Here is a 557,465-nt window from a genome sequence, read left to right as displayed (position 1 = left end):
CGACTGCTTTTTAGGCAGCCGGGACCGACGGCTTAACGTGTCCATCCGAAACATAGGAAATGATTTATCATGATGAGGATATTCATACCAGCATATAATATAATTTTGTTTTAGACGAATATAACAATAATAAAATTACATCACAAAGATTAAAATAAACACATTCCCATAACAAAATACTAGTCAAATCAAATCAATTTATTTCCCACAATTCATTACAAAAATATGTAAAATGACATAAATTCAATTAAAAATATAATAAATTAATTTAAATAGAAAATTATACACCATTACATCAATGTTACTACACAGATGGCGTGGGATTCCCCGAAGAAGACTATACGTGTTTCCGAACAGAAGAAGTAGTATATCATGATGATGATACCAGCACATACGATAAGCTAATTTGGTTTGTAGAAATGAATAATTCTATGAACTAATAAAATCGCCATGATCTCGCTGACCATAAGCATATGATTTTCACCTTCTTTTCCAGAAATTTCTTATCGAAATATTAATCAATTTTTATTGAAGTTTTTCGTTTTCTGTAGAACAGATCCTCCAAATATGTAAAGAAACATCCAAACATTGTTTCAAGTAACGACAGCAAGGACGGTAAGTCTGCAAGTCCCTATTTTGGACTTTTAAAATGTTATCTAAATTTGGGAGAAAAATAGTACAAGGAGTATCCTTAGTTTTTCTCTCCAAATCAGTGTTTCTTTGTAAAAAATATAAATAAATAAATAAAATAAGTAAGGACGGTATAAGGAGAAGCTATATAGCTCGTATCTGGAATATTCGTTTCTCACATACAGTAGTCCTCAGTTTTCATCAGTACCAACACAGAAATAACGTCTTTTTTGTATGACAAATAATTTATCAGGGCTGCCACCAAAGAATTTCAGCTGATGATAGAGGGAGGTCGCTGCTGAAGGGTGAAGGTGTACCGCAAATGATCAATGTGAGATCGATAACGACCGCTCCGATTGATCCGGTGATTTATATTATGCACCTGATTTATAGTCTTCATTGGTGTAGTGCGAGCAGTGCTCATTCTATAGATATACATTACATCTCTACAATTCTTCACATTTATTTTCTATCCCTTGGGCCAGCCAAGTCATCTCATTATTTTTTCAGCTAACCGTTTAGAAATGCGAGGCCTCATTAAAACTCTCAGCACTTCTTTCTTCCATGGCTAGCAGTGTGCCCGATATAAATACAAGTATAGTATCATATCCAACCAATCAGTGTATTTGAACCTGAACATTGGAGAACAACTCTAAATATTCAGATAATACTTATTATAATCGAAGAAGCAAATTATCCAATCATTGAATTCGAATCCTGAACATTGGAGAAAAACTCCAAATAGTCAGATACTTTCATCATCATCTTCACTTCAGGGATTAGGTTTATTAATGAACCTGTTCCGGTACCCATCTCTTTCTTGGTCTCCCTACATCTCTTTCTTGGTCTCCCTACATCTCTTTTTCCTGTAGGTCTATAGTTTTGGACTACAACGGGAATTCTTCCAGGTGGCATTCTATCCAAATGACTGCACCAGTTGCGTCTATTTTGAATAATTCTTTCATGTAGAGGAGCAACCAATAAACCCTGTCTTATATCAGTGTTTCTTATTCTATCAACTCTAGTGCAGCCAAATACACTCCTTAGAAACCTCATTTCTGCAGCTTGAATTCGACTGTTCATTCTACGTGTGTGAATCCAATTCTCACTTCCATATAGGAGAGTCGGAACTGCAATGGTATTATAGAACTTTATTCCGGTTTCTTGTCTTGATTTATTTCTGAGGTTTCTATATATAGTAAATTATCATTTCTCTCACTTCTTTCAGAAGCGTCTGTACCCATATTGGGCGGCTTCAAACAGCGTCTATACCCATATTGGGCGGCTGATACTCCAGGGAATAAACCCAAAATTCTGGTCCTCCTAGTCAGGGGGTTGTGCGATAGGCCAGTACCCTATCCATGTAAAAAGCCAACCACTTGCAGTACCCAGAACAGCCTCGGAATGGACAGGACTATCGGAAATATAAACAGGATTGCTAAACATAGTCAGATACTTAGTTAATATAATCAAAGTAGCAAGCTCTAAACAAAAGATTATTGGGACTTGAGAAAATCCAATTCCGTCCGAGTTCATTATCTTCATTTTTTAAGAATCAAATCACATTCACCGATGCATGTGTGAATCATTATTTGTTACTTGGAAGAGTAATTACTTATATCTTAATAGTTCACTTTGAGAGAGATGTCATAATATAGTATTCCTGTATCACTGATTCTTCTTGAAATCAATCTTCAATTCTCCTCAAATAGATATCAAAACATAGTACTACACTTGCATTCACAGATGCAATAACATACATAAGTGAATCAATAAAAACAATATAGAGCTTGTAGTACCTTTTTATTAAAAACTTCAAAACATTTTAACAAATGTTTTAATAAAAGGGTACTACAAGTTGTATATTGTTTTTATTAATTTGAATAAAGTAGTCCTTATAAGTGAAGTGATTTTATGAGTGAATCAATATTTGTCACTTGAAAGAGTACCTACTTGTCTCTTCATAATCACTTCCAAACATTTGTCATAATATATAGTATTCATATATCACTGAAAGAGGAATTCTTTCTTCTTGAATTCAAATTTCTTCAATCCATCCGCAAATAGCAATCAGGGCATTAACTCAATATGTTTAATGTATCTATAATCTAATGAAAAGCTTGATATTCTCGACCGATTTATTCAAGAGTTGAATAAGAAGCTGTTTTACATATTGGAAAGAGGGAAGCCGAGCTGAAGAAGAATTTAATCAATGAGAAAACGTTGCATAGCAGCCCAGCCAAGCGGCGGCGGCGGCATAAGTTATGCAGGGAGATGGACCACGAATCCGAAGTAGGTACAAGATCCAATTGATACTATTACCCAGTTATCTGATGTTAGTTACATTTATTTCCAATCAAATGCCAGCGTCCTTGAGAGTGGAAACTGGTTTCCAGAACCAGTTGAATATGTTTGTTGTAATTGAGTAGGCTTCCAATCAAACGGGAACTCTTCCAACGTTCAAATATATTATATACTACATGCAGAGATAACAATAATTAATTATGAATATTAAATACAACGGTTACTTATTTACGGATGTGTGGATTTTTGATACGTGAACGTTTGAGACATCGGGATAGCCGGTTATGGGTATAATAACAGACTTTGCATCAGGAATTTCTACAACACCAATCAATTTTATTTAAGGTTTCACAATCGGTAGATTACGCTACAAATCTCCACCGTCTCCTTATCATAGTAAACATGTTAATAATAATTTTCAATTTGAATCTTAATCATACCTGAGTACAAAGCACCTTAAATCTAATATTGTCTATTCATTATCTAGTAAGATACACTATTGAATTAAAATCCTAAATAGTAATCTATGTAAAAAGACTGGGGAGGTCGGCTATTATTGGTATCATGTGCTTATTCAGCATGATTTTTTATCATGCTTAATCCAAGCATCAGCTCCATGGAAGCAGAGAAATGACAGAATGACTATCAAAATTGTGAGTTTTCTCAGTAACACCATGAGAATATCAATAATAAATCAACTGCGTTTTAGAAGCTGTGAATAGCTGTGAACATGATTAATATGATATTCATTATTAATAGATTGAAAAAAAGTTTCAACTGCTATGCTATTACATGAAGTTTGATTAACATAGTTTATATCATAATACGTGACTAGAAATCATTAATAAATGCTTCTATCACTTAAGAATATTTGTTATCAATTGAAAATGCATTAGCGTAGTTTAATCACCAACATTATTTCTGATCTACGATAATTTGTAGGAACCAGAAAATGTTTCAAAAAGGTTCCCAGTAGTCTAGTCAATGAAGGGTTATAGAAGGAAAAGTTTGGAAGACAATTTTTGACCCTGCAGTTCTTTCAGGGTGGTAAGGTAGTAAGGTAGTAAGGTAGTGAGGAGGTAAACATATCACAAGACCCAACTCCCCCCCCCTGTGCTAAAGTGGTGGAGTGGTTCAGAGGTAGTTTTTTGTTTTTCCGCATATTATTTGGAAACTTTTTGTCAAATGGACCTCTATACCCATTTTTTAGCATTCATTGCCTGGACTATAAATATTAAGGGATTGTGATCCATAATCCTGGAGCGTCAATTCAAGCCTCTAAGGAAAACCACTATAATATTGTTAACTAGTTAAAATTTATGAATAATAGAACATTTTAAACGTGATGAGTTCGTTACAATAAATGTTGTTGAACTCCTCCATAATTAGAAAACACATCTTCAGCTGTCTTGTGCTGGTTTCAACACGATACTGCAGTAGGTTATAAGTTATATTGAAATTGGATTTGAGTAAAAACCACTGGTGTTGGATAAAAACACCAACAATGGTAATTAAAAAAACTGGTTCTATTGTCAAATTTGGTTTTGACATTGAAACCAGTGTTTTGCAATTTATGACTTCAATTTGAGTCTGCCGTTGTATCAATCCGTTATTGAGTTTTGATGAAGCAGAAGTGCGAATAGATCCAGCCGGATGAGTGTAATGGTATTGGTCGGAGTTTGGCAGTCACGGACTCCTTCTCCGGACTTCCTAATTCATTTTGTTGCCTATTGTGATGATGAGGGTGATGCAAGAAGTGGCGGTCACGGACCACGGACTACTCAGACGATCGTGAAGCAATGTAATTTGTCGAATCTCTTTGTTTCTGCTTCTCGTCTCCCCTTCTACACTCCGAGCGGAACTCAACGAATAAAGTAATCTCCACTCTACAATCACACGCTTCCAATTCTCCAACAGTGGAGAACCAGAGTGGTCTACTAATGCGGAGAAAAACAACGCAGCAAGAGGCGAAAAAGCAATGACTTGCAGCCTTATGAAGATGATAAATTAGGAATAGATGAGGAGATATATTGTGGTAACGGATTATTACCACTGACCAACGGTTTTAGATTCCATTGGATTTCAAATAATAATCAACTTCCAAGATTCACAAAAAACACTTAGTACCGTTTGCACAGTCACAGTTTAAACTATGGGCCGGTTTCCGAGCTCGGGATTTAGCTAAGTCCTAGACTTTAAACAGCTGGAGTCGGAAAATTGGCTTTCCAAAACGGGGCGTAGTCGCAGCTTTTATAACAGTAGTCGTAGTTTTTTTTTAATTTCTCATTTCTATCATTGGAAACGTTTTTGCTTGACGAAATTAGACATTCCTGAATAATTCAAAATAGCTGAAACTTTACACTATTTTCTCTTTATTTTATTTTGTGTTCAATTTCCTTGTTTTTCGAAATTTAATTCAAACGTGACTATGCCAATGACTGCGACTACGCCCTGTTTTGGAAAACCAATTTTCTGACTCCAGCTGTTTAAAGTCTAGGACTTAGCTAAATCCCGAGCTCGGAAACCGGCCCTAAATTAAATTTTAAACTGGATTAAATCCGTATCAAGTCTCGTTTGTTATAATGTGTTTCATTTTGAGTTCAAGCCACCAGCTGATTTGATTTCGTTTAAGCTTTGACTGTGTAAACGGCCCTTAGTAATTGATATTTGTTGAATAATAGGTGTGTAAATGTAGGTAATATGTAATATTTGTGTCAAATAATAGGTAGAAAGCAGTTTCGGGCGAATGCCTGTTTCTTTTTTGTGTAGTTGAAAAGTTGATATTGTTTTAATTATTTATTATGAATGAAACTACTAAGAAATTGTCAAAAAACTACAGATTCCATTGAATGTTAGAAAGTCCGGTTTCGCTCTTAGTTTATCAGAGATTGACAATGGTGCAACAACCGAAACCAGTCTTTCTAACTTTTAAAAAAAACTGTGGTTTTTGAAAATTTCTTAGTATTTTTATTCAACACGGATGCCTGTTGTTTACACCTGAATAGCATCTATTGTCTATAAATAAATACAAGACAGCATTTAATGTAAGAATGAGCTCTTGTTAAAATTTCACAAAATTTTCTGGAAGGTACGGTATGAAAAGGAATTCATGTCTGCAACATAGATAGCCTACTTAAAGCCTACTATAAAAGCTGACTCGAGTGCTAAATCTCCTCAAGACAATACTTTGGTGAAGGGATTTTGTATTATAAAGGTACGTACAGATTTACGCGCCGCGAACATGAGCAATTCACTTTTAATCAGCTGATGTCAAGCTTTTTATATCTATATCTTATACCGTTTCTGTAAAAATATAGATATAATCAGCTGATTAAAAGTGAATTGCTCATGTTCGCGGCGCGTATATCTGTACGCACCTTTAGACAAATAGCCGGTGTGGCCACAAATGGTTTGGCCGGTATCACTCAGCACTTTTGATCCTATACTTTCAGGTTTGTCGACGTTAAATCGAGGTGTACAAAACACCAACCCCTTGAACGTTGATCATCTTTGTATAAAATTATATTTTATCATATTTGTATAATATTTGTATGAAAATTTGAAGATGAGAGGCGCGATTCCTACTGTAAGCTTGAGCGGTTTCGTCTGGCTGTGGCGCCTGCGATCAAAGTAATTTCAAATGGATTCCGTTCTTTAAATACTTTGGATACTTTGTCAAGTCATCAAGTTATCAGCTAGAATATAGTTATTATTGGATGCTTTCTTATTTGAATCCAGCCAATTGAAATGGTCTTTGGATAAGGCTCACAGATATCTCTTTAATATTGTGATTCATGTAAAAGCTGTTTTGCGTGTATCTTGTGGCTTAATTTTGTATATACATTGTACTGTAAATATTTTTGGTGAATAAATAAATATAATATATAAATATAAAATTCAGTAGTTATAGCTTTAGGACATAATACATGATTGAGAAATTTTATCCTGTGTCAGGTCATAACGTCGATTGCTGTCCTTTACGTAAAATGACCATCAAACTATTGTAAAATTATTATCGAATAGCTTATAGATTTTCATCTTTCCTCTATCCTTACTTTGAAACTGCCGAAGTAAGTTCAAATAACTTTGAGGCCAAATTAAGTTCTTCCTACTACTCTTAACAATAAAAAAAATGATTGTCAACAATAAATAACCATTTTTCAAAATAATTTGTCACAACCAAGACTAGGCTCCCATCTAGCGGTAGAATTGATAACTAGAAATTGTCGACCAATGAGAGTGCGAGTAGGAGAAGCAAGGAGGCGTGGCTCACTAGTCTTCACTTTGACTGTGATTGGCTCTTTCTTCTCGGTGTTTCCAGACTCAATATTCCAGCTAACAGTCATTTTGTTCAAGGTTTGAGAAATAAATATTTTCGAGATATTTTATGAAGATTGAAATATTTCACAATGAAATCTCCAGAATCTTGACATCGGCATGACCTATCATGATTAAGTAGGATTAATTCATCGGGATAATATTGCAATAGGCAAGTGAGTTGGGTCTCGATATTGTATTGCACAAAAGCGAAGTGCAGTCCCTGAAAATTGAATCATCGAAGGTGAGGTGTGACATAGTCGTGCTTGGAGTGGCCGATAAATAAAGCGAATAACGTAATAAAACCAAGTGATAAAACATAAGCGGCGGCTGCTGATGTCACACAACAAGAGCGAGAGAGATGACAGGAAGGAATTCGAGTGAGAAGGATCATGAAAGAGATGAAGGTGTAGTTCACGGAGGTTTCCAGTTTGCAAGATTGAGTTCTAGAGGTTAAAGAAGAGAGTAGGAACGGAATAAATAAGTATAAAAGAAAATGAGATAGAAAGAGATGGAGAGTGAGATAGAGAGAGGAAGAGAGAGTGAGATAGATAGAAGAAGAGAGAGTGAGATAGATAGAGGAAAAGAGAGTGGGAGAGTATGAGAAAAAAGAGTGAGATGAGGGAGTGAAGAGGGGGAACAAAGAATGAAAAAATATGCATAGAAGCGACAGTGTGATGATGGGATAGAGAAAGATATCGTAAAGAAGAGCTTGTATGTAGTATGATAGAGAATGCTCAAGATATTAAAGAAGAGTCAGTACTGGAACGGAGAAAACTGATGAGAGACTTCAAAGTACGAATAAGGAGGAGAGAGACGAATGAGGAGAATAAGGAGAATGAGGAAAAGGAGAAGGAGAAGGAAAAAGAAGAAGAAGAAGAAGAAGAAGAAGAAGAAGAAGAAGAAGAAGAAGAAGAAGAAGATGATGATGAAGAAGAAGAAGAAGAAGAAGAAGAAGAAGAAGAAGAAGGAGGAGTAGAAGAAGGAATGATAGGAGGTGGAGAAGGTGAAGGATAAGAAGGAGTAGTAGGAGGGAAAGGAAGATGAGAAGGAGGAGAGGAGGAGGAGGAGGAGGAGGAGGAGGAGAATTGGAATTAGGAGGAGGAGGTAAAGATGCAAAGAGATGCCAAAGACGTTTTATTGATAAATTAAATATGATGTTGCACTGTTCATAAGACTGGTCAGTACCAGATAATGATCTCATGGCAAAGAGAGAGAGAGAGAGTGAGAGCCAACAGCGATTCCCTGTCTCTCCAGGTGCTGAGAGGGCATTCTAGATCAAACCTCGCCATGAGGTTCTGCGCTTCATTTGAATCTCTCCGAGAGCCAGCCAGCCACAATCTCTTCAAGTCGACCACAGAAAAAAAACCGTGAAATATATTACAGCAGCGCACAGATGTATCTTACCTTCTTTTTACTCATCCTCAGTTCTGTGCTTCTCTCTCACTCATCATAGCTTTAAGTTAAAAGAAATGAGAGAGATGAACAGAAAGGGCGTCGACAAGAACGAGAAAAAATACAGACACAACATGCCGAGAGACAAGATCTTTGAAGATCGAAAACTACTTTGAACGAATCGACTCTTGTGTCGACGCTTTGTTTATACTTTGCCCACGGCTTGATCACGTACTTTGATGGTATAGGCAGTGCCATGAAACTAATGATGAATCCAAACCTCAATCCAAGGCCTGTTCTCCAGATGAAAGTAAAGTTGAAAATTATTTCCTACTGGCAATTATTCTAGAAAATTTTATTGATAATCACTCTTATCTCCTAAAATTATAAAATTTTGATATACGGAATTAACATAATGTGTACTCTTCAGGCTTCTCTGCGAAGCTTGATAAGAAATAATTGGAAATCCCAAATGATTTCAAGACTTTGAATAAGTAACCTAATTTGTGGTTCTGTCTCTGTCATTGATCTGGTTCATTCTAAGATCTAAGGGTACGAACATAACGGACAGGTCGATATAGGTCTTCAGCTCACAATCAAATTTCTATATCTATATCTATTGTATCTGAAGCCTGATAATTGAGAATCTAAAATCACACTTTGCATTGATGTGGCGGAGCTCCTGAAATTTCTACTGATACCCAAAAACTACTTTTTTGAACTCAGGGAACCTTGAAACGTATAGAAATTTAGAAATTGGTGTACCTTAATTTTTTCGGATAGCAATACTTGTGGCAGTTGACAGAGCTTATCAATGCCTATTCCAGGTATAAATTTGATCAAAATCGTTGGTTCCGTTCTCGAGAAAATCGTGAAAACCCCTGTTTTTGACAAAATTTTCGCCATTTTAGCAGCCATCTTGAATTGGATTTGTTCGTAATTGTTCGTGTCGGATTCTTATAGGAGAAGGACCTTAAGTTCCAAATTTTAAGTCATTCCGTTTATTGGGGGTGTACACAGACGCACATACACTTATACACACACACACACACACACATACAGACCAATTGACTATAGAAATTCTTTCTATAGTCAAAGCCAATACCCAAAAACTACTTTTTTGAACTCAGGGAACCTTGAAACGTATAGAAATTAAGAAATTGGGGTACCTTAATTTTTTTTGGAAAGCAATACTTTCCTTACCTATGGTAATAGGGCAAGGAAAGTGAAAATTGATAGAAAGACACAAACGATTTCAAGACTCGTTGATTTTTAGAGTAATAGAGTAATGTGTGGTTTGGTCCCTGTCACTGATCTGCATCTTTCTCACTCTGAATGAACAGAGGAATCGTTGGGAAATATAATCGCAGAAAACCTCTCACATTAACTAGTTTCCAGTAGTGTACCTAGTTTAAACTGTTGCATAATAGTTTACAATTTCAGTGTCATTTTTAAACTGATAGGATATGAATCAGAATCAATCCCAATGATAGAGAATTGCGGTAGACAAAATGAGGACTGTACCGCAGTGTTAGTCATCAATCTCGATTCATACTTCGGAAGAATAATATACTGATAGGAGATGATAACTTTCAATTTTTGTGTAGTTGAGAAGTTGAGAAGTTTGTCTTTTTAATAAAATCTGTGGTTTTCGAAAATTTCATATTCTTTTTGTCTTTTTATTCAATATAAATACTAGTTGTTCTGTGAACAGTAGACCTCACGCAGTATTCTCATCCACAAGTAGTATCTGATTGAAACTATATACCTTATGGAAATACAGCAATAGACTACTGGCTTCTCCACACATCTTTGTAATCATTTGTCAGCTGATTTATGATGAATAATTCTATAGTTTGATTTTTACTCTAATATTTGCTTATGAAGGAGGCTCCTTTTTCCTTTTATATTATCCATGAAATGAAAATTTTCCAAAAACCTTGTATATACGTCGACGCGCAATTAAAAAAGGAACATACCTGTCAAATTTCATGAAAATCTATTACTGCGTTTCGCGGTAAATGCGCAACATATAAACATTTAAACATTCAAACATTTAAACATTAAGAGAAATGCCAAACCGTTGACTTGAATCTTAGACCTCACTTTGCTCGGTCAATAATTACCACAATATCAACTTCTCAACTACACAAAAGTAGTAGTTATATACTACTAACTGTTATACACTAAACATTTGATCAGATTTTATTAGCGGTTTCGGTTGTTACACCATTGTCAATCTCTGATAATATCAGTTTATCAAATAATGTGTAGTATATAACAGTTAAAATCTGTGGGTTTTGACAATTTCTTAGTCTTTTTATTTAAGATGATAACTTTAGTAGATTATGCATTTTCAGCAGTCTACAACAATCACTGTACGACTGCGACAAATGCTTGAGATCATAATTTGCTCATTATTTTTCACAGTCACGATAGATAGCTCAATCACACCAGCTAGAGAGTTGAATAGATACCAGTTCTACTGATAGAAATCTAAAGTTCAATGGAGAAGACCAAATTCAAATTATTGAGGTTTTCAACATAGGTAGCCTACTGTAATATCCAAAGTTTGGATGTCTTCTATCAGATTATGACATGAATTTTAGTGATAGGAGTTATTCAAATAAGTAGTAATTGGATTGAATCTAGAGCCTTGAAAATGTATTTATTTATACATTGACAGATACAATATCATTCTCAACTATGAATGAATGGGAGAGGAACAAAAGGCTTAAAACCCAAAACTGTTATTTTCCCAAATTTTGATAGAAATTGTACAAAAATAGGTTATATTTACACTTCATGATTTTTGTCCAATTTTAAGTCCAATATATATATATATTATATATATATATATATATATATATATATATATAATATATATATATATATATATATATATATATATAAACTAGGAATTTAGAATTTAGAAAAGTTAAATTTAAAAAATTGGAAGGCATGTAATCACTGTGGACTTTCTGCTCCACTGATTAGCTTAGAGATAAGAGGAAGAGATTAGTTAGATATAATCTCTATCTCTAGAGATAGAGATTAGCTTAGAGATCTGCTCCATAGATTGATAGCTAATCCTCGAAACTGTGTGCTGAGTTCTCCAGATACATTGTTGAAGTTGGCCCATTAAATTCTACTTAAACTGTGAGGAATATTAACAGGAAAGGAATAGTGTGAAGTGAATCAGGATGATGAACTGTTGAGTTCAATGGAAGTGAATTATATGTTGGTGAGGAGGTGGAGAGGCTGGGAGTTTGAGAAGAAAATAAAGAAGAACAAAATGGAAAGTTTGAAAGAAGGAAGGGGTGGAGCTTGGACAGGAGAGCTCGACTTTGATTGGCAGGTAGTAATTACTGACGGCTCACCGAGAGAGAGCGGAGAGAGAAAGAGCCTCACCGATCCACTCATTCAGCACATTCTTATCAAGATCGCTCCGAATATTATATTTTAATTAGAATAATTATTTCTGCCCCAAATGAAAAAATTGAGCTGAAGCCTTGTGGCATTTATTCCTTGTTATTAGTGCAGTCATTACAATAATTCACGCTATCATGTCATTAGTCTTAATAGCTTCAAACGAAGGCCATAGCCCAATAATAATTACTTTCCTACGCCTTATGTAACAGCTAAACAATGTTCAAACAATAAACTATAAAAGGCCGTTTCTATTACAACTTCGACCTTGTGGTTCGTTTGTGGATGAGGTAACACGAAATACTGCAGACTTGCCTTTCACGAAACAATAAGTCATCATAACAGATAACATAGTTGAGATTCCAATACTTGGATCAAAACTAAGTTATACCACAGATTTAAGTTTATTTAGGGCCATATGCTAACACTACGTTCAACGCTAAACCACGTTTACTTGTAGGTATGGTTTAATTTATCATAATGTGTTTCATACGGGGTTCACACGAACAGCTGACATTTCTCCGTTTAAAGAGAGTATCTGCATACAAGTTCAACTTGAACGATTATTTTCAAAAATCGAATGATTTGTTCAAGTTAATTGCTCCAGATGCAAATGTGGGGTCTAGTTTCCACTGAGATCCATTTCCAATAATTACATCAATCAATCAAATATCTTAATCAAATATTACAATATTTCATGACACTGGAGTCAATGCTGCTCATGAGTACAAGCAATATGATTTCAAATTTCACAAATTCTTAACAGTAGTACAGTTTTTTTACAGTTTATGGCATCCTTGCAAACATAGTTTAGGTTTATACATGCACCATTGTGTACTGTATGTATACTTTTACTTTAATGTATATTTTACTAGTACGTGGACCTGAGTATTGATCATTAGTTCAATGAAACTTATTAGTTCAAGAGTTATGGATAGCGTTCATGTTGTTATCACTTGTATTGTCTTCAGTTTATATCTGACAAAGATTCTTCTCTTCAAATTCTCTGACTATAACTCCAATATAGGGGCACCGAGGACCGAGCTTTGCTCGTTATTTTTATTCATTCATAAACAGAACACAATTCTCTAAAATGATAGTTTATATTTCACAGCTGGCTAAATGTCATCTTATGAATTTCGGGGATGCGATATTTTGATTTCTCACATACTCGCTCACTCACTTTTTACTATCCACAGCTGTTTCAGCCAAGGATGAATAATCCTTTTAATGTCGTTCAGCGAGTTTTCCCAAGGATGAGACCGAGTGCAATCGAATTTTCATATCATAAACCTATGTTCCAAATTTCGTAAAAATCGTTAGAGCCGTTTTCGAGATCCGTTAAACATAAATAACCAGTTATAAAAATATATAAAGAAATTGCTCGCTTAATATAATAGGATTACACCATAACACTATGTGCCGGTTAAATTTTAACCGTGATTAAAATTTAACCGTGACACGAGAACCAATCAGAGAAGCCGTCTTTTCTAAAAGGCCTTCTGTGATTGGTTCTCGAGAAATTAATGACAGTTGAAATTTAACCGGCTTCTGTGCAACCGGGCTATAACTCTGACTACTACCAATTTAAGATATTTAAAAATGATGTATACACAATCGACCAATCAACAAATCAACGAATCGATCAACAATATCGAATCAATCTTATGAAACTGAGCAATAAAATTTGTTATGCTATGGGTCAATCGATAAGCTTGAGCTAAATGATAAACTAATAGACTAAATTATTCTCTAATTAGTAGTTTGCAGAGGGTGTGATTGGTCTATTGAAATAGTTGATGTTCCGTTGAAGTCTGAATAGTTACTGTAAGTTTTTCAATAAATAATGAGTCATTCTATGTATATGAAGTTGATATAAGTAGAAATATAACATCGAGTGGGTCGAACATTTCCATTCCAAGCCTCACAGTTCCAAAATTATACAGGAGATCTCAACGAAGAATCAATCAGCCTGCAGTGGATTTTTTCCAAGCGTATAGAGTAGTTAAATTGTTAACAAGATTGTATTAGATACAAGCAAAACAATGTCCATTCGAAATTTATATTTCCATTTGAAGCGGTCGTACAGTCTCTGTCACGCATATCATTAGAGTTCAGATGGCTCGAGGCGGGTAGGTACAAGCAAAGCAATCGTAGACGTTCTCATTTCCAAGACGGAAATAAGAAAAATTCGATTGCTCGGGAAGGATAGATAGAAAAGAAAGAGAATGAAAATGGTAGCCAGTGGATAAACGGAGGATCTCGAGCTGTAGAGAATTATAGACCGCCGGTCGCAGCATGTAATTACATGTAACCTGTTTTGCGCATGCGCAGCACACATGGAAAGCGGGAGCATTCTGGATGGAGTATTCTGCCACCGCGATCCTAACCAAGATGATGATAATAATAACATAGCTAGAGACAGACTAATAGAGAGGGCCGAGATAACTCTTCTCAATGTCTGTCTTATTATTGTTATTACTATTCTGCCTCCACCCCTTTTGATTTTGCCCGTAGCTTCCCCCTTTTATTAAACTTACATTTTCAACAACAATTATTTCCAATTCCACGTATGGATCAAATGAGAGCGGAAAAGCAGTATTTATATCTTCTGAAATTGGTGGGACACAATTAGGCCTCCTCATCTAATTACATGTGTATGTGATCACTTATAATCGCCGGAAGAGTTGAATACATCTAATATGGAGATGCAGGATTCTTTTCCAATAATAATTATTATATTCAAGATTCTTTCCCATGATTTGTTTGGTGATGTTTGGTTCAATAGATGACCGTGCTTGTATATCATGAAGAAATTGAAATGGACATAACCTAGGCTACATAATATTTGGATAATTTAAGACTAAATTTATAAATTGAAGAAGTTTTGGGCAATAGCCTGTTTTTTCTTTTCTGATTATTTTAAAGTTTGCTATCCTATTATATTAAGCGAGAAATTTCTGTATATCTGTTTATATTTTTATATTTCTATATCTGGTTATCTGGTTATTTTTATGTTCAACGGATCTCGAAAACGGCTCTAATGATTTTCACGAAATTTTGTAGATATTAGGTTTATGATATAAAAATTCGATTGCACTAGGTCTCATCTCTTGGAAAACTCGCTGAAGGACATGAAAAGGATAATTCATCCTTGGAAAAACAGATGATAATTTCGTCGTCTGTCGATAACAGAAGATGATAACAGAAGTGCCTGTGTGGGAGATCAGCAGCTGTGTAATCAATTAGCTCACCGTATCTCGCGTGAAATCTAGAAATTTTAATTAACTCGATCAAAATAATCTGATTTGTTGACATGAGATGGTATATCATAATATTCAAAGTTAATCATTATTTTACAGTTCTAAGTGATTAGTGAGTGTTATTTAATTTGGTTTGTAAACAATCTAAATTAGAACTTTTATGTTTTCAAATATTTGGACTGAAAATTTGACCTGAATCCAAGTGTATGAAACATAACTTACTTTTTGGAATATTTATAGGGTATAAATCAAAATTCGGGGAAGAAACAGTTTTGCGCTGTGCCTGTTAGCCCTTCCACAATCATTTTAAAGAATTGAGCTCTGTTTATCAATAAATAAATAACGAGCGAAGCTCGGTGCCCCGATATTATCCAATAAATAATAGAATAAATAAATTCTATTAGAAATGGATACCCATAGATGTTTGCAAAATTCTTGGAAATGTAAAACATTGTCTTACTAAAACATGGTATATCAACTTGTTCTACAGATTTATTCAAATATTTTTTCGTATTTTTTAATGAATCCTCCCTACGTTATAACTATGCATGATAATTGAGACATAAATATTCGCTGAAGAAATAAGTAAAGTTCATCAATCTTGGAGATAGCGGGATGATATCTCGGTATACGCTCATAACAAACCACGACTCTTCCCTCATCAATCACAAGGCGAATAATTATAATATGTCTGACAAGGATTTGAGAGCATGTCCTGATACCGCAACTAATTGGCTACTTTGTAATTAGTAAGGTTCTCCCCTATCTCGATTAGGAAACTATAATTGTCAGGCCCTGACTGCTATCCACTTCATGCAGATTCATGGATGTGATTTTGTGGAGGTTTGGAGCCCACCTAAAACTGTAAGAACATTCACCTCACACCTCTCATCTCATCATACAACCATAAATCTTCAGCTTATATTCGAAAAAATGAATATTTGGAACGTTTGAGTCACTCAATGAAAACTTTCTAAATTATTGAAATTTTCATATCATCTCAATTCGTTTCAAAACTCGTATTATGTTGATTCATCTATTGCTTCTCAAATTTTTCTTCCATTTCCAATGTCTTTGCTTGCTCTCTATTCCATAATTGACGTGGCATAAATTTGTCGTAACTTGATTCATTCAATGTACAAACAATAATAATAATAATAGGCAATTTTATGTGCAATAGAACAGCTTGAGCCGTTGTATATTGCAGCTGTCAATGAAGATAAATTAATGTATCAATCATATTAAAAGTGTCAAGAATGTATTATCTGGCTTCTTAAATGAACCTCTGATCTGGCTTCTATTACAATGAGAAGGCGAATAAAGAATTTCAAATATATATTCTGTTTATTTGAAATTGCTGTTACCTCAGGGCTGGGAAAACTAGATGTAGTTTTATTATTCAACTGACGTGTCATACACTGTTGGAGCTATGCTCAAACGCTATACAGTTTCACATGACAAAAAAAATCAATCATCAATCATTTTATTCAGTAAAATACATTACAGAATTGGACCCGCTGAACCTAAAAGATTTTACAGCAGGTGCCTAGAAATAATAAAATACATAAATAGAATGATATGCTAACTTTAACAATAAACTAAGGAAACAAATTTTCATGATACTGGGAGTTTTGGAATTTACAACGCGCATAATAACCTTCTTCTGTCTCAAGAATGGGAAGTTCCTCCTTGTAAATACTGTACCTGAATATCATTGATAATTACTCATGCTTAATTTATATTCTTGGGGATTGCAAAAATGTACTACCATAGAGAAACAATAGCGTAAGTAGATATCCCATGGTATAGGGCGTTTATGTCGCAACTTTTACTGTTAACACAATCCGATTATTGTCGATTACTGTTGATTATTGTCGATTTTTACTGTTTTGACCGGGTGAGAGTGTATGAACGGCACAATATTGATTGATTGATTGATTGATTGAGTACTTTATTTATGTAGATTACAATATATACTGGCTTATACACTTATATACAATAGCTTACAATACAGCAAAATTATAGATGAATTTACATAATATAGACTAGGAAAATAACTATAGAACTGTATATGATATGAAAAAGCAATTTGTAATATAATAACTATAGATAATAATCATATTGTTATGCATCTACATAAATTGGCGGAGCTTTGGACATATCAATGTCCATTCTTTGGGAAGAATAATAAAAATATCCTCCCCACTAACTCTCTACCAAAACGTTAATTTGAGAGACTAACAGCGTCACACAGCTTCACGGGAAAGAACTACGTGGACTATCGGCTTGAGATAACAGTAAAAGTTGCAACATAAACTTCCTATACCATGGAATTGTTTCTCTATGGTACTACTTAGTTTGGTGCTCTGATACTGCATGCGTTTCTCATTCAAGACATTTTCTTGAAAATTGAACATTGTTTGAAATTTCACTTGTGTTCAATCAGTGTTTATTCCCATTGAAGGATTTCACATTTTAGACAAGAAACTTTCAAAAGTTGTAGATATTAATGGATGTTAATCTTCTGTTTCACAGAATTATGTGGATGAAGTTAATTTGATATCAGTTTCAACAAAACAAACTTCCAAGAAGCACAATCTTTTCTCCTGCTGATCTTAACAACAATAATGAAGAGTTAGTAAGCTACTCGAGAGTCATCGCCGCCGGAATGGACGTATCATCAGGAAGACAGTAGAGAAGAATTTGTAGCAGAAGTTTTGGAGCATCGGAGTAGCTCTTGTCGGCAAGTTGCTCATGGCTGGAAAAGTTGGCTGAAGTTTTCTCAGGCGCTGTACAACAACAAAAGAGTGTTTTCCATTGTCGGAAAAGCGGAGGGAAAACACCTGAAGTCTGGGCCTGCCTGGGCTCAGCCTGTTATTTGGAATCCGGCGAGTTGAAACTTGTTTATTTCTGCCGTAAAGTTCTCTCGCACTAATTAGTTTACGCTTCAGTTAATGAAGCTCACCCTTCAACCCTCTACCCCTCAACCCTCACCCAGGTATAATATTCGAGAAATCAGCCAGCACACCTAGCTCGTTCCCAACAGAATCCCATTCTGATCTGTCTAACAGGTAAATAACAAAATTTTTAGAAGGTGTAATTATGTCTGAGCTCTCACGAAAACTCTCCTACTGTTGCTGCATTGAAACCTGCACCTATAACTCAACATCGTTGCCGTTCTCTCAGTTTTCATTTGATTTCGGTGATCATAGTGAAATTCACGTTTCAGTCAGCATCTGATTAAAATTGGTTTGCTATCCTTGTCTGTGGTCTGTCAAAGCAGATAGCTCCATCCTTTTCCAACTCCGCTCTGTTGCCAAACTGCTTGTAAACTACCAACAAATAGAAATATGATGAACTACTAAAATATTCATTCTCAATAACGAGATTTTATCATCGAATCATGGACAGATATCCTATTATATTAAGCGAGCAATTTCTGTAAATATATATATTTATATTTGGTTATTTATATTTATCTATGGATATTTATGTCCAACGGATCTCGAAAATGGTCCTAACGATTTTCACGAAATTTGGAACATAGTAGGTTTATGATATGAAAATTCGATTGCACTAGGTCTCATCCTTGAGAAAACTCGCTGAAGGACATTAAAAAGGTAATAATTATTCATCCTTGGAAAAACAGATGATAATTTCGTCGTCTGTCGATAATAGAAGATGCGTGTGCCTGTGTAGGATTTGAAATTTTAATAGACTCGATCAAAATAATTTGACTTGTTGACATGACATGGTATATCATTGTATTCGAAGTTAATCATTATTTTACAGTTTCAAGTGATTAGTGAGTGCTATTCTCTATTCAATTTGGTTTGTAAACAATCTAAATTAGAACTTTTCTATTTTCAAATATTTGGACTGAAAATTGGACCTGAATTCAAGTGTATCAAGGGATGAATGGAATCACATCTATCTACTAAGGTAGGTGGTGAAAGAAGAAATCTGACAACTATGCCGTCCTATCATTCCCACTGACTTCATAACGTGGATTTCACTGTAGTTTGAGAATGGGAGATATAGTAGAAATCAGATATAGGAGAAACACTTGCAACCGAAAAAGAGATGAATTATTACAATAGGTGAGAATATTCAGCGATGTGAAAGATCAAAATCCTATGGTATTCGCCTATGAGGTAATTCTTGCCATGCTTCAAAAGTATTCATCTGGCAAAAAAAGGCGATGAGAGTGTTAGAAAACTTGAGAAACAGAGTCATGCAGCGAAAGCTTTCGAAGACTGAGGATATTGACATTCCCTTCAACTTTCATAATGAGTAGCTTGCTGCATGTCAAAATCAATTAAGAATCTTACTCATGTCAGGAAAACAATCATGAACACCCAACCCGGCATAGAAATGATATTTTAATCCCACAGGTAAGGCTTTCTAAAACAAGGGACAGCCACAAATTCCAGCAGATAAAAATTTACAACAGTCTTTCCTCAGCTGTTGAAGAGCTGCCAAAAATGAAATTCAGGAAAGTTGTGAAGAATAAATTGATGGAGAGAGCATATTATTCATTGACTGAATACTTCGAATGTTCAATATAAGGGCTACTCCTTATTTTGGTCCAAGTTAAGTACTGTAAGTTGTATAATCTATGTAAATGCTGTTACTAAAATTTATAAGCCTTCACTTAATAAAAACCAACCACTTGATTCAAGTATGGGACTCGGAGAAATCATACCACCTTCATTCTATGATGATTACAGTGGTGATGAGTAACCATTGGCTACTCTGGTGGAGTGATCCAAGGTGCAGTCAGAAAGTATATAATGTAACATTATGTGTTAAGATGGACACGTTAGTCGGCGGTCCCGGCTGCCTAAAAAGCAGTCGTTAGGTCAAGTCAGAGGCCCATGTCGTAGGTCATGTCAGAAATTGATCAGTTGCAACCTGAAAACTCTGACACCAGACCTGAGCCAGCCGGGTCACTCAATATTATTATTATGTGTTACATATATATGTTTCATTCTAGCCTCACTGCGAGCAGTAGGTAAAGTGCATGCATAGCAGCCTAGAGATTCCTGATTCAAACCAAGTTATCACCAAACGTTTTCAGCCAAGTCACTACCGTGTTATCGGATGGGCACGTGAGACGGTCGGTCCCGGCTGAAGTTTGACAGTCATAAGGCCTAATTTATTCATTTATTTGATCATTCGGAATTACACAACTTACAGAAAAGTACCACAGGTTTACGCCCAAAACGGTTCCGATTCTATTTATACAACAGTCCAAATGTAACTAGGTTATGTGTCACTTCAATATTACACAATCAGTTTACAATTGAAAACACTAATGTATTATTATACTATATAATACTATTACTATTGTTACTATTACTATTATCTATATAACTATTTCGTTGTTCTATTGAAATACAAAACCCAATGATGGCTTAATCATTCATCCCAAGTTGGATCTTCCCGTGAAAGACTTCTCCTCAACAAAGAACCATCAAAATTCACTCTAACCAAGTCTGGTTCAAGTACAAAGTACAATAAAACACCCGAAGATTCTAAAATTCTATTGTTTGTTGAATTATATAATTATCAAATAACATTATAGCTTACTCCATGGGTTAATCTACAGCAAAGTTTCATTAGTTCCCATATTTTTTTCAGGAGAAGGCTCTAAAATGCAATTGTCTGTTGAATTATAAAATTATCAAATAGCATTATAGCTTACTCTATGGGTTAAACTACAGCAAATTTTCATTGGTTCTCATCTTTTTGTTTCAGGGGAAGAGTGCAGGGCCGTTCAGCGAATAGTTCGGCTTGAGAAGAGCCGCTTAATATTCAAACAACGATTTTCCATTGACAATAGAGTGTTACAAGAGGTGGGATGACTGTAGGAGGATGGAGAGCTGTTAGACAAAGAGAGGATGATCAAGAGAAGACAGAGACGGATAGGAAGAAACGTGCAATTCTATTATGAGAAAAATGAAAAATGACAAGCGTATGATGGGAATAAGAAATTTGGGACAATATTTGTTTAATATTCATAACACCTTGCATTAATGAGAGAGGCGAGGGACGGTTGGCGGCTGGAAACGCTATTACCGAGTGGAAGTTATTAATCATTAATGAAATTAGAAACATTCTAGTCCGCCCACCTATTTCCCAAATGATAAATCCAGTTCCATTCCGCACGGCAAGGCTCTGGCATTGCTGGTGAGTCTATTAGATCTGCTGAGAGCCAAATTCATGCTTCAGCTGCACTTCATTCTATTATGTATACACACCAGGCACGAACGGCTCCGACGGTTTTCGTCTTCAGTCAGCGCTTGCATTCATCAAATTGAAAGTTCACAAAGATTGTAATTGTACACTCAATTTCCAATTCATAATATAATAACTTTATATTTTATGAAGAAGACTTTATCAAGGATAAAATAACAAAAACCAAATTGAGATTAATAAACTTCGTGGGTAAAACAAAACTATTATTTTAAAATTGAGAACTGAGTTGGATGAATCACCAATTTTGGCAATATTAATTATTTATTATTGTGTAGAAATGATCAAAACTCGACAATTTAAATATTATTTTTCTGTGCATTTATTATTTGTCGTGGTTTAAATGCTTCATGTGCATTTATAATATTTGTACATGATTGAAACATTCCAAACAGGGCACAATAATGCTTGCAGCACTAACATAACAACAGCGTGAATTGAAATATTTTCAAAGTGAAAATATTAATTTTGAAGTAATATGATGATTTGTATATATTCATGAATAATTCATCTGCGAAGGTTATAGGGCACTTTATATCACTCCAAAGATGCTATCATGATTTGGTTCTAAAACAATAAAAACTTCTCAATGGCTTCCAAACTTGATAGCTTATCAATTAGGATGCTTGATGATGTGCACGATATCATCATGAGAATAATTGAAAAACATTATTGATTGAGATGAATTAGGACACTAAAAACCAATCCGAATGAATACATTCTAATATTATCCAATGTTTTTCTTTGTTCTTTCTTTTCTGACTCAATTTATCTCAAGATCTTGACTAGGGTATCGCTGTTCTGCTATCGTTCTATTTTTGGAGGCAAGTGGCAAAACATTGTTTCACCCACAACAATATAACTCCAAACTCATTTGTAGATCAGCATTGTCGTCATAAATAAAATGTTAATTAAGAAATAAATGGAAGTCCTAAATATGCAAGCAAGATATGATTAATATGTTGCGGACATGCAATGGCTTTGAGTATCCAGGAAGCCATATATAAAAACGTTGGAATAAATCTATTAATTTCTTCCATTCGAGTAATCTGGAGTAGTAATGAGACATTGGAACAAGGCAAGGAAAGGAAACCTTTTCGGCTTCCGTTCTTGTAAGTTGCATGTCGTACATGGATACTCCGTGTTTCACTTGTATAAAAGAAGGCGTTCGCAGATAAGAATATTTTTCCATTAAAAAGAACTGGGGAGACGACATAATCTGGTTTAATATCGAGCCGATTAACATTGTAGCCGTGCGTCTGTGTTGATAACACCGGCCGGTGGAACCCATTTCGTGCCCGTAGAATTCATTTACAAAGGTCATTCATCTCTTTACCGTTCGACTGTGTCTGCATTTCTAATTGCTCACCGTTCTAAGCACTACTGCAGCCTTGGAGAATAAATAAAATGAAACGGAACTTGATTCATAATTTGGGGATTACATTCCAGATTATATCATAGAAACTCAGTCGCTATCACAATAAATATCCCATAAGATTCTTGAATGCGTTTAATTTGATGCAAGCATTTGATGAACAAGCATAATATCATATCAAGTTTGAATCCAAACTAATTCTAAATAAATATAGAAATATTATGTTTTAATTGATACCTGTAAATACCTTGTATCTATCTATATCTATATATATAAAAGCGAAATGGCACTCACTCACTCGCATAACTAAAAATCTACTGGACCAAAAACGTTCAAATTTGGTAGGTATGTTCAGTTGGCCCTTTAGAGGCGCACTAAGAAATCTTTTGGCAATATTTTAACTCTAAGGGTTGTTTTTAAGGTTTAAAGTTCGTCTTTTAGCATGTATATTCTTCTTCTTCCAATCTCTTAATTAGAATTGAAACTTCCATATCATATGTTACTATGGAACTATAATCTAGATAGAGTACCTCTTCGAAACAGTTGTTAACTGGCAACTAAATTAATAATTTTGTCAGGTTGGCATTAAGTTGAGTTGATTTTGTTAGGTTGGCACCAAGTTGAAGATTTAAATGCATTTATCGCGGAAAAATTGATTGGACACTGTTACTTCAATCCTGGGAATATTATATTACTAGCCGTCAGACTCGCTTCGCTCGCCATATCCCTTTAGCCAGACGTTTAGTCTGGACCCCCGACTGGATTGTCCTAATATAATATGATAAAAATGAAAAATGCAGGCGAGCGAAGCGAGCCTGACGGCTAGTACTTATATAAAAGCGAAATGGCACTCACTCACTGACTGACTCACTCACTCGCTAAACTAAAAATCTACCGGACCAAAAACGTTCAAATTTGGTGAATATGTTTAATTGGCCCTTTAGAGGCGCACTTAGAAATCTTTTGGCGATATTTTAACTCTAAGGGTGGTTTTTAAGGGTTTAAAGTTCGTCTTTTAGCATGTATATTCTTCTTATTCCAATATCTTGAATATTGAAATGTCCATACCATATGTTAATATAGAACTATAATCTACAGAGAGTACTTCTTCGAAACAGTTGTTCTGATAACTAAATAAAAAAATTTGTCAGGTTGGCATTAAGTTCAGTTGAGTCAATATAGTAACAGGTGTTTTTCGAGATCAAATTGACATAATACGTTCAAATTCGGTTCAGAGGTTCCGCTGAGGTCTACATGCAGGCGAGCGAAGCGAGCCCGCTGATCTCATTTTTGGACAATCAAGTCGGGGGTCCAGGGGGCGGAGCCCCCTGGCTAGACGGATATGGCGAGCGAAGCGAGCCTGCCGGCTATTCATAAATAGAAATTACTGAGATTTTTATTTCTATTTATGAATAGCCGGCAGGCTCGCTTCGCTCGCCATATCCGTCTAGCCAGGGCTCCGCCCCCTGGACCCCCGACTTGATTGTCCAAAAATGAGATCAGCGGGCTCGCTTCGCTCGCCTGCATGTAGACCTCAGCGGAACCTCTGAACCGAATTTGAACGTATTATGTCAATTTGATCTCGAAAAACACCTGTTACTATATTGACTCAACTGAACTTAATGCCAACCTGACAAATTTTTTTATTTAGTTATCAGAACAACTGTTTCGAAGAAGTACTCTCTGTAGATTATAGTTCTATATTAACATATGGTATGGACATTTCAATATTCAAGATATTGGAATAAGAAGAATATACATGCTAAAAGACGAACTTTAAACCCTTAAAACCACCCTTAGAGTTAAAATATCGCCAAAAGATTTCTAAGTGCGCCTCTAAAGGGCCAATTAAACATATTCACCAATTTGAACGTTTTTGGTCCGGTAGATTTTTAGTTTAGCGAGTGAGTGAGTCAGTCAGTGAGTGAGTGCCATTTCGCTTTTATATAAGTACTAGCCGTCAGGCTCGCTTCGCTCGCCTGCATTTTTCATTTTTATCATATTATATTAGGACAATCCAGTCGGGGTCCAGACTAAACGTCTGGCTAAAGGGATATGGCGAGCGAAGCGAGTCTGACGGCTAGTAATATAATATTCCCAGGATTGAAGTAACAGTGTCCAATCAATTTTTCCGCGATAAATGCATTTAAATCTTCAACTTGGTGCCAACCTAACAAAATCAACTCAACTTAATGCCAACCTGACAAAATTATTAATTTAGTTGCCAGTTAACAACTGTTTCGAAGAGGTACTCTATCTAGATTATAGTTCCATAGTAACATATGATATGGAAGTTTCAATTCTAATTAAGAGATTGGAAGAAGAAGAATATACATGCTAAAAGACGAACTTTAAACCCTTAAAAACAACCCTTAGAGTTAAAATATTGCCAAAAGATTTCTTAGTGCGCCTCTAAAGGGCCAACTGAACATACCTACCAAATTTGAACGTTTTTGGTCCAGTAGATTTTTAGTTATGCGAGTGAGTGAGTGCCATTTCGCTTTTATATATATAGATATAGATAGATACAAGGTATTTACAGGTATCAATTAAAACATAATATTTCTATATCTATTTAGAATTAGTTTGGATTCAAACTTGATATGATATTATGCTTGTTCATCAAATCCTTGCATCAAATTGAATCAAATTAAACGCATTCAAGAATCTTATGGGATATTTATTGTGATAGCGACTGAGTTTCTATGATATAATCTGGAATTTTTAATCCCCAAATTATGAATCAAGTTCCGTTTCATTTTATTTATTCTCCAAGGCTGCAGTAGTGCTTAGAACGGTGAGCAATTAGAAATGCAGACACAGTCGAACGGTAAAGAGATGAATGACCTTTGTAAATGAATTCTACGGGCACGAAATGGGTTCCACCGGCCGGTGTTATCAACACAGACGCACGGCTACAATGTTAATCGGCTCGATATTAAACAGATTATGTCGTCTCCCCAGTTCTTTTTAATGGAAAAATATTCTTATCTGCGAACGCCTTCTTTTATACAAGTGAAACACGGAGTATCCATGTACGACATGCAACTTACAAGAACGGAAGCCGAAAAGGTTTCCTTTCCTTGCCTTGTTCCAATGTCTCATTACTACTCCAGATTACTCGAATGGAAGAAATTAATAGATTTATTCCAACGTTTTTATATATGGCTTCCTGGATACTCAAAGCCATTGCATGTCCGCAACATATTAATCATATCTTGAATGCGTTAATTTGATGCAAGCATTTGATGAACACGCATAATATCATATCAAGTCTAAATCCAAACCAATTCTAAATAAATATAGAAATTTATGTTTTAATTGATACCTGTGAATACCTTGTATCTATCTTTAAATATAAAAGCGAATTGGCACTCACTCACTCACTGACTCACTCACTCACAGAACTAAAAATCAACCGGACCAAAAACGTTCAAATTTGGTGAGTATGCTCAGTTGGCCCTTTAGAGGCGCACTTAGAATTCAGCATGTATATTCTTCTTATTCCAATATTTTGAAATTATAATTGAAATGTCCATACCATAATTATGTTAATATAGAACTATAATCTAGAGAGAGTACTTCTTGAGAAACTAGAGAGAAACAGTTGTTCTGGTAACTAAATTAAAAAATTTGTTAGGTTGGCATCAAGTTGAGTTGAGTCGTTATAGTAACAGGTGTTTTTCGAGATCAAATTGACATAATACGTTCAAATTCGGTACAGAGGTTCCGCTGAGGTCTACATGCAGGCGAGCGAAGCGAGCCCGCTGATCTCATTTTTGGACAATCCAGTCGGGGTCCAGGTGGCGGAGCCCCCTGTCTAGACGGATATGACGAGCGAAGCGAGCCTGCCGGCTAGTCATAAATAGAAATAAAAATCTCAGTACCCTTTTTTAAGTAGCCCTAAACAGAAAAGGGACAATACCTTGTATCTTCTGCCTTAGCCTGTATATGTGATTTGTAACTACATATTTTCATCACTCACAATGTATTTTTCGTCAAATTGTATGTAGTGATAACAGTCTCGACTTCTCCCAATTGATGCTTTATGAGTGTCTTCTGCCTTGAACTACTGACTATCATAAGGGAAACACATTTTTATTGCTCCTACCTTAGTACAATTTATATGAAAGTTCCAGCGGAAATTTTTTAATTGAACTGGAGTTCTTAACGGTGTACCACCTTCTATCTTTCCACTGTATTCATCCAAATAAATTCGCAAACTCTAAACTGAATTTCTTTACATAGCATAAACTATCCGAAATAGCTACTATACCTGGGTATTCAGGTTGTCTACTTTTATTTCACATTTTATATATTTCTTTTTTATTCTGTATTATGTTTGTTTGTGAAATAAATGAATTGATTGATTGATTATTTGTAAATAGGTATTACCTTGGTCAATAAATACCTATATTTCGGTTAATATATACCAATATTACCTTGGTAATACCTATCATACGGGTATTGACTGTATGTTGGCGCATAGAGGACATAATACATATCTATAATGTTTGGTTGGAGCATGCACAACAGTCATTCAATCCAAATTAGTGTAGCTACATTAGTATTTAGGAATAGATAGGCGTTGATATGATTCGCGTGGTAGGGTGCGTTATCGTCGGTATCCCGCAGTCTCTGCCTTGGCCGCCGATTGTTTTAACATGTACGAAAGTAAGTAATGAGGATCGCGTGGACTTTCTTTATAGATTTTTCCAGGTAAGTTACGGCACACAGGTTGGGACGGAGCGGGGAGGGAGGTTTCGAAGGATCCGGACATGTCAAAAAGCCATAAGCCGTGCGTAAAGATTGCACGCTATCCAGCCAGCCAGGGAAACACCACACCAGGCGCATGAAGATGAGAATACTTTCTGTTCTGACTCCGTTTATAACCTGACAACATGCAATCGACCAATCAGACTCAACCATTACCCCCTCCTCACACCCCAAACCATAACCATAGCTCACCTCGCACACGGCCTTTTTTCTTATTATTTATGCTTGCAGGCTGTAAACAGTATATAATATTCTGTTACGACTATATCAGCTCATGTTGATGAGAGAAACGTATTTATTTTCTGTTTACAACGAAACCACCTTCACCTGTTTTCGGTTGCAAAGTCCTACACGATGCTTCTGCTATACATTAAATAATAACACGCTATTTTACTCGACCAATAACTTCACTTTATCATCAGGAATGCACTTGGACTAAATGCTCATACATGTTCTCATTCTACTTAAAGTGAGAAGATGTGAGTTTGATCATAAAATGGTGAAGGTTTTGATTCTTTGAATTTGAAGCCAATGAAAATTATCAGTCAGTAAGAAAGTTTCTTATTCGTGAAATCAATGTTTTGTGATTTGAATTATTGTTCAAGTATCGATAGTATTTTTTGGGATTCCAAGCAGGAGTAAATTAACTTCAACGGTCCAAAGGTGCGTACAGATTTACGCGCAGCGAACATGAGTATAATCCACTACAGCTGATGCCAAGCTTCTTATATCGTGCATCTTACCGTGTCTGTAAAAATACAGATATACTCGTAGTCAGCTGATTAAAAGTGAATTGCTCATGTTCGCGGCGCGTATATCTGTACGCACCTTTAGATGCATAGGAGTTTGAAGTCATGAATTTAATGTATTTAATTTTTTTACGTGGACCAGAATGACTTCCAGAAGGACCTCCTATATACTAGTACAATTGGAGGTCCGTCCTGCTTCACCCCTGAGAATATTATTTTTCTTGCCCCATCTGTGATGATACATCACAAAACACTATTAGCTTTGATTCTACAGTTCCTGTTTCCACTTTTATCTGAAAAGCCTGATAATAAAAAAATGGATAAATCTTTCTTCACTCTGATTTTCATAGAATCGAAACTCTAGTACTACCTGCGTGTCCGGGGTTGATCCCTTTGAATCTATTTATCTTGTTATTGATTCAATATATTCTCCAGTTTCAGATGACACATTAATTCGTCGGTTTCGGCTGCTTGGAAAAAATTATTGTCTTCATATATTATCAGAGGCTCTGTAATTGATTAGATGCGACCTGAAGCTCTAACACCAGACCTCAGCCAGACAGGTCACACGATAGGCCTATTATTATTATTAATACCTTCTCCTTATAATTTTTCTTTCAATTTTATACTTTGGCAGAAACTAACTGTGTAGATGTTCATTTCTGTAGATAGTGATATTGAATTATTTCAATTTTATTGTGTTTTGTCTTAATAAAAATGATTTTATTTAAATGCTGATAAACAAAATTTGCTAATTTCAACTTGATTCTTGGTGAATTCTTTTTTATGGAATTTCTGTTTTGTGATTTGAGTCACAGATAGAATTATTGATAATTTTTCTGGGGTTCCAAACCATATACTGATAGCGAATGAAAATATAAATCTCGGTACCCTTTAAATTATTTTTTCACAACATGTTTCGGACATTTATGCCATTTTCAAGTTAACTTGTCTGAATAAAAAATTATTTGATTTGATTTAAATGCTGATGAACAATATTTGCTAATTTCAAGTTTACTTGAAAATGGCATTAATGTCCGAAACATGTGACAAAATAATTTAAAAGGGTAGAGAGATTTATATATATTTTTTATATTAAAAGTAGCCCTAAAGAACAAAGACAGTGATAATGAATTATGTCAATTGTCTTATGTTTTTGTCAGTATAAATAATGATTTGATTTTATATGGATGCTAATGAAAAATTCTTGCTTTTCTCATCTTAATTCTTGGTGATTTCTTTTTTGTGGAATCACTGTTCTGTGTTTTGAATTACACATATTGATGTAAATCTTTTTGGATTCGAAACCAGTGTATGAATTTGAGTGCGTTTGCGGGAGAACCACAACTCCCCCCTCGGGGAGCCCCAGTCTGGCAGCTCGCGTGACTCACCATGGGTAGGGGGGCCCCGGGTTGGCTAGGGGGGTGGAAGGGGGCCGGTCCGCGGCGCACAATTAACCCTCAACGGCGACGAATGGCAGCCGCATCACGTGACACCCCAAACAAAACTACTTAGGCCTTGTTCTTCAATCAAAATGGCTTCCTCGTGATCCTCGACAACTCTTCTTGTATTATTTTACTCGTTGCTGGCGAGGGGGACAGAGGGGGCACACAGGGAGGCCGCGGCAATAATCGTAAATCGCCGAGTGGCCTTCCAAGCCACCTCTGGCCAACAGCTCGTTTCGTTCTCGTCCTTTTTCTTATTATCTACTTCACTCTCTCACTCTCTCCTCCTAGTAACATCTTTGTCGTATCTCTCACTCCCTCATTCCATCCGAGACCAAACTACCTATCTTATTTTTAATGCATAATTTTCTTATAACGCTTCGTTTTCTATTCTCCTCTCTCGTCATCTTCAGAGTCGTTGTTCTCTGTTTTTCTCAATTTCCTACTCCATGTTCTCTTTTTTCTTCCTCCTCACTTTTTCCTCTACTCTCATCATACCCTGAGACGTTTTTCTCTGTTCTCATTTTAGTTTTCAATTCTAATTTCCTCTTCTATTCTATCTTTCACTTATTCCTCCATCCTTTGTCCTTATGATTGAGTCCACTGATTTTGCATTTCTTCAGTCATATTTGTTTATCGTTTATTCTCAATTTTTCATTCTGTTTATTATTGATAGATTATGTTCTCACCGCAATAATTGGTGTCACATTTTCTGAACTCTATTTGTTGTGAATCATATCAGGTTCTACTGAGTTCCAATACGTGATTGGTTCTCATTCGTTTTCAATCTAATTGAATTCACTTTTTGCGTAGTTGAGCAGTTGATATTGTAGTAATTAAATAAATAAATAAAATTGAAAACTTGTAGTTTTGCATCAAAACTTGCATTAGAATTTGTAGAATTTTTTGACAATTTCTTAGTCTCTTTCATTTAATAATTGAATTCAATTATTTCAATTATTCATATTAAATGAAAAAGACTAAGAAATTATCAAAAACCACAGTACCGGTCTTTCTAAGTATCAATAAATTTGTAGTTTTTTGACAATTTCTTAATCTTTTTCATTTAATAATGAATTTAATTATTTCAGAATTTCAATTTCCCGTAAAATTCTATTCTAATTCCTGAGATTATTGAAACTATTCAAGCTGTGAATGCGATGTGGAAAACAAATTAAAAACTGACTATCCACATTGTTGAAGTGGCAAATGATATTGCTATCGAACGGAACATAAAAATTCTGGCTAGAAATTCTTGGAGCGTAACCCTACCAAATTGTACTTCCATTTGGTTACATGGTTCTATTATAAAGCGCTGAGGTCTAACCCGTATGAAACCACTTCCCGATTCTATCACTGTGCTTCATTTGGGCTGGAGAAGCATTTACTTCATACAACTTCTCCGAAAACAGAGAACAACAAGCGATTTTTATCGAAAAACTGTGTTGAATAAGTTCACTTTAAAAATTCTGCGGGCTGTGGGAAAAGGTAGGTACTCCGTGACTCAGCACAGGAATGAAGACTGGTATCATGATTCGGTAGGTGTATATCCTATCTATGTTGAGAGCATAATGGTTGTCTAGAATTTTTCAATACAAAAAATACTGTTCCTCCACTGAAAAACCCGCAATCCTGGAACACTTTAGTCATTTCTGTAACTGTACTCAATAAGTTTTAGAAATATCAATACAGGTTGTCCTAGATAAAAACGCCCTTCACAAACTTCCGACACTTTTGATAGAATCAAGTTTGAAGACATTTTATGAAATCTAGAAAAACTCTACTTCAAATATTGTTGAATCTCATCGGACGGTAATTTTTGAAAACACCCTTAATTTCAAAACATTTGTGAAATCTTCAACATTCATGACCCAGATGAAGAAATATTCCAGGTTTCAGAATATTTTCTATCATATCGTCAAACATTTTCTGACATTTTTTTGAAGAGAGAAGAGGAATATGAATGTGATTCGTGAGGAAATGGAGAATTATATAGTATCAATTTATTCTGATCGATAGTGGTCGAGTAGTGTGATAAGATCGCAAGTATAGAATAATATTAAAAATTAATATAGAATATGAATAAAAATGAAAATAAAACATATAAATAGGGTAGTTCGAATGAATTTATACGAAATTTGATGTGTGCGGTGTGTTGAGGGATTTTGAGTGTGTTTGGAATGTCTCTTTTAGGTTTAATTTATTGTTGTATACTAATACCATTATCATTTTACGTTTGTAAGAAATATATCTTGTAATTAATAATAATTATTGCTCTGTTTATTTTATTTTGGTAATATGTTATGGTTTAGTGCTTATTATCGGTTGAAATTGTTTTGTTTTTTCAATGTATTGTATCATTGTCATATCTATCATTGTATATCTAAATATATGGAATAGTAGAGAACTCGTTCCTCGCACACAGGCTTTGCCCATGTGAGGAACCTTCTTCAAGTTTTGTATATGTATATTGTACATTGTTTGTACTTTCTAAGAAGAAGAATAAAGATAATTTTTATAGTTTCAATGAGAAGTGTCCATCGGCTCTGTAGATACAATCAAATATAGATTCTCAGTATCACATTTACTTTTTTGTAACTTCATTCACTCCGATGATTGAGCTAGTGTCATCAATCCATCAAGTGTTCCATCAACTTTTCAGTGAAGTTATGGGTGTGTCCACTCTATATATTCTGGACGATATCGTTGAGGTTACAGTAATTTATGGGAATTTGAACTGATATTACAATACTCATCATACGAGTCTTTAGTGATCATGAATAACGTCTCCTTCCGTGTAAACCAGGCATTATTCATCTTATAAAAACAATATAAAAATCCTAAATCACCATTTATTTTTAAAAAAACTTTGAAATATTCCAACATTGTCGAAAATAAAGGATGCTTTAAGATTCTTATATTGTTTTATTGATTATTCATCTTATTTTGCTAAATTGTAGTCGCATCATGCAGATGGACAAAAACTTCCACATCCTCAAAACTCTTAATCCATCAATATTGTAATGCGCGACTTTATCGCTCGCGCAAAACAGTTATCACGCGACGCGAAGCGGAGCGTGATAATTTTGCAAGAGCGATAAAGAAGCGTTACGTGCGAATTACTTACATTTTTTCTACAACTGCACAGACCTGTTAAATCACTTATATCTGGCGAAGTTAATAATAATTTATCTACACTGATATCCATCATGGCTGTAGAATCGGTACAATTACCGACTTTTTAGGTTAAGATCTGAAAGAGAGTGGTTTGTCTTTTGGTGAGCTGCTTATCATCAGCTGATTAGCGAGCGTGAAGAAACTCTTCTGCGCATGCGCGAATGATTAGCGAGCGCAAAGAAAATCTACTGCGCATGCGCAGATGGTTAGCGAGCGAAAAAGTAGATTCATTCTCCTCAGAAATAAGATGTTTTACGAGGAGAATTGAGTATATAAATTCTTTCTTCACGCGCAGTTGTAGAAAAATCCTTATTTCCTCATCACTCAATACAATTGAAGATCTTCACTATTACTATCAAGTTATGTGAAGACATTTCAACTCAAATTGAAGAACACAAGATTTCTGTGATAACTCACCGCGTCACCTTTTCATTCTAGTCACCTTCTCTTCATTTTCGACCTCGGCTACATTACAAGTGCGACATCACAGAGCTTACGAGTAGATCAGGTTACATCGAAACTATCACTTAGCAAACTGCTATTTGTGGCAAGGTCACGCTCATATCTATAGCTATAATCCACCAAAGCCAGACTACCCTTGACGCTGTTTACTATCATAATGTACAATAACAACAACTTCAAAAACCAATACAACTGTGGCTACATGAGACCTGGAGCATGTGCCGCTGTATTATGTATCATGTATTATGCATGAGTCGCTTTTACATTTGCATTCTAACTAACAATATTCCCCATCATGGGATGGCTAGAGTATCCTATTGCTTTCTCACATTGGGTGGTCACTCACTCCCCACACCACACGTTCATAATTCACTCATTACTGTCACAGTCGATCAGCAACTCAATAATTTCAAATGTTCTCAATGAATGTTTTCATGCGAGCTGTTCCGAGGGACGGACAGTTTTTTGGTTATTGAATAGGAATGAGAAGTGAATGTTTTTGAAATCAAACTTGTTTTTAAAGGCAAGTAAAAATTGACCCTTGATCAATACTATCCTTTGATACACTTTAAATTATGTGGATACTAACTCGTACCCTCCCCACATTATTGCTCTCCATAATATTCCAACATTTTTGCCTGCCTTCCGCTCATTTCACTTGAGTTGATATTATTATTGTCTGTTATTATTATCGTAGTCTTATTAATTGACTATCTCCATGTATTTAGCGAATACTGTCAACTAATAATATTCTTGATTCTTGAATGAGTCTATGAAGAAAATATGAGCGAAGAAGAGAAATGATAATGACTATAGTGAAGTGAATGTTAGAATTGCAGTGTTTGATTAGCAATGGTATTGCTATCCTTGTCTATCATTCAACAAAGCGAATAGGGCTATCTCCTTCTTGCTTTGCTCTGTAACACGATCGTCTTTTAGCAATGTAGAATTAATAATTAATTAACAAAATATTTCATCTTAAATATGAAATTTCATTATGAAATTATTGATAAATATAATTTCTTGGTTAATAAAATATAATTTGGTATTTTAAACGAGGATGAATCCTATACTATTAAACGAGCAATTTCTGTTTATATGTTTAGATGTTTATATGTCTGTATTTCACCGGATCTCGAAAACGACTCTAACGATTCTCACGAAATTCAGAACATAGTGCGTTTATAATATACAAATTCGATTGCACTAGGTCTCATCCCTGGGAAAACTCGCTGAAGGACATTAGAAGGATAATTATTATTCATCTTCGGAAAAACAGCTGATAATAATTATTTCGTCGTCTGTTAATGATGGAAGTAAGTGAGCGTGTTCATGTGTGTGAGACTGTGTCAAAATTATGACTCAGCTGTTGAACTTTTGTAATCATTCAATCAGGTACTTAGTGCCGGTTGCAAAAAAGCCGGGCTATTTTCAATCCTGATTAATTCCAGTAGATCCATCTTTTTGAAATGGTCTTCTCTGATTTGGTTCACGTGAAATTGATCAGGATTAAAATTTAACTGGCTTTTGTAAAACCGGGCCTTTGTGAGGGGAATTTTTGCATTCCTCTGGGAATTAATCTCAATTTACTGTGATTAGATAGAACATTTCTGTATGAAATATGAATGTTATTATAATTTCTTCTTTCCTAATACATTTTTTATGCTTTTGTACTCCAGAGCGAATCTCGGTCCCCGATATTAGTTAATATCACATCAATAAGCCTGTATCAGCTACCGTCTATAGAAGGCATTGACAAGACAGAGGATCGGCAAGATTGATCTCCTATCTTTCTTCACTGCCATTATAACGTGAGCCACACAATAAATTAATTTGAAAATTGTTGGCTTGTGACCTATGTGATGAGTTGAATGCGTTCCCATTCCCCAGACGCATTCTCATTGGCTAGAATTTCTCCCTTCTACTTGCTAACGCTTCCTATTGGCTCCGTCACACTAGTTCCCTACCTTGCTCCAGATAGCAGCACTTCATGGGTGAGGCTCTCCCACCAGTCAAATGCCTTGTGATTGGATAGCAATGGGACCGCCCCTTCACTTCCTATTGGTCATCATACTCACACTGGGCTAGTTCTGTATTTCCCAGAGATAGAAGCACTGGTATCAAAACTTTTAATTATTTTGTTAATCCAAATTCCACGAGAATGATAAATCCTGATCTTCGTGTTGAAAATGTCAGTTATGAAATTGAGAAGGTAATCATCCTTTATCCCTTATCTCTCCCTTACTATACTTCTTTATACTCTATACTCTTATACTGGTGATAGCTGACAGATCTATAACTGAGAGTGAAATAAAATTTAGTTTATTTATTTGTTGATACAATTACAAATCATAAGAATATGATTGGGATAGAATAACAGGCATAGCCCAAAACTATCCTGTTCCCAAATTTTGATAAATAATAACATGTCCGAAAAAATAGGTTATGTTCTTACTGTGGAAAGTTAAAGTTCAATTTCTGTCCAAAAATATATGTTAAAATAATATATAGTATTGACAAGCTTCATTGCAGTACAATATTTTTCGATATTGAGAGTATTTTCCTCGATAATTTTTGTCATCCCATGAAGCTAATTTGATCGAGAATCTGTCAATATTCATGATATTTCGATAGTTTTTTGAAAGGTTATAATGGTTAGTTTGAGTATAACATGGCTTTCTATTTACATTGACTTTCCTGTTCATATAATATGGCTTTCTATTTATCTTAACTTTCCTGGTAAGGGCATTATGAGGAAAGCAAATAGGTACCAGTTGTCTCAAAAAATCAAATTTGAGATATCATTTTCCTCAATAAATGAGACTATAAAGAACAATTTAAAAAAATTCAGATTGATATCTTGAAAAATGACTGAGTCATGCTTATTCAAACATAAAAACAGGGCAATGTTATATAACTCCATAACTACAACTGGTCCCTTTTCTACAACATTAAATGTGTTCATATAATCGACGAAAAAGTCGACTTTTCAATCGATTCCGACCAACAAAGAAAATGTTACTGCATGATAATCGATTGAAAAACTCGAAATCGATATTTTTGACCCTAATATCTATTATTGTCTGCCCTGAACATTTTACTCTTCCAACAACTGATCCCTTTTCGCTTTCCACATCACTTTTTAGATTCCTGTGAGATTCAAAGGTATGCAGAAAGTCATGAAGAACGGCTCCACCAACACACGAACGTCGAAGCAATCCAGCTGCTAGACAACGGAGGGTTGGTGCGGAGACTGAAAAGAAGGAAACCATTTGAATTGGTGTGCAGTGAAAGTGGTGTCTAGTGAAAAAGCAGAGCAGTGATTGAGTGAAATCTAGCTTAAGTAGTACAGTTAATAGATGTACATAATAATTATTAGTAGGTAGCAGTAAGAAATTCTAAAGAGAGTTTCACTGTAGTCCATTATATAATTAGTAAATTAGGTTTGATAAAATTTGCTCATTAGTCTCAAGACTAGATAGTAATAGTAATGTGAATATAAAGTAGCGTCTACATTTCGTTCCTTCAGCATTGACGTCAATGTTCTATGTATGGAATGTATCAGTATTGTACCAGGTAGATACATACTACAAGATAGATAGATATTATCATAGAGAAAATATAGCATAATGCTATCTTATGCTTTCGTTTCTCTATGATATTAACCACCTAACTTGCGGTATCTAGGTATCATAGGTAGCATGCTATATTATGCTATATGATTTTTGAAGGTCATAGGTATCATAGCTATGCTATGCTGTCTATTGAAATAGAACCATGGAATCACCGAATCTTAAGAACCACATTGAAAATGAATAATGAATACCTGACTTTGTTACAGCTGCTTTTACTGTCATATAATGTAATCTGTAATTGAGTGTTTGATGGGTTATTCTGATTTACATTTATTTAATGTAAAGTATCAAATTCCAATATTCAGTATCAATTTCATTATATGCTGTCTATTGAAATAGAACCATGGAATCACTGAATTATAAGAATATATAACCATAAGAACCACATTCATTTGAAAATGAATAATGAATACCTGACTGTATTTTGTACGTACTTTATTACTTGAAATCGGGGCACCGAGCTTCGCTCGTTCATCATTTATTGACTTTTGATAAACAGAACACAATTCTTTAAAATGATTGTGAAAGGACTAACAGGCACAGCCCAAAACTATTTCTTCCCCGAATTTTTATTTATACACTATAAATAGTCCAGAAAGTAGGTTATGTTCCATACACTTGAATTCAAGTTCAATTTCCTGTTCAAACATTTGAAAACAAAAAATTTCTAATTTAGATTATTTACAAACCAAATTGAATGACAAAATAGCACTCACTAATCACTTAAAATTGTCAAATAATGATCAAATTTGAAAATTATGAATATGATTCATAAGTTTATGAGGATTATCATGTCACGTCAACAAATCAGATTATGTTGATCAAGTCGATCAAATTGTCTAGTTAGCTAGATAAAATTTCTCGCTGATTGATTATGATTACACAGCTGGAAATAATTCTGTCTCTCTCCCACACAGGCACACGCATCTTCTGTTATCGAGAGACGACGAAATTATCATTTGTTTTCCAAGGATGAATTATCCTTTTCATGTCCTTCAGCGAGTTTTCCCAGGGATGAGACCTAGTGCAATCGAATTTTTTTATATCATAAACCTACTATGTTCCAATTTCGTGAAAATCGTTAGAGCCTTTTTCGAGATCCGTTGAACATAAATAACTATATAAATATCCAGATAACCAGATATAAAAATAACCAGATATGAAAATAGCCAGATATATACAGAAATTGCTCGCTTAATATAATAGGATTGTTATTTTATATTGTGTTCGTGTATCATTCAAAACAGTTTTATCGGAAGTTTACTCTGTTTTTCTGTTCTTTCAATACTTTTTGGGTTTTTTTCAAAACATAACTTAATTTGAAAAAAATGTAAAGTATTTTCTCATACTTGAAACAAGACTCATTAAAAATTATTCACATTGAATGAAAAAGACAAAGAGATTGTCAAAAAACCACTGATTTATTAATAATTAGAAAGACCGGTTTCGGTCTAACTAAACTAAACTAAAGTTAGTTTATCAGAGATTGACAATGGTGTAATAACCGAAACCGGTCTTTCTAATTATCAATAAATCAGTGGTTTTTTGACAATTTCTTAGTCTTTTTCATTCAATATGAATAATTACCACAATATCAACTTCTCAACCACACAACAAAAATTATTCATTTTAAATAAATAAAATTTATTATTTAATAATAAATAAAAATTAATCATAATGATAATAATATTATTTTAAATTTATAAATAATAGTACCTCTTCGAGTTGTACTTTTTGATGTAATGTATTCTCAAGAAATAAATAAAATTAAATATCAATGAAATGGGAAACTTTTGACAAACGTTTGAAGGAAAGGTACCCCAGAAATTCTTGGGATAAACTCTCATATATGAATAAATTCCATTAAATTCTTGGAAGATTATAAGATTTTTGAAGGTCAAGATTACTCTCAGCTATCAATAGAATGCACTGATTGCCCATGAATGTGTTGCCAGCGATATGATTGTGTACGATATGAGACGGCGGACGAGTTCCTGAAGGCAATAAATGTTCAGATTAAGGAGAATACTTGACAGGGTGAAAAGAGGTCCTCTGTGGCATCCTGGAGCCGCCACATCCCCGGATGAGCTTGCTGCAACCAACAATAAATAATATACATTATGTGACATTTAGTACAGTTCATTTGCTGCGGCTACCTCGACTGTTCAACGTACACAAATTAGTTTGCCGCTCGGTCTGCCTGCATCTGCCAGCTCTAGACCTTTTTTCGCTCTCCTCCATGAATTATGCCTCTCGATTCATTAGCTCCTTGTTGTTGTTGTTGTTGCTATTAAGACTATTTCGATCTCTTTCTTCTCCTTTTTTCGACTATTTTTCCTCGCCGGAATCGAAAACGCTCGATCAAGCGAGCTGTGGGCGAGCTAGCCTTCTTCCAACTCTTGGAATTTTTTCCTTCGTTATTGGCGGCTTCTCCACTACACTGGAAACAGCTTTGTAAGCGTCACGCTTATCGGAAATCAATCTCGTCTCAGTAACGAGAAACTTTCCACCTTTGACCCAAGTGTAATTGAATAGTGCTCAGTGTTATTGAACTTTTTGAACTGTGCGTTGGTGCTAAGTCATATTGTCTGAAAATGAATAAATTTGTATAATATCATCAGGCTCACTCATTCAATAATTAATTTACATTAATTAGAATCATTCATCAGTAAAACAATGCTCAAAGCTGTGCGATATTTTATGTTTCCCTCTTTGTCTGGAAAAAGAAAGGTTAATAACAATAGTTCATCACCTGAAGTTACGTGAAAAATTATCAAAAGAGCACATATTTATTCAGATTTCAAGATATCTCAATGAAATTTAAACAATATACTATTCAGCTTAGGCCATGCCTGGAATATATTATTCTCTTTGGAGATAATTACAGTTCAATATTGTGTTGTACTAGATTCCACGTCTGAGTTTTGAATGAGAACCATGAATTTCTAGCCTACCATTTTTTATTATCTGCCTATTTATAGAGATGGCATTTATTATGAGCACAGGAAAATGTCTTTCTAGGACTACTCCTAGTATTATCAAAATAATAATATTCGTATGGCTTTTATTGGTGGGGAGTTCCTGATGGAAGTTCTACCTCGCCGTCAATGGGCCTTACGACTGTCATACTTCAGCCGGGACCGACAGTTTAACGTGCCCATCCGATTACACGGGATGGCACTCTATTCACTAGACCACGGATCACTCAAAACGATTATCAAAATGGGAATCCATCAACATGAATCAGTAGGAGCATAGAGAAACAATAGCATAAGTAGATATCCCATGGTACAGGGCGTTTATGTCGCAACTTTTACTGTTATCTCAAGCCGATAGCCCAATCAGTTCTTTCCCGTGAAGCTTTATGACGCTGGTAATCTCTCATATTGTGCCGTTCATACACTTTTACCCAGTCAAAACAGTAAAAATCAACAATAATCGGCTTGGGATAACAGTAAAAGTTGCGACATAAACGCCCTATACCATGGGATATCTACTTACGCTATTGTTTCTCTATGGTAGAAGGTAGACATGCGAGACTCTTATAGACATTCATCCCTTTGAAATAAATACTTCATCGAGGCAAGTAATGCAATTTTGACTTGGACCTTATATTGAAAATGTTTCAGTCAAGCACATGTTGGGAACCAATAACTACTAGACCACTAAACCAGCTACTAGAATTGCTGTGAAAAGTTGTTATTCGGAAACTGCAGCACATCAGCTTATGATGAGTGTAGCCTATTCTGTCAATTATCTTGAAAATCAGGCCAATTCTACCAATATCAGCTACAATTCCTGTAGAAAAATTAAGAATTCTTGTGACTACCGCTCAATCTCCTTATAGGAGTTCTCTTATTCCGTGAGAATTTGATTTCAAGTTCTGTACGATAATGACCCTTATCAGAGAAAACCTGTCATGTAAGTGGCAGTATTGAGAACCTGTATCTTACAATGAAAATGAAAAAAATCTTTATCAGGCGGAGTTAGGACTTTCACTGTACAATTAATTAATTAGTTAACTCAATTAATTAGTTAACCATGTTCAATTGCCGTAACATATATGATCATCATGTCCAAGCTGTACTGATTCAAATTACAAGCTAGAAGTAGATAGATTATAGTTAACTGGCTTTTCACGATTATGTTTTTTCAACAATCATTTGAGTGCCGGTTGTACAAAAGGCGGTTAAGTTTTAATCGTGATTGATTCCACGAGAACCAATCAGAGCTTTCAAGTCTTAGAGTTAAGTCAAGAGTTATCTAAGTCTTTTCAGAAAAGCCTTCTCTGATTGGTTCTCGTGAAATTAACAACGATTAAAATTCAGACGGCTTTTGTGCAAACGGGCCTAAGTGAGATAAAGTTGTACTTTTTCTCACATCTAACAAAAATATCCAATCTATTTAATATCCACAAATAGTCTATTATTATAATTGTGTATGTTTTTTGAGAAATAAATTTGAATTTGAATCTATCCATTCGATAACTCCTATCCTTCAAATTTGTTCATCAGTACCGTTCTCCAGGCAGCATGATGGGAAAACAGGATAAAAAATATTATTCGACGGTTGGAAATTGAAGTTGGCTCGTCGAGTTAATAGTTCAATGCCGGCCGGCTTCGAAATAAATGTAAGAGCCTGTTGGTCTTGAAAAAAAAAATACAAAACGTTGAATCCGGTTCTGAGGCTGAGACTTGTGCTGAGCAACAGAGAAGAGACGCCGACGGATTCTCTTCAACAAGAGACGGAGGAATTACAATCATGTATGATGCAAAGCAGCTCAAACGATCGGAAAGCGGCTGGTTCACTGGTAGCATCTCCAATCCTGGATGAAAAAGATTAAACGTCACTTTTTATGACCGAAATCGCTGTTTTCACGAGCGTTCGATTGAAATATGAGGATTTGGAGTGTGCATTCAATAAGTTACATCATAATGTCGCCGTGCTTATGAACATTAATTTTGTCCAAGTCGAGACTGTTTCGTAATAAGGTCGCCTTGCTGTTGGAACAACAACCTTGAACCTTGACCTTTGACTGCAGTCTGCGTCTTTGTGCTGCTTACCGGATTATCTCCTCGATTTGAATTTATGTTTGATAGCCGAAACGCTTTTTCATGTTTAATCTGATTTGAGGTAACCAGAAAACAGACTAGTGGGAAATGCTCAAAAACGATTATGGTAATGAAAATGGATGTAGAGAAGAAGTTCATCTTTGATTTTATTGATTCCCTGATATCCTTGATTTATCTTGATCGGTTGTTGAGAGCAAAGATACCGTCCATTGGTTCAGGATCGTCTTGAATAATATGGTGCTTTGAATAATCTTGAAAGATTTGAATAGTCTTGGAAGACTTGAATAGTCTTGGAAGACTTGAATAGTCTTGGAAGTCTTGAATAGTCTTGGAAGACTTGAATAGTCTTGGAAGACTTGAATAGTCTTGGAAGACTTGAATAGTCTTGGAAGACTTGAATAGTCTTGGAAGACTTGAATAGTCTTGGAAGACTTGATAGTCTTGGAAGACTTGAATAGTCTTGGAAGACTTGAATAGTCTTGGAAGACTTGAATAGTCTTGGAAGACTTGAATAGTCTTGGAAGACTTGAATAGTCTTGGAAGACTTGAATAGTCTTGGAAGACTTGAATAGTCTTGGAAGACTTGAATAGTCTTGGAAGACTTGAATAGTCTTGGAAGACTTGAATAGTCTTGGAAGACTTGAATAGTCTTGGAAGACTTGAATAGTCTTGGAAGACTTGAATAGTCTTGGAAGACTTGAATAGTCTTGGAAGACTTGAATAGTCTTGGAAGACTTGAATAGTCTTGGAAGACTTGAATAGTCTTGGAAGACTTGAATAGTCTTGGAAGACTTGAATAGTCTTGGAAGACTTGAATAGTCTTGAGAGCATTGAATTATTCTTGAATGACTTGAATAGTCTTGAAAGATATTTTGATAGTATGGTAATGAGGAGATGTAGTGGTATTTCTCCATAATTGAAAGAATAAGACGTTGATATTGTCAATACCACTTTTATTTATTCGAAAATTAATTCACATCACAGAACCAGGTTCATGGTAACACCTACCAAATCTTCAGCTGAAGATGCTAGTTACCATGTTACTATAAAACCTGGTTCTGTGATGTGAATTAATTTTTGAACAAATATAGTGGTATTGACAACATCAACGTCTTATTATTTCAATCTTGAAAGACTTGAATAGTCTTGAATATGATCATCCACCGAATCCTAATTGTATGTATTCGTAGTCTATTTCTACGTGTAGAATAGTCTGTAGACGTGGAAAAAATAATATCAATAAATACAGTATTACTTATTACTTGTCCTATAGGCCTAATAGATGTCTCTCAACACTCTCGTGCGAAGAAAATGTGTTTAGTGACAGATAGGCAGCACTGCCGCATCAATTAAGCATCCAAGGTATGTCAACACCATAGATAAAGTACAGCATATCTTGTGCCATTTTTTCTCTATGACGCTTGATATCCACAGGTCTTTTCCAAAAAACAAATCTATTCATTTGGAGTTTTGAACTTATTTGAGACTCTGTCTTAAAATCTATTTTGTTTCATTTTTAAACAGAGGGTTGAAGATAGTTGAAATCATATAACTTAAAGTTCTTGTCATCTTTGAAAAAAAAATTGGGACACGTTCCTTATTTGGATTTTTAACAATTGCTCATTTTGTTTCATTTTTAAACAGAGGGTTGAAGATAGTTGAAATCATCTAACTTAAAGGTCTTGTCATCTTTGAAAAAAAAATTGGGACACGTTCCTTATTTGGATTTTTAACAATTGCTCATTATGTACTGAACAGTACCAACCACAGTTCGTTGCCGTTTCGAAAACTAAATCAGCTTAGTTTGGTTTACCAATTTACTATAGTGGATCAATTTTTCTCTATTATTGATTATTGATTGTGTCATTGAGGTTGCACCTTCCTCAAGTGTGAGTTCGCCAGGAATGACTTCTGATCAGATTATTATATCATTGAAATCTTTTAATGAAAGTAAATTATCCTTTTCTCTGATTCGATTCCTCCACTTCCAACTTCTATCAATCAAAAATTGATTGCTTGTATGACTGAATGTATTGCAATGCTATTCCCTGCATGTCAAGAAAAGAAAATCAACAAAAATCAATCCTCATTAATTACAAATTGGTAAATAGCACGTTCGTGAATTTATCGACGTGAGGTTGTTAGTGATTGTTCGATCATACACACAGTTCCAAATTTGAGCTATATAATATTAATATCTATTGAAACGTCATTATAGAAGTAACAAGTGAAGCAGTAACAAATGAAGTATGTGGGAAAAATACTAGCAAATTAGTATAACAAGTAGAAGTCAGAAGCAAGAGAAACGAATGTTGAGTGGAGTAGAGATTCAAGGTCTGCGTGTTTCCCGCTGAAATCAACTGTTGAGTAGTTCCGAGGAAATCCGACAGATGGTGCTGACGGCATCGTTGTTATCCATTCGCATGTTTATTGTACGATAAAACGTTCTAATGCTGTTATAAAATACATCCTGATACTTGCCTGACATTTTTCTTCTACCGAACATTTTCTTTTTTAATAGCTCGGGCTTCACCCAGTAAATAAGGCAACAGCATTAAACAGAAGTAAACATTTGTCCTCACATCACAAACCTATAAAACGGACATTGTTCCTGAGTTTTACTACTGTTTAATGTCTTGACCTACTGATAAATATATTTTTACTCAGATACCATCAGGCTTTTTGTGACTTGTTACAGAAAATCAGTATCGTCTCTCTCTCAACATGCAGTCTTATCAACAGTTACACTTCGGTCGTAAATCCAAATAACATAGATCAGTAGTATGGCTTTATTACAACAAACGACTTTTTTGATTTGAGAATTATTACGACTGAATTATTTTGATGCCAATGCTAACAAATTCGTATGGAAATCGGTCTCAGAGCTAAGATTTTATCAGAACTTTGGTGATCCAAACAAAATAAATCCAATACCATTGATTTAAGCCTAATTGATTCTTTTATGCATGTTTAACTAATATCTTGATACCTTTGATCAATTCAAAGATGAAAATTCCCATCTGTAACATCATGTACATAATATTTATAAACATGCCACGGAGATTGATTGAATGAGTGAGACAACTTTTTAGTATTTATTAGAGAGGTCAGGTCATCCATCATATTATGTAAGATTGATACTGATAACTGTGCAGAACCATAGAGAAAAGATAGCATAGACCTAAGAAGACCTAAAAAGATAGCATAGACCTAGCATAGACCAAGTCACTCATGCATCTCTTCTCTATGGTAGAACTTACTCGTGAAGTAGTTTTTCGAAAAATTGTAACTCAATACTCATTGAAGATATATTTCTATTTCATTTCATATTATTGAAATTTCATTATCTCAAAAAAGTAGGTCTATGAATGATTTTTCTGTTCCACGGAAGCTGCAGAAAACTGGAAGAGGAGCTGGAAATTCAAGGTTACTGGGACACTCGTTTCAGCAAAAGGAGATTTTTCTTGCAAAATTTGGTTCTGGACTTCTTACAATTAGGTATCCAAACAACGTATTGGAAAAAAATCAGTACTACAATACATTTTGCAAGCACCAATGTATATAACGACTAAAAATATTCAACCCAATAATGTGAACGTATTTTACTAATACGAGCATAAATATATTATTAATACAGATTTAAAAAAAAATCATGTAACGTTTCAGAGTTATCAAATCCTTGCGCTCCTAATGTGATAAGGTATTTATAATCACTCCATGAATTATAATTAAAAAAAATCGAGTTACGTTACTGAGCTTTCAAGTCCCTTGCGCTCCAATTTAGATATTTATAATCTCTTCATGATTTAGAATCGATGAAGAACACAGAAAAATAGGATAGCTACCAATAGTTAAGAGAGAAAAATCCCACCTGGTATAGAGGTAGCGCTCTTAGCCGAAAGGTACTTAGGACTAGAAAACCTTGTGCCCTTTTTCACAGATTTTCAGAGAAAGAGTGGTTTTCCGCTCAGATGACAGAAGTGATGGCGGGGGGAGGGGTAAGATCGACTTAACGAAACGAATGGCATTGGATCCGTGAGCTTATCCTCCTGCCTAGAGCGCCCCAACGCACAGGATCGCGCGCGCACAAAACCCCGTTCAATATAAGTCGATTATTTATTAGTGAAGAGGCTTAAAGACATAATTTGCCCGCTTTAAGGCGTCCTAAGCCGTCCATTACTCAAGAGCTTGCCTCTCGCCTGCTAATGATCCTACTTTATTGGGAATTTCTCGACGAAAACCGCTATTTAAATTACTTAAATAGATTGGAAAAGTGGCGACCATATACAGCAGCATGGTAAGCCCAAGTTATCAAGGCGATACATTATAGATTGTTAGTGCAATTCTCTCAGTGAGTTCTGGTTCACAAGTTCACCACCATATCATAAAGCGTCATCGAAACAAGTCGAGAGTTGTATACCGTAGAGTAGACGAATATAGTAAATCTTTCCTTCATGGTTATATACCTAGTACTTACACACTTGTGAATATAGAGTAAGACAGCAAGCTTAACTCATACTAAGATATCAGTGTAATTCATAATGAGTTATCAGCTTGTAAAGCACTGTGATATAAATTCTCATAAAGAATAACAAAAACAAGCTAATAAACTATAATGTATGATTGTCTTGTAATTATTACACAAATGACGGTAACTATCACTTTCACTTTCATCAAACACGCATTGTTTTGTGATGATCGAAATTAGGGAGACGAACAGTTTCGGGTTTATTCTGTTGATTCTCTCTCCCAATAATTGATTTGATTTTCTATTTGTGTGAATTAATGAGATCATGGAGAAAGATAGCAAGCAAAAATAGCATAAGAGCAAAGATAGCTTATTCTTTCTCATCTTTATGATGAAAGGCTTAGGAAAGGCATATCTTATGACGAAGATATGATAAACAATAGGTGATGAAAGGTTGCAAGAGACTAGCAACAGATTCTTGAAGAATCTGAAGTTGCAGAAACTAGTAACAGGGACAGATTCAAGCCATCTTGCACGATTCAAGCCTTCAAGTGTTTTATCTGTGCTAGCGGTTTTTCGGCATGGCATTGATATCTAATCTCAAGTAATATAGCAAGTGCATACTTCTCCCTGTGGATGGATGACCACACATGAGTGAAGGATTCCTCACTCAGTACAACAGTTCTAACAAGTACTAACTAAGTTCTAATAACAAGTTCTAATAAGTTCTCAGTACTAACAAGTTCTTCCAGAAATCCCCTTCGATTATACATTCGTAAACTGTATATAACTATTCAGGCTACGGTTTTGTAAGTATTGTATACTTTACCAACCATATACATTCAATCAAATGAAAAATCCTTCATTCAACAAGTCGCACACACTCGACAGCATTGGAAATTTGTAATGCTTGTATAATTTATTGGGTTTGACGTTGAGTCAAGTTCTTTTGAAGAGCGGGAGCAGTCATAATTTCCAAAAAATCTGGATCGATTCCCTCATCTATTTTATTCAATAACAGAAATACGTAGTGGAAGAAAAAACAGTCATAGCCCTAACTATTTCTAATGCGATTTTGAAAAATATATTCTGAGATTCATTTAGAGTATAAAAGCAACCTTCAAAATTCAAAATTTTCAATTCCTGGACCGAAAATCAAGTGAGGAAGCATTGTGTGATTACATAACCTTAACTTCTGGACAACATTAACATTTTATCAAAATTTTTGAAGAGAAATAGTACAGGCTCAGCCTAGTTTTTCCTCCAATGTCATAATTGTATTATGATTATAGTGTTTTATAAAATAATTGAATGAATAAATAAATGAATATAGTCCAAATATTTAAAAATAGAAAGAAAAATAAAAAATCTCATTACCCATTTTGAATTATTTAATCACAACATGTTTCGGACATTGATGCCGAAACATGCCGAAATGGCATCAATGTCCGAAACATGTTGTGATTAAATAATCCAAAAAGGGTATTGAGATTTTTATTTTTCTTTCTATTTTTATTATAAGTAGCCCTATACAGAAAAGAGATCCAAATATTTAGGTTGTGTTCAAATTTCTGGAGAATTTCCAAGAATAATCCGGAAGAAATCAATGATCAATTTAATCAATTTTGAAATTTTGATAATAAAGCCAGTAAACACAAAACAATTCCAAAGTTTCATTAGAATATTGAAATTAATTTGTAAATTTAGAGCCGGAAATTACACATTCACTGTCACCAGCTCAGATGGATTTGATGATTAGTTTCATAGAAATATCGATTAAGGATTGAGTCCACCAGATTCAATAGATCGAAATATATTTGCTTTACGCAATCAGAGAGAGACGAAGAAGTAATGAAGTAAGATGGGCGTGGGCATCGGCAAGAGCTGTTGTCTCAACTGTACAGCCATTAGCACTCTTATCTCGATGGACGAATATTCGACGATTGTACGTCTACAACACAAAATGCAAATTCGTGCTGTCCGATTCTCACACCTCCAATTCTTTACACTTCACTTCAAAATGTCAGCAATCCCTGTGAATAACATCCCATTGAACCAGTCAGTGATATCAGTTTGAAGTGAATCCATGTCGGCGGGTCGAGCATCTCAATAAACCGTCTCCTTATCTGACAAACAATCTGGAATACTTTCTTCTGATCTCGATCAAAACTTGTTGATCCAATTAGAACAAATAGTTCGACTCGTACACCGTCACTATCGAAATTAATTATGTGTTACCATAGACTAAAATAAACAATAAATAGTCTTGAATCTGTAGTGTTACGCTGAGTATTATAGTATTATAGGAGAAAAATCATTTCATGATTATCTATATCGCTGATTGTTCTTTTAATGAAGACCTTTTTGATATTTCAATTATTTTGGAATATTTTTGTCACCGAATCTAGTTTTTCGTGATGAAGCTATGAAAATGATATCATTCAACTGTTAATCTTGAACAAAAGTTCAAGATTACGTTTGTTGAACTGACACTGTTCACCTGACAATTGTTCAATTAAATTAAATTCAATTCCTTTCATCAACACAGTTAAATTCTTCTAGGACAAGCTTGGTTTGGACCTTCTTTCGGAATCTATAGGAGAACTACAGTTTAAAAAACTATTGAAGAACTATAAATTAGTATGAAATGTTATTAGTCCCAGTATTGTAGTTTTATTTTGTGTGATAATAGTATGTTATCACTACAAACAGAGTATAATGTAGGTAACTATACATTCTCTTCTATAGCTATACTATGTAACTGTATATCAAATGAATGAATGAATGAATATTCTCTGGAGTTTAACTACTCGTACTATACATTCTATTACATTATCTCTTTTCTGTATTGGGCTACTTTTTATAGAAATATTAAGAAAAATAAAAATCAAAAAGGGTACTGAGATTTTTATTTTTCTTTCTATTCTATTACATTCTATACTCACCGACTACAAATGAAGAGCTATAGAGGATAGATCACTTGAGAATATGTATCACTGTATTGCAGAGCTTCTGATGACAAAATTTCAAGCCAAATTAAACGGTGATATAATTTCAAGTAAAATCTAATTGTGATGAAAGTTCAAGTCGAATTTAATTGTGATAGTCTAAATCATATTGTTAATTTGTCAAATAACACATTCAAAAGCAACATTGAATAGTAGTGTCAACAGTACTCAACTTTGATTTACACCAGTAATGGAATGCAAGCTCTTCAAGGAAATACGGTTACAAGGTAAACCTTGACGTTTTTGTATTTTTACCAAAAATGTTTCTGGTGATAGAAGACGTATCCTGTATAACAGGAACTGGAAAGCTGAGATGGGAAGGATTCTCCATAATGAAATGTGTGTGTGAAGTGACGCCCCTGAGAAGACAGCAGCGTGACTATGACGTGACTTGGAACTGCAAATCACAGTCGAAACTTAGTTTTCCAATTCATTTCCCACTAGGAGACGTTCCACCTCCCGTTTCCCTGAGGATTTGTCACCATGCAATTCCATTCATTCTTTGATCCGATTTAGCTGGCATTTTCACTACTATTGACACTGATTCTTATACAGGGTTTCTATTGACAACAGAAACTCTTATATTTAATTTCATTCTCATTCATTTGACATACTTTTGTTAGTATTTTTGATTCATTCAATTTCCATTTCTTATTATTTCACTTACATTACATTTCTTGTTTTTTTCATACTTAATTCTTAAAATACATTTTTGGATTGTATAGTGTATGATTGTAATGTGTGAAGGAGGCAAAATGGGTTTTTACCTGTTGCCTCCATGAATAAAATTATTTATTTATTTATAACTCCTCATTGAACTTTATCTGCTTTCCCATGTATAGGAGTACATTACAAGTTATTATAATGAAAGAACAAGGTAGCCTACAATGAAACCTTGTTTAAGTTTATATACCTCAAAAGACCGCTCGAAAGTGTACTATTACGAGATCTGTTTTAAATCGGGTGTACTATATCAATGTTCCACTGTATATGAACGTTTCAACGGACTGCAAAAAATATACTATTACGAGGATTGCACTATAACGGGATGTACTATGTCAAGGTTCCATTGTAGATTCCACTATCTCACCGTCTCACCAGCTAGGACGATCTTCTTAGTTCATATAGGCGTCAGCTTCAAAGGTGGATATTCACATCATTCTTTCTAAGACGCATTCTTGATAATAAGAGTTTATGGGTCCAAGGAGTGGTGCAATATTTTATCATATCTCAGATACAGGTTTTTGAAATATATATTTCTGCACAATCCTTGATTACAGTTGGATTCCTAGTAGGAACTGAACAAGGCGACTTTACTTTGGCTCTAAAGGCTCTTAGAGCTATCCTAGGACTAACACAGCGAGATTCATGCAGGCCACATTTCCCTAATTTGGTTATACTAACCCTTCCATCTCTCTTCATTTATTCCAATTTAATTCACGTCAAGAAAAACTCAGAAAAATTTTCCATTCATGAAGATCACCATGCATATAATACCAGGAACAGTAGGAACATTGTAGCACCACAGATGAGACTCACTAAAACTATGAGAAGCCATACTTTCCAACAGTGTATATTGTATAATAAACTGCCTCAAACAACCAGGAATCTGCCTCCAAACAAATTCAAGAAAATTGTATATAGTTATCTGGAAAATAATGCCTTTTACTCACTTGAGGAATACCTGAATACCTGAATTGAATGTATTCTATGTAATGTAGATATGCTTTATCTGTTCAATTTGTATCGATTTTCTGTTCAATTGTGTGTAGCCTACTTTTTAAAAGTATGTATTATGACTTGCCTAATGCTATAATTGTAGTCTGATGATTAATAAAACGAATCTTGAATCTTGAATCTTGAATCTTTAATCTTTGCGAAGATAGTATGAATATCATTAAAAAATAGTATCAGTTTGATTGCAGGGAAACAATATTCCAATAGCTTGGAGCCTGATCGATATCAATTAATTCATAAGTCACAAGAAACAATTAATAATAGCTCAAGTTGTAAGTATTACTTGGTAAAGTAGAAGAATGGAATTTCAATTCCCAATTTCATTCTAATCATTGAATTTCCATTAGTTTTCAACAATGACATGAAAAAAATAAATTAAAAAAAACCTAGAAGAGAACCATAACCATTACAGTACGTGGCTGTACCGGAACAGAAACAGATCATTGAAGTACAGTATTTTTCTGTGAGAACTTTTCCAGGCTACAATTAGTTAAGTGAGAATCTCTGTAATGATTACAACCCCCGATAGGAAAAGGAGAAGATTCTCCTGTGAAGTAATCAAATGGATATCTCGTCCGAATGTTTAAAATGCTGAATTTATGAAAATTATTGACCGATCCGATAAACTTATTGAACTATAAATAAGAATGATTAGCCCCGACAAGATTGAATTTACTTGGTATTGTCACTATCTTGAATATGTGTACTTTGGAGATGATTCTACTTCACACTCTACCGGTTTATTAATGTTTTTGATAATATCTTATTTTATCATCGGCACTGCATGAAAAATTATGAGTAACTCAAACATGAATTATTATTTATAACTTTGATTGCGAGCTCGTGGACATAGCAACCGTTGTCAGTGTGAGTTGGGAGTTGAGAGGCCAGTGTTTGATTTGACGTCGCAGTGTGTGCTCAGAGGTATTGCGTATGAAGATGAAAATTTATCACGATTCGCAAAGTAAACTGGTTTGTTTGTACACGTGCTCGAGCATACCACCACTGCAATTAATTGCATTTGTTTTGTGCTCAAACACAACACCGAAATCAGAATGCACATGATCGTACCCTTTTACATGTAATAATATACGTGAGGAGCTTGCTGAGAGCCTCTTTGTATAGGCTTAACCTGCTGAACAGACGCTGGCTCTCACATAACTAGCTTTAATTAGGTTATATGAAACTTGTATAATTAACTAGGAGAGCTAATGTTCAAACTTATGAATATGCTCACTTTTTTGCATAGTATATCCAATGAATTGTAAAAATTGTGGAACCGATCTTCTAATCACTCGTGGGGAGCACCTATAATAACACTCTATCCACCACTAATTCAAATACACAAGCACAATTTAATACTATGATTTGTGAGATTGAGGAAATACAAGATTGATAAGACCAATCTCCATTGGAGATAGAAATATAGAATGAGATTATGCATAAGAAACACACTTGAAGATAAGAGCATAGAACAAGATTAGAGAAATTGTATGAGGTTATAAAAAAATTGTATAAATTATTTGTACACGAGTATTCTTTATGATATAAGAGGAACGAGTTCCGATGCTGAATATATTATAGTATGTATCATGATTCATAAAACATAATACATTTATAATAATTCATAACACTATTACTGTATAGAAATGAAGAGGAAGGGGTTGATCAAATCAAGTTTATATAAAATATGGGAATTGGATAGACTATAATATATCCTGAATCATAAACTACGTAATTGGTAATTTGTTTCTCTACTTTTATTGAAGAATGGCCTACACGATTCTGGAGTGGAACTTATGAGATCAGGATCCAGTCAATCTAATTCAATTGAGATCAATCTAACATTAAAACGAATAATCTGTTGATGATCTAATAATACAGTAATGTTATTCATTTTTAAAGACAAGTTTCTTAACAACTAATGTTGATTCTATTGATAATTTGACTCTGTTAGATTTTTATATGTTTGCTAGAAACTCTATCATACTCTACTTTTCTTCATTCAAGGGAAAAGGAAGTCTAGCTATAATATGTAGCTCTTTGTCTGGACTATGAACTCGTTCAATGTTTGTTTTTACGGTAGATTTGATCCATGAACTCCACACCGATCAAGTTTCACCAAGGAAATAAGATTTTGAAGAGAACATCAACTACTGTTCCTTGAAAATCATTCGAATAGAATACTCAAATCCGAAGTGTATCAGATGTAGCTGCGAGATAGCAAACAGTTCAAATTAGCATCATCAGTAAAACATTGAGACCGAGTAGTGAAACAACGGAATTGTCTTCTCGCGACTTGCATCGAAGTTTTCTCGTAGATTTTCAAGGAAATTGCAGACTGGGGTGAGTTGAAAGGGGGGGGTAGATGCTGTTGCCCCTCCTTATGTCAAGCTTCAGGGGTGTTCGTCGAGGGTGGAGCGAGCTAAGGTTCGATCACATTTTAATGAGAACGACTCGAGTTCGCAGTCATTTTTCTTCATGTTTTGTCGCGTTCAGATAAAGTTTCCCGGCTTGCGAACCCCCCTCGCCCGCCAACTCACACTAGCAATCACGCCTATCTCGAGAACGAATGCTCGCTTCATCTGAAGAGAAGATAACTTTTGTCTGCCGTACTCTTCTCTGCTTCACTTGTGCCTCCTCTTCTCCTCTGTTCCCCCAGACAAAGAACGTCAAACTTCTTCTCTTTGGAAGTGTATTCAAACAGGCGTGAAACAGAGAGTGAAACAGAGATTGAAGAGGAATAAAGAAGAGGGAGAGGAGAAAGAAGATTGAGGAGGAAAGAGATTGGAAGGAAAAATAAGCCAGTGTCTCAAAATTCGCAATCTAAAGTTACTTACAGTAATTCTTCAAAATCGGCATTCAATCATGTTTCTTAATCATTCAATCCTTAATTACTTATAACTCTACTCAAGTCTATAATATCCCTTCTTTCATTCATTTTCACCAGTGGAGAAGACTCAGGGATCGAATTAGCAGAATATGACGTCGGATTCTCATATTAGAGTCAGTGACCGGCACAGTGAAAAGATCATTTTCATGAGTTCCAAATGGGAACTTTTCCAGGTGGAGGGACTGGATAGAGGCTGATTTGCGAATAAGAAAGAAAAGGGATTGGAGAAGAAAATTGTAGAAATGCCGATTCCATTAGAATGGAACAATGGTAACGAGGAAGAAGGAATAACAGGGAAAATGCTAGCGCAAATTGTTGTGGGATATTCCTCTAAATCTGATAAATCTCATTTGGAAAGATGTAACTCTCTCAGTATTTTTGAGAGTTATTTCCAGACAACATTTTATGTGACCAAAGGTACAGGAAATCCATGATGATTTCCAATGAACGCACATCGGAGGGCTCTGTTGAGGGTGATGATACATTCATGGAAACCTTTCAAACAGAAGTGAGAAGTTCACTTATGTAACTCAAATAACTTGAAATATAGTACACCAGAATACATTATGTTTTCTGTTACAATTTACAATACTAGAAATGCTGTTGATGAGAATACATACAGTACCTAACACTTCTCCTAAATTTGTATTTAATCTATTTGATCCTGAACAACAGTTATACTGTGTTGTCCCTTGAAAAGATTAATTCAAAATATTTTATGAGTTGAAAGAAGTGTGGTACCGTGCAGCACAAAGGATCCGAGATGGAAATAAATCATCAAACTACGTATTCAAATGCTTTACAATGAACAAATATTCTGGCCCCCAATTAAATGTAAGAGAGAAAAATATAAACTAAACGTAAATCAGTATTCCGTAACCTAATCATAGCAGAATAATGACTCATTCATTTATTGAAAAATTTCGTTATATCTTCTTCGATACTTTGGAAAATCTTAATACTATTTGAGATCATGGTTTCAGATCTACCAAAGTTTCATAGTATTCATAATATAAAAGTTTATCATTTATGATAGTCTTCAATTATAGTTCGAGATCTGATCAGGTGTGACTAACCAGCAAAGATTTTCAATATCCTACCTTGCCACAATGATCTCATAATTTCCAGTCTCAGGAAACGAGTTCGCAGAGTATAAATCGGAAGAAGTCTGTGACCGGAAATGGGGTAGCTAGCATTGTGATTGTTGGCCTCTTCATGAAATACGAGAAGCTCCCGAAAAAGGAGAATATAAAAGCGAATTTATAGCGGAGGTGTCGTCTCAGGGTTTAATCAGGTTCCGTTTTATTGCATTGTGGATAATACGGCCGGACAGCAGCAGACCTTGTGAGGAGTTGCAGAGAAATAAGAGTTAAGGAAAAAGCAGGATGTACGGGAGCTGTGACCAGGGATGGGTAGGAGATTACCTCATTTATCACGTTTTGTAGGGAATCATGGTGGTGCCCGCGGACAGAAAAGAAGGGTTTGCGGAATTGGGAGACGGGGGTGAAGGGTTTGCGGAATTGGGAGACGGGGCGAAGGGTTTGCGGAATCAGGAGACGGAGGGGAATGGTTTGGGAAGGGGAACCGGACACAATTTCCGGGCCTCCAGTGCCGTAATGAAGTGTCAGCTGCTGGTGGATGACCAATGGCCGTCTTAGGTCCGGCCAGCCTTTAATTTCCTGGCTTCTATCATCGGAGGAGATCCATATCGCCCTGGCACCTTTCTCTTCCTGTCGGCAGCCGCAGCTTCCATTGCAAACGCTTCCAGCATCTTGCCACTATTCATAGTTCATTTCCATACCTCTCAATGAGGGAAATTGGGAATCCACTAAATTTCCAAAATCGAATGCTATATTAACGGATTTTTGAACACAGAGGAGGTGAGGACCAAGGATACAGTAGATAATTAATTTTTTCACATATAAATTCTAAATTCATATATATATATATTATATATATATATATATAATATATATATATATATATATATATATATTCACATAGTTCATAAATTCTTCAATATACAATATGAAGCCAAGTATATCTCAATACTTCACTTGATATTGATAAGTATTAGGAGAGAGCATATGTAAAGTTGCAGAAGCGAGGCTGGCTACTTGCATGAACGTTTCACGTGTCCGATATGGCTGTCAGACGAACAAATTAATCTTCTCTTCTCATCTATGCAACGGTTTTTTGCCTGAGAATGTACGTCGAAACTATAGCTACTGAAGCCAGTTACACACACACACACACATTTAATTCGGATTTAAAATTAATATATAAATTTCATCCGAACTGGCAAAATATATTATTGTATCTCATTTTTTAGTTTTTATAGATTCCACATTCCAGGTAAGCAATTTCAAGCAATTCAATAAGCCATAGAAATAGACAACGTTTTCAAAATCTCTAGTGCTAATTTTCCAGTTGATAGTTATAGAATAGGATCAATTGGTCAATAGGTGAATTACTTGGTGGAATTTCTCTACGATTTCATCATGCAAACAATGTCAAACAACAATAAAATTCCTATTGTACCCATTGGAATGGAAAGATTTCAATGTATTGAGACAAATCTTCAAATCAAAAAATGAGATCGTAATTATGAATGAGTATACATATTTCTGATTATACTATTATGCTTTTATACTATATGCCAATTACTGTAAAATCAGAATGAGAGCTTACCAAAATTTATCAATCCTTAGACCACAGTTACCCTAATAATATTATCCAGTTTTATTCTGCGTAGAAAGATTTTTTCTATGGAAAGATTTCAATGTATTGAGACAAATCTTCTTGTTTCAGTGAATGAGATCATAATTATGAATATCTATAACATATTTCTGATTATACTATTATACTATATGTCAATTACAGTAAAATCAGAATGAGAGCTTCCCACAATTTATCAATCCTTAGACCACACTCTCTCCAATAATATTATCCAGTTTTATTCTGCGTTCGAAAACGTTAGAGAAGAAATACTAGTCGATTGTAGGGCTGCGTTTTTTCATGAATTGCCCGAGCTGTAAAAACCACCCGTTGGCTGCTAGATGCTGGAGCTGCTGCCACGTAAAAAACAACAACAACCTACTCTGAATATTTTACTGAATTCCTGTTACATTGGTGGTTGAGGGGGGGTGGTTTCAGGGCAGCTCTGCTGGTTTTTTTTGCAAAATAGTGTTTGGTCAGTGAGCAATAGGTGGTGAGAGGTTAGGGGGGGAAGGGGTTGCTCTGGGCTGGCAGATTGTGTGTGTGTTCAGTGCGCTGTATTTAAGAGCAGTAATGAGAAGTATAAATAACACGTAGAGGTATAAATAATGTGTGGTTTGTGCCATGAAGGCGTGAGGGGTGATGGGGGTGACGCTGGATGACCGCAGGCTGACAACAGTACCCTGAACCCCTAACCAACCCCCCCCCCCAACACCCCCCAGAAAAACCGCATCAGCAGCTCTCCAACTGCCCCTTCTACTTCCGAGGTGTGCCAGAAAATTTTGCCTTGTTTTAAACCTCCCCTTCTTTGCACCGCCGGCGTAATTGTAATTATTTTTGCAGAGGGTAACAGCAGCAACTACAAACAAATTACGTTCATGCGGCTGTGTTGTACAACTTCTCTTCGCTTGCTGGTAACCTTTCATCTTCATCCAATCCTCAATAATACTATCAGTGGTGTGGTGGTAGATATCCATATTGAATGAAAACAACTCGATATTTATTTAATTATTTCATTGACAATATTACAAATCATAATTATAATAAATATAATATGATTGGGAGAAGACAACAGGCATAGCCCAAAACTACTGATATGCATCAGTTGAAACTACTGAACTATGATAATAATATTTTCGTTGTTGTAGATTTTCTTAATGAGATGATGATATGAGAGAGATATATAATTAATTTATGTTTATCACACTTGTCACGTTATTCTTTATATTAAAATAACGATTAGCCTCCTGCTTGGCATCAGTCGGTAAAGCATGAGATTTAATATAATTAGGGCGTGGTTTTCTAATAGTATTCAGTCTTAAAAAATCTTGATAGCCTAGATATGGGCTTCTCCAATAACTCTTGTAATTCAATAATAATAAATATATATATATATAAATGATACTTATACTATAGAGATGAGGAATATAAAATAAATTGCACACCATGAAAATTTTACACATATATTACATAAATAATGCAAAGATCAGTCGAGGCAAAAAATATATATAGAGCGATAAAAATATAATATAAAAATAGAACAATATTTGAAATCAATAAAAATACCACAGGCTAAGTTTATATTCTAGATTTATGGCACGAATCATTACCATGTGCCTTTATCTTGAAATCATATGCATTCTTTGGCATGTAGCTGTGACATGTACTTGCTAATACTTGTCTGCTTGGATAATTCAATCATAAATATGTGCTCTAAGATCAGCTTGATAAATTAGCCACTAATAATCCAAATATATATTTATATATTAAAATCTCTAGTATTTAGTAGATTTATTTGTATCGCATATATATTTTCATCTCAGGGTGCAAGATTCGGCACCTGACGGAATAGGTAGAGCCATTCATCTAGTGAATTAGAACTATGATAAATTATCGCAAATTGTATTGCAAAAAATTAAATATTGTATGCATACGTTTGATAGCCTAGATTTCGTACTTCTTTGATTAAATAGAAATTTCTAAAATATTGATCTATATTTTTCTTTCAATTAAATACCTTTAATACTAATTTTTACTTGCGCAAGTATTACTCTTATTAATTTCTTAATTTATAATAACCCTTTCGGCGAGCTAGCTTTGATCATCAGATTATTTCGAAGCACTAGGGCGCCCATCACTAAATTCAAATTTAAATCACTCACGTGTCGAAAATCTTCTTGTAAGCCGCCGATGTCGATCCAACTCCATGTGGTCCAGGAATATGGTAGCCGGAATCGTCTCCTCCAAGGGGTTATAAATTTAATAAAAATGAAAAATGACTTCTGCTTCACAATAGCATCACGAAGTCTTTTAAGAAATTCAATAATTTACTTTAACTTTAAATTTTTACAAAATTATTAATAAGGTACTTCGCTCTAAAATATTTGGGGTCCTCTTATGGTGGCATCTGGCTGGCGAGTGCTGGTTCTTCCTTCTCAAGTTTTACAGATCCTCTTTCCGACTTTCAAATTAGCATAAAATTTAAATATCTCAATCCTCCGCCATTAAATTCAAATAGATCTTACAAAAAATGCCAAAATATTGCTTAGATTATATGATTAATAATTTCTTTGCATTCGAGCCATATTGATAACATAGATTACACAAATTTTTACACAAAATCTACTACATTTATATAAATATATATAAATATTTTTGAACTGGCCTACAGTTGCCGCCTATTAACTGCCGTTTTACTATTGGTGCATGCAAATTTTATTAGGTATTCATGCGCCTGGTAACTCTTATTTCCTGAATACATTAAATTATTTTTATTTGGTTTTTTATTTATGCTCTTTGCATGCTAGTTAATATTCTATACATTAATATTAATTCCATGCTACCTAATAATTAGCCACGTGGACGGGTGTTTTTTCACATTGCACACCATCCGAATGCAATAAAGCTCTGCCAAGGGGTTTTGGTCAGATTCTACGTTCTTCGGTTTGATCGATCTCTAGGTCACCGATCTGTGAATACTTCTACATAACCTCAATCTTCAAATATTTTATAAATAATCTATTTATGAGTAGTAAACTTCCTTCAAATCCTTTTAGGTTCTTGTACCATTTAGCCAGAACAAGCTGATGCTATCTAATCTTGTTTATTATCTGCTTGGCGATATTAGCCAATTACTTTATTTTTAGACCTATTACTATTTCTGTTAGGGCTTTTCATCTACCCAGATTTAAATATGTTACACGCGCCCCTGGGTTTGAATTCAAAATATTTGAGAATCACAATGTTTTTAATGAAAACCCACCCTTCAAATACATTGATATACACTATACTTTATTTATAAATTATACTCTCCTACTTCTATCACATTTCGCAGTCATATTTGCTGCATCTCCTTTATACCTTTATCAAAAACAATAACAAATTCTCCTCCTCAACACACATAAAAATATCATAAATATAAACTTCTAAACGTACTCCTCCTGACACCATTTACAACACAGTAATTTTTGAATTCGCCGCTTGCAGGGCTGCCAACTTAACTACACACATTTCATGACTCTCATAAATGATTCCTTTTAGACAATAATTTCGATTCATAAACTTCTGGGCTTATATCTTATAGTATTTCTTAGGTCTTAATATAAATAATTTTCTATACATCAGGTACAATACTTTCTTTTGCTAATGGCTCTTTGGTTTTGGTAACTGGTATTCACTTTAAGTCTTTTCAGGTAACAAACGTGGCATAATTAAAAGTAATAAATATAAAAACATATAAATAAATATATCGACATTAATAAATATAATAAATAACAATAATAAATAACTCTTGGGTACAGTACTTCTTTTTATAAACATATGTTCAACAGACATTACATTCATTTGATTTGGGTGGCTTTGGTCAGCTGTTCGCTGTTCTACAATTCATAGTGTTACATGTTACATCAGAATTTGCTATCGACTTTCATAACTAACCTAACTGCTCAATTTTTTCTCTTAAAAAGGTAATTAACAAATTTAATTTTATTATCCCCGCTTGTGTCCTTTTTATCTGATGTATATAATTTAATTACATATTTAAAAATTGTTCTTTTCCTTATTGCAGGCTTCTAACGGCTGGAAGGAATTAAAACATTGGATTGTTGCCACGAGGTCCTATACCAATATTAAATTTATTAAGGAAGGTTAGTAATCGGTTTGATAATAATGTTTTCCTTGATTTCTTATCATATTTATTTCAAATTCTGTGATATTGCATGTAAAAATCCCATGGTTTACTTGCATCTTCTTGCATTCTGTTTGTGGCTATACTGTAGGCCGTTCGGTTATCTGCTGTTGATTTGTTTAGGCGGTCCGGTTGATAGTTTATCCTCATGAATTTAAAACCCATGTATCTTGTGTACTCTTTCTTCGAATAACCCTTGTTCCTTTAATAATAATTTCTTTTAATTGATCCAAAGCCTTCCATTTATTTTCTTTCAATACTATCCACATAGTTTCTTTATAAACAACCTTAATCATATTAGGAAACAGCTTCGTAAAGCAAGATTTTTCATAGACCATAAACTTCTTCAATAATATTATCCTCTTCATTATTTCATTAATATCACAAATTTTAGCAAACATCACGGCCTTAATAACAAACAATTTCACCATACAAGATTTCCAACAGTCAACAAATTCCTTCAACACTAACATGGTCTTAATTATAACATCAATAGCATCACTTTTCAATATTATCACAGACATGGTAATCCACACAATACAATAAATCAAAACACTAATTAGTTCTTTAATAAATATAATCTTTCCACATATAATAGCCCGGTACTTCCATTTTATTGACATTATTCCTTACTCCTTTCACTCTTCTTAACCACCTTCCATTATTCATTAGTCCATCTTCCATTTCCTTGTTGTCCATGCACGAATCCATAGTAGTCCTATCAGTAGCTCCAGTTTTAATCCATTCATTCAATCCATTTTGCCGGTCACATCGCTGATTTGCCCTCTTGAAGCGAATGTGCCGGGGATGCATGCTCTGTTCCTGTTCTCCTCGGTGTTGGTTCGATGTCCTCCTTTGCCTCTTGAAGCGTGCATGCGGCCTCCATCGGCGCGCGCGGTTCCTCCTTCGTCGCTTCTTCCGCCTCCGGGCCTTGCGATGCATGTTCTTTTTTCGGTCATGTAGTAGTCCATCCTCCTCGTCCTGATGCTGGTCGGGTGTCCTCGGGCGCCTCCGTCTCCGGGCCTTGCGGTGCTCGCCCCTCTTGTCCTGGATGCCGTCCTCCCTGGGATCATCCTCTTGGTCCTCTATCCTGGGTTCCTTGGGGTGCCTTGGTGGGGTCGAATGATGCGCGGGTGCGGTGGCGGTCTCTTGATGCGCGGGTGTGACATGCAGGTACATGGTGGCGGTCTCCTCCTGGTAACTTTTTTATATTATTTATTAGTGACTCTTCGGCGGCGGGTTGCTCTTCTGTGGGGAACAGGATACTTAAAATTGGTTGTTGCTTGCGGCTGGTTTTAATTACATTGTTGGCGGCGGTTTTTGATGGTAGGCTGTCTTGTATTGACTTCTGTTTTTCTAATATTTTCGGTAAACCGTTCACAAAGGTGGTATATGAGGCTGTAGTATCTTTATTTTCTCTATCTATTTTTTCTGAGCTTGCGTGGGTTGTATCGGGGTTATCATGTATTCGTAATTTTTTAGCTGTAGTCTTCTCTGCGTTTGGTGGTGGGTTATCTTGTGTCTTTTGTTTATTTGATCTGGACGCATGCTCTAATGTGTAGTTTGTACTTATTTGATGAGGTGGCGGTTTGTAATTTCTATTATAATTATTCTGAGTGTAATCATTATTTGTGTTAAATCGATCACGGCCATAATAATAATTTCTTTCATAGGTTTGCTGTGGATAATGGTTTGTTTGACGATTCTGAAAACTTCTATTATTCCAGCTGTTATTTTGATTATGATTATAGCGGCGTTTAAATTGAGGGGTAGATCGTGAGCAATCATATGGTACTGATTCATAGGCTTGGCTGGTGTACTGATTAAATTTTGAGTTATGTTGATTTTGTGCGTATCTCTGGTCTGAACGGTGGTTTGATATTGCCATCACAGACTGTATGCCATATAAATGATTTATCAGCTGTTTGCAATCAGTAATGGGTTGTGTGGCGAGTGCCATTCTAACTTGATACGGTAGCTTCTTTAAAATAATACTTGCTAATGCCGATTCATTAATGGGCTCGCTCAATTGAGAATTTTTAAACTGTAGGGCAGTGACGAAAGTGGTACATGCACCGTCTAAGTTAGGGTTGAAATCGCATGATATAATGTCCGCTAGCACGTCCAACTGTTTACTTCTGCTCCAATACTGTTCCAGGAAGACAGCTACAAACTCATCCAATGATGTAAATTCATGGACTCTACTCCGAAAGAACATCAGGGGTTCGCCAATCAATAAACTAGTCAAACGAAGACGCCAAAAATTCCAAGAGGTGGGTGTTAATGATTGAACTAGTTTTATCTGATCTATAAATTCTTTAGGTTGGAGATAGCGGTCTGTATTGTCAAAACGGCCTAATTCATTGAAACTGTGTAGTGAATCAAACGTTGCTATGGGAATAGGCTCTATATTCTCGTGCGGAAATTGATGTATTTGACTTTCAAGTTGTACCAACTTCTCTTGGGCCTGTTTCCAATGACTAGAAGCTTCTGTTTCATTATCTACTACTTCGGCATTTAATTCAGATGAAAATAATTGCTGTTCTCCAACGGCTGTCTCCAATGAATTAAGTTGTACTTTGTTTTGATTTATATCAGAATTTAGGTGAGCTATTTGTGTAGATTTACTATTCTGTTGTTTATTTATGGAAATAAGTTGACTATTGTTCCTGTTTGTAGCTATTTCATGAATTTGTGAAGTGTTTTGTGCTGGTAGGTTATCTATTCTTTCCGCAGTCTCCTTACCCATTCTTACCGATGTATCCTTCAGTGATTCCCGCATTTCCTTCATTTCCGCCTTTAAGTTCTTCATTACTGTGGTCATTGTTTTTTCTAAACTATTAGAAAATGACTTGATCATCCCCTCTACTATAACCCTCCTTATTGCTTCTTGGGAGACATTTAACGGTTTATTACTGTTCACAGGATTCTTGGCGGTGATTGAAGATATCTGGGCGTTGGACTCCATCGCGCCCCCCTCAGCGTCGATCTCCGCTACTATCGCCGTCTGCAGTGTGTCTGCTACCTTACTTTGCGTGGACGAAAAGAGACTCATATTTTAAAAATGGATTAAGTGTCAAGTGTTTGTTAAAAAAGTGAAAGTTTTGGCCAACAAGGCATTAATAAGGACACAAATGAGGATAGGCCTATGGACATTACAAGCCAGGTAACCTATTTATTACTTAAGCTCTTATAATATAATAATACTATTCATTGATTTCTGACTAGCAGTTTAGGCCCATAAAATATAATAGCTCTCTCTATAAAATATATTTTCTTTTTTACAATAACAATAATAAAAATTTTCTTTAAAACATATAATTTCTCTTTATTTAAAGCTATTGATTCCCCAAAAAGTAATACAAATTTTCCTTCGCCAGTTTTCCTCACAACTCGTATAAGTTATCTATAATTTTCAATATGGTTATTGACTTAATTTCAAATAATTATTCAATGAGCTTGGCTCTCATCATCAGTCCCACGTTGGTACGACATGTCTTTCTGCCGTATCCGTGGCCTATCACGTTGGGCGACATGTCTTTCTGTCACGTTATTCTTTATATTAAAATAACGATTAGCCTCCTGCTTGGCATCAGTCGGTAAAGCATGAGATTTAATATAATTAGGTCGTGGTTTTCTAATAGTATTCAGTCTTAAAAAATCTTGATAGGCCTAGATATGGGCTTCTCCAATAACTCTTGTAATTCAATAATAATAAATATATATATATAAATGATACTTATACTATAGAGATGAGGAATAAAAATAAATTGCACACCATGAAAATTTCACACATATATTACACAAATAATGCAAAGATCAATCGAGGCAAAAAATATATATAGAGCGATAAAAAATATAATATAAAAATAGAACAATATTTGAAATCAATAAAAATATCACAGGCTAACTTTATATTCTAGATTTATGGCACGAATCATTACCATGTGCCTTTATCTTGAAATCATATGCATTCTTTGCATGTAGCTGTGACATGTACTTGCTAATACTTGTCGCTTGGATAATTCAATCAAAAATATGTGCTCTAAGATCAGCTTGATAAATTAGCCACTAATAATCCAAATATATATATATATTAAAATCTCTAGTATTTAGTAGATTTATTTGTATCGAATATATATTTTTATCTCAGGGTGCAAGATTCGGCACCTGACGGAATAGGTAGAGCCATTCATCTAGTGAATTAGAACTATGATAAATTATCGCAAATTGTATTGCAAAAAATTAAATATTGTATGCATACGTTTGATAGCCTAGATTTCGTACTTCTTTGATTAAATAGAAATTTCTAAAATATTGATCTATATATTTTTCTTTCAATTAAATACCTTTAATACTAATTTTTACTTGCGCAAGTATTACTCTTATTAATTTCTTAATTTATAATAACCCTTTCGGCGAGCTAGCTTTGATCATCAGATTATTTCGAAGCACTAGGGCGCCCATCACTAAATTCAAATTTAATCACTCACGTGTCGAAAATCTTCTTGTAAGCCGCCGATGTCGATCCAACTCCATGTGGTCCGGGAATATGGTAGCCGGAATCGTCTCCTCCAAGGGGTTATAAATTTAATAAAAATGAAAAATGACTTCTGCTTCACAATAGCATCACGAAGTCTTTTAAGAAATTTAATAATTTACTTTAACTTTAAATTTTTACAAAATTATTAATAAGGTACTTCGCTCTAAAATATTTGGGGTCCTCTTATGGTGGCATCTGGCTGGCGAGTGCTGGTTCTTCCTTCTCAAGTTTTACAGATCCTCTTTCCGACTTTCAAATTAGCATAAAATTTAAATATCTCAATCCTCCGCCATTAAATTCAAATAGATCTTACAAAAAATGCCAAAATATTGCTTAGATTATATGATTAATAATTTCTTTGCATTCGAGCCATATTGATAACATAGATTACACAAATTTTTACACAAAATCTACTACATTTATATAAATATATATAAATATTTTTGAATTGGCCTACAGTTGCCGCCTATTAACTGCCGTTTTACTATTGGTGCATGCAAATTTTATTAGGTATTCATGCGCCTGGTAACTCTTATTTCCTGAATACATTAAATTATTTTTATTTGGTTTTTTATTTATGCTCTTTGCATGCTAGTTAATATTCTATACATTAATATTAATTCCATGCTACCTAATAATTAGCCACGTGGACGGGTGTTTTTTCACATTGCACACCATCCGAATGCAATAAAGCTCTGCCAAGGGGTTTTGGTCAGATTCTACGTTCTTCGGTTTGATCGATCTCTAGGTCACCGATCCGTGAATACATCTACATAACCTCAATCTTCAAATATTTTATAAATAATCTATTTATGAGTAGTAAACTTCCTTCAAATCCTTTTTAAGTTCTTGTACCATTTAGCCAGAACAAGCTGATGCTATCTAATCTTGTTTATTATCTGCTTGGCGATATTAGCCAATTACTTTATTTTTAGACCTATTACTATTTCTGTTAGGGCTTTTCATCTACCCAGATTTAAATATGTTACACACTATACAATTTTCCATCTAACGGACGTCATCAGTTTTATTTAGATTGTATCCAAGTAGTACTGAATATTAAATAACAAACGGATTCTTAATTAATCAAATCAAATCAAATCGCTTATTGCACAGAAAATATATACAGAATACAACAAAAAGGAAATTGACAACTTTGTGCTACACGTCGGCAAAAGAAAACTTGTACGCCGACGTGGAGTCTTAATATATCTTATTCACTTGTACATTAATATTAATATATAAAATAATCATAAAATATTATAATATAGGCTTACATAATTAACATTCAACCAACTCATATTCCATTCTGAGAAATAACAATAATTAAAGATTTACATAAAGCTGATTTTTAAATTCATACAACATTAATCAATATCAAACCAAATTATTAATTGAATAAAAATGATTTTCTTTCACCCAGGTATGGAGTCTTTTATTTTAGGCTTCTTTATCAACCATCCTCTTGGAACTTTATTATAGAGCTTATTTCTCAAATAGGAAATACTTCTACGGGATAGGGTGCTGTCAACTCTTTCAATTATTATGATTAAGTTTTGAGCGACTTGTCTAGTTACTCTTTGAAAATTTTGCATATTCTTTAATTTGAGCACATGTTTCTTAATAGTCTTTAAAATGAACAATTGTCTTATAGTGAACAGATTGGAATTTTGAAACAATGTGACACTTGGGAAATCTCTCGGATACTTCATTATTGTTTTGATAACTAACTTTTGTAGAACAAATAAAGGTTTTCAAGTTGAATCAAAAGTTCCTCCCCATATAGAATTACCATACTGAACTAAGGATTGGAATAAAGCAAAATAAACAGATTTTAGTAATTTTAGACTCAAAATACTTCTAAGCATGTACATTTTCAAATTGACCACCCTTAATTTTCTACAAAGGTAGCTAATCTGAGGTGACCAGCGTAGATGCTTATCGACAAGAATACTATTTATAATTAATGATAAAGGAATATTTATTATTATTATTATCAAACGAAATTCCAAATTAAATGCTGTAATTCACCCCGAAGACTTCTGCTACTGCAAATATTGACAACAGGGTAAACATCTAGATGGAAATTCGATGAGCGGTACTATTCAAAAATTAATTTCCATCTGTTAACGGATTCTTTTTTTTCGGTTCAACTGAAATTTCTTGTATCCACAGAGATACACATATCTGACATTTGTATGGACAGATACATGTCTCATTATGAGATTTGAACATCATGATGTTTTGGCAATATGACATTTAAACATTATGATGTGCATAATTATTATCCATAATGTAATGGCTTACTTTAGATAATCTATCTATAGTAGGCTGTGATAATGTGCATCATGGTGTTCTATCATATCTGTCTGCATTGTGAACTGATTCATCACCTTGACTTTGTGTTTTCCAGAATCAGAACAAATCATCAATGTCTGCAACCAATGGAAGTCGCAGACTATTGATTGAATGGAAATAACATCGCATCCAGACATAAAGACATGGAACACGGCTGCCGATGTCGCGATTTGATTAGCTTGCAGACGAGTGTTTTAAATGAGTCGCCTGATGACGGCTTAATACGACAAGTGTTCAGACGTTCTATTATGCACGTGTCATCGGTAATGTGACGTAACAGGTATTTACACTCAGGTCTGCAGCGAAATGTCACCGCCACACAAGATTGAATCAGCCGCCATCACCTGAGTCCAAATGGACTCAGACAAACACGTCATCCTATCAAACTCTACGAAGCACGCATGTCCGAACAAGTCTTCTACATCACAATGTACATCGTCCAAATCTATGTATCGTTTATCGACAAAGTCTGCACGTTCTGTTCTCTATTAACTTCTATTTCTATTATGTGGCTCTGATGGACGAGCCGGCAACGAGACTCTTGAGTGTTGCAATGTACATGACCAAATTTGAAGCCTGAGTGCAGTGCAACAACTGAAATGACATTTGTTCAACATGTGCAGTGCATGTTGTACAGGAATAGCGAGGAAATACTTCTACGGGATAGGGTGCTGTCAACTCTTTCAATTATTATGATTAAGTTTTGAGCGACTTGTCTAGTTACTCTTTGAAAATTTTGCATATTCTTTATTTGAGCACATGTTTCTTAATAGTCTTTAAAATGAACAATTGTCTTATAGTGAACAGATTGGAATTTTGAAACAATGTGACACTTGGGAAATCTCTTGGATACTTCATTATTGTTTTGATAACTAACTTTTGTAGAACAAATAAAGGTTGAATCAAAAGTTCCTCCCCATATAGAATTACCATACTGAACTAAGGATTGGAATAAAGCAAAATAAACAGATTTCAGTAATTTTAGACTCAAAATACTTCTAAGCATGTACATTTTCAAATTGACCACCCTTAATTTTCTACAAAGGTAGCTAATCTGAGGTGACCAGCGTAGATGCTTATCGACAAGAATACTATTTATAATTAATGATAAAGGAATATTTATTATTATTATCATCAAACGAAATTCCAAATTAAATGCTGTAATTCACCCCGAAGACTTCTGCTACTGCAAATATTGACAACAGGGTAAACATCTAGATGGAAATTCGATGAGCGCTACGATTCAAAAATTAATTTCCACGGATTCTTCTTTTTCGGTTCAACTAGAATTTCTTGTATCCACAGAGATACACATATCTGACATTTGTATGGACAGATACATGTCTCATTATGAGATTTGAACATTATGATGTTTTGGCAATATGACATTTAAACATTATGATGTGCATAATTATTATCCATAATGTAATGGCTTACTTTAGATAATCTATCTATAGTAGGCTGTGATAATGTGCATCATGGTGTTCTATCATATCTGTCTGCATTGTGAACTGATTCATCACCTTGACTTTTGAGTTTTCCAGAATCAGAACAAATCATCAATGTCTGCAACCAATGGAAGTCGCAGACTATTGATTGAATGGAAATAACATCGCATCCAGACATAAAGACATGGAACACGGCTGCCGAATGTCGCGATTTGATTAGCTTGCAGACGAGTGTTTTAAATGAGTCGCCTGATGACGGCTTAATACGACAAGTGTTCAGACGTTCTATTATGCACGTGTCATCGGTAATGTGACGTAACAGGTATTTACACTCAGGTCTGCAGCGAAATGTCACCGCCACACAAGATTGAATCAGCCGCCATCACCTGAGTCCAAATGGACTCAGACAAACACGTCATCCTATCAAACTCTACGAAGCACGCATGTCCGAACAAGTCTTCTACATCACAATGTACATCGTCCAAATCTATGTATCGTTTATCGACAAAGTCTGCACGTTCTGTTCTCTATTAACTTCTATTTCTATTATGTGGCTCTGATGGACGAGCCGGCAACGAGACTCTTGAGTGTTGCAATGTACATGACCAAATTTGAAGCCTGAGTGCAGTGCAACAACTGAAATGACATTTGTTGAACATGTGCAGTGCATGTTGTACAGGAATAGCGAGGAAATGCTTGTGAGTTGCCATTAGTTAGGGTAATGAGAAAACATTGTATTTGTGTTTACAGAACGTCATGTCTTGAAGTGCTGAAAGAGTATTGTGATGTTGAAACACGAAAGGCTTTTTGAATTATCTTAATGGAAAACAGGTAAGAGAATAACTAGATAGTGCATCTATTATGATACACATTATTGGAAAATTGAAAAATACATATCAATATAATGACACGAGTATATTGCAAAAGAGGTATTTAATTTTTGGATTACCACAAAAATTGAATATAAAAAATATTAAATATTGAATTATTAAAAAAATTTATCAAATTTAAAGTATTTTTATAAAAAAATATATTTAAAAAGAATATTTTATTTTCTAAAAAATATATATATTTGAATAATTTTTTGAAAATTAAATTATTAAATTGAAAAATACATATCAAAATAATGAACGAGTAGCGTCATAGCCACCTCTAATACAAGGCCGCGGCCTACGATATTGCAACGTCGCAGTGTAGGCCTAGAATCTAATAAATGATTGGTTAAAAAGATCAGCAGGTATTTTTTTAAATCTTTTTCACCAATCATGTATTAGATTTTAGGCTTACACTGCGACGTTGCAATATCGTATGCCGCGGCCTTGTATTAGAGGTGGCTATGGTAGCGTATATTGCAGAAGAGGTCTTTGTATAGTTACTGTATTACCACAAAAATAAATAATCAGTCCTACAGTACTCCCTTGTATTACTCATATCACCATGTACTTTTAGCGTACGAAACCTGTGACCAGAGCGGTCAGGTCGATATGTAGATTTCAGCGTGCTATCAATCATCTATATTGATGACTCCTAATTGTTTTACTATTTATTGCACAGTGGTTTTAAGTGGCATGAATTTCCACCGCGACTAAAGCTGGTTTTTTTTGTGCGTAAATGTCGTCATCGACCACGACAGGGAGAGAATCTTAGATTGGGTAGATTTCAATTTGTCTACATAACCTAAAAGATCATGTTCAATTATGTTTTAATGGGGCAGGTTAGGCTTATAATTTTTTACTTTCCTTGCCCTAGGTAAGGAAAGTATTGCTTTCCGAAAAAAATTAAGGTACCCCAATTTCTAAATTTCTATACGTTTCAAGGTCCCCTGAGTCCAAAAAAGTGGTTTTTGGGTATTGGTCTGTGTGTGTGTGTGTGTGTGTGTGTGTGTGTGTGTGTGTGTGTGTGTGTGTGTGTGTGTGTGTGTGTGTGTGTGTGTGTGTGTGTGTGTGTGTGTGTGTATGTGTATGTGCGTCTGTGTACACGATATCTCATCTCACAATATTAACGGAATGACTTGAAATTTGGAACTTAAGGTCCTTCCCCTATAAGGATTCGACACGAACAATTTCGATCAAATGCAATTCGAGATGGCGGTTGAAATGGCGAAAATGTTGTCAAAAACTGGGTTTTTCGCGATTTTCTCGAAAACGGCTCCAACGATTTTGATTACACCTGAAATAGTCATTGATAAGCTCTATCAACTGCCACAAGTCCCATATCTGTAAAAATTTCAGGAGCTCCACCCCATCTATGCAAAGTTTAATTTTAGATTCCCGATTATCAGGCTCCAGATACAATTTAAACAAAAAATTTCAAGTGCAAAAGATTGAGCATTAAAATCTCTACAATTAATGTTCAGTAACATTTTCACCTAAAATTGAAAATAAGCTCGAAATTCGAGAAAATGTGATTATCCAATTGCAAACTGTTGGCAACTGTTGATTCTATTAAATTATTCACTATGAAGAGATAGCAGACCTCGTATGTCTCCAGCGTTATTGTCCTGTCACCAGCTGACTCAGATCTTTGTTTATAAGTGGACTTGAGATGCGCGAGAACACTAGCGTCAGGTGATCAATTCTCAAAACGGCAAGGAAAGTTGTGTGAGTGCGCCACACCAGATTTTTATACTTGTAAATGGCAATAAAAATGTTGATATCATTAGAAATGTTCAATTCATCAATAATAAAGACAAATAATGAAAAGTTATTTGATTAAAATTTGGACAATATGATTGTCAACAATGCTTGCCGTTGTTGACTGCGGAAATTTACGCATAAACGAAAAGCACCTTTAGTCGTGTCTTCACACCTTCAATGCCGTTTGCACAGCGAAAGCTCAAACTGGAATGAATCAGCTGGTGGTTTAATCTAGATATAAATCAAATTATAGAATATATAACTTAATACTGATCTAATCCAGAACAAGCTACATAATATTATACTTCAGAGGGACTCGCTACACAGAAATGATTATTATTCATGCCGGTTTGGATATTTAATTGACGTCGAGATTTCCTTGTCAGGTCAGTCTAGGAGATTGATATCCGTTGAGGATGTGATTTCAAGAATAAATTAATCAATTAATCAGGACTTGCGAGTAACTAGCCTCGCTGGGTTCGAGTGAGTGATGAGAGAGAGAGAGAGAGAGTGATTGAGAAGGGTGGTGGTTGAGTTGAGGTTTTAGATGTTGGTATTTGGTGTTTTGTTGTGGAAGGGTTACATCTGGGAGGCAGATGATCGGTCAGCAGGGGGTCCGGGACCGTGGTCCGGGAAAGGCCAACCGACGTACTAGCACACAGCGGGAGGCGGCTATCTAAGAGGATTATCATATGATCCAATCTAAAGAGTTGTCAGAATGCTTGAGAAATGCTTTTCCTCCAGTTCCCAGTTCTCAGTCACAGCTTTGTGCCTTCACCGGCAATCGGTCCAGCTCTTTACTGTTTGCATTGGTAAGTTTGTCACGTTTCTCAAATGAAGTCCGACTCGAATAATTTGAATGATGATCTGACATATTAATAGGAAAGGAGTAGCCAGGACAACATCATCCAAGCCGTCCCAAGCTGCTTTCTGATTGAACTTCGGCACTGATCAATAGACTACACCAAACTACGTCTACGAACAAGATGGAAAATGCAGATAGAAATCAAACGTAGAGTATGATGTACAAACCACGTTCGTTATAAGAAAAAGAATATAAATAAAAATCGAAAACAGAGTAGCAAAAGTGTGTAGAGGGAAGAAGTGGAATTAGAAACAAAGAAAGCTTATTTAAAAAAGAGAGAATAGGAGATCACTAGGAACCAGATGAAGAATAGAAATAGAAATCAAAGGAGGAGTAGAAAAATGTGTGAAGGCAAAACGTGGAATTGGGAACGAGGGAGGACTATTCAGAAAATATAGAATAGCAGATGAGAAATGAGGAATAAATATGACAAAATGATAAGTTCATAAATAAGAAGGGAGAAGCTGTATGAAGAGAAACTGGAATGAGTAGAAGTGATAGAACAAAGGAGTAGATCAAATTAACAAATGGAGGAGGCGAAACTTTCTCAGCAGAATATCACTGAATTGTGATGAGAATCTAAGTTAAATGAGGATTAGATAAGAGATTGGAACAGATTTTATTATATGAAACAAGGAAGGGATCGGATTACTGAGTTGATTATAATTTTCCAATATTGTTTCTGTTTTCCAAGGGGAAGATGAGGGTTCATGCAGTAGCATAACATTTGACAATACAAAGAAAGAGACAGCAAAGAATTATTGTTTGAATTATTACCTCAGCAACCTTCCATCTCCAATAAGAAGAGGTGAATACAAAATACCCAATGAAATCAATCAAGTTTCTACATCATTTCTGATTGAGGTAATAGGTTATACTATGAATGAAAAATCCTTTGATATTTTCTTATGTATCAAATACAATGATTCCTGCAAAATATATTGTGCTTACCGAACGAATAACTACACAAAATCTTATTAGAAATATTCGAGAGGAAAACTTTCAAATCCAATCAAGAAAAATTAACACTGCTGGGGTGTATCCTGAGCATATGCGTCATACATAATATGTATGAACAAAATATCAGTGTATATTTAATCAATGTCAAACATCAGCGAAATCTCAGTATAGTATCAATAGATCTTATGAAAATTTCTTCTCTCTACAACTGTATATTCAATAGGATGGATTGAGGTTGGGGCAGGAAGGACAAAAAATGTTAAAAGAAATTGTTTGTTTCTCGAAAAATCAACACTGCCGAGGTGTAACCTGAGCATATGCATCATACACTATGGTATGAATATAATAAATCAGTGAATTTTGTCAGAATCAATTTTTGAATCAATGTCAGATATCAGTGAAATCTCAGTACAGTATCAATAGATATGATGAAACTTTCAACTCTCTAGAACTTTAATATTTAAGGGGATGGATTGAGGCTGGGGCAGGAAGGACAATAGATGTTGAAAGAAATTGTTTGTTTTTCAGATTTGGATGTTGTCGTCTAGTGAGATCCGACTCCTCAAATGAGATAATTATTAATTAGAGCATGTTAGTGATTGTTGAAGAATGCTAGAAATGAGGAAAAATGATCTCAGACTGCATACAACTGAATGTATTGAGGCTTTCGTGCAATGGGTGGTGGGAATAGTTGGATCGTTTGCAGAGAGTTACGCGAGTCATAGGGAGAAGCGACCGTTATCTGGGATAAAAGTTTGCAGAGTGGAGGTTCCGTCTCCGGACGGTTGCAGTCTCGATGCAAGTGCAAAGAGCAGTCTCATGCTGGGGGGACTTGGGTGTCAACTTGAGTCGGGTAATGGAGTCTCGGGTCGCGCCATCAACTCTGGGCACAAGTTTGACAATTACTTGTGTTTAGGCGCCCAAGGGACACACCAAGCGACTCTCCGCCAACTTCTCACTCTCTTCAAAACACCTATCAATTCTGCTTCTTTCATCTTACATCTTTGTTCTTCATTCTGAATGAGTCTTTGTTCCCTTAGTTCTAGTGTACATGATGTTGAGGTTTTCTCTCTAATTATTGAATAACTACTGAAAAATGTAATGAATACCAAGATTTGGAGTTTAGGCTGCTATTCATGTGTCATAGCGGTCAACTACATTAGGGGGGTGATTTACTCGATACTGGAATTGTATCTAATCGTACAGATTAGATGAGTGCAGTGATCTCAGTTATTCCTAGGAGTTATTTCTAAAAGCATTGGCTGGCATACAGTAATAAAGTTCGAAATCTAAATAATAATAATAATGTTTATCATTTGAAGCTGCTTTATAGCAGTATTGAAAGAGGATTATTATATACAAATATGTTTTGAAAATGTTTTTATTGGCAGAATTGAAAAATTTCAACATCTCAGAAATACATTATAGAAGAAATACAAATTTAACAACATGGGAAAATAGTATTACAAAATAAAATGAAATGTCAATTGAGTATTTACCAAATGATCTGTATATGAAGATCACATTCAGGCAGACAGAAGAGTAGCCTACAACAATAAGAATAACGAGTAATGAGAGTACAGGAGCAATATAAATTTTTTCGAAGTTCAATGATGATATACGTTTGGAAGTGGTTGGGTTTACTGTGATTTTCAACAGTCATTCTGGTATATTGATTACTGAAGAGATAATCTTTTCTACAAAATCAAATACGATGTAATAAAGCACATCGTATTTATTCATTCTGTCCCTTTTCATTCATTAATTCAGAATCTGAATTAAATGAGTAATTATGGCTAGAGAGGGCTTCTCTTATGTTTTTATACTCATTCTAATTAATTCATCAATTGGAGCTTACTGAAAAGAAGTAGGCTTTGAAACGTTTCCTATTCTGTATCAATTTAGATGACTCATACACTATCATGATGTGTTTTGATACACATCCAAATTGTTTAAATGAATTGATAAGGTCTCATCGAAGTAAAATAAAAGTTCTGTCATCAGTAGCAAGATCGTCAATTGACAGAGATAGATAAGAGCTAACGGTATAGTATAGATAAGATAAGACAGACTTCAGATACTGTAATTATTGGCCATATTATGGAAATTGTATTAATCTTTCAACGGCTTATCAAGTTTAACATGAAGAATTTTGAGGTTAGGTTCAAATTGTGAAATTGCAAAAAATTCTATCTATTTAAAATCTGAGTCAAAAATTCTACTTGAACCATCATAGATTGGATTTTCCGCACCGTTTTTCCAATACCAAATTTACCAGGCTTTCCCTCCAGTTTCCCAGAACAGAAAGCTGCCATTTCACAACTTCACTGTTCAAAAGAACGGCAACATTTTTTCCGTCTGACAATTCAAAAGATATTTCTAGCTGGCTGTGTAAGTGGATATACTCGTTTCGTGTCCTGTCTCGTTGAAATGTCAGTTTTGCAAAAAAGGATCGAAATAAAAACGTCCAGCTCCCCCAAGGGGATTACAATCAACGGAAAATGGAAAAGCATTCAAGAGTCATACCATTTTTAATAATTGATTCGTTTCAAATCTGTGCTGACATTAAAAGGAATATAAGGCGGTGAATGAAACTTGCAAAGCTTCCACGATATGGAAAAAGTTGACAAAATTTATTTGATCTTTTCGAAAACTGACGGTTACCAGTAAAAAAATACTCCTCTTTCAAAGCATCACCCTTACATATGAAAATAACTTTTGGAAAAAATATTAATGAACATACAAAAAAGTTCTACCGAAGAGAACTTGTCAGACTGGACCTTCCCATTTTGAAAAAAAAATGCCCTCCATTGACAGTTTACTACAAAAGACGTTCCACAATTGAGTGACAGCAAAAATTTGAAAAAAGAAATCCAGCTTCAAATTAATATGAAAACGTTGGATATCACACATTGTGTTAAAAAATATGCTCATATGAAAGACCCTGATGATGTGACAGGTTTACATAAGGCTGTTAACTGGTGAGGAATGAATATAAAAACCTATTTACTTCAACGCTTGAAAAATAGTTAGTTTGACATAGACATAGTTCAAATTCTTACTTGAGAAACTTCTGTATTGAAGAATCAGTTATATATTCATAATTTTTTGGGAAATAGATTCATCTACATCGTGATTTCCATTCCATGCTATTAAAAATGTGTGATGATAGTTTTATATCATGATAATTATCATTTCTCATCATCCATTTAGTTCATACAGTATATTATTTATTTGGTTATACTAGGTGACCGCTTATATCTATATCCTCGTACTATAGTGTATGTGATGGACACACTATTAATTTATAAGCTTTTTGGCTAAGGCTACTCTAAATTATCAAGAAATTAAACATAAAAATTCCAAGTACCCTTCTTAGAAATTCTTAGACACAACATCTTCCAAGATTAATTAATATTACTTTAAAGGGTACTAAGATTTTATTTGTATTTGTTGCGTTTCTAGTTGATACACTATTAACTTTGCGCCATAATTGTGATAAAAGACTACACCATTGAATTACACCATTGGAGTTTCATTCAATTACACCATTGAAGTCTCATGACGGAGATACACTATTATAAATATCATGAAACTGGATAAGGAAGACAATAGCATTGAGCTGTATGTGATGTGAAATAAATAAATAATCTATACCACGTACATCAGTTTGTAACTGTGATTTACACGAAATAAAAGAAATTATGGAATCAATGTATATTAAGACTAGCAGGTAACTAACCGGTGCTACGCAAGGGTCTAATGAAAAACTTGACCTACTGAAATCTAGAAGAGTTTAAAAAACACCTATAACCGGCCTATAAATTAACAATCTATAAGCGAAATTTCAAGTTAATCAGTCCAGTAGTTCAGACGTGATGATGCATCGTCATTCCTGAATTCATTCCCTATGGTCGTATTAGTCAATTCTCTCCTTTATTATAATTATAGATAATCAAAATTATTTCTAAAATAATAAACTACAAACACTATCAATAATGTGAATACAAATCAAATCAAATTTATTCTCTTCAAAACTTTACAAAATTTATGTATATTGCACAGCACAACATTAAATACAGTACTACTACAACATAACATAAAATTCATAAGCATAGCATAATAAAGACTGAAGTAACAATAGTAACAATTTGTTGTTGTTCCGTACAAAATACAGAATATGACAGCAATGAGAAATACCCTTACATAGGCTATTTCCTGTGAGTAAGGGTGAATCTGGATTAAATGATTAAGATGAGACTTGAATGAGAACTTAACAGGTAAGGATAGTAAAGAAATAAAGAGATTTGAAATTTAGTTTATCTTATTGAAAAATAGAATTTACCGGAACTTGAGAACGTCCACTAGTTAGTAGCCCACTTGCTTCATCTAGAATAAGTTGGGTATAAAACTCTATAACCTATAAACTGAGCTAATGATATTTAGGTTCCATCCCTACCTATTTCGTTTAGCCAAAGATTCACAATTTTTTTGTACACTACCAAAGATACCAAAGATACCCCTATTAGTATAATTTTTCGTGAAAATATCCTCTAGAAAAGATGATAGGAGTAGGATATGTGAAGCTATGATGTGATCTCCCAACAGTTACGTTTTGGTTCTTTGTCAGAAGGATTGTCTCCGATCATTGGCCACCGCAGTGTTGTTGTGAGCAGTGACGTCACGTGCCCTAAATCAGGAGCCGGTCGCAGCTAATGGCCGGAAAAGTCGCATCCGATCGCTTTTCTCCACGCTTTATTTCACATTTGACTTACGGCGGTGGCGGGAAAAGCGGGAAAACGCTACCATTTTCATAAAAAGCAAACCGCACAAGCTTGGCTGTGTGACTGAGCCACTTCCTGCTTATCGATTGCACATATCACTCTCTCTGTCTCTCTCACTCTTTCTCACACACTCTTTCTCTCTTCTGTCTTTCGTTTATTGGCTCCTGCCTTTGTTCTTTCTTTTCCGCTGGCCAAAACCGATCACATCTTCCTATTGGCTATTGTCTTTCCATAAGAAATCATGCGGCAGTCATTGAGTGGTGAGCTGCCAACCTGAGCCAAGAATGGATGACTTGGATTTTCTTAGCTATTTTGGCAATGTATCGCATGAACCTTGAATTGTTATTTTCTATAATAAATTTTGTTCTCTAACAATTTATCACAACAAGATTATACAACATAAACCAGGAAACTCAAAGGGAGAGTCTTCAAGCATTGATTGCAGCTCAAATTCAAATTTGATTACAGGTTCAAATGCATTAATTTCAAAACGATCTGCTCGATTAACCAGTACATAATGTATAAAAAACAGTATCACAAAATGATTTGATTGTATGGTATGAGATTCACAGTATGTGAATTCACTGGTATGAGTATCACAAAACATTATGTGATAATGCGAAAAGCTTAAAGGAAGAGTCTTCGAGCATTAATTGCAAATTCAAATTAAATTGCAGATTCAAAAGCATTAATTGCGAAACGATCTTCTCGATAATTAATCGAATCCATTGTTACCAACGGATAGCAAAAATTATTCTCAATTACAGCAAATAGTACAGGGTCTTTCTGAATGATAGCCCATTTTCAAAAATTGGTATTTATTATAGTGAAAATGCAAAATGGACAACCTTTATACCAATGGAAAGAGAAAGTTTCAAAGTTTTTTTAATACCTTAAAAGTGCTCAATATGGTCTCCGGCTGCTGCACGATCTGCGGAACCGTATCACTGCTGCCGTGCACTCAATAAAACGAGTTTGGCTACCGCGTAGATGTTTGCTGTGCAGCAGCCAGAGGCCGCCATATTGAACACTTGTAAGGTATTAAAAGAACTTTGAAACTTTCTTTTTCCATTGGTATGAAGGTTGTCCATTTTGCATTCTTACTTTAATGGATACCAATTTTTGAAAATGTGTCCATCATTTAGAAAAACTCCAAATCAAAGACTGGATAGTGAGATCCTCGTTGTAATGGCAATATTCTATCAAAAATATTGTTGCTAGGCGTATCCTTGTCTATAATTCGAAAAAGCAGATAGAGCAATCCTCTTCCAGTTCCGCTACCTTGCTACATCATTTTTTAACAATATAGGAATATAATTAACATAATATTCAACCCAATTATAAAAAAATATCATTCAAACATCCAAAAATATATTTTCTTAACGTATGAAATACAATTGAATATTTTTAACAAGAATGAAAAGCTAATATCACATCAGATATACTGGAATCAGCTATCTTCCATAGAAGGCAGTGGCAAGGCAGAAAATCGACAACGCTGTCCTTCTATCTTTCTCTACTACCATAATAATAATAATAATTATAATAATAATAATCTTTTTTTTTTTCCTTTTTCCTTCGTCCTGGTACCCCCAGAAGAAGGGAGTTTATTATGAAAATATAACAAACAAAAATGAAAATACACTTATAAAAAGAAATCTTACAACCAAACAAATGAAGAATAAAAAAAAGCAAGAATGACAAAAGATAAGAAGATTTCCTTTCAGTAGAACATTTCAAATATTATAAACCAGACGAATTATAAATTCTCCAAAACCTTCTAAAGAAGGTTTGACTGGAGGTGTCAAGTTTTACATTATATTAAAAAAAAACATAGAAATAGTACATTGGTACATTGATACAATCAATCAGTGATCCCAAAATAATAATTTTCAATTTAAATCATATCAAAAGAGAAATAGTTGTCAATCATAATAATAATAATATAATAAAATAATATAATAATAATAATAATAATAATAATCAATTTATTTGTACTACAATTATAACGTAGACCTCACCATATCAGTATGTATCTACTTCAATATTCTTCAACAGACTTTGTCCATTACTTTCTCTATTCTACAGTCCCATTCAGTCTCGAATGTTTCGTGTTTCAGCTTCCAAAGTTTTCGTCCTTCCATGCTATGAATCAGTTCCAATAATGTCTCTCCTCCCCAAATGTTTCAGAAGACAGTTACAAATTCATCAGCTGGAAATAAATTTCGTTGCTTGCCGCTTTCCATTCAGTGGCCAAAAATAACTGGATCTATATCACAAGACTAAGCTGACAGAGACACATTTCTTTACTCTAGTCTACTACGTTGCTGCTGGCATCAATTGAGACGCTTTTAAACTTATCAATCGATCATTTCAATTCCAACACATCAAGTATGATTCTGTTTAGATAGATAAATAATTGATGTTACATATTAGTGGAGAGAGTCAACTAGAAACATTTAAAAAAGTAAGTACAGTCATACAATAAAACAATCTTGAGTTTCATTCGAGTTGAATGGATAAGTTTTCTCTGGTACAGAGTTAAAATATTGAGTATGTAACATTTTCCAGAAGTATTAAATGAAAACGACTTGATATTGTCAAAACCACTAATTCATTAGAACAATCTCGAGATACTACTTTCAGTAGTTACACCATGATAAATCTCTAGTAAACTGCAAGCTTTAACATTGAGCAGCAGAATAATATTATAGTGGTGGGAGAAGCCCTAAGATTGGCCAATAGCTGTTGGCCAATGAAGGTTGAGCTCTACTGTCACTGGCCGAGACTAGACACGGCCACGACCAATGAGAGTAGAGCTCAACCTCCATTGGTGAACATCTATTGGTCAGTCGTGGGACTTCAACACTATACAATACATTCCGCTGCTCGATGTTTAATCTTCTTCTTCTTCTGCTAGTGCTTATTCGTTCTATTGGCGAAAAGCCTGACTATGGATATCTTATTTACAGCCATCCTGAAAAGTTCTGTTGTGGTTTTGGAGAACAAGGTACGCTGGTTTTTCAGCCATGATATTTGAAATGTTCAAGCTTGGTATGTATTTATTGATAATGTATCTATAGTGAGGTCCACGTTATAATGGCAGTGTTTGATTAGCAATGGTATTGCTATCCTTGTCTATCATTCAACAAAGTGGATAGCGCTATCTTTTTCTCGCTTTGCTCAGTTGCCAGATCGTCTTTCAACAATGTAGGATTAATAATTAATAACAAGATATTTCATCTTGATTATTCATTATGAAATTATTGAAAAATATAATGTTTTGCTGAATAAAATATAATTTATCATATTGAACGAGAATGAACAGTTGATATGACATCAATAAGCCTGTATCAGCTACCATCTATTGAAGGCATTGACAAGACTGAGGATTGGCAGCGTTGTTCTACTATCTTTCCTCCACTGCCATCATAACGTGGATCTGACTATAGATACATTATCTATTTTTTATCTTTTTTTTTCTATCTATAATTTATTATTCAAAACGAGAATGAACAGTTAACATTACATCAATAAACCTGTATCAGCTACCGTCTATAGAAGGCATTGACAAGACTGAGGATGGGCAATGTTGTTCTCCTATCTTTCTCCACTGCCATTATAACGTGGATCTCTCTATAGATACATTATCAATCTTCAATGAACTGAAAGCTTCAACATCGAGCATAATATGCTCGTGATGCTATGGTAGATATCCATAATGAATGGATATGTCTTAATACATATTGTCATAGCCAGTAATTTATTAGATCAATGTTTTGAATAACACATAGATAGGTACACTATTATAGGTGTATAAGTATTATAGGTGTACTACAATAGTACACCTAGTACACCTAGTACGTAGTGTACCTATCTATGTGTTATTCAAAACATTGATCTAATAAATTACTGGTTATGACAATAATATGTATCAAGTCATATCCATTCATTATGGATATCTACCATAACATCACTTTAACAACAACACAGAAAGCTATTTTTGATATTTTATTTAATTGTAAACATATTTTGTAATTCGTAAGGCAATAAATGTCATCCATGAAGAATGAAATAATTCTATATTCTCCATGTTCTATCTTCTATGTTTGCTTTCTAACGGGAATGATGATATCACTAGTATTATTTTTACTTTCCTTGCCCTATTACCATAGGTAAGGAAAGTATTGCTTTCCAAAAAAATTTATGGTACCCCAATTTCATGTTTTCTATACGTTTCAAGGTCCCCTGAGTCCAAAAACATGATTTTTGGGTGTTGGTCTGTGTGTGTGTGTGTGGGGGTGTGTGTGTCTGTGAACACGATAACTCCATTCCTAATTAACCGATTGACTTGAAATTTTAAACTCTAGGTCCTTATACCATGAGTATCCGACAATAAGAAATTCAATAAAATTCAATTCAAAATGGCGGAAAAATTGGTGGATAATTAAAAACCATGTTTGTCGACTAAACCATGGTGGTTGACTAAAAAACCATGTTTTTCACGGTTTTCTCGAAAACGGCTCTAACGATTTTCTTCAAATTTATACCCTAGATAGCTATTTGTAAGCCCTATCAAGTGACATGAGTCTCATTTCTGGGAAAATTGCAGGAGCTCCGTAATATTCTTGAGAAAAATGGTGGATAGTGACTAAAAAACCGTGTTTTTCACGGTTTTCTCGAAAACAGCTCTAACGATTTTCTTCAAATTTATACCATGGATAGAGCTATTCATAAGCCCTATCAACTTGGTTGACTAAAAAACCATGTTTTTCACGGTTTTCTCGAAAACGGTTCTAACGATTTTCTTCAAATTTATACCCTAGATAGCTATTTGTAAGCCCTATCAAGTGACATGAGTCTCATTTCTGGGAAAATTGCAGGAGCTCCGTAATATTCTTGAGAAAAATGGCAGATAATGACTAAAAAGTCATGTTTTTCACGATTTTCTCAAAAATGACTTGACCGATTTTCTTCAAATACATACCCTGTATAGTTGATCTATTAACTCTATTAACTGGCATGAGTCTCCTCCCTGGGAAACTAACAGCGGGTCCACCACATCCTTGAAAAAATTGACTTTGTAACCTCCTTCTCGTGCGTGAGGTAGGTAGGTAGGTAGAGCAGTTTATAGAGCAGTTTAAAAGAACATATAGTCGATATTTTATTTGTAGAACAGCTGTTTTTACAACTTTCAAAAAAATCATCAAATTCCACAATTCAAACAAAGGAAAATGTACCCTAAAAACAATAACAATAGTATAATCGTAGTTTTAATAAAATTATTTAGCCGCCAATCGGCATAATGTTATTCCCCTAGATTATCCTCGTTTAAGAATGAGGCTTATAGATCAATGAGCAAGGAAAGTTGTGTGAGTGTACCACACCAGATTTTTCATAACTGTTACTGTAGTTTTCATATAGTTAATTATTCATTGTCTGAGAACAAAAATCGATAAATTTAAAAATGTTAATTATCGTTTTCCAATGAATCCTCCACAAAACATTGAGTCAACTAAGAAATGAAACGGGTTCGGGTTGGAAAAAAGAGAAACGTTGCAAGCTGGTCTAGAGGTTACAGTTTGGGAAAAGAGAGTTAACCGTAGAATCGATGAAGCTGGACCAAGTAATGAGCTTTCCGCACGAATTGATCGCAACCCTCCGGCTGCCCGCCCTGCTCAGCCACTCCTCAAAACTACCCTCAATATCATTATCTCTCCAACCTTTTTGTCTTCTTGCTTAACCACTCTGCTTTTCTGACACAAAGAAATCGGATTATTGACGATTCTTGAATTGTTTACTGTTCGGAAATGTGTGAATCAAGTTTGTACAATGATACAATGATTGTGAATTTGACAATAATCTTCATTATTCTGATATATTTATAACTCTATCTGGTTATAGCATGGGAATCTTATTTTATTCGGTTATGAGTACACCTGAATTGACTGAGGAATCCAAAATTATCTAATATTAAGAGTCATCTCAAAATGCCTAGTGATTGGTTGTTTTGTGTTATTCAAGTTGATTGGTAGAGAAACTACCCTCAATATCATTACCTCTCCAACATTTTTGTCTTCTTGCCCAGACCGCTCTGGTTTTCTGTCACGAAGAAATTGGATTATCGACGATTCTTGAATTGTTCACTGATCGGAAATGTGTGAATCAAGTTTGTACAATGGTATGTGAATTCTGGACAATAATCTTTTTCATTCTGATATATTTATAACTCTATCTGGTTAAAGCTCGGAAATGTCAGTTCTTATTTTATTCGGTAATGACAGCACCTGAATTGAACAAGGAGTCCAAAATTATCTAATTTTAAGAGTCATCTCAAAATGCCTAATGATCGGTGGTTTCGTGAAATTTAGATTGATTAATAGAGAAACTACCCTCAATAAGAAAGTGATATTTTCAAGCTCAAAATTTAAGTGATTTTATTCTATATTTTGTGAATATTTGAAGTTTGGTTTTTTGTTTTAACGGAAGTTTCATTATCAATTTATCTAAATTTGAAATTCTTTGTTTTATTCTGATTCATAGTTTCAGATCGAAGATTTGGTGTTGAAATTAAAGTGAACATAACCTACATAATATTTGGACGATTTGTGACAAAATCAGGAAATTGAAGAAGTTTTGGGCAATAGCCTGTTTTTTCTTTTCCGACTATTGTATTGTTCGCTCTATCTAATAAATAAATAAATAAATAAATAAATAAATAAATATCTTTCTAACCTCTTTGTCTTCTTTCTCAACCACTATGGTTTTCTGCCACAAAGAAATTCGATTATTGACGATTCTTGAATTGTCTACAGTTCGGAAATGTGTGAATTAAGTTTGTACAATGATTGTAAATATTGTAGAATGAACTTTATATTATTCTGATATATTTCTAATTCGATCTGGTTGAAAAATGGCGAATAGAAATGTCAAATCTCATTTGACTCGATACTGTCAACACTTGAATTAAATGAGGAATCCAAAATTATCTGATTTCAAGTCATATTTGGTTCGGTATTAATGATTCTAGTTCCAATTGTTTCAGAGAAGATTTTCACAAAGATTGAATTTTAATTTCAACGGAGAATCATCTTCACTCTGTTGCTTCTAGTTTCATGCACACCTCTCCGCCGATCACTGTTTCTGTCTGTATCCTAAATTTGAGATGGGCAGGCGTGTTCACACGATTCATTTATTCATTCTTATTGACCGAGCGAAGTGAGGTCTAAGATTCAAGTCGACGGTTTGGCATTTCTCTTAATGTTTAAATGTTTGAATGTTCAAATGTTTATATGTTTTTATGTTGCGCATTTACGGCGAAACGCGGTAATAGATTTTCATGAGATTTAACAGGTATGTTCCTTTTTTAATTGCGCGTCGACGTATATACAAGGTTTTTGGAAATTTTGCATTTCAAGGATAATATAAAAGGGAAAAGGAGCCTCCTTCATACGCCAATATTACCGTAGAAATCAGACTATAGAATTATTCATCATAAATCAGTTGTCTAGTGGACTATAATACTACCCGTTCAAAAACATCGAACATCTTGGAAATGTATCTTCCCATTAACGTTAGTAGACAGTTGACTATAATACTACCCGTTCAGAAACATCGAAAATCTTGAAAATTGTATCCTTCCATCAACGTTGTAGACAGTTGCAACCAGACCTGATAACAGCGCTCACACTCACATTCCGGGACGACACGTCACGATACGATATAGGACAGAAAGCTCTATGTTCATTTAGGATTTTTTCTAGACATTTTTAATTGATGAATTATTTATTAATTTTTGAGAAAACATAACAACAGGTCAATGTAACTCACTGAGCACGAGGTCTACTGTTCACAGAACTACTAGTATATTTACATTCAGGTAGAAACAACAGCCATCACCCATAACTGCTTCAAACCTCAAATTAGAATACACAGTCTAGAGGTTATGTAGCGATGATTACTCAATCAACACACAATTTTTACTTCAAATGAACATTTTGTTTTGACCTTTGCCCGTTTCTTCCTGTGTGAGGAAGTCATAACGTCATTTTGTAAAGTGCTTATTGTAATTTTTTTGATTGGGGAGCAATTTTTGGGTTTTCCCGTGTGCTCCCATATTGTTGTAAATAAATAAATAAATAAATAAATAAATAAATAAAAAATAAATAAATAAATAAATAAATAAATAAATAAATAAATAAAAAATAAATAAATAAATAAATAAATAAAAAATAAATAAATAAATAAATAAAAAATAAATAAATAAATAAATAAATAAATAAATAAATAAAATAAATAAATAAATAACAGATCAAGGCCTCCTTGAAACACATATTGTTAGTTGAGGCTTAGACTTGAAATAATTTCATTATTTGTCATTTCCTCTCTACATCTTTCCTCTGTGGTTGGGCCGAGCGGAAAGACCAATCGCTCCGACAAATTAGCAGCGATCGCAAATCGTAGTCTAATTGGAAATGCAGCCTATCTACTTGTGGGATCCGGATGATGTGGATGACACATAAACTGGACCTTCCTGTGTCTGGGTGGTCACCCACTGAGCAGCTGAGCACCCACCCTGTAAGCCTACTGTCCAATTGTCACAAGCAAACTCATTGACCTCTCGCCAAAGCCAATGAGATCACTGTCCAATCTGTGTCACTACTTGTGACTGTGACGTCACTTATGTTTATTGCATACTTTTGTCAACAGCAGCTACTGAACATAAAGAAGAAGAAGAAGATAGAGAAGAAGAAGAAGAAGATAGAGAAGAAGAAGAAGAAAAGAAGAAGAAGAGAAGAAGAGAAGAAGAAGAAGAAGGAAGAAGAAGAAGAAGAAGGAAGAAGAAGAAGAAGAAGAAGAAGAAGAGAAGAGAAGAAGAGAAGAAGAAGAAGAAAAGAAGAAGAAGAAGAAGAAGAAGATGATGATGATGATGATGATGATGATGATAATAATAATAATGATGATAATGAAGAAGAAGAAGAAGAGAAGAAGAAGAAAAAGGAAGAAGAAGAAGAAGAAGAAGAAGAGGACAGTGACAAGATGACATAATTAAGTGAAGAGCTGTTGAAATTGACACACTTCTTAATTTTCAACTGATCTGCACTGATACATACATTCAACAGTGTGTAGAGAGATGAAGAGTGATTGAGTGATCGATTGAGTATATTCATCTTCGATTCAATCTGACATGGAATTCTTTATAATAATTATTGAGTGATTTGGTTTTGATTGATACAATCACTCGTTCTATACACAGTGGGAGCTAGGAGATATAGTAGATGTGGAAAAGAAAGGAAACGCATTTCTCAAAATCAGCTCCTAAGTGAAACAAAGTATTGGTGATAGATCATGACATCAAATTAAATATAAATTTTTGATGACGATTGAAAAGTTCAATGGTCCAGTATTGGATTTTAGGTCAATCCACTTGGGACTGTAAAAATAGAGTCTGTACTGTGTAACTGGCAAGTGGAAAATTTAATTACATTTATTTCCATAATTTATTTTTTTTTATTTATTTATTATTCTATTTTTTACAAGAAAGCACTTAATGGGAGAGAAAAACTAAGGATACTCCTTGTACTATTTCTCTCCCAAATTTAGAAAATATTATTTTAAAAGTCCGAAATGAGGCTATGATTCCACTTTTCTGAAATTTAGCCCTTTTTCACTCAAAAACAACAGAAACTAAGAATTTTGAATTTTGAAGGTTGAGAAACTGGATAGAAAACAAAAATATTACATTCAAATCACTAATAATTGAAACATTTTAAATATAATATGGATAATATGTATATTATACAGAACTGTTCTTGGGAAGTGTAGCTGCAGGCTGCATGTTCTATATAGTATTCAGATTTCTATCGAAATAATCCGTTATTCTTATCATGCAGAACCAAACCATGTTTAAGTATTATTTATTAACAACAATGACAAAACAACTTAACAATAAAATGATTGGAAACGAAAAACCAGGCTTATAGCCCTTACTATTCCATTCCCGAATTTTGATTGCATATTAGTCCAAAAGAGGTTATGATTCTTCAGCAGTTTTAAACACATATATTTTGATCCCAAATTAATCACATAAGATTTGAATTAGAATGTTAATATAGGAAATTAACTAAAACAATCCACTGTATTATGCAATTATTATAGAGCAAATAATGTTCATTGAATAATATAAGTCGATCATAAGAACTTGAATAGTCGATCAAGTCAAACTTCAATAGTATTGATCTTGAACCTAACCAACTTGACGAATAGTTAATTATATTCTATTTATCTCTCAGTATATGTGGATCAGAAGGTAGAATATCCGTTCAATCTCTTCTCTCTAAGAATTCTTCGAAATTTCTCCTCTTTGGACTCCTCCTCTTCATTAATGAAGGTTCAAAATTTACCTTCCCAGCTCTGACTATCGATCTTTGTGAAACTTTCTTGCTCTTTGAGTATTATTATCTATGGTTCAATTGATTCCTCAAATATTTCTTCAACTTCTTTATCTATTCTAACATTTTCGTACAACCACCGAGTTAGATAGTTGCCTTTACATACTATTTGTTAGGTTGATCTTCGTTAAGTCAATAATCTTCTGTAAAATAGGCTCTCTGAAACTCCCCCATGAAATTATATTCTATTTAACTAATAATTGATTTCCTCTTTTTAAAAAATAATTCATATCATAAATAATTCCAACTCATTCTAGAAAAACTAAAATCATATTCGTAATTCAACAATAAACTATATACAGTAGTTGAAAATTACTAATATTGATTTTTAGTTGAGTTCTGAATGTATTTCACTCCTGTTTGCAGACAAGATTTTTCTCAAGCAAACAGTATTGTATTCAATGATCTGTAATATCATTTGTATAATTGAATTTGTCATGTAAGTGATATCATTGAATAGAACTTGATTTGATTTGATTTATTTTATATTTTTTGGTAACTCTTGAGTATTCGGCCAAGAAACCTCGACTCGCCACTATTTTTGACAGTCTTAAACAGAATTGATAATTGAAATGAAGTAACTCTACAATGCACTTCAGAAAAGAAATAGTCGTATACTATCTCACAAGCTACGTTTGCTAGTAACTTCCAAGTTATTCTAGAAGTTATTATTCTAGAAGGATTTGTCTAGTCTTAATTGTATTTTTCCATTAAAAATTCCCTCTTATTCATTTTTAAACAGATTTCAATTTGTATTACATATTCCTTCACTATATTTTTTGGCTATATATCTGATGTATTTGTAGAGATCTTCTTCTCAAAATATATGATTTACATTGTGAGTGGAAGAGATGTGATGAATATTCAATTGAATGGGCAATTACACGCTCAATCTGTCGCTCTGGTATCTGACCGCTGAAATTTGTCAAATTCATGCATCGATCAATCATTCTGCAAATTCGACAATATCTCAGCAATTTAACAGCAACAGCTGTCAAATATAATTATTAATTCCTAATTAATATTTCCCAGAAGAGGACGCATCAATTTATTGTAATAAATGTCGATTTTGAACAAGTGGTGTATATGAAAAACTAGCCGAACATTGGTTTTACCGATAACAGCTCAACTACAGCAACGGGAATAATTTGTTTGAATCAATTAACCGCACATAAATCATGTTTGTATCTATTCTATTTCACAGGTCAAGGGATCAACATCGGCTTGATAAATTTGACGACACAACACTATGCGCGTCATTGACTTTTTTATAATAATTGGACACACATGATCACTCGATCAACTAATGCCAAGTATATGATAACATTCTTCACAAACAACAATGCCTGAACTAGAGCCACATGCTTGGTGTCTGGTTGAAACATATCGCGACAAAAACAGGAACTTTGATCTTTCAGAATGCCAAAAAACAAATGACCCTAATTATTAATGTTGAAAAACACTCTACAGAAGAGGAAAATCAATTCATTTATAGATGGGCTCAATAATTCCAATATCAAATTACAGTATATGACGTTTAGCTCGGATTGGTTCAATGGTTACACCGATTGATTATCTACTTCCTCTAGTATTATTGGAATTTGAGAATCGATAAAGGTTTTTTAATGGAATAAAAACACAATTTTATCTTTTTCTCAAGAGAATAGATTCTTTAGAAAATGTCTAAAAATACAACTTGAAAATGTAGAGATTTACTATAGGTTTATTCATATAGTTGAGACGACTAGGCGTTGCACCCTTCAGTCTGCTAGCGCTACCTGGCGCCTATTGCATAAGAAAATGCAATCTAATAATATTAGCTGGTTATGAGAATAGTTAATTACTAAAATATTACTAAATTACCAAATATTAGCTTGTATTTTCTCATGCAACAGGACACTGGTCGTGGATTCGATTCCCGATGTAGGCATGGACGTTTGAACATCTCTTAAGATTCAAGTCGACGGTTTTGCATTCCTTTTTATGTTTAATATCGGGGACCGAGCTTCGCTCTGGAGTACAAAAGCATAAGAAATTGTAATAACATTCATTCAGAAATGTTCTATCTAATCACAATAAATTGAGATTAATTCCCAGAGGAATGCAAAAATTTCCCTCACAAAGGCCCAGTTGCACAAAAGCCGGTTAAATTTTAATCCTGATTAACTTCACGTGAAACAAATCAGAGAAGACCATCTCTACTGGAATTAATCAGGATTAAAAATAACCCGGCTTTTTTGCAACAGGCACTAAGTACCTGATTGAATGATTACAAAAGTTCAACATCTGAGTCATAATTTTGATACAGTCCCACACACATGAACTCGCTCACTCACTTCCATCAACAACAGACGACGAAATAATAATTATTATCAGCTGCTTTTCCAAGGATGAATAATAATTATCCTTTTAATGTCCTTCAGCGAGTTTTCCCAGGGATGAGACCTAGTGCAATCGAATCTTTATATTATAAACCTACTATGTTCTGAATTTCGTGAGAATCGTTAGAGCCGTTTTCTAGATCCGGTGAAATACAAACATATGAACATCTAAAAACATCTAAACATCTAAACATCTAAACATCCAAACATCTAAACATCTAAACATCTAAACATCTAAACATCAAAACATCTAAACATCTAAACATATAAGCAAATAAATATATAAACAGAAGTTGCTCGTTTAATAGTATAGAATTTGCGAAAGTATAAACTCAGATAACTTATACTGATCAAATAATGGTACAATATTATTTTTGTGTCAATCACTCGACATATTATATACTAAATAAGTCGATTCTTGGTCTAAGTCGATTGTAAGGTACTTTCTATTGTCATTCAATTGATAAGAAGTGTGACTATTGTATTTTAAAATTGTCTTGATGGAATAAACATCTATTCTATTCTATTATTCACGTGACATGAATATTGTGCATCGCAACTTGAATTAATTTAGAAGAAACTAGGAACGATCTATTTCAGGGATGCTTTTTGTTACTGAAAGCTACCTTATAGATTAGTGATGATAAAAGCATTCAGGAAGATTAGAAATTGAGCTTATTCTGTTCCATTTCATTTGAAGGGGTCGTCTAGTAGTAAGTGGAAGAGTGAAATATAGCCGACAGGGATCGGAAAGTAGAGGTAAAAAAGCAGGAGCGACATTCTTTCCCTTTGCAATTATGTTAGTGCACTGCGTGAGTTACATTCTAGCCTTTACTTCCCTATTTTCTTCTTGTTTCTCAGTCCTACATGGATTGACCTCATCTGTTTAAAACACTTCAAGTAACAAGAAGCACAATGTTGGGTTGTATGTATTCAGGCTCTGTTGAACAAGCTCAATGTCATTTGGTTTATTAATGCCATCCATTTTTTATCAAGACAACCGTGCTGATATGCGCTGCACTCGAGTTTGTGAGGAGTCAACTCAGGAGTCAGTTCTCAGTTGAAAAGTTCATTCAGGGTAAGTAGACATGACTAACTTATAGTCAGGCCTAAGGAAAGTGTATCTTTCGAGCTACATCAGTACCAACAGGATAGAGATAAGATTATATCACTCTATCAGAATTTTTCCTTAAAAAAGACCTTCACAAAATTGACAGAATTATAGATAAACAAATCCAACATTGAATCGCATACAACACAATAATGTCGATGAGAAATAGAAGTTTGGATTCGTTTTTGAAGCCACCAACCACTAAATCCAACAATACAACTACATTGGGAAATAAACATCAGCTACCCCCAGGAGTATGGCAATCCTATTAGCAAAAATATCAATTTTCCAACCAAAACTAGGAGTCCTTTTAAAAAGATTTGATGAAATCGAATATTAAGATCAATCTTTTATGATTGAATAAATAGATAGAATATAGTAGAATGCTTTAATTGAATACATTGGAATTGATGGTTGAACTAGATACGTGAATGAAAACTATAAAATGTAAATCGAATGATATTTGACAATGGTACAAAATTAGATAAATTACAGTTCATTTATCGTTCGACCTCTCCCATCCCCTTCAACTATTGAAATAAATCAAATCAGATAAGTTATTATTTCTGAAAATGTTATATTTATTTGTATCTTATCTGAATTGTGCTTGATAAAGCCGCGTTTACACCAAAGTTATCAACAAAATGTTAATAACTCAATCCTTATAGATTCTATTAGATTGAACGGAACTTGACAAACACATATGATCATCATGTGTATGATAAGTTATGTTATAGCCACATCTAATACAAGGCCCCGGCCTACGATATTGAAACGTCGCAGTGTAGGCCTAGAATCTAATACATGATTGGTGAAAAATATTTAAAAAAATAATAGCTGATTTTTTTCATCAATCATGTATTAGATTCTAGGCCTAGACTGCGACGTTGCAATATCGCAAGCCGGGGCCTTGTATTAAGGTGCGTACAGATATATCTGTACTAACTATATATCTGTATTTTTACAGAAACGGTAAGATACAAAAAGCTTGGCATCAGCTGATTAAAAGTGAATTGCTCATGTTCGCGGCGCGTAAATCTGTTCGCACTTCTAGAGGTGGCTATGGTTATGTTCTATCTTATAGAATCTATAAGAATTAAGTTATTAACATTTTGTTGATAACTTTGTTGTAAACGCAGCTTTACAGTTACAAAAATATAATGCAACAAAATACTATAGCTCTCCCAAATAATCATACAACTCTATTTGAACTTGTGTTCTTTCTATTTACACTTCCTAAACATGCAATCATGTTATTGCCCTTCTTTGATTGTCCAAAGACAAGGAATCATTAATTTAACTTTTACTCACAGAAATATTTCAGATGAATTGAAAATATAGATAGTCTACAACAGACTTGTTTGAAGTTCTGCTCCGATTAATTATTACTTGAGAGTAATTGATATAACGGTGAAGATGGAAACAGAACATTCGCTCATATGCAAATGATACGAGCCCCCTTCCTAACATGCTTTACTGATGATATACATTTCCAGCTAGTGGAGGTAGTGACGTCACCACTCTACTGTGATAAGGGGGGTGTTCGTATCATCACAGGTAGCAGACAAAGAGTTTATATCTATATATTCTCTGGTAGCAAACTGTGGCTCTCCACTCTGAGAGCGGACTTTATTACCACGGCCAAAAAGTTGCAGACCTCATAATATTGTTTGATATTGGAATAACAGTGGGGGGGATTTGACCGGCCATGGAAAGGGGAAGAGGGATTTTTGGGAAGTGGTCCCTCCTGTCGAGGGGGTGCAGTAAGGAGCCCTGAGTGATATTTTTCAGCGCGGACGGCCTGTCATGACCAGGCACTCGCTCGTTTCTTTAATTCTTTTCTCCGTTGCCCTGATCCACCCCCCTGCGAAGCAATTGCCTATGCCTCCTGCAACCAGCGATTCCCCTCTCACTCACCCGTACTCTCCAATTATCATTCTGTCTCTTTCCAACAACCGATGCATACGACAAACGTTCGTTCATTTCAACTGTCTTTTTTATTATTTCATTCAGCATTTTTCATTCTCTCCCTTTTCTTCCTTCGGCTCTGCATTCGCTCTCTCCGTCCCAACCCCAGCTCACGACGAAATCTCCGGTCTGTTCTTATTTCATTTCCTTAATAACTTAAGTCTCTTCGGAATTGAAATGAAATGAAAGAAAAACTGGCATATAAATCGCATCATTTTGCTTCAGCTCAATTCGCCCACCCCCTTCCACCTTCCAGCTCGGACCGACTACTATTCATCCCATTTTTTCTCCATCGTTCTAATAAAAGAAAAGAATCGGAAAACGGAGAAGTTTACGGCACCAGAAACCAGGAAACGGTTCCTCTTTATTATTGAAGTGGGGACTGTTTCCAAGTGACTGCAGAACCAACCAATCGCCAACAATCGTTCCTCAATTCTGGGTCTGCACCATGTTCCATGTAAGAAGCTCACAATGACTCTCTGCCCTTCCACTTGGATGCTTGAGAACAATTTCCAAGTTGAGAATTATATTTTAGTTTAATTATAATCATAGTTGGATAACCTAACAGTCCACCTCTATTTCACCACACCATGAAGCCTGTTACTTTGTTTCTGTGTGTTTAGTGTTTTTACATTGTTAATATTATCATATTATGGATTTTTATTTTGATAGTGTGTTTCTAATAAATTTGTTTTCATTTTCAATAATTATTATCAACCCCTGTTCCTTACAGTGTACATAACACAAATTGAGCTGGGTTCTTATACTTCAAAATACAAAAACACATATACACAGATTTATAAACACATGTAGGTGGTTTGTGTCTAGTACTGACCAAATATATTATTCTCCGGAGTTCTAATGGAACTATTTTCACTTAGACCGGCTGAGCGAGTACTGATAGTCTTATTAGAGCTCATGAGAATAATGTCTCCACTGTACCGGACACATACACTGATTCTGATAAGTGAGAATCCAGATGTATTCTTACAAACTCTACTTGAATTAGTACTCATTCATCAATCTATAATAAACAATGAGGGTCAGATACACGAGAATCTTATTGGATACATCCACCTGGAAATGACATTATATAGATGTCAAATTTATCAATTGGTTGTGACTACAAGGATTTTGTTGGATGACATCATTTAAAGGCGGTTAAATTCCTATGTAATTGGACATATTATTATCTTCATAAGGATTTGAAGACTGGAAATTGAGCATGAGAGCCCAATACTCAAGAAGTCCACAATACTGAGATTTCATCGTAAAAAAAGATATTGAATGTGGTTATTAGCTAGGTAACAAACTATTTAACCCTAATTTGTTTCACGCTTGAAAAATATGCATTTTTCAGTCACTAATAATAATTCGATTCTATGGAATGGAATTTCAAAATTATCGATTTAGAATTTAGAAACTTTGATGAGCAGAAGTTCCACCATTTTCCATTCTACCACGTAGCTCAGACTAGAAAATTACTAGAAAATGCCTTAAATATCTACGATATCACTTTAGATCTAAATAGATAGTTCTAGAACGAAAATTCAAAGAATGTTGAAATATTCAAGGCTCGACCCACGGCGTTATGGATTGGCCCCCTAGTTTATTGACTCGGATCTATTCCTAGGCGGCTGTAAATCTTGACACATGTCGTAAGCAATAGATAAACACCACTTCCAAACGTAACGACAAGAATGCAAGGAATAGCCGTAAAACAGAATCACCAAAAATGCCGAAAAGTGTCGTGAAGTGAGCCCCTTCTCTCGTCTGTGATTAGTAAGCTTGAGACGTATGCCGATTTCTTGAGAAATGAATGGTGGAGCAGGAGGAGTAAAAGAAGGAGGTGTTGGTGGTGGAGGAGAAGGAGGAGCTGGAGGAGGAGGATGAGGAGGAGGAGGAGGAGGAGGAGGAAGTGAAGATTCCAGAACAAAACCAACAAAGAGTGCTCGTAAATAAGCTTTAATTGGTGCGCCAGGTATTCTAGCGCGTGCTTTCTGGAACAGAACAAATTGGAAATGGCAAGTTTGGCAAGAGGGTAGGATATGGACTGACAAAAGCATTATTGGAATGGTTCAGTCGATCCAATCAGTTTATTCCAATGACAACTCTTCATAGGTATTTTATATCTATATGAGACTACGGATCAGAAATTGTACTATCGGATATCAACTCAATGTTTATATAAAGGTGCGTACAGATATACGCGCCGCGAACATGAGCAATTCACTTTTAATCAGCTGATGCCAAGCTTTTTATATCTGTATCTTACCGTTTCTGTAAAAATACAGATATAATCAGCTGATTTAAAGTGAATTGCTCTTGTTCGCGGTGCGTATATCTGTACGCTCCTTTATATACTACTCTATAAAAGGTTAATATTTCTCTCTTAATTGAACTTACAGCTTAGTTTTTCATGTAAATACATTCCTTTGACCATTCATGCAATCGAGATGAGAGTTTATCATTTTTCAAACTGCAACAATAATATCTTTTTTGGAATAATTTTTTAGCAGAACTTTTGGATAACACTACATTTAGTGGTTAGATTCAGGCATTGGGTTAATAGTAGCCATCCATGGAAATTCAAATAATCAGAGTGGGAGAAAATGTTCTCAGCTCTACAGTATATCCTCATTAGACGATTTTTTTTACAGATATGCAGATATGTAAGTAGTATCATAGAGAAAAAATTGCGTAAGTAGATATCCCATGGTATAGGGCGTTTATGTCGCAACTTTTACTGTTATCTCAAGCAGTAAGATTATTGTCGATTTTTACTGTTTTGATCGGGTAAGAGTGTATGAACAGCACAATATGAGAGACTACCAGCGTCACACAGCTTCACAGGAAAGAACTACGTGGACTATGAGCTTGATATAACAGAAAAGTTGCGACATAAACGCCCTATACCATGTGATATCTACTTATGCTATTGTTTCTCTATGGTAATATGGAACGGTAGCCCATTTTTATTTTCTCTATTTCTCCACTGTCAGGCTAAACTATCATCACAAATTTTTCCAGATAGATGCTTCCCCATCAAAATTTGTATTTAGTTGACGTTTCGATCCCAGATACCTTGATTCCAAGAACAGGGGAAGTTGTATGAGCTCAAAATAATATAAGAGCATTGTTCAGTTTTTCCGAGGAAGAAAAATCTATTGTAGGCTTACTTCGAATTACACATGGTGAATAAGGGTAACATTGGCTTCCTGTCAGGCCTGTGATTATGGGCTGTTGATCAACATTTTAAATACATTTCAACAAATACGAGATGCATTTGAAATGCATTTTAATAAATTTCGAAGGCATGTAAAGCTATAGCTTAGGCACTCGTAGATAGACAGGTGAAGAAGTTGGCTTGGGCACGATAATGCTAGTCCACATTCGTTCCAAATCAATTCATTAGACTGGATGGCTTGACTAATGAATTCCGCATTTTAAAGCTCGAGCTGTAGTGTCGTAGATAAATTTATAAACGCTGAATTTTATTATCATGAGTGGTGTAGTAAGCGTACCAGCTCAGAGCTCAGACCATCGCGTACATAAGAGGATTATTGTAATGAGGCGAAGAGATGATACAACATTTATATGAAAATTATATTCAGAAAGTTGTGAGGTGGAATAGGTGTCCAATCAAGCAATGAAGGCTTCCCACCTGCTCTCTACTCCCTGGGTGATAGATGAGCCTCTAACGAAGAAAACACACTCGCTTGTCGAGACATTAGTAGTCGGGCCTGTTCCAAGTCTCCATGCTTGTATTATCGTTTTATTCTGAAAATCTTGCATGTCTCAAACATTCACAGCAATTAAGATTTGTTCCAGTTGAAAAACCTGGATGTAAAGTGCGCTGGATGCTGTTTTCCATCTCTGTCTCTCGATCGAGGTGGATGGACCATGCCATGTCCAGCCTCTCATATTAATGAGAGACACCCAGCTTTATTCCATTAGAGCGGACATTGGCAATTTCAATGTCATCAGCAATCTGTCGACTTGGTAGCTCACCAAGTTATGCATAGCTCAAAAAGGAGAATATCGTTTAGTTATTTCACCAGTTACAGGCCAGTCCATGAGGTTTCAGGAAACTACGAAAATTCCTCTGTGAGTGTTTCCTGTCGAAATAAACAGAAGTGATTGCGATAATTTGAAATTTGACATTCATATCTGAAGGTGGAATTTGAATTCATAGAGTATTAACATAGAGTAATTTAAGTTATTCAGATAATTTAATTGGAATTATTGAAAAATATAATTTCTTGCTTAATAAAATATAGTTGATTATTTCAAACGAGAATGAACAGTTAATATTATATCAATAAACCTGTATCAGCTACCGTCTATAGAAGCCATTGCCAAGAGAGAGGGTCGTTAAGGTTGTTCTCCTATCTTTCTCCACTGCCATTATAACGTGGACCTGACTATAGCAGTAAGGTTGATATTGTTATAGTTATCTATTATCATAGAGAAACAATAGCATAAGTAGATATTCCTCGGTACAGGGCGTTTATTTCGCATTTTTTACTGTTATCTCAAGCCGATTACTGTCGATTATTGTCGATTTTTACTGTTTTTACCGGGTAAGATTGTATGAACGGCACAATATGAGAGACTACTAGCATAGAGAAACAATAGCGTAAGTAGATATCCCATGGTATAGGGAATTTATGTCGCAGCTTTTACTGTTATCTCAAGCTGATTACTGTCGATTATTGTCAATTTTTACTGTTTTGTTGGGGTGAGAGTGTATGAACGGCACAATTTGAGAGACTACTAGCGTCACCCAGCTGCATAGGAAAGAAATACGTGAACTATCGGCTTGGGATAACAGTAAAAGTTGCGACATAGACGCCCTATACCATGGGATATCTACTTACGCTATCGTTTCTCTATGCTACTAGCGTCATAAAGCTTCACAGAAAAGAACTACGTGGACTATCAGCTTGAGATAACAGTAAAAGTTGCGACATAAACGCCCTATACCATGGGATATCAACTTATGCCATTGTTTCTCTATGGTATTAATTGGAAATTTTATTGAATGAACGATTGACCGACTCATGAACTATGTCACTGTCCATAGATTCAATGAATATATTTACTCAAAATCCACTCCTCATTGAATATGTAACAACCATTTCTATATAGTAGATTTCGTTGCCTCTGAGGCCCAATTTCAGAAAAAATAAATGAAAACTAGATTTGAGCGGCAGTTGGATCTGATCGGATGATCTTAAATCGATGAAATGTTATATTATTTTTTGTTGGTTTTGAACGAACTGTCACTTAAACCTAGTTTTCGTTTTGGTGAAATCGGGCCTGAGAATGATGGAATTGCTTCCCAAGTACATTAGGCACAAACAATACCTGATTATGATAGTTATGATCATAAATAATAATAATTAGCTACTCTGGCCCAAGTTTTATAGGACAGCTTATCAGCTTTGCCAGTTCAGAGATTGCATATGTTAAAATTCAGGCTAAATAAAACTTGTATATCAGAATTTTACGGTTTTCCAGATCATCATGAGCATTACCAGAGAATTACTACAACGGTATCAAATCCAACTTTTTTCAGATCTGGGTGAGATTTTGCAGGTTGCGGACTTTTAGAGAGGATAATTGCTGGGACTACCTTATTGCACTATACTTTCTTTACTTGAAAAATATTGTTTGATAATCCACTTTGTTAATTTATTTTTACAATAATTACAATTTATATAACTATGACTGAAAAAGAGCAACATGCTAAGCCCATAACTGCTCTTCTCCCAGATAATAAACTGTAACTGAAACGTATTTTTCTCACTGCTAATCCTAAACGCCAATTCCACGATAACCATGAACTTACTACAAAAATTTGGTAGCAAATGCCAATTCAAATCTTTCGTTGATTTTGAGAAGCTCGAAATATGTTTTTGAAAATTACTTTATTAAACCTATTATTGAAGCACCAGAAACATTAGGTCTTTCAACAGAGCAATTCAAATTCTGCAACCACCACAATTAATGTGTCTCTCATATCATCCATCATTTTTCTAATTGCATGTTTTCATTGGTCAAAATGAATACTCTGTGAAAGTATGGAAGTACGGGGTAAGATGTCACTATTACTCATGACTTGTGAGCGCCGATACAAGGAACGGAGACAGCGTAAATCATTCACCGGCCACAATCTAAACGTTTTACGAGGTTTCAAAACGACACAAGGGTCTACTGTTGAACTCCGTCATAAATTATTCTCGATTCGAAAGCGCTTTAACTTGGGGAGCATTGATACTTCATCTGCCACCTACACATCCATTCAATAAGTTGCTGGAAAACGACCACATTGAAAATGTGAACACTCTTCAAAGTCCTATGGATTATTTAGAATGTTTACAGCCTTTCTTGTAGTATCTACAGGCGTTCAAAAATTCATGGTGATACCCTAAGTTCATACGAATCTCGATTCAAGAGAACTTTAAAAGCTTATAACATAGTCAAAATATGAACAATATTGTATTATTAAGAATAGGAATAAGGTTAGGTTAGAACTCAATATAATTGATGGGTATTTGGAGATATGAGGAATGTTCAATATACGAGAATGTTCAGAATTGAAAAAGGGGAGTACTTGCTGCTGTGATAATATTTGCTGAAATCTAATGCTTTGTAACAAATGAGTTAATCAAGAAAATCGAAGAAAATATCTTCAATGATAATTATTCATAGCTTCTCATCAGGAATCTATACTTAATAATTTTCTTTTATTCACATGTATTAATTATTTTATTGAAAACAAAGCTCGCATTGATATCCAAGCTGTGATTCCCGTCATGCTGGAACCACATATAACCCATATCTAATATTTTTTTAATTTTAAATTGATTTTTGTGTGCTTTGAATTGTAAATTGAGTGTGTAATTGCAAAATTTTGAAATGACTCATAACCTAGCTACATTAGGACTGTTGTGTAAATTAGAATTTAAGCCTGTGCTACTTTTTTGTAAGTTGTGTAATTCTGAATGATTAAATTGAATAAATGTCTTAGTTATTGTGGTGATCATCAATTCCTTGTGATGTGATCGAGCGGGAAATGCGGACCAAATCCATCAATGCTTCGTTTGAGGGCTGTTGGATGTAATTTTTGAAAACTTCACAATTGATATTACGAAAATAATCAACTTTATAACTTCGGCAATGTTTTCATCTCCGAATTTCCATCACACTTGGTTTGAGGTCTGTCATATGTATGAATATTTCATAATCGATTTATCATATTTAATCAACATTGATAACGATTTAATTGCCGGATATATTTTTCTGACTATCTGTTGAGCGTACCGGTAATCATGGAACTATATTTTTTGTACTGAATGAATACTATTTGAAAAAATCCTAGATTTTTCGCCAACAATTATTCGGGACTTTTCTAGGGTATCCCTGCGTGGATGGAGGGGAGGGGAGGAAGCCTCTATTTCAGCTGCCAAGCTGGGCTAGCTCTCGCTAGCTGTGTTTGGTGTCTTTGTGTCCCCGCGCACGGATCTCTTGTTGTTCAGCATTTCGCTCTAACGATTTCCCGTAATAAATTGCAATAGGATTAATTTATTTTCTGTCCGGCTCAGGAAAAAGGCGAGCGAGCTCTCTCGCAATGAAACAGACTACTAATGATTTTTTTTTTGGTTTCAAATAAAAACAAAAGAATTGGTCCTAGCTGTCCGTTTGTGCACACACACACAGACGCACAACGGTAAGCCTACACGGCTAAGGGACAATAAAAATAGCCCCTTTGTACCCTTCTTTTAACCGGTGGAGAAGTGTAGGGAAATAGGAATGATCCGCTGTGCGATAGAGGGTGAGGGGTGCACAGTACAGCAAGGGGGATTTTGGACATGGAAGACAAATGACGCCGGCCGTTGTCAGGGGGTTGGGGGGCTGGTTGAAGGGGGAGGGGGCACTGGCGTCATTAGTCACAGCGCCTCGGCGCCCGTTGCCATGACAACCATTGTCTATCCACCACCGCCGCCCTTCTAAACGGCAAACGACTTTCCCGCTCTCTCGCAATTTCATTTCTTTCACTCGCTCTCATTCGACGACTATGTCTACACTTTTCTCAAAAATACTCCGCTCATATTATTTGGAATACAATTGAAAACATTGTCCGTTTTCTATTCAAAGAAACTAGAATATTTATTTCCAAAATTTGTGCCATGAGTATAGCAAAAATGTAATATATAAAAATACAAAATATAAATCCCGGTTGCACAAAACTGTTTAATCTTAATCATTAATTATGTGCCCCAAGAACCAATCATAGAAGACTTCTTTACGGAAAAATCTTCTCGGATTTGTTCTCGTAGCATTGAAATCTAACAGGCTTTTGTTCGACCGGGACTTGTATTTTGAGATTATCAGAGATCAAAGATTATCATATCCTCTTCGGTTGAAGTTTGGACATAGACTTGTTTTCTTCCATGAAGAATGGCAGAATACATTTACGCACATGTGTGAGACTATTAGCAGAGATAAGGCTAGATCTAGGAGATTTAAGTACTAACTTCTCTCTGATACCAGTAATGAAGATGAAACTGCATATAAAAATTCAATGACACAAATATTGAGTAGATACGACAATCCTGTCACATCTCAACTACTGATGTTTTATCTATATTTTATCTATATTCCCCCAAAATATAGTATATTAGCTTGAATGAAAATGACTTGATATTGCTAGAAACCACTAATTTATTGAAAAAATAATTTTTTAGATATTAGTTTCAGTTGCAACACCATTATCAATCTCTAGTAAACTGATAGATTGAACATTGAGTAGCAGAATACGGTTTGGGTGGAGCCCTACGATTGTACATTAGCTGTTCACCAATGAAAGCCAAGCTCAACTATCATTGGCCGAGGCTAGAATACTTGGCCTAGACCAAGTCAGTAAAGTTCAACCTACATTGGACGATAGCTAATGACCAATCGTAGGGCTTCACCTATACTATACGATAATACCTATACTATCGTACATTCTGCTGCTGGATTTTTTAAGGTGCGTACAGATATACGCGCCGCGAACATGAGTAATTCACTTTTAATCAGCTGACTATTTATGTATTTTTACAGAAACAGTAAGATACAGATATAAAAAGCTTGGCATCAGCAACATGAGCAATTCACTTTTAATCAGCTGACTATTTCTGTATTTTTACAGAAATAAAAAGCTTGGCATCTGCTGATTAAAAGTGAATTGCTCATGTTCGCGGCGCGTAAATCTGTACACACCTTGAGCTTTCAGTTTACTGGAGATTGATAATGGTGTAACAACCGAAAGCAGTGCATCAATAATGGTTCCAATATATTATTGGTTTCCACATCATCAGTCGGTTTCATTCAATATGGATATTTACCGTATCACCTTCATAACAACACAGACATGTTTAAACCTGCTCCGCTTTCTTGATTGAAGGCCCGGTTGCACAAGAGCCGGTTAAATTTTAACCCTGTTTAATTTCACAGGAACCAATCAGAGAAGGGTTTTTTGAGAAGACGGCTCCTCTGATTGGTTCTCCTGAATCAATCACGGTTAAAATTTAACCGGCTTTTGTACAACCGGCACTTAGAGTGTTATCCATAGAATCTTTGTGTGTTGCTCAATAATAATTGTTGAATGATTGTTGATCATCAATGTTATGTATTATTGAAATACATTTCATTACTATGTTTGTTGAACGCATTACCTTGCTTTTGCATCCTGCAAATATTGGAAACATTTCCTTTTAATTTTATATTAAACAGCTACTAGTTTCATCAGAAATTTCTTTCAATAATGAGGAGTAATACTTTCGTAACAAGAAAGTGATAATTATTATCGTACGTAGTACGATAACTAGTGGCATATTGAGACGTGACCAGAGTCTGCTAGTATAGACCCGGTTTAATACGTATTATATGGTTCACACGTGATAGATTCGTATCAATGTGAATATTACAATAATATGACCATACTCATAAATAAGAATATAAATCTGAGTACCCTTTTAAATTATTTTGTCACAACATGTTTCGGCTACTAATGCCATTATCATATTAGAAGTAGCCCTAAAGAAAAATCTGGTGTGATACACTCACACAACTTTCCTTGCTCATTGATCTATAAGCCTCATTAACGAGGATAATTTAGGGAATAACATTATGCCGATTGGCGACTAAATAATTAAAACTACGATTATACTATTGTTATTGTGATCAGAGTACATTTTCCTTTGTTTGGATTATGCAATCTGAGGATTTTTTAAAAGTTGTCAAAACAGCTGTTCTACGAATAAAATATCGACATGTGTTCTTTTGAATAAACTGCTCTACCTACCTACCTCACGCACGAGAAGGAGGTTACAAAGTAAATTTCTCAAGGATGGGGTGGACCCCCTGTTAATTTCTCAGGGAGGAGACTCATGCAAGTTAATAGAGCTGATATATAACTATACAGGGTATGAATTTGAAAAAAATCGGTCTAGTCATTTTTGAGAAAATCGTGATAGAAATTTAACAAAATTCATTCTTCTCAGGAATATTACGGAGCTCCTGAAATTTTCCCAGAAATTAGACTCAGGGCTTATAAATAGCTATCTAGGGTATAAATTTGAAGAAAATCGTTAGAGCCGTTTTCAAGAAAACCGTGAATAACATTGTTTTTTAGCTATTATCCGCCATTTTGAATTGAATTTAATTGAATTTATTATTGTCGGATCCTCATGGTATAAGGACCTCAAGTTTAAAATTTCAAGTCAATCGGTTGATTAGGAATGGAGTTATCGTGTTCACAGACACACACACACCCACACACACAGACCAACACCCAAAAATCATGTTTTTGGACTCAGGGGACCTTGAAACGTATAGAAAACATGAAATTAGGGTACCTTAATTTATTTTTGGAAAGCAATACTTTCCTTACCTATGGTTATAGGGCAAGGAAAGTGAAAAGACTCTAATTAAGTCATCTAGCAGACTCATGTCTGTTGCGGCTCTTCTCAATATCCGACTGACTTATGGTGGTTAGTCACAATATGACTGATAAGTCATAATGAGACTCAATATGACTTATCTTATGATGATTAGACTATCTTGTCTCATGACTAGATTATCACAAATTAGACTATTCAGAGTATCTAAAGCCTAACTATTACTGGACTATCAGAGTCTTATTTCCTCAAAATATTGTATCAAGACTGTCACAGTTCTAATGTCTATCGATATCGGTTTCACTTATTTCGTATCCATCAGATTTTCAAATTATTATCTGATAATTATAGACTACAAATAATTAATTGGAAGTTCCCTATTATTTAGTGTTCGATCTGTTCAATTGGATTGGCGTTCAGTTCTGTTCAATTTCTTTTTTTCTGACTGCAATTATTCCACAGGAAATTGGGAACATGGAGTAACAAGATACCTATGTCACATTAGTTCGTGACATTGTTGCAGAGATGAAATCTCGATTTCCTTATTCTTAACTCAAATACTTGAGAATGATATTGTATGTATCGATGTATAAATGAATAAAGAACAAATGTTTTTAGGTAGTCTTGTACCTTCTACAGAATTGAACTATTTCATTTTATATTCAGATTGGCTCCTAAATTATAAAACATAGAAAAAACTTAATTATGTTAACGGGATTCAAGGTAATGGATCAAGGTGAGTGGATGGAGAGATAAACAAAACACAAGACGTACACAAGATATTCAGCATTTAATGCTCACGTTTCAAAAATGGGATTGCAATTTACATAGGATAAAATTCTTGACCGAAAGAAACGTTTGTTGTACAGATTTCTATGTGGTAGTTAAACATAATTATGTTTCCGTATACATATTTAAGGCTTGGCGGGTAAATGGATGTCTCACTTGGAATTCGAAAATGAAATACAAAAGTAGCCTCACTTCACCCGCCTGCATCATCATACAATAATTTACTTGTTGATTTTTGATTGTGAATTATCTGTTCAGTGAATAGGGTACTAGTTCATCAGAGTTTTATTGCTTTAGCTTGCAGGAACATGGTATGAGCAACCAACTCTACCAAATAATAATTATTACATTCTAGTATATTACTGAATACATTAACAAAATTAAAATTTGAAGAATTAGATTAATTTCCCCGGTAGTATACAACATGGTATATTAGTCGAATAATTTAAAAAAATACAGTGGCAAAGCAGAAATCAAATTTCAATTTTATAAACTGGTAAATAACGAACTCAACTGGAATACAATATTTTTCAATAAATATTGAGCATTATTTGAAGTCAACAGGAATTGAAAGTTGTAAAATTGAATTTCTTACACTTATAATCAAATTTGTTTTACAAAAAAATTTTATTTAATCTTGGTTTGATATAATCTAAAACAGATCATCCGTTTTATAAACAATTCTAATATGCTTTTACAGAGGCTGAAAAAAGGTTATATGGCATCATGTAAACGGAATTGTTGAAAATTGATCCAAAGAATAGGAGAGTGCATACATAGTGTAATGCTATTTCAAGATCTGCTAATTTTTAGAAGAGAATTCGTAAAGTTTTCAATTCAATATTTTTTTCAGCTCAACAATTTTTTACTCTTTGATACTAAATGAATAGAGATAAGTAAATGCAGTAATGTTTTATCATTCAAGTTTTTGGAAATAGAATGAAAATAAATTTAGATAATATAGGAGAACCATAGAAATTAATATCATGTTGAAAGTCCGAAAATCATAGTCTGTGAAAACTTTGCTTTGGCTATTCAATTGATTTCGGTACAATCAATGCCCAACAACAAAATGACTTTTCCAGTCCAGTTTTGCAATAATTGAATTTATACTATTTATAACCTTGAAGTAGTGTATTGATTAAAATTCATAATTTCGAAAATTTTATTCAATTTATTAATTTTTGATAGTAATATTTCACGTTCCGATATAAAATGAAATTAGATTGTAAGTGCGCAGGTCTACACTTTCTCAACAGGAGCAACAAAAGCATTACAACAAATCATAATAACAACTATTTTCTTTTATACAAACAGCACAACCATGAAAGATTACATAAAACATGAAATCAACCCTTGCTCTCCAATCAGTTCTAATAAACGATTCAAGTTTTTCAAGATTATGATGAACAGATAGATTGAATTGAATGACCCCTTTCGACTGCTCTATTACAATAAATATAATTATTATCGTTAAGTTATACCATAATTAGTTTGTAGAAAAATTCGTATACTTTGTGTCAAGTTCATATCATTAGACTTTAAAATCTTAACTATTTACTAGTACATATCTCCTGAAAATATAATATTATTGTTTTTATCCGTTACAAATAAAGTTTCGTAATATATTTTTTGGTATACCATGCTATTACATTCATCGTATCAGTAATTTTATGTAGAAATCCTCAACAATACAATATAATATATATAATATATAAAACAGCCACATTGCCTGGTCAGGTTGAGAGCCTGCCGAATAAATAATTAATTATAAAATTGGTATACAAACAGGAGGATGTTGACATTAATTAAAACCACCCTCTACGTCATAATGATATTTCTCTCGTAGACGTGTACTGGATGAAGAGATACTAATTTAGTGAATTGTCAATCGGTCATTAAAAAGTGAAACAGACATAGTAAAAGGATACAATGAGTATTATTTTGGGGCTGGAAGTGTTTAAAAGGCCTGTGAGCAGGGCCAAAAAGCGAGGGCTTTCGCATTCAGTGATTGAATTTTCCAACCAAATACTGAACACAAAGAGGTTATAGCACACATTTCGCTAAATAATTTGTTCGCACCAAAATATACGAAATACATTCAAAGTCTTAATATATTTATATATATAACATGGTACCTAGTATATAATGTATAATACATATTTATAAATTTGGAATCATGAAATCCCAAAATATTTACATACACTTTCCTATGAAATGAGACCAAGAATTTATCTAAGATGTATGAACTCGTGAACTTGAAATCACCGACCGGTGTAAAGGAAATTGAGCTTCAATCTCTCGCTATTGAGTGAAGGGAACATCTTTTTGCTCAACGTGTCTCTAGGAATAACTCAATTTTTATCTTATAATCAACTCCCTCAAAATCTCCAAAACCACAGCAGAGTAAACGGGTTGGATCAGAACACAACATAAAAGTAGCCCTATAAACTCAGATTCTGGCTATACTCTACATTGGAGTATCAATCTTGGAAAATAAAGATAAAAGTTTTATAGAATAAATAAATTTTCTTGGCATCATTCAACAGGAATCGGTTTGAGTATACATGAGTATATTTTCCTTGTATCGTCAGATATCATCCCAATAAGGACAGTCATCTTAGATCAATCAATATATTTTGTTTAATACAGATAATCACGGATTATAATTAATAACGAATTTTCAACAACTTATCCAACAATATCAATATGGTTTCGTGATAAAATAAATAAATGAGATTAAACAGTAAAGATAAGATACCTTAATATTTATGGAATAATGTGTGAAGAAATTTCAAATCTCATTCAAATTGGTTGTGATGTAAAATGAGTATTACAGATGAAAAATATTCAATAAATTAAAAAAATATAATCACAAATTGCAACGCACTTCTCAAAATTGAAGTGATAATCATAATCATTCAGAAAAATACCATTTCAAAATGGTAGAATAAAATCGTCCCTAAACAATGTGGTGACCTGCACCATTACATTGTGAATCAATATAATTGTGATGGTATGGTTCTGAACATAATAAAATGTAATGTGATGCTTTGTATAATAATATCTATCACGGTATAATATCATTCTTCTCAGTATACGAAAAAATTGTCACAATCGTAGGTGAGAGTTAAAAAAATATCGAATGCATAGGAAAAACTCCTAAAAAATTTGAAACACAAAATTTCTAAAGACAATTCAGTTATAAATAATGCAAAATTGTAAGACATTCTCTGATTGATGTGAACTGCAAAACATTCAATAAAAATGACCCGCCTACCCTGAAGTTTCCACTAATTAAAAATAAACCCCTTGTACATTTACGTATTCTTATCTTCAGATAACGAGACACACATATTCAATAATCATCGTTCATATTCATTCACATCCTCTTCAATCATTTCTCTAATATTAACAGTAGCTACACTGTACAGAAAATTAATATAACACAAATCCAAACATATTACATTCACGTTATTAAAAATTAAGGACTGAATTTTTTTAGTTAATCGTCTTTCTCTTACAGGTCTAGCCGAACGGGTTCCCGTTGTTTATCATTTATTATTAATATTATTTATTCACGAATGTTTGTTGAATTCTTTCCGGTAAATCGTTTCGAAAAAGAATTTTAGAGTTTCGCACAGGCATAACAGAAAAATATCACATTTTTCTCGCGGACTCCCTGCAATGTTCGGAGTAGTTGAGAAAAACTCGCACAACGAAATTCTTGTTCGAAGCGTCGGTTCGTCCGTCGGCCATTTTGAATTTTCGCACACGTCTGAGTGATTGTTACGTGGTCGCCTAATTTTTAATCATTTTTGCCTAAAAAACTACACTAATCGCGCCAGGCTTCCACAGAGATCAAGCGAACAGTAATTTAGTCGAACCAGAAGAAGCTGGGAGTCGGTCCAAGGTCGGCATTGGCTGCTTCCTTGCACCCCTCACCCCTTGTACCCCTCATCAGTCCACAACTCAATCGTCAATCCGGATCCTGAAACAAATAAACAATCCCGTCAAATATAACAGAAAATATATAGATTGATATACAGATATTTATAGATTGGATAATGTAAATTAATAATAGACTCGAACTCAACTAACAATAAGCTGTTTGTAAGTCGGAGCTGGCAATAGCCTAATCCTTGTACGCAAGATGATGATGATGATGATGATGATGATGATGATGATGATGATGATGATGATGATTAGATATCATTTTACCAAAAGGTCAATATCACAGCTCTAAAGAATGAAATAGGTACACGATAGACATTGAAAAAGTTATTATATATTGAAGACGATAAAAACATCAACGAAATTATTTTAACTCTAAGGGTTGTTTTTAAGGGTTTAAAGTTCGTCTTTTAGCATGTATATTCTTCTTCTCCCAATCTCTTAATTATAATTGAAATTTCCATATCATATGCTACTATAGAACTATAATCTAGATAGAGTACCTCTTCGAAACAGTTGTTAACTGGCAACTAAATTAATAATTTTGTCAGGTTGGCATTAAGTTGAGTTGACTTTATTAGGTTGGCACCAAGTTGAAGATTTAAATGCATTTATCGCAGAAAAATTGATTGGGCACTGCTACTTCAATCCTGGGAATATTATATTACTAGCCGTAAGTGCACGTCCAGTGCCAACATACCTGTCATCAAATTTTTGGTTGGGATCGATTTAGTATGTTATTTTGAGCACAAAATCACAAAAATTAAACGGCGCTCACTATTGTTTTTAAAATAAACTAAGTTCAAAGTAGCAGAACTTCACATGCATTTAACCTATAAAAACCTAAAATGCTCAAATTAAAAATGCAGGCGAGCGAAGCGAGCCTGCTGATCTCATTCTCGGACGATCCAGTCCGGGGTCCAGGGGGCGGAGCCCCCTCGCTAGACGGATATGGCGAGCGAAGCGAGCCTGACGGCTAGTGAGTCTATATAAATCATGTCGTGTCGATGATGTTCTTATTATAGACTCTGACATGTACTCATCATGCAAATTAAGCCAAAATACTGCATTATTTGATTCTGTTAGTTCCTCTGACTCATCATTTGTTGAAAAATTCCATGAATATATTTGGAATACATGGGCTTGTATATTCTCCGCCAATGACAGAGCTTACTCTAACATCATTGGTTAACGCTAATGGCCAATCGTAGCTCTTCACCCACACTATATAAATATTCTGCTGCTCGATGAGCAGTTTACTACAGATTGATGATGGTGTAATTGCCGAGAATAATATCTTAAAATCTTTGATAATTCAATGGTTAGCGATATCAAGTGGTATTATCTAGGTTTACTAGAAAATATTATCATTTATTGTAATGTATTCCATTCCGAGTTCAATCCAACAACCGATGTATCTCTGTTTCACCTGAGATAATGTATATGGACCCAAATGAGTAAAGTTTTGTTAAGCTAGTTTTTCAAACTACTGATCTGTTCAACTTAAAAACCCATTATATACTCCTACAGTTTATAATATATGGGCTTTTCTCAAAGTGCGTACAGATTTATGATCCACCAACACGCGCATTTTGCTTTCCATCAGCTGACGCCACGCTCAGCTGACAAACACTCTTCATCTTACAAACACAGATTAAAATTCCTGTACAAACACAGATGTAATAAACATCAGCTGATGAAAAGTGAAATGAACGTGTTCGTGGCGCACAAGTCTGTCCGTACCTTGAGAAATAACGTGAATTTCACAGTTTGAAACAAATCAAGTGATCTTTCCAAGTGATCAGTGTTCCTTCCACAAGAAAGCCCATAAAGTGCACTTTCTCCTATAACTCAACAACGTCAAGTATGTGATAGTGACATATTTATTTATAACTAGATGGTCATACTACAGATGATGATCATAGTACTGAGGAGGTAATTTGAGGATGTCAAGTTTGTGAATCAGTTTTAAAATTTATTGACAGAAGCACATACTTATATAGTGCACATTCTCCTTCAATTCAACGATGTCAAGTATTTGAATGAAGTCTATCATCTATTTACACGTACTACAGATGGTGGCCGTAGTACTGAGAAGGTAATTCAAGAATGTCAATTATGTGAATGGAATCTATTCACCTGGACTACAGATGATGTCCATAGTACTGAGGAAGTAACTTAGAATGTCAAGTATGTGAATGAAATCCACTTACCTGGACTCAAAATGATGGCCATAGTGATGAGGAGGTAATTTAAGAATGTCAATTATGTGAATGGAATCTATTCACCTGGACTACAGATGATGCCCATAGTACTGAGGAGGTAACTTTAAATGTCAAGTATGTGAATGACATCTATTTCCCTGGACTCAAAATGATGGCCATAGTGATGAGGAGGTAATTTAAGAATGTCAAGTATGTGAATGTAATCTATTTCCCTGGACTACAGATGATGCCAATAGTACTGAGGAAGTAACTTAAAATGTCAAGTATGTGAATGACATCTATTTCCCTGGACTCAAAATGATGGCCATAGTGATGAGTAGGTAATTTACGAATGTCAAGTATGTGAATGATTTGTATTTACCTGGACTACAGATGATGACCGTAGTACTGAGGAGGATAGTGGTACTCGTTGTGGAAAGCCGGATCCCCAGGGCCCCGGTGCATCATCTGCTGACTGTCCATCATGTAGCCCATGGCTCCGTCAGGGCTGTAGGCGCCGCTCGGACCTGCGTGCGGAGAGAACACTACACGTTAATCGCGTTAGACATCTGCCACTAGCCGGGCCTGACGCCCGCTCCCGCATGCGGGAAGCACACGGACGCGGCCCGGGACCGGACCGGTCACATAAACTGTGCCAACGCTCAAGGCTGACTGGCACAGTCCATGTGACACACTAATCACTAACAATAAACAATGAACAATGAGATTCACGTATATAGTCGGCATCTGAACAACATTGATTTGAAACTATTGACTGTCGTTTAGGTCTGATAATATTTTATTCTCTTATAGCTCTATAATATAGCTGTTATTTAGGTCAAGTGCAATACAATTGAGCAGTATGCTAATACATCATTTCCTTTACAGGCTAATACATAGTCAGCTACACACTTGCATACTAGTCAGGAATTAGTGAGAATGGATGAGGGAGAAGTTAATTGATGGGGATGATGTATTTGCTTTGAAATGGCAATTCGCTGGTATATTGTCGTATAGCTCTGAACCAGATAGCTCTATCCTTTTGCAACTTTACACCATTCCCAAAATGTTTGTACCGCATATTTCTAAAACTAATTTTCAAATACTACTGACTACCAAAAACTTTCATCTCAAGTATGTAAATCATGCGGGAACAGGTTAAATTATGAAAATAAATATTTTCTTCACAAATGAAATGATAATATTTGAGATAATCAACAAGAAACAACGATAAATATAAGCTCAGATTTATCTGGAAGACTTGAATCACAGCTATGCACTAGAAAATGCCATGGAAACAGAAAATTGGCAAAAATATTCAATTGGATAAATATTCAGAGTGTTAGATTCGGAGTAGAGAAGGTAACTAGTAATTGAGAAAAGAAGAACTAGAAGAAATGTCTGAAAACATTCTAGAAGAGGGAAAACTCATCCAGGAAGGAACAATGCTATCAGTGACTTGTTCAAGCTTGCGAAAATATTTTCCAAAACAGAATGGAGGAGTTTATCTGAGGAAGAAACCATCGAAACTTTCGCACAGGTCAGCTTATTGATGCTGAGAGGGAAACAACTCCAGTTCTCAAAGTTATTCCTCAGTTAAACTGGAGCAGAGTCCACCTACGACAACAGTCAAGATGAATTGCTGGCAAAAGAAGTCTCTTGGCTAAGTTTAGCAGTCCTCTGCTAAGTTTTGAGGCGAATAACAGAGTGGAAAGCTCAGCATTTCCGCTGGAAGAAGTCCCTTCTACCATTTGGGAGCTTCGCCCAAAATCGTTTCCAAGGAACGGAATATCCGGCTACCCGAGAAAATAATGTTTTTTATTGTAATTCGGAGTGGAGCGTATAAGGGAGATGTTTCCAGGCCATCGAGCCAGGGTCGCTGCGGTCGCCGACTTCCTAAATCACCCCTCAGTCCCCACGAAAACATCCCTTTCCATCCCCCTCACCCACCATGTCCGGCTCAATGGTATCCTGTACCCTCCTCTCCCTCCCACCGACACATCAAGGACGGTTTTTTCTTGCATGCACATTAGATGGAACCAATGATCTACTGATGTTGATCATGGAAGTAGATAGAGGAAGAAGAGTCGGAAAGGGATGATGTCATCGAAAGGAAGGAACATGGGGACTTGAATGAGTAGTATGAATTCATCACATGTGATGTATTTCCCTGTCGAGGGCATTTGATATGAAGATTGAGACTTCCCAATTTGTTACTCGCAGTAGGGCTAAGTGAGATCTAATGAATACATCTTGGAAAAGCCATGAATCAAATTATTGTTTTTCTCTTACTATTGTTATTTTTAAAATTTACCAATGTAACAATTCATTCGAAGGTAGCTAGCTAATCAATTTTCAAAATTTTGGTGTAGCTACTCTTTCAACTATTTATTCTTGAGTCATCTCAATCTATCCAAGTTTTTACAGAGAATAATGATGATTCCAGGATTTTTTTCTGCAGAAATAAGTGAATTCTATAAGAACTATGAACAGTCCACTTTTAAGAGGCATGAGAAATATGTAACTGTATTATGACTTATCCTATGTCTTTTTATATGTTAAGATGTTTACGGAATTTAATAAAATCGATATGGCAATGTTTCAGAACGAGTCAGCCGCGATTAAGGCTAGTAAATAGCTGGCAGTAATGAAAAAATTCGAAGGAATCTTTATGGATATTGTGAATGAAGATATAGAAGTTAAGTTCGATCGCGAACTAACAATTAATCTACATATCGACTTTATAGTACCCTAATAATAGGAGCAAAAAATATGTCGGATGGTGTTGAACCTCGATTCTACTACAGTAGTCAACTTCCACATCAAGGAAACCTTTCTGGAATGTAGCGGTCGGTTGCTCGTACTTTGAACAGGATTGAGAAAAATATGGCCAAAGAAAAGGGCAAGAGTCATACGACGGCGAATTTCGCCCCGATTTGAAGTCCACAGGGAGCTAGGCAGTGCTGAGATGGAGGAAAAATAGAAATAAGAGAGCAGCGAGGAAAATGGGCGAACGTTCTTAGAGAGTAATTTATGATGAGGGGGTGTCGAAGGGGGTGCAGAAGTGGGGTTCAGAAGTGGAAAAGTGTGTTTGTACTGTCAGCCGGACTCTCGATATTTCTTCGCGCACTAATTGAGCCGTACAAACGGTCCGAACGGACACCCGACATCCGACATTCGACATCGGACGGCAACCACCGCAAATAATTTATATCTGCCGGGTTGCGCGCACAGCAAATGTCCAACTACTGGTCTGAAAGCTTCGACAGCCACTGTTACTGCACTAACTCAACTTTCAGACGTCTCCATAACTTTCCGACCAAAGTTTGATCTAGTGTTCAGCAAAGTTTAGAATTTTCCCAAACTAGAAATTCTCCAGTTTGACAGAGATGAACAATGAAAAGTGGAGCATACTCTTAACAATTCATGTTGAAAAATGCTACAATTTATGATGTAGTCAAAAGTGGATAGATAATTACAAAGAAATTAAAATGTTTTGTGAATTGTATTGTATAGGAGATATAGCAGTGTCAAGTATGGGAGGGCTCATCAAGTTCTTAGTTCATCAAGTATCTGATGACAAGTATTTTGTCCAAGTAATGTCAAGTAGCTGTTCAAGTATTTTGACCATCACTTGAGATATTGGAACAAATGGGAAGTTGAGTAAAGTTTCACGGCATCAAGTTTTCGATGCAGGCTGATACACAGTTAGCTACACACTTGCACACTAGTAAGGAATCGGTAAAAATGGATTAGGGAGAAGTTAATTGATGGTAAGTTACTTGGATGAGTAATTTAAAATGGCAATTCACTGGTATTATCCTGCATTTTCTGGTATTTTTAGAATAATTGAATATACATGATAATGTATCCACTGAATTGCTGGAAACAACAGGATCTTGGCGACCTAGGATGGGTTTTTGTTGGAGTCTAAAAATATTCATGGATATTTTCAGTGAAATTTTCTTGTTGGAGTCTAAAAATATTCATTTGAATTGATTTCATTGAGATGACAATTCGAATTGAATTAATTACATTCACTTCTATTGGTCTAATTATAACTGGGATGATTATAATCTGATTAGGAATATTATAAGCACGGAGCAAAGAAAATACCTCCCTCTCAAACAAGGTTTATTTTTGGTCAATATATATGTCGGCGAACTGCAAGAAACAACGAACATTTTTTGTTAGAGTCTGAAAATATTAATTTGAATTGATTCTATTGAGATGACGATTCGGATAAGTTAATTCCATTCACTTGTATTTGTCCAATTATAACTGGGAATGTTATTCATAGTTGGGTGGCGCTGTGGCGCGGTTGCAATTTTATCGGTGATAAATTCCACGGGAACCAATCAGAGAAGGCCTTTTTAACAAGATGGCTTCTCTGATTGGTTCTCGTGAAATTAATCACAATTAAAATTTAACCGGCTATTGTGCAAGCGGCACTGTATGTGTACCATAATTAGAATCTGAATTGAAGAGGGATTGAGGAGCACAATTTCATGAAACAAAGTGATTATCTGATGAAAAGACTGAGAAAAGGAACCTGCGAACCAGACAGTGATATCCTCTTATTTGATGCAGTGCAGTGGTTCTTGAGCAATGAATTTCCCCCTTGACAAAGTCCACAATCACTTTGAAGTACTAACAGCGAGCGAGCCAGCTGAGACGTATCTTTGTCCATTGTATTTGAAAGAAGGAATACATTTGCAAATCCATCCCAAAACAATGGACAAAGTCCGAATAAATCCAGCTCCGTCGTCCGATTGTCAGATGCAGAGGGACTTATATACGAGCTTATTTAGAGCTTGATCGGCGATTATTCAACATCGAGCAGAAACAAAAGCCCGTCTGTGTGTGTGCATGTGTGTGTGTCGACGAGCAGACAAGTTCCTTCTCACAGGAGAATGGATCTGGCGTCGAAAATGAGGAACAAAAAGAAGAATACATGCTTTCGAGAACCCAAATATGATTCTTTAGTTGCTAGAGGCTTTAAGTCCACGTGATTACTGATTTAGAAGGTACATTCATCATATTGTACGACTTGATCATGTAATCAATCCATCAAGATGTGATTCAAATCAGAATATCTTGTAATATAATTTTCAAGTGTGATTGAATTGAATATAGGCTATATATGACAGTGTAATCCAGAAAAATATGAACTACAACTTGATTCATTCAATGTTTCGAATCTGCTTCTATGGTCATCAATTAGCTCTTAACATAAATTGTCATGTATCAAAATCAAATCAGTCATAGATTGGCTGTAATGGATGTATTTCTAATAATTACTGTCTAATTAAACATTGATTCAAATCTCCAACTCTGACAGTCTCTCATCTATCATACTACTTCTATTTCAAATTATTATATAATGTGTTGAAAATATTGTATTGTGTGAAGGAGACAAAACGAATTTCAGTCTGTTGTCTCCATTAATAAAAAATTATTATTCATAGAAAATTCACATCCTCGTTATTCTGAATATAAATTACTGTACCTAACATAAATAAGGTGACATACATGATCGAGCATTGACTTTTCTAACAATTAAATTAACAACTCTGTATTTTCCATGTCTTCTACTATTTTTGAATATACTTCTAACCTTGCAAGGGTATTCCTGTCACTTTGTTCACAGTGTATGTTGTTATTTTTGTTCACATAATGTGGGATGAGCTAAGCCTTGAGGGATGCGAGCAACCATAATTCATGAGCTCTGCCGAAGGGAGTATAAATAAGCTAGAGATAGAAGAGTCCCAGGGCAAGGCAAGAGCAGTTCAACAAGTGAAGGTAACGTGGAATTACGGAGATAGAAAACGAGCGACACGAAACAGGAAAGAAAGGAGAGCGCTTCCTTCTTGGACGTCTTTTTCCTTCTTCTTCCTCGGGCGGCGGGAAATAGTCAGGAGGGAGTAAGCAGAAGTTCACTTAGCCTTAGCAGTAATGGATATTAACGTGATATTACGACACCCTGCGGTGTCGTTCGCGTACACCCTGTATAAATATCTGATGAGATGGAGAGAACATGATGAACGTCTTCGGGCTCAAAGCTAGTGGATACCTCCCCTCACCCCCCACCAACACAACCGGTACCATCAAGGCTGTTTTACGCTTCTTTTTCTCAGGCCCCCTTTCAAAATCTCCGACATACACACATCGACTCACCTCCCCCCCAATCACAGCTCAGATCCACCTCAATTTCAATAAAACACAAGTTGCACATTTTATGAACGATTGAGCCCATCGAAGATCCCTAACACCTGATGCCAGAGGATTCTCTGCGAAATTGATAAACAATAATCCAGCCAAACTCCCCTTCAGTAATCTTGCAGAATACGTGCAGGAAGAACGGTTACAACCGTAATATTATTGAGCATCTGTAGGGTACTCGACAGTAAAACAGAACTCGAATGAGAGATATAAATAAGGGTAGATAGATGAGGGAGATAGAGAAATATGGTGATAGAAATAAGTTTTTCAGTCAAAAACGTCAAGATCATTGGCTCACAACTCCCCTCATCTCACCCAATTAGAATATGAATTATTAATAATGAATTTATCACCAAATACAAGAAATATTTTCACAAATGAAATAATCATAATATTACAATAGTTTTTGGCGTGACTAGAGAAAAGCCTTGAGCTCCAGCCACGAGAATACAATGTACAATTGGAATATGATGCGGAGTTTCCACTCTGATTCTCTACGACTATTTTCCCTATATGATCAAAGAATATATTATACGAATAAATGCACAATGTCATTATCAGTTCAAACTTGCAGTGCTACGATTATTAACTCTAAACATCGTGAATTATATTTAAAATTACAGGGGAGAAATTCAAGGAACTGTCAATTAGCAGACTATTTGATTGAGAGAAATATATTGTCATCAATTCGAAGACTCCTAGTTTCGATATAAAGATAAAATAGATTATTAAGAGGCTGCTCATTCTTGAAGAAAAATAAAAATTAATTCAGGAAATGCATCTTGTTTCAGATATCGGCTGGACTATTACATACAGGATTAAGGATCATCATGTATGTATGATGGATTTGATTTCATCCTTACATCTGGATGTTTACTATGATTACTTGAGATGATAAATCGATCGACATTGGATGAACTACTAAATAGTTAATGATTGGTCGCTTAGATGGTTATTAAAAAATACTTTTTCATTTTTCTCTTTTGATTCCTTCAACATGTTTGTATTAAATAGTCTGATGTTCTTGTGAAGAAGACAGAAAAGGGTTAGCTGTTGTCTACTTAAATGATTTTAGATGAAATTCTTAAAGAAAATTGTTTACAGTTGAGAACAGTGAATGGAATTGACAAGAAAGAGAGATAACAGAAGTGAATGGCAGTTGAGAGGGTGGCTAAGAGCTTTGAGATCGGCGTAAATGGCAATGATACGATCTGGAGGAAATGGCAGCAGAAAGGGACGTGGATAAATCGAAGCAGCGGGAAAATAAGAAGCAAGCAGCGTTGCAACACCTTTATCGCCCTATAAAAGGCAAACGAGCCTCTAACATTAATTGGTATCAGGTGGCGAGTAAAACAACCGCTTGTGTTGGCTTTATGTGTGCGATCCGGGCCACCCGAAAGTGTGCCTCTGGGCCCAACTACCCCAACCCCAACCAGTAAACACACTAAACTCTCCACTGTCAAGAAGTAAAACATAGATTCACTTCCGTGTTCACCCCCTGGCCCCGCAATGAAAGCCTTCCAACTTTCAACAGATGTCTACCGAGAACTATCAAACATTTTTCGAACAGAATAATCTACTCCAGGCAATCATGTTGTAAAATATGACCATTGTGATTGATCTAGATGTGAGGAGATCGAAGATGAATCCAGTAATACCTTACATCTTCCATATCGATCATCCAAGAAAAGCCCTAACTTTTTTTTAATTTCCAGGTCGTAGAATTGGTGGGATCTTCAAAGAAATAGACTGTGATTGGAGATGACTAAGCATGAAAGAGTTGAACCAAATAATAAGAACTCATATCACTTTTTACTTCATATCACTTGAAAATGGCATCAATGCCCAAACATGTTGTGATAAAATATTTGAAAAAGGGAACTGAGATTTTTATTTTTCTTTGTACTTATATTACTACAAGTAGCCCTATACAGAAAAGAGATAAATAAGAGCTCACTTGTATTTTATTGGATGATTTTTGAGAGTTGCAATTATAATTGAATGTTATTTAGAATATCACTTCATGATAATAAGATCTCACTCGTATTTTAATAGATACTCCTAATCCCACTGGCGAACAAGAATATTCTTATACCAGTGGTTTTCTCACTCACAAACAATTGTTGAGTCTTGGTTGAATTATTGTATTTGTCGTGCTAGACTCTATTTTGATTTTCTGTATATATGTATTTATGACTGTGACAATAAATTCGAATTTGAATAGATGATTTTTGAGAATTGCAATAATAATTGAATATTATTTAGAATTTCACTTCAGAATATGAGGGAAATGTGTATTAATATGTTGTGAAATATTTTGAAAGATTATTAGTTTCCCTGAATATGACTACTCTAATCTACCATATTATAGGTAAATATAAATAATTTATTATACCAAGTTCGGAATAATAATATTATCTTTCACAATAAGTTAGAGTATTTTTATCCAGTAAATAAATTAGGATCAAATTGAAAGGAAATTGGGAATATTGTTAGGGAAAAAGATTATCTTCGAAGAGAGCTCTGGTTACTCTGAGGTCTGAGGTTGAGATTCGAAGCTGGAAGCAGCTTTTACTAACAAATAAGTGTATTGGAAGTAGAAGAGCGTTCCATTGTTCCATATCAGACTACAAGAACAATCTCATTAAAAGTTTTCATGGAAATCAGTGAATAACAATGGGAAGTGATCCTATCAAATAACTATTCAACAAAGTACAAGTTGGAGTAACTCTAAGCCAGGTCAGAGCGAAATACGCTTCAGAAACTTTTCTAAAATTATACACTTTTTGACAAGTTTGATGCTTTCTAAACACGAACGCGTAAAATGAGAAATTTTGTTACACGGATATCGAGGAAGTTTTTGGGAAGTAATTCCAAGGGTTAATTTAATAGGGATGAAACAAAGCTTTTTATCCGTAAAAGTATATTCCTATCTAGAAGAGTGGAGGATGAATTTACTTACCAGCCCTATTTGATTGGTCTATCATTGGTTGAACGATACGCCGCCTCGCATTGATAAACCTGTAACACAAAAAATGAATCATCAATGCATTGATCATAACGGGGACCTTTTCTCCAATATTTCATTCTAACCTTTTAACAGAAACTTTACTATAATACATTGTTATTTTCATCGTATAAATAGTAATTGAAACGTTTCCATTTATCTATCACTTTGTCAGAATAATGTAGAGTTAATCAACAAGATAACAGATTAAAAAAGTTTTGGTTCATTCAAGATGACATCATAGTAAAAACAATATCGGTTCATCCAAGACATAATAGCCAATCTGGCTTGAATGACAGATATTGGATAATGAGGATAAGGTAATTGTTTTCGAGCAAAATAATTCATTTAAAACTATTCCATAGGTACTAATAAGAGCAGACAACTTTAGATGTGGACGATTATTATTGAAAATCTATTATAATCCTGTACTCTAAACTCTATACTATGTCTCTCCATCAAGTTGATTCTCTTTACTTTCGATTTATACTATATTCTAATATTCATATACGATCCTATTCGATAGAGCACACAAATGTGCTAGTGCACTGATTATATCTAATCTAGCTGATTCTAGAGAAGAGAGTCAGTAGTTCTGACTGCCTAAAAACAGTCGTTAGGTCATGTCAGAGGCCCTAAAATTGATCAGGTGCGTCCTGAAAACTCTGACACCAGACCTGAGCCAGCCAGGTCACTCGATATTATTTTCATCACTGACTTCAATCATTATACATTTAATATAAATTGATAGATACAATATAATTCTCAACTATGAATGATTGGGAAAGGAACAACAGGCTTAAAGCCCAAAACTGTTCCTTTCCCAAATTTGGATACAAATTGTCCAATCATAGGTTATGTTTATTACTTCATGAGTTTTGTCCGATTTTGAGTCCAGAATTATATAGAATCTACACTTTTTTGCAATCACACCAGATAATTAGATAACATCAACATGGTACATTCAAGGATGCACTTATGGGATACTCTAAATAATGACAACAGGGATGACAGCCAATTACAGTAATCCTGTCTAATTTTGAGAGGGTCTAGCGGTGAGACAATGAGCAGGTTGGCGAAGGCTATATATGGAGTGTAGAGGGTGTTTTGGATGGGGAGGACTATTTCTGACGAGACTAGCAGAGCTTAGAACCGACAGTCCGAGTAACAAGAACCGGATTAAATATTGGCTGCTAGATGAAGGTAGGTACAGTGTGGTTGTGTATGTGGGGGAGTGTTTTGGGGGTTGAAGGGGGTGTGGATCCAATCTGCAGGCCGTTAATGGGAGCGACGCAGCTGGTTCAGCTCCCAGGGCCGTGGGCCGCCTGCGTTCACCAGCCAAATAAATTGCTGCGAGCGAAAACAAACTTCTCCATCTCCAAACCCGAAAACAACACGAAGCGCACACATGTGATCATACTCACACTCACACACTGACAGTCCGCTGGAAACAATCGTACGTACAGGCGTGTGAGTGATGTACGCGCCTCCCCAATCCCAATTCCAGCCTCAATATCACTCTGCAACCGTTCACGTTTCAAACTTTTTCGGACGTATATAGATTCATTTTAATGGGAGATGAAATTTGGTATGGGGATGTTAACTTATGGGGATTATTATCTATGGCAAATGAATAGATTCATATTGAGTGGATTAACAACTGACAATATCAAGTCGTTTTCATGTAATATAGAATACAATCACTGAAGTGATTATACTCAATCTAGTTGATGGAAAGGTTTATGAAATATGGTGTTTAAATATGATACGATGGATTGAATGATTCTACGTTGGCAAAATACATTTATCTCTTTCAACACTCTTAGCCACTCCTGACACAGTTTCTGGTAAAATAAATAATAATATCGTGTGACCTGGCTGGCTCAGGTCTGGTGTCAGAGTTTTCAGGTCGCAACTGATCAATTTCATTTCTCTGACATGATCTAACGACTGCTTTTTAGGCAGCCGGGACCGACGGTAAACGTGTCCATCCGAAACACGGGAGTGGCCCGAGAAAAATATCTTGCCCGGGCTGGGATTCGAACCCGGGCCTTTGGATACCAGTTTCTGGTAAGAAGTAGTTTTTTTACAAAGAAGTAGTTTCTGGTAAGAAGTAGTTTTACTAAGAAGTAGTTTCTGGTAAGAAGTAGTTTTACTAAGAAGTAGTTTCTGGTAAGATTCATACATAATGAACACAAAACTTGAGTCAACTATCACAAATTTCATTTAAGACAAAAACTTGTTTGACACTCTAAGCTAATTCTGACACAGTGATATCTGAGTTATATTGATTGACAATCTGAGTTCAATTGATATTTATTGATAATGGAATCACAGAAATGTAGTTTAGCTACGGTATCACGAATTTTATTTGAAGAAGAAAAACACAACACAAACATGTTTCAACACCCATGGCGTCACCTTCAGTGTGGGAAAATTTGTTGAGAACATAGTTGACAGAATGATATACAGTTGACAACAAATTTGAGTTTTCATAACATTCAACTACCTTTGCCGCTACCCTCTACCATGGAGGAATTATTTTAGATTAGTTTAGTAGTTGAAGAGACTTGAGATGTTGTCAAAAAATTAATATTCATTCTACAAATTCAATCAAAGATGCTAGTTCAGTAGTCTATGACTCTACCTTCAACACTCCACTATGTTTCGATCCTGATGATTGATACTAGAAGCTTCTTGTGTATCAGAGCATAGGAAGATTAAGCTTAGGATACACGAGCGTAGGATACACAAGCTTCTTGTACATCCGAGAATAGGGATAGAAGATGAAAAGCTCAATCGAGTTGGGTTGGGCTGACCTTAGAACAGTTGGCAAAGTGGGGTAATGACTGCCAGGAATCAACAGTTAGCAAGACGACGACTAGCGATCGTCAAGAAAAACGCGGCGTAGAAGTGTGGGCGTTTCCTCTACCTGTGTAGCTGTGCAGTCGGCACGCCTTCCGATAAAAAGCACGCACAGCGTCAATTTGGAAATGAGAAAACGAGGAGACGGTTTTCCTGGGGGTGAATCTAATTCGTCAGGAGGGTAGATTGTGTCTGAGGGAAAGCCTGGCGCTAATATTGATTTTGCAATTAATGCAAAGCGCGATAATGGATGCTGCAGTCGATGTAGTGCGGAGAAGGGTGCACAGAAAAACTGTTTACGTGAACGCGGCTCCGTGGAATGTCATTAACATTTTAACTCCCGGCCGCGCCCCTCTCAAATCCGATGATCGGATTAGGCGGATACGTCCGTCTTCTCGCCCTCCACCCCCGACATCATCAGCCGTTCAAATCCGGCAATTAACTCTCTCCGATATGAGATGTTTCACAGCCGCAAAGAACTGGAATTAGACAAACCTGCCAGGCTACACATTACAACCCTCCGTTCATATTGGCACCTGTACGTGCAACGCATGGATTGCAATGATATTAAAAAACAATGAATAGTTATTGGTATTATGAGTTATGATAATGTAAGTATTGTTATCATAAGTATATTATACAATCATAGCTATTGAAGAGTGCTTCATCATGGAAAACAACATCAATTTAAACAATGATGTATTGTAAGTAAGAGATGGTAATAACCACATGTTATGTGCGAAATGTAAATTCAAATAACTACCGCAGTATAAACTGTTTGTAAGTCGTAACAGACAATAGTCTAATCCTTGCACAAGAGATGATGATGATTATTGTACAGCTATGGAGTTCAGTAACAATCAACCTTGGATTTAAAGTTTCTTCAATTCAATAACGATTATTCTTGGCATCTAGCTCTTAGTAACGGAGTATTAGTGGAGATTTATAGTTTCAAAATAGAAAAGTAACTGAAGTTGACATCGGATAGTGAAGTGGTTCAATGAAAAGAGATTCAATGATGAAGTGATATAGTTGGGATTTGTATGGAGGCTCACACAAGGGCTGTAGAATACTCAATATTTATGATGATAGCAAGGTAGATATGAACATTATTCAATCATTCCGGATTATAGGAAATAATTTTGACTATATATGGATCAGACCCTAGGAAAGATTATTTATTTAATTCACACAAGTACAGAATCAACAAGATTTTTCCAATTATTTCAGATTCTAGAGATGATTCAGTTCGTTTTCACCCAGTTCCAGAATGTATAAATTATTCTTGTATCGAAGTGTACGAGATTCTAGTTGTTACTCAGAACTATCCCAGGTTAAGATAACACCAATATCATGACGTGTCCATTATGAATATTACTCATATGATCGTTGCTGAGTTTGCTGAGCTAGATATGAGAGTTCAAGTAGGGGCGATGGGTGATGTAAAAAGGGAAGACAGCTGAAAAAGGACAAAGATAAGTGCATTGGGCTCCCTTTCTCGTCTAGTAATCAACCTTCTATTAACTCAGTATTGGTTTTCATAGGCACTCGACCGCAAGCAGCAAACGCCCTCGTTTATGGGGCGATGATGGAAAAACATATGAGCGCACTCCCACAAATTAAATGAATTACCGGGATGAGGGTGTTCAGCGCTTCAAGGACACCCGTTGTGTACCCTGTGACCACCTATTATCTCCTTTTCACTTCAATTCAGAACGAGAGCAACCAGCTAGCAATAAAATAGAATACTCCTTGTTCCTCATATGATAGACAGACGACTGTGAACTTCCTTATAAACTCATGTTTCATGTTGAAAACTCAAGACTAAATCTTGAATTTGAAAATTTATATGGATCAGTGAGAAACATCTACAGGCTAACCACTTTGAAACCATCTTTCTTCCAACCATATTAATATCATACAATGTTCAACGTTATCTTTTCATCAAAATTTGGGATATAAATAGTACAGGCTCAACCTAATTTTTTCTCTATGGTCAAAATTATTTTATGATTATAGTTTTCAGTAAAATAAATGAATAAAAACCACATACAAAGAATAAATGTGAATATGATTAAAAGATATGGGTATAACTATGCTTCTATAATAAGTAGTCTATATTCTTAATAACTCATGTTACGATAGCGTCAATCTTGAATTCAATCAATCAATCAATCAATTTATTCAGCCTGGCGATACAGTAGTACATAAGGCTACGTCACAAAATATTTTAACAATCTTGAATTTGAAAAATGGATCTGTCGGAGACATCTATAGGATTCTATGATCAACCACTTGCAACCACTTAATGATTATTATTAAATGAGAAATGAGTATAGCTTTGATTCTATAATGGAATCTTCCATCCAGAGAAGTTGGAATAGTTGACATAGTCTTTGTAGATGATACTGGTACTTTTGAAAACAAGAGTAAAACTTTGAAGAAAACTTCATCAGTTTAACAATTGTCTGAGACATTACACAAAGTTGACTCTACTTATATGGAGGAAATCATTTCAAAATTGAAGTAGGCCTATTCTATCCTATCAATATCCTGCATATCAATTCGATCCCTCAGTTCGATATCTGTATCCTTCAACACGGCGACTACATGGGAAAAAAATTTCGCATCCTCTGTTCATCCACATTATTCCTGTGATCAGATGTAGTGTGCCTTGACACAAGTTAGTGTAGCACAACCTGTCTTGTTTCATTTGTGTGACAATGGACGATGTGCTATGAAAAAGGGGCTAGTTATACTTGAGGCGGTACACGTCAGCCAAGCGTGTCTTGGCTCGCATGCTTGCTCCCGTAGCCTCCTTTTTTCCTCCATCTCTCACACTCTTTCCCGCAATCATCCCGCACACTCTATCTCTCTCTACACACTACACACACTTCAAGACACACCACACTTCATTAAAGGGACAAGCACTGTCAGTGTTGAACCACGTGTAAAATAACATAGTACAGTATTATGATCTCTCATATATGATCAACCGACTAGATTCATTATTCTATCCTACAAATTAACTATTCATAGTATGTTTTCAAGAAAATAATTTATTTGTCAATACAATTATTGCAATAATCTATGATAATAGATATCATGATCTGGAAGAGCAAAGCTAAGCTTAGCTTGTACTATTTATTTTATTCTTTATTCTTTATTGATTCATACAATAAGTACATAATCAAAATGATTGGGAGAGAAAAAATAAGGTAACCTTGTGCTATTCCTCTCCTAAATTTAGATAAGGTTACACATAGTCCGAAATAAACCAAAATTTCCTATTTCAAATTTTAATGGTAAGGAAGTTCAAAAAGCTAAGTGTATGTTACGCACTTTACATTTCTGGTCCGATAATATCCCTTCAGAATAATTAGCCAGTGTTTTGATAAGATAGCCGCAGTGAGCCCGATTATGAAAGTACACACTAATATTATATTCATCCATGATAATTATCAATCAAAAATATTCACTATTATGAAGCGATCATCAAACAAAAATTTGTACAATAATTTGTTGATCAATGACTAGAACTCAAACCGTAGCGAACTTTTCAAACTGGTCAATTCCTGTGATTTTTCAATAATGAAGAATCATACAATAATGAGTATATTATTGTAAATTATCAATATAGGCTATAGTGTACACGTATCACATGCCATTATTATAGAGCCCATTCCAAAAACATATTGAGAACACACTACTTGTAGAATTTGATTCGATTTAGATAAGGTTACACATAGTCCGAAATAATCCAAAAAGCAAAGTTTGGTAATCAGAATTTGGTAATAGAAGCGGGAAATATTAGGCTTATTGTCTGTAATAGATTATAATTTTGAGTTTAAATCGTTTGGATGGAGCAATTGAGCAGATTATAATTTTGAGATTGAATAGTTTGGATGAAGCAATTGAGCAGATTGTGTGTAGTGAGTGAGAAGTTCAGTGCTAGCGGAGGAAGGAGGAAGGTTTGATGTAAAGACAGTCAGAATGGAGAAGATGTTGGGGCATTTCTTGCGAGCATTGTGAGCATTGTCTCTGGCCTGTGCTTGACAGTTGGCACCATTGTCCCAGATGTCATCTTCTAGCGCCAAGCTCATTGTTTACCATCCACGATTTATGTTCTCAGCTCCAATTCATTTTTCTTCAAGGACGATCCTGTTATTCGTTTTTCAATCAGGATTATACTGTATCTGATACTTCATGAACCTTTTTTTTTTGAAGCATGAAGCATTGAATTCCTCTTTGGAACCTGCTCTACCGAACCTGGAAAATTTTTGAAATAAAGACAGTCATGACTTCAACCATGACTAAATCGCAAGTCTGGGATGAGAGTTGTCTTATGAATTTGGACAACTTTGAAAAAAGACTATCTTGATCTATTTGTAGGCATTCCTTCCAGGTCAGATTTTTTTCAGTGACTGGATAATGAGTTTATTGCCAAATACAAGAAATATTTTTACCTATAAAAATAATCATTAAAATACAATAGTTTTTGGCGTAACTGGAAAAATAAGCATTGAGCTCCAAAAATAAGTTCTAAAAATAAGAACTTTTATTTTAAAAGTTCTTTAAGAAATAAAGAAATAAAAGTTCTTTTTCATTCAACTAAAAATAAGAAATCCATTTTTTAATCAAATAACAACAGTACAATTAAATGTTATAAGAAAACAAATTTTGTAGACTAGGAGAAATTTTGAAAATTACGTATTTGAAAAATGTAAAAACATAATAGATTTGGGCATGAACAATCACATTTAAACTTGAAGAAAAAAATATTTGAATTGGAAAAAATTTAGTGTTAGAAATCATGGTTTGCTAAGTGAGATTATAACCGATTTTCTTTCAATGAGAAGAATTTTCCGCTCGCTGACAAACGGGATTGATATGGTTGATGAAGAAAGTGAAGTCTTCTCTTCTTCTTCTTCTTCTTCTTCTTCCTCTTCCTCTAGTTCTTCCTCTAGTTCTTCTTCTTCTTCCTCTTCCTCTAGTTCTTCTTCTCCTTCATCTTCCTTCAATCAAGGTTTAGGCTCTTGCATGATCCGACTCACAACAGTATAGATCAATAATCTAACAATAATCTAATACATTATACAGTAAATCTAAAAACAAAATTGAATTTCGTTTTTATTAAAACGAAAAGAAAGTGAAGTGAGAAACATAAAAAATGTTGCATATTATTATTCAAGACGCCTAATGAAAGTCGATTGTGTGACGGTCATTAGGGTTGAAATGAAGCTGCAGCTCTCTCTCACCCTCCCTCCTTCACCGTACCTTGCACTAGGGGAATCAGGCGGAAAGAGATAAACGCGAAAAAGGCTTATCAGTTGACACAATTAAAAAGTCTTAGCAGTTTTCCTCAGTGTGATGAGACAAGGGTGGACGTGAGCCGAGGGAACGAAAAGAAATTTGAAACCCCTGGGCGCTGGAGGGTGGACGCTTTTGGGGCTGATTATAATGCCAGACACGGGTCGAGAATCCATCTATCAAGTGGTGTGTAGGGGTGTGGGGTGGGGGTGGTACTGGCACACCGGTAATGACCCGGTTGGGAATTGTATTGATTCCGACTGAGACAGCAAAAAGTGTATTAGATAAGGGTAAAAATGATGTGGAGGGAAAACACATTGATGGACTCCATCGCCCCGAAAAAAGCGAGAACCTCTAAAGCGCGCTGCGTCATTGTGCAATTTTCCTTATGAATATAAGCACTCCGCCGTCGTTCGTCAATGGGGACAACCATCACTGGGGAATCGAGTTTTTCTATCGATTTACACACTCACACTAATCGACTCTCGAAAATCGATGTCTGAGAAAAGCAGCAAACCTCCAAATGTAATCAAAATTCATGACATGGAGTTCTTCGTCACTCTCAACGATTGTTTCCAAGTCTACTACGATAAGTGAGTACAGTACTCTTATGTTCTCTACTACCGAATGATTTGGAGAACTTTCTTCAATTGATAAACTTCTGATAGAACCCTAATGATTTCTTACGATCAAAGTTATCAAGATGTTCATTCCATGAGCTCAATGCAATATATAAGTCATTATTAACATTAATATAATCTGAATACTGCATAATAATCCCAAATAGAAACACTTCACTCACATGGGCTACTTTTAATAAATTACTAAAAACAATATAAAAATCTTGAAGTACCATTCATTTTTGAAAACTTCAAAATAGTTCAACAACTGGTTTCGACACTTAGGTCATTTTCAACTTGAAAATTTACTTCAATATTTTTATATTGTTTCTATTAATCCCAAATAATATACTGTCAATATAGGTTTTTTAATTCCCATTGATAAGCTTACATTTTAGAAAAACACGAAAACCTCTGACATTTTGTATATTATCGATACATTTTCTGAAATATTAGAAACCATCCAAATTGCGAAAAAACAATGCAGTTACAGAATAGTGAAAGCTTAACTACAAGAATCGATCGATATAGACTAAACAACGCTACCTGGACAGTCTTTCCCGAAACAGAAAAACTTGGGATATAGGGACTTTTTCTAGTAGTATAGATGACTGAGGAAAACATAGTAAACCCTATTGGGTGATGGATAATTCTGAGACATGTTATCATGTGAATGAATTAGCTAAGATAATGTTATAGTAGTATACTGATGGGGCGTGCATTTCAAAAGGTACTACAACGAATAATGATCTCATTAACTAATTATATTGAGACTACCCCTCATCAGATATTGCTCATTTATAAGGAATTTCTCATTTCAGAACAACCCCTTCTTTTAGGATCACAATCGAAGTGCGAACAAGAAGACACTGGAACGCACTCTTTAGCCCAACCCGTTCAACATTTGTGATTAATAGCTGTAGAAGAACAAGTGACAAAGAGACATGATTGGCTGACACAGCTGTTACAATCCCCCCTCCCCCCGTCAACAGTGCACTGTTAATAACTCCTGCCGATTTATATCCGCGTTGCCTGCCCTTTTATTGTTTTATTAAGATATTATAAACCCCGTTCACAAGCTGCTGCCACAGGCTGATGATGGAAGAGGGTGCACAGATAGAAAGAGAGAGAGTGAGAGAGGAGAGAACCAAGTGTTCCTTGAACACGATTCTCAGTTGTGCACCTCTGGTAGTACACACGATACGCTCAGCACAACCCTTCAGTCATAATAAATCTGCTGAAACAGTGACAGATATCCAATTGAAACCTTCACTAATATTGTATGTGAATGATTAACCACTTGCTTCAGCTTGGGGATTCAATTGTATATCGTCTCCAACCAACAGTTCAATGTATTCCAAAGCATGACTACGTTGTAATGAATGAAACAATCCGTGATTATTGTACAATAAATAATAATTGCACAAACCAACATGTGTAAATGAATTTCAGAAATTTGTATTGTATGTTTTGTAAATAAAAAGCTATTTGATTTGATTTGAAACCATCTGGGTGATAGCTCTATCCTTTTCCAACTCTGCGCCGTAGCCGAATTGTTAACGGAAGGCTTTTAAACAAGAATAGATGTAACATTTTCAAATAGGGGCTTCTTGGTTTGAAAAACTACATTTCAGGGTTTCCAGTGTTTAACATTAACAATGTAGGAATATTATAATGAACAACTAGAATATATATTCAATCTTAATTATGGAAAATTATTATTGGATCATGAAAAGCTAATTATATTATCAGGATATGTGTAAATAAGGTGTATAATGTTAATTTCTATGTTATCTTGATATCTTTTAAATTATTATTCCGTATAACAATGCTGATTTTGATTAATATTGGTGAACTCTCTTGTTTGTAATTATTTTGACTAAAAATGAAACAAATTAATAGACTTATACTTTTTCTTGCTGAATATTGATATATTTGAGATATGATTGATAATAATCAACAATCAATATTATATCAAATATTACAGGGATTTTAGGAGATTTACAGGGATAATTTGAATCACAGCTAACCACTAGATTGATTGATTGATTGATTTTCATTTTGTGCTAGGTCTAGACAGATACCTATAGTGGAAATATAATATAATACGTCGCTATAGTGGAAATATAATACATACTGCAATGCAATCTCAATTGAGAGAGGGAGATGAAAAAATAAAATTGACAATTATGCCGCCTTATCACTCCCACTGACTTTATAACATGCATCTCGCTTTAGTGGGAATATAATACATTCTGCAATCTCAATTGAGGGAGAGTGAATAGAGATCATGCAGACTGGACCCTAGCGATCATGAAGACCTCTCAAATAATCCAGAAAGTTATTTGAAGAAAGTGACCAATACTCTGATACCCTAACGATCATATAGGCCTCCCAAATAATCCGGAAGGTTATTTAAAGATAGCGGTCAATACTCTAAAACCCTAACGATCATAGAGGCCTCCCAAATATCCGGAAAAATATTTGAAGAAAGTGACCAATAATCTAATACCCTAAAGATCATAGAAGGCCTCCCAAATAATCCGAAAGTTATTTAAAGAAAGTGGCCGATACTCTAATAACCTTGAGGAGGGTGCAGGGTGCAGAGAAGATGTGGCAATTCGCATGCGAGTCGTGATGCGAGTAACCTTTGTATACGAGCGCGAGAGGGATTGCGGCGTTATTAGAATGGCGCGGTCAGTACGTGTCCATGATGCATATAGTCTCATTGCCACCTGACCGGACACTTGATCCGGCTATTACCCCAACAGACAAATTCTAAAAGCCTCTCTCCAATTCCAAACAACACACATACACTCTCCAGTCAGACGAATTCTGAAAGCCTCTCGCCAATTCCGAACACCACTGATCCATTCTCCAGCCTCCCTGCCGCATCAATGACAATTGGCTTTTGTTTATTGGTCGCGCTGGGATCGTTCAGCTAATTATAACGGAGCTCATCCGAAAACTAACTGTTCCACGCAGGACTCGAGAACGTGTCTGGATAACAATATTGCTCTCAGTAGTATGGGGGGATTTCTTCTGGAATACTTTCTCAAGGATGTGGAAACCAGAGTTGAGGAGACACTCATGAGTAATTTCAAAAGCTAGCGATTTCAGGTTCAAGCATGTATCTATCCACAGAGAAATTGTATGGAGAGAATTATATTATTGTAGTATACAGACTTCAAGAAACACTTAAAAACTATGAGGGGACTGGAATGTTGTCTCAGGGATGTGAAATACCAGAGTTGAAGAGCCACTATGAGTAATTTCAAAAGCTAACGATTTAAGGTTCAAGCATGTAGATTTTTAGTGAAGGTTCAAGCAAGTGTGAAGTTTTTAGCTCAAAAATTTCTAGTTTCATTCAAAATTTAGACTTTTTGAATAATTACTATGATTTTAGACTCTAATAGTACCTATTTGATTCAAAATTTACTCGTTTATCTGAGTATTGAAGAGCGTAAATTGTATTTTGAAAAGTGAAAGTGACATAACCAGCATTTTGATTTGGACAGTGTAGTATAAATTGGGAATGAGACAGTTTTGGGCATGAGCCTGTTGTGTCTTTCCTCATGTTAAGTATTTGTACACAATGTGATAAATAAAAATAAATAAATGTATTCATTCACAGACAAAATGTTTGAAGAATATTGTGTTATTGTAGTATGGAAAATTCAAAAGAAACTAGAAAACTCTATTAGAGGACTGTAATGTTGTCTGAAGGATGTGAAATACCGGATGGGTTGTGAGTTGGGAAAACTACCTATGTTTAGCTGAAAGTGAACGATTCTAAGTTCAAGCATGTATTTATTAACAAACAATTTTTTGGTAGTAATTTGAGGAGCAAATGATTTGAACAAAGTTGAGATGCAGCTACTGTTCATACTTCTCACTTTCCAATTTTCAGTTCACATACTGAAATGAGTGATTTAAGATGGCATGACGATGCCGTGCTATCAGCAATTTCTATACTTTTAAAAGATTTTCAAAATTAATTTCCAATTCGCATCACGTTTATTGTATTGTTCAGCACTTAACAAATAAAATTGGATTTAAAGTTCGATAACAACAATTTTCGTAGTTTTTGTGAAAGTTTAGTCGTAGAATGATTTCACATTAGTAACATTTGAGTTTTCAGGTTGCAACTGATCAATTTCAGGGCCTCTGACATGACCTGACTGCTATTTAGGCATATTGAGAATACAATTCTAAATATTTGGATTATTTTATTCATTTGATTGATGGATGGATGGATTTCCTGACCACATGAATAGTGTTTTAAAATTTCAATTTTGATGGATGTAGAAGGCTTCAATGATGTCTCTGGAAGACAATAAGATGGAATTGGTTGCCGTTGATTGAAATTGTATTGTTGGTGGTGGAAAAACGTGGTGCTGCAGACTCGTCCGATGAAAACAGAGAAACCGTGTAGCTGTAGCGTATTTGGGATGCGGCCCATAAATTCGGCTCCCCATCCACATTGAGCCAGTGGCCCAGAGTTACTACAAAAGCGCCACTTTTTCTCTCGCCCGACTTTTTTCCTCCTTTTCACGATTGGATTTTAATGTGTAGAAGTATTGAAACGAACGGACGAATGTTTATAGTGAATTTATTTGGGAATTTAGAAGGGGATTGGCTGGCTGGCATCGCTCTGAGAACACAGAGGGTTGCCTGTTTCAGTTCGGTTGCCAAATCCTCGGTCCCCCTCCCTTAAAAACACCCACACAACCGCACCACCCCGCCAAAGCGACGGGGAGCTTTAGCATCCCCTTTATCCAACATCCTCTGATTAATGTTTCTGTCGAGCAAATTGTCTAGAAAAACATGTCTGCACCCTTTGCTTCATTCCTATCTACGTCCCCCCTCACCTCCTCCTCATTCATCACCCATACAGTCACAGACATCGTGTCATATCCGGAGCAGAGCTGACGTGGCGCATAGTTTCGCCTCCCTTGCCATGCCAATGTTGTCACACTCTGTCTATTTTGTTGCCCTGGAATTCTCATCTCAGATATTATTCTCGTCCAGCTGAGTGAAGAGCTGATGAAAAACATTGTGCTGTTTTATCAGCTACTGGAATGGATTAGAGCTTTTGATCACAAGGGACCAACATTAAAAAATAAACAGGGATAGTTCAGCAAAGTGATGATAATTTGATAATTAAGTAAGGAACAATACAATAAAAGTGGAGAAATTAGAAAAAATAGAAATTATGTAGAAATTAAAAAGTCAGAGTAACCTTTTTCAAACTTTATTTAATTTCTCAAAACTAGTAAAGCCCTACCAAGAAAGTGAACATGGGAATCAGCACCTATATTCTCCGCAAGCTAAAAACGGAATCAACAATAATTATATTAGTTTTGAAAAAACCAATAATAATATTAGGTTTGAAAAGATTTTGTTCCTTGCTAAAATGAAACGTTATTCTTCGTGTGAATTCTAATAATAAAATTATCTCCATGGCTGCATTGAATAAAATACTTCAATAACATGAGAGGAGTAATAGTATAAATTCGAAAAAATTGAGAAACTCTCAAGTGAAAAGTTTCCTTATATTAATGAAAATAATATTCAAAAACAATTAATGGGAACGAGAAAAGAACTAGTATTCTAACTGTTTAAAGCTACAGGAAATTAGTGTTTGGTAATGTGTAATAATTTATCATCATCTCAGATAGTGGTAAGTTATTCAAAGACAGAACATCCGAGAATGATAAGGTACTGTTGGATTTCTTCTCCCTACTCGAGTATTTGAAAAAGTGTAGCACTAACTGTCCAACCTTATAGAACATAGGTCCCTATGTATCTGAAAGGAATCTGGCATTTTCATCTCAAGTTGTGATCAGTTATCCAAAGTCGAACAGCATAATACATTGCTGGATTTCCATCTCTTGTTGGATGGGTATTTAAAAAAAGTGTAGCAATCATATTAGAACATTAGGTCCCTGTAAATCTGGATGTAAACAGGTATTATCATCTCAGCTTGTGATCAGTTATCCAAAGGAGATCAGGATAAGATACTTCTAAATTTCTTTTTCCTGTATTTGAAAAAGTGAAGCAAGAGAGGAGAGTCTCTAACAAGTGTGAGTGGTAAGTGATGCTGTAGAGCACAGAAATTGGGAAAGGCTGACTGGAGTTGGGACGAGTGAGGATTTTGCCGCTCGGAGACCCGTTTTGAAACAACATCTGTGTCCCTAATAAATATTAAAGTCCGGGCTTACTTAGCTTAAGTCCCTGCCCCACCCCACCCGCAGCTCCTTGCTGGCTACCTTTATCTTTTAAACCCTTCAGAGTGGCAATACGCCTCTGCTCGGATTAAAGTATTATTAAAACGGGCAGCGGAGGGCTGATTATAAATGGCACATGATATTGGAGCATTTATCATGTCGGACAATGGCCAGTTGCCATAACAACATTCCGCTCACTCTGTCTCAGTCACCCAACAACGACACACGTCACACACCACAAAAGTATGCACACATGTGGTCCACGAACGATCGACGAATACAGTACCATAACACTTCTTCCAAGCAATGCTATTCTATAGTGAGGTCCACGTTATAATGACAGTATTTGATCAACTTTGGTTTTGCTATCCTTGTCTATCATTTGACAAAGCCGGTGGTTCTATCATTTTCTAGGTCCACAACGATGCCAATTATGTTTTTGACAGTGTAGAAATATAATTAATTAATGCAGAGAATCGGCATCGCTATTCTTTTATCTTTATCCACTGCCATTATGACGTGGGCCTCACTATAGAAGCATTCTCTCTATTAAACTGATCCTGATTGTTATCCTATTTTAACCTAATTTTTGTCATGTGAGTAACTTATCATTAAAGGAGTAACGAGGTGGTGATACTGTAACTCCCTCAACTTTTTATTACTTGGACTACAACCCGGTTGCACAAAAGCCTGTTAAATTTTAATACTGATTGGATTCAACGAGAACCAATCAGAGAAGTCTTCTCTGGTTGGTTCTCGTGGCATTTAATCATGATTGAAATTCAACAGGCTATTGTGCAACCCGTCCCTAGCCTATGAGTACAATAAAAGATTCCTCTAATAGAGAAGGCTGTGATACGAATACAATTCATGCAAAGTACAAAAACAATAAAATTGAAACATGCAATTCACTTCAATATTAGTTGGAGTTAATAACACGTAGAAAGAGGCAGTGGAAAACTTCCTTTCATAATTTTGTATTTACTGTATTCAGGAGACCAAATTACATTTTATCTCTCACGGTTCACCAATTCTTAGAAACATGATTATCAATTAACAATCAGTAGTTGTAACTGCTTGGGAATTTCCTGGATAACATTACTTCACATTCATCACAATCAAGATAAAACATTATTATTACTGAGTCTACCGTTGAGAAAATATGTGTATTTGGAATTTGAAGTTTGCTTTATCTTATCCTAATAACAATTTAGGATAAGATTTTGATGTTTTAAGCTTCTACAATTCTGTACGTATTTATCAATCTAATTCTTGAAGATCATACAAGTATCGATGAATCTAAAATAAGTATTGAGTAAAATATAGTATTAAGTAATAAGTATTAATTATCAAGTATCTAAAATAACCCTCATCACTAGAATAATTGAAATATCATTCCCTGAAAGGAACAGTGCCAATCAATGGTTACTTGACTTTTGAAAGTCCAAACAACTTAGTTACAATATACATTACAATGTGATTCTACGACTGTCGGTGAGTTATCACAGTTGATAAGTGGAGTCGTTCGTGGGTGAAGTGGCGTGCGAAAGTGGATGCCGGAGGAGTATGAAGGAGGAGTATTGCCTTGGGGGAGTATGAAGGCAAGAGTGGCCTGTGGAGTAATGAAGTTCGGCGGACTCAATTAGTCGCCAAAATGACTATTATCCCCAGCTTCAACCCTTTTCCCCAAGAGGAAAGAATTAGTAGGGTCAAAGAGATATGGGGATTAAACAACATCCAATTCATCCGTATGGTCTGCGCACAACAAGAGACGTTCAGCTTTATCTCTCCTTTATTAGCTCTCAAGGAAAGTAAGTATTATACTCACACAACAAACAAGCAAAACAACAGGCATGCCTGGAAGAGTATAAGAGAGGACGGCTTCATGTATCAATCATTAATTGAGTATTGAATAATAATGTAAGATAAAATGATATTGCTCTTTGAGAGGTGTTATATGCTTAAGTTTATACATATTAGGCCTCGAATAGCAGATATGGACAGTAAATTGAAAACGAGTGATTTTCCAAGTCAATTGAAACATATTGAGTTGTACATTCACCTCTAATAAGTTATTAGTTTCAATTGTTCATTGATCAAGTAAGTTATGAAATTATTTTTATTATTATTATTCAATTATTTCATCACTAACAAAGTGAGCATTTTTTATTGCAACCTAAGTCGGCCATTGGCAAGACTTTTTTTGGTACATCTCTATTCTGTCAAATATTATTATTTCCATAAATTATTGAACAAATTTGAAAATCTTCAGTAGAAAGTCAATAAACAACAAAATTCAACCTAGGCTATAACTTACGAAATGATATAATGAATGAAAATTCATCATGCACTTCAGAAGACATGAATATGCAGCAAAAATGTCTTATACTGTGTGTGGCATAGTATCTTATCCTTTATTGGATTCTGATATAAATTCGGTCTTAAATTGTTTCTTGTTTGAAATCAGTGGGCCACAACTATATGTTTGTTTGTTTTAACAGACAAATATTAATATGCAAGTGCACTATATCTTCAATTAGAACTATTGATTACATTAGTTTAACGATGGTTTGGGTAAGTTTGAATGTGAAATTAAATGTAACTGAGTTTTCTAAGATTAAAAGAATTAAATTTGAAGGACAGCGTGCTAGGAAAAGTTAACTACATCTTCAATCAAAACTATCGATTACATTAGTTAACGACTAGTTTAACGATGGTTTGGGAAGGTTTGACTGTGGAATTGAATGTAACTGAGTATTCTAAGATTCAACGAATTAAAATTCAAAAGAGATCGTGCAAGGAAAAGCAGGAATAAAAAATGAAGAGAAGAGTGATAGTCTGTCAACCCTCTGGAGAATACGCTATCAGTTTATCCTGTTTCTGTTCAAATTACCCTTCGTCACAAAGAATGAGGAGAACTTTCGTAAGCGATAACGAGGAAGAAAGAGAGAAATGCTGAGAGAAAGAGTGTAGAGTGGGGACTTGGGCACTGTATAAGCAGTCATAGTATCATTAGCTAAGATTAGAATTGCATTAGTCGCTGGGGATGCGAGAGGGAGAGGGTGCACCGGAATAGGGAAAGGGTTCTCGCTCACCCTACGATCACTCCACTACAATAACATCAACAATACAACAAAAGTTGTTGTTGTAATACAGCGATCAATACTTGATGGATGTACATGGTTATTGTATAGTGTACCACCCCCGTCCAGCTCATAATAGGCCTCCACCCTTGCTTCTAGCACTTGCCGTGTGAAGTTCTGGCCACTCTACGGCTTCTATTCTCCTCGATGCTCCACTGCTCGCTCATTGTCGTCAATTGCTTTCGCGTCATTGCTCGCCACGCGATTTGAATAATCCGATAATTCGAGAATACCGTTGCCAGTTGCCACTTCTGTCAATGTAACCGATTCGTCACCGAGACGAACGGATATGTTTCCTACAATCAAATTAGTGTTCATTGTAGTGCAGCTGTTGTGATGGGGTTTCGAAGATACGTAGTACTTGAAAATATTTTCGAATCCAAAAATGCTACTCATCGGAGGAACATGAGGGTTATTAAACAATAAAAATCATGTTAATTACTGGAGAATATTATGATTTTCGAAATTAGATTCATTCATTTATTGTATTGATCACTATACTCATAATACAATTATGACATTGGAGGAAAAACTAGGCTGAGCCTGTACTATTTCTCTTCAAAGATCTGATATTAAATAATCACGAAGCTCTATAATAATTTGAAATTAATTCATGATAACAATATATTATGAAAAATACATTTATCTATCCATCCTGTAGTGAATTCATGAATATCCATTAATGTAGTGAACTTCATAAAATCACTCGTAGTATTGATTCTATGGGTTACAGTTTTGTTTTGGTAATTAAGGTTATCAATCCCAAGAGAAAATTTCTTATAAACTCTTCATTTCAAGTTTCTAACCAATTATTGAGACTTGGATTTAGGAGTTTTTTCTTCGCGCTCTTTATTTGTATGATCTTGCTTGAATTTTGAAGAAATGCTCCATCCACACATTTTGGAAAACAACATTGAATACTGTTTTTATTTGAATATCATGTTAGTTACACAATCTCTTTCCCTCTTCTATTCACATTGATTTCATCTATATAATCTTGCTTAGATTTTCAAAATTGTTTCATTGGATTGCCGGAAAATCACAGAACATACTATGTTCACAGAAAAAGTCGAATCAAATTTTATTGCCTCAAAAAATACACAGAAACAACACATTATATATTGAAAAAATCATCTTAGTGAACGACAATCATCCCTATGAACTCTATGGTGATTACGAAAACTAAAAAGTCGAATCAAATTTTATTGCCTCAAAATAATACACAGAAACAACACATTATATATTAGAAAAAATCATCTTAGTGAACGACAATCATCCCTATGAACTCTATGATGGGTGATGACGAAAGCATCAGTTCTTGCTGAAGCGTGAACGCGCGCAATGTATGTATGTAGAACAGCTACCCAGCATAGACTACCCCGCACAACACAGCTCAGCGATCATTACAAGCAAGCGATCCGCGACTATTCCAATCGGTTACATATGCATGGCGAACTACGTACGTCGCTCACCCTAAAATGGCATCCCTCATGTACGAGCCATTAATCATTATGCGCGCGATGCCAGCCTAGAGCAGCAAAGCACAGCGTGAGAGAAAGCATGATAGAGTACAGAATGAGAGAGCAAGATTGAGTACAGCATGAGAGAGAATGAGTGATCATGATAGAGTACACCATGAGAGAGAATGAGAGAGCGCGATAGAGAACACCATGAGAGAGAATGAGAAAACATGATTGAATACAGCAAGTAGAGAATGAGAGAGCGTAGTATGAGAGAGTAGACTACAGTTCAGAGCTGTGATGCAGAAACGCTCAGAGTCGGTTGAGTGCATTTCCAGCGACAACTGTATGAAAATTTCCAGTGATGAAGACGAACGCTAATGCAGGGTAGTATTGATGTACATAGATGGTGGGGTTCAGTGTTGTGACTAAACTTGATGTTCTATCCATGCAACTATCTACATGTGAATGGATTTGGGATAGACTTGCTGGAAAGATATGATTTTCATAGGTTCGAGTGAATCTATTTATCAGTTCAACTATTAAAAGTTGTCTGTTTGGAGTCATTGTGTGTTGATGTTCTTCTATATTCGTGGAATTCTTTTACATACCGAGTTTGGAATCACATAAATTCCACCAATTGATAACAAATTCCATCTTCATATCTTCTTCTTTAGGTACCTCCTCCATTCTGGAGGTTGGCTACCATCATGGCAATTCTCACCTTGTTTACTGCGGCTCGGAAGAGGTCCTGTGACGAGCAGTTGAATGCCTTCCTCAGGTTTCTCAACCAACACAAAATAATTGATTCCGTCAATCAATTGATAAAATTAAATATTGAAATATGTCTCTTCCGGATCACTGAATATGGGAGAATAATTAATAAAAAAATATAAAAACTTGTAGTACCCTTTATTAAAATACTTTTAAATATTTTAACGACTAGTTTCGACATACTACTTTTCTACTTATCTCTTTTCTGTTTAGGGCTACTTTGTAATTGAATATTTCAAAAAGGGTACTAACATTTTTATTTTTCTTTCTACTTTTCTACTTTTGTCGAAACTAGTCGTTGAAATATTTTAAAGTTTTTAATAAACAGTACTACAAGTTTTTATATTGTTTTTATTAATTTGAACATAATTAGCCCATAAAAGTGAAGTGATTTTAGGAGAATAATGATATATTCCAAAAACTCTTCTTTATTCTACATTTAGTGGTTGGTTGAAGAAAGCCTCGAATGACATTTCGAAGGAAAGTGGGTCTGGACTTATCTTCACAACAACATTTCTAAGCTCTAATCCTGGGTACAGAGCAATAGTAACCAAATTTTGGTCCTGTATCAGACAGTGTGATCAGCTGATTCATGTATAATTTCAATACTTAATATTCCGGTAGGTGAATCTAAGGAGAGTAGAATGAAAAGTATCCTAAGTTCATTGGGTGCAACAATAGAATACAGAAATGATTACCTATGTTCCTCTATAAATATTGCAACTCAACATAAGCAGGCTACTCATTACTCTTTATTCTATGGCTACTCTTTATTCTATGGTCGCATCCAATGTATTTAAATTCTAAAATTCTAAATTGGAAATAAATAAATTGAATTGAATTGAATTCAGAAAAAAGGAATAATTAGTACCAATGTTCATCTTCAAAGCCACCCAACATAGGTAATAATTATTTTTTCGATCTATGGTTGCATCCAATGCACCTATAATACATTCTATTCTACTGAACATAGAAGACTTCCCAACAATAGATTTAGGGTCAACAATATATTCAGTCTCTTCAGACTGAAGAGACTGTCGATTAGTGTGGAGCCTATAAAGCAATAAGCAGGAAGGGTTACGCGACTGATGCAAGAAGTGTGTATATTTGGGAGAAAGTCTGTGTGGTGGAGGGAGGGCGTAGATGGGATGCACTCGAGGGATGAACTGCGCTCCATCCATCTCCCCGTTGTGCAATTTGAACAGCCCCCCGGTTTATTATGAACCTTGCGGTCCCCAATTACGGGCCAACAGCTGTGGAAATTAATGGCGCGCTGCTTTTAAACTTGTAATTACACACGGCCTACAGGGAGACGTCCCACGCCACCCCTCTCTCTCACACCCCCGCCATAACCATCTCTCTCTTTCTCATATCATCGTCTTCACTCCTCCACGGAGCATCTCTTTCGCCAACTTTACACAAGTGATAATTTTTCGCAACAGCCAGCCGCAGATAGTGGAAATATTCGTTCGCTAATTAGATTTTCCGCTCCTAGCCAGGTGCTGCTGAGTCTGTTAACTTCTCTGATGAATTTAACATGTTGTAATATAAATTGAGAAGATTAACCTCTGATAGGATTATAGCATTATTTTCAAGCACTAAAATATTACTGGAATTAAAGTGTTCGAATTATCTTTCCCACATCATTCTGACTGGAGCATAGTTTTCTAGCATTATGATATTAGTAAGATCATAGTGTTCAAATAATCTTTTTAACATAAGTTTATGGAAATAAATCTGTCTATGGATTTGTGAGCTCCTCTCCACCCAACTGATTATAAATATTACATTACTGAATAAACTGTGATAATTATGATGATACTTCTTTCTTTGATAAGATTTTAGCATCACTTTTAAACAAGATATTGCTGAAATTAACCATGTTTTTTTTTCAATAATATTCAACAATGTATTTCCATAAGTTCTGTATTGTTGTACTGCTTGTTCATTGGGGGAAAAATTATAATTATCAATTATACTGTTGGATGATCTCGTTAATTAATTAATTTCTTAGAGAAGAGATGGTATCTCAATGGTATCTCATAGAGAAGAGATACCATGGGATATCTTCCTATACTATCTTTCCTCTATGATAATACTCATTGAATTGTCACATCAATATGACTGAGAATAGGAATCATGTTTATTACGGGAATTGATAATACGAATTGTCTTTAATAGAAGGAAACAGTGCAGTGTTTGAAACAGAGAATACTCTGATGCAATCTGAGGAAGTAAAGGTGGAAGAGACCGAAGTGAAGAGGAAGAATAGGATCACGGCTGACTGGTTCCCGGTTCCCAGTTCCGGGGAGCGATCACTCCCTCAGGATTATTGGTTTCCCAACGGGAACCGGTCTCGATCAAGCCAACCACTTTGTTCGGATTAAAGTCGAGAGTGGAATTCAAATGGACCAGGTCTTCCTTGCACTGTCTCCCTCACTCTGTTCCCTGTTCCTGTTACCTGTTCCCTGTTCCAGTCGAAAAGCGTTTTCTGTCGGTCGGATTCAGCCACTTCCGACGTTTCTCGGTTTCGATTGGATTCCGATACCTCTCCACTCTCTTCGCACCTTCTCTCCTCGAGGTCTTCTTCGATCAAAACGTTGAACCTAATTGTTCTATCCCTTCTAATCTCATTCTCAAATCAATTCGATTAAAATATAATGGATAAGAAGTCCAAAGTGAGAAAAAAATTGTGAGACTATTCCATATTAAGTGTCTGTGATGACATATTACTTGAGCGAGCAAAAGATCATTTTATTCTTTTATTTTTGTTTAATAGGTTTTTGATTCTGTATTCAAATTTTTTAAATAAGTGCAATATTTCTTAAGTTTTTAATTTATTGTGATACATTCTGTGATCTATTTAGAGTATAAAATCAACCTTAAAATTAAAAATTTCAAATCATCATTCCTGGACCGAAAATCAAGTGACGAAGCAGTATGAGATTACATAACCTTATCTTTTGGACAACATTAACATTTTATCAAAATTTTTGGAGAGAAATAGTACAGGCTCAGCCTAGTTTTTCCTCCAATGTCATAATTGTATTATGATTATAGTATTTTATACAATAAATAAAATAAAATAAAATAAAAATAAAAAAAATTCTTTCGATTTCAAATTCAATTCATCCAATTTCTTCTTCTTCTTCATCCTCTTTCATTCAAGGTTTAGCCTCTTGCCTGTTCCGACTCACTACAGTAAATTATAATCTAATCTACTGCAATAAAGTATTATTTACTAGAATTCAAATGGAAAAGAGAAAAATGTTTGGCTATCCCATATTTTATTGCCATTTTTTCCGAGTTCTACCTATATCTCTATCTCCTATGGAGTGGTAGTTGAGAATTTTCAAGGGAATCCTCTCTATTGGCATTCTGTTGACATGCTCTCTCCACTGGTTGCTATATGATATAACCTTTTCAATCATGTTGAAGGCACGCAATCCAATTTCCTCATGAAATTTGTTATCCCGAGGAAGTGTATTTGAATAATTTCATAATGAAATGTAAGAATTCATCATGTGTATTCCATATCCTTACTTCTAAGTATTACTTCTTTACTCCTTACTTCTATTCTTCTTACTTCTTTTTTATAGAACAAATGCTTGTATTTTTTACAGAAATTATGCCTTCTATATGGGCCACATGAATGTTAAACGCTAATCTTCAATTATATAGCGATATAGATACATTTTTGTTGAATAATGTGTTTTATTCCGGGTTTGAATCAGCAGCTTATTTATCTCCAGTTTAAACCGATATGGTGCATATGGGCCTTATTCGTAGGGTGCGTACAGACTCATACGCCATAACATCAACATCAGATGTTATTCTTATTAAATATATGTTTTTGTACATAAACAGTAAGATGCAGATAAAATAAGCATAGTATCAGCTGATGAAAAGTGAAATACGCTTGTTCGTGGCGCATAAGTCTGTATGCACATTGATACATTGTATATTATTCTATCGCAAGTGCTACTGATTCAAATAGTTCTAATAAACCATTGATTGGCTTCAATCACTTGCGGGATGATTCTAGTTTTGGTAGAATTTTCGAAAAATATGAGTGGTTTGGTAGAAGTATCATATATTGGCTGTTATAGTGTTGCGATAGGGAGGGGGCCGATTTAGTTCAGTGGAAAGGCATTATCAGCCAGCACTGCTGGATTACCTAATGGCCCGGATTAAAGATGGCGGCCACCGGATATTTGGCCCGTGATGGGCTGGAAACAAACTAATGGACTCCGGATAGTAGTGAGTCACCAGTACTGACTTTATTGATTCCCTTCCGAAGATAAGAAAACGCCACTGGTTACGACCATCGGTCCCTTGTTGATCTTCCTCCTCCACCACTCTTACTTTCTTTATCTTCATCCTCTTCCTTGACCAACGTCCATTATATCTCCATCCTCTTCCTCGACCAACGTCCACTCTCGGCGCTTAATTGTCATGATAAGCACTGCTGACCGCATAAAACATAGATCCACCCTCCAAATGTGAAGTACCAGTCTCCAGGGGTCTGACTCTCGATTGAGTTAATGCCTATTAAATCTCCTCTGCTAACTTGGCAATGAGATTCATATCTGGCAGGAATGTATTTCCAGATCTATCTATCAAGATTGATATGGGTTTTTGAGCTATAATGAGAAAAGTAATGATCCGTCAGTAAAACAAGAGCAACAGAAGAACTGCTATCAAAAAAAAATAAAAAAATCATGGCACCCTTCTTCAACATATATTTTTCATTATTTACAAAAAATTTGGATGCTGCAAAATGTATCTTGAAGAAGGTTACTTCGATTTTTGAATTCTTATTTCAATACAAGTTGCCCTGAACAAGAAAGTCAACTACTGTAATTATAAGTGAACTACTATTATAATTATAGAGAATCCAGACAGGTTCAAGATTAGTGGAATAGTTCTTGATTAATCTTTGGTTTCCTCTCCACAAATCACTGAATATATTACATGAGGATAGTTGCATTCATTTATCTATTTATTGCCAAAAAATTCACCAGGAAAACTTCTGCAATGATAATTACTACTACTTCTAATAATAATAATAATATTGGGAAACTATGTTATGAATTTAATTCTCCTCATTACATTGAGGTAGGCCTAGAACCTTGATTGCAGAAGAACTTGCACTGAGACATGGCATGAAACGTAATTGCAGAAATAAGTAAAAAAATTGTGGGAGCAGTTGTGGATGGAAATTATTATATAAATTCATTTATTTATTATATTTTAATGAATAAATTATAATTACAAATTATATATTATAAATTATATAATTAACAGACCATTATAATAAATTACTCTTTTATAAGGCGGAGTTTAGACTTCAGAGTATTCTCTACCACTCTACCTTGACATTCATTATGAAAGTGTTGTGTTATAATACAAATGAATAAAATCGTATTTGAAACAATAGATTCATTCGAATGGATGTAGAAGAATGGGGAACGGGAGGGAGAGAGATAGGAAAGAGGTAACACCAGTTGGCTCAGCTGTTAAAATGAACGTTCAAACTTCGACTTGCTTCGTTCAACTCCAACGGTTGGTACAAAAATGTTTTATAGAAGAAAAAGATAATTAAAGTTCCAAGGAGTTTTCCAACTCGCGAAGGTTGAGATAATGGCTCCGAATTCTTTCGGACGCGAGCGGCGTCTTCGTTTTCTGCTTCTTCTTTATCTTCTCTTTCTTTTCTACTTTTTCCTTGTCCGGAATTCTTCATCTCAACAGAGCGTGGTTGAGGGGAGAGGGGAGTCGATAGGAAGGGCCTTATCAATTTCGTACCCCATTCTTATTCCCCACGTTCTAAACGCGCTGGTCCATCCCTTCCCCTCGCCAACATTCTGCCTGCGCTTTAAAAGTTAATGAGATTTTTCTCTGTACATTTACTTAATCGAGATTTCTTTTTTAATTGCTTTTCACACTAGCGCCAAACTTGTCCTTAGATAAATTAGAGACTTTGTCAATTTCGAGACCCGCACTCTCTATTGCATCTTCAAACTCATTTTATCCGGCTCTTCATCTCAGCAGAAGATCGCTCACCTTCTTCCTGAGACGTCGACAAGGCCTCTCCCCGCCTCCTCCTCCATCTACCCTCTCCCCATCACACAGAAAAAGGCAGAAACAAAGTCGAGATTCGTTCGTTCGTTCGTCAGTGCAGGATTTAGATTCCATTTTAGATTGACCAGCTGCAATCCGACTTGCCTGGCACTAACTCACCGTCTACAGCACAGCAAAGATAGCTGCGCCAGTATCTGTCCCCTGAATTAAACATGAATTAAGGCAAGTGTAATGATCTTGAGCCTGAAAGCTGCACTGCATTTTTCCATTGTTCAACTCCGAATAAAATGGTATGCCATCAGAATGAAACGGGGGATCAGACTCTTTCACTGATACCATAAAGTAAGTGAATATTACTTACTCATTTACTTAAGTAAATATGATTACTTATTTAATCTGTGCTGATACGCAACTCCAATGAGCAGATAAAACTGAAAAGTGGACTCAAATCAGTTCAAGTGGATAGCATAACCTATGATTTCTATTCATTCATAACTCTACCTTCATTGTATTATCATCCATCCCATCATCATCACCTAGGCTTAAAATACTTCTACAAAGTCGCCATTGTAAAAAAAATAAATAAATATTAATACGTACAAATTGTTATTCAGAAATTCAAGCTTGACAAATAAATAGCCTGGTGTAGTAAATGATTTCGTCTAGTTTTCAATTTCAATGTAATTACAGTAAGACTCTATTATCAAGTTTATTTATAGGCTAGATTTGACAAATCAACCCCCGTATCCATCCTTATCCATCCTTGAGAATTGAAAACAAGTAGACAATATTGATAGCTTATAACGATAAAAAAGGAAAGACAAAATCTCTCATAAAAGATCACTATATCAAATAACATTCCAAAATAGTGCCATCTGCACAGTGCCAGTTAGCACGAAATTCCATCTTAAATTGGATTTAATCCATATCAAGTCTCATTTGCCATAATGTAGTTCATTTCGAGTTTATTTATATTTATTGGATAGAGTAAAAAATACAGTAGTAGGAAAAGGAAAAACAGGCTATTGCCCAAAACTTCTTCAATTTCCTAATTTTGTCTCAAATTGTCCAAATATTATGTAGGTTATTTGAGCCACAAGCTGATTCAATCCAGTATAAGTTCTCACTGTGCAAACGGCACTTAATCTGATAGCATTCAGAATGAGTGAATTTATAGAAGCCGTTGTGATCATAGCTTAATGAAGATGAAGGTCACATAAGCTTAAGGCTGTTGGATGTCATTTACAAAACTCATTGAGAAATTGAAAGCAGCTGACAATAGGCCTACAATTAATTCACAAAGAAGTATGATGAGAGGAATCAAATTGAATAATATTCTAATCATGTTAAGAGAAATCATACATTGAAACAAAACTCCATACTCCTTATGTACTCTTATATACCTCTAATAATCTTATACACCATATGATTATCTAACAAGACTACATAATACTTACATACTCTTATACATACATATGTAATAATGTATGTACATAATGTATGTGAGGCATTGAAAGCAACTGATACTCCATAGGCCATACATACTCCATACATACATTACATACTCTAATACTCTTATTTCCATACTCCATACATACATTACATACTCTAATACTCTATCTCCATACTCCTCTATAATTATCAAAACATTTTTGAAGAAGTTGACAGATTGTACAGAATTGAAGAAAGAACTGGTGAATAAATGAGCTAGAATGAGAGAGAGAGATCTTAATAGAAAGAAGAAGACGATCGAAGCAGGCATGCAATCGTGAGCAAGACTATTCGCTTTGAGTGCAGTGTTATGTGTTGATGAAGGGAGGGGGTTGGTTGAGGGTTGTAAGAGGGCGGTTGAGGAGTGAGAGGGTAGGGGTTGAAGCCGAAGGCTTTGTCGGAGCTGTCACCGACAGACGAAGCGCGGCTGATTGATGAAAGAGGCAGCAGTCGCGGGAGAACCGGAGGCGGCACTTGAGAGACGGCATCCACCGCCTCCACGCGGCAAAGTGCATCGGCCACCCGCCACCGGGGGCAGAAGGCAGGCATGATACACTCTCAGGCCTGCACTTCACATACCACTCAATACAACGTTCAATACGGTTCTTATCCTCGTTCAATATACAGTCCTTACCCTCGTTCAAAAGGTAAGGTTTTGTATTGTATCGCCACCACATTGGTTCTACTTTACTGTCTAATGACAATAATATTCTTTACATTGGGCTTGTTTAGAAAGTTACGTTTGGGGAAATACTTGAGAAAACTCTTTCAAATACAAATTTATTTGTTCGTTGTACAAATTCTTACATACAATCACCGGATATGAAGAAAAAAAATATATATATATTTATATCAACAGTAAAAAAGGACTTGAAGCTGATAAGATTGATGTCTGATCGTGAGTTTGTATTAAGAAGAGAAGGAAAAAAAGCATTCGAACATAATTGATCATAGTTCCAAATATTTCGTTTAGTTAATAAGCGGACGAAGAAGGAAATTTAATGAGAGATGTTTCGGAAGATTTCATGATATTATTCGAGAATTTAATGAAGGTTGTATTGAGTAAACTTCCTCCATCAGAGAGGAATTTAATTTCTTGCATGACTGTACGATAGATTAGTAAGAACTGATTCTAAGAAGATTCAGTACGATTGATTCAAGAACCAGTGAAAGTGAATCTAAGAAGATTCAGTAAGATGGATTCAAGAAACAGTAGAACTAAATCTTGGAAGAAAATATAGCTGTTCCTTCTTGCTGTTTTCTCACTACCACAGTACATCTCTGAAGAGTTCGTAGAGGGAGAAAAACAAAGTTAAAAAAGTTCAAGAATGAAGGGGAACCGGTAGATTGTTTCCTGACGGAAAAGTAAAAGGAAATGACGTGAAAAAATGCTGCTTACCCAATTTAGGTGGCCTTGCAAGGGGAAACACGACATTAGCAAGGGCGCAGACCCTTACCGAAAACTTGAATTAGAAAACAGATTAAATGAAACAGCAGCAAACGGGATGAGAATCTAGTGAGAAGTGGATGTAATGTTAGGATGGGATTGGATGCTAGTGTTCAATTATTAATTCATTCATGATAAAATAGAATCGAAGAGAATTCCTTTGTAAGTTCATCGAATCTTGTGCAATTTCTGACGAACATGAACAAGTTTCTTCTTCTCAAAGTATGATCTAAATCGTACAGGAACTAGCAATTCGAGACTTGGGACTTGATGGAGGAGATAACTTGAAAATATAACCTGTGTGGTCCCGAAATCATGGTCGTGTACCGAATAAAATTCTGTAGAATTTGACAACATATGTGTGTTTCTATTTAATAATGATAGAGAAGAGCAATTTATCTTTATTTGTTTCCACGAGAAGCACATTTATTTCTAAACATGCCTCTATTCCTCATATTGTTATCTATGAATAGATATAAAACAGCAATACACAACAGAGAGAATATATACATTGAAATTATCTACTCTATGACACAGCTTTATACATCTATTGCCTCATATTGTTATCTATGAATAGATATAAAACAGCAATACACAACAGAGAAAATATATACATTGAAATTATCTACTCTATGACACAGCTTTATACATCTATCTCTCGAAATTATTCCTAGAACTACAGAAACCAGAAGTTCAAGACTTGATGGAGGAGATAACTTGAAAATATAACCTGTGTGGTCACGAAACCATGGTCTTGTACCGAATAAAACTCTGTAGAATTTGACAATTATGTGGGTTTTTATTGAATAATGATAGAGAAGAGGAATTCATCTTTATTATTGTAACCACGAGAAGCACATTTATTTCTAAAACTTATACATTGGAATTATCTACTCTATGACACAACTTTATACATCTATTTCTAGAAAGTATCCCTAGAAAGGATTCAAAAATCAATGCTCCACTCGATAAGCCTCTCAAGCTGCGAGGAATTTATGTGCAGGCACTCGAATTGTTAGGAGAGAAAGAAGTATTTAAGCAGAAGTCTGGTGACAGTGGAAGGGGTTGAGAGCAGAGGAGAATGGTGAAGGTTGAGCTAGAACACAGAGGCGGTTCTGCTGTTGTTGCTAAGCAAAGGCGAGAGGCATTATCAGAATCCCTCTGATGGTAGCAGCTGGAGCATCAGCATCACTAGAGGCTCTAGGAAAGGGGCCTCCGACTAACAGCAAGGAGGGTATATGGAAATGTACTCCGAATATATCATTCTGGTGACAGCGCAATTTCTGTTATCTGGGCTTGAGCACTACCCCCTCGGCCCCCTCTTCTTTTGTTGTCACCCGTCGTCCGCACGCACGCACGCACACACCCGCCCCTGCACTCCCAAAATAAACATTTCCTTCGAATTCGCTTGTTATTCTTTGTTCCGGCTGCGTTTTCAAATTAAAATTTCGCCTTAAATTTAGCTCTCACTAACAATGCTGCTCGCAAACGCGAAATGTCTCCGAAGACGCAAAACGAGAAAAATGGCGCTGAGTGCTGCCTTGTGGTAACATTTTGAAATAGAGCAGTCTTGAGACTCCCACACTCTGTAAAGATAAATTCTTCAGTTTTCTTCTCAATTCCAGGAGTTGTGCTAGAAGCTATCAAAATAATAATAATAGATTGTGTCAAGAAGAACTCATTCACTGATAATAGTAATCAAACTCTTCAACAAACTGTAGTTTTCTTCTCAACATATCAGAAAATCTCTCTCCTCTGTGAGAAAGCTGTTCGTTTTCCCACATTCGAGTATTTATCAATACATATCATTCAACATTTTTTTCTTAGATGTTAATTCGAATTTCTCTTAGTTCTCTTCTGATAAAGCAGTATATTACCTTATGATTGTCTAGCTGAGAAATAGGCATTAAGTCTAAATCACAAGTGCTCCATATTGATTCTCACATCTGAATGGCTATGTATGAGAAGAAAAGAGACATCAAGCTGGCTTTAGAATGATGAATGACAAATTTCAGGTTGTCACAAACTTGAGTAAAACTCATGTGAGATTTAATGATAATTTTAGGAGACATCCAGATATTATGAAGGTTTTTTGAAATTCTTGTGAGATGTTCTCAACATTTGTCATGGATTTAGAATGATGAAAAATTTCAAGTTGTCGCATTTTTTTTAAATTCTTGAGAGATTATCATGATAATTGTTATAGACATCCAGAAACTGTGAAGGTTTTTCAAAATCCATGTAAAATGCTCTCAATAATTGTCTGTGCCATTCAAATATTATAAAGGAATATGGGAGAGAAGTGAAATGGAAATAGTAATGATCGGAGAACGAAAAGTTTGAAGTCGGATGTACATTCAATTTATCTGATTCTACAGTCATATACGTATGTATTACAGTGGTGAGGGAGGGAGAGACAACGACATGTTCTGTAATTTTCCACTTGTCTTACTCGAAACAGAAGAGCGATGAGACGATGTAGGAGGAGAAGAAAATGAAAGAAAAAGAAGGTGGGAAAATGAAGTTTAGGGGGAAAACCCCCTGAGAAGAAGCTGGGGAGAAAGAAAAGTCGACAAGGAGGTAACCGTTGATTTATATGCCAGATGAAAATGTCACAGCTTTCTCCAAGTCGCTCGTTATCGCATTGCAAGCATCGCATGGCAACCCCCCCCCGCACAACCATAGCAGTAGGATGGTGGGGCATTCCCGCCATGATGGCAGCTGAGATCTCTTTAAATTCTCAAAAATACCCGCTGTGAAGCTCCCTGGAATAAGGGTTCCTTCATCTAACAAGGAAATAAAATATGGTTTTGGAAAGATGATTTCTATCGATTGCTATGATATATCTATATTGCAATATTTACAGTTGGAAAAATAAAGGATCACTCCTAGAAATAATGATTAAACTGATTGGTAGTGAAATTGAGAGTACAGTATCAAGTATTAAAAGTATTAAGTGGAATTTAAAGTAGCTGTGGTTGAAATATCTGTCGTACTTGAACTCATTGCAACATTCAAGAATTTTTGAGAAAGGTACAACTATCTGTTGAGATTTAAACATCAATCTAGATTTAAATTAATTTAGTCATGTAGAGGAATGTATAATCGATAATCATTCAAAATTCATTTTTTTGAAATAATCGATTAATGGTTTTATAATTCATGTAAACTTTTCAATTGGAGTTCTCATCTCGAATTAGATTGTATGCCCATATTATAAGTGTTGCATAAAGTTGGAAGTTATATCAAATAGAGTATAATAGAGTATACCACTGTGCTGAGTGATTGGAAAATGCAACTGCTATAGCTCTCCTACTTTGAAAACAAGTCATCAGAATTGTTATACCTTAAGACAAGGAAGATTGCTACAGAATCAATTAATATTATGAATATTTCTAGAGGATAGACTGAAAATATTCACGATTCAATGTTACGAGAATGATCCAGACCTAATCGTGTACCATTCGACCTTGACCAAAGACAATGATTACACGACATACAAAAGTGTCTGCAGTTGTTCGAGCACGATTACAAGACTACAGACTCAGTATAAAATGTAGGGAACATTGGCGGCAAGATTATCTTATTTCTCATACTGCAGATTATGTGGATCAACTTGTGCAGATTGGAATAGATGAATGATACGTTTTGAATGAAGATTTTACTCACTAGCAGGACGGAAAATTCGCACTCACCTGGAACAGAAAAAAGACAATTATTATAATGGAGATAGATTTACAATTCTCGAAGATAGATTAAACTATTGTAATTATTTTATCAATACTAGAAACTGATAGTCAATCGTAGGATAATTTCAAAATACACATGTATACCATGTTTGATCTTAAAATTAATGTGGAAGAACTCGAATACTATTACATTAGTACTGGAAACTGATAGTCAATCGTAGGATGATTTCAAAATTTACATGTATGCCATGTTTAATCATGAAATTAATGTGGAAAAATCCGAATTCTGTAATATCAATACTAGAAACTGATCGTGGGATAATTGGTAAATTCATGTGTATATTATGCCAAATCTTGAAATTGATGTGGAAGAATTCGAATTGTGTAATATAACTTGGAATCTATGTAAAATACAGACACAACAATCAATCAAGCACTGGAGTAAATCTACATTCCTTGACATAACCAAACTTGATAAATGAAATAACTCAAAAAATACCATCATGCGAAATAAACCAGTTTTCAAGTGATAAGTGAGGAATGACCAGTGGTTTTATTAGTTTCTCTACAGAGAAGAAACAGGTATTATTTGAGGATACAAATACAATTTAAACGAATGAATAAAATGTATGCAGCATAAACTTAATGGATCTAGTTTCGGCCTCATCGGCTATAGAGTGCATTTCAAGATTGGATACGATCCAATTTAATTGTTATCGGTAATTGCGTGAAGCTAGTCGGATTTCATTCCTCCAAGACAACTATAACATCCGTGTTAATTGCTTCATTACGGATGATTTAGAATTTAACTGCATTTAAAAGTCGCTCCAGATTGCAGTTCGATAAAACATCTTCGATTGCGTGCCGAAGCTCCTGGTGATAAATTCATTCAAGGCAATAAATGTCTTGCTAAGTGGTCTGTAGCAAAAAAGTTGATGGACTTCGGAATGGGTTGATATGCAGAGGATGATTGGAGAGCAGAGAATGCAACAACACACAACACATGCTAAAGAGCTTTAACGTCATTTCATTTGTAATTTTCAAAGAAAGGCCTTCATTAGTTATAAGAAATCTGGCTGTTTATCTTCTTATTCATAAGAAGAATCTGAATCATGTGAAATGTACACAATAATTCGTATAAATGGATGGATTAATTATGATTATAAGATATCAGCCTCCAACAATAGTCTCAAACGTTACTTGATGAGGAAATCCTTAATTTATCATTTCATATTCAACCTGTGATTTTGTAAATCTACTTATTTGAATCGAGACGTTAATGGATGTGGTAAAATGCGGAAGAAATCAAGGAAAGGGAGAGGATATTTCAATAGAAAAAAACAATGTGCTGGATGTGAAAGAGATCCAATAATTGGAGAGAATATTACTAGAAAAAGACAATATGCTGCTTGTTATTTAAAGTAATGATGACATTGAAACCTCTCAAGTATTATTTCAGTATGTTATCCTAGAAAAAGACAAGCTAGTGAAATTCTGGTCGTCATGACTGAGGTTTGAAGACGTTTTCAAGATGGGATAGATTGGACGACCCTATTCTAATCTGTGATTAGAAAACCTAATATTGTAATTGGAAGCTAGTTTCCAGTTATTTCTGCTGAACATGAAATCCAGAAGATCTCATTACAGCCAATCCACTCCAGCTCTATTAGACTGATAGAGCTGTTTCGCACAGTGAAGGAATGCTTGTCTACAGTGACGTTATCTTCTCAAGTAGCATAAATATAGTGACTTTATTATTGACCACACCCCACATTTAATCAGCTCAGATAATTACAAGTGGTCATCCAATCTGTTTCCTCAGTCCATGTACAGGGGACATTTATATTCACCTTATCAGCAGTGTCTGAAGTCACTCTTATCTCAGAGAACTATATCCTGATTTATTTTTATCTCTACAACCCTTCACATAGGCTTAGTTGATATCTGATTCTTTCAATCTAGTAGTTTTCATAAAATATCATCATCATTAACAAGAATTTGTTAATTTATCCAAATTTGGGAAAGGAACAGTTTTGAGCTATAAGCCTGTTGTTCCTTTCCCAATCATTCATAGATGAGGATGTAGATTGATATAGATTGTATCTATCAATGTATAAATACATAAATGAAGAATCTACAATTTATTGATGTCTGATTCAATCAAGTAGTTTTCATAATATGCAAACAATCTGTATCAAATCACATTTATCAAGATAACTATCACAGCTATCCATTTTAAATACTCACTGTTATTTCTAGGGCTACTGAAAGCATTAAAAACACTGAAAAATATAATATCGAGTAGCCTTTCTATCATAACACTTGTTTGTTTTATTTGTTGTGATAGAATATAAGGTTCCTTGATATCATATTCTCTTGTGTTTAACAGCTATCCACTATAGAAAGTAGTGGAGAATGAAAAAAGGGAGCAATTTCGTCATGTAACTTTCAATGAATTGGATTAAATGTGGTTTAAATGGAAGAGGGGGCTCTTATTGCCACAATTTCGCCCACATCACTTTTATTGTAAATTGTGAATGAAAGTAATTTATCTATCTACCTGTCTAAGACTTTTCCTAGGTCTCTATCTAAAGGTGCATACAGATATACGCGCCGCGAACATGAGCAATCCACTTTTAATCAGCTGATTATATCTGTATTTTTACAGAAACAGTAAGATACAGATATAAAAAGCTTGGTATCAACTGATTAAAAGTGAATTGCTCATGTTCGCGGCGCGTATATCTGTACGCACCTTAAGACCTGTCTGTCTAAATCTCACTATGGCATGATAGTGAAAACTGATTCATTCCTGTATCAAATCAACACAATGGAGTTGAGAATATTCCAATAAAAAGCTTCCACTTTTCTAGATTCTGATTAACAGTCGAAATAGAATTTAAGAGAAAAGCCGTTCACCTACTGAAAAAGCAGAAAAGCTGTTCATCTATTAAAAAGCACACACCACCATCGAAATCAATAAAATTTTGATAGTAATCCACCACGAACAACATGATACCACAGAAATCGATCTCCCCAATCACCATTCCATCGCAGTTGCTCTAACTCGATGTGTGCGTGAGTGAATACGTGCTACGTGAGTTGTATGTGTGGGTACCCGCGGGAGGGATGAGAGGGTGGAAAGGAAGGGTGGTGTGGGGTGGAGTGAAGTTTTTGGAGGGCTGAAAGTACTCAGCCGGTCGGCGTAATGGAAGTAATCCATTTGCATCCATTTCGGCTGCTCGTGTGATCAAATTAGTGGCACAATGGGCCTGCGACACTTACTGTTTGTTAGCCGTTTCCGCTATAGTCTAATGCAGCCGGCACCATCCCCGCTTGGTGTCTCCCTTTCAAAATTCCAAATTCTAAAATACCCTTTCCGGGCTTCCTCCCTTCTTCTTGCGCCTGATACTTTTGTCTCCGCTTTAAACTTTATTGTTTATCGCTTTGTTTTGCTACCACTTTCGCTGACACTTCCAGCCTAACACGAAGCGACGTTCAGGGTGTTTGTGCTGCTTCTGCTGCTAAGTAAAAAATAATGCTTTTTTGAGTCGCCTCTCCATTTTCCCTGATCACAAACAAATGAACCGCTGAAAAATGAAGATTTGCAACCATCAAATCTACTCCACTACTCTCATCCAAGTGTTACAAAAAACTTGGGGTTTTCGTATCAATGATACTTCTTTGAACTCCATACAGGAATGTTAAGTCTGTGATATTCCTCCAGATAAGATTGACTTCCATTATGCGAATGATAAGAACGCTTTATTTTACTTTGAAATGCTCTTCTTTGAAACACAAATGATCAATAACTAGCTAGAGTTATTTCTCTCCATTACAATGTAAAAATCGATATAATCATAACAGATAATAACAACAATATTCAAGTTTTTAGCAATATCTGCTTCAAATCACTATTTATATATTCATTTATATTCAAATATTGATAGTATTGTTTCCAGCATGCTTGAATTTTTGCGGTTCCGTTTTTAAAAGACAATACTCTTGCAAATTAATGAGTTATAGATTGTATGAATCAAGTTTCTTAGTATTATTCAATCAACCAAGCCTCAGCCTCAGAAAAAAAACTGAGTTCCACAATCTATTAGTGTCTGAAATATTTCAATGAGACAGATTCCATGACCTCAACCAATATTGAAAAAAAAATAATCATTTCCATAATCTGTGAGTGAAATATTCCATAACTCCAATATCTGAGACACACTCAATTTGAATGGAGTTAACTTACTTATTCAGACTTTCAGGCAGAACTATAGTGAGGTCCACGTTATAATGGCAGTGGAGAAAGATCGGAGAACAACGTTGCCGAACCTCGGTCTTGTCAATGCCTTCTATAGACGGTAGCTGATAAAGGTTTATTGATGTGATATCAACTGTTCATTTTTGTTTAAAATAATCATTCATATTTTATTAAGAAATAACTTATATTTTTCAATAATTTCATAATGAATTTTTATAATTGAGATTAAATATTTTGTTAATCAATTATATTTCTACATTGTTAAAAGACGATCTGGCAACAGAGCAAAGCGAGAAAGAGATAGCGCTATTAACTTTGTTGAATGATAGACAAGGATAGCAATACCATTGCTAATCAAACATTGTAATTATAACGTGGACCTTACTATAGATAGATAGATAGATACAAGAAATACGGTTCAAGAAATTCCACTGGGAACTGAAAAAATTAGGTAGGTGGAAGTAGTGGGTGATAAACGACGATGTAGTCTGTGGTGAACTGCTGCTGGACTAAGAAATGAAACCAATGCTACTACCTTCCTACGCAGCATTACTATAACGAACGTATTCAGTCATAAATCGCACCTTCAGACGGAATTCGTTAAGATGAACGGACAGACGAACCGAGGGAGTGACCAACACCGGAATTAACATGACTACTGCCTCAGACGCAGAGGCGTGTACAAACACGGTTCCAATTGACAACCTCTATCCAGTTTCCAGTTTTCATTCCATGTACTTCAGGAGCTCTGCTGATGAATGGAAAATAGCTGCCTCGAAAAATGACAACCTCTAGATAATCAATAATAAGAACCGGAATGTGTTCATTGTTCAATAGAGTTCCATTTATACAGTAGTTTTATGCAGTAATATATCAATTTCTCTTTCAGAATCGAAACACAGGAAATGGTTACCGACGATAGTTATCTACGTTCTGAATTTGATTTGTTTAATCTAGTAATTATTTAGCATTGTATTGGAGGGTTGAGTGTAAGAGAGGGCCGGCTGCGCCCTAACTCCATCCTCCTGGGTAAAAAAAGGCAGCGATTTTTCTTTCCTACCAGAGATTCAAGTCTGTTTATTTAGTTTTTTGGTACTACTTTTTTATCAAATTGTCTATGTTTGTGACGTTCGCATTTTTATTTAGTCTATGGTTCTACTTTTGAGGAATTATTGATGTACAGTAGTTTGATGATTGAAAAATGTGGGAGTAAGACTCAATTAATTTTTACTCACTTTCAATCTTAGAATAGCTCTAGAAATTCCACTATGAAGTAGTATGTTTGTTAATTTATTACATAAAGCGAACAAATACAATATTTAGATAATAAAAATAAACATCCGCACAAAATTTCTTCTATTCAATAATTTTGTTTAGTTGTTATACAGAAGAGACAAATTAATTATTGAATAGTGAGGCCCTTGTTATAATGACTGTATTTGATTGGTATTAGGTGTTGCTATCCTTGACTATCATTCAACAAAGCTTTAGTTGTTATACAGAAGAGACAAATTAATTATTGAATAGTGAGGCCCTTGTTATAATGACTGTATTTGATTGGTATTAGTGTTGCTATCCTTGACTATCATTCAACAAAGCTATCATTTTCCAGCTCCACAACGTTGCCAGATCGTTTTTTGGCACTGTAGAATAATATAATTGATCAACAAAATATAAAATTTTAATTTTATTATGGAAATTAATTACTAAATCATTGAAAAAATATTTTCTTGGTGAATGGAATATAATTTGTTATTTATAGCACGAATGAACAGTTAATATGTGAGAGGATACACAGTTAATATTCAGTTGATTTGGGAGAAGATTAGCACAAGGTTACCTTATTTTTTCTCTCCCTATCATTTTGATGATGTAATTATTGTATGAATCAATGAATAAAGAATAAATATCACATGATATACACCGGTATCAGCTATCCTCTACAGGAGCCAGTGGCCTGGCAGAGAATTGACAACGCTGTTCTCCTATCTTTCTTCACTGCCATTAATATGTGGATCTCACTATAGCTTTGCCTGAAAGTCTGAAAAAGTAAGTTAACTCCATCCAAATTGAGTGTGTCCCAGATATTGGAGTTATGAAATATTTCAAACTCTTACAGATTATGGGAATGATTGTTTTTTTCAATATTGGTTGAGGTTATGGAATCTGTCTCATTGGAATATTTCAGAGACTAATAGATTGTCTATTAGATAGACTTAAAACCGTATTCTTCAAATGAATAAAGACTACAAATAAACTAATAAATGAAGACTTAGAATAAATAAATCACACGGAAGTCAGATCTGGAGACAGAAATCTGAGACAAACAGTCTTGAACTAGCTACTAGAGCATTTGATATTAGGTTATCAGGCTGAATGAAGAAGCGCCTCACGTTTTAGTCGTGATGATCGAGTCAATGAGTGCCTTCCAGTCATGCTCATGACGTTCAAGCCGAATGAGATCTCGCGTGACAAGCGCTGTTAAAAAGGTGTCACCCAAGTATGTGAAGTGATGTGTGCGCCACTGCACTCAGCCAAGCAACACTCATAAAGGCAGCCTATCTATCTATTTATCTCTATCTATCTATTTATCTATCTATCTCATGAACTTCCTTGACTGCAACCAACCACGAACTGATCAAGTTTGCGTAATCACTCTAATGCCAGCAAGTAATGATAGTTTACATCCGAAGCAATGCTGATAACAGAATGATACTGCTTATCTATTGCTGGAATCAAGGATCACGACTGATATTGGAAAGAACTAATACGCAAAGCATTTATTATACACTACATACTCATTGAATAGTGATTGGGAACACTAGGAAAATGTGGTTGACAACATCTAGTTTCTTTTCCATCACAGAAAAACACTGGTACCCTTATTATATTAAGTGAATAATTGTGTATCACTGAATCAATAAATGAATAAAATGAGATGAAATATTTCATATCAAAGACGACTATTTTTGACAATAATTTGATTTTCAAAAGTCCATTCAAAAAGATTTGGAATGGATAATAGCCGGAATTAGTTGTGTTTGATATAAAATAATATGTGTTTGACATAATATGAATGAATTAAATATATAATATGGATACCTCCAAGTAACTAGACATCTATTGAAATACTTCATTGACTAGAAGAAATTTCAATTTACAATTTCTAATTTCTAATTTACAATTGAAATACTTCAATTTTATATGCTACACTACTCAATATTTCGCACTGCAATATATTTCAATTGAATAATGAATAATGATTCCCTTCTTTACAGAAACTAACTGAATAGGAATATTTCAATATCTTGCTTCGAGAATATCCAAGTTCGAGTATAAAAATACAGAATGACAAGTATTATAAAATTGAAAATTTTTCGTTGGAAAAATCCCATGTTTGAATTTGAAATACATGTATTGAATTACATCAGGTCTCAAGATTAATCATTCATAAAATTTCTGCTTTTACAAGGACAAACCCCTATTATTTATCAAATTAATAGGGATAACGCCCTATTAATTGGAAAATGAGGCTAATTCAAGAATGTAGGGAAGTAGTAGAGATGACATATTAAATTGTATGGTCCAAAATGAATTATTTCTACTCGGAAACATTCTATCTATGTGGTATTGACTTTGATGAAGTCTTAAAAAAGGTTAGTCATGAAATTTGATTGGGTTAATGAAAATCCACACGACCACAAAACTATTATTTTAATTGAAAAATGAGGCTAATACAAGAATGTAGAGGAGTAGAGTAGAGATGAGATACGAAATTGTATGTTAGATGAAGAAAATGCAAAGGAGTAGAGCGAGAGTGATAGGGGATTCTTCTTGTGAGGATGCAGGTGTGTAGCCGACGAGTCTAGTTTATTTATGACCTTCTCCGTTCTTTTTCTTTCGCATCACACGTTTTTTCATCATCCGAGCCTCGACTCCCACGGGCCCACCGTTATTTATGGAGCTTTTCCACGAGTTTTCCCTCCTTCATTTCCCCAGCTCCCTCGACCGTTTTACACCTCCACCGCACATCCTCGCTATTTTCATCACTTTCTCTCTCTCACACCCTCTATTCTTCTCTCTCTTTCTCTCTCTTCTGTCTCTGTTCGATTTCTCATTGATTCTCAAACTAATGGCAGATTTTTGACAGAATAACTGAGAAGAAAATAATGAATTGATACTTATGAATACGATACTGTAAAAGACTGGAAATACTGGTTATTAAGAGTATGATGTGATGTTAAAGCAGTATGGTATACGAAGGAATATGCTACTTGAAAAACTCAGTTATATCAATTGCTATTCCAAGTTAAGAGATTCCAAACAGGAAGAAAGTATGTGATGAATCAGACTTATTCCCAAAAATATATATTATTACTGCTGTGTTGTCCGTAATGCTGTGATATTTTCCCATAATGAATAAAAACAAATTCATGCATTCATTTATTTATTTACAATGCAAATAACACTAATGTAATAACATTGAAAGATAAAATAATAAGGTAGTCCTTGTGCTATTTTTCTTCCAAATTTATATATGACAAAGTCCAAGATAAGGTTAGAATTTCACGTGTAGAATTTTATCAAATTTTGGTCCAAAATAAACATTAAAACTATAAATTTTGAATTTAGATGGCTTAAATTGATAAATTGATTGGAAATATTCCACTCAATTACCACTTTTAACGAATAATATTGAGTTATTTATGAAATTTGGAACTATTCAAGAAACACAAACTCGTAAACACTAAAGCTCAGCTGATTAATGAGAAAAATAGAAAAGAAACAGGCACAAATGAAAATGAAAAATGCTTGGAAATTTCTATTTGTGTTTTTCATTTCTTCTATTCCCCACAGCAGTCTCTAGGAGAGTAAACTTTCTTATTTATCAATGACACTCCAAGAAATCAACTCATGAAAGTAAATTGTTGAAAGAAGGCGGGAAAGAAGAAACGGTAGGCTAGCTCTAATCGTAGAGTGACTATCTGCAGGTCTGTAATTTGCGAAATGACCAATCTCTCACTGTAATTAAGGGAGTAGGAAGAGCGGCTACACGACAGAGCGAGTTCACACCCTCTTGACCATCCCAGAAAGTAGCACCATGAGTGTTTGCAATTCCATCAGGACTTCCTGAGCTTCAACACTGGAAGTAACTGTCAAATAACTTGTGAAAGACAATAGGTTGGCTCCCAGTCTCATTACATGAGAAGTAACAGAATCATTAGTCGCATTGAAATTGGACTGTATCACTCCTATCAATGCTTTTATTAAGGCAGAGCTTTTATCTACTCACTTTTCTATACTTCTATACTTTCTATACTTTCACTTCTATCTATTCACTACTCACTTTATCTACTACTTTTTATGCTACTCACTCATCATGCTACTCGGTGGACTGTTGAAAATCATTTATGAAAATGTACTATAGTGGCCTATTAAAATTGTTTCTGATTATGTATTAATATTACTGAATACTATTACAAAACCTAGTCTAGAACATGGTACGCCATATTGGAGTAGGTAAATTTCCACACAGAAAAAACTAAACAAGTAGAGGACACATTATAAGAATTTTTTGTAACTAACTATTGTATATAATATTGTAATTTATCTAATACTTTGTGTGATTGATAAAAATCATTTGTAAAAATGTACTATAGGTGCCTATTAAAATTGTTTCTGATTATGTATTAATATTACTGAATACTATTACAAAACCTAGTCTAGAACATGGTACGCCATAGTGGAGTAGGTCAATTTCCACACAGAAAAAACTAAACAAGTAGAGGACACATTATAAGAATTTTTTGTAACTAACTATTGTATGTAATATTGTAATTTATCTAATACTTTGTGTGATTGATGTTGTAGTTTTATTTTTTTGGGAAATAAACATTATTTATTTATTTACTATTCAAATACTGTATGTTTCAAAAAATGGAAGATTGGGACTGCACCATGGAAAAGACAGTGTCAAGATTGAAATGGATTCAGTTTTAAGATTTTTATGAGTTTCATTCAAATTCACAATGTATGGAAACAACATGTCAATATTGATGACTGATCACATGACATATTTCGAGCATTGTTTGAGTAACTCGTTGAGTGAAAGAGAAGAGGAAGAAGAGGAAAATTGAATGTCAGGGCGGTCGGAGAAAGGGAAAACAAGACGGGAGGATAAGAAAGATAAAGGAGGAAAAAATGAGGGGAATACAAGTAGTAGGCTACAGTGGTGTATGTGGGTAAAAAGCAAGATTTGATGGAGAAATTGAAGGGGAAATTAGAAGAGGAGATAAAAAAAGATAAGGAAGAAAAATTGAGAGCTGAACGAAGAATGAATACATAAAATTGTAACAGGAAGAAAAAAGTGGAGAAGGAGATGGAAATTTTGAAGGAGAAGATGACGAAGAGGAAATAGAAGAAGGAGAAGAAGAAGAAGAAGAAGAAGGAGGAGGAGGAGGAGGAGGAGGAGGAGGAGGAGGAGGAGATAGAAAAATAAATAGAAGAAGATGATGATGATGTGGTGTATGTGAGTGAAAAGCTAGATTTGCTGGAGAAATTGAAGAAGGGATTGGAAGAAAAGTTAAAAAAAAGATAAGGGAGAAAAATTAAGAGCTGAACGAAGAATGAGTACAGTACATAACATTGTAACAGGAAGTCACTGAAAAAAGTGTATAAGAAGAAGTAAATTTCGAAGGAGATGATGAAGAAGAGGAAGAAGATGAGGAAGAAGAAGAAGAAGAAGAAGAAGAAGGAAGTGGTGTGAGTAGAGGTGATGCACCAAAGTGAGCTTCACTCTCTCACTTCAACAATATTCGTTGCCGGTACAGTGAGGAAATTGCCGCGAAGAAGGTTGAGGATGGACTGGACATAGGCCTACTAATGGGCACCGCCGGAACAATTGCTATAAATAAGTGATATCCGCTCGGGGGCCGACTGGCTGTCAGTCATCGAGGGGCTCCGCCCCTCCCGCCACCGGGCCAGGGGGGCATGCCCCACCCTTGGACCGGTCTCTCATGCCCAACACACCCACTCATTACCTAGGCTGGCTCGCCTGCGTCCATCATAGACCACGCGGTCTGTCTGACCCCCAAGGAGTATGCCTATATACTCTTCATGTGTCTGACCACTCACACTCCGCCACTGTGACCTTCACCTTCACCCTCTATTCTCGGTTCTCTCTCTTTCTCTCAACAATGACTTCGGTTTCAAATACAACCAGGAGAGACCTTTCTAGCTTCAATTGAAAACAGTGCAGGCCCACTTACATCATAATGCAAGTACAGAACTATGAGAGATCTTTCAAAGATTTTCCAATTTTCAAATGAGATTTGGTAGTTTTCATTTGGTATATAGTTTACAATTTAATAAAAACAATATGAAAATCTTGTAGAACCCTTATTTTTTGAAAACTTCAAAATAGTTCAACTATTGAAACTTTAAAGTTTTTAAAAGATAAAAAATAAAGGGTACTACAAGATTTTTATATTGTTTTTTTTTTAGTTTACAATTTGTATACAGCTTTCAATTGCTATGAATTGATTATTAATTATCATTTTATTCGACCTCCTCTTGTCAATCAAACAATTCTCAGGAGAATTGCTTCATCCTTTAAAATCGTTCCGAAATTATGCTTTCATCTAAGGTTTTTTCCAATCAATTAAAATACTCTGAGAACACTTCAAAATTCATTTCCTCTTCTAAATAGAATTTCCAGTTGAGAAAAACGAAGATGAACATTATCAGATCAACGATTTTCGGGAAAAAAATTATGAGAAGGGAATCTATAGATCCTTTCTCGGGAAGACATGATTAACTTCCCATAACTCAAAGACAGTAAGTAAGATACAACAAACAGTAACAACAAAATTACATGAAATTCTGCCGATGGTAAAAAGATTTTATACTTATTTTCATGAAAATTTATTAGTATAATTTATTAATTTCTCACTATGATATTATTATCTTGTTACTCAGTTTACTAAGTTAGGCTAGGCGCACACCAGAGCCTGGTAGATATAAGACAAGATATATATAATATAAGACAATACAAGACATGATCAGACACGTTCATTCACAATACTTAACATAGTTGCTTATGAATACATGTCTAATTGCAATGACTAATCTGTGTGAGATGCGTCATAAGCAGCTATGTGAAGTATTGTGACTAAACGTGTCTGATAATGTATTGTCTTGTCTTGACTAACTGGTGTGCGTCTAGCCTAACTAAACTTACTAAATACTGAGATTACTAAGTTTCTCAGTGGAATTATCAATAACAGAAGCTATAATCTGAATTAAATTATGTTTTTAAAAAAGGTTTGATTATGACACAGTCTATTAATATCTCGATTAAAAACAATATTTCCAGGCTCCCTCATCATACTAAATCTTTGAAAATGTCTAAAGACTCATGAAGCTCCGTATGATTGTTATTAAGAGCAATTAATGAAATCTGTTTCGATGGTGGTCTGTCTAATGGGATGACCTAGTGGAGAACACTCTCTTAACAACCAGAAATGCACTCTCATAGAGCATAAATACGAGCACATACCAGCAGCCTCTGATGAGATATAATTGCTGTTGATTGACGGTGCTGGGGGAGGTGCATGTGCGTGTGAGAGTCTGTCGATCTACTGATTTACGACTCTTATTGAGAGGTGGATGCTTCATAGTCCACAGTTCTCAGATGAGACATGTAGGAGTAGAGGATAGTTCTGAGAGTGAGCAAGTTGAGACAAGAGAGAGAGAGAGAGTGAGAGATTCCGAGATGGAATATTTTGAATTGTCGGAGCGTAATGTGAGAGACAGATAGAGTATAATCGAGCAGAGAGAGAGAGAGAGATTCGGAGATGGAATATTTTGAACTGTCGGAGCGTAATGAGAGAACAGATAGAGTATAATCAGGCAGAGAGAGAGAGAGAGAGTGAGAGAGAGAGAGATTCGGAGATGGAATATTTTGAACTGTCGGAGCGTAATGAGAGAAACAGATAGAGTATAATCAGGCAGAGAGAGAGAGAGAGAGAGTGAGAGAGAGAGAGAGATTCGGAGATGGAATATTTTGAACTGTCGGAGCGTAATGAGAGAAACAGATAGAGTATAATCAGGCAGAGAGAGAGAGAGAGTGAGAGAGAGAGAGAGAGATTCGGAGATGGAATATTTTGAACTGTCGGAGCGTAATGAGAGAAACAGATAGAGTATAATCAGGCAGAGAGAGAGAGAGAGAGAGAGAGAGTGAGAGAGAGAGAGAGTGAGAGAGTGAGAGAGAGAGAGAGAGTGTGTGTGAGAGAAACAGTGATGAAGAGACAGAGAGAGAGAGAGTGAGTGACAGTGCGCCAGCAGAGAGTAATAGGAATAGAGTAAACTGTAATCGGAGAAATGAAGAGACTATATGTGAGACAGAAAGAGAGAGAGAGTGAGAGAGAGAGAGAGAGAGAGAGTTTGTGTTTGAGAGAGACAGTGATGAAGAGACAGAGAGAGAGTGTGTGTGAGAGAGACAGTGATGAAGAGACAGAGAGAGAGAGAGAGTGACAGTGCGCCAGCAGAGAGTAATAGAAATAGTGTAAACTGAGAGATGAAGAGACTATATGTGAGACTATATGTGAGACAGAAAGAGAGAGAGTGATAGAGAATGACAGGGAGAGAGTGAGAGAGAATGAAGAGATAAACAAAGCAAGCAGCACCCAGCGGAAAGATCAATTGTGGTCCCCTGGCAGAACGACTAGGTTAGTGCATTTACTTGTGCCAGTAACTCGATTAGGTTAGCAGCTCGCCCGCATAGTGACAGTAACTTGCATCTGGAGCAGGGAGGAAGGGGGTTGGTCCACTTGTCACGTGACTTGACCTGCAGATTTCGGATTAACGCGACTTGTCAATATTATACCGGCCACCCTCAACATGGGAATTAATGTTCGGGTTTGCCTTATCTCTATGCACACCAACCCATAGTTCACAAAAAGCTGTTGACAAATGGATGCAGGATTCGTTTTGACTTTTTGCAGGCTCTGATCATGAATTTGCCGACTTTTTGAAGATTTTACAGTTTGTTCACAGATTTTTTCAAAATGAAAATGAACTGAAAATAAACCAATAAAACCTATAAACTGAAAATAAACCAATAAAATTTCTTAATTTTGCTATAGTCGACATTATAGCCTACAAAATTTTAAGTAATTGACTACAGACGTTGATACAGTCCTCTAGCGGCTGTCGTAAACGTCGTTTTGGAATTGGACCTTCAAATGGAAATAAATGATGAGAAATAGTATTTGTTCAAATGCTAATGAATACATAATATACGTTTTGTATTTTTGGCTTCAAAATTTTATAAAATAACTTAATTAATTCAATGTGCAGTGGTAATTAAGTGTAATATTCAACTATAATTTGGTGTTTTAATTCTTCTAAATTCAAAATTTCTAGCTCATATATATTTTTGGACGAAAATTTAACTTTAACTTTTTACAGTAGAATCATAACCTCTTTTTTTAACATGTTATTGATTATCAAAATTTGGGAATGGAATAGTTTTGGGCCAAGCCTGTTGTTCCTTCCCAATCATATTTATATTATTTGTGATTGTATCCATAAATGAATTGATAAATAAACAATAATTATTCAATGGGAATCTAAATTAGATTCTGTCAGCAGAACTTGCATTAGCATAAGTCTTCAGGGTGGTTGACAGTATATAATTTGGATCTCGTTGAACAATATTATAGATAAAATAAATATCAGAATTGATATTTCTCTAATGGAAATTCAACTTTGAAAGGCTTGAATGAAGAAATATAACTCTACTAAACATAGCGTTATTATGATTGTCACTTTACTCCAGTTTTCTCTGTATTTTTCTTGTAAAAAGAACATGACAATATATATTGAAGAAACTGAAAAATGAACAAATGATGAAAGTATCACTATTGATTACTGGGAAGTCCACCTCTGTTGAATCGTCTAGTCATGGTTGATTGGATTGAAGTTCTAAGTGTCTTAGTTCATAGTATTATTATCCGGAAGAAACAAATCAATCAATTCATTCTCACAATTTACAAATCATACAGTACAGTTACAGTACATTTATGGAATATTCTTACGTTGTGAGAGACTAATAAAGCCTGTGTTTATAAGTGCCTGGCGTAATTCGCTGAATTTAAAATCGATAAACTAAATTTAAGATAAATAAAATTAATATTATATTGGACTAAATTTGAGAAAAATACAGATTAAAAATATGATATGAATAAATGTTGATATTATAGAAGAAACAAATAATTGTTAAATAGTTTTTATACATCAATTATTTTAATTAAAGATACAAGGAATACCCTCTTTTGCGAATAGTTATTTCTACGAAAAGCATTCCCTCCTCCAGCTATCAACAATAATTCGGAGCTCGGATTTTATCATTGGCTGGTCGTACTTGGAGCGTTTAAGGGGGACGAGAGAGAGAGAAAGAGAGAGTGAGAGTCGAGACAAGAGTTGGAAAACGACTGTAGTTGGGATGTCAGAACGACTCCCGCGAGGGCCGTATAGGCCTAATGTCCTACCAAACACCTTTTTAATGAACTATTGTGCTGCCTGCACCGAGATTCCCCGCTCGCTGTAATTGATACTGCCTCATTACTATAGATGGCTCGTACTCACTGCATTGCAATTCCCCTCCTATGCAACACTAAAGTTACAAGTTGGACCATTCAAAACTTCATTCGTCTGTGAGCTGAATTTGGGGAACGAAATATTACTCAGTTTACATCTGTTTGATAATAAGGGGATTGATTTGAAACAGTGGGATTCTATGGAGAAGCTTGATACATCATAGAGAGGATAAAATAAATCAAAGAGAGAAATAGAGAGAATAAATCAAAGACCTTAAAGATGCATAGACTCACATGCAGCGCTAGTGTCGTACTTGGAATTGAAATCGGCCATTGAGGGGGCAACTTATAAGATTATTACATACCAATGCCTTTGTAATCTATAGTATTACAAATAATATAGATATAATATATCATGCTAAAATACCCCAATGGCGGCCTTCAATTTCAAGTAAGAGCTATCATTGGGAAGGCCTTTGGAATAAATCATAGTTTTGTAGGACCAATTCGTTTTCCTTTTAACAATAATTATTTATTCAATTATTACATTACAAATCATTGTCACAATATAATATGATTGTGAGAAGAGAAAAGGCATATACCAATATTGTTTTTTCCCAAATTTTGATGAATAAAAAATTTTCGAAAAAAGAATGAGGTAATGATTTAGTTTTCACTTTAAAGTACTATTGATATTATTGTACAATATAGTATAAGTCCATATTCATCTGATGTTACAGAGGTGATTGTATTCGAGTAATAACAAAGAGGATAAAAAAGCTTGCATGACAAGTAGTTTCAATAACAATATTCAAAACTGCAAGTGGATACGAGTGGATTTTATTTTCCTATGGTGATAACTGAACTTTCATAAGTCTTGATATTAGTTGATAAACAAACCAGTATGAAAATAGTATAAAAATACACAGTTTTTGAACTATTTTTAACGACACTACAGTCTAATATCTTTGAATATTAGTTATTGAAACTAGTACTCACTGTGGAGCGTTTTCGGATTTTAAAATCCATTCTCAACACTGAAATAGATGAGTAATAAAAATACAGTATGAAAATACTGTAATTTTTTACTGTATGTTTATAATTAATTATGAAATAAACTATTTATGGGAATTATTGCCGATAATTTTGGATTGAGGTGTACTTCACTGCATTTTGTCTACTTCGTTGTGATTTTAAGGCAAATGAATTGATTTTGAGTTGGATTAAGATTTCAATATGAGAGAGGTCATCCTCTAGAGGCAACTCTTGTTTGAATGAGAAGAACATAAAATTGAAAAAATGAATTAGAATTTATTATTTTTTTCAAATAAAACATGAATGGTGAAATTAGTTGAGGAGGAAGTTCATTTTGAGAGATTCATCTTCTTGAATATGAATATAATTAGGAAGCGTATCCACGAATGATGCTTACTTGCTTCTCTTCAATTCTGAAAGAAAGGATCGGAATGAGAAGGTAACTAGAGAGCGAGATGGATAGCAGTTGTGTTCTGTTAGAGTACAAGAACAGCATTAAGGCTGGAGACAATGAGTTCTGTAAATTGGAAAGGGCAAGAACAGGAATTCTACAACAGAGCAGAAGATAAGACGAGGAGGGAGGATAGGATGAATAGGGGAAGAAGAAAGGAGAGGTGATGAGGAAGCAAAGAGAAGACGTTGTTGCTGGTTTAATGAAACCGTCAGGCGGTAATTTAACGTTATCTATTAAAAATAAACCTCCCTCCTTCTGTTGTGCGGAGAAAATACACTGGCGAGTGAAACATTTCCAGCAAAGAGGAGACCAAACGTAACAAGCTTCTTGGATCGATTCACGAGTGAAAGAAATGCGGAAAAATAGAAATTAGCTTATCAAAAAGGATGAGTTCATTTGTGAGCGGTCTAATTTGTAAAAAGTTTTCTTCATTTCATGTTTTTTCAGGGAGGTAGGATATCTTTTTCTTCCTTGAAAGAGAATCTCATTTAATATCGCGAAAAATTCTGATATCAACCCCCAATATCGCTACAAATATTCCCCCAGAATAACTCGATCCATAGATGAAAGTCACTTTGATAAGGTTTCCGTCTACATCAACTTCCTCTTTCCGAAGTTACAATGTAATAATAGTGATCAAAGCATTTAACTTGTAACCAAACAATGTATCAACTAATAAATAACAGGAATAATGATATCTAACATTTCACTTCAGATACTGTTGCTATTGAGATATTGTGATATCTTTCCATAATAAAAACACTTTGAGTTGTCAAAAATATCACTTATCTATTAATTTGTCTCCAACTCTTTCCTACAACCCTATTGTGTAACCTAACCTACAATTTCAAAGTTTTGAATTTCTCACACTGAAGATGTCACCATTGGCGTTGAAACATGTTTGTGATTTTTATAATAAATGAGTGATATTTTTGACAACAACTCAGTGTTTTCATCAAACATTTCAGTTCAGATGAGCTCGATTCTTCCTCAATTCGAGATCACAACAAGTTTGTTCATAATATTTAGTAAAATTGATACTTTCCGCTTTCAAAGTTTCCGCTAAATTGTAAATTGTGAGAGGATCCTTAAATCGTACAATAAGAAAATGAAAATGAAAATGAAAATGAAAATGAAAAAAAAAATGAAAATGAAAATGAAAATGAAAATGAAAATGAAAATGAAAATGAAAATGAAAATGAAAATGAAAATGAAAATGAAAATGAAAATGAAAATAAAAAATGAAAATGAAAAAAATAAAAATGAAAATGAAAATGAAAATGAAATTAAAAATGAAAATGAAAATGAAATTAAAAATGAAAATGAAAATGAAAATGAAAATAAAAAATGAAAATGAAAATGAAAATGAAATCATTGATCTCTCTGTCGAAATACTAAACTTCATCTCTATTTCTTCAATGTTTGGGAATATTTCATGCACTTGAGGAGTGAAGATAAGGCAAAACTCACTTTCTCCAGTATTTTCATCTTCAATATTCAATCATTTCCATCGACACTGGCTCCTGAATTGTTTGCAAATCATTTCGGGAACTGAATGTTATCAAACGATTGACCCCTAACGACCAAGCACGGTATCAGTACACAGTGAACGAGTGGTACATTCTTTCCTTGACAGAAGAATATTTCAAACAGGTTATCACGTTTCTGCCTTCAGAACCTTGGGGGAATCAGCGAGGGAATACTATCTACTGCTAGTGAACCTTTTACTTTTCATTCGAGCCAGAAAGATAGCAAGACCGTAATCACCATTATCATCAGCATCGTCATTTGCGAGGGTAATGGCAACGAGTTCTGAATATTCTGAAGGCGCTCCCTTTTGTCACCCTGGGAGCCATCATAATTTCCTCTGTGTCGTGTACGATTTTTGCGTGCGGAATGTTGATATTGAATCAAACGTTTTTCAATTTTCTCCAGGATTGTGAGAACCTCAACCCAGTCATTGAATTGAGCTTATTGCGGAGCATTTCTAACGATTACAGTATCTAGTCATTCAGCATTGCATCGTGATATGATAGACAGAGATTTGAATGAAGGAGATTGGACAGATAGTAAAAATGGCATCTAGGATGCAACATACGAGAGACGGGCAAGGCTGTAATCAGAAATCGCTTATATTTATAATATCTTTATTAATAAGATCCGAGTGGACAGATAGTAAAAATGGCATCTAGGATGCAACATACGAGAGACGGCCAAGGCTGTAATCAGAAATGCCTTATATTTATAATATCTTTATTAATAAGATCCGAGTGGACAGATAGTAAAAATGGCATCTAGGATACAACATACGAGAGACGGCCAAGGCTGTAATCAGAAATGCCTTATATTTATATATTTTTAATAAGATCCAAGATTTCAAGAAGGAATAAAACCGTGGTTGAATAGTTCACAGTCTTCTGAATTTATTCATCAAAAACTAAGTGCATTTATTACGATCTTCAAACATTTAGTTAAGCGTAAAGGAGATTTAGAGCTCGTATCATCAAAACAGATACGAGATATTGCAAAGTATCTTGAAAGGAAAAATAGAAGGCAGGAGAGCTCCAGGAAGAAGAAGAATTTCCTGGTTGGCCAACCTCAGAGCATGGTTCGGAAAGACCTCTATTCAATTGTTACGGAGCGCAACCAACAAAGTAATAATAGCCAGAATGATCGCCAACGTTCGTAATGGACAGGAACCCTAAGAAGAAGAAGAAGAAGAAGAAGAAGAAGAAGAAGAAGAAGAAGAAGAAGAAGAAGAAGAAGATCATCAAAACGTATGCATATGAAAAACTATGAGGGATATTGTGTTCATCTCACAGTAACTGGATTTGCATGCTAAAGAAATCACAAGAGTTTCTGCAAGAAAATTGAAAAAGAGTAAACCATCAAGAAGCTAGAGAACAAGTAGTTCAGGGGAACAATGAGAATTCTGAGCTTAGTAGGGGTAATAAGTGATTCAAACGTAAAGGACACCGCAGAAAACTTTCCTAATATCAAACGGGGAGTTATCATCATAAAGTGGGCGATGATTCCGGAGTAAAGTATTCAACAAGATAATATTATTATAATAAAGTTTGTGTCGGTAGCGAGGGGGGTTGAGATATGAGGGTTGAGAGAAGTTATTCGCAGCAGCTCCGAAAATGAGTTGAAAGAAAAAAAGGAGAAAAGATGAGAGTTTATGCGTTTTGTCTGGCTTCGCGTGAAAATAATGGTTGAATGAGGGAGAAAATATTCATGGTACATGCACTTACGGAGACAATCTTCAGGTAGAGTTTTCCCCCTCTTCTCTGCTCATTTCCCTCGCGTTTCCTTTATTCGCTGACTCACCCCCTTTTCCGCCGTGCCGTGCACTCTGCCCTCAACGCTTTTCCCTGGAAAATTTCCTTCTCCAAATTACACGGCTGGTGTTCGTTTTCTTCAATGTGAATAATATGAGAGCTCGCATATGGAGGCGTATCGTGTCAAGGGGGTTGCTTTCAGAACCATTCGGTGTTTCGAAAGCGTGTGATGCATTGAGAAATGAGAATTCACAAGAAAAGGATGAGAAAAACATATGAGGATACAAAATTATTTCCAATAATCCAGTTATTTGTATCTAATTTGTATGATTCAATAGGACACGAGCAAGCTAGGAACTCAAATTAACTTTTATTGCACAGTTAATCCAACCGAATTCACTGATACATTGCCAAAAATGGCATTTTTGTGCATTGTGCATTGATTGTTTGTTATTCTTTTCAAATGAGGGAAAGTAGATTAAAATGTTAATATACATGTATTATCTAAGCTAAAATTCCTTACCCTGTCATATTATACAAGTTCCATCTTGGCAAAATAATTCATTGCTTTTTTTTCTTAATTAAAAATATGATGGTGCCCCAAACAGGACTTTTAGTCCTCGGGGTACTTAAAATTATTCATTCTCCTATTTATGTGAATGAGTTATTGTTATTTCTCTGTACAACGTGTAATTGTATTATTTTATTATCTTTATTTTTATAATTTGCAATATTGTTGATGTGATATATCTACTCTACTATTCATAATTTTTGATTATATGTAATGTATAAATTGGAAGAATAAATGAATTTATTATTATTAAATAATGACTCAATAGTTCATAACCTGAATTTGGAATGTTATATGAATTGAAATAGGAATAGTTCTGGGTATAAGCTTGTTGGGTCATTTCGAATGTTATTATGTTTTATGCTAACTCTTATTATTTATTTATTCAACAATGATAAAACACATAATCATAAAATGATAGGAAATGGAATGATGGAATGTTTAGTGAGTGTAATTTTGTAATTTGATGAGCAATATAAATTCAAAATTTATTATTTTAAAGTGTTTGCAGTAAAAAATGGACCCAAATTCACAAGTGAATGAAACTTAACTTGTACAATATGAGATAAATGAATAAATGAAACTGATCACTATTGGAAATGTGATGAAAAATGGATTACTGCCTATGGAGAAATACTATTAGAAATAGATTAGCTTGATAGGAATGGGAAAGTTATAGCCTATCTCAGATGAGATTTTAGACCTGACTTGAGTAGGCTGATTGTAGGGGAGGAAGTTCCAAATTGTCTGCCCAGTAAGAATTGTTAACAAGTACTTGGCCATTGTTATTGGGGCGTTCTGGATAATAACTCGAGCCAGCAAATGTTGGCAGGCAGGAATAAGTAGAACACAGCTTGTTGAGGATAAGCTAACCTGTCTGGGACCATAATAAGCTGTTGTTGAATGCGAATTAACATAATAGCCGATCATTAAAACATGAGAAACAATTTGAAGGTACGTACGGCATACGTGCGTGTTTAATCAGCTGAACGTAACTTATCCAAAGGAAATATAATTTCAATGCCACACATGACCACCATGAAATTGAAACTTGTATAATGACGCGATAACCATCTACATGATAAACATTATACAGTATTTTTTCATCGTATTTATGTGGGTTTAATGAGAATTGATGGTCTGGAAAGATGACATATTTCTCCAGTTATATCTGATTATGGAAACGTGTACCTCGAGTCAAACCTACAAGACAAAACGTACGTGAAGAAAGCACTTGAAAAGTCGATGAGCGCTAGTCTTCAAAAATTATTCGTCAGTCCGGGAATCGAACCCAATACCTCCCAATTGCCGGTCAGGAATGCTTACCCTTACACCAAACTGACAATCCCTGGATAGCAGCGCTCATCTTATACGAAGCCATAGCTGCCAGCCAGTCAACAGATGGAAATTACTGAGATATTGCAATTATTCAAATACTAATGAATTAATAATTATTATTAAACGGAAAATCCTAATTAAATGCTGTAATTCACCCCGAAGACTTCTGCTACTGCAAATATTGACAACAGGAGCACTTGAACATTCAACTTGCAGAGAAATAATAGTCTCGCAAAAAAATTAGGGTTTTCTCCAATCTAAAACATGAAAATCAATTCGACCAGTGTTGATGAAGGACCTAGTGTCCGAAAGCGCTCGACAAATAATGTAAGTAGAAGCAAATACCTGACAGCTATGTCGTAATTTAATTGTTCAAAAGAGATTATTAACAAGCAGTTCGTAATAGAAAAAAACATTGATAAGGAAAATCAATTCTTTTGATAAGTCAATTCTTATTCAATTCAATTATTATTCCAAGTCAGTATTTTAGTTCTTAATAGGGTTGAAAATTAAAAATACAGTAGGTACCAATTGAATAATACAATTATGTAACAAAATAATTCACTTCTATTATTCAAGCGGTCCTGAGAGTCTCTTGAGAAATACCTTTTTCAGGGAATAACTATGTACTAAAATGTAATTTTATGTTCTAATGAAGTAGACGAGATGAATGGAATAGAATAGAATAGAATGACTGCCTTCATTTTATACCTAGGAGGGGGAAGTTGGGGCGCAGTCGGCCCTCTCTTACACTCAACCCTCAAATGTCTGTTTAGAATTGGTAATGATTCACTATATCAACCCAACAAGTTCATAATATTTCAATTAATTTGGAAGTAAGCTGAATATCATACTCCCCTCATAACGCACATTATTGTAAGTATCACTTTATGGCCACTTAGAGACAATTTGAAACAAATCGAGCGCTTTACAAGCGGGGAATAAATCACAAATTTAAGTAACACAAGTTACATGATTTCGTATTTGGAAGGGACATTTTCGACATGTCTGGAATTTTTGAGACAATACCTGTGTAGCCTACTGTGTCGACAACTGATGGCAATACCGGTAGTTATTCCAGTGGATGCGAGGAGCAACAATTAAACAGTAAGAAGCCAGCTGGCATTAGAGACGCAGTCACAAGTCGAAAGACATAAATAATAAAAGCTGATTGTAGAAGGCAATTAGAGGAGTTAGCAATTAATGCCCGTGGAGTTGCAGGGGAAAGGGTTGTTCCCTGTAGGGGGAGGAACCCACCCCCTGTTCGGGGGTGGAATTAAACCGTTTGAACGTCATCGTCACAGTCGCGAGTGTTTGCCCCTCCACGTAAATAATTAAAGCGAGAATTTAAGCCGGGAACGCGGTAAGGTATTTCGGGGCGGGGCGGGATGTGACGATAAATTTATTTTGTTTCTTAATGAAACAGTTTCCTAATTGTTTTAGGTGCCTCTCAGATTAGACTAGAGCCTTCTGATTGCCCGGCTTCCTTCCTTGAAGCATTACTCTATATTCTGGAAACGCCCCTCATTCTAAGAATTTGCAGGTCTGGGGTGCAGAGTAGCATATTGCTTCACAACAGCTGATCACCTACAAGGAAGGAGACCAACACCGATTTCAAGATCAACTTTAGCAGAAACAGCTGTCACAGTTTGTTTCAAGGGCATGGATTGAGACAATTCCTTGATACTTTGTGAAAACACTATTTTCGCAGTTATTAATCTCTCCCAGTCTAGATCTCATAGTCTGAAAATTTATTATAATTGGAAAAATAACACTGAATAGTTTTTTCAAAGGATTCCCACTGATTAGTATCAGAGTCAGTGACCGGTACAGTGAAAATATAATTCTCATGAGTTATAATGGGACTATTCCCACTAAGCACGTCCGAGACAGTATGAATAGTCACATTAGAACTTATAGGATTAATATTCTCATTGTACCGGATACGTTCACTGATACTGACTGATAAGTGGGAAACAAGCTCTATATTGATAGTGCATCAATGTTCAGAGATGTTGTTGAAGATGATAATGGCCTCGCTTTTATATTCTTAAATCAAATCATTGTATATTATTATAGTATAGTATATAGTATAGTATAGTATAGTATAGTATAGTATAGTATAGTAAGTATAGTATAGTATAGTATAGTATAGTAATAGTATAGTATAGTATAGTATAGTATAGTATAGTATATAGTATAGTATAGATAGTATAGTATAGTATAGTATATATAGTATAGTATAGTATAGTATAGTATAGTATAGTATAGTATAGTAGAGTATAGAATAGCATAGTATAGTATAGTCTAGTATAGTATAGAAAAATGATTATTACATGCCAAATAAGTCTGAAATATTATATTCAAATCAAATACTGTTCATAAGCTCCTTTGACTTTAAAACTACACCCTATGAAATAAATACATATGGGCCTAAAATATAGTGAGGTCCAAGTTATAATGGCAGTGTTTGTTCAGTAATGGTATTTTTATCCTTGTCTATCATTCAACAAAGCGGATGGCGCTATCTCTTTCTCGTTTTACTCTGTTGCCAAATCGTATTTTAACAATGTAAAATTGATAAATTATTAACAAAATATTTCATCTTTATTATAAAAATTCATTATGAAATTATTGAAAAGTATAATTTCTTGCTTGATAAAATATAAGTGATTATCTTAAACGAGAATGAACAAATCTTAAATGAGAATGATATTACATCAATAATAAACCTGTTACAGTTACAATCTATAGAAGGCATTGACAAGAGAGAAGATCGGCAACGTTGTTCTGCTATCTTTCTTCATTGCCATTATAGCGTTGACCTCACTATAGTACAAGCTCATCAGATATACTATATCTGATACAAGTGATTATAATCTAGTGACAATGAGATGGAAAAATGATCATAGTATTTTGTCCAAAATTGTATAGATCATACAATCCTAACTCTACCCATCTAATTCAACTCTACACATAGATTGAATAATACAACACGAGATGAACAAGAACAGAACAACAAGCGACTTGGAATGCAATACATCCGTTGGATGCCGTAGATTTCAGTTAGATGAGACCGAATCTTGAGAGGGAAAACAAACAGGGGAAAAGAGGGAAAGAAATTGGCTGATGGGTGCTTTGGGGGATGGTGATGTGAAAGAGGGAGCAGGGAAGACATGCCAGGCACAGAAGGGACGATTCAACTGTAATCGTAAAAGGGAATGGACTATCAAGTCTTTCCTTGCCACCCAAATTGGGTACTAACAATTATATTAAGAGTGTATAAAAACAGCTGGGGGATTGTCAAAGAATTGAATTCAAGTCAATGCCTGGAAAACAAGGAATTAATGTTGGATTGCTAGATGTGAATCAGTAATGTTGATTGGAAGTTTTACTTGAGATTAGAATGATTACTTTCGGAAATAGAAAGTTGAAGAATTTTATGTGTCTTATTAAGAAATAACTTGAATAATCATTTCACTTTAAAATCTAATACCAGTATTTTGACGAATATTCTATAATGAGGTTCACGTTATAATGGAAGCTTTATCAGTGAAGAATCTAGTATCTATCATGATAATAGATATCTATCATGATATCATATGAAAATATAGATCGAGTTGTGTTGTTTTTTCACTTTAATAATATGCTGTTAAGAGAAAGGACACATTTTTGGGTTTACTAAGAATCTAAGTTATATCCGAGAGGTAGTATAAATAGTGGTCTTTATGCCGAATGCTAAACTATAGTAAGGTTCATGTTATAATGGCAGTGGAGAAAGAAAGGAGGAAAACATTGCCGATCCTCTGTCTTGTCAATGCTTTCTATAGACGGTAGCTGGTACAGATTTATTGATGAAATATTTTCTATTCATTCTCGTTCAAAATAATCAATTATATTGTATTAAGCAAGAAGTTATATTTTTCAATAATTTCATAATGAATTTTCATAGATTGGATATTTTTTTAAATTAATTATCAATTCCACATTGTTAAAAGACGATCTGGTAACAGAGCAAAGCGTGAAAGAGATAGCGCTATCTGCTTTGTTGAATGATAGTCAAGGATAGAAATACCATTGAAAATCAAACACTGCTATTATAATGTGGACCTCACTATAATACAGTGTTGATATCGTCAGCTGATAATGATTTACACTCCATTGTTCAAGAAACTCAGTTGTTCATAATTCTTGTTCAATTAAAAAAGCGGGAAAAAATACTTTTACAAGAATCAAAGTCAGAAACAGAACAAATTCCGGGGAAATAATTGTGTATAAAGTAACAAAGTGGTATACATTGGAGGAATTTTTTATTAGCAATGATATTACTATGAGAGAATTATTGACCCACATTGTGAACTGGGATCTGCCAGAGTTAGTAGGTCAATGAATGGACGACAAAACTTAATTAGAAATACAAAGGAGTGTTGCAGCTATTATTTATTACCGAAGATTGTCTGGTGTTGTAAGAGGAGACCAGTGTATTGGAGAGAGAGGAGGTGAGGTGGATGAGAGAGATATCACGAGTCAAAGCAAATGTGAATGAACGGGTTGAAAGGATGAGAAGGAGGTGTAGTGGGGGAAGTAGAGACAGTAAATCAAGTGGACAGCTTGGTCTAGGTCAGTTTTCGAGGCGCGCTCATTTTGATATAGTTATTTATTATGTGTCGCGGAAAAGAGAGTTTGCCCATTCCTCTCAGCTGAACGGTTGTGGGAGGGGGAGGTGGCATCCCTTTTCCACCCCTCCCACCCATTCGGGAAGCTCCCAAAGCAACCACGGTTGACATATCGGACCCATCTTTTACCCAACTAGCTCATTTGTCTTAGCCTTCTTAAAGAGGTCACGCGAGACGGCCTTGAAAACTTTGGGAAGACTCCTCTTGTTTGTCTCTTAGCTGAGTCTAAGCTCCAAGTTCTGTAGGTGATGATACATGATAAAGTAGATAACTTACGTCTATATATTAATATAGTTAGTATATTAGTCTATATGTAACGATACGTCATTAGTTACAATAAAACTACCGGTACTGCTTTGGAAATCTCTATGGCTGGGCGTACACCGGTTAGTCAAGACAAGACTAGTCACGTTTAGTCACAATACGTCACATAGTTGCTTATGAAGACATGTCTAATTGCAATGACTAATCAGTGTGAGTTGCGTCATAAGCAACAATGTGAAGTATTGTGACTAACTTATCATGTCATGTCTTGTCTTGTTTTGACTAACTGGTGTGCCTTAGGAATTACTATAAAACATGTATCTTAAGAAGTGTAGTTGACTGAACACTTTTGACTCTATATTGTAACTGTCTTAGATTTATAAAGTAATTCAAAATATTATCATCTATCCAACTAGATCACTTTGTAACGGATAAAAATTATTTTGACTGTTATACTCTCTATCTCGATTCACAAAGAATGCCAGTTTCAGAGATGCTTTAAAAATGTCAGAAAGAGAACATGAGTTATCTATCCAGGTGGAATAGGTTAAATTAATAGATACCATTTTTTCAACTTCTTGTGTCGTTTTGGTACATTGAATTGAAACTACATGATAATGTAAAAACCACACATTTTATTGAAACAATTTGGAATACTAGTTCCGGTTGTTACATCATTATCAATCTGTAGTAAACTGAAAGCTTGAACATTGAGCAGCTCAATATATAGTACGGGAGAACCCCTACGATTGGACAATAGCTGTCGACCAATGAACGTTGAGCTCCACTGCCATTGGCCGAGACTGGACACGCTCAAGCATTCCAAATATGGCGTGTCTAGTCTTGGCAAATGACAGTAAAGCTCAACCTTCATTGGTCAACAGCCAATGACCAATCGTATGGCTTCTCCGATACAATATAATATATTCTGCTGCTCAATTCTCAAGCTTTCTGTTTACTAGAGATTAATATTGGTGTAACAACTAAAACAAGTTGTTTTCATGATAAAGCTACAGAAATATTTGATAGCGCTTGTCTGTGATTCTTTCATTCAAAGCTAGAAGTATTAATAAAACAAATAATCTGCTATAATAATCGTGAGTCTGTTATTCAATACTCATGTTGTATTAATAATAACCGCCTTTTGATACATATGATAGTCTAATATTTTAACAGGTCATTTTTGAAATCACTTAAATGAAATACGAAATAATCCTTCTTTGAGACTCATAATGGAAGCGAACAGGTGACTCCACATGTAATGGCTCAATTAGTTTGCCTCAAGAGTCAGTTTATTTGAACAAGTGATATAATGAACCAAGATTGAACTTGTGGGTGAGAGAATCTAGTCAACTGACAAGACACGATTTCAGAATCATTATTTTGAATATGTGAATGCGTTTGATCTCTAAATTTTTCACTAATTGCTCAGTTATAATAATTGGTTGATTTTCTATGAGGCTAGTCGCTTCTTGGCACAGGGTGATATATGGGTTAGAACTAACAATTCTGACCTGGCAGTTATTTTGATTTCAGAATTAGTGGATAATTTCCGCCTCCAATCGTAATAGGATTTAGACGTTCTTTTTTCAGGCATTGAGATGGAGTTAAAATCTTTATTAGATTCTACGTTACATTCTTTATTTACATGGAGTAAAATTACTTTTCAGTAAACGGTAATCGTGAATTGTGTGAAATTCCAGGTTAAAGTCTCATAAATTCCAGTTATTATCAAGCATATCTTTCAATTTAAACATTGCATTTTATTATCCGCGTTCAACTCCTACTTAGACGACAAGAAAAAATCAATAAAGTGTATACAAAATATACGTTGATTAAAATTTTACAGTCTTTGAAATTCGATTTTTCGAAGTTTCAATCGTGAAACTTAATGAATGTAAAAAGTAATTTAGTATTTTCATTTCAACTGACAATATAGCTTGATTCTAACCAGAACAGAAAGTCATCGAAGTCAGTATTGATTGATCACAGCAATTACAAATGGCAGCAATTTCGAAGACTCAGAAAACTGAATCAAATAACTGGGATCTCGTTTTGAATAATGTTCAGTCGACTGGGCGAGTCCTGAACCCTCCAATTATTAGTTTTTGCGGTTGATATCGGACTGTAAGCTCTGAATTACGATTAAAGCCAGCTTTTACAAGAGCAAATCGAGCTTTATTAAAACTTTAGCTGCAAACTTTCCAGTATTGGAAATCGGATCCGAACTAATTTTGAATCGGCTCCGGAATGAATTGCGTTTATATATCTTACTCCTCGCGTTAATTGAAATTCTGGGGAGCATATTGACATCTGTGAGTTATTGTCGAAATTCCATCAGCAAGTTACCAGTTTAATACAATCGGAAGAACGATTTTACAACCAGTAAATGAATTTCGAATGTCATCCAGATAGGAGAGAGAGGAGGATGAGAAAGTTGTCAATTGATTAAATAAAATGGATAACCTATGAGGAGAACTACTCCTTCAATGATAATCTAAAGCGCCCTTATTTTTCCAATAATAAATTAGTTCTGTGACGTCACAACTCGAATTCTCCTCTCTGACCTTGCTTTAACACTCAAGCATCAGTAAGTTATCACAATAGTGGAATAGTGGGCAAGGCAATTAACTAAAATTTCAGCATCTGAATGATCTAGTTGATTTAATTATATTCATCGGTGGCATATTACTATTTAATTCAATTTTATTCAATAATTATTTTTGATGAGAACTTACCAGTTGTTGACTTGTAATATTGTTAACCCCGTATCCTGGGCTAACTGTTTCTTCTGGTCTTCCGAGGGGTAAGGATGCTGCAAAATAAAAATGAAAACATTAGTTAAAAATAGTGAAAATGCTCAAGATACTCTGGGATATTCTACATAACTATTATGTAAGATTTTCAAGGAACCTCTATATTGAATCTCTATATATTCATTGAATAGTTAATAATGATTACTATTATATTATATCATGTATATGATATGTGAAAATGGAAATAAAATTTGATTTTGGATGTAATCTTATCCACCTCGTGCTAAATCATACAAGCTTCGAAGAAAACAATCACGTATAAATAAGTTTTCTCTGATACAAGTTTCTATTCATTCAGTAACCGAGTTAATCCATATAAGACCTGACCAAGCATTAAAGAAATGAGGATGAATAATATTGTAAATAGCAGAGCTTTGGAGAATGGCTTGTGAAACAAAAGTAAAGATCTCTTCTTATCAACAATAGATTCATCACTTTTCAATATCAAACAGAAGTTTGAGAGTGCTTCATTTCTGCCGGATACTGAAGTTTATTTTTCTATTCTTTCCTTTTCTCTTCTGATTCCTCTTCTTCCAGTCTTCTACGCGAGAAAAACAAATGGACCATGTTTCATAAACAGGGACCGCACCATTGTGTAAACCACTAATTGGGACTAAATTACAACAGAATAAACTGCTAGGAGCTGTTGAAAGCCATTAATTAGCTCCGTCTGTGAAGTGTCAAGTATGATAACATTGGGCTTCCACGCGTTCTTTGTATGTATGGAAAGCAGCTGTAGACCGTAATTCACCAGTTGATTCAACATTTCTGTGGGTGTAAAGTATTCATGTTGTGTTGTATTGAGGTCCACTGGGTCATAGACGTGATTGATGGAAATCCGTTCTTTCATATCCTTCAATTTTGGATTCCTGATAATGAATTATTATTATTATTACCATTCGTCCACTTACCACCTATAAAAGGGGTATTTGGATTTGTCAATAAATATTAGTCAATTGCAACTGATATTAAGAGCTTACTACTCAAAATAAATGTCATTTCAGAGGCCCACTTTTTTAATATTGGGAATTTGTTGGAACTAGAAGGATTACACAGTATTACAGAAGGCTTTGCGATTTGAACGGCCACTAAACAACTATGCCATGTAACTTGGTTCTGTCCAAATTTTCAAAAATTGAAGCTATAATAGATGTAAAAATTCCTCAACTGTTTCATTCGTCATGGACTGATCTACAAAATAAATAACGAAGGATTTGAATTGTTTTTTCAAGAGCTTCCCTAAAATATACAATTCTTTCTTATATACGGTAACTCATCTTTAAAAATATTTTGATGATCAAAGAAGGATGTAAAATAACCTCACTATAATAGCAAGGAGGTTTTTGAGAGAGATTTTCTGATACTTTTAACTCTTTGACGAACCTACAGATGAAAATTTTATGACAAATTGCATTTATTCACATGCTAATAATTGGATAATTTTTCTTCCACAAATTTATTTAGGAGTGATGTGAGTAGGCTATGAATATCATCAGATCCAAGTTACAATTTAATGAAGTCTTGGAGACTCACATCACATCACTGTATAACAGAAATACAATGATTTTCCTACCATAGTCCGAAAATAATGCTACAATATAATAGCCAATTAGTGAGTTTTCAAAGTTTGCAATGTTCATCTGATATTTACGTATATTAAACACTGATCCCTGGGAATCGTGGGGGGCGAGTGTCAGGTCCTCTTGTCAAGGCAATGCAGAAAATTAGCCTCAGGGGCCAAAGCAATGCCCTCGAATTAGTCTTATTCCCGATTAGGGTTGTATGAAAACTTTTGCACAATGACTGTGAGTCAGTGATTGACGGGAGCATTGTATGAAGCCTGTAATTCTGTGTGTGTGCGCGCGCGTGTGTTTGTGTGAATCTTGCTCACATGAACATGTTCGCAGCGAACTGCGAACGTGCGTTTGTTCCGGGCGGAGGTGTGACGACTAGCTGTTTGTTTTTTGATAAGCGTGCGACAAACAGGCTGGCAAACTGTAATTTTAGCGTCTGGGGCGGATCTCTTCACTGATAGACAGGGATGTCACGTGCTTCAACCCCTAGTCAAGTCTCACGCTCGAGTTACTCTCTGTGAAGGCGGATCAGGATAATCATAATAATTAGAAGAGTCATGACTTCCCAGATCCCTAAATGTTTGTGATCCTCCTATTCGTTACATAGACGCATGTAGGCGTATTCGATTCAGAAGTAGACAATGGAATCTTCTTTTGGAAATCAATGTGATAGCATAATGACAGATTCAAATATGGTTTTGTGTTAATGAGAATTATAAAATATTGAATTCTATATGGCAAGAATGAGGCAATCATTGGAAACATTATTCGAAGGAAATCTTGCGATATTGAACGACAAAATGAATAGGATTTCCAGTATTGACTCATTACCTTCAGAATTATACTATTGAGAGTGTATTGTGACACAAGAAGATGAACACTTTTTCCTAGGTTCCTCCATTCGTAAGTGTACTATTGCATAATGATCAGAGAAATAGGGATTTTTTAGGAATTGTTTAAGATTGTTTTATTCTATGATAATAATATAGTCAATTTTTTAACATCGTTTTTCATAGATCCTTCTATGATACAGTTTTAGTCGAAATTCCATAGCTATGATGCTTATTCCATAGAGAATTAGTCTCATAGAGAGAACAGAGGTATTAATTTCTCTAAAAACATAGGCTCTGAAATTGATCAGTTGCGACCTGAAAATTCTGACACCAGACCTGAGCCAGCAAGGGCACTCAATATTATTATTATTTCTTCTATAATAGTCTACACAATGATACTGTTGAAATCTAATATTTTTCATGTTGAAGTTCAATCATCTCAGTTGCCATGAGATAGATCTCTACTCTTCGATACCTCCAGTAATCAAAGTTAAGCGTTCTGAACGTTCCCTACCGAAGTTGAGCAATCTCTCTCCCCCTGTTGAATTGTCTTTTTATTTCAAGTGCAGTGCGCGCCGTAATACAAGCGCATGCAAGCATCTGAGCTTGTTCTAACGTCGAGATGATTGTTTTTCCCGTTTATGTGCACTGATCTGCTCACATACGGGCAAGCAAAGCCATTATTGTTGGTTTTAACTGCAATCCGGGGGGAACAGACTTCGCTCCCCTGTCAATCGGGTCACTCCATCTAGGGTTCCAGACTTGCTAGTCTCCTCAGGGCGATCATCCAATATGCAAAAGAACTGAATCGGGTCGGAACATCACCCACAGACTAAGCACCACACGATTGTCTCTCGATTCTAACCATCCCTCTCTGTGTTGTTTAGTTGTTTTCCACTTTTGCAACTCACGTGAGTTTTCCTTTCCGCTTTCCCTCTGCGAGTTTTCTTTATCCATCGATGCAGACTTGTCTCTCTCCTGGGGAATCTTCACTTCTTCTTTTTTGCTTTACGCCGACTTACTTCGGGAAAGTGCTTTTCTGGAAAATTATTTTCGAGAGCGATGTTTTCCTGTTGAGCCTCTTCCCAGTTTCATACGATTTCTGGATTCTTTCAGGCATGTTCAGTTAGCTCCCTCTTATATGGTATGGTACATGTCTTGGGATGATTACCTATAGAAATTATACAGTACTGTACGACGCATTCAGAAGCATAATTATTTAAATTTGTAAAATAACATCATAGTACCCTTTTTGAGAAGTTTTTAATATAAAATAACAGATAAAAACAGAAAAATATATACATTGAATTATTTAAATTTCCCTCGATACAGTAAAACTTGCATGTGAGATCTTCAAGGGGTCTTCAAGCTTGACATTCTTCAGAACATCATGATTAAATATTGTAGATCATCAATTTTTAACTTGGTAATAATTATATTCTGAATCTTTCAAGCCTCAAATTTCAAGGATTATTTGAATGAATTAAACAAAACATTGTTTTAAATTGAACACAACTTCTAATGCTTTCTTTATTAGAAATTGTTTCAATCTCATTTTATAAAATTCAATTTTACAAAAGTGGATACATAATCTTCTTAAGCCTGAAAGCATCTATGTTTGTATTCTTGTGCACTGTATATGACAATAAGAATTATTGAATTGAATTATTCTGCTGGAAACTTTTATCAATTAAAATTTGAGAGAGAGGAGACAGTTTTGGGAACAGCCTATTGTCCTCTCCCAATCATGTCGTATTTATGATTTGTGGCATTGTTGATGAATGACGAATAAATCAATCTCAGAGAATGAATCGAAAACGCATTTACACTTTGATATTTATGAATGAAAATGAAAATGAATTTATTCTGCCTTTGAGTAATACAACATTTAAAAACAATAATAGTTTCAGAATTATACTAGCAGCAATTTTTTCATAGACGCTGCCAGTTTACATTCATTCTATATATAATTTTATAATAATATAGAGGTAAGATTTGCTGAATAAATAAATAAAATAAATAACAATATCTGCGGCCATTGCGGTACAATGATAATAATTTTATAACACTCATTTTGATGGACGAAATTCATGCTAAATTGATAGAACATCAATGAATGATGTGATGTGGAACTTGTGAATGTGTGGTTTGGGAACCAAATTTTTTGCAACTTATTGGAAGTGGCAGAGAATTTTGACGAGAGAGGAAGTAGCTGATGTGCATCTTTGTCTCTCACGTATTTGCCAGCAGCACGAGCCGAGTTGACACGCGCTGCAATCCTGCACGCTTCCGCCATTGTACCCGAAATAGCTGCAATTGCTGCGATTTTTTCTTCTCTTTTCTAGTCTGAGGCAATTTCCCTCCATATGACAAAGGCAGTCGCTCCAAATACAGTTAGCCGACAACGACACCATAATAAAAACAAATCCCAGAGAGAAAAAGGAATCCGTTTATTTTGGCTGAGCTGAATTACTGGAGAGAAACTTTCTTGCAATTTTGTATGTTATGAGCCAGAGTCAAGACTTGTAGCAGAATTAGCTCAACCATTGATGATTGATAGGTCTAAACAGCGATTGTAAAGTGATGTATCTCTAAACTTACTGTGTTGTCGATTTTCTCGCTTTATCACATGGCCTATGTAGGTCTACAATCATGGAATAATGGAAACCAAGAGTATCCAAATATAAATTAAGTGCCATTTGCTCAGTTAGCTGATTCGAATCGGCTTTCGTTTTGATATCACATTATTATTAAAACTCACAATTATTATATTATTTTTCTGTGCATTTATATTTTGTTTATCAAGAACAGTACTTAGATTATTTATAAAATTCAACATCCATAGATTATCATCCATCAACAGAATTGTTTCATTTGTCCTGCTGTTATTACATTAAAAAATGTGTTTCTTATTTTTAGAACTCGTGGCTGGAGCTCGAGGCTTCTTCTTCCAGTTACGCCAAAAACTATTAGATTGAAAAATGTGCTTCTTACTTTTAGAACTCGTGGCTGGAGCTCAAGGCTTCTTTTCCCAGTTACGCCAAAAACTATTGTATTTTTGTATTTTAATATGAACAAGAATAAATTTCAAGAATATAGCAAACGAAACTTAACATTGATGTAATAGAGTTTAACCTGAGATGCCGTACAAACTTGCACTTTGCAATCGGCGCTAATAATATAATATGTTCTTTGATACTATATCCCACATTTTAAATGATCATTTACATTCCAGTTTGAATGCTAATCTTCTCAAATGGGTGAAAAGAAGTTTGAGAATAATTTGTACTGGATATGTATGGAAATAACTCTATACAGAAGAATTTTGTGCTCTCCTATCAGTCTATCCACAGTTGTACTACAATAGTAGGACCATCGTTCTGGAAGTTTTTTGAGTGTTCATGAGAATCCGGATAATCTAGAAGGAAATTCAGAGAGGACTATGTATGCTCGAAAAGATAAGCGAGTTCCCATGCAGCACATCGATTGAAGTGATGGGAATAAAGCAGCGGGTTTCCCCCGAAGAATAGTGATGCCGGATGAACAGACACGAGAGGTCGCAAGTTGTTTGGCCGTGGTCGGATACGGACGGACGGGGGACGGACAGGGGACGGACAGGGAACGGACGGGGGACGGACGGGGGACGAACGGATGGTGTTTTTATTGAAACGGGCACAGCAAGTTGACACAGCCAGATCCGGAGATAGCAGAGGGGATGAAACAGTTTCTGCCGGATTTAAAACGCATCCACCACATTCTCAGAGAATGTCAAATTCGTTTCTATCAGACCTCTTACACAACCCTTACACGTTTTATGGGCAGTTGCCGAGAATTTTACTGTCAATTTATACGAGATTCGGGGCCCAAAGAGGCGAGTTAGCATAATGCTACAGTCGACAAGGATCTGATTCGCTACCAAAAACGGCAGCTTCCTTCTTCCTACCCTCGCTTTGTTGCTCCTAGCAAAACTGATATTTGTCCAAGCGAAATGAATAAATAAGCTCATGCTCCAGACTGACAGTTGAGCTTTCAATTTCCAATTTTTATTCACATAGTTCCTAATTTGAATTTAGATAACAGTTCCAAGTGAACAACTATCAACATTGTGTGAATGTCCTAAATTCATTTTGAGGGAAACATTGATCTATAGATCTATAATTATTATAATAATAGTATTTAGTAATAGTAATAATGGTTTTATCAAAGTAATGGGGATAATTCCCACTATTATGTATTGCTTTATTTAATTAATTTGAATTTTTGTAGTTGCTATACCCTGTGTATGTATTATATTCTATAATATGTTGTATTATTCTATGGAAATGAATAAATTCAATTCAATTGGGAGAAGGTTGAAAGAACTTTTCGTTTTTTCTGTGTTTAATAAGATGAGACTTTGGTATTGTCACGGCATATTTTCCAATAAAATAGAAACAGCCTAAATCAAAGAATTTGAAAGTATCGGTGAGTTGATCAATAATATATATATATATATATATTATAATTATATTTATATAAATTATATAAATATATATATATATTTTTTGATCAACTCACCGATACTTTCAAAATTCTTTTGATTTAGGCTGTTTCTATTTTTATTGGAAAATATGCCGTGACAATACCAAAGTCTCATCTTATTAAACACAGAAAAAACGAAAAGTTCTTTCAACCTATATATATATATATATATATATATTGCCAAATTTCCTACATATTCCATCACCACCACATGTGTAACTATAGGCCTATTAATTGATCGAGTTATTCGGAGCAATTACGAAATACAATGAACCTTTTAAAATATAAAAATATGGAACTGATTTAAATTCATCCAATAAAAATAGGCCAAAGTAGTAGTGGATATTTCTAAATTGGGATTTCAAGATTATAAACCCCAACAGTATTTAATAAGAAAAACTTTGAACTGAAATAGGATTTCATGTATGAAGTAGATTATCTACCAGTGGAATATATTATTAGAAGTAGAGATTATTTTAGCCCTGATTATCTCTGATATGCATCTATTTGTGAAAATGTCTTGTAACCAGATCCAAAATTGTTTTTCAAAACGTTCAAAGTTCAACTCGAAAATGAGACCTGTGTGGTCACCAAACCATTGTCGTGTACCAAATAAAACTGAGTAGAATTTGACAAATGTTTGTTTTCATTCAGTTTTTCAAAACGTGTATGATCAAGAGCATGAAATGCTCATTTCAGACAGAGGTAACCCATTTCCTTTCTTCGTTATTATCACCGATGTGGCTGTAAATATGACAATGAAAGTAGAACTGCGGTATCAACAACTTTATTATGTGACGAATAATTCTCCTACGCTTATATTTCCGGGCGAATGGCAATATTCCCATGAGAAGGTGTAGGCCTATATGGCAGCGGCAAATAAGAAAAAAAGCAGCAAGATGTCAGCACTGGAGCGGAAGAAAATTTGTCGAGGGATAAAAAGTTCCCTCCGTTTTTTCTCGCCTAGAACGCGTGGAGCGGTGATTGTTTCACCGATATATGGAATTTTTATGTTCCCTATTTTATGTTGCAATCATTCAGGGATGATGGGAGAATCAGAGACCCTTCTTGCAGGCGATATCGACAGGAAAGTACGGAGGAAAGAGTGAGAAAAAGGAGAGAGATGGGAGTATGAGAAGAGCTTAGGACGAGTGTCACCTCACCATGCGACACCCCAACTTTAATAACCCACCGAAAATGTTCTTCTTTATGACCGGTTTTATGGCATTGGAAATATATTTCAAGCTCGGCTTATTCAGTTCCCTGTAGACGTTGTCCATTCTTTTGCGGAGAGGGAGAAGATCGAGTTTCCCGGAATAATTTTCTCGTAATAAATCCGAAATCCGAATACATCGCGCACCACACCGGATGATCGCGGCTATTGTCGGGTGATATACGACTCCCTCGAAACCTTCACAATAACTACATTGGTGATGTGAGAAGAGAGGTCTAGTTATGTAGGAAGGAAGGATAAAGATATCCAAGGGAATATTGCATAGACTTACAAGGAAAATGTGCTTGTATGAATGTTTGTAGAATAATTCAAATCTGAAGTAAAAAATAATAACTGTTAACGAATTTAGGACAGAGGACATTAAAGACTCAACATAATACTGAGAATAAGCACATGGACAGTAAATACAAATATAAATCTGAGTACCCTTTTCAAATTATTCCGTCATCACCAAACCTACGTCCAACCTATTATTTTCTTTCAAAAAGGGTACGCAAATTTATATTTTTATTTATTTTCAAAAGTAGCCCTGAAGAAAAAAAGGCACATGGACAGTGTATTTAATTATTAGTGATGGTTTCTTGAACCATTCCGAGCTGCTTTGTATTAACACACTTTTTTATGTGTTTGAACACGACATACAGTCAAATATTTAAGTAAATGATTAAAAACATTTTCGCTAGATGAACGACTGTTGAAAATGATCGCTGGACGATCGAAAGTACTTCAGTCAGTAAGTAAAAGTTTTTAATCATTTACTTAATAATTGACTGCATGTCGTGTTCAAATACATAAAAAAAGTGTGATTTAATTATTGTCAGTAGTTGATGAATGATTGCACAGTATTCGATTGTATCGTGTTATACATAGTTTACTCAAGTGGAAGAACGGATTCAGGTAATATTAGTTGACTGGTCAATTCACTACTACCATAAATTGAAGAACAATTTTACCTTAGAGAAGTACCTACGCTAACAAGTAAAGAGTACTTTTTTATTCCGTGCCAATACCCTACAAGCTACTTGATATGAATCTAGTAGACAATCATAAAACAAGCCGATTTCATGCAGACCACCTCGACTGCTATCAATGGTAACCGGAGGTAACTCCTGACATGCGCGGGCGTCGACATATTTGATAAGTGTGTGCGCACCTTGGATTATAATTATTTCGAGACAGCTCCTCTAATTGCGGGTATCATGTGAGCTGCGGCCGGAAGCACATGCGTTCAAGATTTCAGTGTGTATTCGTTGGATAAACAAATTTAAGGCCGGTTTTTCCGTATCCCCGACAATTAGAGCATCGACATATCAGTGTTGGAAATCTGCTACGGTTACATGTCACGTGATGAAAAGGCAGCACTGGTCCGACAGTAAATTCGTTTTATTAAAGCTCAGTATGCCAAACATGGCTGATAAATGAGTGAGTAACTGCGTTAGTGAAGAGGTTAATTAGCGAGTATGAAGACTACGATAAGAGTTGTAATTCGATGCAAATGTGTGCGTTATCATGGCTGGCTGTGTGTGTCGAACCCTACCCCCTCTCACCACCATGAACAAAGCCCCCCCCCCATAACAGCCAACGAAGCGGCGTCCCCTTCATTATGCCGGCGCATGGCTCTAATTATTCACCTTATCTGTGTTTGATCAGTCCAAACCTCCCCTCCCCCGACCTCATATTCAACCCCACGTACCCGTGTTTGCCTCAAATAAATAAATAAATAATACGTCTCCTTCCATTGCACCGTTGTCGGTGACGTCGAAAAACGGGAGAGGGCATCTTCCAAAGCTATTAAAACTCCAAACGACAATATTTTCATATTTGATTAACAGTAGTTGGAAAGATATTCAATATTTAGTCAACTTCATATGGGGTATACAGCAGAGCGAAAAACCAGGAGGAATTTTAAAATAAAAACACATCTTCAAACTTAAATTTTGAAAACACTTATGGAATGAAAATGGACACATATTGGTAGTAACGATCGTTTCGACCTGTTGTACGGTCATCATCAGTCTCGAAATAGGTCGAAATCATCAGACTCGGAATAGATCATCGATCAAATTAATCATCAGACACCTCGAATAGACTCGAAATCATCAGACATCAGTCTGATGATAACCAACAACAGGTCGAAACGATCGTCACTACCAATATAAGTGCATTTTCACTCCATAAGTATTTTTAAAATGTGAATTTAATTTAAATAGTGAAAAAGAATGGATATGCAACAGAGTAAACACATCTTTACTTTCAATCATTCATACATTATTATTTTGTTTAAACGTGTAGAATCCTATATTTCTATAAATATGCATTGTTTTTAAAATGTAAATTTAATTCTAATAGTGAAAATGAATGGATATGCAACAGAATAAACACATCATCACTTTCAATCATTCATACATTATTATCGTCACTAAAAAAATATACAATGTTAACATTTAGTTCACTCCGTAAGGGGTAATTTGACATGACGTGAGAATAAATTGAAAATGAAATAAAAAATGTTCACTTTCAATAGTCAAAACATTATTCATGTCCAAAGTAACATCTAAATAGAACCTTACAAATATGACGAATTGTAGGCGTATAGTGGTGATAATAATATCATGATAGATAGAGTGCAGTATTCTTGTCTGAGAATTCAATTCTCTTCCAATATTTTAAGTCGAAGTTTAACATATTTTCCCGGCTACAAAACATTGATCTGTCACCGTTACGCTTGTGTTATTCCTAATGCAGTCTGTACATGAGTTGTGAAACTGAACTTCATATTATTCCAGCTATTTTTGGTTAGATTTATGAACATTGTGATGGAGCAACTCTTCAATGTACTGTACTCATAATAATCACGAATTGAAATCTAAAATGTTGCAGATGAAATCAAACTATGTGTCAGAAGTTCGCAAATGAAAATAATGTACTTGGAAATAGCCTTCTAGTGCACACAATACTAGGTTGAATTTAGCTCACTCCATTAATCAAGTCATGATTTAATTAATGATGACTTTGTCTTTTCAAATGTCAAATGAATGGGTTCTCATTGATCAGAATCTAGATTGTTCATAATTCATTAGCTATCGTATATTGAAAATAGCTGGAATCGGAATAGCTCGAAAATACGGCTCGAATGTTTTAAGCTTGTGGTACATTTGACAAATCCATTACTAACGGAGTTGACAAACTTATTATTAGAAAGGATCTTATTCATCTTGAAATTTATACAAGAGTATATTTTCAACTATTGATCTCGTCATCACCTGGCTTGAATTGAAGAGAGATAACATTATTATTGGATGCGAAAAACTTGGACGTATGCTACAGTATTTAAAAACTTTAAGAACTTGAAAGACAGACAGATGGTCTACTGATTGTAGATCTAGTTTAGAATATTCTTTCAATGGCATTCTTGAATGGCATTATTATTCAATGAAAGAATCTTGGAGGTAGGCTACAGTATTCGAAACATTCAAGAGCTTAAAAACACAGACTTTACTGATTGTAGAGCTAGTTTAGAATATTCTTTCAAGGAGTGACGAAATTAAAGGCTGATTAGACATTGTGAAAATACTTACTATTCTGCTGATCGATAAATTATTAAAAATATCAATCAATAGACCTGAAGTACATATTTTCTTGCAATACTCCTTAAATATTATAATAGCAAAGAAGTAAAATATTTTGGCAAGATTGTAGTGAGGGAAGTTTTATTAGGATGTAGGTACAAGGATGCATGTTGAGAGTGATCGTTTTACTGTGGCATGCTTGTTATTCGGTTTTCCTACACTGTTTTTCCTGTGAGAGGATGTGATGGAATTTCTCCTACTCACAACCTCTTGCTCTTCCTTCTCTTTCTACTCTATCATCTTCTTATTCTTCTCTCTCCTGCTGTTCCTTCTCCTTCTATTCCATAATCTCCTTATCCTTCCCTCTCCTACTCTTACTTCTTCTTCTACTCCATTATTTTCTTATTCTTCCCTCTCGTTCTCTACCTTTTCCTTCCATTCTCTCATCTTCTTATTCTCTCCTCTTCTACTCTTCCTTCTACTTCTACTCTATAATCTTCTTATTCCTCCGTAATTATTTGTCCTTATTTTCGTACTAGTAGAAGTTATTGTGGTTACGCTATTCCTCCTGTTCTACCTTCTCCTTCTACTCTACAATCTCCTTATTCTTCCTTCTTATATTTCTCTCTCTTTATCATTCTTCTCGTCTTAGAAGGAGTTATTGTGGTAGCACTCTTCCTCCTGTTGTACCTTCTCCTTCTACTCTATAATCTCCTTATTCTTTCGTCTCTTAGTTCTTTCTCCTTCGTCGTAGGAAAAGACACTGTGGTTTCGCTCTTCCTCCTGTTCATCCATCTCCTTCTACTCTACAATCTCCTTATTCTTCCTTCACGTATTTCTTTCTCCTTATTTTCGTCGTAGAAGAAGTTATTGTGGTTGCGCTCTTTCTCGTGTTCTACCATCTCCTTCTACTCTACAATCTCCTTATTCTTCCTTCACATAGTTCTTTCTCCTTATTTTCGTCGTAGAAGAAGTTATTGTGGTTGTTGTGCAGGACAGGACACATATATTTTGGACGTGGCGCAATAGATCAGGCCGCACTGCGACAGCTCGATTACAGAGAGAAGATTTCGACGGGGATTTGCATCGGTCTCAGATTTCCCTGCTCTATGATCCATTCCGAAGCAACAATTTGCAATTTCCGGGTGGAGAGCGAGAGAGGGAGCGCCGCCGAAATAGGCCCCGAAACGGCCCCGACTCTCTCTCCAGGGCTACATAATGGTCCAGAATCACCCACTACGAATTTCCATTTCCTACCCTAGCCCCACAGGAAACATGCCATGTATTCCCTACTCTTCGACAGCAGCCTTACCTTCTCGGTTTGACTTTCAAGAGTACTCCTCCTCCTCCTCCTCCTCCTCCTCTTCCTCCTCCTCCTCCTCCTTCCTCTTCCTCTTCCTCCTCCTCTCCCTCCTCCCCCTCCTCCACCTCCTCCTCCTCCCTAAACCATCATCCTCTTCCTTCCTTCCTCTGACGAAATCCGGGTCTTGTATTATTAACACTGTCTGCCCACCTCTGGGAGCCATACCACGTCTTCAGTCTCCACCTGAGACTTATTAAATACCACTACGGATCATTACCTTGCTACTACACCCTTCCTTACATAGGCAGAATAACTGCGATAACTTGTAATAATAATTAGCAAACGATCTGAGGAATTTACTCATTCGTTGATGAATTTCAGGAATGGAAAAAGCTTTTTGTACTCTCAGCAATGAATTATTTGAATTCAATTATACGAGTGCAAACCCCAGTAAATAGTACCGATTTCTGTCGTTTCAAACCATTCTTTATCTGATCTACTCAACAATTCTGTTGAAAGCTAGATATAGAACTATAAACTAGTCATTAGAACTATCATCAATTTTCAATCATCTTATGTAATTATTTCATGCTATTTTTTCCAAGTAGAAATAAATATTCGACGAGTGCACATATTATAGGAATATAATCTATGTAAATAATTTACAGGAATTTCAACCTCTGTTTTGGCTGGAACCCCATGTGAATATTCAAGCTTCGTGCTCTTTATTGTCATTTGTAGTAGTATTCTATATATGGAACATAGAACATAGTATATATTATATATAGAACTTAGTATATTATATACAAATATTATAGAGAAATAATTCATAGGAATTTTAACATCTGTTTTGGCAGGAACCCCATGTGAATATTTGAGCTGTGTGCTCTTTATTGTCATTTGTTGTAGTATTCTATATATGGAACATAGAACATAGTATAATATAGAACATAGTATAATATATATACACATATTAAAGAAAAATAATTTATAGGAATTTTAACCTCTGTTTTGGCTGGAACCCCATGTGAATATTGAAGCTTCGTGCTCTTTATTGTCATTTGCAGTAGTATTCTATATATGGAACATAGAACATAGTATATATTATGTATAGAACATAGTATGATATATATACAAATATTATAGAAAAATAATTTATAGGAATTTTAACCTCTGTTTTGACTGGAACCCCATTTGGATAATAAAGCTTTGTGCTTGAAAATGTGTCATTTGTTATAGTATTTTATGAATAGGCATCATGAATTGTCTTCTAAAACGTCATATAGAATTTACAAGGATCAAAGAGGCAAACTATTAACTAATATCATCTTCCTCCACATAACATATAATATTTTTTGTCATCCATAGGTGTTCCTTCATATTTGTATCATCGAATCAACTTACTTCCATGTTCAACAATATTATAAATATCAGGAATGCCATACGTTCAGCAATATTCGCTAGAGACACAGCCGAGTTGAAAACGGGCGCCGGTATCACTGCATCAATTTCGATTTCAATTTGAATATTATTTATTGTAATACTGTTGTTGATAAGCAATCCCTGAATGAGCTTGCGAGCCTAGAGTGAACGAACCGGAACTGCACTCGTGTGCCAGCAGCTCACTTCTTCAAAATAGTCTCCTATCCAATATAAATGGTCGCTTCTTGTCTCAGTCCCGCGATCGCGTACGTCGATTTGCTCGCTCGAATTTGTACACGACTCATTACCAATTTCCTGGCAACCATGGCACGAGCTACATACCACATTCATGCAGTACAGAGAATCAGAAAGAAACTTCTCAAAACATGGAATGGATTCAAAATCTTGCAAAACTTCTCTCAAAGAGGACTTATACACATCAAAACATGGAATGGATTTAAAATCTTGGATGAAAGCACTGATATTCTGCGATATATTACACGATAGTATTGTTATAATTCAAACTCTCATAACTTCGAAACCCTCAACACTTATAACTCCATTCATTCATCAACATAATTGCAAATCATATAATTATCTATGACTGGGTAAGAGAGAGCAACGGGCTCAGCCCAAAACTGATTTTCTCCCAAATTTTATAAACAGTAGCATTTCCAAAACTTACATCATATTCAATAGGCCTCAAGATACGCCTTATTTTAATTTGTTTGTCTTTGTTTGCCTTTTATTTTGTTTAGTGAGGTCCACGTTATAATGGCAGTGAAGAAAGATAGGAGAAAAGCGTTGCCGATTCTTCAATTCAATTCGATTTCAATTAGCAAGAAATTGTATTTTTCAATAATTTCTTAATGAATTTTCAAAATTAAGATGAAATATTTTGTTTATTAATTTTACATTGTTAAAAGTCTATCTGGAACAGAGCAAAGCGAGAAAGAGATACGCTATATTAGATTCGTTGAATAATATAGACAAGGATAGCAATACCATTGCTAATCAAACCCTGCCATTATAAAGTGGACCTCACTATAGGGTTGTTCACTTTTATTCCGCATTTTTATATTTTTTACTTATTATTTTATATTGTATTCGTTTGTGACATAGATGAATTGATTGATTTCAGTTTCAAGAATTTGAGTCCAGCCCAAATATGAAGGAATTATAGACGGTTGGAAATAGACGTATCAATTTTTCATTTCAACTGCCATTCGCAGTTGAGTGATTCTTATCAAAGATCACGTCAGAACTGATGTACCAAAATTGGCGGAAGAACCGAGATCGGAAAAATTGAACAGGAAAATGGAGATGCGTGATTGATAGGTAATCCATGAGTTTAAACTTCATACTTGATGGCTCTGGTGTATACTTCAAACATAGTAGAAGTCTACATTTTACCTCTATTGTTGAGAGGTAACTACAATTTTAGGAAATAGGGAGAAAAATTGGAAACTGAGTTTTTGTGACCAGCCAGAGGCACAAGCTGTGTTGTGAGCGTGGTGGTATTTGTGGTTGGTGCTTCAGGCGCGGTTTCATCTATACACAAACATTGAGGTTGGCGTATTTTATTGATGGAAGAGAGAGAGAAAAACGAAATGGATGGTGAGAGAGAACGAATGTGGATGAAATAAACTAGGAACACCACCAGGGAAATACCAACTGCCAACGTATGCATTTTTCTTCGCATATAATATTCAAGCTGGCCTCTCCCTCCCACACCCGCCTCCATCATCAAACTGACAGCTATGCTCGTTGTATTTTCACATGCCGGCATTTGCAACCCTCGCTTTTCGAATACTCTACACTTCACCAATTTTCAATGATAATTTGAGCTGTTATTCAACTTTTTAAACAATCTATTGAAACAATTATGACAGGTCTCATTTCAGACACAACCTATTTCCGACTATGTATAATCTTATCTAAACTTGGGAGAGATTTTTGTAATATTATACATAAGGTAAATTATGTAAACAAACAATTATTTTTTGTCATAATTTTTGTATTGATGTGCAAAATAAATAAATTTTGAATTGAATAGCACAAGGTTCTACTTTTTTTTCTCCCCCGATCATTTTGGTGATGTACTTATTGTATTAGAGAATAAATGAATAAAGTCTCAGTTTCATCAAACATCTTCATACTCAGATACGATTAGAATCGAAGAACTGTTTCGTGAATTGTGCAGAATCACTTGAATACACAATGTATTGTATTTGTTACTCGATTATTTCAATTTGAATCAACATAAGAGATGGAGGAAGATGTCGAAATAATCTTGAGGCTAAATAATCTTGCGAAACTAATCGAATTGACATAGATCTGCAAGAAAATATAAAACTTATACTCAGTTTATCAATAATTTTCAATATTTCAATTATTAATAAGCCACCGATACATTATCTTCAATGTTCATTTATCTATGCCTAATTTTTAATTCCATTGTCGGTAACATTCACCCAAATAAGGGTAATCAGCCACCGGAAATTTATGTTGAATGTTCATAAGCAATCTATTGGCATATAGGTTCAATAACTGTGATGACAAAATAATGTATATCCTTACCACACTGATAGAGCATTTAAGGAACGTCCTATTAAGACATCCTTTCATATTTTGATGACAGAATCATAACACCCAGAACAAAGAGTTGCAGAAAATTTCAAGACCATATCAACAATTCGATATGGTCATATGGTCAATCTTTCCATAGCATTTGAGGAACGTCCTATTAGGATATCCTTTTTAATTTTGATAACAGAATCATAACACCTAGAATAAAAAGTTGCAGAACATTAATTTAAGACCATATCAACATTTTTTTTAATCATTTATTCCTTGGTACCACATAGATCAATGGAAAAAATATATATTGATAAAGTATTTTAAACATATGATAATAGCTGTAATATTATGTGAAGCATTCCTGCGGAGCATTCAAACAAAATAAGACAGTGAATATTGTAAAAGGAGTATACGCAAATTGGCGTTCGACGTAGTATACAGAGAGAAATTAGAAAAGAAAGAGAAGGAGAACAAGGAACTATATGGAGTGACGAAGAGGGAAACAAGAGTGTTTCCCACGGTCGCTATTGGCCGTCATGAAATCTCTCATTAAACAGCAGAACCTGTTCGAGCGAGCTGAGTGAGGAGTACTGGCTATGGGGATTGTTTGAGGTGCGACTTTTTCTACTATTTTGCCGCGGTAACTCGATAGGCCTCGAGAAGAGCAAGATCCACGGCTGAGCCTCGACGAAGATGGAGAAGAAAATAAATAAAGAGAAGAAGAGGGTAGATGGAGAAAAAGATGTAGAAGAAAAAGAAGAAGAGAACTCCAGCCATTGGCGAAGAGAGGATGGTCGAGCCATGAGAAGAGCAAAACTGTTCATGGTGGAGGAATTTCGTACGACCATGTTTGTCGGATTCTTAAATAGACTATAAATGCAATCCTATTCACCCGATTCTAGCTTACGTTTGAAGGCGCCTAAGCACCAGGATTGAGCTGAAGACAAGATTTGAATACCCTTATTACGAGTGCATACTATATAAGGAATCTTGAACATTTATCTATTTATTTACAATGCAAATGACACTAATGTAATAACATTGGTAGATACAATAATAAGGTAGTCCTTGTGCTATTTTTCTTCCAAATTTATAGGTAAGTCCAAGATAAGGTTAGAATTTCACATGTACAATTTTTTAAAAAATTTAGTCCAAAATAAACATGAAAACTATAAATGTTGAATTCAGATGGCTTGAGTTGATAAATTGATAAGAAATATTCCACTCAATTACCACTTCTAACGAATAATATTGAGTTATTTAAGAAAATTTGGAACCATTGAAGAATCACAAACTTGTAAACACTGAAAACGTATCATAGATCAGAGGATCGATATTGATTTTTGAATGATTATCAAGAAAATAAATTTCAATTCTGATAATTCGCAAAAAGTATGACAGAGAAAGTATGAGGTAGGAGCTTCGCATATATACATGATAGTATTGTAAAGTATAAATGAATCGCTAATTACAGAAAGGAAACATGTCCAACTTTTTCAAAAATCAACTATTTAATGTAAGATACATCGTTTACTGTAGAAAGGATACATGTCCAACTGAAAGCATTGTAATGACGATTACAGGTTTAGATTCAGGATTAAATAAGTTTTTTGTCTCTCCTGTAAAATTATGAAAACTGGACATGTTCCCTTTCTGCAATAAGCGATTCAAATATAAGAATCAGGAGTATTATGAAGCCGTAAATAATAATTATTGCACTCTTACTTCCTAATCCTTTTCACTTACTTCTAATGGGAGAAAATTCATCTCTACTTACATTAAAAGAAGCAGTGGAGGATAAATGTTTGACTAATCATATTTTTTAATGATACCGGGAAAGATCTCTGCTACAAATAGGACAAAATATCCCGGTATTTGGAAGGACTAGCGGAAGTGGGTAAAGAGAAGCTGGAAAACTGTAAGAACCAGCAGAAGTGGCTGAAGAAAAGCTTGAGAAATTGAGAAAGGATCGCAGAAAACGAACAAGAGATGCGAAATGCGGGAGGCAGCAGTCGATGGTATGAATAAGGGTGAAGTGTCGGGTTGAGGGGTGGAGAGGTAGTGGTTGGAGAAGAAGTAACTGATAACGTCAACCACTTGACGGAGCACCCTTATCTAACAACCGCACAGCATTGCACATAAAACCCAAAGTTAACGCTACCTTCGACCTTTCGCAGCATTGCTTGCACAGGGCCTCCCTCCAACCTCCACACAAACCTACTGTGCGGAGACGCCCTTATAAGGGCTAGGGGTTGGGGAAGGGGTGGTTGAGTGAAACTACCAGTACCCAGCATAACATCAACAAATCGTATCGACTTCAACCCCCATCCCCACCAACAAATGAACATTGGCCACAAACAAACATACTCGCTATCAAACTCAGACGAATATAATCGGAGAGCTAATGGCATATTGGATGCGACTGATAGCATCTGGGTTTGTTACAGCTTCTTTTAGTCTAAAAACAGTCATTTCTAGATAGAACATCGGAAAGTTTCGAGATTTTTTGTGGACGAGGATTGAGAACGATGCAAGACGTTTTTATCATACAACAATAGAGTAGAATTTTCTGTGACTATAGGGTGGACATTTTCAAGTGCGTTTGAATTTTGAGAATTAGAATTATAATTGTTATATCTTCTGTCTAAACAAATACAGTGAGTAGGGGTATTCTATTAAATTTCATTATTCTCCTTGTCGATAGATTTAAATTGATAATTTGACTCTCTCCACTGCAATATCAATTGGCTTGATCTTGTGTTGAAGAAAATTATAGTTCTATTGTACAGAGTGGGGCAGAGCCGATTGACGAGTTTGGAAGGGTTATAAGTAATGCACCGTTCAACTTGGAAAAAATCCTTGGTTTCAATTCAGTTTGAAATATAGTTCTTATACTGTAGTTAATTTTTCGAAAATTATATCAGTTAAATGGTGGTTTTTTTCTAAATTGAAAGGTTCATTACTTAAAACTCTTCCGAACTCGGCTCTGCCCTACTCAGTACAATAGAACTACAATTTTCTTCTACACAAGATCAAGTCTACTTATATTGCAGTGGACAGAGTCAAATTATTAATTTAACTCTATCGACAAGAAGAATGAAATAGAATGAACCTACTCACTGTATTTCTTCAAACTAAAGATATAGCTTGTGGTATTATAGTATTACAGTATTGCGATGAGTATCAAATTCATTAATCTCTTATTCCAATTACAATTGTACCAAACGGCTAGCTGAACTATGGACACGTATTTTGTTATGTAACTCTAACTTGAAATAAAAATATGGGCAAGTTCATATCATCCAAGATGTTGATGAGGAATTTGGGAGCATAAACTATAACTAGACGCTCAAAGTCTATTTTGAGATTCAACCAAGCTCATTACGAGAGACAAAAATGCAGAATTAGCTCACACAACCATTCCATACTACCTTTTACACAAATACACTATAATCTAGTTTTATTTGATACTGAATCAAGCACAATATATGAGGAAAAAATGTAGAATTAGCACACAAGCAATCATTCATACTAGTGTAGTAATCTGTAGTCGACTCTATTGATATTCAATAAGCAATACAACATGACATCTACCCTTCTTAGAATCGATTCTATGGAAATCAAATAAAGACATTGATGTTGCGCACGTGGCTGGAAATATGAAATTGATATTAGGAATGATCAGTGAGTTTCCTAGATCATAAATCGTCATTCGACGATGGTGTGCTGGAAAGACACCCAAGACGTTCAGTGTATGCCCACCACCCGTCCCAGCTATTTTCTTAGGGGAGTAGTAATGTTACATTTTGAGTCTCATAAAAGTTTCAAAGCTGCAGCCGAGCATGGAAGCCGCCAATTGAAATTCATGACTCCCCTGGGCACCCCTCTCTCTACCCACTCCACCACCAACTCGACAGGTCGTGAGAAGCAAGTGTATTATGTCGATGTGGGGGTGGATGTTTCCAACCTGAAGACGGTCGAGGGCTTCTTCCGGGATACTTTTTCTCTTCTACACGAACCAAACTTTTAAAAAATTCACGCGATTTGATCTATATAGGTCTCCGAACTCCCAGAGCAATCAACCTAACACAACTTCAGCACATGATTCACACGCAGTCTTTAAACGGTTGGCAAATTTGTGCACTGCATTTGTAATTGAGTCAAGCTGGTCAGAATTGGTCAGGTTGAGTGGTAGAGAGGACTTAAAAGTCCTAACTCCGCCTAATAAAGAATTTTTTCATTTCATTTCATTTTTTTTCATCTGTATCAATAACTACAATACCTACCACTTATATTTTCATTCGATCGTTCATCAATAACATAAACCTACATAACCATACAATGATAGGGAATGAAAAGACAGGCCTAACTTTTACTATTTCAATCACGAATTTTCATATGAAACTACTCCTTGGGAGTATTGAACAAATAATGAGTGAATATAATATTTCAGAATTAGCAAAGTCATATGCCCGGTTGCACAAAAGCCGGTTAAATTTTAACCCTGATTAATTTCACGAGAACCAATCAGAGAAGGCCTTTTTGATGAGACGGCTTCTCTGAATGGTTCTCGTGGAATTAAACACGATTAAAATTTAACCGGCTTCTGTGCAAATACCTTATAGCCTACGAGTTTCCAACGTTCAGTTAATTCTATCATCAGATCTCATATAATACAATCATTTTTGATACAATACAATCATATGATACAGATCTCATATAATACAATATATATCTCACATCCATACAATCAGTGTGAAAGCCTCACGTGATTTGAACCATAACAGAGTACGAATCATCAAATTGGGAATCTCTTGAACAAATCAATGTGTTCAACATTAGGAAGTCACTGAAATAAATGCCGAGTCATGAGGAAGAGGTAGCAACTCTAGGTGAACTGGGTAAACTACAAGTAAACTAGGTAAACTAGGTAAACTGGGTAAACTGGGTGAAATATAGCTAAACGTAACCTATTATTTATTTATTTATTTATAAGGTTAGCAAAAAATACAAGAATCGGAAAAGAAAAAACAGGCTATTGCCTAAAACTTCTTCAATTTCCTAATTTAGTTTTAAATTGTCCAAATATTATAGGTTATGTCCATTCAAATTTCTACACCAAATGACAATCTAAAATATAAATTAGAATATCCAATTTGACATCAAATGAACAACTATCAATGAGATGATGGTGATAATAATAACAACCAAAGTAATCTCACGCTATTGGATTGTTTTCTATCACTATTGTTAAATTTGAAAAACCTATTCCATTCCAAAAAAGCATGATCTTCTCAGACTGACTCAGTATTGCTTCGGGTTGTGTTTTCGGAACAATGTCGCCATTCTGATACTATAGAGTTCAGTTTGTAGGATCGAACTCCAATTTAGGTGGAATTCATCAGCTGGTAGCAAATGCTTAATCAATTGCAAACCGAGTGATTTTCAAGAATGTGCAGTCTCACCATTCCTACCAATACGCTAGTAAGTGACAGCGCTACTGGAAAGAGACGATGAAATGCAATAGTGTCGCATTCGAGGCGGGAAATATCTAATTAATTTTCGGAGATAGTATGCAGGGATGGGAGATGGATGAGGATGAGGAACGAAGGCATGCAATTACATGAGCGGTGACGGTTGCGGCTGATAAAATGTTGCAAAGTTGCAAGGCACGTGGAATTCGGAGACACCACCCTCGTTCAGATGAGACGGAGAGGGCAAATCATCAGTCTGATATTGGTTTGGAAGGACGCATTCCTAGCGTGCTTTCAAGTCTAGCGTGCATTACTATTACGTTGTGGCTGACGGCGAAAAACACACCGTTTGACCACCGCATCGTATAGTGATATTCACGTTATAAAGTCAGTTGAAATGATAGGACAGCATTGCTGCCACTTTTCCGTTTCAACAGCATTCTATAGTAGCCTAAATAGTTGTGATACAATTAATCCCTGTAAATCTGATATTGTTGATACTTATTGATAATGATTCTTATTCATCATATTACATATTTGCAGCCTATGAATGATTTAGAAACGGTGCGAAGATGGAAAAGGATAGGGCTACCTGCCTATGACAGACAATAATAGCGCATCAATGTTAATCATGCGCTGACTTGATAACACAAGAATCTCACTATAGTAGTATAGGAGAAGATGATCTATTAATCGCAATATAGTCAACTTCAGTCAAACAGACTGACCTGTTTCAAATAATCTAATTTTGAGTCTAGTACTACAGCTTGTGAATAACAGAGAACTCTTTATCGTGATGACAGAGAATTTGAAAATTAATAGAAGGAAAAAACTAGATAAATTTGTCTAATTAGGACACAGTACGTCACTTTCTCATTTGATGGATATTGTATAATATTAGATAATCTTGTTCCCTAATATCGTATTATTGGATATGGCTTTTGTTGGTGGGGAGTCCCTTGCGGGAAGCTCCCACCGCCTGAATATATAATTTAAGCCGTCAATGGGCTTTACGACTGTCATACTTCGGCCGGGACCGACAGTTTAACGTGCCCAACACGGGAGTGATCTGGTTAAAAAACTTTTGGTTGTGAGGGAGTTTGAACCCGGGATCTCTATGCTGCAATGTTCCCTAATGCATCTCTATGAATGAATAACGTGAAGGGGGTTGAACAAAAATTGAATGCCTAAAGAAAAATAAAAGACATCACAATGACGTGTAATTACAGTCGTCAAATTCAAAATCCACAACATATTATAACAATTCAATTCTTCATGCACAGCATAATTACTTCAAAGAACCTGAATATCAATGAATTCTTTGAACTGTCTGTCTTGTTTCATCTATGGAAAAATAATGATTTAAGAATTTCCTCTCCAACCAGAGCAGTACAGCATTATAGACAGTATCTCTGTCATACGTCATTGAACCTGCGAGCATATTCATGATTTGTGTGCTACCGAATATTGGAACATTCGCGGCACATGCAGAGCAAACACAGAAATATGCTGGATGCAAAACACGCCTCCGTCGATGGAATGCATTAACGGCCACCACTTTATAACGGCGAATTTGCACCGCACTCCAATGCATCCCAAACATTTCTACTCGCTAATATGATTTGTGGAAATGGATGCAAAAACAGACGACACACCACAAAAGCTAACGTTGTGAGTAATAAGGGCTCATGTTACAGGTGAGTTTTGTTGGAGGACACTGATTTTACACCTAACCTAAAACTATAGCCGACAGGGTAGAGCACTCACTACCACCACAACATAAGTCTCCACACGCTGCTCGATTCCAATGCAACATCCATAATTTATATGAATGTCATACTGCATTTGAGTTAACCCACTACATTTGTTATAAATTAATTAGCTTGTACTTCATGAAGCTCTTGTCAAAATATTGCTCAAACAGTAAAAGCGATACAGGTTCAACGCGTTCTGTAACATAAACACTAATAATAATTAACTGTGAATGAGCTCATTTATTTGTGGGTAACGAGTGTGCAAGTCTGAAAATGGCTACCTCTCCATGATGATTCAATGGCATTACCCATTCCAGATGCTTTAATTCAATGTTGAGTGTACGTGGGAGCTGAAAGGTGACAAACTAGGAAGTTTCAATGCTCGGTCAGTGAATCATAACACTTTCATAATAATTCAACCACTTCTATTTGGATAGATATCACAAAATAGTGAATCACTGGTAAATCGTGTAGGCTACTCATCTGCAAAAGCAGGTAGTTTTCCAGACTGGATTGGAGCGAATAGATAACTTCTAATAAGATATTACAATGGGAATAATTAATAAAAACAATATGAAAACTTGTAGTATCCTTTATTATTAGAAACTTTAGAATATTACAATATAATAATAAAGGGTACTACAAGTTTCAATATTGTTTTTATTAATTTGTACAAAAGTGGCCCATATAAGTGAAGTGTTTTTATTTCGATAGGACTATTTAAATTGTTAATTGATACAACATGATACCCTTTCTCAAACTATTTCACTAGCTTTATCTTTTAAGCCCTTTCAAGTGGCTTACTACATGCAACTGGTTTGATTAGAACTATATGCACCCGCAACCCTAACACGTGAAATTATCTTCAGTGAATGATTGTTGAATAGGACTTTGATTTGATTGGGTCCATAATCTCTATCTGCTTCTTTTATTCCAAGCATCTTTACTGGCCTTAAACGCATAAAAATTCATCATTGATGAATAAATAATGTTTATAATTGTTGAATGAATTGATAGTTGATGATTGAATACGGTTGAACATTAGAATGGTTTGTATAAATATTTTTGGACAGAAAATTTTGTGGCAATCTAGAAGACATAACCTCATTTTAACTTTTAATGTTACCTAACTTCGCGAGAGAAATAGTACAAGGTATTCTTAGTTTTTCTCTCCCGATCTGTGCTTCAGTGTAAAAAATAATAAATAAATATACGTCTAAAAACTTTGGATTCAGTTACTGAAGAATCAATGCTACTCAATTACGTCATGTGAAAGAAAACACAAATATCGTATGAGCCAGTTGGATTCTCCTAAAAATGAGAATTCTAGTTACCGGACTAATGTTTTTTTTTTTAATAAAGTCGTGGAGTACGAATATAATCACAATGCATGAATGCAAATAGATACATCCACCAATTAGGTTGGCAGGTAGGTGTGACTGGAAGTGTTATTACAGCTTGACAGGTGATTGTAATTAATGGGTGTCTCAGGTGTTGTTGGACGCAGAACTACTCAAGAATACATATGCACTCACACTCAGGATGCTTCAACTCAAGTCAACTCAGTGCTATTACTCCACTGAGCAACTCTACAATATGTTGGAATAGAGTTGCTTGTACCTAAGTTATTCAAAGTAATATATGAAGAAGGAAAATAACAAACCCATGTATAGATCAATGTAGAATGCAAATTATTGTATTGATGGGTCATTTATACCACAATCGAAGAGTGCAATTGAAAAGTATGAAACCCATACAGAAAATGTTTTGAACTTTGAAAATGTTATCTAAATTTGGAAGAGAAATAGTAGCTATTACTCCACTGAACAGCTCTAACAATATGTTATAATAGAGTTGCTTGTACCTTAGTTATTCAAAGTAATATATGAAGAAGGAAAATGACAAACCCATGTATAGATCAATGTAGAATACAAATTGTTGTATTGATGAGTCATTTATACTACAATTTAAGAGTGCAATAGTGCAATAGAAAGGTATGAAACCCATACATAAACTATTTTGAACTTTTAAATAATGTTATCTGAATTTTGGAGAGGAATAGTAGGGGAAAAGAAACAAGGAGTATCCTTGGTTTTTCTCTCCCGGTCGGTGTTTTCTTGTAAAAATAGTGAATTAATGATTGAATAGACTTAAAATGTTGTCAAAAATCCACTTTAATTAAATAAAAATTAATATTTCACAGGAACATGCTTTCGTGTGTGCTCACACATCATCAGCTGTAAGTTAATTATGGAAAAGTTCCACAACATTAACATTCACACTACAAACTTAATTAAGTAGATTAATGGATAACATCAGGTATGTCATTATAATATTGCATGTTCAGTATCCCAAATTCTGAAGGAGAGAATGGATTATCCCAATAATTGATGAGCATATTGGCATGTGCGACTTTCAGATGTCGAATCAGGATAAAATTATCAATTCGAATGGAATTTGAAAAATTCAAAATGAATTTGGACAGATGATTATTTGATGATAGAGCAATCTACAGCATTCGCCACGAATAGATGTTCTTTAGAAACTTAACAAGAGCTTTGAAGAATCATTGAATACAAAAAACCGTTTTACCTCTAGAAATTAAGATATCGACGTAACTCTCACAGCTTTTAACTGGAAAATTGAACAGTCAACCATTTGTTTAACTTTTTCTGGTCATCATTTGACGTGTTTGAGTGTGGACCGCGAACATGATCAGCCATCTAAAGAGTGTAAAGAACCGACAAATTTCACGAGTATAGTGAGTCGAGGTGAGTTTTTACAAACTTTAACGTATTAATTGTGTAAGGAACACACCGCTGACGCTATTAAATGACGGTGATTGTTTTATGAAGGGCCATTACGAGTGTCATCTGGATTCCAACCAACCAAAGGTCGGCTGCAAACGCTTGAAGAACAAATCCGGACGACAATATCTATAAGGTAGCCAACAAGGCATGGAAATCCAGCGTCTATACTAGTTGTTATTGCAGTTTGGATGCGGCGAAATATGCTACGTGAATACAGGAATTCATATCACATTATTAACAATACTACTATCATACTCATTTATACTGAACATATACTCATATAAAGAACAGTGTAACAAAGAGAGAACAGCAGGTAGGTGATCTATGACAGGCATTATGAAACTTGATTTTGCTTCAAAAATTATCTTCTCAAGTTTATTAATCTTGCTATTCAATATTGGAATACCGGATATTATTCTGGAATACGATAAGGTGCGTACAAATATACGCGCCGCGAACATGAGCAATTCACTTTTCATCAGCTGACTATATCTGTATTTTTTCAGAAACGGTAAGATACAGATATAAGCTTGGCATCAGCTGATTAAAAGTGAATTGCTCATGTTCGCGGCGCGTTTATCTGTACGCACCTTCATAGTTCAACTGTCAGGAAGATGAAGGTCTTCATTTGATTATTGATTGATTATTTTTATTTTCACAAGAAAGCACTGTTCGGGAGAGAAAAACAAAGGATACTCCTTGTACTATTTCTCTTCTAAATTTAGATAACAAGTCCAAAATGAGGTTATGTTTCCACTTTTCTTCCGTATGATAATATGTCTACCTACAATTATTAAGTGTTGATGAAAATCGAACTCTTGTTCCAATCAAATTTGACTGATTATATATATATATAGATTGGATGGGATAGAAATAGAACGAAAGGAGCAATGATTTCCAAGTGATTGTATCTACACTTTACGAAAATTTGTTCTAGAACATGGTTGAATTCGTTGCAAGAAAGAAACCGTCTCGGTAGAAGCATGGAAGGGATTAATATGTTGGGGAAAAGCGCCAGGGGAAAACAGAGACCAGATGGTCGTGCCATTTTTATATATAATATGATGTTATTGGAAAATGTGTATTGGAGGGCACGCTACGTGTAGCATATACGTAATTCGCAATCGGAAAAATACAGTCTGTATACGGTCATACATAAATGTATCGAACACTGCCAGTAGCAAATAAGGTATAAGCTTCTAGGGGGAAAAGTTGTTGTGAGGGGGAGAAGAGAGAAGGAATATTGCGATTGTTAGAGAGAGACAAAACTGGGAAAACAGAAGAAAAAATAGGATAAGGAGAGGAAGTTGAGCATCGACTGGAAAAGAGAGCGTAAGTCCTCTTGGCTGGATGGCAAATCCACACACATTTCCTGGAGGATTTGAGGTACATTGTAGCCGCGATCGTAAACATCCCTTATAATGTAGCCCGCTCTCCCTCGGGATATCCGGAGTCATATCCCGGACACATAAACACAAGATATTTATGTCTTATTGATATAGAAACTGCGCTGTCCGACCAGTTTTCTCTCTGCTACGCCACCGCAAAACCAATATTCTCCTCTCTTTTCTTGTTTCGCACCCACACAGACAAACACAATCCCGGGTAAGACGTGGCTCAAGCTCTGACTTCTAGGTACAGGGATCAACCAGGGCACCTGGACACAACGGAACCCCCAACGGTGAGGTATCCAATACTAAAATGGAACCCATTCTCCACACATGAACAGAGAAACCTTCCTAGATTCCAGTATCACCCCGGAGAGATTTCTTTGCAAGTAGCACACTATTGGATTAATGCTTGGCCCTTATTCCTTATTATCGGAAAGAGATTTACTGGTACATTTTCTATATTATTGCACTCGTTTTACTACTGGTTCTGTTCTGTTAATCCAGATCGTGTTCTTTATCACGTACTTTGAAATAGATGTCATCCTGTGTCAGCAATTTTTAAGATTTACAAAAATCTCTACAGTAATTTCTAAAGTCAACCAAAAGAACCACCAATCTTCTTCTTGGATCTCTTATTTGTCGGGCAAAACCAATTTTGGACACTAGTAGTGTATGGCATTCCCCACATTACATGTATCATGGTCAGACGTATCCAAGTTACATATCTGGAATTGGCTATGTAATGTCCTACGATATTGTCACAAGACTGCATTATCAGACTGCATTGGAAACACCAGTAATTTTTAGTCATGTTTGTGGGATCTGAGAGTGTGTTAATTCTGATAAGAAGGGTTTAGTTTGAGAAGATGAAACTGGTACATCAATGAAGTGAATAACTTTGTGGAGTGAATAACTACTAGATTAAACCTATTTCGGACTATGTGTAACCATAGAGAAACTATAGCATAAGTAGTAGATATCCCATGGTTTTTGGCGCAACTTTTACTGTTATCTCAAGCTGATAGTCCTCGTAGTTCTTTCCTGTGAAGCTATATGACGCTGGTAGTCTCTCATATTGTGCCGTTCATACACTCTCACCCCAACAAAAGAGTAAAAATCGACAGTAATCGGCTTGAGATAACAGTAAAAGTTACGACATAAACTCCCTATACCATGGGATATCTACTCAAGCTATTGTTTCTCTATGGTATAACCTTATCGAAATTTGGGAGAGGAATAGCACAAGGTTACCTTATTTTTCTCTCCTTATCATTTTGATGAGTAGTCATTGTATGAATGTATAGAGAATAAAGACGTTGTTTCAATACGATAATCCTATTTTGGTGTTTGTTTGATCAATAGCCAAGTCAGAAAAAGGGGAGAAAGTGTGAGCAGATCTTTCTTTGTTCTTCTGCAAGAAGGGAGTGAAATAAAATCTTGCGTTTTCAGCCCATAAGCTAATTCCAGGAGTGGTTTTAAAAGCAACGCTTGTTTTGAGGCGGATTGTGGCTGTTGAATAGGAGCCATATACAAGTACACCTGTGTTCCTCAGCTGAGAAACGATGCCTGGCAAGAATTGGAATTCAAAAGGGGACGGAATTTGAATGCAGTTTTTAAGGCATTGAAAGGGCTGGGTCGTGTGTAAGCGAGCGTTGTTGGTGGGGTGAGGGGTGTGTATTTCAAAGGAAGACGGAAATTTCGGAAATCGCTGTCGTCTTCGGAAGTGGAACGCGAGGATCTGGAAGACGACGTCGGAGGGTGGGAGGAAGGGAGGATGAGGAGAGCATGTAGCACGAACAGAACAAAACACAATGTCAGAAAGATTAATTATTCTTTCGAAAAGTGAATGCATCCCCATGAAAACAACCCCATCAAACGTTGCCGCCGTCTAACTCACCCCTAAGCTATTCCTCTTCTCATCATCGTTCCTCTCTCTCTCACTCCCAACGATCTGCATCCTACTCTCTCTCTTTAACTCCCTGCTTGTACAGTTCCACTTCCCCTTTCCTTAACATTTCCAGAATGCGAAATTTGCGTAATTTCAACGTCGAAGCAGAACGCCCTCCAACAACCCTTCGCTTCGAGCCTCCACCATTTCCACCCCCACCCTCGCTCCTATTCAATCCACCCCCACCACCCAACTGTGCTGCTACACTCCAAAAATATTAATTAAAATCCGTTTCCATGACGATAATAATCTGAAACGCCATTTTACATTCCGCTCATTGGGCCTATGACCTTCCTTGTCATGTCAATACTACACTCGAAATCTTTCTACAAAGATGTGGTATTATTTGTTTGTAGATTCACCATGGAAACCTATGTGAAAACGTGATAATCAGATATGTTCTTGTGTAGTGTAGCGTATAATCATAGCCACCTCTAATACAAGGCCCCGGCCTGCGATATTGCAACGTCGCAGTGTAGGCCTAGAATCTAATACATGATTGGTGAAGAAGATTTGTATTAGAGGTGGCTATGCTATAATCATAGAGAGAAGATTTTTTTCTTATGGTTTGATATTTATCTAGAGCTGGAATCGGAAGAAATCACTGATCACAAAAGCCAACATAAAGGAAGCGAATCAAACAAAAGTTTCATAAAAATGTAGTTCATAATTTGAGAAGTCAGTTTTTCAGGAATGGAAATGTGTAAATTATAGTAACATTCTTCCTAACTGGAGTTCTCAATTCCACAATCTAATGCACAGTAGTTTCAACCTTCAGAAGTTTCAGCTAACTTTCTGGAAGCAACAACCAAACTTCTTGTACAAAATACAGTGTTGGCCAATAGCACCTATAAGCACAGAATACAAATATAGCAGTTTATTATAGAAGTTTTCTCTGCTATAAGCTGTTGGACCTCTAATACGATGAATAAACACAATCCAGTCGACCAACTGTTCAGTTGTCATCAACTGATTTCCAAACAGTATAAACTGTATCCCAAATATCTAGCCCTCGCTGGTGGTCAAAATATTTATTTTAATCCATCAATCTGAACTGTGTTTCTCTGATGAGTCGACCTACAGACAAGATGGGTGATGGGAGACACTGGAGTGTCACATAGATGTGCGGGCCACCCACCTCAATGCAAGGCGTCTCGGCGACACAAGAGGTGTCCCAAAATAAACGCATCCAAAATGGATACCACCAGCGACAATTCCTTCAACACCCCACTTAAACCTTGTATTTACGATTTACATTTTGACGTGTCACCCTCATTACACTCATCCCGTTCCCCCTCACTCCATCACCGAAAGCTGTGGAAATGCGTCTGTTGAAATCCACACACTATAAATATAGACATTATTTCGGGAGCCATGTAGTGTTTCTCATCCCCAAAACACTTCGATTCACTCCGTCTGAAATCTCGACGAAACTATTGCTTGTCTCTCATGTCATCTTTATGGAGGCTAAAAACTTGACATCATACTGAATAACGTTTTGCTAAATAATTAAGAGGTCATCTTTAACGAAATTTACTCAGCTTCTGTTTATGCATTTTGCTCTTGAACTGCCCTTCGATCTTCATATTGGGTTCACCAAATTAATATCATCCATATATTTCTCATGAATTCGTTGATATATAGAATCAATATTTTCTATCTTCACATTGGGTTTACCAACTTAATGTCATCCATATATTTATCATGAATTACTTGATATATGGAATTAATTATTTTGGAATTTAATCTACTCAGATTCTCCAAAATATATCGTCCAGCTTACCATAACTAACTAATTCTTCAATTAATTCTGGTTATATTATTATTGTTTGTCTAGTATGGATTTGGTTTTATCGTCGTATGAATATAAATGTTTTTAGAATCTGAGAAATGATGCTATTCCGACGTATGTATAATGATCATAATTCCTTATCAACTTACTAAATTGTTTTGTGGATATTCTTCAACATAGTACAACGATTTTGATAAGCTGGTGCATAATTCTAAAGAATGGGATATATAATACGATAAAGATGGATGAATACTCAGTGAGGATAGAATGTAACATTCTATACAATGTTACATTCTATACAATGTTACATCTATACAATGTTACATTCTATACAATGTTACATTCTATACAATGTTACATTCTATACAATGTTACATTCTATACAATGTTACATTCTATACTCTCTGTGAATACTATGAGCAGAATATTTTTATTTCTCTTTTTGTCGGATGCTAAACAATACTGTAACTGAGAAAGCATTAATCCTGTCATGAGGTTTATGATATGCATGAATCTGATAAGTGATAATTATGGTTAATATTGATTATATGACTTGGATAAATGAAAGTTCTATCCAATGTAACGCTATTGAAAGTAATTAATGCGCACCACATTTTCACACCACACCTATCAAAGCACGTACTTGACAAGCATCAAAACTACATTTCAATAGCGGGAATACATTCCCTTTAGCAACAGTGTGGCAACATTTTTGAAATTTTCACACTATATTCACAGTCATTATGGAAAATTCGCTAATGAATTTTTCTAGTAAAGCTGGCATCTAACCCTTAAACATCCACTTGGATTGCAAGTTCTAAATTTCACACCATATTACCTGCAATAGTTGAGTTTTTGTATCATTTTTTCTACAAAAGCTGGCATTCACCTTTTAGATATCTATTAAGGTTGTTAGATTTTTTATGGGGAGAAAACTAACCAAAAATATTAGTATGATAGTGCAATTTAATGAGGGAATGGTTTAGTTTAGCCTCCTCATTCATACACCAACATTTGATGTGTGATATTCGATTAATCAAAACAATATAAAAACTTGTAGTAGGTACCCTTTACTAAAAACTTTATTAAAAATATTTTAACGACTAGTTTCGACATGGGTCATTTTCAAGTAACTTCATTTCATTTAGCTTGAAAATGACCAATGGTCGAAACAAGTCGTTAAATATTTCAAAGTTTTTAATAAAGGGTACTACAAGTTTTTATATTGTTTTTATTAATTTGAACAGAAGTAGCCAATATAAGTGAAGTGATTTTGTAATATTTGATGAATGTACCAATACCACGGAATGATTCCCAAGTCAAGGTTATATGCAATTGCATCGGAATGTCACTTGTGGACACAACTCAGACAGTATGACAGATGGTTGATTGATAGGATGATAGGGTGAGATTAGAGTCGAATGCAAATGACTGCGAACGCCCACACAGAGAGGCAAGATCTGCTCCTTATCATTCAGCAGAGGGACTCAATGATAACCAACACTGATAGTCCAAGCGGCTTCTGCACTAAAATTATACCCGTGCGAAGCGCTCCAATCAAACTAGAAATGCATGGGAAAGGAGACTAGTCCGTTGCTAAGAATAAGAGGAAAATTTTCAAAAATTCATATAATTTACTTGACAATACCCACAACCTATTCAAGGAAAAATGAGAAGCCTTATGAGCGAATTTAAGCAGAGTAAATTAGTTAAATTGAGTATTAATTGGTGTAAGTATAAAAGTTGAATTTTTGTTTCATTTACTTGTGTGAATAAGGCTCTTCATGGATTTCTGTGAGCCTTTGTATGTAAAGAAATAGAATAAATAAATAAATAAAAATATTAATTAACTTCTGAATGAGAAAATCAATTATAAGCAGCTCTCAAGCAATGAACCACACATGAATTCATTTGACATTGGATTGTATATGCCTGACTAGAGCAACATTGATAAGTTTCTAAGTGATATATGATGTGGAATTACAAGAAAATACTAATTAATGGAATGATTATTGAATAATTGAGGATATTAATCAATGTAACAAATCAACGTTTAACGAGCCTCCTTGTGAATGAATCTGAATTGTTAAGATATCAGGATATTCTCTATTTATTAAAAAAATGATTAATTGCGACTCACAATTTTGTAACTTGATGATAAGAAACTAAATTATAAAGATCACTTTTTTGTGATCTAAACAATGTGTTTCAACTGTGTCAAGTGTAGAGTGTTTCTACATGGGAACACTGTGTCTAGACTATAACAAAGTTATTATTCATTCATTTATACACTAAGTACATTATCAAAATGATAGGGAGAGGAAAAATAAAGTTACCTTGTGCTATTCCTCTCCCAAATTTACATACGGTTACACATAGTCCGAAATAGCTTAAGTCTTGTAGTTGTTCAATTCACAAAATTTTCAGTCCTCAAGTATTTTCACAAAGTAGATTTTCAAATTTAGATGCATCAAAACTAAACATATTTCACATTATTATATAGTATTTTGTCATAAAAAACAACATCAACTTCAATAAATGTGTGTGTCTAGTAGCTAACAGTAGCCTCTAGTAGTAACAATCTACTTCTACACATGGATTTTCCGTAGATCACAATCTGTTCATTCACACTTCCCTTCCTCAGTATTCCTGTAGCTCTATTCCTGTATTTGATCATGCAGTTAATTGCATTCTCTGTCGATTGCAAATCAGAAAAATAGTGGCTCAAATCGAAGTGACGTTTGCCGTGAATAGAGACGTGGAAGCTGTGACTCACAGTCTGTTGAAGACGCGGGAAAGTGTAGGGTTTCCCAAGGAGTCGAGGGAAGGAAGGGGCAGACTTAATGGGAAAAGGGCAAGTAACGGGAGCTAAGTGGGGGGGGGGCAGTCGGTGTTAGAATGGGAAAGGGCTTTCAAGAGAGTCCATCCATCAGCATCAATCACAGGGGACCGCGCACTGGGGACCTAATTTGGACATGGCCCGCATTGTGCCGATATTTCATCCGATTGGTTTCCCCAGCGTTCTGCTGATTGCCAACGATTTCTTAACGCCGTTCTGGACACAGACTGCTACCAACACTAATACTTACTCCTGCTACTGCTAGCAAACACACTAACAATCTACTTCGGCCAAAATACTTATGATTGCATCTATAAATCACTACCGAAACCAACGTCTATTGCCCGAGGTACGTTTTGGGAAGGAATAATATTATCAATTGGCAAGAGTTGAGTAATGTTGAGATGATCATGAGTACCTGAGAGAGGATACCAAAGTGATTAAGAGAAGATAGCTAGAATAGGAATATCGTCTTCAGGAATTGAAATTGAATTCACAATGTGAGTGAGAAGCGATAATCTCTTTTCACCTAGATGAAAAACGATTACTCGAAATCTATCATTATGACTACTTGAGAGACTTGAGAGAGCTTGAAAGAGAATAATTAAAATGGTAATATCATCATCGGGAAATTCAATCAAATTCACATGTTAGACGGAAGAACAAATATTGAGAATATCTTCTCAACGAGATGGAGAACAAATATTTAAAAAATATAGTATAAATCAAACAACAGAATTCAAAGTAGGGATGTTGTAATGATACGTCTACTATCACTGAGAGAGGGAGGCACTGAGTCCCCTCTTCTGTGCTACTGCTCTCTCAACTACTGGTGATGAGAATTATTGTATCTCCAGTCTGAGTTTATGCATAGAAGCAGAAGCTTAAAACCATCAACCATAGAGAGAAGATAGCATATGCTTAGAGAAACATGAGCATAAGCAAGAAGCATAAGTTTTTGATATATTCTCTCTAAGCTTATACTTCTTGATTATACCAATGTTTTTTCAAGCTTATGCTATTTTCTCTCTACGGTTGTTGATTGATTAAAGCTTCTGCTATTCCAAGTATAAACTCAGACTGAATATAGAATTCTAATTACTGCTAAAAACTGAATATCAGTGACATAAATGAGTGATTAACACGAGATTACCGAACGATCTTGTAATTTATAAAATTTTCAAAAAAGAGGCAATAATGAATCCAATTTATCCTTTCCTAACTCAATAAGAAGCGATGGGAAACGGACTCATGAGAACTCGTCAGCTTTGGTTCCTGGATGATTCACTCAAAGTTTTGCAGGTCACGTATCAAGTGCATTGCGATGCATTTCATCGGTATGTTGCCAAGCCACTGATTCCGGCTTGGCTAGTGATACAAGTTCTACATTGCATTGCATAAATTATGTCAACTACTCACTATACATGTGGTCTCAAAGAATATTGTAGTTAAATCTGGTACACCTACAATGAGAAACTTCAGAATGCAGAGCTTTTGTTGTCATAACCCCTAACAGTATTATGACTTATCTGATGCAAACAAGTACTGGATCTTGCTTTTTGTAACTGTTAGGCCTACATTCAAATTTTTAAATGATAAAGGTGATCAGAATCAACTCCGAATTTGGAAAACTGCAATAAATCCCATTGTTTCAGGGTCATCATACGAGTACTACCCTCAATGAGAACCAGTAATTAACCAGCCGTCGGTCCCGGCTGCCTAAAACGCAGTCGTTAGGTCATGTCAGAGGCCCTGGAATTGATCAGTTGCGACCTGAAGACTCTGACACCAGACCTGAGCCAGCCAGGTCACTCGATATTATAGTAATTAAAAAAAAAAGATTTATTATGTTTTCGCATATGTCGTGGCACTAAAGTCGTGATACATGTATATAATAATTCAAATTCATTGATTGATAAATTCCCTCCAAATTTAAATAACTTGAGTTAATCCGATTTGAATCATATATCTTGACAAGAAAGAGAATCTTCTACATATTTCGAGGTATCCGTTTCTTGAAGTATGACAGTTTTGCTTCCAGTTTTTTACTGAAGTAATTCTACAAATGGATAAAAAAAATTACTACTTGAATATTATCTGTAGTATAAATTTTATTAAAGATAGTTTTGGGCACGGTATATAGAAGAAGACGGTAGGTGTTTTTATCTGAATACCGTGATTTTGGGCATCAGCCTGTTGTTCCTCTTCATAATAATTATTATTTACAATTTAAGAGATGAATTAAAGTGTTCGCAAATAAACGAATCAATGGCGTATTTCAATAGGCTACTTAATGCTTTTAAATTAATAAAAAATAATTCAATAGGACCCTCTTGTTTGCAAAACTTTTTTATATAAAACACAAAAACAACTAGGTAGTTTGCCAGGTATTAACGAATCAGTAGTGATACAGTATAATATATGGGTATAATAGGTATAAAAGGTATGTTTCAGTATAATAGGTATGTTTTTGAAGAATATTACTCACGGTGAGGTGTTGGAAGAGCCAAGCGCGCAGTATGTTGGTGGCCACTTTGGGGAAGATTCCGCGCTTCTTCTGGTTCTTCTTGCCATTGGCCGAGTCGTCGTCCTCCTCGCCCGTCCCCTCCCCGCTCCCGATGCTCGCGTTACTCGCGTCGCCTGCCACCAGCACCCCCCACACACACAATAATTATTATTAAATTACTCACATTACAGAAATAAATAAATGAATAAATAACACACGCACTAATAAACAGTTACAAATACAACCTCACTAGCGTCTCGTACATCCCTGAGCCCACATCGATTTTTGTTCGTACGATATTTTTCGTCCTTATGGAAATTCATCCAAGTGATTCTTGAATACTGAATCATTGAATAGTTAATTCTTGAATGATAATGAGTTTAATCATTATAGAAAAATTACTGAGAGGGTGATACACCTCGAGAGCATTGATGCAACCCAATGAAGAACCTGTCACTGGAAAAGTATAACTTATAAACAATGCATATATGAAGCGTTAAAGAATAAATAAAGAAAAACTGAATGGATAAATGAAAACTGTAATATAATTTGACAACTACAACATTTTAATAAAAAAGTTTGGTGATGTTTGTTCCGGCTCACTATATATTACATGGCTAAGACATTGTTAAGTAAAGGTTAATTACCATGAATTAACGTGATGATGAACACTAATCAAACATACGTTAAGATGCGAGTCGTAATCACTCACACCGTGGACTGTAAAACTAATTATTCTAATAATAGAGAGGTTAAATAAATAATAACACTGTACACACGACTCGAGCTCTCGATTGACACTTGACAAACATAAACTGTTTGAAATAATCTGTTTAATCTAATAGAATTTATAAGGACAGCAAAATTCCGTACGAACAACGAAAATCGATGTGAGTGTGCGGGGCTTTAGGCTGACCATGCACTAACGATAGAACATGCATGATAAACATGTGTATACATGCACATTCACATATTTATCATGCATGTTTTGTCATCAGCGAAAGGCGTTGAACAAAAAACAGATCTTTGACAGCAGCTTCCAACATAAAATAAACAGCTAATAACAATGAATGAACCACTGAAAAATTACAAGTTGCACATAAGCCGGTTAAGTTTTAATCGAGATTAATTCCACGAGAACCAATCAGAGAAGGATTTCTTGAAAAGAAGGCTTCTCTGATTGGATCTCGTGAAATTAATCACGATTAAAAGTTGATCTGCTCTGGTGTAATCGAGCAATAATTAATGATACAAAAATGTATGAGGGCATGTGTGTACACATGCCGTCAAGCATGTTTATAATGCATGTCCTGAAGTTGGTGACCAGCCTTACACATTCAAATCAAATTTTATCTTTATCATGAAGAGTTAAATAATATTCAATAACTTGTAAAATGAATCAACTATTATAACCTAGATGATTGGTCAAGTTAAATGAGAAGTGAATTATATCGGTTGAAATTATTATTATTCTCTCTGAGAATCAGATACCTCGAAATCCCTTCACCTTCAGAAATCCTTATGATATTCAATACTTGTAAAATGAAACAACTACCCTCAAACGTTTGCTTAAGTTCATAAATGAATAAAATGTAAATTATATCGGCATTGTTCAAGGGATTACTATTGAATATGCAAAGTATTTTCTCTAAGAATGAGAAACAAATATTTTGAATAAAAGTCATCATGATACCTCGAGAAGACTCTCACCTCCAGAAATTCTTGTTCTCTTACTTTGTTAATGGAAGTGTGAGATAATAGGCACTATTAACACGCATGCGCACAGTAATGGGATGACGGAGTGGAAAAGTTGAGCCAAGTTCTTGTCGGAAGATAACAGCTAAAGAACGAACGAACGAACGCTTTTATACGCCTGGGAGTAAGTAGACGTAGAAGACTGCGTCTAGAGCTGAAATTCCAGCTTGGTTGCTGAAGCACTAAACGCCCAGATTAGATATGAATAAATAGTGTCTGTCTGACAAGAGCATCCATTGTACTCGCAGATTCAAGTGATTACTTCTCTCCTTCTCTCATGAATAGCCGTTGGATGGTATTAAACCATTTACTTCTTCACACTTTAATCGCTGATCAAATCTTCTCAGTGAGTCAGCTCTATGTGTTGCTACTCTCGTTTCAAACATCCGTACAACGTGGAGAGAAAATATGAAGATTTCGACAATAGTTACTGCGAATGTATGTGTTTCCTCTTGTTTTAAAGAACCCAATCCTTCCATAACCAGGAATGGTAATTATAATACTTTAGTTTGTAAAAACTACTTAACATTAAGTAAGTAATTGTCAATCAGTTCGAAATGGAATTATTGATTGCATTTGATGATTTCAAACATGAACTTAGACATTCACTGCTACATCTTGAATGTCTCTTCTTACCAGGCAGAAATGATTGAGTGATCGATATCTCCACTTCAACTTCGATAGCATCTAATCAAAATTCTGTGTCACCCGATCAGTTGTAAATTTTTTGCTCAAGTAACAAAGCAAACCTAAATGAATACACCCGATTACAATTCACATCATGCCTCCTATCAATCTTGATAAAAGCAGACACAATGTCTGTCACATGTCATCAAGATGGACTCGGCTAAGAAGAGTACTGCAGCTTTTTCCTGACAGCGTCAATCAATTTGTTCTCCAACTTTCTCGATTCGTCATAGATATTTGTTCGCTTCCATATTCAATCAATTAAAAAACGTACACTGATTGTTTTTCACATAACTAACTCGCTAATTAACCCAATAGTGAGTACAAATACAAGTGCTCTATCCGATTTGGAATATTCTCTCCCGATCGGAACATTCGTCATAGATTTGTTCGGTTCCATATTCAATCAACTTAAAAACGTAAACTGATTGTTTTTCACATAACTAACTCGCTAATTAACCCAATAGTGAGTACAAATACAAGTGCTCTCTCCGATTTGGAATATTCTCTCCCGATCGGAACATTCGTCATAGATTTGTTCGGTTCCATATTCAATCAACTTAAAAACGTACACTGATTGTTTTTCACATTACTAACTCGCTAATTAATCCAATAGTGAGTACAAATACAAGTGCTCTCTCCGATTTGGAATATTCTCTACCGATCGGAACATTCGTCATAGATTTGTTCGGTTCCATATTCAATCAACTTAAATAAACGTACACGGATTGTTTTTCACATTACTAACTCGCTAATTAACTCAGTAGTGGGTAGAAGCTCTCTCTTCAATTCGGAATAAACGCTCCTAATTGGTGGATACTCGGCTTCCTTTTGGCGTGCAAGATGACCTCGGTCATCCATACACTTGAAACGATAATCCGACCTGGCTCAGCTGGTGCTTAGTTGTGGTTGGAGCTGGATGTAGCCAAGATATGAAGCCGGTCTTGCGTGTTCGTCTATCGTTTGTAACGCGAACTTACATTCCTGTTGGATTGTTATTTCGCCTCGCCTGTTGCCGCCTGCCCGATAGTTCACAGGATTGACGCTAGAAGCGCTAGCTGCAGATATGGCGGGCAACTTCTTCATTACTTGAATCCATGGAAGAAGGAATTACTGTACAATGATTGAATCACATGGCAATTATTCAAGTATCTCTTGAATTCTGAAGTATTGGAGTTGCAGATATTATGGCGGTCAGCTTCTTCATTACTTGAATCCATGGAAGAAGGAATCATTATACTGTACAATGATTGAATCACATGGTAATATTATTCAAGTATCTCTTGAATTCTGAAGTATTGGAGTTGCAGATATTATGGTGGGCAACTTCTTCATTACTTGAATCCATAGGAGAAGGAATCATTATGCTTGAATCACATTGCAATTATTCAATTCTCTCTTGAACTCTTAAGTAAACTCTTTTTTCATCACATTGTGCAAATTCGCTAGCTGCAGATATGGCGCGAAACTTCTCCATTACTTGAATCCATGGAAGAAAGAAACATCATTTCATGCTTGAATCACATGGCAATTATTCAAGTATCACTTGAATTCTGAACTTTACTCTTGTTTCTTTATACTCTTCCTATACTCTATACTCTGTATACGTTTGTTTTATCACATTGTGCAAAAAAAGATTATTTTAGAAAGTTTAGCTTATAGAAAAAGTCTGAGAGGAAAATTTAAGAACTAGGCCTATTTGAGAACTAATGGAGAAGATCTTAAATAGTTAACACTATAAGCTCCGAAGACATAAGCAGGGATATACCGTAATTCTATCCAACCTAGATGTGTTTTCTATAGGCTCAACAACACTATAGTCTTCAAACCTTAAATTGCAGCAGTACTTCTGGAATACAGTGCTGCCAGATTTCATAGAATCCAGAGAACCTGTATATTCAGCAATCTGACTGTGTGATAGGAAGAGAGAAGGAGAGAACCCATTTGATAGAATCATCATAGAATCGGCAACAGTGTGCTGCTGTTGTTATATTGGAATGACATTGAAGTGAGGTTTGCATGGACTATAGAATTGAAAATGGTGTATGTATATTACCATAATTTCGTTTATGATACCAGTTGTATTCGTTGAATAGGGAACTCGTATTTTGTGGTGGGTGAAAGAAACTTTGACTTTTTGTGAAGCTGGTATAGATGGATGGGTTGTCGAGGAAGTGGTTATGGGAAACCAGCACTTGATGAGTTAAACATGACAGGTAAGAGTTGTTTCCAGAAAATTTCCTCAGGCTACAGAAATATTCACATCTTTCGGTTTCCATTTTTTTCTGGAACCTTTTCTCTTCTTCATCCTCTCACAGTGGGAGCCGAGTGAGCTCATCTTTTCACTGCTTAATATTTTTCACTTGATCATAATATATTATTTACATTGAAAGACAAATATGTACAATTCTTTTCCTGATTTGAGAACATTTTATAATTTACATTTCAATCTTACTCCTACAGATTCCCTGTTTCTTCAAAGTAACATATTCTAGAGCTGCGTTTACACCAAAGTTATCAACAAAACGTTAATAACTTAATCCTTTCAGATTCTATCAGTTTGAACATAACTTATCATACACATAATGAACATAATATGTGTTATGCCAAGCTCCGTTCAATCTAATAGAATCTGTAAGGATTAATTTATTAACATTTTGTTAATAGCTTTGATGTAAACCCAGCTTCAGTAAACAAACATACTCAAGAAGGAAAGCGATAACCGAGTAAGTAAGTTGAAAATCAGTGGTTCTAGCATTATTCATGATTGATTCAACAAATCATAGGGAAAGGGTAGCCTACATGATTATTTTTTTAAATTTTCGTATCCGTAAGTAATATATCCGTGACCATTTATTGTTTACAAAGAAGACAGCAACAAGCATTTTGAACAAGTAAAACGAACTTTAGTTCAAGTGGGTTACCAAGGAAAACCTAATAAAAACTTATCTTTCCTTCAAGTGATAAACATGTAGTGGTGGGACTTGATAGCTATAGTGACGTCCAAGTTGTGGAGAAAGATAAAAGAAAAACTTTGCCGATCCTCACTGTCTTGTCAATGCCTTCTTGACTTTAGCTGATGCAGGTTTATTGATGTAATATTAATTGTTCATTCTAGTTTAAAATAATCAATCATATTTTATTAAGCGAGGAGTTATATTTTAAATAATTTCATCTAAATTTTCATAATTGAGATGAAATATTTTGTTAAATATTTATCAATTCTACATTGTTAAAAGCCGATCTAGCAACAGAGCAAAGCGAGAGAGAGATAGCCCTATCCACTTTGTTGGATGATAGACAAGGATAGCAATACCATTGCTAATTAAACACTGCCATTATAACATTTTGTACATCACTAAGTAACCACATCTACTAACAACAAACAACATCGTAACTCAATTGAAAAAAATCGTTAGCTAATCAGAGTTATGTTATACAGAAAAATATAAGTTTCAACACGATAAAACCAGATATTACAGCCTTGCGAGAATCCAGACTTCAACAGAGCAATAACTAAATTTAACCGGCTTGAAACAAGGTTTCTAACGTTGGCCCATTATTGATTGGTATCCATCAAAATGAAGGTTTCCATTAGCGAACTCATCGACTTATCAGAAACGCCCGGATGAGGTTAGCACGAGGCACTATATAGTCCTAGGCCCTATCTCTAGGCTTCCGCGGTTAATAATTCAGTTCGCATTTGAAGAGCGATCTACTTGGCCAGTTATTAAGGTTCTGACGTCGATTATTTATTCAGCAGATAATCCATTAACGTTGAGATGGCTCAACGAGCCGATAGATAGCTTGCACAGGAATTTCACCAGAGATCTGTACAATAAAAGTGAGTAAGGCTCTTCTGTGATAATGCTAATAATATATTGAATTCTCTTCAACTGCTTTCATTAGGATCCAAAACATATTAGAGCGGCGAAGGTACAGCTAGAAGATCAATGGTAGAAGCTACGATTGAATGCATAGTGTATCAGAGTGGGTATCTGAGAGTATTGAAGATAATACATTTATCTAAATGTATCTGCTTCCTCCCACAATCTATCCTTAAAAATAAAGGCACAAAATGAAGGCAGTAAAAAAAGTTTTTTTTAAGGCAGTCATTCTATTCTATTCTTTTATCGTGCTCCAATATGTTATGACACATTTGAATACATGAATTACTTTTCAACACTCTCAGCTACATTTTCTTATATACTTTTCCGTTGCCACTTCACTATGTTTTGACCGTGAGTCAATTATATAAAAAATATTATTTGGTTATTAGATAAAATAACGATTGTTAGATAAGTCAGAGCTGTTATGGAGAGGTCCATGGTATAATGTCAGTGGAGAAAGATAGGAGAAAACCGTTGCCGATCCTCTGTCTTGTCAATGTCTTCTATAGACGGTAGCTGATACAGTTTTATTGATGTAGTATTAACTGTTCATTCACGTTCAAAATTATCAATTATTATATTCTATTAAGCAATAAATAATATTCATCAATAGTTTCATGATGAATTCTCATAATTAAGATGAAATATTTTGTTAATTAATTATTAATTCTACATTGTTAAAAGACGATCTGGTAACAGAGCAAAGCGAGAAAGAGATAGCGTTATCCGCTTTGTTGAATGATAGATGAGGATAGCAATACCATTGCTAATCAAACACTGCCATTATAACGTGGACCTCACTATAGAAAATAGTCAAGGTCAAGAACTATTTTGATTCCACTTAGACCAATGTATCACACACGAATTCAGAGCTTCAAGAGAGTAGACTATTCTATTTTTTTGAATAGAATATTATTATAAACTCATGATTTGAACTTTGTGGATCAACAGAAACCAAACTGAACGCACAGGCTTGAACTGTGAAGTCTAGGCAGCCATTTGGCGGTGGGAGAGAGAAAGAAATGGAGCCCAGAGGCGAAAAGGGAACAATACCTGTCTATACTCTCCGAACAGCTCTTCCTTGACTACAAAAAGTGCGCGCTCTGGTTGATATGTGTATGCGCCTCAGGGCACCATACAAGAGCAACATGAGTTGGATGGATTCCATACCATTCCCGTGTTCTAGCCTTGGAAACTCAGTGATCTTCAGGAAACTACAACCACAAAGTTAAGAACAACTCCTTCTGTGCTACAACTGAAGCACTTATGAATGATCCACGGAGATACTCAAGTATGGGAAGTAAATGGCATATTAATTGTAGAACTACAAGACCTAACCAATTTCGGACTATGTGTTATCTAAATTTGGAAGAGGTATAGCACAAGGTTACCTAATTTTCCTCTCCCTATCACTTTGATAATCTACTGATTGTATAAATGTATAAATAAAGAATGAATATTGTTTGAAAAATTCCAGTATTTTTATAATACTCAATACTAGTCGAACTTATAGAATATAGAATATCCAGATTTTCATTATCTCCGTTTTTTGAAGGAAGCTTTCTCTTGAAGAGAACAAGAGAACTTTCAAATTAGTAGAGAGCAATCTGTACAAGAGAGTAGTGTATGGATAGTAGTGGAGAGTCTGATAAGGGCTACTCTTATTTGTCTGGAAATTAATAATTCAAGTTACCTTTTTAAAAAGTTCTAAGTTTCAGAAAAGGGTACTTAGATTTTCAATTTCCAGATAGTGGAGAGTTATATCACTCATTTTATTCATACACTAGCCAATTAAACGCATTTTTTTATGGGACATTCAAGAAATCAACGTTAATGTTACTTCCGTGGGTGAATTCCATCAAACTTGTAAAATCTAGTTGAATAGACTTCAATTTTCAAATTGTTCACTTTTTGTGTAGTTGAGAAGTTGATATTGTGGTAATTATTCATATTAAATGAAAAAGACTAAGAGATTGTCAAAAAAAATTTTATCAGAGATTGACAATGGTGTAATAACCGAAACCGGTCTTACTAAGTACAATTTCTTAGTCTTTTTCAATCAATTTTCAAATTTTCATAGAGAGTATATGATGGCGAGTAGTGGATGATGTATTCGTTCCATTCAAGAGTATTATATTCACGAACCATGTAGCCTATGAAATTCATTTAAGATTTTCGTTATGGTTTTAAATAGCTTAATATTTCATACCCTGTATAATTTGCAATTGGTCTTCCATTGAATGACCACAAAAACATTTTTGTGCCGTTTTTCTGATACGTCTGATCATCACTGATAAAAGATAGACAATGAGGAGTGATGTCAATATGGCGTCCAAGAGTTGAGAACCTCCTATTTGTGGCAGTGAGGCCGTTAGTGCTAGCCATACTTCCCCTCGCGGTGCTATTATGCAAATCTTGGACACTTATCCAAGATGTTATGCTCCTACTTATACAATCATTATGTGCATGAAACTTTTTGTCTGTTTAAATGTAGCTTATACGGTAATAAGATGGCTGTTTTGACCAGTTCTGAAATGGTCCCTCGGCTCATTATCATCGACATTATATGATCGCAGAACCGGTCCGCTTGATTTCAGCCCAGCCAATGGCCATGTTCTTCTACTTCCATCATAATCTCTCTTATACTTCATTGTTATCTTCTTCTTCAATTCAACTTCCACTAGAAACTTAGCACCACTATTGGAAAATCCAATTTGAAACACCTCATATATGAAAAATCTAGAATTTTTCTGTACTATACCTAGAAATAGACTTCCACTAGAAACTTGACACCACTATTGGAAAATCCAATTTAAAACACCTCATATATGAGAAATCTAGAATTTTTCTGTACTACACCTAGACGTAAGAGAAAATAAATTAGTCTATTGTAGTTAGTTTTTCATTGTCATACATCTTCAGCAACCACTACAAAATCACATTCAATATATTCTATCTTACGATCTTCGGCTATGTTCCAATGCCCAGTATAGTAACTCAAAGCGGGCTTCAAACGCGGCGCTTGATGTGGAAACTACAAGTGCAGCGTTTTCCCGACTTTGATTCAAAACGCGCGTTTGCATGTGTACGATCCTATTGTTTCTATGTATGTGCCAAACGCGCGTTTGACAACTGAACGTTGAACGCGGCGTTCAACGTCGTCATGTGTATAGGGCCTTCGTCGAACCTAGCCAACCATCGTCGAACATCAAAAATCAACCTTGTATCAACTGGGTAAAAAATGTATTTTTTCATTCACCTTTGATTTCTATCATGCTGATTATTCCCGTGGTATTGAACAGTTCATTGCATAATACGATTCACCTAATTTCTCTCATTCAATATTGTGATATGATATTCCCTTGCATAAAGAACTCCATTTATCAATATTATATTCCTCTCTGATTTTTTCGTTGCATTGAATTTGCACCTGATACTCCACAATGAATATTGTTATGTGATATTCTATTGTGTATAATACTGTATAATATATCAATATTATATTTCTCTCTGATTTTTTCCTTGCATTGAATTTGCACCTGATACTCCACAATGAATTATATTGTGATATTCTATTGTGTATAATACTGTATAATATATCAATATTATATTTCTCTCTGATTTTTGCCATGCATTGGATTTGCGAATTCATTTCTTTGTAATCAGTCATCTCTTCTTTCGTGATGCACTACTTGATTTGCTGGCCATGAATTGGCCAAAAAATGTTTAATGCTCGTCGTAAGTCCTATAATCACTATAAGAGGACAAGATATGATTCACCTGTTCTGGAAGATGAACAGAGAGAAACAACAGAGAGAGCTTGTTGAGATGAAGACTAGAGGTGGTGTCTTCTGAGAGTGGGATTCGATCATTTTTGACCGCAGGGTATAACTCTTCGTGGACAGATAATGCTTCATAAATTCATTATATTATACTAATATGCAAACTACGTTCACAGTAATGCCCCCATTATGTATTCAAATTTGAGCCGATCAAAATTCATTCGCATTGTCAATAATTTGAAGGAACTGGGAAATTGGAGGACGTTGTCCTCCTGCACATCCTGCCTCTCACGATTTTGATGTTGTGGCAGAAAGAAAAGACCACCGTGATTGACTGAGACAAAGCAATTTTCAATTTCATGACGGTGCTTTGGAGCCATTGGCTGTGGCTGCAATCGCACTCAAATAGTTTTCAGTACCAGTCAACCTTGAACTAAGATGGCTGAAGACAATGATGATTATGGTCCTCATGTTCGGAACGTGCAAGTGTATTCAGGAAAGAGGTTCTGGCCAATTCATAACTCACTCCAAGTTTCAAATTGATGTCGAGTAATCGAAAATGATACTTCTTCTCGGACGTTGAAATGATATCAGAATGTACCACACTATCAAAGGTAACACATTCAAATCAAATCAAATCAAATTTCATTCACCAATCAACAACAGTTTTACATGAAAATGAATAAATAATTTGTAGTTAAATAATTGGCTTGGCTAGAAAAAGAAATCTTGTGCTCTTGCCACGAGTTCAAAACATTTCTTACCTATATTTTAATATTACATTTCTTATTCATGATTTCATGTTGATATTGTGTATTTATATTGAAAAATGCATCAAAACCAATCTTGTATGTAACATGTATATGTAATTGACAGGTTGCATGTTGTGTCAGAATGTACCACACTATCAAAGGTAACACATTCAAATCAAATCAAATTTTATTCACCAATTAACAACAGTTTTACATGAAAATGAATCAATATTTTTTGTTAAATAATTGGCGTGGCTAGAAAAAGAAATCTTCTGTGTGAGTTTTAATGAAGCTCACATATACACAACTAAGCGCCATGAATAACAATAATAATAAAATTCAAATGTTATAATCACTTATTATTGATGAATGAGATGTAATAGATGACGGTTGGAATTCATAAACGATACTACAGCCAGAGAGATGAGATATAAATATATCTTATATTTTATCTCTTCTACATCTGAAAAATAACACTTTAATTCAACTTTCAATTGAAATGAAATAGTAATTTATCTCACAAACTGCAGTTAGTTATCCTCTCATTATCATCAACAGAATGTATGGTCAAAAATAAAGGCAGTCATTCTATTCTATTCTATAATGTAGCCGGGGCCCGACCCCTTCGTCCATGAACTATACATCCCAGAATATTTGACGTGAATGCGTATAATTTAATGATTTAGTTGTTTTGTCATTGTTGTTAAATAAATAAATAAACAGTAGTAGGCCTACAATAGTCAATTGTATGGAGTTCATTGACTTGTTTGAAATTATGAGTGAAGAATAGGAGTGAGGGAATTATTAGCGAGATCACAGATAATATCTTCATGAATTTATCCTAATATGGGGGTTGATACTTCAAATTTATATGTAGAAATACAGGAGAGTTCATTAATCTGCTATAATAAAATGAATCTACCATTATGAGGTTTGATACTTCAAATGAGAGTTCATAAAATCTGCTGCGATAGAAACTATACCCAGATATGATGCTTGAAATATTTCAAATTCTCAACTATCCCGATATGAGGCTTGACATAATTATTTCAAATATTCTTAACTATCCCCTGATGTGAAGCTTGATATTTTTCAAATCATAAGAGCAAATACATGAAAAATCATCAATTCGCAATGGTTTTTGGAAGCTTCAACATTCAGTTGAACATTTTTGAGAAAAATAGTTTGAATTGAGTTAGGTGAACACGGCCATGCTCTAACTAGCCAGCGGTGCGTTAAAAATGTTCTAGTTGGACGGTCTTCCGGTATACTGGCGAAATAGAGTTTTCGACTGGGATTAGGGGGTGTCGGGCCGGATTGAAGAATAAGGGAGCGGTGGTGAGAGGTGTGGAAACGGTGTCGGCCATCTTTGTTTATGGAGCCATTAGCCAGCAAGCGCCGAGTGCACTGGAATCCGGGAGCAAGGTGCCCTAAATCTCGCGTCCCCCGGGAGAACCCCGTTACGCCGTTTTGCACCAAAACCGTTCCCTGCTCTGTCAATCCTCCCCCCCCCCACCCACAACACAGACAGCCCCAAAACCGAAAGCACAAAGCTCGGATACAGCCGTCTTCTCTTTCTCTTTCCCCCTAAGCCCAAATATTTACTCTACCTCTCATTTTATGGCTTTCCTCGGTGTTCCAGTCTTTACTCTTCTCCACCATCTCTCATTCCCTTCCAACGTAAACACCCTCTCCAGAACAGAACAGAACAGAAATACTATAATTTAAAGAAATACAACAATCCACCCCCAGCACTACGTGCTGCCAATTTCTTCTTGGTTATTATTCATTACAATCTGTGTAAACTCGAGCCTCTGTCTCAAGCATCTTGGAAAATATATCGTAATACATGAGGAAATTGAATAAAAATATAAATCGCAGTACCCTCTTAGATTATTTTATCAAATTATTTTATTTTTGTGATAAAATAATTTAAAAGGGTACTGTGATTTATATTTCTATTTATATTAGAAGTAGCCCTAAAGAAAAAGTACAATGAGGAAATTGATGTTTGAATAAGGAATTAGTGTCATTTGGTGTTTAGTTTCAATTTGGTTTTGTATATTGTACCTTGTCAAGCAGCCTCTTTTGTTAAAAATAGCTTAATTGATCCAATAGATGTTATTTCTGTATATATTATATTCATAAATTAATACAAGAAAATAATCGTTTCAATATTATCTCTAATGCATAGTTGAGAAATATAGAATGATAGAGGAAAAGAGCAATTATATTCTATCATGATTCAGAAATATTACTGAGCCCATTTTGTATTGATGTATAAAGTTTTGGAATTCACGTACTATACCAAAGATAGTAGAAAGGAATCAATGGAAGAAATATTGATGAAGTTGTTCCTGTAAAGTAGGTCATTGATGTAGTAGTTCCTGCATAGTACTGTATCTCGATTGTGTAATAATCCTTTTCGTTAGTATTTGAGCGGATAGAGCAACTCCTATAAAACAAAGAACGGGATCGCCCGCTAACAGCACGACGAGGGGAGTGGTATTTTTTGCAAATTGATATAATTTAGCAAACGCAGGGCAGGCCTGTGTGATCACCGCTATTATCAATAATGGCGGTGAAACTATTTACATAAAATAATCGTAAAAGTGCGAATGGAGGAGCCAGGAGTGTTGCTTGCAGCCAGCCAAGATAATTCCATGCAAATTGTTCCGGCCAGCAAAACACAATGACCATTGCAGAGCAATAATTTAAACCACTAATTAAAGGAACAAAGAATGACCGGCTACACTCTCCACTCTCCACTTGGCTTTCTAAGCACATTAGCATGGCGCAAACCACAAATACCGACTTGCCGAGTCACCACGACAATCCCTTGTCAAACATTCACCCTTCAAATCAATGAGTACTGCTATTTCAAACTCACCAAACTATATCTTTATATCCATGACATGCCTAATCTCGTCTTACGATGACATATTATAATAGTAAATCTCATTCAGCTGAAATATTTGTCTACTCAAAAAGTGGGTTAATGAGTTTCAAAAAACGTTACAAAATCACTGGTTGGAGTCAGACGACCCTTTACTTTGTTCATAATCACTCAAACAAATGAAGAATCATACTGACATATTATAATAGTAAATCTCATTCAGCTGAAATATTTGTCTACTCAAAAAGTGGGCTAATGAGTTTCAAAAAACGTTATAAAATCATTGGTTGGATTCAGAAGACCCTTTACTATGTTCATAATCACTCAAACAAATGAAGAATCATACTTTTGGACTAATTTTCAATCAAAATCCAGGAATGGAAAATGATAAGGGCTTAACCTGTTTTTCCATTTCCAATCATTTTATGTTTATGTGTTACATCATTGCTAAATAAATTAATAAACAATATTCATTCCTGATACACATGATCAGATAATTAATATATTATTGAAGTGATTGGTTTGATTCATGAGATTTTCCACTCAAATCTATTTTTAAAATAATGATTCATAATCGCCAAATATTTTCTAAAAAATTAGAAGTTCAATTTCAATTTAAATCGGGTTAAGTTAGATGATGTTTGGGTATTTTTCCCAATAACGAGTCCACTACTGTATCACTCAAAATTTGAATTTGGGTTAGTTATATTCAACGTGAAGTGGGTCAACACTTCAGGAGATCACATTGCAAATCTGAATATGATTATAAGATTCGAATCGCAAACCTATAAACGTACTTGCTAATCTATTCATGTCAAGAAACGTGATGAATATTTTAAACAGTTGTAGATGATACGAGAGACGAGAGATTGCCGTCAGACAGAAGTATATTAGCACAGAATAAGGAAACATTTCTTGGCATCATGGGTTACAAGAGATTGCAGGAGTCAAGTAAGTTATATGAGCACGGAAGAATGAAACTCCCCTTGGTATGAGGAGTTTCTTTACTCAGTGGTATGAGTGAGGAGAAAGATAAGTAGATAGATAATTGCCTTTATTTATCGAACTTTTGATTAGTACAAGGAGTGTTGTGGGCGAATTTCAAACATAAAACCCCCTCTTGCATTATTTAAGGCTGTGCAAAGCCTAAAAATAAACTTTTTACTGGTGATATTTTTCAAAGTTTTTTGATTTGTATATCATTAAGCTATCAAAATGAAAAAGTTTTCTCAGGAAAACATTTTTTTCCGATCATTACTTTTTGAGATATGAGCGCCTAAAGTTTAAATTTTTGTGACAGAACATTTCAAATTCGGTAAGAGACAAATCTATGAGATTCAGAGGATAAATTCTTCTTGATATTGTTGATACAATAGAACAAAAATGTTCTGAAAATTTAATTTTTGAGGAAGTTATTCAATTTACAAAAAATGGCCAAAATAACTCAAAAAAAGTTATTTTTGGTAAATATTAATTTTTGAGGAAGTTATTCAATTTACAAAAAATTACCAAAAATAACTCAAAAAAAGTTATTTTTGGTAATTTGAATAACTTCCTCAAAAATTAATATTTTCAAAACATTTTTGTTTTATTGAATCAACAATTTCAAGATGAATTATCTTCTGAATTTCATGGATTTATCTCTTACCGAATTTCAAATGTTCTGTCTCAAAAATTTTAACTTTAGCCGCTCATATCTCAAAAATTAATGATCGGAAAAAAATGTTTTCCTGAGAATACTTTTTCATTTTGATAGCTTCATGATATACAAATCGAAAAATATCACCAGTAGAAATTTTTTGTTAGTCTTTGCACAGCCTTAACGTATGGAGGATAGTAGTATGAAGAACAGAATACTTGTGATGTATGGTAATAGTAGTATCTAAACTCTGATAGTATTGACTTTGTTATGAGATGTCTGCTGAGGTTGAGCGTTTATTTATCAATATCCACCCTATTTGAGAGTGGTGAGGTTAGAAGGTTGAGAGACGACCTAAACAACGATCACAGCCGCTGTTAATACCGCCATAACCGACTCTATCACACAGGCGGGCCGACGAAAAGTGTTTAAAAGTTGTTAAAAAGCATCGTTGGAAATTTACGGTCCACATGTGAGGCGAGATTAATGGCTCGTACTTGCCAAAACCGATCTATACTTCTTTCTGGGCCGTTTTTTCTGTCCTATAATTCTTGTGTGAGAAAACAAGTTTCGCACATGTGTACGCTTGTGTTACGTGTGTGTGCGTCTAAATGATCCTGATAATTGCCGATTACCGGTGACATTATGGCCATTCACACAAAAGCTATAAGTTAAGGACCCGGATAATCCCTCGAGAAGCATAACAAATTGTCAAAAAGTTTATGATCTACTGTTGAATGGGTTGCTGAGACAATAATTCAGCTTTCAACACATTCAGGATGTTTTCGCCTTAGAAACCTACCTCAACCCAACCAAGATTGTCGCACTATTCATTTCAAAAAATGTATTTGATAATAAGCTACGTTTTCTTATGTGAATTAGTGATGCTGCGTGCTTACATGTAACTTGACAAGTGTTACTTCAGTCATAATTTTAACTATATTGTCTTTTTTCTTTAGGGCTACTTTTGAATATAAATAGAAATATAAATCTGAGTATATAATTTTCTCGAGTTGTCAATCTGTAATTCAAATACTGTAAATGAATTAATATTTTTAGAAATATTAAAAATATCCAATCTTATCTCTCGTGAATTCATCATTTGTTAAAAAACTTGAACTTGAAACATACTATTCTGGAATACCTATAAAATTATTGGCCAAGTAAAAGAGCAAAGAATGGATTACATTTCTTCATTCATGTAACAAACTGATAGTTACAATTCTAGTTACATGAAATTATTGTAGTTACAGACTCAAACATAGTTACAATATAAATAAAAATATAAATCTAAGTACCCTTTTTAAAATTATTTCATCACGGCATGTTCAGGCTATATAATGCCATTATCAAGTGATAGGAAAATGAAATCTAAAATAAAAAGTTTTATTTTCCAATCACTTGATAATGGCATTATAATAGCTGTCGTGATGAAATTATTTTAAAAAGGGTACTTAGATTTATATTTTATTTATATTGTAACTATGTTTGAGTCTGTAACTACAATAATTTCATGTAACTAGAATTGTAACTACTTCAGTTTGTAACATGAATGAAGAAATGTAATCCACTCTTTGCTCTTTTACTTGGTCAATAATTTTATAGGTATTTCAGAATAGTATGTTTCAAGTTCAAGTTTTTAAACAAATGATGAATTCACGAGAGATAAGATTGGATATTTTTAATATTTCTAGAAATTTTAATCCATTTATTTGAATTACAGATTCATAAGTCGAGAAAATTGATTTATTAATTCTAATTACGGATTCATTGATACTTTGAAATTTTCATTGTAATATCTATCTCATAGTAATTAAAATAAACGGAACCTTCTATTTTGACGAGAGAGTTTTCCATTTTCACTCCAGCTAAATAGAATGAATGAATTAAATAAATAAATGAATTAAAATTTCTAGAAATATTAAAAATATCCAATCTTATCTCTCGTGAATTCATCATTGATTTGTTAAAAAACTTTAACTTGAAACATACATGTAAAAGCGTTGTCATACTTTTTACTCTCAAGTGTGAATATTTCACTCCTCATTGAAAATCTATACAAATTTTTCTTCACAAACAAAAAGGATTTAGAACAAAATGTTTTGATTGTTATTGTGAATTTTTCAAATATGTAGGTCATTACTTGGTGAAACATCAAAAGGTGTAGCCACAAGACAGGGAATGGCTCTTTCATGTAGTCACAAAGTGCATAGGGTTATGAGGTGGGTCACTTTGATCTTTTATGGATATGACAGACATGCAAACGTCTAACCAAGTGCCTCATCAATCTGCCTTTGAGTTTCCCTAACGATGGAAACGTTTGGGCCTCAGCCGTCTATTGCACTGATCAACGTTGGGCGATTACTGTATGGTACCTATCGCGATCAAGAATCAACATTTGACAGCTGCTAATTAATACAAGATCCATGATGGATGTAGCTGCCACCTATATGACAAGAGATTGATATCAGTACCTACAGAAACAGTTATTCATGAATCAAAGCCAAGGTGATAAAATATTTTTCCGAAAATAATTACAAGATAACTAAAAATCACAATCATACCAAAACCTACTATTATCATAGAGAGACAATAGCGTAAGTAGATATCCCATGGTATAGCGAATCTATGTCGCAACTTTTACTGTTATCTCAAGCCAATTACTGTCAATTATTGTCAATTTTTACTGTTTTGCTGGGGTGAGAGTGTAGGAACGGCACAATTTGAAAGAATACCAACGTCACACAGCTGCATGGAAAAGAACTACGTGAACTATCGGCTTGGGATAACAGTAAAAGTTGCGACATAAACGCCCTATACCATGGAATATCTACTTACGCTATCGTTTCTCTATGCTATTACTTAGTGATAGTAGGTATTGATCATACCCTAGAAAACATTGCAGAAAATCATTATTATGGAAAGTAACCTTTGGGATTATTTTCCATAACAATGATTTTTCTGGAATGTTCTTTAGGATATGATCGTGATTTTTAGTTATCTTGTAATTATTTCCGTAACTATGATAATTTCATGCTCTGTATATACTGTAAAAATGGAAAATAAATTGATTTATTATTATCATAACTTCTGTGAATTGAATTACTGTAACAACATTAACTCCCTCAAGTTTCTATGATAGCTAAGAAAAGGGGAAGATCTTGGATCCAATTTTAGTTAAGTTTTTGAATAGGTGAGAAGTGAGTGATTGACTTTGACAAAAAATGATTGAGATCTGTAAAGTTGAATATTATATACGGCCATATTATATAGCCTGGTTTTCACTTGTAGAGTTAATGGTCGTGTAACTGGCATACTAACTCTACCGAGCAAACTCTACTCTACTTACACTTTTTGTGTAGTTGAGAAGTTGATATTGTGGTAATTATTCATATTGAATGAAAAAGACTAAGAAATTGTCAAAAACCACAGATTTATTGATACTTAGAAAGACCGGTCTCGGTTATTACACCATTGTCAATAAACTCCCTGATAAGTTTATCAGAGATTGACAATGGTGTAATAACCTTATTGACAATGGTGTAATAACCTTATTGACAATGGTGTAATAACCGAAACCGGTCTTTCTAAGTATCAATAAATCTGTGGTTTTTGACTATTTCTTAGTCTTTTTCATTCAATCTACTCCACTTACTTTGTCAAGTAACTGTTTTCACTACAATTGAGAATAGTAGGTAAAGTGTGTTGTCTAGTGACCAGGACTAACTTTAAATTGCCAATACGGAACTCTACTCTACTCTACTAGCTCGAGACTGTTTTCATTGGCATAGTAGTGGTAGAGTGGAGTGAGAAGCAGTGGTGGGGGAAGGCAAGTGTTGAAGTACTATTCCACGGTGCCATCCCACTCTACTCTACTAAAAACTAGTACTCTACCATGAACGTTTTCATTGGGAAAGTTCACGAGATAGTTAGTACTTGCCCAGGGAACTCTACAACTAACTCTACTAATTAAAACCAGGTTAAAGGCCTATAAGGCCATTACTGTGAGGTTAATAATTATAGTTGAAGATCGAAAAAAGGGCCTGAAAACATACTTTCTAGTCCTAGAGAGAATAAACAGAGTTTCATGGATATCAGTTCGATTAGACTTTGAACTTTTCTAATATGGATTTGAGATTAGAGACATGTATGATACAGTAGGACCCCAAGAAGCCTTTCAGTAGAGACTGGAGCTGTCAACCACCGGTAAGATCATCGATATCATCATGAACGTCGTGACAGTCCAGAAGTGACCTTTTCAATATGTGTGACTCCTAACTCATGCATAATTACTGTGCCATGCTATTCATGATCAAGAATGACATTAGCAAGATATAAACATCGACTTTCACTTGTCTTAAACATACAGTGCATGATTAGCACCTCGTCAACATGTAACCATGGTCAAAGCCAACAAGTGAATGTAGGTATCTTAACATACTCAGATGGTAATCTCTCCCATGTCACCTCATCAATGTTTTGAGCGCCTTAAAAGTCACGCTCATGACTTTGCATACGATTGATACAAGCTTTCACTCACATGAATTCGAATTTATTTGTTACACTACCTACATTTGACGGACTGAACACTATAAGTTGAGTATATGAATTCAAACTTGATCCAAAAAAAGAATCTTCAGTATTTAAATGCTTATCATGTTGAAGTCATCTCACAGAAAGTGACAAATCAATTAACTTTAGTAGTGCTACATTTTTGAAAAGTGTGTTCATGGGTCAAAGACTGTGAGTGGAAGACTCCAATGAAATAGTAACCTAATAGTTGATGGATATCAAGCTATTTTCTTAACAGCAACTCGATATACCTAGTTAATAGTTGCTATACTCCATAATTTTCCTATAGTGAGGTCCAGATTATAATGGCAGTGGAGAAAGATAGGAGAACAACGTTGCCGATCCTCACTGTCTTGTCAATGCCTTCTTGACGGTATCTGATACAGGTTTATTAATGTAATATTAATTTTTCATTCTCGTTTAAAATAATCAATTATATTTTATTAAGCGAGCAATTTCTGTATATCTGTTTATATTTTTATATATGGTTATCTGGTTATTTATGTTCAACGGATCTCGAAAACGGCTCTAACGATTTTCACGATATTTGGAACATAGTAGGTTTATGATATAAAAATTCGATTGCACTAGGTCTCATCCTTGGAAAAACTCGCTGAACGACAATAAAAGAATAATTCATCATTGGCTGGAACAGCTGAGACTTTCGTCGTCTGTGGATAGTAAAAAGTGAGCGAGTGAGCGAGTGGAAAATCAAAATATCGCATCCCCTAAATTTCTAAGCTGACGTATAGCCAGCTGTAAAATATAAACACGATCATTTTAGAGAATTCTGTTCTGTTTATCAATAAATAAAAATAACGACCAAAGGTGCCTCGATATTATTTTATTAAGCAAGGAATTAAATTTTCAATAATTTCATACTTAATTTTCATAATTAAGATGAAATATTTTGTTAATTAACTATTAATTCTACATTTTTAGAAGCCGATCTGGCAACAGAGCAAAGCGAGAAAGAGATAGCGCTATCCGCTTTGTTGAATGATAGACAAGGGTAGCTATACCATTGCTAATCAAATACTGGCATTATAACGTGGACCTCACTATAGTATTTTATTACTTCTAGAGGTGGGGAAATCAATAGCGTCTCATCGTTTTGACTCGTGGTTTTCCAGTGACTACATAATATTTTACTGGAATTTTTTATCAAATTCCAAAATAATGTAGAATACATCCGATGCGATGTTGGCTTAATTAATTAGTACGATTTTTACCACTATACTACTCCTAGCTCCACTTCGATTTTAAAATCAAAACTAAGAAGAAGTATTTTTCACGACATTAGCTATGTACAGACTTTTGTATCACTTAACTATTTATTTATTTATTCTTATGGCTTTTATTGGCAGAGAGATCCTTTTGGATGTTCTGCCTTGCCGTATTACCCAATGTCATTTCCTATCAACACCCAAGTTTGTAGGTTATGTCTTGGGTTCTTCATGTTTTCTCACTAAAAATTAGCACTTTCACTTCCTGAGTTTCTATTAACTATAACTACAGTTAGTTTCACTTAACTATTTATACAGTGTAACTTATATCATTTTATATATTTGTTTCTTGTTCTTTTGTATACATCTTAATGGAAATTGATTCTGTTAATCAGATTTTTAACTTAATTATGTGTAACGCTAGTTCGCCTCCATGGTGCACATTGGGTAACGCTAAATGGACTAGCAAATATCGGCGAATAAGACAAACTTATGTTCTCCTGACCAAAAACTACACAACATCTCAAATAATTTGGAAATATACAGTGTAGGCTATATCTAGGCATTTGAGACTCATGAGATATATATTTGTTGTGTTTCTGCCATACGCTAAATAATAAATAATAAATGGAAATTAATATTATTATTATTATAAGTTGGAAGAAGAATACCAACACTTCGATAACTTGAGTAGGATGTAGGTACAAAATGGAACCAAAGTTATGTAGAAGATTGAAAAGTTATTGATGAAGCAATAATTCAGAGCTGGCCGAGAGTTGTGTGCCAGATAGGAAGGTTGTGATGCCATTAGCTTGAGAGCTTATTTAGACGCATTATATAAAAACGTCGAAATGCGTTACAGCAGTGCTCGAACCACTGTCGAAGCATGCACCTGTCGCAGCGTCTCGGCGCTGTAAGCTTGGCGTCGTTTGGGCGACTCGAGCTATTTTTGAAAAATAATCTAATCCTAGCAAACCAACAGCGTCCATCAGTAATAACGTCATCTCTGTCCAACTGTCTTTGTCTCATTTCTCCGCTTTCCTCGTTTCTGACAACATTCTTTAACTAATCAAAATGTTTCTAAAGATTGGTGGAAGCTGATGAAGTGAAATGAATCTAATTTTCTAAGTGTGATTCTTGAAATTGAGGAAGTATTCTGAACCCTTCATCCCTGAGTGTGAATTACTAGCGTTTTATCTATTTATGTTAATTCAAATATACATGTTAAATTTCTGTTTTCAAGTAATCATAGCTGATTTCATGAATACATGCACTGAATCATACCTTATTGACGATACAAACTATATTCGTTTCCGATCATATTTATATGATTTGTAATAATTGTATCCACAAATAGAAGAATAAATATATAAGAAGTATATAGAAGTGAGGGTGAAAACGCCCTTGTCTTGGTGTAGGAACCTTGAAACATGTCACTATTCATTGACATAAACATTCATTTGCGCTCCTTCCAGTTCAAGAAACAGTTTTTCTCAATTTATTTCTATGATTTCAACCTTAATTTTATAGTTTTGTGCCATTGAACAAAATTCAGAACGAATTCTAATGTTAGATTGTATTGATCTAGCTATTCCATATTGGTATATTATTCGAACAAGATTCTTGTAAAAAAACTGAGGGATATTTGGAGAGTTGATTGAGGTTAAAAATATTTTTCATTCACGATTAGATTATTGTTCCAAGTGGATGGAGCTCAGGATCTGAAGACATTATTTCAGAACTGCTAACGACAAAAACTGTGACTTTGATTAAATACTGTTCAGATAGAAAGCCCTCTCAAATAGCTGTGAGATGTGAAAGTTTTAATTTATGATAGTGTCACAAGCCGGCCTGATGTTTCGTGGATTAGTAGCTTCTAACACAGGGTGCTATTTTAATTTCTATTTTGGCATGAGACGCCGTCGATCTCAGCTCGTCTTTTTCTTCGTTTCCATCTCTCTCCATCATTTTTCTGTTTCTTTTCACTTGTGTGTCGCGTCATTCGTAACGAAGCTGAAAGATCACTAACAAGAGGCCTTGATAGCATCTGCCATACGCCATACGGCTCATACCAAACCAAGTACTCGCCGTGCTAAGCAGAGTTGGTTGGCTTGTAATGGACCAGAAACACTGATCCAGCCGCGATACCAGCTGTGTCCTACTCACTTAGTGTCAAATGCCTCACTTTATATACGAAAACATTTGCATTTCAACTAAAGCTAACTACTAACTATCATTATAACTGAGTTATCACTAGCCGTATTCATTTGTATGTTTCGGAGGAGATCAACTACTATTACTAAAGTGGAGTATATTCTACTGTACTTTGATTCAGAGCTTCATAAGGTAGCAATCCAAATTAAGATTTAGGTACATCCTTACTCTCATTCATTCATCGAACTTACATCGGATACAAAGAGAAAATTACGTTGCTACAGATCTCATAGAAAATTGAAGTATGAATTATTTTTTGTGTAGTTGAGAAGTTGATATTGTGTAATTATTCATATTGAATGAAAAAGACTAAGAAATTGTCAAAAACCACAGATTTATTGATACTTAGAAAGACCGGTATCGGTTATTACACCATTGTCAATCTCTTTCTAAGTATCAATAAATCTGTGGTTTTTGACAATTTCTTAGTCTTTTCCATTCAGTATGAATTATTGCTACAGTTGTTTCAAAATGAGTATTCTGGCAATCGTGATACAGTAGGAAGAAGATCTCTTTGGAAGTCCACTACATTATTATAAAATCGCACTCCCATATTATGGAAGCATGATAATCCAGTAAAGTGAACAACCTATGCTATACTAGCATAGATATTTATCTCGGTCCACTCTCGTGGTTCGGATGGACACGTTAAGCCGTCGGTCCCGGCTGCCTAAAAAGCAGTCGATAGGTCATGTCAGAGGCCCTGAAATTGATCAGTTGCAACCTGAAAACTCTGACACCAGACCTGAGCCAGCCAGGTCACACGATATTATTATTATTATTATTATTATTATCATTTCATTCATCACATGACAAGTGAGTGTTTATTGCAGTCAAAGTCGGCCTTTGGCAAGACTATGGTGCATTACTAAACTACTGGATTGTTCAAAAATGATCTCACAATGGATGCTGTGCTGAGAACAACTGCTTTTTCCATGGCATATTTTGCACTTTTCGATATTCCCATCTGACAAAGATTTGCTGACACTTTTCTAGTTTTATTATTATTATTATTATTATTATTATTATTAATTTTATTATTATTATTATTATTATTATTATTATTATTATTATTATTATACTAGCATAGAAGAGGTAAAATCTCTAGATAAGGCCAGACTTCATTTACTAGGTTGGAAACTCTCATGTGATAAAGTATATATCCATAATAATTAGAGATTTATGTTATCTGTATTTAACATTAAGCGGTCCCTGGACAGTTAATTTAACTGTAGAACATCAATACCAACTTATAACATCAGGTTACATAACAAGAATTAAAACAATCCTATGAATAGTAGGGGTCGCGGGAGACCCGGCTAAGAAACATGACGAAGGATCTGGGTGCTATGAGCATATATGTACAATGGAAGAGAGTAGCAATGGACAGATTTAGATGGAACCAACCAATTAAACGATTGAGCTGAATAAAGAAGAAATCGTTAGCCTGATGTAAAAACCTTAAGACTCAAGCACAAACCACGTAAACTTATGTACAAACTCATCAAAACTGATCTTAAAAAGTATTTTGATAAGTAGGTAGGCTACTGATATCATACAACAATTTTAATCGTCTAGGGAGTCTCTTAAATTGGGAGTCCCATTAATTCTCGTTGGATGATTTCGCGTTATTTTGGACCTAGGTTGAATTGGCACACTGTGGTTTGTTGTGGAAATATAGTCCGGGGGGCCCCAGGCCAAAACCACCCTTTGCCATCATGGTTCCCTTACACAACAATTCTCTCTCTCACTCTGACTCCCTTATTTTCCAATTCTCTCCTTTCCCTTTCTCTCTCTCACTCAATCAGACACCTCACCAATTCTATCTCACTCTGACCCCTTACCAATCATCTTTCTCTTTCTTTCTCACACTGATCAGACCAATTCTATCTCACTCTGACTCCTAACTATCAAATTCTCTCTCAATCACTCACTAACTCTCTCTCTTTCTCTCACTTTCTCTCTGATCAGACACCGACTTCCCCTGCACTTCATTCTCGCAGACGTCAAATGCAGCCTCCCCCCGCCACCGTCTCCCGTTCCCGGTCCCGATTCGTTCCCTCAGGAATTAACGCGTCCAGTTGTGGAGCCGATCTGCGATTCGCAATCGATAGACAGCAGAAGCCAGCACTCATGTTGCTCCCGTATCGTAAATAACTGCTAGACTGGCTGCCACTGCTACCATAATACTCCACTATAACAATCACCACTACAAATACACCAACCCTCATTCGTGAGAGCCAAGTCTCCCCACACCACCTCTGAACACATATCAACGTTTACTTGGTAAGTATGTGAATCAGACTTGAGTGGTATATGAATGAATCAGTGGGCTATATAATCAGACTTGAATGGTATACGAATAAATCAGTATATAATCAGACTTGAATCAGTATATAATCAGACTTGAATCAGTATATGAATGGTATACTCAGTAAGTATACGATAAAGCAGAACTCAATGTGATGGTATGATTACACTCATTAGTTTCATAATGAATATGAGACAATAAGAAACAGTAGCTCCTATTCTGATTTGATTGTTATGAACCTTTGCTTAGTTAAAGCAAATGTTATAATGGCAGTGGAGAAAGATAGGAGAACAACGTTGCCGATCCTCACTGTCTTGTCAATTCCTTCTTGACGGTAGCTGATACAGGTTTATTAATGTAATATTGATTGTACATTTTCGTTTGAAATAATCAATCATATTTTATTAAGCAAGAAATTATATTTTTCAATTATTTCATGATGAAATTGAGATGAACTAATTATTGATTCTACATTCTTAAAAGCCGATCTGGCAACAGAGCAAAGCGAGAGAGAGATAGCTTTGTTGAATGATAGACAAGGATAACAATAACATTGCTAATCAAACACTGCCATTATAACGTGGACCTCACTCATGTTATTAATTTAATAATTAGTAATATCTAATCTTCGGTTAAAGACACCTATCCTCAATCTCATTTCAGCACAAACACAATATTCATAGATTCGATCATTCAAAAGTAAGAATCAAAACACATTCGTACAACTAAGAAACACATTCTAAAGCTCTTATTCTTTGATTGACTTTTGTTTTAAATTTGAGCCTCACATGGCGTTGATTGATGTATGTCATTTTCAAAGGTGGATTTAATAGCTACATTTGAACTGTTTTATTAATCAGAATTGGAACCGTTTTGGACGTAAGCCTGTGGTACTCTTCTGAAATTTGTGTAGTTCTGAATGATTAAATAAATGAATAAATAATTAGAAGGAGTGAGCTTGATGAATTTCTTGGGCTATCTGGATTTGATTACTGGGATATTTCTCTATAAATCATAAATTTCTCGATGCTTTACAATCTATTAATTTTCTTAAGTTCCATTAATTTGGAAAAATGTAATGATAATAAACTATTCTTCCTTGAAGTAGAAGAGAAGCTGTTTGACTTTGAATTCGTTGTATACGATGTTGGAATCCAACAAACTGATTAAAACCATAATTCATTAGTGTATTCCACTTGACATGTTGTTTCTAGCTTCAAGATACACATATCCATCAATACTCTTTTCATATTGAGCTGATAGTCTGGGAGCAATCGCTTCAAATGTTAAATTTTCACACGTAATCTATTCCCACAATCCATCTAAAATACTAACAAGCAGTTAATGAGGATCAAGCTCTGTGCCGATACTTGAATGAGTGTTGAGTTGAGCACTAACAAGCAAGCCTTCATCCGAAAAGAATGTGGGATTTGTCTGTCATCGCGCGGTGCACTCGTTTATCCGTCAATAGGCGGCTTTATTGACCTTCGTCGTTGGTGTGTGTGGGTGTATGCGCGTATGAAGGGGGCCCCGAGGCCCACCATCACGATAAACACCCAGGCTGTGGGACAAAAACATATGTTGTTCTTGAAGAGGCATACTAAACAAAGTTTGGGTTTGAATTCATAATGAAGATCTAATAATAGAAGGCTATTGAGGCAGCAGAATTACATGAAAAGCGACCATTGTATATCGATTGGAAACAAAAGGATCCGTTGACTAAGGAGGGAGAGGAGGCTATTGGCTGTCACAGTAGGGCCAGCTTACGATATCGGCAGGGAAAAGGGTTGATGGATGGATGTCCCCTGCGATTGGCCCATCGATCCGAGCCCTTAATTGGTTCTCCTTTGCCCCCAGCAGTCCGTCTCGCGTCAGATAGGTATCGTTCCTTGAAGGGCCGCACACCCCAACCAAAGAATTCACCTTGACGATTTTCAATTCACTTGGAAACGAGCGACATTATTGAAGTAACGAACGTTCTTCATCAAACATTCAACGTTTGCTTTGGCGCGTTCTAATCACAAACTCGGTTCTCTCTCTACTGGGGGAGCCATATCAGAAATACACAAGGAAAAGCCTTGGAAAAACCTCAATCATTCCTGGTTTCTTTGAAAAAGTAATGAACGATCGTTTTTATTCGAATTGGAATTGTATGATGGATAGGATGCTATTCATTGCAAAACATTGGAAAACCTGCTAAATTCCTTGTATTTACAAAACAATAATGGGTCTAAATATACACCAACTTAATGACCAGAGTTGAAAATAACGTATCCAATGATATGGACATTTATAGGGAATTACTTTCTTCAATTTTGTGATAAGCGACTGACATCAAGTAGAATAATTGAAATAATTATTACAATGATGATTCGTTATATTTGATGATTGATCTCTATCAACAAAATGCATCTGTCCTTATCTGCCCATGTCAATTATAATATAATACAGTAATTGTAATACAATACAATCGATACTTTCCAATACTATCGACCTCATCCTTATTTTAAGCTCGGAATTCACTCAGATGAGGAACGTTTATTTTTCCAGATTGATTTCTACAGGTATTGCAGGCAGATAAGATCGGATCCCTAATGAGATCGGACTTCCCAAGTCAGAAAATCGGAGAAACTTGTAACAGGATAATTTTCTATCATAATAGTCTAGAAAAACAACATCCATAAACCTTGAATGGATATTCCTCAGGAGATATGTCTTATTTGAAATAATTTACTGTATATATTTTCGAATTCAGAGTTTAATGTGAAAGTGAACGTTATCAGTGAGTGTTTTTACTGTTGGGGACGAAGTTTCGTGGCTGAAACTTCCATTTCGGTGTCAATGGTCTCTCGCAGATAACTTCTAAGCCGTTTTCCATCTCTGAGACCAATGCAAACATTTAGCTGAGTGCTGGCTCCCCGTTATACAGTAGTTGTTTCTAGCTGACTAGTTTGCATTCCGAAGATGAAACCCAGAAACCCATATCTTACTCTGCCATAACTCTCTTATATCGATCTTCACGTCATATCAATCCGCCATATTTCAGCCGCCAAAACGAAAGGGTTGTTGTGCGCGCGTGCGCGTCGCTGCGTTGCCATGGCAACGGGGGTCGCCAGGCAACCGGCCCCCCTTTTTAGCCCCCTGAACAGCGCGTGCGCGCGATCTTGCGCGTTTGCAGGCACACTGCACTGGGGAGCAGCCAGGAGCCAACATTCGGAATGTCACGTCCTATACCAGTGCATTGCAACCCTGAGCAGAGCAGAGCCTCCCCAGAGGAGGAATTTCTAAGCGAGCGTTCATGTTAGGGATTGGATACCTGCAAAGAAGGGAGTGAGAGAGTGTTTCCTTCCCTCTCTGATACTCCTTCCTTCAAGACAGTCTACAACCTTCCCATCAACTGTCACTCCGCCTTCACTATGTTCTTTATTATTAAATTCTATCAATAAACAAGGTATCATTGAATGAGAAAATATCTGTATCTATACACTCGACAGAATATAATGGGAATTTGAAATACGTTCATCTGAAACCACCCTTGTAGAGAGCTGAATTCCAAGCCAATGCATTTGAACTAACTCAGTAATAATAATTATTGAAGTAATCAAACATAGGATTTTGCTTCCTTTGCTTGCTAACAGACAAGCAATCTTTTTACCATTTAATGTTCAAACTTTTTGAATTTGAGTAGGATAACCATTCTCATTGTAATACGATTTTGGGAAAAATGAAGATTTGATTTGAGAATCTATAATGTAAATGGCTGATATAAAAACTATGATCATAGATTATATTAATTATCATTATTGTAGTTGGTCCATCTGGCCCTCTACCACTTTGTTCTTATCGTTTTGAGTTTCACAATAAGAATAACCGCAGAAACATTCAATATTAATTCAATAATACTGTTGTTTAGTTATGCCATAGAGAAACAATAGCGTAAGTAGATATCCCATGGTATAGGGCGTTTATATCGCAACTTTTACTGTTATCTCAAGCCGATTACTGTAGATTTTTACTGTTTTGACCGGGTAAGAGTGTTTGAACGGCACAATATGAGAGACTACAAGCGTCATAAAGCTTCACAGGAAAGAACTACGTGCACTATAAGCTTGAGATAACAGTAAAAGTTGCTACATAAACGCCCTATACCATGGTATATCTACTTATGCTATTGCTTCTCTATGGTATTAATTGGAAATGTTATTGAATGAATGATTGACCAACTCATGAACTGTCGTCACTGTCCATAGATTCAATGATACAAAAATTTCATACTGAGTGTGACATATATAACGACTATTCCTAGAAGTATCTAGGTTGGGGGTAAATTAACATTATTCAAGATGTAACTGAGTAATGTAGAAAGCTTCATCAAAGCTATGGTTTACCAGAGTTAACTCATCTGTTCCAATCAGGTCAATTCGAAGTTATTTGAGTTGAGTTTTGACCACCGATCAACTTAGATCAAAAGAAAAATTTGAAACCACTGTACCAGTCTTCAAGCCAAAACATCTATTTGGAAAAATATTGTTCAATTGTTTGGTTTTGTAATGGATTCCTGAAATAAATTCCATATCCACCTTTGCAAGGAATTCTGAATCTCTATTTTTAATTATCGATGAAAACAGCAATCAGGAAATAAAACAAAACTCTTCGTATTTATTATAAATTCCCTATAAAGGGAATGGGAATAAAGAGCAGAGATTTCCTGTTCATTTGAATGCATGAGGATCATATCCTGTAATACAGATTGACAGTGTGACAGCCGGCCGGCTCTCCGATTTATATACGAATTATATCGATATTAGAAACGGTTACTGCTCAAAACGGAAAACAGAATAATTTATTCACATGTCATCAATACTAAATGACAATGCGCTTCCTGATATGACCAGCGCTTAATTATTTCACGTTTCAATCTCATCGCTCTGACAAACTGGTCAAAATGAATCAGCTAATACAGCATCATATAATACAGCATTGTTCCTTTTGTTATTTTCCAGCTCAATTCTGATTACAAACAATTAATGGAAGGCTGATCGCTTTTTCGTTGGGAGGAAATTAATATTGTTTACAATATTCATTTATGACATATATTTTGATGCAATATTTTTTCTGAAAATACTGTTACTAAAGGAGTAACAATTTCCATGCCCTGATTAAATAGAATGAGGAAGGACACTGATGCTTTTATTTCAGTCGTCATTGTCTATTCAAAATCACATCAGAGACCAATATATTCAACTATATTAAACTATATCAACTATATTCAGGACTATATTCATAATTTCATTTATAAGTAAAGTTTAATGAATCAATGTTATTTTTAAAGGGATAATATCTAGTACTACAAGGGAATTCTGCCTTGTATAACTCCAACATTTATCAAACTAATTCTCACAGAATAATCATTTCTCCCCAATCACCACCACTCTACAATATGCAAAAATTCTCATCGTTATCATCCAGAATATTAGTATCAATTACAATCAGTAACAAATCTTTATTTTTTATCGATTCATACAATAAGTACATCATCAAAAATGATAAGGAGAGACAAAATCAGGTAACCTTGTGCTATTCCTCTCCAAAATTTAGATAAGGTTACACATTGTCCGAAATGGGTTGAGTCTTCTTGTAGTTGTTCACTTAACAAAATTTACAGTTTTTAAATTTTCACAAAGTAGATTTTTAAATTTAGATGCTTCAAAACCAAACATAGGAACAAATTTTACATTATCATCAGTACTATAAAAAATACTATCCATGATTATCAATCAGTATCAATTACTCTATTTTACTGATTGTCTGTTTGATTTATTGATTGTTTTGGCCAATCGTAGAGCTTGACCCATATTCTTTTGGAAAATATTTAAGCTCTCAGTTTACTAGAGATTGATAATGATGTAACAATTCTAAAAACTGGTACAGTATCTCAAATTGTTTTAGTGTATCAGTGGGTGTGACAATATCAAGAGTTGTATTCGATAAAATAAATAGATAATAAATGTTAATAATAACTAAATACGTTTACTATTGAAATAACAATTTCTATGCCCTGATTAAATAGAATGAGGGAGGAAACAGTGTTGCTTTTATTTCAGACGTCATTGTCTATTTAAAATCACATCAGAGAACAAACTATATCCATAATTTCATTTATCAATAAATTTTAATGAATCAACCCTATTTTAATAAGGGATAATATCTAGTACTACAAGGAAAATTCTGGCTTGAATAGCTCCAATATTTATCCAACAGTTGACAGACAATGAAAGATAGTTCCAAGATTCCAGATATATTATAATAGTTGGAATTATAAATTATGAATGAACTATATTGGCGCTAGTTATAGTTGTTGACGAGAATGGTATTCTACTTACAAGAGTTGTATTCTCCTGGACTGCCGAGGAAGACGGACGAGTAGAGGACGCCGCGTCGTGCCGCATCCGACGCTGCTCGTGCGTCTGCCGGCGACGACCATTCGCGTCGAGGACACCATTTACCTAAACAACAACAAAAACTCATTCAAAAATACTGGTCAACCGTCATTTCGAATCAAACTTATGAGAAACAATAAGAAAAGATGCTTAGAATGGGAGGAACTCAGTTCGTCAACACATCAAGGACCCGCAATTTCAATTCATAACTTCTGACAATCAGTCAGGGAATGAGTCACACAAACATAAAACTTACACAGAATACGAGTATAACAAAAAACACAACATAATTTAAGACAGATCATTCCATTCAGCGCTGCACGAACACGTTAATAGAGAAGTATGCCTCATCGAATAATTGTTTTTTAACAATCCTCAAAACTTTTTTGGATCAAAAGTGTATCCCAGATCCTGTGGTAGTGTGTTATAGATCCTGGGACCTTTATACTGTAAGGACGTTTTTGTCCTATTTCGATCATGAAATATGTGGGAAACTGACTTTAATCAATGAATACATTGTAACTTAGATTGGGAATCCTATTATCATATTAAGCGAGCAATTTCTGTATATCTGTTTATATTTTTATATCTGGTTATCTGGTTATTTTTATATTTGATTATTAATGTTCAACGGATCTCGAAAACGGCTCTAACGATTTTCACGAAATTTGGAACATAGTAGGTTTATGATATAAACATTCGATTGCACTAGATCTCATCCTTGGGAAAACTCGCTGAACGAGATTAAAAGGATAATTCATCCTTGGCTGTAACAGCTGAGACTTTCGTCGTCTGTGGATAGTAAAAAGTGAGCGAGTGATTCTGTGGTAAATCAAAATATCGCATCTCCGAAATTCATAAGCTGACGTATAGCCAGCTGTGAAATATAAACACTATCATTTTAGAGAATTTTGTGTTATGTTTATCAATAAATAAATAAAAATAACGAGCGAAGCTCAGTGCCCCGATATTGTGGTATAAATTCGAGTATGGAAATTTTCGAGCATTAGCCAGTTTCGAAAACAATTTCGTAAGTTCAAAAACTATACTATTGAAATTGAGAAATTATTCAACAAATTGAATGGTAATTCAGAAGGATATTTGAATGGTGAACAGAAAAATAAAAGAAATAGATGAATTCAATAGGTGGAGATTGTTTTTTGAGAGATTTCTCCAATGATCTTAAGCTGAAAACAATCCCAAGTTGCAAGCTACAGTAGGCTATAACACTGAACTTGAACTTATCTGGAGCAGAGCAGAAAGGAAGCTGTCATAGTGAGCAGATAAAAGGAAAGTGAATTATTCTGGAGTAGATAAGGGAGGGTATTTTTATCGGAGGGCCAAGGGTTGAACAGAGCCTGGATGGACAGAGAGTGAGGGCGATAGGAGATGCAGTTACGAGCAAGTGAGAAAGAAGAGGGAGTGTTACGTTGGAGGGGGTGGGGGGCTAAGATTACACACCAGTAAACAAGATTGATTGTTTACATAGGAGAGCGGTCGGGGTAGGGACCAGTACAGTACTGCTATTTTGGAGCTTCCGCAAACTTTCGCTATGAAATATTTAACAACACCGATTCACTCTGTCTGGACCGTTTATCTCGGCGTCCAACCCCAGTCGGCGCATTTTTCATTCCGGCGATCTGTTTTTATCGTCCCACTAATCGATCTAATTTCCAGGACAATTGTTCATCCATCGAATGTCGCTATGTGTCATCCTACTGACTAATCGAAAAACATGTCCTTCCATCTCATAGGAGCGTTTGATTTATACACAATCATCGGATGAGATTATTTCGTGATCAACACAATATTTGAAGTAACGATTTTATTATGGATTATTATATCGATGACAAGCTCTCAATTAAACAAAATGTTGATATTTATTTATTTATTCATACAAAACTATGTAGAAGCAACAGATCACAGCAACAATAATAATATTCAATTTTATTCAAATCATTACTATATACATAAAAGAAATCAAAACATAAAATATCACAATCGAAAATCAATTTCTGATATTATACAATGATATTCGATGTTTAAAAGACAATTGAATGCCAAGTTACGATTCTCATTCTGTATTTTATTTTCATGTATCCGGATAAAATAACGGATTGATGTTCTAAAGACGTTCTGAATATTTACATCAAAAACGTTCTCTAGCACTCATACATAGTCATAATTCATCATCATCAATTCCAATCATATATTATTATACTACATTTTTCATCATATTATTCATTTATTCATATGCAAATACAATTCAGGTAAAAACAACATGCATTTGCCCAAAACTGCTTCAAAACTTAATTTGGAATACACAGTCTAAAGGTTATGCTACTTACGTAACTTAAATGATAATTCGTACACAATTTTGAGTCCAAAAAATGTATCTACTACAATTTTGAATTTATCAAGTTGATCAATTTCCAATTATGACCTATCTGTTTAATATTAATCGACCTATATGATCGATTCCCGGATTCTCAGGAAGATGTTGCCAATCTAGTCCACGAAAAATAATGACCTATCTATTCTTTTCTACAATGAAGCACAGATCGGGAGAGAAAAACTAAGAATACCTTGTACTAGTTCTCTCCCAAATTTAGGTAACATTAAAAGTCCAAATGAGATTATGAAGCAAGATAATCGTTGAATGATGAAAGCTATTCAACGTGTAAGTACTCGTCGGTTTGGCATTAGCATAAGAGATCAAACGGATGGGATGAGTGAGAGGAGACGATGGGATGAGTGGAGGAGTGACAGAGAGAGAGGGTGTGGTTGAGACTGGAGTGGAGAGACGGCCAAGAGCCATTGCCAAGTTGGACCAATGAATTTCCAATGTCATTTCGAATCTAATCGACGGTTGACTTTGCCTTCCGACCACAATGTGATATGATCTAAAATGGATATCACCACTTGGTAATGGCTTCGTATGCCCCCAACTTATTTATATGGACAGGCCAGCAATAAACTCTCAAATAAAAGCGATAAACTGATGTGGCGAGGTGAAGAGTTTAATAAGAAACAAGAAGGCAATTTAGTGAAGTAACAAGCGATAGATAGAGAAGAAGTGAATAAGCATGTATTTAGCTGTGGAGTCTCGATTACATGTTTAATGGAAATATCAGGAGTCTGTTGAGACATACGTGTACTTCCAGTTTCTACCAATAAGTTTCGACTAGCAACTTGTAGTGGAAAGTAATTATTGAAAGCGTTGACCCTCGTATATATCCAAGATGTATACGTGAGTGATAAGCATTTCATTATTTCAAGTAATTATTCCCATGAAACATGTAACAAGTCATGTAGTAAACAAACTTCAGTACTAAACAAGTATCACAATCATTATCATCATCGTAGGTCATCCAAGAATTGAAATCCTCTCATATGAATATTAATTCACTTGTCATTGCATCATGATCAGTAATACATACTATATAGGCAATTGTCTTACAATGCATTGAGAAACAAAAACACATTACAAAATAGTAAATGAACTACTACACAATAGAATTAACAAAAACAGAATTAATTGAAAGGTTGAGGCATACACATCATTTTATTTAATTGGTTACTAAGTTTGAAGAAATACAAAAATAAGCCCCTAGCCTCTGAAGGGATAAAAACTGTCATCTAGAACATAATGTACACAACATACTGGAACCTACATATTTCATAAATATAATGAATCTTTGATATAAGCTCTCGTAGAGGCCTTGAAATTGATCAGTTGCGACCTGAAAACTCTGACACCAGACCTGAGCCAGCCAGGTCACTCGATATTATTATTAAAGCTCTGTTATTGTATATTATTGCTCAAGAGTTTTGATTGGAGACAGTACTGTATTCCTAATTTGATTTTACTGGCAGATGTCTATCAGTAATTCGAAAATATTATAATAACAAACATTGTAAACTTGAGGAATAATCTTTCAAGTTTATTTTAGGTGTTCACATTTAAAGCAGGAAGACCACATAGCAAGTGGATACATTGTGCAGGAATATGCTTTCATAACGTATGCTGTCAGGTATACGTCAGTCACGAAGAATGGAACACAGATAATTTCAAAATTAAGACCAAAGCCGAGAGAGAGTTTTTCATTGTTGTTGGGAGGGTGGTACTGTGAGCTATGGACTCAGAGCAGAAGGTAGAGAGGGGATAATCACAATAATTGCCGGGACCCGGTGAGGTAAACCTATAATTTGGGCCCGACAAGTTGTGTTAACAATTTTCGATGACATCTTGTGCGAGGATCGCCGAGATTTATCGCTTTTTAACTGTTCGGGCCGCTCTGCGTGGGAAAGCCGGTCTCGACCAGCTACGTCATCAAACCTGGAGCACTGAGGAGGAGTTCACCTCCTCCGCACCTGAAGGTCGGCCATTACCGAACCGTCTGCTTGTCTGTCTGGATCGCTATCGCTTTCATTCAGTTCGCACCTCGACACCAGTAATGCACTCAATCAGTTTCATGCACTCTGTTAGAAATTCAGGCGTGTCTCAAGGTAGACATCTGTTTGTTTTTAATCCAGTAATTTAATTCTGTTTTATCAGTTGTCAATAAATTATGTGTGTTACTCAATTCACAACCTGTAGTACCCTATACAGTTTGTATTTAATCTGTAGTTCCCCATGGAACTGCTATGATTTATCGATTACCGAAACAGTAATTTGATTTCTATAGGAATATATGGAGAGTAATCATAAATTTTTTTTGTTTATTCACATTGAATCAGCCGTCCCTTTATATTTTAGTTAATTTTCATGATAAGAAATGAAAATGACTCATCATGATAGCCAAACTCCGCCATGGAGAAGGTACATGAAGAAAGAAGTGCTGATAAATTGAATAGGAATAGACATATTTATTTGTAATGATGGTAGTGTATCACTACAACAGATATTAGTGAACATAAATATATTACTCTAATCAATGATTAGCACATGAACAAATAGTGGATTTTTTATTAATCGAAAACTATGCGCTGTATTGGAAGTATTCGAAGAAAGAGATTCACAACCGATTAAAATAATGTAATACATTGATAGAATCTGAAAATTATTTCCGGCTGGACAAGGCACCTGTTTCTTTCACTCTACTGAGAATGATAGTATATAATTATAAAAAATAATAGAATAAATAGGGTTGCTTATTCGAAGACTGCTTATCACAGGATGGTCTTCAATTGATTCTTGAAAAATCATCGATTTGTTCAAATAAAACAAATTGCTGATCCTCTTTTGTGAAATTACTTAAATTGAAAATCTATTTTTTACAAAATTTCATTATAAGAATCTAGTCGTCTTCTGTGATGTACTAATAATAGTACATTATAGGGAACATTCATTGAATTTAATTGAAGCTGGGGATTTTGCTCAATATTAAAATAGTTACCAGCAGGGAACGAAAGTAACATGTGAAAAGGGTTCGCTTCATAAAAGAAGCATACAAAAGAATAGAACTGTTGAAAACAAACAACAATCAAGTAGTAATAGAAATAACTGTAAAGCCCCTGATGAAGTGGCATTAACGGTAACCGCTCAAATTATAAACATTGAGTACTGAATATACAATCCATATACAGGTATACAACACTCTATAGCTGTTGCCGTGTCTTTGTCTATTGGAGCCCCACTTGAAGCGAATGAGAGACTGATTAAACTAGAACAAGAAGAAGAAAGAAAGAAACGAATAATAAGAGGTGAAGTGAGAAAGAAAATAGAGCCAAACGTCAATTGAACTAATTAATGATGATTAATAGTGGTGCGGACATTGGGAAGTCAGGTTATTAATTAGTCTGTGCCCTCTCATTGAATCAATTCACCTAATGTCAGTTGACGAGCTGAACGGTTTGTACTCCAGTGAATTGCTTTTGCACGGCCAGTTTTGTCATTTCCGGGTTCAACATGTTAGTTTTTCATTCATCAGAGCATAAGGGAATAGTTTTTCAAGAATTAAAGACTAGGTTGAGAAAAACAAAACAATGAACCACAAACTAAAATAACGATTTTAATGGACCATAAACCTTGCAATGTGTCAACACCTACAACTACACAAACAGCCAGGCAATATCACACTATTCAAGCGTTTCAGGCAAGTTTTCAATAACGGGATTATGATGAGCTTTCTGTTTGATGGGCATTCAATGTTAAAATTGTTTTGATTTATTTATGTAATATTGTATTCTTCTTTTTCTTTTTTCAATAAGGAGTTTTCCAAAAAGTTTTCTTCAGTGTGTACTTGTACTTAAGCCATTGAGGAGTCGTTCATTGTGACACAGAAAAACGTTTGGAAATGATGCCTGTAAATCAGTAGGGGTTTGTAAAACTACTGGAAATAACAAGCGTAAACTTGATCATTTCCCTTCCCTGTAATATCATGAACAATTCCTCGTTCGCCGAGGAAAACTGGTCTCCTGCAAATGTTATTGAAATACTTATACAGTATGATGTTTTCTCAAAAATTAATAAATAATTTATCAATTTAAAATGTCTAGAAAAAATCCTGAATGAACATAGAGCTTTCTGTCCTATCGTACCGTGTCGTATCGTCCCGGAATGTGATTGTGAACGCTGTTATCAGATCTGGCTGCAACTGTCTACAACGTTGATGGAAAGATACATTTTCAAGATGTTCGATGTTTTTGAACGGGTAATATTACAGTAAACTGTCCACTAACTGTGATGGGAAGATACATTTTCAAGATGTTCAATGTTTTTGAACGGGGTAGTATTATAGTCCACTGAACAGCTGATTTATGACGAATAATTCTATAGTCTGATTTTCACTCCAATATTGGCGTATGAAGGAGGCTTCTTTCTCCTTTTATATTATCCTTGGAATGCAAAATTCCCAAAAACCTTGTAAATACGTCGACGCCAATTTGAAAAGGAACATACCTGTCAAATTTCATGAAAATCTTTTACCGCGTTGAGCCGTAAATGCGCAACATATAAGAGAAATGCCAAACCGTCGACTTGAATCTTAGACCTCACTTCGCTCGGTCAACAAGGTATTCTTAGTTTTTCTCTCTCAATCTGTGCTCCATTGTAAAAAAAGAATAAATAAATAATAAATTGAATGATGATAGATGATATTATTTGATTTCAAAGCAGTTATAAACTTTGGAGTACGATAGCCGGCGACTTGAGAGGAGGTGTTATTGTCGTAGGTCGTGTAACGGGTATAAATATAGTAGCGGATGGGGAGAAGGAGGGCAAGACAGATAGCAAGTGATAAATTATGACCAGAAGATGGGAGGAGGAGGAGGCAGTGGGAGGTCAAAAACCGAATATATCACTTTCGCCAGCTGGGCAGAGTAGAAGCATTGGGCTCAGACTAGGCCAGTATGTCTTTTTCGCGTATACCGGTGTCATGATATGTGACTGGGTTCGTGCGTGAGGCAGAGAGAAAGAGAGTAAGAGAGAGAGTGAGTGAGAGAGTGAGTGAGAATCTGCCGGACATAGATGTCCAAGCCGCTTCCCGCTGCAATATTATGCATGACTCACGTCCAATCTGATCGCCCAACCTGACACCCTCTAATTAGTCCCGATAGTGATATACGTTCTGATATCCAACCAATCAAACGCCTTGTTCAGGCAACCAGACGTCATCCATTCATGTTTCCTACTCCGCCAAGGTTGACCAGTCCAAATAAAAATTTGGATACATTTATTGTGATTTCCTGCTATCTTTCTCTCATTATCGGTAACAGATTAATGTATTCATGTGTCATTACTAATCACTAGCGGGCAAAGAGTTCATTTTTGCTGGTGTTGCCTAGATTTTATATTCAATTTTATATGAGAATATGTATGAGTAATTATGTTTATTTAATTATATTTTTAATAATATGTCATATTATAAAGAGCTTGTAATATGTCTTGAATTGGCAATAAATAAAATAACATTGAAAATTCTCAGGTGAGGATTGAGGATACAAAATAATATATTTTATTAGTTAGATGTTGTGTAGGTTATGTTATCGTATATCTTGATTTTATCAAAACCAATAATTCATTACCGCAATTTGAGATATTAGTTTTGATAGTATACTAGGGTTTGATAATGGTGTAGCAACCGAAACTAGTAACCCAAATTGTTCCAATAAATTAGTACTTTTCACAATTATCATGTATTTTCCATTCAACATGATAGATTTCATTGATCTTATATTAGAAAGCTTTATAGATTTGCAACGAAAAGTAGCTGATAAAATAATTATACAATAGGAATAGTTATTATCAAACACAACAGAAGTATATCAAGAATTGGAAATGATTATTATTTTATAGCTTATGGCAGATACACAACAAATATATAGCTCATGAGTCTGAAATGCCTATATATACACTGTATATTTCCAAATTCTTTGAGATGTTGTGCAGTTGAAATGATACCAATAACGTAATAGAAAGTAGGAAAATACATCTACATTACATCAAAAGCATATAAATGTACTATAGAATTTTAATGAGACAAACTATTTTTGACAAGAATGCTTTTGGTAGTCTACAGCATAAAAGATGGAACAATGAGGTAAATTACACATTTCACTGTAAAAAAGGAATCAGATAATGTTTATGGAAATCTCATTCATAAATGACTAGCTGAGAACATAAAAATCCATTGATACAGTTTTGGAACAAAAACAGTAACCCCCTAAAATCTGAAGAAACATGAAGCATTTTTTCATTCAGTTCAATCTATTTTTGTTAGGAAGGATGGAGCAGAAATTCTTAACTATTTCGATCGCAGGTTAAGGGCATCAAATGGAGAAAGTTTAAGGAGAAGAATGGAAGAAAGTAAGCACATCAAAACTCTGAAGTTAGACAGAGGAGTGCTTTGAAACTTTGCGAGTTGAAAGTTATGACGCCGTTAAAGGAAATGTTTCGTCCCAACAAGAGGCCCACTCTAGCGGCAGTTTTTGTAACCACCGTACCTGGCACAACAAGCATCTTGCCTGCCCCATGCCTGCTAACACAATTCTTTTATAACTCACGATGCCAAGTCTAATGATTCCACCAATCAAATTAATTTATAGAATGATGGTTGATGACGTGAGTAAACAAGTGTAGCAAAACTTAAATATTATAAAATCAACAGAGGAATATGGAAACAATACAATTTATCAATGCTTTTGGTTTTCTGAAACGCTAATGGATTTATAGTACTGTTGTAGAAGTACTAGTGCCGGTTGCACGACAGCCGGTCAAATTTTAACCGTGATTAATTCCACGAGAACCAATCAGAGATGCTGTCTTTTCAAAAACGCCTTCTCTGATTGGTTCTCGTGAGATTAATCACGGTTAAAATTTAACCGGCTGTTGTGCAACCGGGCCCTAGTACTGTAGTAGATAGTTCTTGCACAAATAGAAGTCAGTCAAGTCTGGTTGTCTGTGTTTCTAACTCCTAGATCAGACAAGAATCTGTGCTTGGATCTGTGTGTCTAGTTAAAGTATTCAGCGTTTTGGGAAAGAATCTATTCAGGGGATAATCGCTACCAAATTGAAGAAATACGGAATATATTCAATCATAGCCAGAGACTACAATCGAAGAGCATACATATTGATAGTCAATCAATGTTATTGAATTCATATAATGAGAGAAAGAAATAATAAATAATACAAGTAACCCTAAATAACAGAGTGAACAGTGAAGATGGCGTATTAACCAAAGATCAATCATGGGATAATGCAATTAAACTACACATCAATGATTGTTCAAGGTATTTGAAGTATTCTTGGGGTACGCGAAAATAATAACAATAATTTATGATGTGCTACTCAACTCCAAAAGTCATATTCGTTCAGTATTTCTTTGGATTAGAACAGAATTATACAACAAAGTGATTGTGATAGACAGAGGACCAATTTAAGCAAGAGGTTGTTTAATGTATTTATGACGTATCATTTGAAAAATCTGAATAGAGGATTGAAGATTCATTCATTCTTGAAATCTTCAAGTTACCTTTGCGACAATAGAAGTATTTTTTCCTATAATTTGAAAAAAAAACTAAATGGTGGATTGAAGATTCATTTTTGGAAACTTCAAGCTAGATACGCTACAATAAAATGATATTTTATTTATTTATTCAGTGGATAGAGTAAACAATACAGTAACTTAGTCGGGAAAGAAAAAACAGGCTGTTGCCCAAAACTTCTTCAATTTCCTAATTTTGTCTTGAATTTTCCAAATACTATGTAGGTTATGTCCAATTTAATTTATACACTAAATCATAAATCTGAATAATATACAAATCAGAATAAAACAAACAATTTCAAATTTAGATCTCACATCTTACATTTAATTCAAATTTAATCTTACATTACTTATTACTATTAAACACTACTTCTTGTAATTTTTCAAAGTTGTGGGACTCCTCTAAGAAATAGACTCAAGAAACACCTGAAGCTACCGTTGCACGACATAAATAAGAAATTCAGCGTGGGGTTGGAGAGAGATAAAGCCGTAATTCGATGCTTGTTACAACGAAATCGATCACATGGCTGATTGACGTTAAGGGTCAAAGTTGAATGTCACGGCCTGCAGTCACACCACGAGTTGACCTTTATGGGAATGCGCACAAGTCCAGCCAAGGGAACCACAACTCGAATTACCCACACACAAACACACCTAGCACTGCACGATCGAAAAACGTTAGGAGTTATCATTGGAGTCGAGGATCGCGAGCCTCTAATGAATGCGCGCGGAAACTCGAAGACATGATTCGTTGCAGCGTCGCTGTCATAAATTGTTGCCTGATTAGGATTAGCAGTAACGAGCGCTCATGGCGAGGCACTGTTTGCTCAGAGCCGACTCGTGCAATCACAACTTTATGGTCGATAACCGAAGCCAACAGCTTTCAAACTCCAATAAGTCCTGACTGATATCCAATCAAGTTTTGATAGTAAGGGAAAAATAACTCTCGTATCTAATAATAGATATTGTACCTCGAGAGAGAATCAGATACCTCGAGATGTACCTCCAGAGATACACGTATAATGTTATAACTTATACGTTTAACTATTGTTAATTACACTCCATAGAGCGGTGCACGATAAAATTGGAAAAAATACGGCGTATAACACATTTTCAAAGAATTGAATAGCTGGGTTTACACCAAAGTTATAAACAAAATGTTAATAACATAATCCTTATAGATTCTATTAGATTGAACGGAACTTGACAAACACATATGTTCATCATGTGTATGATAAGATATGTTCAATCTAATAGAATCTATAAGGATTAAGCTATTAGCATTATGTTATTAACTTTGGTGTGAACGCAGCTTGAGTGGAAAATAATATTTTCGAAGAGAGCGTGTATACGATCCACAACTACCAGAATAATATTATTAACCCTCATCAGAGTGAGTGATTATTGGAGAGTATGAGTGTTGTTGAGTCCTCCTTTTTTATTTTGATGATGTTGTCTATGATTATTTTTGAGATGAAAACCATTTTTTTTGAACTTGGAAGTTCCATCATTTCCAATAAAGCAAATAATCTCTCATCTTATTCATATTATGTAAAGAACTCCCAATTCTAGAATTATTGGAATAGTCCAAGGTTCCATAATTTCAAAGAAATTGAGTAATTCCTCACTTCATTCATGAATTCTGTAAAGTACTCCCAATTCCACAAAATTATAATTACAATAGTCCAAAATTTCAGTTTTTCAAGATTTTACAATTATTCACTCTATTATTGAGTTATCAATTATAATTTTACATCTTGTGGGACCAGACTCTCCACAATCAATCCATGGAATTCATTCCAATCAAAGCTTTTAAAGAGATAGAAATAAAAATGAAGATCTTAGTACCCTTTTTGAAATATTTAATTACAACATGTTTCAAACATTGAAATATTGATATTGATGATATTGATTGAACATTGATATTGATGCCATTTTCAAGTGATATTATGAAGTAAATAAATAAATACTGCTAGAATATTCTTATTTTGATCATATGTTAGTGTATTCATATGCTTTTATGAACTAAAGCTATAAATTATTCTGGATTTAAATTCGCATGATTCTATCAAAAATGGGGTTATTGGTGTCTAATTGGATCAAGTTTATTCTGTTTATCTCTGCTAAATTTTGCAGCTTTCTCTTTTTAAAGAGATTCAGATATAAACTTCATGACAGATCATAAATGCCGTCTGTGAATTCATTTGGAAAAGTTTCGAGTGAAGAACTGTAAAAGTACACAGAAAGTTATATTGATACGATTCGAGGGTGTGAGGAGCTTCTTCAAGATATTCTGGGGATAAAGCTGAGCATTGAGCAGGCTGAGACGCATTGTGATCTTTTGCAAGAAGTTGGAAATGGTGCGCCGAATCACATCCAAGTCACCGCCTCCATCCAATGCCACCTCGCCACTTCACTGATTGACGTCTGCCGCCTCCAACCCACCTCCAATCCACCCCCTTACAACGTCTGCTCCGAGAAGCTCTCGTACTCACGGAACTGAGAAGTTGAATCTTCAAGTATTGTAATGAAAAAACGTGGATACTCGTAGACGATGATAAAACTAGAGCTTACTAAATGATCAGAATTGAGAATAAAACTAGGAGATGATGAGGAGGAAAGGAGATTGATGATAGAACTGGAGCTTACTTAATGATGAAGATTGAGACAGTCATAGTGTTTCAAGATCTATTATTTGTGATTTCACAACTGCCCTATCATTTCTACCGACTTAAACGAGTATCTCACCATTTTTCAGCCTTCTATACTGGGAGAGAGACTCCGGAGTAGGAGCTACGTTATCAATATGTTTGAGTAGCTTTTATTTCAAGCTGGAATACGAGTTATTTAATATTAATGATAATTATCAATTAGTTAGCATTTGAAGAACTGCAATATCTCAGTAATTTCTATCTGATTATTAAAGATTTCTGACCACCATTCAATCTGTTTGAGAGTTCTATTGAAGAGTATTAATGTGTGATAGTGAAACTTTCATTTCAAGCTAGAATAGAAGTTATTTAAGATTTAATAATCACTATAAATAATAATTATTAATTCATTAGAATTTGAATGGATGCAAAATCTCAGTAATTTTCATCTGTTTATTGAAGATTTCTGACTACCATTCAATCTGTTTGAAGAGTTCTGTTGAAGAGTATTAATGTGTTATATCATCTATAGTGAGGTCCACGTTATAATGACAAGATTTGATCAACTTTGGTTTTGCTATCCTTGTCTATCTTTCGACAAAGCCGGTGGTACTATCCTTTTTAGGTCCACATCGGTGCCAATTATGTTTTTGACAGTGTAGAAATATGATTAATTAATGCAGAGAATCGGCATCGCTATTCTTCTATCTTTATTCACTGTCATTATAACGTGGACTTCACTATAGTATTGTGTGTTATCATCTAATCTGTCCTAATGACTTATAATCTGTAATCTGATGGGAAGTTCTAATCTTGAGGAGTTCAGAAAACTCTGTTGAAGAGTTCTAACCACCCTGCAATCACTACACCTATTCCAGAAACAGAGTTCCGGGAGACTCAGTCCATTCTTCACAAAAACTCTTGAGCTCATTCATAATTCCCTTTTTCCCGTTCTTAGGTCAAATAACATGAAGATCAATGATTCTCTAAGTTATTGACTGAAGGTTATTCCTCCTGTTGAGAATACGGTAGAACCATAATTCGCTTTTTCCTGTTCTTAGGTCAAATAAAGATCAATGATTCTCCAAGTTATCGACTAAAGGTTATTCCTCCTATTGAGAATACGGTAGAACCATAATTCCCTTTTTCCTGTTCTTAGGTCAAAACTCAATGATTCTCCAGGTTTTTGACTGGAGGTTATTCCATTGAGAATACGGTAGAACCATAATTCCCTTTTTCCTGTTTTTAGGTAAGAACATAAAGATCAATGATTCTCTGAAGTTATTGACTGAAGGTTATTCCTCCGGTAGGAATGAATAAAAAGTAACAGAACTCAATGACGATTATTATGGTTAGCTGGCTGCAGAAATGGTCAAACCGATCAGTTACAGTGTGGCCCACGCTCAGTGACTCCAGTGGGAGGCGAGCAGCAATTTTGTGACGCGAATCGACCAAGTTGTGCCGTCTTGCAAGGAGGGGAGACCAAGGAGTCTTGAGACCAAGAGAGACAGTCTTGAGACCTAACAGACCAACAGAGACAGTCTTGAAGCCTACAAGCACCAACCAAGAGGGGTCTGACAAGTAGTCATGCTCTGCTAGTAGAGATGATTGTTCCGCTTCCGTCACCGTTGCGTGTTCACTTGTTTCATTTCATTACAGTCATTAGTGTTATTATCGAAATTGTGTGCTCGCCACGGCCATCATAATCATTTCCTCAGTTTAATACAATCGGAATTATACAAATAGACAACAAATTGAATGGCTCCGGTTGTTAAATTAATGGTGCCATCCTTTTTTTCATAGCTGCCCGGTTCTATGAGCTTTGTTGCTCAATGGTTGTTCCCACATGAATAACAGATTGACAGAGTTCTTGAAAAAGTTTTATGTTATGAAGAATTACGATGGGTGTGATAGGTGATGTTCGTTTGAGAAGACCAAAATACCATGGAAATGGGCTAAAAAAAATTATCAGACTAAATCCTGGAAAGGTGAAATTCGTTAAAAAATGCAATCTTTAAAGACAAAAATACCATGAAAATGGGACCAACAATAACATTTATCAGACTAAATTCTAGAAACGAACTTCATATTTTAAGACTGTCTATTCTTATTAACGCAATATTTCTTCTAATCGAATGCAGGAATGATTAGATGATCAGAAATATCATTCATCTTATTATATGATTGTTCAATATACACAAGTTGGCTGAACAGTTGAAAAATTTCAAAGGAATTAGATGATTATTTAATCTAAAGGATTTCAAGTTATTATGTTTTCAAGAAAATTGACAGAGAATAGCTCTCCTATATATTTGTGAAGTAATATATACGTTTTATGACATTATGACACATTTTATGTCACTATTCAGGTGAAATTATTACTAAGTAGACTATTATTAGCTTACTCAACATGAGTATTATTATCATCACATTAAATTTTCACACTTGATAATGAGATGAATGTCTGGAACTAGTCGTAATCTATTGAAATTATTATAAGGGTGCTGGAGATTTTACATATTTGAATATATATGACTCATTTGTATTCAATTTATATTATGTTATGTCATTGCATTTGATCCATTATCATTATTTGGAGATTTCAGGGCTTGAGTTTGAAAAGGTATTTGAGAGAAGTATTCACTATTGGTGAATATGATGAAAATTGGGATTTAATAGTGTACAAAAATATGCTCAGGTATTTATTGGCGTCGGGGGCAGCAGATGTGCCTTGGATTGAGTGGAATATGTTCTATTCACCTGTCAAGTACATCCGAATGTGGAGACGGTGTAATAATATGGCAAAGGAACAAGAATTGCGCATCTTGGAGGCTGGAGGCGGGAAAGAAGCGGACGAGTGCCGCCTCCAAGCACGCGCCGTCTCTCGCCGCCCCCAGAGCCCGCACAGCAGACATTTTCCAATTTGGTAAATGGCCATCATACGATAAACTCGCACCAAGTTATTGCGTGGCCCGCTCTCCACCCACCAACCTAAATCCTCCCTTATCTTATTATATCGCTCGCAAAAGAAGCAAACCGAACTGAAACCTCTTTGTTCAATCGGCTGCTTTTTAATGTCTTTCCTCTTCTGACATCCCCTCGGTTCCAGATCGGAGCCAATTTTGCCTCCGGGGTCGACGACGCTACTCCACTTTCTGGACTCGGTTCCAGGCATTGTTCACATGACCGCTGCAAATTATTCTCTGTCACTAGTGAAAGTGGGAGAGGAAAAGTGGTCGGGTGATGGTGGAAAAATCAGACTAAAGAGACCTTCTCAAAAATAAGGAGGAGGATGAGATGGGAAGAAGAGAAGAAGAAGAAGAAGAAGAAGAAGAAGAAGAAGGAGAAGAAGTAGAAGAGGAAGAAGAAGAAGAAGAAAGAGGAGGACGAGGAGTATGAGAAGGAATGGAGGATGGTGGAAAAATCAGATTGGAGAGGTATTCCAAAGAAGGAAACGGATTTTTCGGAATTGTGTGATCAGCTTTGAATTGAAACCAGAATTGAAATTCATTTCCCAAAGTAAAAACTTGAAAAATAGATGAAAATACAGTGAAATTCCATTATACCGTTTTCTGAAAAGGAATAATATTATGATAGGAATAGTATCGGAAAAAGTGATGTCTAAATTGATAGGTTTAATACTTGTGTTCAGGTCTGGAAAATTCAAAATCCAAGAGTAATCTATCTAATTGGCTTGATGAATATTGGAAAATTGAAAATAATACTTTCTATTCAATCAGATGATATTGTTGATAGCAATATTGAGAAAGAAATAGCAAGTGATAAATTCAAGCAAGAATATTAATGACTTTTTTCTCTCAAACTATTTTAAATATTAATAATTATTGTAAATTTTTGAAACTATATTTACCTTCAGGAAATGGAGAACTCATTGATTACTTATGTATATTTTTGCATGTCTAAGGCATCAATTAACTCTATAATTTTTCATCAGTCTTTTATTTTGTTCAATTACCTCTGAATATTCATAACCATCAAGTTGATGTTACATCAGGAGTGTGAAAATGATTACACAAACACGGACGTGCAGCCTACAAGAGTTGCTAGAGGGGTTGTACTTCAAGGGCTGGAAATAGACGATATCTGTTTATAAATATGGGCAGACCACTGTGTATGCTGTTGATAAGGGATTGACGTGAACAGCACTCGTATATTTTGTTCGAAGCAATTACATAAACTACTCCTAATGTCCGTTCCAATGGTTCAACGTAAGTAGTAGAGAAAGAGAGAGGAAATGGTGTGGAGAGAGAGAGTGAGTTTAAGGAAAGGGTGAGGAGTGAGAGAGTGAAGACAGTGGAGTGAAACCACCCTACAGCCCTTACGAAATGACGTAATGCGGCTATTGATTTTCTGTCCTACCACCATGCGCGCTTCTCTGTCGTGCCTACTCACAGTCCTTTGACTCCATGGTAGCTGGTAGCTACTGGTAATATCGATATTAATATATATCGATAGCTGGTAATATCGATATATCGGAATCAAAATATCGATGTTTCTGATGGATCGATATTTTGTGGTCATCTTGACTGGTAGTAGAGTGGTAGTAGAAGACTACCACAAATAGCTTATGCTATTTTTTCTCTATGGTACTATACATTCATCTGGATACAACTACTCAGAAGTTTCACCAGGAACCCTCCACTCTTCCAACTTCCGGGAAAGTGGCAACATAGCTCATTGTATTACTATGTATAAATATTGGAAAATATTTTTTTCAAAAATTTGACTGAGTCACTGTCAATGTTGTAGAACCGTTCCATAATAAAATAAAAACATACATTATATTGTCAAATTCTACGCAGTTTTATTTGGTACAGGACCATGGTTTCGTGACCACACAGGTCACATTTTCAAGCTGACTGTTGATTTTTTCAAAAACCATTTACCGTGTGAACATAATGATTGAACTAACAAGCTTTCTTTATCTACCAGAATTAATGTCATGGTGGGGGGATTTTAGTAGGAAATATAATTTCTCATTGTAATAAGATAATGATAATTATAAGTTATGATGGCAGATAGAGAATATAGAAGCCTCATTAGACTCTTCAGCCTTATCAGGTTGTTGGACCGTCGGGACGAAATGAAATGATCCTTTATTGAACATGTTTAAAACGATACACAGATATCCAAACAACAGATGAACTACTTCGAAGTGTAGCATTAAAGTATTCTGGTCAAATGAAATTGAGCAAAAGTTCCTTCATTGCTTCATTAAATGTGTGGCATGAAAGAAAATATACAGGTAAGCAGTAGTCATGATTTATACAGAATTATTGTATCGTTCATGAAGGTGGTTTAAAAAGTTTGAAACAGTTCCAGAGTTAATAAATTGAGAACCTTGATCATAATGGATTTATATTGATTGAAAATATAATATAACCCAATCCATTTCAAAACGATCTCTATAAGTTACATTATACTTGGAATGCTCTATTTAGTAGATATAATATTACTTTGAAAATGAAAATTTATTTTATTTGATAATTTCAAGGACATTACCTAGTTCCGGGTATCACATGCGATCATTCTGCATCATTGATTTCAATTATTACTGATCGCTCTAAATATTATAAACAACCAGTCAACTTTTCCCCTACACATTAAACATGAGTTAAGAACTACATGCTTGAGCGCACTTGATGACAGGTCTACGATAAAATTTCATTACTGCTATTTATAATCATTGGACGCATGGACCTTGTGTTTGAAACCATCAGTTTCTTCTAATGAAACGGTTTTAATCGAATGTCTCTATCATTGTATTGTATTGAGAAGGAACTAACAGGAAATATTATTATTATCCTATTAGTTCAATATATCTGAGTGAATAATATGTCGTGTATTCCATTTTCCATCATTTTTCCAATGATAGATCGATATCATAATAATTGGATTAAATTAGATTGCAATAAAGAATAAATATATACAGTATGTGTCAACAGTCAATGTGAGCATATAGAAAAGAAAACTAGTAATATAATCTCTTATGTGAATCACAGTCAAGATCATCAGGGAATTTTTTTTAGGACTATACTAGAACCAATATTCTAGAACCAATGAACGTTGGTTCCAGAACCAATATGAATGAATGAATAATTTATTTGCCAAAAAAAAATGCAAAAAACTTTACAAAAAATAAATAAGTATATGCTACTGCACTTAAGTAAATACATAAATGTTAATTTATTTAATTTTCAATTATATATTTTGAATGGCATTGCTAGCATAGACAATATTAGTCTGTTCGCTAGCAATGAGTTGAGATTAAAAAATAATAAATAATAATAATGTATTCAGAAAAATGATGTTCTCACATTTTGCAACATTTGATATGGAGCTTTCATATTGATTTTTAAAAACTTCTACTACCTTATTTATATAATATTTATAGAATATTCTACTACCTTGGTATTGAAGGTAGCGAGCTGACTCTGATTCAAAGCTTCTTGAGCAATAGACAACAGGTGGTAAAGTAAATAATAACTATCTAGCCAAAAGCCGTGAAAACAGGCGTCCCTCAAGGGTCTGTTTTGGGGCCGTTTTTATTTCTAGTGTTCGTAAATGATTTCAGTTGTAATATACCATGCTTTTCAATATTGTATGCCGACGACACTACAATTCTCAATTCTGGTGCGAATGCGGAAAATCTTATTCATGACCTTGACGTTTCAACAAAAACCTCAAAAATATGGTACAATGCCAACAGCCTCCGTCTTAATGAGACCAAAACTGAGAGGATATTATTTTCCTTGAAGAGCAGAATAGATCCTAGCCTAAAAAACTACACGAAGCCGGTCAAATTGCTGGGCTTAATGCTGGACAGTAAGCTATGCTGGGAAGACCATATCGAGTTTCTTTGTAAAAAACTATCAAGAGTCACCTTTCTTCTACGTAAACTTAAACTATCAGTCAGCCCTGGAGTTTTGATGATGGCATACTACGGTCTCTTCCATTCACATTTAAATTATGGTCTCCGTTTATGGGCAACTGCTCTTCTGCCAGCAGAGTGTTTCTATGGCAGAAAAAAGCCATAAGATGCATTGCAGGACTCAAATTCAACGAGTCATGTAGAGATGCTTTCAAGAAACTTAGCGTCCCAACCCTTGCTAGTATGTATATTTATGTAAATCTAATTTACATGAAGGAAAATGAAGATAACTTTATGAAACAGCAAGAAAATCATGATCACAACACAAGAAATAAATTTGACTTGATAAAACCTTCTATAAGGCTGCACAAGACTTATAAAAGCCATAAATACCAGCAGATTATTCTTTCAATAAACTTCCCTTAACAATTAGAAGTCTTCCAAGCAGCAAATTCAAGAGAATAGTAAAAGAACTGCTGAGACGTAACGCATTCTATACAATAGAGGAATATCTCGATAGTCAAATATTGCAATGTTAAATTTACACATGTTAACTTTAAAATGAGAATGAACTACTCACCTTGTTTTGCCTGCTTGTACGGAATAACTTATTGTCGCGACTAATTTAAGACATTTTCTCATGGCATGACTGTACCTATTATAGCCTATTTATTTTTTATTTGTAGTTTTTAACTTGACACGATCCATATATATTATGTTATATTTGTTGATCAATAAACAATTCTATTCTATTCTATTCTATTCTAGTAGAACCAATGTTCTACTACCAATTTCTACCAGACTGGAAATTTAGTACTATATTATTATAATTTGAATTCTAATCAATCTCGTGGAGGTAATTTCCCTCACGTTTTTACTATTGAAAAACCGCACATACAAGCAAATTTGATGAACTCACTTCTAGCTAACCGCAGCGAATTCTTTTCCCAGTCTCCTTTTATTGGAAGCATCGATCTTTAGGGACTGAACTCAAAGAACTGTTCTAGATTCCCCAAGTGACCAGCGGCTCATTGCATGTGGTCAGCTGATTCTATTCGATTGGATGGCTCTTTGATCTCCTCTGACCAAAATTGAATTTCCCTCCTACTCAGGAAGGCTTCGTAAATCTTGGAGGTACTCCGAGGTACTACTTCAACATTTCAAAGATCGGTCTTTCACTGGTCCTGCACTGTATATTATGTACTCTAAAATGCACTTTTGAATGCACTCTATTTGAGTGGTATTTGATGGAATTTTCAGATTACTAGTAGGTCATGGTTATTTCTTAGAAGGTAACCCCGATATTCCTCAACATTTCCGATAGAAATGGCCTATAATCCTCGAAATCCTAGTAAACAGCCTTGTTTTTCACTTTCTATATTTGAGGTTGTAGGGCACTCGTTCAAAGTTTGTATGGAAATGGATAGCTGGTGAGGTAATGCATAATGAAATTCCGATTGATGAAACAATATTATTTAACTGGAGCTACACAAAAACTTCAATGTTTATTATTGAATGATTTGCATTTCATCTCTACAGGAAAAAGCCTTGGTTCACACAGGAAAGCGTTTAATAATGGAAACATGTAAGTTATTGATACTTTATTGGCTAGAGCACAAGATTTCTTTTTCCAGCCACGCCAATTATTCAACAAAAAATTATTAATTTATTTTTTTGTAACACTTTTGTTAATTGGTGAATAAATTCGATTTGATTTGATTTACACAACATTTTTTATCAAAGACAAATTCATCCTGTTCACTGTCAAATTAGTAAGATTGATAAATGAGTACAGAGCTTTTAATTAAATTTTTCATCAACAGTCATTCGATTATCACCTCGAATATTATCGCGTCATACAATGTTTCAAACTGTTTTTGTATAGGATTCATTGATTGCCAAAGATTAACAGATTGCATTCGTGCATAGATAGGCCGAACAGCCTTGAACTATCTCAATCAGTAATTAATGTAGAAAATATTTAGTAAATTAGTGGCCTACCACAAATCCGGCAGCGGCAAATGGCTTTTCAATTGAGAGTGGCTGTGCAAGTATTCGAAGCTAAAAACAAGTTGATTGCTATGCGTTATAATGAACCCATTGAAAGTTAGTCTGTTGCCAGCCCGGTAATTAAAACAAGATTTTGTTGTAAGAGTTTATTGAGTGTCCGGCTTGAGCCGAAAAAAATCGAGCCACGGTGAGGAACGAGCAGCAAAAGCAATTTATTAGGCCGATGAAGGAGATGGTAAAAATAATACCCGATGATAACGGAGCTACTGTGCGCAGCGATCTGTCGATAGAATGTTAATTAATATAATACTAATTATAACAATATAATATATTCTGTAATGATTCCCGGCAGGAAGGGGTGGAGCTAATGAAAATAGAATAGGAGCTTCCAACTATCACAACCTATCATTAAGTTTTAGGCCTTGATCAGTGACGGCATCTTACAAGGAAAAGGGTTGATGAACCACAAACACTTGGCCATGCAACATTTGATCGGAAAATATCGTATCTCGTTCACCTTTTACGATCAGGACAGGCACGTGTTGAAGAAGGTGATGAAGACCTGATCGATTTCATTTGCTCTATCATTGATTGGAACAGATCAATATTTATTGGAATTTGCAACCGTTTTTGGCTAGTTAATCCACAAATCCAGTGAATGGAATAGTAAATATATTATTTCATTGATAACAGATTTCATTACAACTAGAAATTGCATCGTTGGCTTTTCCTTGAATCAAGTTGTGACTCAATTTAGTATGGCAACCTTTGTCAGAAACATTTCCTTGATATCAAAACTAGGAAACACTCAAATACAAACATCTTATTGTGTCACACAACCTCTTCAAACATTCAAGAGGATGACCCCCTATCATTTGCATAAGTAAACATGAGTACAGATGCTGTGTCACAAAATAGTCGAAAATATTTATTCAAGTCAAGCATCATCCTCAAGCCAATCACTTCACGTGTATTGCCTCTCATAGACTTGTTCCCTGCAAGCATTAGAATAACATATTCGAGTGACAGTGACTCTTCGGAATATTGGTTCTCAAAAGCTTTCATGTTATCTTCAGTACGGTATTAGCCTGAACCTCCTCGGATAAAACGTAAAACTGATACTCCATTTGCATTATTCAGTGTAAAACTAGTTTATATGGTATTCAAACCTGTAAGAGCTAGTTGACAAGTTGACCTAGTGCTATGATATGTGAATTCCACAGTATAAGTATTTTTTAACCGATTGTATTATACAATATTACCTTACTAAAAATGTCATTCCTGATGCCGCTCCATAGATAATATTCCGGAAAAATATGGGATCTTGCAATGATCGCAATGTGAATTATGCAAAGTATTAAAACATTATTCGAAGGAATCAAGTACATTAGTCGTTAGATGGTAATCTTAGAAGAGAATTTCTAGTGTTAAACAATCACATATGTCTAACAAGTACTCAAATTGATTGCTTCTAATAATTCATTTATTATTATTAGATAATAGCTGCCACGTAATGTGTTACTATTTTTGGTAGTTGGTTTTGGTCTCCGAATTGAGGAAAATTAAGATAAATTAAAATTTATTTTGAACCTGCCTTGAAGTTTGGGGTTATCACATATTATTATATTGAATAATGTGATAACTGGTTAATAGTTGAGATGAAATATAGGAGTGTAATAATTTATTAAGACGTCAATAGTATTATAATAAACACTTTTTTAACAACTTCCCTTAAAATCATTGACTCAATTGAAATAGAATCAATTCCAACTAAAAATAATAATCTCTGAAATATCGAATTATCTGGCCTACTCCAGAACTGAAATCCAACTAAAAATAATTTTTCATGTTCTCTAATTTGTATTTCAGAACTGCGTTGAGGGCATGTTTGTTGTTTGACACTTGTAAATTTTGTAGCTAGTATGAAATGTTATCGCACCACAATCGGTGTAGCCAATATTTCAGGCATGTTTAATTGCTGCTGTGGAGGGTGAAGGGTATGTAGTTATAGCCCAGTACAGGTAGCGAGTGGGGATTTCGGGACAGACTTACGGGCCTGGGCTGGTTGGCAAGCAGTCAGAGCACGTCTCGAAAAGGGGGCCCCAGCCCCGGGACCCGGGACACGTACCCCTAACAAATAGATTACGTGAGCATTACTTTCATCCCTCATTACTTGGGCAACCCCCAAGCCAGGTTTATCAAGCATTCCGGACGCGAGCAGGAGCTTGCAAAGAATTGGTGTGGACCGTGCACCTCTCACCAGCTGAAAACTGTCCTTATTTATTTCCCGAAAATAAATTTGCATTTTCTCTAAAAATAGGGATGAAATAGAATATGATTAAATGGAATAGTAAATCGAAGAAGGAAGACTCAGATTATAAGGTATGAAATTTTATGTAATTCAGTTGAGATTTTCTCTGAGAAACATATTGAATGTGTTTTGTACGGCAAGACATCGATTTTCTCAAGCATCTATTATTTTTAGATTCAGTCATCGAATTTGTCAAATTTCTTGAACTTTGAATACGATTCAGATAATATTTGTTGTAAAAGATAGCTGTTATCGTGAATGGTGATTGTATCAATTAAAAAAGATAGTTTTTTGTGAATATTTTTTGAATCAGTGGATGATGAAACGACTAATACTCCAAGTCTTTCAACAATCCTTGTATGTAAGAAACAACCGTTCACAAATGGAAACGTTTCAAAATGAGCTGGACTTTTATTATTGAAGATACTGTTCAGAAGAAATCAGAGATATCGTATCCAAAATCAAGTTCACTGTCAGTGTCCATTAAAAATCGGAATGATTAAACGATAAGGAACAACTACGAACAAAAACATAAACAGATACTTAAAATGTAAATTTTATTCGATACGCACAGACAAGGACATCATTTGAATGTCAGGAGCAAGTTTTTCGACTTGCGGATTTCTTCAGTCATCCGAAAATAAAAAATTAGATGCAAGATTTTAATCTGAATTCATTAAACTGTCCATTCCAGCAGAAAACGAATATCAATTCCCCGCATGCGTTATGTCGCGATAAAATCTCATTTCGATGCAATCACAAACTGGAAATTTATGGAGGTAGAAAAAAGGAAAACCTTACCGATACATGGATTTAGATATGGGTGGAATGATGGTATCGTCTCTCTTACCTAGTGCATCTGAAACAAAGCAAAGAAAATGACTGTTAGAATATCATTCAGATAAACTTATAACAAGGCTTCAATTCAAATTAAACCAGTTTATCCATCAACCCAATATGTAGACGCAGACTATATGTATTTATTTCCATAATCACAACAAATGAATGATTGGGAGTTGACTTGTGGCAGTTGATATAGCTTATCAATGACTATTTTAGGTATGAATTTGATCAAAATCGTTGAAGCCATTTTCGAGAAAATCGCGAAAAACCCTGTTTTTGACAACATTTTTGCCATTTTAGCCGCCATATTGAATTGCATTTGATCGAAATTGTTCGTGTCGGATCCTTATAGTGTAAGGACCTTAAGTTCCAAGTTTCAAATCATTCCGTTAATTGAGAGATGAGATATCGTGTACACAGACGCACATACACTCATACACACACCACACACACACACACACACACACACACACACACACACACACACACACACACACACACCACACACACACACACACACACACAAACACACATACAGACCAATACCCAAAAAACACTTTTTTGGACTCAGGGGACCTTGACACGTATAGAAATTAAAAATTGGGGTACCTTAATTTTTTCGGAAAGCAATATTTCCCTTACCTATGGTAATAGGGCAAGGAAAGTAAAAAGGGTATTGAGATTTGAATTTCTATTTATATAACAAGTAGCTCTTAACAGAAAAGATACATAAGAAGTGATATACAAGAAATCCCTACTTATCAAACAACCTCTTTGCTACCTTATAAATTGTTTTTTTTCAATGTACCCTTACTATGGTAGAAATCATTGTTTACAACACAGAAATTGTTACTGTCTTCATTGGGTAGTCGGGCTACTGTAAACTTAGCCAGTTGATAACAGTTATTTTGATGACAATGCGGTGATGGAGTAGGCCTAGGGTCGAGACACGTGTGTTTTTCGGGAGGCGGTGACTAGCTGGCCTAATAACCATGATTAAGTTGGGCTCTAAAGTCTTCATTACGACAACTGGCACCCTGTAAGCCGTGACAGCCCTTCCCACCATTTTCGCTAACAACTTGGAATTATAGAAATTTTGTCGGGTCCAATGAAGACTGGCACACGGCACACACGACAGTTCGTTATTGACCCGGTAACAACGTCGTTCGCACGCTCTCAACACAAGCACAGATTTTCACTCGTTTCAACATAATTAATTTAGAAACTAGAAATCAGAATAAAGAAACTAGAAATTTTGAATCTGGAAGGATGAAACACTTGATTAGAATTTGATGCACTTGATTATCACTGAGAATTTATATGTTGATTAGCTTATTCTCTAACAATAATCAATGGAGCTGGTTGAGCTTACTTCATGCAATGAAAACTTGAACCACAATCGAATGGAATCAAATTTTATTCGTCAAAGTTCCAATACAAATAGACAAAATACAACAAGGCACAAATAAATATATCACTACAATTATAATATTCCTAGAAATAATATAATTTAAGATTGATGTATTCTTAAAATGTATGAATTCAGGGCTACTTTCTTGTTTTTATAAAATAAAATTATAGTACCCTTTGAAATTGAAGGAATGATAGAATAAGAATACAAATTACAACTACTAGTTTCTGTGTTTGCTAGTTTACTAGTTATTCTATTATTTTATTAATTTCAAAGGGTACTATAATTTTATTTTATAAATACAAGAAAGTAGCCCAGAATATTATTCATACATTTCAAGAATATATCAATCTAAAATTATATTATTTCTAGGAACATTATAATTGCAGTGATTTGTTCCTTGTATTCTGTCTATTTGTATTTGAACTTTGGCAAATAGAATTTGATTTCATTCGATTGTGGTTCAAATTTTCATTGCATGGAGAAAGCTCAACCAACTCCATTAATAATTATTGTTAGTAAATAAGCTGATTAACAATGAAGTCTCAATGATAATCAAGTGCATCAAGTTCTAATTATAAATATCTCTAAAAATTTTAGATTGGAATAATTGTGTATATTGTAATATTATTTAAATTGTTTGCAGAAAGAAATAAATCAATTTTTTCACATTGAAGCTTGACTAGCATGAGTATGAACTTGTGCGCTAGCTAATAATAATGTACATTAGCTTTCTGTATTATCACACCACCCTTTCCGTCAATCAACTTTGATTCAAACAAAATAATATGAGAGTAGCATACACTCGAATGCTACCATGTCTACATACTCTCCCAAACACACTCTTTCTTCCCAATAAACATCAATTTTCCAGAAACATTGCGAGCTGCATGACTAGTTCTTGTCTTACTTCCGGTTACTCCTATCTGCGTGTCTCCATCTTTTCTTAGCACCCCAAACATTTAATTTGGTTGATCGCACCACAAGTGCGGAAACGCGCCAAGTGTCACCACAAACGAGGCGTGAAATTCGCTGTGCAGATTAAGCTGACAGATCTATGAATACTTCCCCTTTTGGACAACGCCGCCTCCGCCTCGTCACAAGTCTTCCCTTGTTCAGCCTTCCCGTTTTCTGTTTGAAGACAACACAATATTCCCCGTTCACATTTACGCCTACTGCTCAGCTTTTGTCGGAAATAAGCTTAAGAATTTTCCCCTTTCTCAGAAATAATAACAACGAATTAGGGTGCTGAACGCCAACTCTGACATTGTTAGTAGTTGCGATCAGCACAAGCCAACACAGCTCGAATAATGGCAACATAAATCTGATTGAATCCCAGTGAAGCTGAAATCTGGCTGAAGAATTGTTCCAGTGAGTGTAGTTCTGTCATGTGAGGATTGTTTGCATGCCATAAAATATGTATTCAATGGAAGTTTGAATAAGGTTATCTAGAATCTCGCTGACGAATTGTTAAGTATGTGTAGATTGCTCATGTGTGGATTGTTTTATTGCCATAAAATATGTATTCAAAAGAAGTTTGAATAAGTTTATCTAGAATCTCGCTGAAGAAGTGTTCAAGTATTTGTAGATTGCTCATGTGTGGATTGTTTTATTGCCATAAAATATGTATTCAATGGAAGTTTATCTAGAATCTTGCTGAAAAATTGTTCAAGTATGTGTAGTTTTGTCATGTGTGGACTGTTTTATTGTCATAACATATGTATTCAATAGAAGTTTTATGAAGTTTATCTAGAACAATTCCTGTATTCATTACATTAAGATATATAAAAATAACCTCCAATCAATGATGATAATCATAGAAATGTAGTAGAAAAGGAATCATAGAATGAATTCTGCATTGCTTTCAACTGTAGAGTTGAATTGTATTTCCTTATACAATTTTATATCAAAACATTAGGAGGAAAACTCATCCACCAAAGATGCAAAGATCCTAACCATAGAGAAGAGATAGCGAAGCTAGCATAGCTTGAAGCTTAAATCTTTTCTCTATGTCCATCAAATAAGTTATCCATGTTCAACATATATTTCCCATCAAAGATTAATCTTGCCGAGCACACTCTTATATGTTAAATTCATCAATCAACGGCAATATTATTGTTGATCAAAGAAAATATAACTATTCTATAATAATTCTTTAGGATAGAAAACAGTCTTATCCTATTTGGTTTGATGTTGGTTCAATTAGTTCGATTAGGTCACACAAGGAAAAGATATGAAATATTTCTTATTGCAAATCGACTGTATTCGACAGATTTGCAACAAAAGAGCTGAGATGCAAACGAATGCCTGCGTGAGGCAAAGGACGAGACTGTATGCATGTGAGACTCTGTCCGACGTAATCTGAGTTTGTAGGCTAGAAATTTCCATTATTGAACATAACAAAAACGATGTCGACGAGGAGTTTGTGTAGCTAAATTATTATCGAATGTTATACATTCAGATAAGCCTAATTGTTGCAAGGGAAAAAGATTGGCGGCCTACGGTTTTTTGAAAGACATGGAAACTCCATTACGATCCATATCGACGTGTAAAAGTAAAAACTCATAGCATATAGAAGTTTTCTCTGCTCATAGCAATGGACAAGTTGTCGCATAGATGATGATGATGGAAGGAGAGTGATGGAGAGATATGTGATGATGGTGAATGAGTGAGAAGGAAGAGGCAGAGCGATCGCAGCGCTTGGATCATATCGCGGCATCCTCTAGAACTGCCAACCGGTCGTCAGCTTTTTCTCACTTCTTGTCTCTGTCTATTTAGCTTTTTCTCACCTGTCCTGCTGGTCGTTTTCTATAGGATGGAATCCAGCCTTTACTCGGTCCATTTACGCGCTGCCTGCATCAAGCCGATATCAGGTCGGCTGTCACACTCAACAATGTCGAACAAAGCGAGAGGGACGAGCAACAGCTGCAGCAGCCAGACAAAGATAGCGATACTGTATGAGTGGATACATGTAAACTTCGAGTACTGCATAAACTACAGCTCAGCTCTCTCCTTCTAAAGTGTAAGCGTGAGTTATGATACACTTGAAGCAAAGTGTTTTTTCGTGGTATGAGTACTAGTGATCATGATACACTTCTACTAAAGAGGTTGAGATCAAACATAGCTTAGGAAAGCTTTGTATAAAGCTTATATATAAATTATATTTTTCTATGATACTACTTTGCAGCAATTTACAATTCCTGGAAGGAACGGGGTCTCTAAGCTTCTAATATTGAATGATCTCGGAACTCCACCACAAAAATTAAAGAGAAAGATCGAACAGAATTCATTTATATTGTGAGGTGATTGCATCCAGATAAAGCATTTTCATTCCTGATAAATTAGAGATCAGAATAACAATCACTAAACAAACACGTAAGAAAATTACAAAGATTTATTATCAGAAATAGACTTGAAAACATTGATCTACTACGTTTGGGGTACAATGACTGAAAATATTGCATCACTATTCATTTTCCAACTACAACACTGTATTTTCATGTCTCCTCTAAATCATTCGCAAGAACTGATGACCTTCAATAAGTTTAAGATAGTTGTTTGAAATTGTATAAAAGTTAAAAATATTTATTATCACATATATCCATCATTCAAAGTGGGTTATATAGTGAATACTACATTGATATGGGTGTTTGATTGCTAACTTGACTGATTTGGGTAGTTATAGACAGAGTGTATAGAATATTACATTCTCAGTACAGTCATAGATTATTATTGTTTCCCCATGGAACTGTTTCAGTCGTTCCATTTTTAAGAAAATTGCATGTTTCCCACTGTATAGCCTATCTTTAAAACATTGGTAACAACCACTGCTAAAAAATTCTTACATTTCAATGTTGAATCGAATTAAATACATAAATTGATAGTAATGCAATTCCCAATTAGCCTAGGTACAATTTTCTCTAATGCCTTATTTTCTCTTATGCTCATATTATCTCTCCATGCAGTAGAGCACTTTCTATACTTTTTCCTACCCACACTACTTTCCATTATGGCGTTTTGTTGTCCTTTTCCTTGTTCAGTCCTTTCATCAGCTGTGCCTTTCCTTGTGATCAGCTGTCCTTTGCCTGTATTTGCCAGCTGATAGAGGTGGCAATGGTGTGGTGGCACATTGTGACACATCCAATAGATAGTTTATCAATCCACCACCAGACTGCAGCACTGTGCCGCGCCTCCCAACTCACATAATCGTAAAAGTGAGCGTTTCGCGCCTGCTAACCCAATTCATATTTCAATCAACTTATCGGCGTTGCCACGCTGGTGGCTTGGCACAGAATATACATGCATTCATCATCTCCCAACTTGCTCTGTATTATGGTCACTGGACACGCTTACAATTTTATCACAGGCATTTCGTCCTTGCTTTGTCACCGGTCCGGCAGGTGTTTCTACTATAATGGCTACTCTCACTTACTCTCATAAATTCTGGCTGTACTGCCTCTACATCAAAACTCTCTATCTGTTTATTACACACCTTGTTCATTATTGCCAATGATTTGAAGCCTGTGACTCACAATAATTGGTTATATTCCAACTGATCAACAATCCCTAAATTATCGAAGTCTATGGCCCGGTTGCACAAAATCAACTTTACGAGAACCAATCAGAGAAGGCGTTATTGAAAACACGGCTTCTCTGATTGGTACTTGTGGGATTAATCACGGTTAAAATTTAACTCTCTTTTGTGCAACCGACCCTATGTGGATCATTTAGAAATGTTATGTGATTTGAGATACGTTGCTGAAGTTGAAAAAATATGGTAGTAATTTATAATATTAGTATTCAGATAATGCACCACTGTGGTAGCTAATGCATTTTGTATCATACTAAAACTTCTTCACCACAGCACATACAAGTTATGTCCTTCTATATATAGTATATTGAAACCAAAGTTTTCAATGAATTTCAACTTTGACGAAAATAGAATGGAATACGGACGATTGCACTTGCACGCACTTTTTACATCATTGATTTACCATCATTGGTCTACATTTCCATAACTTTGAACTTTGGTTCAATTCTTCAAATTAGTCACTATCCTACTATTTTATTCTGCTGATGGAAATATTTTTATCTTGAAACAATGAGAATAATGAGTAATAAATTGAATTGGAACAAGCTTGAACATAAGGAAAGAGAGCAAAAACTTATAAATGTATATTCTTTTGGAAAGATTACCTCACTATAAATAAGTTATTGGTACATATTTTAAAGCAAATTTGTTTACTCCGTACTATTGAATGGTTGCTCGATTGAATGCAGTGTTGACGGGTGAGCATAGGGAGTTGGATCAAGGCGTCACTAAAATCCAGAGAGGGAACTTCTAGTGAGGCCTTGGCTGAAGGCCGACCACTTCGTCAAAGTTTGTTGACCACACGCCTCTCCGACCAACTTATCTAAAAGCGACCAGAAAGGTTCCACAGCCGTTTTGTTATCAACTTAATAGTCGGCTAATGTGATGATTCGTTTCCAATTAATCCTTATTGGGCATCACTGGCTCAGTCCTTCCATCTTCACGGCCTATCAAGTATATTTATGCATATTGGTAGACAGCTGAATAAAAGCTTAGTCAGCTACTCGCACATTAAAAGAAATTTGTAGATCTCTTGGTTCGAACAGATAGAAGAATGGATTCATCTTCTACACAGTCACATATTTATTTCTTGATTTTCTTCACGGTTACTCAAAATCTAATCAATAACTTATCCAGTCAGTGAGTGAATATTTTATATTTTTCACAATAGCATTAGTCTGCAAGGCATCATTTTGGTATGAACTTGATAAATTATCATTTCAATGGACTCAATTTTATATTTTTCACAATAGCATTAGTCTGCAAGGCATCATTTTAGTATCAAATCAAATCAAAGTATGAATTTGATAATATAAAGTATGAACTTAATAAATTATCATTTCAATGGACTCAATCATGAATAAAAAACCCAAAATTTAGATTCAATTGAAAGATCACGCTTTCAATGTTGTTTGCCTCATTACGAGAAAACTACTGAAATTGACCATTATATTTCTCCAGGATAGTAGACTCAATGTCAGAAAAATATGGAAACAGTGGAATTCTATGCTTCATGAGGGATAATCAATTTGAAGAGTGTCTTTCGCAAAATTTGACGTGATCCATGCAAAGTATTATATTCAGGAGAAATGGCAGAGATGTTGTTAGTTCCACATGATTAAATTTTAAATTCATTTTAAAATTATGTGGAACTGACAAGACCTCTTTCATTCTCTCTTGATGGTTCACAACATCTCTGTTTCAAGTGTTCTTTTTTACTGATGTAAACAATAGAGCTTGTTTTTATTTGATTTAGTGTAAATCTTATTCAAGTATTACACTGTATTTCTCTCAATCCTTCCTAATTTCCATCGATCCTTACTCAATATTTGATTCAAGTACTGAAATGAACAGGTTGAAACATGATGAATATTATCAAGAAAATATAGTTGTGTTCAAATGTGCTCCTTATTATTGTAAAAATCTATATAATTTGATCCAGTTATTTCTCTATTGTGCTTGTACTTTTATCCTCGTCTCTCACATTTTTTCCTCTACAGAATTCCCTCCATCTTGTTAATTGCTGACCATCCACGTGACACGCGTCCGATGATGGATGGATGACCGCGACCGCAACACAAAGACGTGTGTGCGTGCAACGTCCGTTCTCACGTCTGGCGTTCTCAGTTTGCGGTCACGTTGACAGCCAGCACATCGCGGCCAAACAAAAGACAGAAGTGGTGCTGATTCCACCAATTTCAAGTATCTTCCTAGACTACATCAAATATAGTAGGATTGAGTGAATTTTGGATTAGATCATACCATAGAGTAAATATATCGTTTGAGATACATAGATGATAAGTCTATGATCATACGTTATCAACTATAAGAGAAAATTTGGACTAGTTTCCAGATGGGAAACGAATTTCTTGGCTTTTCCTCCTTTTGAAAGAATATTTTCAATAATCCTATCCAAAGTATGAGAGTATAGAGATGATTTATTGAGAAGGTTTTGTGGTTGCTCAAAATTTCCTAATGTAGTCTTCTAATATGAGATTCAGTCAGTAATCGAGTAACAGCATTGGATGAGGAAATAATATGTATGTATCACAATAAGAAGGTTAAAGGTTTTCTCTTTTTTCAGATGCCACATTACCATATTAAGGGACGCATGAAAAAAGCAAGGAACAGGCTGTGAGTATGGTTGATACTGTTTCTTTGTGATGTCTATCTGTGTGTGAATGTCTGCCAGCGCGGCTGCGCGTGCGAGAGCCACAAGAGAGCAAGTCAAAAGAGAAATGAAAAGTTCTTAGCTGGTTGCTTATTTCTTATTCATCTTATTCCATCCACTTCCACCTCCCCAGTCGCATTATCCGTATTCCTTTGGTTTGCCGCTGAAATGTATGCATCCTTGGGCGACATTCCTGATTCTCTGTCATCGAAAAACGAAAAAAGTCTTTAAAATGTAAGCGAAGACCAGCGAAGACCAATGTCGGTCTTCATCCAGCTCATAGCTCAGGCCTCAGGTTCACCAGCCACCAAAGGATCCTTCTGCCTCCGTCTTCTTCTTCATTTTTGTCTCATCAATTCTCCACAAAATAAAGTCTCAAAAACAACTTGGAATTTTTCATCCCTAACCGAAGCCATAAGAGAATATACTCACATATACGAGGAAATGAACACTACCAGTGATTAGAAGCATGAACATTCTTGTGGGAGGAAGAAACCAAGAAAAAGGATGAGACAAGCAACAAGATTTATTCATATAGTTGTTGAGAGGAATTGTACCCAAATCATATGAAGTCATAGTTGATTCTGGCCCATATGAACAATCTACGTTCAACAAGGATTCAATCAAACCCAGGATGTAGCATATTTTAATAAATGCCATCATATCTCCTAGTAAATCTGGATTAGCGTTGAACGTAGGTGGTGCATATGAGCCTTAGTTTACTCGATCTCTTTATACAAAAATTCCCTCTTTTCATACAAAATACTAATTGAATTTGAATCGAACCAGATTTTCTTTTGAATGCTATCCAGTGAACAATCGAACAGTTAAATATGCCTGGTGTGTATGGTAACTTGATAAATTGAACCGGACAACAACTGAAATCTGACCCCTCCTAAGGAAATCAATGTGAACCTCAGCATAATTTGATAACAATTAATATTTTTGATAGAGTATTATCATAGAGAAACAATAGCATCAAGTGCGTCTTATGCTATTGTTTCTCTATGGTATTATGCAGAAAGAACGTAGGTTATCTAGGTGATGGTTTGTGCTTTCGTATTTATAATTTTCACTTTATTCGTATCCATATTTTCAAAATTGTGTTGTAAGACATTCAAAATTTTGGAATAGTAAGGACTATGCATGTTTTTCTATCATACGTATTTTTCTCATCAAATTAAATAATAAATAAATATAAATAATCCTAGTAATGTTTTTTCTTCTACCACTACGTATTTTTCTCATTAAATTGAATAAATGATTCAAGTAAAGTATCTTCTTTTCAAATGTACATGATATATACAAGGTATAATCTTTCGTGCTGGCCAGTTCGAGTTCTCATGTGTGCATCCGAGAAGAATAAGCGAGGTATGCAACATTCGCACGCGAATGTGCGCTGACCATCGCTGGCTGGGGGGAAGCAGAGCAAGAGTCTCTTCCTGGTCCCGGAGAATCATCACCGTCAACCAAGTCATGGCAAAAAGGAAAAAGCAGGAGAAAAGAAAAGGAATAAGAAGAGTGTGGAAAAATAAAGGACTGCGCTGAGCTTCACATGTTGAATAGTATAGAGGAGGCTTGATTTTTTACAGTGACGCGGATGAATTGAGTTCTTCGAAAGTGAATCGATTTTGAAGCATTACGTCGTGGCGCGGCGATTCTCCACATTCCCCGTTCGATTTGTGTACGATGCTATCTCTGCGTGGACCAAGTGAGAAGACACAGATGAGCTCAACCGAAGAATAGGCCTGAAGAAACGCCAAGCGTCGCAGTAAAAACTTGACACGTGCACAATAAGCTGTACCAGTCGCCCGGTACTGCTTGAAATTCTTGATCTCTTAATCGATTGGACGTTTGCTGTTTTAGGACAATTGATAAGTCACTTGAATCTTATCCTTATCATTTAAACCTTACACTCTTCATTGATTGCGTATAGGATATCATCACAGCAGCTCAACGTCTGGACATTGAGAACGTCATTAAAAGTGGATTTCTAGTTTATAGAAAATTGATTAATCCTAACAACTTTTTGGTAGAGAGTTAGTGGGGAGGATATTTTTAATATTCTTTCCGAAGAATGGACATTGATATGTCCAAAGCTCCGCCAATTTATGTAGATGCATAACAATATGATTATTATCTATAGTTATTATATTTCATATCATATACAGTTCAATAATTATTTTCTTAGTCTATATTATGTAAATTCATCTATAATTTTGCTGTATTGTAAGCTATTGTATATAAGTGTATAAGCCAGTATATATTGTAATCTACATAAATAAAGTACTCAATCAATCAATCAACAATGATCAATTTTGAAATGAATACAGAATTTCCAAGAATTATCCAACTTATCAACTAGTATCCTTCTATTTGTATTTTGTTAAAGTATAAACACGACTAGTTTCGGCTCTTAAGGTTATTTTCAAATATTAACAATCAGGTGGAATGAAAGAGATGTCGGTTTTACATAATTTATTGAAGTCCAACTATAGTTTTAATGAACTCGAGGTCATTAATCACACCCAATGGTCTTTTTATTTGTATTAAAAATCCGTCGGTCCCGGCTGCCTAAAAAGCAGTCTTTAGGTCATGTCAGAGGTCCTGAAATTAATCAGTTGCGACCTGAAACTCTGACACCAGACCTGAGCCAGCCAGATCACTCGATATATTATTATTATTATTATTATTATTATTATTATTATCATTATTATCATTATTATTATTATTATAGTTGTACTGACCAAAAAGATTAACTTATGATGATGCATTCAAGTGCATTTCAGCTATAGTTAGGCTTTAATAAATTATGTGAAACATGAAACTGAACATCTATTTAATTTCACCTTACTATGGAGGAATTCCATATCATGTCTGTTTCTAGTGTGAATTTTATGGGTAACATGTTTAAAAGTATTTCAATGTGTTCAAATATATCCTCACTGAAAAAATACTTCCTGTAATTGAGGATAATCCAATATACTGGTACTGTGATATTTTTTTCTTCAACCTATTTATTTCATTTCACCTTACTATGGAGGAATTCCACATCATGTCTGTTTCTAGTGTAAATTTTATGGGTAACATGTTTTAAAGTATTTCAATGTGTTCAAATATATCCTCACTGATATAATACTTGCTGTGATCGAGGATAATTCAATATACTGGTACTGTGATCCTTTTTTCTTCAAACTATCTTTTCAACAATTTCTTTCTGCTGGTTATACATAGGAAAATGACTTTGAGCCTCTTAACAATTTGTAAGGAATCACTTACTGTACAAGAATTTGTGACGGTTATTCCTTCACTTTTTGTGTAGTTGAGAAGTTTATATTGTGGTAATTATTCATATTGGATGAAAAAGACTGAGAAATTGTCAAAAAACCACTGATTTATTGATAATTCCTTCGTTTCCAATTTTTTTCTCTCTTTCAATTATCTTTTCTACGATTATTTCATGGCAGAACCATGATACTATCAAATATACAGGGAAAAATTCATACTTTAGCTCATAATTTGGTAGGGGTTTTGTATATCAGCTGCAGTTCAGAAAATACGATAATTGTATTGGGATCAAAGATTCAATTCCTGTTTTGATAGCTGCGTACAAAAGCATCCGACCAAATAAGTGAAACCATGGAATGGATGGATGTAAGGAGGGACTTTTGAGTCTTGAAGAATAAATCCGTTGCAGACCATCAAACAGATGTGTGCAAGTGTGCTTACTACGCTTTATCCCACTTCTCCTTTTTCTTCTCAGTCTTTTAGAGCCGGTCAAGAGTCGTCAGACAAAGATGGCGAGAAAGAGGAAGGAAAGAAGGCGCTTATATTTACGCGCTCGTCAAAATTGAGAGCCGATAATATAATCTGTTGAAAGAACATCAGATCGCTGCTTCAACGTTGTGGGGCTTACCACGTGTTGGAAAATGTTCGGCAACTGGAAAGTCAATTCGCCGTAAAGATTATGCATTCAGACTCCTCACTCACACACCCTCTCACTCTTTCTCTCTACCTACATCACAGCTCTGCTTCAGAAATCACATGGATGTTACTCACTCATTAGCACGTGATTAGACGAAGCTGAAATCCTTTCAATTTTCCAATTGATTAGTTTCATTCTTCCATGTTCTATTGTTCATGAGGTTTGCCAGTGTAAGAGTTCTGCGAAATTAACTTATGTAAGTGGATAGAAGAAAGGAAACAATGATCGCCTTTATGTATTCAATTTTCTTCTGGATAGACAATTTTCCATCATAATCGAAGAGACTTGGGTTCCACAACATCAATATTCTCTCTTCAAACTCCATCGTAATCCATAGAAAAATATTATTAAGGTGAAATAAAGGCGATATTTTCAGTTCAGTTCCACATACTTATTTTGAACCACAAACTATGTTCAACCATAGAGAAACAATAGCATAAGTAGATATCCCATGATATAGGGCCTTTATGTCGCAACTTTTACTGTTATCTCAAGCTGATAGTCCACGTAGTTCTTCCTGTGAAGCTTTATGACGCTGGTAGTCTCTCATATTGTGCCGTTCATACACTCTCACCCGGTCAAAACAGTAAAAATAGACAATAATCACAGTAATCGGCTTGAGATAACAGTAAAAGTTGCGACATAAACGCCCTATACCATGGGATATCTACTTACGTTATTGTTTCTCTAAGGTGCAACTGACAATAAAGCATTTATTCCACCTTAATAATATGGAGAAATCCTACAACATTTCGGTTCATAGTGTAAATTTTATGCAGCTCTATTTTATGAGGCTTTACTCAATCGTTCACTGATATCTGAGTTGATTTTTAGAGCATCATGAACTGGATATTTCTATCAGTAGAAACCTTCATGTTTGTATTTTTGTAGCTATTCATTGAAGTTTGAATTAATCAACAACTCTTTAAAAAAAGAGTTCAATAAATATAGAGAAAATAGTGATGATGAAGTAACTTGTTTCTTTGTTTCAACTCTGAATTTTTCACACCTCAACATTGTTTTTCCATTCATTTTCAGTTCACCAATATTCCATCCTCTTATCGACTGCTTTATTCTGTCACAATTTTCTCTCTCAACTCCCTCGCTTACCAAACCTCTTTTCTCTTGCTCATCATCATTCTGCAGGAATATTTCCTCGCACACTCATCGTTCTCTATCGAAATTGGTATAAAAGGCATGGCTCGGGTATTACGTTAGTATAAAGTAATTTTGACAGGTCGGCAAAAAGCGTTAGGGCGAGACTCGTAAGAAGGCACTGGTTCGTTGCTTGGGGTCCGAATTCGTGAGCATCCATTCGCGTGCGTAAGCAGACAAGTGTTCAAGTGTTGGTGAATAGCGGTAAAAAGGGCGGAATATTTGGCAGTATGAGTGAGACATTCCTTGTCAGTTATGATTAGGACCTGTCAGGCTGTTTCAAGATAAATGGGGAGTCCAACATAACTCCCTTAATAACAATCAGCTGAAACAGAATGGAATAAGAGGGTGTGAATATGGTTTGCAGTATTCTATAAGAAGTATGTAACAATATCACAATGTTGTTGGCTGTGTTTTAGGCACATCACTGAAGGACAGTGTTGGAATTTAATTATTTGTTTTTGCATTACAACCCTGAGGTTGGAGTTAAACAATGCATCAGATGAAACAACGAGAATAAGTTGATCTGAAATGGTATGGTATGGTATTTTGATATGGTTGGAGTTGTTATGATACGGAATGACAAATGATAAAACATACCTCACACTCATAGCAAATGAAATTCATATTTATAAGGCTATCCAATAGGATAGCAACATGACTGTTCCATACTTTGATTGTACTCATAGCACATTAAGGTGCGTACAGATTTAAGCGCCGCGAACATGAGCAATTCATTCTCAATCAGCTGATGCAAAGCTTTTTATATCTGTATCTTACCGTTTCTGAAAAATACAGATATAGTCAGCTGATTAAAAGTGAATTGCTCATGTTCGCGGCGCGTATATATGTACGCACCTTAAGAAATCACATCAATATTTATAACACATTCTGTACCTTACAGAAACTTGAGATGGTGCATTCTGTACCTTAACACAGCTGAAACAGAATTTTCGTCAATATCGATTCACTATATGATTAAATATAATTCTTCTGAGGAACTGACTCATTAATAATTTATCAAAGTTCAATTTTTATTCAAATAGAGTGGATTTGTGACATAATTTCAAGTCTCTTTAATAATTTATGGATCTGAATTCATTATGAAGGAATAACAGAGGATCATGAAGAAGTTTGACTTGCTAACTTCAAATTAGTATTCCACGACATTATGAGATCTCGAGATCTAATGATCCTTTATCTTAGTTGGATCTAGTCCCAGTCACCATCCCTCAACATTAGAAGCATCATTGTTCTAGTGTTTTTAGAAAACGACAGAGAGTATTTTGACAAAAAATATATTTTATGAATTGTTAATAATGGAGAGAGAAGGAGGCGGCTAATGTTTGTGACAAAAAGCTGAGAATAAAATAGAACACATGAAATAGTGAAAATGATGAGTGACAATAAAAGACGAGGTGATAATTCAAGTTAATGAGGTTGAGGTTGAGAGGATAAAGGTTGTAAGTTAACGAGTGAGGCGGTCGCCGTATTCCTCACTCATAGACACTTTCTTTATCTCTGTCATCCTCGGCTTCCTCGTAAAACTCAGGAAGGAACTGTGCGATTATCCGTCGGGGGTGAATTGAATTTTATAGCGTCTTAGTCTTAACGGCCGATCCCCAGAACGACACTGTCTGCTCGGCTCTCTCACTCCCCGTTAGATTGCGCGTTAAAGGTCCCCTTTTCCACTACCGCTACTGCGAAATTACTACCGTGTATCGGTTAGGCCTTTCCTACTTCTCCTTCTTCTTCTTCTTCTTCTTCTTCTTCTTCTACTTCTCCTCCTACTTCTCCTTCTTCTTCTTCTCTTCTTCTTCTTCTTCTTCTTCTCTTCTTCTTCTTCTATTTCTTCTCCTCCTACTTCTCCTTCTCCTTCTTCATCTTCTTCTTCTCCTTCTTCTTCTTCCTCCTCCATCTCCTTTTTCTCCTCCTTCTCCTTCTCCTTCTCCTTCTCCTTCTTCATCTTCTTCTCTTCCTTTACTCACCGATCACGGTAAGGACGTAGTTTCGGCCCGCCCGTAAAGCTGACGTGACCGAAGTCTTCTACCACCCCTTAAATCATCGTTTATTAAATACGGTGTGTAATTGATGAATTGATGGCCACCTTTAAATCACACGACTCACTACGTGACCAATCGTTCAACCATCATAGCCTACGTTTGATTATTCACGTCATTACTGTAATAATTGAACGATTGTTTTTGATCAATCAAAGAGTACCGTAGACTTTTTGTGTGGTTGAGAAGTTGATATTGTGGTAATTATATTCATATTGAATTAGAAAGATTAAGAAATTGTTTCGGTTGTTACACCATTGTCAATCTCTGATACTCTGAGTACCGTAGACTACAAGACTACCGTAGAAAAGTTCACTCTTCTTATAGAGTTATCTGGAATTCTCTATCATGTACAAAATAACAAATAATCGGAAAAATGTGGAAGTAATTCTATATTAAGTATTAAGTAATTCTATATTAAAATATTGTTTGTTTCTTCCAATTCAATCAATCCTCTTAGATACCCTATTCATTTCGAAAAATCTCATCTAAAGTTTGAGCAACTCTCATTATAATACAATTTTCACAAAAATACGAGTGCAAATAACAATCTTTATAATGTTACTAGCCGTCAGGCTCGCTTCGCTCGCCATATCCGTCTAGCCAGCGGCCTGGACCCACGTAAAAAATGAGATCAGCGGGCTCGCCTCCCTCGCCATATCAGGCGATATAATATTTCCAGGAATAGCTCTGATTGAAGTAGCAGTGCCCAATCAATTTTACGCGATAAATGCATTCCAATCTTCAACTTGGTGCCAACCTAACAAAGTCAACTCAACTTGATGCCAACCTGACAAAATTATTAATTTAGTTACCAGTTAACAACTGTTTCGAAGAGGTACTCTCTCTAGATTATAGTTCTATATACACATATGGTATGGACATTTCTATTATAATTAAGAGATTGGGAGAAGAAGAATATACATGCTAAAAGACGAACTTTAAACACTTAGGAACCACCCTTAGAGTTAAAATATTGCCAAAAGATTTCTTAGTGCGCCTCTAAAGGGCCAACTGAACATACCTACCAAATTTGAACGTTTTTGGTCCGGTAGATTTTCAGTTCTGCGATTGAGTGAGTCAGTCAGTGAGTGAGTGCCATTTGGCTTTTATATATATAGATTGTCTGGTTTGTTTAGTCATCAAAATAATTATATGTAACAAACAAAATATGAAATTGAAAAAGAAGATTTATTGTTTTTCGTATTAAAGTCGAATTTTTATCTCTGTATGGCTCCTATTTAATCACTGGAGCTTCTATACTCTTTGCCTGTTAACAGATGATTTAACAGAAATGGGAATTTAAAATGAGAATTTAACAGCCTGTTAACAGAAAAATGTGTTCTAGTATTAAAGAGGATTAACTCGAATTTTTATCTTCAAATGGCTCCTATTTAATCACTAGAGATTCTATAATCTTTGCCTGTTGAGAGAGATGAGAAATATAAGTAATTATAACTTATATCTTTGCTATACTATTTCCAAACAACGATATTCAGTTTGAAAGTTGAGTAAGTTGAGTTAGTCCTTACAGAGAAAAAACAAACGAAGCTAAAGCAGTTTGAGAAGCAATGACGTTTCATAAACATGACAGTTACACGCGCAAGCACATACATGTATTGTGCAGACATGAGTTGAGATGTGGATGAACACATTGAAAGCATTCCTAGCGCCCTAGGCGCTAGAGTGCTGCGCATGCGCAGTGAAACGCTTCTTTCCTAATTGAGTCCAGATGGAAAGCCTCGTTAGCAACACTAGCTATCATTCCATTAAAATACAAAACTGAATATAAAATTAATCTCGGGCTGGTCGCTTCGGGTGCGTTTTTTGTCCATTACCCAATCCAGCGGTCTACGATTCATCTTCCCTCCCCCCTCTCACTCTACGATGTTTGAGTGCTTCTTCTCCACTCCAGTTGTTGATAATTATTATCATCGTTCGCTCATTCTCTTATGTCATGCACTCAAGACACCAGCCCAGGTATTGATTGGGAAGAATCACCCTCGAAAGCCGTAAACTTCATCTGGAATAAGTTAATTGGTACATGCCGAATACAAAATAATAACTGAAACACTAATAAACTAGAAATGGATTTGTTACTCTGGAAAACATTCCAAGCTTTTTGTAGTCGCTTGTATGAATATGAATGAACACCATCAACAGTGATTTCCGTACATGTTTTAAGTAATGAGCTCCATATTTTTTGTGAAACATTTTTCCATTCTGATTATATTTTGTATTCCGATAAATTCAAAAGAGATGTTTTACATATAAGTCTGTGAGAAATAATATCATTATTTATCATTTCAACATACCAACGTCACTTCAACCACCTAGCACCAAAACTCCACAATTTACTTCCTGTACACATCAAGATAATAGAAAACTCAAGAAAATTTTAATGCGCCGATAAAAACTGGATCACTACAACTGGAAGACATAATATAGAAAACATAGTCTCGAACAATACGTGAGCTCACTTACCCAATGTATTTGCACCCCACTCTAAATTTAATTGTATTACTACTACACCTGCTCTAGAACATGGGTTTCCCATAGTTGAGTAGGTTTATTTAAAAAAAAAATCATTTATATTTGTAGTAAACTTCATATATTGTATTTTGAATATTATGTACATTTTATTGATTAGATTGTTTATTTGTATATTAATGGAAATAAAATTCATTTTTATTGTATTGTGAGTATAAACTGGCAGCGTCGATGAAAAATTGCTGTTTGTATAATTCTGAAACCATGATTGTATTCTACAGTTGTATTATTGGAAGGCTAAATAGAGTTCATTTCCATTTTTTTCATTTTCTAGCAAAAAACTTGCAGAGTAAATATTTTTCTTTTGAAAGTAAGAGTTTACAAAAAGTGAAATGATGAATAATTCTCTCTCATGGATTACTATCAGTAATTGTATCATCCTAGGCAATTTGTCAAGCTATTATTTGTGAGGAAATAATATCAAAAATTCAAAACCCAAGTAGTATATCTTCGTGAGAAGCCTATAACTCTTGTATAACAGCCTCATAAGAGTAGTAACTAATCGATTACTGACGTGAATTACCAAAAGTTTGATTCAATTTTGAATTTTGTGATGGCTCATTGGAGGCTTGAAGCCGTTCACATTTCACGTGCTCTTACAAACGACTTGATCGTTTGAAATTGAATTGAATTATTTCACCAGATTATGAATGAATTCATGGTTATCAAACTGTTTGTATTTAAAGTAGAGACTAGAACCATAAATTGGATCTACAATTGGTTTTCTAGACTTGAATGAACTATCAAGATGTCATTTATCTTGCAACAACAACAGCGATATAATAGAATTCAGCAGCATTCATTGGTGATAGTCTTCTAAGATCTGAGAGAGCCATTAGAATTCCACATCAAGTAACTTATTATGTAAAATACTTATTCAAAACCGTTCAAAGCACTCGTTCCAGACTATTTATAACAAGTAAAAAGGCAACCTAGTTAGCAATTTGTCATCTCATGCACACCCAGGTCCAACTGATACGCTTGTTACATACGTAAAGAAGTGTTTGCGCTCAAGGATTCATTACAAAAGTGTGTGATACGTAAACCATAGCTCCAATGCCCCTTGAATTCGAGATCCACTGTTGAAGATATCGAAATAGAACCTCTTTGATGTCAGAGCTGGCCATATAATTGTAGGTTTGGAGCTATTCCAAAATCGCTTCTCTCTAGATTTTGTGGAAAAAAATATGAATTCTTTTGAGAAATCGAGTCTTCCTGGACAGTTGAATTATACTATCCACTATTGGCCTGAGATCAACGTAAACATCGAATGTACATGAAGACGTGTAATCAATTTCTCAAGACGTATAAAGTTGTAGCTGGCTATAGATTCGCCCATAAAAACGGTGACTGCATTGGAAACTTCTATCACAAAATAAACTATTTAAATACAGATACTGTTTTTGGTGAGAAATAATGATACTTATTCATAGTGAAACTCTAGAATATCATCTTGAACAAATATAATGTAACTTTTCAGTTATTTTCTGATATTTTTAGACAGTATTCTTGTGTTTCATTATTTAAATACACTTAAGATACGGATGCTCTTTTTGGTGAGATGAAGTGTTTGGTATTCATTCATTATAAAATACTAGAATATTATCTTAAACAAATATATAAGTAACTATATATTATAACTTAGTATTTAATTGCATTGCTATAATTTTACGAACTTTTTAGTCATTAATTTTATAACTGACTGTTTCTGCAGTCAATTATTTGTTTTCTTTCTATAATATCAACATTTATTCATATAATTTTTTAATCTGTATTTTTCTCAAATTCAGTTTGATATAATATTAATTTTCATAATTTAGTTTATCGATTTTAATTTCAGCGAATTACGCCAGGCCCTCACAAACACAGGCTTAAGCCTACATGTGAGTCTCTCACAACGTAAGGGTATATATAAATGTACTGTATTATTTGTAAATTGTGAGAATAAATTGATTTGATTTGAACTCCTCAATAAATTCGTGATATATTTAGACAATATTCCAGTGTTTTATTATTTGAATACACTTTAAATACAGATACTGTTTTTGGTGAGATACAATGCTTGATATTTATTCATTATGAAATACTACAATATTATCTCAAACAAATATACGGTATATAACGTTTCAATAAATTCGTGATATTTTTAGATAATATTCTAGCGTTTCATTATTTAAATACAGTATTTTGGGGTTGTGTCAAGTTACGTTTTTGATAAGTTTCAAAAGTCTCATCCGTATTGAAGATTCAGGAAATCTAGAAAAAGTCATCAACGGTACCATTATTACTTGAACACCACATGGGGTCGTCAGTATTTTTATCGATTATGGCGAGCGACAATGAAGGGCATTTAGAGTGACGAAGACCAGCCGAAAGCCATCAGATTATTACTGGAGTCCCCTGTTTGAACCTGCGCTAATCTCATTGGATCCCGATGGGGCGTAAAATTTGATCTGCCGCCGTGTGTCACTTTCAGAGGAATCTGCATAATCGAGCCCGGGTCCAAGCCACCGCCACCCCATGCTCTGGTTATTAAAGCCCTCCAGACTACTTGCATGTACCCCGACTCCCACTGTTGTCTAAAGGCAGCGTTTACTTCGTTTAGTCATTGGTCCTCCTCCTATACACAACCTTCAAAAATCTGGCTCCCCCTGCGGTCCTGCATGCGCGCAGATTTTGCATATTCAAATGTGATTTCTCGCACCCTGCCTGTTTACTATTTAACCGTTTCCACCGCACCAGTCGTCATCAAAAGCCTAAACCTAATTCCACGCAACCCTGTCGACATTTGCATTGGCCCAATGGTGATGGGCAACTCTTTCAGCTACTCATCAAAACTGGATCACACACCACCTTAGCGAATGATCGCCTTGTGCTCCTCTACAACTATTCTCCAACATAATCCTCTCTCATCACAATCCATTGAATTCAAAATATAATCTCAATCACTGATGAGATGCTACAGTACATTTTTTCAAGTTATCATAGCTGATCAAAAGCAATTAAATAATATGCTTCACTTTTGCATGTACTGTACATTCAAGAATAGTGTATAGACTAGTAGATAGTATAGACTAGTAAATAGTACTATATACTATCCTTGCTGTACATTTACGGTTGAATTCTTGAACCAATCCTTATTGATACAATGATGACTATATTCTCGAATTCATTGATTGAGCTGGAGAAGTTCTATACTGCATGTACAGTTCTATTACAAACAAATAAATAGGGATAATATGGACAAATAAATTAAACAGTATCTTTACTCCATGGTTCTACTGACTTACTCAATTGAAGTGAAAATATACTCAGTCTTTTGTCATGTTCTTTATATTCAATGTTAAAAGTTTTAAATGTTGAAAAGAACCAAACTTCCTATTCTATTCTATCTAGTTGTATTATAGGATAAGAATAGAGTGACTATGTTTCTCTCTGGTTATAACATAGAACAAGAATAGTGACTTTTCTGTACGGTTGTATCAGTTTCTTCAGAGAGTGAAACATGATCTTCGACAAAACAAAGAGAAAATAAATGATCCGTGTTTGAACTATAGTCACAATACATCATGGAATACTGGAAAAGCATTATCACTGAGTATAAGTATTGAAGGCTGGTATTGATATGTTTGTCCGGCTTGAAAGGGTTGTCAACATTGGTAGACAGGGGGTGGAACCATATTTCATCCCTTCACCAACAACCCTTGATCCAAATCTGATGTTTGCCTCGGATATTACTTGTAGTGCCATCTCTAAGTCCGGGTGCACGGCACCCAAGGGTTAGGGTTAAACTAATGGATTTGTCCTATTGCTTTTGCAGCCGACTGCTGTCCCTTCTTCGCCCTAGACGTGGACAAGGCAGAAGGGCTTAGGACGGATGACATAAGACAAATTCCGACACACCCAAACACTCGGATGCCTCCCTTTGCTCTGTCAGCACAATCTCTAACTACACAGCGCAAGTCAACCAACCAATGACTTCCTACGAAAAAGAAGGAGAAACCCTGAATATTATAAATGATATCCTAGAGAAAAAAATGGAAAAAGTAATGTATTAAACGTTTTCAAGAAGATTGGAATGCATTAAACGTTTCCCAATAGCCTTCTATTCTACCCAATATGTATTAATACAACTATTAATTTCGTATTGGTAGTAGAGAAAATCATCTAAACAGTTCCAAGGAATATGAGCTTCCGTTGCCATCTCACATAACATGAGGTGTCCCCAACGCATTAGTTGTGGTCCCCTATTACAATAATAAGGATTCAGGCTTAATATTAGGCTACTCACTCCATTCCAGATGATTAGTTCCAGAATTATCAGCATACTCACCTGCAAAAAAAGACAATTATTAATAACAATATCAACTACACGATAATTTGCAAATAAAATTTTGTTAACGTATGATTTTTGGACATATCAACAGCAGTACTTACTCCTGGAATTCAATAAATTCCTATTACCCAGTTATTCAAAATAAATTTTTGTTGAATAGTAATAGATATTGTGGAGTTTCTCTATAATCGAAAAACAGTTTTTTGCCACGTCCACTTAATTCATTCAATAATTGTGGATGTGACAAAAATCTGTGTTTTTTTCAATCCATTCATTCAATATCCAGTATAGCCTATCCTGAATCAATTGAATTCAAAGATTCTCGAAATCCATGTGTTTGAGGAAACAATTGACTATTTTTCAAGAGATTTCTTCCTTTGAGAGTTTCAATAACCACGTTAGATTTTCTCAGATGAGATTTGTGAATTCTGATATGATGCTAACCAATGTACCTAGAATACAGGTATTTTAGGTACCTTGATGCTGGTACCTTAGGTAACTGTGTATGCTAATTATAGGAATGCAGGTATTTTCACAGCAATGTACGAGTATTTTTTGAAGGAAGACAATCTCATGATGAATACAAATCAATTTGCCGCATACACATCGCAGTCAATAGGCTGTAAACAGCGAGCATAATCACACGTAACAAAAGAAAGAGCTGTGGCCGTTTAGTTCTGGTGCATACCGTATGCTTTTTGCTGGTAACTGCTCTATTTAGATGTTTAGCATCGCATCACCGGATTCCTCCATATATGAGATCACATTGGTTGCAGGCATTGGTCTATGCATACGACAGGCGTGTGAAATGAATCAACTTGCAAATTTGCCAAAGTTGAAAAAATGGGATTCGCATTAAAACAAAGAATATGAAATACAGACAAAGAATATATGAGAAGAAGAATCAAGAGTTCTAGAGCTCTTGAGAATCATTGCAAATCTGCCAAAGGTTAAGAAAAATATTAGGATTAAAACAAAAAATATGAGATAGAGAATAAAGAGTTCTAGAACTCTTCAGAATCATTGCAAATTCGCCAGAGATCAAACTATGGGAAACGCATTAAAACAAAGAATATGTAAAGGAGAATAAGAAGTACTAGAACTCTTGAGAATCATCAATATAGATGGCATCAAGGATATAGAGGTCGCATCTCTATCGGAAAAAATGAATGTTGTAACATATTTAAATCTGGGTAGATGAAAAGCCCTAACGGAAATAGTAATAGGTCTAAAAATAAAGTAATTGGCTAATATCGCCAAGCAGATAATAATCAAGATAAGATAGCATCAGCTTGTTCTGGCTAAATGGTACAAGAACTTAAAAAGGATTTGAAGGAAGTTTATTACTCATAAATAGATTATTTATAAAATATTTGAAGATTGAGGTTATATAGATGTATTCACGGATCGGTGACCTAGAGATCGATCAAACCGAAGAACGTAGAATCTGACCAAAACCCCTTGGCAGAGCTTTATTGCATTCGGATGGTGTGCAATGTGAAAAAACACCCGTCCACGTGGCTAATTATTAGTTAGCATGGAATTAATATTAATATATAGAATATTAACTAGCATGCAAAGAGCATAAATAAAAAACCAAATAAAAATAATTTAATGTATTCAGGAAATAAGAGTTACCAGGCGCATGAATACCTAATAAAATTTGCATGCACCAATAGTAAAACGGCAGTTAATAGGCGGCAACTGTAGGCCAATTCAAAAATATTTATATATATTTATATAATGTACTAGATTTTGTGTAAAAATTTGTGTAATCTATGTTATCAATATGGCTCGAATGCAAAGAAATTATTAATCATATAATCTAAGCAATATTTTGGCATTTTTTGTAAGATCTATTTGAATTTAATGGCGGAGGATTGAGATATTTAAATTTTATGCTAATTTGAAAGTCGGAAAGAGGATCTGTAAAACTTGAGAAGGAAGAACCAGAACTCGCCAGCCAGATGCCACCATAAGAGGACCCCAAATATTTTAGAGCGAAGTACCTTATTAATAATTTTGTAAAAATTAAAGTTAAAGTAAATTATTAAATTTCTTAAAAGACTTCGTGATGCTATTGTGAAGCAGAAGTCATTTTTCATTTTTAATTAAATTTATAACCCCTTGGAGGAGACGATTCCGGCTACCATATTCCCGGACCACATGGAGTTGGATCGACATCGGCGGCTTACAAGAAGATTTTCGACACGTGAGTGATTAAATTTGAATTTAGTGATGGGCGCCCTAGTGCTTCGAAATAATCTGATGATCAAAGCTAGCTCGCCGAAAGGGTTATTATAAATTGAGAAATTAATAAGAGTAATACTTGCGCAAGTAAAAATTAGTATTAAAGGTATTTAATTGAAAGAAAAATATAGATCAATATTTTAGAAATTTCTATTAATCAAAGAAGTACGAAATCTAGGCTATCAAACGTATGCATACAATATTTAATTTTTTGCAATACAATTTGCGATAATTTATCATAGTTCTAATTCACTAGATGAATGGCTCTACCTATTCCGTCAGGTGCCGAATCTTGCACCCTGAGATGAAAATATATATTCGATACAATAAATCTACTAAATACTAGAGATTTTAATATATATATATTTGGATTATTAGTGGCTAATTTATCAAGCTGATCTTAGAGCACATATTTTTGATTGAATTATCCAAGCCGACAAGTATTAGCAAGTACATGTCACAGCTACATGCCAAAGAATGCATATGATTTCAAGATAAAGGCACATGGTAATGATTCGTGCCACAAATCTAGAATATAAAGTTTAGCCTGTGATATTTTTATTGATTTCAAATATTGTTCTATTTTTTATCGCTCTATATATATATATTTTTTGCCTCGATTGATCTTTGCATTATTTGTGTAATATATGTGTGAAATTTTCATGGTGTGCAATTTATTTTTTATTCCTCATCTCTATAGTATAAGTATCATTTTTATATATATTTATTATTATTGAATTACAAGAGTTATAGGAGAAGCCCATATCTAGGCCTATCAAGATTTTTAAGACTGAATACTATTAGAAAAACCACGACCTAATTATATTAAATCTCATGCTTTACCGACTGATGCCAAGCAGGAGGCTAATCGTTATTTAAATATAAGAATAACGTGACAGAAAGACATGTCGTACCAACGTGGGACTGATGATGAGAGCCAAGCTCATTGAATAATTACTTGAAATTAGGTCAATAACCATAGTGAAAATTATAGATAACTTATACGAGTTGTGAGGAAAACTGGCGAAGGAAAATTTGTATTACTTTTTGGGGAATCAATAGCTTTAAATAAAGAGAAATTATATGTTTTAAAGAAAATTTTTTATTATTGTTATTGTAAAAAAGAAAATATATTTTATAGAGAGAGCTATTATATTTTATGGGCCTAAACTGCTAGTCAGAAATCAATGAATAGTATTATTATATTATAAGAGCTTAAGTAATAAATAGGTTACCTGGCTTGTAATGTCCATAGGCCTATCCTCATTTGTGTCCTTATTAATGCCTTGTTGGCCAAAACTTTCACTTTTTTTTTTTACAAACACTTGACACTTAATCCATTTTTAAAATATGAGTCTCTTTTCGTCCACGCAAAGTAAGGTAGCAGACACACTGCAGACGGCGATAGTAGCGGAGATCGACGCTGAGGGGGGCGCGATGGAGTCCAACGCCCAGATCTCTTCAATCACCGCCAAGAATCCTGTGAACAGTAATAAACCGTTAAACGTCTCCCAAGAAGCAATAAGGAGGGTTATAGTAGAGGGGATGATCAAGTCATTTTCTAATAGTTTAGAAAAAACAATGACCATGGTAATGAAGGACTTGAAGGCGGAAATGAAGGAAATGCGGGAATCATTGAAGGATACATCGGTAAGAACGGGTAAGGAAACTGCGGACACAATATCAGCATCTACCGCTGAAAATCAAGAACTAATTACAACCGATTTAACAGCAAAAATAGATACTGTCATTGTGAGTTAAACGAAAGAATAGATAACCTACCAGCACAAAACACTTCACAAATTCATGAAATAGCCCACCCAAATTCTGATATAAATCAAAATATAGTACAACTTAATTCATTGGAGACAGCCGTTGGAGAACAGCAATTATTTTCATCTGAATTAAATGCCGAAGTAGTAGATAGTGAAACAGAAGCTTCTAGTCATTGGAAACAGGCCCAAGAGAAGTTAATACAACTTGAAAATCAAATACATCAATTTCCGCACGAGAATATAGAGCCTATTCCCATAGCAACGTTTGATTCACTACACAGTTTCAATGAATTAGGCCGTTTTGACAATACAGACCGCTATCTCCAACCTAAAGAATTTATAGATCAGATAAAACTAGTTCAATCATTAACACCCACCTCTTGGAATTTTTGGCGTCTTCGTTTGACTAGTTTATTGATTGGCGAACCCCTGATGTTCTTTCGGAGTAGAGTCCATGAATTTACATCATTGGATGAGTTTGTAGCTGTCTTCCTGGAACAGTATTGGAGCAGAAGTAAACAGTTGGACGTGCTAGCGGACATTATATCATGCGATTTCAACCCTAACTTAGACGGTGCATGTACCACTTTCGTCACTGCCCTACAGTTTAAAAATTCTCAATTGAGCGAGCCCATTAACGAATCGGCATTAGCAAGTATTATTTTAAAGAAGCTACCGTATCAAGTTAGAATGGCACTCGCCACACAACCCATTACTGATTGCAAACAGCTGATAAATCATTTATATGGCATACAGTCTGTGATGGCAATGTCAAACCACCGTTCAGACCAAAGATACACACGGAATCAACACAACTCAAAAAGTAATCAGTATACCAGCCAAAACTATGAACCAGTATCATATGATCACTCTCGATCTACTCCTCAATTTAAACGCCGCTATAATCATAATCAAAATAACAGCTGGAATAATAGAAGTTTTCAGAATCGTCAAACAAACCATTATCCACAGCAAACCTATGAAAGAAAGTATTATTATGGCCGTGATCGATTTAACACAAATAATGATAACACTCAGAATAATTACGACAAAAATTACAAACCGCCACCTCATCAAATTAGTACAACTTATACATTAGCGCATGCAACAGGAATAAATCAACAAAAAACATGGAACCCAGCACCCAACGACCCGCCACCAGATATACAGAAAACTACATCTAAACAATTATGTCTACATGATAACCCCGATACAACCCACACAAGCTCAGAAAAAATAGATAGAGAAAATAAAGATACTACAGCCTCATATACCACCTTTGTGAACGGTTTACCGAAAATATTAGAAAAACAGATGTTAATACAAGATAAATCACCACCAAAAACCGCCGCTCAACATGTAATTAAAACAGCCCGAAAACATCAACCCCTCTTGAGCCTTATATTCCCCGCCGACGATCCATCACCGCAGGAAGAGCAGCCCGCATATCCAGAGACCGCCACCATGTGTCTGCACGTCACACCCGCGCATCAAGAGTCCGCCACCGCACCCGCGCATCATTCGACCCCACCAAGGCACCCCAATGAACCCAGGATAGAGGACCAAGAGGATGACACCAGGGAGGACGGACTACCGGACAAGAGGAGCGCCCACCGCAAGGCCCGGAGACGGAGGCGCCCGAGGACACCCGGCCGACATCAGGACAGAGAGGACAGCATACAGGATAGAAAGAGAAACATGCACCGCAAGGCACGGAGGCGGAAGAAACGGAGGAACCGCGCGCGCCGATGGAGGCCGCATGCACGCTTCAAGGGGCAAAGAAGAACACCGGACCGACACCGAGGAGGACAGGAGCGGACCGACGGCATGCATCCGCGGCACATACGTTTTAAGAGAGCCCAATCAGCGATGTGACCGGAAAAATAGGCCAAAGGAATATGACAGAAACGGAACTGATAGGAATACTATGATTGATTCATGCGCGGATAATAATGGAATGAAGTACTCATGGAGATTGATGAAGGATAAACGGTGTCTAGGAAGAGTGAAAGAAATAAGAAATAATGTGAATAAAATTGAAGTACCGGGCTATTATATGTGGAAAGATTGTATTATTAAAGAACTAATTAGTGTTTTGATTTATTGTGTTGTGTGGATTACCATGGCTGTGATAATATTGAAAAGTGATGTTATAATTAAGACCATGTTAATGTTGAAGGAATTTGTTGACTGTTGGAAATCTTGTATGGTAAAATTGTTTGTTATTAAGGCTGTGATGTTTGCTAAAAATTGTGATGTTAATGAAATAATGAAGAGGATAATATTATTGAAGAAGTTTATGGCCTATGAAAAATCTTGCTTTACGAAACTGTTTCCTGATATGATTAAGGTTGTTTATAAAGAAACTATGTGGATAGTATTGAAAGAAAATAGATGGAAGGCTTTGAATCAATTAAAAGAAATTATTATTAAAGGAACAAGGAGTTATTTGAAGAAAGAATACACAAGATACCAGGGCTTTAAATTTATGAAGGATAAGTTATCAATAGGACAGCCTCACAAATCAACAACAGATAACCTCACCAGCCTACAACACCTACAAACAGAATGCAAGAAGATGCAAGTAAATCACAACATTTCCACATGCAATACCGTTGAATTTGAAATAAATATGATAAGAAATCAAGGAAAACATTATTATCAAAACCGATTACTAACCTTCCTTAATAAATTTAATATTGGTATAGGACCTCGTGGCAACAATCCAATGTTTTAATTCCTTCCAGCCGTTAGAAGCCTGCAATAAGGAAAAGAACAATTTTTAAATATGTAATTAAATTATATACATCAGATAAAAAAGGACACAAGCGGGGATAATAAAATTAAAATTTGTTAATTACCTTTTTAAGAGAAAAAATTGAGCAGTTAGGTTAATAGTTATGAAACTCGACAGCAAATTCTGTAGAACCAGTAACCAGCTGGCCAAAGCCACCCAAATCAATGAATGTAATGTCTGTTGAACATATGTTTATAAAAAGAAATACTGTACCCAAAGAGTTATTTATTATTGTTATTATTATATTTATTAATGTCGATATATTTATTTATATGTTTTTATATTTATTACTTTTAATTATGCCACGTTTGTTACCTGAAAAGACTTAAAGTGAATACCAGTTACCAAAACCAAAGAGCCATTAGCAAAGAAAGTATTGTACCTGATGTATAGAAAATTATTTATATTAAGACCTAAGAAATACTATAAGATATAAGCCCAGAAGTTATGAATCGAAATTATTGTCTAAAAGGAATCATTTATGAGAATTATGAAATGTGTGTAGTTAAGTTGGCGGCCCTGCAAGCGGCGAATTTAAAAATTACTGTGTTTTAAATGTTGTCAGGAGGAGTGCGTTTAGAAGTTTATATTTATGATATTTTTATGTGTGTTGAGGAGGAGAATTTGTTATTGTATTTGATAAAGGTATAAAGGAGATGCAGCAAATATGTCTGCGATCTGTGATAGAAGTAGGAGAGTATAATTTATAAATAAAGTATAGTGTATATCAATGTATTGAAGGGTGGGTTTTCATTAAAAACATTGTGATTCTCAAATATTTTGAATTCAAACCCAGGGGCGCGTGTAACATATTTAAATCTGGGTAGATGAAAAGCCCTAACAGAAATAGTAATAGGTCTAAAAATAAAGTAATTGGCTAATATCGCCAAGCAGATAATAAACAAGATTAGATAGCATCAGCTTGTTCTGGCTAAATGGTACAAGAACTTAAAAAGGATTTGAAGGAAGTTTATTGCTCATAAATAGATTATTATATAAAATATTTGAAGATTGAGGTTATGTAGATGTATTCACGGATCGGTGACCTAGAGATCGATCAAACCGAAGAACGTAGAATCTGACCAAAACCCCTTGGCAGAGCTTTATTGCATTCGGATGGTGTGCAATGTGAAAAAACACCCGTCCACGTGGCTAATTATTAGGTAGCATGGAATTAATATTAATATATAGAATATTAACTAGCATGCAAAGAGCATAAATAAAAAACCAAATAAAAATAATTTAATGTATTCAGGAAATAAGAGTTACCAGGCGCATGAATACCTAATAAAATTTGCATGCACCAATAGTAAAACGGCAGTTAATAGGCGGCAACTGTAGGCCAATTCAAAAATATTTATATATATTTATATAAATGTACTAGATTTTGTGTAAAAATTTGTGTAATCTATGTTATCAATATGGCTCGAATGCAAAGAAATTATTAATCATATAATCTAAGCAATATTTTGGCATTTTTTGTAAGATCTATTTGAATTAATGGCGGAGGATTGAGATATTTAAATTTTATGCTAATTTGAAAGTCGGAAAGAGGATCTGTAAAACTTGAGAAGGAAGAACCAGCACTCGCCAGCCAGATGCCACCATAAGAGGACCCCAAATATTTTAGAGCGAAGTACCTTATTAATAATTTTGTAAAAATTAAAGTTAAAGTAAATTATTAAATTTCTTAAAAGACTTCGTGATGCTATTGTGAAGCAGAAGTCATTTTCATTTTAATTAAATTTATAACCCCTTGGAGGAGACGATTCCGGCTACCATATTCCCGGACCACATGGAGTTGGATCGACATCGGCGGCTTACAAGAAGATTTTCGACACGTGAGTGATTAAATTTGAATTAGTGATGGGCGCCCTAGTGCTTCGAAATAATCTGATGATCAAAGCTAGCTCGCCGAAAGGGTTATTATAAATTGAGAAATTAATAAGAGTAATACTTGCGCAAGTAAAAATTAGTATTAAAGGTATTTAATTGAAAGAAAATATATAGATCAATATTTTAGAAATTTCTATTTAATCAAAGAAGTACGAAATCTAGGCTATCAAACGTATGCATACAATATTTAATTTTTTGCAATACAATTTGCGATAATTTATCATAGTTCTAATTCACTAGATGAATGGCTCTACCTATTCCGTCAGGTGCCGAATCTTGCACCCTGAGATGAAAATATATATTCGATACAAATAAATCTACTAAATACTAGAGATTTTAATATATATATATATTTGGATTATTAGTGGCTAATTTATCAAGCTGATCTTAGAGCACATATTTTTGATTGAATTATCCAAGCCGACAAGTATTAGCAAGTACATGTCACAGCTACATGCAAAGAATGCATATGATTTCAAGATAAAGGCACATGGTAATGATTCGTGCCACAAATCTAGAATATAAAGTTTAGCCTGTGATATTTTTATTGATTTCAAATATTGTTCTATTTTTTATATTATATTTTTTATCGCTCTATATATATTTTTTGCCTCGATTGATCTTTGCATTATTTGTGTAATATATGTGTGAAATTTTCATGGTGTGCAATTTATTTTTTATTCCTCATCTCTATAGTATAAGTATCATTTTATATATATTTATTATTTATTGAATTACAAGAGTTATAGGAGAAGCCCATATCTAGGCCTATCAAGATTTTTTAAGACTGAATATTATTAGAAAAACCACGACCTAATTATATTAAATCTCATGCTTTACCGACTGATGCCAAGCAGGAGGCTAATCGTTATTTAAATATAAAGAATAACGTGACAATGTTTACGTGGTAATACCTGAAGAAAAATTAGTAGGCATAGTATTTTCAAACGAACAATAACTGATTTCAGAAAAATAACTTTTCAATTGGTGTATTTTTAATAAAATACTAATTATTATTCGTATTTTTCAATCTTCCAATTCTAATATCCTATTGGATAGTTCTCAAATTTTATATCATCGCCTATCTAGATCATGTTAATAAGTATATTGATCGATATTTTTAACCAATAGTATCATGAGTTCTACAGCTCATGACAATAAAAGTCAGAAGAATAAACCATGGAAGGCAGTCTGTTACAGAATAAAATATAAAGACTTTCAAAGACTTCATGACTTTCAAAGACGGGGCGAAGTATGATCGAAGTTATGATTATCGATCATATTCTTCAATTAATTTTCGATTTCATATATCAATCAATCCAATATTCAATCAATTCTCAAATAATAAATCAATTTTCAATATTCTTCAATTCATATTCAGAATATTTCACTCATATCAAGAATCCGAAACATTTTAAAACAAATTCATTTCGTATCTCACCACATTCCATTGAAAAATTCATTGTCTTCAATCTTAGAGATTCTTCATCCAATCATCAACTTTCTATAGAATCCTATCACATTCAAATAAGATTATCTCTGTGGACTACCGACTTCCCCACACCATTCTGATGAATCATCCTGATTAACATCAAGCAACTGTTGCTAGGGATTGAAGTGTGACAGGCACCATTTGAATGTTAATAGTTTGAGAGCACTTTTCTGAATCAGAAGCGATTTCTGATCGTAGAGGATGCACGGTTGCACTTAATTACATCATGTGAAAGACAAGTGGCATCCCGCCGATGATGCGGGCTCTCGCAAGTCGCGTGTGTGATTGAGCGAGATGAAGAGAGAGAGAGAGAGAGAGAGAGAGAGAGAAAGAGATAGTTGAATAGTGAGAGAAGGATTATGTCACACTGTGCCATTGTTATCACGAACAGCAAGAGATCGCTGAAGAATTAAGTAGCAGGACTCGGAAGAGTCTAGAGTGCTTCAGATGAGTATCGAATCTTGTATGGCCTTCTATCATGTATGAGTGAAGCATTCATGAAGTGAAGTGAGCTTGAAGAATTAAATACGTAGAACAGTTACATCCTCTATTCTTTGTTACATTAAGTACATCATTAAAATGATGGGGAACGGAAAAATAAGGTAACCTTGTACTAGACCATTTCAAAATTTAGTTAGATAAGGTTACATGTAGTCCGAAATAGGTTGAATGAATATAAAATAAGGCTACACACTTCACTTAGAAAAGTGGGTGAGTAGGATATTTGTAGTGAAGTTCCACATCCAAATGAAGAAGTTCTGAAGTACAATAGTGATAACAATATCACCACCAGGTCTTCGAAAATCTATTGGTCAAGGTGAGGGGATGTTTTCGTTCTATATAATAATATCATGGAGAAACAATAGCGTAAGTAGATATCCCATGGTATAGGGAGTTTATGTCGTAACTTTTACTATTATCTCAAGCCGATAGTCCACATAGTTATTTCCCGTCAAGCTGTGTGACACTGGTAGTCTCTCATATTGTGCCGTTCATACACTCTCACCCCAACAAAACACTAAAAATCGACAATAATCGAAAGTAATCGGCTTGAGATAACAGTAAAAGTTACGACAAAAACTCCCTATACCATGGGATATTTACTTACGCTATTGTTTCTCTATGATAATATTCATGAATGATTTCAATATTTCATCCGTTTGAGATTGATCAAAGTTGTGATATCCCACTCATAAATGTGAACCATGATGCTAATATGTAGATCGAGTATTCAAAATTTGACTTCGATCAATCTCTTTGAACAAATTTGATCCAGTTACGGTACACACTGGGAACTAGCTGTTCTCAATTTCTGTCCATTGACCTTGTTACACTCGCCTTGGAAATATGTGATGCATTATACTAAGGCTGCCTCTACACTGCATACTAGTTTAAACTATGTATAAGGCAGATTCGTTTTCACATAAGGCGACAAAATCCAATCTGCTTTCCTCGTATGTATGAAGAATACATAGCGTGGTTCGGACTCTTGGGAAATTCACAGGTTTCATTCTATACAGTTACACGCTAGATGAGAGAGCATGTGTGAGTGTGAGTGCGGACGTTTGCACGCGTGTATATGGCCCAGCCGAAACTGCGCCGTTGTAATGTATAGGCTATTATTGCTGTACGGCACAAACGTACAGTGCATGGACGCGGTTAACATATGGAATGGAGTACATTCCCACGAGCGACCAACGCTCACAAATATGCCAGACTATGTCTGCAGTATGTTGGCCGGATTATTTGAAAGGAGATGTTCACTGGTCTCTCTTCTCTTGATACAAACTGCACTCTTCAGTGCAGTAGTGATTCATTACTGGTTACTCAATCAATGAAGTAATTCATTACTATCAAAAAAATAATATTCTCTATATCTATTACTAATACAATTATGCAGTGGATGATTATGATCATGCACATCAATAGTGTGAGCACATATTTAAGGCAGATCAAAACAGATTCATTCATTCAATCTCAGATTAATTTGTGTATTCGGTCTATGATGGAAGGTTCTTGCACATATCAAAAGTGTGAGCATAGATTCAAGACAGATTCATTTTTGTGTATTTGGTCTATGATGGAAGATTCTACAAGGTGATTCCAACATGAAACATGAAATATCTTCTGTACTTCTGTAATCATCCAGTAATCTTCTCTCATATTTTTCGACTAGTTCAGAAATATACTAGTGATAAAGAAAAATTGAGATGAAAGTAATTATAATACAAAATTAGTACTATGGTTTGTGTAAAATAAGTTGGGACTTGGCCCTCCATCCCAAGAAATTACAGGGTTGCCTAATCGTGTAGCTTTCTCAAATTTCAATTCAACGTCAGAATTGGATGTAGAATATCATCCCCGATATCCTAGTAGTGTTAGAAACGTTTCAGGGTTGAATGATCAAAAGGAAATTTAACTTTTATGATAAAATTGGAAACATAGCGAAAATTTGTTTTTCTTTTGAATATCACTTCTCTGAATCATAGGGCGTCGTAATGCGTAATATTTTTTATATCAAATTAACGGGGAGAATGTCTCTCCATTGGTGTCTGGATAATTTTTATCCGACCTATAGTTATTTTTTAATCAATGATTAGGCTCGTCAATGTCGAGACATTCCAAGCAGAAAACATGACATTTCCGACATGCTGGAAACTTTTTTGTTTCAAAAGATAAGTAGGTGGTGAAAGCGAGGAAGTTTCTCAGAAATAATTGAAATTATTTTTCCAATTGTCAAACGTACTCGGAGCAACGCATTATAGTAACATCTATTAATTCTATCTTCAATTGAACTTTTAAGTAGCCCTATTGAAATGAATGATAAAATAAAATTGGTATGAATGAATTTTTTTGTTCTACCACTGATTTTTCCATTGAAGAATTGGACAGAAATGGTTTTAGAACTTTGGGGCTCTTATACCACCACATTGATAATATTATATCTACTCGAATGCATTTCACTGTTCTACCACTAATTTTTGCATCAAAGAATTGGGCAGAGATGTTTCAAGAACTTTTGGACTCAGATGCCACCATATTGATGATAATTAAGAATTTTATTTGAAATTGTGGAAATCACAGATCACACCCCTGGAATTTGATAAGAAAAAACTACACGTGATAAATGTTACAGATTATAATATAATCTTCTACCACATCAATGACACTGTTAAAGATAGGAAGTCCACTTAGTAAACTTTTTACTACAAGATATAGGACACGTAATAGAATTGGAAACAGATTGTGGAATTATTTTTAAAACGATATGATATGATTGTTGAAGAATTTGCATCAATCTCACGGTGGAAGGTTCTGTGGAGTTGCTTCCTTCATTTTAAACATTGTCAGAGCTAATTCATAATCAGTTTAGCGTGAGCTGTGTTATCACGATGTTCTATCTTGAAAAGTATGAAGAACATACATCTATCTGAACATAGTTATGCTTTACATGAACATAGTTATGCTTTGCCATAGTGAGCGTGCGCAGGATGTCATATTCTCCGCCAACCGCCATCACTCTTCAACTTGCTTCCTTGCTTCCAAGTCAAGTAGAGTGTGTGTACTTCGAATCTTGAAAAGATTATTTCTAACGATAACTTCAACATCATTTATGAAGTTCTACACTACAGCTAAATCAATTCTACTCATGAATTCTAGCTATTTTTAAACTTTTGTCCTCATTTTGTTGTAGTATTGAGTATTTTTGTGAGCATTCGAGTATCAGTTAAGCAACGTACACACACACAAATCGATTTTTGTTCGTACGATATTTTGCCGTCCTTATAAATTCTATTAGATTAGACAGACGATGTTTGTCAAGTACCGTCTTATCTGATAGAGTTCATAAGGACGACAAAATATCTTACGAACAAAAATCGATATGTGTGTGCGCCCCGCACCCCTATAGAGGACTTCATATTGACGGTGTGAAAAATGAAAAGTTACGAAATTCAACCTAGCCAAAAATTTGTTAACTTTTTGAGGAATATTCTCTGGAATGTTCATGAACTTCCTGTTCCAATAAACTGTACTTCTTTCATTTTCAATTCAAGTATTGAGATGTAGGTTTTCCATGTAATACTCCTAGTGGGTAAGCTTCCAATCTTTTTTAAAATAGTCACTATATTTAGAATGCACACAATACTTCTAACCTTCTAAACTAGTCTCGATGTTAAGTTTCAAACATTAATCCACAGTTTAAACGTGAAACCACACTAAAACGGTTTCAAATATTTGAGTTTTGCTCAAACAGTTCATTTCAATGTTTATTTTGAACAGTTTTATAATATTTGAGCTATACTCAGAGTGTTCACTCTCCAATTGAGGTTCGAGTGTAAGAGAGGGCCGGCTGCGCCCTAACTCCGCCCTCGTAGGTAGAAAATAAAGGCAGCGTATCTATTCTATTGAAATATTAGGATGTAGGTTTTTATGTCTCACTTCAAATTTGAAAGTTCGCAATCTTTTTGAGAATATTCACTATTTTTCAAATGCACACGATACTTGTGTGTCCTTCAGAACTAGTATTGATGTGAAGTTTTAAACATGTATCCACAGTTTCAAGGTGAATCCATACTAATACAGTTTTATCATAGAGAAACGATAGCATAAGTAGATATCCCATAGTATAGGGCGTTTATGTCACAACTTTTACTGTTATCCCAAGACGATAGTTCACATAGTTCTTTCCTATGCAGCTGTGTGACGCTGGTAGTCTCTCAAATTGTGCCGTTCATACACTATCACTCCAACAAAACAGTGGAAATTGACAATAATCGACAGTAATCGGCTTGAGATAATAGTAAAAATTGCGACATAAATTTCCTATACCATGGGATATCTACTAACGCTATTCTCTATGCTAGAACCATGAATTTGATCTAGAATTGGTTTTCTAGACAATAACTTACTTGAATGAAACCATCAAGATGTCATTAATCTTGTAACAACAACATCGATATAATAGAATTCAGCAGCATTCATTGGTGATAGTCTTCTAAGATCTGAGAGAGCCATTAGAATTCCACATCAAGTAACTTATGTAAAATACTTATTCAAAACCGTAGAAACGATACTCTATGGTTTTATATTTTTGAGTTTTGTTCAAATAGTTCATTTTTAAATTTATTCCAAACAGTTTTATTTTATGATATTTAAGCTTCTAGAAGCCAACGAACGTTGTGACAAACGTCAACGAATGTCATGTAATGTGTGGTGGAGCACGTTAGTAATGGAGATAGAAAAGGGACTAAGCGACTGCTTGATGACGTATAACATACAGAAAGACCATATACATTTCAAGATTATCATATGCCCCAGTAACACAGTGTTCTCACGTAGCATGGGAATTCTTTAAAATATTCTAGATGTACTCTGTTGACACTCGCAAGGGTGGTTGCAATCCCCTTTATCTTCATTCACCGTCTCTCTCCTACCATATTTATCTTTTTCCATCCACGAAGCCAGTCTTGGTCTCCTGGGTAAACTGAAGCGAGGGTGGAAAAATAAAGAAAGGGAGATAAGAAGCGTCTAGAAGCGACCACGGCTGATAAGAGTGTGAGAAAGCCGAGGGTAAAAAACAGAGGATGAAGAAAAAATGAATGCAAAGAGAAGGAAAAAGCTGTGAAGTGATGACTAACTTGCTATTAACGTTCAGTAAATGAGAAGAAGAAATTGTTTTCACTGAAAAATGACAGCTATCAACGAGGAGGGTAAGTGACTATTGAAAAAATATGACAGACGTTTCCCCAGTCTAATCTTGGTGCTGAATGTTTAATTAAATCGACAATGCTTCAAGTATCAAAAGTGTAAATGAGTTGGGGAATTCATTTTTTAAAAAGATTAGAAATGATGATGATGAAGAAGATGATGATAATAATGATGCACAATCTAATTAAAGTTATTTGAAGACGGAAACGTAATGATAGTGATACGGAGCTGTAAAGAATATTGAAGACGGTGAGATGAAGATATGATTGGGGAAATCAACGAAACAGTGCTGCAGCAAGAAGTTGGAATAACTGCAATATATAGATCATTCACCATCACCCACTGCATCTGAAGGAGATTTTGCAAAAAATGTTCGATAAGTAAAAACATAGTTCAGTAGTATGTTATTATAGTATCGATTTGATGGGTTTTCTCTGCGAGACAACTTTAGAAATTCTCAATAAAAAAATAGTTTATTTCTTGAGAGGTAGTCTAAGTGAGGAATCTCTATTAATTATAACTAATAATTAATATTATTAATAATTACAAATTGTGAGGAATCTGAAACGAAATTAGAAGACTATAATGTGCATTTGAAATGTGGTCCTTGAAAATTAATGTTTAAACGTAACAACAATTTCATTTGTATGATGAAAAACGTGGTGTTTGAAAGTTATAGATATAACTGTGATTTATTATGATTGATATTGACATATATAGACTTATATTGTGATTTTTTTGTGTTTTGAGATCTCTTATGTATATTGTATTCTGTTGATTTGAATAAAATTATTCATTGATATTGATTGATTGAACTACTTGAATATTGTTGTGTGTTATAACAAATAGGCTACATATTATACACTGGGCAAACCAATTATGACGGTTCGTTATCGAATAAGGCACTGCCTTTAAAAAGCATGTAAGTAATTGACGGTTGGAGTACAATAAATAATTTGCGGCAAAAAAGCAACAGAGCAAGCATGAGTCATGAGGCACCTGATACAGTATCATGTCATATGTATTGCACTTGATACAGTATCATGCCATGTCATAAGGCACCTGATGCAGTATCATGTCATATCATGTAGTACCTGATACAGTATCATGTCATGTCATGTGGCACCTGATACAGTATCATGTCATATCATGTGGCACCTGATACAGTATCATGTCATGTCTTCATGTGGCATCTGATACATTTCCTGTGGCAGGCGGACATTACAGGTGAGAGCAGAGAGACCGATAGGAAAGTAGGGCATGGAGAAAAAGAAGAGAAGAAAAGAGAAAAAGATGAGTAGAAGAGAGAAGGGGTTAACAGAAGTACCCGAGGCCACTCCATTGTCCACAGCTTACTAATTAGAAGACGCCCTTGCGTCTCAAGTTATCTTTCTCCTTCTCATTCGAAAAAACCAACCCCAGTTTTATTTTTAATTTATATGACAATGCGGGAAAACATCATGGAACATGACAATAAACTAAGATAAGGTATAATGATTGCGGCGGGAACAAGATAGCGAGAAAGGGTGTCCTGGTGGTGGGGGGAGGGGAGAATAATACCACCCCTACGTCATTGCCGGGCGTCCAACGTTGTGCGGTAGATACGGACTAATTAAAACCTTTCTTCCACTCTTTTTCTTGCTTTTATTTCCGGTGTTGTTTGCTGAAACAACCCTCAGCTCTTCAATTTCTTCTTTGGTGCAGTCAGCCCTTCCAACCCCCTTCCAACCACCCTTCCAACCACAGACATCACACAATGCAAAACGTCGCATCGTAATCATCATGCAACTGAATGCCACGGAAAAACTGGAAAATAAAATTCAAAATACTGTTTAGCATTTCCTTTAAACTCTTGGAAGACCCCCAATCAACTGGGCCTTCTAACAAGAACTCCAGTACTCATTTATAGAAATATTGTTTTTATATTCTTGAAATTTCTTCAACTCTTGGAAGAGCCCAATCAACTAGGCCTACTTACAATAATTCCAGTATTTTTATCTGAAGGATAATTATTCTTCTATTCATGAAATTCTTCAAACTCTACTCAGTCTTCTGTTATCAAGCATCGACTAACTGTGTGGGATTATTCCACTTCTGATACTGAAATAAAGAGCTTATCAATCCATAATATGATCTAGGTCTATCTATAAATAGATTAATATATTAATTCATATACCAGTAGGCTATTATAATAAATTGAAAGGAACAGTTTTGAGCAACGCCTGCTGTACTTTTTCCAATCATTTATAATATACGATTGATTGTGTTTATGACATTAAAACATTATAAATTCGATACATTCATCCTATTATGTTAAGCCAGCAATTTCCGTACATCTGTTTATATTTTCACATTTTGTTCTCGAAAACGGCTCTAACGATTTTCACGAAATTTGAAACATAGTTGGTTTATGATATAAAAATTCGATTGCACTAGGTCTCATCCTTGGGAAAACTCGCTGAACGACATTAAAAGGATAATTGATCGATCCTTGGCTGAAACAGCTGAGACTTTCGTCGTCTGTGGATAGTAAAAAGTGAGCGAGTGATTCTGTGGAAAATCAAAATATCGCATCCCCGAAATTCATAAGCTGACGTATAGCCAGCTGTGTAATATAAACACTATCATTTTAGAGAATTGTGTTCTGTTTAACAATAAATAAAAATAACAAGCAAAGCTCGGTGCCCCGATATTAAATGTATTAATTTGAATAAATGAATACATAATAATCATTGATTAACATATGGTTCATTGAGGGTAAGAAAATATCAATTCACATGAACCTGGAAATTGCTTGAAAATCTTGTGTTCGTCACTTATTTGGATACTGTGGGTATCTACCATGATATCACCACACCACTACATAGAAACTTAACTTAGATATCATGTTCGGAAATTCTTAGGATAGCATGAGCAGCATTCCTATTGTAAGACAACTGAGAGATGCTATCTGCCGAATAAAATAAAGCTAAGCTCGCCCTGACAGTATCATGAGATTGTATCGCCAGGCTGTTTACGGCTTCAAATTCAATGCATCGTTATTCCCATTCTACAAGATGAAAAAGTGAGAAGAGAGAATATTCCATGGAGAAGGTGCTGTATGTACCTTGAGGCACAAGTAACAGGATGGTATGAATACTCTGCAAACGTAATCATTAACTTCTCAGCCAGGATTCCATTGTGACTGGACTTTACACCGACTTGGTTCAATCGTAAATAATTTGAAATTATGGTGTAACCAAGCTAGTTTTTCAAATTCCGGTTTTTAAACTCAAAAACAATTTGTCAAGAAACATAAAAATACTTACTTTATTAGACATTATTGTTGTTGTCTGGAAAGACAGGTACTAACTGTGAGAAACTGGCAATTTTCTGAATTTGAAAGTTGGTAAGAGACTCATGTATTTATATTTAGTAGGTATATTTAGTAGGTGAAAAACCATTTTTTATTTATAATCATTTTGCATAGAGCTAACAGTCTGCGTTGGATACCAGTATCAATAAGGAATCATTTTTCCAGCAAAGAAACTCACAGATAATGTTCAAAATATTCCTGAATATATCATATTTACTTATGTAAGGGGTACGTAAGATAATGAAAGTGCAATGAATTCTCAAACTTATTCAAAACATCCACACCCTGATGATAAAATTGAATTAAAACGTTGATCAGAATCTCTAAAAAAGGAATTTTTATTTCATAGATTATAAGTGACTCTATGAGAAGCTATCTTCTTGGCTCGAAAATTCCTCATCTATGACCCACAAACGTGGGCCATTCTCGACACATGGCTGAGATTCTCATCTTGTACGTAAGATGATGATGAAAAACTTATGTAAGGGGTGGTCGATCCTAGTCTGTTATTGAATACCATAATGAATGTTCTTCAACAATTATTTGAGCAACTAGAATACAGTATATGAAACCGGGTTATGAAATTCACCTGCTAGAAGTTGTAACACCTGCCTAGAGTATATTTCATCTCATTTACATGCTATCATCTTATATGCTCTTCGCCCTCTCACCAATCCTATACTATGTACATGTCCTCTATTTCACTCAATATTCTCACATCTCCTTCTATCACACTATTTTTCAAAGCTCTGAACTTTTTCATCTCTTTCTTCAGAAAATATTCCAGTGTACTCTGTTTTTCTCTAATTTCCTAGCAATGCAGACGGTCAATGGCATCCACACACACGTTCCTTCCAAGATTGTGACCGCGTTCTCAATAACCTGGATACAGAAAAAATCGTCCATGCGTGTCTAATCGCACCCTTTATAATATTCAACTATGTGATCGGCCTCTTTTGAGGTCCAATCTTTTTAGTTATCTTACCGATAAGATGAAATCTCTTCCGTTCATATCTTTGATATTGAAAGATTCTCAAAACTCAGAAATAATCCTGTTTGAACAGATAAGAAAGATATGAACGGTTCATCAACGGATTAAAGAGATATTGTTTGACATCGATAATAATTTCAATTCTAATGTGTAGAATATATATTCGTCAATCTTTCAACTATATTGCTTCTGAAGTGAAATTGATTCATTTCAATAACTACTGGACATACTTAAAATATGAATTCTTCCTTTACTAGTTATGCAGATTGATTAAAAGAGAAGAAATATCTACATTTTGTACAAAAATCATACCCTCAAATAGTAGATGACACTTTTTCTTGACTGGACAATCTGTAAATATGAATATCATTCTTCACTATTCTACTAGTGGTTATGTAATTTTAAAAAGAAGAAAAATCTAGTACTTGTAAAAAATCATAATTTCAATAGAAAATGACACTTTTTCTTGATATGTAGTTCCTACTGCATTATATGTAGTTCCTAATATGATGGGATCTTCCCTTTCTTGGTAGGCCTAAGGACTACTCATATTTATGTGAAAATGAGAAAGCGAAGTATCCTTTTTCAACTTCATTTCAAAATGACATTAAAAGTCAACATATGTTGTGAGAAATGGAACAAAGATGAGAAAAGGTACTCTTCATCCTTTTTTATATTTACATAAAATATTATGAAATGTATAAATAATGATCTGAGTATATTCAGAATCATCAGTCACATCATTCGCAATTCAATGATCATCAATGCCTCAAATACAACTCTTCAAACGTTCAATGAACTGGTGACAGGTTGTCAGGAGTTCTCCCTAAATCGGTTGAAAAATTCGTTGTTATCAAATTTTCCAAAGAAATTAAAAAAAAAAATTTCTATCAACTAACCCCTTTGCCACCGTAGCTGTAAATTGCTGTGTAATGTGTTTACTTGCACCAGCAATAAGAGTGAGGCTCCATCTTGGTGGGGAAAGCGCTATTTTCTTTGGAGTGAGTCAGCTGAGGAAGCACTCACTCCGAGCCAGGCGAGGGGTGTAAACAAACAGAGGAACCCACTTTGATACATTAGCGCGACCAGGCACTATCAAGAGTTTGGGGAGAAAGCACAATGGGTCCACCTTCCCGGTACCGGGTACTTATTGACGTGTAAAAATACAAATAAAGGACGCTCGTCTCCCCCCCCCACAGTGAAAGCAAGTGATGCCTCGCCCAGGGTGGTTCCAATAACAGCCGTGGATTAGACACCCCTAGGGCGGTTTTCTTTATTAACGCCCCTGGATCAAGGCTCTATACTCCATGGGCTTACCCACCTTTCAGCGGTTATTCCAGCCCTAGCTGACGAGTATGTGGATGTGGACATTAATTCATTAGCCGAGATGAACTTGGAGCGATATGAATCTCCAACAGTGAGCTACCACCTATTTATAAAACTGAACAATCGCTCATACTTTCTGTTGGTTTCGCGAGTGATTAAACCATCAATGAACGAGTTTGTCTTATATACTATAATTTTTTAACCTTGGATCGCTGAACAATTGCTATCACTTTTGTTGGCTTCGCAAATGATTACTGATTAGCATCAATATTCCATAATTTTTTAACCATGGATTGCTGAACAATCGCTATCACATTTGTTGGTTTCGCTAATGATTACTGATTAGTCTATCAATGGAAGAATTTGTGTGATATATTTTCATTCTACCTTGAATCTTTTTCCTCCTAATCTCAAATGTGGTTGGAGAAGAGATTCAGGTGACCTAAAATTACCAATTAAACGTTTTTTTTCATCGAAAATATTGCTCCCAATCAATCAATCAAGAAACAATTATAAGTATTTCTGCTTTCCATGAGCTGATACTTTGAATTATCACTCTTTTTCAATTTAGCCTAGCTCCTAAGAAATAATATTGTCCATATTGTGTATTATTCTGGATTATGATAAACAGAATCAAATTTTGAATAGTATGCAATCCAATCCACTCTAAATCAATGGATGAAATCAAGAACAACGGAGATATATTTGCTTTCCATGAGCTGATTGATACTCTAATTTATCACTCATTTCCAATTTAACCTAGCTCCTAAGAAATAATAACGTTGAATTATTCTGGATTATGATGAACAAAATTGAATTTTAAAAAGGATCCAATTCAATTCACTCTAGAATCAATGAATGAAATCAAGAACGATGAAAATATATTTGCTTTCCATGTGCTGATACTTTTCTTTATCACTATTTCACAATTTTATTTAGCTCCTGATAGACATTTGTTTCTATGGTATGTATGGTAATCACATTCGTCATCTTATTTTGAATAAAGATCGATGAAATTTTTGATAATTTGTTATTGCGAATAGTAATTTGAAAAATTAAAATTTTTATAATTGACTTTTGAAAAAGTATGCCACACAATCCACTCTAGAATCAATAAGTGAAATTTTCCATGGAAAATGTTGTTTCGATCGTCAGAGTACCGTTATTCTGGTATCTCCGACAAGTAGGCCTACTTGGTCCATCATCAGCAGGCATAAACGATCAAGAAATGGTTGAGTTTGATGCTCCCAAGAGAACAATTAATTTTGATTGAGGATCAACAGTTGAGAGTAGTGGTTGCGCCAAGTGTTTCGGTGAGGAGGCAAAGTTGTTGAGTTGGAGGTGGAGAGCGTCTCGGCGTCTTGAGCTCGATAAGGACACCTTGGAGCTTAGGGTGCTCGGTTCCGCTCGGGCTTTGTATCCTGCCAAGGATGCAGGACTTGGTCCTTACAGGACCCCTTCATTGAGCGCAGGAACCAACAACACCGACACAATGCCGTGGAGGAAGGAATTAACCGATTGAGTTTCCCGATCAACACCTCCTTCAACTTCTGACTTATCTCGTCCCAAATTACTTACTACTTCGGTGACTGGTCCTTATCCTTTAATTAAACTACGGTCCCTTAGTTTACTGTACTTCTACCTCTTCCCCCTCCACCATATCCTCCTCATCCTCAACCTCAACCGCCTCCTCTTACAGTTGACATTCCTTCTTCTGGACTGAGCCGTTACTTCAGTGTTTATATTCACAGTGTATGAAAGGCAGAAACATAATGTGTAGAGAGGAGAAAATTAAGCTATTCCAGGATAAAGCAACAATATCATATAAAGCCGTCATTTCGAATGTAATAGAATTGAATTCAATTCGATAGAATATAATTTATACACAGAGTATAGTAACGCAAATTCCCAAATTAATTACATTTACATTAATTACTATTATTATTATTTTTGTTACGTAAATATATTTGTAATACATGAATAGTGAGAATTTTCTCTACTATTATTAAACGAAAATCCAATTAAATGCTGTAATTCACCCAGAAGACTTCTGCTACTGCAAATATTGACAACATAGAATTTTCTCTATTACGTAAATAATACTATTATTACTATGAATACTATAATTATTATTGTATGGATTATTAAAATGAATGAGCAGCATACAAAAACCCTGATAACAAAATAATAATTCATTGTGGGATTCAGTTAGGCAGAGTATCACCGTATATAGAAAGTATTTCAGATTGATATGCTATTGAAGAAATATATTTGTGCCCAAATGGAAATAAACATTCAGCCTATCACTCCCTTGCGATTTTACAGATCAACGCTACTTCAAAAAATTCCATTCCATGCTGATAGCTCCCCATTAAAGTAATTGTTCATTACTTTGGAATGTTACGTGACTCATTTCCCCTGCGATTCCCAAGAGGTTCCAATGACTGAATATCTTTGAGTGCAAAAATGCTCAACTAGAAAGAATTTATTACTTTTTCTCGCAATCATCAACTTGATAATACGTGATGATGAGTTGATGATACTTTAAAACCAGGGTCCTGTTGCATGAGGAAATACAAGGTAATATTTCAGTAATTTTCTATTCATATAACCATCTGACTACTATTATTATTGGTTTGCATTTTAACATTTATATTTAATAGGCCCAAGTATGAAATTCACAATTGAAAATATTGATAGCAGACAATAGAAGTAGGACTTGGTTTTTATAACTTCCGAATCAGTGTAGCAAGTTAGGATAAGTGTAAGTGTAAGATAATTGTAAGTTAATTGTAAGTTACGTGTAGGATACAAAATACAATATATTCCAAGTCGGGAGTTATGAGAACGAAAGTATAGTCTGGAAATTGAGTTTTTGTGAATGGTGGAGCCAGTTTGCTAGAAATTTGTAGCGCTCTGTAGAATGCAGCTAGGTGTATTCTGTGCTTGTGTGTATAACAACATGAGAAAATGAATGGAGTATAATATAAATATCAGGGATACAAGTGAATTGAGGGCTAGAAAGAGGAATTATTCCTGAAAATTCATGCTCACCCCAAGTTGGGGAATAGCAGAGTGTTCTACTGAATTTTGATTTCGTGATAAATTTTTTGGTTAACAAGGATAACTGGTGGTCTGTATTGAGACGTCAAACGAAACAGTCATTCACATGGAACGAGTTCCGCATTGGAAAGGGGCAGCTAACATTGCAAATACAATTATACTGATACTGGTCATGAACGACCCCATCTAATTGAATTTTTGTGGGCCAAATCGCATCGACTCACGCATACTTGCCTAAATGGGCAGCTCGCATGTTTCGCAGCCAAGTCAAAGAATGTAATAGGCACGGAGCCTGATGACCAACAAAATAATAATGAATTGGTGGCATGTTGCTGTTATGCAAAGTGTTCACAATGCTTGCCAGCAGCCATATCGTAGTCCACTTGTCACATCTTGTAGGCTTTACTACATAACTGATTTTTAGAGTGGAACGAGAATTCATCCGAAAACCTGGAGCACATAATTTTTCAACAAAATTCTATGCTATTTTGTACCGTCATATTCAAATAACTTTTCGGACAAGTAGTCTTCCCAAAATACTAGACTATATTGCACCGTAATATTAAGATTTCTTTTTGGAGAAGAACTCTATAAAAATTGTCTTATATCAAGCAAGATATAGTTATACTCACATAACTCCTACTTCTGTACTTTGTTCCATATTGATTACTCAATATGCATCACTTACCTGTAACAAAAAACGGATACATTGATTAGAATCAAATTGAAAGATGCAGAAATATCCAAATTGAAATTTAAAGACTTCACAATTGCCAATAATAAAAGCAAAGTTAGATTGAAAACAGATATAGTTAATAAAAATATGTTCAATAAAATATAAATATGTTTGTTGTACCCAGATAAATACCACAAAATCTATATACCCTCTTCATGAAAGTTGCTTTTTTTATGTAAGTTGTCTTGTGACACTATTATTACTGAGTACAACACACTGCATGCTAATTTGCTAGAGTGAGAGAGTAACCGCTGTTCAATAATACTATTATTGATTTTACCAAGAATGAAATCACAATTTGCCTGGAAGTAATTGTCTTTGACAATATGAAATTTTGGTTTTGAATAGTGATATTTCGTCAAAGCAATCATAAATTGAGCATTTTGTAACTGAAGAACACTTTATGGAATTTCTTTGATATGAATATCCTCAAAATCTGACATGGACTTGGAACAAAATCAATATTATTATTATTTCAAGAATAACATTGATTTCTGATTCCTATCGCATTCTGTCACTAGGTGACGGCTCCACCACTTGTCTTGTCCTGGGCAGCGTTCGCACCGCGGCCAGGGGATATCTCAAATTACTGACAAACTAAAACAGTCACTATTATAATTGAATGTAATTAGTGTTTGATAAAAATTGATGACTCGGTTCAAAAATTCTTTCTCCCCAAGCATAAACTGGGAGTATCAACAGAGAATATTTATCCAGTCGGAAATTAAATTATCAATACAAGATTTCTGCTCTATTTTGTACTCCTACAAGGCTGTTAGGAAAGAATATTACCAGGTATGTGCGTTTCATCTAGTGAAGCTCCCCTTTACCGAACAAAGCACAAATGGATGCGTATAAAGTTTCTAAAGGATGCACAGCTTTCGAGACTCCTTTGTGGTGCATGGTACCTGGCCTTTTTTCTTGTGAAGGTTTCATCATGTGGGGCTACATTTTTCGTGAAAGGCTCCCTCGCGATAGTGGTCCTGGTCCCGTTCCTGCTTTGTCTCTATTCATTAGGATACTCACGACACTTGGAAGATGCTCCAAGTACTTTGCTCTGTTCATTTCCAATAGAATGGGGAACAATGACGAGTTCTTTTCATGATGTATTGTCCTCAAATGCAGTTGGAGACGATTGGAATTGGGAGACTCCGAATTGCTAGCAGGCAGATAACTCACTCAACTATTCTATAGGGTTTCATAAATAACTGTTCAATTATTGAGTGATAGAAATCTGCTATATCTTTTTAGTCGAAATTATAATCATGAATTATATTTAATACTATTTTCAATGAGCGCTTTTTTGGTTTGGGCTACTTACAGTATATGTGCATAAAAATTAAAAATCAAAACACCCAAAAAATCAAATCACACTTGAAAGATCGAAATATATTCTGTAAAAATAGAAATGAATGTTAGAAGAATGCTTTGAGTTAATAATTTTTAGTTTCATACCATTCTCGTGAAATATTAATTCTATTATATTCAAGACAGTTGGATGATAATTATTGATTTGACTAAATTAATTCACTGCTCAAAATATTTATAGAACGTCAACTACTGTATAATCTAAGACAAAATCTTCAATAGGAACGAGGTATTCTCACTGTATTGATCATGTTTGTACATATCTTCGACAAGTTTTCATGTTTATAATTGTTTTGGATGCCATGAAAAAATCGACAATCTCTTTTGCCTTAATCAACCATAACCTCAATGGTATTGGAAGTAGATATACAAATCGACTACTTATTATGATAATAAATCTCTTTGAAGACTAGGCAATAGTGTACAAAGTACCTTAGTATGATTCTGGATAAGTGTCTTAAACGAATGTTTATGTGCATATACAGATAATGAGATATCCCCTAATTGATTACTTTCGTTGAACTTCCGTCATCATTGCAAAAAATACCATAATAATCAGAATTGGTGAAAGGTGAAATATTCTCAATTCAAAGATGCAGTATAGGTGAACCTATTCAAACATCACCACCACCATCCAATCTTGCACATAATTTGTTTGTTTTTCAGCTCTATTAAACACAGTGGGTAATTTGTTTGGTCTAGAACTTTGTTAAGGACAGTGGGCTTCGAACATAGTGACCGTAATGAAGATTTTAACCCTGTCAACGGTTAACACTGAAGTAGCTGCTGTATTATAGCCGATTAAATAGTGAAAAAGGGGACTTGTGTCAGGGGAGCGGAGAGAAGATGTTCTAGTGTTTGGCTGTCCGCTGAAGGACTCTCCAGACGACGTGGAGTGTGCTTGAAGCTGTTACCGAACACGTTACTGGTTACTACATTGGGGGACGACATTGTTATTCTAGTTGCTGTTGTGTTTGCATTGTATGTCCCACCAACGAAAATCAAACAGTAACTTCACAACCCATTAGAAAGTTAATATAGGAATAGAGTACGCTTCAGTGAGCAGCTTCTCATTTGGGTGGAAACGTTTTGAACGAATAATATAGATAAAATATTATCATTTGAAGTTGTGTGTACCATTACTATGAAGACAAACAAAATACTGTACTGTCCAAACATTTGGTTGTCATGAAAATACTGTACTGTACCTACCAAACTTACAGAACTGTACAGTTACAGACACGTGTGTGTGCGTGTGTGGGATGAATTGAGATAATTAAATTCAATTAAGATAAGTATTTTCATTTAAGTTTATATATAAGCATTTTTAGTTGAGCTCTGAATGTATTTCACTCCTGTTTGCAGACAAGATTTTTCTCAAGCAAACAGTATTGTATTCAATGATCTGTAATATCATTTGTGTAACATTGGTTGTCATGATATTTTGACACAGAGATACAATATATTGATAAATAAAATTTGGGAGAGGAATAGCACAAGGTTACCTAATTTTCCCTCTCCCTATCATTTCGATAATATACTTATTGTATGAATGAATGAAGAATAAGGATGAACACAGCAACTCTCCAGTAGATTATCTTTCAAAATAACTGATCAATTTTAGAATATTCACGAGTAATATCCGCTTTGAAATGAGGGTATCATATTATTAGCTACAATTCTCCCAAGTAGTAATGTAGTAGTCCTACAATGAAACAGAATTGAATTCTGTAGAAAAATATTCTAAAATCGAAGAACAGTATAGGTAGAATAACTTATCAATCTCAAAATATTCACACGTAATATCCATGTTTGAATAAGGGTATGTAATATCCACAGAAATAAAAAAAAATATTATGAAATGATACCTTACAACAGTATTGAATTCTAGAAAGAAAGTATTCCAATATTGAAGAACAGTGGAGAATATTCTATACAAACTCATTCTCATAATATCCACTTTGGAATGTGATGTGATCTAAACACATGAGTACTCTCATAATATACTACAATATGCGAGTATTGAATACTGTCTTTTTTCTTTAGGGCTACTTTTGAAAATAAATACAAATTGAAATTTAAGTACCCTGTTTAATGATTTGAAGAGGGTAGGTACTTAGATTTCAAATTTTATTTGTATTGAATACTATATGAAAAAGTATTCCTATCTCGAAGAAAATCATAGAATTCTTGGGAGACACTTTTCCAGGAGGAAGCCATGGAGTGTTGTAGTTGAGTCTCGATAACACTCAACATTTCATATTGAAATTTGTGTTGAAGGACTAAGAAAAGGAGCCAGTTTGTTGAAGGGTTGGAAGCAGCTTACCGAGAGACAGCTCTCTGATGCCAGAAGTGAACAAAAGGCTGTCGGGCTTTCTGCCTTTCTGCCCTGCTGGCCCAGTTCAGTTAGTTGGACACAATCCTCTTTCTTTGGCAAACATCACCAGCCTCACGCACCACTTAGAAACCCAGCATCCGCACACACACGCACACAGACAGCTAAGTAAGAGCGCCAGGAGACAGCAGAAGAAAGGGGGAGATATGGAAGTTATTTCCAAGAGAAAGCAAAGTTTCTGTCTTGTGGGCAGAAAAGCATGAAATAATTGCGAAGGTTTAACAGATGAGAAAACGCTGAAGCAAGCGAACTTCTTCACAAGAACAGCCCTGCACAGAGATTTGGCGTCCATTCTCCGCCAAAATTCCCATACCACAAGTCCTAATGGAACTCGCAGATTTCTTAGAAAACTTCTTATTTTTCTCTCTCCATCTCTCTCTGATCAACGCCGCACTCTTCTCCACTTTGTTTTTCGCTTTCTTGGAAGAAAACCGTTCCATACCGTTTTCTTGAACAGTTTCCTCTTCTTTTCACCGCAAAGTCCATATATCATAAGTCCTTTTTCAAGCCACAGCATCTCTACGCAGTACTCGAAAAGTGGAGCTTGAAAACAAAAGCTTGAGAGCACACAGCAATTTTCGGAAGCAAGAACTGTTTAGTGAAAACAAGACTTCTCACTAAAGTAGATGTGGTACTCGTAACATTTGGTAGGGATCTTCTCATTTCATTTAGTCCGTACAGTAAGAAATGTAAGCTGTTAATAATATAATTTGAATTGGCAGAGTTATTTATTCCACTGTTGAATGAGATGATGTAATTCATCCTCCACAGTTAAAACTTCATTCCTACCATTATTCACGCGAAACAATGAGGCAAAGTAGATATTTTCATACCCCAATTCATACAAAATAGTCAAAGAACTTAGTAATCATCGTTATCGGAACCTACATTATCGGTATGGAGTGGTAAGCCACAGTCTTCAACATATTCTATATCCAAAGGCTGAAGTTTGTTTATGAGTGAAAAATTCTCAATAAATTCCAATGCATATCAAGTCCCAGGGAAGAAATGTCTTATGTTCTGGTGCAAAAATGATTATTATCTATTGCCTCCAGGTATGATTCAGACCTGATACCCAGGAAAATATCGTATAAGTGCATATTTGTATCCTTTCAATGGTACATTGAAGAAAAATCTGAATAATCTCTAGATTCTGGATGACTCTCGGCTTGAACAAATAATGCACAATACATGAGATGTTAGTTTTTTGTAGCAGGGCTCAAAACTTTCCCACACTTTGAAACACTTTAATTGTTGTTAATATAAATGCTTCTTTGTTTCTGTAAGGAGGATTCCGGAAGGGTAAGTTTTTCGAGGAGGATGAGGAGGAGGAGGAGGAGGAGAAGGAAAGGAGTTGAGCGAACAAAGTTTTAAGTCAGTTGAATGTTGTTGCACCCCCGTTCTGGTGGAAAAGCCTTTATAATCTTCATATTCTATTTTCCCCTTAGCAGCGCTGATAATAATGCGGAGAAGTCGTTTAACTGTTTCGCTCTGTTCGAGCATTTTCCGGTCGGATTATTCCGTGAAATGATTTTCACAGCGGAGGAGGCCAAGTCAAGTCGACAGGCCTCACGCTCCAGCCAACGCGAGGCCCCCGCTTCACTCTTCCCAATCCCACTTCAACATATAAAACTCATTTCTCATAAATATTTCAAAGGACATACCAGCCTAAGAATCATCATATGGAATCATCTACGGAAGTCAGAGTAGGATTTTTCATTCTTTTCGACAAAAAATGAAGTTCACTGATGTAATTTGCCTTTTACCATAGATAATGAGTTTCAGGAGTTTTTTCTATGCTGTCACCTTTCTCTTCTCAATCTCTCTTCAACTCAGTGATGATTCCTAAAATATTTCAAAGGATCCACAAACTATAAAATTATAAGAATTGTGTATGGGATCAGATGGAATCGCCTACGAGAGTAGAGAGAGATTCTTCATTCTTCTCAACGAAAAATGAAGTTCACTGATGTAATTTGCCTGTTACCATAGATAATGGGTTGTAGGAATTTTCTCTATGCTGTTACCTTGCTTTACTCATCTCAATCTACTTCAACTTACAGAATTCATTTCTAAAATATTTCAAAGGATCCATCAACTATAGAATTATAAGAATTATCTATTGAACCACATGGAATCGCCTACGAGAGTAGAGAGAGAGATTCTTCATTTTACAGCGAAAAAAGTTCTGATTAGTCTGTAAGTTGTAACAAAAATTATGTCTGATGTTGTAAATTAGCTTTAGAGTGAAGACATTTTCACCTGTGGAAATGGATTCAAGGATGTTGTAAGAGGAAGTTCCCTGTAGATGGAAGATAAGTGAACTGACAATAAGTATTGCAAGCGAAGGATACAATAATAAGATCAATCAATAATATTATTGTTTCTATGCAATGTTAAGATTACGTGAATTAGAATGAACTCCATGATTTTGTCTCAAAACTAGAAAGATTGCAATGAATTATTGGAAAGTTGTTTTAATATGTAGTGATAAATAAATAGTATAATTAGATTGAAGAATCCATAAAAGAAAACAACTTGACGTTATAATGCATTTGATGTAGCCTACTCTTCTGCTACAGCAATAAAACTTTTTTATTTTAATCAGTTTTACTTCATTCGTGCAGGATGACGACTCCCTCTTGAAGACTATCTGAGCACTACATTTCCCTTATTTATTCTAAAGGAGACTAAGGGAGTGTGTTGACTTGTACTGGAGAATTCAAACAACCCTTCAGCTATCATTTAGCCTAATATTATTGAGCTTTGATATATAACAATTCCCATTGAGAACCAACCCGAATAACTCTTGTGAATGGAGTTTGTAGCTGAATAAAAAGCTAGAGTTCTTTACCTTCCGGTAGTCGCGCCCTACTCAATCACACGAGCAGTTGCGTGTTGTATTATGTACACCATCCAATTTTCCAAGTGTAATGCACTCTGTTTACTGTCGAAACATATTAATTAATTGTATAATTATTAGTTTTCCATCTCCTTGGATTATTTTACGCCTATGAACATTTGGATGATTACCATTTCATAGCCCAATAAGGTACATCAAGAAAAGCCATCAATTCTGTGTTATTGGTTCGTGCAGCAAAAATACTGACACTGTTGAACTTTTTAAAACAGCGCGACTGCCGGAAGGTTATTCACGTGAGTTGAATTGTATCCTGGTAATTGCATTATTTTACATTGAAAAACAGTGAAGCTGTTCAACGAAATTCAACGAGATATTCTTCTCGGGCCACTCCAGTGTTTCGTAAGTCGTTGGTCCCGGCTGCCTAAAGAGCAGTCGTTAGGTCATGTCAGAGGCCCTGAATTAGATCAGTTGCGACCTGAAAACTCTGACACCAGACCTGAGCCAGCCAAGTCACTCGTTATTATTATAACGAATTTTACAAAGTATGAAACCAATGAAGATTGAATGCAATTAGATTATCGATAACATAGTATTGGAATGTAACTATCGATGTTACAACAAATAATTGTCGACTCTCTATGGATATAAAGTAATAAGCTTCCCTTCAACACATGATCGGAAAGTCTGAGAGGAAGAGAGACAAGAGACAAGCCGCAAGCGATTCCCAAACTTTGAATAAGATTTGCAGCACAGAGGTGTTGGCAAGCAGATAGATTCGCGTGGTTAGTTTTTTCTCCGGCCGGATAACATCAATCGACTGTTCTCACCTAGCCAACAAATATATTCGGAGGGAAACGTCGAAAGAGATTGCTTTTGCCGGGATTTATGCGAATGGGGGGAATCGGCTCTTGATAGAGAAACAGAAATAGGATCTGGGCTGAGGGTTTGAGGGGTGGGGGTGGACAGCCTCCCTCTGATAAGAAGGGTGCCTGACACAGACAGATGTCCTCTGCAGGCTTAGCCAAGGACACCGACCACCCTCTCGAATGACGGCGATCGAGGGTGAGACGATCGCTCTTTTCACGACGCAGACACAGCTGATGGATCGAGTTCACACCGAATTTCAAAACAAAGCTACAGCCTAGACCTGGGCAAATTATTGTGAAAAAGTGAACGTTATCCTATTTTCCATACACTATTTTCATTCTCCTTCGGGATGAAGTGAGATAGTGAGATAGTGTTTCAAAGTTTCAAGTAAGAATTTGGTCAAAATCAATAAAAATTTGACTGAGTCACTGTAAATCTTGTAGAACCGTTCCATAATGAAATGAAAACACACATTTATTGTCAAATTCTACACAGTTTTATTTGGTACAGGACCATATTTCTTGACCACACAATTCACATTTTCAGGTAAACATTGAATATGAATTGGTACATGTTAGCCAACATAACTTGAGTAAAATAGCATACTGAACATTTTGATATAAATAAAAAAATTGAATATGAATTGGTACATGTTAGCCGATCGATTTATATCGAAATGTTTAGTAAGCTATTTTAGTCATGTTATGTTGGCTAACATGTACCAATTCATATTCAATGTTTACCTGAAAATGTGACTTGTGTGGTCACGAAACCATGGTCCTGTACCAAATAAAACTGAGTAAAATTTGACAATATATGTGTGTTTTTATTTCAAAATCAATAAAGAATAAATACAGTAACGTAAAGTGAATGCTGAAACTAGTAGTGTTACTAAAAAATATAAAGCGGTTACTATAATAATAGTCATATAATTTTGTCATTTCTATTATTAAACAGTTCAAGTAACCCTATTGAAATAGCCTCCTCTAAGTCTATTTGAAATAACTTACTCTGTAAGTAACAGTACAGTATACCTGATTGACATTCTTATAATCAAGGAAACTAGAATAGAAGATATATTCTAGGTATATTGGATAAAAGACTTTATGTAAGTCTCTAGTAAACTCTAGTAAGTTATGTCCGATGGACCTAATGTTGTTGAATAATTTAATAGTAATGGTTATGTAAATAAATTGCGTGGACATATTCACCATTGCATTATTCAACAACATTAGGTGAACTGGACTGAACTTGAAGTCTAACTAGCAAAAGTTGAAAAATGATTTATTCTAGAAGACTGAAAATAGACTTATTTGGAATTAATTTTCTGTTGAAGTCTGTTAATGTGAGAGTAGGATAATGGAATAATTCCAATAAAATGTTTTTCAAACGGAAATGTTCTAGAAACTCTCTAGCCCAAGGAAATACTAAGACACATTTTTTAATTACATTTTTAAATACTAAGACACAGTTTTTCATTTGTGTTCAAATCAAGTCAAATTCATGAGAAACTGGATTCATTCACAATGATGGAAGGATAGCTATTTTTAGTTTTTTGTTCCACTTGGAGTAGCGCATAACATTGTAGCCTTTCTTACCCCTTTCACAATTCATCAATTATTCTTATTTACAGTTGAACTACACAACAGCATAACACTTGAGACGTTATTTATAGGCAAAACAACAAAGTGATGGATAAGCAGACCACAAATCCATTTTGCTAGAGTAGTCGTCGGCCTCTTGCAACTGCAGCGTCCCTTCTAAATATGCTTGTGAAATTTATTGCCGTATCGGTGCTAAGGAGAGTAGTTTTTGAATCGATACCAAAAGGGGAATTTCTGCTGGGAGTCACAAAAATATCGCAGAGTGAGAAGGAGGGATTGGATGAGGTTTGAGTGAGAAAGAGATGGAAAATCGCGAGAGGACAAGCTCTGGCGGTCGCTACCATTACTATCAACACAACACAACTCGTTGACTCGTCTACTAACAGAAAAAGCCGGCTGGAAGGAGGAAATGGAGCACTCCAAGTCCTCAACACTTAGCCGTTCAGCGAGTGAAAGATGGAACAGAATAGATGGAAAGTCCCAAGCTCCTTGCAAGAAGACTCGAAGCAGCACAAGAAAAAGTCAGCGGAGAAGAATAAAGGTCGAGCTAAGATGTTCTTATCACAGGCCCATTAGAGCAGAAAGTGCAGAATCAGCGCTCCTCACTTCCTACTCCTACATTTTCTTTTTCCTTTCCAAAAAACCCTTCATCACCCAGTGAAAGGGTGGATGCTCCCTCCTTTTAAGCAGACCCATATATGGGTGCTTATGAACACAGTACAGCTTCCAACTCTCTCCCAAGGGCGAGATTTTGTCGAGAAGACCAGACCGGAAGAAAAACACGGCAATCAAGTAGGCACTGGAGCCACACAAACACAAACACTCACCACTCCACTGCCTTCTTCGCAATAATTATTGTTTGCAATCTGCCCTTCCATTCTCTCCTCTTACTCTATTATTATAGAAATCCCAGTGACAAGAAGATCTAATCATTCGTGATTCAACACCTTCCATTGCTATTCAATTCAAATCCAATTTATTTGCCATGAAAATAAAAACAATAAGTTATCACACGTTTTTATGTATTTGAACACGCCATGCAGTCAATTATTAAGTAAACCATATTACAAAAAAACCAGCGTTTTCCCACCAATCTACTATTTAATATATTTCCAGTAATGAATGTTAGGCAGATTTTCATAAAAACTTTAGTAATTTAAATTTTTTATATATTTCAGAGATCCACACAGCATTAAAACACATTGAGGGCCGGTTTCCGAGCTCGGGATTTAGCTGCGTTCTAGACTTTAAACAGCTGGAGTCAGAAAATTAGCTTTCCAAAACGGGACCTAGTCGCAGTTTCATGATAATCTTTATTTTCTCATTTCTTTAATTGGAAACGTTTTCCTTGACGAAATGAAACAATCCTAAATAATTTATTTATTTTTATATTCATATTAAAATATTTTGTGTTCAATTTTATAGTTTTTCGAAATTAAAATTTAAACGTGGACTGCGACTTCGCCCCGTTTTGGAAAGCCAATTTTCTGATTCCAGCTGTTTAAAGTCTAGAACTTAGCTGAATCCCGAGTTCGGGAACCGGCCCTTGAAGTATTATTAAGTATCTTTTCTATGAAAAGTGCTTGATAACTTTTTATTATGTTTCAATAATTACAGTAGCCCTATAGAGGAAGTGAGTATCTACACAATAATACGCGTATTCCGTTTCCTTCAAATAAAATGAATTCCTGTCCAAATTATTTCGAGGTTTTTCTGCAAAAATTGAAGATTGATTGATTGATTGATTGATTGATTGATTGAGTACTTTATTTATGTAGATTACAATATATACTGGCTTATACACTTATATACAATAGCTTACAATACAGCAAAATTATAGATGAATTTACATAAAATAGACTAAGAAAATAATTATTGAACTGTATATGATATGAAAAAGCAGTTTGTAATATATTAACTATAGATAATAATCATATTGTTATGCATCTACATAAATTGGCGGAGCTTTGGACATATCAATGTCCATTCTTCGGAAAGAATATTAAAAATATCCTCCCCACTAACTCTCTACCAAAAGAAAGAGGATGAAGAAGGTTGTGTTGTAATGTTATTTCGCCCGCAAAGTGCATGCAGTTAGTTATTGAGAGAGCAGAAAGTTGAGTGCTGTTACCATACCGGAAATCGCAACCGTCAAAAGGACTGTTGCCGTATGTAAATGTGAGCTAGGACATCGGTACAGGACAGAATACACACTACTGAATATGAATGATCCTTAATAAAAATTGGTGTAGAGGCGATACGACAACTCTTCAACTTTCTTTTGTAGGCGGAGTTCCACACACACACCGCAACCCTATTGGAATTTGAAATTCGTCTTTGAGTCGGATTCTCCTAGAGTGCGAACAACGATGGAATGTTGCTCTGTGGTCCCCTATTGTCTGCTGAATCGGTAACGTGAAAAATCCAAATGACCCGCCATATGGAATGTGGGGGATACAGTACGACACAGGACATGTGAAATGGAATACCGTTCATTCTGCTGCTCTGTAAACTTGTAAACCTGTAAACATGTCAACTGAGCTCCTCCTAAACTTATTTCTTCTTGAAAAATTTTTGCTTGGAAGTAAAGCATAATTCTTTATAGGATAGTACTGCGGCTTATTGGATAAAATCTTCAATTATTCAACATGTAAGTGTAAGGTATTCAATAATGTAGCTATTCAATAATATTATAAGTAGTGAATTTGATTATGTATAGATCGAAATTACATTTTTTTCTTTTTTTTATAAGATACAAATTTATTTTTTTATAGAAATTACACTTTTTTATCTTGTTGCTGTGCTGTCTAGTTTACGTCTTTTATCCTGCACAACTTCACTGTGAATATTGTTTTACTTATATTTCAATAGTATACTCACATTCAACTGTATTTCACTCTATTTTTTTTATTCTTGTTATATTTTACTTTCTAGTTATTAAAGTTAATATATTTCTCAATTAAGCTCACGAACGGACTCATGTCTTGTGAGCTTTACATTCTCTTGTACTCTGATTTTTTGTATTGAACATGTCAAATTTGATTATTTTTGTAATATTGTACAAGGAATGAATAAATTTGAATTTGAATTTTGAAAACAAATCAAACACAGCTACTTCCTCTTGAGTCTGAATTTTCATTACTGTTGATACAATTTTTCAAGATTCATAACGAGTCTTTTGTAGGAGTCTCAAGTAGGTATTCAATAATAAAGAAGGGAATTTGATTATGGATCGAAAATACGAACAATCCATCCACCTAATTCTGGGTCTGAATTTTTATCAGTGTTGATACAAAATTTCAAGTTTCATAACGATAGGGTTCAAGAAAATCCTTGATTTTAATCATCATAATACCGAAAAATTCTATTTAGTCCGTGAACCAAGAAAAATATCATTTCATCAATATGAGAATCACTTAGTAATATGTTTTCTATCTTTTATTAAGTTATATCAGAGTAAAACTTGAAGGGGGATGTATTCCGTCTAGCTCTTCCAATCGCCATTTTTTATAATGTATTTAAAGATAAATACCTGCTTAGTCCTTTTATTAGTGGTAGAGCATGAGATCTTCAGGGGTTTAGCTGCCTTGTTGAACGATGATCGATGATATTCACGCACCCAAACGAAAAATTCTTTCATAGCACGACGTATACTTCTTGATAATTCACAGCATTTATCTAATTTATATAAATATTGGAGGTACCTCAGAAAAAAAATTATTAAATCCTGCCTACAAAATAATTTCTCCTATCTTCTCATGTCGAACTTCTCTTGCCTAGTCATCCTCTCATCCAACAGGAGTTGTGATAACAAAGGTCCTGATGAAAATGGTGATATGATGATGATGATGAGGATGATGATGATGATGTTGAGGATGATAATAATGATGAATATGGAAAGATGATATGAAGATGATGATGATGATTATGTCGATGACGATATAGATCATAGAGTTGTCTGTGGTGAACACCAGCCATACTTGGTGTGTTATTTCTTGTGACTTGGTTTTTCCACGTTGTGCTGTACAGCTCTGAACAATAGTAATTGTATCAGAATAGGCGTGGGCATTATTTGTAATTGGAGTCTTCTCGTCTTTGTCTCCACAATACTCGCACAGTCCACCCATGCTCAATGTACAGAACTCCATACAAGCATGTACTACAAGTGTATAGACTACTAGAATTGTTTAATGAAATTGTTTTCTATTCGAAGCAATATTCCTTTTCATTTGAATTTTCAATTGAGTTCTTTTGGATTCATGCTATATCATGGAAATGGGCCAATTCCCACATGATACTGGCTCTAAAAATGTCTAAATTATGTTAAATTCTGTGGAAGTTGACGTTCCCATATCAAATAAAAAACGATAGTGTAATTAAAATTGGTACATTTATTTAAAAATCAAATTCCACTTACACTTTGATAATTGAATTAGGTAAGTGGTTGATTATCAGCTAGCACACAAGTGCTAGTCGAGCCACAATATGAGAAATCATATTTGACTTTTGCAGACAATATCATATAGTAATTGATTAATATCATATACAATCATTACTTCATTCTAAACTATCATACTTTTTCTAATTTTTCTAAGAAAAGAATTATAATAATTCAATACTGGTAGTCTATATTCATAAATTGTACATTGTTGCATTCTGTCTATTTGTACTGAAACTTTTGGCAAATACATTTTATTTGATTACTAAACAATTTGTAATATTTATTTTTTTTGAAAGAAGTTTCTCCAAGTCTTGGTAATGGAAACGAAAACATAATCAAACATATTCATTCACCAACTATCCATCACCCTTCATGATAGTTTATATTAAATATTGAACATAATCCATTTTAAAATTATACCAACCGAAGTTATATCAAATAATGAGTAGAAGTGAAAAAACTATATTATGTCACATGATTAACAAGAACAGAAAGTGCGACAATCTGATCTAGATAAAGAGTTGGCACCACTAACACACAAATGGTCCTAGCTGTGCTATGCGCGGCTTTGGTGATTAATAAATGGGGTACACGCCAGGACAGTGCCCCACAAAGGGGAGCAGGAGATAAGCAAGAAGAGGAAGAAGAAGAAGAAGAAGAAGAAGAAGAAGGAGAGAAAGAGGATATTTGTTGAGTTGGCGGCAAGCGGCCTGAGGTGAATGAATCGCGGCCCACTGCTAATTAATTTTTCATCCGATTTTATCTTGTGGCCACATGTTCTAGCTTCATTAAGTCATCGCTCTGTATTCTGCTAGGCAGCCCTCATATACTGGCTTAAAGATCCTCCTCACCTGCTCGCGTGAGGTCTCCCATCACTAAAACACATCCACTTTGCAGAAATTTATCAACTAGCAACATATACAGAATTGCAAATCTATAATAGATCTATGTGAGTTATTTCACGAAAATCGTGACATTTTTTCCGAAAATTGATACGTTTTATTCCAAACTAGCAGGTAACCCGTGCTCCGCAAGGGTTCAATTAAAAACTTGACCCACTGAGATCTTGAAAAGTTAAAAAGGCCTGTAACCATCTTTGGTAAACTAATAATCAATATGTAAAATTTCAAGTTAATCAGTATAGTAGTTCAGACTTGATGATGCGTCATTCGTGAATTTCCTATCCCGTAGTGTTTAAGCCAATTCAATCAATCAATCAATTCATTTATTTCACAAACAAACAATACAGAATAAAAAAGAAATAATTCTTTCCTCTATTATAGATTAATCAGGATTCGACTATTTATTCTTACACTTCAATTCTTCAAAATCTATTCTATCAATACATTATTCTCAATCTGGTCAATCTTACAATATTCACCCGTATGTTTCAAGTTTTGCTATAACATGTTTTATGGTTTATCAATTCCCAACTCTATTAACATTCACTTCAAATTCAATTTTTGATCAACCATTCAATATATCATAGATGAAAGATAGCATAAGCTATGTTTTATCTATGATTATAAAATTATTTAATAAAGAATCATAATTATTTCTTTATTATGTAAATATTTCCCATTTTAGTGATAATAATGTGAAATACTTCTTCCATGTTTGGTTTTGAAGCATCTAAATTTGAAAATCTACTTTGTGAAAATGATTGAGGATTGAAAATTTTGTGAACAGCTACAAGACTTAACCTATTTCGGACTATGTGTAGCCTTGTCTAAATTTGGGAGAGGAATAGCACAAGGTTACCTTTTTTCCTACCATTTCGATGATGTACTTATTGTATGAATCTATGAAAAAAATCAATATCCATTTGAATGTCTATTTAGGTTCCTTCCAAACTTCCCCTCTAACAAACCGGTCCGTTTATCAATCATATCCTCCGACCATCATCGAAATATTTTCAAGAATAATATTTGACAGAAGGCTATGATTCATTCAAACGATTTTTGAAGGCAATGAGTAGGATTGATTTGATGAATGGTGATTGGAAGTGCTTATCTTACACATTGGAGCTGGTGGTAGGCTATCATATGCCGGAAGGTCAATGGTGCCGTCTTATCACAGGTCAACCCGAAATTCTACTAGAAAACCACTAAATTCTTTCGTAACCAAGAACAACTGAGCCCAATAAAAGTTTTGTTCCTTAAGATAGAATTTTGTATGTAGTCTAACATCAGAGAAAATATGTCACTTATATTTTTCACAGTACAAAAATTATTATTGTATTTCTCTATAGTTTCACATTGGAATTAATAAGAACAATAAACAAAACTTGTAGTACCCTTCAATAAATTGAAACATTTTGAAAACTTTAAAACATTTCAACAAAATATACAAAACTTGTATGACAAAATGTTAAAATGTTTTAATAAAAGGGTACTGCAAGTTTTGTATATTGTTTTTATTAAGTTGAATAAAGTAGCCCATCAAAGTGAAGTGATTTCACATTGGAATATTATGATTTTGTTTAAACTTTGAGTATTCAATCTGAATCCACTTTGTATGTAGATTAGTCCATGTCGTATGATTCTAGGACATTTATAGTTGAGTGTATTCTGTATTGAATTTTCATAACATTAATAAGGAGCCTTATTAAATACCGATATTTTTTAGGAAATAAATTTATTTTGAAAGAATGATAAATACCTCTTGAAAATCCACTTGAAATTTTATTCCATTTCCCTTCATTTTTGAGGATGATGCCCATATGAGCTCTTGGCTTGTGCATCGGTAATAAGACGGTTGATGATGAGAGATGATCGGACCTACAGCCTTAGGTGGGCTCCGAACCACATTGTAACCATTATTCTTCATTTTTTCATTGGAAAAATCTTTCATTGGTTATACATTGTTCTTCAATGAAATTCAAGCCAAAATTGAAGAACTATAATAGCCTACATCTAGCAAACAAGTATTCTTCTCTTCTCTGTTACATTCTATACTCTAGTATAGAAGATACATTCTAGTATGGAATATTACATAATATACTCTTTGCCTACGTATTATAAACTGATTCCTTGTTATGTCTCATTTCCGAAAAAATATATTATAGGGGAAACATGATATGGATAAATGATAAAATCTGAATTTATTAATTAATTGCAAGCCTAATTCGAACCGCTCCCACCAGAATTTTCAAAGACTCTCAAGCCTGGAATGATGATCCAGGTATAATATTAGGTTACTAGATCCTCGTGTCCGTCAGGTAAATTATTCAACGAAATCCGATACTTTGGAGAGGAAATATGTAGTTTAATGAGTACTAGCAACAGTGGAAAGATAAAATGCAAATCTCTACGAATTTCACGCATCGACTGACTAATTTATGATTTTTATTTACATTTTTTATACAGAGAGGAGCTAATGTTGATATTATCTCTGTTTTTATGTTGCATGAGGCGACTTACAGAGAGTCACTCAAGTTACCATTATAGAAAGATAGTATATTCAACTTAATAACTTCTTTCCTGGTATCATTTTTGTCACATCATAATATGTAAAATAGATTCCTTTTTTCAAGGTTTTTAAACTAACACTTCCGAGCTACAACTTCATCAATTCTCATATATGAGTAATATAAATCTAGTCTACTTCATGAGTTGAATGAGTATATATGAGAGATAGAATGGAAAAAATCTTTACTTGGCAGAGTTTTATCCCCGTCTCTCTACCACTAAACCGAGAAATAACCAAAGAAATAACGAAACAAAAGTGACCGCAATCAATTGAGGAGTTTGAGGAAACTAGTAGAAGAATGGAAAGTTATCAGTTGCTTAGATGCATTGAAACGTAATTATTACCAATTTCGCGTTTAATTGAAGAAAATTACACATTATACTAACAGAAGACTAATGCAGACCACAATCAATTGAGAAGTTTAAACTAGTAGGAAAATGGAAATTTATCAGTTTCTTAGATACATGGAAACGTAATCATTACCAATTTCGCGTTTCATTGAAGAAAATTACACATTATACTAACGGAAGACTAATGCAGGAGGATAAGGGTCAATATTTAAGACTAACAACGTTATCCCATCTTAATTCGAATTTATTGCTGACATAAACAAACTTTGAGCGGCAATAAAATCGACATGCGGGTAAAGCTGAACAGGTGAGATGGATTTATGGCCAGATACAAAAATTATGAGAAAGTGGTGAATATGCAAAGAGAATGGATAGAAGATAAAATTAGCTGAAAGCTGAAACTTTGTGTTGGGTATGCGGGTTGTTTAAAAATTTGATGGAATAAGTTGGTCAGAGAGGTGGATGCATGTGATTTCCGCCATCTGGAGGAAAGTGAGCTTTTTCAATTTTTTACAAGAAAAAAATTTATTCAACAAGATGGTATATGAGTTGAGGATGTACAGTAAATTAAATTTCATGTTTATGAAATGAGGGAAATTGACGGAAGTTTGAAAGAAGAAGACTGAATAAGACGGTAAGAAAACTGAATCCCTATCATGATCTCATAGTTTTAGGATGAGATGTGTTTTGATCAAATGAATTGAAAAAGAAAAATGAATTGAAATTCTCTTCCGTACACCTCAGGTGAGAAGAACAATCTTGTCATCAATGAAAACACACTTCCCTTGTTATTTACCAATTATTAATCATGTGCTGACTTTATAACATAAATCACACAATAGCTCAGCCGACCTGAGTGAAAACAGTCCCATCAGAACGCATGGGAATTATATATTCACTGTATCGGGCACGTTTACTGATACTGATATGAGAAGTAATCCCATTTTACAAAGCTAAAGCTCTCACTCTACAAACAATTTGATGAGAGAGGTTGAAATATTTGGATAAATTTACCAAATTTGGGAGAGAAATAGTACAAGGTATTCTTAGTTTTTCTCCCACGATCTGTGCTTTATTGTAAGAAAAGAATGAATAGATACATAAATAATCAGCATAAATAGAAATAAAAATCTCAGAACCCTTTTTGAATTACTTTATCACAACATGTTTCAACATAGAATAATTCATTTAATTGTGATAAAATAATTCAAAAAAAGGTACCGAAATTTTTATTCCTATTTATATTACAAGTAGCAACAGAAAAGAGACAATATTCAGTTATTGTATGAAAAAAATATAAATTCAGATAAGATTAACTTACCAGGGTCGTTGTGGTCGAGACTCTGCTGCGAGGGGGGTTGCTGGGAGAGAGGGCCCGGCGTGCCCCCTGACCCCGGGGACCTCACGTCGTCGTTGCCGTGCCCCCCGTACGATAAGGATGACGAAGGTGGTCTCTGTTCACACAAAAACAAAAAATACATAAATTAGCAACAGTTGAAGATTGAAAAAATATACCAATTATCTGGAGAAAGAATATCATTTAACAGGTTTTACGATAAATAGTCATTTACAGTTACAATAAACAGGTATTATTATAAACAGTCATTTTAGATCAGATTATTGATACTTCATATATGTATAGTACCTACTATGTAGGATTGTATGGAGATTATAGAATAAGTAGATTAAATACAACTTATAGACTGAATAGACTGTATTATAGAATAAGTAGAGTGAATAGAATAGAATGACTTCTCGTTTGATGACGTGGTATAAAACAGCATCTACTTATTACAGCCAGGTCATGTCATATTATACAAACAGTTGAGAGTATTATAACATGGTTAAAATATACAAATAGAATACTGTGAACAACTTGGGCTAAATTTGCTCCTAATGACGTTTATCAATAAAACGTTTACTATAATATTATATATAAATAGTGTATTTTATTATGTATAGTTTATGATACAGTATTTTATTTAGTGTATTAATGTGATGATAAAATTATACAATTTTGGGATTCCCAGATGTAATCGATCTGAGCAATGATCGTAATATATGAGATTTGAGATGTGAAGCTATACCTTTTTTGCTAGTTCTCCTGTTTTGAAAAATATTATTTTATAAGAAGAGTTTCAATGCATCAACAGTTACAAACGCCTTAGAAGAATGTATTAAAACGATACTCTGAATTGAATATTTGATTCAAATGTCGCTTCATATTGATCGTATAAATTCTTTGAACCGGGTTAAAAATTGTTGTGAATACAGCATTCCTCCCTCCATTGAATTGACGAAGCAGGCCATACTCCAAACAAGTTTGGAATCCAGGCCCTACATTATGATACCTGACAAACTCAATGCCATATTTTCATATTTTTCTGAGCGCAACCTCGCCGCGATAGAAAGGAATTTTATTTATGAATAATTCAAGCGGTTACATAAAAAATGAGCCTCATCTTGAGCAAGTGATCTCCATAGTTCGGTGGAGCTTGGTCCCTCAAGGGTTGAGATAGTGAGCGTGTTGTTGGGGAGAGAGGGATGCTGTGAGTGAGAGAGAGGGGATCAGAGAGATGTCCCAGGAGATGAGACGACACGACACTTCACTTAGGTGTCTGCGACAATTCGCCTGTACACTTTGGCGGCACCATTTATATTTCAGATAACAAGAGACACTGATATCTACTTAGGCGCGTAACTGATTTTTACAACAGAATGTATACACAAGCACGGTCAGTTTGAGATCTGCCCTCTCACTTCCTCGCATTCCAACCATCAATGGATTTCACTTGTTTCAATCAGGACTCCATGATCACTCATCCATTCATCAATACTAGTTCCATTGGTTTCTATCTTAGTCATTCAAATTATTGATAAGTACGAGGCCCTTTGGATGTTCTTCACAGCATTCTGAATGGATTTGAATGTCTCATGACGTATAGTAGTTTCAAGACTAGAACTCTAGACTCTTTCGAACAGGAAAGTGAGTGCCATACGTAGATTTCAGCATAGAGAAAATATAGCATAAGTTATAGGAACTTATGCCATCTTTGCTCTATGATTTCATATATGATAAGTACGAGGCCCTTTGGATGTTCTTCACAGCATTCTGAATAGATTTGAATGTCTCATGACGTATAGTAATTTCAAGACTAGAACTCTACTCTTTCGAACAGGAAAGTGAGTGCCATACGTAGATTTCAGCACAGAGAAAATATAGCATAAGTTATAGGAACTTATGCTATCTTTGCTCTACGATTTCATCTATGATTTCTTATCTATTATAACTATATCAATGACTCAGCTCTGTTTTATCATTGCACAACTGTTTAGTGGCAAAGATCTTCATCGCGACTTACTCGTTCTTACACTATTGATATTTTTTATTATTAGATAGACATCCTATAATAAACATTTTTCCTATAAATATTATAAACACAAGAATAAACAAATGCATACATCTAAATCTAAGGGAACATACAATAAAAATCCATGAACAATAAACTTGAAAAATGCATGGAAATTTTGGCTGAATCTCTTTAATCGATCAATTAAATGATAGGGATTTACAGTAATGATTATCACTCAGCTGGTAAATTGGGCCGGGTAACGCGAGTTGTCAATCGAAAGATCTATAAAAGTGAAGGCAGTGGTGTTCACTCTCACTCGCACACGCAAACACATGCGTTGAACGAAAGGGTTGCAACGATGAAAATAATATTGATAATGTGTGTGTATAGGTGGAAGCGTGTGCCAGCAGACGGTTAGGTGGGTGATATTCAAAAGTAAACAATGAGGAAACTTGGCAACAGCGCTCGCGCGGTAGGCGTGGCCTAGCAGGTGAATGGTTGTCATGGTAACTGATACACGCTGATCGTTAATTAGGGAGTAATTCAGGTGCAAAAAGCCCTCTTCTCACTCCAGCCAGTATCGCTCTATCTCGTTTCAGTATCGGATGGTCGGTTGGTGACCACATGGCCCAAAGCTCACTGGCACGTTCCCACCTATTAAATCAAGCCGATCAGAAAAAATGTCGTCGATTAAAAAACAAGCCAAGCTACCGAAATCGCTATCAGTTACTTCGGCCCGTGCACAAGATCGGTTCCAATACATCCGGTCTTCATACGGTTTCATCCAGCTATTTCAATGAATTTTTAATTCAAAGCCGTATAGACTACTTTCATTAGAATCAGAGAGTGTATATTGCATTGCAACGATTTAATTAGATTTTATAATCTCTGTTTAGAATGAACTGTTTTTTATAGTCATATTTTGAATGAATGAAGAGGAATGTATTCAGTCCAAGAAGCTCCGAGGTTTTATTACAACTCATTTGATTAAATTCACTCATGTGAATTAATATTAAAATCAATATAATATTCAAATTAATATCAATATGACAGGAAAAATTTCAAATATTCCTCAGTCAATCTAAACTAAAAGAAAACGAAACAATATTATGGAAAATGAATAAATAAAATCTGTCCAGCTAAAGATGTATTTAAACATATCAAAGCATAAACGCATTGACTAAATAAACAAAGAATAGCTTGAATCTGTGATAAAGGTTAAGAATAAGTGATCCAGACTTATATTTTCATCAATGATATGCATTACTGAATTTTAATTACTATCTTGGAGCACAACTCATTTACAGCTTTTTCTGGGCCGAGCCGTTGATCAGTGAATGAGGATGAGGAGAAGGAGAAAGAAGATACAATAGAAGGATGAGAATGATAAAGAAGGCAGCGGCCGTATAGTGGCAAGGTCAGGTCTCAAATAATAAATCATCACGCCGCTGCCTTCATAATATCGCGCGCGCGTTGTTGCCATAGTTCCTTCTTCTCTATTCTGTTGTTGGATGGAGGAGGAGAAGGAGATGGATGAGGTGGAGGTGGTGGAGAGTAGTTCCTACGTCACCACATTGCTTCAGTTTCTCAGTCTCGTTTATCGTCTTGATTGAAATTAATTTAAAATATTTCTCAACACGTTGTTTGTGTAAACGGCTTAAATAGGAGCCAGCCAGCAACGAACTGACGAATATTGTCTCCACAAGCGTCTCAATTAATCCTTCACTACACACACATACATACAGACACACATGCCTGGTTTTTAATTGCTGTCTGCTCCAGAAGTGGCACAGCATTGTCTCAGTCTCACAGCGCATGCGCATCACACCAATTCTCTTCACACCCGGCAGCCTAATAGCGGGTTGTCATAATAATTGGAGAAGTCGGTGATTGACTTCTGAACTTTCTTATTCATCACTATTTTGAATGTTCTTCTGGAAACAATGTGGATGAAAAATCATTTCTCTACTAGCCTACTATGAATAATTAGTTCTATATTTATCTGACCATCAAGATAGTTGAAAACTGCAATTATATCGCTACATTCTATTGAAATTGTATTTTCTATTGAAATTCCACAGTAGTTGTGAGTTCTATTCACATGATTAACTGCCATAGGGAATGTTCATTTATTGATCATTAAATAATAAAGTTGCTTTGATTTCAAGGAAAAAAGTCGATCTGGAAAATTGGATGGGATTCACCTATGCAGATAAACTCATTTCATGACGAAGTCAACTTTTTTTTGAAAGTGCTTTTCACCAGAACTTTAAAATCTGTGGAAGTGGCCAAGCTGCTTTTATCTATAACGTGTTGAAAAATTTGTATAACGGCCAAAATGAACAGCTAACAACAGCTTACGTCGCGTTGAATAAATTGAGGCAGTTGACGCTTTACGTGAAGACAATTTTCGTCAGCAGCGGACAGAAGCTAGTGGCTGTAAAATTTTATTAGTCGGTTCTCTCAGTAAATAAAATGCGCCCGCGTCTACCAAATGTTGGTGGAATGATTTTTACGACAGCCCTACAACACCGTCATAACGACACACGACAGCGATTTGCTTATCGGCTGAGAGGAAATTTTCTCGAAAAACGATCGATTCTATTTCCATTCGAGTGACAGAAATTGATAGTAAGCTTCAAAAATGAACTAATTAGAAAGCCGCCATTGGGGAGTCGATTTCAATTAGTTCGATAGACCCTGGAGATGATCGTAAAAGTGATAAAACTTATCATAAATAAAAACACAGAGGAAGCGAGACAGCGCATAACGATTTCCGAAAACGTTTACGAGCTTTCCTTGTCACACGGTAGACAGCGCCACGGTCTCAACAGGCTCTATTTACTACTGAAAGTGCCATTGAAAGGATTAGGGTGGCAGATAAGATGACGACGTTGTCCTCCCTATTTTCCGGACCTTCTCCCAAGGGATCTCTGCGTCCCTTTTTTGGTTTCACCCCAAAAGTACCGCAAACGGTTGAAATTCCTCAAATCGCTGCAAGTTTCAAAGTGAAAGACGACACAGTAGATAAGTGGGATGTGTAATGTTCCAAACCGTGAAAATAGTGTTTCATCAGGAACATTGTAATTGAAAAACACAAAAATTAAATAACTGAAATAAATATATGCATCACAAATATAAGCATCAACAAAGTACTTGAAAGATCACACAGTACAGCTTATTCTTGTCGAAAATGGTGAACTGTATGAAATCCCCCAGAAAAACTATAAGATGTTGACTAGTCTATTCGAAGACAATTTCGAATTGGATGAACATAATAGTGACTAAGTGTGCATAGTTCAATGCCTGGTAGAAAAATATTATATTCTGCTGATAAACAGTTCACTCAATATAGTTGACAAATAAGAGTTACAGCAGAGAAGAGTATTAGGGCACAATAGTTAGTTTAGTTTGAACTTCATTTAAACTATACCAAATCAATGTTAAATAAGAATACTAAGAAATTGTCAAAAGCCACAGATTTATTGATACTTAGAAAGACCCGTTTCGGTTGTTAAACCATTGTCAATCTCTGATAAATAGTTTATCAGACATTGACAATGGTGTAACAAGTATCAATAAATCTGTGGTTTTTGACAATTTCTTAGTATTTTTTTTTTAATATGAATAATTACCACAATAGCAACTTATCAACTACACACAAAAGCCAAATCAATGCGTGACAATAAACTTGAAACCCAGGAAAATATAATATTGTTTTCATCTAGAAATCCCGTTTGATTGGAAGGGAGAATCCTCATGGGACTCTGACAGCAATGAATAATCATAATCAGTCAGTGACTATAATATTGTTTGAACTGTATTCATGAAACAATTAAATATTGTTTGCCCGATCTTGAAGTTTTTATAGAAAACCACCATGGAATGGTGCTGATTCAAAATAACCTCTCAACACTGGAGCTATCTATGATATTATTTGTAATGTTTACTTATGTGAAAATTATTGAAGCAATTTTAATGATAATCGAACACAATGATGTCCATTACTAGCGGCTGAACAGGCACTCTCATCGATACTGTTGTCAGTTATCTCCGTCGAAACTCACCAAGTAACCGAGTTGTATAGGGACATTCCATACAGATGGACACTGGGCAGAGTGGTTGGCTGGGAGGGCACCAGCTAATGTATTTTACGTGTTTGTGAAGAGTATAACTGATAGTATAATGTCTTTGCATAAAGTACGGGTGTTATTAAGAAGGTGTAAACCGTAACTCTTAAATAAAATCTATACAAATCTAATACAGACTGCAATGTTGTTCCCCAACAGAGAATGAAGTTTCAGGATTGAAAATTTTATTTGTAACAGAGAAAAAAGAAGCAACTGCGGTACCCGATAGCTGATACATATCATAGTCATGTTTCAGAGTTTCTAAAATATTTGGAACTACAAAGGTTCACGCTCATTGATTTTTTTATATTCGATCTAACAATTTCATGAGCCTAGAAAGCAATAATACATTAATTTCAAGGCAAAGTATTACTACATTGTTAAAGAATGCTAGAGTTTTCCAATATTAAAGAGTTGATTTTGAATGGAATCATGATTTTGAATCCTAAAATTCACGAAAATGAACGTGTTGATTAATGTGCTAGTGATTAATGGTAATTTATTGAAGAATGACCGACCGTGCCACATAATGTAAAGTGTTCAATTAGTTTTGTTCCAAGAGGCAAAGTGTAGCTTAATTTGTTGAGCCACGCTCTACTGCAGTAACAACAACTAAATAACCATCAGCTACGTAATCATCAAGGAATTATAGCACAGTGTGCGCATGCGCATGTGAAAAGGTGAGCCATCCTTGATGATTGTATGGAGGAGAAGCGAAAAGAAAGAGTGGAGTGTTGACGATGAGGCAAAAGTGTACCATGGAACCATCTGGTATGCGATACTCGTCTGCTCGTCATGCTCTCTGTTCTTTTCTTTCATTCTTTCTTCATTTCTCTCCATCCTTTTCCCCTACAACTCTTCTACCTAATGACGTTTTGTATCACTTCCTTAATTGGATGCGCATACCTTCTTTTCCTCGCACCATTCCCCAACAGTAAAGCTACAGCTGTTTTTATTTATTTGCCCTCAACAGTCTTACCACTCTCTATCAGCTCCACGTCATCGTTTTCTCCAAAAATAATTTACATAACGAGGCTTATCCTCTCCATGTTACCTGATACCCCACAAAAAACCTCTATCGGCTATTTACATGTAAAGTATACGGTCTCGTATGTACAGGAACGAGTGTTCTGATTGAAAAATGTTCAGCCTTTGAACATAATTTGAGCACATTATTGAATGCCTTTTCCATCAAATACCTGTTTGCTCATTGAAGCTGAAGAAACGATTCGGAGAATCTCAGATATGAAAACGAACCTTCAGTTCTCATGAAACCAACTTTCAAACTTCTCTCCTCTATCACTCAAGTATGCATACATTAACAATTGTGAAATCTATTTCTCCGAATACTCTCACAGTTATCCCAACCTGAGATAGAACATGAATGTATTGAGTTATACGGAATGAAACTCTAGGCCAGTAGGCCTACCCTTAATCTAGTATCGAGTTCACAGTACTACGATAATATTCCCCCATTAACAGATTTTTTTCCATGAAAAAATCATCAACATTCTTCATCTTTTTTCGAAACACCAATATAATATGAGGAAGTAATTTCTATCAGTAATTTTCGAGCAGATGTCTATAAACAATAAATAATTTGTTATCATGAGCATCAAATCTAATTTTTGCTATCCATATTGGCTTCCAGTGAAACCAGTCTGGGATCATTTTGCTAACTGGATTATTTTGCAAAGAAAAATTGGGACATTGTAATAGTATGAATCTATCATGGTATCTACTGTTAGGAATGAATCTATGAAAAACTGTATGAAGTTATGAAACATTCCTGTGTTTGAAATATACCTAGTAGAAAAGGGACGGAGAGAATAACTCTGGATGCAGATAAATTAACAAGGAGTTATATATTATATATTGGAAGGTATGAATCTATGAAAAACTGTATGGAGCTATGGTAAACTTTCCTGTATTTGAAATATACCTAGTAGAAGAAGGAAGGAGAAAATAACTCTGGATGCAGATATATTTAACAAGGAATGGTTATGAGAGGGGTGGAAATTTCGTGGGGTGTATGAAATATTAAAGCTAGATAACACGAAGCATGAGTGTCGTGGTGCGTGTGTGTGTGTCTGTGAGTGCGGCAAGTCGCAAAGGAATTGGTTGTGTTGGTGCCTTATGCTGTTCCTTACCGAGCATCATGAATAATTTTCGCCGTAAACAAGGCCTGCCTGTCAATCAGTGTCACTCGACATAAATATTTCCCTTGCCGAAGAGACATTCCGCTCATGAATTCGCCATAAACATCGCGCAGACAGCTTCGGCGTCTCTCGTGGGGTCTCAGCACACCCCGGTGGGGGTCACAGCAGACCCCAGCGGAGTGTGATCACTTTGACCTCCTTTCTGGGATGTGCGTGATGTCACAGTAATTAAGTAAGTCGGCATCCCCGGAAGATAAGTGGGTGCGTTCAGGACATTTCTCATTCAACATTAAAAAAATCTGTCCCATAACAATTATTGTATTGCTTATAATATCAGCATCACAAGAATTACAAGGAAGTTTGCAGAAACAAGAGTGTTAAGTTATTCAATTTTTATATCATTCTGACTCTATTGTTCTGTGATTCTTGTCGCAACAAAAAATAATAGACAGTTTAGCCTAAAAAATAATCTGGTCATGCTTGAAAATTTGATTTTTGAAACATAATTTCGGCAAGATTGAGCAATTCAGAATGGAATGAATATTTTCATATTATTATCGATTTGTTTGAATATTACTTATTATTGTGATAGTATTGGTGGAATTGAAGCCGTATATAGAGCCCTCCCTCTTCTAATTTATGTGATTAATTAATAAGTAATCTTATAACTGTGTTTAACTTATGACATTAAATTGTTTAATATTGAATTTCATGTGTGAAATAAATATTTGAGTTGAAGTTTTCAATTGAATGAAGTGATTACAATAAATTGACTTACAAATTTAGATCTTATAATTTATACTCTTCCATAGTTGAGAGTGATATTCTATGTATAAATAAATGAATAAATAAATTGATAAATTAATAAATTAATAAATTGATAAATTAATAAATTAATAAATTGATAAATTAATAAATTGATAAATTAATAAATTGATAAATTAATAAATTGATAAATTTATAAATTGATAAATGAATAAATAATTTATGTTCAACCAGGAATCATGAAGTTCACATCATTATATTGTATATTTATGTAGGAACTCTGTACAGTATAAGGTCCGAGGGCGTATATACACTAAACAATGACAAACCCTAAGAGGGCGTTATATGAGAAAACCGGAAAGAAATTTTTTCCTCGTACAGTCGATTAAACTTTCAAATGAGACCCAGTGCAGAGTCGGCATGGAGATTGGAAGTGCCTCAGCATACAATACAAGAATGAATCACGTATTTTGGAAACTCTAAACAGCTCTCCTAATTTTAAATTGAGATTTTGTTTTTAATAAATATTTCAGACGTTTCATGAATAACAATGATAGTTATTAATGTATTGATATTCCGGACTGACTCTCAAGTTGCACCACAGCATTATGTTCCGTCGTTGTAGAACGTAGAGAATTTTATGCTTTTGGATTGATTCTAATTATTCATGTTTGAACGTCAAATACTACTTCTTACTTCTAAGTAATTGATTATCCTATTTAAAATATTCTATATCAGAGAAGATTGATAAAATATTTAAAATAAATAGCTGTTTTATTATAGAATAGCAAGTACAGTATATCAATAGAAAATATCAGCCCTATACTCTGCTATAGTTAGGTCCACATTATAATGGAAGTGGAGAAAGATAGGAGAACAACATTGCCGATCCTCTGTCTTGTCAATGCCTTCTATAGACGGTAGCTGATACAGGTTTATTGATGTAATATTAACTGTTCATTCTCGTTTAAAATAATCAATTATATTTTATTAAGCAGGAAATTATATTTTTCAATAATTTCATAATTAAGATGAAATATTTTGTTAATTAATTATCAATTCTACATTGTTGAAAGACGATGTGGTAACAGAGCAAAGGGAGAAAGAGATAGCGCTATCCGCTTTGTTGAATGATAGACAAGGATAGTAATACCATTGCTAATCAAACACTGCCATTTTAACGTGGACCTCACTCTAGTATCAGTCAATCAGTGATATTGAGTTCCACAAACAGTTACTTACCGAGAAAATACAGGAGAAATTTGATCATTTACAAAGATGAATCTACTATGCAAATGAGAAGATCAAGAAGATAAAATTTCTGAGCAATACTATGATTCTGGAACCTCTATGAATGCAAAAAGTATTAAAACGAGGGAACCTGATACCTCATCCACAAGGACTAATCAATTATGTGAGAAAGAAAATGAGTATGACTGAACGAGTGTTCCAATATTCAATCGTTCGATTGCCTCCCTGTGAGAATACTTTCAAGTAGAAACTGATATATTGCATGCTTGCCAGGTACACGCACTTCTACATGCAACACGCATCTCATTTCAAACGCAACAAACGTCCACGCATCGTCAGTTGCAATTAAAGCAATGTTATCGTCCCTCCTACAACGAATTATGTCTGGGGAAAATAATCTATACTCAATTATATGCTTCTCTGATTCATTCATCAAAATATCTTGAAGATTTTCTAAAATAATATCGAAAATATCCGAGTGTATAATTGAAATTATATGACCTTTTGTGTAGTTGAGAAGTTGATATTGTGGTAATTATTCATATTGAATGAAAAAGACTGAGAAATCGTCAAAAACAACTGACTTATTGATAATTAGAAAGACCGGTTTCGGTTATTACACCATTGTCAATCTCTGATAAACTAAAACTAAATACAAGAGCAGCAGAATTTATACTAGTAGGCGAGTACTGCTATTGGTCAAGGGCATGAACGCCTGCCATTGGCCCAGCTAGACAGTCTCCTGTCTCCTGAAATTATATGAGGAGATATCGCAGTTGCTTTGTGTGTGAAGCTGTTGTGGTATTTTTCCTTGATGGAAAACACAAATAAATATTGTCAACCACTTTTGATGTACCTAATCTAAACTAACTACGTTTATCAAAAGTGATTGACAATTTCTATTTGTAGTTATTATCAAACGAAAATCACAATTAAATGCTGTAAATCACCCCGAAGACTTCTGCTACTGCAAATATAATTCTTGTATAGTAGCACTCATCGAATTTCCATCTTGCTGTTTACCCTGTCAATATAACAGGTTTCCTAATTTTCTTACTTTTTGCATTCATAGAGGTTCCAGACTCATAGCATTGCACAGAAATTCTAGATTTTTGATCTACTCATTTGCATAGTAGATTCATCTTTGTGAAAGAATCAAATTTTTTCTGTATTCTCTAAGTAATAAATAACTGTTGTGGAACGCAATAACCACTGATTGACTGATTAACAATATTGACTGACTCTCACTTTTTGTGTAGTTGAGAAGTTGGTAATTATTCATATTGAATGAAAAAAACTAAGAAATTGTCAAAAACCACAAATTTAATGAATAAAAAAAACTAAGAAATTGTCAAAAACCACAATTTTTTTTGATACTTAGAAAGACCGGTTTCGGTTATTACACCATTGTCTTATTACACCATTGGAGTTTATCAGAGATTGACAATGGTGTAATAACCGAAACCGGTCTTTCTAAGTATCAATAAGTCTGTCGTTTTTGACAATTTCTTAGTCTTTTTCATTCAATATTGACTGATACTATAGTGAGGTCCACGTTATAATAATAGAATTTTCGTTTAATAATGATTGTTCATTAATTAGCATTTGAAGGAATGCAACTTCCAATTTATTCCCATCTATTTCTATTTGTTGTTTTTCATTATATAAGGAGAATTAATTCAACTGAAATTATTGATAGAGGCCTTAAATTTGAAGTACGGATTTTAATGGTAGGGGATTGGAGCTTACAATATTTATCATGTACTTTATTTTAGTCATGAAACTAAATCCAGCAATTTGAACTGGTCCAGTGCTGATTGAAGTGTCTTGTGTCCAGTGAAAAGCAGAGCAGTGGAAATGAGTGAAACCCACCTGTGTAGTACAGTCATAAGCAGTGTACTAATAATATTAGAATTTGAATAGGAGACCCTATGGAGGATTCTCTTGTATGGAGCATTTATTAGTATTATAGGACATAAAAAAGTTGCTCATTAGTCCCTAGACTAGATAGCAATGTATCGTTGAATAAATAAAAAAAATGAAACAAATACATGACTCAAGACAATACTCTGGTTTTCTCAAAAAAGGCCATTTCATCCCACTGCAATTATACAGAGGAACAAACTCAACCACTTTTCCAGATTCCACGTTTATAAGAAAAGAGAAAGAGAACTGTTTGAGTTTCAGTGGGTTTTCAGCTGTCACGTCTCTGTCGAAAGCTAAGTGACGTACAATTTATGGCTGGAAGGATAATGACAAAGCAGGCCATTGTCAGTTTTCAGGTAGAGTATTTTGTCAAAAACTGTAAATGATTTTCTAAACATTTTAATGGGCCGGCCATAAATCTTGGCTCGTCTACTTCTTCTGTCTGAACTGGTGCTAACGTAAAGTTTTTTCTGCTGGCACCTTTCTCAGTCAATAGAATTCGAATTCACACGCCCTTCGTTGTAGCAAGCTTTGTATCCCATAATGATGCCGTATTATTCGACGAAATCTTGTCTTTCAGTCGTGAAACAGTTCCAACTTCAAGGTGGAATAATTAGAATTACTTTTTGGTAGGTTTTCCTCCGATAACACTCCTCTCTTATTTTTTTCTCTCAGAGTATTCCACTCCTACCAAAACTTGTCAGTGTCATCACCGCTCTCTCACAGCTTCGTATCTCTCAAACATGCTCTTCCAATATTTCACTCGCTTGTCAAATATACAAATTACATTCACCATAAATGTAAAATCGGTAACACTCAACTAAAGTATATCTGGAACAGGAGAGGTAGATTGCCTCTCTATAGCTGATAGGTTCTCAATGGTACACATAGTTCATAGAAGACATTTAACCCTACAGAGACACACTTAATTTATGCTAACACAGTAGACACACTGGGGTGTTGAACACCCCAATTTAATTTTGCATTTTTCTTTGAAAAATATGAAAAAACAAGTATTTAGACCATACTTCATCATTTCTGAATCATTCTTGTTCCAAGTGCATACAGAAATCAAAAGTAAAGCACTGCTTATCAATATTTATACTAACTTTAGAAGTACGTATGTTCCGCCTAAGTGTTGGAGCTCCTAATCCGGTTTGAACGAATGGCTTGATCATCGCCAAAGACAACTTCATCAAAAACTCATGTTTCTTCATTTTATTGAATTTCAAGTTGTAGAGAATCAGCATTTATTCCAATCTGATCCATCATCCCATACCACATTCGTAGTGACAATAAAAGTAAATCTTTGTAATAAAAGTTTTTGATAAAAGTCCTACGTAAAAGACACTCTGGGGTGTTAGACACCTCAAACGAAAAACAAGATGAGTTGGTGACCTTGTAGAATGCTATTACTGACTGGAAGTGGTGGAAAGTAGTTGACAATACTACAAACCTAATTTAGACTGGGCATAAGTTCCCATGTGTTTGATATTGTCAACTGCAGAACAGAAAAAAAATCCCTGGGGTGTGAAACACCCCAGTGTGTCTCTTTAGGGTTAATATTTAGAAAATTATTGAATATCATTTTTAAATACTTTATGTATTTGTAAATACGTGAATATTAATGATCATCTCATGAATGGAAATATAGAATTTGTAAGGATAATCCTTCAAAGATTATAGTTGGAATATTTCGAGTCTAAAAAACGATCAGTGATGTATGTACATCAACAGAACAATCAATGAATAAATAGCCAGTACAAATGAACCATCATTCTCCAATAAAAACTTATCATGGAATAGAATCTGGAATGTTCGAAAGTAGAGCGGACTAGCTCAAGACATAGCCAACACTATTACCCAACTTGAACGAATTAGGTTCACATTTGCCAGCAATAGGTGGCACACTTGTATTATACAAAACATCAAACTGCATCGTCTAATTGCAATTCAAGGGTCAGTTTCAAATTGACGGAAATTATAGTTGCTCGTTTCTGACAAAAAACCTGCGGGCGAAAACAACATCAACCCGTAATGTAGGAGAAGGGTTTAGTCTGAGGAGGAGGAAGAAGAAGAGAAGGAGGATTAGGAGGAGAAGGAGGAGTTGGTTAGGGCAAGAAGGGTTTCTCCGTTGATCTCTCTTTAATCGTCTTTGCTTGCAGCCTGCAGCCAAACCTAGCTATTCGGTCAAATGACGCAGCGCGAGTCTTTCGCTGTATTCCATTACTAGACTACTCAAAGCATGCCACAATGAATTTCAACCTCCACTAATGTATTACTGTTCGAGTATCATCAGCCTCTAATCATAACACAGTATGTATAACAACTCTAGTTCATTAGAAAACGAAGTCCCGAATAGTAGAGCACACTTAAACTCGATGATAGGCCTACATTATAAGTATGTAACATACTTACTAACTTACTTGAGTAAGATTTTCTATATTAGTAATGGAATAGAGCACGAGATGGTAATCAAGAAAGGCCAAACTTAACATTTTTGAAATTATTCTTGAAATTCATTTATCAGAGCAAACAAAACTATGGTCGGTAAAGAAAAAACAGGCTATTGCCCAAAATCTCTTCTATTTCCTAATTTTGTCCTAAAATTTTACACAAATTGTCTAGGTTATGCCCATTTCAATTTATAAACCAAATCATCAATCTCAATATATACAAATCAGGATAAAACAGTTTCAAATTTAGGTAGATTGATAATAAAACTTTCGTAATAACATGAAACAAACTTCAAATTCTATAAAAACACTTGAATTTTGAGCTCGAAAATATCATAATATAAATATAAATTGATGACAGAAAATTTGCAAGCTAGTTCTAGAAGCAAACATAATAGCACAAATTACTTTCATGATAATCAAGAGAGGCCAATAACAATATTTCACAAATTATTCCTAGGACTCAATTATGTATTTTAGAAAAAAATGCAGAAAAATTCTAGAAACCTACACAGTGGATCAAAAATCAATTCCCATGAGGTTATTTAACGCGATGGGTAGTGACTGAATTTTGGGCCAGCCTGTAGGATACATTGTGAAGAAAGGGTGTCTGAGCTGCATAATATATTCCGACTAAAATTTGGGAACCTGAAATGTCGGTGAATGGACAAGTTGCTAATGAATTCGTTACGAAGGTTGACTGGGAGATATTTTCGAGCATTGTCATCACTCCACTAGTGTCGATCAATCGTGAGTCGACCTTCGTTATCGAGAGGAGAGTTAACGAACATCGGGACGATTCGCCCCCAACTGAAAAAAACAACTCAGAACATTTTGGGCGGACAGTAAACGTCAAGTCATGCATGTTTATTGACCCTCAAGTTCTCTATCCGTTCTGCTGCTGCTGCATCTTAGCTAATTATCCGATCTCTTTTGACGAGCAGGCAAATCGCTCCGAATTCTTTTCATTTTTTGTTGGCCTTGTAGTTTGTGGCTTTGAAGGGATGATTAGAAACAAGAGTTGTTGGAATTTAGAAGTCGAAGAAGAAGTTGTAGGGGTGGGTCCAGGTGGACCGTGGACCGGAAGCCTCCAGGGGCTGCTAGTGCCACTTCCTTCACACATGGCCCAACATCACATAATGAATGCAATACATGCATGCTCACTGGCTCACTAGCTCTCACTCCAAGACACTCTCACTCCAAGGCTGCTACAACAGACATAGTCATGCCAACCTACCCCTCACCATAGCACAATACTCATTTAGAAATACAAATCAACATTCAAAACAACAATACTGTTTCCAGAGATTTACTTATTATTCATCATGACTTCTAGAATATTACAACTTATGACTCTATGACATTATGACTCTAATAACTTAGCTGATGGTTTAAAATAGAACTGTAGTCAAACTTTTTGGAGAAACTGACCCTTAAGGCTGTACAAAGGCTGAAAATAAACTTTCTACTCGTGATATTTTTCATAGTTTTTGATTTGTATATCATCAAGCTATCAAAATGAAAAAGTTTTATCAAGAACAAATTTTTTTTCTGATCATTACTTTTTGAGATATGAGCGCCTAAGGTTTAAATTTTTGGGACAGAACATTTCAAATTCGGTAAGAGATAAATCCATGAGATTTAGACGATAGATTCTTCATGGTATTGTTGACAAGTTAAACAATTTTTTTCGAAAATATCAATTTTTGAGAGAGTTGTTCAATTTACTAAAAGTAACGTTTAGTTGAGTTATTTTTGGTAAATTGAATAACTTTTTCAAAAATTGATATTTTTAGAAAATTTTCGTTTTACTAGATCAACAATACCATGAAGAATACATCCTCTAAATCTCATGGATTTATATCTTACCGAATTTGAAATGTTCTGTACGAAAAATTCAAACTTCAGGCGCTCATATCTCAAAAATTAATGATCAGAAAAAAATGTTTTCCTGAGAAAACTTTTCCATTTTGATAGCTTGATGATATACAAATCGAAAAATATCACGAGTAGACTTTTAGCCTTTGCACAGCCGAAAACTAACATCTCCCTAAAAAATGTTAAACAGCATAAAATTGTCACATTTATTTTTGAATAATTACAAAAATTGATCACTCAAAAATAGAATCAATTATAGAGATAAATTTTAATTATATTTTTGATAGATATGAATTTTCAAAGGCTATTTTGGAGACAGGAACAGGCAATCATGCCTATACTGTGGAAGTCAGAAGAAGAAGCAAGAAGATGAAAAAATGGATTTGTTTTGTTTTACACTTTGAAGTAATAAAACACCTCAAATTAGTACGAAAACGCATCTTCACTGTATTTTACAAAATTCTTCGCAAAGAACCCAGGTTCTCATATCTCAATACCTTTTTTATACCCTCCAATAATCTTCTCCTTCTTGTGGACTATGAGTAAGATTTTATTTTAGAGAAACCTCATGTCACATAACAATCTTGGCTACTCGCGTGCACAATGGTTGTTTTCTTTAATAACTTGTGCAATGTAAATAAGGACAAATATTTTCTTACAGTTAATAGGCATGAAACTCCCACAACACACAAATCAACGTGTAGTTTCTAGTGGGCTCCCTTCTATTTTGATAGACTCTTCATACTGTATACCCTCCTTATGGTCTAATGTGTTCTTTGGAGGGTACTCAGTCAAACTGCAAGAAAATAACTGAGAAATAGGTTTTAGGTAGAGCATTTTTCAGCAAGCTGGTACAGGGCACGGCAACACCGCTGTTAACACAGACTATAATTGATAAGAGCTTAAGAACCTTCTCTAGCTAACGAACTAAGCTCATGCACATTTCGAATTTCCCTGTTGGCCTTATACTATTACGGCTCCCCCGATCTACCGGGGCAAGCAGCTAAATTAGCATAAGAACGGAAACCACGCTGATAGAGAGCCCCCATACTTTGCTACGCGTGGACAGGTGTGATAAGGCTCCTGAACTTCTCATTGCTTGCAGGCATATTTCCGCAAGGCATACTGCACCTCCACATCGACAATTAAAAACATTTAGATTGTGCATTTTAGTGCGTGTGTTGGTTCAGTTTCAACTGCAGAATTGTACTTGAAAAGGTCAAGGTCTCTGGATTCAGTCAATTAACCTCTCTGTAAGATTTGCAATGAATAATGAACAGTATTAGTACAGCAAGAGATATATCCAAGGGTTGAAGGTCATTATTATAGTAATAACTTGAGTGTTCCAGTACTTAGATGAAAGACTAACTTGAGTATATTTATAAGTAACATTTCAAGTTTTGTTTCTGGTTTTTCTTTAGTGAGTGATGAAAATTTATAGTGAGTAGCAGTATTATGTTTTACTATTGACGTCATAACAAACTCTACTTGTTCTTCTACTTTATAGACCAAGAACAGGAGGTAAATAGGTTTTCTATTGCTTGGAGCAGAGTAATAAAATAACCAAATCATGATGGATTTGATTTCCAAGACTCAATGGAACAGGATATCACCTTTAGGTAAAGTTAAGTATTTATTTACAATGCAAATAACACTAATGTAATAACATTGAAAGATAAAATAATAAGGTAGTCCTTGTGCTATTTTTCTTCCAAATTTATAGATGACAAAGTCCAAGATAAGGTTAGAATTTCACGTGTACAATTTTTATAAAATTTTGGTCCAAAATAAACATTAAAACTATCAAAATAAACAGTATAATATCAAACACTCATTTATTTTAAATTGGCTCGTCTGCTTCTTAGATTATTTATTTGTTGTAGATTATCTTTATTGAATAGACTTGGAACGTTGTCAAAAATTCACTTTAATTATATAAAAATTAAAAATTAATATTTTACAGGAGCATGCTTTCGTGTGTGCTCACACATCATCAGCTGTAAGTTACAGTAAAGTTACAGCTGTAAGTTACAATAGATTATCTTGTTGTCGACCTATTAGACTATTGTTTGAAATATATCTTGCATTTAACGTTTTTTTGATTGACTCCATTTGGACATGAGGGGTTCAACAAGTTTAATGAATCCTATACATGCTACAACTCCTCCTGATATGTACCAGAGTAAAAGGACATTGCATGCCTAGATTTGCACATCGTATCGATTTACATAGTGAAGGGCTTTGAAAGGGTTTGCAAGTATTGTTGAAATTTTAGATTTGCAACTGAATAGGAAGAGGGTTGTCGTACTACAGTGATAGTCGGCCATCCGGGCAGGTCGTGACGAGTGTTACCATCGGACCGTGACGAGTGGTTTTGGGACCCATTTTGTTGTTGGCCCGCCAGATGTCTCCAAAAAACAGCTACCCCATCAAGCAACGTCAACTTTTTCGGATTCCCTCGGCGACCGATTCGTTCCACATGTGACCATTCATCGAAACTATGCCAACAAATTCACACGGAGTTTAGGCACGAACTTATAGGGCTGATAGTTGGGTGAACATGATTTTTTGATGTTGGAACCAAAAAGATTACTCAATTTGTTATTGATTTTATTCACCTAAGGTGTGAGTTGAAACTACGATTCTTGATCAAAATTATAAAATATTTCAATTATGATGTGCCCCACAATCCATTCCGAATGTAAGAACATTTTATAAAAATTGTACACGTGAAATTCTAACCTTATCTTGGACTTTGTCACCTATAAATTTGGAAGAAAAATAGCACAAGGACTACCTTATTATTTTATCTTTCTATGTTATTACATTAGTGTTATTTGCATTGTAAATAAATAAATAAATGAAGAACACCATTTGTATAACACCCTTTCATGCAGAACGAGTTTTTTCTTTATTTTAGATACTTGTCTAGAAATGAAATCCTCATATTCTCGTCATATTTCCTACTGTATCAATTTTATCTCAATATCATTGGTTTGAGTTGGAACTATGATTCCTGACGAAAATTAAATTTAAAAAAGTTCAATTATGTGTCCCACAATCCAATCAGAATGGAAGAACATCATTTCTATAGCACCGTTTCATGCAGTACGAGTTTTTCTTTATTCTAGATATCTGTATAGAAATGTAAGCCTCATATGCTCGTCATATATTTCCTCCTTGATCAATTTTATCTCAATATCATTGGTTTCGTATTCTAGATATTTGTATAGAAATGTAAGCCTCAGAATCTCGTCATATTGGAATGAACATAACCTATGTATAATATTTGGACAATTAAAAACTAAATTAGGGAATTGTAGAAGTTTTGAGCAATAGCGTGTTTTTTCTTTTCCGATCCTTGTATTGTTTTTGCTAACCTAATAAATGAATAAATATTTCCTCTTCAATCAATTCTAGATGTTATAGATTGTATTCATTCACAAGATATTTAGTAGGTTGCAAATAAACCTTGAATCACTTATTTCGAGTTGCGATAATCAATATTCATAGGAGTAGATGAGGTATAATAATACTGTTATAATCTTTTCATGATTCGTATCGTTGATTAGTGGAGGAAAACCAGCGACCACTTGACTACAAATCGACCACATATACATTTGTATCACGTGGTCGCTAAGGAAAACTGATTCTGTATTACACTATATCAAGTACAAAGAATGGGAAATCACATCTACTTTATAATATATAAAAAGACACAGACCGTTTCATGATGTGTTGTTCTAAAAATAACAGCTTGTAATTTGAGATGTAAAACCATGAATGCGTATAGCTTTGAAGGCAGGAAAGAGATGAAATTTTAAAGGAAGGTAGAGTGATAAAACTTGGATGCCACTTTAAAAGCTGTAAAACACAGAACGTTTTTGTCGTCTGCGTGAAAAGTTTGTCCTGCGTAAAAGTGATTGTTGAGACGGAAGAAAGTGAAAAAAGTGAAATGGAATAAACTAGGTGGAGAAAGAAAGGGCATGCAGGGGTTGTAAAAGTTGTTGTGGTGAGGGAAGGTATGATTTTGAGTGAATGTTGAAGAGAGAGATACTGATTGAGAGGACGATAAAAGGATTCAAGGGTGAGCGCGAAGCCAGGGGGGCAGATAATAGAGGGTGGTCGCGTAAAACAAGAACAAACTGGTATGGGAGCAGAGTCGTAGGGAGGGGGTATAATAGTGTCAAATAAGGGGTGAAACTTTGTTTCTTTTGTGCCACTATCCATGAACTGAAAAGAGCAGGACGCTCTGTCAACTGTCACTGTCACTCCCATGCTTCATGCAACGACCGATTTTACGAGTTGCCTTCTATATGCACATGCAATTCGCATCTGGCTGATCAAACAAACGTTTAAACTACACCATTGCCAGCGTCAACCAAAGTTCGCCTTCCATAACTGGATTATTCTCAAATAGTACATGAGATGAAACCACCGTTGTGGCTTGTAATTGTTGCAGCTTGTAATATTTATTTTTCGTTACAGTGAAATGAATAAAATTGAAATTGAAAATATACACTGAAAGTAGAACTGATAAAATTTTACAGGGAGGTACTAAATTTCATTGTACTATGTTACTTGTGATTGGAATTAGATGCCATTTGATGGAATCAAACATGTCAGTTGGATTCTAACATAAATTTCAACCGTGATCACATTTTTGGTAATGTAATACTGATTTCCAAGTAGCCTGGTCTTGTTTAGTCGTATGGTAAGAGTGGAATTATAATATATTCTATTGTTCATTCCTATGAAGAGAAATATAATATGCATGATGCATATTCATTCATCAAATATAAATATCAAATATAAATTGCTGTAATTGAAATCAAGAGTAAGATAGTGAGATATCATTTAGATACAGAACATGATTTACTAGCTTTTAATGTTACATTAGAAAGTTTTGCAAAATTTCTAGTTCATACGGAGTTTTTAAATTCTAAAACAGAGATTCAACCAGGAATCTTGAAAAATAAATTTTGTAAAATTGGTAGAGCACATCAAAATTCCATTTGAAACGTTCATAGGATCACATCTACGGCCTGTAATTTCATATGACATCAAGCAAATCATATTCTTTAAAAGTAAAATTCTTATTTTTATTGTTATAATTATTTTCTGGGTGGGATGAAACTTTTTGATTTGAACAGAACAAGGGTCAACATAGCTGTAGTTCAGAAAAATGAGATGAGGTTGTTTATAAGCGGTGGCGCCAGGTTTAATCAGGTTTGTGTGTATTCTTTTCATTTTGCAGGGGATGCCTGTTGTTGATGCGCGTGCGTGTACCGTGGTCTCCCGCGGATTGTGCGAGTGTGTGCAAGAGTGAGCAGAGTAAAAAGAGCTGGGAGATTACTGCGAGGTGTAATGCAGGTTGCCGGTTGGTCTGTGGGACCCCCTTTGCCTGTGGGTCTGTGAGACCCCCTGTGCTTGTTTATCCAAGAGCGGCGTGCCCCGCTGCGTGCTAAAGCGGTCCATTGTACCGGACCAGGCTCCAACAGACCTATTCGGAACAATCAGGGGATCCCTTGAATCAGCACCCTAGCCAGTTCCACGAATAACCCCAACCGACACCTTTCCGATCCTCTTATTTTAGTTAAAAAGCTTTCCACAATTCCAGGGATGTCTCTATCCATTCAATAATTATCCTAAGAAAAAAAATCTCTTGCAGTTTTTTGTAGTCTTCTCCCATAAACTTAGAAGATGCTATGAATATTCGTAAGTTAAGTTTTAATTCGAGTTTTACTCGAAAATTTGTTAATAGAGACCTGATTATGTTGTTGAGAGACCAATACTAGACTTTTATTAATATACAGTTTATTTTTCCTTTCCGATCCTCTTATTTTCGTTAAAAAGCTTTCCACAATTCCAAGGACGTCTCTATTCATTCAACAATTATCCTAAGAAAAATCTCCTGCAGGTTTTTTGTAGTCCCATAAACTTAGGAGTTAGCTATAAATACTCGTAAGTTTAGTTTTAATTCGAGTTTTACTCGAAAATATGTTAATAGAGACTGATTTTTTTTCAAATCAAAAATTATTTTGATTGTCAAGAGACCAATACTGGACTTTCATCAATATACAGTTTATTTTTTTAATATACAATTAGTGGAATTGTGAGTGAATATAACATTAGACATATAGTAAAATAAGTGATAAGCTATAGTATCTATAAGTTATAAGCTACCTTTCAAAGAGAAGATAGAGCTATCATATTTGGAAATCTTTATGAAGCTATGGTGGGGTATAGTGGACTGGTGCGGCACAATAATTCCGATCTGAAACTAGATTATTGTTCATAGACAGTGGAATGTTTTACATTATATTTTGAGCTTTATCAACTGAAAAATAACTATTGACAAATAAGAATTTGCTCTACCACTACCTATCTGATAATTTAATTAAATAATCAACTTATTGAAGTATTCGGTAATGTTCATAATTTGAAATATACAAATATATATCGAATATAATGCCAATATTGCATTGCCAATGATAAGCAATAATGAGCGACTTCAGTGCCCACTGAACAAAAATTCAATAATAATTATCAATGAATTCAACTTACTATTGATTGGTTTCTACTTGTGATCATATCTCGAAAACTCACCTGGAACAGAAAAACATTCAAATTAGCCGAATTAGCATTACATCATACAATAATTACTACATCAAATTTGAAAAGTCTTTATAAAATAACTTCAGAAAGTGATATTCTAGCAAATTATAAACAAAATTTCGCGAAAATGCAATAGTATTTAGATTCTAGCTTTATTTATTATTCACAATCAACTTAAGTACTGAAAATAATCCAAAACTTGGAGGACAAATGAGGGTTTCAAAGAAAATATCCACTTAATAGAGAATAAAATTATATGAAAATGAAGAAATCAAGGTATCCTGTTATCAACTTAATTTTATTTCTCTATGGAGATAAAATACTCACTTTAAAATGACATTATACGGAGGAAAATTTTGTGAGGAATTGGATAAAGTAGGAAAAAGGTCCTTTAATTTTCTTCTTTCACATAATTACGTGTACCCCTCACCAAGAAACTGAATTTTTAAGAATAACATTATTTATCTACAGCATCCCTAAATTTGTTGATGATATAAGCAAAGACGTGACATGTTAGCGGTGGAGTGTGGTATTGTGTCAGTGTTGGTATGCTGGGCGCTGACCTCAGAAAGGTATTAGGTAAGGACGGCGAACTGCATTGTGGTCCTCGATAAGGTGTAATCCATCATAGTTGTTCCGGACATGTCAAGGTCGAAGACATCTTCAACACGTGAACACAGACAGCCTCTTGTCTGCATCTCTCTTTTATTGTTGCTGATATCGCTCCTGTCACCTGTTGTCATTCTTATTATTTCTCACAGGATAAATGAGAGGGTTCCACAAATTTATATATATTTTTTTTTTGCTGAGGGTGATGCTCAAATTAGCTCTAGGCTTGTGGGAGGGTGGTGATATTGCCATTGAGCTTGCAAGATTTTGGAGGAAATATGGTTTAGCTGCTTGCTATTAGTGAAACCGTTTCAGGCCATATTTTTGTGACGAAATAATTTAAAAGGGTACTCATATTCATATTTTCATTTATTTTTGTTCTTACTCTGTCATGTAACCCATGTTGAAGGTGCACATTCAAATTATATTGAACATGATAGTGTTTACAAAATGATAAAAAGTTCTAAGAATAGCCTACTCGAATTATTCTTCTTAAACTATATTGTAGTATTATGTAGAGTTATCAACTATGGAGTTATAAACGTAGATATGTTTATAGCTGTTTAACAAGTTTATTAGACTGTTTGTTTCAAACTGTTTAAACCTATTATTATGAACACAGATAAACATAGAATAACATCATCAGAATAAAGTATGTATTAATAATTTTACATTTTTAAAATAGATTGGAATATCACTCCATTAATTCAAAATAATATTTATATCATAGCTATATTCATCATAATTTATTCTAATATTTAGAATGTTCAATCATTGGTTTCATAGTCAATTTGACGGTGTGGCTATCAACAATTATGTTCATTAAAGCAAAACATTCATCAACTCAAAGGATGGTGTTTGATATGAATAACGTATTATAAACAACATTCTTAGGGCCTTCCATGAAGTGCAGCATTCATATTTGTACTGAATTCTTAGAATATTTTTCATCTTACTGTATGATTCATGTAGGAGTGCTACAGCCAAGCCCCATAATAAATTATACGACTCAAAACAAACATCTTGATATCAATGCATTTGATAAGATGCAGTACTATTTATTTATTTATTTGTGGATACAATCACATGAATCATATAAATATGATTGGGAAGGAACAACAGGCTTTGCTTGGCCCAGAACTATTCCCAAATTTTGATAAATTAATAACATGTCTGAAGAAATAGGTTAGGTTGAAAGTTCAAGTTAAATTTTCTTCTAATATATTTTTCTAATAACTTTTTTCTAATATAAGCTAGAAATTTTGAGTTTGGAAGAGTTAAAACACCAAATTATATAAATTATATCAGTGTAGTATAATGTTTCTATTCATTTTACAATTTACAAAGACTACAGGAAAATAATTAGGGAAAAAGGCCTGCTACCACTTATCTACAGTGGAATTTTGTGTAGAAACATCATTTGTTGGGGAGAAGTAGACCTACCAAGCGTTGCTATTATTGGTTTACTTCAGGGAACAAACACTCTCGCTCGTCATGCCATCCCTTTCTCTCGATTACATACACATAACTCTTTCTCTGTCTGAGTATGCATCACGGCGATCGACTGGAGAGAAGATGCCTATCGCAAGAGTAATCACGTTAAAACATTAGCACTGCAACGAAGTAGTACAATGGTGGGGTGACAGAGCGTTGGAGGGGTGGTAACACAATTATATGCATTAGGCTGTCAAAGTTGATTCGAGTCAAATGGAATATGTGCGTGCTAGAGTGGGTGGTTGGTGCGGGGGGGGGTGTTCACATCAACCCCCGGATTGCTAGGGGAGGGGACCGGCTTTTGACGAATTGGTAGGCGGTGGTCAGGACATTTATCACTTAGCAAAATTTCATTCCCTCGGTATTGCATCGGTGCCTTCCCAACCCTCAGAATCCTTCAAGTATTCCTGTGTGTTCACTTGCGGAAGAGATTGCATTGTATCAGTATGAGCCGCATACCACAGTCATAGTCGTAGTCGACCCTCGGTTGTGGGGAGCGACAAATAGATTAGTTGAGTGCAATTCCTACTTTATCTCTTTCTTTCTAAATCGCTCCTTGTTGACTCCCAATTCTGGCCAAAGTGCAAGCGATTCTTTGCATTGCAGAGGGGGAATATGATATGAGATATCTGCTAGCACAGGCAGAATCAGAAATGATCGTCTTCTACACTCAAACTACGAATATCACTTATCTCATGAATCAATACTACAGTATAAACTTCTATTGTATGATATGGCACATTTCATGTAATACATGAAACAATCATACAAAATAATAATATTAACAGTCACTAATATTGACAATTTCTACTTTTTTTCTTCAAGATTTATAGGATATTTCTCAATAGGAAGACTTCTATTTTTCAATTATGAAATTGGGCTATTGAATTAATTTGATTTTTGTTAATTGACCGAGCGAAGTGAGGTCTAATATTAAAGTCGACGGTTTGGCATTTCTCTTAATGTTTAAATGTTTATATGTTGCGCATTTACGGCGAAACGCGGTAATAGATTTTCATGAAATTTGACAGGGATGTTCCTTTTTTAATTGCGCGTCGACGTATATACAGGGTTTTTGGAAATTTTGCATTTCAAGGATAATATAAAAGGAGAAAGGAGCATCCTTGATACACCAATATTGGAGTAAGAATCAGACTATAGAATTATTCATCATAAATCAGCTGACAAGTGATTACACAGATGTGTGGAAACGCCAGTCTATTGTAGTATTTCCATAAGCTCTATAGTTTCAATCAGGTACTTGTATCTGAGAATACTGCGTGAGGTCTACTCTTAACCGAACTACTATTTGAATTTAACGAATATCAATTTGGATAACAGTATTTAGGAACTGGACATTTAGAAAGATATATCAATCCAATCACAAAATATTCATAGAAGAAATAAAGAGTGGTGTTCCTTGTGGATTGATTGATTCACTGCCTTTATTGAAAACTTTGCTGCCTTGTAGAGGAAGATTATAGAATAAAAAATTATTAAAATTTGCAAAATATAATCTGAAATTTGAGAATACATTTTTAGAGACTAACTAAGTGATTCATTAAATTTTCGAATGACTATAGTACTACACTCTAATAGCCCAGACAGTTGAAGAATTGTATCATTCATTCCCATGAAGTAGCATTATTATTGGTTAATGTGATTCAAAATATAGCGGATCATATCGTGTACAAAATTGTTCCATGAATGGGCTACAACCAATTTCCTGATTTATTACCATGAAGATACTCTTTCCATTCACGTGAAAACAATGAAATAGGAACAACTGTATCTGAAAGAGCCCATGGTCATCCGTTGTAAGAATCCTCTGATGTGAATCGTAATTTTATTGTTTAATGCAGAAAAATCGAAAACATTGTTGCGAGATGTTTCCGAGCTCGTTCGTATGGGAATTGCAGTCATGCTCAGCTGCGGAAAATACATGAAATACGTAAAATTTGGTCACGTGATGAGATGAGCACACGCAGCATGTCGTGATGAGCAGAACAACTGAATTGGAAGAGAAAGCAACATCTCTCATAGTTTGGATTGGTCCTTCGTGGTCAGAGACAATATTATTGGTTGAGTTGCTGTGTATATCTCCATGAATTGCACGTAACAGCGTAGTACATCTTCATCGAAGTAGCCGAAAGCCGAGAATAAGATTTTTGAAGATAAAACGACAGGTGTTGTTGATTTGAACATAGTTTGGATTGGTCCTTCGTGGTCAGAGACAATATTATTGGTTGAGTTGTGTAGGCTATTATCTCCTTGGATGCATGGATTGCACGTAACAGCGAAGTACATCTTCATCGAAGTAGCCGAAAGCCGAGAATATGATTTTTGAAGATAAAACCACAAGTGTTGTTGATTTGACATCAGATCAAAGTAGGCCTACTATACTCTGAAGAATTTAATTTTTTTTTCTCTTAAACACTGAATTATATTAGATATTGCATTCTTTCAACTACAATAAATTTGATTCAACTAGACTACAGACAATCTGCTACCAGATTCTAATCCTATTATATTAAGTGAGCAATATCTCACTATATATATATTTTTATATTTGGTTATCTATATATTTTTTATATTTGGCTATTTATATTTATGGTTATCTATTTATGTTCAACGGATCTCGAAAACGGCTCTAACGATTTTGACAGAGTTTGGAACATAGTAAGTTAATGATATAAAAAATCGATTGCACTAGGTCTCATCCTTGGGAAAACTCGCTGAACGACATTAAAAGGATAATTCATCCTTGGCTGAAACAGCAGAGACTTTCGTCGTCTGTGGATAGTAAAAAGTGAGCGAGAGATTGTGTGGAAAATCGAAATATCGCATCCCCGAAATTCATAAGCTGACGTATAGCCAGCTGTAAAATATGAACACGATCATTTTAGAGAATTGTGTTTTGTTTATCAATAAATAAAAATAACGAGTGAAGCTCGGTGCCCCGATATTCATGAATTAATCACGATTGCATAATTTACCAATCTACAAAGTCAATTTCTCATGATATTTTTTGTCTTTTATCGAAACAACATGCTACCAACCACTGAATCTGAGAGAGAAGTTTATTGGAAATTATTTGTGAGTTTTCTATTGACTTGGATTTCACTCAGAAGTGAATTACATAAACAGTGAATGAGAGAACGAGTGATTTCCAACACATGCAGACAATACAATCTCGAAACCACTTCAAAGTATTGCTCAATAAAATTGAGAGGCTGCCTGTTATGATTATCAACGCGGAGTGTAGATTGTGAGGGCTCTGATGAGGAAGCTGAATTACCCCAATAAAACTCTTGTAGCTTCAAAAGCAGGCCATATTATAACAATCGACTACTGTTTGTTTAACACTAAATTAATCACGTCTGTAGATAGGATTCGGAGTAAAATTAACATGAGATTAATCAGCTATGTAGTTGAGGTGGGATTCCGAGAAAAATTATTCATGATTTGGATGAGTAATTTAGAAAGAAATTGTTTCTGATGGAGGATCATGAGTGTAAACGGCAGCCGTTTAAAACGCTATAAATTATTACCAGCAATAAAACGGGTCACATTAATTCGCGAATAAAAAAGTTAGCTCAGATTGAGCACTTGACACGTCAGTTTACACCTTATCTAACGGCCTATTCTCATTTTTATTGAGCACAGTATAAAATTAACAGCTCTCTATAACAACAGCGGTGTGTGTAGTCGAGAGAGAAAAAACGATAACGTATTATCATTATTTGATGTGCACTAGAGCTAATGACGATGCCTCCTGTTTAGCTGCCTATATGGATGGATTGGCAATTGCAGCCAGCCTATATCAAGTGGCTTCAAGTTGTTTTTCAGTTCAGTACATCGTCTTCTCAACTCATAGATAACCAAACGTCCTTCGTTGAACAGATTTTATGAGAAGTGCTACACTTGAGACAACAAGCTTCTCGAAATTTACATTATCATCATTGTTTTGTGATGTTATTGCAACGTTATCATAAAACTCGTTCGAATTTAAACACTTTCGAATCAGGTCACTGTTCTCCATTCCAATAACTGAATTGGCATTGGAAAATATATAGGAGCATCATGAGACTAGAATCACAGATAGTAATTTACATATATCTAGTGAGCTGGGAGCATGCTTCTATTTCTCAAAATTCTAAACTATCAAAATGTTTGAGTCAATGTAAGAGGAATAGAGTGTCTGTAGATGAGAGGAAATAGAGAGAGAGAGTTATTTGGGTAGAGTAACAGAAAGAGAGAGATAGGATTCGATTTCCTTATTTATGTATGTTACAATATTTACTGGCTTATACACTAATTTACATTAAATGACGATAATGCTAGTTATTCAACGAATTTCACAAAGTATAAATTGATCAATGAGAATAAATATAGAAATGCAATTGGAATAACGATAATATAATAATGTGATGTAACTTCGTAAATCGGCGGTGTTTTAACAAATAATTGTCGCTTCTTTTAGAAGGATATAAAATATCCTTCCAATTAACACACGACCGGGTTAGAGAGAGAGAGACAGGCCGTGACATGATGAAAGACATTACATAATAAAATAGCATATTTATTAATATCATGTCATCAACTCTATTTGTTTCATTGCTAGGTGTCCTGCGTGCAATTATCGCCAAAGAATTCAATAAGAATATTGAGAAAAAATAAAATAATTATTTTCAACATCAATAAGGGATTGAATAAAGAGTGTATAAAAGATTTTAAACATTGTGATTCACAATAAATTATAGTGGTTTGGAAGAGTTAATCATGGGAAAAGATCCATGAAATTATGTATATGATAATTAAAATAGGTGGAATTTTTAAAGTTGATGAAAACAAGGTACAAAAACGTACACGATTTCAAGCAGGGTTATCAACTGAGAATTGTTCCACTTGATGTCAAGTTGGTTCAAGTTATTTATAAAAAAAGAATAATAGTACTCTTTAAAATTAATAAAAGAAGAATACAAATTGTAACGTAACTACTAGTTTCGGTGATCACACCATCGTCAGGTTATAAATATAAATTTAGAAAAAAATGTATTTATTGAAATTTATTTTTATAACCTGACGATGATGTGATCACCGAGACAAGTAGTTACGTTACAATTTGTATTCTTCTTTTATTAATTTCTTTTATTAATTTTAAAGGGTACTAAAATTTTATTTTATAAATACAAGAAAGTAGCCCTGAATTCATACATTTTAAAAAATATGGTTCAAGTTAATGTATTGGTTCAGCACATTGTCAACCATTTATTTCAAAATTCTGTATGATGAACAAGAATGACTTCAGTAGAGTTTCAAAATAGACCAGATTTGCATCAAGGTTGCCCAGGGCCTCCTGAAGAGCTTCAACAAAGAACCTTTCCAACGATTCTAGAACACCACAAGAAACAATTTCGAAAAGACAGAATTCTTTTTTCTGGCATTTTGTGTTCTATGGGACTATAGTGGAATTTGTAGTCGGTGGGAACTGGACGAGGGGTGGGAGGTTGCAACTCAATATAACTTTAGAGCGGCTGTAGAACATAAATCAATAGACACATAAAATTGGGGTTCTGTCGAGAAGTTCAAAACGCCCAACGTTTTTGTTGTCGATTCGTCTTCAGCAGAGACTTCACCCAGGCTTCATCACTCACATTTCTACGTTTTTGTTTAAATGACCACACAAACCTTTCTAGCTGAAAGTTTTGATCTATCTTGGAAACCCACTGAAAACTTATTGTAAAAACTCAGGAAGATTAACCATTCCTATCACCGACGAATCACCAATTATAATTATGATTGAATTTCATATTGTCGCATGCATATTATCTCTATATTTCTTTATAATAATTAGTATAGTAAAATTACTATATTTTATAATAATAATATAAGATTCATTGATTGATTGATACCTATTCAGAGAGTGAATACTCAAAAATAAAATTGCTTGAGATAAATGTATGGCAACGATATATTAAACTTTAGCTTCAAATAAATATGCTGAACAATAGAATATTATAGAATGAGAACTAATTCATATTATTAAAATCGCTGATTCACTAAAAATTAAGAGACACTAATTTCTGTTGTTATACGATTATTAATCCTTGGTAAACTGAAAGCTTCAACTTTGAGCAGCACAATACATCGTAGGCCTATGAGAGATTGGCTATGAGGTATTGATTGATGAAGGTATTGAAGGTTGAGCTCTTCTGTCATTGGCCGAGACTAGACACGCCCAAGTACTCCAAACATGGTCATGCCTAGTCTCGGCCAATCACAGTCGAGCTCAACAGCTAATTGGTCAACAGCTAATGTCCAATCGTAGTGCTTCTCAAAGTAGATTGTCAGTTACTCAGAATTAGTGAACATGAGTGAACATACACTTTACACTTACAGAATTACTATAAACTCTGCTACTCAAGCTTCGAGCTTTAAGTTCACTAGAGATTGATAATGGTGTAACAACAGAAACAAGTGTTTCAAATTGATTTGATAGATTAGTGGCTTTGACAATATATCGTTTTCATTTTTTATGGTGCTACATAACACAGAAAGACAATAAGACAATAGAATACCATTGAAGTGTAATTGAAATGTTGAATAATTCTGGAAATATAAATTATTTCATCATCAATATAATTATTGTACAGTCAGACCTATAGTAAGTAGTTTTTTCAGCATCTGGCCAAAGTTACCTGTAGGCATTCTAGAAGACTGTGTGAACTGAAAATAGTGAACTAGGAAATTCTGGATATTTACACTTCTTATCACACAGTAGCACCTTCCAGCTTATCAGGTCATGCTTTGATAACGTCAGGAAAACGTATTTTCAACAGGTTTAAGGTTTTATGGTGCACAAACACACAACCAAATCCCACGTCTTCCTACAAAATGCTTGTTTTCTAGTAGACACATACAGAGTATACTACTGTACACTAAACTAGTACTGTACTGAGCTTGTAATATTAGGTTATAAAAAAACATATACAATTATTATGTTCTTCATAATATAATATTTAAATTTGTATGTAAATATTTTATTATATATATATTCAAGTGTCCCCACACAGGGTAGCCTAAAGGGAACACAATAGAAATTAGGAAACAATATTGTATTTGTTTTTTGGAATGCATTTGATTGTTTAATTATTTTTTTTAAAGAATTTGATTGATTATAAAGATTATTAAAACCTAAGGTCATTTTCATTCTTCAGATGAAGATTATGCTTGGTGCAGGATATTTGAATGATATTCATATTTTATTGATAGTTGAATAAATATAGTATATTCTATGAAATAATCTATATTATATTCGATGATTTTCCATCTGTACTATATTTCAAACTAAGGATGTATCCTTTATGTTCAGAAATTGGAACAATTGAATAGATTCATTACACATGGAAAATACCCTTCTGGAGGAAAATAAGTGGTGATATATTATCCTAAAATGGATCTCAAGATACATATAATTCTCCATTAATCCTAATTCGCTGAAACTTGTTTTCAAACTGGCCACCGTTTGCCGTTTTTTGTCCTTTGACATTATCTATGATCAGCTTGAGTACATCATAGCTTGAGATTTATTGATACTACAACTGCTTCCAAGAATAATATCTGGACTGGTTGAGTGAATTTACAATTGCCAGAAAAAAGGTTAATCGAGTTTCTAAATGAACGACGTGTAAAAAATATTTAGCCAACATGGATTCTCGCAGATTCGTACAACGAGCAGCTCGCAGGTGAAAAACAATAAACTGCTCTATAAGAGGAAGCAAGACACAATAAAGGAAATAAAATTCTTATAAACACCCAGTAAAACGCGAGCAACTGGCCCGGCTACAAGTATTCGCTATTTTATTGTCGGCGTTGAACTTCTGCTAAATAACGTCATTAAATCTGAAACGGCTCGAAAAGACTCAGCCACTAAGTTTATGACTCTCAACGATTTATTCTCTTGATAAAAACTGCCAACGACGTCGCTGCGTCTCAAAACATCGATTGACATTTTTCCAACTGATACATGCATTCAGCCTCCCGAGCACGTTCACTCATATGTTCTTGTACATATGTAACCTGTATTCTTTGCATTCGCAGTTGGCCCAAATCTTCGAGATTCGATATTAAAAAGTGAGTTTCATTCCATCAATTCGTCATTATCATCAATGATTGACTGTAAAGTCATCAAAATTGACTAAAAATTTTAGTTTTTTCAAAGTTTGGAGTTTTCCAATTATTTGTAATTGATTTAATTCAATTTAGAAGTATTTTTTTCATTCAAAATGATTTTTGTTTGTATGGATTGTAAATTGAGTGTGTAATTGAAGAATTTTGAAGTGACTCTTATAACCTCTAGCTACATTTGGACTGTTGTATAAATTAGAATTGGAACCGTTTTGGGCGCAAGTTAGCCTGTGGTACTTTTCTGTAAGTTGTATAATAATTCTCAATGATTCAATAAATAAATAAATAAAGAAAATTCGAAAAAGATAAAAATAACATTTGAATGTAGTGAGATGTTGTTTTCTGTTATCATTGTCTATGATGACATTACAAATTTTTGAGATATAAGATTTCTAAAATGTTACACTTCAGATTGATTTCCACGGACTTCTGCTCCAACATTTAGTATTTTTTTCTCCAATCCATTACTGAGTTGAAAACAAAAATTCTCCCCTCAAAAATAATATAGAAACAAATGCCGATCACAAAAATGTTATACACTCCTAATCCTAAGCTTGGAATGGTTCATTATACGTTTGATTTGCTGGAGTGAATCAATATTAGAGTTATGGTAACTCAATAACTTGAGGTAGATGATAAAATGGATAACACAAATACTACCAAGGAATGTATTGTAGATACATTTGATACTATAGTACTACAGATAACAAACTGCTCTGAAGACAGCGAAATTTATACACTGATAAGAATTGGAGGCGGTGAGATACTCAGATCTTACCGACCAATGTTATTGACTCAGGTGGAATTGATCCAATTCAAATCATTCACAAACATTATATACAAGAACCACTGTTTTGGTAGAAGGTTGAAACATTTGTGAAAGTATAGTTAAACAGGCTTTATAGATTCAGAACTGGAATTGAAATCCTTGTTTACAAACAGTACACTGCTTGATATTATGCTGTTGAAATGTCCTTGGAAGACCTTGCTAGAAACAGACCTGGAGACAACAGGGCGGTCCCTGTGGTTAACCGAGTACAGCACTCTATAATTGCGCCATTCACTCTCACACCTTTCTCATTATTTAGCATAATAATAAGGACAAAATTGAACCACCCCACAAACGATCGGGAATTATGATCATTGTTGGATCTGGAGCGAAGGGATTTATGTAACGCGCATATGGGTCGTGATATGGACAATAGTGCTTGGCACTGGCACAGCATGTCTGCCACATGGATGCTGTGCTTTGTGTGCGCATGCGCCGACAATTGGCTGCTGATTAGAGTCGACCTAACCTCACTTCCACAACCCGAGGAGACAAAGGAGTCTGGTCGCGTGTTGGTTCCTGTGGTGGGAAAAATCTGAATAGGGATGATGATTATTTTCCTACCCCTACCACAATCACCAACACCCCCAGCCCAACCCAAATCTAGCTGTCCATTACCAATCACTAACACTCATTCTCTGTCTCATCCAGACATTATTCCAAATACATCTCTCTTCATCTGCCTATCAAACCATTTCCATCGCTTTCGATTGACTCCCCTCCCACTCACTCAATGTTTATTGAAATAAATATGATGATTCTATCCTCCTCTGTTTCTTTTTCAATCACAATCCTAGATTTCCCAGCCCTTTTTTAACAATAATTATCTTATCAATAACATGGTTTTCTTCTCTGAACTTTAAATCAATCGATCTTTATCTGTTTCAGTTTTTTAGGTCTTCACCGCAGTCAATAGACAGGGAAATTGTCAAACTGTTTCAGTATTGATTAATACTTATTCACTTTTGGAATTGTTATTATTTATTCACTCCTTCAATGAGAATCCCACTTCTCAATAATGATACTTTGTTTAAAGAAAAATGAAATTATACTTATTTGAATATCAGAAAATTCATTTTGATTCTTATTACTGGATGGAGGTTTTTTGTGAATGAAAACCTTTTCAATAATGATACTTTGTTTAAAGAAAAATGAAATTATACTCATTTGAATATCAGAAAATTCATTTTGATTCTTATTACTGGATGGAGGTTTTTTGTGAATACTGTATAATTGAGAATTTCATATTAACATGATTATATTCAAGGTTCAGGCTCTTCCCTGTTTCGACTTACAACAGTATTATTATACTAATCCACTACAATACACTATTTCTAAAATTCGAGTGCAGAAAATGTTTGGCTATCCCATATATTTTATATTTATTGTCATTTTTTCTGAGGTCTACCTATATCTCTTTTTCCTATGGGGTGGTAATTTGGAAATCCCAATTAATGAAAGAAGAAAAAGAAGAAGAAGAAGAAGAACATGATTATATTTATATTCTCCCGTGTATCCCTCATTCATCAGATCTCTTCATTCATCTACAATTCATAATCTTTTAGAAATTTGCACTCTCCATTTCTCCGTGACTCTGATTCTTTCCAAGTTCCACTCATTTCCTCTCCCCAAATTCATTCTCTCTCTCACCCCATCTCTTATTCTCTCTTTCCCTATTGGAGGCCCCACGTGTTGGTACGTCTGCAATGTTTGTTGGCTTTACGCTCTGTGTTTTCAACAATTATTATTATCCATTCATTGTATGATCACTGGCACACGAAGGGGAGTTTTCCTAGTTCGGGGGACTTCTGGCCTCTGCCCGCAAAGAACTCTCACAACTAAGAGAGAGAGGAAATGAACGATGACAGGAGGCGAAATGAGTCTGTCTCTTTCTAATACGCCTGACGCTGACGGACGACGCGTGTCGCGTGTAATCACATGTCTAACCCAAACAACAAACCCTCCTTGCAAGTACAAATAGAAATGGCTGCAAAATAAGCCCTGACGGCGTTCTCAACACCGCGAGTCACAGCTGCTTGCTTCATTGCTTAACCATGGTTTTCTCTCTTTCTTCTACTTCATCACACTCATTTCCTCCTCTCTCTTTTTCCTTCTCCACTTTACCAACACCCATTTCTCACTCACTCTCTCTCCTGCTTCAGCACACTCACTTCCTCGTCTCTCTTTTTCCTCCTACACTCAGCAATGCCTCCCAGAACGTCCTTCAATCAGTTTTCTGTACCAAAATTAACGTAGACAAAACACCCTCCTTCAATTCTCTTGCTTCTCTGAAATTGGGAAGAAGCAGTTCAACTTTGCTGCATATAGCTACTGTACTGGTGGAAGCTATTTTTGAACCGAATTTCAACAATGATGGAGAAGAAATACTCCTATAGTTGTCCAGCTACAGCACTTTCAGTATGGTTATCTGTATCCATTTAGACCTTGAATATTGAAAACAATATCATGATTGATAAGAATACTACATTGAATAATAGGTGATGCAGTACCTTCAATATGTTAACTGTAGCCTATTCATGTACATCATGAATCTTGTAAATGATATCCCGATTTAAAAGGATACTACAATAAATCATAGGCTTCATAGGATCATATTACAGACTACAGTACAATAAAATTGTCTATTGTTTATATTTAGTTTTTCTAGTGTTATTGTCTTGTAAAATTGATGTTTTACCGTTGAAAGTTGAATGAATAAATAGAAAAATATTGTTAATATTGATAGTTTGACAAATATTGGTAACAAGTTTCCTATCACCAATCACATTAGACATGAGAAGATCCTCTACATGATCATGAATGCTAACATGATCACGCCTGGTTTACAAGCTCTTACCCTCATCAAGTTTTATTCACCGATTGGGGCTTGTAAGTAGATTTATACAAGGCTACAAGTTTATCCAGCTATAATGAGGGTGAGCCTTCCATTGTTGTAATGAAAACAAGAAATTCAAAAGTGATGTGAAATCTGGTCAATCGTATTTCAACTGGAAACAAGTCGATAAGTTAGTATTGTTGTGCTTCAACACGATAAGGATCTATTGGTGGGCTGAGGCTGTGCTGATCGAATGCGACTTAATTAGGCAGTTGAAAAGGAGAGAGAGAGTGAGATTGAATGAGACAGAGTTGGAGAGAGGGAGAGTGTGTGAGAGAGAGAGTATGCTCTACAAAGGGGTTTGGCCCGGATGAGTCGCCGGCCGAACGACGAATGAAGGAGTTTTGTTCGCGGGGTTTGTATGCGCGTACGTTAATGAAAACGTTGAAGGCTTTCTGGTGACGCGCTTCGGGGTTGATCCGAGGCGGGGGTTTGATGAAAGGGAAATGGAAATTCGAAAAAGGGGTCGGACCAAAGGCTAGTGCTGGCAGGTGAGACGGGCGCAGACAAAAACCAGGAAATGCCAAATCGCGGGTGGATGATGATGTTGATGATGATTGGGATAAAGCCTGTGTGCAATTGGCAGGGCAGGCTGTTCTTTTCTGACTCGTCAGTCGACACATAGCATACGTTGCGTTGCGTTGTTTGTTGTCAGCGTTCGTTCAGTTCAGTTGAGAGCAACGCAACAGAAAAGGGTTGTTGGACTAGATTATTTGTTTACCGGGGCAACAGCAGGGGTGCCACAACAAAGCGCAACCTATCAGCTCTGCGGCTTCGATAAAAATCACTTTAAATCAATCCCTGTGGTCTGTGACGTCAATCACGCATGTGATGTCCTACATCAAATATTGCACGTTCCTATAAGATAAGTTACTAGTTTCTAGTTCCCTCGTACGTCCCTAGTTCCTAGTATAAGTTACAATTTCATAGTTATTTCGTACGTTCCGCATTCCTAGTATTTTACTAATTCCTCTTACGTTCTCAGTTCTACGTTCCAAGTCCCTCATACGTTTGTAGTTCCTACAAACGTAGTACTTATTTCTAGTACGTTCCCCTTTAATTTTTATACTACTGTACGTAGATGTACAATACAAGGATAATACTCGATACCAAAAAAACACCACTGAGTATCCTTTCATGAGATAACAGTAACAAAGGATGCTGTTAAGGCCTATCAAAGCTAAAATCGATTATTTATTAATGAGTAAGAACTTAAAATATCTTAATTTCTTCATCAATTTCAATAGGTAGATTACTCATACAACGTGTTATGTACCATTATATTGGTAGCGTCCAACATTTTATGCTTCTTTTATAACTCTCTTTACTTGAATATTGCTTCTTCAAAATACATTATGAAGAAGAAGGAATTGAAAACCGGTACAGAATCCAGTTCCTTTCAACATTGACTGATAACTCCTCCGCTTATGTGCTATTTGCTAGTTATTTATTAATTGCTTAGATGAATCTGAAATGACATTGGAAATTCATAGGTTGAACACTGACAAATCTATCATGCATACATGCCGAATAAAATTTTTGGAAAAAATCACATTGATCATTATCAATGAGAAAGCAGTTCATGACGAACAAAATAAAACCATATAGAAGCAAAACTAAATTTCCCAAAAGTGAAGATTCTGAAAATTGAATAAAATGAATTTTCGAGCAATTCAAATAGTTTTTTTTATAACATGTGCATTCCAAACCAAAATGAACGTACATCTCGAAAAATTTACGGAACATAAAGAAACTTAAAACATCGACGAGTAGTCACTAGTCAGTTCTTGAATGAAAAAATAAATGAATTTTAATGAACGGAATAAATGGGAAAATCTATAAGCATTCATTAATTTGAGTCTCAAGACTTACTAATTTAGTCATTTCCTCTCTGCTACTGCTGATCTGCAATAACATCAAAACACTCCATAACTAAGTGCGTCACAATATTCAGCAAATATCAGCAAAGACACATAACAATGTGAATTGGTACCTTTGGTCTTCACACACTGGTACCATCATTATTCATTCATAAGAAGTATGATAATAGAACAACCAATCCATCGCTGATGAGGCCAAGTCTCAAGATCTAAAATCTAAGATTCTAGTGCAGGTCAAGAGTGTAATATCTCTACTTTCGCTAAAAAAATCGCTAGACTCTGGTATGATCTTTTGAGAGGTTCAGATGAAGATGACGATTCTTTCATCAAATAATTGACTGCTACATTGTCGGTGTTTAAGCGACAAAATAGTGTGTTACCTTCAGATACTCCTCATTGTTTCAGGAAGTATTTAATAATTTCTTTATTCATCTATTTCATTATCCATGACGAACTGCAAGTAATAACCAGTTTTTGAACTATTTTTAACGACACTACAGTCTAATATCCTTGAATATTAGTACAAGTTTCAATAACTAATATTCAAAGATATTAAACTGTAGGGTCATTATAAAATATTTCAAAAACGGATAATTTTTGTATAGTAGCCCTCATCGAATTTCCATCTAGCTGTTTACCCTGTTGTTAATATTTGCATTAGCAGAAGTCTTAGGGGTGGACGAATTTGGTTAGATGTGCTTTTGACCGACTCATCGGTTCATCGATTTCGCGTCTTAATATTTGCATTAGCAGAAGTCTTAGGGGTGATTTACAGAATTTAATTGGGATTTTCGTTCAAAAATGAATTAAATATTTAATTTCAATTATTGATAACAGGTATTTTCCCAATTCCATTACAGTTGGAATATTTCATGGAATGGAAAATCGACTGATTCCTACATTCACATACGGAAACAATTTAGATCGTGAGAGCAAGGCTGGAAGCTGGAATGAGGAGGTCTGATTAAAGAGACACCTTGACTCCTCATTTCTTCAGCTATCTATCCGGAGCGTAGCGAGATGCCAGCCACGGTGACGAAGAAGGGGGGTTGATGAAGGACTTGAGGGTAGGTTTTGTAGATTAGATTCAAATTGGAATGGAAACGTGGATTGTCAGTCGGAGACAATCGGAAGCGTTATCTTCTCCTTCCTTCCTCGACGCGTCTCCGAGAGGCTAGATAATTAAATTTGTCGTACTGATTTATCCTGGCAGTCACCTACCTTCCCGCCTAGCTCTGCTCCAAGTCTTCCCCCACCAAGCTCGATTTAAATCTGAAGCAACGTCGCCGGAATACCAACCAGAACTCGAGACACAAGTACCTACACTTTCTCAAGTCTCTCACACCATCACCTTACTGCATTATCTCAAGTTCTCACCCCCGCTCTCCTTGCAATTATGCTCAAATTTCAATGGAAAAGGCTCAAAGTCCCCCGCTGTCCTTGCAATTATGCTCAAATTTCAATGGAAAAGGCTCAAAGTGTCTCAATGTTTTGTAAAGTTGTGTGACATTCCAAATGGAAAATTGATCTTTCCAGTAAAATTGTAAAGAATTTAGCAATGAATTGATCAATTATTGTAGACCGAAAAAACCAAATGGAGAATTGATCTTTCCAGTAAAATTGAATGAATTTACCAACAGCAATGAATTGATCAATATAAATTGTTGACCAAAAAGGTATTGATACTCCTACATCGTTGTCGTATACATATTGCTTTTACTATCAGGTCATGAATCGTAGAGGCGAACGGCAAAGTGCATCAGACAGACGTATGCAGATGAAAAAGAAATTAAACATGCAGACAGACGGACTTCTCAGACTCAGACGTCTGTGTGCGTTGGAACATTCAAACACCAGGGGAGGTATTATTTTCTTCGTGTGTCTACTACATACGTCTGTCTTTTTGCTGTGTATGTGGATTGTTTTGAAAAATTGAACTGTTGGTAACCTATATAATATGCTAGCCGTTTTCCTGCTTGTTGTCAATCATTCAAAACAAGTTGCGACTTACTATCTATCTCAAGCTGGAATGTGGTGTCACGAATACTTGCATCGCTAACTGGCTGACGATCAGTGGAGCCGTCGAATTTGGTTAGATGTGCTTTTGACCGACTCATCGGTTCATCGATTTCGCGTGACTGCGATGCGAGCTTCAAACCGCATCGTGTGACAGGCGCAACCAGTTATTATGCATGCGTTTTTTACGGGCGGTAACGCTGATGCGACAAGAAATGTGTAAAAAGATGTGCCGCTCTTTCCCGCGCCTCACTTCATATATTAAAACGACGCAGTTTCATCGTTGAAAGGCAATTTCTTGTCATCTCAGGAGAGAAAGGCATCGTTCCTTTATTATTCATTGCTCGCCTCATTCGCAGTTCGCCTTCGACCTCCCTAAGACGATTTTCCATGCGTCATAAAGGCAATTACGTTACCCCTCACCGGGAAGAAGTCACATTTTTAAACAAGCAATCTATTTCCTCTCCTTTTCCATCCAATTTTTTCCGGCCGTATTCACCTTCACGTTTTTTCCTCCTCTACTTTGCACCCTTCGACGTGAAAAACGCCGTTCCCGATAATAATAAGAATGATACCGGCCTTATTCCCACTTTGCAATAAATCTACCCTCAGCTGGAGCCGCGCGACCTCTAAATTTCAAGTAACCTTCACACCACTCAAACGGCTGTACTCTGTCAAGACAGATTGGTTTGTAGTGAGAGAAGCTCCTGGTTTCACAATGGAATATTCAATTATTTTATTTCTTGAGGTGACAAGATCTTGCACTACTCAAATATATTATTCTATGATGAATGCACGATGGAAACTTATCCAGTTTACCATTTTTCTCTACTATGAAATTTTTATTTTCGTTGATTTTAAGAATAATGTTTCAAAATTAAACTCCATTAATGAGTAATCTTGAAAACTGTCAACAACATTCCTGTCTATTCCTTCAAATAATAAATAGATAAAGTAATTAATGTGTATCTCCCAAAAAAAACTAAAACTACTATATCAATTACAGAAAATATTAGTTAGTTTTTACATATAATAGTTAGTTTCAGAAATTTCTTATAACGTGTTTTCTATATATTTAGTATTGGTTAATTTTTTTTCTGATTGATTTCCACATGGATACAGGTTGGAAGCCTAGTGAGATCGGACTCCCCAGTGAGATCGGACTCCCCAAATTATTTTAGTATTTATTTTAGCATTATCAAGTATTTTATGTATGAAAATTGACTTACTCCACTATGGATCATACTTGACTATGGACTCCGAATATTGGATGGAATAAATTAATAAGTTCATGAGCCTAAATAATATTATAATAAATAAGTAATATTGTAAATAAAAACAAATTATTTCTATACAATAACAATACTGAACTGGTGTTACTTTAACAGTGGCTGAAATTCAAAATGCAATTTGTTGCTTGGAACGTCTCCAACCTTGGATGTTGAACTTCTTGCTTCTATAAATCTTTTGTTAGCAATGTCGTGTGGCGGTTTGTTTTTCTTGTGGAACTATTTTGTGCTGCACGAAATTCTTTGAAACGACTTGAATTTATTCGAAAAAGATGGTAGTTTTGTGAAGTGGTAGATGCAAAGGGATTGGTGAGACTCTATATTAGATTTTAATGATGGACCGAATTTATATAGAATTATAGAACTTATTTTTATATAATTTCTTTTCCATGAGAACAATATTCCCATAGAATAATATTTTCAATGATAAGAAATCAAAAATTAAATAAAACATTCCTCTTTAAAATTCGAGTCTACTAAAAAAATATAGGATAAATGTTAAATTTTCACAAATTGATCAGTATATAAAATATTCAATTATTCACATAAAATCAGTAGTAATTCGTCAAGAACCGTTCACCCAGTTTCCAAAAATAGATTTTGTTTTCAACTTCAAAATCTTCTGTGTAGTAATGTAGAAATGCTCTCCCTCATTTCATAAATTCCTCCTCTCTATTTATCATCATGTACCGAGTCTTATAAATCTTCCGACAGTACAAGGAGAAACCCTCGGTAAGCTAGGAGGGATTTATGCAGCATTATGACAACCCTAGTCTGAAGCTGCGGATTTTGCATATTAAAATCAATATACCTTCCCCTGAGTTTGGGGAATAAGAGTCAACAGTATAAGCATTGCATTTTTTGTGTGGTAAAGAATATTATCAGAATAATAAATAAGATGCGTTACACTGCTGGAAGGGATTTTCGATTCAGGAAGATTAAACAGGAAAAATTCAACTCAAATAAAAAAGCAGTCAAGCAGAAGTAAAATAATGTCAAAGTTTCTTCTCTCAGCATAAAATATCGTTCCTAGTTCCTCGTTCCTCGTTCCTACTGGAGTAGATGAATGGAGTAGATTCCAGAGGGAACCGTCTTAAAAATGGACCAGATCATGGCTTACTTTATCTATCTATAGTAGGCTGTGACCAGATCCATTACTCAAAATAATTGGTGATGTTTACAAATGGAAGTCTATCTAATCCTCAACAGTCTCATGGTATCTGAAGGCCACCAATCTATCCAAAAATCTGAGAATACTATTATATCGTGGTTGATTTTCTATTAGCGTAATTGTATTTACAATACATCAATTGTATTAATGACCCAGACATACTAACAGAGTAAAATCTAATAAACAATACCCCTCTATCTTTGAGTAGAATGAAATATTAATTGAAATCACAAAAAAGTGATTTTCCAATGCTATTGAATCATTCAATTTGATACTTTATTGATAGGACTTGATGCAGGAGTCACTTGCTTCATCGAGGTAAATTAATTAGAAGTACACAGAAAAATTGCCTTGCCCATTACTGGATTCTACGTACTGTAGATGAACTTTGACATTGATAAATATGATTTTTATAAATGATATATGTGTGTTTAGGGACAGACGTATTCCTGGTTCCGCTCAGTATTTCTCAGCTTTTTCGACAATAAGATCTCCTCCTGACTCACAGAAAATGGTGTATAACACCATAATAGAGTGGTATTTTCCAGTATAAGGCTTTGTGGACCTCCAATGAATCTAGATGCAAGCCTACTATGTCCTACATTAATTCTTCATCTTTTACTATTTCAACCTTCATCATTACTATTTTACTGTTTACTACCTCATCACTATTTCAATTACAAATCATACTGTATCATTTCACATTCTATTACAATTACTTCTAGGATTACTTCGATTAAGAATAAGATATGTCTCACTATTTCTCCCTCTTTCTTCCTTCCGTTTTCTCTCTCACTCTATCTCTCTCTGGTTGTGGGGGCGGCTGGGCTTAGCGGGGGGTGCATCATTGGGTATGTGTGTGTGTGTGTGTGTGTGTGTGTGTGTGTGTGTGTGTGTGTGTGTGTGTGTGTGTGTGTGTTTGAGCTTTCTTTTCATGCTTTCATACTCTTCATAGTTTTGATACATTCATTTATTCAGTCTCAAAATTAATTTCTTTAGAGTAATTTTAAGAGGATCAAGTGCAACTTTAAAAGTGAGCTCTAAAGACAAATAAAAAATACTCTTTCTCTCTTTCAAAATTAATTCCATGCTAGAATTATTTATTAATTTCCTTATAAGGTTTGTAGCCATATTGCTCTTTTTGCTCCTTCGATCCGTCGTAAATGTTGTATTTATTTCCCAACAGATCTTTGTTATTTTACATTTTAAGAATGCTCTACTTTTGAGTTTATTCAACTATTCTACTTATTATTATTATAATCATCTTTTTTTCCTTTTTTCATTTAAAATATCGTTTTGTTTCATTTTTTTTCACTGAGTATTGCTTGTTAAGTTATAATTTAGTATTGTATTGAAGGTTAAGTGTAAGAGAGGGCCGACTGCGCCATAACTTCGCCCTCCCAGGTATATAACAAATGCACTCAGTAGTTCTCACAGTATAGCAATGTGGGTGAGTTTAGTAGTGACTTTCTGAATGACAGGCATATAACTGTTATCGTTGGTTATCGCCTTGGCTTGAGTTGTATGTGTGTGTTGGTGCCCTGTGTGTCATCAAGGTTGGAAAATAGTTAGCAGTTATCTGGCATCGGGAAAGCAATTACGCAATTCTAAGGCACTTTATCGTCGGCGAGCGAACATTAGGAAAATGTGAAATAGGGAAGGACAGATTGTACTTTCCCAATAATGGTGCCAGTTATGGTAGCTCTGATAATATGGCACGTTTCAACTACTAGCACACAAATCGTAACAGCACTACACGCCAATGCAGATTATTGTCTTGGAAAAAAAAGTATTCATTAAATCCATGTATTGAAATCTATGGTAATTTACAACAAGCAAGACTCACTATAACAATACACATATTCTATCGGTGTCTCAATCTTCCGATTGCTTCATGGCGTTCAATATCCATGAAATAAATTTTCATAATTGTGGTTAATGATAAGTGATATTTGATAAGATGAAGAATAAGGATTGAAAATAACAGAAAACTATGCTTACGAGAAAATAATGACAGCTTTACATTAATATCAGAGTTGTTTGCTATCCCAGTTCATTGTAATACAAAAAACGTCGTCGAAAGTGAAATCTTATTTTTTATTCATTAATTTATAAATTTTACAAAGGATCGCTGAGGAAAACTAAGGATACTCCTTGTACTATTTCTCTCCCAAATTTACATCATATAACATTTTAAGAGTCCGAAATGGGGTGATGATTTCATTTTTCTAAAATTCAGTCCATTTTCACTCATACACAACGAAAATCAATATTTCATTTTATTCCAGGTCTAAACATCTTTAAAATGAGATTTCAAGTCAGGAAAGTTGTCATAGAGAATCCAAATCACTTGGATCATGAAATATTTTTTTATTTCAAGTTGGAGATAATGTATGATTATTTTATGACAGGGAAGTAGTCAGATAGCTGAACGGTGGAAGAATAATAGCTTTGATAATGATTAGTCATGGAGAATTCAAACTACTTGGATCAAAAACGAATTATTTGATTCCAAAATTAGAGATTATGTATGATTATTTTAAGACAGGGAATTAGTCAGATAGCTGAACTGTGGAAGAATAATAGCTTTAATAATGATTAGTCAAGGAGAATTCAAGCTACTTGGATCAAAAACGAATTATTTGATTTCAAATTGGTGATTATGTAATATGAAATTGTTATCTTCATTAAGAATTTATAAGGATTACCCTTATCAAGAGAATGAATTTTATAGGGTCATACTGAGTGAACCAATATATCTGGAGTTCGGAAATCAGGTGATCACATTGAATGAATAGAGAAGACGGCGAATGAAGATAAAGAAGACAAACGAGTGTAGATGGATTGAAGAAAGAAACTGAAGAATAAGAAAAGGAAAGATGCCGGGGATGAGCTGCACTGAAACCAGTATTTCATTTTAATGGGTCCGACGGGAGAGATTCCATTAGTGCAGTGACCATGGGGACCATTAGTGAGGCATCTCTCTTTGGCCTTACATCCCTCTTGCTCTTCCATCTCTTTGGTCTTTCATCCCTCTTGCTCTTCCATCTCAAGATTCGCCCTCAGCAAACACTGACCCCCAAAACCCCCGAATTACGTCTTCTTTCAAACGTGGTGAGCATTCGTCCAAAGTCACTCAGCCAGAATCAGTTCATCATTATTTCTCATCAACCCTAAAAATAGTGGTGATATATGGATGGGGAAACATTGTATCACATGGGGGAGCACGCCAGGTCATTGGCCTTGAATAGGGGATTTACTGAACAAATATTCCTGCGATCAGAAAATAGTTATATCAGAAAAACACTAAGATCTTACTAAATACATGTAAGTTTTAGTAAGATCGTAGCATATAGAAAAAATATGTACTAGCATAAAGAAAAAATGGTAAGAATTTTGTTTCATGTCATATTCATAGTTACATTATCTAGTTACATAGTTACATTACATCATCATTGCTATCTTTTTTCTATGATACTAGCTAAGATAGACTTTATCCCTGCATATGCTTCCCAACTAAAGACAATATTATTGCTTGGATGGAATGGGAATGACACTGAAGCTGAATAAAATAGATTATTGACATAACAAGATGATTTGGAAAGTACAGATTTTTTGTTCAATTACCTAGGAACCTCAGTTGGTATCTCCTCTTGACCAATTCTAGAACGTGTTTACACGAAATAATGAGAGTGATCCTATGTGATCCATGTAGATCGTGGGCATACAAGGAAAATCCACTAAGTCCATGAAAGTAAATTTTTCAGGAAATGAATTTCTTATTTCTAAAATCAATCATAATTTCCTTATAGTAATCACAAAATAATTTCATACTGCAAGAAATTAAATATTCTTGTTTGATAATTAAAATATAAATAAAAATGTTTGAAAAAGATAAATAAAATACGTTTGATAATTGATTATTCAACATTCATAGTTTATAAAATTAATTAAAAACTAATGAAAATCAAAGTTTGGAAAAATTGGACTTAGTGCATTTTTCTTGTAAGCCCATGCTATCATATTATTATGTATATATCCCATATCATACTCTATGTCGTGTTATGTTATAATAACTGACGACATCAGAAAAAAATTTAACGATTTATAACACAACACTTGCTTTAGTTGGGCTACGGTACGCAAATGAGAGGACAGTGATCATAAATTAGAAAGCAGTAAACTCAACACTAATGAATTTTTTGAGATTGACAAGTTGTTGGAATGTTTTGGGTGCTTGAATTTCGGTCAACAATATTCTCGAACAATAGAACGAACGAGCAATCGATCATCATGAACACGATACCAAATTAGAAACAGGCTGAGCGCGGGTGTGTATCCAGCATCCATGCATGAGGTAACCATGTCTCAACATGCAGTCTGTACTACGACTGAGCCTGGGAGAAAGACTGAGTTGACTCTTGGACCTCACAGGTTTGTCTCTATCATAAATCACAAACCAGTTATCACCGCGGCACTAAGACAAGCATGGGAGGCTCTTGTCACCAGCAGAGACTAGGTGTGACAGGTATATCTGTATACATTATGTGCTAGTAGATAGACATGTGTGACAGGTATATCTGTATATATTACATAGCCGGCTTAATAGAGATATGTTCACGATTCACGGTGCAAAGGGCAGCCAAGACAATGCGAATGCCACCCACAAAGGAACACTGCCACTTCTCCAACCAACTTATTGTTAGGAACAAATTTTACAGTAATTCTATGTCTATAATTTTTTTACTGACATCAAGAGACATCAAGCTCGAATTACGAATGCGTCTCCTTGAATTTTTCGTGTTTCCTGCACTATTATATGGTGTGGAAGCATGGACATTGAATAGATGGGGTGAGAAGAAAATACAAGCCTTTGAGATGTGGACCTATCGCAGAATGCTGAGAATCTCATACGCCGATCATGTTACAAATGAAGAGGTTCTGAGGAGAATGGGTGAGAAACTGCAACTCATTGGTGAGATCAAGGAGCGCAAATTAAGGTACCTGGGTCACATAATGAGAGGACACAAGTATGGAATATTGCACCTCATTATGCAAAGCAAAATAACAGGTAGGAGGTCAGTGGGGCGAAAAAGGATATCTTGGTTGCGCAATTTAAGGGATTGGTTCAAGTGCACCTCAAATGAACTTTTCAAGTCAGCTGTAAGCAGGGTGAGAATTGCCATCATGATAGCCAACCTCCGCCATGGAGACGGCACATGAAGAAGAAGATAATTTGATGTGAGAAGAGTTTTGATAAGGTTTCAATTTCACCAACATTAGTTCCTCATCAACGCTCTGTGATACGGTTAGGTTAGGTTAGGTTGATTTATACATAATACTTGTTTCGTACACTTTACTCAATTTAATTTAATATTGATTTCGGTCAATGGAAACAGTCGTTAGGTCATTTTAGAGGACCTGAAATTGATCAGGTGCGACCTGCAAACTCTGACACCAGACCTGAGCCAGCCAGGTCACTTGATATTCTCATTATTAATTAATACACTTGAGCTTGTTATATAGACTACTCATATAATTGGTTATAGACTTGCATTATAAAGCATTTGGGAATTGTATTGACTTGTCAAAACTTGGGTATTGGTAGATTACCATCTTATTTTTTACTGGAAAAACATAGTAATGTTATGTAATTTAAGTATTAAATAGAGATCTCCAGACCACATAACCTCTACATTTACTGTTTTCTCTTCCAGAAATCTCCAGACAACAGAGCATCTACCTACTGTTCTCTGTTACACGTTCACTAAGTGGATAGTGCTTTTATAGAAAACCTCAGTTTGAAGTAATAATAAATATTACGTAATATTTTTTTAACCATGCGTATCAATCTTGAAGCAAGGTTTAATTAAATTTAAAGAATCTTCAATAACTGAGTGATAGTTTAATATGGCTTGGATGGGCCTATAGTCATCTACGAATGAGTTTAACTATGTTTATCTCAAGTAGCAGGCGAGCAATGGGAGGAAACCTTCAGCAAAGATTCAAATTGCCCGGTAGCAGAATACATTGCATTGCGTATCGTTGAGCTAATAGTGCAAGTGCTAGCAATCCCTTAATAGGATTTGCGCTGTGCGCAATTACCCGGCCACTAAGGCTTCAATTCTTAATGCCCCGGTGTGAAAGGGTGGCTCGAAAGAGAGACAAAAATAATAATTACACTTTGCGCCCCATCCCTAATCTGCTTACTTTTGAATTGTTAATGCCAGCCCACTGCCGGGCGTCCACTGTAAATACGCCGCCACCACTTTCCCCCTCACACTTCCTCCATCATTCTTGCTGTTATTTTTCACCGTATGTGAGAGTGTGTGTAATAAATGTGTGAGAGTATATGAGAGTGAGTACCAAGACACCTAACCCAATTATCCACTCACTGCATAGCGGCATTTTAATATTTTAAAATGCACTTAAAAAAGTTAATGCTAAATCATCCGCAGGTCGGTCCATTCACACCAGTTGACTCGTTTGTTTAATCAATATTCAACTGGGAGGGGAAAGTGAGGTCTAGCACTAACCTGCATGTGTACCCTGCAAATGTATGCTCCACACACATGATGAATAATGCAAATGGAATATTAATGTGATTATAAAGGTCCAAAGCATGTTAAAAAGGCTGGATATTGAATTATATGGATGTGTGCACATTTTAGAAGCGAATAAGGGCGAAAAGTATACAGCTTAATGAGAATTTGATTAGTGAATAGGAATTGAGAGTTACAAACTTGTACAAAAGTTGGATCCTGAACTAAGATTAGAATGCTCTATTGGGATTCTATTTTGTTTTTCAGGTATTTTCAACATACCTCTCCGTCTACAAGCGGATAGTGAGCAGGTGGCTGCTCTGCATCGGTTCAGATGCTGCGGAGGCTCTTCTACATAGATGAATATTTCTAGTTCTGAACACAAAATACCATTCAAATAATACACACAGTACCACGCTAATAAAGCTATATTACTCCCAACTCAGCCCTTTAACCGCCGTCGAGCTGACACTTTTATTTAATTTATTTATTGTTTTTTCCTATCTTTAGTTTTAAAATTTATTATTACAATAAACTCTCTTATTATTCTTTCAAATTTATTTATTATTCATAGTTTGTGATTTATTTTATTATTGCTAGTGTTTGCCCTCTGTCTGATAATTTGCGACTCCTCCCTGCACACGGACAAATCATCCAGGCAGGGAGAATTTATTCATGTAATTTATAACACTTTTATATTTTGTGAATATGTAATATTTTATGAATAAACCAATTTGAATTTGAACCTGATGCTTAACGATAGTACACAGCCGAGAGTCACTAATAATAAAGAATTTTTTGCAGAAAAAAGACTTCAATGTTTTCTGAACTAGGATTGATTTATTGATTGATTTGCTGCCTCTATTTAAAAACCTAGGAGGGCGAAGTTGGGGCGCAGCCGGCCCTCTCTTACACTTAACTCTCTAGTTCATCTAGGAGATCAGGGAGAGGAGAACAAAAAATCAAGTAATGAACTTTCAATAACGATGAGCACTCTATAGTCAGCCAAGAGTATATGAGTAGATAAGAATTCGGTACTTGATTCAAGTAGAGATATTTTGTTTACTATAACTTTGCCTGCATAAAAAATATTTTTGGAAAGATTCATTCGAAGACAAACACTTTCTAAGTGTGGAGCTGAAAATATTTTCCACTTTCTTATCATTCTGTTGTGGGGAACTCATTGGAAATCGGTTATCTATAAACACTCTCAACCAAAAGCACTAAATAATTAAAATCGCGGCCGTAGAAGATAATTTGAGCGTAATTGGCTGTGCAGAGGCACTTCAGCTGTAGGCCAGAACACTATTCTTATCAGCTAATCGGCTGATAGCTGGTGGCCAGGTGCTTTTCCTTAATTTTCAACTAAGCCAGGCCAGTATATCTCCATAGTTGGTGATATGTCAAATATTCGTCAATGTTGTGCAATAAATAAGAACGGAAAGACCTACGTTCGATATTTTGTGGCTTGAAAACTAGCTTTCGTAACGATAGTGTTTTACTTTAGGAATGACAGGTCCCGATATTTTTAGCGATAAAAAATCAAACAGCAACAATAATTCTATTGTGAGAATGGAACATGTGCCAGTGACTTAATTTTCAATAATAACCCTAATTTCAAACCCTGAAATATCAAAAGAGCATCTGTTATCCACCATAATAGCATACACTACTTGGATAAAATCTAATTGCTAATTAAACTGCTTTTCTCAAATTTTAAAGAGCTCAAAACATAGCAACTACGTTGTCTAAATAATGATAGTCAATCTTTCTCCAATTTCAAATGGATTTCTTTCAATCATTCAAATGGAATAATCAATATTCCAGGCATAAACTTTAAACCAGGCCTAAGTGTCAACCAATGATTATTGTTGGCGCCTTAGGACTTATTGAAAGTTAGTTCAATCTCGTTCAATTCTCAATAGGTTTATTGAATGAATCTGAATAATAAAGGCTACTCAAAGAAAGGCATGAATTAGGATAGTTGAAAATTGTTGAAGATACTAGTTACTAGTACGTAGGCTACTGTTCAATACTATTGAAGCTACTAGTTACTAGGCTAGTATGTACTTCAATAATCATGAGTCTGGTATTCTCTCCATTGAATTACGGTCAAGCTTCTCCTATCCCTGGAATCATATAGTAACGTAAACGAACCCGTGTTTCTCCAAATTCCTAGTAAACTTGGTTCCAGTCTTATTAGAAGGATTTTTTTCTTATTAGAAGGATGCACTTCTCAAACCGTAATGTGTTCCCCAACATACAAACACACGCACGCACACATACCCAAGATCATGCCAGAACAAAAATAGAAACCAAAACAGGGTGGCGGAGTTTTGGGAGAAGTATTTTCGGATTTTGGGGCACTTGGTGTGTGACTCGAGTCTCGCCTTGTGTCACTCCCTCACGCACGCACTCCGACAAACACTCGCTCGCTAACTATTTCTCACTCTCATTCTTCATCTGTCTTTCTTGTAATTACACAGACACGCTTGTTCCGCTATCAATTTTTCTCTCACTTAATCAATCTCCATCTCTCTCTCTCTCATTCACTATCCTTTCCCCTCAGCCATATCCATATCTCTCACTTTGTCACACTGATTCGTCTCTCCTCCTCACTCTTATCAACACACTCTCTCTCTCTATTTTGAATCCCTCTCAACAACTCTGGTAGGTACCTTCGACGATGTCTAGATGAGTTCTCTGTGACTGAAAGTCATCCACAGCTCAGAGGGATTTCAGAATTCGAGCCCGAAATAGTCTTAGTGACAGATTTAAAGTTAGGCCCCTCTTGTTTACTTAAAAACCACATCGCCGCACACACACACTTATATACAGATAAGTCACACCTACACACACATATGCTTCAAACCCGATGAATATATCCAGGGACCGAGTAACAGTCATGCTCCTCTAGTAGTAGACTACCCTTGAGAAACAATCTGCTACAAAGTTTAGTCAACGACCAGTTCAGCTATTCTAAGATCGTTACAAAATGAATGTGTGTATTCTGAGTTCAACTTGTAATGAGTAAGAACGTAGATTAGTAATAAAATGGAATCCCATTGTTTGGAATAATAAACTTATTCTACAAACTCAAAGATTGAAGCATAAAAGCATAATTTATTATTTCCTTTTTTTCTGTATAGAAAATATTGAATCCACCAAATTGTGGTAATATACAATAATTGTAGAGAAAATTGAAAAAAATAGACATAGTACACTTCATTCATAAATCCAGCTTCATTGTCAGTCAGGAAGTTGCAAACTCGGTCAAAAAAGTCGTTTGTGAATATTCTAGCATTATCAGATCAAATATTCTCCCTAATGAAGAAAATATTTTCTCTGAATCGGAGTTAATAACCGGCAATCTCAGTCACAATCAACGGAATTCTCATTTCAATGTTATTCCCAATGTTCAAACCATGTAATGGTTTTCCAGAAAATAAGTAATTTGGTTGTAGATGATTGAAACATCTAAATTTTATGTTAAATATTTATAGGCTTACTATCTGGAAGATAATTTCGAATGTATATTACTCAGATGTTATTAAAATTTTACAAAGAGGAATTGGAAATGAGACAGCTAATTTTCTGCTCGCTTGCTGGAACATCTAAATTTTATGTTAAATATTGATAGGCTTACTATCTAGAAGATAATTCCGAATGCATATTACTCAGATGTTATTAAAATTTTACAAAGAGGAATTGGAAATGAGACAGCTAATTTTTTGCTCGCTTGCTGGAACATCTAAATTTTATATTAAATATTGATAGGCTTACTATCTAGAAGATAATTCCGAATGCATATTACTCAGATGTTATTCAAATTTTACAAAGAGGAATTAGAAATGAGACAGCTAATTTTTTGCTCGCGACTTGGCACCCACACACGAGTCAAGAAGCAAGTCCACCCCAACACATCAAGTGCTAGTTCTGTTTTTCGTCATACTTTATAAGAGTCACAACTATTCAATTAAAAGGCAGTGCAGAGCCCACATCCAGTTGCCAGTTTAGTGTTGTTTGCTGCAATAAATCCGTGAAGGAGCGTGCAGTTCGTTTTGAAAATTTGATGCGCAGTTTAACAAGCTATTACTTTGGGGTGTTCACTGATTTAGGTATCATTATCATCCGGATATATAAATCTGTGTTCACAGGGAAAAGGGAACTGTTTCCAAGACGTTTGTGGGTACCACAGTGTAAACAAATAGGCGGATATTTATGATCTGAAATTACGTCGGGAAGTCAACAATTGTAAAGTCATAACTCTTGTGAGTGTGGAGAGGGGTGGGGGTTGACTGCATCCCCGTGGGAAGCTGGTCTCACCCCGCCATCTCTGATTTATGTGCGCCGTGTACGGTGCATTCTGTAGATAGGGCTCTAACTACCCTCTGCACCCACACTGCTATCATATGGTCAGCTCATCGGAAAAGATTAACGTTTTGTTGATATGACACCAGTGGTTGTTCACCAGCAACTATTACCACCTTGTTTGATCAGTGAGCATCCAACAACATCATTCATATCTATTTTTGGGTGTTTCAACTTTGTATAACCACAACAAGATAGAAATCAACTTCATGTTCATAATCCAGCACATGTATTTGAACAATTATGTTTTATAGTTCATAGAAGGATAAAAAATGGGCTCATGGACTACACTGAATCCTGGTGATATATTCTACTAATGGGTTGATGGAATAATGCTAGTTTTTTCATGACTTTACTTGAGAAATGGATAGAGAACTTGGAGATTAATAGAGATTGATAATGGTGTACAACCGGAACTAGTATATCAAATTAATTCAATAAACTAGTAGTTTTAACAATATCAAGTCATTTCCACTTGAAATAATAGGACATATATAAAATAACATATATAAAACATATATATATATATGTGTATATATGTAATATGTAATATGTAATTACATTATTACATGTAATATATGTAATATATAAGTATGTATGTATAATATAATATAAATGTAAGTATGTATGTATGTATAAGTATGTATGTATGTATAAGTATGTATGTAAGTATATATAAGTATGTATATGTATATGTATAAGTAAGTATATGTGTAATATATAAGTAATATATGTAATATGTAATATGTAATTACAATATTGCATTACATATGTAATATGTAATATATAACATATATATATATATATATATATATATATATATATATATATATATATATATATAACATATATATAACTTAGGACATATATAAAATAACTCTGAATTATGTTAATTAGAACTCTGTATCATAGTTAATATAACTTAAAAAAACAATTTAAAAATTGTTAGTACCCTTTTATTAAAAACTTCAATTTTCAACGACTAGTTTCGATCGTAGGTCATTTTCAAGTTTTTATGGTCAAAACTAGTCGTTCAAATATTTTAAAGTTATTAATAAAAGGGTACTAGAAGCTTTTATATTGTTTTTATTTGAATCAAGTAGCCCATATAAGAGAAATGATTTTAATATAACTTTGTATTTTTAACTTAACACAATGTTGCCTTGGATGAGTGAAGTCTCATTGAATACGAGGTATGGCAGTCCATGGATTACGCGAGTAGGAGACAAGAAACAATTCTTTTTCAAAGATAATGTGATAATGATAATGGGGGAAGAATAAATAGCGTACAGACCAGTATCGGTATCTCAGGGTTGGACCATCAAGCTACAGTGGAGGCTATCGTGGGTGTGAGAAATGGAAGGCTATTGGTGGGGGTGCGGGAGGGTTTTCTTTACGCACAACTGATGACGAAAATGGGCAGCAACTATTCGACTGGAAACAACATCAATAAATTGTCTGAAACAAGCACTGCTCTTCTCTCAATCATGGTAACGGTGGATCCGGAGCCGATCCGAGAAAATCCCCACAGTAATTTCATTTCCGGAAGACATCATTTCGAAGTAAATGAAGCGGAGAAGTAAAAAAGCTCACGGACCGTGGCGTGGACCAAGTTGAGAGCCACTTAACTGACGATGAACCCATCTCATCGTGTGTCACTGTGCGGCTGACAAACGGCTTCGACTCTGGCCACCAGAAAAACTGCTCCACCAGTGATGAGCAGAGAGCATAAAATGTAATATTACAGTCTATACCTGCTCTTCTGTGATGAGCTCTCAATGACTCAGTGGTGGACAACACACTTGTCTATTCACCGACTTCAATTTTTCATTGAATCTCCTGAGGGCAGAATATCAAGGATTGCAACCGAGAAACAGAGAATGGGTGTAGAAATGATGGATATTACATAGAAGTAGTAGAACTAGAATTGAAAGCTAGAGGAAGAACTTATCACTGAGGACAAGAAATGAGAGAGAATAGGTTATGATCAAATAATTTCAAGATGAGGTATAAGATAAGAGTTAGTATCACAGAATACATACAGAATGGAAAGTGGGCTAGTATCCTCACGCCAAAATCCGCGATCTTGAAAGAAAGTTCAGCATTGTAACAGTAGCGGTCATTTCAATTTCTAACAAGATGGCACATTCACGTGAGGTGGACTTGATGCACTCAAGTCTTGGCGTCATGTAGAATGAATTGGCTAGATTGATACTTTCCATTCTGTTTGTATTCTGTGTTAGTATATTCCCAATCTAGTTCTTGTTATTTGTTATCAAGTCAAAACCATTTCGTGCTATCCGTTTCATGGAAATCCAGGAATACAGTGAAATATTGAATCCTGCATTTTTTATTAGACTGGGATTATGACATCACAGGATAAAGGAATTATCTCCTTTGTGTAAAAGGCTATCTGAATCCCTCATTCCCAACAAACAGACGAGAAGGCTGTAGCTCCACTTCAATAGATCTCCGCTATTTTCCACTATCAGAGTTCTCTACCCAATATTCTATCCTATTCAATCTACTTTATTTATTCATTCATTAGTATATTTCTAATTGAATTGAGACCACCTCACAATAGATTTGTGAGCAAGAACGATTCGTCAATAAATTCAGATAGTACACTATAACTCGAAGTTTAAATTGGGTCGCCCAAGTCGAAATTATTATTTTCAATAGCGTAAATTTTCATCCATATTTACACTTGTACAATATTTATGTGTAACATGGTGAAAGGTCTGAAGAATGCAACAAGATCAATACTGCACTGCACATTAAATCTACAGCATTCCAAGCAAACCGGTAACAATTCAAATGACCAATCCGTTTTGATTGCTGGACCTCTGGAGAGTTACTCCAAACCCCGAACAGAGATAATAGAATGTAAACAACTAACGTGTGTGTAACGAATGTAGCAAACTTGAAAGCGTACGAGTAAATCTGAAGTGCATTTTTATCACCAACGGAGGTATGTGACCTGAACATTGCTTGACGCAGGTTTGTTGTCAATAGTTGTATCTGATCACACCAGAAGTGCAGAATAAATTATCATAGCTTACTCCAGGTTACAACGCTCATATCATGTTCTCGGCTAAGGACGTTTGTAGGTCGCTAGGAAGGTAATGAGCGATATTGAGTTTCAAGTGAAAGCTTTGGCAAAGTATCAATAAAACTCTCAATGAAGTACTTGCATGCCTTAGTGCTCAGTACCTTGATAGACTCTGTGAGATGGAGTATGACCAACAATATTGATGGAATATAATTATCATTATCGGTGGTCGGTTTAAGTCATAGACAGTGATGGTGTGACGCAACTACACACAAGTTCACAATAATTAAAATGCACTAGTCTCCTTAGTTAAGTTACCTAGCCGTCTTGTCGTTAACTAGTATTATTGAATTGGATTGAGATTCGAGTATGGCATTCATGATCCGAACAGGATACACGGCAATAATCCTTAATCTTTTACGATACTACTCTATCTCTATTTACAAGCAGCGCAAAACTTTACATTCATAATTTATTAATTTTCCCATAAACGGTTTTTTTCTATTGATTTCTATCTCATTGCAATAAGCATTGAGAGTAACGGTGGTGCTAGAAATAGCATGAATGCTGTGGTCTTCCTCGTTCCTTTGAAATAAATGAGACATTAAAATTATTCGTTTATGGTCACTAATGAACCAGTACACTCAACAACCTCTTCGCATAAGAGGTAGAGTAGAGTACTAGAGTACTAGGTAGAGTAGAGAGTGGTAGAGGAAGAGTACTCTTCGCATAACTTAACTATACTTTTTACCACAATAATGATAGAAAGCTATGAACTTTTCCATGAATAAGATGTGAAAATAAAATTCGACTGAATGTTGAATCAGAAATACAGATTCAATCAGTTCCTGATTATTATAATTTATTCCCACAATATCTATAATGATGATAAAAACAATATTTATTCAATTTAAAACTTTTATTTAATTTCATTTTCATTTATAATATTTATCAAATATGATGATATATCACAATATTTATAATTCTGATGATGTTTCTCTTCAAAATGTAAGAAGTATAAAGGAAAAGTAATGACTGAGTACTTGGGATTCTCTCAACAAACTTGTCTTGACTCTAGAGTCTAGAGTACTGTTGGTTTCATGATCTTTCTGGCGCCACCCTATTTCCGTTCATCGGAAGCCACCATCACTTATCGCATAATATTTTAGTGGAAGTTTAGTTAGTCTTGAGGAATATCGGCAGGGAACGGTCTAAAACACAACCTCATGTTGCCCCCCATCATACAAACTGCACACAATCTGTCCTCAATTAGGTAGGCTGCACTCCAATTAGTCTACAAGATCTTCACCCTAGATTTAATCTCTGTTAATTCTTTTCTTTTGTCTTCTTCATTCTGTAATTGTCTTTCCCTTGAATAGTTTACTTTATCATTGTTTGTTCTCATTATAATTAGTCGGCTTGTTTCCGGTTGTGTGCGCGCGCAATCACAACTGTAACAATCGAGCTGGTGGAACCGAAAGCTGCGCAAATTATCTTGTCTGGGTCTTCAATTGTTTGCAGCCTTGGAAGCAAGGATAATATGTGTGTGGATTGAATGTTCCCTCTTTTTTCCTTACATGAAAGTTATACATTCTTGTTGCCATTCATGAGGGAACACATCTTTTCATGGATAGAAACAGACTAACTTTGATTGTATGGAACAGATCTTTGCATGGATAAAAACAGACTGATAACTTTGATTGTATGGATAAAAAAGACTGATAACTTGTACGATAATAATAAAATAGATACTTTTCAACTAATTCAATGACAAACTATCGATTTTTCAGTTTTGATGACTCATTTACAATCATCATAGGATATGCACCATCTCAGTTTAAATGAAGATTGATCAGTAGTTGGTTTAAACCTGGAAAGTAACTGATTATAACTCTATGTAAGCCTTAATAATTAGCGTTAAAGGTAGATGATGCACATGGGCCAAAGAAAAAAGTAACCTAGCCTCGATGAATAAATATAACCTGATACCTCTGTTAATTCAATACTTTTATCACGATAAATTAATAATAATTGATGTTAATAGGTTGCATAACCTGCCCCTTGCATGGTTAGTGTCAACTGTGGTGTAGAATGTTATTATACGTGTATGTGTGAAGAGGTTGCATATCCTGCTCCGTGAAAAATATATTAGTGTTAATGTAATAATGTTAATGTTAATGTAATGTTAGTATAATGGCAACCTGTTGAGCAAGTAGATACTGTAATGAAAATTATACCATATTTTTGATTATACTGTACTAATTATTGTCATTGGAGAGGGGACTAAATTGGGAACATTTGTCAATGTGAAAATATACAATACTCATTATTATTGATGAAAATTTATTGTATTAGACTAATTTTCCAATGTAAAAATGTACATTATTTAACGACTGCTTCTGTAAAATAGACGGATATCACTATACAAACTTTAGCTGACTAGGGAATGATACAGGTTTGCCAATTTATAAACTGCAAAGGAGATCAACGCGGGTTCAATAACCGACGAAATCTACAAATTAAGCAAGACGTTGATGTATGCGCGAACAGCAAATCCCAACTTGAGACGTAAGCCAAAACTGTTTTTTCTGCACAAAACACATACTCAGAGCTGCTGGCAGCTTGGGTAGCAGTCTTGTATTGCTACAAAACTTATTATTCATTCTTGTCTTGATGATCTTCTCAAATGCTCCAAGTATTTCTAGACGAATCACAAATAAGAAATCACTTCTCGGCCATTACATTAGAACTTGACTTATTCTAAATGTCACAAACATTTTGTATTATCATGTTGTGCTTCAACAAGTTCAATTCTATTAGAGTTCTCAATCTCATTCAATGGAATAAGATGAAAAAAATCTTTATGAGGTGGAGTTAGGGCTTCTAAGTCCGTTCTACCACTCAATCTTTGAATTCAATGTAATATAGATGAGATGAAAAAATTCTCTATGAGGTCGAGTTAAGGCTTCTAAGTCCTTTCTACCACTAAATCTTGGAATTCAATGTAATATAGATGAAGTGAAGGTTTCGTTAATAGATGATTCTCAACATGTAATTTCAAATCCTTAGGTTACAAATAAATGTCCTGAAAAATCTGATTGAATTTAGTTAATTTCAAAACCCAATTACTTCATAATGTCTTTCAATTATTGTCAAATTACAAGTTTGAAAATATTTTAGCAAATTCAATTATTACCTTACACACACCTCCAATATCAAAATAATACTATTAAAATTCGGAAAGGGAACAGTTTTGGGCTAGGCCTGTTTATCCTTTTCTAATCATGTATTTGATGTGTGTATTTTTAAATGTAAAAAATAAATATGCCTTTTTTCATAACATCCTTTTCTAATCATGTATTTGATGTGTGTATTCTTAAATGTAAAAAAACTATGTCTCTTTCCATAACATTGAGGAATGAAGCTTAACTATAATCTGTGCAAACCTTAGAGTGCAGCATTGCTCTGATTGAGTACAGTGCTGCCAGATTTCAAAGAAACCAGAGATTCTGTGAGCTAATTGTGAAAGAAAAAGAGCAAAAGAGAGAGCTTAGGCCATTTTGATAGAATTAGCATAAAAACAGCATCAGTGTGCTCCAATTGTATATTGAAATAACATTGGCCATTCCCGTGCTGCAAACCAAGGTTTGCATGAACAATATTTTATTTATTTATTGGATGGAGTCAACAATACAGTAGTCGGAAAAGAAAAAACAGGCTATTGCCCAAAACCAAGGTTTGCATGAACAATATTTTATTTATTTATTGGATGGAGTCAACAATACAGCAGTCGAGAAAGAAAAAAAAGGCTATTACCTAAAACTTCTTCAATTTCCTGAACTTTTATATTAACATTATTATGAGTTTATATCCTACAAAACTCAAAGTGATGATTATGAATACCATTCCAAGGTAGAATGGCTACAATATGAGATACTTTATCTGTTCGAACGCCAAGAACAGGTTCAGGAAATGACGTAGATAATGGTCCAGCTTGACGTTTGAGGAGAAAATTCTTGCGAGGAGGATTGACATTAATATGAGCAAAGCTGTCATAAAGCGAGTTCATAGTCGGCCCGGTTATAACTCATGAAAAACCTGAACTGAAGTGGAAGAGTAGCACAGGCACAATCCAGCTGTCTGCTGCTGGTGACATCTGTCACAGGAAAGGTGAGCACTGCACATTATTGGGCAAGACCATTCGAAAAACATGAATCTGGAATTTGAAGAAATCCAACTAATTGGAACAGTCTCATCTTACGGAAAGGTCAGTAGATCACTGAATCATAACTGACTCAATAAAAACTGAATCAATAACAGGAAAAATTTGGGATCAATGAATAGGAATTTCTTAAATCATAACTGATTCAATAACTGGGGAAATTTGAATTTGTTGAAACATTATTGAATCAATAAGAAATTGATCAATAATAAATGGATAATCAGAATTTGTTTTTCCCGATGTTGAACATTCCACAATTTTCCATCCTTGAAGCTAACAGCTTAAAATCATTGTTCTCTCAAGATATTGATGCTAATCTATTCAAAACTGTAGTAAACCCATTCACCTGTATGAATTCAACCTATCCAATTATTTTGATCAATGCATTCAAGAATATGGTTCAATTGTTTAGTAGGTTCAAGTATATGAAACTATAAACTATAAAATTGGAGCTTTCTCTTACAAATTATTCTTCACCCTTAAAATGAAATATGGTTGAATTAGATTTGTTCAAGTGAATGAAGCATAAACTATATGGTTGAATATCATATATGGTTTATGGTTTAAACTATATGGTTCTCCACCTTGAATATTATAAATAGAATTTATCAAAATACAAGCATCATAACATTTATAAAGCATTGTCACTATTTGCAAATTATTAGAGAACTTCTAAGCGGGTCATGATCAATTTGATAGTATTTCATTTATTGAATTCGATGTTCGAAATGCTTTCGAAGTGCATCATGGTTATTTATTTCAAAAACTTCTTCTGTCACAGGATCATAAACTGGATTAAGCCCATAGAAGACTCTAATATACAAGTAGGAGGAGGGAAGAAAACCATATTGAAAGTTGGTGTTACTCGAATTTGAATAGAGCTTTCGATACGATAAAGCGAGTTCATACTCAGTCCTTAATAGAAAAACTTCATCCATTCTAAGGCATATTCTTCCTTCTTGAGTAAGGGATAAAGCAAATGAAAATATTAATTAGAAGAGAAAATAATAAGAAATAGATGACGATGACATAAGAAATTAAGGGGACCAAGCTATAAGAGGGTCCAGGGAGCCTACCTCAAGTTGGTGTGAGTATGAGGCTGGAAGCCATTCATCTTATCAGACCTGGCACAGAGCTGGCGCAGGGTTGGGTTGGGATCCACTTGTTAATTGCTGGCTACCGCTATTAGGCAGCAATTAACTGCATTCAGCATGCAGTTGCACTGCTAACATGCAATATCCACTGATAACCCATACCCCTGCACACTGCATTGTCAAATACCACTACTTTGTGACAACAGTCTCATTGGCCACATCTCTATAGTGTGACTTTAGAGAGTCAGTGGAAATGATAGGAAGACATTGTTGACGGTTTTCAGTTTCAACTGCCTTATATAGTAAATAGTACTATGTGTACTACCATACAGAAAAGTATAAGCTATCAAAGATAGCACAACCATGAATTAAAGATATCATAAGCTATCAAAAATAGAGAATAACCACATGAATCAAAGATAGCATAGACCTAAGCTACATTCTCTTTATGATACTGTACTACATAGTTCCAGAGACAGCTGATACAAGATACTTAAGCTTATCTTTTCTCCATGATATTAGAATGATTCAAGATATCCTGGTGTATTTGATGGAGTTTCAATTGTTGATTGTTGTTGAAAATCATGAATTGTACCTCAAATAAATTCCTCAAGAAGTTCTCGATTATTGAATTATTATTCTCAATTATTGAGGAATTATTGAATTCCTCATTCTATGATTCAATAATAGATTTTCATGATTGAGATTAAATTTTCTGGAATTTCGTCATTTAACATAACCTAATATTGGACTATTTCTATCAAATTTGGGAAAGGAACAGTTTTGGACTTCAAGCCTGTTGTTCTATTCCCAATCAATATAATGAGTTGAGAATTACATTGTATCTATGAATGTATTATATTTTTACATTGCTTACAAACGATCCGGCAGATGAGGATGAAGTTATCTGTTTTGTCTAGTAACAGACAAGGATAGAATACCAATGTTCAAATTTGAGAAAGGAAACGTTTTTGGCTTTAAGCATGTTTTTCTATTCCCAATCATTCATAATAAGTTGAGAATTATATTGTATCTCTGAATGTATTTTATTTTTACATTGCCTACAAACGATTTGGCAACGATATAGGGCAGATGAGGATGGAGTTATCTGCTTCTTCTAATGACAGACAAGGATAGTAAACCAATGTTGATGAGGTGCTGAATTTATAACGAGAATCTCACTATAGATAGATTAGAAGAGAATAGTATGACTGCCTTTATTTTTGACCTAGTAGGGCGAAGTTAGGGCGCAGTCGGCCCTCTCTTACACTTAACCCTCAACACTCAACCCATAGATGGTAGACATCAAGCTCATTGCTACAGTTGATATGGGCATTATGATCATAAGGCCTATAAGCAATCAGATGTAGAAAAAAGAGTACTTGCAAAAGTGGTGAGCTGTCATAAGTGAGCTTTATGGCCACCTCGATGAACAGAAAAAGTGCGAATGACGACTTGAGGGATGCCAGAGTGACAGAGATGGGAAGATGCCAGAGAGCCGTCGACGACAGAGATGGAGATTGCCCGGAATGTTATATCGGGGCGACACTACAGACGCTTACCCACCACCCCCTCTCCAAAACCTACCCATCCCCTCCCACAAGGTCAGCTCTGTTCTGCTACAAATTAACCTGGCAAAAACTTGAAACTCGATTGCGTCTCATTCTTCGACTTGCATTTCTCTCCATCTAATTTTCATCTCGCTTCATCTCATATTTGTTGTCTCCTCGGAATGCGAGTTCCTCAGCTTCTCTCTCAAGATGGGAACCAAAACAAAATTGAGAGGAAAAAATCCTGTGAAATTTCTTGCGACATTCAACTGCACCTTCCAGCTTCTTTTTCACTGAGGCTGTAGTCTTCGAGAAATGTCTTCAATCTTCCCTTAAACACATTAACATCATTTCAATGGCATTATCTTACTTCTCACTGTTTATTTCTTCATCAAGAGTGAGTTGACCTTTCAAGTGGATTGAGTTCGGCTCAAATATTTGTTAGATAGGTATGGCTCCATTATTGTATAATAAAATGTATTGATGTTTACAAATTAATATAGGTTCAATTCAATTTATATTTGATATTTTATTAAAATTAGGGAGAAAAACAGTTTTGGGTTTATCCTGTTGAATCTCTCCCAATCATTAATTTGATATTGTGATTATGGAAATAAATAAATAAAAAATATTTATATTTTATTTTATTTGAACCTCAAATATTGTCTACATGAATTTCACCATTATTTATTCACCATCCTGGAAAGAAGCAATCTATTCCTCAGCATTACCTATGTACCATTATCATCCACATCCATTACAAGAAGTGGAAAGTAGTTTACAACATAAATTTGGTAGATTATTAATATTACTGAAGATTTGTTGTGTAATAATAAACAGTATAGATAAAATGTTCAATACTCCTCCAATCAGAAATTGAAATAACTATTTATTTTTAGTCTATACATTTTTCTAAATTCCTCGTAATTCCACTTTTCGATTCTAAACTTGACACTTCAAAAAGTTGTCACATGTTTATGTGGTACGTAATTTCCAATGCACTAGAGAAGATACCACTAAATAAACGTGGGTTTCTTCATTTTGGCAATCGCCAGGCATAACTCACAAATAGAGTAAGAAGACGCAGACAGAGACAGAAGAATTTTGAGAAAGAGAACAACGGAAAACATATTAAAAATAGTCTGTGCCCAGTTGGCTGGATGATGTCGACCGACACCTCTCTATAACCGAGTGATTTTGGTGTGGAGCGAGAGAGAGAGAGAGAAAGCCGCAGAGAGAGTAATATGAGGGAAGGAATGATGAACTCAATTTGAAACTCACGTCTGAGAGGGAATAAAAACAGATGGAATAACATGAGGGTTCGCTCCGCATCGTCTGCAGCGGAGCTTCTTCATCTCAGGCGACCGACGTGTCAAGCCAAGCTGGATCCTTGTGCGATCTCCATTTTTTCTGATCCTTATCTTCTAGACTTGTCACATGAATTAATAGATACTCATAAATCACACCAATAATTACTTTTCACATCATAAATTATTAAACTGAAAGCTCAATTACCTATCAGCTTTTTTCCATGACAGCCAATTGTCACTTTCTTATTGTGATAAAAATTCAACCACGGATTATTACCTTCGTTAAATACTGTGGTGCATTTGAGTACTGATAATTATTAGTAACATTTTCTCTCTGATGTTGTCGTTGAGTAGAAACTCATTCTACAACTCGAGAAGAGATGATTAGATTGGAGTCAATCCTTCAATATCATACCATATCAATATCAATATCTTTTTCACCTATAAATTTGGAAGAAAAGTAGCACAAGGACTATCTTATTATTTTATCTTCCAATGTTATTACATTAGTGTCATTTGCATTGTAAATAAATAAATAATACCCATATTCCTGAGTGGTTATGAAGGTGATATTGTTGTAGTTATCCATACTGAATGTAAAGCCTAGAAGTTATGCAGCTACAAATTTAAATGTGAAATCTGTGGTTAGAGAGCTTGAAGTCTCTCCAATTCAGTCATACCCATCTTGTTCAAATCATTAGATTCACTGGAGTATATCTCTAAATGGGGAAATTGAAGAGAACTCATACGAAGCTTGATTTTGCAATACTAATTGTATCTCCACTGGATAATATCTGGGTTAGATTGAGTTTTATTTCTTGGAAAGAGTTCAAGGAAATATTCTTTGAATCAGAGTACAGTACTTTATTTGAATTTGTGCTCGGGAAGAAATTTCATCTAGATATTCATAGCGGTGACAGCTACTGGTGACTAGGACGTAGAGCTCTTATAGGAAGGATGATTTCTCCCTGCTTTCAATATGCATGCAAATACCTAGAGGGTAAAGCCACCACGTTTCGCCCCGCTTGCCAGTAACCAGAAAATGGTTCACAGTGTCATTTTCTCCCCTTATTACCTTTTTTTCTGTCTATCTCGGCTGCCCCACCCCTCAAAGTATCTCATTTTCATCGTCCAAATGGGGTGGAGGTAGGGGTAGCGAAGGGCAAAAGTGCAAGGGATGTTCTCCACCCGCCAGTTTTTACTGGTAATTGGTGTCAATTTGATGGTACACATCACTCATACTAAGTAAGGGAGTGGCACAGTTCGAGTCTTAGAGGGTAGAGGTGCCAATAAGGAGGCTTAATCCCTCTCCGCTACCCTCTCCCTTCAGGAGATTACGTCACCCATCAATATTATCATTATTATTCGCATCCATCTACCACGTTGCAGATTTCGTCATGAACGAGGAACGAATAATTGAAAAAATTATCTGAATATGGTTGGTGGTGCTCTACTGAGTCCGAAAGGCGTAATCCCTCTCGCTGATACCGCCCAATAAAGTCTTCTCTTTCACCTCCTACACACTGTCATCATTCTCTCTCTCTCTCTATCTCTCACACAACTACAGCTAACTTAGCAGTTACAGCCGGTGACAGATTTGACAGGGCGCGAAATTGGCCTTTTTCCATCTGATTTGTGCATTTCATTTCTTGCTTCATTTGCTGGTTGATTTCGAACAATGACTGGCCTCGTGGCATTCCATCCCTCCGCACAAATCTATTCATTATAAAGTCTCAGCAAACACTAATTGGTGAGTGAGAGGCGTGTTTATGCTCGACACTCGACACCCTTCTCTCTCGGACATGACAGCGTCATTTTGATTTCTACAAATTGTGTCGATCATGAATGAATAATCACGCTTCGGTTGTTATTTGGATTGTACAAAGCGCCACCTAATACCAAATGAGAATGAAAGTAGACAATCAATTTCTATCATAATGACTATCAACTTCAATTTAATAGTTTACTTCTTATCCTCTTTTCTAATACTATGAGAAATCCTTCTCGTGGAAGAGGTATCATAATATGGACAAGATATTCTTGTATATTATGAAACTCAATTTAGAGTTTTTGGGTCACATCAGTGTTTTTCCTGAACAAACATTTGTTGAATTATAATATAACTCTAAAGATCGATCCACTAAACACCTTTGCAATGATGAAAGTATATTTGGAGTCACAGATACGGAAGGTCAATAGCGATCTGAAATTTACATAACGTCCTGTTCGTACCCTTATTTGTTTATTTTTCCTACAGTTACCTTGAAAAGTGGCCATTGCTGCACTGATTACAGAACGCAAAGAATCACTTTTCCGCTCTAGTGCGGGAAAATTTTTTTCTGCACTCCAGATTTGCAACATGGCAACGCAAAATACTTAGTAGGTTATATGGAGCAACAGTGCAGCAAAATCAAAATGAAGTTGGTAACAGTGACTGTGGTATAGTGAGCAGAGGTGCACGTTATAATAATAACGAAGGACAACGAGGACAGCGACAGCCACCACATTCAGCACACAGCCGCCTCTTCATTCATTTACTACTACATTATTCAATTTGACAATAAATTAAGGTTTTTATTAATAATAAAATTACACAGAAAAACATTTGATGGATTTCAGGCAATTTTACCCATAATTACCCACTTTTCATATTCAATGGTAACTGTAGGAAAAATTTTATGTGAAATACGTGCGCAAGTTCCTCTGCTGCACTCAACAAACCATTCCGCCCTCGCCTACGGCTCGGGCGTAAACGTTTCTTTCGGTGCAGCAAACTGTTACTTTGCGCACTAGTTGCACAAATAACTATATTCAATCATCCAAAATTCCACAGCTTTACGAAAAGTACCAAATTTCTAAAAATACCTTGTTCAAGGGAACTTTTTCACTTGAGAGTTAACAGTAGTTAGTTTAGAATTTAGATGAACAGTAGTAACATAAAATTGAGTAAGGATGGTGGTACCAAACAGGGCAATTCCTCTGCTGTGAGTCACAACAAACAGGAGGTTGTGTAGGCTCTGATCCAGTTGTCCAGTTGCCATGTGTATTAGGTCCTATATGCTTCGCAAGCGTCGGCAACTAGTCAACAGTATCGAGTGTCTCAATAGACAGCATCTGGGTTGCTGTTGCCGTTGCCTTGTACTGAAAACTACGGGCGGCTCTCGCTTTGAATCCAGTACAGGATATACTAGATATATACTATAATATAGTATAATGTATAGTCTATACTGTGTTTGGATCCGATCAAATTCTCTCGGTCTACTGGAAAGGAATGCAGCTGATAACCACGCGCATAAGGAGAGCCTCTGCTCTCTCAGATCAACATTTCTTCACTGCTTATAAATATTTTTTTTCTGTGCCATCTAGTTGGATAAATGAACTGATAAATATTATAAGATACTTCTCACAGTGAGATCGGTTCTTCAATTTTAGTACAATGGTTTGAAAAAGATAAATGCAATAAATGAAAATAGTATTTCTCTCAATTACATTGATACTTCAATTTTAATACCATAGGAAGAATATATGCAATGATGGATATAATATTTCTCTCAGTGAGATTGGTTCTTCAGTACAATGGTTGGAAAGAAGATAAATGCAATAAATGAAAATAGTATTTCTCTCAATTACATTGATCCTTCAATTTTAATACCATAGGAAGAATATATGCAACGATGAAGGAAGACTGATAAAGACTGAAAAATCCTTATCAAAATGCTTGAAGCTGGTTCCCCACATGTCAATATCAATGTACCAGTACCTGTATCAGTACAGTCCTCTGACAAACGTAGTAGAATCTAATATAGAAAATTGCGATACTAGTAAAATTTGAAGTAGTAGAATTTAATATGTGTATAATGGAAGTTTTTCGACAATAGTAGTAATTTTACGATATCCTTATAAACTATGATGTTGATGATAGTTCATTGATAGCAGAATTGACGAATCTGAGAATGATAATGCGTTGAAAATAAAATCTGATGGAAGTCAGGTAGGATGTGAAACATTAACGAGATATAGAAGAGTTGTTGTTCAGTCAAGTTACAATGGTTTAACATCTACTGGTTTTACATCTTCGATGCTTGAATTCAATATGATTTATATAGTATAGATTTATATGAGTAATATAGTGAATAATGAGGACAGGTTAATGGTTAACTGTCGAATCTGACGGAGGAAAAAATAAACAGAGTTTTCATCTATAATGTGGTTAAAGCATTAGAAATAAGACAAATGATATGTGATCTTGTTTGAGAGTGATCAGATGCTATTCAATTCTCATAGGAAATATTGTATTATAACCTTTACCATCAAAATTGTGTAATATAGTTGTTTATTATGTATGTTATGTAGAGCGTTTATTTTTTACTATGTTTGTTGGCTCAACTCTATTTGTATGATTAATGTGAACAAATAAATTGATTATTATTATTATACATCTTCGATGCTTGAATTCAATATGATTCAATTCAACATAGCAGATGAAAACATTCTACAGTTGAATATCGTCAAAAAACTAATATTGATACAGAGATGAAAACATTCTACAGTTGAATATCGTCAAAAAACTAATATTGATACAGAGATGAAAACATTCTACAGTTGAAAATCGTCAAAAAACAAATATCTAGTAGAGATCTAATATGTAACAGATATGAAATATTATTCCTCCAAATACGAAAACACTTCAATATTTATTGGCCTATGTTATATTATTCAATTTTGTATCTGAATATCACTGTATAGAAATTCAGGTACATCAGTTGCACCCCAACGTTGAAAGGAATAACTTTTTACAATTCGTGATGTTTACTGAAGGCTATGCATACTTGTTGAGTGAATTGCCGGGAAGGAGCCGCAGGTTGTAAATAACATCAAAAGCAATTAGGCCTATTAAAGGCAATGACATACGATGCGATTGAGTGAAGAGCCGCGATCAATTCCAAAACATAATTATTCTCTCTATAAGGAAGAACGCGTCACTAATTATCGTCTCAACTCATGCGAAAAAGAAGATGAACGAAGATCATCCATCCATCGCCAAGGTTTCTGTCGGATCGTGGAAGACAGTGCGCATGCGTGCAATGAGAAAGATGTTGAGTATGGGTGAAAACTGAAAACGTATCTTTGAGAGAATGTCACTATTTGGATGCAGTACAGTAGTTTGTGCAGTTAGATGTTAACTGATTACAATATAAGCCAGAAGCTTTCCATTGTTCACAAGTGAATTCAGGAAGTGTTTATTTTGTTCTTCTGTTCTGTAGAAATTCATGGAAAAAGTTTGCTTTCAAGAGTATTTCTCTTTCCATAATCATAACCGCTCTGCATGTCATGTTGCAGAATTATAAATGATATATTATACTACATAAATTCAAAATACCAATTTGTTCTAAAGACCAATGTCTTCAAGACAGGGGCGCCATTTAGGGGGGCCTACCCCCCCCCCCCCCAAGGATCAGATAAATAATGAAAATGCGGGTCTATCTACACGAATCCTTAGAATCTTATACTTATTTAATTCTTTTTTTGAACAGCAGTAGTATAATATTCCTTCTACAGAATCAACAATGTAACAAAATTGCCTTGAAAGTATGGCTACGGGTATGGATCGATAAAGAATATATTTTCTCTGTGGTATAGTTGGAGCTCAAATATAGAATGGGTACAATTATTGATCAGGGCAGAATAAGTGAGTGATTTCATAAATTTCAACGTGAGAATAACAAGTTGCAAGATGTCACAGTGAAAGCAATGAAGAGGGCACAATCAGACAATCAAAGATCTATTTGTACAGAATTGGTGAGAATTATGGGCTAAAATTATGGGTGAAATTACAGCTAAATGTTTCTTTAGCTTTCCAACTGAAAGTTATTTTCCAATTAGATTATGATCCCCAATGAAATTGTCATTATAGAAGAAAAGTTTATCTGTTTCCATGATTTTTATGAAATCTGTATTCCTACTTTAGGGCCTCTCTGTAGGCCTATATTTCTAATAAATATTTCATGATTCAATAACTAATAATGTATATGTTTGTATTGATACTTCAACCACATTTGTATAAAACTGGGAAAAATGAAGCATATAATAACATCTTCGAATGTAGCATTTATGAAGAAAAACCCAGGACCCTCTATCCTTTGGGGGTATTCCCTTCTCATACCTCTTGGTTTTTGCTCCCCCTAGTAGTTTGGTGGAATGGCGCCACTGCTTCAAGACCAATATGTCCAAGAGAGCAATAATGGATTGTTAGAGTCATGTTATAATTCAACAAATGTTTTTTTAGTGATGATAGAGGTGGTACTTACCACATCAGGCGTGCTGGCGCCGTCGGTATGCGAGGTGGAATCAGCATTGCTGCGTCCGTCGTTACCATTGGTGGAGCCTCCCAGCTCAGGCAGAGGCTTGGAAGAGTCTCTCTCGTCTATGACCAGGTCGATCGGCATCTTGCCCTTCAGGCAGCTGATGTACCGGTGACAGAAGTTATCACACAGCTCGTGCACCTGAAACCAACAAAATCACACGTTAATACACCACAGAATTCATCAGGATACTATTAATCACATGTTAATACACCACAAGAATTTATCAAAATATTAATAAAAATCAGGACTGATTAGGCAGCTAAAGTACCGGTGACAGAAGTTATTACACAGCTCGTGCATCAAAACCAACGCAATCACACGTTAATCCACTAGAAAATTCATCAGGATACAATAAATCACATGTTAATCTACCACAAGAATTTATCAAAATATCAATAAAGATCAGGACTGATTAGTTTTAACAATGAAATATAGTGAGATTCATGTTAGATATAGAGATACATGAGATTAACAATCGATAAGGAGGTTGATAATGGTGTAACAACTGAAACTAGTACCTCGAATGCTAGTAACCTGTATACTGTACAGTAACTAGTACCTACTGCACAGTAGCAGTAACAGTACTGGGATCGATCAGGATATATACTTATATAGATACAATACTTAGGATCACTAAGTTATCAGGTAGGTAGGCGACAGTTCCGTATCAGGTGTACGTGTTATCGATATTGAAGTCATCGATAAATCAAAATATCGAGATACACATCTGTTCAGAACCTAGAATCTTCTGTTTAATAATGTTTTTAACGTATAAGGGTAGGTTGGGGAGGTTAGGTTTAGCTTTTTGATGACGATATTTTTAATGATTGAATTCAATTTGAGAGCGTGACTCTATTGATATGCTTGTTGATAAAAAAATGAACGTTGGCATGGATGTGTCATTGAATGATTTTGGTAGTATTTGAAATACAGTATACAGTTATCATCGTATAATGGTTAAACATTGGTTATATATTGGTACAGTGTATGGTTAAATTCGATATTTTCAAAATCGATAATGCATACACCATATACGAAACTGTATCCTTGAGGTAAAGCTTGAAGCTTGAAGTATCGCCTTCTATATTCCATCGATTTGCCTTATCATTCAACCACAAAACGATCAATGTGAAGCAACATAATTTTCAATGTGATTTCTGGAATCTCTTGATCTCTAAACAGCGGAAAGGAGCAGTTCAGTCCACGATTAATCTGAGATAAAATTAAAAAAGAGTTTGAGAAAGGGTGGAGAAGTTTAAAGTGGAGATGAGATGTTTGTGTGGTTTGGAGTACTCGAGAATGCCATGTAAACCAAAATCTCACGCGGTGCAGAAGCAGGCTGGAAAAACAAACTCAGTCCTGTATTATTTATTCGGTGGCACACGCGCCTCTAATAAATAACACGGCGTGTACTCTACTCGCACCGAAACCAAAACAAACAGGAGTTCGGAGGCCCGTAAATTATTGTAGGCCTGTGTCCGATATTTTCCCTCACGTAGTGATAGGGTCTCGCCAACCCCCAACCCCCGACCATCAAACACTTTCTGCCACGACTGTACATCCCTATCCCTTCTACAGCAAGGTCGGCCAGGCCTCAAACTACACTCACCACCAAAAGTATTCTGATCGCTCATCCCTCATCGCTCATATATTTGATCCCTTTCAGAATACATTCTCACTGCAGTATTACACTGTTAAAAGTGGAACATTCAAAGGTCGAATCCAAAGTCGATGAAATAATTATTCATAGTAGTTTAAAAATGGGCAGTTATGTGTTGTGGATCCGATTGATAATGAAGCTAAGTGGGAAATGTTCATATGGAATGATACAAATGTATAATTGTTTGAAAATTGGCAGTTATGTTTTGTGGATCAGAATGATAATAGAGCTAAGAGGAGTTCTAATCCCTATATTATTAAAGGTAAAGGCATTGAGTATATTATCAAATGGAATGATACAAATGCCATAAACAGTATTATATTTTTAATTGATAAGATCCGTGAGGATTCATTAATCTTCCAATTAACTAATTACAGAACGGAAAATATTTAAAGGGAGTGAAATTATATATTTGTTATTCTGAAATTATAGAAGGTTAAAGACCAATTTTTTGTATTGCGAATGATGCTCACATGAGGTTTCTGCTAGTGCGTGGCTAATGAAAAGTACTTTGGTGAATAATTTATTGATGAGATGATCGTCAATGCCAAATATTGTTTAATATTGCTTGATATTCTTTAAGAGTTCGAATAAAACAAGCAATAAACTTTAAGAATGAGAATCCATCGACGAATAGGCTGTACAATTAGAAATAAGTAACACAGAAGAATGTGAATTTTCAATGCATGATACCTAACCGACACTATCACACAATTCATGTTAGTGATGTTCACATAGGTAATTTATTTATTTATTCATCATTTACAATCAACTCAAGGACAAAGAAACAGACTACAGTCCAAAACTTCTTTTCATCCCAATTTCATAGAATAAATTGTACAAATAAAGGTTATGAGCGACTTTTCAATTCTTCACTAACTTCCACATTGAAACAAAACACAAACAGAATATTGATATGATAGTAATGTTCATATAGTTGACATAGATGATAGCTCATATCTTTTGCAACAGCGATAAATACTTCTGCAAGGATAGATAGTCAACATAGATACAACTTCCAACTTCGTTTTTAGGAATTGATTATTTTTATATTCATTCTAAAATACCAACAAAAAACACATTTTATCTCAGGTAATGTTGAGTTCAACAATATTATTTTTCATCCCAGAAATATCTCTGTATCAATCCAACAACGGTCCGTTATTTTGCAGAGAGAGGAGAAAACAAAAATTATTTGAAGCCGGAAAAACGTCGATGGGAAACAGACCCGGGCAGTCGGTAGCAAGCGTGCGGATTCCAGGGAGCAGTGTGGTGGTGGGGGGTGGTAGGGGTGTCTACACGAGCTCTGAGGGGGAAGGGGGTGGTTGTGTTGCCACCCTCAGCAATACATTTTCCGCTGTAAGTGACAGATATTGCAAGCAGACCCACGGAATTTCCTCATCCTCATCCCCGGGACGTTGCTCCTTCCAGAAAGCCTCACCCCGAAATGCGTATTATAACTTTGCTGGTAGCAGCCTCGCCGAATACCGACATAGTGAAACATTTTGCAGCCGGCAAACAATTTACCCTCTTGTTAAGCGACGACGACCTCGAACGCGCTGCAACATATAACTTACAAAAATAGCAGCACCGGCTGAGAACGGCCTGCTCGTTCTTTGTTGGATTAAATCGCAGGTTGGATGAAATGAGCTTCGTCTCGAGGAATGCTGGAGCAAACCTGCACAAATAATTAATTGTGTCACCGAACATGCATTCCTCACCGACAAGTTTACTGGTGGATGATTAAATTCTACTGTGTTATGGATTGCTCAGTTAGAAACGATACTCTCTACTGGTTTGAGACTGTTGAAATTTTGGGTAATCTTGATACAGAATGGAATTATTCACAGTAAACTACAATAATTTATCCTTTATCCATTTATACGATAAGTACATTATCAAAATGATAGGGAGCGGAAAAATAAGGTAACCTTGTGCTATTCCTCCCCCAAATTTAGATAACACATAGTCCAAATTATTCACAGTAAGCTACAATAATTTATCCTTTATTCATTTATATAATAAGTACATTATCAAAATGATAGGGAGAGGAAAAATAAGGTAACCTTGTGCTATTCCTCTCCCAAATTTAGATAACACATAGTCCGAATTAAGTAAAGTCTTGTAGTTCAATTTTTTTCAATCATCAAGTATTTTCACAAAGTAGATTTTCAAATTTAGATGCTTCAAAACTAAACATAGAAGAAATATTTCATATTATTATAACTAAAATAGGATAAAACTAATAATTTCAATTTCTGCGGAGCTATCACAGATTGGTCTAAGTTTTCTCCTTGGAATACTCTACATTCAAGTTATCTTCTGATGTTCTCTTACACAAACCCAATAATTGTTCAATCTACTTATCTACCTAATTCAATTACTAAAGACTACCCATCTTATGATTGGACGAGTACCAGAATAACCATGAGTAATATTGGAATAACAAACTAGGATAGTTTGGAATAATAGTTCTTGGAATAGTAGACTAGAATTTCAATTTATTTCTTTCCTGTATAGGGCTACTTGTAATATAAATATAAAGAAAATAAATAAAAATCTCAGTACCCTTTTTTTAAAATATTTTGTCACGACATGTTTCGGTCATTTATGCCATTATCAAGTGAATCACTTTACTATTTTCTTTATATTTAGAATTTCAATTTCTGCTAAGCTATCGCAGATTGGTTCAGGTTTTAATCTTTGAAATACTCTACATTCAAGTAGACTTGGAAATGGCATAAGTAACCGAAACATGTCGTGACCAAATTAATTAAAAAGGGTACTCAGATTTATATTTTTATTTATATCTACATTCAAGTTATCTTCTGATGTTCTCTTACACAAACCTAATAATTGAATGATAATCCTCAATTCATTCAGTTTGATTGTGTATTATTATAGCTCTTACTAGTTAGGGATAGAAGTATTAATGCTATTATGTTTTAATTATCATTTTCTAGTAAGGAATGTTTTTTATTTGAATTGATTGTGGTGAATTGCATTTGTGTGTTATAATGCATTTTATGAGCATTTTATAAGCAATTACATGTTTGTACCTACTGTGTGGAAATAAATTTGAATTTGAATTCGAATTATTGAATCGACTTATCAACCTAATTCAATTACTACAGACTACCCATCTTATGATTGGACGAGTACCAGAATAGCCATGAGTAATATTGGAATGACAGTATTATATTCGGAGAGGATGAGGAGACCTACTTTTGAAGACCTAGGAAGATAACGTCAACGTACTGCATACACAGAAATAATATGTATCTATGAACAGGATTAGAACTAATTCTTGGAGTTCATGCCAGAAGAACTATTTTTTGAAGTAGAAAGAAAAATACAAATCTTAGTACCCTTTTTGAAATATTTAATCACAACATGTTTCAGACCTTAATGCCATTTCAAAAAGGGTACTAGGATTTGTATTTTTCTTTCTTTCTATTTCTATAAAAGTAGCCCTATACAGAAAAGAGATAAATATTTTTTGAATGGAAGATAACGTAAAAATTCTGCATACACAAAAAAAAACTTGTAGGTATATTTGAACAGGATAAGAACTACTTATTGAAGACCTAGGAAGATAGATTTTGATCTTTTATCAAAATTCAAAGAAAAATTTTCATTAGTTGTGGAAATTGGACTTTTTGAAGTGAAAAGTGAAATTATAACCTTATTCTCTTTTGAAACTTATATTTGTGAAATTTGGGAGAAGACAGTAGTTTTGAGCTATGCCTGTTATCTTCTCCCAAATTTTACAGATAAAAGTTTCAAAAGAGAATTAGCTTATGATTACACTTTTCACTTCAAAAACTGTCTTCTACCAACCATATTATAGGCTATTGTAATTATGATTCGTGATTGTCAATGAAATAAATAAATAACGTGATCATACTGCATACACAAAAATAATCAGTATAATCAGAAGCAGCAGTGACTTTTCTCCTACTGATTTTCATCTCTGAGCTCTGCAAATCGACATCATAAAACTGTGACTGCCATTCACAATAAATTAAAGCATAGCATGGCGAGAGGGCAACACGATTTGGAAAGATCATCGCAGCCAGATCCGAGTCACGAATCCGTTTGGCGTGATTTGCCTCGTTGAGCACGCATCACAAATCGTTGAAAATAATAATAATTATATTAATGCAGTCCTCCAGATCTCGTGCAAGATGACCAATGTTTAACTCACTTTCCCTGTATCGTTCGTTTTTCGTTATTCGAAAACACAAAATCAGGTTATTTATAAATTTTCATTCATGTATCATGTTGCAGGAGCTTTCAGTGTCTTAGCTCTTCTGATAATTCAAGCTGAAGTTTGAATTAAATCAAATTGTTATTTAATTTGTTATTTCTTGTTAAATCTAATTTTATCATATTCCATCACTAGAATTCAATTTTGTCAATTAAAGCCTATATTTTGATCCGAATATCGGTGGTCTTTTCTATTACAAGTTTATTTATTTATATTCATCTATCACACAGAATAGTCTACATAGAGCTTGCGGAAAAGAACAATAGGCTAAATATCAAACTGTTCTTTTCCCAATGTATGCAACAAAATTTGAAAAAATATGGGTCGAGTATATTATACGAGTATAATATATATAATATATTATATCGAGTATAATTATATAAGTCACATTTCGATGTGAGTTGTACGTTACATTTTCAAGTTAAAATTTGTTGAATATAAACTGATATTATAGAACTTCTTCGTAATTGAAAAAAAACAGTTTTAATTTTGTCACATACAACTTTATGTATATACACATATAAATGTGGATGTGACAAAATTGGAATTGTGTTTTTTCAATAATTTCCAAGTTTTTTGGAGCTTAAAGAGGAAAATAATTACAGGCAAAGGAATGAGTTTTCAGATTCACTCTCATTAGAAAGTATCCAGTATAGGATGTAACAACAAGCTAATAAAAATTCACGAGATTTTAGAACAGCTAATGAAAACTGTTCATGATAATGAAAGATCTATGTAAAGCACATAATAATTACATTGAAAAATAAAAGTACTGTTCAAAATTAATTTTTTACTTTCATACAAAATGCTTTGAACTTTCAAGTGATTTTCAAGGGTGGATGAATTGATTTATTAACTTCTTATAAATACCACTAGTAGCCCTAAACAAGAAATTGAACACATGATACATTTTTTTTATGTATCTTGTATTTTGGCGAAATAAAATAATATTCTATTCTAGTAATTCTTTGTGATAATACTCTCAATAGTCCTATTGGAATAGATGAGAAGCACTAGTTAAGTGTCATTAATTTGTAGAACAAATATTAACGAAAACTGAGAGAAATGAACGCTCAATTTGATTTGGGAAAATATGATTTGTCGCGAGCGGAATGATGCGGAACGGATATGTAAATAGTCCGACCAGCTTTATCAGTTGATTTATGATGGTGCCTGGTACCAGAGTTGGAGAGTCGGATAAGAGAAGGTTCGCTTGCCGCTCGTGTGATACAGGTCTGAGATGGGAGCAGCGCACATAATGCTTGAACCATGTTCCGACCAGTGCGCCATCATTTGATCAAATCAGCGAACAAGCTTTCTGGATTAGCCGATAGCAAAGGTCTCCGAGCGCAATGTCGAATGCCCTGTCCTCCCCATCCAGACACTTGCCAATATTCTATTATATTAGCATGTCTCCACTATTACAATGTCGATGGCCGTCATAAGTTCCTCTCATGAAGAACACAGTTGAAAGAGCACAATGATGCCAGGAGGGCGAGCCACTTCATGACAATGATCTATTTCAAATTGATTAAATTTCAACCTCTGCACTGTACCTTAATTTATAATAATAATAATAATAATAATAATAATAATAATAATAATAATAATAATAATAATAGTAATATTTATTCATGCATGTACATTTTACATTAAATGTTTCGCATTTGTCAGTTACAATAATTATCAGTTACAATTGTATCAGTTACAATTTAAATGCACCTCTGCACTGTAGAGTATTTGCAAAAAGCAACAATGCATCGTCAGGGCTCGAATCTATTGATGAATAATTTCTAGCATGGTTATTGATATAGAAGCTTAATTATTGAAGAGTATTAATTAGAAAGATATTGTTCAGAGAAACTTGATGGCTGTTGCTTCACTGAGAGAGAACTGACAATAGTTATTAGAAACTAGACACACACTAGGGCTAGTTACACACACATCGATTTTTGGTCGTACGATATTTTGCCGTCACTATGAATTCTATCAGATTGAACGGAACTTGGCAAACATCATATGTTTGTAATCATCTGTTCAATCTAATAGAATTTATAAGGACGGTAAAATATCGTACGACCAAAAATCGATGTGTATGTAAGGCTAGTTACACACACATCGATTTTTGGTCGTACGATATTTTGTCGTCACTATGAATTCTATGAGATTAAACGGAACTTGGCAAACATCATTTGTTTGAAATCATCTGTTCAATCTAATAGAATTTATAAGGACGGTAAAATATCGTACGACCAAAAATCGATGTGTATGTAACTAGCCTAACTAGCCTTAGCTTCGGTTGACGTGTGAGGTTCTCTCTCTCTTGAATCCGTCCCTTCAAAAACATATTAGAAACTAGCATAAAAAAATGATAATACTGCGCACAAAACATCCATAGATTATCATCCATCAACAGAATTGTATCATTTGTACTGCTGTTATTGGATTAAAAAACATATATCTTATTTTTAGAACTCGTGGCTGAAGCTCAAGGCTTCTTTTTCCAGTCACGCCAAAAACTATTATAATTTAATGATTGTTCGATTTGTGAAAATATTTCTTGTTTTTGGCAATAAATACTGCTAAAAACACTCTAACAAGATATTGAAATTATTGTCATGATTGCTTCATTATCATAATGATGATTACTTTGATGATGATGGTGTGATGATGATGCCTAATAATATTGTGGGAATGCAAGAAGATAAATTATCTGTTAAAATGAAAGTATTTAGCAGTAAAATTTGGTAAATTATATTGCACCTCATTTACAAGACCATAAAATTGTATGATCAAACATCAGTATTTCTGAATGATTGTTCAAAACGTCGGTATTCTTAGTCTAGACTACAGTAACTATATTACTATAGTAACAGTACTACAGTAACTATAGTGATAGTAACTAATAACTATAGTTACTATAGTAACTATGGTAATAATACTATAGTAATAGAATTCAGTAACTGTAATCTAGACTTCTTCTTCTTCTTTATGTGCCGTCTCCTTTAAGAAGGTTGGCTATCAACATGGCAATTTTGATTTTTGAGGCAACCGCCCAGAATATGGAATATCGTGAACTGACTGAATTTACATGTAAGTAAACTAAATTCGTATGGCTTCTGTTGGTGGTGAAAATTCAATCCATTAATAAGCCTCACGACCACGACTGTCATACCTCAGCCGGGACCGACAATGTAACGTAACCATCCAATAACACGGTTACATGTGAGTAAGAACTTAGTACTGGAACTAAGAACTGGTTCTGAATTTTCACATGTACTGGAACCAAGAGTGAGTGAAATTGAATATTGGAATCCTTTATGAGCGAATGAGTGACATGCAAAGAATACAATAGGCCTAACTGAAAAATATTATTAGCAGGAGAGAAAAAACATATTTGTCTCTAAACTGAATAAATAATGAAAGGCGCGAAGTGGTTCTCAAAGGCTTCAGACAAGTCTTCCTGTGAACACGGCACTTCTCTCTACACCTTCAAAAGCGATGAGTATGAACATAGACGAATAATGAACGAATCTGACCATCTTTTCTCTACGGTTTGAACGAGCCAAGATGGAGATGTAGATGAAAAGGCAGACAGAGAAGTAGAATGAGCGGTCCTTTGGAGTGTAGGTATAGAAAAGGAGAAATAGGAGAAGTAGAAAAAGAGGCGCTGGTAAAGGCTTGCGAACAAAACCGGCGAGTTCATCATTTTCCCAATCATAATCCCAATAAAATAAAACTACAGCCGTGGAGAAGAGCTGAGCATTCTTTAGCCAGCAGCGTGGTACTGGAGAGCGGTGCACAATGTACCCATTATCCGCCTCTTTCTTCCTTTACTCGATCCCTTCCTCTTCAACAAACTATGCATCTCTTCACCATAAGCATCATCCACCAGCCTTCTTATTCGTCTTGTCCGAGTCGCTCCAAACTAAAACACAACCGTCGGAATGATCAATGGCAATCGCCTGAGGACCTCTGCCTCCTGCATCACTACATCCTCTTCTCTGCTCTGCCTCCTGCATCTACATGGACACGAACTACCTCCCTACCCCACAAACACAACACCCCTCCCATACCTACACACCTCTCCATCAAGCACCGACGTTTCCATTCCTCTACAGCGGATGCTGTGTAGTCTTCCACAATAATAATATTTTCTGCTGTCAATAGTTCCGGATATCGATATGAACCCAAAGGATTGTCACAGATTCTTGTTGTTCTGAGGTGTTTGTTATTGATGAGCATGCATGAGACTATGTTATGAAGTCTGCTATTCACAGGATTAACAAAAATTGATTATAAATATTGTGAATTGGAAGAAATAATAATATTTTCGCTGTCAATAGTTCCGGATATCGATATGAACCTGAAGGATTGTCACAGATTCTTGTTGTACAGGTTCGTGTTGATGAGGTGTTTGTTATTGATGAGCATGCATGAGACTATGTTATGAAGTCTGATATTTATAGAATTAACACAAATTGATTATAAATATTGTGAATTGGAAGAAATAATAATATTTTCGCTGTCTAATAGTTTCGGATATCGATATGAACCTGAAGGATTGTCACAGATTCTTGTTGTTCTGAGGTGTTTGTTATTGATGAGCATGCATGAGACTATGTTATGAAGTCTGATATTTACAGGATTAACAAAAATTGATTATAAATATTGTGAATTGGAAGAAATAATAATATTTTCGCTGTCAATAGTTCCGGATATCGATATGAACCTGAAGGTTTGTCACAGATTCTTCGAAGGTGTTGATGAAGGATGTGACTCTAATATTGATGAGCATACATCGATACATGAAACTTAGTTTCGATATTTACAGGCTCAACAATAATGTGATACATTAAAATTGGAATTAATAATATTCTCGCTGTCAATGGTTCCAGATCCAAGACTTGGATTATTGATAAAATTCAACATCCATAGATTATCATCCATCAACAGAATTATTTCATTTGTACTGCTGTTATTAGATTTAAAAAATGTATTTCTTATTATTAGAAAAGGCTTCTTTTTCTAGTAATGCCATAAACTATTGTATTTTTGTATTTTAATATGAACAAGAATATGGATCTGAACCTTTGTCACAGATTTTAGTTCCAAGGTGTAATGAGCAGTGTTGATGAGCATGCATGGGACTAAGTTATAGAGTTTGATGTTTACAGGATTGACAATAACAATATTTTCGCTGTTCCGGATGTTCCGCTGTTCACAGGATTAACAATAACTTCATTAAAAATAGTTCCTGATATTGAGATGGATCTGAAGATTTTGTCAGATATTTTTGTTCTAAGATGTTGATGAAGACTGTAAGGCTGATGTTGATAAGCATGAGTGAGTCCAGAAATAGATGTTGTCAGAAATTCTTGTTCTAAGATGTTGATAAAGACTGTAAGGCTGGTGTTGATAAGCAAGCGTGAGTACAAGTTATGAAGTTGGATATTTACAGGATTGACGATAGAGTGATGGTAAATGTTGTGAATTGTAATGAATAATAATATTTTCGCTGTCAATAATTCCTGATATCGATATCAACCTGATACTTTGTCACACATTCTTGTTCTAAGACGTTTTAATGAAGACTGTAAGGCTGAATTTGATGAACGTCCATGAGGCTTTATTATTATGAAGCCTGATATTCAATTTTTTCTCCACGAATAGAAAATATTTTAGACAGAATTGATCATTATTAACTGGAATCAACAATTTTATTGGATCAGATTTACTGGGATTTCTTTAATACAGCTACAGCTATCTACTGTAGAATGCGGTGGAGGAGGAGAAGTGGCAGCAATGTCTTTCTATCATTCCTACTCAGATATTTATTTATTTGTCACATTGTGTACAAATACTTAACATGAGGAAAGGCACAACAGACGTATGCCCAAAACTGTCCCATTTCCAATTTATACTATACTTATAATGTGAATCTCATTATACAGAGAGATCAGAAAGTCGAGCACATGTGAATGAACCTTTTCAAAGTATTGATGTGCGCGACTTTTCGATCTCTCTGTAGTATTTCAGTGTTTTCTTGTGGAAATCAAAATAATAATAAATAAATAATTGTACACTATCACTCTAGAATACTGGTATAACATATCTTGAAGATTATGAGCATCGCTGGTAAGCACCATACCGACATGATCAACTCGTTCACAGTTTTTTATTAATTTTTTTGTGATACTTGAAGCCCGGCCTGGAGACGAATGTTGTCCCTACCATACAAGCCCCAGCAGCCATCGTAGGTTCTGTATTGAATGGAGTCCAAGCCTTATACATTTTTATGAGACGTGGAACAATTGGATGCTTGTACATATTAGTACTTATTAGAGCCATTCCGTGCTAGAACAATAGAACAGGGTTCAACTATTTCAGCTATCACGAATACGATTAAGACTTCCAACGACTTCTCATTTGAAAGTGAAATTAAGCCTGGTGTCATATTTTTCAAGTGATATTACATTGATATTCGGCGGCGTGATTCATATGTGCTGTGATTCTGGCTTGTTACGAACAAGTTCGGCTTTTCAAACAAAGCTACACTAGTCTGTCTGTAGTCTCACAACAAGCATAATCTGACAAACATTTTTTTCTTCTTTCCAAATAACGTATGTATCCTAATGCTGAATGTTAGGGTGGGGGAAAGGTTGTAAGGGGTACTAAAGAGATCATTGATTCAGTAAACAAGCAATAATTCAATTATGATTCAATCAACGAAAAATAAATTCATTGCCAAATACAAGAAATATTTTTACAAATAAAATATCGTTGAATTACAATAGTTTTTGGCGTGACTGGAAAAAGAAGCCATGAGCTCCTGCCACGAGTTCTAAAAATAAGAAATACATTTTTTAACCTAATAACGGCAGTACAAATGATACAATAATTCTGTTGATGGATGATAATCTATGGATGTTGAATTTTATCAATAATCAAGTATTTGATAAACAAAATATAATGCACAGAGAAATAATATAAAAATTATCGAGTTTTAATAATTTTTACCCAATCAATATTGCCAAAAATTTGTGATTCATCCAACTCAATTCTCAATTTTAAAATAATAGGTTTGTTTTACCCACGATTTTATTAATCTCAATTTTGTTCTTGTTATTTTATCCTTAAATATACAGGAACAAGTCAAAAATTATCAATTAAATTTTAGAAGATTGTTAATATTTCTCAAAAATGAATTAATTTTTTTCAAAATATCAATTTAATATTTTTCAATTTAAAAAATGATTAATGGGTGCTTGGTTGATGAAAGTATACTGTTATATAATATTACCTTTACCTTCAACCAGACTTCTAGACAAAGTACATTCGGTTATCTCCTAATCTCTAAGATTTGTTACCGGAATATCAAAGAAATTCTTCAAAAATGTATAAAGAATAAATATTCAAATTGAAATTTGAATTTGAAAAAAAAATTTGAATTTGAATGTATTCAATAGGAATGAAAATATTCATTCAAAATAATATTTTTCGTAATAACTCAGATGTTAGAAATACAATACCATGGTTCTGTACCAAATAAAACTGTATAATTTGACAATATATGTGTGTTTTTATTTCAAAAATACAATAGGTGTAGGAATCTTTGGGAATCCATTAAACTGTTTGATAGATAAGTGTGTTCCCAAAGGAATAATAACTCAAGTTATATAGTGTAGTATAGTTTACTATTGCTATGTTGCACTAAAGGGAACATCTCCACAAAAATTGTAATAGCTTTCTTTTATGGACCTGTTTTATAACCCAGTGTTGACTACCTACAAAATAAAAACTGTGTTTCTCAAACTATCAACAAAAATACTAGTTCCAGCTCCACTAAATCTTCCAGGCTCTTAATTCCGAGACGATGTTATGTATGTCTAGCAAACTATCTAATTGTTGAATTGAAAAAGTAATAAAGAGATATAGTTCCAACAGAATTACATTTTCATGTATAACCTGACAAATAAGGACCTGTTTTTTTGTTACTAGATCTTTATCTAGTGGAATTTAATCTTTCAATCAAGTCTTTTGTATTTCTTTCATAAATATTGAACATAGCTTACATCATGTTACACTTCGTGACGTGTCGACAAGTCATTCCCTTGAATGTGAATATCAATTCAATATACTAATAATGATTAATGAAATTGAAACGAAAGTTCTCATATACAAAAATAAGTAACAAAAGACCAATATTGTAATGTTATTGTATTCTGTATTTCGTTGTTGAATAAATAAATAAAGCTTGTAAATAACTTATTCAGTTGGATGCAACTGAGAGTAGAGGGAATTTCTATGAGAACTATCTTCGGATTGATAGAAGAATAAATTGATTTATTCCTGTGTTTTGAGTCCCAAAGCTAATACATTGTAAGGCAGATAACAAAGAGGCATTTACAATATCCAATACAAAAACAGGATTTAATGGCGTTCAGAGCGCAGATCGTGAAAAAAGCGATCCCTAAATGAGTGGAGCACGTATTTTACGATGCGTAAAATAAATCCCCGAATATATTTCGGGTTGAGCCGAGCGTTGGGAACGAGACAAGGATGCAAAGCACGACATTTACACATGTTTTTGCAACGAATTAAGAGGAGACGTCGATGACTGAGAGTTTTTCTCGCCTTCTCCGATTGGAAAAAGCGCCGCTTATTATGTACGACGCGTCGTTATCGGCCTGCCGAGAGAAATTCCTAATTACACAGACGTCCGCGCTGGCTTGGTGGCGAATGGGGAAAAAAGTATTTAGCGAAACTGTTAAAAATACAGATGTGGAATTGAAATTCAAGAGTGGTGAGCGACGGGGTGGATGGACACTATTTTCCCTCTCCCTCACAAACCTGTTCTCCCTTTCAAAAAATAAAGAATATCTGCACGGTGATGATGTTGATGATAATGATAATGACGTGTTGAGGGAGATAGAATAGAAGAACTTGTAGAGAGAGAGAAAAAGAGGAATAATGAGCCGACTTTGATTTCTATAAGTCGAAGACGATTCATTGTTCGCTTTATTTATTATCGCTTTTAATTAATTACAAACGATATAATGAAATATAATTAATTGAATTTTCAATTCGTTATTCTACCATATCTGTGATCGAACTGCAAAAACGGTCGCTCCCATACCTTTTATGTACAATGTCCCATGTATACATAGCTAATGAAAACAATCGTGAACCTGACAGTAGATATTCCAATGAAAAACAACGCAGAAATATGCTAAAAATAAAATTTTATTCGATTTATGTAATAAGTTATCGTAGCGGAATTCCATCGAATATGTCCGAGCAACATCACGTGATCTGTTCAAGTGTAAATGAGCAACTCATGATGAAGATAAATTGCTTGGGAATGAGATGTTTTTGCGAGATTTTATTCCTTGCTACACTGAAATTCAGACAGAACTTGTCTTTTACTAATTCTGATTCTGTGCGAGATATTAATTAAGTAAAACGACTGGACAGCTCTAATAAGCTATCAGACTACTTGATTATTCAGACGAGCTGACAATATGTTTAGGGTTAGTGGCTTGGAATGGTCATCTACCAAATCGAGATTTGTTCTCATTAGTAAAGTTAGCCATGGTATACATGATCGGAGTCTGCCGATTACAATGAAAGCATTGGTAATATTGATTGATTTGAGCGACTCACAAAGCACAAACTGATTGATTTATCATATCACCAAGGACATATTCCATGTTTTCATCAGGTTCCTAGTGAATACCATAGCACAGTATCCTCAGGTACTTGGATAAAACTTGCAAAAAATAGTACAGTATGGAATAATGATAGATTTACCTTTTCCAATTCTAAAAGGTGAAATCGTAGAACTTGTATTGCTTGGACCATCTGAAACAGAAACATACAAATGATTTTTAAAGGAACTGAATTGTAACAATATCTTATAAAAAATACAAATGTACCAATCTCCTTAAAAGCTTATGTTCTACTACAAATTAAAACAAAACACTACATAATACTATTTTGACAGTTGTCGAGAACCACTCAAAAAGGTTAAAAAATATCTCAGTAGCCTCAGTTTTTCATTCAAATCTAGAATTCATTCATTATATAAACCTTTAAAAAATCAAATCAAATCAAAATTGTTTATTGTCATCACAAAACAAATTGTATAACAAGGCCAAGTACATTTATAATGTATAACATTCTTTATTCATCAATACATGAATACGTTCATGAATTTACGTTTCCTACGATGAAATTCAGTTTCCTACAAATTCATGGTGAATATTGTCGATTAGAGTGCACTCTATAAATCTAGAATTTATTCATGATCTAAGCCTACTATTTCAATTCCCTCCAAATCCAAGATAAATATGTGATATTGTCGATCAGAGTTCATTCTATAAATCTGGAATTTATTCATGATCTAAACCTACGATTTCAATTCCCTACAAATTCATAGTGAATATGTAATATTGTGGATTGGAGTGCAATCTATAAATCTAGAAATTTATTCATGATCTAAGCCTAGGATTTCAATTTCCTACAACTTCGTGATAAATATTTGATATTGTTGATCAGAGCATTCAGCATTCAATATCTTGAAGTCTTTGCAGACAAGTAATTAGAAGAAGAGGGGAAACCCAGGTTTGTAGCCGGTTCGAAATGAATCCATTAAAACGGCCGTTATACATTGTTAGAATGCCTGAAAGCACAGGCTTAACGAGAGTTTAAGTTTTATGACACTTGTTTCGTCCGCACGTCACAGCTCAGGCGGCGGGAGGGTGTTACCTGCAGGGGGGTTGTTAGGGGGATTTGGGGGGTTGTAGAACGGGGGGGGGGATGGCTTGGCGCGCAGGTGTAGTGTTCTTCTCAACCTTTAATGTCTTCTCTCTTATTTTTGCGTGTTTATTGCGCAGTTTTATGCGTCTTCCCATGCTAATAAATGAAGGCCCACATGTGATCGACCAGACATGGGCTGTGGCACACTGTGACTATGCCAGCAGGATGGCACACAATGCTTGCACACTGGCACAAACCGAAGTGCAAAGGTGGTGCAAGATCAGCAATCATCAACATGGACTAGAAGTGTTATTGGTTCTTGCCGATGAAAATTTAGGAACTGCTTTGATAGAATGCTAAATTGATAAATAATGCTGCATTATAATTTTTGTTTGTAACACATCTTAATCTGAGTAGAAGGTATTACTGAGAAACACTATTCATGAAGATTGAAGAGTTCAACTATTGATTGAGAATCCAGACGAAAACCACTATAATTGTCTATTTATTGAATGAAAAATTATGTTCATATTCTTGAATGGTATCGGATCAGAAATATAAAATACAGGGCTGACTAATGGCAGTTGGAATATTCCAATAAAATCCAGGTAGCTTAGAATCACGAGATATAAATAAAAAAATATAAGAAGTATTCAAGTCATCGTTACAGATAATTCACCTTCACTTATGTTCAACAATAGTTTTGTGTCCCATGACCCCCACAGTAGCAAGCATATGTTTTTTCCGAGGATGACACCCACGCGAACTCTAGGCTTGTGAGTGGGTGATGAGACGGATGCTGAGAGATGAGTGGACCCACAGCTGTAGGTGGGTTCCGAACCACCGGTTAGCGATTTCAACCCTATTCATTATAGGAATTAAAACTCCAAAACAGGATTCTCATTTGATCCAATTCTCCTTCAATCTCATTATTTGCAACTTTATACTTATTGGTTGGTTTAGGATTATCCTTCTTTACTTATCCAAAGAACTGTAGCTATTTCTTCCCTATTTGAGTATCATCCTCCTCCACTTATTCAAAGAACTGTAGCATATTCAAGAAGTAAATCATCTTCCAGGTATAACATTGATGAAGTCTATTAATTACATCTTGAGGTGTGATTCTTTTGTTTTTCAATTATCACGTTATCTTCAAGGTTAATAATTCATGTCGGGAGATAATTAATGTGTCGGTTGGGCATGGCAGGAATCATACCATACCGGCTGACATGCAACGAGTTGAGATTTCACTCTGTTATTAAGGTGTCAACGGAGACTCTATTCGTTATTGATCTCTCTCGCCAATAAATAACAATAATAATTGGGAAACCGCGGTGAAAAAGTTTATCCAACACGGCTACTGTGCCATAATTCGATTACCAGTGTAATAACTGTTAATTAAAATATTATAATTAATAGGGTACAGTATCTATTCATCTATATGATATATGAGAGCATCGTACGATATCAATCTTGAGCCACAATGTATCCATCAACCAAGTATAATGAGGACAGTTGAGCGTCTATCTTGGAACCAACCTCCTCTTCCATCCATCTAAATATTCTCAACGTCTCCGCAACAATATTTAGGTGGCAGGTGTGAACGCCCATTCCCAAGCCGCTATCAACTTGTGAAATTAATAAACTGTATCCACAGACAGTGTTTATGATTGCATAGACTACGAATTTGTCTGAGGTCATCTTAAATGATCTAAATGTACTCATTTTCTGTCCTTAAGATTATTCATATCACAATATCAGATTGTTCTCTTAATTACCCTATATATCTCTTATTCAATTCATCCCTGAAGGGGTCTTCGAAAATGGATGATTTTCGATTCAATGACAGTAATAAACATTTCTTTGAAATTTGTAATTTTCACTTTTAAATTTTTCTCATAGTCTGGTTATTGAAACTTCCAAATTGGAATACGTTGTTTACCTATATTATACGTGTTTTACACCAATTCGTATGAGTTCTAAAAATTAGAGTGTAGTGAACGTGTTACTTCATTTCAGTGTATTTTATCCATATCAAATTAATAGAGACACTTTTGATGATATAGGTGAAGTATATTGGAAATTATATCTGGACTTGTCTGATGGTTTTAGAACAAACCAAGACACTGTTAATGAAGAAAAGGAACATGATCGTAATGAAATTATCACACAGTCTTTAATTTTTACATCAACATCCTATCAATTTCCTAAAATTTTTCTAAATTTCCTAATTAACTATTCTCCTAAGAAAAACTAAATTTTCCTAACTAAACTAAACTTTCCTTCAAGGCTGTGCAAAGGCTAAAAATAAACTTTCTACTAGTGATATTAATTTTTCAAATATTTTCTATTTGTATATCATCAAGCTATCAAAATGAAAAAGTTTTCTCAGGAAAACAATTTTTCTCCGATCATTACTTTTTGAAAAATGAGCGCCTAGAGTTTAAATTTTTGGGACAAAACATTTCAAATTTGGTAAGAGATAAATCCATGAGATCTAGAGGATTGATTCTTTATGGTATTGTTGATCTAGTAAAACAAAAAATTGTCTGAAAATATCAATTTTGATAAAGTTATTAAATTACTAAAAATTACCAAAAATATCTTTTTGTTCAGTTATTTTTGGTAAATTGGATAACTTAATCAAAAATTTATAACAAATCGAAAAACTTTGAAAAATATCACAAGTAGAAAGTTTATTTTCAGCCTTTGCACAGCCTTAAACTAAATTTTCTCAACTAACTTTTCCAAACCCCAAAACATCTCATCCCGTCCCATCCCATTTCCATTCATTGAAATAGGTAATCCTAACCAATTTGAAAATAGTACCACAGAATTACAATATATATATATATAAAAATATATATATATAATATATATATATATATAATATAATTATTATATTATATTATAATTATTATATAATAATATATTATATAAATTATAGGAGTTTTCTCTGATAGTACATAGTTGTTTATGTAAGATTAAGTATATCTTTACAAAAAGACACTGAATAAATTCTAATCGATTTGATTTCGTAAATTACACGGGACAGTAGGGAGGAAATAGCCCATGAGTTGTTGAGATTTCAAGTACGGTACGGGAATGGGGTGGTGCATCACATTGGAAAAATCTCAAAAAAGTTTTGTTGAAATACCGTGAATAAGGGACTGTTTGTTTCAATTGTTGAAGAGGTCTGGTCACACACAACCTGGTACCGGGAGGAATCAGACGATAAAGAGAGAGAGAGTGTGAGAGAGAGTAGTGAGGAGTGATAAGAGCGCAAAGGAAGAAGACAGTGGTGTTGTTATCAGTGCAATGCCAGCAGGTAGGCAAGTTCGTTTCCGGAACCGGAATAGAGCGATAGTCCTTGCGCAATGCTCTATCGCCCCTTCCTGCCTTTGTGTGTTCTGGCTTTCCATTTTCCCATGACTTCCTCCCTTATCACACTCAAACACACACTCACACACATAACAAAACCTCTGTGAATAATAGCTGATAACGAGCCTTCGACGGACCAACAAACCTGACCTTGTTAGGGTATCTCTCTTGAAATTTGTTATTTTAAAGGTTTGTTATTCCACCTTCATCAATTTTCATTCCAGAGGATCAAATACTGTACACAATTATTTTATTTGGCAGCGTATTTGAATGATAATCACCATAGTTGTATGCCCCCTATAATTTGAAATGTCTATAATATCTATTATGATTGTTTTTACGATAGCTTTATTTGATCATAATTTAAATGGTAATCACATAAGTTGTATGCCCCTTATAATTTGAAATGTCTATAATATGTTTTTACAATAGCATTATTTGATCACAATATATGATTCATATTCATTGAAATTTCTTTACTATAAGATTATATTTCGTTATAAAAATATGCTTATTTACCTGTAACCAAAATCGGTATTATCAATTCCTACTTCTCTCCATTTACAATATTTTCTATATATAATCAATTCACATCAAATGTGGAGAACACTTCCCTATGATCAACTGTATTTACACACTAATTTATTGTGTTATACAACCACATTCTGACAAATAATTGACTGCATGTTGTTGTATTTGAAAGTGTGTTGATAATATGAATTAAAATATAAATCTGTGTACCTATTTAAATTATTTCGTCACGACATGTTTCGGTTACTTATGCCATTTTCAAGTCATTAGTAGCCGAAACATGTCGTGACGAAATAATTTATAAAGGGTACTCAGATTTATATTTTTATTGAAAGTAGGCCCAAAGGAAAAAATTAAAATTAGATGACTGTGTTGAAGTAATATATCACAGTTCAAAATGGATCAAGAAACCATCATATTCAACTGTTTTTCCCAAGCATTTAAATCTTCCATGAAACATGTTAAAAACAAAGTACTTTGCCATGTTTAGAGTTTCTGGAATAAAACTTAAAAATGAGCTAATTGATCCCGGAAAAATAACATGAATAAAATTCAATTCAGTGACAACTATTTCCTGCTTTGTAATACTGTGGAACTTTATCGTAATGATGGTTCTCATTGAGAACTTCTCAAAACATGTGGATTTCGTGATCTTACACTTGACTGACTAGCCTACATGGTTTCATTATGGTAACCGGATTCGCGAGTTTATTCGACTTATCACAGTTATTTCTAGAAGCATTTACACCAGTTTCACTCGTGTTATCGCTGAGCACTTGTTTATTAGTAAGTATTTTTTGTAGTTTTTTCCACAGTCGGTTGGACGGGAAGATGGTGAAGGGAAGGGTAAACGGAAAAGAATCCCCGGAAACTCGCAAAGTCTAGTTGACAGGCCGAACGAACAAATGTGGAAACAAATCAATGTCACCTCGAGTGCATTGTATTTGTAAAATGTTTTCTGTTGTATTCATACGGCGGAACACTACTGGGCGTGACAAGTCTCACTTACTTACGCTCAATTGTGACTTAAAAGTGACTTAAAGTCACTTCAAGTGCGCGTGACTTTCTCAACTTCCAGTTCTCCGCCAGAAGCAACAGAAACGGCAAAGCTTTGATATGTGCAAAGAAGCCGATAAACACATGTTATCCCGCTAGGCATTGCCATGATTGAAACTATCAACGGCTGGTTATTGGACAATTGCATGGCTAATTCCCGTACTCGGACAATTAACGTTGAAAATAGCCTCACTCTGTGAAATTAAATTGCCATTAATCCATAAATTCTAGAACTAGTGCACTTCAAAAGTGTTTCAAAGCGCCTCTAGGAGTTGGTAGCGGCACTTGAAAATTACTGCAAGTTGTGATCAGAACAATTCCTCGATGCCATGGACTAGATTCAATTAGGAGATACGAGACAGATAAGATGTAATGTTGATTGAAATCATTAAACACTGTCGCAATCGGAACTAACGCTTAGTGCAGGTATTGAACTGCATTAATCTAATATCTACCTCAAGTGAAAATTCAGAGAGGAGCTCAATCACATCTGACATTATTACAAGATTTAGCATGTTTCAGAAAATATTCAATTCCAATGAATGCTTCTAGTTGAAGTATCAAGAAATCTCACATTTATTTAAGAGATAAGATAAAGGAACAATATCCATGTTTTAAAAAATTGAAAAATATTGTCCATGTATTAAATCAAAACTGATGAATAATAATTTATTATTGATGATAACTGCTGGAAAATGATGATCATTCATCAACACACAAATTCAAGATTTCACTCTTTGGAAGAGATAAAGCCTAAATTGATTCACTGATTGGTAAAAATGGGTTCGTGCGGAGTACAGACGAGTGATAACAATTGATATTTGAGGTGATGACCTTGATTAGCATATATTAACAAGTTGTATCCTGGTGGAAATCATTTTCTAACAAGGAAAGCGCAGCACAGTTTGTGGGAAGAGAAAAGTAGAGCGGTGATAGTGGAGAGAAAAGGATTTCCCAAGGGATAGAGATGCGGTTGTTACAGGAATAATGAGAGAGCGTAACACGAGGCGAGGACTTCCCACCTAATGAGATGCTGATAGGTTCTCAGGGGACGCCAGAGAGAGCGAGAGAATGGCAGAGAGAGCGAGAGAAAGTGCACGCCGACGCAGGGCGTAGGGATACAGGGATTGGCAACTGCTAATAAATCAACTTACCCCTCTTTATGACAGCTTTTATCAAATCCTGGACAAGCGACTGAGCGCCTGCGTCTAGAGGTCCTTACCCTCTCCAGCATCCCCCTCATTCCCACCCCCTCACAATAGATACCACCAAGAACAGCCACGTAATTAAAATTTCCTACTCAGATACGGAACGTTATGCGTCCGAACGTTATCTGCCTTATCACTGATCTTAATTACAGTCGTTCGTTCCTTTCTTAAAGCCTTCAATGGCGCTGGCTGGATGCTTTGATTCCAGCCATCAGCTACTAAACCCCTTTAACGGCTACTGAAAACACTGTGTGCATTTTGGTGAATGCTTCTGCAGATCTCTACTCTTCAGAGCTGTCTTGAATGGGATCCATGGACCTCAATTGAAATTTTAGAGGGCTTTTCAAGTGAGGATGATGCTGTCTAAGAACTCAGTTAGCCTACACTTTCTTTCTCCTAACACTAATATGAATAATTTATTGCTTTTATTATGTTGAATAAAAAAGAATAAGTGAACTAGACAGTATCATAATATGCGCAGCAACTTTCATAACAAGATTCTCCTAGTTAAAGAATCGTACATGAATAACAAGTTTCATACTTTCCTATGCTACTGACAATACTAATTGATAATTGCAATAAGGAGATAATAACTTATGATACTCAGCTTTCAGCTTTGCTTATGATCTTATAATACCTCTGTAGCTCTCACCAAAAAGCTGAGAGCTACAGAGGAATTATAAGATTATGAAGTAGGATAGTAAAAATTGTAACTAAAAATATTCCAACGATCGCCTTATATATTACATTATTATCCCTAATACAATAGATGATATGAACCATTTCCTGCTATTGGATAATAATTTCCCCCCTCTTTCTTCCAGCACACATCATCTTAGCAATATTTTCTTTTTATGTGTTGATATCATTGCTACTGTGTTTGTTTTGTTGTAGCCTATATTGCTTTTCCTCATTGTATTTTTATGTGTTTCGAATAAATTGAAAAATTCTTAGTAATATTGTCTTCTTTATGTGATAATATCATTGTTACTGTTATTGTTTTGTTGTATATTGCTTTTCCTCATTGTATTTTTGTGTGTTTCGAATAAATTGAAAAATTCTTAGTAATATTGTCTTCTTTATGTGATAATATCATTGTTACTGTTATTGTTTTGTTGTATATTGCTTTTCCTCATTGTATTTTTATGTGTTTTGAATGAATTGAAAAATTCTTAGTAATATTGTCTTCTTTATGTGATAATATCATTGTTACTGTTATTGTTTTGTTGTATATTGCTTTTTCCCATTGTATTTTTGTGTGTTTCGAATAAATTGAAAAATTCTTAGCAATATTGTCTTCTTTATGTGATAATATCATTGTTACTGCTATTGTTTTGTTGTATATTGCTTTTTCTCATTGTATTTTTGTGTGTTTCGAATAAATTGGAAAATAATTCATGAGTTTGCTTGAACTGAATTACTCGAGAGATGTGATTTCTGTATCTATTCTCTTTCAATGTAATATTGTGTGGATTGGGATGAAATTATGCTGGATTATCAAAAATATTAGACAACATCCTAGATGAACATTATGATGTTCAATTTCTGGGAATCTTCCCAGATACTAATCAATCAATCAATCAATCAAGTTTATTTTTCCTTCATACAATGCATACATGAATGTATAATTACATAAATACAATTGACAATTAACAATATAAGTAAAAGTAAAATAGTATTATTATTAAATACGGAAAGTCCCTGAAAAGGTTGAAAACCTGAGCGCAGGGGCCGAGAATTCACAACTAACTAGTGTGATAAAGTTTATGCTATTACTATTTGTGTGGTTGAGAAGTTGGTATTGTGATAATTATTCATATTAAATAAAATACTAAGAAATTGTTAAAAACCACAGATTTATTGATAGTTAGAAAGACCGGTTTCGGTTGTTACACCATTATCAATCTCTGATAAAATTTTTATGCTATTATTCCTGCTGAGAGAATGCAATAATTTGGTCAAACTGAGAGAAACGCATTTAGATAATAATGAGTTTCCTTTGAGATAAAACCGATTCAATAGGTAGTTGTGAATGGATCAGAAGTTTGAGTGACTCATCTTGTGACTGAACAAAGTGCATTAAGTTGAAAGTGAATGTGTTTATTTTCGAAGTGGGTGCATCCTGTGATCGGCTCATTAGAGCTGGCTGTGATGTGAACGTCTGACCGACCATCAAGGCGTTTTTTCGGGCCGGTAGTACGGGTAGTTTTCAGATCAGGGAATCATTTTCTGGTCAATGGACAGATCGATAGCCCGCTAAGAGGACCCCGGCTTTCTTCTTAAGCGTCCGTTTCGCTAACCAAGCGTTCATAACGAGGCTCATCCCGATCTCAGTTGACTTTATCACTATCTCACGACCCCTCCCCCACTCACCGCCTTTTGTTTTCAACTCATTGACAGACAATAACACCGATCTGCTGAATGAACATCCGACCGTTAGCGAATTTAGAACGACGCCATTGACACATTCATTGATGGTTGAGCGTCCGTAGCGGCGGCACCCACGCCGTTTTACTACCTTTGATCGTTTCCGCACCGCGGCGATTCAACGGCTGTCAATACGATATCAATGAAATCACCTCTCGATTAATTGTTATTTGTAGCAGGTTGCAATGGTTATGGGGCATGACGTTGCACTTCAAACCAACTGCAATTGTGAAACTGTGATTTCATTCTCCAGTTTTATTATACAGATTCCCCAGACAAGTATTTGCTATGAGTTTCTTATCATTTACAGCTTCAATAAATATAGAATAATTACTGAGTATTAATAATAAAAAGAATAAGTACCCTTTCATTTTATTTGATGATACAACCAGTTCCGGGTGTTATTTATCCTGTAATTGGCAACAAATGAAAATAACAATACAATCCCATCATCAAGTGTCCAAAAATTAATGATAATAGGATGAATACCCCAAGCAAGTCGTGTCATTAAATGAAATAAAAGGGTACTAGTGATTCTCATGCTGCATGAAAAACGTAAAGTAGACCCATAGAAATGAATGATTCACTAGCATTTACTGCTTTCAGACTGATAAGTTGATAGAATAAGCAGTATACGGTACTAGACTAGACAATTATTGATTTCAAAAAAGTGTATTCTTCAAGATTTCAAGATGCTAAATTCGAGACAGTTGATAGAATGAGCAGTAACGTGAAAGACTAGGCAATATTGAATTCAAGAATTTGTCTTGTAATGTTACATTACCAGACTGAAGAGGCAAGCAGTGTCTAAAATTGACGAAATCAATTCATACTCAATCAGTTGAAATTACAAAAGTATTACTTTGGAATATACGATTTTTAGCAAATACTCATTGATGAAGATTCAAATATCACTATGAAGCAGGATCAAACAACACTCAATCGAACGAATCATATTTCTAACATATTCACATTACTTATTTATTTATTTATTACAGAACAACGAAGACTACAGGCATTAAGCCCAAAATAGTCTTCACTACAATCACATCATATAATTCACTATAATTATATACACATCATATTCACATTGATGAAATACAATATAAATCATTCATATTTATATTAACATAATTCAATCATCAAATCATTGAATGAGCAGAGTTCTGCAGGAGTGTCAACAAACAGTCTGGTTGGACAGTTAAAATGACTTATGTTCTCCAGAGAATGAAATGGTAAATTTCACATCAAAACACAAAAAGTGTTTCAAAGTAGATAGAGTTACTCTATAGCCACAGAAACAAACTATTGAGGAGATGGGAATGTTTTCATTTAGCAAGCATTCCATTCATAAGTTGACGGAGGAGTCTGATTCAAATTAGATAGAGATTTTCTATGGTTGTTACTGTGGAGACAAATTGAGGATATGGGAATGAAGTTTTCTTCTGCCAAGCATTCAATTCATAAGTTGAAGGCTTCGTATAACAACAACGCATGAGGTGCGTGATGTTCTTTATGAGTGTAAGTGACGAGGCTGGGAATCAGGGATCACCTGATCATCAATCATTGATCGATGTCACACTACACCCAACACAGGTCAGCCCACTTCATTAACCTCCCGGCTGTGTCCCAATAATGGCACATGGCCCAGCATTCAGCCAAATATTAATGATTTTCCGGTTTGTCCGTGTCTGTACACACTTCCAAGGCATTTCCAATCACCAACACCTATTTTTAATGGGCTGCTACATTGTGGCCACTAATCTATTCCTACCTACAGGTGTGGTCGAGAGTCGAGATATTGGAGGAGGAGGAAGAGGTGGAGGATGATGAGGAGGGGGATGATGATGAGGAGGAGGAGGAGGAGGAGGAGGAGGAGGAGATACTGCTAAAGGTTGTGGTGGAGGAATGTTAATGAATATTTGACTGTATGAGAATGGGAAAAACGGGATATTCCATGATATATCCAAGTGAAGGACTGCAATGAAAGAGGTGACATTTAGCTACAATTATTAGCGATATAAGTGATAATTATATTTATTTTCATTTAATATATAATAATAAATTATAAGTGATATTTAGCTACAATCAACTTCGGGAAAAAATTAAAATTCATTCTGTATTTTTACAAACAATTCAGAATTATTCAAGTGAATATTATATTATCATCTCATCACAAAATAAACCACTAATTTATCACTACATTACTAGATCTCATGATTATTTTATCCAGAAAACTAATCAAGTTCATCCTTGAAAGTAGGCAATGTGCCATGATTATCATAAAAAGCTACTCTTCAATATTCTCCAGCACATCGAAGAACATTACTTTTTTTGGCTGAGGTATGATAATTATATATTCATCACTATTAGCGGATTAGATTCACTTACGAGTCAATATTGATTAATAGTGGGATGAGATGTTATTCTGTTGGTTATATCATGCTGGATAATAAAGAATAATTGAAAAAAAAGTTCTAGATCAAATATAAACGGTGTTATTTCAATTATGGAAAGGTTCCACAATATCAATTAGCAATTTATATAAAATTATATACAATACACAATTTCTAATTCTGAATATTGAAGCAAATTGAAAATATCTTATGTTTGAAACACCAATCACAGATAGTCTGATATAAGAGGTATCAAATCAGGAATGAAAATCAAGAGTATCTTATTTTGAAAGAGGATGACATTTAGTAATTCCTAATAATCCCAGCAAATGATAGAATACTGAATTAATGAAAAATATATTTTTTGGGAGTCAGAAGAATGTTTTTCAATCATTGTAATCATTTTTCGTGTGAATGGAATCGATGATGCGGCCGGTTAAAGTTGCCGTCCAAAGTGCAGTCAGAGCAGAGAGGCCAACAATCTAATTATTGTGTGTTTTTAAGGGACAGGTTATTGGACCGGGCATCACGAGTGAGTGGAACGAAATGGTCCATGAAGATAAACACGCCATTAGACAGAGAGCGTGTGAATCATTCAATTTTACAAACAGCAGAAGCCTACTTCGCGGATAGATTGATAAATAATTTTTGCTGTTATGTAATCAGAAGATTTCAAATAAATTAATATCTATTTAATAATTGAAAGAACATTGTACATCTATAACCAATTGAAAACTGTTTTATGTGTACTTCACATATTATCAAATTTCACAACTCCTTTGAATATGCTTTATGTATTGTATTTGCTTCTTGGGATGTGATTTGATTGTTTATTTTTTTAAATAAAAATAATTGAGAAATGCGTATAAATTGAGTCGTAAAAACACTTGTTGGTGGTTCGGAACTCACCTAAAACTGTAGGACCATTCATCTCTCATTATCATCCGCCTCATTACCCACGCACAAGCCTAGAGCTCATGTCGGCATCACCCTCAGCAAAAAAGAAAAGAAAAAACACTCATTCATGCACTAGTGTAGGCTACTTCGTTTTAAATATCTCGGTACTTAAATCAATTATTTTATTTGTATTAGTTTGTATCTACAAAGCACACATTTTTGTAACTTCTTCTTCTTCTTCTTCTTCTTCTTCTTCTTCTTCTTCTTCTTCTTCTTCTTCTTCTCCCAGTCTCACTCTTCACCCGAATATTGGAGTTTCCCTACCTCTTTCGCGTTCTCCTTCAATCTCCTCTATTAACTTTTCCTCTTTTCTTGATCTCTAATTTTCCTTCTCCTTCCTAGAATTATTTTTTCATCACTGTTGTCATTCTACCTTTATTTATCCCCACTTATGGTGTCATTCTATCTCTATTGTATCCTTGATCATATACTCATATCCGTTGCTATACTCGTATCTGTTGTTGCTATTATTATAATAAATTTATTTCTCTCATCTTGAATATTTAACGGGAAAACTAAAATTGAAGCAATCAAATCGCATCATCTCCGTTCTAGTACTTGATAACCATCTGTATTACAATGTAATTGGCCAAGCTAACTGGAGCAATGACTATTATCATGAGCATGGTAATGATATAGATTGCTTTGTTACAGAAATCAGTCCTAATAGGGACGCTTCGTTAACTGGCGCAGTGAATAGGGCAGGCAACAAGAAACAACTGTCATGATCCAAATTAGTAACGCAAATTACAATCTTCTTTGATTGACAAAAACAGACAGCAGAGTCCGCTCTGTGAGCATCTAGAGTAGAGAGGCTGGAGTAAGCATGACTTCAGATACAAACTCAGTACAGTGAAACTGAAATGTCAGCTTGTAAGATAACGGCAGTAGCCTGATACTAGTTGCTATAGGGTTGATGAAAATTAGCTCAAATGATTAAGAATATCTGGAATCTCAGTACAGTGAGACTAAAATGTCGGTGAGATAACGGCACTAATACTAGTTGATATAAAGAGTGGATGAAAATTAGCTCAGATATATAATGTAGAATATCTAAAACCCGAGGAGAGTTTGATTAATTTATAATTCCACTATAATAGTTTAAAGTCAGTTTCTTGTGATCAGACTCACAAACCTGTAATTTCAAAGTTTTATACACAAAGAGTGGATGAAAATTAGTTCAGATATATAATGTAGAATATCTAGAATCCGAGGAGAGTTTGATTAATTTATAATTTCACTATAACTGTTCTACGTCAGTTTCTTGTGATCAGGCTCATAAACCTGTAATTTCAAAGTTTTATACACAAAGAGTGAATGAAAATTAGTTCAGATATATAATGTAGAATATCTGGAATCTGAGGAGAATTTAATTACTTTATATTTTCACTATAACTGTTTTACGTCAGTTTCTTGTGACCAGGCTCACAAACCTATAATTTTAAAGTTTCATACAGACTATATGGAGTTCAAAAAGCTCATTGATTGAATCATTTTGACGAAATTGAGAAAATTAAATAGTAATATTCAAAACTCACCAGTGAATCAACTTCAGGGTCGGCGATATAGTAGGGTTTTTCTTGACGGATCTGGAAGACAAAAAAAATTCATTAATTTCCTAATCCATACTAGAATAAACACTTAAACATAATCAAGACAGAGATCATAATCTATTGAAATTGTTCACACTGAGAAGCACAGAGATAAGATTTGAAGTTAGAGTTTTTTTTATAAAGATCATTCATTCAATTTATTATTCACTTATCATTAGACATCTTGTGGGCATTTTCATCTTGTGGGACATCTATGAGTTTTATAAAGGTTTTTTTTATAAAGATCATTCATTCAATTTATTATTCACTTATCATTAGACATCTTGTGGGACATCTATGACATTTGTAATCTTTGACATCATTTGACAACTTTCAAGAATAAAAAACATAAGTTGAAGAGAAAAAATAAGAGAATGATTGTTGAAAAGAGGTGTGGCAGACAGTACAGTGAGTTATTTATTAAAGGTTGAAGGAGTTGAGTATACAGGTTCAAGGGGTTGTAGTGATTTAGCGGTATAGTAAGAGGGATGATTATAATTAAATGATGAGATTATGTACTGATAAACTTGATACTATTTTTCAAGATACTCAAACATCATTGATTAATTATTCACTTATTATAAAAGTTAAGTAGAAGTTACATGTTGGTAGAAAAATATAACTCACAATAATGACTTTGTTACAGTATTGCCCTGCATATTAGTATTGTTATGACTGATGCAGGGCAATATTGTAGCAAAGTCATTACTGTGAGTTATATTTTTCTACCAACATGTAACTTCTACGTAACTTTAATAATAAGTGAGTAATTAATCAATGATGATTGAGTAGCTTGAAAAATAGTATGAAGTCTATCAGGAGATTCTACCATGCTCTTAGTTTTTCTTATGATTTAAATCTTGTTAGTTTTTATATACCAACTTGTAACCTTTAACACTTTAAGTGATTTGAATAATAATCAAGTACTTGATTAATGATAATTGAGTAACTCAAATTATAATCAAGTACTTGATCAACAATAAATAATTTAGTAAATTAAAAAATAATATCAAGCTCAACAAGAGGTTCTAACATGCTCTTAGTTTTTTTATACAACCAACTTGTCACCTTTAAGTAACTTCAATGATAATTTAGTACTTCATTAATAATAATTACTTTACTTGAATGAAAATTAAGTACCTACTCAATTAACAATACAATAATTATCAAGTAAATTTGAAAAATAGCATCAAGCTCAACAGGAGGTTCTGCAATGATCTCAGTTTTTATAATATCTAGACTCGATTCGATCCTCATATTTCATTCACATGGCAGACCTAGTAGACAGAAATCATAGACAGACCAATAGTGGGAATTGTAACTGGAGCCAGTCATAGTCTCGAATGTGCCAGCAAGGAGGAAGAAAATGAAACAGTGCCGACCAAGAATATAGATGGAAGTTGTTATTTACAAGGAGAATACTCATTGGAGTCCCCGAAGAACAAGAAGACCGGAGACGTGAGAGGCATTAGAAACTTGTCGGAGCGATCTACTCGGACTTGCCCTCATTTTTGTGATGATGGAAAAATGAAAGACACTCACACAGTCACACACACATGGAGCGTGTGCGCACATATCAACACACCGATTTATAACTTGATACTGTTCGGTATGGCGAGGAATGCCGGTGCACAATCCAAAGAAACCGACTGCCAGCCGCTATATTTCGCAATTATTTGCCTCTTCTTCTTTCCTTCTATGTGCTGGCATCTATAATCAGTCCAGATTCCGCTTCTGTCTTTAGTCTGTGGTGTCAGCCATCATTTTAACACAGGCGCAGCACCCTGCCTTGTCTGGCATCCAAACGTCACCACTTCAAAGCTGATTCAAAATTGCTCTTTACCCAACAATCCTTTACCGCTCCAATCAGTCACCGTCTCTTAACTTACACCTATCTACAAAAACATATGATATGAGGGAACTAATGAAGATATTCGAAGGATAATGTGGAGCTTGGTAAAAATGTCATATTCTTCAATATTTCTTGATATTTTTCTACAGTTCTAAGCTTGAAATTTCATACTTGCAGTTGAAATCAACAAATACTCATCTATATCATTTACACGACGTATTATACGTATCAATAGGCCTACGTCATATTGCTTATTTTGTTCAATGGGTAAAATTTCAATTTAAATATACCCTATTCGTAGTGAGTATAAAAACTCCTCATTGCCAAAGAAATTGTGATTCAAACTTGCAGTAATGTAAACAATACTTTGAAAATGTCAAAGATCAACCAGAAGACTATCGAAAATTATTTGAATCAACAATGAGGTCTCTATCATTTTAAATTGCCAAAAAAATTGTGATTCAAACTTGGAGTAATGTGAACAATACTGTGAAAATGTCAAAAACCAACCAGAATTCTATAGAAAATTATTTGAATCAACAATGAATAGGATCATAACAGGAGGTTTTTATCATTTTAAATTGCCAAAAAATTGTGATTCAATCTTGCAGTAATGTAAACAGTACTGTGAAAATGTCATAGACCAACCAGAAGACTATCGAAAAACATTTGAATCAACAATGAATGAACATAACAGGAGGTTTCTATAATTTTCAATTGAATTAAATATTAGAAATTCTAGACACCCTCAAAACCAAGAAATTTTTCTACAAATTCTTTCAAAAAATCACAACAATCAACAAATTATCTGATAGCCTTGTAGAGGTTGAAGGGTGGAGTTATTTCAAATTTAAAATAAAGCAGTTGGATTCAACCCGCGTCGATTGTCTTTGTAGATTGTAGTGTAATTGCCACCAATTCATAGTTATTTTTCGCAGAATTCGTCTCAGATTGAGCATTTGGGAGAGTACATCAGGCTCATTCAAGGCATTCTGCAAAATCTCCAATAAAATTTAAACCCAAAGCAGAGAAAACTTCTATAATCTGTGCCCAAAGTTTCAAAAGCATGTAAAACATGATTGGATGAGATCACCTCTTGATTAAAAAATTTGGTTAAATCCTATCAAACTGCTGGAAAAATCGATCTGTCAATAAGAAACTGAAGCAATATACATAAAAGTCAGATTTGTGATGTTCTTGGATTAAGCGAGCTAAAGGTCGTCTGCCTAGTGAGCGAATCTTGGTTTGTGTTTATTTGTCAATGTCAAGCCACCAGATCGTATTAATACAAGGCGTATCAACTGTATGTTGAGATCACCGGGAAGTCATTTGTGAACATCCGCCAGCTAATTGGATTTGAGGTAAGATCAAATTGATAAAGACTCCTGTGGTTGCAATGTAATACTATAACAGTTTCCATTGATCGCTACTGCACTACTCAAGCCTCTCCCACCCACTTAACAGTGTTAAAGCAATTGGTGCTAACACATTGGAGATATGAAAATACAAATCATTGTAATGGAAATTTGCTAACATGGTCCCTTTTCTAAGAATATTTTATTTCTTTGATTCACTGGTTCCCAAGGTTAAGTGTTAGAGAAGACTTTAAAGTATTTTATTATTTAGCCAGGATAATTTAAAGATTTCTTTCAATATAGCATTCTATTAATTTATGTGAATTTGTATTATATATATTTTTTGTTCTGGATTGTATGTAGTTTTATTCTATTAGTTTTTACTTCAGATACTGTTTTTGGTGAGATATAGCGAATTTTATCTAGCTGTTAACCCTGTTGTCAATATTTGCAGTACCTAGCAGAAGTCTTGGGATGATTATTTACAGCATTTAATTCGGATTTTCGTTTAATAATAAGATATAGTGATATTTATCAATAATAAAATACTGGGTTATTGTATTCGTGATATATTAAGACAATATTCCAGTGTTTCATTATGATTCTATTATTGTTTTGGTGGAATAAAACTGATTTGATTGATTCGCCTTCAAGACGGAGAGTATCCTAGTTGATTAATTTATTAACTAATTTTTTTAATCATTCAGAATCACACAACTTACAGAAAAGTACCACAGGTTTATAAGCCCAAAACGGTTCCAATTCGAATTTATACAACAATCCAAATGTAGCTAGAGGTTATGTGTCATTTAACATTCTTCAATTACACACTCAATTTACAATTCAAAACACACAAAAATCATTTTAAAATGAAATTATTCATTGTTTAAATCATTTTTAATTGAGAGTATCCTACTTCTATTCCAGTGTGTAGATATTTCATGTTCAGGATAACTCAATCTTTCTAGTACATAGATGAAATATTGAAAGACAGTGTTATCTTCATTTGTTAATGATTCAGTTTTCTTTGGTCACGAATCCAAATCTCTATATTAAATTGAGAAACATCGGTTCTTGTCTTCTTTCGCTAATAAAACTATATTCCTCTCCCCAAGACCGAAATAAGTCTTCACACAACGAAGAACACTAATGATGATTGTTGGAACATGATATGCAAAAACTGTAAACAGATAAACCTGCTCAAATTGATTCTCGGAGAGTAATTAATCATTATTCGATTGTACAGCCTTCCAGTGCCCAACAGTCTGTCACAAGATAATTAGGAATTGATAAAACTCATCAACAATGGACAGGTGTGGGCGAAAGACAATTGAGTCGATCATAACAAATTTATCAGAGCATGTTGATGGAATTTATCAAGACTTTTAGTACTACAGGTATTGAGTTTCGTTGATGTTGATGAAATTTTGATGTTGACGTCACTGTTCAAGTATTCCTTCAACAAAAACAAGAAGAACAACGACAACAGCAACAGCAATAATGATAATAATAACAAAACAACAACAATAATAATAATTATTATAATAATAACAGCAACAGCAACAACGAACAGCAACAAAACTAACAACAGCATTCGAATGGAGAAGAGAAGAAAAATACAGAATAAATCAAAATCTTCAGATACTGCAACATGCTGTAATGACATGATTTCAAAAATGTGAAAAAAGTTATTCCAAACGTGAAATTTGGAAATTGGCTCTTCTCATTAGCAGTAAGCTATAAGTAGCAAATTCTATGATCTCCTCTCTTCTAAAGCCATAGGTTGGTCTTTTGTCTCTTCCCGAATTATCCAAACAAACGCTGGTTCCGAAATTCGTCAAATTTGAGATGATTCATAGCTCGGCATCCTGATGAGCAGAATGAATACAGCAACCACCAGGGCAACCAGGGGTTTAGGGTTTAGTGCAGGGTATAGCAGAGCTATGCACCAGCAAAGCATTGCATTGGGGTCCTGGTGCCTTTGTAAAGCTGTGAGCCAGTTGTCAAACGCACAATAGGATCGTTTCAGAGCACCGTTATATCTTCTCCCTTCACAAAAACCATCTTCCTCCACCGAGAAACCCCCACAAGTGCCCTTGTAGCCCGCCAGGATCCTATCCTCACCCGGTCGCATTTTACAGCCCCTTTTGTTACTCAATTTATACATCCACTTATATTAAAAGAATCTCATTCCGTTGAATCACACACACACACACAAGCCCATGCAGTCTCTATTTAAAATAGTTCTTTCTCACTCTTTAGTTCACCCCAAATGCTCACATAAACACACTCTGTCTCCCTCATATTACTAGAAATTCGGTACATCAATGCCTCTCACTCATTCCCATCAAATGATTCGATTTACTATTTCTCTCCCTCTATTTGCAACCACCGAATACCCATTCTTTCATGCTCCATTTGATAACTCTATTTTTCGCAAAATTCACATTTTAATTTCAACATGGATCCATCGTCTTACCCATACATATAATTGTTAATATTGATAGTGAAAATATTCTTCAAGATTCTATTCCTAGAGAACCTCTAGTTGTTATGAATATATTTTCACTTGAATCCCAATTGAAGCATTTTATCTCCCACATTGTAAATTGTCAACAAAATTTCATGAATGTGATCGATATATTCATATACCTATGCCACTAAACGCAATGTGATATTCATATTATATAAAAAGACTAAGAAATTGTCAAAAACAACAGATTTTATTTAAAGTTAGAAAGACCGGTTTCGGTTGGTACACCATTGTCAATCTCTGAGTTTATCAGAAATTTTTGACGATCTCTTAGTATTTTTATTTAATATGGATAATAATTACCACAATATCAACTTCACAGCTACACAATAAGAGTGATATTCGTCCTTTAATACATGCTGGACTATATCATATGCTTCATAATCAAGTAGTGATCCACGTATATCTTTGAATATCTTTCTCGCTTATTTTATCTTTCTCACTCCTCTCCTACTCCACATTCTATCCTTCTCTATCGCTCTACATACATTTCATACTCCCCAACTACCTCTCTTTCTGTCAATATCACAATACTACCCCCATTCAATCGGACTCTCTCTTTCTCTTACACTCTCCTATCTGTTGATTCTCCATCCTCCACATTGGGGGCATTTCTCTCTCTTTCATCCACTACAAACACACCCTCCCCAAACCAATCCAGTTTTCATCCACCAAGTAGAAAAATATTTTCAATCTCCACTCGATAACTGACAATAGTTGTGTAAAATGATGTAACACTCTCACTAGGCCTTGTAACCACAAAATCCCTTCTCATTGTTTGTTATTCCACAAGTTTTAACAAGCAATAATTCACACACCGTCGGGTAGGAGAAGTGTTTGCCCACAATAACTGACGCATCACACTCACAAATGAAAAATGGGTCACACTGCTTCATCGATTAAAGCACCATCGACCACATTTTTCGCTCTATAAATTATATCCTACACTCCATGTAAAGAGAGTAATGAAATAGCGCTTCACAATTCCATGATTCATTCACTTGGTAAAAAATGAACTATAGAGATTGAATCAAGGGTTCAAGCCGATAGTGAATATTATGTTAGAATGTGTATCATAATTCCAGTAAGAATATTAGGCCTATCCATGTGAATTGTTAAAAATAGCCCGAATAGTCTCAATTTTGATAATTATTTTGCATTGACTCATGATGGAAACATGTAAATTGATATGATAAACATTCCATTCCTGATATAAGAATCTTATAACTTTACTGGATCAAGTAGGGATCAAGTCGATACTGGATATGCTGATTATTAGAATGTCAGAAAGGACTATATAAATTGAATAAATATAAATAAAAATAGAAATAGCCGAAGCATGTTGTGACTAAACAATTCAAAGAAGGGTACTTGGTTTTCTATTTTAATTTATATTAAGGAGAAGCCCTAAAGACAAAAAGAAAAATTTAATGAAGTATAGTTTCAAGCCGACAGTTAATATCCTGATTATCAGGATGCAAGGAAGAATATTATTCATGGGAGTTTTTAAGAATAACCCAAATAATTTTAGTACTGTTTTTGTATCGAATATAAAACGTGATGGAAATATAAGAGAAATTATGTAAAAGAATACTAGAAATATTCCTTTCATATCAGAATTTTATGATTTTTCAAATCATATTCTGTAATTATATAAGAAACATAATGTAAAATGATTAGAAATATTCCATTTCTATAAGAATTTGAGTATACAGGTAACATACAAATCATATTTATTTATTCATATACAAATACAATGCAGGTAAAAACAACAGGCATTCGCCCAAAACTGCATTAAACCTTAATTTGGATTACACAGTCTAGAGGTTATGTAAAAATGATAACTTAATTCACACACAGGTATATATTACATTATATTCTGTAATGATACACAAATAATCAATTATTGTCTTCTCAACATTAGTTTCGCTACTATCCTATAATAGCAGTAACAATATGAAACGTGACGTTTCCATAAAAAAACCGGAAAATCTACAGAATTGAGAGTAGATAACTGGATATATATTGACAACTGGGAGCCATGGAAATATTTTCAGGAGAATCCGTGTTGTTCCACGAAGAATCTGTTTTTGAACGGAGTTCAAAATACCATTCAAAATCAGTGTCATTGACGTATTTCAAATGGACTCCCTCCAACCCTGTGGGAGACAAAGAGAGTTGAGCTAACCTTTTCAGTTGAAGCAAGGCTGAATAGCCCACTATCTCAAAGGCAGACAACGTGGTGTTTCCAAGAACTTTTCCTTGCATTGTGGGTGTGGCTGACCAAAATAACAAAAACCAAGAGAATGAAAGCATCAAAACCAGAGCTAAAATTCTTTCATCTGCGATTCTGGAGGTTTCATAGCATATGGATGGAATTAAGAAGGTTCCCAGTAATAACAGGTTTTGGAAACTCATCTCAAATATCATCTAAAAGATACTGAAGACTGAAAATCTATATTAGTATAACTAAGGAACCAATTCTCTGGAACGCTGAAATTTATAGATGTATGGAATTCAAAATTTTTTCCAGGATAGGTTAGGGATTGGAAATATTGATCTCATTCCAAGCAAATTTTCTTGATGCTATGATCTGTGATCATATACAGGGTGTTTCAGAAGTAGTGTCGAGAATTTTAGGGTATTGTACCTGGATGCTAGGAGACTACAAATGTCATATTTGAAGTGTCCAAAACTCAGCGGTTATCCTTACAGCTGCCATTTTGTTTTTTTCACTTAAAAATTTTTATCTCAAGAACGAAATGTTGTATTGATCTGAAATTTGGCATGAATATTTATGCTATAAAGACTCAACTATAAAAAATAAAAAAAAATTTTTTCGTTGAAATTTTTCAAAATGGCGGCCATTTTAAATTTTTGATGGCGAATATCTCGAAAACCGTTCATTTTACAGAAAATTTACAAGAGACAAAAAAGTTAGCAAATTTTTTCACGATTCCAATGATACCTAATTTATTAAGATTGCTCGAAGAATAACAGAGAAATTAATTTTTTTCGTACTGCATGCATGACCACTTTTCACCATTTAAAGATCAATATTAATTTTTTTTATAATTTCATGAAAACCGTTCTTATTACAGAAATATACAAGAATAACTTTCCTCCAAATTTTATTTTACATTGAAAAATATTAATTTCACTCAAATCGGTTCACTGATACTAATGCAGCAATTGCTCAAAATGCCGTCCTTCAACTTGATTACACAGTCTGCACCTTTCAATCATGGACCGTCGAACTGCTATAAAAGCATTTTCATCATCTTGAATGGCACCTGCTGCAGCAACCACTCTTGCCACAAGGTCTTCTTCGTTTTCTACTGGCGTGCTGTAAACAAGGTCTTTCATATGGCCCCAGAAAAAAAAATCTAAAGGTTGAGGTCAGGTGAACGTGCGGGCCACGGTACTGGTCCACCCCGCCCAATCCACCGCTGACGATAGGTCATGTTCAGAAAGTCCGTAACAACATTTCCGAAATGAGCAGGGGCACCATCATGTTGAAACCAAATATTATATCTGTTTGCAAGAGGCACATCTTCCAAAAGTTCTGGTAGTATGTCTCTTAAAAAAGTAATGTACGGGGAGAATTCAGACGATTAGGAAGAATGTATGGTCCAATCACGCGATTACCTAAGATACCCGTCCAAACATTCAGCGAAAATCTATGCTGATAACCACGCACTTTGACCTCATGAGGATTGTCTAAGGCCCAGACGTGACTGTTGCGAGAGTTGAAGATTCCTTCTCTTGTAAAGCTGGACTCATCGGTAAATAACACATTTTCTAGAAAATTTGGTTGGATAATGTCTTGCTGAAGAAACCAACGGGCACAGTTTACTCTTGGCTCATAGTCGCGTTCAACCAATGAGTGAACTTTTTGAAAGCGGAAGGGGTGAAGTCTTTCCTTGTTTAGTACACGCCACACAGAAGAAGCACTTGAATTGATTTGCTTTGCAACTGCTCTCGTACTCGTTCTAGGATTGAAATCGAATTTCTGCAATACTTCCTCTTCAAAAGCAACATTTCGAACTGCTCGAGGCCTACCAGCAATTACCCTGTTCCGTTCAAATGAACCAACTTCTCTCAGCCGATTGTGAGTTCTTGTGAACACCTTGTCGGAAGGGAGACGGCGGTTTGGAAATGCAGCTGCATACATTCTTCTTGCTTCGGTCGCATTGCCAAGAGCTGCTCCATACATGAAGTGAATATCGGTGTACTCCAGCGAACTAAATTCCATTACAATAATTAAATATTTGTGTAGAAGCAATGTAAGAAAATATTGAAACTGGAAATTTAAGATAGAAATAAGACCTAGGAAACGTGAGACTAAGAAATAGGAAGCACTACATCTGTTTCTTTACTTTTAATGAAACAACAATACTTTTACAAGACAAACATTATCATCTGAAAACCATTGTAAAATCATCTGTTTGCCCATATGGAGCCATACCGAGTTTCAAAGCTTCATCTTAAATACATCTGGAATTAAAAAATTAATATTGATCTTTAAATGGTAAAAGTGGTCATGCATGCAGTACGAAAAATTAATTCTCTGTTATTCTTCGACCAATCTTAATAAATTAATTAGGTATCATTGGAATCGTGAAAAAATTTGCTAACTTTTTTGTCTCTTGTAAATTTTCTGTAAAATGAACGGTTTTCGAGATATTCGCCATCAAAAATTTAAAATGGCCGCCATTTTGAAAAATTTCAACGAAAAAATTTTTTTTTATTTTTTATAGTTGAGTCTTTATAGCATAAATATTCATGCCAAATTTCAGATCAATACAACATTTCGTTCTTGAGATAAAAATTTTTAAGTGAAAAAAACAAAATGGCAGCTATAAGGATAACCGCTGAGTTTTGGACACTTCAAATATGACATTTGTAGTCTCCTAGCATCCAGGTACAATACCCTAAAATTCTCGACACTACTTCTGAAACACCCTGTATAATCACGCCAGGTGCAAGTGGTTAAACCTGCTATAACAATGGAAGCCAAATATGGAAAATTGTGGAATAATAGATCAAATTGGAGATAATTTAATCCTCTACAAATCTAAATTAATTTTATTGTCTATTAATCTACAAAGAACATTATTTATATTGGGATTGACTGCGGTTCATTATAACACAGGATGGATGGTTGACATCATCGAATACTCCACGGTAAAGGTATAAATGCATATAAATATACCTTTTACTGTAGATTAACCTTGCTTGATAACTGTAGATAGACTACCTTCTATCCATTGTGTACTTTTCTTATAGCACTACAGCCCAAATTTACATGATTATGTTTGTAACACTTATATTATATTTAGTATAGCTTGACTTGTTAACCTCAATATTTTCTCTTCTTTGTTCCATAATAATGTTTTCCAATTTATTTATCCGTAGCTTTAAATTACATTTAACATAATTCAATTTTTGTATTAATATTAGTTATTTTTATTTTAATCAATCTCTACTTTCACATGCTTACCATTCACCATGCTTATATTTATACCATGTTATTTATACCTAATTGCTACACAGCACACACTGTATGAATTTGGTATCATAATAAATCATCTTCCGTATCTTTCACTGTATTACCATTTATTTTTCATTTCTTACATGTTCATTTTGTTGGTAAATAGTAGTGAAGACTGATTTGGGCGTAATGCCTGTAGTCTTCCTTGACATTGTAAATAAATAAATAAATATGAGCTTTGGCCACCTCCACTACAGCTCTCCATGCTTCTCGGTCCTCTGTTAATTGTCTCCATCCTCTATATCCCATTTTTGGAGATTGTCTCTCACTTCATCCTCCCACCTTATTCCCCGTCTTCCTCTCTTTCTTGTTAAATGTAGCCTCTCTTATTAGTTTAGGCATTCTGTTCTTGTTCATTCTACAGATATGTCCAAACCACCTGAGCCTCTGTGCCTTAGTAAATTTTACAATATTTCGGCCTTTTATCAATGTCTCAAGCTCTGAATTGGTTCTTTTCCTCCACTCCTCTCCTTCTTTATCGTGTACTATCTCTTTATATAATTTTCTGTAAATGTATTATAGATAAAATTAATACGGAGATAATTTATTGACTACAGTAATTTGATTATTTAAAAAACAAATCAACTTGAAGACATTCAATAATTTTCAATGATGGGGATGCGACAATATGAGAAACGTGTCCTGCGCCTCAATTTTCTGTTTCTTTTTCGCTATTACTAACATCCAGATCCCCCTTGACACTTTTCCAAGCAGATTTTCGACTTGATACGTGCTCATCATCGTAATTGAAATAGGGGAAGACTAGCAAAGGTGGGAGAAAGCCGAATCTATTTCGCGATGCGCCTGGTTTCCTCCTCATGCTCTCGATAATCCCCGTACTTTCTTATGCCCTCTATCACAGTCAAGCCGCGTATGTTTCCCCACTCATCCAGGCCTGTTCCAATCTGGCACGAGAGCGTACAGCAGACGAGAAAAGTAATTCTTCAGTTTCTTGAGACCTTGAGCTCCTGGATTTGGCTCCCACATGCCCCTGGGATTACTGGAACTGAAGTGAGCTCGTTTCAGAATTCAAAATAAATTAAAACTCCCTGTTTTTGGAATGAAAATAGCTCTTCCGCTTCTCTTATCCCGTAACTTCAGCTAAATCCAAGTTCCAGGTACCGTTCTTGGCGGAGTTGAAGATGCAAGTAGAAATCATGTGAAAATAAATGTCAAATGGTACCATAAGTTGGAGAAGCAAGATAGTAACAATCATAAATTTCAACTCTGAGAATAGAAATTTCTCCTCCATTAGTTTTTCATTGAGAGTTTTCATTAATGAACGTTTATAAAAATTCAAATCAATACTCTGTTCACATCAATGAAATAAATCAATTTTTCAATTTCAATTCTTGGCATACTGTAAAACTTGTGCCTGCAGTAGTATTGAGAGTTTTCAATAATGAACCATCAGGCGGACAGGGCAGCCAGTGCAAGATAATAGTCTCAAAATAATCATTCAAGAATCAAGAATGCTTTATTGTCACAAACAAAATAATTGCATTGACAAAAGTCACTTCATAAGGATACAGTAACATTGATACTTTGTATACAAGTACACGTATTCTGCTATTATAGTGAGGTCCACGTTAAAATTACAGTGTTTAATTAGCAATTTATAGCTATCCTTGTCTATCATTCAATAAAGCGGATAGCGCTATCTCTTTCTCGCTTTGCTCTGGTGCAGATTATTTTAAACAATGTAGAAATTTAATAAATTAACAAAATATTTAATCTTGATGATGAAATCATTGAAAGATATAATTTCTTGCTTGATAAAATATTAATGATTATTCAATAGAATGAACAGTTAATATTACATCCATAAACCGGTATCAGTTAAATCGTCAGTTCAGATAGCTCACTAAGGGATGAAGTATTCTGAGTCAGGTACTTGTGCTGTGTGAATCGTCATTGATACAGTTTTATTTTATACATTACAGGATTTAACATATTTTTTTTTTAGGTTAAGCTTGAATCAATATAAATTATTGACTGTAGTTTTTGCACTTTGTGTTACTCTTTCCCCGCGCACGGATCAACAGTCCATGCGGTGAAATAATTATTCCATAATTATTCTATTCAATATTGTACATTGTTTTCGTATTGGAATAAAGAAATTGAATTGAATTGAGTTACCCTCCATAGAAGGCATTGACAAGACAGACGATCGGCAACGTTGTTCTCCTATCTTTCTCCACTGCCATTATAACGTGGACTTCACTATAGCAAGTTTGAAGATCAAACTGAGTATGAAGCCATAAGCAGTAATCTATATTTATTTTATTTTACATCAATATTTATTATCGCATGTACCACCTGGGCCCTGTTTCATGAAACTTATAAGTCACGTAATACAGGAGAATTACCATTCCAATTACATGCTCAATATAACCGATAAAATCAGCTGTTCCTGTATTACAGGACTTCTAAGTTTTTATGAAACAGGGCTCTGCTTTAAATTATATTAAAGTTCACATTCAGGATACACTACAGTGATAATATTTATAAATTAAGATAGGATAGGACACTATCAAACTGACAGTGTAGGTACAGTACAGACTAGAACCTTTCTGAACGTGGAAGATAGCCCTCAAAAGCAAAGTTCTAGAATTCTGTGAGTTTACCAAGTTATTGTGATGTGAATATTTGTTAGAAGTAATGAACTATACAGGGCCGAAGCATTCCAAATATGTGGGCTGGAAAAGATGAGAAAATATACGAAGCGAGGTGGAAAATATCAATAGTAGAGGACAGAAAAGTTGAACTGAATGGAGAACGGATTGCATTGTGCGCGGGAGTTTATGCAATGGCATTCATATGGATATGAATACGCCGCGACTGCTCAGCTATGCGACTACCTGGGCCGCAGTGCGACTTGAGACTACTGGACGGTAGGAAGGCGCTGTTCACTTTTAACAGGCGTAAAAGTAATATTGGTTCGTGTCAACTGGCGAGTATGTTATGCATGAAAATGGACGAGCTGACAAAGCCATAGTACCATACCACTTATTCATAAAATATTCATAATGTCTTCTTCGCCTTCAGTTGGTTTACCTCTCTTTGGACATCTCTAACAGCTCTATAGTTAATGGTCTCAATTCTGAGCGTCTTTCTATGGAGGCGTTGCTTTTTTCCAAATAAGTTTGAAACGCGTGAAATTATGCTCGAACAATTGAATGCAAATTGTTGGTTTCGTTAAAAACCTAGGAATAAGTTTGAATAGTAATAGTATAATAATGTATGTGAGAAGAGGTTGTACTGATATAATATTGCTTGTTTAATTATTGATATCGGGGCACCGAGCTTCGCTCGTTATTTTTATTTATTGATAAACAGAACACAATTCTCTAAAATGATCGTGTTTATATTATTCACAGCTGGCTATATGTCATCTTATGAATTTCGGGGATGCGATATTTTGATTTTTCACATACTCACTCGCTCACTAACTTTTTTACTATCCACAGCTGTTTCAGCCAAGGATGAATTATCCTTTTAATGTCGTTCAGCGAGTTTTCCCAAGGATGAGACCTAGTGCAATCGAATTTTTATATCATAAACCTACTATGTTCCAAATTTCATGAAAATCGTTAGAGCCGTTTCCGAGATCCGTTGAACATAAATAACCAGATATGAATATAATTATAAAAATACAGAAATTACTCGCTTAATATAATAGGATAGAAATAACTACATAGTACCTTTTTTAAAAATTTCATCCAAACACTAATAGTTTCAGCTTTCAAGCCATTCTGAAATAGGACACTAGAAAATGGCTTGAAAGCTGAAACTTGTAGTGTTTATATGGAAAATTTTAATGAAAGGGTACTATGTAGTTATTTCTATATTAATTTATTAAAACAATTTATTAGAAAATATTGATTGTTATTATTCATAAATTGAATGTGAATATAATCATTGAATTTTCAATTGACAAATTATTAATTGATTCTAATTATCAGAAAACAATAATTTTAGTGGGAGTGGATTTTTGAAATCAAGACTAAAAACTCTCTAACTTAAAACTGTCTGTTAAAACTTCAAGACTAAAACTATAAATTGAATGTGAATATAATCATTGAATTTTCATTTGACAAATTATTAATTGATTCTGATTATCAGAAAACAATAATTTTAGTGGAAGTGGATTGTTGAAATCAAGACTAAAAACTGTCGCGAGACGAATATTGTCAATTTTATAGAACAATTTTGTATTGTACAAAACCTTACTACTGTTCATGTGAATGAAATGTTTGGATTTTGAAGATGATTTCATGAATATAGAAGGAGTAACAGTCATATTGAAAGCTTTCGAAAATCGATCAGATGCCTTCCTGGAGTGGAGAGTGGTTGGTTATAGGTAGGCACTTAACGCCGCCCATTTAATCATCGAAAATTTCCAAGTAAAATATTCAAATTCGATAATTATGTAAAATATTGTCGAAAAAAGGCATCTATGATGGGTCGCAGGCTGAGAGGACAACAGAACTTTGATCCGGTTCGGTGTTTATAAATCTCCAGGTAATTTGACTAAACCAAGAACTAAGGTTGGGATATTTGGAAGATGGCTACGACCCATCGTCTTTATAACTGAATTGTAATGACCAATCTGCCTCTAGGGTGGTAGGTTCACACATTGCAAGTCTATATTCTCACGCACGCACACTACACCACATGTGCAAACGTCACTGTATCTCTATCTCTCTCTGTAAACTTCAAGAATGCTGGAATCGCCTCAGACTCAGTAGTACCTCAGTGGCCTCTTTGCGAAGTATGCTAATCTCTCTCCATTCACCCCTTAAGCGAAATCGTAAAGCATCAAACACAAAATAAAACTTGCAGGTCGAGCTGAAATGAGGAATTTCTCCAGTGGAGATGGCGGATAGCCTTTGAGAAAGTAACAAATTTTAATAGGCCACCTTCCTTGCCTTACGTATCACGGCTGTAAATAGGCTATAAAACTATCCAGAATAGTCCTTCCGGATGTAAGTTTATCTACTTGATAGGTCTGCTGGAGGCCACTTAACGCAAAACAGTTTTACGATGAGTAATGGACAACTATTAAGAATATAAGGTGAAGCTTGGAAAACATTTGAAATTAAAGAGCAAGTACTAGGCAAAGTGATATTGTTAAATGTTAAGGTTCAACTGCAGATTATAGAAGTAATAAAGGTAAAGAAAATCTACTACTGTCAGTAGGAGAAAACTTGAGATAAAGAGATTGATAATCGTGAAATTCATATGGATTTTCATTGATGGAAAATATGGATTTCATATGAAATTTCGTTGACGGAAAATATGGACTCCATATGAATATCAGTTGACGGAAAATATGGACTCCATATGAATATCAATTGATGGAAAATAGGGATTTCATATGGATTTTCGTTGATGGAAAATATGGTTTTCATATGAGTTTTCGTCAATGGAAAATAGGGATTTTATATGAATTTTCTTTGATGGGAAATAAGGATTCCATATGGATATCAGTTGATGGAAAATATGGTTTTCATATGGATTTTCGTTGATGGAAAATATGGATTCCATATGGATATCACTTGATGTAAATTATGGATTTCATATGAATTTTCGTTGATGGAAATATGAATTTCATATGGACTTTCGTTGAGTCCCCTACGGATAGCCTCTTAGCTTGTCAATCATAGATCAAAAAATCCTGTGAACGAGCTAGCATCATTCAAATTCAAAATAATCATTGATTTGAAATTGACCTCTATATTCTTCTTTATAATATAAGAATATATTTTGGAATCTTCCTTCTACATTCTAGACACGTTTGTAATAAAATAAACTGTCAAAAGAACTCAATCTTAATGAAAGTAAAAAGCAGTTGAACAGAAAGATATACTCAGCTGAAAACGTTATTGAGGTCGACGAATATAAACAAATCAAGAGGATTACGAGTGGAAATAGAACCGAAAGCATTTGGCAGAGTGCTGAAATAGATTCGACCTATGACCGTTCTAATAGCAGATGCAAGTACAACTCGTAATCTATTTGAACTGACGAATAGATCTCAGAGTAATTACCTTGCTAACAAGTGATACAGTTGACAATAGTCTCTCCTGATTAGGTCAACTAATTCACTACAGCCACTACAAATTATCACAGCTTTTCCGAAATTGGAAACTTATAAAATCATAGTTTTTAATTGATAACTATTATTCATGTCTACAGGGCTACTTGATATTTATTTTTATAAAATTAATGGTACAATTTATTTTTAGAAGACACAACCAAATTCTGCCAATTATGCGATTATCACGTATCCAAAGTTTCATCCAAGAATAAAGGGGAGTAGTGATTCCATATTAACTATTCATTGAAATACAGTCGGATTTAACAATCCTTTTAAGAATGAAATCCGCCAAGTACGAATTGTCACGTGATGTTTCAAAATTTTTACTTGGTTACATCAACGTTTAGAATCCCTTCTATAGCGGAATTTTTCTTGAATAATCAACTCCGTTACACAGAGGTTCAACTGCAGCTGTATTAAAAACCATTGATAAATATATATGCATTTATCTTTATTCTATCTCGAACATTATTGTAGTAAATACATTTTTTGGACTCAAAATAGTGTGTGAATTGAGTTATCATTTGCATAACCTCTAGACTGTGTATTCCAAATTAAGGTTTAAAGCAGTTTTGGGCGAATGCCTGTTGTTTTTACCTGCATTGTATCTATTGTCTATGAATAAATGAAATGAAATGAAACATTGATTGAGGAAAATCATTAAATTGATATAATTTTCCCTGAATTTAGATATTAAACTGTTTGAAATATGGAGAAGGAGTGCATCCAGGAAATCTTTGGAAGAATTACTACAGCATTGCCTCGTACCCTGATAATGAGAATGTCTACTGCTAAGTGAGTGAATAATAGCAGAAGGGATGATAATAAAAAAAAATATAACAAGGACAATAATAATATCAGGGATGTAAGTATGAGTATAGTACAGGGAAGTACCATGTTCTGTGGTAATGTAGAAAAGGCTTCAAGTACAATACTCGCATCATAAAAAAAATAATTTCAGTCAAATACAAGCATATGTTGTCCTCTTGAAAAAATCTAAAGTGAAACGACTTTCTTGTCATAATTTAAGCAGCATGTTTCCAACCTTATTTGAAAGTATATCTCTGCTATATGCTAGTATGAACAACAACTTCCGATTTTTTAATCATTCAAGTATGTTTTAACTTTCTTTAGCAGTAATAATTCTCCCGTTACCAACTACTAAGTAGTCTCAGCATTTAGTATGGCGCCAAACACATGTCCACAAAAGAAAAATACCATTCGAAAATATGCAAAACTGGGCCTTAAAATATGGCATGGAGTCAGTTTGTCGGGATCCCAAATTAGGTTATAAAGATGTGGGAATTTCTGAACCCTAGAAATCGTTTAAAAAATTAAAGTAAAAACAGGCAGAATACAACTTAGATGAAAAACGTTAGTAGGCTTCAAGTAGATCTACAGATTCGCTCGAGAACAATGTTACCAGAGAATTCGTCAAAAATATTTCCCTTTTCATAATGAATTTCACTAGAATCTAGCACTTCAAGTTCTAACTTTGTTTAATACGGATGAAAATAACTTATTGAGAAAACAAATTAGAAAACCTTTTTGATCAAAACTGATTTGTAAAATTAGTGAGGGAAAAGTGAAAAAACAGAGTTGAATGTTGGAAGAAGATTCAATGTGAGTCATATTTGTCAGGGATTTTTACATTATTGATTGATGCATCAAATGCATTTGAAAAATCCAATGATTTTCAAGATCAAAAACAATCTCGTAAATGAGTCCGAACTGAGTGCGACAAAGTTTTAGGGAACAAGACAATTCTCTCTATTTATAGGAACAAGTTCATCTCCCCCATCATTAAATGCGCATTAGAGAATCTACCAGTCAGATCTTGAGGCCCGAAGCAAGGAGTAGAACTCTTTCTCTAAGTTACTAAGAATGTGTAATTAAGAAGTGGAACACAGACTTTGGTGCAAGTCATTTGAAAACGGCCATAGGCATTTCTATCATTGTTCACATCAGATTCTGTGACAGATGCTACGGTACTCAGTTTTATGACTTTTCCAACCGAAGATTTACAGTTGTGGCTGGGTAATTTTGGATGAGATAAGAATATCGGGAAGAAACTGTTATCTACCTATAGTAGTGTGGTACAACCAATTTGTAACCTGAAATTAAATTACAGGCTATCAAATCAGGAGAAAAAAAATTGCAAAATTTGTTCCTGCAAAATTGTGTGGAGGTTTTTGAACAGAACTCAGAGAAAGTCAAGATAGTGGGATACAGGCAAGAAGGGAGACGTGGTGGTACAAATACCCTCTTGAATTTAGTTTTGGCCATTTAGGAGGTGTAAAGATGCGTGAATCCAGTTTGATGTCTTTGTGATAGCTGATCGAACCAAGATGGGAGTTCGGAGAACTGAACAGAGGGTTCCTTTTTCATCTTTTACTTTTTTCTCTCTGCTCTCTGGGGTCTGTTTGGAGCCTTTCACATACGTCTTCACGCTCCAGAGAGCTTTCGCGTCCCAGCCATTATGTTTTCAGGACAAAACCAAGTTCCATTATTCCGGAAACCTGGACAACTTTACAGGTTAGCCAAGTTTATGTTTTCAATCTACAAGAAAAATACCCTCACAGAGAGACTATTGGGACATTCAAAAAAAGCTCAACCTTCTCAATCCTTCATTCAATTCACTAAATGGTATTACTACTATCAACCAATATAGTAGATAGTTGTATATACACAACCCTCTTTTGGTTACTGATCTTCTATTAGTTATGTAGTATGAATGTAATTATGACTACCTTACTTATCTACTCAATGTCTTATTTATTTATTTATTCATATGCAAATACAATTCAGGTAAAAACAACAGGCATTTGCCCAAAACTGCTTCAAACCTTAATTTGGAATATACAGTCTAAAGCTTATGCTACTTACGTAACTTGAATGATAATTCGTACACAATTTTGAGTCCAAAAAATGTATCTACTACAATTTTGAATTTATCAGAATGATCAATTATTTCCAAATACGAATCCAAACAAAACTCTTGTTCTTCAGAAATATCCAAGACTTGCTTCTTTGTTCGTAAAGAAGATATATATATTCATAAACGAAACCTTCCACATAAGTCTTCAGAGCTAGAAGACTTTCGCAATTTTTTATATTCATTTTTTCAACTATTCTATTTTGACATTTAATTCAAATTCCAACTCACAAAATATAGACATAAAATATTTCCGCCTGATCATGAATGGAGGCAAGATGAATGCCTAAGACGAAAATAATATAGCATGTAATATAGTACTCATTCATTGATAAATTAGCCATTCTAACAATAGAAACGTAAACTACTACACTGTCCCAATTCCAATACAATATTCAGCCGATTCCATTGAAGGTACGTTCTTCTTGGAAAATACTTTTACTTGCCCCACTTCAAATAGCCGAGCCTTGATTCCAAGAACTCACTAATTGTACGTATTGATCAAATATAGAATCAAATGTTTGGATAACAGGAGGCCGGTTGATGGTCAAAGAAAGTGAAATTGTCGCTAAACGAACCTTAATAGTTGGTTAATTATAAAGGAGCAGCCAACATTTATGGGGATTTCCTTGAGCTCAGTGCAATTCTGTATGGCTACATAATTGGACTAACATCAACATTGTACAAACATGGGGATATAATTCACTAACTAACGGGAATCTCTTAATCACTCATGTACCGGCACTGTTGTATTGTTGAGAATTTGCAAACATAACACTACTTCCTCTATCAGTTGAACTCGATTAATTTGGATAACTAAAGCCACTTTAATATTGCTCGTTATTACACTCATGATCTATGTCCAAGGATCATTCCAAATGGGTGGATTTACTAGAGTTCGAACTCTGTAACAAAAATGGAATGTATTCGTGTATCTTGAATTCTTCTTCAGTTGTGTATCGCATCACAACTAGCCTACTGTATCGTATCAATGGCTTTTTAAAAAATCCATCTGAATTGTCATCAATAATCCAGTCTGGAATTAATTTGAAATCAATCTTGATATCATTATTATTATTATCAATCAAAGATAATATTATCCATTTCGGAGATATCTGTCATTTTCAAGGAATTGCACAATTTCCAGTATAGAGAAATCATAACTGATCAGAACTCTTAAATTTTTGTGGTTCAAACAAGTCAACGGAATAAAATGTTGAAGTGCTATATAGTTTTCAGACAGGAATTTTAAATTTTGCTTGTTATATTATCAGTTGTGATTGGAGTTCAATATTAAGAATCATTGATTCTGAAAAATAGTCAAGTATGCAGGGATTGGATACCTTCATTCATTCGAGATCTGAATAGTTTATCGGAATGCATGTGGTGTGAATAGTAGGCCGGTTATATACTACTGCATGAATGGAGGAGAGTCTTGAATGAAATATGGATGCAGTGTTTTGGCGACATCCCACACGAGGCAGTAATTCAGGCTGAGACATAAGTCACTGGGATTCTGTGCTGGATGGATTCGTTTCGAGTTTAGACTGTGATAATTATGCATATTTACGTCACCTTCCGAAACAATGAAAATATCCTATGCAAACTGTCTATTAAGTCGTTTTTTCGCCTCTGCACATGCGCAGCAATGAGTGTCCCCCTCCCCTGCCCCCTGGGGGCCAACACCCAACAGGGCTCGTCTCTTGGTTTATGCGTTATTGTTACACCAACCTTGTTCCAGATACGGGACAACGTCGCACCGAGAATCGGTCACAAATCATGACAAAAATTACAATAACTGCGATTACATTTGTTTCGGAATCAGTCCGAGTTTCTCTACCGTATAAATTAATATCATTTAGCAGCGCGCCCGGCTGTCTGAGGCATGAGGATGAGGTGGGCCGAGTCCTGTACACTCACCAACTCACCTTATTCAAATCCACTCTTAACTAAATCGTTGAGCCCGTTTCTAAACGGCCCTTCGATACACTTTCTAGCCGAATTAACATATCGACAGCTGTTGATAGACAATTCGGTCGATATTTCCATGATAAATTGTCGACGTTGAAACACAATCGCGTGTGAAGACATCTAGGGTTGGAAAGTGATCTAAGAACAACAGTAGGCGTTATCACTATGCTGTAACGTTGAGATCCTGCGACTGAAAAAGCTACAGAAGTTGTTTTTCATAAGGAATTAGGTAAGCCTGAAATACTACCGTTTCCTGTAGGTTCAAACTGTTGGTTAAACAGAACTGGAACCAGCTATAATTTATAGAATAATATAGCTATAAATTTATAATTTATACTGGAGTGATATAATTTATAGAAGTATTGTTCAATATAAACTTCAGTTGTGATTCCAACATAGTTACTGTATAATATATTGAATAGCCTGTGTTCAAATAAAATTATTTTTCCCACTACATTGTAAAAAAATCAGATTGACGCAAATCAAGCAATAGACAGTTTACAATAATCTAATGATTACATCAATAATACCAAAGTCAAAAACATAAATTCATCATTTGGCATGGTAGCAAGAACTTGGATAAGAGCGAAGGGTGGAAAAATTAATGAATTAACTATTCCACGCACTGATTTCAACACTATTTTAGATCACTATTCACTAGCATAGAAATCCAAAATCTGATAACACTATTCCAAGTTTAAAACCTCTATCTCTTCTGTGGTTGGTTACCTCTGTATACTCAACTATTATTCAAAGAGAGAGGTTCTAACATCAGCTATATCTGAATATTCCTTTGTGAAGTAGTATGAAACCTATATTTTCTCTGTGGTTATCTCTATACACTCTATTATTTCAGAGGAAGAGGTTTTAAAACCTCTATCTCTTCTGCGGTTGGTTGACTACATATTACCATAGAGAAACAATAGTGTAAGTAGATATCCCATGGTATAGGGCGTTTATGTCGCAACTTTTACTGTTATCTCAAGCCGATTACTGTCGATTATTGTCAATTTTTACTGTTTTGTTGGGGTGATCCCTATACCATGGGATATCTACTCACGCTATTGTTTCTCTATGATATTACTCTCATATTTCAAAGTGTGAGGTTCTGACACCAGCTATATCTGGAAACTCCTTTGTGAAGTATGAAACCCACTAATAAAACCTACATCTCTTCTGTGGTTATCTCTACATACTCTATGTTTTCAAACTGAACTATTTTGACATCATCCCTATATCAGAAACAAGATAATACAGAACAACAGGAAACAAGCAAGTGGATTTCGCTACATTTTTTGTCATAATTTTGTTGCAAGGTCGACCACCAACGCGATGTACAGAGCTCGGGGCGTCTACGCAACCGACTGGGGTCGCAAATCGCAGGTGAGAGCGAGTTCTCTGTGATCGGCGCTCACCAGTCTACCTGTGTGTACACACACAAAAGCGAACAGTGGGAGCACACAGCACAATGCGTTTTGACTGAGCAATTTCAAGCGGGGGGATTTGAATTTTTTCAGGGCAGAAGACAGCTGCTGCCGCCGGGAAGCGTCGTGTCCCGGTGGGAGCAAATAAACACCAGAATTCAGAACAGTTTAATGCCCAGCATGCGAGCACCAACTTCAATTCCTCATTCAAAAAAGAATGGAAAATTTGATTTTAATTTAAAATGTCAAAAAAGACTTATATTTGAGAAGTAGACTTATATAATCTGAGTATTTTTCTGGGGCTACTTGAAATTTATAAAGAACCACTAGTACCCTCAATTGTATCATTTTATTACTAGTTCATAATAGGTATTTATCCCCAAAACTAGTCGTGTCTGAAATAGAATAATAGAATTATAATGAGGGTACTGGAGACTTTTCATATAATCTAATCTGCAACTTCCATCTTAACTTCTTTGGTAATACAAAACGATAGAATCAAGATGTAATCGAAATTGGAAAGCCATGAGTACAAACTGATTGCAGAACCCTCGGAGAAGTCAAAGTATCAATTGAATCAGTTGTTATCCACCTAAAAATCTGGAGGAGCCCGTTGTGATTGCGTAATGGAATCGTCGGCTGGCGGCTTACATATGCATGAGTTAAGTTGAGACTTGGGAAGTAGGAGAGAAGTACGCCTCTTGTAGTAATGGAGTGAATCCGAAACCGACTTCTAGTGGAGTCGACTCAAGTTGGGCCATTGTTTTAATCATATTGAGTCGAAGAATAACAAACTGGGCTCACTCTACCCTCTGCTCCAAGGCTGGCATATCATTTACTGTTTAGAGGCCACCGCTATGAATTTTCAATCAACAACTCTACTCCTTGTCTGGGAGCATTCAGTTTCTGATAAAATATTATTATTGTAACAAATAATAACCATAGGTATGGAAAGTATTGCTTTCCGAAAAAAATTAAGGTACCCCAAATTCTAAATTTCTATACGTTTCAAGGGAAATAAAAAAGAAAAGTCATGATCATATGAACAGTATTAGTATTGAACTTGAATTTCAAAAAACACTTATGGAGTGTAAATGCACTAACTTTGGTAGTGACGATAGTTTCGACCTCAGACAGTCTGATGATGAGCCAGAACAGGTCAAAACGATTGTCACTACCAAAGTAAGTGCATTTACACTCCATAAGTGTCTTTTGAAATTCAAGTTTAATTTTAATAGTGAAAAAGTATGTTAAAATGATATTCTTCTATTCAAGTATTTTTTTAATGAGCTTTTGTAAGTAGGAAATATTTCTACTAATTAGACAAGATCTAGCGAAGAATGATTGACAAAGTTCGAATCGACCACCAAATGGTACAATAGTTTATCCACTAATAACAAATACAAAACATTTTTTGAACATTTTATCGATTATTTATTAAAATTTGGGAATGGAATAGATTTGGGCCAAGCCTGTTGTTCCTTCCTAATCATATTTATATGATTTGTGATTCTGTCCACGAATAAACGAATAAAAACACGGATGCTATTAACGTGTTAACAACTTGGGACAAAAGCAGCTCACTGATCTAAGAATGGCAAGAACTGTTGAGAAAATTTATTAACAGTTGTTGGTAGTTTTCAGTGAGAAAATTGACGAGCTACAGATTTTTAAATTCAATACCATAACAAATAACTAGCTTACCAATCACGGAAACCCCGACAGTGGTTTGAAGAAAGTTTGCAAGGAAATAATCCGCTACTTAGAGATAGATATAACAATAAGTTATACTATAAAAGGGAGTAACGGCAATAAAAACTACAGCCAGTTTTATTCGTTCGTGTCGGACAGAGCGGCTGTTTGTAGTTACGATCAGTCGAGAAGGGTAAGAGCATAACATAGCATGGCATCGTTGGCCACAGGAATTTCCACAGAAAATTTATGGTCGCCCGTGTGAATAAATTAGAGTACAGACGAAAGCAAACACAGCAGTCTATCAAAGCGGAATAATCACATTCAAATGTAAGGAAAAATCTGATATTACTGTGACGGGAGCATATAAAAATGTTTTCATTCATTAGGAGCGTTTGTAATTATTCTCTAGACCTCAATGGCATTCCTATTCTAGTTTTTAAGTTGATAGTGAGAGTTGTGCAACTTATTAGATTTTTTATGTGATGGTGAGGTCTAGTTTTCAACAAGTTCTATAATAACTAATTGCCTGACAATGAGACAATTAGTTTAATAAAGTATTTTAAAAGGGCTACTTGAATGTTCAATATACTAATTTTACAGAAAAAGAAGGTAGTACCATTGTAATATTTTTCAAATTATACACAAGTTTCGATATTTATGTCATTTACAAGAGTAGTGTCCTCTTTCTAAAAATAACACTCGAGAATAAAATAAATGTCAAAACAAGTCGTGTATAATTAAAAACATATTAAAAGGGTACTAGCTATTTCCTATAATATCATAGCCACCTCTAATAAAAGGCCCTGGCCTACGATATTGCAACGTCGCAGTGTAGGCCTAGAATCTAATACATGATTGGTGAAAAAGATTTAAAAAATACCAGCTGATCTTTTTCACCAATCATGTATTAGATTGTAGGCCTACACTGCGGCGTTGCAATATCGTAGGCCGTGGCCTTGTATAAGAGGTGGCTATGATAATATTGAAGAAAATTGATTTTCTCTGAATATAAGATTTTCTAAAGGGACTAACAGATAGTTTCCATTTTTTAGAATTCTGTTATACAATAAATCACCCTTGTTCATCCCGATATGCAATAACAAAGTGCTCTATTTCTTACTAATTTGAAAATATTGATGGATCTATTATGACACGAGTGATTTATCATTGGTAGACACAAGCATTTTAAATTTGTCACCACCTAGATCATCTTCTCAAGTTCATCTTTCTTGCAGTTCATCTTACTTTATTCAAGTTCATCTTACTTTATTCAAGTTCATCTCACCAATCTTTCTTGACAATTCTTCTGATTTCAGGGGATCAAAAATCAACAAAGACCGATTGAACAGTTGTATAGTAATGAATAATCCAACTCCAAGAGCTAAAGTTGTGGTTGTGGCGACAATTTTGAAAAGGCATCAATTAAATGCAGGCGTTCACACGGAATGTATGCCGGCTGGCCGGCTGATTATGCATTCACTCCGTAAATGCGAAAAGTCGAAACGCACAAAATTGTCTGACATTGTCTTCTTTACAGTCGTCAAGAAACGGAGAGAGACACAGAATGAAGAAGAGCAGTGTGATGTAAAAGAGAGAGGTTTGGGGCATGCAGCCACATATATAGATACAAACACAGATATACAATCACACATATATAAGGACTCTCACACGCGTGTGCACAGTCAGTGTTCACAAAAAATAATCGTGGTGTCTCGGGGGGCGAAGCTGCTGGCATCCATCGCGGCTACAAAAACTCTAATGAAAAAGATAAAAAGGAATGACAAAAAGTAACGAAGAAAGAACTAGATTCCTTCTTTTATCTTGCCAGTACTACAACATCCTTCGCCTTTACTTTGGGACAGTTTCATTCCAACATCGGCGGCTGAGCTGAGCCAAGCCAACACATCGGTCACTCTCTCAAACACTTTCATTCTCTCTCACTCTACTCGCCAGCTAAATCCCTGGTCAAATTTGAAACAGGTGACAATTAGTAAACTATCACTTTTTCATTTATGAATGGGGATGCTGCCACTATAAGTATTTTCTAGCTAACTTATTAGTTGATTGAAACTTATTCCTGAATAACGAAGAATAACTATTGCTAAATTATTTGCTAGGTTCTAGTTATTCCTGAATAATAATATTGAAGAAACAAGACTTGACACAGATTCAAGACTTCAAAAATGTTCATTTAGTCTATTCTATAATCAAGCTTAACCTTGCTTGAGAAACGACCTATTTTCAGCATTGTCTGCCTGTATCTCCTCTTATCATTGAGTTTCAGAACGTATCTAATTATTACAATCCGAGAATCAACCATTAGGTTATATTTTAGGCAATACAGCATTTTCTTAAAACACAAAAGCATCTGAAGTCATCTTCAATTATATTTCTAGGTGTTTAAGATATTCTATGGAAACTTGGAAACTAGAAAGTCTAGTAGAACAATAGGAAACCACAATTAGAACCTAGCGAACTCATTGAACCAGTGAGATACCAAGGATTTTCAATCCGAAAGAAGGATTAAAGAATTGAAATTGATTTCTGAATTCATTGAACCAGGGAGATACCAAGGATTTTCAATTCGAAAGAAGGATTAAAGAATTGAAACTGATTTCTGAATTCATTGGACCAGGGAGATACCAAGGATTTTCAATCCAAAAGAAGGATTAAAGAATTGAAGGATTTTCAATTTGAGAAGATGGATGTTTCAATCCTGCAAGTATGAAAACCAATCTCAGTTATTAGAAACCACTTTATCGACATCAAGTTTTCAAGATCCTTCACTCAACTTCAATGCAATTGAAATTTGCTGAAAGTTCGTTAGTTGGTGAAACAGCTCACTTGAGTGCTTCGGTATTTATTTCTCTTTTTTTGGAAAAAAAGGCAACGTGGGGTAGTGTGAGTATGAAAACCCTTCTGCTCACTAATGAACGCCTGTTAGTTATCTGGAGCTTTCTGAATACACAGAATAGTAAACACCGGATCCTCGCTATTCAAAACCGCTGCTCAGTGGCGAACCGTCCTTGGTAGTTTGTTTAGAGCTGGTTAAAAACAAAAATAAAGTCTGTGGCCCTCCTTGTTTTGAATATTGGCCTTTCAGCTCGCACCGTTTCCCGTTCTTTGCTTCCTTTCACTTCTTTTATATCTTATTATGAGCCAAATTCTCTTCTTCTCTTCGTTTTTGGTTTTCTCCAGTCGCCTTTCAGACGGTAGTAGCGGTGTCTCTCGCGTGCATACGCGTGCGAGAGCTCTTCAGCCTCTTCTTTCATATTCTGGTTCTAGCAAACTTAACAAAAAACCTTTCCGAGAAAAAATCTTTCCAAAATCTGTCAGAAGAGGGAGAGACCGTAACCCACACACATCACATTCCACCCACCATGTATTGCCATGCCAGTTCCTTTTCATAAAATTCTTTTGTGAAATACAGTAGTAAATCAAGAAAGAATTGGAATGGCTTGTATTTTCACACCGAAAAACAACATTCAATGATAGAATATTTCGTATAGATTCTATAGGTTTCATTACTTCAAAATACTCAGTCTGCATTAGTAATACTATGTCTTGAGATCTTGTAATTAAAATACATTGGTATCAGAACACCGAGAACTACAATTCCACTTCTGAGTTTGAAAATCACCTTTGTGAGACGACAGGTGATGGAAATCTAGGGATATCCTCTTGTATATAGAAATGATAATCATGTGATAAATGAATCTTTCGAAATTATCACTGGTAGATCTTTAAGGGTGCGAGAAGGATATAATGTAAAATATAACCTATTTATCTATGAGTGGGCATACAAGGAGAATCCACAAGGAGAAGCCCATAAAAGTCAATTTTTCAGGAAATCGATTTCTAATTTCTAACATCAACCATAATTTCCTTATAGTAATTTTTCATATGATAATTTAATACTGCAAGATATTAATATTCTTCATTTGTTTGATAATTAATTATTTAACATTCTTAGTTTATAGTATTAATTAAAAACTAATAGAAAATCAGAGTTTGGAAAAATTGGACTTAGTGCATTTTCCTTGTACGCCGACGTATGGATATGCAACCTCCTCCATATATGACAACTTGTACATGATTTCCTATCCATCATATACTGTGGTTGGATATTGAAGGGTTGTAAAAAGCTGAGAGACTGTTCAGATGTATATGGGTTGTAGGAGGATACAGTACAGACTAAACAACTCCACCCCTACTCTGAACACGTTTCAAGAAAAAATACCCTGATCAAAGTAACTTGTTCATGGCCTTCCTCTTTCCTATATCATTCATGCTGAACGAATCAAAAGGGTTGTGGTTTCCATCTTTTTTTACAACGATCACCATCCCTACTGCACCGAATCCACATATGGAAGTCTTTCTTCTTCCAGTAAATGGAGTTTTCAGCTGTCTCGTATAGCGTTAGCAAGATGTATGGTTGATTTTAAGCACAGACTGTCAACATTTTTTGAACGTTTATTCAAAACAGAAAAGCTTTTTCCATTAACAGTTATGTACACTGTAAATGAGCAGAATAGACGATTGTTAAGTGTCAAGATTTGTATTCGAAGATGGAAAAGTGATCTTCCAATTTGATTGAAAGATCACTCAGTTTTGCTAAGTTATCTAAATTTTTAATCATGTTAATTTGATAGATCAAACTACAAACCTCATTCATTAACAGCATAAAGAGCTGAATTTTCTAATCATTATAATTTGATAGATCAAACTACAAACCTCATTCATTAACTACATGAAGTGCAAAATTTTCTAATCATGTTCTTTGATATATCAAACTACAAACCTCATTCATTAACAACATGAAGTGCAAAATTTTCTAATCATGTTAATTTGATAGATCAAACTACAAACCTCATTCATTAACAACATGGAGTGCTAATGTTAATACAGTATAATATCACTCTATAGAACCATAGAATAGGACTAGAGAGAGAACCTTTGTTTTCTCCATGATAAATCCCACACTAATCGTCTTCCTCAAGTTCCTCAATCAACGATCACTATATTAATATTCATCACACTACAAAAAACATTAGTTCTAACCTTGAAACCAAGCTTGAAAGTATTGAAAATGACTTTTTGTGTAGTTGAGAAGTTCATCCAATATTGAAAATTATCATTCTCTATTCCAAATACCTTGATAGTGATGGTTACAAAACAAAACACACTGGATTCGTAATTTTGTTACACATCCAGTCTGTTCACGAACAAGGAGCAACTGGTGAAGTCAAATAACGCCAAGGATGCGCGTTTATATATGATTTGATATTGTAAAAACACTGGTGACGTATATTATTATGAATTTATAGGCTGTAAACGTATAGTACGGTTGTTTATTAACTTAGAACACGTTTTCGAGAGGTCAGTCGATCTAAATTTAGGCGTACAATTCTCACATCATTCCGAGTCCACTTGAGGTTTTTGAGTCGAACCAGATGGTGTTGGTTGCACCAAGAGAGCAAAAGAGCTAGCCCGGATGAACAGAGATAGAGAAACGAGGTGGAGAGTAAGAGAGAGTGAGTGTAAGAGAGGGAGTGAGTACGAGTTAAATAGAATTAAGAGGCCGGCGTTTTGGATATGTACCAAAACTCGTGTTTAAAACCAGACGAAGAGGTCATTTTGAATTATTGTTTTTAAAGGATGAGCTGAATCTAATAATGTGATTCCGCTCAAATTTTGGCTGCCAACACGACTGAGATTATTCGGAACTCCTGTCACCATGAAAAAACAATATTGTTAATTTGGTTCACACCCACACACACTCGAGTACTCTAATAATGTCGCCAATCTAAAATACAATAAATTCTGGAAAAGTATCCCTTCAGATCGCGTTTATTCACTATATTAGTTGTCCAAAATCATAAAGAGGATGTTAGTTAATTTACCATCCGGTATAGGAATAGATTGCTTCACTCACTTGAATTCACTTCTGTGAATACTCTCCAGTTATGAATATTGAATATAAGGTATTCGAATATCTAAATATATCTAGTTGAAAATGTCAACAATCAATATTTAATATTGATAACCCACATATCTAATTGTATCTTGAATTTGTAACTAATTAATAAATTTAGAACTTCATTCCACTTCCTGAAATATTGTTATTAGCATTTTTATGTAGTGATTTTTAGCATGATATTTTATTACAGTTTAGTATCATATTTTTATGGAAAAACTCATTCATATACAAGGTGTCCCACGAGAGGTGTCACAGCTAAATACTATAGATTATACATAAATTTGCAAAAAAATAATATGAGTAAAATTTACTTATATCGACCTTAGTTTTCGAGATTTATAGTGTTTTCGATATTTTTGAAAAACGTCAATTACTTGAAAACTATTAGTGAAACTCGAATTCTAAGGATACGGTTGAAGAGAGCAAGAAATTTACAATAAGATTCTTATGATTTGTTCATTTGTTTGACTTTTTTGAACTTTTCATGAGCGCTGAAAGTTGAAAAAAATACATTCGATCAGTTATTCAAAGCCAGATTGAACGCTCATAAAAGGTTCAGGAACGTCAAACAGACGAACAAATGATATGCATCTTATTAGAAATGTTTTTCTCTTTCCAACCATATCCTTAGAATTAGATTTTGACTGATAGTTTTCTAGTTATTCACGTTTTTCCAAAAACATCGAAAAATCGATATATCTCGAAAAATAAGGTCGATGTGAGAAAAGTTTACTTGACGTTTTATGTTGCAAATTTAATGTTGAATTCATGGTCTTCGGCTGTTACACCTTTTGTGACACTCTGTATAGTATAACCATAAAAATATCATACAAAAGGAACAATTGTCTTTCTCCTTAGGGCTACTTTTAATATAAATAAAAATATAAATCTCAGTACCCTTTTAAATTAATTTTTGAAAATGGCATTAATGTCCGAAACATATTGTGACAAAATAATTTGAAAGGGTACTGAGATTTATATTTTTATTCATATTTAAAAGGAACAAAATTATTGGAAAAGTTCAATGCAATATAATAATGATTGGAGTATGAGTGGAGATTGCAAAAATGAATAGTGCTAAGTTTTAGAGATGTGAGGTAAGTTTGTACCTGTTTTGAGAAGACGGCGATATCCTCGTTGAAGGACTCGGACGAGCAAACGTCGCCGCCAGCCACTCCCGGCTCCCGTGGCGTGCACGTTGCAAGCTCGCATTTCTCGAATATTAGAGCTAGCAACGGGAACAACGGATGCCTGTAACACAACCAAACATCATCATCAAGCCATTGAGAAAACAAGATGAATAAGAATATTTTACAACCAAACGTAACCATCAAGTCATTGAAAAAACAGTGGAATCTGAATATTTCATCATCAAGTCATTGAAAAAACAATATTGTTCGGCAGAATCAGAAAATTTTTCAATTCTGACAAAAGGTCTAGTGAGATGTTGTGATCTATTCATGATAAAAACACAAAGATTGAGTCATTGAGAATATTCCACTAAATAATTTTTTTTTTTTGAAATTTTAAGTCAATTGATCTTGTTTAGATGATAGTTGATGAGTAATGCAGACTATGTATCATACACTTGGATATCTATAAAATAATTAGTACATGAATTCAATGGTTTATTAAGGGATCATCCAAATATTGCAGTTGGAACAAAGAACAAGCAAGTTATTGACAGATTGTCCAAGGATAATACTATTGAGGGTTATATACAGTAATGTGAGAGATTATATTCCGAACAAATTCAAATTCAGAAAGGGGTACAGTATCAGTATTTATTTCAAGATATATGACGGGCATGGAAGGATGACTGACTGGAGATGAAAATTTGCAAAGACAACGGGACTGGTGCAAAGGTGATGGACCGTAGACCAGGTGTGCAAACTGTCTGCCTGAGCCCTTCAACCCCCACCTCTCACCACCCTGCCATTCGCCCTTCAAAACTGCAGGTCTGGCTGGGAGGGAGGGTGCCAATAGCTGTAACCACCATCCATCCCTTACCCTATACTTATGCCGTACTCTTCCATTAGCCATAATAGATTGCTTTCAAGAGATTTATGTGTGCAACGTTGGCATTCCGGGCATGCCATGCCGAACGGCTCAGCCTTCCGGGCTCAAACTAATAAAAAAACATCTTTTTCCCCAGCAACTATCTCCACAGTTTTAAACGCCTAACAATTAAATTTTCATTGCAAAAAATCACCAGCCTAGACCCAACTCTCACGTCCACTCGTTTACACTTCTACAAGCTACGAAACCTATCCCAGCTATAAATCATGATGGAGAAATCAATTGCAATGGAAATATTACTCCGTTTTCAGACGTAGATCAACATGGGTGCTCTGTGCAATAGTTTATGGGAGAATACTGCATAAATTATCTAGAAAGCTTGTAGCAGATTATAGTTTTCCTCTTTTGAACGTTATATTAATATTTCAACCTCTCATACCTTAAGAATAATTTCTGCTGTCATAAACACCACAACACTTTGAAGCAAGGATACCAATTAACTTGTGTAAGAAAGCTCTTAACAAAAAAATTTATTCATTGAGAAAATAAGGATCGAAGTCAAAGTTATAGGATGTGATAATAAAAACATGTTTATATTGTTCATCGTAGCACTGTAGTCAGTCAGAGTGGGAAAACGAAGCCAGCGCGCATGCAAAAGTTCTGTCAAGCTGTCAGAAGGGTAAATCAGTGAGGTGCGAAGAGAGCGCGCTCTGAAATGATGCGCGCTCTTTTCGTACCTCTACAATTCGAGTTTGACAAGTTAGTGTTGACAAGGGTTAAAAATTCAGGCTGATATATATAGCTTGCAACGTAAGTCTCTTCATACTTTCAGTCAGAGTACCTACAGATGAGATACTTTCAATTACAAAAGCCGGTTAAATTTTAACCGTGATTAATTTCATGAGAACCAATCAGAGAAGGCCATTTTGATAAGACGGCTTTTTTATTGGTTCTCGTGGAATTAATTCTGTGGAGTTAATTCTGCCAACATGTGGCAATATTATTAATATTATATTTTAATACAATATATTAATTGTTAATAAACAAATGGGATTTGATCAACAAGTTAAAGTTGACCTAAACAGTCAAAGTTGGAAGTGTCAATAAGTTAAACAAAAAACGCTTCACCAATAAGTTTTTGAACCCTTCTAAAGGTAAGAACCAATGTACCTTGTATTCTAGGTACATAGGTGCGAATAGAACGAGCAAGTAGCGGTGAAGACCGATGCCACTAATCAGCTGTGCAATGATAAAAACATTGGAGCCATTGATAAAGATAAGCTGATAGATAAGGTCGATAGCGAGCTGAAATCTACATATCCACCTGACCGTTCTGTTCTTAACCGTGGGTCATACACTACTGCGTATGTAATTTTTCAACAATCACAAAATGATACAGATTACCTGTATCACAAAATGATATATCTGATACCTCACAAAATGAGAATGAAATATCTGATACCTCACAGAATAGATCATCACAAAATGATTCCTCTGATATCACAAAATGATACAGAGGACAATAATTAACAATGATTTACACTTTCAACTGAAATAAACAAAACTTTCCAAAGAACGACTGTTCCCCCACTCTTTTCAGTGGTAACGTAGTAGTATAGTAGTAGTGGATTGTAATGTTGACGATCCCATTCATGTTAGGAGGACAGACAGACCTGTTTTCTGTTGCTGTCATGTAACGCTATTCCTTGGCATCTGAAAGTGTCAACAGCAGACCTGCCAATCAATGTTACCGGGGTTGTGTTTTTGTGTTTTGTATTGTTTTTCGGGCCGTTATTTGCCACAGTTGTGTTATATTGCTCTTTTTCTGTATTTTCATTCTTGAGTTATGTAACCAAAGTTGGAAGCACTCTGCCATGACATCTAGACATTTGACAACTGATAACCTGGTCGATAAGTTTAGTTTCATGAGGGTGACCAGGTCTTCATTAGTGTGTAGGCAATAATCTATAAACGAAAAACCACTTCATATTATCTCAATGAAGATACTCGTACTATTCATGAGGCTATCTTCAACTTTACTTGAAAATTTCATTATTACCTCCATGTTAATACGCGTACTAATCGTGAGGGTTTTCAATTTGTAACGGTGGGGAATAATACTATAACCAGGTTTTCAGGTCGTTTAGGTTTTTTAATGAAGAAAAAAATATTATATGCAATTATTGTCTGGGAAAAAATGTACAATTAACTATTATCTTAACTTTACCTTGAAATTGTCCCTTGGCCTGATCCTCAAAGGTCCGGTTAAAACCACTCCCGACGTTAAATAAAAAAAGAAGCTGTTTGAATCAATTTTCCTTGTAATTTCAATATACCAGTTACTTCTCCTTCGATTCTATTGACATGCCCAGAATGAGTTAGATGAACGATTCGGTTTAGATTACAGTTGGGGTTAAAATATTGTACACCAATTCTATTTCCATATTTATATGGATTTAACACTAGTAAACGATTAAAATTCATGTAGTGTCAACAACCTCAAACGGTGGTGTTTGTCTGCCAGATAGAAATATCAACAAACGCTGCTATTGACCAGGTTGAGGAATTCTGTTGTGTCTTTCGTTTCTAGTACCCGGTTGCACAAAAGCGTGTTAAATTTCAATCATGATTAAATTCAATGAGAACCAATCAGAGACAGCTTTTTTGAAGAGAAGGCAACTCTGATTGATTCTCGTGACATTTAATCACAGTTGAAATTTAATAGAGTTTTGCCAACAGGGCACTAGTCCTTAGACACAACAGAACTCCCCAACCTGGTCATTATCAGCTAAAGTTGTTGATATTTCCATCTGGCAGACAAACAACACCGTTTGAGGTTGTTGACACGTCCACAATCAATAGACCCCCCAAAAAAAAACAGGTAATTTATAAATTTTTAAATTGTAGGTGAAGAGAAAGAGGGCGCAGAGTATTTATTATGTTGTGTTTCTTCATCTGAGAAGATGAGGAATTATAGTTTGACTTCATTACTGTTGTTAGGAGTGTGTTTCGTGTCGAGTGGGTTCAATGATGATGTGCATGGCCATCAGGCGATCTTCAGCTTCATTTCATTTCGGTGAGTTTTTCTTTGTCTCTCAAATGCTGCAGCGTTGGTTGTGGATGCACCGTTCTATCGTTAGCATTAGAGTGCCGTGCTGTGGTAATTGGGCCGATTCAGCACGCGAAGGGGCGTGCCCCTGGCCCCCAACAGGTGTACATCGCCGTTTTTCGACTTTTTCCATCCCAAATTGCAGCGCACATCTCACCTGGAGCTCCAAAAACACATAAAACGCCGCCCTCGCGTATTATGGGCCCGCAAAAAAAATCGTTATTGCCGATTTCGTGAGAAAGGAGTGAAAGTCGTATTTTAACTCCTTGGACACACCTAATAGGTGCATCCTAAACGATGGAACGGCTCTAATGTCTTTCTGAATGGGAATGTGGATGCTCTCTGGATGGAAGTATAGCTTTTGGATTTCAGTGATTGACCTCGGTTAATAGCAATTACTCAGAATGAGGGGTTGGCTGTGAAAAAGGGAAAGGTACTAGTGCACCGTTAAAAATCTGCTGGAAGGATAGATACAAAGTTGATGAACTATAAATCTCGATCAAGCAGTCAACTCAACCTAATTTTATAATTTAACTTATCCTTAAACTGAATCATAATGTAGGTGTTGACCTGAAATTTAACATAAAAACCAATGTATGATTTTTGAATGTACGTCATGCATGTTCAAGTAATTTTCTGTTTTGTTTTATTCTTTGTTGATTCATACAATAAGTCATCATCAAAAAAGATAGGGAGAGAAAAAATAAGGTAACCTTGTGCTATTCCTCTCCCAAATTTAGATAAGGTTACACATTATTTCTGTAAAGGTGATAATTATATGTATTTATACTATTTTATGGAAACAACTTGATATTGTCAAAATCACTCATTTATCAAAACCATTGGAGATATCAGTTACGGTCGTTACATCATTATCAATCTCAAGTGGAAAAATGCTGAAACATTGAGCAGGAGAATATGGGTGACGTCCTACAATTTGTCATTAGTCATTAGCAATATTTGCTGTTATCAGCCTACACTAAAAGCTATATATCGACCTTACCGTTCTCCTCGTACCTTTACGCTTCTGATCGGCTATGGTATGCTTATTATACTGTATTTGCATCTTACTGTACATGTACTGATATACAGAGTAAGTGATATGTATGGGAACACCTGAATAAGTTGGAGACTGCTGTGGATATAATACTGTAACTCTCAGGATAAGTTATTGGTCAAATACTCTATCTTTTGACGTACAACTGAATTTCAACCCCTCATAAGAGGGTGACTTAGGGGTTGTAACTCGCATATTTTAAATGTAAACACCCATTGTGTGGTACACCATTTTAAAAGCCTTTTTAAAACAAGAAGGATGGCGTCGATAAAAATGCTCTATGATACTTGTATCGAAAATGGCGGCTGCTGATTGAAGTTTTAGTTTTTAAAGAAATGAAGGGTTGTAACTCAAATATTTTCAACACCTATTGTGTGATACACCATTTTGAAGGCCTTTTGAAAACGAGAAAGATGACATTAATAAAAATGTTCCATGATACTTTTATCCAAGATTGCGGCTGATTGAAGTTTTAGCTTTTAAAGAGATAATTGATAAAGTTCAATCAGCCGCCATTTTGGAAAAAAGTATCATAGATCATTTTTATCACACAGCCACTACCTCCACAAAAAAAGCCTCAGTTCTTTCTGGTGACGTCAGCACAGGTAGGGCTACTCGCCACCTCCTACACCAACAAAAACACTAACTCACATTTGTTGATTTCAGCTGATCTATATCAGCTAGTGTTTTAATTGGTGAAGGAGGTGGTGAGTAGCCCTACCTGAGCTGAAGTCACCAAAATGCACTAAAGCTTTGTTTACGGAGGTGGTGACTCAGCACACATCCCTTGTTATGGTAAATTCTATGGAAATAGTCTAGAATTTTAAAAACAGCACTTAATATACCGTGATTATTAAAAAATTATATAAGTGTGACTAACCCGTATATGGAGTCCTTGTCACGCTTGTGGACATCAGGAATAGCACCCATGACGTGGTTGGCGGAGGGTGGAGGCGGCACATGGTTGGGCGTGGGGGCGGTGGGGGTGGCATGGAACTGGTGCAGGTTGGCGGTGGCGTGGTGATTGAGGTGGGGCGAGTGGTGGGCCTGCATCGCTTGCATGGGTCGCACATGGGGGTCGTACATTGCACCCGGCGGCGCATCCATGTACGGGTGGATCGCATCTTCGTACTGAAACACCACAAAACACAACAGTCAACAATAGAGTAACAACCAAACTCCATTCAACGCTCACTAACTCTGCTCACAAGGGTTCGGTTCGTAGAAGATTTGGTGCTGAGTCTACGAAGTAGGAGGAATTGAGGTGAAAAATTGGTCTCGAGTTTTTCAAATTACGAGAATTGCGATGGAAAATTGATCTTGAGTGGACATAAACCCTGAGTTCTCAAATTACGAGAAATTTGCGTTACAAATGAATTGACTTTAATTTATTTGTTTCCAACAAAATACAGCATACAATGTAAATTTATACACAGCATACATAGTAGAAAAAGTATAAGTTCACAATTATTACTGAAACTACGCTCCTTAAGGTTTGTTTGTGAGTCGTGAGTTCGAATATTATTATTAAAAAAATAAATTGATCCTGAGTTTTCAAATTACGAGAAATTGAAGTGAAAAATTGGTCCTGAGTGGATGTCAACCCTGTTGTGTATACTTGGATAATGTGTGTAGAGAATTTGGCTCTAGAAATCAAAGTTTGAACCTGAATTTTTTTATTTTCAATGTTAGTATTAGAAATTTCTAAAGACTAGGATAGAATAAAAAGGATTAGAATAAACTAGAGGATTATGAACAGAGTAAATGGAAGCGTTGAATGATGTTAAACACTTGCAAAAGATCTTAAAATAGCATGCAAACAATATTCAAAGAGTATAACTTCATTAATAGATAGATAGATAGATGATCAATTCCACTAGCATTAAAACACAAATTATGCAAAGACAATGCGAATTGATTCCTTATTCTTGGTCACGGCAGGATCAAAGTTTCACTACATATTCTCGAAGATTCCAAAGTCTCGATAACAGCTGGAGGTAGCAGATCACTAGATTATCACTTTTAAGCACCATGAAGTTCAAAAGTCCCAATCACTTTCACGAAGAAAAATGTCCAATGCACTTTAATAATGTTTTAAATAAATAGATGTTCTAGTCACTTTTTTCAGAAGTTTTTCGCGATCACTGTATCACTGTAACTTTTGATACTGTAGTGTCTTATTGAATGATCCTGTATCTCGTACCTTGAAATAAAACAACTTGAATGGAAACCTAAGTAAACACTTATTTCTTATGAGATAACACATTTCTTTCACCTCGAAACAAGAGTTAAATTGTCCTAAAGGAAGAACAAAGAAATAAGTTATTGATAAACCTAATTTTCCTTTGGAACCTGTAAGTATAGCGTTTTCATGACTCTTCCAAGCTCTGATAGGAATGAAAAGAGAAAAAAAATATTCAAAATGCACCCCTATATAATAACTTTCTAAAATTATATAGTCGATCTCCATTCAAAGAGCATACTAGAATGTAACATTCTATGTTTTCTGTTTCCAGATCAATAAGCTGGTTCTCTTCGAATATAATATTCAATTTCATACTGAAATGGTTCCACTTGGAAACATCAACGAAAATAAGATAGACAGTAATCATTACTGGAAAAATACTGTAGTATTCTCCTTCAAAAATGATACAAACTACATTTTGATTTGAACGGTAGTATAAGTTTGAAAAGACTGGACAGTCTGTTGTTCCTCTTCATAATTATTGTACATAATTGAATAAGATACAACCTAAATTTTGATTTGGTTGATAGTATAAGTTTGATAAAATTGAACAGTTTTGGGCATCAGCCGGTTATGTCTTTTCATATGGGTAAAACAATTATTGTACATGATTGAATAGGACATAATCTACATTTTGATTTGGTAGATATGGTTTGAAAATGGGCAGTTGTGGGCATGTACTATTTCTTATAGATGTAATAGTTTGATTATGAGTATTAGTTTGAGTATGATTGAACAAATAGGCAAAATGATATTGACAATTTAGAGTGAGAATAGAGCAACACATCATCCCGTGAATTGATGTAGAAAGGACCAAGACCAAGAATACGCATTGACAATAAATTATTTCAAAAAATCGGCAACTAAGTGCAAACGGCAGAACTCAAATCATTCTACATTTTATTTCGGTACATTCAGTTGAGCGGCTCTTATTCTTGTGCTCTTATTCGATTAGGTGGAGTGCGCCGATAAAACGCCGGTGATTTATGGTTGGCAAGCCAGCCTGGCGCGACACTCAGCCTCTTGCCGCTAATCTTCAACATCAGAATACGCAAATTTATTGAGAGCCTACTTTTCGCGCTCAACCATCGGCCAGTTGAGCTGGTCGGTCACTCACTCTCTTTCTCTCTTCATCATCACTGTTCAAATGGGTCTCACACTAACTCTCTCTCTTTCTAATGTCGCGGACAACAACAATAACACTTTCGGACCCGTCAGAGGACAGTTTTGATTTATTCCCTTTCCCAGCCTACGAACGTATTTATCTGGCACTGTATCCGAGGCACTAGATGTCTTGACTTGCTCTTGTAACATGCATTACCATGTGGCCCACTTTCCCGAAACAATATATTCAAATTGACTCGGTTTCTGTCTGTGTTAATCCATCATAGATCGGCTCCGATCAAAAGATATCGTCTATTATAATTCACAGCGCTCCGAGCTGTTGAAGTTCATGCAAGTGTTTATTTTTCTACCTTAACATTCTATACTCACTGCTATAGCTCTCCTACAATTTCTTTGTTAGCGGTCCATTTGTGTTAATAGTAGAAGTGGGTGCCTCTTTCCACTATGATCATTGCTCTCTTCATTACACATTCTATTCAATTCACTGGATAACCTGCACTGTTCATTCATAAAATCTTATAAAAATCCAATAAAACTGAATAAGGTTTATCATTACTGAATTGGATGAAAGTATCAAGATACGGACACTATAGAATAAAATCGATTGTAGAAGGTACCGAATTTGTAACGGTATTATCACTTCTCAAGATAATATATTATGAAAGATATCAGAATCATCTGGAACCTAATCGAGTTTGTCATAGCCTAAATTGAACGGACACTAGAATAAAGATGTGAAAAGTTCTGAAGTGATAACGGTATTATCACTTTAGAAGATTAGATATGAAAGATATCAGAATCACCTTGAAAATATAAGCGTTCTGCGTTGATAATAATGAATCGTGTTGGATAAAAGTGAACATTATTTCGAAACACTACTTATACTATTTATAGCGATACTACCCAGTTTAAAACAACGTGTAAATGTTCCCGTTACAATAATTAAAGGAGGAATAGAATAGAGACATCAAATCTGCACCATGCTAAAAATAACTTGCTTTTGAATTTTTGAAATATTTGATCCAACAGTTTCTTCTACTAACCGATCGATGGATGAATTGAAAATTTACACTAGATTGACGCAAGTTGGCATTGGATTCTTTCTTTCTGATGGTTGGTTTAAAAATTCTATTCATTGATGAGTTAATCATTCTTCAAATTAGTAGCAGCCTCGAAGTATATTCAATCCCTTATGACTTGATAACTTTGTTCTGGTCTTGAAATTGTATGGTATCATTGCAAATAGAGGAAGATGTTTTGAAACTGATGTTTTTGAAAATGTCTATCTAAACAAAATCTACCAAAAATCGACATTGCTCTATAAAATAATAACAGGAGTACCAACTGACCAACCTTTCCTTCAATACACTTTATGAATAATGCCCATTTTATTATTATAACAATTTTAATATTATTATTATTATCATCATCATCATCGTAGAATTCGTCAAGTTATATAACGCCCTGGATTGACAATGATAAATATCTTGATTAAATTTGGTGCAGGCATGAAATCGATTGTCCTTATTGCGTGGCCTATCTATTATCTGTTCCACATTAGCGTCTGCAGCGAGCGGTGAATGATAAATTGCCCTACCACTCTTTTGGTCGACTCATCAACACTCCGACATAGTCACCTGTGACGTCATAACGTGTAAGTGCACCATGTCTGGCACATGTCTCGTCCTGCCTCTAATTCATTACTTGTCAAATGGTAATCGCCGAAGACTAATCATCATTGTCCATATCTAGTGCTTCAATTATCCATCCTAAAGGTCATCCGAATCCAGATAGGAAATTTTTATTTCATGTTATAAAGAGCAACACTATTATATACAAGTATTATAAAAGCAACACTGTATATTGGAATTTAGACAATGCGAATAATACGCAAGTAAATAGTAAACAATAGGCTTCTTAGTGTCGGTTGCACAAAAGCCGGTTGAATTTTAATCGTGATTAATTCCACGAGAACCAATCAGAAAAGCAGTCTTATCAAAAAGGCCTTCTCTGATTGGTTCTCGTAAAATTAATCACGGTTAAAATTTAACCGGCTTTTGTACAACTGGGCCTCATACTTCAATCACTCTTCTATACTAAAGAAGATTTGAGAAAGATGGGTTGATTAGATTGTATAATATTCAATTAGATTTGAAAGACAGTAGTGTTAGCTTGAAGGAGTCCTGATAATTTTCACAAGTAACAGTAAGGGTGGATTCTCACATATAAGTAACAGAATGTAACATATAAGAGTGATTCTGTAACAGAATCAGTAACCGGTACAGTGAAAATATAATTTCCATGCGCTCTAATGGGACTATTCCCATTCAGCCTGGCCGAGCAATATGATTACTCCCTTAAGAACTTGTGGGGATAATATTCTCACTGTACCGGACACGTTCCCGGATACTGATATGTGAGAATCTACCTTTCAGAGAAACAAGAAACATTCTATATTTTAGATTGCCAACTGAGACTGCTTCCAAAGAAGCCAGCCTGTCTTACAATTCTATGGAAATACCTCATCAGCCTACCCTTGTCTACGTCTTAGAAAATCAATCCTCACCACATCTAGAGAAAAATCAAAATCCTTTTCCACATCTAGGGAAATCCAATTTCACATTTAGGGAAAAAGCTTAACAATTTCCATACCTCTCCAAGACAGGGAAAAAGCTGAATCCTCTTCCACATCTAGGGAAATCCTCCTCCAATATCTAGGGGGAAAGCTGTACAATTTTCCTCCAAAAAAGTTTGAATAATATCAGTTATACTATGTTATTCTATGCACATGAATCATCGTGCAATACCAAGAGCATTGGGAGTGCAAACTGAGTATAATAAAAATCTACTCTGATGGCCATTCAGGTTAACACAGGTCTAATTTAGCAATGCAGACGTATTAGAGCGGTGTGCCTGGAAACATTATCAATTGCTGGGATGTAATAAAACTACACACAAATTACAGTGTACAATAATGGCGGTGCTCTTTGTACACGTGGGCAGTAATGCCGACTCATCATTGCTCGCCGAATATCATGCTTTCCTCCAGATTGGTCTTTTTCAGAACCTTCCTCATAATTTACTACCTTTTCTACTATAACTAACTTCTTCTATACTATAAATACTATTCCTGAATGGAATGAGACTTTTATTCTATTATTCTGTTATTTTATTTTGATGTATTTATAATGTATATTTTGACGTTTCCGATAGCATTGTTTGTATGTACTAAAGAAATAAAAATCATTCTTATTCTTATACTCTGCCAATTTACTATATTACTCCCATACAATATAAGGCCCACATTACTCTAAAATATTTTGACATATGTATCCACATTATTTCCACTGGTTTTCTAGTTTTATATTTCATGAGGAAATTTACTGTTAGATAGTTTACAAGGATATCTCGCTAATTTTGAAAGGTAGTACTAGACTAGAGTACGACTCGATATTCTCAAAACCAGTGGTTTTTTGAAACAATTTGAGATACTATTTCGGTTGTTACACCATTATCAATATTAATTGTTTTAATAAATCAGTGGCTTTGACAATATCATGACGTTTCCATTGAATATTCTCATTTTATACAAACATTTATAGTTGATTTCTGAATGTATTTCACTCCTGTTTGCAGACACGAATTTTCTTAAGCAAACATTATTGTATTCAATGATCTGTAATATCATTTGTATAACGGAATTTGTTATGTGAATGTTGTCATTGAATAGAACTTGATTCGATTTAACACAACACCACGAAAAGTACTAGGCAAGAGTGGAACCGTACAAATTATTAAACAAGGAGATCAATGAGACGCGTGAACTCGCAAGAAGTACAACTTGGGAAACTAAAAATTGGTATGAGAACTTTCAATCAAGGTAAACTTGTATTAATTAATAAGCTCGTTCAAGAATTTGGCAACGGATTACATTGGATAACTGTGTATCAAAACTGTCTATTAAAGGGGAGTGTGAACGCTATAGGCCTACAATTGCATTTGACAAGTGGTATGATGAACCTAAGTTTGGAGACAACACGAGTCTCACATAAAAAATATTATGAGTGTAAGGCCTGGTTGCACAAAAGCCTGTCAAATCTTAATCATTACTAAATTCCACGAGAAACAGAGTAGTTTTTTCTGAGAAGAGTGCTTCCCTGATAGGTCCTCGTGACATTTAATCGGGATTAAAAGTTAACAGACTTTTGTGCAACCGGGTTTCAGTGTGATACTTGATAAGTTGCGACCATGGATGGAAGAATATTCTATTATTGCTTGATAGCAACTTCTAATAACAATCGATAAATTAACCTCAATTACTATTATGAATTTTATAACAGTATAGAAAACATTCAACGATTTCATAATATTGTATCATTTTATAACCAATTTTTATTCGAACAACGTCCAATGTACAGTGATAAAAGCTAATAGGTTAGTATCATACCCAATCATTGTGCAGTAACTGATTACAATAATCTGAATCATGGTCCACAATGCAGTGTAGCAAAGCCCGTAAATCTGTATGTATGTAGTAATGTATTCATGAAAATGGATTGCAAGTGTCATCGGGTAATCCCCAAGTATAATACACTATAGTTATCAGGGTCCAGCACCCAAATCATAGCCCAGTTTTACTTTCATCCCCAGTGAGGGAGAGGGAGAGTACTGATCGCATTTGATTGGCTGGGGTTACAAGCTTCATAATCACAAACAGAGAGATTAATCTGTCGAAATAATTACTGATAATCCGCGAGAGTGATTGAATGAAATTGGATAAACATGCAATCTAGGGTGCAGCTGTGCTGTTCTGCTGTCACTATGCAGTCAATTGCTAGCAAATAGACTACGCTGACGGCAAATGCAACTAGCCTAGCAATATTACATGACTACATGAATTTCATGTCTCTGGAGATAATTAGCTGCGTGGATCTCTCACTGGTATCTGCCAAAACCCATTTGGAAATTTTGAAAATTGACCCTATCATCCGGTATACTCGAACATCTATTTGGTTGATAACAATTCTGTCAAATTCAAAATCGGTTTTGAACTGAAACAATGATAAACGAATGACTTGACTTGTTTGACCAAATGTTCCTATAATACATATTCTAGTATATTCTAATATTGTATTTATTCTAGGTGCATTGTTTTGACCTATCGAATATGATTTTCTTCTATTATCAAAGCAATTTTGAACGTCAAGTTCTCCAACATTTCATTTTTTAAAGTAATTTCTCTGCTTCATCCCAAGACAGTCAACTGTAGAAAATATTTCCCAAAACATAAAACAGATCGTAATGTGCATTGAGAAATGAGTATCAGAGTTGGAAAGCATTCGAAAATTCAATAAATTTTAGGATAGTAAAGATGTAGAGTATTATGATAATAACAATAATAGATCAATGTCCAGAGATGTAGCCATTAATGATCAACTCCCAAAATTAATTTGTCCTTCCATATAGTGTCTCAGTTGGATAGCTGAGAAGTACGTCAGAATTATTCCAATAACACAAAAGGTAAAATTTGAATCAAATGTGACATCTTTCTGATACTCTCATTCTCTCTGCTTCCATTACTATTATAATCAGTGGACAATTTGCTTCCAAAGTACGTATTTCGGCACTTCCTACCTGTAACTTATTCAAGATTGACCCAACATATTGAATATGATTAGAGTGAAAAATTGATCTTTGTTCGAGAATAGTTTCTAGTCAAAGTGATTTATTTAATTCAATGCACCTGGAAGGCCACTTGCCTGTGGACAATTCGGTCTTCTGATTCTTTCCTACGTAAACAAGGATTATACTTTATAATAAGGAACGATTTGTTTCTCAACTGCGTTGCAGCTGTATATAAAATGGGAATTTATCTTGGAATATAGTTCACTGGGTAGTACACGTGACCTATGGCCTTAGATTACCATCTGAAGTTTTGATTTTAGACCACTAGACGGGTTTTGTTTGGAGCCTTCCAGAAGGAATAAAGTGAGAATTCTGATGAAATTGTTAGTTAATACAGTCTTAAAACGATTTGTATCATCGATCAAATTAAACCACAAATTGAAGTACAATCTTTAGAGTTCTATGAGGAAGTTAAGAGAAAAAGGCAATGTATGAATTTGATTTCAGGATAGATGTCAACATGTCATTCTGTAAAAATTTTGTCCTTCTGAAATCTAAAACAATCTGAAACAATCAGAATCTGAATTCACAATAAGAAGATTAATATATTTATTTTCATAATAATCTGTTATTAAATGTTTGCTTCATCTGTTTTGTGCATTAATGTGTGTTGCATTAACTAATCCTATTTGAAATCAACACAAATTCATGGTGAATATAATACACTCCTCTGGACAGAAAACGATGGAAAGCTGCCTACCAATTGATTGAAGCTAGAGAAGAAGATAATACACGACGTTCTTACAAATTTTAAATCTCTTCAAAAATCTATATCATTGACTTAAAACACACCACACGTTAATTAGAAAACGACAAGACGAAAAATAAAATTGTTGGAAAAATCAATTACAAGATCTGCTTTTAAATAAAGAGGAATCGAGTTGTTACTCGGGACTATTTAGAGATTGAACGATATAGATAACTTGTCTGCCGAAGAAAAGATCAAAAATAAAACCTTTCCAACCCCATATTTCTTCCTTTGTTATGGTCGAGTTAGTGTTTTTAAAAAGCCCCAAAAATAAAATATCTAAATGCGTTCAGATTTGGATGAAGTGAGGAGACCGTGAAAGAGAGAGCCCGACAAGTTATTGGGTCTCTCCAAATTCCGTTCTATTAGTTCAAATGCTCAGGAATTTCTCGTTTCAAAACACGTTCTTTTTTAAAATAGAAGTCTCAGATATCAAGCTCAAACTGAAAGTTCATTCAATTCCAGATTGTAGGTTGGAGACAGAGTACCTATTTAAAATGTATTAATATTCAGATATAAAAAATATTAAGTTTTGTGATCAACAGCGCACGTATTCTATCAATTCCCAGTTGAAGATGAGAGGAACAATATGAAGGTAAAAACGGTATGTAATTTTCCCAATGTGAAATTTATCCAATGCAGCCCAACAAGTATTTAGATGAGAAAAAACTTCTTTCTCAATTGAATATCCAACACTACATTTGGACTGTTATATATATTAGAATTGGAACCGTTTAGGCCGTTTTAGCCTGTGGTACTTTCCTGTAAGTTCTGAATGATTGAATAAATTGAAATAAATAAATCCAAGTATTATCACTGTTCTCCGGGGTTTTCATCTTATTATGATATGATTTATGATTGAATGTTGTGAAATGAGAATTTAGCATCAAATAGAATCCAATATTAGCCTATACCTGGAAATGCCTTCAACAGGCGCGATTTTCATTTTTAATTCAAAAGTAATAGGAATGAATATCACAGTTTACAATACTTGTCCACCACATTTCAAACCGAGCTCGATCTAGTAACAAGTTCCTTCTATTTGTGGTGCACTTGACTAATTTATGCTAATAACGAGATCCTATTCGAGATGTTGTTTAATTAGACGACAGTTCTCTCTTCTCTTGACAAGTTCATTAGAAACTACCGTGTTCAAGAGACATTCAGTATCTACTTCACGGTAAAAACCTAGCATATGAACTGATCTCAAGAATTCAAGAATTTGAGAAAAATACATAAAAAGTACACAATTATGTGGTATGGACAATGTCACTGTCCCTCTCTTTATATTATGGTCATTATCTCAACTCATACACACGTTTTCTTGAAATTCATCTTAGGTTTACAGGATTAATCTGATTAATCTATGTAGCCTATTCATCTTGGAGTTAGATATCTCCTAACTCCTAATATAACTGCCCCTCTTTTTATATTATGGTCTCAACTCATACACACGTTTTCTTGAAATTCATCTTAGGTTTACAGGATTAATCTGATTAATCTATGTAGCCTAGTCATCTTGGAGTTAGGTATCTCCTAACTCCTAACTGAAGGGGACAGGTTTTGAAAGTATATTGAGCTCAAATACTTTTTTTGGTGGCATAGAGTGATATTCATCAATAATGAAATACTACTATATTTACGAAAAATAACACGAATTTATAATATTAACAAAATCATAATAAACTCGTGATATTTTCAGACAATATTGTAGTCAAGAAATACTACAACATTTTCTGAAAATATCAGGAATTCATAATAGTAATATAATTATAATACAGTAATAAGTTTGCGATATCCTTAGACAATATTGCAGTATTTCATTAGCCTATATGCAAAAATGAAATTATATAACAATATATTATTTACAATATTACTACAATATTGAATGAAAAAAGACAAAGAAATTGTCAAAAAACCACTGATTCCACCGGTCTTTCTAATTATCAATAAATCAGTGGTTTCTTGACAATTTCTTTGTCTTTTTTCATTCAATATGAATAATTACCACAATATCAACTTCTCAACTACACAAAAAGTGTTACTACAGTATTGTAGTATTTTGTTATATGTAGCTTAATTTTTCAGTATTAAAAAAAACGTTTTTTCAATGTTTTTGGTACACGGATCTAGTAACTCTACTGATAAAATCCTTGAGAGAGCCAAGCATGCCTAGGAAGGACCAAGTGATCGTTGGAACCCATTTCATGTAGTGGAACAGTTATAAGCGGTAACACGGGATGAATATGCATAGAGTCCGAGAGTGACAGGATCGCAGCGAGGTTGGTTGAATGTATTATTATTCCAGTCCGATACGAAATTGGTCATTGGCTGTTGGACAATGAGCTGAATTTAAATTATTCACTACGCTCTTGTTGAGAAATAGAATCCTAGCCGAACTGAGACGTGTAGGTATATTATATTTCACGTATATATATTATTGTATCACATGGGCCTACGCTCGCGTAAGCACTAGCACGGGTTCAATGTCGTATTTATAACCAATGTAATAACCTTATAACCAATGTATAACCAATATATGAAGACGGGGTAACGGACAGGTTATCTCTGCAATACTAGTTGCGTCTCTATTAATAAAACTATCCCACATTCAGCCTAAAATTATCATTTCCCACGTTGGGTTTATGATATTATTCATGAACCTTTATTATCGTACCTTTATGTCTAGTACACGAGAAAAGTACACCTTAATGCTTGGTCGTACACTAGAGCTATTCTTGACTAGGTAGACTAGATTCGCTTCCAATCTATTTTTACCTTAATAAGAAAACAAAGATATTGTCAAATTTCACTAGAAACATTTAAAATACATGAAAATTGTTTAGTGAAATTTGACAAAATCTATGTTTTTTTTATTATGGAGAGATTTCACAACATCACTATCAATTCTACTATTTTTATTTTATTTGTAACATTTTATTGTATTTAATTATTGTTTTGCAATTCTTTGTCAAATGGAAAAGCTACTGGTTTCTTGAATCAAACAAAAGGCTACATTGAAATTAGAAAACAATGATGCGAAATTAAAATTTATTCTTCCAAAAGAATAGATTACAATACATACAACTGATAATATTGGAAAAATATTGTGTTAAACAACCCCTGAGTTTATACAGTGTGGGGTCGTTCATGTTTCATGAAATTTGAAAAACTAATACCATTTTTATTTATTTATTTATAAGGTTAGCAAAAAAATACAAGAATCGGAAAAGAAAAAACAGGCTATTGCCTAAAACTTCTTCAATTTCCTAATTTAGTTTTAATTTGTCCAAATATTATAGGTTATGATAGGTTTTTACTTCAACTTATAAATTATTTTTTATATGAGTAGAGCAAATATAAATTTGACTAATATTGTTTGTAATTGTTTTTAACTAGGGTTTTGTTGTAGGTTAATAATAGTCGGAGTAACATATCTTCTGTGAGAAGTGAAATTTTTGAAAAGATTTCTATCATTATAAAGTATAATAATTATTGTCAAGTATGATTTGATCGACGGATAAAAAAGTGTGGAAAAATTTTTGTGAAAAGATCAAACCAAATTGATTTTAGATTGATTACTATTTTTGAAGGGACGGATTCAAAGATCCAAAGGTTCAGAGAACCTCACACGCCAACCGAAGCTTATTGTGTGTGATTGATAACTAACTGATTGAATAGAAAAAATGTCATGTATCCTATTAAGGTGGTATCCGATTCACATTCAAATACCAGAGGAAGATTATATTTTGGGATTATTTAGCTTTGACTAGGAATAGTATCTGTACTTTAGCTCGGATGGGATGATTCTACTCAGACATGAAACGGCCTCCCAATAATTGTATCACAATCACTCTCTTCACGAATAACACAAAAGTGATGTAGACTAAATGAACGAAACAATTGATGCCCGACAATGACAATCTGCCAGCTGAAGCAACATGCTTCACCTGTGCACACAATCAGACGCCTTTAGAAAACACTTCGGGTGAAGAGCCCCGCTCAAACGCGGCTACGGCAAATCATCTGCCAGTTCTGATATATTTATATTTTTTCTTATTATCAATCAAATTATTTTATATTATTTGGAAGCCATCATGTATCAAATGGACCACGAGAAACACTAGTAACCTCCAAACGTCAAATAAAATTTGTTGAATGTTGTAAAAAAGGTCATAAGATATTCGGCTTGCAAATCTATACCATTAATGTCAATAATGCTAGGCAAACTCAACAGAGAACATAGTGTAGCAGACAAAATAATTAGAAATAAATATATTTCTTCCTAAATCGTCACTAACCACTAATATCAAGGTAGCTCAATTCATAGAATATCAATTAATATTTCCCGATTATATTGTATTGTCTGTGCTAACCTAATAAGTAAATAAATAAATAAATATTCCTAGCAATCAATGTCCAATATTTAGACGATCAATGGATTCATCCAAATGTCAACTATAAGAAGGGTAATGTTATTGTACTAAAAGTTGATTGGTCCCTGAGCGGAAAGACTTTAAGCGATGCTGAGAATTTCCAGGAGATTTGGAAAAATACTGTTATAAAGTGTTTAGGAATATGAAACAATATTGTATTCAATGTAATATTTCAACAATACTGACTGAAACAATATTGTTTTCTAACTAATATTTCAACATTACTAGATCACAATTAATCAAAATGTCAACTGACAGTCAGACAACATGAGAGACTTCAAAACTGATAATTATTGATAGATTTCAAATGAAATTTTATATTTATTTCAGAGAAGGAATATTCCATTAAAGACAAATACAATGAAATGTTCATAGAAGACAAATAAAAGGGTACTGGTAGAATTGTTTAAAAATATTATGTAGCCCTATATCTAGGAGTTTTAAAGATACTGTACCATAGCTGCTCTAGCTCTTAAAGATTTGAAGATACCGTACCGTAAAATAAATGGAATACTGCCTAATATTACTGGAACTTCTCAATTGAGTTTTTGAAGGGAATACGTTGCTTTGAAATATAAATTCCTTGTACATAAAATTCGAAAAGTCTTTAGAGAAGATTACTGAAAGTTTTATTAGTATTTTCTTTTAAATGTGTTGAAATATTATTACTCCGAAATTCAAATGATGTGTGGGAATTATTTCCATATAGATTAGTGTTGAAACTAATAAGTGAGTACACGATTAGACTAGGTAATCTGTGTTGCGCGATCGGAATCGTTCAATCAATGCAATTTGCCGCAATCCGTTGTTTGACAGTATCAAAACACAGGAATATTAATGACTGGAGAAATTTAAATACAGAAACCCAATTAATTAAGTAAGCAAATGGAAGCGGCTCTACGCAGAATAATAATATGCTCTTGATGTTTTCTTTACAAAATAACCAGACCGAATTAGCTAAATATGACGGATGACAGTCGATATATCATTGAAAATTTATCATCCTGTTTGATTTACAGCAGATCTGTTTCATCAACCAGACTCATGAATGAAATATGGACGCACTTTGCAAGTTTATAATTTATGTCATGAATCAAATACTAGTTCGTCAGATTTACATTACAAACGTTGATGCTCTGTACAGTGTGATACGTTTGATGAATAAAAGTGTCACAGCATAATCTATTAATAGGTTATCACAATTCGACAAGTATCATTCAAACGAATTTGTGTTTGATCAGTCTTCTTCAATGACAATGTTTTACTGTACATGAGAGCAATCAATGTTTATTAAGTACTATTATTATGTTGGGAACCGATATCACTACGCGTTAATTCTGGGTACGCGGAAGCTTGTAAACTGAACTAGTAAATGTAATTCTCTGGAGGATTCATTCTATGATAAATTAAAGTATTTTCTATTAAATAAAAGACTTGGAAAAGCTCACGAGTAACTATATTCCAAGGAAATATTATGAAAACTTTCTATCAATCTATTAAAACCTAAGCCAAAGTCTAGAGTTTCTTGAAGCAAGTAGGTACTGAATTTTCAATAAAAATTTCTTTGGGCGTTTGTGATCTATTGCAGAATAATATGATAAAGAGAATAAATCAAGATGGTAAAAATCATTTGCTCAAGTTGGACTAAATTGGCATTGAATTATATGAAATTTTATAAAAAAAATTTAGTCTTAGAGTGATTTTTATACAATAAACTAGCGCGAATAGTAAAGAGTATTATAAGTTTTAGAATGAAAATACTGCAGTTGATTAAAAGAAAAATAGGCAATGACACTTCAGGAGTTCTAACACAGTTTTTTCATGAATTAAGCATCAAGAATGATTATTAGGATTATTAGGATCACAGTCTCCAGCGGATCATTTTCTTTCCAATTTTATCTATTCTAAAATTATATTATTTTTATATATTTATTTATTGAAAACAAGAATATGTGGAAGCAACAGATCAATGATTCCAACATAAGAGATTTTCCCAACATAATAGAAATAATTTTTCAATCTATTCAATTTCTATTATGGACATAACCTAATTTTAAAAAGAGAAGTAGCTTATTATTATTTAGTTACAAACTGTGGAAATAATGCTTTGTAAAATGGTCAATTAATTCATTTTCAGTCCCTATATGGTTTTCGATTTCAGATTTTTCTTAAGGTTTTAGTCTCTTGAAATATTATTAATAAAATATATATTCAAATTTCATAAAATTTACGGACTGGATTGAGATTGTACTACAGAATGATGTACCTACTACAGAGACCTAATAATCCAAGTTCCTGACATGCTCTCTATACTGTATTTCGGTGATACAGTATAATTTATTGTCTCTTCTCTCTAGGGCTACTTTTAATATGAATAAAAATATAAATCTCAGTACCCTTTTAAATTAATTTTTGAAAGTGGCAATAATGTCCGAAGCATGTTGTGACAAAATAATTCAAAAGGGTACTGAGATTCAACTGAGTTGTGGTCGATGTTGTAGAAGGGTACTGAGATTTATATTTTTATTTATAGTATAATTCAACTATACAGTATAGTTTCGGTAAACATTATTTCGCTAATCTTAATTCAGTCGAAATGGTCAATCATGTTTTGAATTGAAATTATGTGAAATACTACTAGGACCTTATACTCCAAACTCCTGTCACGTTTTCTATAGTTCATTTCAAATGAAAATATTTTTTACTTACGTTCTTCGAAGATACAGAACCAACCATTTTTGTAGTAAAATTAACACTTTTCAAAACACTTATTGCCGTTTTATCTTGCACGTTGACAAAAAACTTGCGTTGAATTGTAGACTCCACAGTGTACACCAAACAGTCCGGCAAAGAAGTTCTCAGTCGCAGGGCTATCATCCTTGTATTCAGTTTATAATGTTTCCATTGCAATCGATATTTCCAACTCCAAAATAAGTGATCTAGTTTCCTGATGGTGATGAAAAGATGCTAGAAAATATTATTGCTGGTGCCTTAACCAACGTTGCTATCCACTGCAAGAAAAAACACTTCTCTTTCCTAACTCAATAGATTCCAACAGTAACAGAACTCCTTCAAGTCCTTCCTATCTTGGATCGTGAATATAGTATCATCATCAACGAGATATTCGTTCTCTGAGGAATAGAATCAACATAAAAAAATAAAAAATATCAAAACTTTGTACCTGTATTGATACACGATATATCTTCAGAGAGATGAAGGAGGATATTGGAGATAAACATTGAAGCATATTCATTACCAATATTGTTACTTGAATCATCTATTTATAATTGCTTATAATACACTACTCTTCTAACTTCTCAACTACCGGTACACAAAAAGTATTATAATTGCAGTAAATTGGACTAGATTAGAGAGAGCAGATTATAATTGATTTTAATTCAAAGAATGTAGATTCAGATTCTATCAATAATGATAGATTTTCCCGGTAGAATCCCATTTCAGAAACAACACAATATTGAATAATCAGTCGAGAAGCCGCTGATAAAAGTCGCCTATCATCTAGTTTGATTATCTTGTTACACCTAGAAAAGGTCAGATAATACAAAATTATCTGTTTTGCTCTACTATAGTGAAGTATTATTGTACCGGTAAGTGACTACCTAAAAACGTTCAAGTCTGGGAAAACTGGACTAACTGTTATTTTTCTGAATATAGCAGGATGGTTTTCCAAAAAAGTTCAGATTGATTTCTACAATGATGCAGGTTTGATGCCTAGTGAGAACGGACTCCCCTGAGTTGAAAAATTATTTGATTTAATAGAGGAATTGTTCACAAATGATTGATATTGCTAAACCATTTTCTTATAACAATCTAGAATATTATGATTTTGATTGTTTTTAAATCTGTTATTGAAAATAGTAAGCGGATCGGGATTGATAACAACATAGAAGAATAAAAATCGGTTGTAAAATTACTATCTGAATTAATACTGTCTTCAATATTCTCATAATTTTTCGAGACCAGAGCACTTGGAAAATAACGGAAAATAATCGATAAAAGTTATAACTCCATTCTGGTAAACTCAATGAAGATCACAATAAGGTGAGAAGGGAGTCTTCCAAAGAAATTGGTTAGATCATCGTATCAAAGCCGCATCAAAACTGATTTTATTCTTCCTAAAATTTCAGATTCCTGAATTTAGTTACTGTATAGGTTGATTTATAGGTTTATTTTCATAAGCTGTGGGGGCTAACATAGACTAAATTTAATTTAAAATGTTATAAGTTAATTTGTTTACAAGTCCTCGCTTAACTAGTAAGCGTAATTCTGTCAGGTGAAGTACCGATAGGTACCAAGATGGTTTCATAAAAATTGTCAAAAAATTGCTGAGTCTAGATGGTTAAAAGGGCCAAATATTTTCAAGATCCACTATATTTTTTCAAGATCACAACAAGGCTCCTATATCCTGATAGAGATAGGATTTTTATTGACTGATAGGTCTGCCAAATTTGCCAAAGTGACAACAATTTCTGTAAACAATACTCTTTGTGTAATGACTTTTGGCAAAGGTAGGTACCAATAACTTTCATTAAATTTAATAATCCATGTCGATAATCATATATGATCACGTGACATCTTCTGGTTTCACAGGCGGCAGGCAACGCATTTGTCTGAGTTAGCCGGTTCTAAACCAGTTCTGTTTTTTCCAACAGTCAAGCCTTCCCGAAAGTTTCAATTTGAACGGAATTCTAGTGGTAGGGCAGGTCTTTGATGAGACCAGGGATTCAGCCTCGGGCTTTTATCATAATATCTTAAAAGAATTCAAGTTTTAAGATTAAGGAAATTCCTCATTTGTAAGTCTAAACAAAGGGCAGCGTTTATGGCGCGAATGGAGTCACCATCAACATTCTATCTTCAAAACTATTTCCCTGCACGGCAAAATTGTTTGTGATAAAACCATGAAGAAAACCACTGAACGAGATAATACGGAAAAGTTCTAAAAGGTCACGCTTATCAATCAGAAACAACTGACCATGTAATGGCGCCAATACATCAGAAAAACTGTATTTTTTACAAAATAAACTAATAGAAATTCCAGACGTCCAGTTCTCACAAACTCAGATCATCCCCATTACCATTATATTATATAAATATATGAGGGCCTAAAATATAATACAATTGTGCTGCAAGTCATCAAGTTCTCGAATAGCAGGGAAATGTGTTCATCAAAGAGTTTCCAATGAAATTATTTTTATTTGACTATCATTCATTTATCAAACTAATATTTACATCATTTACAAAGCCTATCTTGAATTTTGAATGGGTGATAATTTACTGATGACTTTTTGGAATAACTCATAACTTCTGTTATAAGTCATGCAGACTTCATATCATAATCAGTTGAAATTTATGAAAAGTCTGACAGGGTTTTGAATTTTGAGGTTATCCACAGACATTCCAACAACACCTCAGTTGAAAAACGTTGCACCGATCCACCGTCAAAATTATTCATTGATGATAATAATCACTATGATGATGATTAAGGATACAAAAGACAGCCTACTTATTTACAACACTTTTTTAGGTTATTATGAAAGCAAAGGCAGTTATTGAGAAGTAAATATACAGATTTTGAGAGGAGCCTTAATTGCAAGCTGGGATGAAAGGAAAAGTGAGCATCATTGCAGACAATTTTTGAGGTTTGAGGTTATTTTAGTGATTCAACTACCCGAAGTGTTGAATAGAGTGATAGCTCTTCATGATTATCGGTTTTTGGAAGTGTGGAAGAGAGCTATTACTAATGAGCCGGCATATAGGTAAACAACAAAGGTGCACTGGTGATTGTGAGTTTTCAACAACGTCGAATTTGTCGGGTGCAAAACCGCCTCTGCATTCACTACAACCATTTATCAAGTCTAACTCTAATAGAGATGAACAGTGTTCATATGTACCGTGTAAAGCTCTGATTTGACATTGGACGAATCGTAAGGGTCAATCATTTTGGTTCGTGGTTGGGGTATGTTTTAGCACACACAGTAGCACACAAAAATGCAGTTGTTCACTGGGTATCAATCACTAGGTATCACTGGATGTTGCTGAAGTTGTTGACACGTGGTTGAAGACACACAATATGGCGATGACCCTGAGATTAGATGGATGTTTGACAATTTGAAAACAAGAGCACCACATACATCGTAGCACGTGGACCTGAACTCACCCGTGGTTGTGCCATTGGACGTGAGCCTGTTCGGGGCACACCGGACTCACTTTCGGGGGATGTTCGCGGGACGTTCGCGGGCGTACGCGGACACTACTGAGGATCACGAGGGACGCGCGCTATCACTTGACGGTGGAACAGGCACATGGATGTGCCATCTCAACTCAACGACCAAGTCAGAGGTCTGTCAATCACTGAACTGCGCCGGTAGCCACGATCGGAGCGCCAAAGCTGCGCGCGCACGCCACACCCTCCCGGGTCACGTGGCCAAACTCCATGGCTCTTCCTTCAGCCCCTTCCACGAAACAACATCCCCACCACTACCCAGAACGCAGAACACGGAGATATCGGCGCTCAACTGTGCTAACTGTGATAACGCCGCACAGCCGCACCGCTTTTGCATTTTGCACAGACTCTGTCCACTTGGCTGTCTCACCACACACGTCCTGGCTTCATGCTATAACACTTTGCAAGTTATTCATTTTTACCGTCATTAGAAAAAAGTAAATAAACCTATATATAAAATTTAGTCTTCAATCTCTTTATCCATACCGAACAGCTATACGTTTCATCAAGGTTTGGCACTAGAATGAGTACTTGCAGACTATATTAACTGTGAAAAATAAAAGATTTGGCAAAAATATAAAATAGTGAGTGCCGAATGCCGAATGCTATAATAAGTTTCATCAAGTTTTGGCACTAGAGTGAGGACTTACAGTCTATATTAATTGTGAAAAAAAAATTTGGCAAAAATATAAGATATTTGGTAAAAATATAAAATAGTGAGTGCCGAATACTGAATGCCATAATAAGTTTCATCAAGTTTCGGCACTAGAATGAGGACTTGCAGTCTATATTAATTGTGAAAGAATAAAATATTTGGCAAAAATATAAGATATTTCGTAAAAATATAAAATAGTGAGTGCCGAATACCGAATGCTATAATAAGTTTCATCAAGGTTTGGCACTAGAATGAGTACTTGCAGACTATATTAACTGTGAAAAATAAAAGATTTGGCAAAAATATAAGATATTTGGTAAAAATATAAAATAGTGAGTGCCGAATACCGAATGCTATAATAAGTTTCATCAAGGTTTGGCACTAGAATGAGTACTTGCAGACTATATTATCTGTGAAAAATAAAAGATTTGGCAAAAATATAAGATATTTGGTAAAAATATAAAATAGTGAGTGCCGAATACCGAATGCTAATCAAGGTTTATAAGTTTCATCAAGGTTTGGCACTAGAATGAGTACTTGCAGACTATATTAATTGTGAAAAAGTAAAATATTTGGTAAAAATATATAAGATATTTGGTAAAAAATATTTGGTGAAAATATAAAATAGTGAGTGCCGATTGGCTTGATTGCTTGATTTTATCAAGTTTCTGCACTAGAGTGAGGACTTGCAGTCTATATTAATTGTGAAAAAATATAAAGTATTTCGTTAAAATATAAAAATATTTGGTAAAAATATGAAATAGTAAGTAAATATTCAACATTTTCCTCAATCAATGATATATTGAATATTATCTGCAATTTCTCATTCTAGTGTCACAACTTGATGAAAATCCAAATTAATACATAAAAAATAAATTTGAAAACACTCTTTTACTTAGTTACTAGAATAATAAATCATGGGAATAATATTTTGACTGTACCAGACACGCATACTGATATATGGGAATCCAACTTATATTCCTAAAAGGAGCCTGCGTACAGGGATGATAGTACCTTCAACTAGCTGTCGCAGGAACACAGACTTCGAGATGTGCGTAACTCTAATGTACATGACACTTCAAATTGCGCGTTCTTGCTACAGCTAGTGGCCGCCACTATTGTCCCTGTGTGCAGGGTGCTTCAGTTTTCAAACGTTGGTCTCCCAAAGCTAGCAGATTTACTAGAAGAGAAACATGATTTCATTATGTTGTCTTTATTCCACGAAGCTTCATCAGACCTCTTGTTGTTATCACGAATTGAATTCTCCATATTAAAGATAGACGGCTAATGGTTATGTTATCATATTAAAAAGCTTCAAATAAAGTTCAATTTCTTTGATAGTTTACAAAAGCAGTCTGACAACAATAACCTAGAACCAAGAAATAAATAGAATTTATAAACATTATATGTAACATTATATGAAAAATGTTGAATAGTTACTCACTAATTTATATTTTTACCAAATATTTTATATTTTTCACAATAATTAATTATAGATAATGTTTAACTTTATATGAGACATTATAGGTAATAGGATTAAACATTGCAAGTAATGTTTAACATTATATGAGACATTATAGGTAATGTTTCTGGTGTGTACTTGCTTGATTTTTCATGGCAACATGTGTGAATTCTTATGAGTCTAAATTTAGTGGAATCCATTATTTAGTTTATTCAAAATATTTCTCAATTGTTGAATGGTTATACCTTTTGGACAAGGTCATTGACCTCTTCCCCAGCAGCCAGGTAAACGTTTGTTTTCAAATTGTCCAGGAAAACTACCTGTGCTTCTAATTTAGTTACGAAGGGTATTTCTGTATTCTGCGAGTTTGCTTTAAAGGCTGCTAAGTGACTTTCTTTGTAGCAGTCTTCTAGCAGAGAGGACTATCAATTGAATAAATGTATTAATGTCAGTTCTGTACTTATGAATGAATAAATAAATAAATATTAGTTATACAAAGTCTTAGCTCCAAAGAGAATATTCCTTATTTATGAATGAAGGTATGACTATATTGTACTACTGAACTAAACCATAGAGAAACAATAGCGTAAGTAGATTAGTTATACAAAGTCTTAGCTCCAAAGAGAATATTCCTTATTCATGAATGAAGGTTTGACTATATTGTACTACTGAACTAAACCATAGAGAAACAATAGCGTAAGTAGATATCCCATGGTATAGGGCGTTTATGTCACAACTTTTACTGTTATCTCAAGCCGATTATTGTCGATTTTTACTGTTTTGACCGTGTAAGAGTGTATGAACGGCACAATATTATGAGAGACTTCCAGCGTCATAAAGCTTCATAGGAAAGAACTACGTGGACTATCAGCTCGAGATAACAGTAGAAGTTGCGACATGAACGCCTTATACCATGGGATATCTACTTATTCTATTGTTTCTCTATGACTGAACATACACTATAGTATAAAACATACACCATACTATACTACACAGTAAACTTTGATTATCAATTATTTGCATGAAATAAGTTACAGTTTTATTTTTTGAATATCGAGTAGGCTACACAGCCTGGAATGTAAAAATGAGCAGATTTGAGGTCTACCTACAATAATTAATTTATAAAAACAACAAATTTTAGTGCAATGTAGGCCTGGCTAGTGATCTCCCAGCTTCTTTACTGGATGTGAGAATTCTCTCTCAAGGTTATTCCAATAGAATTCAACGATGTTTCGTGCTCAGGTTATCGCTTCCACGTGTTTCTCATAATTTATGTAACCGTCGAGAGTAATAAAGTATGTAATGAAAGAAAGAGTATCAGAGCGCACTAATAGCTCGTGAATTGAGATGAGAAAGACAAGCAGACAAGAAGAATATAAACGAAGAACATTTGTTCTTTTTTCAGTAATTGACAATTTTGAAATCTTTGGATACCTACCTACCTGAAGACACTGTTTACTGTATTGTGAATACAGATGTGTTTAGATAGAAATTTTAATGATGTTAGGGACTCTTCATAAACTAGTATAGGCTATTGATAGTATAAACGTATAAAGAGAATATAGTTCAATAATTATATGTCCCTTCTTAGTAAATTTCTATGGATAAAACTGAATAACTAAATCATTGAAACTGCCTAGTGAGCCTAATGAGTAAGGCTCTGAAATTCTATCAAATGAATAGGCCTGCCCTCCTCTCCTAGACAAATATATTCAGATCTCCATAGTGCATGATAACATACATGCTTTATTCTATTCTACAGGGTAATAGTTTATGCTCGTAATAACGTTGGCTGATACGAGTCCATACATTTACAAAATATAAATACAAATCAGTTGAATAACTAATTACAGTATAGTTAGGTTAACGTAATAATGACAGTGAAAGATGGGGAGCAGCGTTGCCGAATCTTTGCCTTGCCACTGTCTACTATACTAACACTGATACCGGCATATCTGATGTGATACTAAGGCTCAACTCACACTTACGTGACTCAGGTCGAGAAGAGACTCGACTCTAGTCGAGAGCATGTGTTTCCAAATGGAGACCATTCGACTCTAGTCTCCGCGACTGTCACCATTTGAAAACACATGCTATCGACTAGAGTCGAGTCTCTTCTCGACCTGAGTCACTGAGCATTCTTGTTTCAAATAATCAATAATATTCTATTTAACGAGACAATCCATTTTACAATGATTGAATGAAAAAGTTTCATTATTAGACTATATTTTTTCATTGCTGAAGCACGACCTGGCAACGGTGTGGAGATAGAAGAGGATAGATTCGAGCTAAATTCGATAGATGAAGTCGATATTCGAATGTTACAAATTGATAACATTAATCATTCAAAATAAGTTTTATCAGTCATGAAATTCTATACTCATAAACAATAATGCAATAGTGATTTCGGACAGTAAAATAACACGACAGCAACTTGATGCAATTCAACGAGAAAATGTACGATTCTTTCTGATTGAAATGTGCATAGAAAAATGTTGATCAAAAAACTATTTGACAGCAAGCTCGTAAAGTATGATGTTTTCAATTCAATTTTCTTGATTTGAAATGTGAATTCAAGCCACAAGATTGCATTCAGCTCATGCAAATAGGGAAAAGTGATTCCACCATCGACTAAATTAATCGCACTCAAAATTTACCATGCTTCATCTAGCTGAAAATTACAATAAAGTGTAATAATAGGATGCTTTTAATTTCGTAGAATAATTTTATTTAGACCCATTATTCATTAGCTTGGATGAAACGAAATTTGGTTTAATCCGGGAATGAAACATAGTGTATTAAATGCAACCATGCCTACTTTGTAATAGTAGATAAGAGATGTATAATAAGAGACGTAAATGATGTATAATATGGCCCTTATATCCTGAATTCTAATTGGAATAATACTATGAATGAATATTATGTGTGGCGTGGATGAATGGTATGACGTCATCACCATTTGCTGGAGGTACCTCCAAGTCACAAGCTACAAGCCAATTTCAAGAATGTTACTGAAATTCTAGATTTACGAATGAATGAGTCCGTGTCATTCCCATTGAGAGAAGGGCTGCTAATCGAACAATAGCCATAATGCCTGACTGCCCGTACTGAAAAGATCAACCAACAATTAACAGACCTTTCAGTGGATTTTACCAAGAAGTGGAACTTTCTCAATTGTGACAAGCTGGAAGCTTTTAGTCAAAACACTAGCAGGACCCGTATTGTACATTCCCACCCATTTCCTTTAAATCGTACATTGAACTCAGTTCTTCATTGCTAACAAAAGGACGACTACATTGTACTCTTTTCAAAGCATTATCCTTGCAAACGAAAACCCTGGAGAATGAAGGGAGAACCCTTTCTGCCCTAATCCTTTCCAGGGAGGTCTTGTCACAAGGAGCTCTCTCTCTATTAATAGTGATAATATAGTTGTTTTGTCAGAAATAGCTGGAATTCACTTCAGGGAACATAACTGTAAAGTATTGTTAGCTCTCAGCTGATTCATACTGCTAAGCGGCTCTTGCAAAAAATCAATTCAGTAATTGATTATTGTACGTGGAGTATAATTGACCGAGCGAAGTGAGGTCTAAGATTCAAGTCGACGGTTTGGCATTTCTCTTAATGTTTAAATGTTTATATGTTGCGCATTTACGGCGAAACGCGGTAATAGATTTTCATGAAATTTGACAGGTATGTTCCTTTTTAAATTGCGCGTCGACGTATATACAAGGTTTTTGGAAATTTTGCATTTCAAGGATAATATAAAAGGAAAAAGGAGCCTCCTTCACACGCCAATATTACCGTAAAAATCAGACTTTAGATTTTAGACTATAATATTATTCATCATAAATCAGCTGTCTAGTGGACTATAATACTACACGTTCAAAAACATCGAACATCTTGAAAATGTATCTTTCTATTAACGTTAGTAGACAGTTGACTATAATACTACCCGTTCAAAAACATCGAACATCTTGAAAATTGTATCTTTTCATCAACGTTGTAGACAGTTGCAGCCAGACCTGATAACAGCGCTCACACTCACATTCCGGGACGACACGTCACGGTTCGATATAGGACAGAAAGCTCTATGTTTATTTAGAATTTATTTATAATAAAGGAAAGAGTGGTAAAGTGGCTGAACGGGAAGGGATGGGATGATTTTACGGCATTTCTGAAGGCGGCTTTAAATTTAAGAAATGAGATGATACGGGAACTCAATTATTAGGATATAACCGACTCCTGGCAGACAACTTCAATGGTTATGCCAGTCACCAACCTAACAATATCAAATATAAACAAATTTATTGTGTAATAAATTATATTATTGTTGTGTATTGTTTACTATAATGTTGTCAATAAAGATTTGTTTTACTACTACTATTTACTACTATAAAGGAAAGAACTGGCTTATGTAAGGGATAGGAAATTCATGAATGACGCATCATCACGTCTGAGCTACTGGACTGATTAGCTTGAAATTTTGCATATAGAGTCTTAATTTACCGATAATATAGGCCTACTTTTAATTCTTCAAGAACTCATTACGTCAAGTATTCAGTTAATGAAGCTTTTAATTAGACCCTTGCGGAGCACGGGTTACCTGCTGGTCATTAATAAAATCAGTTCCTAACGTCAAGCCTATTCATCTGTGAAAACTATGTCTATTTTATTTATGGAAAATAAAGGAAATAAGTTACCGTAAACTTTTAGGTTGTATACACAGAAACATTAACTGCAGTTTTACGTTACGGAGAATATACTTCATTGAAGACTAGTTTACAAATTACTATTTCAGAACGTTTTACTTTAATCAACAACTCTTGTTTGAAATATTAATTGGTAACTCATTAAAATAAATTGAGAGAGTGTTTCAGTGCTTTGCTAAACTGGAACCCCAATACTATATTCATAATATATGTATATTTCCAAGATTTAACCTTTGATTTTTTGCTATCTATGGGCTTGTAGAGAACTCGTACGGTACCATTATAATAATATTATTCTCATACTCATAACTATTCATACAAAGCAAATGATGATAAATGAAAGTGTCAAGTTAGTGAAGATAAACTTTTGAAATGTGATGTTTGAAATGATTAGGCTTTTATTTTAAATAATTAATTGAAAATTTCCTGAAAAGAAATTGAAATATAATATTTAGATTGTGAGTTGCTTCGGCAGTTATTGTATGGCTGAGTAGTGTTGTGGATTGTTATTGTGGATCGGCGTTGTGGGAGAAGAAACAGTACACGTCATGCGCTCTCGCGGAAGTCCAGTGAACTACTATGAGCCGCTGTGGCAAGAGTCAATAAAAGACTCGTCATCCCCCCAACAAAAGCACAAGCTGCTTGATCACTATAATCACAGAAAATAGAAACAACAATAATTGAAACTATTGAAATTGAAAGTACATTCTATTGATGTAAAGTGGTACCGTACAATCTATTCGATAACAAGTCTTTTCAATATTCGATAAACTGTTGTCCTCTCCCAATCATATTGTGTACTGTTGTAATATGATTTGTAGATATGTTAAATATAAATAATACATAAATAAATAAATAATTTATTGTCAAAAACATAAAAATGTCATAACAACGTCATCAGCTTACAGCAATATCACATTTTATTTTCATTATTTTAATCTATCTTATTTTAAAATCAATTGCCTAGTACTCTCAAGTCAAAAAACAAACATTCACACAAATAACTTGAATTATATATTTTTTCAATTGTCCTAATCGTATTTGATGTGAATAGTCAAATTTTTATGTAAGAATTTTAGACAAGATTATTAGTTTTCGCTGATTTACTTACTTGCAGTAATCATTGTAACTTAGATGTAAGAACCGTTTTTTTACTTTTCATTTACTAGATATTTTTACTTACTTCGAGCACTTCCTCTCCGCCTGAACACTCTACAGTCTTCATAATGATCCCACATATCAGATTATCACACTCTCTTGTGATGGTATCTTATATACTGTATATCATCAAAATACAGGTCAGAGGTCACCAAAATTTATCATCAACAATAACAATAATCTATTCTCATCTATATATATGGGATTTATTGTGAATTCTCATGTGAGAATCGTATCTCAACATCATACAAGAATCGAGAATGTATTTCAAGTCATTAAAAGCTCACTCATGGCGTCTTTAGTCTGAATATATTTTTCTGCTCTAGCTTTAGTTAGAGTTGCTCTCCTAAAACATATTTTTAAAATCTATAGCAGGCCTACTATGTTAAATGCTTCAACGATGCAACTAATTAATGATTATTGTAATCTTTAAAAGAATATGGGCCTAGTGATTTTCACTTCAATAATTTTGTAGGAAAATAATTCAAGTGAAGAAAATCAGAACTAACTGATGATTATCAAAATATATAAAAGTGGCTGATGTAAGCCATGCCCCAACTTTAACGAGCAGTCTCATTGGACTATGCCATTCTCAAGCTGCTTGCTTCCTATTGGTGGAGAGCTGTGAAGACAAAATGGCGAATATTCCATTGACCAATCAGACAGTCAGTCATCAATCAATCAATCAGTCCATTGACCAATCAGACAGCTCCTTGATTTTGGAGGCTTGGTGCCACTTGCCCGAAAGCCGGTTAAATTTTAATCGTGATTAATTCCATGAGAACCAATCTGAGAATGCGTTTTTGAAGATACATACGGCTTCTCTGATTGGTTCTCGTGGAATTAATCACGGTTAAATTTTAACCGGCTATTGAGCAACCGGGCCTTAAACTATTAATTGAGCCACTCCTACATCAATCTTATGTTATGGAGTAGTGTAAGTTACTACTCCGTTGAGATTTTTATCTCAACGATAAGAATCTAATTAAAGTGTTTATTAGGTATTTATTCATTTTGAGAACGATCAAACTAGAAAAAATTAAAATTGATTTATAGGTTTATCTGGAACGCAGGGCTGAGAGTTCAGATAGTATCTCTACACAAATTCATTTTTGAGTTTCGGAAGAATTTCATCAGATTTCTCAAGTAGACTTGTAAAGGTTGGATATGAAAGTTGTAAGAGTTTCCCACTCCATTCCTATTGAAATTAAAAAATACAAAAAATGTCTGACTCACTCAAAGATTTTCAAATATTTTCATAATATTTCAATCGTCTCCCCATGAGAACAGGGTGTTTTGTAATCCAGACTAAATAGACAAGCTTTTGCAAAACTTTGTAATCTCAATAATTATTTTTTGTGTCTTTTAAATCTTCTAATTATTACATCTGTCTTCTCAAGGTTGAACTTTTGAAGGATCAATGATATTTATGACTTCAATTGCAGTAAGTTCGATATGTTTGATGGAGTTCCCTTTTTACTTTCCTTGCCCTATTACCATAGGTAAGGAAAGTATTGCTTTCCAAAAAAATTAAGGTACCCTAATTTCAAGTTTTCTATACGTTTCAAGGTCCCTGAGTCCGAAAACATGATTTTTTCAATCTCAATCTCATATATTGCCAATATTCAAGACATATTACAAACTCTTTATAATATGACATATCGTTAAAAATATAAATAAATCAACATAATCTCATAAATATAATCTAATAGAATAAAAATAAAATCCAGGCATCACCAGCAAAAAGTCTTTGCCCGCTGGTGAGAGTTGCAAAACAGTAAAAGGAAAACATAATATTTCGAAATAATGCAGACAATTTAGAACCTGGACTTACTGTACTGTTGTAAAAGTGGAAGAAGTTAATCGTAAAGGTGTGTATAGATATACGCGCCGCGAACATGAGCAGCTCACTTTTAATCAGCTGACTATATCAGTATTTTTACAGAAACGGTAACATACAGATATAAAAAGCTTGGCATCAGCTGATTAAAAGTGAATTGCTCATGTTCGCGGCGCGTAAATCTGTACGCACCTTAAGATTATTAATTATTTTGTATTTACGCGGCTCCACTCGCGTAAAGGCTCATTATTATCAAATTAATGAATCATTCTCATCCCTAGATAATAAGTGGACAGCACTCCAGGTCCCAGAGATTTGGAAATGCATACTGAGTGCATCACAAGTCAGTCAACCAGCGACGGGAATAGGCTCGTGTCACGTAATCGAGTAAGTCGAGCTAGCCACAAAGTCTTGCATCTGATGTACCAAAGGAGAGAGATATGCTACGTTACTGCTTTGGTCCATTGGACGACCGCTTGAGGGAGATGCCCAGTTGGACCATGTTGGACCTCTGGGACAGGTCGCTTCAAACTTTTATCTAGTCGCGTGGTCGTATGTTGACGAGGGGCAGCGCATGAATATGAGATGTGGATCATAGACAGGGGAGCCTTCAGTCCCCTGCGGATCGCAAGTGACAGTTCATGACCACTCTTCGCTTGACTCCTACCGCATTCCCGTATGTAGTCTTCTCGGTACTGTTCCTGTACATATGTAGTCTTCCCAGTACTGTTCCTATATATATATATATATATATATATATATATATATAATATATATATATATATATATACAGTCTTCTCGGTACTGTGTAGTGTTCCCTTATATATATGCAGCCTTCTCGGTAGTGTGCACAGCTCTGTCGTGTCCTTTGCCGATTTGACAAGGCCACACGGCCGTTAGTGCATTGGCCACGGGGAATACAGAACTGCCCTGCATACGTTATTCACTTTAAAGCATCCTAGCAAGAAAGCTACAGTTTCTTCTTCCTCCACTAATTCTATCAAGATTTTTCAAATTAGGTGGAATTCGTGTTCTTCTTTTTATAACAGTATTAATGCAAGAGAGATGAAACTTAAAGGCTATACTTAAATTCACATTGGATATCACTGATTTATGTGTATATACAAATCATATTAAGTGTTTCACTATAAACTATATTAAGACCTATGGAATTAGGTGGAATGCGCATTTCCTCCATGATGGTAGTCATGTAAGAGACATCAAACCTATACATAAATTTATTCATTAGATTATGTATTTCATTCATTTTTTTGTTATTAGTTTCAATAAAAAACAAATTTCAATATAATATTTATTCATTTATCATTTACAATCAACTTAAGGACAAAGAAACAGACTACAGTCCAAAACTTCTTTTCATAAAATAAATTGTCCAAAATAATGAAGGTTATGTGCGACTTTCCAATTCTTCACTAATTTCCACATTAATACAAAACACGGTGTAAGTGCACGTCCAGTGCCAACATACCTATTATCAATTTTTGGTTGGGATCGATTTAGTATGTTATTTTGAGCACAAAATCACAAAAATTAACGGCGCTCACTATTGTTTTTTAAATAAACTAAGTTCAAAGTAGCACAATTTTACATGCATTTAACCTATGAGTAGCAGCCATTTTGATTATTGAAATCATGAAATTATGATATTCCTAATCTGAGTTTTCCTAACCCAAAGCTTTTCCTAACCTAAGCTTTCCTAACATAAAGATTTTCCTAACCTAAAGCTTTTCCTAACCTTAGCTACTTATGGTTGCTACTTATAGGTTAAGTTCTGCTACTTTGAACTTAGTTTATTTTAAAAAAATAGTGAGCGCCGTTTAATTTTTGTGATTTTGTGCTCAAAATAACATACTTAATCGATCCCAACCAAAAATTTGATGACAGGTATGTTGGCACTGGACGTGCACTTTAGCCCAAAACACAAACACTTTGAAACTATTAAATATCGGGGCACCGAGCTTCGCTCGTTATTTATTTATTGATAAACAGAACTCAATTCTTCAAAATGATTGGGGAAGGACTAACAGGCACAGCCCAAAACTGTTTCTTTCCCGAATTTTGATTTATACACTATAAATATTCCAAAAAGTAGGTTATGTTCCATTCACTTGAATTCAGGTCAAATTTTCAGTCCAAATATTTGAAAACATAAAAGTTCTAATTTAGATTCTTTACATACCAAATTGAATAACAAAATAACACTCATTAATCACTTAGAACTGTAAAATAATGATTAACTTTGAATATTATGATATATACCATCTCATGTCAACAAATCAGATAATTTTGATCGAGTCAATTAAAATTTCTAGATTTCTCGCGAGATACAGTAAGCTAATTGATTACACAGCTGAACTCCCACACAGGCACACGCATCTTCTGTTATAGACAGACGATAACATTACGAAATCATCATCTGTTTTTCCAAGGATGAATTATCCTTTTCATGTCCTTCAGCGAGTTTTTCCAGGGATGAGACCTAGTGCAATCGAATTTTGATATCATAAACCTACTATATTCCAAATTTCGTGAAAATCTTTAGAGCCATTTTCGAGATCCGTTGAACATAAATAACCAGAAATGAAAATAACCAGATATTATAAAAAATATAAACAGACATACAGAAATTGCTCGCTTAATATAACATAGGCAAGATATTACATGTAGGCGAGATGTCAGGTTTATTTATTTTGTTACTGATAGCTCTCACTGGACCGAAATTATTGTAATGATTGAGCGTTACAATCAAGTAATATTTGAACAAGCACAGCAAGTTCCTACTCTCAACTTGAGGTTCAAAACGTTGTCAGTTTTGCAGGTTTGATTGAAGACAGGCCTCATCATATTCTTTTCCAACATGGACAACAGAAATATTATGATGCATTTGTTGGCCTCTTGTCACTAACCAGTGAATACATTATGTCGCCAAAAACAGAAGATTATGTGCCGAAAACCAGAATGACAGCCGGCAGTACATTTGCCAGGTTATGTGAAGTGAGGGGTGACAACAATAATTATTCGGGAAGGGGGTAGAGGACGGGAGATTGAGAGAAAGTGTGTACATGGAAGAGAGGGGAAATGAGTAAGAGAGTGAGAGAGAATGTGTGATAGTTGTAAAGAAGTGTGGCCCCTGTCACATAGAAGGTCTGCCCCTCTCCGGCTCTCTGAGCGACTTGAAGACTCGTGGGGTTTTGCTCAGGTCCCAGACCTGCAAGAGAGCAGGCCGCATTTTGTCCATGCCGACCCTCAGGTTTATGATTATGGTTCGGGAGAGGAGGGGTGTTCAGAGGGGTATCTGAGGGGGGTGCCAACTGCCAACGCCCTCTTGGGAGACCTGCAACATGCTCAAACCATTACCGGAGTGACAACTACTACTACTCACCTAATGCCCGCTAATAACCAAACTCACGCTCCCAACAGCCAATCAACTTTCATTAGGCATCGTTCTCTTGAAAGCTTATTGAGAGAGTTCACTTTGTTCATTGGCACTACTCCTTCACAGTTTCTCTTGTCTCGGAAGTTGTATGCTATGGAAGAGAATAGATTGGTGAAACATTGAACCTATGAATAAGTCTGAGATTAGAATCAAATCGGATATGTTGATAGATTTTAGGAAGAGAATTGATGACATTTTTTCAACATCGTAAGAAACTAATTTTAGTTCCTCTAAGTTTTAGGTTTTTATTTCAAGGAAGAAATTTGGAAAAACCTTGCAATCTAGTCTAAAAAGACTAATGAGCTTTTTTTCTAATATAATAGAGGTTTGAATAAATAAAAAAGGTGTTTCTCACCAGTATTACTTACTATTTCTAGCAACTAACTTAAAATTGACATAATATATTAGAAAATAAACTAATAAATAGGCTAACTAAATTTTTCATGTATTGATATACATTGACACTATTACCACTGCTTTGCTTTTGACAAAGGAAAATAATTGAGAAATTTTTTAGAATGTTGAGGAACCTATTGTCATCCTTGTCAGTTTAATAAGTTTTGAGCTGACCAATTCATCCCATGAATAAATGTGATATTAAAATTACATTGCATGTGGTGATAGATTCTGGTTTTTCAATCGCTGTTTTATTTCAAAGTTTAGGCTCAAAGATACTGGATTTTTATGGAAAAGTATTTCTAAAAGCAAATTTCTTAACATCATTAGAGATCAATCCTCATTCTTGTTGGTTCATTATGTTACGGGAATTATTTTCTGAAATGTAGGGGTTATTAGTGTATGAGATTCAAAGCCACCTTCCTTCGAATCCAACTTGAAATGTAGGTTAATTTGTCATCCTCGTGCCACCTCACAACCACGCACAATCCTAGATCTTATGTGGGAGTCATCCTGATCCATAATATTAGGTTTTTCGTTTGTTTCGTACTATGATGTGAGTACGAATGGAAAGAGAGTTGATAAGGGATTTCATATTTATCATCTCCAATAAGAATGAAAGATTCTTCGAGCTTGAAAATATTTGTTTCATAGTATTTTGAGTCATAACATATTATAAATTCCTATGAATAGAATCAGTAGCGTTTGTATTACGCAAAAAATTACTTAAAAATTGTAATGCTCATAATCGAGGGTGTACATCAACAAAGTCTCATTGGATTAATCATTATCTGGCATCAATAGCAGCATTGTTATAGTGATTTTTCTAACCTAAATAGAAAAAGTAAGATTGTGAACTGAATTACGAAAATGTTATATGATACTGGATTGAAACAAACTCCCAATCATTCCACCTCATCGTGTGAATTCTTGTTATTAATTCTTATCATTCTCCTTGTGACATATACTATTCAGCAAATCATATTTTCACAGAAGGAAACTCTAGAAAGAGTAACTACATCAACACCCAGAACATTGTAAAAACCAGCAAATACATGGGTTTCTTCATCTGGTCTGCAACCTTCTATTTGTTTTGTCATATGTCCTCCTACAACATTGCAATATTTTTTCTACAACTTGTTATTCCTTCTTTCGGTGTTGGAGTGAGTGTGGGTCAGACGCACTGGTGTGTGTGTTTTGAAAGCACACTACCAGAGAATTTGCTATGGTTAATGTATACCTATTCTTAAATATTTATAAAGGTCGATCATCCCTCACCGGTTGCAAGGACCCCTGTGACAGTGGATATGAGAAGGGTGGGGGCTTCCAGAATTTCTCTGCAGACCTTATTCTTTGACAAGGGTTTCTGGATGCAGTGTAGTCAGAAAGAAACCATCCCTTGTTTCTGTACCGTGGCCCGCTTCTTGCTGGTGATTTATCGTGTTTTGGAAGCCGGTTTCTTGTATAAAACCTTTTGACTTTCTTTCACCGATCTGTTGCAGCTTGCGTCTTCTCCTTCTCTGCTTTCCATTGTGTCAACGTATCGCTCCCCCCGCTCCACACCTCATCGATTCTTCTCAGCGATCGTCCCACCCTTACCTTCCAAACCCCTCTCAATTTTCTCTCTCCTTTGCTCTAATTCATTCTCCGTCATTTTGGACGTTTCACACGCGACGGACCAATCACCGGCTTCGTGACATTCTGAATAATTACTGGCAACTCACCGCAATCCTGTCCTAGATCCTCTGCCACTGAATTCATTATGCACTTCCCGATTAGACAAGGTTAAGTGTTCATTTGCTTTATTTGAAAGTACATCATCAATCTTTCACGCAACTCTACTAGTTCATAACGAATTTACAATTGAATTGTCGGTGAATATGTTTCTTGCTTGTCCGTGGAAAGATTTATGTAGATGAGAAATCATTCCATTCAAGAGGATGTATCCCACGACTCGAGTTTTTGAATGTAAGCAATATGCTATTTTTTGGAAAATACTATTGCTGTTCAGTCTTGGGAGTAGTGAACAAAATTCGCTCTAACCTAACTCACTAAATACTGTATTTATAAAATAGAATAGAATAGAATAGCTGCCTTTATTTTTACCTAGGAGGGCGGAGTTAGGGCGCAGCCGGCCCTCTCTTAAGCCGCGTTTACACCGGAGTTGGCAACCAATGATTGCCGACATTTATCGGCAATTTTGAGTTGCACGCATTAAAACAACTGCAACTCGCATTGCCAACCGTAGTTGGAGACCGATTTTGCGAGTTGGCAACCGAAATTTGGTTTTCCGACCGGAGTCGGTAAAGATCAAAGGCGGTTACCAACCCGGTCGGCAATGCAAGTTGCAGCGCTAACTTGAGCTGCAACTTCAGTCTGCAACTACCCCGCTACCCCTCCCGCCTCAACTACCCCGCTACCCCTCCCGCCTGTTGGCTCCACATGGTCGCGCTGCGTTCCTCAGTTCAAGCAGGCTAGTTGTCATGAGTTGTTGTGTTTTGTGTATGGTTGTTGTTTGTGCTAGTGCAATGGAAAATCTTTCAAGTGAAGTGGAGTGGACAAATTATCTGGCATCAATAGCAGCATTGTTATAGTGATTTTTCTAACCTAAATAGAAAAAGTAAGATTGTGAACTGAATTACGAAAATGTTATATGATACTGGATTGAAACAAACTCCCAATCATTCCACCTCATCGTGTGAATTCTTGTTATTAATTCTTATCATTCTCCTTGTGACATATACTATTCAGCAAATCATATTTTCACAGAAGGAAACTCTAGAAAGAGTAACTACATCATCAACCAGAACATTGTAAAAACCAGCAAATACAAGTTTCTTCATCTGGTCTGCAACTTTCTATTTGTTTTGTCATGTGTCCTCCTACAAAATTGCAATATTTTTTCTACAACTTGTTATTCCTTCTTTCGGTGTTGGAGTGAGTGTGGGTCAGACGCACTGGTGTGTGTGTGTTTTGAAAGCACACTACCAGAGAATTTGCTATGGTTAATGTATACCTATTCTTAAATATTTATAAAGGTCGATCATCCCTCACCGGTTGCAAGGACCCCTGTGACAGTGGATATGAGAAGGGTGGGGGCTTCCAGAATTTCTCTGCAGACCTTATTCTTTGACAAGGGTTTCTGGATGCAGTGTAGTCAGAAAGAAACCATCCCTTGTTTCTGTACCGTGGCCCGCTTCTTGCTGGTGATTTATCGTGTTTTGGAAGCCGGTTTCTTGTATAAAACCTTTTGACTTTCTTTCACCGATCTGTTGCAGCTTGCGTCTTCTCCTTCTCTGCTTTCCATTGTGTCAACGTATCGCTCCCCCCGCTCCACACCTCATCGATTCTTCTCAGCGATCGTCCCACCCTTACCTTCCAAACCCCTCTCAATTTTCTCTCTCCTTTGCTCTAATTCATTCTCCGTCATTTTGGACGTTTCACACGCGACGGACCAATCACCGGCTTCGTGACATTCTGAATAATTACTGGCAACTCACCGCAATCCTGTCCTAGCTCCTTTGCCACTGAATTCATTATGCACTTCCCGATTAGACAAGGTTAAGTGTTCATTTGCTTTATTTGAAAGTACATCATCAATCTTTCATGCAACTCTACTAGTTCATAACGAATTTACAATTGAATTGTCGGTGAATATGTTTCTTGCTTGTCCGTGGAGAGATTTATGTAGATGAGAAATCATTCCATTCAAGAGGATGTATCCCACGACTCGAGTTTTTGAATGTAAGCAATATGTTATTTTTTGGAAAATACTATTGCTGTTCAGTCTTGGGAGTAGTAAGCAAAATTTGCTCTAACCTAACTCACTAAATACTGTATTTATAAAATAGAATAGAATAGCTGCCTTTATTTTTACCTAGGAGGGCGGAGTTAGGGCGCAGCTGGCCCTCTCTTACACTGAACCCTCAGACAAAATACAGACAAATACATAGTGGGACTACTAGTACTGTGGGACTAGTAGCTCTCACGAGAACTAAACACCACAATGCGATGTTATCAATTATTTTCATTGCATGAGCCAAAAAACGGCTCCATTCGGAAAAAATGTCACGTTTTTGGGAAAAATGTAACGTTTTTCGGAAAAAATGTCACGTCTTTCGGATAAGATGTCACGTTTTTTCGGAAAAATGTCACGGATTGATAGAGCATTCATAGAATGTGGCAAATTGTATTACATTGGAATTTATACATCATTCATGAAGTATAGCTAACCTTATAACAATAACAATCTCCTCTTGAGTCTGTGAATCTACTGATCAATTTATTTAGAAGGAATTTAGAACAGGATTGCAGCTCTTATTAATATGCTCATTGTGTGTACTATATTCTGCAACTGGAATACACTAGAGTTGATTTATAGAGATGAGACACTTTCATTATCTGGGGACAATGGTGAGGTGGCTTTCAGTATTTTATTCCAATTCAACAAGTTGTAATTGATCATGAGTCAAACTTGATTTTATCATGGACTAGAACTTTCCCCCATATCATTCTTGCTCTCATGAGACACTTCTGATAGGAATCTATCTATGATGATGATAACAGTGTCAATCAAGTATAGTATCAAGTATAGTAACAGTATCAATGCAAGGTAGGCTAGGAAGATAGACTTTAACCAAAAGCATTGTTTATTGCATTCCTGAGAATCTGTGATTTATTGGTTTTATTATTGTTATTGACATTTTAAAGAAAATATCTTAAAAACACTTTTGTATTGAGTTTCGACTGAGCATGCACTTCAAAGTATTTATGTTGAACTTAAATAACAATTGGTACTGTGGGTTATGATTGCATGATAAAATGTCAAATGAACTGTGGAAGAAGACTGTTGAAAGAATTGACTGAATTACTATAGTAGAATAGATCTTTATTCTTGGAGATACTGAGATACATTGTAATTATTATTTATTTTATTTATTTATTTATTATTTAACGGAAAACCTAAATAAATGCTGTAAATCACCCCGAAGACTTCTGCTACTGCAGACATTGACAACAGGGTTAACAGCTAGATGGAAATTCGATGAGAACTACTACCCAAAAATTAGTTGCCAGCCCGGGAATCGAACCCAATGCTTCTAATACATCCTCTATTTAATTCCATCTATTTATTATTTTTACAAGAAAGCACTAAATGGGAGAGAAAAATGAAGGATATTCCTTGTACTATTTCTCTCCCAAATTTAGGTAATAATTATTTTAAAAGTCCGAAATGAGGTTATGATTCCACATTTCTGAAATTTAGTCCTTTTTCACTCAAAAACAACAGAAACTAAGAATTTTGTAATAATCTTCAATCTCTAAAAACATTCTTTAAAGCTATACTAGCAGCAAATACGTTGTCTTGACAATTGAACCCACTCTCTACTCCTGTAATAGATTGTTTGTGAAGGGAGACCATAAAACCAAATGTCATTTACTGTTTTCATTAGCAGTAGCATAATACATAAATTTCGAGCCAGCTTTGCATGGTATTATGTTTCAAGAGGAAACTTCAGTCGTGAATAAGCATATAAATATTGTTCCATTGATGACGAGTTCCAACAATTTATTGCGGGGTGAAGTGAGTGAAGAAAACCAGAAGGGTGGAGGAACTGCAGAAGATAACCATTGCGCGACAAGATCGTTCTCAAATAGAAATGTATTTTATGTTTCCAAAGACCTGTTGAATTTGAGTTACGGAGCCATGAATCAGTTCAAAGAGGAGAGAGAGAGTGAGCTTGGTGTTGTTGATAGTGTTGTTAGGGGGTGGCGGGGTGAATGTCAAGGGGGAGAGGGACAGTTTCCGCGGGTAAAGCCTGCAACCAGCGAGCTTCCCGAGATAAGAAAGTCGCGCCCGTAATTTATAGCATATTGTGAACGCCATAAAGCATACAAAATATTTATGCATCAATAAAAAATCAATAAAAGTGTGTGTGTGTGAAGGGAAGTTGCGCCGTAGAGTGGGTGGGCTTGCAGTGTAGATTTACAGCCAGAGCCTGGCAGGGGATCTTGTCTGAGACACTCACTTGTCAATAAGCATGCAAATCTAGTCGATCATTTTCCCACCAGAATCGATTACGACCGGAGTGAATTATTTCTGGGTGGAGATTTTAGAGGCATAAGGCACAGATAATACAGACCTGTATTACAGCCAGTTAAAGCAGACTATACTTGGTGAACGCTGTTGAATCTTGAGTAAATAGAAGAGGGAATGTGAAGGGTTAAAATTTTTAATAAAAATTCTGAGGCCCGGTTGCACAGCAGCCGGTCAAATTTTAACCGTGATTAATTCTACGACGACCAAACAGAGAAGGCGTTTTTGAAAAGACGGCTTCTTTGATTGGTTCTCGTGGAATTAATCACGGTCAAGATTTAACCGGCTGATGTGCAACCGGCACTAAGTGGAGAAAACTCAAGGATCTATACCTTTGTCCTATAAAACTTTTGAAATAATTGATAAAAGCCTAACTCACTACCGATTAGTATAGGAAATAACAAAGTAGGTACTTGTTTTAACTTAATTTAAAATAGTAACATCAGGCTAATATAGTCGCTTTCAATTAACAAAGTCATATAAGCTATAATGTGTTTAATCACAAGACGTCAATGATATTTCCAAGTTATAAATGTAGGCTGTTTTGCTGATTTGGATCGAAAATTGCAATGCATAAGCTCAACATAATAAGCGAAATTTTTAAAATGAAAATTTCGGCAATCAAAACGAAAATCATGGCTTTTAATGGCAAGTGGCCGATACGATCGGAAATAGTATTAGGAGACAGGATTCTGGAGCAGATTTCAAATTTCAATTATTTAGGCTGCGACATCACATATGTTTACGACCAGGATGTCCAAAAAAAGATATCAAAATTCAACCTGGTATGCGGAGCAATCACTCGATCCCTTAAAGGTAGAGCCCGGAAGAACACCTTGATCAAATTTTATAGAGCCATGGCGATACCCACTTTGACTTACGGAAGTGAAGCATGGGTGTTGACAAGGAAGCTTGAATCAAGAATACAGTCAGCAGAGATGCGATTCCTTACACAAGTCAAAGGATGCACAAGAGAGGATCGGATTCGGAATGAAAATATAAGAAGAGAATGTGATGTCCAACCAGTGTTGAGTTTGATAAAAACATATAGAAATAAGTGGTCAGATCATGTCCTTAGAATGCCTGAAGACCGTTTCCCATTGAATGCCCTACTCCACAAGCCAATAGGCAGAAGAAGTATTGGTAGACCGAGGAAGAGATGGACGCCGGAACAGGCTTGAAAAGCCTAATCCATGATGATGATGATGATGAATCGAAAATCATTGCATTTTATCTACTACTTCTCTATGAAACAGCATAAAGTTAAGTACTGATTTGCTTCTAGCGTGATCATATTTGCAGGTCTATCTGAGTGTTGTACGTAAATCAAGTGTTCTAGAATTTTCCTCCGCCATGCTAATAATAATCAATCTTGAAAACGAACCCTGAAAAATCTCCTTCAGTCAACTTGAAGGTTGGATTACATTAGGCTACCAGGACCAGTACCTTAGCTGGATACATAAGTTGCGCCGTAATGAACAAATTATTGACTACATTGTTATTGCCATGCGCTATCCACTGGTATGAGCGCCGTCAAAATCCAATTTAAATGTAAATCTTGGCTGTTGGCTTCATGAAGCAAGAAATTCATTGTGACACTTGTGATTGGTCAGTGGTAGGTGTGGAAGTGGTGGGGGGGGGGTTAAGGGGGCACGTGATCGCAATTAACATGAGCTCCAATCTGAGCCTGCTGTTATTATTTTAAATTAAATCTAAACACGTTGTACGTTTTTCTCTACGCTCGTCTATAACAATTCAATAGTCGAATTCAATCGTTGAATGAACTTTTTAGGAGAGAAAGAGAGAGTGTGTGTGTGTGTGAGAGAGAGAGAGAGAGAGAGAGAGAGAGAGAGAGAGAGAGAGAGAGAGAGAGAGAGAGAGAGAGAGAGAGAGAGAGGAAAAGAGAGAGAAAAAAAGAAAGAGTGAGTGAGAGTGCTTTGCGCCCCTCTTTGCAGGCTCAATTTTCACTAGTCTTCATCTTTTCCTCCCTTGCTGTAAATGATCTGGAATATTATAGGAATATCACTAATCGATAATGATAATATCAGAGAAGACTGAACATTTCTTCAAGTAATGTTGAAAAATTTCGTGTATAAAACTCAACATTCTCATTCTGTTAAAGATTCCCAGTTCAAAGAAACAATGTTACAAAGTTCTTTCAACTGGAAAATAATCAGTATCATCTCTATTGGTGAAGGATTCCTAACCTTTATCTGAGAGAAGTCCCCTTAATATCTCCTGCTCTCCTTCCACTCTAGTTTAGATCTTTTTTCTCGGCATCTCTTGTCACGCTTAACTCCGTCAAAAGGGTTTCAACGTTCAACGTTGCAAAGGCGTAATACCTCACAGTGAAAGGTACGAGACACCTCAGCGGGATATGTGGACCCCCCGCGCTAGCTGCCTTGCTATGACACCGTTTCAGATTTATAGTACCCCTCAAAACCCCCCTATCACCCCATTTGACTTCTCATCATACCACGGAAATCCTCTCTTGCCCCCCCTCATTGATATGGCATACAATGATAATTTTATTCAGGATTCACGTCAGTCTCCACATAATCCAGTGTCTTCTCAATAGAACGGAATATGATTAAAACATTATGAAATGAATACTGAATAGTGTACCTTTAAGAAAGCGGTTTACCCTAAATAGCAGGGAAATATTTTGGGTGAATAGGGAACGCTTGACAAGGGCTGAAAGACATTTTCAAACTTAATAGACATTGTGAATCCAGTATAGAACTCAGGAAAACTGTCTCATGTCCATTTCAGAGCAGCCGAGGAAATAGGCAATCATAGCAGTCCATTGTTTTTCTCAACAGAAATAATTGAAAAATCACAGTTTTATCTACAGAAATATTTGACAGAACACAGTTTCATTTTTGTCACATCCACATTTATCATATTAAATTTGTAGACAGGACTGCAGTTTTGTGTTGAAACCGATACTTTTTACTTTCCTTGCCCTATTACCATAGGTAAGGAAAGTATTGCTTTCCGAGAAAAATTAAGGTACCCATTTTTGGGTATTGGTCTGTATGTGTGTGTGTGTGTGTGTGTGTGTGTGTGTGTGTGGTGTGTGTGTGTGTGTGTGTGTGTGTGTGTGTGTGTGTATGAGTGTATGTGAGTCTGTGTACACGATATCTCGTCTCCCAATCAACGGAATGACTTGAAATTTGGAACGTAAGGTTCGTACAATATAAGGATCCGACACGAACAATTTCGATCAAATGCAATTCAAGATGGTGGCTAAAATGGCGAAAATGTTGTCAAAAACAGCGTTTTCCGCGATTTTCTCGAAAACGGCTCCAACGATTTTGATTAAAGTTATACCTGAAATAGTCATCAATAAGCTCTATCAACTGCCACAAGTCCCATATCTGTAAAAATTTCAGGAGTTCCGCCCCATCTATGCAAAGTTTGATTTTAGACTCTTGATTATCAAGCTTCAGATACAATTTAAACAAAAAATTTTGAGTGGAATAGATTGAGCATGAGAATCTCTACAATTAATGTTCAGTAACATTTTCACCTAAAATAAAAAATAAACTCGAAAATCGAGAAAATGTGATTATCCAACTGCAAACTATTGATTGGCAACTGTTGATTCTATTAAATGATTCACTATGAAGAGATACCAGATTTCGTGTGTCTCCAGCGTTATTACCCTGTCACCTGCTGGCTCTAATCTTTGAATAGTAGACTTTAGATGCGCGGGAACACTACCGTACCGTCAGGTGATCAATTTTCATAACGGAAAGGAAAGTTGTGTGAGTGCGCCACACCAGATTTTTCAGCTGTGCTGAGGTGTTGGTTAACTGTATGTACTGCTGCTTTAACTGTACTAAAAATGTGTTGATTTCAACACGAAGCTGTAGTCCTGTGAACAAATTCAATAAATGTAACAAAATGAAAACGGTGTTTTCTCAATTATGGAGAAATTCCACAATATCGATTCTCATTCAACAAATTTTATCAACAAAAATACTTGACTCTGCCTGATATCGGTCTGTTCGAAATACCCGTTCTTCTTCTTCTTCCTCTTATCTTGGTTCCTCCTCCTATCGGAGGTTAAAAATCATCACTGCGATTCTCAATTCTACTAATTGCAGCCCGGAATAGTTATTTGTATATCTAGAATGAAAATTACGACTTTTTCTCCCTGTGGGAAAAAGTTTGAAGCCCGAGGCGAAGCCGAGGGCAGCAATTTTCCTGAGGGAGAAAAAGTATTTCTCGCTCGTGATGTACACAACATTTTTCCTCCATCTACATTTTTTTATAGAAACTGCAAAAAAAATCATTCTAATAACTTACGTATTGGTGACAATGATTCCTAACAACATAACCTAAATCTAAAACCTAAAAACCGGTCGTCTGATTGGCACTGCCGATTGCGCTATCTATCGGCAAAAGTTGTAACAATTATATCAGCTGAGCAGCTACCAAAAATGGCTGACTCCAGATCACGCGGTTCAGATTTGAATTGCAGATCAAAAATATTTGTTGGCTGGTATTTTGAATAGAATAAAATATTTTAAAAATTGTATAAATTTTTATCGTCTACTAATATTAAGAATATAATAATTATCATACAAACATATATTTCATGAGTTGATCAAATTTCTGGTTGTGGTATTGAATTCAGTTGACTCAATGACAGACACCTCTATTATGCTTTCCATCTGAGCTTAGACCTTCTAACCTATTACAATGTAAGTTTCAAATAGAGATGCTCCCCATGTTATTTAAATGGGGTCACTTTTACTCCTAGGGAGTTTTTCTGTTTTTTACTACCGAGAGCGAAAAAGTGACACTTTAGTATTAGGTTTCAGGGAGTAAAGTAAGTACTTTAGACAGTAGGTGGAGGAAAAAGTTTTTTTTTGAGTTGCAGCCATACCAATCTCTCGAATTACATAGCCAGGACAATTTTCCACTTCTCTTACCCCTGTTAGATATCTTAATTTTTTGTATTCTTTCAATCGGAACAAGGTTACTAAAAAATCAAATATGAAACAAATTGACGGGTATGTTGGAAAATATATCTCAATAAACCACCCTCAATTCAACCCCCTCATCCAATAAGTACCTTCATCCTAATGTGATACTCTTGTTAAACGACTTGTCATGTTGCTGCAGTATCACAATGTTTTATGGTTGATGCTCCGCTGCCCAGTGAAGCTTATCAAAGAGCTGAGTCACTGGATAACTTGAAGAAGATTAAGTGGAGTTCCAGGACCAGGACAGACCAGGAAGCAGTGTGTCCTGCCACCAATTACAGAATGTCACGTGCCCCCAATACTAATATTAGCCTTATTTATTATTGACTGCTCCTATTAGCTCACAAATATACATCCATTAATCATCCTTGTTCGCCTCACGGTCATTTAAAATATCGCTGCACTACATCTGGACTATAGTGGCATAGGTTTAGTTGGTAGTTCCGCTTGTGTTTTGAGAATATCGGAAGCTTATTTGAAATTGTTACTGCCTTCTGCCGAACCATGTTTACCATGTTTATTTACCATGTTTAATCTATGACGATGCTATGCATTTGTATAAATGTTTTCTGCAATAAAGAAATCTTGAATCTTGAACGTGAAGAAGAAGAAGGAAAACCCTTGAAATAAGTAAACTCTTCATTTGTAGAGCTTTAATCAAATAAAATTGAACATGACTTTCTACTAGTAACGGATCAACAACATTTGATATTTATGAATGAATCAATGACAACGAAAACATATGGTTTATCATATCATTCTACCCGGCTAGATTTTCGTGTTATCTTAGGGGCAAGATGACGGAGCGACACAGTGGACTCTTGTCCATCAGGGCGACGAATGTGAGCATACTCTGGGTTTGCCTCAATCAATTCAACTTCTTCTACTGATGAATCTTGCTTTGAATTTCGGTTCATTTTCTTCAGCCAAACTGGTCCTGGGCTCATTAGCCAAGATGGTAGTGACTGTCCATTTGTTGAGGATCTCATGTGTAGGAACATTCGTTCATGAGGGGTGCAATTTGTTGTAGTACACAAAAGAGATCGAATAGAGTGAAGTGCATCAGGCAACACTTCCTCCCATCGATTTGAATCAAGTCCTCGTGATCTTAGAGCTAGTGTTATTGCTTTCCATATAATTCCATTATATCGCTCTACTTGACCATTCCCTCTCGGATTGTAAGGCGTTGATCTACTAGTTGCTATCCCTTTTGAGCCAAGAAAGCTCTTCAACTCAGTTGACATGAAGGATGTTCCTCTGTCTGTGTGAATATAGCTTGGAAGGCCAAACATTGATATTAATGAGACCAGGCAATTTATGACTGTTCTCGCAGTCATGTCTGGACAAGGAAATACAAAAGGGAATCTTGAGTACTCATCAACCATCACCAGTAGGTATTTATTTCTTGTTTTTGATTGTACGGGTCCTTTGAAGTCCATATTAATTCGTTCAAAAGGTTTTGTTGCCTTTATGAGATTTCCTTTTGTCTTCATATACTGTGGTTTTATTTCAGAGCAAATTGCACAATTGGAGCAAATTTTCCTTACATCATCTACAGTATAGGGGAGATTTTTCATTCTGAGCCAGTGGTAGAAACGAGTATATAGTATTTTTTTCTCTCACCTAAAAATCAATTTTACTCACTCTTAATCAATTTTTATTTAACTCACAAGGAAATTGAAAATACACAACCACATAACACAACACCTTATTCATAAATTGAATATCTCATTTTCATTCATTTCTGCAGGGCCACTTGATATTTTTCCTATCAAGAATTGCTGTTACCTAAAGTTTTCCTTAGAATTTGAGTTTCTTTTCAAGTCTTAGAATTTTCAATCATTAATACAGTATTTTTCAGTTATCAGTGATGATTTAGTGGAGTTTTCTTATTTAATTTAGTTTTGAACATTCTAAATTACAAATTCCTAGTTTATAAATATTTTGTACTCAAAATTGGACAAAAATCATGAAGTGTAACCTATTTTTGGACAATTTCTATCTAAATTTGGGAAAGGAACAGTTTTGGGCTTTAAGCCTGTTGTTCCTCTCCCAATCATTCATAGTTGAGAATTATATTGTATGCATCAATGTATAAATAAATAAAATTACTAGAACTCTTTATCCTTTTCTGAAAATTAAAAAATAGAGGGTACAAGTAATTATTTGAAAAAAAATTCTCATATTTACCGCATCTATGTGGACATGAATGGAGATGATGCTAATGACTATATTTTACAATAAAGTATTTCGATTTTAAGTCATTTTGGCTTTGAAATTGGCTTGAAAGCTAAAACTGAAAGTGTTTTTGTACAACAATTTGAAATAAGGTTCTTTCTAGATATTTCTATATTATTACTTTTATCATTTACTAATCTACAAAATAATATTTTGTGTGTAAATTCCACTAATCCTTGTTCTTAATTTAGTTGCAAGTTCTTAGTTTATATTGAATAAATATATTCCGCAACTTAGGTCTACGCACAGGTTTCACCTTGTAGGCTACTCCTCAAACATAGATGGATATAAAAAATATACTGCAATTTTGGGAGTATTTTTATATATTTTAATAGTATATTTCTTGTATTATTTTTAGATGTTTTAATATCATATTATTATAATTGTGTATGTTTGTTGAAAGAATAAATTTGAATTTGAATTATTATTATATATTTTTTCACATTTTATGGCAGAAGGCTCTTGAGATCTCCAAGAGGATTACAATATTCAAAATTCAACAACAATATTAATTAAACCAATGACTATAATTCGAATACTGAAGAACACTAGACCAGATGAGTACCATCTGAATACTGGTTAAATAATACAGAAAACAAGAATGTTGTGTGAGACCACTATACTATACAGAGGTGTGAGATCCCTAGAGGATGTAATGGGAGAACTGTGGTGTTGATAATTCTTATTTTCTAGCAAGGACAAATTGCCTGACCACTGAACTGCACTGCGCTGCGCCGGGAGATGATCATTAATACTTGATCCCGGTAAAGAGAAACCGCAGATGTGTGTTTAGCGAATGATAGGAACACCCTCCAGTTATTCAACCCTTTTCGCTTTTAAATGCGGACCAGCATGAAGAATGTGGCTGAAGGGGCGGACATTAATTCCCTGGCATCCACTTCCGTAACAATTAGCACTTCCCCTTCTTAAAGTGCAGAGCTCGCGACTTTCCGGGCCCCAAACCGTAAGAACCAGCGAAATAAGAGTAGGCCCACCCTTTCGCTTAACTTATGCAAGACACAGCTATTCACATAAATTAAATTGAATATTTATTCTCAATGTAATAGGCTGCGACGTTCCGGTGACAAATTTACGAGCTGGGGAGCTCAAATGGCTCTCTGCACTCTGCACAACATGTGATTGCAAACTCATCAGTGAGCCGGAGATATACATCCACAAGATACACTCCTGCCGGAAGGAGATACACTTCCAGAAGTTACTTCTGCCGGAAGCTTGGATGAACACATATAGTGAATGTAGTGTACACCTTTTTATTTGAAACATTTAAAAACTTTTCAACATTTCACCGACTAGTTTCTGCCTACTTTGGCCATTTTCAAGTTTAAAAATACATTTATATATTTTTAAATTTGAAAATTGCCAAAGTAGTCAGAAACTAGTCGTTGAAATGTTTTAGAGTTTCAATATGTTTCAAATAAACAGGGTACTACATGTTTTATATTGTTTTTATTAATATATTATAGTGTATCCCTTCCATCAATAGTGTATAGGTATATAGGTAGTGTCCTACCAACTAAAGTTAGTTAAACTCAACTAAAAGTTATTTTTGGTCATTTTTAGTAAATTGAATAACTTTCTCAAAAATTGATATTTTCAGAAATTTCTTTTTGTTACTATATCAACAATACCATGAAGAATCTATCCTCTAAATCTCATGGATTTATCTCTTTCCGAATTTAAAATGTCCCAAAAATTAAACTTTGGGCGCTCATATCTCAAAAATTAATGATCGGAAAAAAATGTTTTCCTGAGAAAAATTTTTCATTTTGATAGCTTGATAGTATACAAATAGAAAAACTTTGAAAAATATCACCAGTGAAAAGTTTATTTTTAGCCTTTGCACAGCCTTAAATTAATAGTCTGAGGGAATATGCACCATAACGTTAATCAACGATTACATTTCGCATCTATTCTAATATTTTAGGCCCGGTTGCACAAAACCCGTTATATTTCAATCATGATCGAACGTCACGTGCACCAATCAATGGGCTTTGTTCTTGAAGATAAGACCTCTCTGATTGGTTCTTGTGGCATTTAATCAGGATTGAACGTCACGAGAACCGTCAATAGAGCTTTGTTTTCGAAGATAAGGCCTCTCTGATTGGTTCTTGTGGCATTTAATCAGGATTGGAAGTTAACAGACTTTTGTTCAACCGGTGTGAATAAATTTATGTTTCATTTGGGGATCAAACTAACAGATGGTCTTTCTCTGTTTAAACCAAGATGGTTTGTATGGGCCCATGGACTGTAACCTCAATATCAGTTCAATATTATAATCCTGGTTGAAACCATCAACTAACCCAATTGAAACGAATTGTATAGTAGTCTATTTATAATTGTATAACGTTTACAGTAGAAAACATAGAAACATAACCTATTTTTTTGGACATTTTATAAAATTATCAAAATTTGGGAAGGGAATAGATTTGGGCCAAGCCTGTTGTTCCTTCCTAATCATATTTATATGATTTGTGATTCTGTCCACGAATGAATAAATAAATAAATATATTGATGTAATCCTGGATTAATTTCTTGGTTTGAAATACTATTATTAGGGCCTAAGTTGAAGTCGAAATAATAATTTTGCGAACTTTAAACAAGTTCTTTATTAAGATAATATCTAGAGTATCATAGACTAATGAAGATTGATGGGAAAAGTAATAGTATTTCTTAATTCCATTTCATGATTAATTCAAAGATTATTTAAATGAGCCTCACTTCAGTGTAGCCTACTTGTTGAGTGAGCTCTGAGTAATATACTTTTTAGGATGAATTTAGGATGGGTCCAACTGTAAAAAAATAAGTAACTGAATAAAGTTCATAACGCATTGAGAGGAATCTCAGCTGATGATTTTAAAAATGGAACATTCCTATCATCCTAGCTGCCCATAAATTCCTAGAAGACTAGCTAATAATCTCCGCCAAGAGTCGAGAGCACAGAGCACAGTTCTCTCAAGATCGTCGGTGAAAGCAACACATTATTTGATTGCCAGCTATTTACATGCAATTGCCATGAATGCAGTCATATTATATGCTTTGATTTATTCGTTTCCATTAATAGAGGTTTTATGGCAGCTGTTAAAATGTAGTTTCAAGTTAATACCGCTCGATTGTTAAGTCTCTGATGTAGTCTCTGATATACTGGAGGGTTTGAGGCGAAGGAAATTATCCGTTTTATTAACTCTGTGGCAGAGATGGATAATAATAATAGTTTAAGAATGTTTGGCATTTGCAATACCGATCCTCGTACATTGTTGAACTTCTCTCCTTGCATTATAGAAGGCGTAGAAGAAGAATGACATCAAAAAAGATTATTTTCTTTAGTAGCCTATTAGAAACTCCAAAATATAAATGATATTTTCGAAAGATCGTGTACGATATTAATTTATTCATGAAAGATATACACTTCATAAACACATACACATACAATATGGACTAAACACTTTATAATTATATTATAATAAATATCGGGGCACCGAGCATCGCTCGTTATTTCTATTTATTGATAAACAGAACACAATTCTTCAAAATGATTGGGGAAGAACTAACAGGCACAACCCATAACTGTTTCTTCCCCGAATTTTGATTTCTACACTCGAAATAGTCCAAAAAGTAGGCTATGTTCCATACACTTTAATTCAGGTCCAATTTTCAGTCCAAACATTTGAAAACTGGAAAGTTCTAATTTAGATTGTTTACAAACCAAATTGGATAACAAAATAACACTAATCACTTAAAACTGTAAAATAATTAGTAACTTTGAAAATGATGATATATTTTTAACTACGTGAACTATGATACTATGAAACTATGATAAAATTATAATGATATATCATGTCATGTCAATAAATCAGATTATTTTGATCAAGACGATACAAATTTCTAGATAATTTTTCTCGTGAGATAAGCTGATTGATTGCAAATAGTTTAACAGCTGAACATAATCCTGTTTCTTTCCCACACAGGCACTCCCATCTTCCGTTATCAACAGACGACGAAATTATCATGTGTTTTTCCAAGGATGAATAATTATTATGCTTTTCATGTCCTTCAGCGAGTTTTCTTAGGGATGAGACCTAGTGCAATCTAATTTTTAAATCATAAACCTACTATGTTCCAAATCTCGTGAAAATCGTTAGAGCCGTTCTCGAGATCCGTTGGACATAAATAACCAGATAAATAAAAAAATATATACAGAAATTGCTCGCTTAATATAATAGGATAGGATATTGTAAAAAAGTCAGTGTTGTGAATGAATTTCAATTTCAATTTCACATGAAATTAGTTTCTTATCATTAGGTCACAAACTCAACCATACCTAATCAATGCTATATTTTCCTCCTGCATTCTTCTAGTTACTTGTACATGAGAAATTCTTCATTGAGAGTTGAAAGAGAATGATGAGTTTTATTTCTAGTAAAAGTGATAAATTTCGTAAAAATTAATTATTTCTTACATTTGCCTTATCAAATCAAATAAATTTTATTGATATATAATGCAATAATCGTTGATAAATCTGGGGTGACATTACCAAATCAGTGCTATATTTTCCTCCTGTATTCTTCTAGTTACTCGTACATGAGAAATTCTTCATTGAGAGTTGAAGAGAATGGTGAGTTTCATTTTTAGTAAAGGGGAATTGTATATTATCCTTATAAATTAATTTTTTCTTATATTCGCGTTATCAAATCAAATAAATTTTATTGAAATATAATGCAATAATCGTTGATAAATCTGGGTCGACGTTACCAAATCAATGCTATATTTTCCTCCTGCATTCGTCTAGTTTCTTGTACATGAGAAATTCTTCATTGAGAGTTGGAAGAGAATGATGACTTTCATTTTTAGTAAAAGGGAATTGTAGGGGATTATGAAAAGACGGCAAGAGAACTTAGTACGGTAACTCTTGTTGAGTTGCATGAATAGAATCATGAAAACAGTAATATGCTCGACTGTTTACTACCCAGACCAGGTATAATATTATCGAACTCAGTTTATTATTAGAAGATCGTTGCAGGAACAATCGCACCGCTGATAGGCGTTTTGCAGGCAACCTGTACGTTGGATTGAAGTTTAATAACAGGCTTCATTTTGATTTACAATCGCTTGCAGTTGCGCTGGCTAGAGAGAGCGGAATTAGCCGGTCATTAAGAATATTATTGTTTTGCGCGCTGTAATGAGCAACTGTCGCGTTTAATAGAAAGCCAGCCGATTTATCGTCCATTATTGCGTTAACCTAAATCGGCAGGAAAAGCAAAAACGAATGGCTGGAGCCAGACCCAGACCAGACTACAGTCTATCCGAACAACAAGCTCAAAATGAAACTGCTTAGTTTTGTTGTTTGCCTTCCTCCTGTGTATCTTTTGTATGCAAATCACATAATCTGCATCACTCCACCCCTTCACCCATGCTCTTCACTTTTTCACAATTACCAGCGTTTTGAAAAAGCCTAGCTCCACTGACTGTGTACCTCCAGTAATGAAACTTGAAAACAATGGCTACATCTTTGCTGTCTTCACCCTTCTTAATTAATTTTGTTGTCCGACTGCTTATTATCGTGGACAGCAGAACTTCTCAGTCTAGTTGACAGTCATCTATTTCATGATTTTGTCAATTAAGTCCAACTTACAAAATAACAAAAAATAATAAAAAATTGCCATAAAATAATACAGATTGATAAAATAAATATTCTAACTTACAAAAAGTAACGTAGAAAAAATTAAGTCCAGTTTTGTAGAGTGTATTTTTGAACGGATTGATTTGATTATTCAATTTGCAATCTGCACATTATTTTATGTAATTCAATAACTATAGTGAGGTCCACATTATAATGGCAATGGAGGAAGATAGGAGAACAACGTTGCCGATCCTCTGTCTTGACAATACCTTCTATGGAGGGTAATTGATACCGGAATATTGATGTAATTTTAACTGTTCATTCTCGTTTATTTATTTATTAATTACATTGTGTACAAATACTTGACATGAGGAAAGGCACAACAGGCTCATGCCCAAAACTGTCCCATTTCCAATTTATACTATACTGTCCAAATCAAAATGTTGGTTATGTCACTTTCACTTTTCAAAATACAATTTACGCTCTCCAGTACTAAGATAAACGAGCAAATTTTTAATCAAATAGATACTATTAGAGTCTAAAATTGAAAAATCCAGAACAGTAGCTTAATAATTATTCAAAAAGTCGAAATTTTGAATGAAACTAGAAATGTTTGAGCTAATCAATTATATTTTATCAAGCAAGAAATGATATTTTTCAATTATTTCAAATGAATTTTCATAATCAAGTTTGAATATTTTGTCAATTTATTATATTTCTACATTGTTGAAAAACGACTAGCAACAGAGCAAAGTGAGAAAGAGATAGCGCTATCCGCTTTGTTGAATGATAGACGAAGATAGCAATACAATTGCTACTCAAACACTACCATTATAACGTGGACCTCACTAAAATGAGTATCTTTCATCTGCCCAAGAGATAATTATTCATTATTTATGAGGATCCAAATTGAAATACCGTATCACAAACAAAATAAAACCTAAATTGATATTTTTTCTCAGTTGAGTGGAGTGGGAGATTTAATATCGAAATCTTGGCCATACCAATGTGTTGAGTTTGAGTATGTAGACAAATCCAGAAGAAGAAATACGGGGTGAGGCTCTTATGAGAGATATCATCAATCAAATCAAAATTTTTATTCACAATACAAACAATTGAGGGTCCTGCCAAACCCGAAGGTTTTTCGAAGGCTCTTTCATCTATTTGCAAAAGACAACTTCATATCTCAAAACTCAAAATACTACTGCAATTTTATTTTATTTATTTGTTTATTCATTCATTTATTTCACAAATGGCACTGATGTAATAGAATTGGTCGATGAAATACCGAGACAATCCTTGGCTATTTTTATTCCAAATTTAGGTGATGACACCGCCGAAAAAACTAGCCTTGTTTTTCATGCACAATTCGTTTGTTACCATACTGAGTTTGTTGTGGGGATACTTTTGTAATAGTACGTTTGATCCTAGAAATTTTCTCACGAGTACTTCTTGTAAAAAACCCAATTTTTCAAATAATAAACCAAATTGTGAATCCTAAGATTTTTCTTAGCAATCCTACCAGTGGAAGATGGAATGTCTCTAATTCACAATAGTTTCTAATCTGAATCGTTTCAAATTTTTATGCTATTTTTTCACAGTGTGTTATAATAAAAATAGGTTGTAAGCTCAATAACAATAAAAATTATAAAATTTTTATTATCAATACTTTACAATTAATAAAAACAATATAATAAGTTGTAGTACCCTTTATTAAAAACTTTAAAAAGTTTTTTTTATATTGCTTTTATTAATTTGAACAAAAGTAGCCAATATAAGTGAAGTATTTTAATACTTTACAATATTTTCCGCACATGTCTGACCTTTGTTGACCTCTCCTTGGTGAATGATTACAAATCCTCAATATTTCTAAAAAAACAAGTTTCTTGCTATTATGCGGCTAGAAGGGATTATGGCAACTAAGGGAGGACAACAGCTTTTCATTTATTTTAATAAATTATCATTTTTCTTCTGGGGATATCGTATTCTTCTATTATAAACTTATATTTTTCATGTATTTTTCCTCAATGTCATAAATTTCAAATCCAACTTACGGTTTGACGATATTATGATGAAAAAGGCTTTGGATTGTGGAATACTACTAGTACATCATAACTTAACTTTCCAAGAACTCAACTAGGAAATAATCAGCCAGAATATGCAATCAAGTATCAAAGCTCATCATCAGTGAATCATTTGTTACTGCATTTGTCAAACTGGTTTCTGTATACTTCAGGATAACGAGACCCGTTTGACAGCTTAGTAAGCTTAAACTTTATGATTATTATTTCCAAATGTTCATGATGGATACCTAACTATACAACGAGGAAATTGTAAGGTAGCTTACGAGGAGAGTTTTATGGCTTGAGGGTTTTCAATCTTTAGTTTCAGGAAAACTGCTTTAGCAAAGCTTTAGTGAAGATACAGTTACCAATCTCTAGAGGAAAATGAGAACTTGGGTTTGGATGAGCAAAGTTCATTCGAAGGGGAAGCGATTGAATTGTGAGTTATCATCACTTGTCAATGATTCACTGGAACATACTATTTGAAGCATGTACCGGTAATTCCTAGTAACTTGTTTTTTAGTTTGAAAACTTAATCGCCCATATTTAGGCCTACCGGAAAAAAAACAATCGGCAAGGGTATATGATATGACGTATCTTTGAAACCGCAAAAGATGGTGAGAATAAAATGACGATAGAAAATCAAGAACAAGTAGAAGAGGCAAAGAAATGCATAATAAGTCATTGTGCCGGTCGCAGAAAATCCGGTTAAATTTTAACCGTGATTAATTCCACGAGAACCAATCTTATCAAAAAGGCCTTCTCTGATTGGTTGTCGTGGAATTAATTAATCATGGTTGAAATTTAACCGGCTTTTGGATGACCGGGCTATTATATTGAAATTCTCCTATAGAGTGAGCTGATGAATGTTCCATGAGTCTATTTGCATGTAGAAAGCTATGTGGTTTGCAAAAAAAAACTTTCAAGAGTTTTTCACGTAACTGACATTTAATTTCCGATTCATGCATCTTGAGGGAAATTTTCATTCTTATTCTCTTCATCTAAATATGAATCATTCATTGGTAGCATGGCATGAGTAGAACTGAATAATAAACTATGAGAGATCCGATAAGATTTCTCTAAAAAACGAAGTTCAAAAAATATTGAGAATTCATAAATTCTGATTCGATTCATCACAGTTTGGGCCTGAATCATCAATGTGAGGAATTTATTAAGGTGAATTCCAATCAGTTCCAGTTTACAGAAATAACTAATCTTTAAAAAATTATAGGAAGGATAGGAATTGAGATTCTCCAGTAGCATATTTTATGAAATTACTGGATGGAAGATTTGATCTAAAAGTGATTTGCATAATCTGAGATTGTTGTTTTTTTTAAAGATTTCAATTTATAAAAATAATGAAAACACTTTTCCTGGCATTCGTCATTTCTCTACCACATTATTCCTTGATTCATATGGATATAATAAAAAATATGACTTACGAGAATTTATTAATAAATGGTACATTCCACATTCAACTCATAGAAATTGAGAATCAAGGCAGCTATATAACAATTCAACAGAGAAAAATGCGAATATCGATTCTACTGATATCAACAGCGAGAGAGGAATTGGGAGTAAAAAGAGTGTGCAGTGCACTCTGGCAACTCTCCGTATACACACTGAATAGAGTGAAAAGAGTGGAGTGCAGGTGCAAAGAGTGTGAGTGAGAGAGAGGTGGGTGTGAGAGAGAGTGTGAGGAGGGCGTGGCCCCACCCACAGACAACATGGCCTGTCCTCCCATTGGCCGACAACCTTCGTCCTCCTCTCAGCCACCACGTGTGAAACACGTGTTCTTCTTCCCGCCAAATTATACACAACTCTACTCTCGCGCTGATGCAGTTTTTTTCCACCTGATGAATTTTCCCTGGTTTTCCGCACGAATACGGGAGGGTCTCAGTTCATCAAGTGCACCAACTCTTGAGATATTGAAAGTTGAGCCTATCAGTTCGGCAAGGTTCACCGCATCAAGTTTTCGTTGCAGGATGATGCACAGTCAGCTATACCTTTGCACACTAGATAAGAATTGAAGATAATAGACTATGGAGAAGTCAGTTGAAGGTTAGTGGAAAGTTAGGGGTTAGGTTTTTGCTTTGAAATGGCAATATGCTGGTATAATTCTGATTATTTTTTTAGAATATGACATATTGTGATACTGTATCCACTGGACTTTCGGAAAGCAACAGAAAATTGACGAACTGAAAACTTGACTTAAAAGTGACTTGGGGTGAACTGAAATATCACCCCAAAAAACTTCAGTCAGAAATAATTGCTTATCATCGAGATAGTAGGAAAAATTGAAAAGAAAAATAGAATGACAAGGAGTTGTTGAGGATAATGCTAGCCTTTCATGATAGAATTGAAATGATCAATTTTGAATTTTAAGATTGTAACTGATTGATAAACGGATATCTTGTAGTGGTTCTTGGAGTTTTTGGGTTTCCCATTGAAAAAGTGGCTACTTTAGGACAGACACAAGCTTTAAAATTGTTTCCGGTGGTTAGGAACCCACCTGAAACTGTAATTTCTTCCAGCAGTACAACAGAACGATGTTTCACATAAAAATTATCTCCAGCATATAAAATAGGAAGAAATCTTCACTTTGAATATGTCAAAGTCATCAAAATATGATCGATATAATTCAACGACCGTTACTTCCAAAAGATAGAAATAGCCCCTAAACAATCTGGATGGGCAGATTATTAGATCTGGTTATAAAACTATAACTCAACTATATCCACTATATCCAGAGTATCAGATCTGGTTGGTAAATCATAACTGACTGTAGGGATATCCTTTATAGAGATATCGCCTCTGCGAAGCGATCAGTTCCAATTTCTTTTCATCAGAGGTCACCAATGAGATTTGAATAAAGTTCATTCAAAGTTGGAAGAGTCACTAAAAAAAAATATCATGAACTATGAAACTATCTTGAACTATCTATCATGAGTTGACTGACTTGAAAACTATGTATAAAGAATGATGGAAAATTTCTAAAACACTATTAAGTCAATAAAAATACCTGATTCCCATAAAACAGTATCATGCTGCGTATCCGGTACAGTGAAAATAGTATTCTCATAAGTTGATATGCCATCTTATTTATCAATTTTCTGTTGCTTTTATATAAATAGAAAGAAAAATAAAAATCTTAGAACCCTTTTTGAAATATTTAATCACAACATGTTTCGGACATTGATGCCATTTTCAAGTGATATGAAGTGATATGAAAAAAAATTTTACTTCATATCACTTGAAATTGGCATCAAGGTCTGAAAAATTGTAACATATTCTTGATTATTGCTGCGGTGTTGTGGAGGATTTTTCTCGTCATTGATTTTCTTCAGACTGGGAAAGTGTATATATTCGAACTGGACGACATTCTTTTGCACGAGCGTTTCTGTGAGCTACCAAAAACTACCCCACGAGCTACCGGTAGCTCGCGATCGACTGTTTGGCAACCACTGGATCGACTGTTTGGCGACCACTGATCTATAAAGTCAGAAAAAAAACAGCCTAAAAAGGAGTTGTTGTGGACAGTGTTAGCCTTCCATGATCATTCTAAACCTCTCATAATAGTTTTGAAAAGAGTGAATTTAAGCATATTATGACAGTGTAACTGACTGATAATCAGATTATCTTGTAGTGGATCTAAGAGTTTCTGGGTTTCCCATTGAAAGAGTGCTTGAAGCCAGACACAAGTTTCAAAATTGTCTCCCGGTGGTTAGAAACCCACCTGAAACTGAAAGCTCATCCACCTCTCATCATCATTCCTATCAGTTCACAGGAACAAGACGATGTTTCCAGGATAGGTCTCACATAAAGATTATCTCCAGCATAGGCCTATAAAATAGGAAAAAATCTTCACTTTAAATATAAAAAAGCAATCAAAATATGGTTATTGTGATTCAACGACTGTTTCTTCCAAAACATGGTAATAGCCCGTAAACAATCAGTATGGTCAGATTATCAGATCTGGTTATAAGACTATAACTTGAACTAAAGCCCCTTATAGAGTATCAGATCTGGTAGAAGAATTATAACCAACTTCAACTAGAATTATAACACCTTATCAAAAACGGCCCCTCTAAAACAGCCAGACCAAATCCTGTCCATCAAAGATCAACAATGAGATATGAATAAAGTTCATCCAAGGTTGGTAGAGTCACTAAAAATAAAAGATATATCATTAACTATTAAACTACCTTGAACTATCTATCACGAGTTGACTGACTTGAAAGCTATGTATAAAGAATTAGGGAAAATTTCTAAAGCACTATTAAGTCAATAATAATACCTGATTCCCACATAACAGTATCAGGCTACGTATCCGGTACAGTGAAAATATTATTCCCATAAGTTGATATTCCATATTATTTCTCTCTTTTCTATATAGGTCTACTTTTATAGAAATAGAAAGAAAAATAAAAATCTTAGTACCCTTTTTGAAATATTTAATCACAACATGTTTCGGACATTGATGCCATTTTCAAGTGATATGAAGTGATATGAAAAAAAATTTTACTTCATATCACTTGAAATTGGCATCAAGGTCCGAAACATGTTGTGATTAAATATTTCAAAAAGGGTACTAAGATTTTTATTTTTCTTTCTATTTTTATTCCCATGAGTTCTATTGGGACAATTTCTCTCAATGCGGCTGAATGAGTATGAATAGACCCATAAAAGCTGAGTTGAATAATACCTCCACTGTACCGGATACGTACACTGATAGAGAAATCTAGCTTAGCCGATCATCATTCAGTGTCCGTGAAAACGATGAATGCAGTCGTCCAGTGTACCCATTTTAATGAGGAGATGAAAGGCGATGCAATACTCGTATCTATCGATGTACGCAGTGTTGATAATTTATGCGTAGTTGGTTGTTTGGCTTGTTAGATGGGGCATGTAAATCAGCTTCATGAGTACCTTACTAGATAACAAGCTGTTATCTAGCTCATGTAGCTGTTGGTCTGACAAAGTAATAAGAGTGATCAACTGGAAATCGTATACTGTGGAGTAGTCACTCAAAAAAGAAGGATAGTAACTCTTGAAGGATGGTAGACTGTAGTCATGGCAATATATAGTGTAACTAGAACTGTAGATTTGCCATACTGTATTCTATAGTCTACAATCTATTTCATAGTTAACAAGCAACTTATCAACAGCTTACAATACACTTTCACAGTTCACAGTCAAGTACACCAGGTAAGTGTACCCTAGTAGCCTGAAACCAATACAATCAATAGAAAGAATGATTTAAACTACAAAGATTCTAGCCGGACGACCTATAGTGAAGTCCACGTTACAATTGTAGTGGAGAAAGATAGGAGAGCAGCGATGCTGATTCTCTGCCTTGCCACCTCCTTCTATAGAATATAGCTGATACCGGAATATCTGATGTAATATTAACTGTTCATTCTTGTTGAAAATAATCAATTATGTTTTATTCGTCAAGAAATAGTTATTTGTGCAACTAGTTCGCAAAGTGACAGTTTGCTGTACCGAAAGAAACGTTTACGCACGAGCCGTAGGCGAGGGCGGAATGGTTTCTTGAGTGCAGCAGAGGAACTTTGCACACGTATTTCACATTAAATTTTTCCTACAGTTACCATTGAATATGAGAAGTGGTTGATTATGGGTAAAATCATGGCTGAAATCCATCAAATGTTTGTCTGTATAATTTTGTTATTAATAGCAACTTTAATTTATTTTAAACTTGATAATCCACTTGAAAATTAACAATCAATAATTTATTCAAATTAAAAATTTAATTAATCCAATCAATTTGAATAATTTTGAGTGAATCTTAATTTCTACATAATTTTCAACCAATCAATTCATGAATGGAAAAAATATTTTTTGAAATAATGAATAATCAATAATATTCAAAACGTATAATTTAATGAGTTTTCATTCTTATTTATTTGAAAATCAGAAAAATATAGATAGAACAAATTCGCATTCAAAATACACGCCAACAATGTGATTGGGAACAATGTAAGCTGATTGGGATGGCTGCAAGATAATACGCAAAGTATTAAGAGTACGCAAAGTAATACTTTGCGCACTAGAGCGGAAAAGTAATTCTTTGCGTTCTGAAATCAGTGCAGGAATGGTCACATTTCAAGGTACAGTAACTGTAGGAAAAAATAATTTCAATTATTTAATTTTGAATTTCCATAATTCAGATTAAATTATTTGTCAATTTAAGTTACGTGAGTAACATAATCTTTAGCCTGTGCATTCCAAATTAAGGTTTGACGCAGTTTTGGGCAAATGCCTGTTGTTTTTACCTGGATTGTTTTTCCATATGAATATCTAAATAAATAATCATATTTCAACATTGTTGAAAGCGATCTGGCAACGTTGAAGAGCTAGAAAAGGATAGTGCCATCTGCTTTGTCGAATGAAAGACAAGAATAGCAACGCCAATGTGAACCAAATGCTACCATTATAAGGTAGCTGATACTGTTCATTCAAGCATGATATATCTGAGCCTAGTGATCTGGAGCGTCGCAACTTCAGTCTGCTATCACTGCTCGTGGGTTCAAAACTCCACAAGAGAAGTAAATGTGAAAAATTTTCATCTCATAGCATTACAACCGCATAAGTGGAATCTCATAATGGTCATCACACAGCAAAAAAATGTGTTTGATGGAATCTCAACCCTCTAATATTCTACTTAGCCGGTAAAAAAAACGAACTCTATCTCACCTGCATCGAAAAACGTCTTCAACTATAACTGTTATCCAGGGAAATTGACATTAATGATTATGTCAATAACTTTTATAATAAACTGAACTTCATGAATAGGGATGTCAATACCGAGACTGATTCCCAATCCCGATATTTCGGGATTATCCAATATCGATCCCGGGATCCCGGGATTGGCAAAAATCATTTTCATGCATTTTTGCAATTATTGTTCCTTCTCAATTACATGTTCAGTAACAGTGTGTGGAGATGAAAAATAGCTCATTATAGAGGGAGAGGATATTATTAAAATGAAAAAATACTTAGGAATAATATTAAAATTAAACATTCTATTTCTATAAGTGTTCTCAAGATTAGAAGTAGCTTTCTTATTCGATGTCCTACCTTAAATTTGCTGTATCCTAGATGATAGTGAGAACTGAGGAAAGCAAGATGACTCATTAGAGTCTTTTTTATGTAGAACAAAAGCATTTCTATCCTATATCAGGACGGGATAGAGTTCACACTTTTATCACTTTGAGTTCACATTGTAGAGTGAATCACTTGAATTAATAATGTTAATAATAAAATAGAATACTTTTTGTAAGACCGTAACGTTATACCGACCGAACAACGCGAAAGCTGAACCACTACACTACTAAATGAAATTTCGTAGAGCCAACTATATTTACTTCAACTAGAAATTCTATTTATGATAGAGAAAGAGAAGAGAAGAGGAATTTTAGACAAATTGTGACAAATTTGTGACAAATTTTAGACAATTAGACAAATTTTATTTTAGACAAAGAGTGGATAGTTAGTGCTTGTTTATTTCTGATTTCTGAAGTATTTTCAAAGTTCTGAGTGCATTTGAAGGAAATGCCATCAGCACTATTGCAAATATTGCGCCGTCTAGACTGGTAATTGTGGTGCTCTGTAAACAGAAACAAGTGTAGAGACATAGCAACCGATCAACTACCATTTTGCTAGTAATGCGAACCGATAATGCGATTTCTATATAGTCAGTAAAGAGTACAGTATACAGTATTATGTATATGCAACTGTAGGCTGTGCCTGTAGAATAAATTAGTTAAACACTTAGAACAATAAATTATAAAAACTCATATACATCACCGTAAATTCGCGTAAATGAATTCTATATTGAATTGTTTTTACAAAAATATTATTCACAATTTCAGGTTTTCTAATCCCGAAAATCTGACCGGGATCCGGGATTCGGGATCCCGGGATTGACATCCGTATTCATGAAGCTCTCTTCTCATCTATCATCTGAAGCTCTGACTACGAATAGTAAAAGTTAGGATGAAAACCATAGAAGAAATTGGATAATCATTTCTTTATGCACTTATTATGAATTTGTACTAATTATGTGCTCTCCTTGAATTCGATTCAAATGAAGTGCATAATAAGTACAGAATGAATTTGATTTGTACATGGACCACAGATTTATTCTACAGTATAGAATCATAAACTGGAAACTTGTCTTCATTGATAACAGATTTACATGGTGGAATGAAAATAAAATTGTCATAAATTATGCTTAAGATGAAAACTTCTGACGAACATTATGTGAAATACACACCAATACTGAAGTTCACATCTCTTTCCCAGTTTGATATAATTTTGTTTCATTTCCGCTGAAATATAATAAAAACTGTTGATTCATACCTGGTGATAGAGCTATCAGTTCTCTCAACGTCGCTGGGAAACAGACACATTCAGAAAAGCACGTAAGGAATGTGGAGTCCATCTTCAGGAATGCAAGGAAAGACATGGTATCTGCTACAAGAGATATATCTGTTTCAATTTATTCCTTTGATGTTGGAAGCGCGTGTTTCGTATGTCAACTGAAACAACGGGGCAGTCGGTCTTTTGTCACTATCCGGATCGAAATTATTGACATTCAAAAGTGATTTGATCAATCGGAGTTATAAAAATTAATGTGAATATTGAATGAAAGTGACAGATAGCCGTAATTTTTCACATTATGATAATATCCAATGATATTTTACATTAGACTTCTATGAGTTCTCATAGTTTACAATCCACTCACTATTCGAATAATATTTATTAAAAATTCGACTGAATCACTGTCGATGTTGTATAACCGTTCCATAATTAAATAAAAACAAAATCATGGTCCTGTACCAAATAAAACTAGAATTTGACGATACATGTGTGTTTTCATTCCATTAATATTCATTGATTGAAAATTGACTTGATCAAACAATGTTACTGAAATTGATGTGAATATTGAATGAAAGTGATAGCCTGTGATTTTCTATACAATAAAAATTTCTTTTGATTTTTCACACTATGAAAATTTTTCATAGCTTGCTATTCACTCACTAATTACATTATATGGTGATCCCACCTCAATATGTTCAGCTTTATCACATCAGTCATTTCATCCCTGAGCATGAAAGATAGGCCTAAAAAATGTGATTTCTATAACGACCATTGATAATTTGAATTTTCTACTGAAAATAAGTGGGGAAATGATTAATTCATGTAATGGTTCCCAAAATGTTCAACTTTGGCGGTCCACCTTCGGATGTTTCAAAAAAGTTCAGCTAACAGTTCAAAGGTCGAGAATTGCTTCATACCTGAATGAGAGGAAGAGAGTCTTTCTGATTCTCAAAATTTCTAGATTAATTGCTTGACATCAAAATCACTTTCTACGGCCTTAAGATCCCCAAAAATTGAATTATGTGACCAAATCATAATTTGAATGCATCTTTTAAGATGACAGCTGCCTGGGAGCAGTCGTTAGCCGAGAGAGGCCGTCAAATTGATCAGCTGCGACCTGAAAACTATCACACCAACCAGGTCACTCGGCATTTGATTATTTTAAGAATTTCTAATCGTTTTCTAAACGGTGGAATAACTCCTCATGTTAATGACTCACAAGCTTAGAATAAAAAATCTATAGGTTTTCTCTGTACACTATGAGTAGGTTTTCTCTTCTCACAAGAAACTGCAGGAAAAATGTGAAAAAAATACTCGACTTTTTTGGTTTTCAATGCAAAAGTTTGGATTTTTTTCCAATTTGAAACTTGGAATCTGAATGACGTATAATAAGGTAGGGTGTCAAGCGTCACACATTCAACATGTCTCTTCCGCATCGGAACGAGCTGTAATGAATTGGCCTGCCAGCCCAACCAATCTATTTCAACAATTTTAATGAGACAGAAAGCTTATATTGGAACCATCTTCCAGTCACTGAGTGACATGCCCTGAAAAAATATGACACAACAAATAGGTTTGTTGATAGAGTCGCTGGCGGAATGCTTCCTCATGTCACAAATCTCACATCCCAATAAGAAGGGCGCCAAGAGAGAAAAAAACTATTGGCAAGTTAACTGGAAGGGTGATAAAGACGGAGACATATGGAAATGTTCAAGGTCGTGGTTTTATCAAAATAACGAGGAATATTCGGAGTTGATCACTACCTCCGTAAACTGTTTCCGGAGGTAGTGAGTTGATAGAAATTTGGGAGCAACCATGCTATTCAAATTGGAATAGGCACTATTAGAATATTGAATACACCTTATTATATTTATTTATTATTGTTATTTATTATTATTATTTATTTATTTATAATTTCACAAGGTAGCACTGATTGAGAGAGAAAAACTAAGGATACTCCTTGTACTATTTCTCTCCCAAATTTAGATAACATTTTAAAAGTCCGAAATAGGGTTATGGTTTCACTTTATAAAATTTAGTCCATTTTCACTAAAAACAACGAAAACTAAGAATTTTAAATTTTGACGGTTGAAAACAGAATAAAAAACAAAAAAATATCACATTCAATTCACCATTAATTGAAACATTTCTGCGTAATTTGACAAAATTTAGAGCCAGAAAAAACACAACTCACTATTCAGAACAGCTGAACCTTTTCTTAAGCCGTGTCCAAACTGAACAAATGTTCGACATACATGTTGGCAAGGAGCTCAGGGACAAACATTTTAAAAATTCGTTTTTTCAAACAAAAAATCTGGTGTGGCGCACTCACACAACTTTCCTTGCCGTTATGAAATTGATAACTGACGCTAGTGTACTTGCGCATTTCAAGTCTACTATTCAAATCAAATCAAATCAAATCAAATAATTCTTTATTCATCATTGCATCAATACAATATAAATAACGTCACAGTAAAAGAGGTCAAAGAACTTCAACATTAACAACAATTCAATTAGATACTCCTGAATTGAGTACAGGCTCATAGAAATTAAATATCTCTTCAGTTCTCTCTTGAAGTCTGCACCCTCCTTCTCTCTGACATCAATCGGCAGCTTGTTGAAGAACTTTGCTCCCATGTATGATGGCCGTTTTTCAAAGAAGTGTCTCCTGTGCTGATGAAGTGCATATGTTCTCCTTGAGCGTGTATGATACCGGTGGGTAACATATTCTTCATTTTTAAATTTCAATGTCAGAATACATTCCATTATGTACAGTCCATAAATTGTCAATATGTTGAGGCTTTTAAATTTTCTCTCACAGACTCTCTGAAACCTAACTTCAATATGATTCTGACTGCTTTTTTCTGAACTGTGAATAATTTTTTCAAGTTTTCAAGAGATGTCCTCCATAGAGTCCTACTCCAAACGCTAGGTGAGAATGAATGTTTGCAAAGTAGATGGTCTCAGTGTAGCCTGACTTGAATAATTCGACATACCCTGAGTGAATAGAGGCCAGAGTTCAGCTTCTTCAATATGCTATCCACATGTGACTTCCAAGACAATCGTTGGTCTATTGTCAAACCCAGGAACTTTGAGTTTGAGGTTTCCTGAAGTACGTGACCATCAACAGTGAATTCAGTCTCCTCATCCTCACGAATTCCAGCTGAAAACTTTATAGCCTCACATTTAGTTGGATTCAGTCTCAAGCAATGATCCTTGAAGAATTTGTCAAGCTGAAGCAGACCTAAATTAGTGCGTTCTTCAAGTTCTTCCTCGTTGTCACCAGCTACATTAAGCGTAGTGTCATCAGCATACATACACAGCTGCACATGTGAATTTCGAGGTATTTGTAGGTTCAAAACTGAAGGGAGGTCTTTCAAGTAGATAATGAAGAGGATAGGGCCTAAAATAGATCCCTGGGGAACGCCTCGAGTCACCCTTCTAAGTTCAGATTTGAAGATTTCAAGTTGAAATCTTGATTTGAAGGTATCATAAGTTCTTCTTCTAACTGTCACGAACTGCCTTCTATTGAAATATATGAACGCATCCACTGCAGATATCTACCAGTCACCCCACATGAATGCAGCTTCTGAAGAAGTATATTATGAGACACCGACTCAAAAGCTTTGGTGAGGTCCATCAGAATTGATGCTGTGCGCCGACCTGCATCAACCTGCTCAACAATCCATTCAATACTACTGACCGCTGCTGTCATTACTGATTTACCGCGCTGAAAACCATGCTGTTCCTCGTCAATCAAGTTGTATTTAGACAGGTGTTCCATAAGTCTATTACTCATTGCTCTCTCAAATATTTTGGAAAAGACTGACGGCTCTGAGATCGGTCTGTAATTGCTGAGCTTGTTCCTATCTCCTTTCTTGTGTATTGGCGTTACTTTAGTTATTTTCAAAAGTTCAGGGTAGATTCCGGATACAAATGAAGAGTTTACTACATGGACCAAGGGCTTCATCAGATAAAATTAGCTTCTTTTATTACGGACATTGGAACTTCATCAAAACCACACGATCTGAGATTTAAAAATGATCCTATTATATTGAGCATTTCTTCATCATCAACTTGGTTTGGGCGAAATCGGCATTCATTACTTCCCTGTAACACATTGATGACTGTATTTGTATCTTGAGGAAATAAAGTATTATCTGTGAAATATTCATTAAACAGCTTTGACACATCTGTTGGATTCTTGTAGAGTCTCCCATTATGCTCAATCTCTAAATCATGGTCGGTTTTATTATTTTTACCAGTTAAAGAATTCACTACATTCCATGTACATTTGGTCGGATTTTTCGAATTTTCAATTAACAATTTAAAATGCATTTCTTTTGCAGATCTTAACTTTTCTCTGTATTGACGTTTTTCTCTGCGGATGTCATCAAGTGAATCAAAATCATTTGCAATCCTGGCTCTACAGCATTTACTATTATTCCTTTCTTAGCTCTCTCAGTTCAGGTGTTATCCACTTGACTCCACTTCCAATCCTTTTTATTTTGTCCACTACAGGAAATGATTTGTTAAAGTAATATACAAAGGTAGTGAAATTCATTATATTTATCTTCACCTTTGCATAAATACATTGAACCAATTTTCTAAAGAGAGAAGACTCTTAAATCTTTCTACATCTGTTTTGGAGAATCTTCGGGTTTTAATTCTAATAACACTATCATTCTTCCTTTTCTCTTCTACATTTCTATATTCTAGAAGTTGAGCATCGTGGTCTGATAAACAGGTGTCTATTCCAGTTATAATTATATTTCTGTGTGGAAGATTTGTAAGAAAATTATCAAGCGCTGATTGTCGAGTTGAGCAAAATCTAGTTGGAAAGTTCACCATGGCAGAGAGACCGTAGCTCTTCAAAATGTTCTTCAGTTCAACTGAGGCTGTCGTAGCCTCTAAAACATCTATATTCAAGTCACCAGCGATCAATACACGAGTATAATTTCTTGAGAGTAAGCTGAGTAGTTCATCCAATTATTAAGGAATATGCTTTTATTTGAGCATGGACTACGGTATATTCCCACCAACACAAAATCAACCATATTCAACTTGAAAGAACAGACAGCCAATTCAAACTGAAATTCTTCGATGAGATTATCAATGAAAGGGTTGATACCTTCTCCATGTTGACACCTCTTTTTGAAAGGATCACAACGCCACCGCCTTCTCTACCCATTCGAGCAAACCATACAACTGTCTCATATTCGCTATATTCAACCTATCCAACTCAACGTTTTTCATTTTATGTTCAGTCAAAATCACAGCATTTGGATTTATCTCGTTCAGAACTATTTCCAGTGAGTCTATTCGTGATGGCAGATGAAATATATTCTGGTGGAAAATTGAAAAGTCACAGGTCATTGCGGGGTTCGAATTACGAATGATAGATTCTTTAGTCATGTTCGCTGCAGATTTCTCATCTTTGTCACAACCTAAAAGTTTAAATTGTCAACATGTTCAACAGAAGATATACCATTATTCATTGAGCCGTGGCAGTTCCCGGAAAAGATTCAAGTCCATTCTCAAATAAATTTACCGATTCATCCAAGCTGTGTGATTGAGAAACACTTGAATTTCCCGCGTTAGCAGCCGAAAGTGGTGGTGTCTGTTTCGCTATGCATGAATATTCCTGCCCATTGAAAGCGCGCACAATACGATCCGAGATGTATCTTTTCCCAATAGAATTGAAATGAAGGCCATGTCTCGTGTGGAACCGTCGGCCAACATTATTAATGTTCATCAGCTCTACATTCTTGAAACGTTCACATAATTCTGATATTTCCTTATTCAACATTGCAATCTTCGAATTTAATTCAGATGTGGGTCCATGGTCATGTCTGTGGGGAAGATTTAGCATAAGTACCCGAGTATGAGTCAATGCGAGAAGCTGTTTCTCAATTTCACCAATTAGTTTCCTCGAGTTTTCCGTCTTTTCCACGTCGTTAGCCCCACCAATTAAAACAACCAGATCTCCACCTTTCAACTCTCTACATTCAGCTGAGCAAGATGAAACTATTTTATCAAAAGTTGCTCCTGGTTTTAAAATACTGCTTGTACTTTTCACGCTTTTAAAAACTTTATTTACTAAACCTTTGCCATGACTGTCAGCGAATAATTTTATTTTTCCAAAAACATTTCTTTTTAAATTTCGCGGTTTTGAACCAGTTTGACAACCTGCTATTGATTTTGAGTACAATTCATCATAGAGCGTTCTGAATCGATTTACTTCTTTTTTTCCATGAAGTAATTCATTGTTTAGGGCTGATTATCAGCCTCTAAGGCCTCAATTGAAATTGACATTGACCTAATTCTATCAGATAAATTCTTAATTTCCTCCTTCAATTTCTCGTTGATCACGTGTATTTTATCTGAACCAACATATTTCTCAATGAGAGCATCATTATGGAGTTCTGTATCTACTCTATTATCTAGTAATGCTACATTAAAATTCGATGTCACAGTTTGAACAGTTTCGAGAGGGATTGTTTGTGAAGCTGTTTCTCTAGTAGTGTTGGAAAGGTGTAAGAGCTTGATATCCAATTCAATTGAACGGTTGAGAGCAGCATCGCGTTCATTCTGCAATTCTTTGATTCGATTTTTCAGTTTTTCATTCTCAGCATCCAAACGCAAGAGCTTGTCAGTCAAAGATTCAGAAGCAAGATCAGATTCGTTGAGATTCAATGAGGTCGATTTATCCAAGTCCTTGTAATTTTCACATACTACAGTATGACTGGGGGTACAATTGTCAGTCTCACCTCCTGGTGACACAGTACTAGCACGAGGTGTACTGACTCCCATATCACGCATCACTGGAGTAGAACTAGCCGGAGAAGAAACGACTGTAGCAAAAGATAATCGTTCACTAAAAGAACCGTCATTTACACTATCGTCCTGCGTGATATTCAAGTTTGACACAGGATGATATGCGATCCATTTGTTTCTAATACTTCATTTATCTTGGCATTAGTCTTCAAAGTCATTGGGCATCCGATTTTAAGACATCTAAACGAGACTCTTCCGTTAGCCATGGTCCGATCTTTTCTGAAATTATATCCATCAATCTCGATAGCTATAGCTCCTCTCTTCGTTTTGCATTTTTTTATTTCAGGATTCATAATGGAGTGGGATTGAAACGGATGAAAAAACGGAAGAAAAATTTCTTTTATTATTTCTCATAACAATGAAAACGTATTTTTGAAAAGGGGCGCTCAGAAGCCAATTTCTTATCAGTAGAATTGATAATGATTCACGTAGATCATTTTCACTTTCGAATACGGAGCTGCAGGCTAGAAGCAGCACGATAGCTGTCTCCGTGCGCACGCATTCAGTTTCAAGGTTAAGCAACAGTTCGCAGTGAAAAT

At 34.9% G+C, this 557,465-nt stretch overlaps 1 protein-coding gene across 14 annotated transcripts; it reads right to left on the bottom strand.

Annotated features, from left to right (window-relative positions):
• Positions 1-106,522: 106,522 nt before the first annotated feature.
• LOC111044004 (homeobox protein homothorax) lies at positions 106,523-507,134 on the bottom strand. Of its 14 annotated transcripts, none has more exons than XM_039426696.1 (15): positions 506,908-507,134; positions 487,371-487,621; positions 481,415-481,556; positions 448,850-448,900; positions 434,408-434,458; positions 418,608-418,802; positions 385,675-385,707; positions 346,570-346,702; positions 279,748-279,756; positions 254,991-255,113; positions 222,866-223,017; positions 185,256-185,332; positions 121,883-121,941; positions 113,081-113,243; positions 106,523-110,531 (listed from the first exon to the last, which is right to left on the bottom strand). In XM_039426696.1, the coding sequence occupies exons 1-14, from the start codon at positions 506,920-506,922 to the stop codon at positions 113,086-113,088; spliced, it is 1,449 nt and encodes a 482-aa protein (XP_039282630.1). In that variant the 5' UTR covers positions 506,923-507,134; the 3' UTR covers positions 106,523-110,531; positions 113,081-113,085. The 14 variants fall into 14 exon arrangements, with proteins under 14 accessions (XP_039282630.1, XP_039282628.1, XP_039282626.1 ...); XM_039426694.1 differs by having other exon boundaries at positions 113,081-113,225; positions 506,642-507,108; XM_039426692.1 differs by having other exon boundaries at positions 506,642-507,107.
• Between the last annotated feature and the right edge of the window lie 50,331 nt (positions 507,135-557,465).

This window comes from Nilaparvata lugens, chromosome 4 (assembly GCF_014356525.2).
Source record: "Nilaparvata lugens isolate BPH chromosome 4, ASM1435652v1, whole genome shotgun sequence".
In the NCBI taxonomy this organism is placed as follows: domain Eukaryota; kingdom Metazoa; phylum Arthropoda; class Insecta; order Hemiptera; family Delphacidae; genus Nilaparvata; species Nilaparvata lugens.
Note: the sequence above shows the minus strand (reverse complement) of the source record. Positions and strands in the feature narration are given on the sequence as shown.

Excerpts from the sequence above, each read along its gene's own strand:
- LOC111044004 (XM_039426692.1), bottom strand. The coding sequence starts at position 506,689 with ATGATTGACCCTTACGATTCGTCCAATGTCAAATCAGAGCTTTACACG. Across the intron at positions 434,459-448,849 it reads ACCCTGAAGTTGATTCACTG|ATGGTCCAAGCAATACAAGT; the intron begins GTGAGTTTTGAA and ends TTTCTGTTTCAG. Across the intron at positions 418,803-434,407 it reads ACCTTTTAGAATTGGAAAAG|GTGCACGAGCTGTGTGATAA; the intron begins GTAAATCTATCA and ends TGTTGGTTTCAG.